Below are 566,315 nucleotides of genomic sequence, written 5' to 3'. Positions count from 1 at the left end.
TGTGCCCTGGGTGACTTGGGCCCAGCCTTATCTACACTCCTGACCCAGGCCCGCCTGCCCTGGCTCCCCTCCCTGTGAGGGGCTCCCAGCACCAAGGCCCCTCGGTAGGGTTCCCACCATGGGTCTTCTCAGCTTGGAGGGCCTGGGCCTGTGGGCGTGGCTGGGATCTTTCCCAGCGCCAGTCTTATGGCCTCTGCCACTACGACAGACTAAGGGAGACCCGCAGCACACAGCTGCCTTAGGAAAACCCGCCAGGCCCCGGGGGAAATCCCGGTGAATCCAGCTGCACAACGACAGGAGAAAGCTCGTTTCCAGGCGTCCTGGGGTGACTGGCTCCATCCAGTGATTGAGCCCAGAGCTCCTCAAGTGCCCCCTCCAAGGCGCTCTTGGCTTGTGGACACTTGGCAGGACAAACAGCTCCGGCCAAGAGGCCCCACAGCACTCTCCATGGAGTTGAGGGGCAAGAAGCGCCCTCCATGATCAGCCTGAGCACGAGGACAGCTCCAGAGGGTGCTGTGGGCTCTGGTTCCCCAGAACACCCCAGAGAAGTACAGAGCCCACCAGCGACCCTACGCATCTCGAATCCAGGGCCTTCAGGGTGCAGGAAAGATGGCTGAATGTCACCCCAACATCCCCAAAGGAGTAGTCAGAGTCAGGGCAGTCCTTTTGGCCTCCTTGTGACCAAGAGGGAGACGTCCGACTGACCCCAAGGCCCCTGCCCCCTCAGTCACCTCTCCAATAGCCACTGACTGCCACAACCTGGGGGATGGTAGCTGGGGGAGGTGTGGCCGTGTGGGCCTGTGCATAGGGACAGACTGGTGACACCATGCTGTTCCCTGGCCTGACTGCTCCACCGGCTCCCTGCTTCCCTCTGCGGGCACCCAGTGGGCCTGTGTGAGAACGAGGCTCGTCTCTCTCTTCCGAGGGCAAGGGAATGCGCTGGGCCTGCGAGGCTTGTCGCGTGCCCCCAGACCTCACAGGACTCCCTCAGCAACTCCTTGGGCAACCCATGGCTCTGACGGGTGCTGGGCCTCCGTGTCCAGGGCCAGGGCCTCGTCTGCATCTGACTCGCCCACACCTCTTCCCTGAAGCCCGGGCAGCCAGTCTACACGTGCCAAACATGCCCGTCCCTAGATGCACAGCCAGCCCATCCCTAGAACCACCCGCTGGCCAGCTTTCTGCATCTGTCTCCTCTTCTGTTCTCATTACAAAAATTGCAGGTGCTCACCGCATATTATTAAGAAAATGTAAAAAATCTGAAAAGAACATTATAATTACCCATAATCACCCCCACCAGAGATAAATCCATTACCTCTTTGGTATATTTCCTTTTGGGACGCACACATAAAAACCCATATGTTTATACGTAGACCAAGTGAGAGTGGTGGGAAGCACCTGGCCTGCTACACTCTGTGGTACTTGCACGTGCAGGGGCCTGAGGGGCTGCAGCGTCCTCCCTACCTGGCACAGGCAGCCACAGGGCCTCCCTCCTGCAGCAGGGCAGGCAGGACCTCCTGCCCATTCGCTCGCCCCAGTCACTGCCTCTGTCCCCGCCCCCTGCCAGGTGCACCCATGAGATGCATGCCCGAGGGCAGCGATGCCCGGCAGGCCCATCCCCAAGGGCCCACAGCACAGCTGCAGTTAGAAAAGGGACTGCTTCTGAGGCAGCCAAGCTCATGCCTGCAACAGACTTCAGGGCCTGGAGAGGGTTGTGTTTGTGCTCCTTCTGGAAGCATCCTGCTTGGACCCTGCCAGCCCTGTGGTGGCCAGAGGTCCTGGGGCCAGGCTTCTGTCTCGGCCCTCAGATACGGGCATTCGGGGAGAGGTGGCAAAGCAAGGACACAGTCAGGCCCTGGCGTGTTTGTGTCGTAGAGAAGCGGAGCCGGCCCTCCCTGGAGGCCACTCACGAAGCCAGACATCCCTGGGGCAGTGGATGAATCTGGAGCAGAAGAGGGCAGGTGCCCCATCCACCTGCCCATGCAGAGACAGATGGGACCACCCAGGAGGGCCAGGCCAGGCTCCTTCCTCAGGTTCAGGCCCAGCCCAGCACCCTTGGTCTGGTGTGCTCTGGCCCATGACACAGAGAACCAGAACCGGGCTGCTCACGGTCAGCAGCTGGCCAGGAGCAGACCCACTCCGAGTCTCATGACCCCTCTCCCACCAGCACCGCTGCCCCCAGCCCTACAATACAGATCTTCCCATCTTCTGGAGCCGGTGTGGCTCTGATGGTGCATTTCCAGAGCCAGCGCCCAAAGCAGGCTTCTCGGCACGGTGTGGGTGAGCCCCAGGGGGTCCTGCCGGCCCTGGGCTCTGCTATTGCTGAGCAGTTGACTCTGTCCCTAAGAATAGGAGGAGATGGCTGCCTGGAGACCAAGCACAGCTGGTCACCTCAGAGCGCAAGGTCAGTGGGTCCCATTTCCTGCCCAGTGAGTCTGGCTGTCCCGGTGGCCTCTTCCTGCCTCAGAAGCCCTGGACTGAAAGCAGCACGTGATCAGCTGGACGTGGGGGAGGGATTGTCACTGAAGCAGAAGCCTTTCAAAGGCTGTGTTCAGCTGAGGGTGGGTTCCAGAAAGTGATGGAATCTTCCAGAAAAGATGCCACCAACATCCCCAGGATGGCTTTGGTGAATGTGGTGGGCTCCTGCGTCACCAGCATGGGGCTTGGCCAGTCTGAGCTCCAAGGCACACCCAGAAGACCTTCCTGAAGTGCCCACAGCACTTCTGTCTGTCTCCACAGAGACAGACCCCAGAATGAGTCATGACGCCATGCTCAAAGGTGACCAAATTCCATCAAGAGCACATGCGATGCGCATGTGTGCCTGCGTGCATGTGTGTGTGTGCCTGCGTGAGGATGTGTGTGCCTGGGTGTGGATACGTGTGTGCCTGTTGGCCTGTGTGTGGATGCATGTCCGTGTGTGCCTGTGTGGATGCATGTGGATGCGTGTGTGTGCCTGTGTGTGGATGCATGTAGATGTGTGTGTGCCTGCGTGTGGATACTTGTGTGGGTGTGTATGCTCATGTGCATGTGTGCCTGCATGTGTGTGTCTGTGTGTGGATGTGTGTAGATGTGCATGTGTCTGTGTGCCTGTGTGTGGATGTGTGCGCACGTGTGTGCATGTGTGCCTATATGTGGATGTGTGTGGGCGTGTGTGTGTGCCTGTATGTGGATGCATGTATGCATGTGTGTGCCTGTGTGTCGATGCATGTGTGCCTGCATGTGGACGTGTGTGTGCATGTTTGCCTGCATGTGAATGCATGTGTGTGTGTGCCGGCATGTGGATGTGTGTGTGCATGTGTGCCTACATGTGGGTGTGTGTGGGTGTGTGTGCCTGTTGGCCTGTGTGTGGATGTGTGTCCGTGTGTGCCTGTGTGGATGCACGTGGATGTGTGTGTATGCATGTAGATGTGTGTGTGCCTGCGTGTGGATACTTGTGTGGATGTGTATGCCCATGTGCATGTGTGCCTGCATGTGTGTGTCTGTGTGTGGATGTGTGTAGATGTGCATGTGTCTGTGTGCCTGTGTGTGGATATGTGTGCACGTGTGTGCATGTGTGCCTATGTGTGGATTGTTTGAGTGTGTGTGTCCCTGTGTGTGTGTGTGCGTGTGTGTGTGCTGTGTGTGGATGTGTCTGTGCGTGTGTGCCTGCGTGTGGATGCATGTGTGCATGTGCGTGTGTGCCTGTGTGGATGCATGTGTGCCTGCATGTGGACGTGTGCGTGCATGTTTGCCTGTGTGTGGATGTGTGTGTGCGTGTGTGCCTGCGTGTGGATGCATGTGTGCATGTGCGTGTGTGCCTGTGTGTGGATGTGTGTGTGCGTGTGTGCCTATATGTGGATGTGTGTGGGTGTGGGTGTGCCTGTGTGTGGATGTGTGTGTGCGTGTGTGCCTGCGTGTGGATGCATGTGTGCATGTGCATGTGTGCCTGTGTGTCGATGCATGTGTGCCTGCATGTGGACGTGTGCGTGCATGTTTGCCTGTGTGTGGATGTGTGTGTGCGTGTGTGCCTGCGTGTGGATGTGTGTGTTCATGTGTGCCTGCACTGCCTTGGCCTGGGACCCAGAAACACCCCAATTTAGTGGAAACCATCCCTTTTGGTCGCTGAGAGATGTGTTTTAGTCCTGCTGAGTCTCTGGCCAAAGTGAGTCATGCGTGAGTGAGAACGAGAGCTGGCCTCTGTCTATCCTGCTATAAAGTCCCATTCAGGCAGTGCTGGGGAGCACACACAGGATCAGTGCCTGCGGCGGCTGCCGGTGGGTCCACCCCTTCTCAGGGCTCAACCCAGCTGGGCTGACAGCCCAGAGCTTCGGACTCGACTGTGGGAGCCGGAGCATAGGCAGGGCGCCCTGATGCTGAGGCAGGAGTGGAGAAGAGGCCTGGTGAGGCAGAGAAGGCTTCCTGGAGGAGGGGACTGGAGCTGGCTCGTGCAGAGTCAAGCCAAGGTGGGCCGGGCATTCTGACAGGCCCATCAGAGCTGGGCCCAGAGGGGGAGAGCATGCGGCTCTGGGGCAGGCAAGAATGGGAGGGCTGTCTGGGGAGGTGACGCTGGAGGGTGCATAAGAGGCCCTGGCAGGTTCAGGCACCATCCCTGGGCTCAGGGCATTCTTGGACGCATCAGTGGAATGTTGCCTCATGGTCACAGAATGGCTGCCCACTTCCAGCATCCCGTGTGCATTCCAGGCAGAAGGAAAGGATGAGCACAGGGCAAAGACCCTGCCTGCCCTGTCAGCCCCTCTTTTAAGGTGATTTCCTGAAATTCCACTGGGCAGACCTGCTAACATGGACTGTCACTGTCTTGTGGCCCTGTCTGTGAGGGAAGCTGGGTGATTGTTTTCACCCCCCACCCCCAACCCAGCAGTAGTAAGCCTCTGTGATGAAGAGGAAGGACATAGGCATTTACTGGCACCAGCAGCCTCTGTCCCTTCCCTCCCAGTTCCCCGCTCCGCTGTGGTAGGTCTGATGGGGACTTCCTCTGTCCTCAGGACTCAGCCTCGCCCAGCAGGACAAGCCTCTTCCTCCCCACTGCAGCATCGCCATTGCTGGGGACTCTGTCCTTGCTGGCCCCCACACTCATAGCACATGACGATGTGGGCAGAGTCCAGGTGGGGACCAAGGCTACCTGCCTGCTCTGCCCAGCAGGCCCTATGGGAGAGGAGCTCCCATAAGGGGCAGAAAAGCCTCTCCCTTTGACCCTCTTTCTCCTTTCTGCCCTCACCCCAGGTGCTGGGCCAGGGCCAGGAGGGTGAAGCCTGACTGCGGCCCCACCCCTCTGTGTTTGCCGGGCACCAGACCCTTCTTCCTCCCCTTCCTCTCCCCTTCGCTGGCCTGCTGTCTCCTGAGCCCTCACTGTCCAGCTCTGCGGCCGCCCCCAGGTGTCACCATGTCCTCCTCCATTACCCTGGCCTTGGCGGCCTGGGCTGCAGGGGCTGGCGGGGAGGACCAGGGGGGCATCCTGGGCAGAAGAGCTGGTGGGATGTGACATCTTGGCTACAGTCCTACAGTCCTTCTCTGGCGTCCTGGCTCCTCCCCTGGTGACAGGGAGGACTTCCTGGCCTGTGAGACCCCTGGATGTGTGAGCCTTCGCAACTGAGGAAGCTTTCTCCACTCTGCCTGACACAGCAAATGAGGACCCAGGGCCCAGACAGTGCCCAGGGCCCCTGGGCAGGCCAGGCTGACATGAGCCTCTGGCAGTCGAGGCTGCCTCACTGTCCCTGAGGCCAGGGTCACCTGACCTGCTGCGGCCCCTCCCCTCTCTTATGCCCAGCCCCCATGCTCACTACAGGGGTGGGAGCCCCTCCCAGACCCTCTAACATCTCACCTTTCCCAAATTAGGTCCAAAGGCTGGGACTCCCCCCTCCCTAAGGGGACACCCCACTTGCTGCAGGTGCATCCTGGGGAGCTGCTCCCTGGCCCGTGACCCAGCCCAGCACCCGCTGCCCATGGGTGGGTTTGGAGAGCCAAGGAGCAAGGGCAGGAGATGGGGTCTTCACCCCACCCCACCACCACCTGGCACTCCTGGAACAGCTGGAGCGCTGCCCTCACCTCCCACTACCCTCACCCCCAACACACGGGATCTGGGCCCACTGTCTCCCCTCAGCACACGGGATCTGGGCCCACTGTCTCCTCAGCAGTGTCCCTGACCCACACTCTCTGTGGCCCCAGGCACTACTGAGGTGCAGACCCTGGCTCTCAGGACCTCCCTACCCTCTGCCATCTCCACTCCATGGGTTCCCTCACATGGGGCCGAGTGATGCCCAGTACCAGGAGTCTTTGCAGGGCCCTGGGCCCCGTTCCTTGAAGATGGCTCAGGGCTGGGGGTGGTTGCGTGGCAGGTGCCAGGCCTCTCGAATCGGCCTGTAGAATGCTGCCTGCGGTGGGACAGGGCCTACTCCGCCAGTCCACGGCATGTGTACCCTCGAGGCTAGCAGAAGAGAAAGGGAAGTTTCATGTTCTAATTTTGATTTTTGTCAAAATATACTTATAAAGTGAGAACTCAAGTAGCATAGGAAAGGCTGGGGCAGCACTTCCTGAGCCCCCACGTCCACTCCTCACCCAGGAGCCTCTCCCTGAGCCCGGTTTCTGGTCCTAGAGCCTTAAGCCTGGCAAGACACTCGCCCTGCCGCTCCTGCCCCATGCCTCTGCGGGTGTCGGGATGCCCCACTTTAAGCCGGGCTGAGCTCATCTCCACCTGTCCTCCCCACACTCACGTCAGTGGCCTTTCCAGTTCTGCCGTCCTGGTAGGGTGCAGTGGCCCAGGGTCCTGACTGGCTAATGCACTCCCCAGGCAAACGGTGCAGCAGAGGGGATCACAAATGGCACAGCCAAAGAAACGAATTCCAGAAACGTGAGCTGGTGGTTGGAAACACTCATGTGAGCAATTGAAAAGACCATGAAACCATTACCAAAATTGAGAGCAGAAATGGAATTTAAAATGAAAATGGATAAAACCCTGATCCAAGATTTCTTTTTCTTTTTTAAGCTTATTTGCTTATTACAAAATGAAACTACTCTTTTTACAGAACAATTACAAAATATTGACAGCCAAGCATGGTATCCTAATCCAGCCCATCCCTCACACACTCGGGGCAGCTCCTGTTAACCCGGGGTCCCCTCCTCAGGGCTGTTGGCAGGTGCATGTGCATGTGAGTGTAGGTGTGCATGTGTGCATATGAGTGTGCATGTGTGCACATGCGTGAGTGTGCATGTGTGTAGGTATATGTGTATGCGTGTGCATGTGTGTATGAGTGTGTGCACGTGTATATGTATGTAAGAGTGCATGTGTGCATGTATGTGTGTATGAGTGGGCACATGTGTATGTATGCCTGTGCACATGTGTACAGGTATGTACATGTATGTTAGTGTGCATGCGTGTGAGTGTGCATGTGCACATGTGTGTGCATGTGTGCGTGTGTATTCTTAACCCAAGGGAGTTGCTGCTTACCACTGGATCATAACCAGATGTTTAACCAGTCTCCGGAGGGGAGACATTTAGGTTCTTTCCAAGTGCAGCACGGAGCAGGGGCACTGGGGAAAGCGGAAAGGAAAAAGCGCTCAGCGCAGGGAACTCGTGATCTTGTAGAGACAAACGGAAACATTTACACACCAAGGGACAGCAGCAGAATGCAGGGGACGGAATGGGGGGGCCGGGCCGGGGTCCAGAATGGGGGGCTGGAATGGGAGACTGGAATGGGGGGCTGGAATGGGGGGCTGGAATGGGGGTGGCGGGACGGGGGTTTGGAATCGGGGGCTGGAATGGGAGACTGGAATGGGGGGCTGGAATGGGGGGCTGGAATGGGGGGCTGGAATGCAGGGGCCGGATGGGAGGCTGGAATGGGGGGTCGGGCCGGGGTCCAGAATGAGGGGGCCAGAATGGGAGGCCGGAATGGGGGGGTCAGGATGGGGGGCTGGCATGAGGTACTTGACTCTTCCTTGTGTAGGGTAGGACATGTCCATAATAAAATGTTTAAAAAGAAGGGAAAGGACCAGAGCACTTCAGAAAAAATGAAGGAAACCACGTGGGAGACGTCACACAGTGTTGCCTGCCCTGTGGGCTCCCAGCCAGCAGGCAGGGCAGGGTGCACACTTCCTCCTGCCTATCCGAGGCCCCTGGGGACTGACCAGAGGTCCACATGGGCAGCCAGGTGGTCGTGGCAGGACGGGGCCTGAGGATCCAGCCCCAGACGACACTGCAGGCCCTGGCAGGGGAGGGTACCACTCTCACCTCTGCTCTCCCACCTCTGCTCTGTCTGGCCCATGGCTCTGTAGGCCTCCGTCCTCTAAGGACTCAAACTTTTTAATATAAAAATAAGTTGCAGGCCAGGCACGGTGGCTCACACCTGTAATCCCAGCACTTTGGGAGGCCAGGGCGGGCGGATTACCCGAGGTCAGGAGTTCAAGACCAGCCTGGCCAACATGGTGAAACCCTGTCTCTATTAAAAACACAAATTTTAGCCAGGCTTGGTGGTGGGCGCCTATAATCCCAGCTACTCGGGAGGCTGAGGCAGGAGAGTTGCTTGAGCCTGGGAGACGGAGGTTGCAGTGAGCCGAGATCATGCCACTGCACTCCAGCTTGCCTGACAGAGTGAGACTCTGTCTCAAATAAAATAAAATAAAATAAAATAAAATAAAATAAAATAAAATAAATTGCAGTGACAGCAATGAGTTAACTCTTTAATGGGGCTTTAATTTTTAAATGACTATTTCTGAGCTGTTGGTGAGCTCAGCTGAGGGAGGGTGGGCGCCACGGGTCCCTGACTCCAACCTGGCTGTGGGCTGGGACATGGCTGCCTCTAGTGTGAGTAAGGCTCAACAGTGGGAGGGATGTCCAGTGCCCAGCCAGCAGCTGGGGTATCTGTGGGGGCTCCCCCATCGCCCTCCCCTCCCCCTCCCCTTCCTTCCCTCTCCTCTCAACCCCCACTCTTCTCACCCTTCCCCCTCCCCCCACTCAGGACTCCCTCCCAGCTCACTCCCTCCCCCCACACTCCGTCTCCCCTCTCCTCAGGGCTCCCTGGCTTCCTGCCTCTCTGAATTCCCCTCCTCCAGATCCTCGAGGCTCCCTGCCCATTCCCTCTGGGGTCCTGAGGTCTCCAGGGGCCACTCTGGCTTCCCTCCTGCAGACCCACTCTCCTGGGGGAGCAGGACGACCCCACACAGACAGTGATGGGACAAGAGAGCCGGCTCTGCTCAAAGCCTCCTGGGGCTGGGGCCGTGGGGGAGGTGAGAGCCGTCTCTGGCCTCCAGGCTGAGCAGCAGTCCCCAAGGTGTCCTCTGCAGAGAGGGCCAGCTTCAGGCCTGCCGCCCCGCAGACCACAGTGACCGGTCCTGAGATTCCTCCATTTCTGAACATGAGCCCAGCAAATGATGGAGGGTCCGGGCCCCAGACCCAGACCCAGCCCTTGCCCCAGCCCTTGCCCCAGCTCCGGCCCCAGCCCCAGCTCCTCCTCAGCCCCAGCCCTAGCCCCAGCTCCAGCCCCAACCCCAGCCTCAGCCCTGGACCCTGCCCCAGCCCCAGCTCCTCCTCAACCACAAGGGCATCTCCAATTCCTGAAAGAATTCAGTTCCCTCCTCTGGGCACCTCTAGAGCCCAGCTGGGCCCAGGGTGTGTTCTGCAGTGGGGGGGTGGGGGGGGGATTTCGTAACCCCACCCTCTCTGCAGGGCACCCCCGGTGGCTCTGGTCTCTGGGCCCCATGCTGTGCCAGACACACAGAGAGGCTCGGCCAGTTATTTCCAGGAGGCCAGGTAGGCAGGAAAGGCCCAGGATCCGCTAGGATTGGGGAGGGAGGCAGGAGGCTTCTCTGGGTATAAAGCAGCTGAAATGTGGAGTTTCCTCCCAGGAGCCGAGAGGCAGCTGCAGGGCGAGCCCTGGGGGAAGTGTGCAGCCACTGGAGCTCCATCCTGGGCAGGGGTGGTGATGGCTTGAGGATGGCAAGGGCTAATGCCTGGTTTGCTTTTAAAATTGCTGCTATTTGCTGTAGTTCCCCTGTTATTCCCAAACTCTCAGGAAGCACCTACTGGCCTCGAGGTAGTCTTGCTTATGGGGCTCGCGATGAAGAAGAGTCAGGCGCAGGTGGGCGGAGCTCTGGCGGCAGAAGGCTGAGGGCCGGGTGGGGAGTAGCAGCAGGGGATGGGCACGAGGCCCCTTCTGTCCTCCTGCAGCTGTTTTAACGTGGGGTTTTGGAAAGAGCCGTGCCCCGTGGGTGCCGATGGTTAGGAGACGTCTTAGTCGCATGCCCCCAACAATTGTGGCGTTTCTCTGTAGCGTGTCCATGGGCCCAGTGCCTGGCGTGCCCTCCCTGGGAGCTTGCTGGACCCATGACCAGGGGTCTGGGAGGGCAGAGGACAGGCGGATCCTGGTGGTAGGTTGGCTGCTGAGTTTCCCTATGATGTTTGTCCCGTTGGTGCCCAGAGCCCCTTCAAGGTGCCCATCATCAGGGGAGAAATGGAGCCACAAACCGCCTTTTAACCCTGGGGTCCTGCCAAGAGGTCTGGGTGTCCTGGGGCCTGTGGCCTGGGCTGCAGATGCAGCCAGTTCCCTTCAGGCATGGCCACCAGCCCTGGGCTCCCATGCCCGGGTTTCCCTGCCTGCCCAGCTGGTCAGAGGAGGGAGTCCCTCTATCCACTCACATTAAGGGCAGAGACTGAAGAGGTGGCTGCCTGGACTGTGGAGGCCCAGGGTGGGGGGTCACTTTGGCCAGGACTCGGGTGCTCCCTTAGAGAAGGCTGTGCTCACCCCCTCTTTCCTGCAAGTACCTGGGGACCTAGACGGGGGCAAGGGATGCCCCAAAGGGCCTAGACACCTTCCATGGCAGTCCGCCATCACAGGCTCTGTGGGAGGGCATGTCCTCCCTTCCGCAGGCCTGGCGGGCGGTGAGGCCATGCAGCTGCAACCCACCCTCACACCCTGGCCAGGAGCTGACTGAGGTCCAAGGCTGAGCCTCCACTTTGGACCTGGGACATCTGGGCAGAGGAGCCCTGTGGTGGGGCCTAGGCGAGGGGGTAGGGGCCTCAGGGTGGGCCCTGGGAACCCCTGACCTACAGAGCAGAGGCCTGTGGGGAGGTGCCAGCAGCTTCTTGGAGAGGCCCAGGGTAGAAGCACTGGCAGGTAAGGTATTGTGAGCCTTGGCAAGGCCGGGCCTTGAGCTGGATGGCCCATGGCACAGTCCAAGCCAGCACTGCCCCAGCTTGGAGGGGCTTGTGGGTGGTGGAGCATCGAAGGTGCCCAGGAGGTGGGAGGAGGAAGAGACGAGGGCTAGACCCAGGCAGCAGGTGCAAGTTGGCCCCCGACCTGGCCCAGACAGGAGGGTGGGGTGGGCAGGAGGTGGGGATCCTGAGGTCAGTGCTTCAGCTGCTCTGGCTGGCCAGACGCCCACCCTGCTGGGAAGGAGCCTGGCCTTTCTCCAGAGCCACAGCAGGGGCCTGGGCACCCCGCACTTGGTCAAGGCTGAGGAGGCCTCAGGTGTTGGGTGCTCTGGAAGCAAGGAGGCCCAGGAGGGCCTGGAGGAGCCTGCCCTTCTGCTCCGTGCTGCCTCACCGTGGGAGGGCACAGAGGAAGTGCAGGGTGGGAGCTGGGAGAAGTGGGAGGAGGAGGAGAGACAGGAGGAGGGACGCCGGGGCTGGGTGCCCAGGTGCTCTCTGAGCAGGACCTTCGATGAGGCTCTGGGGGGCCTCTGGCACTGGCAGGGCAGGGGTCAATGAGAGGAGGGAAAGGTGGCCGGGAGCAGCTGCTGGGCGGGAGGGCAGGAAGTGCACGAATCAAGGCATGGGCCGGGGTCCCTGGGAGAGGCCCATGGGAGCCCTGGGGCCCAGCCCCTGGGAGAGGCGCCAGGCCCAGCTGTGGGATTGTGCCTGGGATTCCTGCATCTGGGACCTTCCTGAACCCCACCCTCGGCCTTAGCTTTGAATACGAGGGTCATCAGGAATCAGTTCCGGGGCCAATGGCCAGAGACCCAGGGACTGGGCGGAGAGCCTCTCCCTCCAGCAGCAGGGGTCACATCGAGGGCCTGGCTGTGGGCATCCAGGCGCTTCAGGCAGGGCCTGGTGGGGCGAGGTCCACTGGGCTTTTTCCTGATGGGGTGGGGGGTGGGGGAACTGCCAGTCAGGCCCCTTCTGTGTGCAGCCTCCTCCCTCTTCTCTCCCTTCCCTCCTTTCTTGTCTGAATCAATGTCTCCCTCTCACCCACTTCCCCACCTCTCAAAAGACCACAAGCACCCAGGATAGCTCAGCACACACGGGTTCTCAGCTTCCTGTTCATACAGAAACCTCAGACAAGAAGCACGTTGCCCATTTTTCTTCAAGACCAACCCCAGACCACGAGAACGCTTTCTCCGCGGCAGCCGCAGCACCCCAGCGCCCCTGCCTCCAGGCACCCCGGCCTCCGCACTCCAGTGGCCCGGACCTGACTGAGGCAGCTCCGGTGGTAGGTCAGGCCTCACAGACGGCTGGAAGAGCCAGTTCTGGGCTGGGCCTGTGCGAACAGGTGTCTGTTAGTCAGGGTTTTAGGAATGCGGCCTTTGGAGCCTGCAGCGGGGAATGGCGGCTCTGGGCCCTCAAGGGGCAGCTGGTGAGCCTGGGAGGCCAGGCCGGGCTGACCCAAGGGAAGAGGACCCTCTCTGCCCACTGCTGCTGGCCCTGGGCAGGTGTAGAGCCTGCGGGTCCCCCGAGGCACAGTCCCTTATCTCCAGGAAAAGGCAGAGGCAGGAAACAAATCTCCTGTTAAAATTCCTAAAATACTAAGTAAGTGATGGTTCCAGGCTCAGACACTGGACACCGAGAGAATGAGGGAAAATCAACCCAACAGCCAGGGCTAACAAGATGGTTAATTACATCAGAAGAACGTTAACAGTATCAATTCTAACCACAAAGGAGGAAAAGAGAAGACCTCCTGAGAAGGAGAAGGAGGGTCCCTCTCCCAGATGAGACTGCCCCATTGCTGGCCCCTCCCAGGCCTGAGGGAGTCCAGGCCTGCCTGGCCCCGCCCACCTCACGCCAATCCTGCCTGGCCCTGCCCACCTTTTGCTCCAGCCCTGCCTGGCCCCTCCCACCCTTGCCCCAGCCCTGCCTGGCCCCTCCCATCCTTGCCCCAGCCCCTGTCTGGCCCCTCCCACCCTTGCCCTAGCCCTGCCTGGCCCCTCCCACCCCCTTGCCCCAGCCCTGCCTGCCCCTCCCACCCTTGCCCCAGCCCTGCCTGGCCCCTCCATCCTTGCCCCAGCCCTGCCTGGCCCCTCCCACCCTTGCCCCAGCCCTGCCTGGCCCCTCCCACCCTTGCCCTAGCCCTGCCTGGCCCCTCCCACCCTTGCCAGCCCCTGTCTGGCCCCCCCCACCTCGCCCCAGCCCTGCCTGGCCCCTCCCACCCTTGCCCCAGCCCCTGCCTGGCCCCACCCACCTCACCTCAGCACGTCCTCTGGGGCTCACATCTTTGTCTTGGAATTTGGTTTTTAAATAAATATAAGTTTTAATAAAATAAATAAGTACTAGAAAAGCTATCATATGGAAGATGTGAAAATCCGAAAAGAACTTTCATTTGGAAGAGAATGGAGAACGGAGTCCAGGAGGTGGAGGAAGGAGGTGGAAGGCCCGGGCCCTGGAAGGTTCTGTCTGTTTTCCGGGAACCCAGCTTCCATTTACTCCCCTAAAGCAGAGGGAGACTCTGGGAAGGCAGGTGTGGGGCCCAAAGGGACCCTGATGAGGACAGGTGGGGTCAGCAGGGGTGGGGGCTGCAGCCAGAGCGGGCACCAGGTGTGTGCCCCCCTGTGCCACTCTGGTCTTCAGCATGTGGACGAGAAATCCAGCCCCTCACAATGTAGATCCCCTCTTTAAATTGGGCTGCACTTCAGTCTATAAAATATTCAGTGTCTTTCTAAATAAGTGCATTATTTATGATGCCGCTTGTGAAATATTCATGCCTGACTTTGACACGGAGCCAGTGTGCCTCATGCAGGTCCGTGGCGACCGGCTGGCCTTTCCCAGGTAATGGGAGGATGTAGGGCTCCTGGGGTGGGGGATGGGGGGGGTTCGGGAGTTGGCGGAGCTCCTTGGCAGGTGAATTTCACCCAGGAGCCAGGACCCACTCCACTGGCAGCCTCGGGGCCTCCTTTGCTGGGGAGCTCATGAGTGGGTGGGTGGGCACGGGCTCCCCAATGCCCGATCCTCATGATGGCCACTTTGAAGCCCTGGCAGACTAGGGGCACCCCAGCCCCCAGCCCAGCCCCCAACCCAACTCCCACCCCAACCCCACCCCAGCCGCCACCCCAACCCCCACCCCAGCTGCCACCCCAACCCCTACCGCAGCCCCACCCCAACTCCCACCACAACCCCCACCCCAGCCCCCAACCAACAACTCCCACCCCAGCCCCTACCCCAGCCGCCACCCCAACCCCCACCCCAGCCCCCCCCAACCCCCACTGCAGCCCTCACCCCAACCCCCACCCCAGCCCCACCCCAACCCCCACCCCAGCCCTCACCACAGTCCCCACCCCAGCCCCACCCCAACCTCACCACAGCTCCACCCCAACCCCCACCCCAACCCCACGCCAACCCCACTTCAACCTCACCCTAGCCCTCCCCCAACCCCCACCACAGCTCCCACCCCAACCCCCACCCCCACCCCAGCCTCCACCCCAGCCCCCCACCTCAACCTGACTGAGAGGCTCCTGGGTCATGGCTGCTGCCCTGAAAAGCCCTCCCGTGCTCAGAGGCACCCCCATCCCCACTCCTTCCCGCCCAGGGCCCTGCCGGATATCCCAGCCTCCACTGTGGACCCTGGAGAAGGTGACAGAAGGAAGGAGATAGAGGGCAGGCTCTGAGTGCTCGGGGGTCTGTGTGTGGGGAGGGACTCTCCAGGCCTCTGCTGGTGGGAAGGGGCAGCCTTGGACCCAAACGGAGGCCTTTGTCCTCCCTGTGGACTTTGAGGTGCAGCCTTTGTGAAGGGAGAGTGGGGGCCAGGGTGGTCACCCTGGGTGTCCCCTGAGAGGCCCCCTGCCCTCACATCAGCTGCCCTGGACTTGGAGTCCAGGCCTGTGCCCCCGTCCCCCACTCCTCCTTGCCTTTCCCTGCACATCCCCCTCCTTGAGGGCACAGAAACCGCCTAAAGGTCTTGCTCACTGTCAAGGAGCCTTGGTCTCAGGACCCTGCAGCTCAGGGCGGAGTGGCAGGAGCCTGTCCAGCCAGCACAGACTCAGAGGGTCCCACAGATCACTGGACGTGGACCTGGGCCAGCTGAGGCAGGGCTGACCTCTGGGGCCCCCCGCATATTCCAAAGCCCAGGGCATGGCCCCCAAGTCAGGTGGATCAGCTTCCTGGAGGTCCTCAGCGGGGCCCACCCTTTACAAGGCCTGGCCCGAGGAAATGAAGGGGCGGCCCCTGGCTGAATGGGGGATGGTCCTTGGAGTCTGAGCATCTTAGAATCCCTGGGGATGTCTGGTTCAGTCCTACAGTTTGCAGATGGGGAACTGAGTACTGGAAACAGGCAGGGCGAGGGGAGGGCCCGCCAGGCACTATGCCCCACTCTATGCCAGGCCTACGTCAGCCCCTCCCTTGCCCTCTCAGAGCTCAGGGTGCATTTGCAGCCCACCTGGCCTGGAGCAGGCAGGGCTGGGGGCTGGCTGGGACCTGGACGGGGCTCAGCTGCAAAGGCGGCTTCCCCCAGCACCTCCCAGGCTCTGGCTGTTCCAAACCATGCTCCAGGCTCAGATGGGCTTGTCCCAAAACAGCTGAGCCACTCCCTTCACTAGACAAGGGTCCCCCAAAACACAGCATTCCAGGGGAATGGATGACCACCTCGTGACCGCCCCTTGCCCCCTGCTGGCCCCATCCTGGGCAGGGGAGCAGCTCTTGCCTCCAGGAACCTTCTCCCAGGAGACCATGCGCAACAGAGGGACGGCGTCTGGTGGGTCAGCACACTGGTTTGCCTCACCTGTGGTTGCTGAATGAGTGAGTTAGTGGGTGAGGACCTGCAGGTGGGCCCTGGCTGACACTCTGGCTGTGGAGGAAGAAATCAGGATGTTCAGGGCCAGAGGGGAAGGTGGCAGGGAAGGCAAGAGGGGAGCATCTCCCTGTGGAAGGGTAGGGCGCTGGCTGGGGCATGCTGGGGTGCTGGGACCCCCCCGTGCTAGCCGCCACAGTCCGGCAGGGAGCACACTACAGCCACCTGCAGGAGCTGAGCACAAGGGGACAGCGGTGTGTGTGTCAGAGAAAGGGGACAGCAGTACGTGTGCTGGGGAAAGGAGACAGCAGTACGTGTGTTGGGGGTGGCCCCACATACCCTCCACATAAAGCCATGCACTGTACCTGGGGGCATGGGCCTTCAGTGGCCACTGGAGCCACCTGGGCCTGGGGGTGGGGAGGGGAGCCTATGTCAGGGTCCAGCCAAAGGTGCCACAGGGCTCCAGCACCAGAGGCATCCAGCATGGGCCTGCCTAGCCCTAGGGCCCTCTGCTGCCCAGGGACCCAACCCTGCAGTCTCTGGGTGATCAGTGCTGCCCTGGAGGGGCGTGACACCCTCTGCTGGCCCCACACAGAAGGACATAGCTCCCCCAGGCACTAGGTGCCCATGCTGTACCCAGCAGCTTACACCGCACTTTGTCGCCCACGCTGCACCTGGGAGCCGGCACTGTGCCTAGATGCCCACGCTGCGCCTGGGATCTCACACTGCACCAGGTGCCAGTGCCACTTGGGCAGACCACACTCTCCATGTGTGACAGGATCCGCCAGGGAGGGGCACCCTAACCCTGATCTCCCCAGGCAGCTCTGGAAAGGCCTGTGTCCTGGCTGGGGACCTCTGGGAGGCCATGGAGCTGGGAGGCAGGGACTGGAGGTCTAAGGGATCCAAGTGGCCCGTCCTGCTGCACCTGCCAGGCCCCAGTCAGGCCTGGCCATTAAAGCTAAAGGATGGCCCCTCACCTCCTGTCCCTGGGGGCTGAGCCCTACCTGGGAACCTGAATGTTTCCAGCACCCAGTCCTGGCAGTCCCTGCTAGGCAGATCCACCCAGCACCATGCAGGAGGCCCCAGGACTGAGCCCCGCAAGGAATATTTCCCAGTGCCCACAGCCCACCTAGGGGCCAGTTCACCAGGGATTGGGGGGCCCTGGGAAGGACAGGGGAAGGCCCTGGGAAACCACCAGGCCCTGTGTGGTCACTTCCCAGCAGCCAGATTTCAGGCCAGGTTGGAGGAATCTCTTGTGCCTCGGTTTCCCCTTCTGTCCTCCAGGATCACATTATCCACCCCCCCCAACACTCTGTTCTGCAGAGTGTGCAGAAAATTGCAGGTGGTGACGCTTCTGCAAACAGCAGAGCCCTGGGCACCTGTCCAAGGCGGTTCCGGAAGGCCCCGTGAGTCCCGTGCGCAGGGACTTCCCGGGGCGGGGTCGCGGGGCACGGCGGGCGCTGGCTCCGCCCCCTGCTGGTGTCGCAGGAACAGGGAAGGGGCGAGACGGTGCGGCGGCGCCACCTGCCGACACTTCCCAGCATCGCGCCCCCGCGCGGCCGCGGGGCGGGGCCTGGGGGGTCATCTGGGAGTGGCCTCTGCAGGGTTGACAAACAGACGCGGCAGCGGCCGGAGGGGGACACAATGACTTCTCTCTGGAGCAGGGACTTAGAGAACCGAGTCTTTATGCGTGAATGTACCTGCATAACCACTGCTAAATAGGGCCCGGAAGAGGCTCATAGGAAAGTGTAGGGGCCGGAGCCTTCTCCTGGCTTTGAGCAGCCAGAGTTGAAGCTGGAGTTTTCCCAGGTGGAGAAGATAACAGCGAAGACCAGGGCGGGACGGCCGGTGGCAGGTGCCGCACACCGCGCCGTGGGCTGAGGGACAGGTCAGGACTCCAGGCACGGAGGTGGGTGGCCAAGCCCCGGCTCCCTGGGCCCTCCCCGACTGAGGCACCAGGGCGTGGTCCCGAGTTCGGACTGAGAAGAGGCGGTGCAGAGGTTGTCTTGTCCCACACAGGCGCGCCCCTTTCACGATGCGTCACAGAATAGCCCCACGATGGCCTCTAAGTGTAAGTGGAGGGAAGAGTTGCTGGTCTCTTGCTTTAAATCACAAGCTGGAAATGGTTAAGCTGAGTGAGACAGGCAGGTCAAAGTCGAAAGCTGGACCTCTTGACTTGGGTGAGCCAAGTCATGCACACCCAGGAAATGTTCTTGAAGGAAGTTAAAATGCTACTCCAGTGAACATAGAGTCGCCAACAAGTGAAACTGCCTCCTTGCTGATGTGGAGAAAGTTCGAGTGATCCGGACAGAAGATCAAACCAGCCACCACACTCCCTTAAGCCAGAGCCTCATCCAGAGCAAGGTCCTCACTCTCTCCAACTCCACAAAGATGGAGAGGGTGAGGAAGCTGCAGAAGAAGAGTCTGAAGTCCGCAGAGGTTGATTCATGAGGTTTAAGAGAAGAAATCGTCTCCGCAAGGTAAAGATGCGGCTTCTTCGCAGGCTGCCAGGGTGAGGCTCGTCAGGAGGGCTGCGTCTGCGTCTGGGGAGCCATCCTAGGAGTGATGGGCAGCGTCTGTGGGTCTAGTGGTGAGGTCTCCAGTTCTGAGTCTCCAGGGAGAGGTGCACAGGGAGCCCAGAACCACCGCCCCCCGCCCCACAGCACACAAACCTCTATCTCCCCCGACCTGCACCGACCCCCTGTGAACCACAGGACTACGTCCGATTATTCTCAGCTCAGAGATTGGCCCAAGACCAGAGCCCAGCTGCACACACCGCAAAACCAACATCCGAGGCTCCAGGGCACACACCTCAAAACGAATGTCCAAGACTCCAGGGTTGCAGTCACTCTTGGACGAATTCTAAGGTCACCCCAGTCCTCTTAGGGGAGAGGGCACAGGCTGCAGGAGCAGGTGACCAGCGTGAGTCCAGTAGGGTAGGGCCAAGGGGTCAGAGCCACCACCCCAGCCACCTCAGAACCAGAGCAGCCCTGGGGGTCCCACTGTGGGCCGCCAGATCCCAGCATGATTCCGGGTAAAGAATTTCCACTGTCAAAAAGTGTAAAAATGATTGGGGTGCGATGGCCATATTTTCAAAACCAAACTTCAGAAGGTGCGTGGCAGTACTGAATTCTGCCTGGGTCTGGTTTTTCCAGGCAGCAGCCTCTCCTCTCCTCTCCTCTCTTTTCCTCCCCTCCCCTCCCCTCCCCTCTCCCCTCCTCTCCTCTCCTTTTTGACAGAGTCTCACTCTGTTGTGCAGGCTGGGCAGCCTCAACCTCCCAGGCTCCAGAGATCCTCCCACCTCAGTCTCCCTAGTAGCTGGGACTACAGGCATGCGCCACCACACCCAGCTAATTTCTAAATTTATTTTTGTAGAGATGAGGTTTCTCTATGTTGACCAAGCTGGTCTTGAACTCCTGGCCTCAAGTGATCCTCCTGCCTCGGCCTCCCAAAGGCCTGGGATGGCAAGCTCGAGCCATGGCCACCCTTGACTGGGTTTCCCATGGGCCTGGGGTGCGCTTGTCCCCAGTAGCTCCAAAGCGCCTCTCTTCCAACTCCACTCTAGTTCCAACAGCACAGAGACTCAGGTGGGCATCCATCCACACTGGGGTTGGGCCCATGCGCCAGGCTCCTCTGAGTAGCCTGAGTCCTCAGCCGTGGTGACCCCACATGGAAAAGTCTTTTTTTTTTTTTTTTTTTTTTTTTGAGACAGAGTCTCGCTCTTCCCCCAGGCTGGAGTGCAGTGGCCGGATCTCAGCTCACTGCAAGCTCCGCCTCCCGGGTTCACGCCATTCTCCTGCCTCAGCCTCCCGAGTAGCTGGGACTACAGGCGCCCGCCACCTCGCCCAGCTAATTTTTTGTATTTTTTTTTTAGTAGAGACGGGGTTTCACCATGTTAGCCAGGATGGTTTCGATCTCCTGACCTCGTGATTCGCCCGTCTAGGCCTCCAAAGTGCTGGGATTACAGGCTTGAGCCACCGCGCCCGGCGGAAAAGTCTTGAAACTGACATCTCAAAGAGGATGATGTGTGGGCGACCGTGACAGTAGGATAAATCCCAGGTGTACAGGACACTCCAGCTGCCCCGAGGGGCCGAGGACACGTTAGCATCACCTGGCATTTTTGTCTGTTTTGGTGGCAGGTACGCCCAGCACATAGGGAGGGACGGGCCGCCCACAGCTGGGACTGGATGACCCAGAAGTTCCAACCAAGGTGGGATAACTTGGGCTGGCTTCCTGAGTCCCTCCCAGCTGTGGTTCACTGGCCCCCACTTACTCAGTGGCCAGGTGAGGGAGGAGCCAGCAGTCCTGTGCCGAGGGAGGAGCCAGCAGTCCTGTGCCGAGGGAGCGTGAGTTGGGGCTTGTGGAGGTGGGAGGCTGGGTTGAAGGCCATCTTTTGGTGCAGGGAGGGAGGGACCCGATACCACCACCCAGCAGCAGAGAAAAGGCCAGGCCAGGGGTTCGAGGCCAGAGATCTCAGAACTTTAGGAGCCAGCTGCTAGTCTGCATTTCAGGGTGCCAGGAGTCCCTGGAGACGGAGATGGGGCCCTGTACGTGGAGACAGCAGGACTTCAGGTTGCCAATGTGGCCAGGGTGCTGGTGCTCAGGGTCCCAGCTGCGGGGGTCTCAGTTCTCCCAGCCCTGCTCCCAGGCTGGCCCTCCAGGCTGGCCCCTCTCTGTAGGAGGTCTGAGGAGGGTCCTTATGGAGCATAAGTGGGGCTGGGGAAATGGTGGGACACGTCTCCACATGGCCCCTGTGCCTCCTTTGCTCCGGAGAGCCTGCCCCTTCACAGAGGGGGTCTGATACAGCCTGAGAGGGGCACTGTGGGGGTCACAGTCATGGGGGTCGGTCCGCAGGGAGTGCATTCTGCCGGCAGCCACAGTCTGAGGGGTGCGGTCCATGATGGGCACACTCCTGGGGAAATACAGTCCTGGGGGTGCAATTTGGGGCCTGCTCTGCCGCACACCCTGCACTGAAGCAGACGGCCCTGGCTGAGACCAGGCCCCATGTCAGGCACATCATCAGGTTGCATAGAAAGTCCTGTGACCGGGGCCCAAGGACCACAGAAGGTGGCTGAGCCAGGCCTCCCAGAGACACGACATGCTTCTGAGTTGGTGCTGGCCCTGCCTTGTGGCCGCCACCAAAATGCTTCCAGACCATGAGGCCCCTCACATGCATGTGGCCAGAGTGTCTGCACGGCCCAGGGACAGGAGTGTGTGCCCTCCAGGAGGCTGTTCTGAGGCTGCATGGCAGGGCATGGTGTCCCCTCCAAGGGGGGTGCCCTGCCTGGGCTGTGAGGATGCAGGGTGTGGTGGGTGGAGCCTGGATGGAGCGAGGACCATGCTGTGTCCTCCATGTCAGGAGCTCTGGTCCTGGGAAAGGAGCAAGGCTCAGGCCATGCTGTCACTGGGAAGTGACAACTTCATTTCCATAGCAACCGCAATGCTTGGCAGGTGACGGCGATGCTGGGAGCCAATGGGACATGCAGGGACAAACCACGCAGACAGCCACGTGTGCTCAGGTGAGAGCCAGGAGGCCATTGTTTCCTGGGCACGACCCTGCATGAAGGAAGCTGCCTCGGGGTCTGGGCCATCCAGCCCACCTCCCTGTGGGCTCTCCAGCACTTCCAGACCTTTACGCTCACTCCAGCGGGGCAGCTGGTGGGCAGCAGGTGCCACAGAACCTCAACAGCCCAATCAGCACTTCCAGTCAGTGGAAGTGGCTCCTGGGGGTGACCGTGGCCCCAGCAGGAGCCCAGAGCCTCTGTGCAGTGTCGCTGGGTCAGGGCCCTCATCCTCTACACCTGTGGACGGCCTGGTCTAGCTCAAGCCCACTTCACCTGTGACCTGGCTGGGTTGCTGAGTCTCTGCAGCCCCTTGGAGGTGCCTGGAGGGGGTCAGCATCCCTGCCAAACACTGCCCTCAGAGTGTGGACAGTGACGCTGGGGTTCTCTGCAGGATCTCAGTGCAGGCAGGCGTGCCAACCCTCTGCCCACACCGGATGTTAGAGGCTGACATTGGGTGTAAAAGCCAAGGTGATTGATTGAAGGGGAAACTGAGGCAGGGTGGCTCGCCCCAGGTGCCGCCTGAATTCCCCAGCCAGCCCCATGTTCCCAGCCAGCCTCCCTTTTGGAATGTACTTCCCTGCTGCAGCCTGAGGCAGGACCACCCCAGCCCCCGACCCACCTCAGCATCGGGATGCAGCCTCTTCAGAGCCGGGAGCACCGTGGGTTTGGACCTCAACACCTGCCTCTTGCCAGCCTCAGGCTCCTTTTCACATCCTCACCCCAGCGGTAGGCAACTGTGTAGCAGGTGCCCGGGCAGGGAGGGCGGGGAGGAACAGCTTCACGGGCAGCCACCAAGCGCAGGAGGTGCCAATACCCACCCCCCGGAGGGGCCTGGAGGGTCCCAGGAAGCTGCCACTCCACCAAGGGACCTGCCTGTGCCAGGTCACCAGGCGGCACCATCAGGACCCTCCTTCCCGCCTCCGCCTGTGAGTGGATGTGCGGCGGATCCCATGGGGCCCGGCCGACCTCGGCCTTCGCCTCCTCATGGTGGTGGGCTGCAGGCTCTGCCCTGACTGGCTGGGGTGGAGGAATGCGCCTGGGCATCCCCTAAGGGAGGGGCGTGGGTACACGGAGGTCTCGGGGCACCTCCTCTCCTCACCATCTGGCCCTGTCTGTGGCTCCCGTCCGCCAAGGAGGCTATGCTCATGGCAGGAGCACAGAAGGCTGGGTGCCAGCGGAGGCCCCGCGATGCGGGGAGAATGTGGACCCTGATGGAGGCGGTGATGGTCCCCACTGGCATGGAGCCTGCGAGGCTGAGCCTTGTGTGGATGACAGGCACCTGCCGAGGGGTCTAGTAGAGGCCATCCTACCCTGATTCCAGAGCCTCAGCCCAGGGTGTGCCCGGGACCCAGCATGATCAGGGGCTTGGAAACCTCCTTGACGCCATGGAGCGCCTGAGCAACGCTGTCCACCCAAACGGTTTGGTTGGCAGCTCTGGGTAACGGCATTCCCAAGGGAGCATCATCAATGCCAAGTCCATCTCTCAGGAGAGACCAAGCTGGCACTTTTCCTGGGACTCCCATCCTCAGATATCAAGGGCCCCCAAAACAGCGAGTCCCCTGGAGCTGGCAGGTGGAAGTGGCTCCTGGGAGCAGCTGGAGACCGCCCTGAGCAGTGTGGCCAGAACACTGCCCCGCCCCGCACTCCCCAACTCCTGTGGGCCACAGTGCAGCCCCCTCCGCCCAGCCTGCAGCGCACAGCCTGCCACCATGCCCACCTCCACCAGCAGAGGGCACCCTGCCCACACAAGCAAGTGTCCAACCCCCCTGCGCCCTGTACCCTGTGCCCCCAGCCCCGCGCCCTGAGCCCCACGCCCCATGGGAGTCCGTCCCTCCACACCCACTCCCATTCCCCCTGGAAACCGCCCTGGAGCCAACAGTACCAAACACTTCTCCAAAAAGACCCTCTGACCCCAAAGCCACTGGCACTTTTACAGAGGACGTGGGGTTCACAGGCTAAACACCTGCCTGGGCCGTCAGCCTGCGGCACATCCTCCAGGTGGTTTCCATCACTGGGCTTCACTCCCCATCGTGGAATGCGCGGGCCCCTGCCAGGTTTCCTGCCTCCAAGGTACGGTGCTGTGATGGCTGCCGTCCCTGCGTCCTGTGTACGCACCGGCATCATCATCATCCGTGTCGTCATCATCCCTCCCGGAGTCTGGACCCTGAGCTGAGCACCAGGGCAGGGCAGCCCCTTTCCACACAGTCTGGGGGGCGGGCCCTCCCTGCTCCTGGAAGCGCCTGGGCTGTGAGCTTTTAAACTGGGCGGATGTGACTGCAGGGTGTGCTGCAGTGGGAGAGGACACAGGGGTCCCCCATTGATCTCAGCCCCCAGCACGACTCCCCACACCACTGCAGACTGGCCATGCTCCTGCCTCAGGCCCTGGCAACCTTCCTGCCAGGTGAGGTCTGGTCCTGCAGCCTCCAAAGCCTCCCAGGCTGTCTGTCTGCTGGCTCTGATTGGGGCCAGGAGGCTGGGTAGAGGCTTCTGTAGACCAGGACCTCAGCAGGTGGCTCTGCCACACTCAGGCTTGGGACCCCCACACAATTCTGTCTACAGAACAACTCAGACCCACCGCAGGTGCGTGGTGACGGTGGGAGCTGTGTTGCCTGTGGTCTCGCAGTGCACAGGCCACGTGCTCCTTTCTCTGCTGGGCTGCAGGGCTCGGAAAGGTGGTGGAGGCGTCTCCTGTGGCTGCTCTAACTGATGACCACAAACTGAGCGCTTGAAAAGTCCACATGTGGACCCACAGTTTGGAGGTCAAAGTCCGACTCGGGTCTCACCGGGCTGAAACCAGGGTGTGGGCAGAGCTGTGCCTTCTTTAGGGACTCAGAGAATTCATTTTCTTGCCTTTTCCAGCTTCTAGTGTTCCCGGCTCCTGGCCCCTCCTGCCTGGTGAAGCCAGCAGCAGCCACCATCTGAGCTTCCACCCTTGTGTCTCCCTGGACTCTCGTCTTCTGCCTCCCTCCTCTCCTTTTCAGGACCCCTGTAACTCGGGGGACCCACCCGGATGATCCAGACAATGTCCCCATGTTAGGTTCCCTCTGCCACGCAAAGTAACATATTTGCAGGTCTCAGGGTTTAGGGCGTGGACGTCTTGGGGTGCATCTCAGGCATGCCCACCACGTGGGGGTCTGTTCCCAGGGTGGCGTTGCGCTCATACAGTCTCCGAAAGCGTCCCTGTGCCTGCCGCCTCCCAAGCCTCATACCCGGAGTTGAGCTTAGCGGTGGGCTGCAACGGTGCCCGTCCAGCTCAGGGTGACCTGTGGGTGACCAGCACAGGGTGGGGGCTGCAGCTGAAAAGTGGGGCCAGATGCTGAGAGCACAGACCTGGGAGTAAACCAGCTGGCCAGGTGAGGGGTCACCTTCTCCGCGGCAGCCGATGGCCGCCGGCCCATGCTCCATGCAGCTGCCCAACCGCTTCTCTGCTGCTTCTCCTCTGCAACCACAAAGGCCCTGCTCCCTTCCACGTGGCCCTCCCCTCTGCAGCCTGGCATTGCCAAGGGGAGTGCTGAGTTCAGGCGGTAAGGACAATGAGCCATGTGCAGGTGGCCCTGGATCGGTGGTTTTGGCCTCATGTAGGTTCAAACTTCTCCAACAGCTGCTCCTTGAGCGACAGTGAAGAATGACTTCGGTTGGTTTTGTGGTTATTCAGGTTTTCCCAATTGTGGAGCTAGTCTAGGATGGACTGTGGGTCTGCCCAGCAGTCCTGGAGAGGGGCAGCATCTGTGCGGACCTCCTGTGGGTCCCCCTGGGGGAGAGGGTCTGTCTGGGCTCAGCCAGCACAGAGGTGGACAGAGCAGCTGGGTTCTCACTGCCCTTGCTTCTGTCTCCCAGGGGCCCTGTCCCCACCGGGCCTGGATGGAGGTGGCCACAGACTGTCTGGGCTTCCTCTGCTTTCCCCAGGCCAGGGAGGGGCCCTCCTGAGATGGAGGGGACGCTCCAGGCTGTGCCCGACCTGCGGCCCCATTAGGTCCTAACAGGACCTCTCCATGCCCTTGGAGCCTGGGGATTCTCCCCAGAGTGGTCCCAGGCGGGAGGAACGGTGGCTGCCAGAGCCTCAGCCACACCAGCCTGGCCCTGCCTGCTCCAAGGCCACTCAGAGCCCGTATGCCTCCTCTGGACTCCAGAGGAAGGAAAGACAGGCTGGTGCTCAACTTGGAAGTCACAGCAACACCAGGGTTCTACACCCCAGGCCTGGCCTGCTCTCAGCTCTCCCCCTCCACTGTCAAGTTCCCTCCTCCGCCCTCCACCCTCCTCCCTCCTCCTTGGTCCTCCTCCTCCCTCCTCCTCCCCTCCTTCTCTCCCTCCGCAGCTAACACTGCTTTCCATCTGATCTCCTCTCAGGAGCCCTCCTGTCTCCTCCTCCTGGCAGCCCCTCCTGCCCTTCCTTGTTGCCCCCAGCCCCTCTCTCTTGCTTCCATGGCGCTCTCTGGCCTGTGCACACCTCCCTGGGGACGTGGCTGGCTCTGCTCTGTGTCCAGTGCTACTCCTCTGTGCCCACATGGCCACAGCTCTGGAACTGGAGAGGAAGAGCCATGGGCGTCCCACACCTGGGTGGGGCCTGACTGGCCACTGCACCCCACACCAGGTGTGGTAGCTGAGCACTCAGCATGGCCCAGGGAGATGAGAGCCTGCAGGGTGTGCAGAGGCCGTTCAAGTGAGGCTGCCTGAGGGCTGGTGGTCAGGGTGGCATGGGCTGGGTCACCAGGCTGGGGAACTCTCAGCTTGCGACCTCTTTGAGGTGCCTTATTTTGCTGCAGCAGGAGCCTGTGTGTGATGCAGTCTCCCCAGTGGGTTGAGGTCCAGGGAGTCCCAGAGTGGCAGGTGCGAGCCACTCCTGTGAGGCGTCTCCTGGTTCCCTGGACGACGTCCGAGGCTGAGGGTCCAGCCTGCCTTTTGCCACCTGCCCTGGCTGGTTTCAAGCAGGTGTGGGCTCAGCTGTCCCCACCACTGGTGGCTGTCCTAGCAGGGTGCAGCCTGCGGCCCTGCACCCGGCACCCGATCTAGCTCCCCCAAGCTTTCCTCACCCTGCCAGGCCCCTCCTTGGGGCTCGGGTGAAATCAGGTCACTGGGCAATTCCTCCGGGGAAGCAGAGCAGCCTCTGGAACCGGGACGGGCAGTGGTGCTCTCTGGGGAGCTGAGAATGAGATTCTTCAGGTCGATTTTAAATTAGACAGAAGGTGGTTGGACTCCACGGGCCCCGGAACCACGGGAGCCACCATCCCAGGGGTCCCAGCAGGATGGGGCCTGCAGTTTCTTCTTGGAAGGCCCAGCTGCTCGGGGTGCGTGGGCCCTAAATAAGGAAATAATGGTGCGGGGGGTTGGGGGACAGAATTGAGGAGCAGGTGACGGGGGGCTTCAGCTCAGGGAGGGACGGCGAGGGAGCAGGAAGGCCAGGCTCAGGGAGGGAAAGGGAGGCGCTGGCACCCAACCCCTGACAAAGTAGGGAGACCCACAGGGACAGGCCAGGCCCTGCAGGCCTGAGAGGCCCCATCCCACAGGAGGCCCAGCCTCAGCCCATGCCTCGTTTTACCCAGGAGAGCTCTGGTCTCCAGAACACAAGGACACTTGACTGTGAGCAGGACTCTGGGCTCCCACCCTCCAGCGATCAGCACCCAGAGTGGCTGGTGTAGCCTGGGACGTGGAGGTCAGGGCAGCCGGGAGACGCCTGCTGCCTGCAGAGGAAAGGGGGAGTCCTCGATGGGCTCCGTGCTCTTCCTGTCCCAGTGGCCGCCGGAGCTGGTGGGCAAAACCCAGAGCTTCATCTGGAGGCCCAGGCAGGGAGCAAGCAGGTGCGCCTCTGACTCACCGCAGGGACAGCGGCTCAGGAAGTCACCTGCTGCTGGTGGGCACAGATCGCTGTGTGGAGCCCATAGTCGCTGGGTTTCCCAGCCCTTTAGACAGAGCCCTGGCAGAGCACAGCTCATGCACACCGTGGTGCTGGAATGCCAGGTCCACACTGCAGAGCCTGGGTGCCCCTCCCCTGGGGCGCCTGATCTCTCCCTGCCCTTCCCTCCTTCTCCCTCTTTAGTCATCAGCAGCTGCACAGATGTCTGGGAAAGGGGCCCTGGAGTGGAGCCTCGGGCTGGGTGAGAGCATTAGGCTGGTCCGAGGCTGCCCGCTGTGGCCAGTGGGGATCGGGTCAATTCCATGAGGCTCCACATCTTTTCCTGGAGAGTGGGGTGGTTCCCATCCCCTGAGCAGGCACCAGGGGCAGTAGCCTGCGCTGCTCTGCCGGTGGCCGCCTGAGGCTGGGGTGCGGGCCATGGCCAGAGTCTGGCCTGGGGCCCCAGGCAGCACTGGACAGGGTGGAAAGCCAGGCCGTCAGGGCAGCCCAGGGTGGCCTGTTGCATCACTGCCACCCTGAGCCTCTTCTCCAAGGTTGCCTGGGGGTCGGGGGCCGGGCCCCAGGGCCAGAGCCCCCAAATCCTGACAGTGCCCTTGGCCAGTGACTTCTGGGGCTCTGCCCTAATACAGGATTTTCTAGGGGGTTCTGAGCATATTCAGGTGGGAACAGACTACCCCGTGCCAGCCACTGACCCCACATGTGGGCTTGTCAGCAGGAGCACAAGAGCTTTCCTGGTCTGGGTGCTCCACAGCCCTGGCCCAGCACAGTGCGTGTGCTGTCATTTTTATGAGCAGGCAGGTTCTGGAGGGTTTTGGCCACAGGAGGGGGTGACCAGGACGCCTCTGCAGCTCGAGAAGCATGTCCAGCCCCATAGGCCCAGCCCCATAGGGCTTCTGTGGGCCAGGAGCCCATTCCCCTTGCAGGGAAGCAGGCCTGAGGGGATGGACAGGACCTGCTCAGACCCCACGGTGATCATGGGAAAGACCTCTCCCAGGAGCACGTGGCCCGGCGATGAGGCCCTGACAACGCCCAGGGCAGGAGGCGGGTGGGGCTGGGCTTCCCACCCTAGGCTGAGAGGCCCTGACAGACGGTGCCCAGCGCCCAGGGCAGGAGGTGGGTGGGCCTGGGCTGCCCACCCCAGGCTGAGAGGCCCTGACAGGCGGCACCCAGCGCCCAGGGCAGGAGGTGGGTGGGCCTGGGCTGCCCACCCCCAGCGATGAGGCCCTGACAGACGGCGCCCAGCGCCCGGCGCCCAGAACAGGAGGTGGGTGGGGCTGGGCCACCCAGCCCAGGCTGAGCTACTCACAGGCTCCCTGGAGCTGCGTCACCGGGGGCTTTGATGGTGCCCTTGCCGCAGATGGGGAAGTGAGGAGGAGCCATTCGCCGAAGTCGACAGACGCGCGTGGCAGTGCTGTTCAAACCTGGGTGGTCTGGAACCCTGATGCACCCTGCAAAGTTCCAGGGCCTGGCGGCCAGAGATGCCCCAGCCTTGAATGCATCCATCGCCGAGCTGGGCGCAGCGATCCCCCTCACTGGCTACCCACGTGCCCCCAAGGACAGCCTCCCTGACACAGCGGCATGCCTCCTGGCAGGCCCTCGGGGGACCTGGGGCCAGGGCTGCTCAGCCTGCCCACGTTCCTTGGAAAGGCTGTTGCTGGCTTGGCCAGATCCTCGTGTTCTCTGCTGGAGTGAAAACCAGCTCGTTCTGTCCAAACCTGGAACCGGCCCAGGCTTCCAGGAGGAGGCCACGCTTGCCTGCCCTTGGCCAAGGGGAGCCAACAGACCTTCCTGGTTCCAGGGAACCCCATGCTGTCTGCTTTGCCCGGAGGCCCTGCTCCCTCCCTTAGAGCAGGCTCACAGCCGCCTGGGTGTGGAAGGGGTGGCCGGGCCTCCCTTGGACAACGCTGGCTGGTTCTCTTCTCTGGCTGAGAGTCAGAGCCCGTGCCTGCCCCAGTCCAGAAGCTTCCAGGATGCTCTGCCTGAGCCAGGCCCTGGCCAGGGCCAGAGAAGGCCCCACCCTCCCAGCCAGGCAGGGCAGGGAGCTGAGCCCAGGACGTGGATCATGCAGGCTTGGATTAGCCGAGGGCTGGCCGTGGCTCGGGGCCCTCATTGGCCTCTCAGAGCCTGTTTCTTTCCTTGTGAGGTGGTGACAGTAGCCCTGACGCCACAGGATGGAGCAGGATCACATGAACAGCAAGTCCTGGCTCACAGCAGGCACACGCAGGGGTCAGGATGTTGGCCCACACTCTTCCCTGGGGATGGTTGCTCAGGACCCAAGGCTGGCCTCCCTGCTGGCACCAGAACCCAGGGCCTCCTGGGCACAGGCTAGGGAAGGCTGAAAGGAGGGGTAGCCCAGCACAATCCTGCATGGAGGGCCTCAGTGCCTGCCCCCAGCAGGGTCCCCAGCCCCTACTCCCACACCTTTGCTGGGCAGCAGGTCCCCCCACAGGAGTTCAAAGGCTGATGGCCTTCCCTGAGGGTGCAAGGCTGGTTTCTGCAGAGTCCGAGTTAAGTGCTGGTGGCTTTGGGCAGTGGCTGGGGGCCCTGCAGATGCTCTGTGGACACAGCCCAGTGGGCAGCACAGAGCCAGACCCTGCCCTGCCCTGCCCCGCCTCGCCCCGTCCTACCTTGCCCTGCCATCCCCAGGGTAAGGTCCCACAGGCCACAGCCTCCTTGCCTGTAGTCACCAGGCAAGGACTGCTCCCCAACAATTCTATTCTCGCTAGCGCCCCCCGCTCCCCATGCTTACACGGCTGCAACTTCCCCGATCCTTCCAGCCCCAGCCTGCCCCAGGATACACTCCCTTAGGAAGGTCTTTGCTAATGAATGGCTCGTTGGCCCTCATGGTCCCTCACGTGGGTGTCCCACAGCCCCTCTGGAGACTCACAGCCCAGCCTCTGTGCCTGGCTCAGAGCCAGAAGAGCTCTGCAGCCTCCATCAGTCACACCGAGCCTGGCCCGGGGAAGGCCCCAGAAGCAGGGATGTGCAGCCTCACAGACCTGCCTGGCCCTCCGCTCGGGGGGCCCTAGACTGCACGCTCAGAGCAGGAGGAGGCGGCCCAGGCTATAGCCCCTGCTCAGGAGGCCGTGGAGAACCGGCTGGAGTCCCCACCATGCCCTGAGCGAGGGAGCAGCAGGAGCGAGGCGGCTCTGTCTCCATGATATCAGGAGGGGTCCGGCCATGCTCCCAGTGAGGGGTCGGGGGGCGGAGCAGGAAGACACAAGTGACCACAACGCCAGGTGTGGCGCTGAGCACCGCGTGCAGGCCTGCCCGGTGACCCTCACAAGCCCCGCACAAGGCCAGGGCTGTGCTCCCATTTTACAGATGGGGAAGCCCAGGCACCCGGACCTTGCAGGGAGCATGTGGGGACCGGGGCCTTGTACAGGGCAGGGGTCATGTCTGGTCCTGTCCAGGTCACCTTACAGGTGAGACACCCGGGCCCGCAGGTTGAGATCGGCCAGCGCCTTCCTCACAGACCCCCTTGGTGGCTCTGAGTGAGGGCCGGCCAGGGACAGGGCCTGCGGGGCACCACTGGGACCCAGCTGGAGGGTGTTCAGGAGCCATGAGGACTGCAGTCAGGCTGGCCCTGGGACGCCAGAGGGGATGCAGCTCTCACCAGGCCCCTCCTGTGGCCACAGCCCAGCCCAGACCTGCCCGCCCCAGACAGGCTGCCAAAGCCTGGTTCAGGCCAGGGTACCGGGCCGAGGTCGTGCCCACACTGCCACCCCTCTGCTCTGGGTGTCCAACTCAAACCCGCCCGGCCCTGCATGCAGTCTTCCAGCTGAGACCCTCTGAGGCCCCTGGCGCTGAAGGATTAGGGTGGCCTGTGTGTGATTTGAAATAAAAACAGCGCTAAGCCGTTGAATGGGTGAAAGGTCAGAGTTCTGCTCCTTCCCACAGAGATGGCCTGGATGCCTTTTTTGAAATAACAAATATCAAATCCTTTCTAAAAAAGTCACACATGGCCCCGCCTGGTTGATGCCCAAGGACGTGCCCGGCTCACCCCGGCACCCTGTGGGCCCTCCCACCGCCCTGCAGGCCCTCCCACCGCCGTCTGGCCTGAGCCTGCGGTCCTCGGCCCCCGGGAAGGAGCTCCCTTCTGCTCAGAGTGCTCCAGACCAGCCCGGGCTGCTTCACATCCTCCACTCCGCCTCCTCCCAAGGCAGGCTCTGCCCCTGGACTGTAGAGAAGGCCCCAGAAGGACCCACCCCCAGGACTGGAGACCCAGGAGAGGGATCCTACCCTGTGCCAGGCCTAGACCAGGGGTCCGCCCTGTGTGCCCGGGGAACAAGAAAGCCAGTGGGGCCCTCGCCTCGGTGCAGGTTCCATGGGAAAGGGTGCTTTCCCAACGGGGAGGGAAGAGGTGCCAGGCAGATGGAAGTCTGGGTTTCCCCACAGGAACCATCGGCCTGGGGCTGGAGGTCCTGCTTCCTTCCCCACCCCAGCTGGCCCTGGAGGTGGATGGCAGGCCCACCACAAGCCCTGAGAAGCTGGGCGGCCTGGGCCAGTCCAGAACTCCCCTGACCTGCCCTTCCTGTTGCACTTGGGTGCTAGACAGAAAGACCCCTGCTCCTCCAGTCGCCTCAGTGCTCTCAGCTGGCCAGGGCCATGTGTCACCAGCTGAGCTGGGGAGCCCTTCAGGTAGAGACAGGGCAGGACCCATGCAGGTGACACCTGGGTGACAGTTTGCAAAAGGAGGCCTCAGGTAACCAGCTGTGGACCGCGGCTGTGCCCAACACTCAGCCGTTTGCTGGCTGACTGGGCAGGGGCATGAGCTGAGCAGGGGAGGAGGGGCCCATGTGATGCTCCATGGGGGAGGGACCCTCGGCAGAGGACATTTGACTCAAGGAGGGGGCGCCTGGCCCACGCTCAGCTCACCACCCAGCCTGTGTCCAGCATCCAGCCAAAGCCAGCCTCTGCTCCGGCCGAGGCTGCCTTCCCGGGTGTGGGGAAGCCTTGGCCCCATCTGCAGTCCAGTCTCCCCAGGCTGCTCTCATCGCAGTGCCCCAGATTTTGCTTCTGGAAATACACTGGCAATTAAATCAAAAAGCCCTTAGAGCCGCCCAGAGAGGAAAGGTGAGCACTTATGCAACAGCTCATTACCGCGGCTCCCGAGGGCCCAGGAAGATGCCTGCCCGCCAAACCCACCTGCCCAGGACTCTGCCTAGGAGCAGGAGGAGGGCAGTATGCCAGCCACCTCTGACCTGCAGCCCCTCACATCCTCACAAAGGAGGATATCCCCCTCCCAGGGCCAGCCATGGTTCAACGCAGGTGCACAGGCACAAGGGCACAAGGTCACAAGGTGCCGGGCGGGGCTCGGGGGACGCCTGTCTCAGGCTCAAGGCTAAGGAGGGGAGGAGCGCTGCTGAGCACAGAGCTGTGCGGCCCCAAGGCCAGCTCCAAGCAGGGAGGGCAATGCCAGCTCCCAGGGCCGGAGAGGGGGTAACAGCTCCTAGGAGGCTCCAGGGCCGTGGGGGTGCTGGGGAGGTGAGGGACAAGGTACCGCCCTGGGGGTGGTCAGAGTCCTGCTGGGCTGGCGCTGATAGGACTCAAGTCCACTTCCACACCCTCAGATAAGGGGAGACTGAGGCTCTTCATGCCCCTTCATCGCTGAAATGAAAGGAGGGAAGGAAAGAGGGAGAGAGAGAGGGAGGGAGAGAGGGACCAAGGGAGAGAGGGAAGAAGGGAGGGTGGAGGGAGGGAGGGAGGGAGAAGGAGAGGGAGGAGGAGGGGAGGGAGAGTGGGTGGAGGAGAAGATGGAAAGGGAGGGGAGGGAGGTGATGGGGAGGAGGAGATGGGAGGCAGGGGGAGGGGAGCGGGGAGATGGGATAGGAGAGGAGATGGAAGGCGGGGGAAGGGGGGGAGGGGTCTAGTGGCACCTGGAGAGTGTAAACAGTGCTGGCTGTTCTGAAGGGGCTGCAGCAGCTCTCCGAGTCTTTTCCGGGGCCTCTTGGGCCTGTTGACCCTCACACAGTCCTTGCCCCTGGACAATGGTGGGGGTGTTGGGCGTTGGGGTCTGCCTGCCACCCACCAGGGCCTCAGGAAGCTCTGGCAGCCCTGGCCCCTTGCCCTGGGCCATGGGACACCGCCGGGCTGATGTTCGCAGCCCCGTGGCCACGGCTGTTGCAGTCCCTGCCCCTGCCCAGGGGTCAGCAGGTCCCAAGAGCCACAGAGTCCCCTCCACCGTCTGCCTCAGTTCAAGCTCTGGCCCTTCCTTCACCAAGAAGAAAACTCAGTGGGCTCTCTTGATGCTTGTTTTCCCTGAAAATAATAATAGCAATAACAATAATAATAATGGCTCCTGACTTATTTAATAATAAAATTGTAGAACATTTATAAAATAGAAGAAAAACCACAGCCTCACCCCAAAACCCAGAATGGGAAGGCCCGGTGGCAAGCGTCCGCTTGGCCCTTTCAGCCCGTCCCTGGCACGCTGACCCTGCTTGGGACTCTCCTTGCCAGATCGAGCCTGCCCTGGGGCACCAGGGGACAATAAACCCGTGAAAGGTAGGATCGGTGACCAGTGCTGCCCAGCGAGGATGAAACAGGGCTCAGCCAGGAGGGCCAGGGCAGCGGCAGGTGTCCAGCCCTGAGGTGGGGCTGGCTCAGAGAAGCCTGTCCTGGGAAGGGAATCAGGGTAAGCCCTGACTGCAAGGCCTCAGGCAAGTGCAGGTGGGAAACCTCTGCAGATCCCAGAGGCCAAGCCAAGGGGGCAGTTTGGAGCAGGCAGGGGCTGGAGGGGAAGAGCAGGGGCTTGTTAAGGTGACCTTGGCTTTCACCAGCCTGGAGACCAGCCTGCAGAGTGGGGCGAGCTTTGCTTTCTGGGTTCTGACTTTCAGTGGCGGGCCTTGTGTTCTGGTGGGCTGCCAAGCCCCAGTGAGTTTGTCTCCAGGGGAAACTGCCTATTTGTTTAGGAAAATATGTTAATGGCCTTTTGGGTACTGGAAGGAAAATCTCAGGGCACTGTCTGAAGTCAACAGAGTCAAAGTGGCTCACAGCACAGGAGGGGCGTCCCACTGGGGCCAGGGGCTGCCTCAAAGGCGAAACTGTCAGGGGCCCTCAGATTGGACCCAAGGGGCCGGGGAGAGGGAATTTGATACAGGATAAGTTGTACCTAGTTTTAATTTAATTTATCTGATGACTAGTGATGTTAAGCATTTCTACTTTGGACATTTGATTTGTTTCATTTAAATCGTCTTATCCTGGTCTTTCTCCATTTTTTACTGGGATATTTGTGGGTTTTTAAAAATTATTATTAGTTTTGTAGTTCTTCATCTGTGGCAAATACTTTTTCCTGTTTGTCACTTGACTTTTAATTTATTTAAGGTATTTTTATAAATAAAAATGTTAAAATTCTATGCACTCAAATGTGTCCATATTTTCCCTTGATGAAGACTCTTTGGTTTGTGCTTAGAAAGTTCTTATCAAATTCAAAATTGGCGCAATACTTACAGATGTATGCGTTCTTATTTATAGACTGATTTGCTTTTTTATTTATTCTCTAGCCCTTCTGGAACTGATGTATGTAAACACTTGGCTAGGAATATAACTTTATTTTTTCTCCAAATAATGAACCTGCCTTCCTAGGACACTTGTGCTGTTTCATCCTGTGGCCGCCTGGGCCCTTGTGGTTTTGTGCTTTGAGGGGTGCTTAATGAAAGGGCCTCTGGAAGTGTGTGCACAGCTTAAAGGAAACTCGGAAGACTGAGCCACTTCTCAGGACCAGGGGCGTAGAGCTGGCATCCTCCTAACAGGAACCCCGGGCGGCAAGCTATGGCCAAGAGACCCCCACGTGGGCAGCAGCCTTGGGTAAGAGATGGGCCCACCCAGAGCAGTCTGGTGGGGGATCAGGAAAGAGAAGGCCTGACCTTGGTCTCCTCCCACCTCCATCTCCTGCCAGTTCCTCCTTTTGCCAAACCCAATCATAAGGCAAAGGGCATAGGAGTCCCCAGGAAGGAACGAAAAGCTCAGGGAGAGTTCCACTTCCACATGCGAGGTGGCAGCCCATGGCAGGCCAGTGATTCTGCAACCATGACTAGAAGAAGCCAGGGCACGTGTGAGAGTCCTGCCTCTAAGGGCATCAGAGAGCTGCAGAGACAACTAGGCAAGGGACAAGCGCCCCCAAGCTGAGCCGAGTGTTCCCCAGCTGCCTGCTGGCTGGACACCCGCTTGGCCCAGACAAGAGGCCACCTCTGGACAAAGAGGAATGGCAAAACTTTTGGTGCTTGTCACAGAGCTAAAGGCCAGATTGGAAACTTGAGGAGCTCAAACAAACCACTGGTTCTTCTGGGGGGCATGTGCTGAGTCTGTGGTCACAGGGGAGGCTGGGAGGTGGGAGCTTAGCTAAGTCCTAAGGCAGAGTGGACTCCCTGGCCCTCCCATCCCTGGAGACAGAGTTCCTCAAGCACATCCTCTCCATCTCTGTCGAATCATCCATCTGATTACAAAGCCAGGAGACACAGAAGGCTGGAGAGTTCAGCTGGAACCTCCAAAAGGCAGAGCCAGGCCTTCTGCAGACCTTAGGGAAACTGAGGCCTGCCAGGCAGGCAAGGCCATACCCAAGTGTGGGTAGACTGAGTCTCACTAAAATTGCAAGCTGCCCCTCCCAGCACAACCCCTGGCTGGAGGGACATGGTGAGGCTGTGCCCTCTCTGCCCTAATGAGGAAAAGAGACCCTTGCTGGTGCGGATGCAATCACCTGGGTCTCACTGGCTCTTTTATACACAATATTAGGCATATAATCAACAATTTTCAGACATGGAAAGAGGTAAGAAAATATGGCCAATAACTAAGAGGAAAAAATAGACAATAGAAGTAGACCCTGCAGTGACCCAGACATTACAGTTTGCAGACAAGGACTTTAAATTAACTACAGTGAATAAATTTGTATTAGTTTGTTTTCACACTGCTATAAAAAACTACCAGAGAGGCCGGGCATGGTGGTTCACTCCTGTAATCCCAACACTTTGGGAGGCTGAGGTGGGTGGATCACTTGAGGCCAGGAGTTCAAGACAAGCCTGGCCAACATGGTGAAATCCTGTCTCTACTAAAAATACACAAAAATTAGCCGGGCGTGGTGGCGGGCACCTGTAGTCCCAGCTACTCGGGGGGCTGAGGCAGGAGAATGGCATGAACCTGGGAGGCTGAGCTTGCAGTAAGCTGAGATCTGGCCACTGCACACCAGCCTGGGCAACAGAATGAGACTCTGTTTTAATTAAAGAAAAACGGCCAGGCGCGGTGGCTCACGTGTGTAATCTCAGCACTTTGGGAGGCTGAGATGGGCGAATCATGAGGTCAGGAGATCAAGACCATCCTGGCTAACACGGTGAAACCCCATCTCTACTAAAAATACAAAAAACTAGCCGGGCATGTGGCGGGCACCTGTAATCCCAGCTGCTTGGGAGTCTAAGGTGGGAGAATGGCGTGAACCCAGGAGGCGGAGCTTGCAGTGAGCTGAGATCGCGCCACTGTACTCCAGCCTGGGCGACAGAGTGAGACTCCGTCTCAAAAAAAAAAAAAAAAAGAAAGAAAAAAAGGAACTACCTGACATCGTGACCCACCCACCTCGGCCTCCCAAAGTGTGGGGATTACAGGCGTGAGCCATGGTGCCCGGCCTGCCAAACACTTTTAAGCCATCAAATCTTGTGAGAACTTACTCACTATAATGAGAACAGCGTGGGGGAAACTGCCCCCATGATCCAGTCACCTACCAGGTCCCTCCCTGGACATGTGGGGATTACAATTCAAGATGAGATTTGGGTGGAGACACAGAGCCAAACCATGTCAGTATTACAGAAATCAAGGAGGGATGGAATAAGTTAAATAAAAAGATGAAAAACTTCAGCAAAGAATTGAAATCTGGAAAAATAATTTTATTTATTTATTTATTTATTTAGAGACAGAGTCTCGCTCTGTCGCCCAGGCTGGAGTGCAGTGGCCGGATCTCAGCTCACTGCAAGCTCCGCCTCCCGGGTTCACGCCATTCTCCTGCCTCAGCCTCTCGAGTAGCTGGGACTACAGGCGCCCGCTACCACGCCCGGCTAATTTTTGTGTATTTTTAGTAGAGATGGGGTTTCACCGTGTTAGCCACGATGGTCCCGATCTCCTATTCTCATGATCCGCCCGTCTCGGCCTCCCAAAGTGCTGGGATTACAGGCATAAGCCACCGCGCCCAGCCAGTTTAAATCATTAAGAAATCAAATGGACATGCCATAACTATAATATTCAATATCTGAAATTAGCAGTTCCATCAATGGCTTTAACAGCAGTTGGACACAGCTGAACACCAGATTGGTGAACGGGAAAATGGATTAATAGAAAACATTCAAACTACAGCACGGAGATTGTAAAACCAGATAAGAAGAAAACCAGAGAAAGCTGTGAGAGGCGTGTGGAACACGCTCCAAAATTCCAATGCACTCATCACTAGAGTCCTGGAAGGAGAGGAGAGGGCAAATGGGGCAGAAACAATGTGCAAGAGATCATGGCCTAGAACTCAAGAACGAATTCATGAATTCAGAAAGCTCTACAAGCCACAAGAGAAAAATCAAGCTAATGAAAAACAAGGTGGCTGGGCACAGCGGCTCACGCCTGTAATTTGGGAGGCCGAGGTGGGAGGATTGTTTGAGCCTAGGAGTTTGAGACCAGCCTGGGCAACACAGATAAATCCCATCTCTACAAAAAAATACAAAAATTATCCGGGCATGGTAGCACATGCCTGTCATCCCAGTTACATGGGAGGCTGAGGTGGGAGGATTGCCTGAACCCAGGAAGTGGAGGCTGCAGTGAGCTGTGTTCATGCCACTGCACTCCAGCCTGGGCAACAGAGGAGACCCTGTCTCAAAGAAAAAAAGAAAATGGAAAAAAAGAAAAAAAGAAAAAAAAAGAAAGGCAATATATATATATATATATATTTTTTTTTTTTTTTTTTTTTTTTGAGACGGAGTTTCGCTCTGTCGCCCAGGCTGGAGTGCAGTGGCGGATCTCAGCTCACTGCAAGCTCCGCCTCCGGGTTTATGCCATTCTCCTGCCTCAGCCTCCCGAGTAGCTGGGACTACAGGCGCCGCCACCTCGCCCGGCTAGTTCTGTATTTTTAGTAGAGACGGGGTTTCACCGTGTTAGCCAGGATGGTCTCGATCTCCTGACCTCGTGATCCGCCCGTCTCGGCCTCCCAGAGTGCTGGGATTACAGGCTTGAGCCACCGCGCCCGGCCAAGAAAAGCAATATTAACACATGCCTCCATAATATATGGAAACTATAGTTATACAACAAAGGAAATGTAATCAAATTTTATGTCATAGCCCAGATCTGAGCGATATTTACCTAACACAAACACTGACTTTGATTTAATGAAAAATTGTGGCTGGGGGCAGTGGCTCATGCCTATAATCCCAGCACTTTGGGAGGCTGAGGTGGGCAGATCATGAGATCCGGAGTTTGAGACCAGTCTGGCCAACAAAAATACAAAAATTAGCCAGGTATGGTGGCACACACCTGTAGCCCCAGCTACTCAGGAGGTTGAGGCAGGAGAATCACTTGAACCCGGGAGGCAGAGCTTGCAATGAGCCAAGATTGTGCCACTGCACTCCAGCCTGGGCAACAGAGCAAGACTCTGCCTCAAAAAAATAAAAATAAATAAAACTAAAAACTAAAAATTGTGATTTATCCCACAAAAAGTAGGAAGAAAAGAAGTTCATGGGTCTGTGTGGTGGTAGAGACCATGTAAAAGAACTTAACTTTCATCTTCCCATCTACAGTCAATAGATAATATATAAAACTGAAAAACCAAGCAATGACAAGGTAATTATGTTATTCAGAAATATATTGGTAAATACCTGAAAAAATTTCTACAAATAGCTGAAAGTGGTGGCCTCTGAAGAGGAAGAACTTTCTAGAAGTAAGACAGATTAGGTAAGGGGCTGCAGCATTTGGTTTTATAAGCCTTGCCAAACAGTTTAAATATTAAAATTAATTATAGTTTTGATTAAAATTAAGGTTAATGGATAGCAAACATTATCAAATGCCTTTTTGTTATCTCTTGATAATCAAATGATCATATTTCTCATTTAACCTATTGATATAATTAAGTTATTAGATTTTATAACATTAATTCATCCTTGCCTTCAAGGAATAAATTCTGTGAATTTGATGTATTCTTTATTTAAAATGGTGACTGAATTTATTCTAAGAATTTATTTGGAATTCTTATATCTACATTCATAATTGAGATTATATTATAATTTATTTTGTGATACTCTCTTTGCCAGGTTTTAATATCAAAGTTATGCTAGGTTCATAAAGTTAACTGGGGAGCTTTCCAAATATTTCTATGAATTCTCAATTTATATGGCATTGGAACTCTGTTCCTTAAAAGTTAGAACTAATCCACCTATAAAGTTGTATTGGTCTGGCATCACGTATGGAAACAATTCTTTGGCAAAACACTTTCAGTTCATTTGGTGGTTATTCAACTCTTAAAGTGTTCAGGTTTCCTTTTGAGACAATTTTTGGAAAACTGCATTTTCCTGGACCTGGAAAGTTGCCCCTTTCTTTGAGATGTACAAATGTAATAATGTTGTACATTATTTCATTTATAATTCTTTGCTACTATGTAATTTGTAAGAATTGTTTTTGATAGTTAACTCTGTTAGGTAACCAAATACAATTATTTCAACCAATGACCTGTTGAATTTATTTCAAAACTCACCCTCAGTTTTTAACTTCCAAGACGCCGGTCATGGTGTCTCTGACCTCAGGTCCGCTCTCCACTGTCCTTGGCGGAAGCAGGCTGAGCCTCCCAGCCCCACGGCGAGCGCAGATTCTCCTTCCTTCAGTTTCCTCTCACTTTTGGGGCAATCTTTCCCTTTTCCTCTCTCTGTCGACCTGTTTATTTCCGATTTTTAGGCAGCTTTTTAAAACGTTCTTTTTAAAATCTTCTTACTCTGTTGAGACCTCTTATTTGTCCTCTTGTTCCCCGAGTCCACTTATTCTTGATTTTTAATGAAAACATAAAGCAGACGCTTCAAAAACAGTGAGAAAACTTTGCGAGAAAATCTTTTCAAAGCCCGTTTTATCTTCCTCTTGGCCGGCTTGCTCTCTGCCCTTTATGATGGTGGATCTTCTCACAGGCCCACGTGGTTTTATTCTGGGTGTGTGCACGTGTGCGTGTGTACACACCTATGCACTCGTGTGTATGGATTTTCTGTGCACGTGTACATGTGCATACGGATGTGTATGTGACCGTTTCATATGTGTATGCAGGGGTGTGTGTGTGCGTGTATGTGCCTGCCCCGTCTGTCTCCTCCTGGAGTGTTGAGGGGACCCCGGCGCCCGGTAGAGCAGGCATCTACGAGCAGATGTTTCCTGGCTCCCCTCACACCCATCTGCTTTGGAACTTAAGCTGAAGGTGGCCATGCACCCAGCCCCTGGCCACCCTGCCATCTGCCACCTTCACCTCTTGTGGCCACCGGCCATGGTGCCTCCTGCATTCCATCCAGGTGTCTCCTATCCCGAGCCTGATGGAGAGCTGGGGCTGAGGTGAGCCCCCTCCTGCGGTCACGCAGCACCTGCTGCAGACCAGGTGGCCAGGTGCAAAGCTCCTCCCACCTCCAAACCCCGTCTCCAGCTGGGCTGTGTACTTGGAACCCAGGTCCCAGAATGGACACAGTCTGGGGAGCTCCCCAGGGGATCCAGCTCAGGTCTCCTGGGTCCAGGCTGGGACGCTGGGTCCCCCACTAGCTGTCTGAGACCCCAGGCCTGGCCCCCTTGGGACGTGCCATCTCCATGTCTGCACTGAGGTCTTTGGGTTTCTGCAAGGTCCCAAGCTGATCAGTAAGCTGCTGACAGCTGCAGACAGGCGAGCCCGCATGCCGGGCGGTCCCTGTGGCAACTTCACTGGAGATGCATTGATCAGCCCGACCATTGCATCTGCCAGTGGCCTGGCTTGTGATGTGCCTTTAAAGCCAGGGTTTCCGGCCTGGGTCAGAGACGCCGCTGGGCTCATCAGCTTGGGTTGGATGCTTCCGTCAACTCCCTCCTGTCACCCACTCTGCTGTGGCCACAGGAACAGTTGCAGGACTCGTGAGGCACGCAGGGTCCCCGACAGCCTGGGGAGGAGCTGGTAGTGCCAGGGATGTGGGCGTGGGAACCCCAGGAGATGGGGAGTGGGGCCGTCCTGGATGCCCACGTTGTTCCTTTCTCCAGCTCGGCCCCTCTTCCCTAGTCCTGCTCCAGGGTCTCCTGAGTCTCCCCGACTTCCACACGCACCTCAAACAAGTGGGTCCTCACCTCCAGCCTCCCTGAAACCTTTCTCCTGATACCACAGCATCAGATCACTCATCCCAGGGTCCTCCACAGACTCCAGGCAGGGCCTCCAGACCCCAGCTCACAGCTGTACCTCCTGCCAGCTCTGGCCTCTGTCCTCCCCTGGTCCAGAGGCTGCTCCTCCTTCCTGGGGTCTCAGGCCTCGCCTCTTCCAGAAAGCCTTCCCCAGGCCAAGCGGGGCCCCCACTGTTTGCCTGCTTCCCCCATTGGTTGGGGGCTCCAGGAGGGAGGGAGAAAGCCGGTGGGGTAGAGGCTGCAGGGGCAGGTGCCCTGGGGCTGCCAGAGGGAGGATTGCACCCACTTCCTGGGGTTTGCAGGCCTCCTCTACCCTGCCCCTGGGGCCCAGAGGACGTGACCCTGAGCACTTGGGAGGGGCAGCTGCTGGGTGGCAGGAACCCCGCTGCATGGTTTGAACCCCACCTCTGCCACCTCCGCTGTGCCTCAGTCTTTCCATCCACACAGGAGGCACTGAGGTTCTCATCGTTCCTTGCCTCTGTGCCTGCACTTTTTTCTACTGTCTGCACCTATTAGCTGACATTTGTCTGTGAAGAAGAGCCTTCCTTTCCCGCGACCTCTGCCTCCACATCCGGCATCCTCATTGCGGAAGTGCCGGTTCTTCCCTCACTCAGTGCCAACGTTTGTCTTTGATCTGCCCGATTTGCCTTTTATTTTCTATTTCCTGAGTTTCTGCTCATATCTTTACCTTTGTTCTGCTTTTATTGGTTTAGCCTCTTGTTCTTTTTGTCACTTATGTCGGAGGCTTGGCTCATTAATTTTCATTGTTTCCTTCTTTTAAATCTGTCTAATTTCCAGAGTGAGTTAGCTGCACTTTGCAATATTCCATATGTACCGGAGAGTCTCACGTACTCCTACAGTTCCTGCCCCGAGGGTGTCACAGAGCACCCAGCAGGACACGTCCGCGCCTTGGGCTGTGCTCCTTTCAGTGCTCCAGTCGGTGTCCCAGGGCTGCCGCCACAGAGCCAACCTTAAAAGGCTAATGCTGTGGCAGCTATACAGTGGATCTTGATATTTAAGGATGGCTAAGCAAGGTATTTTTGATGTGTTTATAAGGTGAATACGGGCTCTATCTCAAAAATTTTTAATGGAATTAGTTCCGCGACAATGGGCATAAAACTGTGATTAGCCCCGCAGATTTCTGAGCATTGTCCGTAATAGACACACGCAGGTGGCCAAGACGTGTGTTTGCTCTCACGGCGCTGGAGGCCACGTGCCTGTAGTCAAGGTGTCAGCAGGGCCATGCTCCCTCTGAAGCCTCTGTCCCTTGGCGGGGAACCTTCCTTGACTCTCCCAGCTCCTGGTGGCTCCTGGCATTCCTGGGTGCGTGCCCGCGTCACCCCAGCCATGCCTTCTCATGGACTCCTCGCTGTGTTCTCTGCTGTCCTTGTAGGGTCCATACTCGGTCCGGGATGACCACATCCAGAGATCCCTAACATCCCTAACCCATGACATCAGCAAGGCTACTTCAAATAAAGCCACATCCTGAGGTTCTCGGTGGACATGAATCCATGGAGCCCACTCCCTGGCTGGAGCAGGAGGAGCTGGGCAAGGGGCCCCACCTTGAGCCCCTTCCCACAGAAGGCAAAAGGTCAGGGGTTAAGGTGGCTGAGTGACCTTGTGGGACCGTGCAAGGCTGACGGGCCTGAGGGTTGGTGGAGAAGGGAGGGAGACCCCTGCGTGAGCTGGTTCTGGAGGGGTCTTTTGGCTTGGACTCTAAATGCAGAAGATGACCCCGCCTCACACTACAGAGGAAGAAGTAGACCCCTCTGCATTGCCCCCCAGGGAGCAGAAGATGAGCTCCCGATGGGTGGGGCTGCAGGTGCCACCAAGGCGACACTGGGATGGGAACCTGCATTGGGAATCACCCTGTGACTGCAGAAAGTGCTTGGCCTCCTTGTCCTGCAGGCCTGGAGGCCCAGTCACATCCTACCGTGAACCCAGCCCAACACCTTGGTCTCTTTCTTGGTGTCCTGGGAGGAGCTGCCACCTGTCACGGGACACACGGAAATGTGTACACAGGGCTTCCCAATGTTGTGTGACCCACACGCTGGTGACCGAGAATGAGCTGACTATGGCCACTGGCCCAAGAACACTGACCACTCAGGGAGGGATCAGGCGGTACCCCTGTGTCCTGGTGGTTAAAGTGCCATGCTGGTCCCCGGGACATGCACACGCCCTGTTTCAAACGCATCTTCGTAAACATCAGCTGGTATCTCTCTTTCAACTTTTCACCTGTGCCAGCTCCAGTGTGAGGAGTTCACAGTCAGTACATTTGGGAAAACTCCCAGATGTGCCAAGACTGAGACCAAGACCAGACCAAGGCAAGCGGCCCAGGACGGAAGAGGGCACTGAGTGAGGGAAGAACTGGCACTTCCGCAATTGGGATGCCCGACGTGGAGGCAGAGATGGGGGAAAGGAAGGCTCTTCTTCATGGACAAATGTCAGCTAGTAGGTGTAGACAGTAGAAAAAAGTGCAGGTACAGAGGCAAGGAACGATGAGAACCTCTGTATATGGAAGTGCAGGGTGCCCCGAGGGAGACCGAGGAAGGTTGGAGAGCTTGGGCAAGACTTGAAGAAGAGTCTAGGTCAACTGGAGCCAAGACACTCTCCCCGCCTGCCAGGGGCACCGGGGAAGTTGGCATCCTTCTGAGTTGTCGAGCAGTGCCCTACTGAGATGCTGAGTGTGGTGCAGGGTTTCCTAGCTATGTGGACAAATGAATGGACATCCCTCCCAGGCTTGGCACCCTGGCTGTCCAAGGGACCTTCCTGTTCTCCAATGTACATGCGGCACTTGGGAAAAGTAGCTGCACATCCCCCAGGAAGTGAGTGAGCTGACTTCAGTCAGTTCATGCTGTAGCAAGAATGTTTCCTGACCAGGATGCAATGAGCTAACAGTCAACATGAGATCTTATGACTGATCTGAAATTTGAGATAAGAAGAAGAACCTTTCAGGGGCCAGGCGCAGTGGCTCAGGCCTCCCAGCACTTTGGAGGCTGAGGTGGGCAGCTCATGACGTCAGGCGATCGAGACCGTCCTGGCTTACACAGTGAAACCCCGTCTCTACTAAAAACACACACATACACACACACACACACACACAAATTAGCTGGGTGTGGTGGCGGGAGCTTGTAGTCCCAGCTACTCGGGAGGCTGAGGCAGGAGAATGGCGTGAACCCAGAAGGCAGAGCTTGCAGTGAGCCGAGATCGAGCCACCGCACTCCAGCCTGAGTGACAGAGCAAGACTCCATCTCAAAAAAAAAAAAAAAGAAAAAAGAACCTTTCAAAATTACCATTTATTTGGAAAATAAAATATACACTTCTAAAAGAGGCGTGAGTTAAAGAATAACACATGATAGAAATGAGAAATGCTGAGAACCGGATTATAGTGGATACACTGCTATAATCCGGTTATGTATGAGTAGGTGAGACTCTCTGGTACATATGGAATATTGAAAGTGCAGCTAACTCACTCTGGAAATTAAGACAGATTTAAAAGAAGGAAACAATGGAAATTAATGAGCCAAGCATCCAACTTAAGTGACAAAAAGAACAAGAGGCTAAACCAATAAAAACAGAACAAAGATAAAGATATGAGCAGAAACTCAGGAAACAGAAAATAAAAGGCAAATCGGGTGGATCAAAGACAAACATTTGCTGACTATTAGAAAGACGAAGGTGACAGGCACCACTGGCAAAAACAGAGAGAGAGAGAACCGAGTCAGTATTAGGAATGAAAAGGAGAATCATCGAACATAAGCAGAAGTTTAAAGATAAACATATCACGAACCAGTCCGTTTGAAATCTTTTCCAAAATGGGTAAGATTTTGAATGGATACATTCCCAGAAAATTGTGGAAAATCAACACATTTACAGAAGATTATGACAAAAAATTGATTCAAGACGGAAGAGATGACCTAATAATTCTATAACTTTTAAAGACATGTAACCATTGATTTAAAATCTTCCTATAAGAAAACTCAGGTTGACAGTGTGGGAGACCAGAATGCGCTTCCCGAAAAGCAGGTCTGTGGGGCTGAGGGCCTCTGTGAGGAGCAATTGAGGGAGAGCTCCCAGTCCCCAGTCTACGCAGGACACGGGCGTATAAAGACAAAGGAATCCTGCCCCTCTACCAGGGAGAACAAAGGTTAACCACCGAAGACAGCTTCAGACCCGCATCACCTGCACCTGAAGATGGTTCCAGACTAATCTACACCAACAAGCTTTACGAAGGAACCTTTATCTGACATTTATTTGCCTTTCCTCAAGTTGCTGCTACAGAGACTCCAGGTCTTTCTTTTTTGCCTGGAACGTCTCTGAAAATCTATCATTCTTTGTTAAAGATGCTCTACAAGCTGGAATTCAAAGCCGCCTCGTTGAGAGTGACTCATGCCCTGGCGTCTCCCACACACACGTGAGACACACATGTTAATGAGCCCCTGCTTGCTTTTCTCCTGTTCATCTCTGTTTTGTAAGAGGGATCTGTTCCAACTAAAAACGCACAGGGTTCTTATTTTCCCCTGCCCAGGGCTGCACAGATGTGCTCTACCCAACTTTCAAGGAACAGAACACTCCAGTCTTTTACAAACGGTCCCTGAGGGTAGAAAGAAGGGAGCACTCCCTGAATCATTGTGAAGCTGTTTCAATCTTTAAAACAAACCAGACAAGAATAGTCCAAGAAAAGTTATGTTTCAGTACAATCTCACCCTCAAACAAAGACATACAAATCCTAAACAAATCGTTAGCACACTGAACTCACGGTGTCTATTTTTAAAAGGTGATGACACTCATGACCACGTTGGGATTTGTTGGGATTGTCCCAGGAATGTGAGTGATTTAGAATTAGAAGATCGATAGCTTTCATTCACTGCATGAACAGATTAAAGGGGAAAACATAGGCTCATCCCAGTGGATGCTGAGAATCACTCAATACAACTCAAAACACACTCAGGATAAAAGGAAGAAACTTTTCAAACTTAGAAATGGGAAACTGACCAAAACCCGACAGCATACCGGAAATAGGGAAACACCAGTGCATCCCCTTTAAAAATCCAGAGCCCAGGCCGGGCGCGGGGCTCACGCCTGGAATCCAGCACTTTGGGAGGCCTAGGAAGATGGATCACGAGGTCAGGAGATCAAGACCATCCTGGCTAACACGGTGAAACACCATCTCTACTAAAAATGCAAAAGAAATAGCCGGGCGTGGTGGCGGGCACCTGTAATCCCAGCTACTCAGGAGGCTGAGGCAGGAGAATGGCGTGAACCCGGGAGGTGGAGCTTGCAGTGAGCACAGATCACACCACTGCCCTCCAGCTTGGGTGACAGAGCGAGACTCCGTCAAAAAAAAAAAAATCCCGAGCCCAGGCGAGTACGCTGTCCCCTCAGCGGCACGGCAGAGACCCAGCCGAGGTGTAACGCGGGCAGCCTCACACCTTGTCATTCACTGGAACAGCAGTGAAGGGAACCAGGATTGGAAAGGAAGAACATAATTCATGATTTCCAGGCAATGATTATTACAAAAACAAAATAAATCTGTAGATAAATCACTAAAAGAAAGTGAGCGAAGTAGCCGACTTACAAGATCAGCATAAAAAGCTGTCGTATTTCTTAACATCAGCAAACAGAAAACAAAATTCAAATAAAGATAGTTACAATAATAATAAATTATAACAAGCGACACGATATAAAAATGGACAAGGTATTTGAACAGTCATGTTCCTCACGAAGGTATACACACGGCCCGTACACTCAGGAAAAGATGCTCAATGTCATTAGTCGTTAGGGAAATGCAAACAGAAACGCCAATGAGATACCACGTCGTACCCATAAGGACAGCTGCAAAAAGGAATCCTAAGACAAGGAAAATCACAACCGCTGGTGAGGATGCAGAGGAACCGGGACTCCCACAGATTGCCGGTGGGAATGTCAAATGAGGGTGAGGATGCGGAGGAACCAGGACTCCCACAGGTTGCTGGTGGGAATGTAAAATGGGGGTGAGGATGCAGAGGAACCGGGACTCCCACAGGTTGCTGGTGGGAATGTAAAATGGGGGTGAGGATGCAGAGGAACCGGGACTCCCACAGGTTGCTCGTGGGAATGTAAAATGGGGTTCTGCTGTGGACAACAGTTTGGTGGTTCCTCAAAAAGTTAAACAGGCCGAACTCAGTGGCTCACGCCTGGAATCCCAGCACTTCGGGAGGCCAAGGTGGGAGGATCACTTGAGCCCAGGAGATCGAGACCAGCCTTGGCAATATAGTGAGACCCCGTCTCTAAATAAATAAATAAATGGCCAGGCGTGATGACAGAGCCCTGTAGTCCCAGCTACTCAGGGGGCTGAGGTGAGAGGATTGCTTGAGCCTGAGAGATCAAGGCTGCGGTGAGCCTTGGTTGTGCCACTGCACTCCAGCCTGGGTGACAGAGCTAGAACCTGTCTGAAAAAAAAAGTTAAACAGAATTACCATGTGATGCAGCAATTCCATTCGTAGGTCTATACCTTAAAGCCACATACTGTATAACTTTATTTATTTATTTATCTATTTATTTTGAGACAGATTCTCACTCTGTCACCCAGGCTGGAGTGCAGTGGCACGATCTCTGCTCACCACAAGCTCCACCTCCGGGGTTCACACCATTCTCCTGCCTCAGCCTCGCGAGTAACTGGCACTACAGGTGCCTGCCACCATGCCTAGCTAATGTTGTGTATATTTAGTAGAGATGGGGTTTCACTGTGTAAACCAGGATGGTCTCAATCTCCTGACCTTGTGATCCGCCCACCTCAGCCTCCCAAAGTGCTGGGATTACAGGCATGGGCCACTGCGCCCAGTCTGTATAACTCCATTTATATGAAATGTCCAGAATAGGCAAATCCATAAAGACAGAAAATAAACGAGTGGTTATTGAAGGTAGGGGCATGTGTGGAGTTTTTTTGTTTGTTTGTTTGTTTGTTTGTTTGAGACAGAGTCTCGCTCTGTTGCCTGGGCTGGAGTGCAGTGGCTGGATCTCAGCTCACTGCAAGCTCTGCCTCCTGGGTTCCCACCATTCTCCTGCCTCAGCCTCCCGAGTAGCTGGGACTACAGGTGCCTGTGTGGAGTTTCTTTTTGGAGTGATTGAAATGTCTAAAATGAGAGTAAGATAATAGTCACACAACATTGAATATACTAAACCACTGAATTGTGTGCTTTAAATGGTTAAAATGATGAATTTTATGTGATGTGAATTTTATCTCAAAAAATTTATTGAACCATAAGGTACCTAGGAATAAACCTGTATAAAGACAGAAAAGACCTACATAAAGAAAATACTATCACAGAAACATAAACAAACAAATAAATGGAGATATACCATTTTAATGGATAGAGATACTCAAGCTGTACAGATTTCCACCTCCCAAAACTTCTCTCTCCATCCAGTACAGTTGCACTCACTACCCCAACAGTTTTCGTGGATTTAACAAGCCAATTTTAAAGATTACATGGTACAAGAAGCAGAAAAGAATAACCAAATACATCCCTGAGGAAGAACAAGCAGAGGGTGTGTCCTACCCGATTCATGTCGCTGAGCTAGTGTGTCACTGCAGAGAGAGAGGCTCACCTGAGAAACGGAGGAGGACTCCAGTGTAGAAAAACATAGCCTTGGACAGGCTCACCTGCAAAACGGAGGAGGACTCTAGTGTAGAAAAACATAGCCTTAGAGATTTTGGAGGAAAATATCTGATTGTGAACTTTCTGACCTTGTAATAAGAGAGAATTTAAGCAAGACCTAAAAGGTCAACCATAAGAGAAAATATTTCCTAAAGTGACGTCTGAGTCTGCTCCGGCTGCCATAACAAAATACCTTAGACTGGGAACTGATGAAGTAGAAGTTTCTTGCTCACAGTTCTAGAGCTGGGAAGTCCCAGATCAAGGCCTGGCAGTCTGGGTGTCTGGTAGGCGCTGCTCTACGCTTCAGAGGTAGCAGCTTCCAGCTGTGTCCTCACGTGGTCGAAGAGCAAAGGGGCCCTTTCAGGCCTCTTTTTAAGGACACGAATCCCATTTATAAGGGCAGAGTCCCCATGGCCGAATCACCTCCCAAAGCCCCACCTCTTCATTCCCACACATTAGAGGTTAGTGTTCAACATATGGGTTGTGGAGGAACAGATGTCCAGAACATAGCGAGTGACTACATTAGACTTTAACACTTCTAATCATTAAAAACCATCACGTAAACATACAGGCCACTCACCAGAGGAAGATATTTGTAATGTACATAAATTTCAAATGACCACTATTTAGGGTTTTTGTTTGTTTGTTTGTTTGTTTGTTTGGAAACAAGGTCACACTCTGTCGCCCAGGCTGGAGTGCAGTGGTGCAAACACTGCTCACTGTAGCCTTAAACTCCTGGGCTCAAGTGATCCTCAAGCCTAAGCCTCCAGAGTAGCTGGGATTATAGATGTGTACCAGCACTCCAGGCTAACTTTTTTATTTATTGTAGTCTTGCCATGCTGCCCAGGCTGGTTTTGAACTCCTGGGCTCAAGCAATCCTCCTGCCTAAGCCTCCCAAAGTGCTGGGATTACAGGTGTGAGCCACTGTGCCCAGCCACTATCTAGGATTTTAAAAAGCGCATTACTTAAAGCATAAGAAAACTCCAAACAGGCTGGGTGCAGTGGCTCATGCCTGTACTCCCAGCTACTCAGGAGGCTGAGGCAGGGGAATCAGAGGTTGCAGTGAGCCGAGATTGCGCCACTGCACTCCAGCCTGGGTGACAGAGTGACACTCCGTCTCAAAAAAAGGAAAGAAAACCCCAAACAACCCAGTGTAAAACTGTGCAAAAGATGCGAACCGCCAAGGAGGAGCCACCAGCAATCCGCCACCGGGAGGAGGCCCTCCGCTGTCCTTCATCAGGTGGGAATGTAAGTTTGCCACCCAACAGACAGGCAAAAAGTGAGAAGCCTGACAAGACCAAGTGTTGGATGGAACGCCAAGTCCACACAGAACTCTCCCGCACCACTGCTGAGAGTGCAAACCCGCATGGCCAGTTTGGAAAACTCTCCTGGACCAAGCAAACCCCTCTGAGACAGGAGCTGCCTCCTTCACCCCTTCAGGCTTTTCTTCACAGGGCTCACTCGGTGGAGCCCCGATCACCAGTCACAGGAGGGAACGTCCCGCCGACACAGAGATTCCTGCAGAGCCCATTCATTCACACAATGTTTCCCGTCTGTTCCTGGCCTGATGTGTCCCCTGGGATGTCAGCTTTTGGGGGCTCGGATTTGTGTGTTAGGTTTGCTGTTGCATCTCTGTGGCTCAGACAGCCCTGGGCACAGTTGCCACCCAGCAGAGGGCTGTAAGGAAAGGAATGAATGAATGGTGCAGGGAGGGCACTGGCTGGTTCTGCTGCAGGCATGTCCCCAAATGTCCCCTCCACTCAGGCCACCCCCACGCCCAAAGCTGCATCGGCCCGGCCAGATCCCATCCTCCTCCTCCCATCTCCTTCCTGCGGCCCAGACTCTGGGACCACCTTCTTCAGTCCTCAAACGCACCGTGGCCCTGGGACCCAAGTGCACAGAACACCTGAGACAGCTGAGGGCACCTTAGGGGTCTGTTGACTGACGGAAAATCCAAGTTAGCTTCATTCGGAAGAATGACAGAGGCTGGTAGACCGAGGCCTCCAGCTCGGGAGCCGCTCTGTGAAGTTGCGCCTGCGCGAGTTTCAGTTCACAGTTTACCTCCAGCTGGTGAAGAGTCGGAATGTGCAGAATCACATCAGGTGTGCGTGAGGAGAACGTCTGGTTAGAGGTCAGAGGTCAGAGGCGTCACCCCCCCCTCCAACCCCGGCCGATGTTATCTTGCGTGTGGAGAAAGGCAAGGACTGGGCTCATTCATCTTTCAAGGAATGTGGTGAGTCAGGCAAGAGACCCGGGCCCTGCGCTCCGTCCTGTTTTGTCTTCTCTCCGGCGAGCTGCAGGTGGCCACAGAGTCAGGCTTGGGAAGCTGTGCTGCAAGCAGGAATGAGTGGATGGGGCTTCTCACGCCGCTGCTTTCTGTCACAGATGCCCCACCCATCCTGTGCGTGAGGCCCTGTGGAGGTGAGCTCCGTTCTGCCGAGTATAGGGACTTTGCCTCCACCTCTGGGGTTCCACATCCTTCCAGTAGGATGCAGGGAGCCACTGGCTTGGGAGGCTGAATTTGCTCAAACAGCAAACACATGATGAGAGCCTGGGAGGGAATCCTGGCCAGGGCAGGGTGAGCAGATGCTTCCAGAATCAAATCCACAAGCCTGTTCAGCATGAGCACAGCTCTGGTTTGTAGCAGAGGGAATTGGATCAGAGGCCTGGAGCCCGGGGCCAGTGAGATGACAGTTGAGGGTGTCACGGTGGGGGGCACCCCACTGCGTCCCAGCCCGGCCAGCAGGGAGGGCGCCATCGATCCAGCTTTCTGGTCAAGACATGCTTCTTCCTAGAGGGGCAAAGCCCCAAGGCAGTGAGGACTCTGCCCCTGTGGCTTGGCTGGGCTCACACTCCTGTCCCCGAGAAGCCCACTCAGGGCACTGGAGGCGGGCGGGGGCACACCCCAGGTGGATCCCATCTTCGTATGAGGTTCCAGGTGAGGGCCTTCCCCGATGGAGGATGGAGGATGGAAGGCCAGGAGTCCCAACTCCGTCCAGGCCACCCCTGGAGCAGCAGGAACTGGGACAGGTTTGCTCCCCCGCTGCGGGGGTGGGGGCGGCAGTTTCTGTCCATCATCTCCTTCAGCATCCTTGCTTCTCTGAGGCTCTGCGGGGTCTGGGGTCCCCTCACAAGCAGTCAGGCTGCCTGTTCCCAAGTGAAGAGGGGTGGGCAGTCCCCGAGCAGCAGCTTTGAAGACGTCAGGGTGGGAATCGGAGGGGATGGTGACCCTTCCAGAGGGAAAGTGTGAGAAGCCCGTGGAGGCTCCTGTGTCCACATAGCCTCTGTGTCAACGCAGGAGACCTCAGGAGGGACTTGGAAGTGGGTGGGGTGGGCTGGGGGACAAGTGCCCTCAGGATCAGAGGAGCAGGCCACTGGCAGGACCTGTCCCACCCACTGCATGTGCCTCGTCATGGGCTGCTGGGCTCCTTGGAGGAGACCTCCCTGCTTTGGAAGGGCAGGGCAGAGGCTGGCGGGGGTCTCTGTGCAGAACAGCATTTTGCAGTCCCCATTGTCAAGTGTGAGGCAGCCCAGTCCAGGCAGAGCACGCCGACGCCCAGATCTTGGTCTGACACCATCCTCTCCACAGTCCTCACTCCCAGAAGCAGCGAACCCAGAGACAGAGCCGCAGCACAGAGGCTGGACGAGTCATTTCCATGTTTGGGCTGTGAGGTTATTTTCTTCTAGAGAGACCAGCGTGGAAAGAGGGGAGGGGTCTTTGCAGTGGAGAGACCCAACGCACACCTCAGCCAGGGGACCCAGCCTTGGCGGGGGGGTCTTCCCTCAGGATGGCCTTGTCCCCAGCCCTCCCCTGACCATGCTTGAGCCCCTGCACCACAGTGTCCACCCTCTCCGGGAGCCCCTCAGGCAGTGAGACAACAGCCCTGTCCACGCCGTTCCCTGTTGGGTCCCCTCTGCTGGTTTGCATGGCGCCCCAGCATGTCTGGCTGCTGGCTGACCCTGACCTGGCAGGGCTGAGTCACACCCCCAGCCCCACCGTCCAGGCAGATGCCCAGCGGGGAGCCTGCCGTTCTTGGCCTCCAGCCTCTGTTTATCCCCAGGAACACTTTTGGCATTGCTTGAATGGCACATTGGCTGGGCCTGCCCACCTATTGCCACCCACGGTGCCTGTTTGCAGGAGGTGCCCTGAGGTTCCATCTGTCCTGCAGGGCACCCACCAAGCACAGTGTGGTGCCTCTGCACTGAGCCTGTCCACATCCCCACTGTGAGGCTGGGCTGCGCCTCTGAGAAGCGGCCCTGTCCCCACCCAAGGCCACGCCCGCAGACCATGGCCACATCCCCAGACAGGTCCCCGAGAAGCTCTCCCCAGATGCCGCAAGGCGGTGTCCTTAAACGGGGACTTCCTCTCACCTGCCTCGATTTGGTTTTCAGTTTTAAACTAAAGCGAATTCCACTTTACAAGTAATACCACTTAACTGTAGAAAACTGGGAAATATATAAACTAGAAAGAAGAAATTCTCCCTGGCCTCGGCACCCGCCCCCACCATGCTCGGAGGAGCCTTGCAGGGTTTCACACCCAAGTGTGTCTTTACTTAGAGGTCAAAGGGTGCCCAGGCAGCACTGAATTCACCCACTCAGATGCTCCTTTCTGGTTGTAAAAGTGAGATGTGCTCCTTATCGAAAGCTGGAATTCCCAGGAGAGGCCAGAGAAGGAAACCCCCTTCCGAGAGCGGCAGGTCCCACAGCTCCGGGACTTTCATGGCTCTGGGGACTCTCACAGCCCCACTGCAGCCCCGTCCCACGGGGCTGGTCAGGGGGCCAGGGCAGCGTAAAAGCATCCGTTGCTCCTGGTGGAAGATGAAATGTGGAGCCAGGTGCCGGGGGCCTGGCAGTCATGGCTTGTTGTTCTTCATGAACAGAAACGAACAAGAAAGTCCACACGCTTCAACCCGAGGTTTCGTGATGCAGGGAGGCACCCTGCACAGTCTTTCAAAGGACACAGACACCATCACTCTCTCCGCAGCTCTGCGGCTGAGCAGGGGGTGCACCCAAGAAATGCATCTCCCTGAACTGGGGAAGTGCAGCAGGGTTACAGCATTTACCGAGGACCTGACCTGGGGACCTCCAGCCGTTCATTTCTATTCTTGTTTTTAAACCTTTAATTTCTTTATTTTTAGTGCAGTTTTAGATTCACAGCCAAAGTGAGAGGAAAGTCCAGAGAGTTCCCATACACCCTTCTCCCCGCCGTGCACACCTGCCTGCTCTCCCTCACCAGAGTGGCGCATTCATTACAATCCAGCAACCTGCATGGACACATAGCCTGCGTGGACACAGAACCTGCGTGGACACAGAACCTGCGTGGACACAGAACCCTGTAGACACAGAATCTGCATGGACACAGAACCTGTGTGGACATGGAAGCTGTGTGGACGCAGAACCTGCATGGATACATAGCCTGTGTGGACACGGAACTTGTATGGACACAAAATTGCCCAAAGCCCCTGCTTCACACCAGGGTTCACACTGGCTGTTTTTTTTTTTTTTTTTTGGAGATGGAGTCTCCCTCTGTCACCCAGGCTAGAGTGCAATGGCGTGGATCTCGGCTCACTGCAACCTCTGCCTCTGGGATTTGAGCAATTCTCCTGCCTTGGCCTCCCGAGTAGTTGGGATTACAGGCGCCCACCACCACCCCCGGCTAATTTTTGTGTTTTTAGTAGAGACAGGGTTTCACCATGTGAGCCAGGTTGGTATCAAACTCCTGACTTCAGTTGATCTTCCTGCCTTGGCCTCCCAAAGTGCTAGGATTACAGGTGTGAGCCACCGTGCCCATCCCGGCTTACATTTTTAATTCATTTTTCAGTTGGTCAAAACATGTCTTCAAGTATTTTTTGAGGACACATAGCATTACGTACATATTATCATAATCGTCATCGCCATTAATATTTCTAATGTGTTAAAAGAGAATAGCTATATTTATTATTTCATTTTACTTACCAATAATTCATGCCTGTTGTTTACAATATAATAATTGTATTTCTATATTTAATGTGCAATGGAGCAATAATTGCAGAATTTTGAGGCAACAATACATGTGAAGAATCTTAGACCAGCTGCATTACCCGTTGCCTTTCTAAGCGAACACACAGGAAGGGCTGCTTCAGGCTGAGCACGGTGGCTCACACCTGCAATCCTAGCACTTTGGGAAGCCAAGGTGGGAAGATTCCTGGAGCCCAGGAGTTTGAGACCAGCCTGGGAAACATAGGGAGATTTTGTCTCTACAAAAATTAGAAAATTCGGCAGGTGTGGTGCTGTGTGCTGGTAGTCCCAACTACTCAGGAGGCTGAGGCGAGAGGATGGCCTGAGTCTGAGAGGTCGAGACTGCAGTGAGCTGTGATCGCACTGCTGCACTCCAGCCTGGGCAACAGAGCCAGACCCTGTCTCAAAACAGAGAAAGAAAGAGGCTGCTTCACGATCCGTGGCCGCCCGCCTGGGCTCCACGTTCCTGCACGTTGGAGGCGCTCAGAGGCTGCTATGCTTTGGTCTTGTCCTCCTTGCTCTTTGAAAGGTTTGCATCTCCGTTTTAAAGCCGAGTTCATCTCTTTTGTGTTTTACTCAACAAGGGAGTTTCTGGCTTGTGTGCTTGGCTGTTGCCCTGGCTCCAGCTGTTCCTGCTGGGCCTGCAGAGCCTCGTTGTCACTGTGCCCTGGCTGCTGGGCCCCCGTCCTCGCCGGCTGCTCCTCTCTCTCGGCACAGGACGCTCCCTGATTCAGCGGTCGCGGGTTCTTTCCCGCTCCCTGGGTGATCTGAATTGTGACATCTTCATGTTTTTGCAAGAAACATTTCCCTCTTGCCATGTCCCTGTCTTTCTGGCTCAGCTGTCTCTCTTGAAGGCCGCCTCCTCCCCTTACGTGGGGGCCGTGCCTCCCACATCACACTGTAAATGTCAAAGAGTTTTCCTCTTTCTCCAGAAAATTATCTTTAAAAATTCTTCTGTGTCTTCAGAATAAGGCTCCTACTTTCGTGTTTCATGCTCTTTCCCCACAATCCTGCAAACCCTCCTTCTCCAAGGAAGTGCCGTCCATTGAGACCCTGGCGGCCCCCTCATGAGCCCAGCAGAGCTGCCTCCTTGGTTGGGCTCAGTTCCCCCCAGTCTCCGTCTCACACGGCTGCCCTTTGAGCTCTCTGTGCAGGGCTGTGAAAGTCAGCCTCCTCTGACCCCCACGGCCCCCAGGGCCTGCTGAGTCTGAACAGACTCGGAGAACCAGTCCCTGCCCGTCCGCTGAGCGCTGGTAGAGTTGTTGCAAACCCACTCTGGGCGTGGGCTGGTTCTGCAAAGGTTGGGTGTTCCTTTTCTGCAGGTTCCTGATGTTCCTGACAGTGACTGATCCCTGCAAGGGCCTCCGTGAGAGCTGTCAGGCTCAGGCTCTGTGCAAGTGGGCGCAGCGTTGCCGTGGAGACCCCAGGTTCCCGGGCTCCAGGCTGCTTACCCTCCAGCCCAACGCCCAGCCCTGCCCTGAGGAGAGAGCCAGGCACAGAGGGGTCGCGCCCCTGCCGACTTGATGGGAGGTCACCTTGCACTGCATACCAGCAAGATGTGGTATCTATTCCTTAGCCCCAGTTATTGCCAAATAAAGCTCAGAGGGAGGAAACCACACCAACAATGTGTCGTTTAAAGAGTTAGTATAAGGCGAGCACCCTTATCTCCCAGGCCTAGATAGAACCTGGCCAGTTATCCCAAGAGCCCTCCACGTGCCCTGGCCAGCACAGGGCCCAGCACCTGGCTATCCTGCCAATGACTGTCCCCACTACCCTGAACTTCTGTGCTGTGTGTCACCCAAGCACATGTTCCCAGATACCACAGCCGTCTTGCCCAGTGTTTAGATCTGATGGGCCCTCCTGGTCTCCTGTCACTCACAGGCCCCCTCCCCACTCTGCTTCCTTGTGGCTTCTCTGCAATGCATGGGACCAGCCTGCACGTGCTGCCCACCACCCCCCGGGGCCGTGCACCAGTTCCTTTGTGTTTCCAGGCAAATGACAGCTGGGTCCAGTCCCTTTAGCAAGACTTGAGGCAGTGGTGACCATCCCCAAGTGGCACCTCCCACCTGGCCGTTGCCCCAGCTCTGACATGAGTGCTGAGAAGTTCCAGCACCTGGCCTTGCATCCCCAGGGGCTGCAAGGTGGTGGCATATGGATTCCATCATGTCCCTTTAGTTGTTCGTTGGCACGCTTTTATAAAATGTCACTTCCCCTCACTACCACTGGGTTGCCTGGGAATGCAGGTCATGGAGCAAAGGCAGGATGAATGCAGGATTCTCTCCCTTCATTTATCTTTCAGGACATGTGTTGGCTCCTGTCCTCCTCCCAGGATGGCCAGTCAGGTCGTGCCTCACTAGGTTTATTTCTATGCACCTGACTTTTGCTGGGCTGCATTTTTTGCAGAAATAGCATTGTTTGCAAACTGAAGGTTGGTAGCCACGCTGAGTCTAGCAAGTTCATCAGCGCCATGTTTCCAACAGCAGGTGCCCACTTCCTGTCTCCATGTCACATTTTCATGGTGACTGTGTCTGTGATGGTGACCTGCGCCCAGCGACCTTTGTAGTTACTACAGTTGTTGTTTCGTAGAACCACGAACCACGGTCATATATATGGGCGAACTTTGTGCACAAACATGTGTTCTCACCAATCCACCACTCCTGCTCATGTCTCCCTTCCTTTCTTCAGGCCTCCCTCTTCCCTGAGACACAGCAGTATTGATATTAGGCCAGTTGAGAACCCTGTAATGGCCTCTAACGTTCAAGTGAAAGGAACAGTTGCAGGTCTTTCGCTTTAAATCAAAAGCTAAAAATTATTAAGCTGAGTGAGGAAGGCATGGAGAAAGCACAGAGAGGCGGAGAGCTTGGCCTCCTGCACCAAATGGTTGGCCGAGTTGTGAATGCCAAGGAAAAGTTCTTGAAGGAAATTAAAAGTGCAACTCCAGTGACCCCACGAATGGTAAAAAGAGAAACGGTCTTATTGTTGATATGTCAAAAGTTTCAATGGTTTGGCTAGAAGGTCAAATCAGTCACAACAATCCCTTAAGCCCGACCCTAACCCAGAGCAAGGCCCTCACTCTCTTCAATTCTGTGAAGGCTGAGAGAGGTGAGGAAGCTGCAGAAGAAACGTTTGAAGTGAGCAGAAGTTGGTTCATGAAGTTTAAGGACAGAAACTGTCTCCAAAAGTGCAAGGTGAAGCAGCAAGTGCTGATGGAGAAGCTGCAGCCAGTTCTCTAGAAGATCTAGTTAAGATCGGTGATGAGGGAGGCTGCACTAAACAAGAGATTTGCAATGCAGATGGAACAGCCTTCTACTGGAAGAAGATGCCTTCTAGGACTTTCACAGCTAGAGAGGAGACCATGCCTAGCTTCCAAGCTTCCAAGCACAGGCGGATTCTCTTGCTAGGGGCTAACGCGGCCGGGGACTTTGAGTTGAAGCCAATCCTCATTCACCATTCTGAAAATCCCAGGGCCTTTAAGAATGATGCTCAATCTACTCTGCCTGTGCTCTGTAAGAGGACGACAAAGCCTGGTGTGAGCACATCTGTTGACAGCATGGTTTGCTGAATATTTAAAACCTACTGTTGAGACCTACTGCTAAAAAAAAAAATGCTTTCAAAACATGGTATCTCACTGACAATGCTTCTGGCCACTCAAGAGCTTGGATGGAGATTTTAAAAGGAGATGAATGCTATTTCCAGGCCAGCTAACACCACATCCATTCTGCAGCCCATAGGTCAAGGAGTAACTTTGACTTTCAAGTCTTACTATTTAAGAAATACAGGCTGGGTGCGGTGGCTCACGCCTGTAATCCCAGCACTTTGGGAGGCCGAGGTGGACAGATCAGGAGATCGAGACCATCCTGGCTAACACGGTGAAACCCCATCTCTACTATAAAATACAAAAAAATTAGCCGGGCATGGTGGCGGGCACCTGTAGTCCCAGCTACTCAGGAGGCTGAGGCAGGAGAATGGCGTGAACCCGGGAGGTGGAGCTTGCAGTGAGCCGAGATCATGCCATTGCACTCCAGCCTGGGCGACAGAGAGAGACTGTCTCAAAAAAAAAAAAAAAAAAAAAAGAAAAAGAAGAAGAAAGAAATTCATCTGATGGATCTGGACAAAGTAAATTAACAACCCTCTGGAAAGGATTCACCATTCTAGATCCCGTTAAGAACATTCATGGTTCACAAGAAGAGGTCAAAATACCACATTAATGGGAGTTAGGAAGACATTTATTCCAGCCCTCATGGATGACTTTGAAGGGTTCAAGTCTTCAGTGGAGGAAGTAACTGCAGATGTGGGGGAAGCAGCAAGAGAACTAGAATTAGAAGTGGAGCCTGAAGCTGGGACTAAATTGCAGCAGTCTCAGGATCAAACTTAATGGATGAGGAGTTCCTTCTGATGGATGAACAAGTAAAATGGTTTCTTGAGATGGAAACTGTTCCTGGTGAAGATGCCATGAACATTGTTGAAATGATGTAAAGGATTTAAAATATTCCACAAACTTAGTTGACAAAGCAGTGGCAGAGTTTGAGAGGACCGTTGTAAGTAAAATGTTTATTTAGAAACAGAATGCTTGTTCCTCGATACTGCAAGGAAAAATCAGCACTTAGACAAAAAGCAGCAAGACAATTTTTTTTTTTTTTTGAGACAGAGTCTCGCTTTGTCACCCAGGCTGGAGTGAGTGGCGCCATCTCGGCTCACTGCAAGCTCCACCTCCCGGGTTCCCGCCATTCTCCTGCCTCAGCCTCCCAAGTAGCTGGGACTACAGGCGCCGCCAAAACACCCGGCTAATTTTTTCGTCATTTTCACTATCTTCTGGCAAGAAATGTCAATGACAAAAGTCTGATGATAATCTCATTTTTTTCTTTATAAGTCCCCCACTGTTTTTACTAGATCCCAAAGGCACTTTTCTTTTTTATTTAAAGTGCAATGACTTTACTAGACCATGTCTTGGTTTTGGCCATTCTGGGCAGTATTCTCAGGTACACAGTGTGCTTTTTCAATATTGTAATTCAAATTTTTTTATTTCAGCTAAAAGATTCTTTGAATGTGAATATTTATTCTGCTTTGTGTTGATTTCCCACTTCGGGGACTCCCATTAGCCACACATCACATCTTCAGCATTTTCAATTTCTCCCTAATACTTTAACCCCTTCCTTAATTTCTTTTCAATTTACTTTTCTCTCCTTTTCCTTCTATTTTTCTAAAGATGTTTTCTGTGCATTAATTCACCCTTATGTTCTGTGTAGTTTCATCTTCACACAACAGTCACATGACACACTTGTGTGCGTGCACGCACACACACACACACAAACACACGCACACACACGCACACACGCACACGCACATGCACACACACACACACGCGCGCACACACTGAGCCAAGCTGAACAACTGAGGCATTACTGCCCATACCTCCCCACCCTTCCCCATGGCTGGCACGTAGCAGACACTGAGTCAGTAACTGCGGCAGGCTTGTTGGATTTACAAGGCAGCTTGATTAAGACAGCAGTGTGACCTCAAAGGGAGGTGCTAAGTGAATTCGCTCCTGGGGATCTGTGGACCAGGAAACTGGCCTTCTCTGTCAGAGGGTGGGCTAGAGGGGAGAGTGAGACACCAGGGTGGGCTCATCCCCTTCCAGGCCGCCCCTCAGATGTTGTTTCTCCAGAAAGTCCACCCCGATCTCTAAACCAGGTCGTGTCCTCCCATCGCGTCCTCTCGTGGCACTGTCCTTCCTCTGTCTGGACACCTGTCAATTCTATAATCCATATCTTGCTGGCATATTTGCCCCTCTGGCCTCTGAGCCAGACATGAGGTCCGGGACCTGTCTGAAGGGCTCCTGGCCTGCTCCCCTCTCCAGGCAGCCCCCTCACTGCTGAGTAATGCCTGTGCTGGCAGCTCAGGGAGGGAAGGAGGCCCTCTGCCATCATTGTCTCCAGCGGTACCACTCCCAGAAACCCTGGAGCCTGCATTGTTGCTGAGCGGCTGTTCAGGAGCAGGGATAGGGAGCAAACCCCCAGAAACTGTCCTGGAGCCAAGCTTGCAAATGCCAAGACACTGGGGATGGTGCAGCAGGGGTGCTGGCAGGCACAAGGCACTGTCTCAGGACCAGGGGGGTTCTAAGCCCCCAAGTGAGGGCCAGGTGGCAGATCCACAGGGAGAAGGTCCTTGAACGAGGTGCAGAAACGATTGGGGAAGTCAGAAGCACGTTTCTGTTGAAACTTGCCAAGAAGCCAACACCAACCCCAAGGGACCCCGGAGGTGGCACAGACTCCTTGACGTTGTGACAGGGAGGTCTGGGCAGGCGTGGGTATGGCCAAATGGGCCCCCACTTCCCTCTCGTGACCAGCAATTGGGTCACTGCTCCCTGTGGCTCTTGGGCAGCCTATTTTAAACCCTCCTCTATAGAAATTTTGAAAAATATTTCACAGAAAAGAACCAGGACGTTGAGAGGAGTTTTAGACATGAAATGAACACCTCCAGCTGGAGCCCAAGGCTATGTATCACCCAAATGACCTTCCCTTCTTTGAACCAAATAATGGGGGGTGGGTGCGGCTAAGCCTAAACTCAGCCACGGCCTCCTGAGAGGACCACACACCCCAAGGAGAATTCGTGTCAACGCCCCAAGCATGAGATGCTGCAGGGCCCTAGCAGGACCCATGTGTGGGGTGAGCTTAAGGCCACCAGCCAGGTGGTGATAGGGACACAGATGGGACAAGCTGGCAGGGTCGTTGCGGCCCAAAACCTTGTCCTCTGGAGAGGATCTGTGGGCAGGCTCCCGCAGCATGCCTGCCTTGGGGGACACGCCCTGCAGCAGAGGTCTGTCAGACTGGTTTGGTTCCCAAGGGACTTAGGAGGGATTTAAAAACCACAGCCCTGGGATGCTAGGTGTGTCCAAGACAGAGCCACCAGCTGTGGCCTCTCGGTCATGCAGCCCTGGCCAGAGGCCGTATACCATCTGTGGCCATCTGCGGGTAAGAGAACCTGCAGGCAGGGGCAAGGACACTGCATGGCCTTGCCCATCCGGTGTGAGAGTGGGGCAGCCCTGGCAGCCGTTTCCGAGCAGTGGAGCAGGGCCAGGACCTGAGTTCGCGCCATTTTCCACACGGCCATCCTCAGTGCCCTGGGCAGGCCATCCTGGTCACCAGACAGTTGGAACAGACACAGGCAGTGTGGTTCATGCAAGAGAGAAAGCCCCAACTTGCCCCTCTGCCAGAGCAGGGAAAACCTTCCCTGAAGTCCCCAGAAGACCTCCCCTTATGCCTCAGTGGGAACATAAACTCCTCCTCTGACCCAACCGACCAGCCCCTCCACTCACACCACACACACACCACACACGCGCACACACACGTGCACACATGCACGCACACACACGAACACATGTATACATGTGCATGCACGTGCACACACATGTGCACACACACGAACACATGTATACACGCACACACACGGACACACATGCACACACGCGAACACATGTATACATGCACACACATGCGCACACACATGCACACACACAAACACATGTATACATGCACACACATGTGCACATGCACACACACACCCCAGAACCAGGCCAGGACAGAGACCCTGGAACCTGAGCTCTAGGAGGCATGACAGCGTGAAGAAGAGGGTAGGGGTGGCCACACCCGCTGTGGTGTGCAGCGTTTTTCCTGCCGCTTGGATGGTGCATCAGGCTGCGTGTCTCCTCCTGGGGTTTGCTCCATCACAGTGTCCCCCAGAGTCTTCTTTTTTTTTTTGAGAGACACCGTCTTGCTGTGTCGCCCAATGGTGCAATCACCTCTCACTGCAGCCTCCAACTCTCCCGTTCAAGCGATCCTCCCATCTCAGCCTGCCAAGGTGCTGGAATTCCAGGTGTGAGCCTCGGCACAATGGCTTCTTCAAAAAAGGCCCGCAAACTGTGTGGGATCTTGAGTCCCTTGGCAATGTAGCTTTAGCTTGGAAAGTGCCAGGCACTGACGGCTGCGTTCCAGGACATTTTCCAGGCATCTCCACCTGAGTGACAGGAGGCTTGCTGGGGTAGAGCTCTCGGTGTGGTGGGACCAGACCAGCATCTTCCACCTGGATACAGGGGCCCAGGTGGGACGCCCCCTCCCTTGGAGGCCTTACTTGCCCCTGAATTCTCTGCAATTGATCAGGTGCTCTAATCCCAGTCTAGAGGGCGTCACTGTCCCAGAAGGAAGCGGGTGGCCCACCCTCAGCAGGTGGTGTGAGGAGGCAAGGGTGGGGCTCTGCGGGACCACAGGAGGAGACAGCGTCTTCAAGGCAGAGGCCATATCCCTCACAGCACCCTCCTTGTGGGTGGCACAGTGGAAGGTGCTGGGCTGAGGGGCGTTAGCCCAGCTTCATCCTGTGTGTTTACACTCTCTCCAGGTAGCTTTGCTGTGCACTTGCTGGCTTCTGGCATGGCAGAGTTCATTCAGCTTCCAGTGCATTGACCTCCAACCCAGACTTACTGACTGCTGGGGACTTTCCCACTGGTCTCAGGAAAGGTGAGAAAATGCTTCTTTTAAGCAACTTGAAGGCAGGTAGGATGTAATCCTATTCAGTGTTAAAGCCTATCATTCTATCGTCAAACAGCTCCCAGATGCCAGGAGTCCAGAATGAGATGCATCTACTGTGACCCAGTTTCCTCCTTCAAAAGCTGCCAGGGTTGATCCTGGATCCATCCTGGGCTGAGTCTGGCTCCATCATGGGCTGATCCTAGGTCCCTCCTGGATTGATACTGGGTCCACTGTAGCCTGAGCCTGGGTCCACTGAGGGCTGATCTTGAGTCTACTGTGGCCTGGGATTGGGTCTATCATGGGCTGAGCCTGAGTCCAACCTAAGCTGGCCCTAGATCCATCATGGGCTGAGCCTGGGTCCAACCTTAGCTGAGCCTGGATCCAACCTGAGCTGAGCTTGGGTTTATCATGGGCTGAACCTGGTTCCATCATGTGTTGGTCCTGTATCCATTGTAATTTGGGCCTGGATCCTCCTGGATAACTTATATGGTTTGGCTGCATCCCCACTCAAATGTCATCTTGAACTGTAGTTTCCATAATCCCCATGTGTCATTTGAAGGACCTGGTGGGAGGTAATAGAATTGTGGGTGTGGTTACCCTCATGCTGCTGTTCTCACGCTAGGGAGTGAGATCTCACACGATCTGATGGTTTTATAAGGGGCTTTTCCCCCTTCTGCTTGGCACTTCTCCTTGCTGCTGCCATGAGAAGAAGGAGGTGTTTGCTTCCCCTTTTGCCATGACGGTAAGTTTCCTGAGGCCTCCCCAGCCAATTAAACCTCTTTCCTTTATAAATTACCCAGTCTCGCATGTCTTTATAACAGTGTGAGAATGGACTAACACAATAATAAATCCGTAGAAAAATGTGAATCAAAACTCCAAGGAGATACCACGTTACAACCATGACGATGGTTACTATTTTGAAAAACAGAAAATAACAATTGTTGGTGAGGATATGGTTACATTGGAACCCTCATGCACTTTTGGTAAGAATGTGAAATGGGGCAGCCACTGTGGAAAACAGTATGATGATTCCTCAAAATGTTAGAAATAGGATCACCCTGGGACCCAGCAAGCCGGCATCTGGGTATATACACAGAATTGGAAGCAGGTCTCAAGCAATGTGTGCTCACCATGTTCACAGCAGTATTAGTCACCACGGCCAAGGGGCAGAACCAACACGGGCATCCATCACAGATGATTGGAAAACGAAATGCAGGATATCGACAGAATGGAATTTAAACTCAGTCTTAGAAAGGTGCTGACGAGTTGATGGGTGCAGCACACCAACATGGCATAAGTATACATATGTAACAAACCTGCACGTTATGCACATGTACCCTAGAACTTAAAGTATAATAAAAATATATATATATAAAATAAAATAAAATAAAATAAAAAAAAAAGGAAGGAAGGAAAACCTGGCGTGTGCTACAACGTGGATGGGTCTTTAAGACACTGTCGTAAAGGAGAGAAGCCAGACCCAGAAGGGCAAGTACTGCCTGACACGAGGCTCCCAGAGGAGCCAAACTCACCAAGACAGAAAGCAGAACGGAGGCTCCCTGAGGCTGGGGAGATGGGAATGGGGAGTGGGCGTTTCATGGGGATCAAGTTTCAGTTTCCCACGATGAAAACAGATCTGGAGACGGGTGGTGATGATGGGGTCACAACGTTGTGAGCAACTAACACCACGGACCTGCACACGCAGACGTGGGTAAGATGCTGAATTGCATGCTCTCTGTGTCTTACCAAAGCAAAAGCGTTGAAAAAAATCCCACAAAAGTACAGTTTATCAAAATGAGAACCGCAAATCCTGTTTCTTGGGGATATAGTTCAGGGGCAGAGCATTTGACTGCAAACCGTTTCTTTCTTAAGGGTTAACCTTAGCTTACACACCACATATTCTATCTTTTTTCATGATATTCTATGTTTAAACCTAACTAGTTTCAACACTTTTTATTAGTATTCGGTCCCATTTGTAAACTTACCTAAGCTTCTTTAAATCTTTTTAGCTGAGATTGTGAAACTGTGAAACTCCACTTCTTTTTAGAGGACTCTATTTGCCTAACTACAGACTTTCCCAAATGCTTGTAATGCAGTTAACCTTACACATATGCAGATCTTCACATGTTCAAAGCGTAAAGGTCCAAAACTATATATCAATTTGGAAAGATATCTACTGAAAAAGTCCAAATAAATTACCCAATTACCCTATTTAAGTTGGAATCCCAGGTGACTTGTTTTTGTTTGTTTGTTTGTTTGTCTGTTTTTTGAGACGGAGTCTTGCTTTGTTGCCCCGGCTGGAGTGCCGTGGCGCGATCTCGGCTCACTGCAAGCTCCGCCTCCTAGCTTCACGCCATTCTCCTGCCTCAGCCTCCCGAGTAGCTGGGACCACAGGCGCATAAAACCACCAGCTGATTTTTGTATTTTTTTTATAGAGGTGGGATCTCACGATGTTGCCCAGGCTGGTCTGACTCCTGGGCTCAAGGGATCCTGCAGTCTCGCTCTCCTTCCTCTGATATTACAGACACGAGCTGCTGTGCCCAGCCCCAGGGTTTATTTGGAGGAAGATGAAAATGTCCAGAATTGAGCATGCCCATGCATGCACCAACAACCTCTGAACTGCACACGTCCGAGGGATTCCGTGCATGCACCAACCACTGACTTGAGCGTGCACACTTCAGAGGGATTTCTGTACATGCACCAACAGTCACCGATCTGCACACGTCAGAGGGATGAGGGGCTGGCGTGTGAACTCTACCTCAGTAAAGCTGTGTCAAGAGAAAAGGTAACATCCCAACTAGTTTCCTCCGAGGATGTTTTTAGGCCAACCCGGTCCGGGGACTGAATTCCACCCCAAAGGGTCACCGTGTACGAGGGCGTCCGGGGAGCTGTTGACCTGCAGGGTCCTCACCAGCCTTCCTGGCTCTGCTGTGTCACACCCTTAGGAGCACTCTCGTGTGCCCTGACCTCCTCTGTGTGCCCTGCCGGGCTCACCACACCCGTTTCCATTTCGATGTGCCGTTCGGCTGCACGTTGTGTGTCGGGCGTAGGCAGTCTTGGAAATTCTCCACGATATTTAGGCCAAGATAAGTCAGTGGCAAAGGAAATCTTTATTTAGGTTTATCTCTTGTAATGACGCGTTAGGAAGGTAGGTTATTAAGGATCTGCTCGGAGACGGTTTATCTGAGTCTCTCAATCGGAGCAAGCGTATCGCTCGGGATCACCTCAAACGCAGCCTAGAATCAGCGGGTTAATCCTCAATTGTTAAAAAAAAAAAAAAGAGAGAGAGAGAGAGAGAGAAAGTAGCAGCATCGATAAGGATCCTGAGGCTTCCAGTTTCTCTGCCTGGAATTTGCTTGCCCCATTCTCCCCCATCTCGGGAGCAGCTTCCAAGGGCGGCCTCTCAGCAGCAGTGCAGGGGATATCCAGGACTGCCTGTCTGCAGACCCCCCGGCGGGACTCCCAGGTGGAGGAAGGGGCAGGCACAGAGAGCCTCCCCCGACAGGGTACCAAGGCCCGGGACTCCTGTATCGGAGGCTCCTGCAGCGTTTCCCGCCAGCCCCCATGAGGATCCTTTCTGTGGCTGTGGGGACCGGCCCTGCCGGCCCTCAGCCTCCATGCCCAGTCCAGACCATCGCTTGGAAGGGCCCTGCCCAGGCAGGGGTGTCAGGGACAGAATGCACCCTGTCCACCACACTCCCAGGCCAGGCTGGGCCAAGCACAGGGAGTTGCTTAGGCCAAAGGGCATCACCTCCCAGGTGCCAGCAGGAAATGGGTGGGTCTCAGGTGACGGCCCTGACTGCTGGCCCCATTCGGTAACAGCAACACGAGGCCCGGAGGAAGCTGCTCCCACCAGTGGACGTATCTGGGGGGACGTGCTGCCCAGAACCCTGGGGCTGGCCTGTATCCCATGTCCAGTCAGTGCAGGACACAGAGGCTTGAGTCTGCCCGAGACTTGGGCTATCGTGATGGCCACAGCAGCCAGCTCCTTCTGGGGTCAGCTGAGGTCTCTGGACCCACACAGCCCCCTGCCTAGACCCTCCCTTCCCTCAGGGTGGCATGCCCAGGCCTCCCCAGGAATAGTCCTGCCGGCACCAGACGTCAGGCACCAGACCAAGTCCTGCCTCCCATGGCCTCCCAGACAGGGTCATCCCAGCCCTGCTGACGACGGCGGAGGGAGGGCAGGCTCTGTACCCTTCTGTAGAACCTCTCAGCCTTCAGAGACTGCAGGAACTCATTCTTCATAGAAATTCTCAGAATATCAAACAAACAGACCAAAACATGGCCTGATTTTTCTAAGACTTGGCCTCCCAAATGCCACGGTTAGCCATTGCACTCAAGCTGACGGGTGTGGGGGTGGAACAGAGGGATGTAGAGGGGTTGCAGGCGCACCCCGAGAGCCCCCCAGGACGTTCCTGCCCTGCACACCCTGCTGTTTCCTTCCATCCAGCAGGGTGGGCCCCACCCTGAGGTCCTTTCAGCTTCCTGGGAAGTGTGTGCTTTGGGGTAGGGATTCCAGGCTGGGAGGCAGAACTGAGGCCAGCCCAGAGGAGGGGCCGCAGTGAACAGGAGCCCTAGATGTGTACAGCCGCTGGAACGGCCAGACCCCGGGCTAGGTGGAGAGCCATTCTCAGCCGTGAGCTCACATCTGGGGACCTGGGCCCCTTGGAAGACCCGGGGCCTGGTGCCCCCACAGAACAAGGAGGGCTGTCTGGGATAGGGGTGCAGCGGGAGAAGGAGCCCCTCCTAGTGCTGAATTCTGGAATCTTTTCAGGCACTATCTGAAGGAGGCCTGGCCTGTGGTTTTCTGATCACCCCAATGTCCCAAGAAGGGTGGAAGGCCCAGGCTGCTGGTGCAGGGAGGGGCTGCATTCAGAGGTCCCTGGTGCTGACCATAGCCCTGGAAAACGGCAAGTCCTGAAGATGGTGCAAAGGTGCTGGGCCTCCAAGGCAGTGGACGCCTTTGTTTCCTCCGTTCCCGTACAGAGCTCAGCTCCAGTGACAGGGACGGTCACTCTAGGATCAGCTCCAGTGATAGGAACGGTCACTCTGGGACCTCCAGGCTCTGCACCCTGACAGGAACCAGAGTCAGCGCTTTAGGCTCTGCTCTCTGTGGTCACTAGAGCTGCTGGTCCTTCCTGGCCAGACACACATGCAGGTTTCAAGTCTCTCATCTCTCCAAGTCTGGTCAGGACACGAACAACAGAAGGAACGGTCCCTCCGTGGATCAAGGGAGTGCGTCCAAGGGCAGGATGTTCTGGTTGTAATTAGGTGGCTCCCATTTCAATTTGGCAGGGATATTAAAAGGCATCCCGGAGGAGGCCATTGGAATGCTGGGCAGGGAATGAAGGCACCGAGGAAACCCTTAGAAAGAGGGCATTTGATGAGCCGCAGCCCCCAAGGGGCCCATGGTGCCCTGAAGTTTGGGCTGCCTTTGGCTTCAGTTTCTTCTTGTCAGGCCCGGGACCCTGAGAGGTGCAGAGGTCCTTCTCTGTGCACGATGGTGGCTGCCGAAAGTCACTTTAGCTGACACAGACCCAGAAATGGGCAACAAGAGGAGCAGCAAGCCTGTGACCCAAAAAGAGGGCCCAGGCAGTGAGGGCCTCCCCCTCCACCAAGGATGGAGCAAGCCTTCTAGTCACACCACCTGGTTATGCACCTGCCTGGGGTGATACCCCACCACCATGCACATCTCCCCCACCAAGAACCTGCCTGGGGCCACACCACCCACCATGCACCTGCCCAGGGCCACACTCCACCATGCACCTGCCCAGGGCCACACCACCCACCATGCACCTGCCCGGGGCCACACCACCCACCATGCACCTGCCAGGGGCCACACCACCCACCATGCACCTGCCCGGGGCCACACCACCCACCATGCACCTGCCCGGGGCCACACCACCCACCATGCACCTGCCTGGGGCCACATGCACCACACCGTGCAGCTACCCAGGGCCACACCTGGCTGCAGGGCACACTCCCTTCCCCCAACACACTTGCCTGGGGAAATGTTCCCTCTCAGAAGAAGCTCACGGTCCACACATCATGGACGATGGTGACCCACCTGCTGACCCACCTATACCCTTCAGGCTGGGAACTCTTCCCAAGCCAGTCTTCCCAGGACCCCTTGAAACTGAGGGTGCTGGTGCTGCCCAGGGCTGTACCTGGCTGGAGCTATGAACTTTAGTCCACTCAGCACAACTGACTGACCATGGACCAAACTGAGATTTGAAGGAGAGAAGAAAGCTTCAGGAGACCCTGGGGGGCCACGGTGAGGGACAGGTTGGGGCAAAGGCTGCCTGGAACCAGGGATGGGGCATGGGGCCTCAGCTTGGCCTCTTACCACCCGTGACTTCAGCTGATCATTGGAGCCTCAGTTTCCTTGTCGAATGGGAGCACAGTGAAGCCCCAACAAGCAGGCACAGGTGAGAGCCCTTTGTAAGCCGTCTGGAGCCACAGCGGGGTCACATAGGATGACTCCTTGAGGAGATGTAAATGTCCCGATGTCCAGGCTGTGCCTGGTCCCTCCAGGGCAGAACTCAGGCATCCATGTTCCTTTGGAGCACCTGTGACGCAGGGAGCAGCCCGAGGCCTGCTGTGCAGGCCAATACGCGGGTGCGCGCCTGCGGCCACAGCAGAACACTGGGGCCTGAGCTCTCAAGCAAGAGGCAGCTCACTGGTTGGCCAGCTGAGCCTGGCCTCAAGCAGACAGGGGCGCACCTCTTATGACAGTGGGCAGGCCACTTCACAGATGACCCACGGCTCAGGCCTTGCTAGCATTAGATTCTCTGCTGCAGGGTTACTGGCCCAGGGCACTGGGGACCAGCCAGGTGTCCCTGCCAGGAACTGTCACTGGCAGAGGCCAGCCCAGTTCCTTGCCTGCCAAGGAGAGACAGACCCTGGGCCTCCGTGGTCAGTCCCAGCCAGGGACCCAGCTCTCCACCAGCCAGGGACCCAGCTCTCCACCAGCCAGGTCCTGGGTCTATTTGAGTTTACAGTTTACTATTCAAACTAAGGAGAAAATCCTCCGAAGTACACAGAAGAATCCATCATATCGCAATCAACACCCATATGAACACCCATATGCCCACAGGCTCCAGACCCTCCAGGGCAACCAGGGAGTCAGCCAACAGCCCCCACCACATGGAGCTGTTCTCCCTCCTGGAGCCCCTCAGAAGTCCCAGAGCTTCACCTTCAAAGGGCAACCAACCTGAGGTGTGCACAGTGCAGGAGGGGCTGTTCTGGTCCTCACACACCCAGCAAGCAAGCGTGCAGCTCCCGCTGTGAAAAGGCCACTCTTGGGGACGGGGTCCCTGCTCTCGGGAGCCTACATTCTAGTGGTAAGTATTGAAGGCATGTGGGTGAGCAAACATACAAAGAGGATCATCCACTGAGCGCAGATGTCTTGATAGCAACAAAGCAGGGGATGTAACGGGAATCTCACTGGATTGACCTGCAAAGTCTCCGCCAAGGGGGCACGGAGGGGAAAGACGCCAGCTGCGTGTGATCCAGGGAAAAAGGCCAAAGGCAGAGGGAACTGCTGGTGCCAGGGCCCAGGGGCTAGGTCAAGTGGGCAGTTTCTTGGTGCAGAAAGGAGGCCTGGGTGTCGCCGGGAAGAAGGGGAGAGGCCCAGGAGTGGCCTCCACCACGTCTGGGCTGGCAAGTGTGCCAGGGCCTGCTGTGTTCAGATGTGCTGATATCACCAGGTGTCGTGGCAGAGATAGGGGTGCTGTGCACTTTTCCATCCAGGAATGAAGCCCCGTCATCCTCTGGAAGGATAGCATCAAACAAGAGGCCAGCGGGGCAGGGGAGGGGCAGCCCGTCCACACGGGGCCCTCCTGAGTCTGGGCTGAGCCTAGGTCAATACTGAAGTGTCCCTCAGCCTTCGGAGGTGGGGCATTGAGGATTTTTCTGCTACTCCAAGTCCTCACCAGAGTTGAATCTGGGCTGAATCTGGGCTGGAGGTTGGGATTTCCCAGGCAGTGACAACCTGTGACAGCCACAGGACCTTGCCTCCCTGGGTACAGCCCCGCCCTACGAACCCTCAGTTCCTGGGAGGTCAGGATGGGCTCAGTCAGCTCCTGCTCTCAGGGGGAGACCTCACACCTGTGTCCGGACCGCAAGCCCTGACCTGCAGCCACCTCCCTGTGGCCCTGTCATGGTTCCCACCCTATCCCCTGCCTCCTGCCAAGCCCATCTTTCTCCCACTGCCCTGGGCCCCTCCCCACCTCTGTGTGTTACTCCCACCTTCCTCCTGCGCAGAGCCTGTGCCTAGCTCTGCAGCTACCAGGATCCTCCTGCCACCCACCTGGGGCCCCCAAACCCTCGAGCCAGGCCAGGGCTGGGAACGACCATCATCCAAACCCTTCTGAGTGTGACTGCCTGGGGCCTGGTCCTGTGCCTGGCTCTGAGGGACATTTGCAGGTGCAGAGACCCAGTCATAGAGTAGACCTGGGACCGCCCTGTGATGCCCAAAGTGAGGGCTGAGCACAAGGCAGGCCAGGCCCAGCAAGGAGCCCCTGAGTCCAGGGGTGGTGTGATGCGCTGGCCCTGAGCCCTCCGTGGCAAAGTTCTAGAGGGTTGGGGCTGCAGTGGGCGGAATGCTGCCACCCTGCTCCGGGGGAGGCCTCCTGCAAGGCCCTGCCGGCTCCTCCAAGACCCTCCCAGTGACTGCTCTGACCGTGGTGGAAGGGTGGGGAGGGCCGCTGGCCTTGATATCCGCTCTCCCTGTCTTGGACCGTGGATCTCAGGGATAGGGTCTCCAGAGCAGCCAGAGGAGGACCCCGAAGGACAGAAGCAGCCTCTCAGCTGGACTTGTGTCTTCAGAGGAAACCAAACGACGCGACAGCTTGCAGGCCAGGGTGTAACTCTCCTGCTCAGACCCTCCAACGGCTTCCTGGTTCCCAGGCCCCCTTGGTCAGCCTCCGGCCCAGCCCTCTCTGGAGTCCACACCCAGCCGGAGGCAGGATCCCGCCCAGCCCTGCCCAGCCCTCCTCTGGGGGTCCCAGGATTCCAGGTCCCCCACAGGTCTCTAAGTCCCGGCCCAGGTCTGGAACAATCTCCAGGTGTGGCTAATCACCCCCTCCCCTTCCCCAGGGGTGGGGGCTGAAAGCCCACCCTTTCCTAGTTGTGAGGGCCACGGTGGGCGTTATTCCCACAATGGCAGGAGAGCCCACCAAGCTCACCGACAGCTTGCGGAGGACACTGACTCCCACCCAGGCAGGTTGCCCCCAGTTCCTCCCGCCTGCCTGCTCCCCCCACACCCCAGCTGGCTCCCTTGGTCGTCCCTGGAGACCTGCTCCTGCTGCTGGGCTCTGCGACCACCCCCCAGGTTCGGGAGCCACCTGCCCCGGAGCCTCTTTCCCGGGAAGCCAGGCGCTCAGGCTGGCCCAGGACAGCAGACAGCCCGGGCCGAGCTTCCAGACACTCCCTGTGCGGGACTCACTGGCGCCCCCGGAGGCTCACAAGCCCCACTCTGCCCTTTCCTCCGGAGACAGGCTGGGCCCCAGGAGCCTGGGAGGTGGGTTGTGGCTGTGACACAGAGCCGGGACACGGGTCCTCACAGCAACACGTGGGCGGGAGTCACCATGAGCCTGGCCTGGCCTCTGCGAGGCCCACTGTGTGCTCCGGGCCAGCTCTGTCCCCTACGCTAGCCTGGTGCATGGTGACGGACCCTCACAGAGATTAACCGGACAGTGTCAGCAAACCTTTGTCCAGGTCCCAGCCACACAGTGTACAAAGACAAAGGTATCACAAGAAAAGACAACCGCAGACCAGCGCCTCTCAGGAGCAGTGAAATCGCTCGACGAGATAGTAACAGCGGGTCCAGTATCAGAGGAGAACAACATCTCGTGACCCAGTGGGATTTATCCTGGAAATGCAGGACCGGTTCCTCATCTGAAAATTGATCAGTGGGCTGGGCACAGCAGCTCATGCCTGTAATCCCAGCACTTTTGGAAACCGGGGTGGGAAGATTGAGCTCAGGAGTTTGACACCAACCTGGGCAACATAGCAAAACCCCTGTCTCTACGAAAAGCACAAAAACTAGCCAGGCATGGTGGCGCACGCCTGTGGTCCCAGCTACCTAAGAGGCTGAAGCGGGAGGGTCACTCGAGCCTGGGAGGTCGAGGCTGCAGTGAGCCGTGACAGCGCCACTGCACTCCAGCCTGGGTGACAGAGTGAGACCCTATCTCTGAAAAAACAAAAACAAAACAAAACAAACAAAACACCCATCAATGTAATTCACCGTATCAACAGACTAAAGAAACGCATGATCATCTCAGCTGATGTGTAAAAAAAATTTTTTAACAAAATTCAACATTCATTCATGATGAAAACTCTCAGCAAAGGAGCCGAAGAAAACTTCCTTTGCCCCATAAGGGCATCTACGGAAACCTCACAGCTCCCACCGTTCTTAGCCGTGAAGACCAAATGCGTTTCCCATGGGGCTGGGAGCAACAATGGCAGCTCTTCCTGCCCCTGTGGTCCGCCGGGCCAGAGGGCCTCACCTGCCAAGGAAAAAGAAACCCGAGACAGAAAGATGAGAAAGGAAAACATAAAACTGTCTCTATGTGAAGACGGCACAATTGTCTAGAAAATCATAATCTGTAGAAAATCCCAAGGAATCTACCAAAAAGCTACTGGAACTAGTAAATGAGTTAAATGAGGCCACATACAAAGTCAATTACATCTCCGTATACTAGCAATGAACAACTGGAAATCTTTTTTAAAAATTAAGTACTGGCTGGGCCCGGTGGCTCACACCTGTAATCCCAGCACTTTGGGAGGCTGAGGCTGGTGGATCACGAGGTCAGGAGATCGAGACCATACTGGCTAACATGGTGAAACTCCATCTCTACTAAAAAAAAAAAAAAAAAAAAATAGCCAGGCATGGTGGCAGGCGCCTGTAGTCCCAGCTACTCAGGGGGCTGAGGCAGGAGAATGGTGTGAACCCGGGAGGCAGAGCTTGCAATGAGCTGAGATTGCACCACTGCACTCCAGCTTGGGCAACAGAGCAAGAGTCCGCCTCAAAAAAAAAAAAAGTGCCATTTACAACAGCAGCAGCAAAAAACGCAAAACACTTATGTATAAGTTGAACAAAATATGTATGAGCACCTGTACACTGAAAACAATAAAACGTTAATTAAAGAAAGCAAAGAACTAAATAAACAGAGAGAGATACCATGTTCATAGATTGGAAAACTTAATATTGCTAACATGACAATTCTTCTTCAGTGGATCCAAGATTTAACAAAATTCTCATAAAAATACCAGCAGGATTTTTTTGGGTAGTAGAAATAAAAAATAAAATTGTAAAATGTGTATGGAAAGACAAAATAACTAGAATGGCCCAAACAGTTTTGAAAAAGAACAAAGTTGGAGGACTCGCACTACCTGATTTTCACTCTTATTGTAAAGGTATAGTAGTCAAGACACCGTGGTTTTGAGAAAGGAAAAAAATGGACACATAGATGAGTCAAACAAAATAGATCTCAGAAATACACCATGCATATATAGTCAATTGATTTTGACAAAGATTCAAAGCCAATTCAGTGTGGGAAAAATAGCTTTTTCTTTCTCTTCTCATTTTTTTTTTTTTTTTTTTGAGACGACTCTCTCTCTGTCGCCCAGACTGGAGTGCAGTGGTGCGATCTCAGCTCACTGCAAGCTCCACCTCCCAGTTTCACACCATGCTCCCGCCTCAGCCTCCCGAGTAGTTGGGACGACAGGTGCCCGCCACCTCGCCCAGCTAATTTTTTGTATTTTTAGAAGAGACGGAGTTTCACGTGTTAGCCAGGATGGTCTCAATCTTCTGACCTCGTGATCCTCCCACCTTGACCTTCCAAAGTGCTGGGATTACAAGCATGAGCCACCGCGCCCGGCCAAAAAATAGCCTTTTCAACAAACAGTGCTGAAACAATTGGATATCCATCCACGCAAAATGAACCTTGACCCAGACCACATCCTTAAAAAAGACCTTAACACTGATTATGGACCTAAATGTGGAGGCTAATTCTATAAAACTTCTAGACTAAAACACAGAAGAAAACTTTGTGATTCTGAGTTAACAAACATTTCTTAGGACAGAAAAGGCAGTTACTATAAAAAAAAGTTGTTCAATTGGAGGTCATAAAAATCAAATTCTTTTTGTCTTCCAAAGACATCATTAAATCGATGAAAAGACAAGCCACAGACTGTGAGAAAATATTTGCAATGCCTATAAATGACAAAGGACTTTCCCCACAATACGTAAAAATCACTTATAACTCACTAAGAAAGCAAATCAACTAGTTTCATAAATGGTCAAAAAGTTGAACAGACAAATTATAAGAAATGATGTACAAATGGCCAGCTAAGCACACAAAAGGATACTGTATTCGGTCATCCTTGAACTGCTATAAATAAATACCTGAGAGTGGGTAATTTATAAAGAAAAGAGGTTTACTTGGCTCAGGGTTCTTCAGTCTGTACAGGAAGGCATAGTGGCAGAGAAGGCTTCTGGGGAGGCCTCAGGAAACTTACAATCATGACAGAAGGTGAAGGGGGAGCCAGCATGTCACATGGCCAGAGCAGGAGGAAGAGAGATGGAGGGGAGGTGCTACACACTTTTAAACAACAAGATCTCACGAGAACTAACTCACTATTGTGACAACAGCAGCCAAGGGAGAAATCCACCCCCACGATCCTATCACCTACACCAGGTCCCAACATTGGGGATTACAACTGAGCATGAGATTTGGGCCAGGACCAGGATCCAGACCACACCAGCTACTGACATCCTTAGCTATCGGGGAAATGAGGAATGAGGACAATGAGACTGTAGAGTGGTACAGAAAGTGAAATATACACTTACCATGAGACCCAGGAAGCCCACTTTGAGACATTTATCTTGGACAAAAGAAAGCACATATCCACAAAGGCTTGAATGTGCATGTTTATCGCAGTTTTGTTCATAAGAGTCCCAAGCTGGAAATAACTCAAATGTCTAACAACGGACGAACAAATAGACTGAAAATGCATACGATGGAACCCTTCTCAGCAATCAATAAGAGAAACAATCACTGCAGGTATACACAGCTGCATGAATGAATCTCAAGAACATTACACTTAGCAAGCCAGACAGAGGGCTACATCCTGCAGGATTCCAGGGCTATGAAATACCAGGACAGGCGAAACTCGCCCAAAGTGACAGAAAGCAGATCAGCAGTCGCCTAACTCAATGCTCCTATTTCTGGTTGTTTTCCAGTTGGCTCCCTTAAGGTTTTCAGGAAGACATTCACGTCGTCAGCTAATAACAATGACTTTTCCTCTTTTCCAGTGGCCGTATTTTTTCTTTTTCATGTTTTTTTGCACTGGCTGGAAATTTTAGGACAATATGAGATGACAGTGGTGAAAGTGGGTAGGTTTGCTGTGACTGTGGCCTTTGGCTGCTGCCTACGTTCATCTAGACTTCTGCAAAAGACAGAAAAAAAAAAAAACAATCAAATTAGCTTCAAGAGCATCTGCTCATTTACACATAGCTGTGAGATTCAGGTGTGGCTGGATCAAGCCTCCCAGCCTAGGTTCTAAGTGTGTGTATGTGCTTCCCCTCTCTATCACAAGATGGCTGCAATAGCTTTAGACCGCATGTCCCCTTGGGTATGAATCCAAGGGAAGAATGTGTGTATTTTTTCCAGAATTTGCAGAAAAAGTCTAATTATGCTTCACTGGTCTCCTGGGACCTCTTGCCCACCTCTGGCCAGGAAAACAATGTGCTGATTGTCATCCCAGGTCACTTGCCCATTCCCAGGGTGGATGGGTGAGGGAAGAGACACAGAGCTGGGTAGGTGCCACCAATGACCAGGTCCACCCGAGTCCTCCTCCTCTCATACCCAACAACCCAGCTCCACCGAGCCCTCCTTTCATCCCCAGTGACCCAAGTCCACCGGAGTCTTTCTGTCATTCCCAACAACCCAGGTCCACCGAGCCCTCCTCTCATCCCCAGTGACCCAGGTCCACCCGAGTCCTTCTCTCATTCCCAATGACCCAAGTCCACTGGAGTCTTTCTGTCATCCCCAATGACTCAGGTCTACCTGAGTCCTCCTCTCATTCCCAACAACCAGGTCCACCGAGCCCTCCTCTCATCCCCAGTGACCCAGGTCCACCCGAGTCCTTCTCTCATTCCCAATGACCCAAGTCCACTGGAGTCTTTCTGTCATCCCCAATGACTCAGGTCTACCTGAGTCCTCCTCTCATTCCCAACAACCCAGGTCCACTGAACCCTCCTCTCATCCCCAATAACCCAGGTCCACCCAAGCCCTCCTCTCATCCCCAACAATCCAGGTCCACTTGAGTCCTTTTCTCATCCCCACGATCCAGGTCCACCTGAACCCTCCTCTCATCCCCAATGACCCAGGTCCACCCAAGCCCTCCTCTCATCCCCCACCCTCTATAAGGGTGGCCTCCCACAGATGCGTTTTGGCTGCCTGGTCCATCTTTCAGACCCTGCTGGCAGACTAGAATCTGAACCCAGGGACACAGAGACCAGGAGCTGAGCTTACCCATGGCAGGACTCCATGGCGGAAGCTCATGGTTCCCACAGACAAACAGCTCCTTTCACTCTTCAGTGGGATGTGTGAGATGCCCAGCGAGCCTTCTGGTAAATTCCCTCACTTGCTCCAGCTACCGTGACTTGGTTTCCCTGACTTGGCACCACATGAAGGTGCATATCAATGGGCTGCCTCCAGCCTGGGGTTCAGCTTTTGCTGTGGTGACCGTTGTCCTAGCAAATGCTGTTTTTCTTCCTCCATATTCTATTCTGTTTAAGAATATTAAGAATAGGCCAGGCACGGTGGCTCACACCTGTAATCTCAGCACTTTGGGAGGCTGAGGCAGGCAGATCATGAGGTCAAGAGATTGAGACCATCCTGGTCAACATGGTGAAACCCTGTCTCTACTGAAAATACAAATATTAGCTGGGCATGGTGGCGAATGCCTGTAGTCCCAGCTACTCAGGAGGCTGAGGCAGGAGAATGGCTTGAACCCAGGAGGCGGAGCTTGCAGTGAGCTGAGATTGCACCACTGCACTCCAGCCTGGTGACAGAGTGAGACTGTCTCAAAAAAAAAAAAAAAAAAGAATATTAAGAATAGATTTGGAATTTTATCAAATCCCTCTTTGTAACTCACTGAGATAAGATTTTTTTTCTTTCACCTTTGACTATCATAGATCTTATTAATTTCCTGAAATTAAACTATCTTTGCATTCCTGGGATAAGCCATATTTGGACGTCATATTCTTTTCACGTCTTCTTGGATTTGATTCGCTAGGATTCCATTTACAGTTTTTGCTTCTGAGTGGTCAATAATTTTCTCTTTTGAATGAGTTTGGTGTCTCAGTCAAGGTAATGTTGGCCTCATAAAATGAATTAGAAAGGAGTACTTAGCTTGAGGATTGCTTGTTCTTTAAATGCGCAAAAGGTCAATCCATGAAACCTGTATTTAGAGGTAATTCCTAGACAGCATTTTTCAAACACCTTCCGTAGTTATTGGCCTGTTTAGATTTTCTCAGGCTTCTTGAGGAGATTTTGTGAATTTATATTTTTATAAAATTATTTTTGTTGAGATTTTCCTATTTTAATTGCCTGGGTGTTATAATTACAATTTTGCTTTATTTATATTTTCTTTCATTTTCTGGATTCTATTTGCCATGCATTTTAAAATGTATTGCTGTTTTTCCAGCAGAATGAAGAAGAACGGTGTTTCACTCTCTTAGCTAGGATCATTTATGAGCTCCCTGGTGTGGATATCAGGAATGGCTTACGAGGGGTGCATGTGTGTGGTTTGTGTATGCATGTATGCATGGGTGTGTGTGGTGTGTGTATGTGCGGTATGTATGTGTATATGTATGTGTGTGTCTGTGTGGTTTGCATGTGGCATTGTGTGTGTGGTGTATGCATGTATATATAGGGGTATATGTGTGTGATACGTGTGGTGTGTGTGTGTGGTCTATGTGAGTGTGTGTTGTGTGCATGTGTGGTGGGTGTGTGCATGTATGCATAGGAGTATGTGTGTGTGTCATGTGTGGTGTGTATGAGTGTGTGTGGTATGTGCATGGTGTTGTGTGGTATGTATATGTATGCATGTGTGTTTGTGTGCTTGTGTGTTGTGTGTGTATGTGTGTGTAGTATGTGTGTGGTGTGTGGTGAGTGTGTGTGGTATATATATATATATGGATGTGTGGTGTGTGTTTGTACGCATGTATGTATGGGTGTGGGGGGTTGCGTGTGGTGTGTGTGTGTGTGTGGTATGTATGGGTGTGGGGGGTTGCGTGTGGTGTGTGTGTGTGTGGTATGTATGGGTGTGGGGGGTTGCATGTGGTGTGTGTGTGTGTGGTATGTATGGGTGTGGGGGGTTGCGTGTGGTATGTATGGGTGTGTGGTATGTGTGTGGTGTGTGTGTGTGCTGTGTGTGTGTGTGTGGTGCACGTGTGTAAGACGATGAGCTCTGTGTTTGATAAAAACAGGACACGTATATGGGTTTCCTTCCTCTGGGGCCCATCTGCAGCTGGTTCACCCCATGAAGCCCTGGCGGGATGGAGGCCCTAGGGGAGCCAGTTCCTGGGGACTCCCCATCCATGTCTAGCTCAGTTCTTCTGTCCTCCAAGCCCTCTGTCTGCCCTGTACTCAAAAACGCTGTAAAGCCGTGTGCTCACGGCTCCTGGGCTCTCCCTCTGGCCTGGCCCGAGGCCCCTCCTGGAGACGCTTTCAGGCAGGGGGTCTGTGTGGCGCCACGAGGAGGTCCCCGGCCACTATCCCTGCCTGGATGCAGAAGGGATGGAACCACAAGAGGCACCTGGGGAAATTACAGAGCTGCCCCCAAAGCAGCCCCCGACTGGAGCTCTGATGGACACAGGCCTCGGGTTCCTGCAGGAGAGGCAAGGAACGGGGTGGGCTGAGGCAGTCTGCATTTCCGGACTGCAGCCTCTGTGGCGGAGGCACAGCAGAGGGGCTGCCAAGCCTGTTTTCCACCAAATTCTGCCAGTCTTGCAGCTGCCTGCAAGTCCTGCCAGACTCTCATGGTGGACTTGGGTCTCGGACTCCACAGGTGTTAAGGTTTGTGCTCTTCCCGTCTCCAAGAGCACCTCAGGGGAAAGTTTGGAGAGGAAGTCTGCAAGAGGGGCAGCCAGCCGACCTTTAAAATGGAAACCTTTCTCTAAGAGATTTTGAAGTTAATGAAAAACAACATAATGCCTCCATTCTAGAAAATATGAATCGCTTTTTATAAATATTTTTATTTGCCTTTGTGTCATTAAAGCCAAACTTAGGAGTCAGAAAGAAAAACAAGATGTGGGATCAACAAGGTACAATTTCCTATTATCGTCCATCTTCACAGGAAGCAATTTTCTCGTCTACATATAAAAGCACCCTAAGGCTTGAAAACCAACCAGGGACGGCTCCCATGCTGCGGGTCCAGGGCTTGGACAGCAACGCCACCTTCCCGAATGACCTCGTTCTGGGCAATAAACGGGAACACGTCCCACAGCTGGATGGCACCTGGGAGCTACGGCAGAGCTGGGAAGGCTGGGGAGGTCGGGGACCCTAGCTGCTGCCCTTGCCTGCATGGTTCTCCTGCTTGCAGAGGGGACAGTGCCCAAAGCCACTTGGAGCCCCCAGGAAAGTGGTGAGAGAGAACTGGGGTGCTGGGTGTCTCATTTCAGTCTGCTGCACCCACAGCTCCAGCCAGGGTGCTCAGCTCACTCTCCATCCACTACAAAGCCTCCTTGACTCTGGAGGGGCCCCCCAATGCCCATGCCCCTGCAGAAACAAGTGTCCCAGCTTCAGCAGAGCCACCTCCCTCTGCCTTCCACCCTCTGTCCTCTGTCCTCTGTCCTCTGCCCTATGGCTGGCCCTGGCTGTGAAGTGGTCTCCCTCTTCCCCTTTCAACCTGGGGCATGAAGACCACCAGTCTCACAGGAGGCGTGTGGACCTGGGCTGGAAAGACTGTGCAGGGCTCTGGCTGTGGTGGGAAGGTGCCTGGCCGTGAGAGGCACTCAGTGCTTCCTGGTGACCAGAAGATGTTGAGGAAGCAACGGTCTGCTCCCAAGGGACTGGCTCCCCGGCATGTGCAGGTACAGTTTATGTTCACTATGCACACACGTGTGCTGTGCACATGCAAACATAGTGCACACAAGATACAGTGCACACACACCTACACATCCACACAATATGTGCTCATACATGCATGTACACACATGCACACCATATACGTCGGCGTGCATTTGCAAGTACACAGCGCACAGTGCGTGTGCGCACACACACACACACACACAGCTCTCTCCTGATCCTGCCACCCTCCTTTCACCTAAAAGGTGGGATCAGGGGCCTCCCTACCCAAGTGCTACAGTGACACATGGCTGGGGCAGGGACCCATCCCCTTGGCTCCCAGGTACACAGGCACCCAAGTCACCTGCTCCAGAAACCATCCCAGTGACAAGTCCCCCGGACAACTGCACCAACAAATGGGTGCTGGGGGCGAGACCAGCCCGGGGACTTGCCGCATGGCACCTTGGGGTGCTCAGTAGCAGAGCAAGACGCAGGCACTCGTCCAGCCAGGGCTGCAGTGGGGCGGGGGGTGCAGGTGATCCCAAGCTGGTTGGAAAGAGGGCTGTCAGGTGTCAGGGCATGCCTAGGGGTGAGATCCAAGCCAGCCCCTCAGGCCTCAACAAGGCAACTCCGGGAGGTGAAGGTCGGGCCACATTCCTGCGGAAGCTGGAATTCTGACATCAGATTTTCCATGCTAGCTTTGGGGGAGGAGCCGGCAGGGAGCCAGGATGGAGCCGTGGCCAGCGCGGGGTGGGGTGGGGTGGCAGCGGCTGTTCCAGGTTCCACAGGCCTGAGGCCCTGGCTGGCCAACCCCCGGGCCTGGGCTGCCCACTGGCCGCCTGGAGCATCCCACGCGGGGGGTGACTTTCTCATCCCAGCACTGGCCTGGCTGAGTCACATGGGGGCTGGGCCAGGGGACTCTAAAAATAGCCTGCGCTGGCGCTCACTGGACCAGCGGGAAGTTATTATTAGACTGTGGCAGGGCCTCCTCCTGGGGTGGCCTCTCCTCTCAGAGCCCGGTAGAGGGAGGGGCTTGGTCAAGGCTGCGGGGCTGCCAGATCACCAGGCCCTGGACATTCAAGCCGGGTCCCTCCGGTGGGGGCAGGGCAGGGGCTGGACCCTCCGCCTGACTCCCACGCACATGCCCCTTCTTCCTGTGCTTCCCAGGGACGACCAGGCGCTGTACAGGGGCAGCGCCTGGCTTTTCTGCCCCAGGAAGACCTGCTGTTCCATCAAGAGGGTGACTTTCTTCCCCTGCCTGCCCCAAGGAGTCTCCCACGTCTGCAGGGACTTTTTTGGATACACTCTCTGCACCCGCTGCTCACGCAGGGCCCAGTGCAAACCAAAACTGCGAGGCCACCCTTCAACAATGATTAAGAATTCGAGGCAAGAATGGGGTCTTGGGGGCACCCACTCTGGGCCCCAGCTGCACCCCCATAAAGCCAGCCTTGCACCCTGTCCCCAGAAACCACTGACGTGGGGCCTGCAGGGCTGTGAGATACATCAGGGTGTGGCCGTCCCCAAGACACCTGAACCGAGACCCTGTCTCCTTGGAAAAAATAGCCACCAGGCCAGCAGCTCCCGGGTCACTGCTGCCGTTCATGTCCATGCAGTGGCCCTTGGAGTGGTCCCTGCTGCAAGGGAAGGAGTGAGTTTCCAACAGCCCCCCGTGAACCTGACCCTGGGGAGGGAGCCTGTGTTTAAACCCGTTGCCTGAGTCTTCAGTGAACCCTTGCGCCCCTGGACAGGGACGTGCTGGCCCCGCCCTGCCCTGGGCCGGCCCTGCTCAGCCAGGAGGACCACCCCAGCGAAGGCCACTCCCCAGCCCCATCTGATGAGGGTGCACTTTTGTAACAGAGAAAGCCCCAGGCTAAACCCAGTCAGTGCTGCCTCAGCCAGTGGGACCCAGAGCACAGCTCCAGTCCTTCCACTGCAGAGACCCCGGGGGCAGGGCCTGGCCCCAAACGCAGAGACCCAGAGTTTGTGTGGGTGGTTTACCCTGAAAATAGCTTCATGTATTGTCTGATTATAAAAATGATACATACCCCTTGTAAAAAATATAAACTACAAAAAAGTAAAGGCAGGATGTGTCCCTCCAAGTCCTTTTCCTAGTGGCTCCTGCAGCCACTATTGAGGCCAGCGCAGGAAAAGGTGGGGGCGTGGGCGCGGGCGCACCCATGTCTTTGGTCCCGGCACAGCGTGGCGTGTCTCTGTGCTCCTCTCTCTGGAGGGCATTGAAGGGCCCGTGGGCCGGCGGTGCCGTAACTTGCTCCACCCAGACCTGCCAATGGACATTTATATCACGTCTGCTTTTTTGGCCACTGAAACAAGCAGCCGAGGTGCCTTTGGGAATGTATCTTTGCCCACCTTCTGATTGTTTTCTGGACAAATCCCTGAGGAAGACATCAGGTCACAGAGCACACTTGTTTGACATTGTGAAACCTACAAGGGTCGGTGGAGATTTGGCATTGTATTCCTGAGGGACTCACAGCCTCTGCGGGGTGAAGGTCGGAGGAATGAGCCACACTTACCAGACCACTCCCCAGCAGCGCCGCTAACCCTGCCTAACCCCTGCTGGGCTCCTCTTTCCTTTCCTGTAATCCCAGAGCTACTCCTCCAGGTGGAGAGAGGACCTGGGCTGTGGGGCTGGCACCAGGAGGCTGTGCGGCTGTTGTCAGGCACGGGGCTGTCTCCCCGTGGAGGGGATGGCCTCTCTGGACAGCTGCCTCCCTTTCTGGTGTCCGGACACAGTGTTGTCACACCCAGACTTTGCCTCCTGGTCTGTCTGCTCCGGGGAGGGTACTGGGGAGAGCACTGCCATGTTCATTACCAACTGTCCAGTGGGGACCCCAGATGCTGCCTGGTCCCTGTATCCATGAGCAAAGCTCCCCCGGGGAGGCCCCACAGACAGCATAGAGGCCCCGTGCTAACCAGGAGAGAGGTCAGGTCAGACGGCAGGAGGCCGGTGGATGCTTCTACGTTTTGACCTCAGACCCCCTCCCATGGCCTCGAAGGTGAGCCTGCCCCGAGGGCCGGACTCTGGGATCACTGAGACAGCAGGATCAGCTCCCGAGCTGAGGATGTGTTCACGCCTCCATGCGTGCGTGCGAGAGAACACGGCCTCTGGGTCCAGACAGCACGTGAGCCGGGGCATCCTGGGGATGTTCTGGAAAGAAAGAGAGTGAGGTCTGTGGTCACCTGGGGTCCAGCTCATGCTCAGCCTGGGGTGGCTCTGGTTCCAGTTCCTCAGGAAGCCCTGAGGGAAACAGGAACTCCCTCTGCAGCTCTGTCCCCGAATTTCCCTGTGCGGGGTGGGGCACAGCCGCGATCGCTTCGACTTCCCAAACACTAACAAGGATATCCCCTGGAACAGGTCTGCCAGGGACACCATCATGGATGGTGACCAACACCCAGGGGATGCCAGCCCCGGGGGCAGGAGGCAGTGTTGTCCGTGGGCACCCCCAGGAAATGCAGTCCTAAGCCTCTGGGCCCCCAGGTGGGTGCTGCTGAGGTGATCGCTGAGACCCTCTCCAGGCCAGGTGGGGGTGAAGGCCCCGGAGCTGGCTCAGCCCACAGGCAACAGCAGGGCAGCCATGTACAGCTGGGTCCCGTGGAGTCATCACCCCCCACTGCAGCCTCTGGGTGCCTCCCAGACAGGCACCTTGGGAATCTTGGGAGTGGGGGGCTGAAGAATGCCAGAAGGGTCCCCATGAGTCTCCTGGGGCTCCATCAAGGACTCTGACCTCAGCTAGAGGTAGGGATGGGGACAGCAGGCAGGAAGAACGGGCCCACAGGCCAGACGTAGCCAGGCTCTGAGAGGGTCAAGGCAGGGCCCATGTGAAAACCACCCTCTCCCCTCAGAGCCTGGAACACGGTGGGGCCCAGGGGCTGAACCCCGGCTGTACGCACCAACCGCAGCCTCGGCCCGCCTCCCCCACCACAATGAATTACGGACACTCGGCCTTTACATACAGCCGGGGCCTCGCAGGGCCAGGCTGGGCTGCGGAGGCCTGGATGCCCCACTCATGCAAGCAGCTGATTCTGGCTGCTCAGGGCCTGCTGGCAGCGCTCTCTGTTCCGTCGCTCCAGGAAATGGAAATGTTCCTAAAACTTTCATGTCACAGCTGCTTTTACTTTGTAAGTTCATGCTGAAAATAGCACCAGCGGCCTCTGTTTCACCTTTTCTGAGGTTGGAAGCGGTTTGCTCTCAGCTCCATGAGAAGACAGCGGGGGAAACGCAGCAAGGAGCAAAGCTTGGCCAGAAAGCATCTCTTCTTTTTATGTAACGCTGGACTGTGAAGCTTATATTTTAAAAGTTAAGTAAATACTGGGTTTGTTCCACAAACTTATTTTCTCTTACATGGACCAGGAGGGTCGTGTGCGAGTAAAATGCAGCAAAGGGCACATGAAGCCCCCAGGAGATCGACTGTTCTCATGGCTCCTTCTGTCCCAGAAGCTGAAGTCAGTGGGGCCGTGTTCCACAAACGCCACAGTGCCTTGGCCGGAAACGGGCTGCTCTCCTGACCTCCTGGCCCCTGTCCTCACTGTAGCCTCTGCGGTCAAACTGACACTGTGCCTCCCTTCACAGACAGGGAAACTGAGGCTGGCAGGTGCCGCTGTTCACCCACGGTCATGCCGCTAGCAAGGGCTGGAGTGGACGGGCCAGGGCTGGAGGCTCCTACCTAGCCCCACAGGCCAGAGCTGTACCCATTGCAGAAATGATTAGAAGTCGCCGTGGCCCACTAAGGGGCAGCCAAGCCCCCAGACCTCCCTGAAAGGGGAGAGTGGAAGGTTTTCCCGTGGACCTGCACAGAGCCAGGCTGTCCTGGGCACTCCCAAATCTCCTCAGCCTCCTCTGGAGCTCACTTTCCTGAGCACAGTGTCCTGGGAATTCTGCCTTCTCTGTCCACAGAGCACGAGTGGACAGGGCCGATTTGGCTTTGGGGGTCCTGGAGAGCTCCCTGGTGCCCTACACCCTGGCTGCACTCTGACCCAGCTGGCCCCAGGAGTGGACTCGGCTCTGCGGGTACCAGTGGCAGTGGTGACAACAGCCCCTAACTGTGCTGGTCATAAGCAGCGTAAGACCTGGTGAGACTGATTTCCAGGTCTCACCAGGCCACCTGGAAACCAGTGCCTTCTGGAGACCCAGTTTAGAGCAGGACAGACCACATTCTGCCAGCTGGGGCAGCCACAGAGGCCACTTCCCCTCCACCCAACATGTGTAGTTTGGTGGAGGCCATAGCAGAGAAGGGCCATAACCTCTAGGAGTTGATTTGACCAACCATGTGGCCAGTGGCTTACTCTTCTCCCTCCTGAGTCCCTGCTGCCAAAAGAGGCCTTGGACCAGGAGCTCGCGAGCCCCCGTGGGTCTGCTGAGGGTGCATTGCTGGAGCCTGGGGATGTGGAGAGGCGGCCCATGGACCAGGATGGGAGCGTCATCTGGGAGCTCTGCTGAGAGGCAGAGCCACGTGGATCTACATTACAGTGACCAGGCTTGGCCCTGTTGGCCAGAAGGACCCTCATTCCTGGAGAAGTCTGTCCTTGAAAAGGGAGGACTCTTGAACTCCTGCCAAGTCCAGAACAAGCACAAGGAGCTGGCTGGGGGCTGCCAGGAGTTGGTCTGGTGGGCCTGGCCAGCCCACACCCAGGCCTCAGCACGAGAGTCACCCACCTTGCGCCCCTGGGCCAGCTCCGAGGCAGCACCCTGGCTCTGCCAAACTTCCTAGGAGGAGGGGCTGCAGGAACTGAATGTTCCTGAGCTGGTTCTCAGAGGAAGCCATTAGCCCATCTCATGCAGGGCTCATGGGATTCTGCCCCACGAGAAGCCCCTCCCGGCTGACTACCAGCCTCTGCTGAGCCTGCCTGGCCGAGGCCACCCCAGGGGGCTGCAGACCCCATGACTCCAGGGGAGAAGGAAGACCCTCCCAGCCACAGTGCAGCCCTCCCGGCTGCCCAGCGCCTTCAGAGCAGCCTGCAGAGCCCAGGCACCCAAGGCCCACCCTCATCCACTTAGATGCGGGGCGCTGAGCACCCAGAATGTGGGGACCCTCCCTGCCCCTAAGAGGCTGCTTAGCAGCTGGCCCCAGGTCTGGGAGGGGATGGGTGATGCCCACAGAACTGATCTCCTGCTGGTCCCACCACCCATGTCCCCTCTGCTGTGGTCCTGGAGGCTGAGCCCAGGCACACCAACCTGCTGACTTCTAGCTGGGCTCAGCCCACCCAGAGGGCCCTGATCATGGCTGGGTACTTCTTCCTGGCCGTCCCTGTCCTGGGCTGTCCTGACTCTCTCAGGCAGATGGCCCTCCTCCACACCAGGCCATCCCTGGGCTCTGCTCGGCCACCGCTGCCCTGGCCGTGCTCCTGCCCCTTGCGGGCCCCTGGTGCTTTCGCCTGAACCAAGGGTGATGTCCCTTCAGCAAAGGCTCTTGAAGGACCTAGCAGGGCTCTTTCGGGCCGACAGACACACCCACTATGCCCCCCAAACCGGCACACGCATGGTGCATCCACATGGTGCATCCACTGAGCCGGTTTCTCCCTCGACTCAGATTCCACTCGTAGGAAGCGTCTGTCCCCAGCCTTGCAGATACGTCAGGTGCCTGATTAACATCAGCAGCAATTAACACGGCCCATGGCCAAAAACTGTCACATCCTTTCTCACTGGGCGGCTGCCACCCACACCCCAGCTCCCGCCTTCGCTGATTTTGGTCAGAAAAGCAGCTGCCAGGTCACACCATCACATGAACCAGTGGTTGAAGTCTTTGTCTCTGCTCCCAGCTTGTACAACAAGGTCCAGGGTGTGGAAGATCTGAGGCTGAGATGAGGAAACAGGCCCTCCAGGGCACCAGCCTAGCAGCTGGGACCTCCCTGACTGAGCACCTCAGGGTGGACACCGACTCGAAGGAGCTGCAAGGGACCAGAGACCTGTGGCTGCACCCACAGCAGAGTGGCCCCGGGGGCCCAGGGCCAGGGTGGCTACGGGCAGGGCTGGGCCAGGCTTCCATGGTGAAGTCAGACCCTCTTGGTTCTCTCTGACTTCTCTCCATGTGGGTCTTCAGTCCCTCTCTGTCCCTGTTCTGAGACTCCAGCTTTCTCGGGCACCGCTTGCCTGTCCCTGTCTCTTTCTCTCGTTTCTCTGCTTGTAGTCATATCTTTCCTTCTGTAGACAGCTCCCTCCATGCCACAAGGGCCTCCAGCATGGTGTACTGTCCCCACAGGTCGCTGTCCCAGATGACTGGAGTCCATCCTTCACAGCAGCTGGGGCAGTGGAGCCCACGGGACCCCGCCGGCACCCTGGACCACACACAGCCTAGGGACCAGTGCAGCCCCAGAGGAGCCAGCAAAGGTGGGGACAAGGTGCCGAGGAAAGGGATCCAGCAGACAGGCTGATTCTGGCTGGGCTTGAGGGGAAGCCAAGGGAAGAGGGGAACCTGGTGTGCCTGGCATGAAGCCGAGCTACCTCCCTCCCGCCGGCCTGTGGGCAGTCGCTCTAGGTAGGCAGTGGAAGGGGTGCTGTTCAGGAAAGCAGCCCGCACAAAGCGGGGGGCATCACAAACCCTGCTGGGCACTCACGGCCAAGACCGTGAGAGGCACCCTGTGGACTCCTGGGATGGAGGACAGAAGAGATGAGGGCTGGGTCTGGTCTCTCCCCAAGGCTAGCAGGAGGACTGAGCCCTTGTCTGCACCAAGGAATCGCCTTCTCTCCTCTGGCCCAGGAGGACAGAGGCTCAGAAGCTTCCCTGGAGACCGTGCTCTGTGGGTGAGATGAGGAAACAGGTCCCTGCAGTCCAGATGAGGAAACACTGAGGGTCCGCTGAGACCAGGACTGTCGACTTTGTCTACACTGGGGGTGCGTGTTTAGAAGTGGAGCAAACTGTATATTCCTACAAGTTTAGACTCCAAGCTCCAGGAAGACCACAGTCTACCCAAAGCTGCCCCTGCTGTTTGCTCCCCAAATCTGCCCAGGCCGAGACCGGAGCCTGCCTGGAGCTGTCTGGATGTGTCTCTCCCTTGCCCTTGTCAGGGTGCTGCTGGCCTTCGGTGCTCAGTGGAGAAAGGAGACTGGAAGCCCCGGAGTCACCTGCAGGCCAAGGCCGGGAGCCAGGCGGAAGAAGAATGCCTTCTCTGGGGTGGGCAAGAATCTCAGAGCCTGGGGGGCCACAGAGAGAGAAGTTCACCCACAGGCCGGGAGCCAGGCGGAAGAAGAATGCCTTCTCTGGGGTGGGCAAGAATGTCAGAGCCTGGAGGGGCCACAGAGAGAGAAGTTCACCCAAAGCGAGCTGGCAGGTGCCCAGCAATGGGGTCAAAAGTCTGCTTCTTCATTTTCCCTGAGATGCCAAGGACTCATTCCCAGTTTGTTTCCTGGGCTTCGGCTGGAAAAGGCAGAATCTGCAGCTTCTAAGCAGGCTTTGAGTTCTGAATGAATCTTTTAATTAACACAACTGTTCTACTAATTGATCCTAGACTCATTTTAAAGTTGAAAGGTGGGGATGCCAGCTGCTGAGTGGGTAATGTGCCATCTGCAACTTTGCTGTTAAATTTTGGGCAATTTAATCCTGCCAGCCCAAGTTAGCATTGGCAGAAGGAAACTGGATGAGTGGGGCAAAGCGAAAAGCTAAAGCAGCCATGCGGGGAGGTGCTGAGAGAGGAGGGCTGAGCCTTACGGAGTAAAGTGGGCGTTTCATTTCTAAAGAATTGCTCGAAATCTTTTATCCTCAAGTTACATCATTAACACGTACATAATGATAGTCCATATTGCAAAGCAAACATTTTAATTGATTCACATTTCAAAAAATGAAAGTTTAACGAAATGTATTTGTGGTTTGAAAAAAAAAGTCATCATGTCTTTTTCATCCTTGGGCATACCTTGATTTATCTTTAAATAGCATGAAAATCTTCATTTCAATTGTGTTAATTAATTGCCTGCTTGAAAAATGTAAGAGAAGGTCTATACGTCATGAAAGAGAGAAAACCAGAAGTGATAGTTTTCAAATATTACATATGTGTTTAGATTAGTAGCATTTCTATTTACAAACCTCAACCAGTTTGAATACGTGGTAGACAACAATCCCATTCCCAATGACACACGAAAGGTTAACATACCCGGAAATACATTTAAGAAGTGTAGATGACTTATTTAAAAAAACAAAATAAATTGCAGTGAAGGATATATAACCTTTGCATTAATGGAATGACTTGTTTTTGGTATTAACAGGTTGGATTTTAATTTTATAGTAAAAATAATAATAACCTATCAAATAAAAAAATACATGTATAATATCAGGATACTGCTAATATTACCAAGCATACATTTCTGTTTGAGGAGCCAAAAAACAATAGAAAAACCATAAATACATATAATGATAAAATAAAATATTTGTAAGCCAATGTTGAAAGACTTGAATTATTCTTAGATTTGAGTAAATTGTGAATTAAAGTAGTTGGTGTAAATGACGGGGTATCTATAACTGTCCTAACTATACTTTAGACACTCTGCTTTTAGGAGGGAGTGCAGCTATTTCAATAATTTATATTTGCTTGAATTAAGGTATGTCTGTCCAGGAATAAGTCCATAGCTGAAATAGAAAGAGATTTGAAAGTGTCGCCACAAGACAGGTGAGGCCGGGTGTCCTGCGTCACGTCCTCTCAGGACAACCAATACCAGAATGAAGCTCGGATTGCATCAGCTGCAAGGAGACAGGACACAAATAGCAAGTTAGCGATTGTCCTGAGACATATGAACAATTGTGTCAAAGATTGTGGTGACCAACTCTTTGCTTTTTCTTTCTCTTTCAACTGAGGAAATATATAGCACAGCAAGTTTAGTGCATATACAAGAAGAAACATCTCTGGACATCATTTAATGTTAAACGTTGTAAGTACAGGAAAAAGAAACAAAACTTCCTTTGCAGAAGGATTTTTCTCAGAACTGAGTGTTTTTCTGCTTCCACTCGGTACTTCAGGATGCTTCATCTGGAGGGCTTAGGTGAGCAGACAACTCACTGCTTCCCGTCCCTCCTGGGCTACTGGTGCTTACTTTGAGCTCATGGAGAGTTCCCTGATTTCCAGGGAGGAGTGAGGAGCTGCCCGGGTCCCTCACAGCCCCGCCATCCCTCTCCCCGACTCCACGATGCCTTCATTTCCCTCCAAGTGCTTTCTCTCTGTCCTTCCAGTACCAAATTCCACGAATGAAGAGCCTCAGGCTGTCACCACACTGCGATCACCCCATGAGGCTGCTATAAATGCTCTCAACTGAAACAGAAAACGACCAGAGCTGACATCCAAAGCTCAGCCCAGACACACCGCGGCGCCTCACAGCGTTTGAAGCGGCGGCCCCTCATTGCTGTCTTTCTCCCGTTCTCCTTAAAGGTAAAGGAAATGGCCGGGCGCGGTGGCTCACGCCTGTCCCAGCACTTCGGGAGGCCGAGGCGGGCGGATCATGAGGTCAGGAAATCGAGACCATGCTGGCTAACACGGTGAAACCCCGTCTCTACTAAAAATACAAAATATTAGCCGGGCGTGGTGGTGGGCGCCTGTAGTCCCAGCTACTCGGGAGGCTGAGGCAGGAGAATGGCGTGAACCTGGGAGGCGGAGCTTGCAGTGAGCCGAGATCACATCACTGGACCCTAGCCTGGGTGACAGAGTGAGACTCCGTCTCAAAAAAAAAAAAAAAAAAAATAGGTCAAGGAAATAACACAGTTGATGGTGAGTTATTTACCCACATCCACCAAAGCAAAAATGTAGCTGGTTGACAAAATCAAGTCATTGAGAAATAAATTTTAATAGACAAAAACGTGTGATATATATGCAGTGAGATTCACTTGATTTTTTTTTTTTTTCAGATGGAGTCTTGCTTTGCCGCCCAAGCTGTAGTGCAGTGGTACCTCCTGTGTAGCTGGGATTACAGACGTGCACCACCATGCCTAACTAATTTTTGTATTTTTAGTAGAGACAGAGTTTCACCATGTTGGCCAGGCTGATCTCAAACTCCTGTCCTCAGGTGATCCATCTGCCTCAGCCTCCCAAAGTGCTGCGATTACAGGCGTGAGCCACCACACCCGGCTGACATTCACTTTTGAGCAGACCACTATTCAAAATAACATAAACGTGTACTAAAATAGTATCTTCTCATGAAAACACTTCCATGCAGTGGAGTCATTTATTCACCTTGCTTGCTTACTCATCTTCCCTTCGCTGCCAGTTAGGGCTGCAGCCTTCATACGTCCTAGGTGCCACGCTTAATGTTCCATGGGGAACAACAAACAAACCCAGTGGCCAGCCCTTCCCAGAGCCCAGAGGAAAGGAGGCGAAGCGCCCGAAGTAACTGGTAAAAGGCTGACACTCCTGTGGGGGTCTTCCTTTTAAAATAACGTAAGGACACTCTCGAAGTCTTCTAAAGATTTGAGCAACGGACATTGGAGATGAGTCTTCGTGAAGCTTAATTGTTAAATACAGAGTTGCAAAATAGAAGTGACGGCTGAGTAGAGAACCTCTGAAAAGTGATCCCTGCACCAGCAATGTTGATCATGGGAGCCAACGGCCTTCCCTTAAAACTTTTTTGTTGGTTTGTTTGTTTGTTTGCTTTTTTTGAGATGGAGTCTCGCTCTATTGCCCAGGCTGGAGTGCAGAGGCATGATCTCAGCTCACTGAAAGCTCCGCCTCCTGGGTTGAAGTTATTCTCCTGCCTCAGCCTCCCGAGTAGCTGGAATCACAGCGTGTGCCATCACGCCCGGCTAATTTTTATATTTTTAGTAGGGATGGAGTTTCACCATATTGGTCAGGCCGGTCTCGAACTCCTGACCTCAGGTGATCCACCGCCTCAGCCTCCCAAAGTGCTGGGATTACAGCGTGAGCCCCGTGTCCAGCCCTTTCCTTAAGACTTCGTCATCAGAAGAAAATCTTGCCTGACCCTTGAAACAGGCTGAAAGAATGCCGGAAGCTCTGACAACTTCAAAGAGCATTGCCAAGCCAGACACAGATTTTCCTTGTCTGTTTTTCCTGACGTTGTTTTGCTCATGGTTTGGGCTATTTGTCCTTTTGGCCACAGGGTTTAACCCCTCACCGAGGCGTGTCCTTGGCAGGGATTGCATCGCCCAGAGGGGAGTCCACCGCGGAGAGCGCATTGGCGTCCCTCTGGCTTACCCTCCTGACTCACAATACGCAAGGACGTTTTGTGTCAATAATCTGGTCCTGTTGACAACCTGTCCCAGCCAAAGAGAGGGACTCACTGCTTTACTCAAAAGAACCTGTATCTAACTGGAGAGGCAAACCTATGGCTTTTGCCATGGGGAATCCAAAATCGCAGTTTCTTTCCTTTAAAGTCCGGTGGAATGACAGCACTGACCCCCGCCCACCCCCGGGACCATGGGAAGTGTCAGGACCACATGGGCTGAGTGTGCCTGGCTGGGGACATCCAGGTTCAAAGCAGGGCTGGCCAGGGGCAGCCTCAGACCTGTCGGGGGCAAAGATGGCCATTGATTTTATGGTGCTGATCAAGAACCAACCAAAAGGAAGAGCTGTGGGGGTCCTACGAGGGCAGAGAGGGAGTCCTGCAGAAACTGAAGGTCCAGCCTGCTGCTGGTGCCTCCTTGGGGGCTTTACTTTCTCACTGTCGGGACTTTTGAAACGTGCATAGATGTGCACAGAGCCCCTGACTAGTGGTTCACTTTCAAGGAAGATCACGTTTCATTCGGCGGAGCAGGGAGGCAAGACGTGAGCTGCCATTGCTGTCGCTCTGTGTGCAGGGCTGCTCCTCAGTGGGGATGCCAGGGACCTGGGGGTCACTCCGTCCACATGCAAGGCTACTGTGTGCCAGGTCCTTCTCCAGGATCCTCCCCCAAGATGCCCCGTGTCTGCAGATTCTAGGATGACGACGAAACAAATGTGTCCAATCTGCACAGGAACCAGAGAAGCAGCTGCAGTGCCTTGCTATTGGGTTTCCAGTTGTGTAAACCTGGGAGTGATTTCTCTAAAGAATGAGATGTGTGGGTCTGAAAGCAGCTGTTTTCTGAGATATTGCTCAACAATCCCTTGTCTGAAATCTTGGGGCCAGATGTAATTCAGAATTCAGTTTTTCTTCCCTTTGGATTTTAGAAAGAGGGTAGCTTGCATATCCCACCTGTTACGCAGCCTCGGCAGCACATACGTCCAAACGTTTCGATGTTTCCGAAGCGGCACACGTGGATAACCACGCTCAGTGCAGGCGCAAAGACACGATTTTTCCTTACTTCAGGTTATGTCAACAAATAAAACAACTTTCTGTGTTTAGAAGATTTCGATTTACATTATTATATGTAAGAAGAATTGTTGGCCGGGCACAGTGGCTCACGCCTGTAATCCCAGCACTTTGGGAGGCCGAGAAGGGCGGATCACGAGGTCAGGAGATCCAGACCATCCTGGCTAACACAGTGAAACCCTGTCTCTACTAAAAATACAAAAATTAGCTGGGCGTGGTGGCGGGCGCCTGTAGTCCCAGCTACTCAGGAGGCTGAGGCAGGAGAATGGCGTGAAACCGGGAGGTGGAGCTTGCAGTGAGTGGAGATCACACCACTGCACTCCAGCCTGAGTGACAGAGCAAGACTCCGTCTCAAAAAAAAAAAAAAAAAAAAAAAAAAAGAATTGTAGATGTAATCATTTCTTTTTCAAATTTATTTTATGTTGTTTTTGAGACAGAGTCTTGCTCTGTCACCCAGGCTGGAGTGTAATGGTGCCATCTTGGCTCACTGCAACCTCCGCACCCCCCACCGCCGGCCCCCTCCCACTGGTTCAAGCGATTCTCCTGCCTCAGCCTCCCGAGCAGCTGAGATTAAAGGCATGCACCACCACGCCCGGCTAATTTTGTATTTTTTGTAGAGATGGGGTTTCTCCATGTTGGTCAGGCTGTTCTCGAACTCCCGATCTCAGGTGATCTGCCTGCCTTGGCCTCCCAAAGCGCTGGGATTACAGGCGTGAGCCACCATGCCTGGCCCTCAAATGTTTAAGATCAACTTTTCAGAGGTATGGTCTTCGTATGATCAAATGCACCTGTTTCAGTGGACATTCCGTGAATTCTGACAAATGTATACACCCACGTCGCCACCACTGCAGTCAAGAAACAGGCTATTTTCTTCCCTGATCCGGCCTGCCAATGGCTGATCTGTTTGGCACCAGGGACTGGTTTTGTGGCAATTTTTCCCCAGGGGAAAGTGGGGTTGGTTTCAGGATGATCCAAATGCATTACATTTATCATGCCCTTTATTTCCATTATTACTGCATTGTAATATATAATGAAATAATTCTGCAACTCACCATCATATAGAATCAGTGGGAGCCCTAAGCTTGTTTTCCTGCAACTAGACTGTCTCATCTGGGGGGACGGGAGACAGTGACAGATCAGCAGGCATTAGATTCTCATAAGGAGCCGCAGCCTAGATCCCTCCCATGTGCAGTTAACATTAGTCTTTGAACTCCTACGAGAATCTAATGCTGCCACTGATAGGACAAGAGAAGGAGCTCAGACGGGAATGTTCGCTTGCTGAGTGGCTGTCTCTGTCAACCACAATTCTGTCTTCTCTCCAATCTTTTGATGAACATTGGAGAAAAAAAGAAGTGTAGCTCTTGGTGTGCCTTTTTATTTTATTAATGGTGTTTATCTTTTTTTTTTTGAGATGGAGTCTTGCTCCATCTCACCCAGGCTGGAGTGCAGTGGCATGGTCTTGACTCACTACAGCCTCTGCCTAATGGGTTCAAGAGATTCTCCTGCCTCAGCCTCCCAAGTAGCTGGGATTACAGGCATCTGCCACCATGCCCAGTTAATTTCGTATTTTTAGTAGAGATGGGGTTTCTCTATGTTGGCCAGGCTGGTGTCGAACTCCTGACCTCAGGGGATCTGCCTGCCTAGGCCTCTCAAAGTGCTGGGATTACAGGTGTGAGCCACTGTGCCTGGCCTTTTAATGGTGTTTTTCAAAGAGGACAGTTTTAAAATTTTGATGAAGTGCAGTTTATTCATTTTTTTCTTTTATGGTGTTTCCTGATGTCGTCTCTAACAAATCTTTGCCTGCCCAAAAGTCTCAAAAATATTCTCATATGTTTCTAGATTTTCAGCTTTAGTTTTTGTGTTTGGGACTATGATCCATTTTTAGTTAATTTTATTTTTGGGGGACAAAGTCCATGTTGCCCAAGCTGGTCTGGAACCATCACACCCAGCTAATTTTTGTGAATTTTGGGTATGTCAAGGTTCACTTTGTTCCACATGGGTATACAGTGACCCCGGCACCATTTGTTAAGACTGCTCTTTTCCCACCAAACTGAAACCTTTGTTGAGATCAGCTTGGTCTGCTTTTGGCTTGTCTATTCTGTTCCATTGATCTGCATGTGCGCCTACCATTATGCCAGCACAAACCATCTCAACTGCAGCTGTATAAGTTCTGAAATCAGATAGTTTATCTCACTTTTGTTCTTTTTAAAAACTCTTTTAGCTATTCTAGGACCTTTCCATTTCCATCTACATTTTAGAATTCACCTGTCATTTCTAAAGAAAAAGAAGGAGGAGGAGAAGGAGGAGGAGGCAGCTGAGATTATGTTAAACCTATAGATCAACTGAGGAAAACTCACATCTTAACATGACTGTCTTGCAATCTGTGAACATGGTTTATCTCCATTTACTTAGATACTTACGTTTTAACCTGCCATGTTCTGTAGATTTTGTAAAAGTCTCGTATATCTTATATTACACTTATTCCTAGATATTTAAAATTTTATGCTATTATAAATTTTATTTTCCAGCGTTCATTTATAATATATAACAATACATTTAAAAAATATTGATTTGTACTCCATGACCTTGTTAAATTCACTTATCTAGTAGTAGGTATGTTTTGCAGGTCTCTTAGGATAGTCTATGCAGATCATCCCGTTGCCTGAAAAAAAAAGGCAGTTTTATTTTTTCCTTTCCAATCTGTATGACTTTCATTTCTTTCTCTTATTTTATTCTACAGACTGGGACCTTAGTACAATGTCAAGTAGAATAGAAGGGGTGAGCGCAGACACCCTTGCCTTGTTTGCAACCTTGGGGGCAAGTGTTGAATCTTTCAGCACTAATTGTGTTATCTGTAATTTTTCAATAGATTCTGTTCATCAGATTTAAGAAATCCCCTTTATTTTTAGTTCATGAAGAGTGTTTCTCATAAGAGGATATTGAATTTTGTCAACTGCCTTTCTATATCTATTGGTCTGATCATATTTTTTTCTTAATCTATTAATAGGGTGTAGTAAATTGATTTTCAGATCTCAATCCCATCTTATCTTCCTTGGATAAAACCTACTTGGGCATAATGCAGTATCCTTTTTGCATATTGACAAGATTTACCAATATTTTCCTGAGGAATTTGGCGGTGGTGTTCATGAAGAATACTGGTGTTTACATTTCTTGTATTGTCTTTGTCTAATTTTGGGATTACAGAAATCTAACTTCACTGACTGAATGGGAAATAGTCCACTCCTCCCCACAATGTTCTGGAAGGGTTTGTCTAGAATTGTTATTCTTTATTCCTCAAATGTCTGACAGAATTCATCATTGGAGCCATCTGGGCCTAGGATTTTCCCTGTGAGAAGATTTTAAATCATAGATTCAAAATTTTTAATAGATAGAGTGCTATTCAGAGCAGCTTTTCTTCTTGAATGAGTTTTTGTGTCTTACAAGTTTGTGTCTTACAAGAAATTGGTCCATCTCATCTAAATTGTCAGCATGTCGACACATAGTTTTTTATTCTCTTACTACCTTTTAAAGTGTGTAGGGTCTGTAGTAATGTCTCCTTTCTCATTCCTTACACATATTAGTAACTTAGGTCTCTGTTTCTGCCTTTCTGCATCACCCTCATCATTCTAGATATTGGTTTGGTTCATTGAATTTTTTTTTTTTTTGAGACAGGGTCTCACTTTGTGGCTCAGGCTGAAGAGCAGTGGCACAATCATGGCTCACTGCAGCCTCTATCTCCCAGACTGCGGCACAATCATGGCTCACTGCAGCCTCTACCTCCCAGACTCGGGCGATCGCCCCACCTCAGCCTCCTGAGTAGCTGGGTTACTCAAGCGCATGCTACCATGCTTAATTTTTCTATTTTTGGTAGAGACAGAGTTTTGTCATGTTGCTCGGGCTGGTCTCAAACTCCTGGCTTAAGTGATCTGCCTGCCTTGACCTCCCAAAGTGCTGGGATTCCAGGCATGAGCCGCTGCGCCTGACCTGGTTTATTAATTTTATTATTTTAAACAACCAGGTTTTAGGTTTAATTTATTTCCTGTCTTGTTTGCTTCCTATTTCATTGATTACACTCTTATCTTCCTTATTTCCTCTTTTATAGTGAGTTTGGGTTTAATTTGCTTTTTCTAGCTTATTAATTTGGAACTGTAGGACATTGATTTTTACATTTTTTCTTCTTCTCTGAAATAGGCATTTAAAGCTATATATTTTCCTCTAAGCACTGCTTTATCTATATCTTACACATTCTGTGTTTTTGTGATCTTTATTTGTACTCTTTATAACATTTTAATTATTGGAAACTATACGGAGAAAAGAATCCTAAGAACTGAAAATGCTTAAGTACAAAGATGTTCATCCTGCCATTTTTCTAATCACGCAGCATTGAAAACAACCTTAACTTACAACAGTATGGTGTCATCAGTTAGGTAAATCACCGTGTCTATCAGGTGACTATTACATTGGCATTAAAAAAAATTTAGAGTTTTCAGTTGAATCAGAAAGGATTTATGTTCTAATGTTGGCTTTTTTTTAAAGGCATCAGAACTGTGTATGTGGAATAATCAGAGTGCTCACTATAGAGCTAAGCATAAACAAAACTTGACAGAAATATTATCAAAACAGTGACAGTTCTTGGCTTATTTGGAGTGAAATTGGGAGTGAGCATTCTTTCTTGAATACTCTGTATCCTGCTTTGTAGTTTTAAAATGTTGAGCAGATGCCTCTATATGGAAAAGTTTAAAGGCTCATCATGCGACGACCAGCATGTGACTTTTACAAAGAAACGTGCAGGAGGCTGGCATGATGTCACGTGATCTGAATGACCCTGCACCTGCTTCGAGCCTACTCCTGCTGCTAGAATCTCAGCTTCTTGAGGACAGTGTCTTTTTCCATCCTGTTTTTCACCATCTCATCCCTGGTGTCTAGAATAGTGCATAGCACAGGGAATGCATTAAATAAATTGAATGAATGCATGCGTGCACGGAGGTTAAGCCGCATGGTGCTGCCTGGGCCAGCTGGCTTGGAGTCCTAGTTGGGCTCTGTTCTTGGCTAGGTATCCTAGAGGCTGTGTGAGGTTGGTAAGCTTCTTAATTCTACAGCCTTGGTTTCCTTATATGTAAAACAGACATACACACCTTGTAACACCGTTGTGAGGATTAGAAATAGGAAATGTAAACCCCTCATACACGATTCCTTCCTGAAAAATGATAACTGTTACTAAGCTGATTAATGAGGAAAGTATCCCCATAATTCATCAGCTGCCATTCTAGATGAATTCCGGGTGACGTCAGAGCTTACTAATGGCTACATACCTCTGCCTAAAGTGACCAGGTCTAGCCCCTCCCAAAGAGGATAGCACCCTGGATTCCTTTCACTGTGCATCTAGCCATGCTTTGTCTGCAGACAATTATCTTGAGTCACTTAACCTCAGTGTTTTTATACGCAATGGAGTAAGGTTGACCCACCTGGCAGGAGTACTGAAGATGGATGATTATTAGATGATTGAAACGCACTTCACGGCTATGCAGTGCTAGACACAGACATGCCACGGGGCACCTTCTGAATGTGCTGTGGACATGCATGAGGGATGCGGGCTGGAAGCCTCTGATAACTATGAGTCCATAAGCAAACTGGTTACTGTCTTAAACTAAGTTACAATGCAATACTTAGTGCTGTCCTTTTTAAAAAGCTCACAACATATAGTTGTTTAATAGACTTGGGCCGAATTTCCCTCCTGGGAGACCAAGAGAATTGGGCCAAGTGGTTGACCAGGTTGAAGAGGGTTGGCAGCTGCTGAGGAATTCATCCATGGTAGGAGGAGGAAAATCGGGCAGGCTCTGCTCCCCACCTCCGTCTCTGCCCCTTGCAGACTAGGTGGGCCCAGGATCTCCTTCAGCCAGGTAAGCAGGGCTTTAGGAAACTCATTACTATTACTATTTTGGCAAAGGAGCAAAGACACGGGGCAATATTTCAAGGGTGAGGAAGGGCACACAAGGGAGAGGCATCCTCCATCTGACCTGGTTTCATGAATGTGGCTTTTAACACAGGTGATACAAGTGGCCAAAGTCTTTCTGAACATAGGAGAGCCGGGCCCCAGGCACAGTGACAGGTCTGCCATACCCATGCAGCAGTCGGCATGCTGATATGATCTAAGGTGAGGGCCCAGCGAGGTCAGCTGGGAGAAAGTGAACACAGGAAGGGCACAACCAGGACCCCAGGGCCCCAGAACTTGGGTGAACACGAAGGGAGCCAGCAGAGGAGACTGTGGGTGGTCAGCGCAGGTGGGAGGGAAGAGCAGGAATAAAACAAATGCCAGGGCCAAGCTCACTTCCAGGAGGGAGCCAGTGGTCAACCATATCGGAAGGTCAGCTGCAATCAGGCCTTGGGGGGCTGGCCCTTGAATTAGGATGCGCCATGGGGTGTGGGCATGAGAAGCACAATTTGAGGGCCTGGAAAAGAGTAGTCCATTGGCATGCGGGGCAGAGATGGGCAGACTTTTAGGACAAGATTTGCAGCAAGGAGAGCAGAGAGAGGGGAGGAAAATGGAGGGGCACAGGCTGGAGGCTTCCAGAGATCTGAGAGACCGCAGCATGCTTGTGAACTGCCAGTGTGACCCAGGAGGGGGTGGCCTTGGGCGGGGACAGGCACCTCATTCCATGCAGCAGCATGGAGACATGCAGGACAGACACCAGATGCTGGACGTGTCGACTTAGTGGCGCGAACACTGTCAGAATCCAAATGGAGTCACTGGTATTAAAAACCCTGACATATACATATAGACTGTGGAGGGGCATGAAGGGAGGGTTCTCATGCAGACATGCTTGATAGCAAGAATGATCACAAAAGACTGCAAAAATCACAGCCGCACACAAAGATCATCACAACTTACACACACAAACACTTCTGGGAGGACATCTGCCCAGCAGCTGCCTGTCCAGCCTCAGACTGGCACCATCCTTCCTGGCGATCCTTGTAGCCAAGGATCATTGATTCAAAACAATGATGCAATCCTCCTGCTTCCTTTGAAAATCTTTGTCTTCCTTTACGTTCCTTGACCCACACCCAATTTACGATGGCACACATATGCTATTGCAATGAATGTTCCCGAGTAAATCTCATTTTCTTTTAGAGAGCCTCTCTCTGTTATTTAGGTTGACAGTGGGAAAATCCCAGACTGCAAATCCTTCCTCAATAAAGGGCAAACATGTCCTCCAGGGAGGGTGGTTGGTGGTTAGAGAAGGGGAAGGCTGTAGTGGCCTCTTGGAGTGGTGGAGTGCACATGCGCAGAGCCAGGAGGCCCAGTGCTCAGTGTGGGTGTGCTTGAGACCTGGGAGACGCCAGGGGCGTGGGAATAAGGTGTTCTCTAGTTCCCCCCCCAATTTAGTTTTCTCTAATTTAGGTGCAGGTTCACTGTAAGCAAGTGAATCAGTCCTGGTGGCCAGCTGGGTGAGTGCAGGGGGCAGGGAGAGAGGAGGGAGTAGGTGCACAAAGTGACTCTACCCTCAGAGAGAAGCAGAGTAAGGCAGGAAAAAGAGGTCTGCACATGCGTGTTCGTGTGTGCATGTGTGCACGTTCGTGCGTGCGCGAGTGCGATGTGTGTGTGCGTGCAAGTGCGTGCATGTCCATGTGTTTCTGTGTGGGTGGGCACATGTGTGGCTGCTGGGGGGTGGCTAATGAAGGCATGGGAGCAGCATGGGCTGCAGGTTTCCATGAGGCTCCACAGAAGTGAAACCGAAGGAGAGGAGGTGGTGGGGAGGGCAAGGCGCCTGGATTCAGGCTTGGTGCGGTCATTGCTGCTGAGAACATCCAGGCTATGACCAGGGCAGTGGATGTAGAAGTGGAAGGTCCAGGCCACACCCCCTTGGGTTCTGGAGGCTCTGGTAATGAGCACGGGATACAGGAGGCAGGAGAATTGTGAGGGGCTGAACCTGTGGTAGGTGAGGGGTGCATGGGAAAGAGGAGGTGGCTGCCTGGAAGAAGGACAGAGGCCAACGTCCAGGCATGGCAGGAGCTGGCTGGTGAGGAGGAGGGAGCAGGGAGGGCACACGGGATGGGGGAATGCCGCCTCAGCGGGGTGTGAGGGCACAGCCTGTGGGGAGAGGTGAGGAGGCAATGCCCCTTCTCAGAAAGCATGGTCCAGGGATCAGTGACACCCCCACATTTGGTTTCTACTAAGGGTACCCTTGGCATGTGCTGATTTTGTTAAAAAGAAAAATAAGAGACTATGTCAGTCAGCTTGGGCGGCTGTAGCGAAATATCACAGGCTGGGAGGCTGAAACAAGACTTTTACTCTTACAGTTCTGCAGGCTGGAAGTCCAAGATCAAGTTCCAGCAGCGTTGGGTTTCTGGTGCGGAGTTTGTGGCTGGTTGGGGTGAAACTTCCCACTGTTCACTCACACTGCTGCTTCGTTTGCACATGTAAGAGTGGGGAGGGCACTGAGCTATTTCTATTAAACACCAGCCCTGTTGCACGACTTCACATTAGTTACCCCCGCTAGCCCACCTCCAAATACAGTCACACTGGGGGTTAGGGCTTCAACCCATCCATTTGGGGGAGGTGTGTGTGTGGCAGAATTCAGCCTGTAGCAGGCAACGCCTGAATAAAGCAGACATTGGTTTATACATCAAATGGATTTTGCTGGAGTCAGGCTCAGTGTCGCTGTAAGGAGGAACCCTGGAGGTATTAACACAAGCCGGTGATGCCGCCTCTGCGCAGGCCTGAGGCCCGAGCCTGCAGCACCTTCCCTCCTACCCTGCCCTGGCAGCGGGTGGCATCCTAGAACAGAACAAGCCCCTTTTGATGTCACTGGGCATTGCCTTGGCGGTTTACTCAGAAGCTAGAGGCTGGCCTTGCTAGAGCCCATTGCCAGGCCCTGGCCACCCCTAAATCTGTGTCCACAAAACCCTCTGGAGTGCCTGCTCCGCATGGTGGCCACTGGCCACACAGGGCTGCAGATCAGTGGAAGCGGCCTTGTGAGCTGCTGCCAAGAGGCAGGTGCCCGTGCAAAGCCTTCCTGGGAAGGAATCTCACTGAGGTTGTTAAATACTGGTTACATGTTGAATGATGTATTTATCTATTGCGTTTAGTAAAACGTGTTGTTAATTTTGGCCATTACTTGTTACCTTTTAAAAATGTAGCTACTAGAAGCTTAAGATGAAAAAATGTGGTTCTCCTCCTCCGTCTACAAGCTTGTCCTATTCAGAGCGGCGGTGTCCCCGCGGCCTCAGACACAGGGTCCAGCCCGTGCCCTGGCACCTCCGCGGCCAGGAGCAGCATCGCTGCCCCGGGCCCCGCGCGGAGCCGGCTGTTCCTCCGTGCTCTGCGCTCCTGGGCCCTCACCAGCCTCTGTCCCCGCCGAGCCCCCTTCGTCCCTGCGAGGGTTCCCTGCACGCCCCGCGCTGAGACCCAGCCTGGCCCGGACCGGAGCCCTCCGGGACGTCAGGGTGCGCCACGCGGACTCCCGGCCTGACGCCGCCTCCCCTCTGTCTTCTCTGGGCCGCAGCCGCTCCTCGTGAGTGAAGTCGCGGCTCGGGAGGCGGGTGGGCGCGCCGGGAAGCTGCACAATCCATGCTCCGTCTGCGCGGAGAGCCGGGCGCGCATGGCCCGGCCCCTGCAGGTGCGAGTGCCGCCGCCCCGGTGGGCTTCCCTCCCCGGCACGCCCGGTACGCGGCTGGACCACTGCGGCCGCGCACTCGTGGGGGCGGGACGGTTCCCTGGGAACCGCAAGAGAGCGCACCTGCCGCCGGCGCCGGGAACACACGGTCCCTTTAAGAGGTGAGGCCGGAGCAGGACCGTGACGTCATAGAAGTGCGAAGGGCGGAGTCTGTGCGCAGCCGCGGCGCGGGGGGCGGAGCGGGGGCGCGGCGTTCTTGCGGGCCTGACTGACAGGAGCGCAGTCGAGGAGAGGCCAGTACCAGGCCGCCGGACGCAGGAGCGCCCCGCGTAGGCCCCGCCCCGAGGCAGGCCCCGCCTCCACGAGGGCCCCAAGTTCCGCACAGGCCACGCCCGTCCCACAGGCCCCGCCCCACTCTGTTCAGGCCTAAGCCCAGCTCAGGCCCCGCCCCTGAGGCTCCGCCCCTCGCAAAGGCCCCGCCCCGGGCCTAGCTCCACCCCGCGCGGGCCCCGCCCCAGGTTCGGCTCCACCCAGAGTCAGGCTCCGCCCCGCGCAGGCCCCGCCCCGGGCTCGGCTCCGAGGGGCGGGACTTGCCCTCAGCCTGAGTCTGCGGCGGCTGCGGGAACTTTCCCAGCGGATCTAATGGCTGCGCGCGGGCCACTGTGAGGCGCGGCGGCGAGCGACGGGCGCGGGGCCGCGGAGCAGCGAGCGAGCGAGCGAGCGCGAGGCCGGAGCCCCGGCCAGGCCCGGCCGACCCGCCGAGCCCGCGATGCGCCCCGGGGCCGTCCCCCGGCGCAGCTGACGCCCCGCGGCCCCGCGAAGACCCCGGCCGGCCGGTCCCGGAGGAAGCGGCCGCCGCCGCCGCCGCCCAGTCCTGCGCCCGCGCCGCCCGGGCACCATGGCGGGGAAGGCGGCCGCTCCGGGCACCGCGGTGCTGCTGGTCACGGCCAACGTGGGCTCGCTCTTCGACGACGTAAGTGCCCCGCGCCGGCGGCAGGCCCCGACCCCGAGCCCGGGACCCCCGACCCTGACCCCGGGGTCCCAGACTCCAAGCCCTGGACCCTGGACCTTGAACCTCCAGACCCCGAGGCCTCAGACTCTGATCCTTGTACCCAGAACCCCAGACTCTTGTCCTGATTCCCAAGGCTGGGAGCCCAGTCCCCTTGATCCCCAAGCCCGAGACCTGAAGACCTGGTCCCTGAACCCCGAACCCCATCCTCCAGCAGCTGACCCTTGACCCTGAGACCCTGCCTCTGAACTCCTGTTTCCAAATCCTGACCTCGAAACTCCAATATTAAAACCCCATCAGAATCCCTGTTAACAGTCCTTGGAACCCAAACCCCAGAAACCGGGTCTGTGCGCACCAAACCCTGCCCCAGCCCTGATTTCCGAATCCTCAGAACCCTGGCCCTGGAATGCCCATCCCCAACCCTGGCGCTGAACCCCAGATCCATGGTCACTGGAATCACAAATCCTGACTGCAGAACCCTGGTTACAGAACCTGCTCTCAAACCTCTGTCTCTGGTCCCTGAGCCCTGGACCCCAGCCCTGAAACATGACCACAAGCACTAACCCAGGAACTTCTGACGCTGGGCTGTGGCCCCAGACTCCTGTCCCTGTTCCCCAAACCCTGAATTCTAGCCCTAGAATCCCAGCCTTCATACTGTGGTCCTTGCCCCTAAAGCCAATCTAGCCTGACTCTGAACCCCGAATTTCAAGCTCAGGCTCCAGCTTATAGCCCTGAACCCCGTCCTCGACCCCTGAACCTGGAACCCTGGTTCCAGAGTCAGGCCCCAAACCCAATTCTGAACCCTGCCCCTAACTCTGGTTCCTAGATCCCATCCTTGGCCCCTTTCTCCAAAAAGCTCCTGCCCCTCAATCCTGAATCCTGATCTTAAAGCCTGGGCCTTCAGCCTGCTTCCCAAACTCTAACCCTTGACTCCCACCCCAGTCCCTGTCCTCTGAGCCTAGGCCCTCCTCTCTGGCTGTCAGCCCCAGCTCCTGTATGCCTGGATGCCGGCCTCACTGTCCGTCTGTCTCGGCAAGGCCAGAGGTTAGGGTGCCCTCATTTAACCCTGCCACTTAGTGTCTCATTAGTTCTTAAATAAGGAAAGTCTGTTGAAAGCCCTGTAGGACTTTATATTTCTTATTTATTGAAGAAAAAGATGCTGAGAAGCTCTTCAGGGGCAGAAAGGGGATGCTGATTGCCTATGGCCTTTACCTTCTAGGGCTCCTCCCACCCAAGCCTCAGTCCCACCCAGGATCCTGGGGCGCCCCCGTCTCTGGAGAGACCAGGGAGCTGAGGCTCAGGGCGCACTGGGAGCTCCCCGGAGGCAGGCCAGGCTGACCTAGTTTGGCGTTTCAGCCACGGTGCCACCCTGCTGTTGGTACTCGTGCTGCCAACCCAAATAAAGCAGAGTGTGGCTCCAAGTGGCCCAGATGGAGGCCGTGGAGCCACGGACGCTCCCTCCCTCCCTCCCTAGGTGAACAGTGGGGCGCCGCACCAGCTTTATGACGGATGTATGCCACTGATGCACGCGTGGTTTCCATTTCAGGAGGAGGTCTTGTGTCTTTGCTGGCAGCAAGCATGGGTGAAGTGTTTGATGAAGCTCAGTTCATGCACAGGCTAGGTTTGGTTTTTATTAACAAAAGGCGCTGTTTTTCTGTTTTTCTTATTTTAACTTCCAGGTGCCCATGTATTATACTGACCTGCTGGGGACGAACTGCTTTCCCTCACACTTTGTTATGGACAACTTCATCTAGGTTTATGTTTGATCATTTTCTGCAAAAGTGCCTGGCATGGGTGTGTGTCTGTATATTTGGCGTTCTATTCTAGGCTTTCCAGTAACATGTCACTGTAGCATGGTTTGTTCAGATGATTCAGATCCGTTAGCTGCGGCTTCAAAGCCTCAGAAATGTCAGGAGCATTAAGCATGGTGGGGCATTTTAGTCTCAATGGGAAAAGAGTTTTTCTGTGCAGACATTCTTTCCAGTAATCTTTGATTCTGAGTTCTAGCATTTTTGTTGTGTTTCGATTGTATACACATATTTATCTCTGTTGATATCAAATTGGGTAACTTAATTCACTTTTGTTTAGCAACATAGTTTCTCTGAGTTTTCATTTTTCTTAAAGGCTATGTGGAATTTTGCATTATGTTTATGTTTAGAAGGAACATTTGTTTTGGTCAACAGCACATAGGTTAATTCTGAAAGGTGCGTTGTGATTTCAGGGCTGAGTGGAAACGTATCTGTCTGTGTCCGAAGATTTCTTAATGTGTGCAGGTCAGTCCCCGGGGGCCAGACCCAGCCTCCTTCAGTGGAAACCAGCCAGGCACTCACATTCCCAGGCCCCCTTCCTTGGTTGAGCTTTGTGGTACTTGTGGGCCAGAAACTTGGCCAGTGGAAGGGAATTCATGAGTGAAGGAGGTTTTGGTTGCTTGGTTTGTCCTGGGTTTCGGGGGATCTGCTTTGTGATTCTGTTTGCCTTTGTGCAGACCGTCCCGTGCTGACGAACACACCCTTCAGGCAGTACTCAGGCTGTGAAGGAATCTTTCTTGCCCAGCCTCATCGTGTTGGAAGCCAAGCTCGTCTGTGACTAGTGCTGGAGCTGGTCACGGTTCCGAGGAGGAAGGTGTTTGATTCTGAAGCAGATGTCCCAGCCTGTGACGGACTCTGTTTTCCTTTTGTGCTTAAGTGACAGGTGGTTTGCTTTTGCTTTTGCAGTTTTGAAAGTCTCCCCTTATAAGGCCCCTCCTCCTCCCCCTCTTTTTTTTTTTTTTTTTTTTAAGACGGGGTCTCATTCTGTCACCCAGGCTAGAGTGCTGTAGTGGTGCAGTCATAACTCACTGTAGCCTCAACCTCCCTGACTCAGGTGAACCTCAGCATCCTGAGTAGCTGGGACCACAGGCGTGCACCACCATGCCTAATTTTTGTAGAGACCAGGTTTTGCCATGTTGTCCAGGCTGGTCTCCAACTCCGGGGCCCAAGCAATCTGCCTGCCTTGGCTTCCCAAAGTGCTGGGATTACAGGTGTGAGCCACTGTCCCTGGTACAGAGATAACCCCTCTTAAAACGCTGTGTGCCTAAACTTCAGCTGTGGTGTGTAGCATCCTGGGATCCACACAGAGTCTTGCTCGGCAGCCCGTTTGCTCGTGGTTACTCCATCTTTGTGGCCCCAGAGTGGCTGTTCTGTGGGCTGCGGGGCTGTCCTCACTGGGGTTGCTTCTGACCCTGAGCAGACAGTGTTGCGGTAAATGCCTTACAGTGTACCGGTCCCCGAGCCCTCATCCCTCACGTTCCTAGAAATTATGGAGGACCCGAAAGAGTTCTTGTCTATGTTGGTTATAACTACCAGTGTTTCTTCCCATATTGGGAGCTGAGACTGCATGAGAACACGTAGCTCGCTGCACTAGCTGGCAGCGCGATGACATCATCCCACAGCACAGGCACCCCATCAGGTGCTGGCCATTCTTCCCTAGGCGACAAGGAGAACAGAAAGGAGTCATTTTGTAGTATTATGGAAATAGTTTTGACCTAGTCAACCTGTGAAAAGGCCTCCTCAGCCCAGTCCTCCCTCCCCAAACTGTCATGGGCACCCCTGTCTCTGGCCAGGTGGCTGGGGTGCCTGGGACTTTCCCAGGCTTATTATACAGACTGCCAGACCGCCCTCAGTGAGCCCTGCAGCTGGTCTTTAATTCCTGAATTGGACTCCTGCTGTCACTACTTGTTTGCTTGGAAAGAAGTGACTGGGGTCCGTATTTAATTGTTTTGCTTTGATGTGGCTGGTTTTTTGACAAGTGAGGTTTCTGGCTTTTGGTTCCTTCCATTTTTATGAGAAGGGAATTGAGGAGGTGAGATTCTTGCCAGCTGTGGCGTCATAACTGTGTCCCACCCTTGCATGGTCAGGCTGCTTCTTGGTTCTGACAGCACAGCCCGCTGGCGGGTATCTGCCTGGCGGCCCTTCCTGCTCCTTGTTCACAGCTAAGTCAGTTCTGAGCTGGTTTGCCTTTTTGCTTAGTCAGCTCCCGGGCAGCCCTGTCCCTCTGCCCAGACCCGGGGTTGCAGAACGGCTGTGAGAGTGGGCTCGGCAAGTGCTCGCTGGCAGGGACCTGAGGGCCTTGCAGTCAGCCGGTGTTGATTTGCCCTGGAAGAGTGTGGAGGTGGCGGAGCTGCTGTGGGTATGCAGTTGGTGATGGTCAGCAGTGCAGGCTGGCATCTCTCTCTGGTAGCATCAGCATTGCCCTCTTTGCCATGTGGTTCCTGGCAACATCAAAGGTACTGCCCTCTCTCCCACCTTGAAAACTCTGAACTCCATGTTCCCTCCAGCCACTGCAGGACATCCTGACTCTCTTCCATGGCAGCCCTCGAGTGGGGTGGGGGAGGTCTCCCCTCCATGTCCTTCTCCAGGCCTCCGCCCCAGCACTCCTGCACAGCAGGGCCCAGGGCTGGGTGCGGGTGGTGCCCAGCTGGTGGTGACTGGCCTGAACTTTTGCTCCCTCTGTGGATCCTCTTTTTTCTTCAGGGACGTTTCAGTTGGTAATGACTGTGCTGGGACAGAATGCACACACCATGTCCCTCACCCATTTCTTTTTCCTTTTCTTTTTCGTTTTGAGACAGGGACTCATTCTGTTGCCCAGGCTGGAGTGTGGTGGCTCACTGCAGCCTTGGACTCCTGGGCGGAAGTGATCTGAAGCCATCCTCTCACCTCAGCCTTCCAAGTAGGTGGGACCACAGGTGCACGCTACCACACCCAGCTGATTTTTTTATTTTTATTTTTTGTAGAGATGGGGTCTTGCTGTGTTGCCCAGACTGGGCTCAAACTCCTAGGCTCAAGCAACACTCTCACCTCTGCCTCCGGGAGTGTTGGAATCACAGGTGTGAGCTGTCACACCCGGCCCTTTCACCCATAGGAGGTGTACAGTTCACTGGTTTTCAGTATATCCACAGGGTGTGCGACTGTCACCACAGGCCATTTTAGAACATTTTTATTACCTCAAAAAGAAGCTGCATTAGCACCCAAGCCCCATGTCCCCCAGGTCCCCACCTCCTGCAGTCAGTTTCCATCTCTGTGGATTAGCCTGTCCCCTGTATTTCACGTACGGAATCAGACACTGCGCTTCGATCCGGCTGCTTTCACTGAGCATCTGTTAGAAGTGTCCATGTTGCAGCATGCATCTGCCCTTCATTGCTTGCTTGCTTCCTTCCTTTCTTTCTTTCCTTCTTCCCTTTCCTTCCTTTCCTTCCCTTTCTTCCCTTCCTTCCCTTCCCTCCCTTCCCGCCCTTCTCTCTCTCTCTCTCTTTCTTTCTTTCTCTCTCTCTCTTTCTCTCTCTCTCTCTTTCTTTCTTTCTTTCTTTCTCTCTCTCTTTCTTTCTTTCTTTCTTTTTTTCCCTCTCTCTCTCTCTTTCTTTCTTTCTTTCTCTCTCTCTCTCTCTTTCTTTCTTCTTTCTTTCTCTCTCTCTCTCTCTCTCTTCTTTCTTTCTTCTTTCTTTCTTTCTTTCTTTCTTTCTCTTTCTTTCTTTCCCTCTCTCTCTCTCTCTCTTTCTTTCTTTCTTTCTATCTTTCTCTTTCCTTTCTTCCTTTCTTTCCTCCTGCTCTGTCACCCGGACGGGAACACAGTGCTGTGATCACAGCTCACTGTAGCCTTGACGTCCTGGCTTCAAGTGACCCTCCTGCCTCAGCCTCCTGAGTAGCGGGGACGACACATGCACCACTATGCCCAGCTAATTCTTTTTTTACTTTTTAAGGAGATGGGATCTCACTGTGCTGCCTAGGCTGGTCTCAAAGTCCTAGCCTCAAGTGATCCCCTGGCCTTGGCCTCGCAAAGTGCTGGGCTTACAAGCATGAGCCACAGTGCCAAGCCTCTTTATTCACGTTTATGGCTGAATAATATTCCATTGTGTGGATACACCAGGTTTTGTTTCTGTGTTCACCAGCTGTGGATGTCTGGCCCGTTCCCACCTTGCGGTTCTGGTGAGCCGTGGATGTCTGGCCTGTTCCCACCTTCTGGTTCTGGTGAGCAGTGAATGTCTGGCCTGTTCCCACCTTCTGGTTCTGGTGAGCAGTGAATGTCTGGCCTGTTCCCACCTTCCGGTTCTGGTGAGCAGTGGATGTCTGGCCTGTTCCCACCTTGTGGTTCTGGTGACCAGTGGATGTTTGGCCTGTTCCCACCTTCCGGTTCTGGTGAAGAGTGCTGCTGTGCGCATCTGTGCAGACATCCCTAGGCGAACATGCGTTCTCAGTGCTGTTGGGTGTGTATAGTCATGGCATTGCTGGGTGACGTGGTGAGTTTGTATTTAACCCTCGAGGGCCTGTCGGGCAGTCCACGGTGGCTGCACCACGTCACATCCCTACCAGCAGGGTCCCAGGGTTCATGTTTCTGTACCCCTGGGCTCAGGCTGGCCACCCTTCTCCCTTCCTGGAACCTCATCTAGACTTACGGCCGTAAGTGCCACCTCTGTGTGGGTGCCCACTCCCAGGGAGAAGCGCATAGCCAGGATGCCAGCCTGCAGTAGGTGGGGCCCTGCTCTGCTGCTCCAGCCAGAGCCGAGTGCCAGCTCTCAAGGAGGTTGGGGCGTCCTCATTTCGGAGGCAGCTGTCTTCCTCCCTGTGTGCTGGGCACAGAGCATGGGGGCGGCCTTTGGTTCAGCGTCTTCTGCAGGTGCCCTCCCTTCCCCTGTGCAGCCGTGGGCGTGGCTGGAGGTGTCTCAGCAGCCTTTTTTTTTTGCATTGCTGTCTCTGACTCAAGATCTCAGTGCACTTTCCCTGGGAGAATTATGACCTGTTTGCCAGAGCTTATAAGGGGCAGGATCGTCTGTCTCCAGGCAGGGATGGTTAAGTACGACTGTGGTTCCGGCCCTGGCGGCAGGGTACAGGAGCTACTTCTGCCACCTCAGGAAACCACGTCTTGAACACCTGCTCACCTTAGCATCATTTTGGGTCTGTCCTTGATTTTTAGACTTTTGGAATAAACCTGGTAGTTCTCTGTTTCCCAGCTCTGTGTGCCCCTCTCCCTCTGGCCCTGGCATTTGGGATGCAGCAGGCCATGCTCTTTGGATTATTACGGATTCAGCCTTTGAGAACAGCCGTGTTCTCTCTGCTCACAAACTTTCATCCCCCGTTTACTTCCTGTTTTTATCAGTCTCTAGAGTTGCTGAGGAGAGAGTTTAGATCACTCGGGCTGGGGGTGGGGGTGGGACTTCTTTGGTCTGAAATATTAACGAGTCCTCATGTTTTGAAGTAAGCACCCAGATCGACCTGTGGGGCAGTGTTGTGAGAACGCCTGCACGTAGGCGTGGTCACGTCCGTCCCTGTCGCCCGCGCTGCTCCCAGAAGCCCTGCTCTGGCCAGCGCCACTGAGGAGTGCCTGTCCTCAGAGCGTGGAGGTGTGGGGCAGGTGGAGCACGGCAGGGGGCCCCACGCAGCTCCTGGATGGCTGTGCTTGGTGGGGGCCTGATTCTGAGGGAAGAGGCTGGTATTGGGGTGTTTCCGTGGACTTGTTGGGTCTGATTCAGAAGTTACGGAAATCCAGACCCGGACCAGCCCCAGCGTGGAGCGTCACATGTGCAGTCCCTCTGTCCAGGGCTCGAGTGGCGTTTGGAAGGAAGGCTTTGGCCAGGTTGAGGCGGCTGAGAGGGCTGCTTGGGGCAGGAGAGGGCAGGTCTCTCTGAGCTGTGGGGCTCACAGAGGGACCGCCTCCAGGGAGGTGGCCTCCATCCGGGAATGGGGTCCAGGCGGAGGAGGGTGGGCATCTCTGCACATGCCACTCTGTGCCCCACTGCCCCTGCCAGGGTGTCCCTGCTGTTTCCTGGGCGGGTCCTTCTGATGTGAGCACACTCCAGTGAAATACTTGTGGGGGCCCTAGGGGAAGAGGGGGCGGAACAGGCAGGCTGTCCCCATGCAGACCTGAAAGTGGCTGTCCAGTTCCGCCTTCCTTTGCTCGGGGCCATTAATTGGGACACTTGGGAATCTCAGAGCCCAGGGGGAACCAGGAACTGGGCTCAGAGGCTCTGGAGCCCCAAGTCTCGCCCTGCCAGGTCTGGCTGGTGCTGCCATGGGCTCAGATCTGGCCGTTTCCAAGCTCCTCCTGCTCTGTGGAGCTCTGAGTGCTGGCTCCAGGCCTGGCTTTTAGGAAGGTCGACTGCCTCAGTCGTGGTTGCTGCCTCCGCTCGGACTGAGGTGACGAGAGTGTGGATGGCGCCTGCACTGTGTCCACTCTTTAGGCTCTAATGTTAAAGGTGTGTTTGGAAACGTGAAAGTGGCTCTGGGGGAGCGTCCACCAGGTCCTGCCTATGTACAGGGCCGGCAGCACTGTTGTATTGGGGTGAGTGGCGGAGGCATCTGGGGACGTCCTGGAGCCTGCAGCCCTCAGCGTGTCACGCCACATACTCACGTGATGAGGACACTCCCGAGGATGTGGAAGCCGCCAGTCGCCCTGGGTAGGTTGGGCCTGGGCACCACTTCTGGGGCGGGTCTGGGGTGATGGCGCTCCAGGCCCACGGGGGTCTTACCCTGAGGATGTGGAAGCCACCAGTTGCCCGGGTGGGTTGGGGTTGGACACCACTTCTGGGGCGGGTCTGGGGTGATGGCGCTCCCAGCCGCGGGGGTCTTATTGTTGGCACAGAAGTGGTTTCCCAGCGGTGTGCCCTGAGTGTCGGGAAGGCACTCTGCTGCCACTCCAGGCTCAGAAGACGCCGCTTCTGGTTTTTCCCTGTCGTGAGTGAGAGCAGCCCCACCTCCAGGAGCACGGCCTCCAGATCAGCCTGTTACTTGAACGCTGACCTGCCGGTGGGTCTCAGTGACCTTAAGCCGGTTGTCTTCTTGGTCCTTCTCTCTGACAGGAGTTTGAGACTCCTTTTTAGGGGTTGCTGGGGATCAGCTGGTTGCTGTGTCGGGGGGTGTGCTGCCCCTTCTGTGTCTTGGAAGGTGGGCGAGGGCTTAGCAGGGCTGCCTCGGCTGGCTTTCCCCGGCCCCTTCCCCCAACCCCTTCCCCACCTCTTTCCCACGCTGTATTGTCCCAGGTGTCTCTGCGTGGGGTCTCCTGGCTCTGCAGATCTATGTAGCCTGCACGGAACTGCCCCTCTTCCTGGGTGCACTGCAGACCCCGGGCCCTCTGGGCTCTGGCCTGTCCCCTTGTCCCCATGTGACTGCCCAGCTACTGTTCTTCCTGGCCTTTCCCTCTTGTTTCTGCCTGGGCCTGCCTGGCTGGTCTTGCCTGGCCCTGCCTTTGGTCCTGTGGGCACCAGGACTGCACTCTGGCAGGGGCAGACTGTTTCCTGCTCAGCAGAGCCCAGGCCTGGCCCTGGTTAGCAGGCTGTGTCATCTGCCGCAGACAGCCTTCCTTTCTGTGTCCTCCCCTCTCGGGGTCCTGCATGACTGGTCGTCATTCCAGGAACCGGAGGAGATTGAAGAACCAGAGACTTAACTTTGGCCCAAGTCCCTGTGGAGAGGAAATCCCGCCTTCAGTGCCAGGTGCGAGGCCACAGTCCAGGTCCATGTGGATGTGGGGCAGGCCCCTCCCCTCCTCGCACGTGTGGCCTTGGCCTGTGTTTCACCTGTCAGCCTGTCTGTGCCCAGGGAGTAGGAATCCCACCTTGCATGGTGGCTCAGGATGGCCAGGGAGGGCGTGGCTGTCACATGGTTTCTGGACTGTCAGCCTTCGGGCCGAGTGAGGCATTACTGCCATCAGGTGTCCCTAGAGGGGCTCTCTCCATCCTCTTCCTGGCGTCAGGCGCTCTCGGCGGCCTCTGGGTAACAAACAGCCTGGCCTTTGCTTCTGTCCGTGGTGCGTGGTCCAGGCTGAGCAGTGCACTCGGCTGCCTGGGTGGTGTGAGGTTCTGCGAGCCCAGGTCCTGCTGCCTGTGGTGAATATGACTGGGAGGGAGCAGCCGTCTCTGGCCACCTGCCTGGCATCTGGGGTTCCCGGGAGGCCGGGCACCTCATCCTCGCCGTTGTCCTGGGCTGACCTCCCATCTCCTCCATCCACCCAAGTGCCCATGGCCTGAACAGGACTTGGTTTTTCATACCTTCATGCCTCAGCTTGAGGGGCTCAATTTTCAAGGGGTTCCTCCTGGACGCCTCACCTGGGCAAGCAGGATTTTCCTCCTCCTTCAGGGGACAGCCCACGCGCCCCAGCCCTGTGAAGTGTTCTTGGTGACCCACCGAGTTAGTCCCAAACTCCCTGCCCGTCATACTGTGTTTTACCGTGACTGTGGCGTCACCCTCAGGTGTGCTGACCTTTGGGCAGCAGCGTCTGGGGCAGGGACCATGGTGTGTTTTTATTTTTGAGATGGAGTCTCCCTGTGTTGCCCAGGCTGGAGTGCAATGGCGTGATCTTGGCTCACCGCAACCTCAGTCTCTGGGTTCAAGCAATTCTCCTGCCTCAGCCCCCTGAGTAGCTGGGATTACAGACGTGCACCACCACGCCTGGCAAATTTTTTTGTGTGTTTTTAGTAGAGACGGGGTTTCACCATATTGGCCAGGCTAGTCTCGAACTCCTGATCTTGTGATCCGCCCTCCTTGGCCTTCCCTTTGGGTTCTGCTCAAATGGGTGTGGGGGTGGGGTGGGGCCAATGCAACTGGAAGGGAGTTGGAGGAGCTGTGGATCTGGTAGTCCCTGGACCGTGGTGGTGTTTGCGGCCACAGATGCCATGCTCAGGAGGTCAGTGGGGCCAGGGGAGGGGGTGTTGAAATCACCAAAGGCCAGGCCAGGCCTCTGCTGCCTGTTGCTGGTGGCCCTGGAGTCGGCTCTGCTCCTGCCTCACACCCGGCGAAGAGGGCGAGGCCTGGGGGGTTCCGAGATCTGGTTGGCTTTTGTGTTTGTGTGTTTAACAGTGTTATTTACCTGGGATTTGAATAGCATGCCATTCACCCAATGTGAGTGTGTGGTTCACTGACTTTGAGAAAATATTTACGGTGTGTAACCATCACTGCAGCTCAGTTTTGAGACACTTCCCCTCTCAGTCCCTACTCCCGGCCCTGGGCCACAATTGCTTTCTGTCCTGCCAGTTGGCCTGCACCGAGGGTTCACATCCTATCGTGGTTCACATCCTATCGTGAACCGTAGGGTGTGTTGTTTTCATACATCTGGCTTCTTTGTCTTAGCATAACGCAGTATTTCAAGATTTGTGTTGACATGCTTTGCATATCAGCAGTTTACCTGGCTTTTTTTTTTTTTTGAGATAGGGTCTCTCACCTAGGCTGGAGTGCAGTGGTGCAGTCACCACTCGCCGAAGCCTCAGACCCCTGGACTCAGGCATTCTTCTTGCTTCAGCCTCCCGAGTAGTTGGGGCCACAGGCACAGCCACCACGCCAGGCTTTGACAACTTTTTGTAGGGATGGGATCTCGCTCTGTTGCCCAGGCTGGTCTCGAATTCCTGGCCCAAGTAATCCTCCCACCTTGGCCTCCCAAAGCACTGGGATGACAGGTGTGAGCCACTGCGTCTGGGCTCGTCTGCCCTGTTTCATGGCTGAGCAGCGTCCCCTGTGTGGAGGCATACCTCGTTTCTCCAGTCGCCCATGGATGGACATTGGGGCTATTGTGGCTGGTGTGCTGTTTACGAATATACACGTGTCTGTATGGACGAGGGTGTCACTGCTCTAGGGCTGGCCGAGTGGTCACTCTGTGGCTGTCTTTCCGGGAGCTGCTCAATTCTTCCCATAGTTGCTGCCCCATTCATGCCCCGTCAAGTGGTGTGGAAGGACTCTAGCTGTTCTGCATCGTGCCAGCACTTGGTGGCATTTGTCTTTTTAATTATGGCTGTGTGGTGGCATCTTGCGGTTTAACTCTCATTTCTGGTCCTGCTTCCAAATAATAATTCCCCACAAGGATGGTTATCTTGCTGCATTAGTAATGGCTTTGACAGCTGGATGATGGTGTTGGCGGGCTACCCTCTGCCCACCCCTCCAGGAGGGCCTGTGGGATGCGAGGCCCCTGCTAAGAGGCTCCCGTTTGCCTGACAGGTGGCAGGTGTGATGAGCATGGTGAGTGCAGGTGAAGCAGGAGCAGACAGGTGCGTGTCCTGGAGCTCTGCAGCTGCAGGACGGGAGCCGGGCTTCCGTGGGGCTCTCAGCCCAGCCTGGGCTCCTGCAGCCCCACCCTCTGCGCCTGGTCTGCATGGTGGCGATGGTGTGTCTCTGTTATAGGACTGATGTGATGACCGGGTCACTATGCCTTCGAGTACAGAGTCAGTCTGGAGTTACTAACCAGGCATTAGGGGATGGAGTCAGTCTGGAGTTACTAACCAGGCATTAGTGGATGGAGTCAGTCTCGAGTTACTAACCAGGCATTAGGGGATGGGGTCAGCTTGGAGTTACTAGCCAGGCAGTAGAAGGTAGGGTCAGTCTTGAAGTTATAGTATTTATGGGGGAGAGCAGAGAGAGCTTAGGAGACCACTTTGCCACTGTTTAGGGTCAGAGTGGTCCTGCAGGTTAACTCACTTCTCCAGCCTCTCGGAGATGTGGTGAGGCTGCTCCGGGTGACTGTCTCAGGCTGCTGGCCTGTAGTCCCTGTCCTCTCCAGCGACCACTCTCTTCTGGGTGTCAGTGGTCTTTGGGAGTCCAGGTGCAGGTCTCAGCAGCAACTCTGTTGGTTCTGCGCAGCTAGTGTCGCCTGTGCACCTGTGACACTGCTGTTATTCCAAGGTGAACCTCACCACACCTGGAGTAGCGCCCGTGAGGAGGGAAGCGGCACCCTCAGGCCGAGCATTTCCATGAACCTGCCGCTGTGTCCCTTGATGTGCTGAGAGGGCCTGGCTGTGAGCCGCATGGTACGAACCTCCTGAATGCGAGTGGCCAAGCCGGCATCCTGGTCTGGGCACGCAGGCTGCAGGACGTCCACTGTAGGACAGCTGGGGGTGGGGGCGTCTGGCTATTTCAGTATTAAAACAAACAGAAACACAAATTTGGTCCCACTGGACCTCATGGAAGATGGTGGAGGTCTGAGGGGCCATGGTCGCTGACCTCGCCTCCTGTTGTCTTAGATCCTTGGCACCGCAGGGGCGGTTCTACCAGATCTAGCTGTTGTCTCTTTGGCCACCAACTGGCCCTATGGCGTTTGGCCTTCAGGGTAGTCACTGGGTGTGCGGCTCTCTAGGGTGGACCTGGCCATCCTTGGGTGACAGTGGGCCATGTGGTGGGGACTCTGCAGCCCACCTGGAAGGGGGTCCACCTAGAAGGGGCTGCACTGTGGTCCATTTGGGCCAGTGGCTTCAGTAGCCACACGCTGCTTGGTGCAGGTTCCTGCCTGAGCCCACTGAGCAGATGAGGGGCCAAGGCCCAGAGCACGAGCCTGCTGGGCAGCTGCAGAGCCTTAGCCCTGAGCACCCTCCCTTGCTTACCTTTCAGGCTTCTGAGTGGCTGTCAGTTGCCACCTGCTGGCACTGTGAAATGTTAGACGCAGAGTTGAGTGGGGGAGCCCCTTCCTGTGGCCCCTGGCGCTCTGAGCACATGGATGAGCCTGCAAGTGTGAAGCTGAGAACTGGGTTGACTGCTTGTTGCTTTGTTTCTTTGAAAGAGTGGCTTAGTTAGGGGACAGACCAACCCACCCTCACCTGCCTGCAGCATCCCTCCCGGTGGTCGGGGACACCAGGCTTCTAGCTCAGCAAGTGTTTGCCACGTGCCTGAGTGCCAAGTGGACTCGCCACTGTGCCATGCACCTGAGTGCCAAGTGGACCCGCCACTCTGGGTCACGTGGGGTCATTTGGTGGGATTCTCAGAGGAGCTGGTTCTCTGGAGAACGACATCTGTCTAAGTAGCACACAGACTTGTGGGGACATATGGCTTGTTTAATTTTCTCCATCATCGTTACGGTTTTTCAGAGCTGTTGCAACTTCCTGTTTGCTGTAACAGCTGTGCCTCCCTCACTGCTGCAGTGGGCAGTGTGTGTGTCATACTCAGGTGGAAGATGGAGGCCTGGGCCCAGGCTGGAGGGATGTGGGGTGGGAATGGACCCGAGCAGCTAGGGAACAGGGGCAGGACCCAGGGGGACAGAGGCAGGACTGACCAAGACCGTCAGAAGAGCCAGAAGGGGTCTTCTCTGAATAGTTGGCCACACGATTAAACTGGGTGCTGCTTGGGGAGTCCCTGGGGTTCAGAGCTCTGCCTGCCTTGCGGCCCAGCCTGGTGGTACCCCCCACACGGGGTCCAGGTGTCCTCTGATTCTGCTGTGCTGAGTCTGTGGGTAGAGGGGCAGGCCCAAGGACCAGGAGAGTTTCTGTGTGAGGCTGCATCCTCCTGCATCCTTGTCTCCCATTCATTCGGGAGTTTATGGGGTGCCACCTCAGAGCCTTGGTGAAGTTGGAGTGGGATAGGGAGGGAGGATTGGTGGGCGCCTGCTCAGTGCCTTGGTGGAATATGGAGTGGGATAGGAAGGGAGGATTGGTGGGCGGCTGCTCAGAGCCTTGGTGGAATATGGAGGGGGATAGGGAGGGAGGATTAGTGAGCGCCCGCTCAGAGCCTTGGTGGCATATTGAGCAGGCTAGGGAGGGAGGATTGGTGAGCACCTTCTGAGAGCCTTGGTAGAATATTCAGTAGGATAGGGAGGGAATATTGGTGAACGCCTGCTCAGAGCCTTGGTGGAATATGGAGGGGGATAGGGAGGGAGGATGGGTGGGCGCCTGCTCAGAGCCTTGGTGGAATATGGAGTGGGATAGGGTGGGAGGATTGGTGAGCACCTGCTCAGAGCCTTGGTGGCATATTGAGTGGGATAATGAGGGAGGATTGGTGGGTGCCTGCTCAGAGCCTTGGTTAAATATTTATTCAGATAGGAAGTATTTGGAATATCTGTTGTCACTTTCAGGGCCTCACTAGCCTGTTGTGCTCACAGGGCACAAGGTTAATGTCCTGTGGTCACCAGCTGCCCTGGCCTCTGAGCTCCAGCAGGAGATGAGGGATTTGTCCAGTGACTGGAGGGTGGCTTAGGGCATGCAGAGTCCACAGCGCAGGTGGACACCACAGATGGGCTCCTGGGCAAGTGGCGGGGCTGGGTTCTGAGGGCTTGAGGATCAGAGCCAACTGGAGAATAAGGAAGGGTTCAGGTTACTGAGAGGTGGGAAATGGGAGCTGAGCCTGCCTGGGAAGCTGTGTGGTCGGCATGGTTGGTGTGGGTGGCATGGGTGTTGTGGTCGGCATGGTTGGTGTGGGTGGCGTGATTGGCATTGATGTGGGCGGCATGGTTGGTCCATGTGTGTAGTATGGGTGGCATGGTATTGTGTGTGGCATGATTGGTGTGGTTGGTGTGATCAATGTGGGTGGCATGGTTGGCATTGATATGGGTAGCATGGGTGTGTGGGTTGCATGTTGGTGTGGTGGTATGGTTGGTGTGGTTAGTGTGGGTAGCATGGGCAGTGTGGGTGGTGTGGCTGCCGTGGGTGACATAGGTGGTGTGGCTGGTGTGGTCAGTGTGGGTGGCATAGATGGCATGGTGGGGTGGGTGGTGTGGGTGGCAAGCAGCAGGACCAGGTGCTGTAGGCTGAGTGGTGTTGTGTGATGGTGCTCAGGCCCCTGTTTCTTCACCGTGCTGGGGAAGGGGGCTCCTGATCCCTCTCTGTGACCAGTGAGAAGATGTCATAGGAGAGGCTGTTGTCCCCTGGGTACGGTTACCCCATTTTACAGGCGCTGGCCCAGTGGAGCTGCCGGGGCCTATCTGTTTTGATTGAACTTCTGATTAGTCGCCAGGCTGGAAGGGGAAGAACAGGGGCTTGGGCTGGGCTGTGGCCATGCTGGGAGGATGAGGAGTGTGAAGTGACTCAGGGGACCCGGCACCATTGGTGTGTGCCCACAAAGTGCACGGGGTGACCTGGAGCCTCTGGACAGTGGGGCCGTCCTGGTTTGCCTCCTGAGAGCCGTGGGTCACAAACTCAAATGTGCACACTTGGGGCTTCTGTCATATTAGGGAGAGAGTTCAAGTGTATCCTAGCGTCACAGAGAACACTGGTCTAGGAACTTGGAGAACCTTGACAATTTCAGTTTAGTTTTCGTGTAGAGTGACCCAGACAGGCACGACACTGACACACCTTGTCACACTCGGCAGGGTGTTGTGTTGCCCTCAGCACATGTGGCCTGCACAGACAGACCAGAGGGTGACTTCAGCGTTTTATGGCAGCGCTGCATCAGGAATCCACGTCACAGATGAAAAACACGTATTTCACCTTTTTCTAAGAGGATGAACAGCCCCTCACCTGCTGGAATTCACCTTGGCTCGGCACCTGGTGCTTTTCATGGAGAAAGTTCAGTTCCACACTTGGGTGGAACCTCAGTTGGGGTCTGCTGTGCCCTGGTGTCTCGGGGGGCTGCCTGGCCCCGAAGTGGAGGAGCTGCCTTCCCCCAGGTGTCTTTCCCAACCTGCGGGCTCCCTTCCTTGTGCAGATGCCCAGCCCGGCCCCTGTGCTGAAGCTGCCAGACGCATAGGTCCTCCTTGGTGGCATGCTCCGGGGACTGCCACTGTGTCTTCCTGTGGCTTTGTCCTGCAGGCATTGTGAGGTCTTGCTGCATTTTAACTGCTGTGAAATTTGCCCCACCGAATGAACACACCAGAATGCATCCACAGACCCACGGTGGACACTGAGGCTGTTTCCTGTTTGGCTGTCACATGGGCTGATGCGGCGAGCCCTCTCCATGCACCTCCTCGGGGACCAGGGCCAGAATCTCTGGGCACCTGTTGGGGCTGGTGGAAGCTGCTCTCCAGTGTGCCAAGTTTCTGTACACACATGCACAACACACACTTGCACACCACAGGCACACACATGCATGTACAAGCATGCACCATACAGGTGCATATGTGCACACCATACACATGCACAGCATACATACACGTACATGCACAGCACATATGCACACGTGCATGTACAAGCATGCACACCACACACACAACATGCATGCACAGCACATGCACACACATGCGTGTACAAGCATGCACCACACAGGTGCATATGTGCACACCATACACATGCACAACATAATGCTCCTACATGCACAGCACATAGGCACACACGTGTGCATCACACACATGCTCATCACACACTCCCACCAGGATGGCGGAGAGGACCTGATATTCCACGTCCTTGACAACTTTTGGTGTGGTCAGGCTTTAAAATGTGACCTCTTAGATGTGTAAAATGGCGTCTCTTCTAATTTAATTTACATTTCCTTGGTTACTTGTATGATCATTTTTGGGATTTTTTTTGGTTTTCTGTGATTTTGACTTTAGAACTTTGGAGCCCTTGCAGATCTTGTATTTAGGTTGCTGATAAGTTATTTGATGAGGCAGTGACTGTGGGGTTTGTGGAACAGACACATCTGTCATTGCGCTTCCTGATGCGGAATGACTTAGGGTTGTGACTTCTCAGGACGGTGTATGCTGATGGGTGTCGAGAGGTCACTTTGTATGGCACTCTTGGCTGAAAGTTTTCTTCGTGAGTCTCGTTGTACGCACATGTTGTGGCCTTTGTGTGTGTTTCTTTTGTACACTGACACCCGTTTGGAAGGTCTGAGTGGAGATTTGGTCAGTTCTGCCTAAAGGCTGATGGGCCCGGCTTTCTGGGGAGAAGGTTTTCCCTTGAAGAGGGGTATCCTTTGGTGTCTGTTGCCGCCGCGACTGACTGTCTCACATGAGGGATGGAGTCCAGGCTTGGGCACCCTCACCCGGGGCCGCTGTGACTCCCATGGAGCCTGGGATGTGTTCTGGTTAGGCCACGGGTCACAGTGCTCAGTGCTGGGCAGATGCGGGCTCCTGGAGCAGTGCTCTCCTGCAGCAAGCGGGCGCCTGGCCTGTGCCACACCCGCAGAGTGTCACCGTGCTGTGGAGGAGCCCCCTGTGCAGAGTCACGAGGGGGGGGTTTCCCCAACTGCTTAATGCCAACAAGAGACCTGCACAGAAATCAGAAGAAAATGGCTGCTCTGAGTTGCTGGTTCGGCTACTCACTTTGTGTGGGGCTGAGTCAGTTTTTTCTTCTTGCTTCTTTTCTGAGTTGATGTTGATGCCTGCAAGTGGAGAGGGTCATTGAGTGCTGGTTTGAACCTGTGGCCTGTGGAATTGATGTCTGTCGGACTCAGGGTGTAACGACAGGTTGTGAGGTCGTTTTGGGGGGTCAGACCATATTTGGGTTAAAAGGGGCCCGAGTGTCTCGGGCTGCAGGGAGGTGAGGCCTCCTGAGGGTACTTGCTTTAGTTCTCTTTTGAATGCGTGTGGGCATGGGCGGGGAGGGCCATAGCCTAACGTGTGCATCTTACCCGGGGTCTCTGTTCAGAGTGTGGCAGCCACGGCTTGTGGTGGGAGTGATGCCAAGCTGGACAGAGCCAGGTGAGGCCCTGTGCTTCCTCAGTCCATCCCGTGCGCCCGCCTCCTGCTGTGAGAATTCTAGTCCCTGTCTTCCCAGGGGCTGGACTGTGGTCGTTTTCACTGTTGAGAGTGAGAAGATTCTCACCCATGAAAAATTAAATTGCTGTAGAGCCTAAATGTGGCCACCATGGCTTCTTAACTGATAGTAAAAGCCACCTAGCTGTCTGGGTGGAGGCTCCACAGGGCAGGCCAGAGTACCTGGAGGTGTCAGCAGGGAAGGGGCGCTCTGTGTCCTGATAGCCTTCCTGCCAGCTGCACATGTGACGGGGTGTGCCAAGGGCCATGCAGAGCTGCGACTTCCCTGAGCTGCTCCGGTGTCCCCGGCCCACGCGCTGAGCATGCGTGTACACGCTCCCTGGCGCCCGTGGCTCTCCTGAGAGGGTGCTCACTCCGGGGCTAATCATGGCTAATCCCACATGATCCTCGTCTGATGTCCAGTACCCCTCCTCGGGCCCTGACAGCTGCATGACGTGTTGGTATTTCTGCTCCTGAAGCCACGTCCACGCCAGCTCCTGTGCAGTAGAGACTGGAGTCTCCATCAGGCTCCCTCTGGGGGGGTGGTGCATATGCATGGGCTCCACTTGTCCCTCATGTCCAGTCTCCTGTGGCTGGAAGAGCGCCAGGTGTGGAGAGAGGCTGGCTGCAGCTGCCGACGAGGAGCGCTGTGGGAGGAGCCCTTCCTCCTCCTCCCTGGAGCTGGGGGACGCTCCAGTAGGGAGGCTGTGGCCTTGGCAGCATTGGGCTCAGTGCTAGCCTCGCCTTGCTGCCATCCCATGCAGCTGACCAGCTTCTTGGCATCCTTTGCCTAAACTCCTCGGGTCAGCGTGGGACCAGGATATTCCACGTGCTTTTGGAGCTGGCAGTCGCCTCGCAGTGGTGATTCCCAGGGGGACCCCCCCCAGGCACCTACCAGTGCCACCCTTCGCACCTGCTGTGCATTGCAGCCTCTGGGGCCACGGTGTGTGGCTCTGCGAGCTGCCGTTCCCTCCACACCCCCGAGGGAAGCCCTCTGCTCACGCTGCCTACCCTGGCTGAGCCCAACCAGCTGGAGCCTCCCTCCCAGACCCATCGACCTCCTCGGGATGGTCCAGCCCCGTCCTCCAGCCCACGCCCTCTCTGTCCCTGCCTCCCACCCAACCAGCTCCTGAGGGCCCCTGAGCTTGCCCGGCTGGCCACTCACTGCCTCATGGTCCTTGATCACACACAGACGTGGTACTGTGCTCGCCTCCAGAGGAAACCTGCCCGCCACGTGGGGCCGTCAGTGGCTTCGGAGCAGTGATTCCCTCGGCCCTGCTGAGTGAAGCGCACATGTGGTAAAGCCGCCCCATCCGTGAGGGGTTAGTCCTGTCATTTGGGGAAGCCTGTGGTGACTGCGTTGATTGTTGTTGATATTACCTTTCAATTAGGACAAAATTCAGGCACCATAAAACCTACGCAGTTTAGTGTTTTATCCTATTCACAAGGTTGTGTGACCATCATCACTGATTTCAGAATGTTTTTATCACCTCAGGAAGAAATCCAGTACCCATTTGACGACACCCTCGTTTTCCCCTTCCCCCAACCACGAAGCCACTTCTGTCTCTGTGGGTTGACCTGTTCTGGATGTTTCATGCAAATGGAATCAAAGGGTGTGTGGTCTTCGCGTCAGACTTCACGTACTCAGCACATGTGTTCCAGGGCCTCCGTTTACTCGGCGCGTGTGTTCCGGGGGCCTCCGTTTACTCGGCGCGTGTGTTCCGGGGGCCTCCGTTTACTCGGCGCGTGTGTTCCGGGGCCTCCGTTTACTCGGCGCGTGTGTTCCGGGGCCTCCGTTTACTCGGCGCGTGTGTTCCGGGGGCCTCCGTTTACTCGGCGCGTGTGTTCCGGGGGCCTCCGTTTACTCGGCGCGTGTGTTCCGGGGCCTCCGTTTACTCGGCGCGTGTGTTCCGGGGACTCTGTTTACTCGGCGCGTGTGTTCCGGGGACTCCGTGTGTTCCAGGGACTCTGTTTACTCAGCATCTGTGTTCTGGACTCGTCTGTGCTTCTTCCTCATGACTGAATGCTGTTTATTGTGCGGAGATCACATTTCATGTATCCGTTCATCAGCTGATGGACATGAGTGTCCATGTGCAAGTTGCTGTGTGAACATGTGTCTTCAGCTCTCTCGGGTGTAGACCTGCTTGTGGGGTTGCTGGGTCACGTGATAATTCTGACGTTTTGAGGAACTGCCAGACTCTTTCCACAGCAGCTGCAGCAGTTTTCATTCTTGCGAGCGGTGTCTGAGGGCTGCAGACTTTCAACATCACAAAACTTGTGATTGTCCATCTCTCTTACTGTAACCGTCCTGGTGGGTGTGCAGTGGTATCTCCTGGTGGCTTTGAATTGCATTTCCCTGATGAGTAATCATGTTGAGTGTCTTTCCTGTGCTTACTGGGTATTTGTAGATCTGCTTTGAAGCAACGCTTTTTCAAATCCATGGCACATTTTAATTTTTTTTTTTTTAAGAGGAAGGTTCTCGCTCTGTTGCCCAGGCTGCAGTGCAGTGGTGCGATGATAGCTCACTGCAGCCTCCTCTTGGGCTCAAGAGTATCCTCCCACCTCCCAAGCAGCAGTGTCTCATGTAGCTGGGACTACAGGTGTGTTGTCAGCATGCTTGGCAAATTTTTAAAATTTTTAGTTTGTAAAGACAGGGTGTTGCTATGTTGTAGTCTGGTATCAAAACTATAGGCCTCTAGCAGTCCTCCTGCCTTGGCCTCCCAAAGTGCTGGTATTACAGGTGTGAACCACCATGCCCAGGCTTTTAAAATTTTTTTTATTTTTTATTTAATTGTTGAGTTGTAAGGGTTCTTTATATGTTCTGGATGCTAGACCCTTATTAAATACATAATTTACAAATGTTTTATCTTGTTCTGTGCATTGTCTTCACTCTTTTGATAGTGTCCTTCGAAGCACTTTTTTTTTTTTTTTTTTTTTGAGACAAGGTCTTGGCCCAGGCTGGAGTTCAGTGGTGTGATTGTGGTTCATTGCAACCTCAACCTCCTGGGCTCCAGTGATCCTCCCACCCCAGCCTTTGGAATAGCAGGGACTGCAGACTTGCACCACACCTGGCTAGTTGTTTTAAGTTTTGTGCTTCAGCTATCATAACCAGAAACCATTTCTTAATCAAGGTCACAAAAATGTACCATTATTTTTTCTTTTTAGACTTTTATAGTTTTAGCTCTTGCATGTAGGTCTTTGAAATACTTTGAGTTAATTTTTGTATCTGGTGTGAGGTAGGGGTCTTTGTTCTTTTGCATGTCCATATCTGGTTGTCTCAGTACCATTTTTGAAAAGACTGTTCTTCCTCATTTAATTGTCTTGGCATCCTTGTTGGAAGTTAATTGACCATGAATATATAGATTTATTTTTGGATTCTTGATTCTGTTTCATTTTCTATGTGTCTGTCCTTATGCCAGTGCCACAGACCTGATCATTGTAGCATTGAGGTGGGTTTTGAAATCAGAAAGTGGGAGTTCCAACTTTGTTGTCTTTTATTCAAGATTGTTTTGGCTATTCTGGTTTCCTTCCATTTCTGTTTTAATTTTAGGATTAGTTTGTCAGTTTCCACACGCATACACACAACCCTACTGGAATTTACACACACACCACTGTGCTGGAATTTCCACACGCATACACAGAACTCTGGTGGAATTTTGGGGGTTGTGTTGGATCTGTAGATGCAGTTCTTTCTTAGTAGGGGTTGGTCCTGGGAAGGGGAGCAGATGGCTTGGCCCTGTCCTCAGAGGCATATGATGTGGCTGGGAGATCCCGGCAAGATGCTTTTAAAGTCTCCCTTGTGGGTTTGTCAGCTTCACAGTTCTAGTTATGATGGGCAAACTCACGTCTGCAGTTTAAGCAGGAAAGGAAGTTTAAAAACAAAAAACATTAGGTGGTGCCCAGGAAGGGCTGAAGAGCCAGGCGTGGCGGCCTCCTGTGAGGAGGGTACATTCACCCACACTGTGCACCGTGAGGCCTACCTGCGGCCTCTGGGGCTTGGCGTTGCTGCTGCGCCACCCTCACCCAGATGGGTGCCAGGCATGACCTCTGCACATCACAGGCGTCCAGGGCTTGGGAGGGACCAGGGAACCCGGGAGGCACCTTCTGCGTGGCCTGCTTGCCACCTCTGGCCTGTCTGCTGCCTGTCTGTGACCCTTCTGGAAGTGGGCACAGACCTGGCAGTGTTGGGAGGTGGGAGGACATGTAGGTGAACCCAGGCCTTAGAGTGGCTCCCCCCATGAGGCGTGTAGGGTTCCTGGGAGGAATGTGCACCCAGCAGCTTGTGGGGTCACAGCGAGACACAGACTCCGCTCCCTGCACACCCGTCACACCTCTCCATGACAGGCCGAGACCGCGTTCTGGATGTGGCTGCCGCCTCCGGCTCCCAGCACGTGAAACATGGTGCGTGTTGCACACATGATGTGAGCGTGGCCGGAATGAACTGGAGCTGGTTTTCTTGAGGTGGAGAAAGCCCTGCTGGCTTTTCTTTCCCTCAGAGCCTGCGGCACTGTGAGGAGCCACATGCTTCCACAGCTCATCTCGGGGATGGACGGCAGCTGCAGAGGCCCCTCGAGAGCGACAGAGCCTTGAGCCTGGAGCTCTGTGAAGTTGTAGGCTCGGGGTGGGGTGCCCTCCTTCCCTTGCTCCGGTGTCTCAGGTCCTGTCTGCTCCCTGGTGCCCCCTTCCCCATGTGCTCCTCCCTGGCCATGCCAGCTGCTCTGCAGAGGGCTTCAGGGAGGGTTGTGGGGAGGGCTGCGGAGAGGAGGTACCCTCATGGGCCAGAGCTGGCAGAAGGGGAGGAGGTGCCACACCTCTGCCCAGGCAGAGGGACTGCGAGGTGCTGGAGGAGATCCGATGGGGAGGGGCTGGGGGAGACTGACATTCTGTTCTGATTCCAGGCTATGGAACTGGGCCCCGGAGCAGCCACACCTGGCGGCTGTGAGTTGGCCACAGGGTCCTACCGAGTACCAGGTCCTCGCATACCCTCACAGTCCTGGGGGCTGGCTCTGGCCTTGCTGAGGGTATTGGCCGATCTGTTAGGGAAGTGGGGTCTCGGGGGCCGAGCTCTGCTCTGGGGTGTGAATAGCGCAGTGTCTGCCGGGTGCTGTGGGAGCGTTTTCTGTGATGATGTGGGTCCTGCAAGTGTGAGCACCAGCTGTGATTAAATCAAGGACAGTGGACAGCAGTGCCTTCATCTGCATGAGTTCATAGAAACCACACTGCTTTATGTCTTACGAGGTGAACATAGAATGTACACAGGGTAGGAAAAGCAGCAGAAAGTAGCAGGTGTGTTTGGGAAGATCATCATTAGTGCGGGTTACACTGAATAACTTCAAAACCGAAAGGATTCCTTTCTCAGGACTGCTGTTGAAAAACGAAGTGTGAGTGGGTGTCCTACAGAAAAGTTAAAGGAAAGAGAAAGGAAAGGAAAGGAAGCACACCGTAAGTTCACCCCATACACGGATTGGTTTTGTTGGTTTTCCTTGCGCTTGCTGGTGAGACAGCCCCTGGGGGATTTGGTAACTCGCCTTCTCACTGCTTTAGCGGTTTTCCCCCTGTAGTGGGTGCCAGGTGCCAGGGAGGCGTATTCACTTCCATGGTGGCTCATGTCTACTCTGGGCCCCGAGCCCTGGCGGCAGAGTCAGGGCAGAGCGGGAGCAAAGTCATCCTGATTCACATCTGACCCCCGAGGCCCGGCCGAGGCTGTAGTCTGCAAACTCACCAAGCCATTTCTACGTCTTTTAGCCACAGGGGATGGGCATGAGGATGCCCTCGTCAGTCAGGATGGTTTCAGCTGCCGATTCAGGAGCCTGCTGCCCTGCAGTGCTGCCTCTGGATGGATCAGCTGCTGCTGCTGCTCCCCTGGGCTTCTCATGTCAACGACTTTTTGTCCTGCTCGTCGCTGTTGTTGTCTCGGCTTGTTTGGGGAAACGTGGCCTGCACGTTGTGAGTGCGGCCCCTGCCGTCAGTGGGGAGACCATGATTGGTCCCTGGGGTGACACATGATCCTGGGGAGGGAAGCGACGGTCCCAGGGGATCTCTTACAGATTTTATGGAGGAGTTGGACTTTTCCCTCCACCCCGATTCAGAGACTGTGCTTCTGGAAGTGTTGCAAGCACATCTCTGGTGGGCTCGGAGGCCCTGACCTGCTCAGTGGGTGAGTTTTTCAGGGTATCCAGTGTCTCCCAGAGCCCCTGGCTGCCTCCCTGGGCTGTGCGGCCCCTCGTCCTCCTCATAGTCACCGACCCAGGGCTCAGTTCACTGTGAGTCGGTGGCCGTGAAAATAGCACTGGCGATGGAGTGTCGTTTCCAGCAGTTCAGTGTTGTTGGAGTAGAAATAAGTTTATATAACAAGAGTGTATTTTAACTGGATGAAAATTTATGATTAAAAATAAACAGACTGCCAAATGGCAGTGAGTGCAGGGCAGACGGGAGTGTGCAGTGTGACTTTCGGGTGCCCAGGCCCTGCCAGAGCCTGCTGGGCCCAGCTCTTATTTGGAGCTCCTGGTGGCGGACGGGCTGTTCTATGAGGTCTGGGAGTTCTGGTCGGTAGGATGGTATCACCTGGGGCTCCTTATTCATGCAGCACATGTCTGCCGCGTGCTGCTGTCTGCCTGGGCCTGTACTGGCCATGAGAATTACACCCATGGGCTCTGGCCTGTGCTTGGGGAGGCCACTTGGGCCACCTGGTATGAGCCTCCGCCACCCCACTCCCCATGGCAGCAGAACCAACACCAGCAAGACGTTCACAGCACTGCTCTACAACGTTTGTGCTGAATTGAGAGTTTGGAATGTCCCTGCGTATTTTATAGGGCGAGATGGTACATACTAAAGATTTATTTTAATTCTTTAAAAAACTTTGTTTTGTTTTGTTTTCAAGTCAAAGTCTCAGCTCTGTTGTCCAGGCTGGTGTGCATGGCATGGTCACGGCTCACTGCAGCCTTGACCTTCTGGGCGCAAGTGATCCTCCTGCCTCAGTCTCCCGGAGTGCTGGGATTGCAGGCAGGAACCACCACACCTGGCCGGTTTTAAGTCTGACCCTATACAACTCAAGGAATAAGCCAAAGGCTTCCCTGAAGCACGTTCATCCAGTCACCTTAACCCCATAGTGTGTGGCAGCGCACTCCCGATGTGCATGGTTTGTAAGGTATTTGGAGTTTATGGGCCTGTCTGAACATAACCTCCCAGATAGCTTTGGATTTGTGTGTTTAGACAGTGAACAGATCCAGGCCGAGGCATTACATTTGGCCCAGATGTCTAAAATAGGCAAGACAAAAGCCTTCCTGTGTGTGTGTATATATGTATGTGTGTTTATCTGTGTATGCATGTGCATTTGTGCATGTATGTCACTGTGTGCATGTGTGTATGTGTGCATGTATGTATATGTGTATGTGTGCATGTGTGTGTATGTGGGTCTGCGTGGGTGTGTTTGTGTGTGTGCATGTGTATGTGAATGTGTGCTTGAGTGTGTGTGTGTGTGTGCACGCCGCTGTGTGTGGGTCTTATGCATGTGTGTATGTGAATGTGTGTGTGTGTGCCGTTGTGTGTGGGTCTGTGTGTGTGTGTGTGAATGTGTGTGAGTGTGTGGGGGGGTCTCTGTGTGTATGTGTATGTGTGCATGTGTGTATGTGAATGTGTGTGTGTGTTTGTGTGTGCCATTTCCTCCTAGTTTTGAGTCTCTTTGAATTGGAGGCTTGTGCGTGGAGGTACCTTCAGGGGAGTCTTGCAGGAGTGAAGACCACTTTGCTCAATTTTGTAGCCTGGAGCAGTCGTAGACAAGAGAGCCCTGTGGTGGGTCTCAGGGAGGTGTTGTGGCCTCAGGAGTGTTCTCTGGGTGTGAGTCATACCTGGCCACATGTGTGGTTGTCTTTGGTTCCCCAAGGAAACCTGTCAAACTTAAAACAGTTTTAAGACATTAATTTGCTCAACGATGTTCAAATACTTTTGAAAAAATTGGTATGTATGCAAGATATGCATGATCAAACTGACTCCAGAAGAGAGAGAGACACTAAATTGACCAGTTATTAGAAAAAAAAATTAAAAAGATTGATCGACTTGTCAAAGTTGCTGTCCCAAAAAAGCTCCCTATGTAGTTATTTCCAGAGTGGATTCTACCAAACTGTTGGGGAACATCCGGCCCCAGTTCCCTTTCAGCCAGCCAGCTTATCAGACAGAAGGAAAGCACAGGGATACGGAGGCCGGATAGAAGGTGGCACTGTGAAAACAGCTGTGCAGTTGTCTTGCTCCTGCTTGTGAGTGAAACCATCTCGGCTTAGACTCAATAGCAAGTCAACTCGATCCAGTGTGTTCGTAGTAGAAATGTAAGGATAAGATCATGTTCGGAAAGATTGAATGATGTAATTCCCTGTTTTCATAAGTTAATAATTCATCAATAGAAGAAACCTTGTTAGGTTATCTCTATAGATGCTGAAAATGTATCTGCTAATATTTTTTTTTTTTTTTTTTGAGACGGAGTCTCGCTCTGTCGCCCAGGCTGGAGTGCAGTGGCCGGATCTCAGCTCACTGCAAGCTCCGCCTCCCGGGTTTACTCCATTCTCCTGCCTCAGCCTCCCGAGTAGCTGGGACTACAAGCGCCCGCCACCTTGCCCGGCTAGTTTTTTATATTTTTTAGTAGAGACGGGGTTTCACCGGGTTAGCCAAGATGGTCTCGATCTCCTGACCTTGTGATCCGCCCGTCTCGGCCTCCCAAAGTGCTGGGATTACAGGCTTGAGCCACCGCGCCCGGCGTATCTGCTAATATTAAAGGCCTACTTTTGATTGAAAAATGATTATTCTTAATAAAGTTAAAACGTGTATTTCCATAATATGATTTTAAAACACATAATCAGACATTTCTACTAGTGTCAGGGATAAGACACCCCATGTAACCACGGTTGTGTAATATAGTTTCAGAAGCTCCAGCTAGTGCAATTAACAATTTAACAAGAGAAAAAATAATATAAATATTTAATACTAGAATGGAGAGACGTTACTTGCAAATATGATTGTGCATCCGGAAAACACAAGAGAATCTGTTGAAAACCTGTAATATACAAGAAAATAATTTAGTAATTAAATGTCATAAAAGTCAGTAGCATTCCTGCGTATCCAAACAGTAAACAGAAAATGAAATACGTAGGCGTACATTGGAGAAATACATTCTCTGTAGGAAGACTGTTAGTACAATAGGGAGGGTGTGGGGGAGGAGAGGAGTAAATTGAAACAATGTGCCTTGTTTATGAGTGGAAAGACTTAGTGGTTTATGGAGAAATAGTAACTGTTGCTAATCTTGAGCTCTGATCTCTCAAGAGGCACTAACAGGGTATTAGCCTGCGTCCTGTCCTGTCAGCTGCAGTAACAGAACCCCTCATGGACGTTGGTGTCATTTGCCCTGGAATGTCTGGAGGAAGGAGGCTCCCAAGTGGGCAAGCAGCTCAGTAATGTCACCAGGAACCAGTTCTTCTCCTGTCTCCATCCTGCTACCCTCCCGTGCAGGTGACACCGTCCTTCTCAGATGCCACTGTCAGATTCTCATCCCACATTCTGCAGAAGCAGGAAGGAAACACGCAAAAATACCCAAACAACCAAACAAAGTAACTCTTTTCCTTGGGTAACTTTTATTTTATTTATTAATTTTTTGAGATGGAGTCTCACTGTGTTGCCCAAGATGGTATTGAACTCCTGGACTCAAGCACTTCTCCCTTCTCAGCCTCCCAGAGTGCTGGGATTACAGGTGTGAGCTGCTGGGCACAGCTCCTTGGGCAACTTTTAAATACCTTTGTATTGGTGAATAATTTTAGGTTTGGTTCCTGTGTTTCCCCTGATAGGAACATCGTAAATAACCATGCTTCACGTGTCAGAGCCAGGATGGTAACATGGGACACTACTGTTGACCAAACTACAGGCTTTATTTGGGTTTTACCAGTTTTTCCACCCACTTCCCTTTTCCGCTCCACGTAAACATGTCTGTGGTGAAGATGCGGGGCTCGGTGTGATTTCCAAAGCTGCTTTTGCACCTGTGGCCTGATGTCCAACTGATTCCAGCTTTTTATGCCAATATCTGGTTATTTAAAACATATTTAATGTTCTCCACATGCAAAGCTTATTCAGAAAAGATTTAATGTGAATTATACTGAATTATATGCTCTCCTTTTTGAATGATCATATAACTTAGTGCTTAATTACCACATCTGGCAAAAAAAAAAAAAAAAATTGGCTGAGGCCGGGTGCAGTGGCTCACGCCTGTAATCCCAGCACTTTGGGAGGCTGAGGCCGGCGGATCACGACGTCAAGAGATCAAGACCATCCTGGCTAACATAGTGAAACCCCGTCTCTACTAAACACAAAAAATAGCTGGGCGTGGTGGTGCGCGTCTGTAGTCCCAGCTACTCAGGAGGCTGAGTTGGGAGAATTGCTAGAACCTGGGAGGTGGAGGTTGCAGTGAGCCAAGATCCTGCCACTGGACTCCAGCCTGGTGACAGATCAATACTCTGTCTCAAAAAAAAAAAAAAAATTGGCTGAAACCCCAGACATTCTTCCTGGTGTTCACCTGGCACCACCTGTGGAGGATCCAGCTAAGGGTTCCTGTGTGTTTCTCTGGAAGCCATTTCCATGTATATCAACAGCGAAGTTTGTTTTAATATTTCAAAAGTTGTCCTTAATGCCTCCATGAGATCAGCAGAATTATTAAGCTGCCTTCAATTAAAGCCTCAAGTTTTCCATTTGTAAATTAAGAATTTTTGCATAACTTAAGAATCCCAGCTACTGGGATTACTGGGAGGCTGGTAATTGGGAGACTGAGGTGGGCGGATCACCTGAGGTCAGGAGCTTGAGACCAGCCTGGCCAATGTGGTAAAACCCCGTCTAATAAAAATACAAAAAAAAAAAAAAAAAAAAAAATTAGCCAACCGTGGTGTTGGGCACCTGTAATATCAGCCAGTCGGGAGGCTGAGGCAGGAGAATCGCTTGAACCCCGGAGGTGGAGGTTGCAGTGAGCTGAGATTGCACCATTGCATTCCAGCCTGGGTGACAAGAGTGAAACTCTGTCTCAAACAAAACAGAACAAAGCAAACAAAAACAAACAAAAAAGAATTTTTATGAGACAATTGAAGCTTGGTGAAGAAGTACAGAAATTTTATTGTCAAAACTATGTAAGTTTACTATATATATGCAAAGAGCAATGTAGTGTAGATCACAATATGTTCTTACTGGCAGTCTTTTTTTTTTTTTTGAGATGGAGTCTTGCTCTGTCGCCCAAGCTGGAGTGCAATGGCGCGATCTCAGCTCACCACAACCACTGCCTCTCGGATTCAAGTGATTCTCCTGCCTTAGCCTCTTGAGTAGCTGGAATTACAGACATGTGCCACCACACCTGGCTAATTTTTGTATTTTTAGTAGAGACAGGGTTTCTTCATGTTGGTCTTATTGGTATTCTTTTTTTGAAATTATTTTAAACATTGAACATCTGATTAATTCTAACCATACAGTAGAGAGTGTTAAATTCTTATACTTTCTACGTGTTTTTCTTTTGGATTGTCTATTCTTTTTGATTAAAAATAATACAAATTTTATCTCACATGGTTTCTTCTATTAATATGAAGCTGACATGGTCTTGTAAATGTTTCTGCATTTTGCTTTTTTGTTGTTGTTGTTGTTTGTTTGTTTTTGGTTATTTTGAGACAGGGTCTCGCCCTGTTACCCAGGCTGGAGTACAGTGGTGCAATCAGTACTCACTGCAGCCTCCACTTCTTCCCAGCTCAAGGGATCCTCCCAGCTCAGCCCGGAGTAGCTGGGTTTACAGGAATGTGCCACCATGACTGCCCAGTTTTGTTTATTTTTTGTAGAGATGGGGTCTCAGTATGTTGCCCAGGCTGGTCTTGATCTCCTGAGTGCCAGCGATTCTCTGCCTCAGTTACAGGCGTGAGCCACCGCTCTGGGCCCCCACTGTTTTTTTTAATAGAATTTTTAGGAGAGACGGGGTTTCGCCATATTGGCCAGACTGGTCTCGAACTCCTGACTTCAGGTGTTCACCTCAGCCTCCCAAAGTGCTGGGATGACAGGTGTGAGCCCTGTGCTCTGCTGATGTCTTCTTGTTGGTGACTGCACTTTTGCTTTGAGCTGTGAGCTCTCATAGGACCAGATGGCCATTTGGGCTCACTGTTAACTGTAGCCCTTCTGTGGATGCCCTGTGGGCACCTTTGTATACATCAATTTCATCTCTGGCCCTGGGAAGTGGGGGTTTGGGTGGAGCTGGAGGGTTTTCCTTCTGATTAGGTATGCGGAGTCCCTTTGCAATCCTGTCTGAGGAGGGGAGAAGAGCATGGGAAGGCTTCTCTAGCGGTCACTAGGTCCTCAGACCCCTGCTGGCCTGGTGCTGCTGCTGATGTTGACCACAGACAGACTCACGGGAGAACTGGGCAGCTTGGCCGCTGCATCTTCATTGTGGGTGTTTGCTTTGAATATTTCATTTTCAACTCTTGTGTTTCTAAGTTCCAAAACACTTGGTTTTTTGTTTTTTGTTTTTTTAAGAATTCCAGTGCACCAACAATAAAACCAAGGGACCAAGTGAGCCATTTGGAAGTGGTAGGTAACTGTGTAGGCTGGGGACACCCATATGGTGGTGACATTTCTGGGTGACTGGCTCGTGCTGGGTGTTTCTGGGCTGCTGGGACAGCAGGAGGTGGGTGTCCTGTGCCAGTGAGCTTCCTGCTGTGATGTGGATAGAGGGCCGTCCTTCCAGCTGCTGCTGCTCTCAGGTCACCTCTCATTGGCACAGTGGTGCATCACACGGCAGCAGCCTGCCTGGCTCTCCTGGTAGGCAGGGGCTGAGGGATGAAAACGAGGCACTCCCTCCCTCACCGCAGCCTACTCCAGTGGGTTCGGGGGGTTGGAACAGTCCCCAAACCCCTCCTGCTGCCTGGCCAGGTCCAGCTGGGCACAGTGCATGCCCACCTGCTGGGCCCTCCTCACTGTGGGCTCAGTCCTGGGCCCTTTGGGCACCTTCCCCGGGCCTGACAGCAGCTACCTGGGAATGCAGCATGAGGCAGGTGTCTTTTGCTGAATGAGGTGAACGGCAAGAGGGAGAAAAGGAGAGATCGCATAGCAAAGCAGTGAGGCCAGAGGCTCCTGCTGAGCAGAGAAGGGCCATGGGTGCAAAGACACACCCATCTCTCATCACACTGCTGGGACCTGCCCCTGCCCGCCCTCTCTGCTGGCACGCTGGGCTCTGCCACATGGGCCTGCCTGGGCCTTGTCCTCCCCAGCTGCAGGGAAGGGCTTCTTTCAGTTCCCTTTGGGTGAACGCAGAGGCCCAGCTCCTGCCACCCACCTGAGGGCCCTGCCACTGTGCGTGGTTCTGGGTCACTCAGGACCACTGGTAATCAAAACCACGGACTTCGGCCTACACAGAGCTATTAAGGAGCTTAGCTAAATTTAACAAAAGTGCAGCTGATATTTATGTCCTTTATGTGCCAGATAGTGCTGTAAGGGTGTGGTGTGTCTCTAGGTATGTCAGCCCTGATGCCTGTGCTGTAAGGACCCGGATTGTCTGCAGGCAGACCTGTCATCCCCACAGCCCTGATGCCTGTGCTGTGTTGCTCCGTTGCACAGGCGGGAACACAGGGGCCAGCGAGTGAGCAGCCAGTGTGAGGCCCTGAGGTAGCAGGTGGAGGGGCAGGGCATGCCCTGAGCTGGGGCTGGCTCTGGCATCTGAGCTTGTTAACGACTGACTGGGCTGGAGGCAGAGTGGGCTGCACCCTGACCGCCACCTCGGCCCCCCAGTGCTGTGCCCCTGTCTCACTGTTCCCTGTGGTGCCTCCTGACTAGAAGAGACCTCAGGCCTGCTGAGCAGCAGCACAGGACGAGCCTGCGGAGCCCTCTTGGGACGCCCACACTGGGCATCTGACAGCTCGTGTCTGGCAGCACAGATAGTCTAGGAAAAGGTGACTCATCCAGGAGCCTGGCGGGAAACCCACAGGGTATTGGCCCAGGCGTGCTGGGAGGCTGGCCGCAGGGACCCTTGTGATACTCAGAGGAGAACACCCGTGGCCCATGGTGGGGCCTTCAGAAGAATGTTGGAGTTTCTCAGCTGGCAAGACGCCCCTGGTGTGGGGCCCCTCGCCTTCTGGACCAGATGCCTTCCCTGAGCTGCTGTTCTGCAGGGAGGTGCCTGAGCTGAGCCGCTCCCCTGGGTGGAGTCCTGGTTTCTGGGGCTGGGGCCTCGCGCAGGGCTGTGCTGCTGCCCTCATGGGGAGAGGGAGGCTGAGGCTGCTTTCGCTGTGAAGCAATGGGACCCAGGGCTCTTGGTGGGGCTGTGCTGTTCGCTCTTTTTCAAGTGTCTGGCCCTTGGAAAGTGTTGGTGGTGTTGCTGGTTCTCATGCTGTAGTCCTGATAACGGGCTTGTGTGCTCGTTCTGGCTTTACTCAGTAGCGTTTGCAACAGGACAGGATTCCGAGGACACTGTTGCTGAGGGAAAGCCTGTGCCACTTCACCTGGCGTTGCTTCTGGCCCTGCCTCTGCTGGGCGTCTGTCTGCAGGGTGCCTTGCAGTGTTTCCCTTGCTCTGCTGGTCACTGAAATGCAAGACCTGGGTCTCTGGAATCCCATCGAAAGTGCTTGTTTAAAGAAACATCAGCTCAGTTTATTTCATGCACAGCTACTTTTTGCAGATACTGAGGTTTTGTTGAGATGTTGGGGTGTGCGTGCTGTGTGAGGTTTTGTTGAGATGTTGGGGTGTGTGTGCTGTGTGAGGTTTTGTTGAGATGTTGGGGTGTGCGTGCTGTGTGCGGTTTTGTTGAAGTGCTGGGGTGTGCGTGCTGTGTGAGGTTTTGTTGAGATGTTGGGGTGTGCGTGCTGTGTGCGGTTTTGTTGAGATGTTGGGGTGTGTGTGCTGTGTGAGGTTTTGTTGAGATGTTGGGGTGTGCGTGCTGTGTGAGGTTTTGTTGAGATGTTGGGGTGTGTGTGCTGTGTGAGGTTTTGTTGAGATGTTGGGGTGTGCGTGCTGTGTGCGGTTTTGTTGAAGTGCTGGGGTGTGTGTGCTGTGTGCGGTTTTGTTGAGATGTTGGGGTGTGTGTGCTGTGTGCGGTTTTGTTGAGATGTTGGGGTGTGCGTGCTGTGTGCGGTTTTGTTGAAGTGCTGGGGTGTGCGTGCTGTGTGCGGTTTTGTTGAAGTGCTGGGGTGTGTGTGCTGTGTGCGGTTTTGTTGAGATGTTGGGGTGTGCGTGCTGTGTGAGGTTTTGTTGAAGTGCTGGGGTGTGTGTGCTGTGTGCGGTTTTGTTGAGATGTTGGGGTGTGCGTGCTGTGTGCGGTTTTGTTGAGATGTTGGGGTGTGCGTGCTGTGTGCGGTTTTGTTGAGATGTTGGGGTGTGCGTGCTGTGTGCGGTTTTGTTGAGATGTTGGGGTGTGCGTGCTGTGTGCGGTTTTGTTGAGATGTTGGGGTGTGCGTGCTGTGTGCGGTTTTGTTGAGATGTTGGGGTGTGCGTGCTGTGTGCGGTTTTGTTGAGATGTTGGGGTGTGCGTGCTGTGTGAGGGACGGCCTTGTTTCTGTTTACTGATGCCTCCCGGGCCTCACACAGGGAGGGATGAACAGAGGTGTTAGGGAGGGTGTTTTTCTCTTTATTTCATTTTATTTTATTTTATTTTTGTAGAGATGGGGTCTCAGTATGTTTTTGTTTTTGTTTTTGTTTTTTGAGATGGAGTCTGGCTCTGTTGCCCAGGCTGGAGTGCAGTGGCGCGATCTCAGCTCACTCACTGCAACCTCCGCCTCCTGGGTTCAAGCCATTCTCCCTGCCTCAGCCTTCTGAGTAGCCGGAGGGTGTTTTAAAAGGCCTGGAATGTGGTTTCTATGAGTCCTTCCAGGAGCTCTGGGGAGGGGCTTATTCTTGTTGCTGGGCCTTGGGGCCTGAGGCAGCTGGGAGGCAGGGACTTGTGGTGGTGAGGAGGCGTCTAGCCTGGAAGCCTGCAGCCCAACTGAGGATAGAAACGCAAAGCACACCTCAGCATATGGTCTGTGGAGTCCTCCCGGGAGCTCCGGATTTGGGGTGTCCGTGGAAAACACATGATGCCAGGTCCACAGGGTGACAGGTGACAGGTGACCCAGCCCTCAGGCTCCCTGTCCAGATACTGGGACTCTGTGTTGAATGCTGCATTCTTCCTCTGCAGGCCAGTGTTTGCACCGGCCTGGACATGTGGCCACCTCTGACCAGTGTGCTGAAGGATGGCAGCCCGATGCCTGCCTGCTTTTGGCATTTGGATGACACCTGGTTTCTGCCTGAGGGAGGGGTTAGTCCTCTTGCCTGACGCGTAGCTCCCAGAAAGGCTTGTGCAGAGCTGATGCGTGGCTAGCCTTCTCCCAGGCCCCTGCAGCTCATGGGGTCAGGATGAGAGGGGAGTACAGGCTGAGGCACCAGGCACCACCGGGGCCCACATGTCACTGTCAGTCTGGCTAAACATCATAAAATTAGTAACCAAACCGATCTAACCACATTCACAATCATTTGGAAACTGGTAAAAAGGGGAAAGCAATGAGCACTATCCTACTTCCCTAACCAAACCACAAGCAGTGGAGCCATTTATTTCTCGGCTTCTCTGTGGAAGTGCGTTTATTTGAAACCCATAAGCAGTGTTTATCTTGGCGAGGAGGAATCCTGCACCAACTTAGACGAGGAGCTCCTGACGCCTCAGCACCTGGCCCTCAGGACAGTCTTTCCCCAGTTCCCTGTGTCCCTCTGGCCGTGGGCTCCTGCGTGGCGTGTGCGGCGCAGGGCCCTGGCAGTGGGGAGTGTGTGGTCCCCTAGTGACAGTGCCTGCCCTGTGGCTGTTTTTTTTCTTTATAATGGTTTGCTTCTCACACTCCCTGCCAAAGGATCTGCTTGACACCACTAATATCACGGCTGTTGTGGACTGTGGAGCTGGTGGCTCCCCTCTCCTCCTGAACCACGAGTACTTTCTGGGGAAATTATTTCACCCACAGCCCCCTGCCCACATCCCTCCACCACAGATGCCACCTGACCTGCAGCCATCCGCTGGGCTGCTATGGCTCCTTGGTGACCAGACTCTGCCCTTCCCTGCTGGTGTGTGTGCTGAGCCTCTGAGACCACAGCCCAGCCCTGGGCCCTTGCTGTGCAGGTCAGGCTCCAGGTTGCGGCCAGGTGAGGGAGCCATGGTCCAGGGCTGTGGCTCTGCCTCTCTCCAGCTCTCTTGCCAGAGGTGGGAGGTGCTGGTGTCCCCCTACTGCCCCCAGGACAGCACTTCTCTGTCTGCTTCCTGAGGCTCACAGCACAGCTCCTGTCTGCACGGGGGGAGAGTATGGAGAGGTTCAGAATGCGGCCTTGGACAGGTGCTGGGTGGCACCCCTGAGCGGGTTTTCCTTTCAGGTGTAGGGCTGCAGGTTCTAGTGGGTTCTTGACACGGCCTTGGCCCTGGGTGGAAAGAGGGAGAGAATCTAGCCTTGGGCTGTGGTGGCTCCCTGAGGCCTGTCCCCAGTCTGCATCCCCCGCTGCATCCACCCTCTCTGGGGCCTAACCTGCACATGATATCATTCATTACCTTTTCTCCCAACCAGCTAACAGGATGCAAATGAGAATGTTCTAAATGATCTTGGAACACAAACTTGCATACATTACTTTTAAGCATTAAATGTTTACCTTCTTAGATAAACGGCTGTCACCTCATTTTACCTTCTGAATTAAGCAGATCTGTGATGCACCCAGCGTCTTGCCTTTGCTGACTGACCACAGAGCCTTGGAGAGTCCGCAGCTGGGATGGGGAGCCGAGGGTCCCACCCAGACTCGCACCCCAGAACCCGTGTTTTTGAGTGATGACTGACAAGGGCCACCGGGGTGTGCTCTGCCGGTGTCTGCCCTGTTCCCAAAATGCTGGTCACACTTGCTGAATTGCCATGAGCCCAGTGGTGGGCTGAGTGCCACGGTTTGAATGCACTTGTGGTGCCTCTGACCCGTGGAGAGAGGGCTTGTGCTGGGCTCCAGAAAACTCTGAGGGGCCTCTGGAAGGTGGCAGGGCTGTGGGGAAGGGGTTTTGACTGAGGCTCAGCAGAATGAAGGGCCAGGAGTGGAGGGGGCAGAGGGACCCCCAGGCAGGGCCGCTGCACCTGGAGAGAAGCTGGCAGGCAAAGACTGGGCCGTGGCACCCCGAGTGCGCAGGGATTGGCCCCACCCTGGTGAATCGCGTTCTGTTGTCCTGTCTGCTCCTAAGCATTTCAGGACGGGACTCTGATCATCCTCCAAGCCAGCCTGCATATCCTACTTGGTATCTGAGTTAAGTTTACACAGGAGATGTGGGGTCAAAAGGTGGTGGGATACCTGGCAAGGGACATGTGGGAGTGGGGGTTTACCTGGCATCTCTCAGGCGGCATTCCTGTGTCTGTGAGTTCTGTTCACATGTTTATCTCGGGCTGCGCATGGCTGGCCCCGGGCCAGGGAGTGGGACAGGGCCATGGAGACAGTGGGCAGCGGCTGTCTTGAGGCCCATGTTTTAGTGGCCCTCAGGGAGGGGCCTGAGCCCCCCCATGGGGTCAGGTGGAAAGTGGCAGCTCTTAGAGGTGATACTGAGACCCTTGGAGGTGACACTGAGACACAAAGGAAGGACAGGAGGGCCCCTGAGGAGATGAATGAGGTGAGAAAGTACAGCCAGCATGTCTGTCTCAGGGAGGCATCGGGTGTTGTGGGCAGTGGTGGTTCGTGGCCTCCTAGTGGCCTCTCCTGGTCGCTGGACACCAGCCTCTCTCGCCCATGGGCAGTGCTCTCGGTTCCAGCCTCGTTGGTTACTCGGCAGCCATCAGACTCCTGGTTTGAGAGGGGAGTGTGGGCTTCCTGTCCTCAAGGGGTTCAGCTGTGCCATTTGGGGGTGCTCCATGAAGCTGGTAGCTCAACAGCCCTGACACTGGTATTTCTTGGGTTATTTTAGTAGTGGGCGTGTTTGCTAAATGTCAGCAATTTGGCCTCACTCAAATTTTGTTTTGAGATTAGGCTCAATATTGAACTTGCATTGAATGAAGTAAACCAGAATTCTAAAACTAACATGTGAGGGGAAGTTATTTCACCATTGGGAGATTATTATGCTTTCTACAGAAAGAGTTGCAGAACTTTGATTTGACAGCAATAAAAATGAGCCCTCTCCTTTTTTGTGTCTGGTTTTAGTTCAGTGCTGTATAAACCTGGGCATTGAAGGTTCAAGGGTCCAGCTGCTCCGCCTCCACCCTTGTGGCTGTGTGGTGTTCTGTCTATGGTGGTCCTTGTAGCACAAACCAGAGCCTTATCAGAGACCCTGGTTCTTTCCGCTGGGTGCATGCGGAGCACCTCGGGTGGCATTCAGTGCCCACTGTGCATGCCACCCCCGTGCCAGTCCCCGGCAGGTGAACGTGAGCAAGACCTTGCGCTGGAGCAGCTTTTAGGACAGTGTGCGGGGCGTGTCACCCAGGAGAGTGTGCGGGGTGTGTCACCCAGGAGAGTGTGCGGGGGCTGGAGCAGCTCTGTTAGGAGAGTGTGTGGGGTGTGTCACCCAGGAGAGTGTGCGGGGGCTGGAGCAGCTCTGTTAGGAGAGTGTGTGGGGTGTGTCACCCAGGAGAGTGTGCGGGGGCTGGAGCGGCTCTGTTAGGAGAGTGTACAGGGCATGTCACCCAGGAGAGTGTGCGGGGTGTATCACTCAGGAGAGTGTGCGGGGGCTGGAGCAGCTCTGTTAGGAGAGTGTGTGGGGTGTGTCACCCAGGAGAGTGTGCGGGGGCTGGAGCGGCTCTGTTAGGAGAGTGTGCGTGGCATGTCACCCAGGAGAGTGTGTGGGGGCTGGGTCTGGGCTCCAGGGGAGGGGAGTGTGTGGGGGCTGGGTCTGAGCTTCAGGACACCCAGAAGAGTATGTGGGGGCTGGGTCCAGGCTCCAGGACACCAGGAGAGTGTGCAGGGGCTGGGTCTGGGCTCCAGGAGAGGAGAGGAGACTCTCAATGGTGGGGCAGGTCAGGCTGAGGGAGCCCCAGGGAATGGCATGGTGGCTGGAGTGGGTGCCAGCAGAGGGGCTGCGACCATAGCCTTGCGGAGGGTGGTAGGCACTGCAAGGGCGCTCAGCCCACCTGCCTTCTGTGGTGCAGGGTAGAGCTCGTGCCTAGCAGGCTCTGGGTTTAAGTGTGCTGGAGCTGCCTCTTATCTGCCCTAGGGAAGCTGCTCGTCCTCTTGTGCCTTGGTTTCCACACCTGTATGGTTGGGCTGGTTGCGGTGGTGTAGAAAGGGGCCTGATGCCCGTTCATGCGGCTCAAGGCTGGTGCGTGCTGGGCAGCTGTGAAATGAGCTGGGCTTCTGAGTGGCAGGGATGCCGAGCCGCGTCAGTTGCAGAGGTGGGGAAAGGAGAGTGTGGGGGAGGGTGGAGGTGGAGCCTGTGGGCTGGTGATGGAGGGGACTGTGGGGTGGGGTGGCGAGTGGGGCTCCTGGTGTCTGGGGCCATAGCTGTGGGTGGCCGTAGCTGTGGGTAAGTCCTGAGTGAGGCTTACTTGCTGGGAAGTGAGGGCGTGAATGCTGTTTTCCTCCTTTTGAGTCCCCCGCCCCAGCACTGTGGTGAAAGCAGCTGCACCGGTGGCTCTGGTGGGAGCAGTGCGGGTGTGGGATTGTGCAGGGCAGGCAAGGGGCAGAGAGGAGGCTGGAGCCAAGGAGTGGGCTCTGGGCATCCCGATGGCCTGTGTGAAGATGAACTGGGCTGGTGCTTGCTGTGGGCCAGGGAAACTAGAAGGGTGAGCTCCATTCTCCAGGGAGCTCTGTCTGTGTCCAGAGGTGCTTCTGGGGCTGGCTCCAGCCTTGCCCTGCAGTGGTGGGGTCCCCTTCCCCAGCCGTCCTGCCCTGTCCCTTTGCTGTAGGTGGGGACTCAGTGAGGCTGGAAGATGATACTCCCGTGCTGCCCAGGGCCAGCCTCCCATAGCGATTGATGGGGTGAAGGAGAGAAGCCCGGAAGATTCAGCAGGTGTTTAGTTCTTAGGGCCCTATTTTCTTCTGACCCCTGCTTCGTCGTCCACCTGCCTCTCCATGGCGTCTGGTTCTTGGTGCTCCCCTTTTGCAAACCTGAAGCTCAGCCACCATGCCTGGCCTGTTTTTAATTTTTTTTTTTTTCGTGGAGATGGAGTCTTGCCATCTTGCCCAGGCTGGTCCACTCCCGATACTGGAGTGGAGTCTGCCCCTGGGTTGTGGCCCACCTTTCTCCCACTGCTGGCAGGGGCTTTGCTGGCAGCTCCCAGGGCTGAGTTTTCATTAAATAATCTGCCAGAAGATTCCAGGGGCTGCATCTCGGTGGTTTGAGAGTAGAATTCTTTGGCAACTTGCCGTGGGTTGTGTTGAAGAAGGAAAAGAAAGCCTGCTGGGTCTCTGATATGATGTGGCTCCGTGTCCCCACCCAAATCTCATGTCGAATTGTAACCCCAGTGTTGGGGGAGGAACCTGGTGGGAGGTGATTGGACCCTGGGGGCCGATTTCTCCCTTACTGTTCTCGTGATAGTGAGTTCTCGTGATAGTGAGTTCTCGTGAGATCTGGTTGTTTAAAAGTGTGTGGCACTTCCCCTCTCGCACTCTATCCACTGCTGCACCATGATGAGGCATGCTTACTTCCTCTTCGCCTTCCGCCATGATTGTAAGTTTCCCGAGGCCTCCCAACCATGCTTCCTGTAAAGACTGTGGAACTGTGCGCCAGTTCAACCTCTATTCTCCATGAATTACCCAGTCTCAGGTATGTCTTCATAGCCGTGTGAGAACAGACTAATACTGTCCTGGAATTGGCCATGCTTAGGGGAAAGTCACAGGAAGGGCCCTAGAGCTCATCAACTTCAGCCCTTTCATTTTTGATTCTTAAAGACTTATGTGAGATTGTTCGATAAAAATGTCAACTTACAAGGCTGAAAGAATTTTATAGCTAACACTTGTTTATCTACCACTTAGATTCTATCATTAATGTTTTACTGTATTTGTTTTAGCACATTTTCCTCTGTTTGTCCGTCAGTCATTCTTGATTTTGATGCATTTCAAGGTAAATTGCTGACATCAGCATACTTCCCCCAAATGCTTCTGTGTGAATATCACTAGCTAGAGCTCAGTATTTAATGTTTTTCTTTTGACATAGAAATTACAGCAAAATGTACAAATCGTAAGTACACATTTGGTGAGTTTTGACGTATCTGTTTAACCAAAATTGTTATCAAAACATAAACATGAAGCTTGACCATCACCCAATACCCCTCCCCCGTGCCCTTCCCTGGCCCTCCCTGGGAGGTGGCTGTTGTGGGTTTTCCCTCACGTAGCTTCTCCTGTCGGAGGACGCCACATTCGCGGATGCCCTCTCTCTGCACAGCTTCAGTCTCTCGCCAGACATTTTTGAGATGGGTCCATATTCTTGTCTGAACCAGAGGTTTGTTCCTTTTCATGGCTGGATAGTAGTCCTTTGTAGGAGTGTGTGACTGTGCCATAGCACGTTTAGCTGTTCACATTTTTTGTGACCATATGTTTTTATTTTCTTAGGCAATTCTACCTAGGCGTGAACTATCCCTATTGTCCTGGGATAGACGTGCATTTACTTCTATCAGAGACTCTGGAACTTTTCCAGGGCAGTTCTGCTGTGTCTGTTCTTCTGACCATGCGTGAAGGCCTTGACTGCTCCTCATCCTTCCCCCATTTGGTGTTCTTGTGTTTTCAGTTTTGACTCCTCCGGTGGGACCTCACTGTAGGTTTTATTTGCATCTTTTTGAGGATTAAGGAGGTGAGCATCTTTTCAGCTGCTTATTGACCATTCATGTATTTCTTTTGCGAAGAGTCTGTTCATATCTTTTGCCAATTTTTTTTTTTTTTTGAGTTGTTTTCATCAGGGAGTTGTGGGAGACCTTTATGTACTCTGGCTAACAGTCCTTTGTCAGATGTATGTTTTGTGATACTTTCCCCCAGTCTGTGTCTTGCCTGTTCATTTTCTTAATGGCAGTTTCCATGATCAGCAGTTTTTAGTTATGATTCTTCTCTGATTCTCACTTTCTTAGGCGGAAGAGATCTGTTTTCACTGCCAGGCCATGAAGACTTTCTTCCCTTTTGTCTTCTTTAGAAGCTATATGCTTTTACTGTCTACATTTGGGTTTTTGACTTATCACAGGTTAATTTTTGTGTATGATGTGAGATAGTGGTTGAAGTTTATTATTATTTTTTCATGTGGAATCCAGCTGTTTCACCACTATTTGTTGATAACTTTTTTTTTTCTTTTTTTAAAGAGACAGTGTCTTGCTCTGTCACCCAGGCTGAAGTACAGTGGCAACACGGATCACTGCACCCTTGACCTCCCGGGCTTAAGCGATCCTCCCACCTTAGGCTCCTGAGTAGCTGGGACTACAGGCATGTGCCACCATGCCCAGTTACTTTAAAAAATATTTTTTGCAGAGATGGGGTCTCACTATCTTGCCCAGGCTGGTTTCAAACTCTTGGGCTCAAGCAGTCCTCCTGCATTGAACTCCCAGACTGCTGGGTTTACAGGCATGATAATTTGTTTTTCTCCACTGGATTGCTTTGGTATTTTTGTTGAAAATCAAAGTATAAGTGTGCTTTATTTCTGGATTCACTCTTCTGCTCCACTGGTCCACTGAATTTTATTCCAGGGCCACCTGCCTCAGTTGTGGTGGCATTAGAGTAAGTCTTAGAGTTAGTGTACATCCCTAACGTGGTTCTTGTAGAGGCTGCTTTGGATATTCCAGGCCTGTTGCATTCCCACATATATGTTAGAGCATCTTGTCAATTACTGCAAAGCGCCTGCTGAGCTTCTGGCTGGTATTCCATGGAATCTGTAGATCAGTATGAGGGGGAAGTGATGTCTTCACAATGCTGAGTCTTCTGATTTATGAAGATGGTTATCACCTCATTTACTGAGGTTGTCTCTAATTTCTCTCAGCAGCATTTTGTGATTTTCAGTGTAGTGGTTTTGTGTCTTTTGTAAATAAATTCTTACATAGTTTGTGTTTTTAATGTTACTATAAATGGTATTTTTAAACATGTCATTTACCAGTTGTTTACTATTAGTGAGTGGAGATGCAGATGCGTGGTTATGTACTAATCTTGTGTCCTGTGGCCCCTCTGAACTGTAGCTTCTGAGCCATGGGTGATAGTTGTGAACAGTCGGCATTCGCAGACAGAGTCACATGAGCACCTTTTTCTCCAGGCTTGAGGCTGTTCCTTTCTTTTCCTGCCTCGCTGGGCTGGTCAGGACCTTTGGTGTTGGGTGAGTCGGCGTGGGGAGCTGGGCCTTTCTGCCGTGCTCTTCCTTTAGGGGAAAGTATTGAGTGGTTCACCAGTAAGGATGTGAGTATCTGGAGTATTTTTGTCGTTGTTCCTTTTTTTTAAAAAATGTCCTTTATCAAAGGGAGGAGATTTCCTTGTATTTCGTACTCTGCTGAGCGTCTTTGCCATCAAGGAATGTCGAATGTGCTCGGTTGGTTTTTCTGTATGTGCTGAAATGACCCCATACTTTCTCCTTTGTTTGGCTAACTTGGTAAATTACATCGATGTTTAGTTAAACGATATTAGCATTTCTGGGCTAACCCCTACTTGATCACATTATAGTCCTTTAAAAACTGTCTTTTGGGCCAGGCAGAGTGGTTTATGGCTGTACTCCCAGCACTTTGGGAGGCCGAGACGGGCGGATCATGAGGTCAGGAGATCGAGACCATCCTGGCTAACACGATGAAACCCCGTCTCTACTAAAAAATACAAAAAACTAGCCGGGCGAGGTGGCGGGCGTCTGTAGTCCCAGCTACTCGGGAGGCTGAGGCAGGAGAACGGCGTAAACCCGGGAGGCGGAGCTTGCAGTGAGCTGAGATCCGGCCACTGCACTCCAGCCCGGGCGACAGAGCAAGACTCCGTCTCAAAAAAAAAAAAAAAAATTATTTAAAGGAATGAGCAGTCTACTTCATGTAAATTATCAATTTGTTGATACAATGTTCACATATTCTCATATTGTTCTTTTAATGTCTATAGTGATAACCCCTCTTTGATTCCTGATAGTGATAATTTGTGTCTTTTATTCTTGATCATTCTACCTACTGGTTATTAGTTTTGCTAATCTATTTAAGAACTAAAAAAATTGTTAATTTTTTAAAATTGTCTGTTTTTTGTGTTAATTTACTTATTTTTGAGACAGGATCTCCCTCTGTCGCCCAGACTAGAGTGCAGAGGCCCACTCACAGTTCCCTGCCTCAACCTCATAGGCTCAAGCAGTCATCCTGCCTCAGCCTCCCAAGTAGATGGGACTAGAGGCACAAGCCTGGTTAAGCTTTTAATTTTTTTGTAGAGATGGAGGTTTCACTCTGTTGTCTAGACTGGTCTTTCCTGGCCTCAGGCCTCTCAAAGTGCTGGGATTTTTCTGTTTTCTGTTTTCTTGGTGACATAGAACAGTTATTTCCAAGGAACTTGTTTAATCAGACCTTCAGGGGCTTCTAGAAAGTCGTATTTTTAACAGGACTGCAGTTGATTCCGGGTTTTGGTTAAAAGTGTGCTTTGGGGAAGCAATTTTAAAATTCATTGTGTGTTTGACTACATATACAGTAAAATGAAATTAGAAGTCACGTAACTGAGCCAAAAGTTTCTTTATACAAAGTATTAACAGGTACCTAAATATGTTCTTAAAAATGAAATACAATGAAATCATTTGTGTACAAGTATACAGTAGTCCTCCTCATCCATGGTTGCAGGTACTTTATGTCATTGCAGTCAGAAATTAGGTGAGATACTTTGAGGGAGCGAGAGAGAGCATGACTGTGAGCACATTCATATAACTTATTTTGCCGTATATAGTCCTAATTGTTCTATTTTATTATCAGTTATTGTTTATCTCTTACTGTACCTAACATTAAACTTTATCATGGATATGTATGTATGTATAGGAAAAATCATGGTGTATATAGGGTTTGGTACTAGCTGCCATTACAGGCGTCCACTGGGGGTCCTGAAATGTGTCCCTTCAGCTACGGGGGATGCCTGTGTGCTGGACTGGAAGCTCCACCACGAGGAGAAGCATTACCAGAGCAAAGCCAGGAGCAGTGGTGACACCCCTGGACCCCCAGGTCTCATGGAGCCTCAGAAACCACCATCTCTTCATCCTTTTCTTGCACTTCATTCTGTCTCCACATCCTCTGCTTCTGGGGGGGCCCTGGCTTATTTCATTTTCTGCATGATACTCCCCACAGATGTGTGTCATCAGCGGCTGCCCTGCAGGTGGAGTGTCCTTCTGGGTGTCCACTGCTGGTTCCTGCTAGCAGGAGTGGATGACGCTGCAGCCTCTGTCCAAGGACGGATCCCACCCTGAGGCTGCTGCGTGTCTGGGCTTCCCTCTGGGTCGCCATGAAGCAGCCTCATCTCCTTGGAACTGGAGGCCTCCCCGGACCTCGCTGCTTGTCCCTGAGACCTGGCCGGCACTTCTGTCTGTGGGCCAGGGGTTGGGTGATCTTAGGGACACATCTGCCCTTTGGGGAATGAGTGTGCCTCTGGAGACCCGGGCAGAGACTGGCTTCATGCCACTGGGGCTGAAGGTGCCCTGTGCTTCCGGGGTGCTGACCCTCCTGGGCCCTCAGAGGTGGCCCCTCTGTCAGGAGAAGCCGACTTCGGGCCTTCTCCACGTCTCCCCCGCCTCCGACTCTGTTACCACAGCTGGGTCTTGTCAGCAGCAGAACAGAAGCCAGCACCCTCCAGGACGGGGACTGGGCACACATTTGGTTTCTTGTGAGGAGAGCAGGAGGCTCTCTGGACCATGGGCGGGGCTGCCTCCCCAGGGGCTCACAGCTCCTTGGCGAGCTCGTCACCATTCCCCACACAGGGCCGCACGGCTGGCAGGGTGGCCACGACACGCCGTTCCCCAGAAACCCAGTTGACTTCCTCTGTGGGAAGCGGTCAGCCGAGTGCCTGGTGCTGCGGAACATCTGGAGGTGTCACTTGGCACGGGGGACCAGAGGTCACCGTGGGGAGCGTGGAGGGTGGCCGGTGACGGGCTCCTGTGAGGTCACTGGAATCTGCAGTGAAATGGCCGGTTACGCGTGCGCCAGAGCCTCGTGGTGATGGCGCTGCTGGTGATTTTCACTCTTCTGTTCTTCCCTCCCGCTGAATTTCCCCAAATTTCTGAAACAAGTATGATTGACTTTTGAAAAGCAATTTCCATTTAAGTTGAACAGAGAAAGAAACATGCATGTGCGTCAGGAGGCGGCGCCTTGCCGCGAGGCTGCGGTTCTCTCGCGCGTCAGGAGGCGGCGTCAGGAGGCGGAGGAGCTCGGCGAGGCTGCGGTTCTCTCGCGCGTCAGGAGGCGGCGTCAGGAGGCGGAGGAGCTCGGCGAGGCTGCGGTTCTCTCGCGCGTCAGGAGGCGGCGCCTTGCCGCGAGGCTGGGGTTCTCTTGTGCGTCAGGAGGCGGCGTCAGGAGGCGGCGGAGCGCGGCGAGGCTGCGGTTCTCTCGCGCGTCAGGAGGCGGCGTCAGGAGGCGGCGGAGCGCGGCGAGGCTGCGGTTCTCTCGCGCGTCAGGAGGCGGCGTCAGGAGCGGAGGAGCGCGGCGAGGCTGCGGTTCTCTCGCGCGTCAGGAGGCGGAGGAGCGCGGCGAGGCTGCGGTTCTCTCGCGCGTCAGGAGGTGGAGGAGCTCGGCGAGGCTGCGTTCTCTTGCGCCTCAGGAGGTGGCGTGGCGAGGCTGCGGTTCTCTGCTCGTGCCCACTTTGTAAATAGCGAGTCTGAGTTGGAGCCAGTTTTTCGTCACCTGTCGGCTTCTGCAGATTGATGTCATCATGCCCTGTCCCCCGTGTAGTCCCTCCCCCTGCCATCCTTGTGCTGTCATTACCAAGATCATTATCACTAAGACTGCGTGTATTTCAGTCACAGCTGAGCCATGTAGTGTGCTATGACTTGATTTTTTTCAGTTTTAAAAAATAATACAAACACATTTAAAAAACAAGACAAGAGAGCCTGTGTGAAGACAGAAGGCGATGAACAGCATCCACAGAACTCAGAGGGCGGACAGGAGACGGACCCAGGGCGGCTTGGGCCAGTTCCTCACCTGTTACCTGCTGGCAGCAGGAGTGAAGGCTGTGTGTGTCTGGGCAGAAGGGGCTGGCAGGTCCTCACGGGGGTGGTGGGGGGTCCGGTTGAGGCAGCCCATCCCACTTCTGCTGCTGCCAGCACGGCCCATGGTGTGCTCTGTGGGGCTGGCAGGGATCCTGGCATGGCCTGTGTGATTCGAGGTCAGAAGTCACGACGGGGAAAGGATGCGGTCATGCCAGAGGGAACCTTTGTCCATGGGGTCCCTGTAACTGGAGATGCCACTACGCGGGGACCAGGCGAAATTTCCGGGCTGATGTTTAAACTTGTCTGGAATCCAGCCTCTTCCTCTGTTTGTATGCTGTGCTCAGAAGCTAGCCAGATTATTCCGTTCAGAAACGGGGCCTGTAGATAATTGTGTTTTGTGTATGCCATGATTTCAAAGTTACACTTGTGTTGTTTCTTAGAATTTGGCCAGGCATGGTGGCTCACACCTGTAATCCCCCAGCACTTTGGGAGGCCGAGGTGGGCAGATCATCTGAGGCCAGGAGTTCGTGACTGGCTTGACCAACATGGTGAAATCCTGTCTCTACTAATAAGACAAAAAATTAGCCGGGCGTGGTGGCGCCTGCCTGTAATCCCAGTTACTCAGGAGGCTGAGACAGGAGAATGGCGTGAATCGGGGAGGTGGAGGTTGCAGTGAACCAAGATGGCGCCACTGCACTCCAGCCTGGGCAACAAGAGTAAAACTCCACCTTAAAAAAAAAAAAAAAAAGAATTGATCCTCTCTAATGATAAGTTCTCATTTTAAATATATTCTAGGGTGTACAGCCCTTTTCCCAGTGGATTAAGTTTGCTAACATACATCTTTTGGAGAAGTTTGCCATCATGTGTAGAGACTTAAGCTGATTTTGTCTCTGTATTTGATGAAAGAGGAGAATAGTTCTGAATTATCTTTCATCGGAAGGTATCTGTTCCTCTGTGTCCCCATTTTCTTTTTAGTTCTCTTGCTCTGTCAGGTTCAGCTAACGGGAATAATATTGTGAGAGAAAACTGAATTTTGAGAGAGCTCTCTGTCCTACTCGGGAGACGCAGCTTACAGACTGTGTCCTTTCTCTTGGGCCTTCCTCCTGCACCGCCTGGACACAGTTTGCGCTTGTCCTTTGGTGGAAGGCCCAGTCGTTACTTCCTTTTACAAAACTATTTTTAGCTGCAATGTATTTATGGCTGCACAGACAAGAGGACTTTTCTCATGAAAGGAAATGCTTTTCCACAGGGATAAGCGAGTCACGCGGGGCAGGGTTTCCTGAGGAATCAGCAGCACGGCTCTGGGTTCCCGCCCCCCAGCATGGCGCCCACCCTATGTCCCCAGGAGGCTTCGGCCTGCACTGCGTCTACAGGGTTAAGATTCCCATAGTACTTATTTTTAAATGACTTGTATTTGAAAGTTTTAAGGAAGTCTTTAGAAGGAGATGAGTTAACGTTCTGGTGTGTGTCGCCATCGGTGGTCACTGTTTCTTGGAGTGTGGGGTGTGGTTGCGTGTTCTGGCATGTGTTGTCATGGTGGTCTCTGTTTCTTGGAGTGTGGGGTGTGGTCCTGCGTTCTGGCGTGTGTTGTCATGGCGGTCACTGTTTCTTGGAGTGTGGGGTGTGGTCCTGTGTTCTGGTGTGTGTTGTGGTGGTCACTGTTTCTTGGAGTGTGGGGTGTGGTCCTGCGTTCTGGCGTGTGTTTCATGGTGGTCTCTGTTTCTTGAAGTGTGGGGTGTGGTCCTGCGTTCTGGTGTGTGTTGTGGTGGTCATTGTTTCTTGGAGTGTGGGGTGTGGTCCTGCGTTCTGGTGTGTGTTGTGGTGGTCACTGTTTCTTGGAGTGTGGGGTGTGGTCGCGTGTTCTGGCATATGTTGTCATGGTGGTCACTGTTTCTTGGAGTGTGGGGTGTAGTTGCATGTTCTGGTGTGTGTTGTCATGGTGGTCACTGTTTCTTGGAGTGTGGGTTGTGGTCCAGGGTATAGGGGCTGCTGCCCCAGGCCTTCTGGCTTTTGTGGATTGGAATCCACATCTGCACCATGTGCAGGGTTCCTGCCCAGTCTCTGAAGCCCGCTAGTCCTTCTGGCCAGGTGTTCACTGTGCCTGCCTGCTGAGGGAGTGCTGGGGTCATTTGACAGGCGGCACCCACACCCTGCAGGGCCACGTGCACACGGACAGCCGTGGGAGTGCCTTCTCACTCGGCTTGCTATGTGGGTCCTTGAGGCAAAGGGAAGGTGGAGTTTGCGGAAGGTCCTGGATGGTGAGTCAGAACGTGGGCATCTGGTCCCTAACACTGAGGATCCCTTTGCCAGGGTCTCCAGCAGGGGCCACGGTCCAAGCCGAGGCATTCGCTCCTCCTGTCCTTCCTCAGGCCCCACTGACCACAGCCTCCACTGCTTCCAGCATTTTCTTCCTGTTGGGATGGAGTCCCGCCTTGGGAAGCCTTCTGCCTGTGGAGGTTTCTTGCGGGTGTCCACTGAACAACTTGTGGGTCGTGTGTGTCCCAGCACCCCGTGTGCTCCCTGCCAGCCAGGGCCCAGGCAGTGCCTGGTGAGTGGGAGAGGGATGGCCATGCTGCCCTGTCCTCCTAAACGGTGTTGTCTCAAGACCTTCAGAGAGCAGACCAGAGGTGGCCTCAGACTCCAAAGCTCCTGGCTTTCCACTCTCACCCTGTGCAGACCAGCAGTGCGAGAGGTGTTGTGAGGTTAGGGGGTGACACAGATTATCCCGTGCCAGGGAGCCCACAGCCTCCACCCAGGACCACGCCTGGCGCGAGCACAGGGAGGTCGCAGGGGAGGCCGGAGCAGGGCGTGGCGGGAGGGCGCCATTGTGCAATGCCACGCCAGGCCTTGGGGAGCCCCTCGACGGGACCCACAGCTCCTGCATGGACGGTTTCACATCGTCATCATCACTGGAAAAGGACGGGGTCTTTAAAGGGGAGGCTCGAAGGTGGCTGAGAGTTGTGGCACCTGAGCTTTCCAGAAGTTGGCTTGAAATAATTGGTCAAGGTGTGCTGCTGGCGAGGGATGCCAGGGATGGGGCATCCTGCACTGGTCAGACGCCATCCTGTGGGGAGGGACAGTGTCGTGTCCATCCATGGTGATGCCGTCCTGTGTGGGGAGGGACAGTGTGGCCTCCGTCCCCGTGGTGACGCTGTCCTGTGTGGGGAGGGACAGTATCATGTCCATCCGTGGTGACGCTGTCCTGTGTGGGGAGGGACAGTGTGGTCTCTGTGTGGTGATGCTGTCCTGTGTGGGGAGGGACAGTGTGGCCTCCATGATGTCCCCCACACTGTCCGCACTGGAAGTGAAGCTGGTGTCCAGCAGCTGTCCGCTGGCAGGAAGGCTGGGAAGTCAGGCTGGCTGTGTCCAGCACCTCCTGGGGCACGGAGGAGTGTGGGGGAGACACTGTTGGAACGCAGGTGCGGACATTGCGACACTTGTGAAGATGTCAGCGGGGCCTGGGTTGGTGGACGTTCCAACCGTCATGCCGGTTGCACCCTCCAGCGATGGGTCCTCGGTGCAGTGATCTCAAGCGTCACGTTTAGAGTCACTGCACCCTGTTGCTTCCAGACAGCCTCGGTAGCACTGAGTCCCCTCTTCCCTCTTCCTGGATGTACGTGGGGGCCATGCACCGTCTTTGGAGGTCGTTAATGTTTGAGTCTTTTCATCTCAGCTCCCTGCTTGGGTGTTTCTGGCGTTGCCATCTGAAAGAGTCCAGCCCTCTTGTCTTCAGGGCGGCCCGTGGTGTGGGTCACCGTGGTCGTTGCTCGCTCCATGGTTAGCTGTCCTGTCCATGGTTAGATAGTTGGTTGCTCCTTGGTTTTCACTTCGAGATTTTGGCAAGAACATTACCAAGGTGAGCTTGGGAGCTTCTCGCGCTGCCAGTCTGGAGGCCCAGGCTGCTGTCACGGGGAAGGCGGCATAGCCCCACTCCCAGCTTGGCAGGAGGAGCTCCTCGTGTATGGCACACCATTCGCGGATCTTCCGTGACTCCTCTGTGGGTCCTTTGCCCATTTTTCCGTCTTTTTTTTTTTTTGTATTTTTCCCTAGACTTTTAAGAGTACTTCCAATTTCAAGAAGATTAATTATCTGTGATACGTATTGCAAATATTTTCAACCAGTTTGACATTTGTCTTTTGATTTTGCCATGCCAAAGTTTGAAAAAAGTTAGAGTTGACTTACTCTTTTTAAAGATCGTGTTTGGATTTTGAGTCATAGTTTATTTTTCCATATGAACTTTAGAATCACCTTGTCTCGTTTGGGCTGGGCGGGGGCGGGCCGCTCGCAGGCAGTGGGATAGGGCCAGGGCTATTTCTGTGCTCGCTAGGAGAGGACTGACAGCTTTATGGCGCTGAGTCATGGTCTCTGGAAACAAGAGGGGTCTTTTCATGGACTCAAAGCTTTTGTTCGTTTCCTTCAGGAATGTCTTAAAGTTTTTCTCTGACACAATGTTCACATGTGCAAAAGGTCATTCGTGAGGTTACCTTTTTCCTTGCTGGTTGCGTTGGAAGTGGGCCTTCTCTTCCAGCAGGCCTTCTGCCTGGTTGTTGTTGGTGTCTGTGATGGCTGTTGTTTTGTCTGTTAATTTTGGGACCTCCTGCTTTCCTGGATTCTCTTGTTGTCTGTCCGTTTTCTCCCTGCTTCTCGGCTCCTGCAGTTGTGCTCTGACGCTGGCCGCAAGTGCAGGGAGCTCAGCGTCTCTTTTCCTGGAGCTGCGCCCCCACGTGTGTTCCCTTTCGGATCTTGTTCCCTCCCCCTACGATGTCAGGTGAAATGGCACTGGGTGTAATGGGCACCCTTGCTGTGTTTCCGTGTCCGAGGGAATGGCCAGGTTTGCCCAGGAGGAAGGAGCCGGCTCTGGGATGAGGCGTCAGCGTGTAGGGTGGGATGTTTCAAATCCATGTCTCATATGGTATTCAGCGTCGTATTCAGTGTCTTATTCAGCATGGTATTCATTATATTCAGCGACGTATTCAGTGTTGTTGCTATTAAACAAGAAATAACAGTGAACAGACAAAACATTTCACTCATAAGGCTATAGAACTGTGCCATAAATGGAATTTTGGAAGGATTATATAAATCCAGAAATTATTGAATAAAATACAGAAAAAAAATCCAGAAAGACAGTAAGTTAAGGAAATGGCAAGAGTTTGAAAACATAAACGAAGCACACATTTGGTTAAGCTACCTGAGAGAGGGAGGGACAGGTTGACTACATAGTAGCGTGAGGAACAAGAGGATTCGTACAGTTTAACAATCCATTGTAAGATAGTTTGTTAACTATTCGGGGAAACGTTTAAATTGGAGTCTTACTGTAGAGATATTATACCAAAACAAAATCTGAGTGGGGCAAAAATGTTTTTTGTTTGTTTGTTTGTTTTGGTTTTTGGCTTTTTTTGAGACGGAGTCTTGCTCTGTGGTCCAGGCTGGAGTGCAGTGGCACAGCCTCAGCTCACTGCAGCCTCCACCTCCCAGGTTCAAGTGATTCTCCTGCCTCAGCCTCCCGAGTAGCTGGGACTACAGGTGTGTGCCACTACAGCCAGCTATTTTTAGCAGAGATGGGGTTTTACGATGTTGGCCAGGCTGGTCACGAACTCCTGATCTCAGGTGATCTGCTCACCTTGGCCTCCCAGAGTGCTCGGATCACAAGTGTGAGCCACTGTGCTTGACCAAAAATGTTTAAAACAATATTAATTTTATTTTCTGATACAGACATGTATAGTCCTAATCTGCGGCACATGCAGGACTTTCTGTGCTGTGTCACAGGTGGCGGCGGATGTCGTGGCTTAAAGCAACACCAGTGTGTTGTTTCATGCTTCTGTAGGGTGGAGATTGGGGCTCAGCCCACTGAGTCCTTTGCTGAGGTCTCACACGGCTGCAGTCACGTTGCCTGTTCTCAAGGGGCTGTGTTCTCATCTGGAGGCCCAACTAGGCAGGGCCTGCTTTCAGACTGCCTTGGGTGCTTGGCAGATATCATTTTCCTGTGGTTGTAGGACTCATGGCTTCCTGCTGCACCAGAGCCCATGGGAGAGAGACTGCCCTCTGCTTATAGCCTCGGACCTTTAGACTCACTCTGGAGTGGCTCATGGATAAGATGAGACCCACCCAGGATTATCTCCCTTTCGATTAACTTAAGATCAGCTGGAGATGGAGCTTCATTATGTCTGCCTGACCCTTTCACCTTTGCCTCAGCCTAGGCATGGGAGTGCCGTCTGCCCCGGTTCATAGGTCCCGCCTGCCCTGAGGATGGGAATTACCTTGGATGCGAATGCCAGGGTGTGGGGAGCCCTGTGGGCCTGCTGGAATCCTACATTACAATTTTCTGACAAATGGTTGTTGACTTTATTGAAGAACTTCTCAGTAAACTTAAAGAAAAAAAAACCTTCATTTATTCCTTCTCCATCATTTTTTCTTTCCTATGTACATCCAGAATTTTGACTCGTAGCATATTTTCCTCCCTGAAGAACTTTTTAAACATGACTTACAGGGCACGTCTACTTTTTTGTGTGAGAAAGTTTATTTTTCTTTCACTTTTGAAGGATGATTTTGCTGCGCACATGATTGGAGGGGCGGGGGTGGGGGGTTATCCCTCCACCCTCTTCTTGCTGGTGTGGTTCCTGTTGACAAGTTCACTCTAGTTCTTATCCTTGTGCCTCTAGAGCTAAGATGTACTTTTTCTTTTCTTGCTTCTTTCAATATTTTCTTTGTTTGTGATTTTCTACAGTTGGGATATGATCTGTCTAGGTATGGATTGTTTGGTATTTATTCTCTTGATATTCTCTGGGCTTCATGGATCTGTAGTTTGGTGTCTGGCACTAATTTTGGACGTTTTCAAAGCTCTTGTATGTTGCAGCCGTAACTGGAATTCTTTATTTGCCAAGAACTATAAAGATAATCATTAGATTTTTTTTTGATCTGTTGGTATGATCAGTTGTATTAGCGGTTTTCCTAACAGTGAATCATCCATGTATGTATAGAATAGTCCACTTGCTTACTATGTGTGAAGTTTTTAATGTGCTGCTGGATCTTTGGGGTGTGTGTGTCGCAGCACACACGAGTGCACACGTGAGACTGGCTTGAAGGTTTCCCTTTTGCACATATGCTGTCTTCATCCTGTTTATATTACCAATGTTGTGTTTGTCTCATAATAGAAACTTAGAGCTTTCCTTCTTGTGCTGTGATCCAGAGCTGTGCTGTGTAGTAACCACATGTGATTATTAAAATTTAAATGAACTAAAATTACATACAATAAAAAAATTGTTCAGTCACCAGTAGCCTCATTTAAAGGACAGATGTGGCTAGTGCAGATCTAGAACACGTCCATCACTGCAGAACGTGCTGAGACTTCCTGTGTTGGTGGAAACATTCCGTCATCTGCACCGACCAGTCCTGTAGCAACAGCGTAGGTGGCTTTTGAGCGTGTGTGTGTAGGTGTGCCCGTACGCATAGGCGTGTGGTATGTGTGTGGGGTGCATTTGCGTGCCTGTGCATGGGTGGTGTGTGGTGCATGTGTGTGTGCTGCGTATGTGTGGCGTGGTGGGTGTGTGTGCCTGCACGTGTGTGGCATGTGTGTTTTTGGGTGTGGTGTGTGGTGTGTCGTGTGTGTTGTGTGTGTGGTGTGTCTGTGGTGTGTGTGTTTTGTGTGCGTGTACTGTGTGTGGTGCATGTGTGTGGTGCGTATGTGTGGCGTGGTGGGTGTGTGTGCCTGCACGTGTGTGGCATATGTGTTGGGGTGATGTGTGCGTGGTGTGGTGTGTCTTGTGTGTGGTGTGTGTGTGGTGTGTCTGTGGTGTGTGTGTTTTGTGTGCGTGTACTGTGTGTGGTGCATATGTGTGGCGTGGTGGGTGTGTGTGCCTACACGTGTGTGGCATGTGTGTTTGGGTATGGTGTGTGTGTTGTGTGTGTGGTGTGTCTGTGGTGTGTGTGTGTTTTGTGCGTGTACTGTGTGTGGTGCGTGTGTGTGGTGCGTATGTGTGGCGTGTGTGTGTGTGCCTGCACGTGTGTGGCATGTGTGTTTGGGTGTGGTGTGTGTGTGGTGTGGTGTGTCTTGTGTGTGTTGTGTGTGGTGTGTCTGTGGTGTGTGTTTTGTGTTAGTGTGCAGTGTGTGGTGCGTGTGTGTGTGGTGCGTATGTGTGGCGTGGTGGGTGTGTGTGCCTGCACATGTGTTGCATGTGTGTTGGGGTGGTTGTCTTTCTGGCTCACTTGTAGCAGCTCTTCCTGAGGTGGGGACTCTGCCCCACAGCTGCCTGCCTAGAGCTCTCCGGGAGGCAGTCCCCCTCCCAGCCCTGCAGGCTGTACGAGATTCTCCATGGTTCTCCCCTTCTGCCATTTGCCATTATTGCTCTTAGTGACAGGCAATTATTTAAGATGCTGGCCAAAGTGGCTTTCATTTTCTTCTTACTAAAGCCTTTAAAATTAAGAGTTAAAAAATTTGAAAGTAATGCATGATGATTATAGGCATGTTAGAAATAAAGAAAAGGAAAAGAAATACCTTTGCCTCAAATACCCACTCTGACCTTTGGGCATTTTTTTTCTGTCTGTTTCCCTTTTCCTGTTGAGAATACTGTTGGGAGTGCTGACAGCGCTCAGTGTGAGGGGCTCCTGTGACATGCTGGCACCCTTTCTGGAGTCTCCGCAGACCCTTGGCGGCCAGCTGTTTCTTTGCATTGGCCACAGCGAGGAAGGGGGCCAGGGCGCTCCGTTTCTGCAGGGCCACGTCTGCAGGTGGCCATGTGGACTACTTGCTGCCGGTGGCGGCTTGTGTGAGGTGTGATTTATTTTGTGTTCAATCCATTTTTTTAGGGTATAAGTGTCTTCCATGTCAGTGTGTGCTCATTGTAAATCTTTACTTTGGTAACATATACCTAACATAATACTTGTTATTTTAATCACTGGTAAGTGTGTAGTTCACTGTTGTCCTCACCTACATTGCGGTGTTTGTTGGTGAGTGTGTAGCTCACTGCTGTCTTTACCCACATTGCGGTGTTTGTTGGTGAGCCTGTAGCTCACTGCTGTCTTTACCCACATTGTAGTGTTTGTTGGTGAGTATGTAGTTCACTGCTGTCCTTACCCACATTGCAGTGTTTGTTGGTGCGTGTGTAGTTCACTGCTGTCTTTACCCACATTGTAGTGTTTGTTGGAGAGTATGTAGTTCACTGCTGTCCTTACCCACATTGCAGTGTTTGTTGGTGCGTGTGTAGCTCACTGCCTTTCTTACCCACATTGCGGTGTTTGTTGGTGAGCCTGTAGCTCACTGCTGTCTTTACCCACATTGTAGTGTTTGTTGGTGAGTGTGTAACTCACTGCCTTTCTTACCCACATTGCGGTGTTTGTTGGTGCGTGTGTAGTTCACTGCTGTCCTTACCCACATTGCGGTGTTTGTTGGTGCGTGTGTAGTTCACTGCTGTCCTTACCCACATTGCGGTGTTTGTTGGTGAGTGTGTAGCTCACTGCTGTCTTTACCCACATTGTAGTGTTTGTTGGTGAGTATGTAGTTCACTGCCTTTCTTACCCACATTGCGGTGTTTGTTGGTGAGAGTGTAGCTCACTGCTGTCCTTACCCACATTGTGTGTTTGTTGGCGGGTGTGTAGCTCACTGCCTTTCTTACCCACATTGTGGTGTTTGTTGGCGGGTGTGTAGCTCACTGCCTTTCTTACCCACATTGTGTGTTTGTTGGCGGGTGTGTAGCTCACTGCCTTTCTTACCCACATTGTGTGTTTGTTGGCGGGTGTGTAGCTCACTGCCTTTCTTACCCACATTGTGTGTTTGTTGGCGGGTGTGTAGCTCACTGCCTTTCTTACCCACATTGTGTGTTTGTCACTGGCACCCTGTCTATCTCCACATCGTGTTTTATCATCCAATAAATTTGTTTTTGGTGCTTCCCTCTCCATTCCTTCCGTGGACGCCCTGTGTAACTTTCTTGAGGAGTCTTCTGTAATATTCTTCTGCAGAATTCTAATTGTAATTCTCTTATAAATGATGCTATTATGAACTTCTTTGTTGACAGAGCATTTTTGCTGTGTAGAATTACTTTTTTTAGGACTGACTCCCAGATATAGAGTTCCACATTTGAAAGGAATGAGTTTGTGTGTGTTTTTTTTTAAACATTTCCCATATTTTGATGGTTTTTGTATTACTCTTTGATACCAAGAGAAGAATTTTTGGGTGTTTAAGAGAAAAATAAGGCATGTGCTTTATTTCATATGGTGGCTGAACACACGCGGAGCTGCTTGGCCTGTGGGCTGAAATTTGAGCATTTCTTTAAGACCTAGTTTGTTTATCTTTTATTCTCACTTCAGTGGTTTTAAAAATAACTACATTAACCAAACATGGGCTGTACCTCCAAGGCCAGAGCTACTCCTGGGAAAGGGTCCAGTCTCTCTGGTTTGTGCCCATCACCCAGTGGGACAGCCACATGGACGTGGTATGGCAGCGTGGTGGCAGGGCCCAGCAAAGACCAGTTTGGGCAGGATTAATGGCCCTCAATTAAAGGGTGTCATGGTAGGCAGGGTCTAATTTTATAAAAGCTTCTGGCACATGTACATTAAAAATTTCATTTTTGCCTTTGATCTTGCAGAAGAGGACACTCAAGTGTGTGTGCAGTGCGTGTGTGTTCAGTGCATGTGTGTGCATGTGTTTGTGTGCATGTGTGTGTGCATACACCTGTATTTGTGTGCAGGCTCCTGTGCGTGTGTGCGTGTGTGTGCATGTGTGTGTGTGCATGTGTGCGTGTGTGTGCATGTGTGTGCGTGTGTGCATGTCTGTGTGCATGTGTGTGTGTGCGTGTAAGTGTGTGTGTATGCACGTGCACTTGCTTGTGTTTTCATGGCCGAGGGTTTATTTTCTAGCAACTTGAAGCCCTAAGTGACAGAACCTTTTCTGTTCTTCTCAGTGTTTCTGCTACTGTCCTCTCCCTCTTCTCTCAGAGTCTCAGGAGATATGTCAGGGGGTCTGGCTGTTGTCTGTCAGCTCATCCACAAGGACTCAGGCGTCTCCCCTGTTCCTGCAGGTGGTGGGAAGTTTCTATACCCAGATTTTCTTCATTGAGGATGTTGTGGTTTGTTGTGAAAGTCCTTACGTTCAGTGGGATACAATTTGAGTCACATATTAGGATACTATATTGTCATTTCAGTTGTGAATTTTAATAAATTACATAATTTCTTACACGTCTTCAGGAACGCATTAGGCAAGTTAAACAATAGTGTTACGTGTTGGATGGGGATATTTTTATATGCGGAGCATTTGTAAAAACTATATTAACGTCTCTGTGCATTGCGTGTGTCTCCTCGTTCCTGTTTCCAGTGTTTTGTCCTTTGGTGCATGCTGTGGGGCTGTGGTATGCGTAGTGGCTCTGGGTCTTTGGTGTGTGCTGTGGGGCTGTGGTACACGTAGTGGCTCTGGGTCTTTGGTGTGTGCTGTGGGGCTGTGGTACACGTAGTGGCTCTGGGCCTGTGGTGTGTGCTGTGGGGCTGTGGTACGCGTAGTGGCTCTGGGTCTTTGGTGCATGCTGTGGGGCTGTGGTACGCGTAGTGGCTCTGGGCCTGTGGTGTGTGCTGTGGGGCTGTGGTACGCGTAGTGACTCTGGGTCTTTGGTGTGTGCTGTGGGGCTGTGGTACACGTAGTGGCTCTGGGTCTTTGGTGCATGCTGTGGGGCTGTGGTACGCGTAGTGGCTCTGGGCCTTTTGGGCAGGTCTCAGATTTACTGTCTGTTTTAATTTCAATTGCAGTTTCTGTTTCGATTTTGCTTGGGTTGGGCGTCTGGGACCTACCCTTCCTACTGCTAGGGTCAGTACTTTCTCTTTTTTTCATTTTATATGAGGTGAGTAAAGTGCAGTTCTCAGACGTGTGGAGCCCCAGCGTGTGGCTCGGCTGCTTGAGTGGCGCTGTGGCTATGGAGGTTCCCCCCGCCTTTTTAAGGTGGTCAAATAGGTATAACATTTTCCATCTTAACCATGTTTAAGGGTGCAGTTCAGTGGCATGAAATGCATTCATAATGTTCCGTAACCATCACTGCCATCCATCTCCAGATCTCTTTTTATCTTGTAAAACTGCAGCTCTGTTCTCGTTAAACACTGAATCCCCATCCACCCCCAGCTCCTTCGTCACCAACATTTTACTTTCTGTCTCCATGAATCTGATGACTCCAGATACCTCACATGAGTGGGATCATACAATCTTTGTCTTTTTGTGTTTGGCTTATTTTCCTTAGCATAATGTTCTCAAGGTTGTTGCATAGTCAGAATACCCTTCCTTTTTAAGGTTGAATTATGTGGCTAGACCACATTTTATCAATTTATCCATGGAGGGACACTTGGGTTTCTTCTACCTTTTGGCTGATTGTGGGTGTACAGATATCTGTGTAAGTTCCTGCTTTCAGTTCTTTAGGGAATTGTATTAGTTCGTTTTCATCCTGCTGATAAAGACATACCTGAGACTGGGAAGAAAAAGGCTTAATTAGACTTTTAGTTCCACATGGCTGGGGAGGCCTCAGAATCATGGCAGGAGGCAAAAGGCACTTCTTCAATGGTGGCAGCAAGAGAAAATGAGAGAAAAGCAAAAACGGAAACCTGATAAGCCTATCAGATCTCTTGAGACTTATTCACTGTCATGGGAATAGTTAGTACAGGAAAGACTAGCCCCCATGATTCAATTACCTCTGCCTGGGTTCTTCCCACAGCAGGTGGGAATTCTGGGAGATACCGTTCAAGTGCGATTTGGGTGAGGACACAGCCAAACCGTATCATTCCACGCCGGCCCCTCCAAACCTCATGTCCTCACATTTCAAAACCAGTTATGCCTTCCCAACAGTCTCCCAAAGTCTTAACTCATTGCAGCATTAACCCAAAAGTCCACAGTCCAAAGTCTTATCTGAGACAAGGCAAGTCCCTTCCATGTATGAGCTTGTAGAATCAAAAGCAAGCTAGTTACTTCCTAGATACAATGGGGGTACAGCTATTGGGTAAATACAGCCGTTCCAAATGGGAGAAATTGGCCAAAACAGAGGGGTTACAGGGCCCATGCAAGTCCAGAATCCAGCAGGACAGTCACATGTTAAAGCTCCAAAATGATGTCCTTTGACTCCAGGTCTCACATCTAGGTCACACTGATGCAAGAGGTGTGCTCCCACAATCTTGGGCAGCTCTGCCCCTGCGGTTCTGCAGGGTACAGCCTCCCTCCCAGCTGCTTTCATGGGCTGGCGTTGAGTGTCTGCGGCTTTTCCAGGCACACAGTGCAAGCTTTTGGTAGATCTACCATTCTGGGGTCTGGAGGATGGTGGCTCTCTTCTCACACCTGCACTAGGCTGTGCCCCAGTAGAGACTCTGTGTGGGGACTCTGACCCCACATTTCCCTTCTGCACTGCCCTAGCAGAGGTTCTCCATGGGGGCCCCACCCCTGCAGCAAACTTTTGCCTAGACATCCAGGCATTTTCATACATCTTCTGAAATCTGGGTGGAGGTTCCCAAACCTCAGTTCTTGACTTCTGTGCACCTGAAGGCTCAACACCACTGGAAGCTGCCAAGGCTTGGGGCTTCCACCCTCTAAAGCCACAGCCCGAGCTGTATGTTGGCCCCTTTTAGCCACGGCTGGAGTGGCTGGGATACAGGTCACCAAGTCCCTAGGCTGCACATATCATGTGGACCCTTGGCCTGGCCTATGAAACCAGTTTTTCTTCCTGGGTCTCTGGGCCTGTGATGGGAGGTGCTGCCAGGAAGCTCTCTGACATGGCCTGGAGACATTTTCCCCATGATCTTGGGGATTAACGCCAGGCTGCTTGCCAAATTTCTGCAGCTGACTTGAGTTTCTCCCCAGAAAGTGGGTTTTTCTTTTCTATCACATATTCAGGCTGCAAATTTTCCAAGCTTTTATGCTCTGCTTCCCTTATAAAACTGAACTTCTTTAACAGTACTCAAGTAACCTCTTGAATGTTTTGCTGTTTAGAAATTCCTTCCACCAGATACCCTAAATCATCTCTCAAGTTCAAAGCTCCACACATCTCTAGGCAGGGGCAAAATGCTGCCAGTCTCTTCGCTAAAACATAACAAGAGTCACCTTCACTCCAGTTCCCAACAAGTTCCTCATCTCCACTTGAGACCACCTCAGCCTGGATTTTGCTGTCCATATTGCTATCGGCATTTTGGGCAACGCCATTCAACGAGTCTCTAGGAAGTTCCAAACTTTCCCACGTTGTCCTGTCTTCTCATCCCTTCAAACTGTTCCAACCTCTGCCTGTTACCCAGTTCCAAAGTCTCTTCCACATTTTTGGGTATCTTTTCAGCAACACCCCACTCCTGGTACCAGTTTACTGTATTAGTTTGTTTTCACACTGCCAATAAAGACGTACCCGAGACTGGGAAGAAAAAGAGTTTAATTGGAGTTACAGTTCCACATGGCTGGGGAGGCCCCAGAATCATGGCAGGAGATGAAAGGTACTTCTTAAATATGGCAGTGGCAAGAGAAAATGAGAAGGAAGCAAAAGCAGAAACCCCTGATGAACCCATCAGATCTCGTGAGACTTACTATCACAAGAATAGCATGGGAAAGACTGGCCCCCATGATTCAATTACCTCCCCCTGGGTCCCTCCCACAACACATGGGAATTCTGGGAGATAAAATTCAAGTTGAGATTTAGGTGGAGACACAGCCAAACCATGTCGGGAATATAGCCAGCAGTGGAATTGCTTGACTGTATAGTAATTCTGTTTAATTTTCGGAGAAGGTGCCATTTTTCTTCATAGTGATGGCACCATGTTACATTCCCACCAGCAGTGCACAAGGGATCCCATTTCTCCACCTCATCCCAACACTTGTTGTTTTCTCTTTTTGATTTTAATGTTTTATTTTGTATAATATCCATCCTGATGAGTGTGAAATGGTGTTTCATTATATTTTTCATTTGCATTTCCTTAATGATTAGTGATAATGAACATCCTTTCATGTACTTGTTGACCGTTTCATATTGTCTCCGTTAGAAAACTGTCTGTTCAAGTCCTTTTCCCATTTTAATGGGGTTATATGTCGTTTTGTTGTTGAGTTGTAGGAGGTTTAAAAATATGTTCTGAATATTAACCCATTATCAGACACGTAACTTGCAGATGTTCTCTTCCATCCTGTGGTTTGTCTTTCATCCTATTGATAGTGGCTTTTGATGCACAAAAGTTGTTAAGTTTGATGTCCAGCTTGTCTATTTTTTCTTTTGTTGCCTGTGCTTTTGATATTGCATTTAAGAAGTCGTTGTCAGATCCAGTGTCACAAAGTTTCTCACCTATGTTTTTTCTAAGAATTTTATAGTTTTAGATTTTGATTCATTTTGAGTTAATTTTTATATATGGTGTAAGGTAAGAAACCAGCTTCATTCTTTTGCATGCGGTTATCCAGCCTCATTTGTTGAAAGGACTGTTCTTTTACCCAGTGAATGGTCTTGGCACCACTGTCAAAAATCGTTTGACCATATATACAAGGCTCTTTATTCCATTCCATTGGTCCACATGTCTGTCTTGTGCCAGGACCACACTGTTTTGGCTGTTTTGGCTGCTTACTGTAGGTTGTAGTAAGTTCCATATAAGGAAGTGTGAGGTCTCCAATTTGTTCTTCTTTTTCAAGACTATTTTTGGCTATTCAGGGTCCCATGAGATTCCATGTGAATTTTAGCATGAATTTTTCTATTTCTGCAAAAAAAAGGTCATTGGGATTTTTATATAAATGGAATCGAATCTGCAGATCCTTTGGGTAGCATCAGCATCTTAAGGACATTAACTCTTCCAGTTTGTGAACCTGGAATGGATATCTGAATTTCTTTCATCAACATTTTGTGGTTTTCAGTCTTTTGCCTCCTTGGTTTTCAAGTCTTTTGCCTCCTTGGTTAAGCTTATTTCTAAGTTTTTTATTCTTTTTGATGCTGTTATAAATGCGATATTTAAAAAATTTCTTTTCAGATTATTCATTGTTAGTGTATAGAAACACCACTGTTGTTTGTGTGTTGATCTTACATCCTGCCACATTGCTGAATTGCTGAATTTTTGTAATGGAGTCTCACTCTGTCACCCACACTGGAGTGCAGTGGCACTGTCTTGGCTCACTGCAACCTCTGCCTCCGGATTCAGGCGATTCTGCTGCCTCAGCCTCCCGAGTAGCTGGGACCACAGGCGTGCACCACCACGCCTGGCTAATTTTTTGTATTTTTAGTAGAGACTGGGTTTTGTCATGTTGGCCAGGCTGATCTTGAACTAACCTCAGGTGATCCACCCGCCTTGGCCTCCCAAAGTGCTGGGATTGCAGGTCGGAGCCACCACGCCCGGCCTTATTTCTGTCAATTTTTTGGTGGAATTTTTAGGGTTTTGTATGCATAAGAGCATGTAGTCTGTGAACAGAGATAATTTTACTTCTTCTGTTCCCATTCGCGTACCTTTTCTTTCATTTTCTTGCCTAATCGCCCAGGCTAGGCCTCCCCGTGCAGTGTTGAATGGCCGTGATGAGCGCGGGCATCCTGGTCTCGTTCCTACTCTTAGAGGGAAAGCTTTCTGTCGTCCACTATGGAGTGTGTTCACTGTGGGTGGTAATCTGTAGGCACATTCTCTCTCAGAGGTCCTTTCTTTCCTTTTGTGTCTAGAAAGGCTCTTTTTCTCCCACGACGGCAGCTATTTGCTTATTTTCTCTCCTGATTCCTTTGTGGTTTCAAGTCTTATGTTCATCTCCTGAATCCATCTGGAGTTTAATTTCTTTGTGGAATAAAGAAAGGATCTAATATAGCATTTTAAAAGTAAATATTTAACTAGTCCTAGTATTCCCTGTCAATTATTGCCTCTTCCCTCAGCAGCATGAAGTGCCTCAGTCTCTCCTGCTGCCGTCTCTGCATTCCAAAGCAACAAATGGGAAGTGTTGGGCCTTCTGGGGGCGGCTGTGGGCCAGGCTGCCTCTGTCTGCTTGGTCTCTCCTGCAGGTGTTTTCTGTTAGGGGCTGTACAGCAAACACACTAAGGATCAGCTCAGTTTTTTTAGTACTTCCCACTAAAATGGAATCATTTTATACGGTCTGTTCCCCCTTCCCTTAAGAATATGCGCTATAGAAGTACAGATCACTCTAGCTCCCACTGCCCAGAGAGAACCCTTGTCCGTGTGGGACGAACGTCCTAGTCTGCAGAGCTCCAGCAGGGAGGACAGGCTGTGCTTCACCAGTTAAATTTAATCCTGCTCAGATTGTCAGGAGAAGCAGACACTGAAGTGAAACTCAAGAAACTTCTGAATTTGAGATAAATATTTATTGGTGCAAGAGATATATTTCTACAATTCCTCTAAGGATGAGAAAACTTTTCTCAACTTTAAGAATGTAGAGTTTAAGAATACATCTTAATTTTATTTTATTTTATTTTATTTTATTTTTTATTATGCTTTAAGTTCTAGGGTACATGTGCATAACGTGCAGGTTTGTTACATATGTATACTTGTGCCATGTTGGTGTGCTGTACCCATCAACTCGTCAGCACCCATCAATTCATTATTTATATCATGTATAACTCCCAATGCAATCCCTCCCCACTCCCCCCTCCCCATGATAGGCCCCGATGTGTGATGTTCCCCTTCCCAAGTCCAAGTGATCTCATTGTTCAGTTCCCACCTATGAGTGAGAGAACATGCGGTGTTTGGTTTTCAGTTCTTGTGATAGTTTGCTAAGAATGATGGTTTCCAGCTGCATCCATGTCCCTCCAAAGGACGCAAACTCATCCTTTTTTATGGCTGCATAGTATTCCATGGTGTATATGTGCCACATTTTCTTAATCCAGTCTGTCACAGATGGACATTTGGGTTGATTCCAAGTCTTTGCTATTGTGAATAGTGCTGCAATAAACATACGTGTGCATGTGTCTTTGTAGTAGAGTAATTTATAATCCTTTGGGTATATACCCAGTAGTGGGATGGCTGGGTCATATGGTACATCTAGTTCTAGATTCTTGAGGAATTGCCATACTGTTTTCCATAATGGTTGAACTAGTTTACAATCCCACCAACAGTGTAAAAGTGTTCCTATTTCTCCACATCCTCTCCAACACCTGTTGTTTCCTGATTTTTTAATGATTGCCGTTCTAACTGGTGTGAGATGGTATCTCATTGTGGTTTTGATTTGCATTTCTCTGATGGCCAGTGATGATGAGCATTTTTTCATGTGTCTGTTGGCTGTATGGATGTCTTCTTTTGAGAAATGTCTGTTCATATCCTTTCCCCACTTTTTGATGGGGTTGTTTGTTTTTTTCTTGAAGAATACATCTTAATTTTAGAACACATTTAGGAATGCTCTGCTTTGGAAGGTATCACGATTCTTAGGCAGCCTCTCAGTTCCAGGCCCCACCTGCTGATTTAATACATTCTATTACTTGTGTTTCATTAGCGTGTAACAGAAACACTCCGTTCCACCTTCCCTGCCTCCGTTCTCAGCCCTTGGTTCTATGCTGTGTGTGACACACCGTGGGCCACTGTGGCCTTTCCCTTCTGAGTTCTGGGCTCTGCTATGTCGCCTGAGTTCTGCCTGGCACCTCGGGAATTCTGTTTTTCAGTGTTCGGGTTTTGCTGCTGATGTTTCTCACCTGTTTTTTTTTTTTTTTTAAGACGGAGTCTCACTCTGTCACCCAGGCTGGAGCGCAGTGGCACGATCTTGGCTCACTGAAAGCTCCACCTCCCTGGTTCATGCCATTCTCTGGCCTCAGCCTCCCGAGTAGCTGGGACTACAGGTGCCCACCACCAGGCCCAGCTAATTTTTTTGTATTTTTTTTTAGTAGAGATGGGGTTTCATGGTGTTAGCCAGGATGGTCTCGATCTCCTGACCTTGTGATCCGCCCATCTTGGCCTCCCAAAGTGCTAGTAGTGTTACAGGTGTGAGCCACCACACCCAGCCTTTCGCGTGTTTTTAAATAAGGACTCCTACTCTCTTTTTGGACTTGGTCAGTTTTCTCTCCTTTTCAGGGATGCTTTTGTTCTGATATTTGTTTCTGGATACATTTCCAGTCTTGTTTTCTGAGTCCCTTTATCAGGACGTGCAGGTTCTTGCTGCTTCTCCATCCTGCGCTGCACCGTCAGGGTCCCCTCTCCGTCCCGCCCTGCACCATCAGGGTCCCCTCTCCGTCCCGCCCTGCACCGTCAGGCTCCCCTCTCCGTCCCGCCCTGCACCGTCAGGGTCCCCTCTCCGTCCCGCCCTGCACCGTCAGGGTCCCCTCTCCGTCCCGCCCTGCACCGTCAGGGTCCCCTCTCCGACGCTTGCCCTGGAAACATCCTCCCTTCCTGTGACTGCTGCGTTCAGGAGTAAGGATGCTGTCAGACCTTGTTTTGTTGCCCCTGGAGCATCCTTCTCTTCCTCTTCCCCCCGTGTGTTATTTGGTGAGGTTTAGGGGGAAGAGGGTGTCTTAAGCTTTCTTGTGGTGTGTTTTCCCAGAGCTCGATAGTGGTTGAAAAGGTTTTCTTGTTATATCAACTCTTCAAGCTATCCCACTTGCACACTGTGGGTATGTGGGGCTGCAGAGTGAAATGTCCTTTTCCCAGATAAAGGGAAGACAAGGAAGGGACATGATGCAGCCTCACTGCTCAGGATGGGAAAACGCTGGGATTAGGGGTCACCTGTTAGCCTGGGGAAACTCAGTGACCCAGGGAAAATTGAACTGATGGAGAAGACGGTATTTGACCAGACCTGTGAGCAGTGAAGGCATGGCGGCCGTTGCCAGTCTGCAAAGAGAGAGTGCAAAGGCCCTGGGGCCAGAGGACCAAATGTCTGAGACCCAGAGTGGAGCAGGTAGAGGGGAGGGCCAGGGAGGCCACGGGCTCAGAGGGCCTGGTGGCTGTGCCGACCTAGAAGGCCTTTGCCCTTTACCCTGAGAGAGCAGGAGGGCCCTGGAGGGTGGATCCACTTGTGTTTTCTGAGGATCACCCTGGCTGCCTGTGGAGTGTAGACTGGAAGCAAGTAAGGACACAGCAGGGAGATCCCTGAGGAGGGAGTGGAAAGGGACTGGGGATGGGGAAGAAGTGGATCCATCAGGAGGGAGTGGGGAAGGGGCTAGGGACAAGGAGTGGGTAGATCTGCTAAGAGGGAGAGGAGGTGAAGGGGCCAGGGACAGGTAGGGGTGGATCTCCTAGGAGGGGGCAGGGAGGGGGCTAGGGACGGGGAGGAGTGAATCCCCCAAGAGGGAGCAGGGAAGGGGAAGGGGATGGGGAGGGTGTATGGGGAGGGTGTGGATCTGCCAGAAGGGAGGGGGAAGGGGCTGGGGATGGGAAAGGTGTGGATCCGCCAGGAGAGAAGAGGGAAGGGGCTGGGGACAGAAAGGGGACCGGGAGGGCGTGGATCCCTAGGAGGGAGGGGGAAGGGGCGTGGATCTCGCAGGAGAGAAGGGGGGAAAGAAGCTGGGGACAGGGAGGGTGTGGATCCCCCAGGAGGGAGGGAGATGGGGCTGGGGATGGGGCGGGGGACGGGGAGGGCGTGGATCCCGGGGGATGTCCCGGAAGTGACACAGTGGCACTGAGGCCAAGGGAGGCTGGTGGGACAGTGGGATGCGGCCCAGGAGGCCCTGGGAGCTTCCAAACCAGGGTCAGCCAGGCAGACACAGCAGCGCCATGTGGGCCAGAAAGTGGCCCCTGGGCAGGGCCCCAAGGTCACCGCGGCTGTCTCAGTGACCCTGACTAGTGTTGGGGTGTGTGCCAAAGACAAGAACTGAAGGCCTTGAGGGCCTCGTCTTTTTTTCACGTTTCTTCTCTTCCTTCTTTGGAGTGTTTTTGGTCTCATCTTTCATTTAGACTTTTGGTCTAATTATTTCACAGCTTTGAGTGCCTCCTCATAAACAGTCAGCAAACACGGATGTCTTTGTTTACACACTGTATTAGGACTGTCTGGGCTTACTAACCTCAGTGGATCCACAGTCAGTGTTTGGGGAAGTCATATCCATGATTGAAATGAGGTCGTGACGCGTGGATTGGGCTGGAGTGTGTGGTGCTGGGCGAGGTGCACACAGTGAGCGGTGTGTCCGGGTGTCCACTGTCGTATTTGTGTTTGGTGTTTAGGGCGGCTCCTGGGCAGGGCTGTCTGGCAAGCAGCTGCAGCTGGATGTGGGGCTGGGACCCTTGATGGGGACTTGCTGGTAGGAGCTGGGGCCAACGGAGGCTGTCCGTGTTTGCTGAGGGTCCTCAGTGGCAGGACAGTGGCGTGGGCCAGTTGCCTCCCCTCCTGCTGGGTCCTCAGTGGCGGGACAGTGGTGTGGGCTGATGGCCTCCCCTCCTGCTGGATCCTCAGTGGCGGGACAGTGGCATGGGCTGATGCCTCCCCTCCTGCTGGGTCCTCAGTGGCGGGACAGTGGCATGGGCTGATGCCTCCCCTCCTGCTGGGTCCTCAGTGGTGGGACAGTGGCGTGGGCTGATGGCCTCCCCTCCTGCTGGGTCCTCAGTGGTGGGACAGTGGCATGGGCTGATGGCCTCCCCTCCTGCTGGAGCGGTTGCGTGGGTCCCACGAGGAGGTCCCTGGACATGGAGGGCGGGGCACGGGGGCCCTCGGAGCCGCAGTGGGTGATTCTCTCCCTTTGTGTGTGCGTGTGCCAGGGTTGTGTGTCTTTGAAGCCTGGGGCCACGGTGTTCTCAGCCCAGTCCTGTGGTCTGTGAGGCTCTTGTTTCTTGGTCAGATTCTTCATTAATTTATCTAAAATTCAGCCTTCCTGCTTTTTAGGCTTCTTAGACCCGTCAGCAAGTGAAGGGAGGAGCACACTTGGCATGTGGCCAGCCTAGTGATGCTGTTGCGTTTGCATGGTGCGGAGCCTGGACCCAGCTGCGCTGGCGGCCTGCATGCCTTGGCCGCGTGCCCATGGCCACAGAGGCTGAGACCAGGGCAGGGGCTTTAGTCCTGATGGGGGCGGGGGCAGGGCCTTGTTTATTGTTTTTAGTCACGCCAAAAACCCACATTTACCACCTTAACCGTTTCTGAGTATACAATTCCTTAGTGCTAAGTATATTCACATTGTTGTTTAATGGATTTCTAGAACTTTGTTATCTCACAAAATGGGAACTCGACCCTTTTAGACGCTGACTCCGTCCCTCCACGGTCCCTCCACGGTGGATGATACTGGAGCTGGGGTGCTTCCTGAGCATGGGCGGCTCACGCTGAGTGCTTGCTCTCAGCCTCATCCGCGGCGACCTCTCCACTCTTGGGTTTGAATGGCTGTGCTGCCCTCAGCCAGAGCTGGCACAGAACCCAGGAGCAGCCAGGTGGCCTGGGGCTCAGTGGAGCCGTCAGAGTGGGAGAGCGACTGGGCCATCCCCTTCTCTTGAAGCAGTGGCATTTTCAGGCTTGCGCTTGGCTCCTCCGATTCTGTCCAGGAGCTTCGTGGGGCCTGGGTCTCTGTGGTGGGGCTGGAGTTTCCTTGCGTGTGTGCACGTGTGTGCATGTGTGTGCACACCTGTGGCATGGGGTAGGTTTTCTGTTGATGGCTCTAGCAAGTGCTTCCTGAAGATTCTGACAGTTGTGACTGACTCTGTAAAAGCCCCTTGCTCTTTACCCCAAACACACAGAAATGCCATGTGTGACTGTGATGTTACAGAAATGCCATGTGTGACCGTGATGTTTTGTACTCCACAAAGCTCAGCTTTGTCTAGTGCCCGTGAAGGGGGCTTTGGCCCAGGGAGGGACAGGTGTGAAAAGGTGCCACAGTCTTGCTTGTTGGAACCGGGTTACTGACTGAGCCGTCTCTTCCCTGGGAGGCTTGGAGGCTGGAGCAACACAGGGCCTTCCCCTCCTTGCCACCCGTGTGGGGTCCGCGGGACTCTGCCCGTGCTTTACTAGGACAGATCGCATCGTGTGCCATATCCCTGGGACAGACCTCAGAGCAGAGCCCCCATACAGAGCTGGGTCCCCTGGTGGGACTGGGGTTTCCCCACGCGGGCAGAGCTCCTCCATGCAGGGGGCCTGGGATGCGCCTCCGCTCCTGCCCTACCTTGTCTTCATAGGCGCGTCTCTGGACTCCATTTAGGGCTGGGCCATTGGTCTGACTGACTTTTCTTTTTCTTCTTCATTTACAGCCAGAAAACCTTCAGAAGAACTGGCTTCGGGAATTTTACCAGGTAAGAACCACTGAAACATGTTCTTCTGGATTCGTTATTTAAGCAATAAGGTGCCTTTTTGCTTTGGTGTTCCTCCATGGAGTCTGGTGTGTCTATGGGGAGCGCAGGCCTAGGCTGTGGCTGGGTCTCTCAGCTCCACTGCCTGTGCCGGGCAACACATTTCTGTGCTACCGTGGGTCCCCTGCCTGCCTGCCGGTGAGCCTGGCCAGATCCTCCTCAGGCTCACTGTTCATATTCCGGCTCCCTCCCCGCTCCCCGCGGGCTTCAGAGAACCTGGGGGCTCCCTCCAGGACTGGGTCAGCGTCCCCAGTGGGGCCATGGAGAGCTGGCAGTGAGGCTGAGCGTGCTTTTCAGCAGGCCTGGTTCACGCAGTACAAGGCTGTGTGGGGCCAGACAGGTGGCGAGGTGGCGTGAAGGGCCAGGGCGGCTCTGTGCAGAGAGTGGGCACCGGGCTGGGGGAGGTGACCTGCCCGGAGGGTTTAAAGGGGCTGGGATAGCTCTGTGCAGAGAGTGGGTGCTGAGCTGCGGGAGGTGACCGGTTGGAGGGTTTCAAGGGGCTGGGGTGGCTCTGTGCAGAGAGTGGCTGCTGGACTAGGGGAGGCGACCGGTGTGGAGGGTTTCGGGCTGGCATTGCCAGGCCAAGCACAGACCCCCTGACTAATAAGGGGCCGGTGTTTATGGAGCCCGGTACCGTGCTGTGCTCTGGTGCGGATGCTGCAGATGCCACTGTGAAGAGACAGGCTAGGTGCCCTCGCAGGTCTTCATGGAAGGAGCCGCCTGGGGCCTGGGGCCGAACAGGTGTGCCTGTGGGGTGGCGCCAGAGGCCTCTCTGAGGACTGGGTGCATGGGGGAGGTCTGGCGGGTGAGGAGGGTGACGTGGCCATGGGCATGATGGTGGCCAGGCTCCGCTCCAGGGGCTGGTGGCGAGGTCAGCGTCAGGGTGGGGTGGCCTGGACGGTGGAGCTGCTCCTGTGTTCAGACCCATGGCAAGGGCTGAGCCGGGGACTGAAATCCTGTTTCAGGTGTGTTTGGCTGTTGGTTGGGGATGGGCTGGGGAGGCCAGAGTGGAGGCCTGGGGCCCCTCTGTAGGGGGATGGGGGCATGGAACCTGGGGGGTGGCACGGCCTGGGGCTGAGGTGCTGGGCCAGGGGTGGAGCTGGGGCAGCCAGGAGGGGTGGGGACCTCTGTGCCCTCAGGCTTGTGTCCTGCCCGCCAGTGCTTCCTTGTGGTGAGGCCCCAGCATGGAGTGGTGTTTCTGTAGCCAGCGTCCAAGTACCTCCGTAGGGACAGCGATGTGTGCGTGCGTGTGCGTGTGCGTGCGTGCGTGCGCGTGCGTGCGCGTGTGCGCGTGCGTGCGTGTGCGTGCGTGTGTGTGCGCATCGTGCGCGTGCGCGTGTGTGCGTGCGCGTGTGTGTGCGCGTGGTGCGTGTGTGCGTGCGTGTGCGTGCGTGCGTGCGTGTGTGTGCGTGCGTGTGTGTGCGTGCGTGTGTGTGTGCTTGTGTGTGTGTGTGTGTTTGTGTGCACTTAACACCCATGTGACGAGGAAACCATTGTCCTACAGGGAATTGTGTGTGCATGTATGCATGCATGTGTGTGTGCACATGTGTGTGTGTGTGTGTGCCTAACACCCATGTGATGAAGCCATTGTCCTACAAGGAAGTGTGTGTGCCCATGGGTGCATGTGTGCATGTGTGTGTGCCCATGTGTGCATGTGTGTGTGTGCATGTGTGTGTGTGTGCATGTGCATGTGCCCATGTGTGCATGTGTGCATGTGTGTGCACTCAGCACCTTTTCGGCGAGGAAGCCATTGTCCTACAGGGACCTGACAAATCTCTCTCTGTAGAGTCTTTGGTCAGGTGTGCAAATGAGAGACATTTTTCCCCTTTGAAAACATATATTTACAAATTGAAATAATAGATACGATGAATTTAGCTGTAACGTGCGACATCATCTGCTCAGCCCTCACTTGGAGAAACAGGACCCTCTCAGAGTTGAAGCTGCCACGCCACCCCCATCATGGTGCTCTCGTCATCCCCGTTCTTTATGCCAACTGCACGTGGTGGGCCAGCGGTGGGGGTGGGTTTGCAAGGTGGGGTCTTGCTGTGTTTGCCTGTCGGGGAGACCCGCATCCTTGCAGAACCTTCGTCCTCTCCCGGCGTGTGTCCCGGCGTGTCTCCCCTCCAGGGATCCACAGGGTTTCCCTCACTGAGCGTGTAGGTGTGTGTGACCGGCCAGAAGCAGAACCTGCTGCATTCGCAGCTGAAATCAGAATCTGCCCTTGTGTTTTGGTGTTTTTCCTTTTTGAAAACTGCTACTTTTTTGTTGTTGTTGTTGTTGTTTGTTTTTCAGACGTACTCTTGCTCTGTCACCCAGGCTGGAGTGCAGTGCCGTGATCTCAGCTCACTGCAAGCTCCACCTCCCGGGTTCACACCATTCTCCTGCCTCAGCCTCCCAAGTAGCTGGGACTACAGGCGCCTGCCACCACGCCTGGCTAATTCCCAGTTTCAAGCGATTCTCCTGCCTCAGCCTCCCAAGTAGCTGGGATTATAGGTGTCCATCACCACGCCTGGCTAGTTTTTGTATTTTTGGTAGAGACAGGGTTTCACCACGTTAACCAGGCTGGTCTTGAACTCTTGACCTCAGGTGATCTGCCCACCTCAGCCTCCGAAAGTGCTGGGATTATAGGCATGAGCCACCATGCCTGGCCTGTCTGCCGCTTTTTTCTTGGTTTATTTTATTTTAATCATATTTTAATTTTGTCCCAATCAAGCTAGCGGCTGCCCCACAGGAGCAGGGTTTTAGGAGACATTTCAGTGCCTGGGCCTGACCCGCCGTTCCTGGTGGTGTGGTACAGCCATGGCGGACACCAAGGTCCCAGCAACAGCTCCCAGCAAACCCTGGACTTCCTCACACCAGGCAGTGGCCAGGATCTACCTGGGGCTCCAAAGGCCTCTTCTGCCTCAGGGAGGGGCATGTGAGTCCCACCTGTGAGGGACCGGAAAGGTCAATGTGGAGGAAGCCCCCGTCCCCATACTCCAGCCCCCAGCAGTTGTTTCCCTGTGTCCCTGGACCCCGAATCCTGGTCCCGTCTGTTCCTGCAGCTCTGTGGAGCCCAGTGGTGGGGGTGGACGGGTGGGGAGCAGTTCGTGAACAGGAAGTAGGGGTTGCCCTGAGCCTAGCTCCGGGCCTGCACACCTGTTGGGTTCTCTTCAGGCTGGGCCATGCGCTGGACTTCCTAAGTGAGGTGCTGGCCCTGGGACATGTGACCTGAGCACAGAGAGCTGCAAGAAAACCCAGAGGACATGCCAGTGGACGTTGGCCTGTGGCCCCAGCCAGCTCGCTGCAGGGCACAGGTGTGGTGGGGAGACCTGGGGCTGCTCCAGGGTCTGCAGCCTATGCTGGCCAGCGTGGGGACCACCCGGTGTTGGGTCGACTGGGCCCAGCCATCCACATCCCGCTGATGCTCAGGCACCGATGGGCTGGGCCGTGGCAGCTCCTCTGCTCCGCTCCTCACTATCCAGACAGCTGCATCTGCCACGGGGTTTGGAGCTGGTGTCTTTGCTTACTAACTGAAGAAGCTCTTCTTCCCCAGGGTTTATGGTTGGGTTTGGGATGAGGATGAAGTAGAGTCCTTGGAGAATAGCAGAGGCTTAAACAGAAAAAACATCTGGAAAGAGGTCTTTTGAGATTGGGACAGGGAGAGGTCAACATCAGGATGGATCTTAGGAGATGAGGAGTGCAAGGGAGAGGCCCTGTCTGAGGAAGGTGAGGGAGGTGAGGTGGGCAGGGGCGAGGTCCTGTAAGAGGAGGGTGTGGGAGGTGAGGTGGGCAGGGGCGAGGCCCCGTCTGAGGAGGGTGTGGGAGGTGAGGTGGGCAGGGGAGAGGCCCTGTCAGAGGAGAGTGTGGGAGGTGAGGTGGGCAGGGGCGAGGCCCCGTCTGAGGAGGGTGAGGGAGGTGAGGTGGGCAGGGGAGAGGTCCTGTCAGAGGAGGTCTGTGGTGGAGAAACGCTGTCTCATCACATGGTGAGCCTCTCTTTCCGATTTTCTGTCCTGTGGAGTTAGAATGTGATGTTGTGTTTTGGGGATTCGGGGAGGCTGTGCAGGGGGGGGCCTGATGCTCCTAGGGCTGCTCCAAGCTGGCTGATGGTGTTTTGGGCCGGGGCCCGGTTCCCCTCCTGGTTTTGCTGGTCTGGGACAGTGGGACTGGCTGGAGGGGCCCTTGTCCCTTGCTTGGCCATGTGTGTGGCCCTTGACTGTGCGGGGCTGGGCTGTGGCTGGAGCCTGCCTCCAAGCTCTCTAGGTTTCCTAGTTTATGTTATATTTGGCAAGAACAGCTGCCGTGTTAAGCTAAGGCTTTTGTTTGTTTGTTTTCTTTTAAAACGGAGGCCTTGGGGCAGTAGGGGAGTTTGGAATTCTTTTGGGGTTTTGGGCGCATCCAGGAGGTGCCAGCAGTGGGGATGGGTCCTGGCTGCTCCGTCCCGTGAAGCAGGGATAATTCCCGTACATTCGGGTCTGCAGCCTGTTCAGCGTGGGGCCCTCTTCACCGGAGGCCATGAGGGAGAACAGTTTGGGAGCCAGCAGCAAGACCCCAACTTGACAGACCTCACACCCAAGGCTCAGGCCACCTGGAATTCCCATGTCACATCCCATTTCTTCCATTTCTTTCCCTTTTACTTTTTTTCTTTTACTTACGACTTAACAGTTACTGTGAATGTTGACAGTGTAGAGTTCGCCAGTGGTGCTGGAAGTTGAGTTCTGAGCGAGATGGTTCTCCTCCTGTGACCTTCAGCCCCTGGAACGCCGCAGCCCGCAGGGCCCCTCCTTCCCGTGTCCCCCCGCAGGGCCCCCTCTTTCCCGAGTCCCCCACTGAACAGAGGCCCTGCCGAGTGGTTTGTCGGACCCAGCAAAAGGGCGGGCAGGGCTTTTGGAGGTGGACAGCAGCACCTGGTCGTTTCTGGAGACTCAGCCTTTATGAAAGACAATAGAGTCATTTGTAACGAAAAATAATGAATGATGGTTTGCTGTGTGCAGTGTGTCATTTTTCCTGGTTGCAAAACCGAATTTTCTTGGTTTTCTTGGAAGAAGCCTCTTCAGAAGGAAGAAATTTCAGTGACACTTAGAAAAGACAGTTCTCAAAAGTAAGATTTCAACCCCAATCCCCACTCTCATGCTTTTTTTAGCCTGACTTGGTTTCTTAGGCAGTCAGCCAGTTCAGCTGCTGCACGAGGGGACACGGGCTGGTGGGTTTCTGGCAGTGAGTGGGCCTCACCCAGGGCTGGATCAGACACCTGGTGGTCTCCATGATCAGAACCCACTGTGCCAGCAGCTCAAGGGCGAGGGATGGATGAGACGCCTTGACACTGGGCCTCTGACTGTTTTGGGTTTTTTAAAATCCTAGAGTTTCCATTATACAGTTATTTTATTTTTCAAAATAGCCTTGAACAAGTGGCTTTTATATACAGAAGAACTAAATATGACCTTCATGGTTTTTTAGAAACCTTTTCTGTAAAACTTGATCCCTGTGGAAAGTGCAGGAGACAGTGCAGAAAAGCCTGTGTGTGCCTCCGTCGCCAGCCCTGAGCACCCTCGACGCCTTGGGGATCCATGGCTTTCGAAGATTAGGTCCGGAACTCAGCCTGGCACCTGAGAGCTTGGCACGCCTTCTCAAGTCTTGAGTCCGCAGGCAGAGCCTGGCCAGCGCGGTGGCTTACGCCTGCAATCCTAGCACTTTGGGAGGCTGAAGCAGGCAGATCACTTGAGCTTGGGAGTTTGAGACCAGCCTGGCCAACATGATGAAACCCCGTCTTTACTAAAAATACAAAAAATTAGCCAGGCGTGGTGGTGGGCACCCGTAATCTCAGCTACTTGGGAGGCTGAGGCAGGAGAATCGCTTGAACCCAGGAGGCAGAGGTTGCAGTGAGCCGAGATCGCACCACTGTACTCCAGCCTGGGTGATGGAGTGAGACCTTGTCTCAAAAAGATAAATAGATAAACAAAGCTGCAGAGCCTGGGCTCACCCTGTGCTGGCCTCCTCAGCTGTCCTGTCCATCCGTCCAGATTCCGTCCTCTCTGAGAATCAGACTCACAGACTCATCACCAGGGGTTCCAGAATCTTCTCCATGTCAAGAGGGGCTCAGGCCCCAAACGCAAGAGCCAACCCCACTGCTGTCTTCAGAATGCTGTGGCCCCTCCCACTTTCCTGTGTTAACATCCTGCCCCCAAGGTGGCCTCAGGAGGCCTGGCTCTGGGCGCCGATGAGATCACAAGGAGAGGACTCCATCCCATGAATGTGATCAGTGCCCTGAAAGAAGAGGCTGAGAGCTGCCGCACCCCTTTTGTCCTGTGAGGACACTGCAAGAAGGCGCCGTCTGTGAGGAATGGACCGTCCTGGTGGAATGGGCTGGCCTCGCTCTTATCCTCCTAGTTTCAAGCGCCCTGTGGAGCACACGTCTGTGGCGTAGGCCCCACAGGCTGCGGTGTTTTGTTGGCGGCAGCCGGAGTGAAGAGAATGCCTTCCCGTGAAGCGTTCAGCGTTGGGTCAGCGTGGCGGGCCCGCAAAGAACACTTGCTGGGGGATGCCAGGCTGTACTCAGATGGAGGGATGGTACATGGGGCAAGAGGGAGCCTGAGTCTGGGCCTGGAGCTGCTGCCCTGTCCCCACAGTGGCCCGATCCATGTCTCGAGTTGCTCTGAATTCCTGACACTGTCTTCCGGCGGCCCGCAGCCCGTGGGCCACACTGGAGGTCTTCATTGCAGAAGCCTCCCATAGTCTTCCTTGCCTGTCTTCCAAGTGTGGTGTCTGGAACCAGCTCGGGATGCCGCTGCTGGTTTTAGCCTTTTCAACATGTGCACCCTAGAAGCACACGGGATGCTGTGTGAGGAAGACTTCTGCGGGGCTTTCGCACGGGACTTTTCTGGCCCACTGAGTTTCCTTTTAAACCCCCAGGCCTCTGGGGTGGAGGGTCCGGGCCGCTGCTCGGTGGAGCTGGAGGAAGTGGCTGCTGGGTGTGGGAAGGCTCCTGAACACTCGGAACCTGGAAGTTAATTGCGCTGTTTTGACCGAAGGGGTGGGATCCAGCCTGTATTCAATGCACAGCTTTGTGGCTGCATTTCTGCCCCTAGTGAAGCAGCTGGGCAGGCCCCTTTGCTGAAGCGCCCCGTCTTTGGGGTAGGAACCAGCCCTGCTGGGGAGTGGGCAGCTGGGACTGAGGTGGACACCCTTGCTCGAAGCCAAGAAGACCCAGGAGTAGGGGAGGGTGTCGAGGACAGAGTGGGCAGTGGGTTGGAGTGGGCACTGGGTTGGTGGAGGAGCTGATTGGAGACTGAAGGGCTGGGAGGCCCCGGGCTAGGGCGAAGGGATGTCTGCCACTCTAGGTGGCTGGGAGGCTTCTTGCCTCTTGCGATGCACTTTCGAGCGAAGCCCCGGCCTCAGCTGAGGGGATGCGACCTGCATGGCCTGGTGGGTCTGGCACCTGAGGCCCTGGGCCTGGGGAACAGGGGCCTCACCTCTTAGTGGTGGTGGGCTGCACCCTCTGTAGCTGCTGGTTCTGGGTCCTGTGGGGAGCGGTGTGGGATGGTCGTGTGCATCGTTTTAGGAGCATGTGTGTGAGTGTGAGGATGCCATGGCCAGTGGACATGCCTTCCTCCTGTCCCTGCAGTCACTGGAGGGGAAGCTTCTTGTCCTTAAGTCAGACCGGGAGGCAGATCGGCCCTGAAAGAGCCACAGTGTGGCAGGGGAGGCGGCTGCAGTGGGAGGTGCCTGTGCTTTGTTAGTTGTGAACCAGCATCCAAGGGAGGACCACAGTGGCAGATGTGCAGTGTGGGATACGTGGCGTGCAGGGATGCCTTGGGTGTGGTGTGGGGCATGTGGCATGCAGGGATACTGTGGGTGTGGTGTGGGGCATGTGGCATGCAGGGATGCTGTGGGTGTGGTGTGGGGCACGTGGCATGCAGGGATGCTGTGGGTGTGGTGTGGGGCACGTGGCATGCAGGGATGCTGTGGGTGTGGTGTGGGGCATGTGGCATGCAGGGATGCTGTGGGTGTGGTGTGAGGTATGTGGTATGGAGAACATGGTGGTGACGCAGGATGTGGTGATGTGGTGGTGATGTGGGACATGGTGGTGATGGGATGTGTGTGTGGGATGCTTTGGTCACATGGGACATGGTGTGTGGGACGTGGTGGTGACATAATGTGTGTTGGTGATAGGAGATGGGGTGGTAACATGGGATGTGGGGGTTGCAGTGGTGACGTGGGACATGATAGTGACATGGGACGTGGTGACGGGGTAAGGCCTGGTGGTGATGGAGGTGGTGTGGTGATGTGGCATGGAGGATGCAGTGTGAGGGACGTGATGGTGACATGGCGGTGATGTGTCATGTGGTGATGGGGAACGTGGCGTGGGGGATATGGGGTCCTGGCTCTCCTGTAGCTGTGGCCGGTGGCGAATGGCACCGTGCAGCAGGGAGGGAACTCAGCTTCAGGATGCAGGAGCTCCTGGGCAGTCTGTTCTGGGAGTGAGGATGTTTAGGGGTTGTGGAGCCATTGTGCGGGCCAGTTGCTTTGCTGGGCTGGTGGGGAGAGGCCATCTGAGGTCCTTGGAAGCAGTCTGGGTCTGTCTGCTCCCTGGGGTCAGATGTAGGCCGCTTCTGCAGCCTCAGCTCCATGTCCCAGCCCTGCCCGGCAGCCTTCACCTGTAGGAAGATTCTGCAGGCTCTCTCTCCCTCCATCATTGGGTGGCTCCTCAAATACCATGCCCTGGTTGGTGGCTGTGTTGATTCTTGGTCTCCCGGTGACAGAACTGAGGTGGGGAGCCACAAAGCCACATGCTGAGGCAGAGCCAGGACAGACCCTGCTTGGCCCTGGGCTCTGGCTCTTTGCAAGCCACTCAGCAGACAGTCCCCGCCCTCCAGAGCTCCTGTGCAGTGTGGCTCGAGGCAAAGCCACCCTGTGCTTTGTGCTTAATCTTTTTTTTTCATCTTTCCCTTGCGGTACTGTGTCTATAGCACCAGAATAAATTTTCTATCACCTATACTTTTATATTTGTGAATGATTTAGTATTTATATATTTATTTGGTAGTAGTATTGATTGGTTTTTGGGCTAGTGTTGGCTCAAGGTAATCAAATGATGTTGATATCTTCAACCAGCTCGGGATGCCGCTGCTGGTTTTAGCCTTTTCAACATGTGCACCCTAGAAGCACACGGGATGCTGTGTGAGGAAGACTTCTGCGGGGCTTTCGCACGGGACTTTTCTGGCCCACTGAGTTTCCTTTTAAACCCCCAGGCCTCTGGGGTGGAGGGTCCGGGCCGCTGCTCGGTGGAGCTGGGCCCATCTGCCTCCTGGTCTGATCTAAGGATAAGAAGCTTCCCCTCCGGTGACTGCAGGGATGAGAGGAAGGGATGTCCACCGGCCATGGGCGTGCTAATGCTCACACACACTCACTGCCGGAGTGAGAGGCGGTAGAGGACTCCTTTCCCAGAGGGAAGGTCTCCTGTGAGCCTGGCCTGGGACCTGAAGGGTATGAGGAGCGGCCATTACCTGCTCGTGTGGTGGGTGCCGATCTTGAGTCCTCAGACTGCAGGTGAGGTAGCCAGGACATCCATTGTGACCTTCGTCCTGTTGACAAAGACAGTACATGGAGTGATGGAGTGGAAGCTTCTGGCTGGCTGTACGTTGCTGCACCAAGCACCTGACTGCGTCTGGCGTGCTACGTGTGTGGACCAGCTGCCTGCCACACAGCAGTCTGAGGATACTGATCAAAGCAGAAAAGGATAAACATTCTTTCCTTCCCGAGTTCTACCTCTAGCGTGATGTACACCCCGTCGTATGTGTTTGCCTGCGTGGCTGTGGGCAGGTGTGTGGTCCACAAGTGGGGCATCCACAAGTGGGTAGCATCTACAGCTTACTCTCTCTGCCTTTTTTGTAAGCTGGGAAATCTTTCTATGTGGATTAATATATGCTGTCTATCTTAATAGCCTCAGAATATTTTATGATATGGTTAGGCCTTAATTTTTTAAAGTTGTTTTTCTGTTGGACTTTGAGGTAGTTTAAAGTTTGCTTATGGGTATGAGGATAAATTTTAAAACAGGATATAATGTTGATTATCATACAAATATAAAATGAATAGGCATTCACTTTAAATACCTATTTTTTTTGTTTTTTTTTTTTTGAAACAGAGTATCTCTCTGTCGCCCAGGCTGGAGTGCAATGACATGATCTCGGCTCACTGCAACCGCCGCCTCCTGGGTTCACACCATTCTCCTGCCTCAGCCTCCCGAGTAGCTGGGACTACAGGCGTCCACCACCACGCCTGGCTAATTTTTTTTGTATTTTAGTAGAGATGGAGCTTCACCGTGTTAGCTAGAATGGTCTCGATCTCCTGACCTTGTAATCCGCCTGCCTCAGCCTCCCAAAGTGCTGGGATTACAGGCGTGAGCCACCACACCCGGCCTAAAAATAGAGTTTTTAAATTGAGATAATAAATGTTGTTTATTGACCCAGTAAGATGTAGAACTGGTTCAAGGAGGAATCCAGAATATAGACAAATAGCTTCTCCCATCAGCAGTGCTGAAATGAGTGTGCTTCATGGATGCAAGGGTGGCACTGTCTACCGGGTCATGATCCATCACATCTGCTGGGCATTGTGCGTTTCTCTGGTCAAGAATCATTTCCATCATCGTCAGCTTTTAAACTCACAGAGTTGCAACATAACTCAGAGACAACTAAAGGTAGAGATAACCTATTTGGGTGGGCTAAATGGGGGCATTCTCATTTTTGCTCATTTTAAAGTCTCACAGTTTTTCCTGATGGTAATTTTGAGAATAATGTGATAGGCAGGGTCTGTTTCCAGTTAACGTGGAAGGATAGTATATTAGGCCATTCTTGCTTTGCTATAAAGAAATACCTGAGACTGGGTAATTTGTGAAGGAAAGAGGTTTAATTGGCTCACGGTTCGCAGGAAGTGCAGGAAGCTTAGTGCTGACACCTGATCAGGCCTTGGAGGCCTCATGAAATTTTTAGTCAGGCAGGAGGCAAAGGGGGAGTAGCCATGCCACACACTGAAAGCGAGAGCGAGAGAGAGAGAGTGGGGATGAAGTGTACACACTTTCAAATGACCAGACTTCATCTGAACTCCGAGTAAGAACTCACTTATCAGCAAGGGGATGGTCCAGTCCATTCAGGAGGCATCTGTCCCCATGATCCAAACACCTCCTACCAGGTTCCACCTGTACCACTGGGATTTGGGTGGGGACAGATGGACAAACTGTATCATTCTGCCCTAGCCCCTCCCAGATCTCATGTTCTTCTCAAATTTCAAAATACAATCATCCCTTCTCAGTAGTCCCCCCAGAGTCTTGACTCATTCCTGCATTACCTCAGAAGTCCCACGTCTGATGACTTCTCTGAGACAAAGCATATCCTTTCCACCTATGAGCCTGCAAAGTCAAAAACAAGTTATTTACTCCCAAGATACAATGGGGATATGCGTATTGGGTAAACATTCCTGCTTCAAAAGGGAGAAATTAGCCAAAAGAAATGGGCTGTAGCCCTCAGGCAAGTTGGAAACCCGGTAGGACAGCTGTTAAATCTTCAAGCTCCAAAAAATCCCCTTGGATTCTGTGTCCCACACTCGGGGCGCACAGGCTCAAGGGGTGGGCTTCCAAGGCCTTGACCAGCTCTGCCTTGTGGCTTTGCAGGGTTCAGCCCCCAGGACGGCTGTCGTGAGTTGGAGTTGAATGCCTATGGCTTTTCCAGGCACAGGGTACAAGCTGCCAGCGGATATACCATTTTGGGATCTGGAGAATGGATGGCGGCCCCTTCTCACAGGTCCACTATGCGGTGCTCCACTGGGGTCTCTCTGGGAACTTTGACCCTACGTTTCCTCTTGACACTGCCCCACAGAGGTTCTGAGAGGGCTCAACCCCTGCAGCGGGCTTTTGCCTGGGCACCTAGGCTTTCTTATACGTCCTGTTACCCAGGCTGGAGTGCAATGGCATGATCTCAGCTCACTGCAACTTCTGTCTCCCAGGTTCAAATGATTCTCCTGCCTCAGCCTCCTGAGTAGCTGGGATTACAGGCATGCACCACCATGCCTGGCTAATTTGTGTGTTTTTACTAGAGACGGGCTTTCACCATATTGCCCAGGCTTGTCTTGAACTCCTGACCTCAAGTGATTCACCCACCTTGGGTGCTGGGATTACGGGTGTGAGCCACTGCACCTGGCCAGCATTCTTCACTCTTTCTTTCTGTGCACCTACAGGCTTAACACACGGTCTTGTGTTTTTCAAAGTGGCAGCCTGGGCTGTATCTGGGCCCCTCTGAGCTGAGGCTGGAGCTGGAACAGCCTAGATATGGGGAGCAGTGACCTGAAGCCGCACAGGACAGCAGGGTCCTGGGCCTGGCCCCATGAAACCATTATTTCCTCCTAGGCCTCAGGACCTGTGATGGGAGAAGCTGCCACAAAGGTCCCTGAAATGCCTTCAAGGCCCTTTTTCATTGTCTCATCTGTTGGCACTTGACTCCTTTTTAGTTATGCAACTGTCTCTAGCAAGTGGTTGCTTTACAGCCTTCTTGAATTTCTTTCCTGAAAAAGCTTTTTCTTTCTTTGCTACATGGCCAGGCTGCAAAGTTTTCAAACGTTTATGCTCTGCTTCCCTTTTATATGTAAGTTCCAACTGTAAGTCATTTCTTTGCTCCCACATCTGAGTATAGGCTGTTAGAAGCAGCCAGACCACATCTTTCTTTTTTTTTTTTTATTTTTTATTTTTTATTTTTTATTTTTTGAGGCGGAGTCTCGCTCTGTCGCCCGGACTGGAGTGCAGTGGCCAGATCTCAGCTCACTGCAAGCTCCGCCTCCCAGGTTTACGCCATTCTCCTGCCTCAGCCTCCCCAGTAGCTGGGACTACAGGCGCCCGCCACCTCGCCCGGCTAGTTTTTTTTGTATTTTTAGTAGAGACGGGGTTTCACTGTGTTAGCCAGGATGGTCTCGATCTCCTGACCAAGTGATCCGCCCGTCTCGGCCTCCCAAAGTGCTGGGATTACAGGCTTGAGCCACCGCGCCCGGCCTGGACCACATCTTTCTTGAGCACTTTGCTGCTTAGAAATTTCTTCCATCAGATACCCTAAATCATCACTCTTTGGTTCAAATTTCCACTGATCCCTAGAGCATAAACAGAATGCAGCCAAGTTCTTTGCTAAAACATATCGTGGGTTATGGGAATATTAATATAAAGGGAATATTAATATAATTTATGCCAATAAACTTGAAATTTTATATGAAAGAAACTTTTTTCTTGAAAAACAAAAGTATCAAGAAGAAATAATGAACTCAATAGTCCTATATCTATTCAATTAAAATTTTGCCCATTACTTTTCCACAAAAACTCTCCCAGCCCAGATCACTTCACTGGTGAATTCTATATTTAAACAAGAAACAATAGAAATTCTACAGAGACTTTGAAAGAAGATTGAGTCACAGATGATGCTTTTTGAATTATTCTGTGATGTGAACACTAGAAAAATACAGACCAATATTCCCCGTGAAAATAAATGCAAAAATTCTTTTAAATGTTGTAAATCAAGGGATGCAAGCCTGGTTTAACATTCAAGAATCAATCAACAGAATTTACCACGTCAACTGATTGAGGAAGAAAAGCCAGGTGATCATCTCAACAGATGCAGAAAAAGCATTTGACACAATGCTGTAACCATTTCTGATAAAAACTCTTCGCAAACTAGAAATAGAAAAGAGCATTCTCAGCCTATGAAGGGCTTCTACAGGACCCCACAGCTCATGCCGCACTTAAACTGTGATAGAGGAAATGCTTATTTAGCTGAAGACTGGAACAGGGCAAGGCTGATCTTACTTCTCCCATGCACTCAAGCACTTGATACTCAAGCACTCAGCCAGCATAACAGGACAAGAAAGTGTGAACCCACCATGTTGGAGACAGGTCCCAACCAATTTAGAAATTTTATTTTGCCAAGGTTAAGAATACTCCTGTGGCACAGCCTGAGGAGGTTCTGATGACGTTGCCTGAGGTGACTGGGGCACAGCTTGATGTTACACATTTTAGGGAGACATGAGACATCAGTGTGTGTTCATGTGCATTGGTTTGTTCTGGATAGGTGGGGCCGCTTAAAGCAGGGGAGGGGGCTTTCAGGTCACAGGGAGATAAGAGACAAAGAGTTGTAGTCTTTTGAGTCTCTGATTAGCCTTTTACTGAATACACAGTTTACACGTGAGGGAGTAGAGGAATAATCACTTATGCCTTAGTCTGGCTCGCTGGAGCAATAGGGCAGAGGAAGCCATCAGTCATGCATTTGTCTCAGGGGACCTCAGAGGGATGACTTTGAGTTCTGTCTGCCCTTTGTCCATAATGAATTACCTTGTGGGCAAATCGTGAGTGGGGAAGGCCTTTTTTTTTTTTTTTTTTAAATCTGTGTAGCTCTCTTATAAAGGAATAAAATAGGAGGCAGGTTTGCCTCACGCAGTTCCTAGCTTAACTTTTCCCATTGGCTTAGTGGTTCTGTGTTCCCAAGATTTATTTCCCTTTCATAAAAGGAAACAAAAGTCATACAGATTTGAAAGCAAGAAATAGAACTGTATTGGTAGAAGACATGGTGGACTATTTAGAAAAACTTAAGGAATCCGTAAAACTTTACTATTACTATTAAGTGGATTTATTTAGTTTTCAACATACAAAGTCAGTATGAAAACATTTTGTTTACATTAGCTATCAGTAATTGGAAACTTAATTTAAAAAATATTTACAATAGCAGTAAAATGAAATACTTGGGTATAAGTTGATAAAATATGTCAATGTCTCTATACTGAAAACTATGAAACACTGATGAAAGAATCAGAGAAGATGTAAAGAACTTGAGAAATATACCATGTTCATGGATTGGAAAACTCAGTGACATTGACATGTTAATTCTCCACTAACCAGTTTACTGAGTTGTGCAGTTGCAGCCAAAATCTCAGCAGGAATTTTTTTTTCTTTTGTAGAAGTCTATAAGGCTATTCTAACATATACATGGGAAAGCAAAAGAACTAGAATAGCCAGAACAGTTAAAAACTAACAACATACTAATGTTTGGGGTCTTATATTCAGATTTCAAGACATACCATGAAGCTGCGGCAGTCATGACAGTGTGCTCTTTGTCAAAGCACAGAAACACAGATTAGTGGAACGGAAAGAGGTTAAGAACTGGACTCGCACATACAGTTATGATTGACCAGGGGGTAAAGGCAGTTTGTTAAAGAACAGTTTTTTTCAACAAATTGTGCGGGAACAATAGGACATCCATATGCAAAAAGTTGATAATTTTAATATTTTATACCATACACAAAAATTAACTCAAAATGGATCTTAGAGCTAAATATAAATCTTAAAAAGTACAAAAGTTCTAGAAGGAAACTTAAGAGAATATCTTTTTAACCTTGGATTAGGCAGAGATTTCTTAGATGCAACAGCAAAATCACAATTAATAAAAGAAAAGGATTGGCAAATTCGAATTTATCATAATTAGGAACTTCTGCTCTTTGTTAAGACACTGTGAAAAGAATGAAAAGACATGTCACAGATTGGAGGAAAATATTTGCAAATTACATATTTGATGAAGGACTTGTATCTAGAATATACAAAGAACTCTGAAAAGCCAATAATAAGAAAGCAAAGAACCCAATTTTAAAATAAGCAAAAGATTTAGATACTACACCAAAGAAGAGAACACAGATGGCAAATAAGTGCATGAGATGGTGCTCAACATCAGTATCTTTCAGGAAATGCAGATCACAGCAGCATAATCAGTGTGTGCCTATTAGACTGGCTAAAATTAGATTGACTGTAAAAACAGTACAAAAACCCTGGCAATACTCAGTGCTGATGAAGACGCAGGGCCACCGGAAGTCCTGTTCCTGCTGCTGGCCCTGCAGATCCGTATGGCCATTGGGGAATCTGTCATTTCTTACTAAGTTGGGCATGTGGCTACCCCGTGACCCACGCACCTCGCTCCTGCTCACCAGCTGACATGATGGTGCATGTTCACGCGGAAGCCTGAAGCAAGGGTTCACAGCTGCTTCACCTGTGATCCCCGCCTCCGCTGTGTGGTTCCATTTCTGGGTCACGTGGAAGGAGGTGACTGTGGGTGCAGGAATGAGTGGTCCTTGCAGGGACCTGGGGTCTTTGGAGGAGTTTGAAGTGTGAGCTGGCTGTTTTGGCTGTGGCACCGCCGCCTACTCACTGGTGCATCTGCACTTCACACTGGTGTCTGTGCCTCACACGGGCGCGTCTGCACTTGGGGAATGTGCGTCTCCCTTTGGCAGCTCCTGCCTTCTATGCGGTTCCTCCCATTCCCACCTGTTTGGTGCCTGGGATGTAGGCCATGGTCTCTGCCCGTTCAGCACCCCCATACATGCTCAGGACTCCCCACCTTTCTGTTCAAACCCAAACCCCTCCTTTCCTTCTAGGCTCTTGGTTCCAGCTGCCTGGATGCCCTGTGGCCTGCCAGACTTAGAATGTCCGGAGGGACTTCTCTGTCCTCTGCTCCACACCCCACCCCGTGCCACCTTCAGAGGCTCCCGGCATCTGGCATTGGTCACTGTCCCTGCTGCCACCCTACCCATGCCACAGTCCACGCTCCTTGTTTGGTTGCAGGGCCTCCCACTCCTGCCTCAGTTTTTCTCACAGGCTGAGCCTTGGAGGGAGGCCCTGCCACCTTCCTCTTTCCCTCCCTCCCTCCCTCCCTCCCTCCAGCTGGCCTTGCTCTGCCACCTCAGGACCTCGCACAGGCCGCCACTCCCTCTGACGGCACCTTTGCTCCCTCGCTGTCCCTGTCTTGTCCCTCATGTGGCTCAACCCAAGGCTTCCCCCCACATCCCACCCCACACCCGCTCTCGGCAGGATCTTTCTCTGTGGCCGTGTCTTTCTCAATGACTGCATGATTCCCCTGGCTTCTGAGTCAGCGCCTGGGTTAGGGAGGGAGGCGGTCAGTAGATATTCTTGTCTTGATTTGAGATCTCCCAAAACACACCCCAGGCAGGATTCCAGTGAAAGCAGTTGAGCTGGGAGGTGCAGGAAAAACCAGTTGGGGAGTGGGTGGATGAGACTAGGAGGGGAGGCTTTGGGGGCCCCTGGAGGCACAGGGGTCTCAGACTGGCCGGCAGCTCGCCGAGGGGCACTGAAGGGCAGACCTGGGGACATGGGAGCCTCTGCTGCAGGGGGCAAGGGGTGACCGCCGGCCAGTCCTGAGGCTTCTTGACCAAGGTCAGGCTCTGTGACTCTAAATTCCTTTCTTTGTGCCTTAGCCCTGGGCATTGCAGAGCAGGGGGTTCTGGGGGGGAAGTGCCCTCCTGCCTGGCCTGGCTTCACAGTCACGCGAGGCTGCTTCTCTGCAAGGGCTGGCAGGACCTCTGTGTGTGTGTGTGTGTGTGTGAGTGTGTGTGTGTCCAGTGTTTGTAGACTTGAGGTTGTTTATACACAGTAAAATGTATTGATCTTTGGTGCACGTTTCTTCGATTTTGACAAATGCGCACACCTACATGGTGCCCGCCCCGACGTGATGGGGAATTCCATCTTCCTCTTCCTTGCTTCCCTGCCCCTCGGGTACCACAGATCCGTTTTGCCCAGTCTGGAACGTCACACGCTGAGACCTAGGGAACGTGGCGGTGCCCGCCGGCTTTCCCTGTGCAAGTGTGTGGAGCCAATTCCGTGCTGTTGCACACTGTGGCTCAGTGCTGTCATCACGAGCACTGGTCCTGGATCCTGCTGCATGGGGCCCGCTCTGCCCTCCCCACTCTCCCCTCGGTGACGCCTGGGCTATGTCAGGTTCGCCTGGTGAGTAAAGCTGCTATGGATGTGGATGCACGGGCTTCCTGGGGCGCACACCTTCATTCTGCCTAGGTCCATTCCTCAGGGAGACTGTTGGCTGTAGGGTGGGCGTGTGTTGAAGGCTTCAAGGAACTGCCCAGGTGAGGCAGCTGGTCACGCCTGCAGCCAGTAGGTGGGAGTCCTGGTGGCTCCACGCATCTCCCTGGCCACATTTGGTGCTGTCCTTTGCGTTTCGGTTCCCTGACACCGCTAAGTGCCTCGTGGCAATATACAGTTGTGGGAGCTGGTATGTTCAAAATCGCCAGGCTGTGCAATTCTTTCTCTCTGTTCTGAAATGAGATTTTGTGGGTGTACACAGAGCCCTCTGTCAACATCTACAAGGTGGATTTTGGTGTTCATTTTAGCCAGCACTTAGATTCTTTATGGACAGATTGTCAAGGCTTTTGGAATGCACACATTAGCAGTCTGCTGTGCCCTGTGGACAGCCCGAGCTCACAGCAGTGCAGGCGGTCCTGCGGCGACTGTGGCAGGCCCCGGGTTGGCTCCGTGTGAGGCCCTCCCAGCTCATGCCCCACTGCCCTCGAGGGGTCGCTTGTTCTGCTAGAGTCTGTGTGACTGCAGTTTGGCCCTGTATTTGGCACTGAGGCGGGTGGGTGTCGTAGACCAAATTGTGTCCCCCAAGTTCAGAGGTTGCACTCTGACCCTCAGTGTAATGGTATTGGGGGGTGGGCCCTTTGGGAGGCGGTGGGGTGAGATGAGGTTGTAGGGTGGGCCCCCGGGATGGGTTGGGTGCCCTTACAAGAAGGGACACGGGATCAGGCTCTCTCCACAGGGCACAGAGGCAGCTCTGCGAGCCAGGAAGGACCCTTACCAGGAACCAAACCGCCCGCTCCTTGGCCTCAGACTTCCAGCTCCAGAACTTCAAGAAATACCTACCTGTCTTGTTTAGACTGCCTGGTCTGCGGCATTTTGTGATGGATCCTGAGCTGACCGAGGCAGGGGCTATGGGTGGACAGGCTGGGAATACCTCACCTGGGTGCTCCCAGGAGGCTTCACGGGGAGACCGGGGCCGGGAGCTGCTGCTGGCTCCACACCTGTCCTGAGAGGGTCTGTCCTGGCCACTGAGCAAGTGGGTCTGGAGGGCAGTGGGGCTGGCGGTGCTGGGCGTGGCTCCCAAGATGCATGCAGCTGTCCTCAGTGGCTGCCTTGCCCAGCAGCATCCCTGCCAGAAGTGGGTGCTTTGAGGGCCAGTGCCTGGTCTGTCCCTACTTCCTCTGCGTCCCCGGCTGCCAGCCACATGCAGCAGATGACAGTGAAATGAACGAGGGAGTGAAAGGTGAAAGGGATGCCTTCCAGGAATCGTGGTGAAAGCTTAGCGAGCGCGGTGTGGTCCGGGGCTGGGCGCTGTGAGATGGCTGGGATTGTAGTGAGAGGTGAGACAGGATGCAGACGGACAGATGCCGCAGGGCCTTCTCTTCCCTGTGAAAAGCTTCAGCCTTTCTTCATCCTCAGGGTAACGGCGGCCATGGACGGTCAGATTTGTGAGGACCCTTGGTTGGAGTATGGGAAACCGGGAGGGATGGGGCTGTGGAGAGACAGCCGTGTGGGAGGTGCCCAGGCTGGAGTGGCAGCGTTGGGTGTGGAGAGAAACTGGAGATAAGGGATGCGCATCTGAGTCAGGGACTTTGTTGCTGATGTTGATATATCTTCCTGGTTGCCATTGCCTGGGAGGGTGTTTACAGCACAGCACTCTGATCAGCAGCTGCGGATCTGCTCTTGGTGAAGAGCAACCGTTAGGCTCAAGTGTGGAAATTAACCGCAAACCAGATTCTGAAAGCAGACCTCCCGCCGGTGGTCTGGTCTGTGGAGGACAGTGTGATCCTTGTCTGCCTGATGCAGCTCAGGCCCGTGCCTACCAGCTCAGTAAGGGCCGGTGTGGCTGAGAGCCCATCGTGGACCCTGGGAGGAGGCTGACGGGAGGCTCCCCTTTCTGGGCTGCATAACCTCGCTGCCCCCACTTCCTCGTGAGCGTGCACCCATGGCTGGCGATGACTGTGAGGAGTGACGGAGTGAATTCCAGCTGCTGTGAGGGCCTGGAGCCCTGTGTCCTGTGGTGACCGCCCCCCTCTCCCTCCAGATGGGCTCTGGGGGTGTGTGAGGGAGACGCAGAAGGAAACGTAGCTGTTTATTTCCTTTCCAGATGGGGAAGGCTTTTCTGAACTCCACATCATTGAAGGAATTTATAGAGGCAAAGACTGGTGGATGTGAGTGAATGAAACTGGCAGGACTTTTCTTAGGCTCTTAGAGTTTAATGTGATTAAAAGGCAGACTGGGAATACATTTTTGAAAACAGCCATAGGCTAGTTTAACAATTTTCATAAAGAGTTCTTATGAATGAAAAAGAACATGTAAAATTCCAATAGAAAGATGGTCAAAAGCTTCTCTTTGAATCTAGCCCAGCCCCATCCAATAGAAATGGTGTGTAAAGTGCGTGTATCGTTTCAAAGTTTGAAGAGCCACATTTTAAAGAGCAAAAAGGAATAGGTTAAATTATTTTAATAGTAGATTTTATTTCACCCAGTGTATCTAGAATGTTACCATTTCAACATGTAATCAGTAGACAGTTATTAACGAGACATGTTATCTGTTTTTGTGTGGCCTTCAGAACTGGGTGTGTTTGACACTGAGCCGTGGCCGCACAGATGGCAGGAGCGAGGGGAGGCAGCTGCCAGGCAGTGCCCCCTCCTTGCCTGCAGCTGAAGCAGCACCCTGGCATCCCCATTCTTGGCCTCTGGTGCCAAGGGTGGGTCTGTTTGGCTGCCTGACGTGCATGCCCAGCACTGCAGATGGGGGCTCCTCTTTAAGGTACCTGGTGATGTACCACAGTGGCCTCAGACTAGCTCTTGCCCTCTGACCCCAGCCCTCCACTCCTAAGCAGAGCTCCCGAAACAGACTCTGCGTGCGGGAGCCCAGCTCTGTCGCAGGGCAGTGCGCAGCCTGCCTGCTCGACGTCAGGTGACGAGTGGCCCCTCCTCTCGAGCCAGGGCCCGCAGCTGTGCAGTGTCTTCATAAACGCTCAGTGACTCAGGAAAGTGGCTGAAGATAAAAATCTCATCGTACATCTTTGAAGAGAGTTGTGTTACGTTCGCATGCATAGCGGAAGATTGGCTCTGGGGCAACAGGAGACCTGAACAGAAGGTTCTTCTGTGTCCTCTTTTTCCAGAAGTCTCCGGGGTGGCTCCGGGGTCGGTGCTGGTGGCTGTGGAATGAGTGCTCACTGGCTGCCACGTGGTCTGGCCCTTCCCTCGCATGGTGTGGACAGCCCTGTGCTGCGGCTGCTCTCCACACGCGTTCCACACGTGAGCGTCCACGAGTGGCGGGTATCCACAAGGGAATGCTGTGCACGATGGCTGGGTGGCTTTTGGGGAAGCCATCCTCCAGGGGAAGGCATCCATGAGGGAGGGTGTCCTCTAGGAAAAGGCGTCCGTGAGCGGAGGGTATCCATGAGGTAGGGTGTCCACAAGGGCAGGGTGTCCTCCACACGAAACCAGCCTCCAGGGGAAGCTGCCCTCCAGAGAAAGACAATCATAAGGGGAAAGTGTCCACGAGGGGAAGTCATGCCTAAGGGGAAGGCACCCAAGAGGGGAGGGCATTCTTCAGGGGAGGGTGTTCTTGAGGGGAAGGCGCTCTGGAGGGAAGTCATCCTCGAGGGAAAAGCATCCTCCAGGGGAAGGTGGCATCCATGAGGGAAAGGTGTTCATGGAGGAGGGCGACCTCGTAGGGTACCCTCCAGGGAAAGACGTCCTGCAGGGAAAGGCATCTATGAGGGGATGACGTCCTGCAGGGAAAGGCATCCATGAGGGGATGACGTCCTGCAGGGAAAGGCATCTATGAGGGGAAGGCGTCCATGAGGGGAAGCCATCCTCCAGGGATATGTGTCTATGAGGGGAGGGCGTCCTCTAGGGAAAGGCATTCGTGATGAGAGGGCGTCCTTGAGGACAAGGCACCCATGAGGGGAAGGATTTCATGAGGGGAAGGTGTCCACGAGGGGAAGATGTCTATGAGGGAAAGGCGCCCACAAGGGGAAGGTGTCCATGAAGGGAGGGTGTCCTTGAGGAACAGTTGTCTATGAGGGAAAGGCATCCATGAGGGAAAGGCATCCATGATGAGAGGGCATCCTTGAGGAAAAGAAGTCTATGTGGGAAACATGTCCATGAGGGCAGGGCGTCCATGAGGGCAGGGCGTCCATGGGAGAAAGGCATCCATGAGGGGAGGACGTCCTCAAGAGCAAGGCATCCTTCAGGGAAAGGTGTGCATGAGGGGAAGATATCCATGAGGACAGGGTGTCCATGAGGGGAGGGCGTCCATGAGGAAAAGGTGTCCGTCCATGAGGGAGAGGCGTCCATGAGGAAAAGGCGTCCATGAGGGACAGATGTCCATGAGGGAGAGGCGTCCATGAGGGAAAGGTGTCCATGAGGAAAAGGCGTCCATGAGGAAAAGGCGTCCATGAGGGAGAGGCGTCCATGAGGGAAAGGCGTCCATGAGGGAGAGGCGTCCATGAGGGAAAGGCGTCCATGAGGGACAGATGTCCATGAAGAAAAGGCGTCCATGAGGGAAAGGCGTCCATGAGGGAAAGGCGTCCATGAGGGAGTGCGTCCATGATGGGAGGACGTCCATGAGGGGAGGCTGTCTTTGATGGAAAGGTGTCTGCAAGGGGAAGGCGTCTGTGGGTTTTCGGCAGCACAGCCGAGCAGAGGACGCAGTGAGAACCCGGGGTCCTGTGAATCCCGGGAAGGGACGGGGAGACAGAGGTGTCTGAGGAGCCTGTGGAGCCAAGAGGCAAGCTTTGGGGGGTGGGGGCCTTGTGGAAAGGGGGAACTGGGAAGGTCGGAGGGGAGAAACAATCATCAGGGCACTGAGACGGGGAGCCAGGAGCTGAGTCAGTGGCTTTATGAGGCTCTTCATACTTTGGGTCCCCTTGCCCTTCTCCAGATGGGCTGAAGGGTCAGGGATCGCTTCAGTCCCTGCGGGAGCTTGCCGTGGCCAGAGTGAGAAAGGGCTGTCGTGAAAATCTGCATGGCAGCTGGCCTTGCGAAAGAGGCTTCCAGAAGGTGTTCTTTTATGTGATGCCTGCGAGGCCGCAGTTGCTGTTACCATCATGGAAGCCAGGCCAGGGTGGGGGAGCGGGTGGGGCCTTGGTCGCACCTGCTGTGACCCTGGACTTAACCTTGCCCTGCCTTGTGCGGCGGTGGGGGGTGCGGGGTGGTGCGGGGGCGGGGGGAGGAGGGGGAAACGTGCTTCTTAAACTAGAACTGATTTGCAGGAGGTTCGATGGCCCAAGCCAGGACTTTGTTCGGGTTAGAGCCCTGCGTTTCCATCTCTGCCTGTGGTGTCTCCAGCAGCAGCTTCTGGCTCCATCGGCAGATTTGCTTAAGTCACTTGCCCTGTCTCTGGGGGAGAGGCTGCTGCGTGTGGTTGGCGTGGTAGAACCTGCGGTCTCCCCCAGAAAACTCCAGGCTGTGCTTGGGTGGGGCCCGCTGGGTCCCACACCCCTCCCCATGGCAGGGCTAAGGAAAGGCAGCTCCAGATCACACAGGCTGTCCAGGCTGCCTGCGGTGAGGTCATGGAAACTCATGGTGTCCTGTGTGCAGGGCGGAGAGAAGAACAGGCCCCTGCCCACACAACTGCTCCGTGTGCCTTGGCCAGTCCCATCGGCTGCGCCTTGAGGAGGCGGTCTGACCAGGGGCACGTGGGAACCTGGGTCTGGTTGGTCACACACAGACCTCTTCCTGGGATCCCTGCACCCGCTGCAGCCCAGCCCGGCCCTGAAGGGACCTGGAGAGGAGAGCCCCCACCCAGGGCAAGGGTGGGCAGCAGGGATTTTAGGGATTTTAAACGGTATTTTCCAGGCATTGTTGGCAAATAGCAGTGGCCTTTTTCTATCAAGAAATTCCCGTGTCCCTCTGCGTGCCTTATCTTGGCACGGGGCTTCCACTGGGGTGCTGTGCAGGATGTAATTCCTTTTTAGGTCACTCCGATATTCCTCTTTGGAGGACGCCTGACAAGGCCTGGCTGTTGCTATTTTTAACACCGATTCTTGGCCGTGCCGATGGACGTGGCCTGGGCAGGGCTGTGCTGCCTGTTTCCTGGGAACCAGGAGCCCTTCGTGCTGGGCCCAGCTCCGCGTCAGAAACAGGGTGCTGCTTGTTGCTTGGCTGGTGAACGTGCTCTTTCTTGCCGTGCCTTTCCAAGATATTTTTCTTGGGCCTTCCTATGAAGCATCCAGGTCAAGAACACTCATAAAACAACCCAGGTGTTTTTAGTGACTACCCTTTTTTCCTTTAAGTTAGGAGCACCTGCTCTTTCACTGTGGCATTTTGGTGAAGAAAATGCACCGCTTTGGGCCGTGACTTCCCTGATCGTTCCCAGGTCACACGTGCCAGTGTCGTTGTCACTCAGGGCGTGAAGTGCTAAGCAGAAGCTCAGACTCATGGGTGGAGACGTGCACCCCGTGGGGGCTGCTGTCTGTTCACAGCCCTGCCAGATAACCTGGGGACACTGTCACGTCTGTGCTGTGCGGCGGTGTGTTTCCAGCCAGGCCTGTCCCAAACGTGCTGTCCGACACCGTGGCGTGGCCTTTCCTGTCCGTCCTCTGTGGTCCAGCAAGATGTTTTGTTGAAGGGATCTTTGTCCAGCATCGTGCAGGCTGCAGAGGCTCCCAGGCCAACCCCGGGGAGCTCCTTGGCTTCCTGCACCTGCCTAGAGCTCTGTGTGTGGTCCTGTCCTCCCAGTTCCCCGGCACCTGCGTCCCCTGCGGCTGTATCTCTCTGGTATAGGCCAACGCCTATGGTGTGAGTAGCCGTGTCTGGCTGGTGCCACCTCACTCTGTCCAGCCTGTGCTGAGCCTGGACGCCAGCACTGTCGACACCTCCCCGTGACCGTCTCAGGAAGGCATGTGCTGAAGTGGACACTCAGAGGCAGGGAACCAGGCCCTGGAGTCCCCACCAGGAGAGGGCCCAGCAGGAGCCTCTGCCCGGCGTGCTTCCTGGAAAGTTCACACTTGCACCCACCACCGCACCCAGCCCAGACTGTCATGGGCACTGACTGAATTGATCAGGAACTTGGGAGCCAGGTGTGAAATGCAGCCATTATTAAAAATCAAATTATATAAACCTATAATAAAGCAAATATGTTAAAACCAAAGGCAGTAAATGCCCTACACCCATCACTTCCTAAGGATTGTGCTGCTACATAGGATCTTGATTATTTAGCTCTGTGTCTGTGTGAGGGAGATACACAGTATTTGATGTGTGAGTGATGGTGCCTTGCTGAGCACCTCTCCTGCCCCAGGTTCAGTGATGCCCATCGGCGGCTTAGCGTTGGCCATGGCGGGGCGTTCAGACCTTGACAGGGCGGACCCAGGGCCTCGCCTGGAGAGCTAGTATTGAGCCCTTCCCAGCACACCACTGCCTGGGGAGTTGGGGGGCTGGTTCTGTCTCCCTTCCCCGTGGAGGAGGCCTCTGTCCCCAGGGCAGGGGCTCCTGGGTGCTGCTTACTTGTCAGGTAAAGACATTGCAACAAAGTGCCCTGTCCCTGGCTGCCTTTTGTGGTGGTGCTAGCTATCCGTCAGCTTCAGTAGTGAGCCTCAGCTCCTGGACCTCAGCCCCTGCTTGACTCCCCTTGGTGGGAGAGGTGCTGGAATCCTGGCTGTTGGGATTCATGGCTCGTCAATGAAGCATTTACATTTACCCTATAAATTCTGCAGCTTCACTCACTTGCAAAGGAAACATTTTTTTTTCTGTTAGCCAAAAATGTCCGACAGCAGGTCACTAAAAACCATCCTCTTCTAATGAGCTATTTTGAGTTTCTTGCCTTGTGCGGTGATTACATCTGTTTTAACTGAAGTCTCTGATGTGTCTCTCTGTGAGCTCTGGCGAGGCCATTGCAGGTGCCTGAGTATGGCGTGGGTTCGTACTATCCGAGCCTGGGCCCCTCACCTCCTCCAGAGCTGGCAAATGGAAGTGTTTTCCAGCTGAAATCCCAAGCAGGACATTGATAAGAAACGGGGATTTGCCTCCTTTCTCCCTGGCCTTGCCATTGTGAGACCAGGAAAGATCGGAGACCTCAGAGAAGGTCGTGGTTTTCCATCGTTCAGAGGCACTCGCTCGAGGGCCCTGGAGGCGCCTCCCGCAGCTCCGGGGCTCCTGCCTTGGGTGTTGCTGGCGGGAGGGAATGTGTGTTTTGGGTTTCTGGTTTTGTTCCTACTGAGTTAAACAATGAGCACATTCAGCAAACTTTTATTGTGACGATTTCAAGCCCACATAACAGCGGAGAGAATCCTTTCCACGCCCAGCACCCAGGCTCAGCTGTTAAGCTCATGGCCAGTTCTGTTTCATTTCCCTCCGCCTGCTCCTCCCAGCCCCGATCATTTGAAGCAAAAGCCAGACAACGCATCACTTCATTCGTGACTATTTCAGCAGGTATTTCGAAGAATACAGGCCCTACACAATATCTTTATATGTAAAAAGATGATCAGTAATTCCAAGCTATTCAATATCCAGTCAGGATTTAGATGTTCTCAGTTGTCTCATAGTTGTTTTTTACAGTTTGTGTGTTACAGTTAATCGATGTTTAATAGAAATTGTTTTGTAGCTTTCTTGGGGTTAGGAGTGCCGTCTCCCTCGGCGGGTGTGCCACAGAGAGGAGCGTTCTGTGTTCTGCAGGCGTCAGGTGTGGTTTTCTGTGATGCCAAGTGGACCATGGAGCTTGACTGTGCCCTGCGTTTTGACTGCTTGTGTGTGTTGGTCTAGATCTGTTGAGTGCCAAGGGAGGGCGCTAAAGTCTCCTACAGTGGTTGTGGGATTGTCTGTTTCTCCTTTGTTCTGTCAATTTCTGTCCAGTGTATTTTTTGTTATTAGCCACATACACATTTGTGGTTGTATCTTCCTGAGAGTTGTCTTGGTCACCACAAATGTTCTTCGTCTCCTGGAGCCTTTGTCTGATGAATATTGCCGCCACTGCAGCCCTGCCTGGCTCACGGCAGCCGCCCAGGCTCTCGGCTGGCGTGGTTTGTGCTCTTCTGTCTGTGTGCTTTCTGTCTGTGTGTGTCTTTATGCTGAAAGTGTGTCTCTTACAGGCAGTGTGTCCTTCAGTCTTGTTTTTTATCCACCCTGTAGCTCCCAGCCTTGCAACTGGAATGTCCAGAATAGCCTCAGCCAACGGGACTCCTGATGACAGAGAGTTCCAGTCTGTGGTACTCACGATGGCAGCCTCTGGCCACCTGTGGCTTTTGATTGTGTATTTGAAATGTGATTCGTGGTGTCGAAGAACTCAGCTTTTAAACATTTATTTCTTTTTCTTTTAAATAGCCACATTTGACTCGTGGCATCTGGATAGCATAGTACCAGTCTCGGCCATTAACCCTTTTATAACTGTTGATGTGGTTGAATCTGGGTCTGCTGTTTTTTATTTTTCTGTTTGTACACTGGTTTTTGTACCCTTTCCCCCCCCATTCCTGCTGTCTTTTGAATTATTTAATTTTTTTTTGGCATTCCATTTTTATTTTTTTATTGCCTGTCTGCCTTTGTAAATTTTTTTTTTTGAGACGGAGTCTCACTCTGTCGCCCAGGCTGGAGTGCAGTGGCATCATCTCCGCTCACTGCAAGCTCCACCTCCCGGGTTCACGCTTTTCTCCTACCTCAGCCTCCCAAGTAGCTGGGACTGCAGGCACCCGCCGCCATGCCTGGCTACTTTTTTGTATTTTTAGTAGAGACAGGGTTTCACCGTATTAGCCAGGATGGTCTTGATCTTTTGACCTCGTGATCCGCCTGCCTCGGCCTCCCAAAGTGCTGGGATTACAGGTGTGAGCCACCGTGCCTGGCCCTTTTTAAAGATATTTTTAAAGCTATTTGGGAGGGTGAAGTGGGAGGATTGCTTGAGGCCAGGAGTTTAAGACCAGCCTGAGCAATACAGCAAGATCCCTGTCTCTTGAAGATTAAAAAAAAAAAAAAAATTAGCTGGATGTGGTGGTGTACACCTGTTGTGCCTGCACTCAGGAGGCTGGAGGCTAAGCCAGGAAGATAACTTCAGCCTGGGAGGTGGAGACTGCAGTGATCTGATCACACCACAGCACTTCAGTCTGCATGACAGAGCAAAATCCTATCTCAAAAAAAAAAAAAAGGCGTATTCAAGTGGTTGCTAGTTAATATTGTACTACTTCGTGTGCAATGTAGAAATCTTGAAATCACATAGGTTTCTATATGGCGTGTATTCCATCTGTATACATTGAAAATCCCAGTTGGAAATATTATTTTTAAAAAATGATTTATTGGATAAACAAAATGTGTGTATTTTCTGTACTACACACACATATACAATGGAATAGTTCGCCATAAAAAGAATGAAGTAATGTCTTTTGCAGCAACGTGGATAGAAGTGGAGGCCATTATCTTCAGTGAAACAACTCAGAAAGTCAGTCCCACATGGTCTCACTTCTAAATGGCAGTGAGGGATGAGAATGACCTAAGGCTACAGTGCACATGATTCGAGTGGTGGTTACACTGAAAGCCCTTCCTTTAGCCCTGTGCAAAACAGCCACGTCACAAAACTGCACTGTACGCCTTACATTTATACAAATTAAAAAAATAAACTCAGCGTCAGCAAACTGGACTCCCCCCACCCTGGCTTGCAGCCCAAGCCAGCCTGTTGCCCGCCTGTGGAAATGGAGTTTGTGGACGCTCCTGCGCCTTGGTGCTGCCCTCGCACTGCAGAGCAGGGACCACAGAGCTCCTGTGTCCATCTGGGTATTTACAGAAAAGAACCAGCCCTGCCTTCTTGGATTCCTCCGAAAGGGCTGATGGGGACAAAATTTCCCAAATTTTTGTATGTTGAAAACTGTTTTCTATAGTTTTGGAATTTGAAGGATGCTTTGCTGGATAAATATCCCTTGGTTTAGGCTTCATTTCATTGAGATGTTTAGGGAAGGTCATTCTGTTGTTGCCTTAGTGCATATGTTGGATTTGAAGAGACTGGTGCTGGTCTGATTCTTTACACTTTATTGTTTTTTTGTTTTTTTTTTTCTTTTTTCTTTTTGAGATGGAGCCTTGCTCTGTCGCCAGGTTGGAGTGCAGTGGCACAATCTCAGCTCCCTGTAACTTCCTCCTCCCAGGTTCAAGCGATTCTCCTGCCTCAGCCTCCCAAGTAGCTGGGACTAGAGCGCACGCCACCAGGCCCAGCTAATTTTTGCATTTTCAGTAGAGACGGGGTTTTACCATGTTGGCCAAGATGGTCTGGATCTCCTGACCTTGTGACTGATTCCCCCCCCCCCCCTTCGGCCTCCCCAAGTGCTGGGACCTATTGTTTAATTGATCTTTTTTACCTGGAGGCCATGAGGATCTTATTTTTATCTTTGAAATCTTGGAGTTGATTGCTTTGGGTTAATTTTCTCAAGTATTCAGTGAGCCTTTCGGTGTGTAAGTGCGGGTCTTTTTCTGTTGGGAAAAGTCTTCCTGGGTTATAGCTTTAAATGTTAGTTCTGTTTTGTGTTTTGGGCATCCTTCTTTGGGTCCCTGATCCTACAAATGTTCCTCCTTCTCTGCCTGTCTCCCATGGTCACCTCTTTCTCTCACACTGTTTTCTCTGCACAATTTTGCTTTCTCAGTGGATTTTTCTGACTTTGATGCCCATGTTGGGTTTTCCTTCCCGTGACTTTCCTGGCACCTGCTGTGGCTGTCCTCCTCTGTCGCGGCCCGTGACTCTCCTGGCGCCTGCCGTGGCTGTCCTCCTCTGTCGCCGCCCGTGACTCTCCTGGCACCTGCGTGGCTGGCCTCCTCTGTCGCCGCTGTTCTGTGCTCTGCCTCTGTCGCCCCCAAGGTTGATGGCGCCGTCTGTCTCTTTCTCCCTGTGGTCCATTCTGTATTTTAGTTTCGCATCTCTGATGTCAGGTGGTTTTTCATATTCTCAACTGCTTGAGTAGCTTTGATTTTATCTGCAGTGTGGGCTCACGTTCTGTTCTGCTTCACAGTTGTTTTCCTCGGGTCGGGCACATTTCCCTCAGTTTGCATGTGTCAAAGTTTTTGTCTTTTTTTTTGCGGCCGTTTTGTAGGGACTTCTTCCTTTTGCTCATCTTTAGTGGGAGTCGGGGTTTTGCAGGATTCCTGGTTTAATAGCGCCCTCTTCTGTAGGTATTGCAAAGTCCAAGTGCATTCGCTGGCTTTGGAAGTTTGGGCAGCGATTGGGGTCTGGGAGTCCTTGTTCTCTATTTGCTGGCGCTCTTTCTCTCTCAAGTCCCTCCTTTCCTGCCTTTTCTTCCTTTCTCCTTTGCCGCCTGGTGACTCAGGGCTGCCTCTTCTCCCTCTTTTTAAAACTCTTTTTCTCTTCTTCGTCGGTAATGTGTCAGTAGTGCCCTTGAAATCATGGCTGTCCTCCTAGGCTGGGCTCCCACTTTCACTCATAGCGGCCTCCACGTCTCGCTCGTGTTCCGACCTGCGCTGGGATGTGCGGGGACGCTCTTCCCGGATCTTCACCTGCGGGCTTGCTGGCTGTGTGAATCTGTGTGTCTCATCCCTGGTGTCTCCCTTCCCTCTCCTGTGGTGTTTCTTGCTGTGCCTTTGTGCTCCACAAAGCCTTGCACTCCAGCGGGGGCAGCCCCGGAGCCCGAGAGATCACCTTCTGGAGTCTGGATTTTTCCTCATTTTATTCACTGCTATTTGTCGCTTCCAGTTTTATTTTGTTTTATTTATTTATTTATTTAGTTTTTGAGAAAGAGTCTTGCTCTGTCACCCGGGCTGGAGTGCAGTGGCCGGATCTCAGCTCACTGCAAGCTCCGCCTCCCGGGTTCACGCCATTCTCCTGCCTCAGCCTCCCGAGTAGCTGGGACTACAGGTGCCTGCCACCTCGCCCGGCTAGTTTTTTTGTATTTTTAGTAGAGACGGGGTTTCACCGTATTAGCCAGGATGGTCTCGATCTCCTGACCTCGTGATCCGCCCGTCTTGGCCTCCCAAAGTGCTGGGATTACAGGCTTGAGCCACCGCACCCGGCTATTTATTTATTTTTTGAGACAGAATGTTGCTTTGTCACCCAAGCTTGGAGTGCAGTGGCACAATCTCGGCGCACTGCGGCCTCCGCCTCCTGGGTTCATGCGATTCCCCTGCCTTAGCCTCCCAAGTAGCTGGGATCACAGGTGTATGCAACCATGCCTGGCTAATTTTTGTATTTTTAGTAGAGATGGGGTTTCACCATATTGGCCAGGCTGGTCTCGAACTTCTGACCTCAGGAGATCCACCTGCCTCAACCTCCCAAAGTGCTGGAATTACAGGTGTGAGCCACTGAGCCCAGCAGCTTCCACCTTTTCTTTAAGCCACACTGAGGCTGCAATTTGGGTTTTTCTCTATATATAAGTTATATATATATATATAACATAGTTTATGTATTACATTCATTATATATCACACATTAAAATGTATACATATAAATATGCCTACATAGAAAATTGAGGAGCAAATTTTTGGGAGTAGGTGGTCTTCAGCTACCCTGGAGGCTCATTCTATGTATTTTAAGGAACCCAAGAAGAAAAAATATAATCTTTTATATTTACCCAGATACTTCCCGTTTTTTCTGCCTTTCCTTTGTTCTTGGAGATCCCAGCTGCCCCCAGATCATTCCCCTCCAGCCCTGCCTGGCCGTCAGTTTCCAGCAGACCTACTAGTGGAACATTCACTTAGTTTTCTTTTGTGTGAAAATGTTTCCCTTTGCCTTCATTCCTGAAGGATATTTTCAATAGATACTGACTTCTGGGTTGACTTTTTGTTTTTTTCCTTCAGGACTTTAAAGGCCTTGTTCCACTGTCTTTTGGCCTCGAGGTTTCCTGATAAGAAATCCATGGTCATTTGAATTGTTGACGCCTTCCTGTATGTGTGTCCTGTGACTTCTCTCCAGTTGGTTTCAGAAGTTTTTTCTATTAACATATTTTTGTTTTCCTCAATTTGATTTTGATAAAGTGTGGCACAGATGTGCCTAGATAGGAATTTCTTTGAATTTATCTTGTGATTTGTTGTTTGAATTTATCTTGTTAGACACTCATTGAGGTTCTAGAATCTGTAAATGTATGTCTGTCAGCAAATTTAGGGGAATGTTGGCTGTTGTTTATTCTCAGAGTTTTTCTCATGCTCCTCTGTCTCCCCTCTCCTTCTGTCGCTGTGACTACGCATAGAGTAGATGTGATGCCGTCTTCCCACGGGAGGCTCCGCTGGCTTTTGCTGAACCTTTGTGCTTTCTGTTCTTTGATTTCAGTAATTTCTGTTGACTCATCTTCAGGTTTCCTGGCTGTCCTCTGTCATCTTCATTTTACCATTGAGTTATTCTGGTCATTTATTTCAGATATTGTATAAATGTTTTTAGTTTTTGAAATTTCTGTTTGTTTCTCCTTTATAGTTTCTGTTGAAATTTCCCTTCTTTTCATTTATTTCAAGACTATTTACTTTGACCTCATGGAGCATGTTGTAATTGTTGCTTGAAAGCCTTCCTCTGCTGTTTCCGGCATTGGTGTCGTCTTGGTGGTGGCATCTGTCTGTTTTTCTTTCTGTTAAACGCAGGCCACGTTTTCAGATTCCGATAACTTAGGGTTGTGTCCTAGTCACTGTGGATGCTGCATTGTGTAGACAATGGCTTTTCTTACAGTTCTTCTCAGCATGCATTCACCCTGATGAGGTACAGACCATAAGTTCAGTCTCACGCTGGGTGCTGGTCAGAGCCCACCTCACCACTCAGAGCCTCTGCTTGCCTGCGTAGGCTGTCACACACGCGTGTGTTTGGGGTTATTGGAGACTTGAGCAGGTTCATACACATACTTAGGGTTGCCTTTTCCTAGCTCTTCCCTCCAGGGTTGTCCCCGTACCGTCCGGCTAGCCTGGGCTTCTTTTTGTTGCTCTTCTAGCCAGAGAGAGGTTGGGGTTTCCTCTGGATTTGTGGGGTCCACATTCTGCTGCTCCCGTATGTGTGGCCCAGGCTTGGGCAAAGCCTGAAGAGGGAAGAATGAGAGACGCTCCCTGTGCGTCACTTCTCCAGGCTCTGACTCCCAGTGCTGCCTGTCTGCCTCTCTTTACCTTTCAGCGTCCTCGGGTGCTTGTTTTGTTTTTAGTGTGTGGTTGTTCTCAGCGGGAACAATGGCCTCTGAGGGCCTCACACTCCCATGGCAAAACCGGAGCCCCTGCTGATATGCCCATGCAGTACCTTTGAGTTGATGCATGTCTGTGTACACCTTCCTTTCTCTCGCTGGTTTCCTGTTCTTTGCCTGTCTTTGCCTGTGCTTATCTGTGGAAGGCATCCAGTGTCCCCCACGCCGTGTCCGTGGTCCTGTGGCTGGAGGCGTCCTGTGGCTGTGCTCAGCGTGCTATCTCCCATTTCCTGGAATCAGCCTCTGTCTAGATCCCATGTGGGTTCAGTTTTTCCACCGGGATGCTTTGCCGTGGCGTTGCAGCTTCCATCGGGAGGCGTGTGCTCTGCTCACCCCTCAGTCTGTGTCTCTTGGTGGTATTAGCAGCCGCTGGTCGTCACTGCCTCAATTTACTGCATCGTTAAGAATTATAAAATGGCTATATTCTAATTCTACCATTTCTTTTTCATTTTTTGCTAGGAGTGTCTCTGTAAAGAGGGACTGTGTGCCCTAAGGAGGGACTGTGCGCCCTAAGGAGGGACTGTGCGCCCTGTGCTTTTCCAGAGACACTGATTGTCCAAGAAAGGCAGGATAATGCCTTGCTTCGTACCCCTTATTTGCCAGTTTTCCAAACAATGTCCTGATTCAAAATAACACCCTGATTTCAAGATGACCCACGCCTGGAGGCTCTCAGGCTCGCTAGGGACTTACGGATATAAACTGCTTTGTTGTTCTGATCCATTCTAGACCATAATTCTGTGTCCTAGACGGAGTTTATACTATATGAAGTTACAGTTCTCCATACAGGTAACTAGTTCAGCTATCCAGATAGATCTAACCAGGATGCCTTCCTTCTCCTTCATGCATTCCACAGACAGTTCACCTGTGCCTTTGTGGAGTGAGATGACCCCATGCCAGGGCGTCATCTCACTGGGCGGTTTTCTGAGCCCAGTCTTTCAACAGAAGCCCGTGGGACTGGGTGTTAACTCACCCGCAGTCTGTTCCAGGACAGCTTTGCACAGCCCTGTTTAGTAAACTGTGCGTGGAGGTGGTTTGATTTGTGGGTGTGTAGGAACAATAGCATTATTTGCCGCCATTCAGTGCCCTGCTCTTTTCTATAGTCGTTCATTGTTTTTTTCCAAAAGTTTTCATGGAAAAGATCTTATCATTTTGATAACTTGGTTTTCAAAGAAGTGTGGCCTTTCATGTGGTTTTCAAAGAAGTGTGGCCTTTCATTTTGGGATACCCGTCTGTGTAACCTGTTGTAGATGTGTGGAGACCCTGGGCTTCTCCTGATGCATCATTTTGTGTTTCTGAAACATGCTCTCACTTCAGCTTTGAGGGCGTCATCACCCCCGTGCACAGTCAGGGTGTTGGGCACACAAGCAGGGCTCCCCAACATGGACCAGCACTGGCGTGTCAGGGTTCAGGGCTCACGGTCCAGTGGGAGGGGATGTGGAGAGCAGCCTGTGACCACAGAGGAAAAGGAGGTTCACTAAGCCATCTGGGAGTCCAGCGGGAAGGGGTGGCCTTCTGGGGACAGCCTGGAGCCCGTCTGCGGTCTGGGGCCAGCCTGGGGCCCGTCTGCGGTCTGGGGACAGCCTGGAGCCCGTCTGCGGTCTGGGGGCAGCCTGGAGCCCGTCTGCGGTCTGGGGCCAGCCTGGGGCCCGTCTGCGGTCTGGGGGCAGCCTGCGGCCCGTCTGCGGTCTGGGGGCAGCCTGGGGCCCGTCTGCGGTCTGGGGGCAGCCTGGGGCCCGTCTGCGGTCTGGGGGCAGCCTGGGGCCCGTCTGCAGGGGAGGCCCGGGGCGTGGGGAGTGGGTGCAGGTGTTTCCAGCAGAGGGGCAGCAGCAGAGCCCCCACGTGCTCCGTGCGGTGTCCGGTGGGCTGGGGACGCCGTCTGAGAAACCCTGGTGTCCTTAGTCCTTCTCCACGTGGCTTGCTGGCCGTCTTCTCGCATCAGGGCTGTGTCTCACTGTGCGTCGGGTGTTCCGGGGCCCCTGATGTGGCGGCTACGCCAGCATAGCTGCAATTTCTCCACCGCCTCACTCCTGCCAGTGACAACCCAGGAAATGCTGTCAAATCTAGTTATCCGTGAGGTCATTGGGAATTCGAGGACACCTCTTTTCTTGTAGTGGCGTTTGCCTGCAGAGCTGTGTGCGTCGCAGCCCCTTTTCCTCCCCCATCATGCCGGGAGCAAGGGTCCCCTCTGTTTGCAGAGACCTGGCCTTTGTTGGCGGGGGCTTTGCTTAGGAGCACGTCCGTGTAACGTACACTTGCTTTCGAGAGAAACCAAGCTGTTCTGGTTTAAATTAGTGGGACCTTTTGTCAAGAACGGCATGAAAATATATACGTAAGACTTCTGACCCAACTTTCCGTGTGGAGGGGCGGCCGCACGCAAGGGTAAAGACCTGCCGATGAAGCTCGGTGGTAATTTTACATGTCATAACTCTTCGTCATCCTGCTTTTCTGTCACGTGCCTGGAATCTTGCCAGCCTGGGGAGACTGAGAGTGTGTGTCGTTGATGTAGCTCACGTTCAGTCCAGTACAAAGCAGGCCTTGGCGGGTCACCCTGTGGGAGATGTTGACTTTAAATGAATGTCATGGGGAGAGGAGTCATTTTCTTCAGTTGTTTATTTAAACTTAGTGACTTGTTAAAATTTAGTTTCAAATAGTATTAATTAGCAAGATCATTGGGTTTACCAATTAAGATATATTGAATATAGGGTTCCCCCCCATAGAGGTATGGCTTAATAAATTAGCTCTGCTAGTATATAGAAGGAATTCAACTATTAAAGAATAAGAAAGGCACAAAATAAACCTAAACATGTCCAAGTTATTACTGAATATTGTACTGCTGCCACTGTTTTTCTCTGGGTAGTACGGGAGTCGAGGCAGTCTAGTGAGAAATGTCATGGGCCTGAAGGATTTTGAGGCCAGATGCAGTGACTCACCTGTAGTCCCAGCAGTTTGGGAGGCTGAGGTGGGAGATTGCTCGAGCCCGGGAGTTGAAGGCTGCCGTGAGCTATGATCACACCACTGTACTCCAGCCTGGACAACAGAGTGAGACCCTGTCTCAAATGAAATTAAATGAAATAAAATTAAAATTAAATAAAATGTAAGTGTAATAAATATGTTGTCTTAGGACGGGCAGCTTAGTGTTTGGATTCTGAGACCTAGCAGGAATGGTGAAGGGATGGGGGATGAGAGGAAGTCAAAGGGCATAAAAGCATCAGCCTGGCCCAGGTCTGAGGATGCTGTAAGTTACTAATTCTGCTGGTGTGTTCGAGGTGCTGTGACCAAGGCCAGGAGCTCTGGCATAGAAGTAAAAGCCAGCGTCGGTTCCTGTGCCCAGCCCTGAGCCACTATGCCCACGGTGTCCCTCACCTTGGGTCCCGGCGCCCTGTGAGGAGAGAGCTGATGTCGCCTCCCACTCGCAGGGGGTCGTGGAGGCTCCGGAGCTTGGTGACTTCACAGCTGATCGCCCCATGGTGTCCTAGGGCATGTGGGCACAGTGAGGCCTCTTCTTTGCCGGGGAGGCATCGCGGATCTCAAGCCCACCCACTTCCCCTGCCCGGACACCACAACAAAACCAGAGTTGTGCATCAAGACAGCCTGGAAACAGTCAGACCACCAGAATCACTCAGGCCACTGGCACCAAGAGTTGTCTGTTGTTTTGAGCACAGCCTAAAGGGACAGCTGGCCCCTGGGGAACCACGTTCGGCCGGCCGTTAGGGAGAATTGCACCACCTGGGCCTGAAGGCAGTGGGCTGTCTGGCCTCCTGAGTGCCCAGGTAGCCCATGCCTGTGTCCATGAGGGAGGATCCCGCTCGATGCATCCACGCAGAGGCTGCTGTGAACTCAGGCACGGCCGCCCTTGTCTCCTGCTGCTGCTGCCACCTGCAGCACAGATGGGGCCTGTCCGCAGGGCCTGGTCAGAGCCGTTTCTGTCTCCCCAGCCTGAACCCCGTCTTTACCTGCAGCACAGACAGAGCCTGTCCATGGGGCCTGGTCAGAACCATTTCTGTCTCCCCAGCCTGAACCCCGTCTTCACCTGCAGCACAGACGGGGCCTGTCCACGGGGCCTGGTCAGAGCTGTTTCTGCCTCCCCAGCCTGAACCCCGTCTTCACCTGCAGCACAGATGGGGCCTGCATGCCCAGGGTGCGTGGTCAGAACCCAGTTTCTGCCTCCCCAGCCTGAGTCCATCTTCACCTGCAGCACAGACGGGGACTGTCCATCAGGCCTGGTCAGAGCCGTTTCTGTCTCCCCGCCTGGGCCCGTCTTCTCTTGCTGGCTGTCCACCTGCTTAGCTGTGCCTGGACCATGGCCACCGGGCTCTTGGGAGGCAGGCCGTGCCCGTGGCTCCACGCTCTTGGGAGTGGGCCGTGCCCGCGGCTCCGCCCGGCTCACAGCGAGTGTTGTGTTGTCGTGGCACCTCCAGGCTCCCAAGCCCAGCACAGGCAGCACCAGCCCCTTCTCTCCCCGCCTTTCCCCTCCTCCAAGGAAGTCCATCCTGCTGGGCCCTCAGTGGCTGTCAGGGCACCACCACCCCAGCACCAGACAGAGAACCCTGTGGGGGGCCTGCTCCTTGGAAGCACTGTGCGTCCTGTGTTCCAGGAGAGCGGGGTCCATCAGTGCCTCACGCCTCATCCTGCTCAAGTGACGTATGGCTCCCCGGCTGCGTCGCGTGTGTCCCGCCCAGGGTTTCCTGCCGGGTGAGGTGGTTCGTGTCCTGGCCTGTGGCTGTCAGGACTCCCGTGAGTGGCGAGGTGTACGGTGCGGAGCAGTGGCTGGACTGACAGTGGGAAATAGACGGGGACCTGCAAGGAGGGGAGGCCATGTCGCTCTCCAAATTCTCTGCCCGCGTGTCCTCTTGGAGCCTCTTGGTGGAAGCCGCCAGGTCACACAGGAGGCCGCACTGACAAGGATATTAAGGATGTTTGTGGCCCTGCTCTTTAGCTGTGAAAGTTTGGAACAGATTCAGCACGCCGCAGCGGTGATTACGGGAGTCAGAATCCTTGCTGGGGACCTCAGAGACACGTCGGGGATCTGGGAGCCTTGGTGGGGCGGGTGGAGCAGGGGACCAGTGGCCGTGATGCCAGGCTCAGTTCCCGGCTCTGCTACTTAGTGGAAGTGACCTTGTGCGAGTTGCTGCTGTGTGTCGGCGTCCTCCCAGGCTGTGAACAGGCGGCGGAGTGCCTCCCTCCTATACAGATGAACACACACGCATACACAGGCACACATGTATGCACACATGCCCAGGCACACACATGCACACGTGCACCCTTGCTGGGGTTGTGCCTGGGTGTTGCTAATGGCAGACTTCCTGGTGAGATTGTGACCAGTTGATCTTGAGGCTCCCAGATGCTCTGCGGTAAACGTGTAACTTACTTTAACTGGAAAAAAGGCCTTCAGATGATTGGCGAGGGCTCTGAGAAATCTGGACTCTTCTGTGTGGAATTTATAGTAATGGGACATTGAAAAGTACTGGAAATGTAAATAACTAGGAGCACAAAGGCGAGGTGACTCCTAGAATCTGTCCAGAAGAACCCATGGTCGCAGACTTGGGGCCCCGTCTCTGCCAGACCCTGGTGGCTCCCAGGCCGTGGGAGCAGTGGAGGAGGCGGTGCCATGCGTGGTGTGTGGCTCTGCGGGCGGCTCCGACCACCCTGACAATGTGATTCTCTCCCTCCAGGTCGTGCACACACACAAGCCGCACTTCATGGCCTTGCACTGTCAGGAGTTTGGAGGGAAGAACTACGAGGCCTCCATGTCCCACGTGGACAAGTTCGTCAAGTAAGTCTCGGGGCAGGTGCTGGTGTGTGTCCTCTTCTCCGGGGGTGGGGGTGCCGGCGGGGGTCTTTTGATGGTACTGTGATCCCCAGCCTCACCATTCAGGACTCACCTGGGGGTCATCTTGGCTGAGTCTCAGTTTTCCAAAGAGAGAAGGAGTGGCCCAGACATGTGACCGCGAGCCTCCTTGGGGCGGCGACGGAAGGCCACGGAGTGACAGCCCGGTGCCTCCACACGGCGAGGTTCTGTGCTCTCGGGCCAGGGGACGTGAGCCCCACGTACCGAGCAGAGCCGTCCCCGTGTGTGTGTGTCTGAGGCCGGGCCTGCGGTGGCCGGGATTCACATCCCACTGCGGAGTCTGTCTCAGGGAGGTCGGCTGGGAGCGTCCATCTTTCTTGGAGACGAAATCTCCGTCGTTTAGGAGGAAGGTGCCCCGCATGTGATCCCAAAGTGCACGCCCTGAAACTTCCGACAGGGCCGGCCCAGCTGGGTCCTGTCAGGGAAAAGGGGGCGCCCGGACCTGGGGCATCCAGGAATGGACACGAGTAGGTAGAGGCAGGCAGGCTCATGTTCAGACATGGAGCCTCCTGTTGGCTGTTGCTAATAGTGGCTGCTGTATTTTCCTGAGGCCGCAGCCATGAAGGCCATCCTCCGTGTCCCCTACAGTGTGGCCTTGGCACATTCCCGTGTTGGGGGGCTCATCTCCACCTCCGGACCCTGGGCAAGCCCTGGCTTCTTCGCAGCATGAGGGCTTCTGGGACCAGCCCCCAACATCACAAAGCTTCACTGCTGCCACACTCTGTGGGTTGACATAGCCACGTGGAGTCGGGATCTGTGGGCAGAGCTGTTGAGCCCTCCCGGCCTGGTGCCAGTGTGAGTGTGAGCGAGGCTTCGGGCAATCCCAGCCGCTGCGTCCTCGCTGTCCAGGTGCCGGCTGTCGTGGAGTGACATAAGCCCTCTGTCTTGAACTCCCAGCACAGGGTCCTTGAGCAAAACAAAGTGATGGTTTCAGCTGCTAAAAAAAAAAACTGCCACAACTTCCCAAAATAATCTATAATTTAAGGCAGTTTTTTTTTTTTTTTTGATACGGAGTCTCGTTCTGTCACCCCGGCTAGAGTGCAGTGGTGTGATCTCGGCTCACTACAAGCTCAGCCTCACGGGTTCACACCATTCTCCTGCCTTAGCTGGGACTACAGGTGCCCGCCACCACACACGGCTAATTTTTTTGGTTTTTTTTGTTTTTGATAGAGATGGAGTTTCACCATGTTAGCCAGGATGGCCTCGATCTCCCGACCTTGTGATCTGCCTGCCTCGGCCTCCCAAAGTGCTGGGATTACAGGCGTGAGCCACCATGCCTGGCCAGTTTAAGGCAGTTTTAGTCAAAATCTTAGCAGCATTTTTCCTAACACTCAACAGACTAATACTAAAATTGCCATATAAAAGCAGAGGGTCAAGAATAGCTAAAAGAATCCTGAAAGAAAACAAAGTGGATTCTCACCCAGCTTGACCCCAGGGATGATTCTGAAAAAGCGGTGGGGCAGGTGGCGTGGCACAGGCCCGGCAAGGAGAGCAGGTCAAGGCAGGTGCGCAGCCCAGAGAGCAGAGAGCGGAGTCGAGGCCCCGCCCAGTCCCTCATGGCTGCACCTGGAGGAGGACGGGTGGGGACATGGGCAGGGGCATGGGATCGTTGGTGTCCTGTGTTGGGAAAAATGAAATTGGATCCCTGCTTTATGTCGTAAGCAGCCTTTTCTCACTCACCCTACATAAGACTAATTTCAGTTGTATTAATTACATAAATGTAAAAGGCAACATTAAAAATTTCAGTCTAAAATATAGGAGAAAATCTTTATAGTTTTGGGATGAGAGATTTCTTTTAAAATGTACAGGAAGTGCAGCCTACAGAATAGAAGGTTGAAAAATGTGGCCACGTTTGAACTAAGCGTTTGCTTATGAAAAGGCACTCAAAATGAAGTCAGAATGAAGCCATGTTGGGAAAAGATATCAGCAGCGCACCTTCCTGACAAAAACCAGTGTCTCAATATATGCAGAACTCAGTGAGTCGGTAGGAAAAGGAAAGCAGCCCCTGTTGGGAAGTGGGGCACCTTCCAGAGGAGAGAAAGTGAGGATGGACCCTGAGCACGGAGGACGCTGCCCTCCGCAGGCGGGGACGCCGTGAGCCGGACGGGGATGACGTCGCCGTGTTTGGCGTGAGAGCTTCACAGCAGTGTGGCCCGCGACACCGTGCGTGTTTCCTTCCTCCGCACTTGATGCCTAATGTACAGCATTGTGATTTTTGCTCTAAACAATTTTCTTTTTAAAGGTTAAGACATGAGAGAAACACCATTGATTTTGACCAGTTCACTGGCTGGTTTCAGTGCCCTCCGCCCTTTTGTGTGGATCCTGGTTTTTATCTGGCATCCTTCTCCCTCGGCCTGAAGAACGTTCTTTAACGTTTATTTTAGCACAAGTCAGCTGCTCATGAGCTTTTGTTGATCTGAAAAAGGTCTTTGTCCTCATTTTTGAAAGCTGTTTTGTTGTAAATAGAATTCTAGCTTGTCAATTTTTTTTTCCTCTCACTACTTTAATGATATCGCCCCATTGTCTTCTGTATTGCATTGTTGCTGGTGAGAATCTCGTCATTGTTCTCTCTTAATTTTCTTGTATATAATGTGCCCTTTCCTCCACTGCTAGGTTTTGTCTTTATAGCTGGTTTGCAGCAACCTGATTATGTTGTACTTTACTTTGATGTTCTTTATGTTTATCTTGCCTGGGGCTGTTGGAGCTTTTGCTGTCTGTGGGTTTATCGTTTTAATCAAATTTGGGGAAGTTTGCCCATTATTTCTTTAAATGCTGTTTTTCTTTTCCTTCCCTTCTCTTTTGTTCTCAGGCTCCAGGTACCTGTTGTCAGATTGCCTGGTTCTGCCCCACAGGGCCCCAAAGCTCTTCTGATTGTTTTCAGCTCCTTTTCCCTGTGTTTCGGTTTGGATTGCTTCTGTTGCTGTAGGTTTAAGTTGCCAGGCTCTTTTCTGTTGCAGGTTTTGATCTTCTCTTAGGTCCACGCAGTCAGTTCTTTCATTTCTGACATTGTGTTTGTCAGCTCCTTCCAGAAGCCTCGTGTGCTTTCCCTGTCCTCGCTTTCCCTGCTTTTCCCTGTGTCTGTGCGTTCCTTTTGCTCTCTGGTCACAGTTGTAATGGCTGTTTCCAGCTGCTTTCCGCTCATTCCATCATTTTTGCCTCTTCCGGGTCTGTTTCTGTTGACTGCTTCTTCATAGGATGACGGGACACGTTCACATGGTGTTGCTGCTTCTCATATCAAGTTATTTTCCATACAATGCCAGACATTGCGAATGTTACATTGTTTAGTGTCTGAGCCCTGTTTTCTTCCTTTAAAGCATGTTGACGGTTGTGTTTGCCAACAGTTAAGCCACCTGGGGATCAGTGGGAGTCTGTCAAGACATTCTTTGCCTTGCCCTTCTCTACTGGTGCGGTTTTATTTTCTTCAACGTGGTGCCCCCTTCTTCCTGACATGTGGACTGGCTGGATCACGGGGTGCTGGTCTCCTGTCTCCCCACTGTCTTGAATAAGCAAGCGTGAGTGGGGGGGTGACGTACTGTCTCTGTGGAGGGGCCGGACAGATGGGGCCTCGTCCTCCCGTTCGCGGGCTCCAGAGGTGTGCGGTGGCTTCCTATGCAGCCGTGCTTTGCGGAGATGGTAGCAAGCTTGTCTCCTTAAGGCTTTCCTGACGATAAAATGTGACCAGTAGGATGAACGGTCAGGGACAATGGCGTGTCCAGAGGTCCTTTCTCTCCTGTGTGGTTGCAAAGCCGTGGCAACTCAACCAGCATCCTCACTGCCACTTCTGGGAGGAGCAGAGGGGGACAGAACTGCCTTGGCCGTGGGGTGCATGTGCCCCAACCTGTGTGTGCTGGTGGCTATTGGGGGTCCAGTTTCTCTCTGAAGACCAAGCGTGAGCTATCAGGAGACCCCCCAGAGCTTGGAGTTGTGCTTCCCTGGCATGAGACCTTGGGTGTGTTCTCGACGTCTCCATCCCTGGGAGGCCTCAGACCCCAGCATCTCACAGGCTGCGTGGAGACCAGAGCCTGCGGGAGCTTGAGCTCTGCACGTGCTGAGAGCTGAACGTGAGGCCAGCTCCTGCGGTGGCTGCTGCCGCCATCCTCTGCCCTCTGCCTGTCATGGGTGGACAGTCTCACGGTGATGTGCCCACGTGCTGGGGCCCCTCTTTACACCTTGTGGGCATCTCATGAGGCGTCTGTGTGGCTGTTCCTCAGGAACTTACTTTCTTCCTTCCAGAGAACTATTGTCGAGTGATGCGATGAAAGAATATAACAGGGCTCGAGTCTACCTGGACGAAAACTACAAATCCCAGGAGCACTTCACGGTGAGTCGCTTCCGCTGCCTGGCGCAGGGGTCAAACAGGCTGGCCTTGGCGGAAGCCAGCCCTTCACCTGTGTAAATGGAGAGGGGGTTGGGGTGCTCCCTGCCTGAAGCCTCACTCCCACCACCCTCCCTGGCGCTCGCACAGCCTGATTGTTGGTCTGCTCGGTGGTCTCAGCCCATGGCTGGCCTGACAGGGAAGATGGCCCAGCACGCACAGGGTCTTGGGGCTCCAGACCAAGCCCAAGCGGGAGTTGGGGAGTGACAGCCGGGGAGAGGCCCAGGGCCTCAGCGTGTGTGAAAAAGAGGGAGCCCGAGGCTCCGGGCGTGTGGATGAGAGGTTGGACGGCAGCCGGGATCTGCTCCGAGAGCCACCATCGCCAGCCCTGCTCCCATGCTGGGGCATCCTGCCTTGAAGAGAGGCTGTTCCTCAGGATGACCACAGGGGGAGTGGGACAGAGCCTTCCACAAGGCTGCGAAAGACCGGTCCCTCCTCTGGGGTCCTCTGTCAGGTGGACACATGAGAGGGTGGCCCTGGTGGACATGGCAGCCACAGAGACACAGGCACCAGGTGTCTGGGAAGGGACAGGAAGCCCCTCAGAGGAGGGGACGCTCTGCAGGTCGTGAATAACTCGCTGTTGGTTCACAGACCCACATCTTAAATCCCGTCTTTACGCCCTGGGCCCCCTGGCCTGGGTGCATCTGCCCCGTCTCTGGGGAGGCCCTGGGTCCCCTGGCCTGGGTCCATCTCCCCTGTCTCTGGGGAGGCCCTGGGTCCCCTGGCCTGGGTCCATCTCCCCTGTCTCTGGGGAGGCCCTGGGTCCCCTGGCCTGGATCCATCTCCCCTGTCTCTGGGGAGACCCTGGGTCCCCTGGCCCGGGTGCATCTCCCCTGTCTCTGGGGAGGCCCTGCATCCTTCTCCCCCATCTCTGGCCTGTCCCAGCATCAGTGCCCACCAGCCATCATCCCACCGTTGCGTGACAGGCCCTTGTTAATCTGCCCTCTCCCTGGTGGGCGCCCCTGTAGGCAGCAGTGCTGAGGGTCTCGCTCTCCACTGTTCCCCTGCCCTGCGGGTGGGACTCTCATTACTCTTTGGGTTCAAGGGCCATCTCGCTCGTTTGGGCATCTAGTGCCAGTTAATCAATGTCATTGTCCCTGAGATGGTCACACAGCTGTCATGCATGGTCCCCAGCCATAGTGGAGTCTATACAATCCCAGGAATCCCCTGTTCGGTCTCCGCCCCTCCCGCTATCAAGCAGCTGCCACACACAAGTGGCCTCTCCTCGTGTTCCGTGGGGCACATGGGGGCCGCAGGGCCCACTCACACCAGAGCCAAGGCCTCATCCCTGTGCTCAGGATGTCTCTCCTCCTGTCAACCTGCCTTCCTCTCCCATCTTGGTCCCAGCTCCCGACCAGCTTCTTCCTCTCAGCTCTGCCATCCTTTCATTAAAACGGCAGTTTCCTTGACCCTCTCACTCTCCTCTGCCATGAACCAGCATCCTGTGTTTCCCAAGTGGGGGATTATTCAGATGAAAAAGAAAATACCACTGGATGAGCAGCAGATTAGACGTTGCAGAAGAAAAGAGAAGGTGACTGAACCTGAAGACAGCCACAAAAATTACAGTGAAACAGAGAGAAGGACTGAAAAGTGGGTAGAAATCATGGTGAAATACCAGGTGTCCTAACACATGTGACTGCAGCCCCAGGAGGAGTGGGAAGAGGAGGCAGACAGGGCGATGCTTACAGATGTCGTGGCTCAGATTTCTTCACCGTTCCATGAAACTTACAGAAAGATCCAAATACTGCAACAAGCTTCAAGCCAAATAAACATACCAACGCATGCCAAGGTCAGATTGCTGAAAGCAAGTTACATGAAGGCCCTTTGCCACCCGTCATCCTCAGAAGAGTAGGGCTCTGCTCCCTATCTCTGTGTGCCGCCCTGCCGTGGGAGCCTCATCTGTGCCAGTCACCAGCCACCTCTTCCTCAGGTGGACCGTCGCTCAGCTCTTTCCAGCTTCCTTTAAATATAAAGACACAGGTATTTTAAAAGTGAAGGGACGGAGGAAGATGTACCTTGCAGCAGTCATTAGAAGAAAGTAGGAGTGGCTGTCTCCATATCACAGTGATCTTAGAACGAGGGTGTTGTCAGGGCTGAGGGGTCATTTCACAATGATAAGGGGTCAGCTTTTCGGGAGGACATAGCGGTTGTGAATGTGTGCCCCTAATATCAGAGCTCACTTAGACACGAATCCGACAGGGCTGGATGGAGACGGTAGGAGGCTCTGCACCGCAGGAGGACCCCACAGTCCCCTCTTGCTGACTGACGTGCAGGTGGGCGGAGGAGCAGTGCCCGCCACCTGCGCCCTTGGTGTCTGAGGCTCTCCAGCCAGAGCAGTGGTGGATGCAGCCACAGACAGAAGGCACCCACGTGCTGGGCCCTGGCCAGAGCAGGCCTCTCGGTCTGTCCGAGCCTGGCTGGGATACCTGAGAACGAGGCACACATGGCTGGATGGAGGGTCAGCCGTCATGCTGTGGTTCTGTTTTCACCAAAAACATCTTTCCACAGCAGGCGAAAGCCTCAGCAAAACCTTTAGGCCCCCGAGGGCTGTGACTGCCGTCCACACCTGCCTTTCAGGGTTTTCCAAGTGGGTCCGGAGTGGCCTGTGCTCGAGGGCTCAGGTCCACCCGAGACTGCCTGGTGTGCGTAACTGGGCATCTGCACCTGGCTGCTGGGCACAGGCCATGCCAGCCCTGTATGAGCTCTGGGGCTGTTCTCCCTTCTTTCCAGGGGTCCTCCCTGGCCCTGGGTGGTTCCAGCAGAACAGTCGCCAGGGGCACGAGTCTGGTTCTCGAAAGAACTTGCCCCTGCCTCTGTGAGACAGAAATGATACAAACACGCTCTCTCACCAAAAAGAATTAAATTAGGAGTAAATAAAAAAGATTTATGGAAAAGTCTCAAATATTTGGAAATTAACTTATTTATTACTAACCCCAAGTCAAACAGAATGTCACCAAAGAAATGAGAAAATATTTTAAATTATGTGAAAAGCTAGAACCTTCAAAATCTGTGAGATGCCAAAATAGTCTGCACCCACTGCAGATCCTGCACCAGCCTTCAGTGAGGGGAGCGTGGCCCCACCTGTGAAAGGAAGGGGAGCGTGGCCCCACCTGTGAAAGGAAAGGTGCCTCTCGGGGGGGAAGCACAGGGGCTGGGCTGGGTCCGCCCACTCAAGAAGCTGCCACGCACTTGGTGCCTCCAAGTGCTCAACAGTGATGCGGGCCGGCGTGTACACGCTTCCCAGTTAGGTCTCTGAGCTGTCTGACTCCAGGGTGTGGGGCACCAGGGCGGCTGAACAGGCCACCCAGAGGCAGCTGTGCCGGGTCTGAGGCCCCCGAGGCTGTTCCTCCAGTTACCCTCATGACGGGGGTTTCTAGAAAATGGGACGGGATAAGGCTTGGGAGTGGGAGTGGGTCTCAGGCCTGCTCTTGGGGAACTGGGGCCTGGCAGGAGCTCCCATGCCTGTGCCGCCGCCCTTCAGCTCAGTGGGCTCCAGCCCCGGCTTCCCTTTCTGGGCACAGACCTGGTCTTTCCCACAGCCACGGCCCTGAGTGAGGCTTTAGGCCAGGTGGATGGTAGAGGGCAGCCTTGCCTGGCAGTGGGGAGGGTCCAGGATACCCCAGACACCCAGTTGGGAGCTCATGCCAAGCTGACACCAGGTGGGCCTGTCATCCCTGTCTTGTCACTGAGACTGGGCCGGTGGGTCCTGGAACGCTGCCCCCTGGGCCACCACTGGCCGCCTCAGTGGCCTGGTCTTTTCTGGGGGCCCTCGGGGTGTCTGGGTGGCAGGTCCTGACTCCCCCGGGGTCCTGGGCAGAGCTGGACAGCAGCAGCCAGCCAGCCAATCACCCTCCTGCCCCAGCCAGGTGCCCTCCAGCTGTCAGAGGGAGGAAAATATAATTTTTACAAGATTGATGGTATTGGAGCAATATTTTTAGCTGAGTCTGGTTCAAATAATAGGCCATTAATTGAAAAAGGAAATTGAAATGAATTTATCTTGTACATAAATGCTGTCATGGATATTAATAGGGATCAGAAAATAGTGGCCTGTTCCCAGAAGGCAGTTGAACCTGAAGCTGCGCCTGGCGCGTGAGCCTGTTGGGGCGGGGACACAGCTGGGGGGCTTCGAGTGACCTGCGGTGCCCATTGCCACCAGGAGATGGCGCCCACGCAGCGCCTGAGAGTTTCCTGCCAGTGATGATCAGAAGGCAACTTTTATGCTTAAAAAATGACAATATTAGGCCGGGCACAGTGGCTGATGCCGGTAATCCCAGCACTTTGGGAGGCTGAGGCTGGGATGGACATGCACCGACCCCACCAGGCCAGGTGGACCTGGCTCAGGATGGAGGGCCCCAGGAGATGCCCAGGCTGATCCCTGAGCTCTGCGCCCACATGGAGTATGGAAAAGTGGCGAGAGCCAGGCTGGAAGACACCTGAGTGCCAGGTGGTCCATGTGCCTCATCCCTGAAGCACCTTCGTCAGAGCCCCTGCTTCTGGGTTCAGCCTGGTGTCCCTACCCCTGGGAACATGTGTCTACCCACAGCACTGCAGACAAGGCTGGGGGGAAGCCCCCCATGGAGGCCTCGGTACAACGTTGGTACCCAGAGAAATTTCTTAGCCACTGCGGCGCACCCTCCCACATGGGCCTCGACGCTGAAGAAGTGCCTAGGCGAGGCTTTCCAGGGCTGCCAAGTGTCTGTTGATCCAAAGCCCCAACAGCACAGAAATCCCATATTTCGTCTGCTGGGCACACGGGGAGCCCCGAGAACACATCACTCAGTGCCTGAAGAGCCGACATCGGCCAGAGAATGCAGGGCAGCGGCTTTCCTGAACTCCGCTTCCAAGAGGGTTCCATGAGGAAGAGGTTGCAAGTTCATTTTCATTTAACCTCACTTGTGTCTGGTTTCACCACAGGAGGGAGCCCTGCAGCGGGAGGGGTGGGGGCCGGTCACTGGGCTTTGCTGCTGATTTGGCCTACCTGGGAAGCCCAGAGGATGAATGGGGGTCATATTTATTTTAGTGACTTGAGGCTTGCGTGGGGCCTGGTTGGAGCCAAGGCCATCCCGTCCTCCCAGCTCTGCTTAGTGACTTACCATCCATGGCACTGCCTCGCTTGTCACCCGCCCCTCCCGGAGAGGCTGCGTGGGGCTGCGGGCGCCTGAGTGTAGGTCCCAGACTGTGTCCTGGGCTCTAGTCCCATTGAAGCCTTGCAGCTGGCTGGGCATGGGTCCCACGCGGACTGGTGGTGCCGGGAGGGCCTGGCTTGGACACCTGCAGCAGGTTCTTCACCTCCCAGCAGTGACCATGGCCTCTCAAAGCCTCAGCTGCTGCAGTAAGCTTTCCTGCTGGGAGCTATGAGCAATGCTGGGGCCCATGCCTGGGACTGCCCCGACTGGACTGAAAGCCCTGGCTCCTAGAGGGAAGGTGGCAGTGGGGTCAGGGTGTGAGAAGGAAAGCCCCGCTCTCCTCTTCATCCACCCATCCGGAAGAAGTTTGGAGAAACCATGCTTTTGAAATGGCTTAAAGTTGGAGCAGAAGGGTTTATCTGCTGATACAATTAAGACAGCTTTGGGAGAGGGCTGAGAAGGTGTGGCCTGGCGGACACACTGCCTCCAGAGACACCCGTGCCCCCGCCAGCTGTGCCTGCTCCTCGGAGAGTCCCCCCTACTTGGGAAGGTACCTGCTGCACAGGACCCCAGCTGGAGTCAAGGAGTCAGCAGAAGAGGGGGTTGGAGGAGCGGCTTGGTACAGGAGGTGGCTGTGCAGGCCACCCCACCTCGCCTCTTGCCTGAGCCCCTCTGTGGCCACACAGGCAGACAGAAGGAGGGGTTGGAGGTGCAGCCAGCCAGCTGGGCCGGGTGAGCCGGTCCTAGACAGTGCCAAGCGGGGTTGCCCCGGGTTCCTGAGATGATTCTTCACATGCAGCACCTGGAGACAGTTTGGAGGGGCCCAGGGCCGTGCGGACCGTTACCCTTCCACAGCTGCTCAGGTGGCCCGGAGGCATGTGCACCCTTCGCTATGCCGCAGGGCTCCGCGGGCCTGGGCACTCAGCCCAGATGGTGCGTGTGGGGATCTGTGGGACCCTGTGTGCCAGGAGTCTCTGGGCAGACAGCAGCGACAGGGCTGTGTGGGGACTTTGGCAGGCCTGAGCCTGGGGTCCAATGACCTAGTTGGGTCTGGGGCAGCAACAAGCCGAGGCTTTGAGCACGAGAGAGTGGAGTCCGAGCTCCTCATGGAGGAGGCCTCTGTGTGGAATGGCCCCAGAGGCAGGAGGCTGCCTCAGCCAGGACGGCCCCGTGCGCTTGCTAAGCCATGCCACCTGCTCGCTCAAGGCTCTTGGGCTGGGAGCAGAACTTAGAGCCTGCAAGGCCTGCTGGGCAGCGCGGCCACAGCACCTGGCCGCTGGTCACCAACCAGGGGCTCACCCCTCTCCCACCCCCTAGCGCTGCCTTTGCACCTCGGAGGGCAGGTCTCTGCTGGCACCATGAGTGACCTGCAAGCATCGCCATGGTGGACTCTGCTCACGCCTTGGTGGCTTCTAGGCTTTTCCCGGGGCCCAGGCCTCCTGCAGAGCAGGGCCTGCCTCCCCTGTGACTGGGGTCTGTGGAGAGTGAAGTGGGGCACAGATGCCCTTTGCAAGTGCTATGCACGGCAGCTCACAGCCCCCACCCCCAGCTCTGGAGTTTGTAAGAGGCAGGCTCTTGGCATGGCCCCCAGGCAGCGGCCCTGGTGCTCTTGGGGTGGGGGGCCCCAGTACCCAGTGGTGGCCCAGGAACAGGAGGCCTGCTGCTACCTGGGAGACACCCTTCTGCTTTCCCTCCTCCTCCTCCGTGAGCTCCCCCTTCCTCTCTTGTTCTCCTAAATAAGACTTTAGGGGGAATTTATGGAAAATTGATGGAGTTTACGGATGTTCTTTGATCCAGGGAAGGGGAAGGAAAGGCAAACGCATTTATGATGAGGAAGCTCATCTGCCTTAGGGCTCCAGCCCTGCCCTGGGGCTCGCCGCCTCCTCACCTGCCTGGGGGTGAGACAGGCCTGATGAAGTGAGAGGGGCGAGATTGGTTTTCTGAGGGCACCGGGCCCTTCGTGCTCCGCTAAATCACGGGCTGTCTGCTCAGCGGGCAGGTAATGACCTGCTCCCCGGCCCCAGCACCTGCAGCCCCGCGGGACGAGATGATGTGCGGCTGGGGCTGCAGTGAAGGTGAAACTGTCGTATCGATCTTTTTAGCACTAAAATATGAGCCACTTTACTCCGCTCCCCGCTGCTGTGATGTGAAAAATAATAACTCGGATCCAAATTAAAAATATTGATCTCTGGAAGGTGTTGAAAGTAAATAAACACCTTCCGAAGTTTTCGGGTCAGCCGAGAAATGGTATTCAGCAATAAACGTGTCAGAGTCCAGGGTTCTTGATCTGTTTTTTCTTTGAATTGATTTTTCATTATTTACTTCCTAAAAGTGTTGGAATTCGGTCCTCCACTGTTAAATCCCAGTGTTTGGGCAAATTATTTCTTTGGGGCTTATGAGGTGCTCCTAATCCACTCCCTTATTGATTGATTGATTTTTGACTCAATAAGCTTGCTTTATTTAGGACTTCCATCATAATTTTTTGTACATTTAGGCTTGACTTTTTTATTTCCTCCTAACAGATGAGCTGACATTGGGCTATCAAATGGGTGGGAAAACAATTGCCACGAGGTTAATTTCATGGCCGACTCCGTGCGTTCTAAGGAGACGGGGGTGTTTCCTGGCAGCAGGCTGTGCCTTGGGGTGCAGCCTTGACACATGTCAATCTGTTTACACACAGGGCTGAGTCCGTTGGCCACCCGGGGGTGCTCATGGGTGCCCAGGCGTCTACAAGCTGCCCGCAGCTGGGCGGTCTCTGGGCACAGACGCTCTAGGCCCCCTGGGCTCCAGGGAGGCTGGGTTGTATGTCTCTTGAGAAGCTTTGCTTTCAGAAGGAAAGCTTCTGAAAGCTCGGTGGTCACCAAGACCACCGAGACCGCCAGATCTACCAAGGCCGCCGAGACCGCCAGATCTACCAAGGCCGCCAAGACCGCCAGATCTACCAAGGCCGCTGGCTACTCCCTGTGGCTCCATGTGCCAGGCAAGAGAGTGGAAGGGACAGGGCCTGGGGCAGCTTGAAAAGGGGGTGCCGCCAGCATCTGTGCTTCCTCATGGGTACTCAACAGGTTGCCTGGGAAACTCCTCCTGCCATCACCTGGAGTCAGCTGCTGTCCACAATGGAAACTGCCAGTCACTGAGGCTGCCGACCTGGGCCCTGGGGATGAGCAGCCCAGGAGACGAAGATGTCCAGGCGGGTCCCTGGCTCTGCAGGCGCCACTCCCCACGCCAGTATTCTCCACACCTCTGGGTAGACCTGGCTGTGCCCCTGTAGATGCCAGGCAGACTCACATGCACAGGGGTTCGGATTGAGGCCTGGGGCTGAGACAGCAGGAAGTCCTGTCCGGAGCTGCAGCACTGAGAAAGGCACCGTGTTGAAAGCAGCCTTGGAAGGGTCCAGAACTGGAGAGATGGAGAGCTGCCGTCAGCCCGTAGCTCTGGGGCTGGTCCTGGCCCATCTGGCCATGGGACCACGGGCGGAGGGGTTCCCCACCTCTGGGTGAGGCAGGAGTGGTGGGCAGTGCTGGCCGTGAGGCCCACGTGGGGTGCATCTGGACTCGGGTCTGGAGGCATTGCTGTCTAAACGGAGGCTTGAGGGATGACCGTGCCCAGGTCATCCAGTGTTTCCTTCTCAACGAGCAGCTCCCGCGGGATGGCAGTCCCTTCATTCACCACGCTGTGGTCCAGCTGCTGCACGTCCACGGGTGTTCTGCGCTGGGTGCCGTGGCTGATGCACACCCACCATCCCCTGTGGAGGAGACGTCTGCCCACAGCGAGGGCCGGGTCGGGAGGACAACCCACTTGGCAGGCAGTGACCTTGCCTGGCACTGACCGGGGCCGCCTCCCCAGCACTGTCCCGAGTCGGGTCTGCACAGCTTTGTGGCTGCCTGCCCTGGGAGGTGGAGCATGGAGAAGACCAGTGCCTCATCACACAGCCAGACGCACACAGCAGGATCCAGCACTGTCAGCTGGGCTCCAGAAACCTGATGACCTGCAGCCTGCAGCTCCTGACACATGGCATGTGACGTACAACACATGACACGCGGCGTACTCCCTGTGACATGGCACATGACACGTGACACAACACGTTCCTGCGTTCCACTGACGACACATGACACACGGCACGTTCCCGCCCTCTACCAACACATGACACACGGCACATTCCCACCCTCCGCCGACACGTGACACACGGCACGTTCCCGCCCTCCGCCGACACGTGACACACGGCACGTTCCCGCCCTCCGCCGACACGTGACACACGGCACGTTCCCACGTCCACCAATACGTGACACACAGCACGTTCTCGCCCTCTGCCGACACGTGACACACGGCACGTTCTCGCCCTCTGCCGACACGTGACACACGGCACGTTCCCACGTCCACCAATACATGACACACAGCACGTTATAATGATGTAAATACTGATTATTGATTTAAGTGAAAATATTATATTGAGAGAGTGGGGGTGAGAGATGGAGTGTGTGTGTGATATTGAGTGAAGGGGAAAGATAGTAGAAAGTAGTTAAATCCTCTTCTTTCACCATAGAAAAATTGAAAAGTCAATGTTAAAAACTGGAAAATCAAGAAGTAGCAATATAAGCTTTAGAGGTATGGAGATAAATACCGAAAGAAAACAATTGCCTCTGGAAGCTAGAAGACTGAAGTAGACAGGAGCTACTGTTTTCATAGCATGCCTCGCAGAACTCATGTGTCTGTGTGTGTGTTTAAAAAACAAAATTCAAGGAAACTTCTTAGGAAGACTACTTCTGTTGATGGTGACATCAAACAAGACCTGCAGGAGGAGGTGGCACCACCAAGAAGGTGGTGTGTTGGTTTGTGATCTGGTGCAGTGAGACACCTGTGCGAGCAACAGGTGGGGGTGGCTCTGGTGTCTGAGCAAAGGCTGTCTGGGTGCCATTCGTTTTGAGAGAAGAGCCTAGAATCTTGACTGTCCTTTGAGTGTCGGGTAAAGAAATCTGAATGTGAGTAGGTGGTCAGTGGGGACCATTACAGAGTTTAGGGAGAGAGGTGAGGTAGTCAGAACTGGGGGAAGATGGAGAAGGGACAAGTATGTTGTTTCAAATGCAGAGTCCTGTGAGATCTACCTTTTAAATTCGTACTGAAGTAAATGCACAGAGAGGACCAGAAGTGGTGATCCATATTGGTGCACATTTTTTTTTTTGACTCTGATTCCTTCTCTTTAAGCCCAGACCGTCCAGGGCAGTGTCCCGTACTGAGCACTAAAGATAAGTAGGGTAAAACCCAGGAGGGAGGAAAACCAGATCCTTGCACCTTGGCCAAGACGAGGATGCTGAATGGAGCACAGCCCGTCCTGGAATGAAGCCTGCATCTCTCCCTTGCACAGTGCCCCACCCACAATCCAGCCAGGTCTCTCTGTGTCCCCAGCTGCATGCTCCCACCTCTTTGTGATACGGTTTCAAAGACACAATCCAACGCCACGTGTAAATTGTTTGATGCTTGAGATCAGCTTAACTGAATTGCCTACATTGAAAGTAATGAAGACGTTACCTTCTTCAGGAAGAAAAAATAGGCAAAATGAAGTGCTTTCATGAATAATCAGAAGGGTATTACTAACATAAAAATACTTAGCTTTCGTCTTCAAAATCTCTGTGTAGTTAGTGGCTTGTAAGCTGTCAACTTGTAAATGATGCAGTTGGAAATTGAAATGTAAATAACATTTCCATTTATAATAGCACCAAAAATATGAAATATTTAGGAATAAATTAGGTCAAGATGTGTAAGACCTGTATGCTGAGAACTACGATATATTGCTCAGAGAAATTAAATAAGATCTAAATAAATGGAGAAATATACTATGTTCATGGATCAGAAGACTCAATATTGTTAAGATGTCATTTCTCCCCAAATTGATGTAAAGATTCAGTACATTACTAATCAAAATCTGTGCAGACTTTTTTTGGTAGAAATTAAGCTGGTTCTAAAATATCTATGTAAGTATAAAGGAGTTAGAATGGGCCGAAGGAACTTTGAACATGAATAAAGATGGAGTCCCTATACTACCTGATTAAGACTCCTTATAAATCTCAATAATTAAATCAGTGTAGTATTGGCATAAAACCAGATAAACCGATCACAGAACATTATGGAGAGTCTAGAAAGTGGTCCACCGTTGATCTTTGTCAGAGGTGTCAGTGGGCTTCAACAGTGAGTGAATGATCTTTTCAACAAATGGTGCTGTAGCAATTAGGGGGCCGTTTGCAAAAAATTCACTTCAACTGTTACTTGAAACCATATAAAAATTTAACTTGAACTGGATCATAGACCTAGCCTAAGAGCTAGAACTGTGCAACTTCCACAAGATCACATAGGACTTCTTTCTTTAAATATGACTGCAAAAGCAGAAACCACTGTAAGAGGAAACCAGTCAACTGGACCTATGAAGACTGACCGTATCAAGTGCTGGTGAGGCTGTGGCAGCCCTGAGCCCTCGTGTTAGTGGTGGAAATGTAAAATCGCAGAACCACGTGGGAAAACATGGAGGTCTTTAAAAAAAAAAAATCGTTAAAAATACACACACCATATGACCCAGCCATTTCCCTTCTTGGCATTTACTTAAGAGAAACGAAAGCACATTCCACACAAAGACTGAATGTTCATAGCAGCTTTATTCAGAATAGCCAGAACCTGTCAACAGCCCAGATAGCCCCAGCAGGTGAGTGGGAACAGGAGGGGCCTGTCTGTGTACACCGCAGCGGGTCAGTTGTCGCAGTAATTACAGTGGGCAAAAGAATCCAGACCAAAAAGCACATTCTTTATGATTTCATGTATATCATATTCTTAAAAATGCAAACGAGTCTGTAATGACAGAACACAGATAGTGGTTTCCCGGGGAAGGGGTTGGGGTGGGGGCTGGAGGGGTTCTCATGAGCCTTAAAGGGAAGCCAGGTCAAACCCGGGCTGGGAGAACGGTAGATCCCTGCACCTTGGCTGAGATGAGGATGCTGGACGGAAGGCAGCTCTCCCTTCCACACTGCCCACCCCACCTGCGCTCCAGCCTGGCCTCTCTCTGCTCCCACCCCTTCATGCTGTGGTTTAGCAAACACAATCCAGAGCCAAGGGTAAATTGTGTCAAGGGCTGAAGGGACCCAGGGAACCTTCTGGAGCGACGGGCGTGTTTGTCTTCTGATTGCGGTGATGGTTTCGTGGTGTAGATATGTCAGGATTCATCCAGTGACACTTCACATGGGTGTGGTTCTGTCAGTGCCATTTACATGTATCTTAGCACTCTAGAAGGAAAACCTAGTCTTGTGGTGGATGGCTTGTGAGTGGACAAACTGCAGATGATTTAATTGAAAAGGGAAGTACTTCCGTCAGCTGCTGGCCCCGTGAGCAGACTGTGCACATCACTGTGTGTGTCTTACACTGAAGGAAACTCGGCATGTCGCGGGAAATAACGGTGGAGTGTGAGTGGTTTTCCATTTTACATACACATATGCGTATGTCATATAAAATTGAAAAGACTTTCTTCTCGCCAAATCTTATTTTATTTTGACACAGGATGTCACTCTGTTGCCCCGGCTGGAGTGCAGTAGTGTATTCATGGCTTACTGCAGCCTTGAACTCCTGGGTTCAAGTGATCCTGTGACCTCAGCCTCCCAAGTAGCTGAGGATACAGGTGTGCATCACCACGCTTGGCTAAAAAAAGAAATTGTTTTTAGAGACTGGGTGTCACCATGTTGCCCAGGCAGGTCTCCAACTCCTGGTCTCAAGTGATCCTCCTGCCTCGGCCTCTCAAAGTGCTGGGATTACAGGTGTGAGCTACCGTGCCCTGCCAAAAAGATTCTTTAGGTTCAGTAAGGCTTTATTGATTTTGAATGTAACATTATTCCCACTCAGTGAGTGATTTTGGTCGACGTTCACCTGTACTTTCTCTGCACTCTGAGCTGGCAAGTGCTACCTTCTGGCTTCTGGCTGGGGTTGGTTTGCAGTGGAGTCTCTGCCTATGGCAGCTGTCTACATGGCTTTGAGTCGTTATACTTTCCTTGCCTTTTGGAGAGCCCACGTCACAGATCCCTCGTGCTCTGTGAGCAGATTCGCCCCTGGGGATGAAGTCATCTTGCTCCTCTTCTGAGCCGTGAGCAGGGCAGGGCCGCACTCACCTCATCCTTCCCCCGCTCTCCCTGGGTAGGAAATCCGTAACAGGCTCTTTGGCAAAGGCTGGGCCAAGGTGCCTCGTGGGCGGCCAATCCATCAGGCGGCCGACAGGCGTGATCGAGTGCCGTGTCACACGCAGCCCGGGAAACAAACGCGCCGCACGAAAGGTATTGGCGAACAAACTGAAAAATTGTAAAGCTCTTAAGGACTTTCATGCTTGTTAGCATTTTTTGACAGAAAATCACTGAAGCAGTGAACATAAAGAAATAGCTATGGTTGATTCACAGTTTAGCTTGTTGTTCTGTTCATTTGGCCTCAGGTGACATTTCACTTCCGGAGCCCTGTGAGCTGCTCCTTGCTCTGCCTGGATTTCTTTCCTGTGCGAATTCTTGGGGGCCCCTCGGCTGTGCTCACCCAAGCACGGCCTCCCTGGAGATGGATTTTTATGATTTTGAAGGAGACTGAAGGAGACTGAATGAACAGATATTTTCTCCAAAGCCCATCGGGTTTGGCTTCAGGTGCTGTGAGCCGTGTGGACATTTCTAGGCTTAATCCACAGAATGAATGTGAGCCTTTATGTCACAACCTGCCCAGGACCCTGCCTTGTGCCTGGAGGGCACCTGACCTGCTCTTGAGGCTTCACTACCTGACGTCCCAAAGGGAACATCGTGCAGATGGGCGTCGGCACAGACCTCCCCTGTTGCCCTGTGCATTTGTGTGATGAGTCGGAGTGTGGCACACTGGTGTGTGGGGGTGGCTGGGCCTCTGAGCGCACCCTCTCACAGCCACGTCTGCCGGGGCCCGTAGCTCCCTGTCAGCAGCAGCCCAGAGTTGAGCACAGAAGTGGGGGTGATTTTCATGAGTGCAGCTTGCCATTGGCTTAGCACCTGCTAGAACTGCTGTGTGCTCTTCTTTGAAAACCACCCATCCTTGCGTCCCAAGGAGGATGAGAGGCGCGATGTTTTCCTAGGAGAAGGTGGCTCCCGTCCTGATCACACATCCCTGTCAGGGCAGCGTTTAGCGCATCCCAGCTGCGCGCGTAGAGATGCATCCTGCTGTCTTAAGTATTGGAGTCCCCAACGCAGGAGCCTGTCAGTTAGTGGCCAGGGGCAGGCTCTGGCTGACTTTCCGTGAACCTCCGGTACCCACCTGTGCAGTTGGCGGGCCCAGTGCAGGGTGGTGCCCTCCAGGGAGACCGTCGGCATCCTCTCCACCCTCTCCAGGGAGACCGTCAGCGTCCTCTCCACCCCCTCCAGGGAGACCGTCAGCGTCCTCTCCACCCTCTCCAGGGAGACCGTCGGCACCTCTCTACCCTGGCCTCCTGATGGCTGCAGCTCAGCGTTCATTCTGCACGGTCACTCCCCACGTGGTTTCAGGTGTCTGGCGTAGAATCATCGCTTTTCTACTTAGTCATCCTCTTTTTTGAGTTTATGTCCGTTAGATTTGCCCCCATTCAGGTCATGCTGTCTCTCAGTTTGCAACCTTAAACAGAGTCTGTTTGCATGAATGGGATGCAGATACCTCGTCAGAAGGAATTTGCATGCGGCCTGTCCCTTCTGGCTGTGGCCGTCTTCCAGCCAGTGCGGGTCAAGAGTCCTCCCCGCTCAACAGGCTTGTCAGGGGGTGGCTTGGGTTTTCCCTTTGCAGCTGAGGAGTTGAGCACTCAGGGGCTGCCCCTGCCTGCCCAGAACTTTCCTGAAGTTGTGGCCTGGTGGCACCCCACCTGTGCAGGGCAGGTCCCTTGAGGCCAAGCCCTGTTGTGCATGAGGGCCCCCCGAGACTGAAGGAAATGAAGCTGGAGCTGCAGCGACTGTGCCCACCTGAGGCCTTCCCTCGCCTTTGTAGACACACCTGTGTTTCCAAAGAAGGGGACGGACAGAACTCTTCACCTCCATCCCGAGAGCATCTCCCAGACAGTGCACCCTGCAGCGGCCACGGCTAACCTGTGGCCTTGAGAACATAGGAAAGCCCCCCTCTTAGATTCACAGAAACGCCTTTCCTAGGAGTAAACAGATTCTGTGTTTTTCCCCTTGATTCTGTGTCGCTAATTGTTAATTATGACAGAGAAAAGTGGTGTAAGATTCAGGGTCTTTGTTTCATTGTGTGATTTATTCCCTGGTTAAAAGGGAAGAGTGGGCTGGGTGTGGTGATTCACACCCGTAATCCCAGCACTTTGGGAGGCCGAGGCAGGTGAATTGCTTGAGCTCAGGAGTTCAAGACCAGCCTGACCAACATGGTGAAACCCCATCTCTACTGAAAATAGAACAATTAGCCAGATGCAATGGCATGTACCTGTAGTTGCAGCTACTTGGGAGGTTGAGGCTGGAGGATCTCTTGAACCTGGGTGGTGGAGGTAGCAGCGAGCCAAGATCACACCACTGCACTGCAGCGTGGTCAGCAGAGCAAGAGCCTGTCTTAAAACAGCAGCAGCAGCAACAACAACAAAACAAAAGGAAGAATGATATAACCACATTAGTCCTTGACCACATCTGCCTTAAAACTGCGTCACGGTGCGCCTGCTTTTACTCACCGCTTCCTCCCACGTCGTGGCTGTTGTAATGCATCCCTCCTTCCTCACTGTGATTCATCGAGGAGCTTGGGAGGTGATTCCTACTCAGGGACACCTATGTTTAAACCGACAGAAAGGGAGAGACATTGGACCACATTCCTCCGTGTTTTCACTGGTTTTAAATCTGATTCCTGCTGGCTGGGGAACTTGAGGAACTGTGAAGTCGTCATAGGCAGTAGAGAGGTAACGGGTTAGGGCCTTTCACGCGTGCAGTAAAGAGACACCAGCTGTACAGCTCCCTCCTCTATGGAAAAGGTGGAATTTAGATAGCTAAAGTATTAAGTATGCATCACTGGGTTTGAGAACAGCCACAGAAAAACCCGTCGGATGACCCGAAACCGGTGGCCCCGTGACGCCCCCGCCCGAGGCTGCTGTCTGCAGTGGAGCTCTTCTTCCTTCTGGAGTGCAGCAGCGTCTGGAATTGTCTGGGAAGACCCTGAAGGATGGCCCACTCCAAGCCGAAACATCTTTCAAACGGAAATTGTTACACTGTGCTCTTCATCTTGAAATTAATGTTTGGTTGTCAATTTTTATTGCTGACGTTATGGATGAAGTCCAGCAATTGCAGCTGTCCCCTTAAAGCGGCCCCCAGTGTGTGCTGTGCAGACCTTCTCGGCAGGCTACCCACCCCCCTCGTCCGTAAGTGGACTTGGGTAGAGAAAGGTATCTGTGCATTGAGAGCTCGTTGGAGATGCTTGAGTCATAATGTGTACTCAGTGTTCTGGGAATCACAGGAGGGTAAAGGTGATTTTTTAAAAAGTTCTTTTCGTTAATTCCTCTCACCCCCAACCCCCTCCGCCGCCTGGGACGAAAAAATGGTGGGGTCCTGCTGGATGCCACTTTCCAAGCCGGGGCCAGACCTGCCAGTGTTGAGCAAGAAGGAGGTTTCATCTGAGGCTGGCTGAGTTTTGTACATCTATTTATGAGATTCAATAATGTAATGATGTGCTTGTCTAATAAATGCTGCTGTACAAGCTCAGGACAGCAGACGTTTCCAGTATGCCCAGATTGTCTAAGCCGCAGCCCCTTTTGGTTGGAGCTCGGCTATATAATAAATATCGGCTGTTCTTCCAACCATCGTAATTATTTAAAGGGGTTTCAAAAGAGAGAGAACAAATCAAATCAAGCCATTACTATTGAAGCTCGTTCTGGAGTTAAGTGTGTTTTTAAAACTGTGGGCCTTGTGCAGAGGCTCCTCCCAGTTTTCATCTATTATCACAATAATTGAGTTTGTAGCTGGAATTAAATTTATCAAATTGCATTATCCTCTTTAGAAATTGGATAGGCATGCTGGCAGGGCGAGGCAGAAGTTAATCCGCTTTCCTGAAGCCTCCAGTGGCCCTGCACAGCGGGGCTGAGGAGGCCCAGACAGCTTCCTGTCACCCCGGACACGATGTAATTTCTCCTCAATCCCTTGTGCAAATAATGACATTTGAATCGAGCATTAACAGGCTTAATTACTTTAAAATTGTCATTTTAATTTACACTGATATAGTATTGATCATACAAGCAGAGATTAAGCTGTTCAGTGGAGCAGATGATGGGGAATTAAACATTAAAGGGTCCTCAGGGGGCCGCGTGCGCTGCCCGGCGCGAGCCGGAAGAGGGATGATATTTCTCGGTAATGAACTGGCGGCATGCGGGGACATGAATCTTGGGCTCTTGGAAAAGGGGAAATAATGGGGTTTGGGAGGCATTTGCAGGTTATTCATTCGCTGCCATGCACCAATTCTCCAGTGATTCATCCGCCTCACCAACATTTATTTATCCAGCAAATTCCGGAGCTTTGACCTTTTTGCTAAGTACATTGAACATAAGTTGGAGTGGAGATTTTTCAAGTGTAACTTTTACAAGTATTTGTTATTTTTTCTTATTCCTAGGCAACATCAAACAAAGTTATTCAGTTTTTTGAGTGTACTCGAGTCTGCCAGCCTTGCAGTGTTGGTGTGGTGGTGAGGGACTAAGGGGCTCCTACAGCCCAGCCCCACACTTGACTTTTGAAAATTCCAAAGACAGATCCCAGGCTCAGCTGTCACTGATCCTCTCTTAGGTGAAATGACATGAGAGCCTCCCATTCCTGCCATGGGCTGATGGCCTCGGCCTCCTTTCAGTTGAGGCTTTCTGGTGATGGTTACAGGGCAGTTACGCCCTGTAACTTACCCATGCTGCTCGTTGGAAAAAAATATGGAAATGAAGCAGAACATGGGTTTTTGAGACGCACATTTGACGGACCTTCCTCTGGCGAAAATCAGAGGACTTCAAATCCTGTAACCACAAACGGTTTCACTTTTCAGAGGTTATGTAATAAAAAGTTAAGTGACTGATTTTACAGTTCAGTAGGGAGTGATGAAATTCTTGATCACTATCCATAATGGCTTTATTTTAAACAGTGGGCTAGAGATTTAATTAAAGCATGATCAGGGAAATGAAAAAATGTTGATATTTCTCCTCAAGTTAAACATGAATTTGCACAGGGAGCATTAGAAGCAGCATTCCTCCTGACATTTTTGTTCTCTTCCGTAAGATTTAAAAGCTTGCGGCCCACTTCACCCCTCTCTGAACAGCTCAGGGGGCTTCAGCCCCTGTTGACCGTGCCCTGGTTTTGGTCCATTTCTGTGGCTTTCTTTAAAAACTGCCGAGCTCTGTCGTGTGGCCACCACTGCTGGCGTTTATTGAGCATGCACTGCTTGTGGGGCTTTGTTCTAAAACCTGGGGATCATTTCCTCTCTTTATCGTCGGGGCGCCGGAGACACAGGAAGGTTAACAGCCGGTGAGGCTGGGCACGGTGGCTCACGCCTGTAATCCCAGCACTTTGGGAGGGTGAAGCGGGCGGATCACGAGGTCAGGAGATCGAGACCATCCTGGCTAACATGGTGAAACCCATCTCTACTAAAAATACAAAAAAATTAGCCGGGTGAGGTGGCGGCACCTGTAGTCCCAGCTACTCAGGAGGCTGAGGCAGGAGAATGGCGTGAACCCGGGAGGCGGAGCTTGCAGCGAGCTGAGATCGCGCCACTGCACTCCAGCCTGCGCGACAGAGCGAGACTCCGTCTCTAAATAAATAAGTAAATAAATAAATAAACAGCCGGTGAGTAGCACCAGCTGGTGTGGAGCTGGGAACTAGCCCCGTGAGCGCCAGGTGCCGCCAGGCTGGGCCCTCCCCATGAGGTGGGTTCCCTGCTGCCCTCTGGCCTGCTCCGAGGGGCACAGTGTAGGCTCCCATTCTTAACCTCGAGGCTTTCTATGTAGCATGTCCTCACGGGACCACTCAACGAGAGGGAGCAGGGAGTGGGGTAGAGGAGTGGTGAGTGACAAGGCAGAAACAGCTGCTCAAGGAGGTCCTGTGTTCTCCTGGGGAGACACACAGGAATGTGAAATGTCTCTGTCAGCGACATTTCAGCCTGGCTCAGCCGCGTCCTTGAAAGTGGTGGCTGCTGCTTTCAGATGCTTGCAGACACCATCCATGTGTCCTTAGTCTGACATGTCCACAGGCAGAGAGGGCAGGCACGGTCCGCGCTGGACTCTGGATGTGTGGCTCGCAGTGGCATGTGGGTAGATGCCATTGGGGTTGGTGTGAGTGTGGACCTGGGTTTCTAGAAGGGCATTGTTCCCATGTCCCTCTCCCCACTGTGGCCTTGCTGGGCCCCCAGGGAGCCAGGACCCGCTGGTGACTGCTGCCTCTCTCTCCTCAAGGCGCAGCCCTGCACGGCCCTTCTAGCCCTCTCAGGTCTTTCTTTTGTCCAAACTCTTATCTTCTCCTGGGTCCCCAAGGTCACGAACCTCTTCGCAGAAAATCCGTCTGCAGCCACCGGCCCCACACTCCCAGCCCCCATGCCCTCACCTCACACGTTCTCAGCCCCCATGTTCTCAGCTTCCAAGCCCTCAACCCCACACCCTCAGCTTCCATACCCTCAACCTCTATACCCCCAGCCTCACACCTCTAGCTCCCGCACCTCCAGCTCCCAGGTTCTCAGCCCCACGTCCTCAGCTTCCAAGCCTCAATCCCACACCCTCAGTCCCCAAATCCTCAGCTTGCAATCCCTCAACCCCATGTCCTGAAACCCACGCCCTCAGCCTCCACCCCCCAACCCTACATCTTCTGATTGTGCACTCCCAGAGAACCCACACCTGACCCCACACCCCCAGACCCTACATCCTCTGTGCACTCCCAGAACCCACACCTGACCCCTCACCCCCAACCCCATCTCCCAGCCCCCATCTTCAGCCTCTCCTCTCCTCTCCTCTCCTCTCCTCTGCTCTCCTCTCCTCCTCCTCTCCTCTGCTCTCCTCTCCTCCTCTCCTCTCCTCCTCTCCTCTCCTCTCCTCTCCTCTCCTCTCCTCTCCTCCTCTGCTCTCCTCTCCTCTCCTCTCCTCTGCTGGAGTCCCCAGCCCCTGGATTGCTTGCTTCTCAGCATAGCCGTGGTCCAGAAGCAGGAGGACACTGTCAGCCCCTCCTTGCTGGCGGGGAGAGTGGTTGGGACACACCTGTCCCCTGCCCCTCCGCTGCCCACAGCACAGCTAACTGTCCATCATGCCTGCGTGCATCCCCGTGGCCTTCTGGGAGGGCCCAAGGGGGAGCCTGTCTTCTCCCCAGAGCACCCGGTCTCCCTTTGTGCCAGGTCACCCCTGTGAGCAAACAGGCGGGCATTTCCCTGTAGGGAAGAAGCCTCCCTTGACCCTGTATCTCCCCAGCCCCTTGTCCTATAAAAACTGATTTCTTGGCAGTATCTTTCTTTCTTTCTTTCTTTTTTTTTTAAGGAAAATGATGGATATTCATGTGGCCAGGACAGCGGTGCCAAAGTGGAGAAAGTGCAAACAGCAGTGACGGCTTGACGGGCGTCACTTTTCCTGGGTCTTTGTCAGTCAGGTCTAATTTATAACAGGGCCATTAGTGGGAGAGAGCTTTCTTTGGTGTCTGTTCCCGTAAGGGTTGCTCATGGTTTGGCCTCAGTAAAGGTAAGGAGGAGAAGGTCTCTCTTTCACATTGTTGGAAATGCCAGGCGGCCCGCTCCCTCCAGCATGCGGCATGGGCATGTGGGCGTATGCCTCCATCTGCCAGGGGCATCCCTGTCTTTCCCTTCTGATTGGGACAGTGGGTCACACTGGTGGCCAGTGGGCAGCTGGGGCCCCTGGAGCCATGGCCTCCCCTGGGCCCAAGGAAGGTGCCGCTGACTTAGGAGTGAAGAGTTCAAACATGGGCTGCAACGTAGCCCCATTTTTAAAAGGTGGAACAGAGGCTTGTGCCCTCCCTGCTTTGGACTCCGCCTTCACTGCTCCGGACTCTGCCCTCCGTGCTCTGGACTCCGCCCTTTGTGCTCCGGACTCCGCCCTCCCTGCTCCGGACTCCGCCCTCCCTGCTCCGGACTCCGCCCTCCCTGCTCCGGACTCCGCCCTCCCTGCTCCGGACTTCACCCTCTCTGCTTCGGCGTCCACCTCCTTGCTCTGGAAGAACACAACCTTCTTGGCTGGCACAGCCCTTCCTGCCATGCCTATTAATCCCATCATCAGCCAAGGATGTGTTGGGGCCGTATTCTGTGGCTCCTCCGGCATGGGAAGGTGCTGACAGGAAGTAGCACCAGCACCTCCTGGAATAGCAGTTGGCACAGGAGCTTCCTGACACTGTTTCATGTGCCTTACATGTGTCACTCATGCAGGCATCAGAACAGTCCTACGAAGTAGGCACTGTTATTGCCTTCCCCGTGTCGTGGATAGAGATGTTGAGGTACAGAGAGGTTCAGAGACTACCTGAAAGAGGCCGATGTGGGAATTGAACTTGTTTCTGGCCTCAGAGCCTGCATTCAACCAGAGTGCTCTGCTCTCAGAAGGGGACAGTGCAGGAAAGGCCAGCTTCAGCCAGGGTGATGGTGGGAGTGATGCTCAGGGTGGACAGCACTGATTAGAGGTGACTGTTGTCCAATATTCAGCTAAACTGTAGCTTTTAAAGCTTGAGGTAAGGATTTGTTCGAGGTCAGAGTTCAGTAGTGCCTTTCCCAAGGATGTAGGGAGAGAACTATATTTTGTTAAGTGGCTCTTGTTAAACATTGTGATCTATACATGTTGTTTGGTTTATTCCTTCATGTAGAAAGATTTCGAGCACGACTGCCCCATTTTTCCTTTTTTTTTTTTCTCCTTTCTCTGATCAACATTAAGTTTTAGCTCATGCCTGTATCATTCAGCAGTTGAACAGGTAAAGTAGCCCCATTTTTAAAAGGTGGAACAGAGGCTTTAGTGATATTGTATATTTGCCCAAATCACACAGCTAGAAACTGCAGAGATGCGAACTGAATTAATGAGCTACAGATAGGCTAGGAGAAAATATTGAAAGACTGCATGGAGAGACCAGCCCCAGGTAGGAAGGGGAGTCAGGGAGGGGGTTGGCATGTGGAAGGTGTGGGGTCCAACACACGTGTAACTGAAGCCTAGAGAGAATGCAGAGCGGGAGAGGAAGTCGTTTTTGAAGAGATGAGAAATCACTGTTTTCCAGACTTAGGAAAGACTTTGTATTAGTCTGTTTTCACACTGCTGATAAAGACATACCTGAGACTTGAGGAATTTACAAAAGAAAGAGGTTTAATATGGACTTACAATTCCATGTGGCTGGCAGAAGGCAAGGAGAAGCAAGTCCCGTCTCACATGGATGGCAGCAGGCAAAGAGAGAGCTTGTGCAGGGAAACTCCCCCTTATAAAACCATCATATCTCATGAGACCACCCACCACCATGAGAACACCGTGGGAAAGGCCTGCCCCATGATCCCGTTACTTCCCACAGGGTCCCTCCCACCACATGTGGAATTCAAGACGAGATCTGGGTGGGGACACAGCCAAACCGAATCATTCCACCTGGCCCCTCCCAGATCTCATGTCCTCACATTTCAAAACCCATCCCCAACCCAAATAGTATTTCATAAAGTTAACAACACTTAAATGCTAGTATGAAGTGAATAAATCTTACGTCACGTGATAAAGGAAAAGGAAATAAAATGAAGATATTTTCTTAGTACAGGTGTATACATGCGCAAACATGTTTTTAGCAAAATAAGAAGGAAATACTCATGATAATTACAGTCCTCGTTTCTGCAGCTGGTCACGTGGTCATAGCTGGTATTGATGACTGTCTTCTTCTACTGCCCATTCTGTATTCCCTTTGCCTTCAGCATCACCTCAGCAGGTTATGGGTTTTTTTTCCTGGTGGAATGTCCCAAACCTTCATTCCTGAGGGCCATTTGTAGTCCTGCCTGGATTGGGCTGTTGTAGTTTCCCATTGACCTTAATCACGGCATGGTACTACCATGAGACGCCTTAATGGATCTCCTGGATTTCAGGTGTGTTCTTCCTTAGCCTCGTTGTAGAGTAGTAGACTGATTTCATCTTGATACACCAGGTCAGTCACCCCAACAGTGTAACTCCCTTCTTAGCCTGTTGACATAAAGGTAGGAGGAGCCCAGAGTATCCAGGTGACAATCTTAACTTCCAGTTTAATGGGATTGTTGTTGTGTCTTGTAGTGGTAGCGTTCCTCCCTCTGGAACTAAGACCTCTAGGCCAGCCGAACGTAATGTTGCAGGAACAGGAAGCAAAGCTTTTGCTAGTGGATCGTTAGGGGTGATGGTGAGTGGTGCCATGTCCACTTCCATCCCTTGATGATCCCTGGACCCATGAATCCTGGCTATGGGAGAAACAGGACAATATATTGGACGCTGATTCAGAGCATATACAGCCTTCTGGAGAACTTCGCCCCAGCCCTGCAGAGTATTGTCACCTAGTTAGTGTTGTAATTGTGACTTTAAAAGGCCATTCCACTGTTCTGTCAATCCAGCTGCTTCAGGATGATGGGGAACATGATACGACCAGTGAATTCCATGAGCATGGGCCCACAGCCGCACTTCTTTAGCCGTAAAGTGAATGCCTTGGTCAGAGGCAATGCTGTGTGGAATACCATGATGGTGGACAAGACATTCTGTGAGTCCGTGGATGGTAGTCTTGGCAGAAGCATTGCATGCAGGATAGGCAAATCCATATCCAAAGTAAGTGTCTTCTCCAGTGAGGACAAACCTCTGCTCTTTCCATGATGGAAGAGGTCCAATATAATCAACCTGCCACCAGGTAGCTGGCTGATCACTCCAAGCAATGGCGCCATATCAGGAACTCATTGTTGATCTCTGCTGCTGGCAAATGGGGCACTCAGCAGTGGCTGTAGCCAGGTCAGCCTTGGTGAGTGGAAGCTCATGTTGCTGAGCCCATGGGGAAAGTCCATCCCTGCCACGATGGCCACTTTGTTCATGGACCTATTGGACAATGACAGAGGTGTTTGGGAAAGATGCTGAATGGTGTCCACAGAAGGGGTCATCCTAACTACTTGATTATTTAAATGCTTCTCTGCTGAGGTCACCCATTGGTGAGCGCTGGCATGGGTTACAAATATCTTCACGGTTTTCGACCACTCAGAGAGGTCCATCCGCATACCTCGTCCCCAGATTTGTCACCAATTTTCTAATCATGCTTCTTCAAAGCCCCTGACCATCCAGCAAACCGTTGACTACAGCCTATGAATCAGTATATAATCACACATCTGGCCGTTTTTCCTTCCATGCAAAGTGTATATTCAGGTCCACTGCTCTTAGTTCTGCCCACTGGGAAAATTTCCCTTCTCTGCTGTCCTTCATGGATGCCCTAGAAAGGGGCTGCAGTGCTGCAGCTGTCCACTGTCGGGTGGTGCCTGCATGTCACGCAGAACCATCCGTGAACCAGGCCCTCGTCTTCTCTTCCTCTGTCAATTGATCATAGGGACCTCCCCATGAGGCCATCGGTGCAGGCTATGGGGAGAGAAGGCAGGTGGCAGGAGTGAAGAATCGGTGCAGGCTGGGGAGAGAAGGCAGGTGACGGGAGTGGAGACCATGCACATTTGAGCCACATCGTCATGTAACTTACTTGTGCCTTCAGGACTTAAGCCAATCACGTATATGCCACTTCCATTTGATAATGGAATGCTGCTGTGCACGACCCGCTTTATGCGAGAGGGGTCAGAAAGCACCCAGTTCATGACACGCAGTTCAGGTCACATGATGACTTGGTGACCTATAGGCAAACGCTCAGTATCCACCAAATCTCAGTAACAGGCCAAGAGCTGTCTCTCAAAAGGAGAGTCGTTATCTGCAGAAGATGGCAGGGCCTCTTTCCAGAATCCTAGAGGTCTGCGCTGTGATTCACCTATGAGGGCCTGCCGAAGGCTCCAAACCCTCTCTATCTGCCACGGACACCTCAAGCACCACTGGATCTGCTGGGTCATATGGCCCAAGTGTCAGAGCAGCTGGCACAGCAGCCTGGACCTGTCGCAAAGCCTACTCCTCTTCTGGGCCCCCTCAGTCCTCCATACCCAAAATCCAGAAGGTTGGGAATCCCAGTGAATCCCTAGCAGCATCAAAAAAATAAAAACTCATACCCAGTCAGATTATAACAAATCAAGAAAACCGTAGAGAGCATGGGGGTGTGCTGCAGTCACACCAACGGGCCACCTTCCCGTTCCTGCAGAAACAGCAACCGCAGGGGACGGTGCAGTCGCGTCTTCCGCGTCCTGGGAGGAAATGTCAGCATAGGTCTCACCCGGCAAAACATCTAAGATTGAAGGGGAAATAGGCATTTTAACTCAAATGGAAGACAGTAGGTACTTCAAGCGGAGAGCAAATGATCTCAGATGAAGTCAAAGAGACGAGAAAGGAATGAGATACCAAGGCAGTGGGGGAAGCGGGCAAATGGCGTGAGCGTTGGGTGTGTAAACCGAGGCGCCTCCTGCAGTGTAAAATGCCGAGAGAAGTGCAGTTCAGCACAGGGGTGGGTGCGCGTGGAGTGAGTGTTCCAGGGGCCTTGCCGTGCCTGGGAGAATGAAGGTAACGGACTCCCACGCGGAGAGCTGGGACCCTGGTCAGGGTCTGGAGGGAGTGCGTGCCCTTGGAATACCACTGTTTTAGCATTTCTGGGGACCAGAAACTAAGTTAAATTATTTGAAACAGAAGTAGATGGCCATTTCCCAATATAGTGGACATTTAAAACTCCATTAAGGCTTTTGAGTAGCGTTTTATATGCCCTGAGCTTTTGTACTGGCAGAAGGTATTTTGTAAACAGCTTGTGTTCAGTGTTGGCCATCTCTTAAAGTGCATTTTACTTTAATTATTCTATATCCGTAATGCACATAACCAGTTTCTCCAGATCATGTATACATGAAATGTAATTGAAAAGCTAATGATTTTTAGAAGACAAAAGATAAGACTCAGAGCCATTTTAATTAGGATGCAAACTCCTTACATAATTTAATTGGCATAAAAGTTTATTGATTTACTTTTATAATCATTTATACATAGAAAAATATAACTTAATACATTTCATAATTAAAACTAGTTATTTTAAGACCAATATTTTTCTTTGTTCATTGAAATTTTCAATTTGTGAAATATTATTCAAAAAAATAGCATCTGTGTTGCAAATGAATCTCATTTTGAGAGGAAAATCTCTAGGTGGTACAGGTTTAAAATGACTCGTGTGCACCACAGGGAAACTCGGTTCCTCGCACAGCCTCGTTTTTCATAAGACCTGTGGAAAGGCTCTAGGGCATCACGTCTCTGTGGCCGAGGCTTCTGTCTGACACACCGTGAATCCTGGGCTGGGACCTTTCCACCTGTCTCCCCACCCTCCGGGTGAAAGAGGCATGGGGAGTTTACTTGCTTTTCCTTTTTGTCTGGCATCAACTCGTGAAATATGTTACATCAGACAAAAGTCCATAGAGATTTCCCTTTTGAAAAGCAAGGCCAGGATAATGTGCCGAACACAAGCAGGTGACTGTGTGGGACAGGGCTGCCCAAACCGCCACCGGCCTACAGACTGCTGTCCTGGCCAGTCCGCTCCCTGTGCCCCGATGAGATGGCAGCCCTGGGCACCTGTGGCTGCTCCCTCCTCCTGACTCCGCTCCAAGATGCCACGTGCCCAAGGTCCTGTCCTAGCCCCTGACCAGCCCCTCCTGTTTCCGCTGTGGTTCCTTGCCCCACTGACTGCTGGCTCTCACCTGCTCCTGTCTCTCCCCAGTAGTAGCCCCAGTCCAGTGCTTGACCCCGCCCTTTTCTCTGGCTCCAGCTCCTCCTTGGCAGGGTGAGTCTGTCCCAGCTTTGAGGCCCATTCACATGGTGGCCCCCAGCATCACCCAGGCATCTGTCTTGAGCAGCAGACCCACAGATTTCCACGTGGTGACCCCCTGTGTCACCCAGGCATCTGTCCTGAACAGCAGACCTACATTCAGTCACCTTTGATGCCTCCCTGGGGTGTCTGAGGCTGTTTCAGCCTCCGCAGGTCCATGGCTGGACACTGTCTCTCCAGAGCCCGTCCGAGATCACATCCGTCTCGGAGGTCCTGTGGATGCTGCCTGGGTGCAGAGCTGAGCCTGCCCACTGGGGTTCCTCTGTCATGGGCCCCCTCACCACGCCGCTGTCTTGGGCTCTGGCCATCTGGTCACTCATCTATCTTACGTGTCTGAGAACATATATGGCACAGAGAAAGGAGAACGTGCTGGGCGCCTGTTTGTGGAATGTGAGTGGTGACTGAATTCTCTCAGAAAGGGTGGGTGTCCTTAGACCAGCCGATGACTTTGCCCCCCAGTGTGACAGAGAGCCTAGCACCAGTCGCAGGCGAGAAGCCAGGACTGCTGGTCACCTCGCTGCCCTCAGATGTACCCCCTTTGGAGAAGCCCACTGCAGGCTGTTTTACAGGCTGTCTCATTCCATTTCAGTTGCTCCTCACCGTGGTAATGGGAAATGTTAACGTGTGCACTCGTCTGGTGGAATTTATCGTGGCCGGTGAGGGCGATTACGCGGCTGTTGTGTGGTCTGTTTACCCTCGTGTCAGTATGACTGGTGTTCCACCCTGGCAGATGAAGGCCCGGTCTTTCCTGGGCTGCCTAATTGGGGACACTACATCCAGGAGCTGTGACAGGGTTCAGCACCCCACGTGCAGAACGCCGGCTTCCATGGGGCACGCTTTATAAAATGCTCTTTAATTCAGGAACAGAATATCATTAGCTTTGTAAGTGGATGAATACAATGGACAACCAATTTAATTAACCTCTAGCGTCGGCTGTCGGACAGGAGGCAGAATGAGATTACGTGTGCATCTCTCCCGCCGGCAGCCAGCCCGGAGAGGGGCTCAGCGGGAGGTCAGACAGGGGGACACCTTGGTGCCGTCATCCCGTGTTTGGCCCCAGGAGCTGAAATTGGAAAGTCAGTGCTTTGTGAATAAGTCAGCTCTCATTTTGAGATGATCACGGAGCTCCTCTGAGAGTGGACGGTCACAGCCCCTGCGTGCTGCGTGGGGGTGGCTGGCACTGGGGAAAGTGGGCAGTAGTGAGGACGCCGCCTTGTCCAGTTGATTCGGCCGCCCATGAGTTCATTATACAGGAAAAGATCAATGAAGCTCTACGTTGATTTAAACAAAAGCTTTGTTTCATTTATTATTGTTTATAATCTAATGAATGTTATCGTAACTTTGCTTTGATTTATTACTCAATCTGTTAAATTGTTTTAAAACCAGGTGTCTTGGGACTTGCTTTTGTGATAGGGTTAAATAAGTGTGACTTTTGCGCGTGCGTTCAGCTTCTCGGGAGCACCGTGAGCCTGTGCTTTGGGTTGTGCTTTGAAACCTGAGCTGAGGGTTCTGTCCGGTGTTCCTGAGCTGCTGCTGCTCAGCCGGGCACCCAGAGGGTGTGGTGCCTCTCTCACTGCCCAGGAGCCGTGGAGTTCCTGCCTGCCCTGACCTGGGCATGGTGGTGGAGGACTCAGAGGTGCCCAGGCCACATGCCTGCCCGCAGGGGTTTTCCTTCCCTAAATTTTAATTCAGATGAGGAAACCAGTGAGAACTGGAATGTGCAGCGCCTTGAAGGGAAGGCTGGGGACTGGGACTGCCAAGCCTCTGCCCGGAGCAGGCAATCAAGAGGGCTACTTGGAGGAGGCTGCATTTCAACAGAGACCTGAAGCAGCAGGGGGTTCATGTGAGAAGCTGGAAAGGGGGAGGCAGCAGAAGTACCCTCCTGACAGAAGGGCGTGGCCTCCTCAGGCCCAGATGGCCAGTGGGGCTGGAGCTCCGTCAGCCGGGAGCGTGAGGGCCAGAGGACAGCTGGGGAGGCCGCCGTGCAGGACGTGGCTGGGAGGAGGTGCAGCGGCAGGCAGGACGTGGCTGGGAGAAGGTGCAGCGGCAGGCAGGACGTGGCTGGGAGGAAGTGCATGTAGAAAAGGCCACCCTGGTGCCCGGCAGAGAAGAGACCGAGGGGGCCACAGCTGTGGAAGAGGCGGGGGCCCCACAGGGAGATGAGGAAGGTGGGTGTGCGGCAGTGCAGACATGCGGAAGGCTAGAGACGGACAGGGTTCTGTACTCTGTAGAACCTGTGGAAGGAAGGGATGTTTGGAGGATGCATATGGACAAGATGCTGGAGGAACCTGAAGAGATCCGTGGTTTCCCATGGGAGCTGGAGGAGGGTGAGGGTGGAGTAGGTCCCGAGTCCTGAAAGGTCGGACTTGTCACGAGAGACCCAAGTGGGGACTGTGCAGCCACCAGGCTGGGAGGCTGGTCTTTAGGAGGCTCCATGCCGTGCACACAAGAGCTGCCTGCTGGAAGATGGGACGGATGGGCCACCCCAGCGGGAGGAAGAGGTGGAGGGGAAGGGCTCATAGGGTACCCTGAGCAGATCCAGAGTGCTGTTATTCCCAAGTCGTCGGAGGATATCTAGGGAAGGAGAATGTGGAGTCTCGTAGCCCGGAAGTAACAGAGTTTGGAGGAGAGGGGAGGGCATGAGAAGGTGATGAGACAAATAATTCTGAATTATATTTAAAAAATTAAAAATCTACAAAATGAGACAGGATAATGGGCAAAGGATACAAAGAGTTCACAGAAGAAACTTAAATTGCCAATAATCTTAAAAAGAGATGCAGCAGGCACACAGACAGTAGAGCAGAGGAGACAGCCAGGACCCACCCTGCCTGGGCAGCCAGGTGACCTCTGACAAGGGTGCGAGAGCATACCGTGGGAGAGGACAGCCTCCAGCCAGTGGTGCTGGGAACGCCGATACCCACATGCAGAAGAGTGAAGTTGGCCCCTCACATTACATCATGTACAAAGTTAACTCAAAATGAGTCAAAGACCTAAAACCATAAAACTTTTAGAAGAAAACATGGGCCAGAACCTTCATGACGTTGGATTTGGCAATGATTTCTCAGATGCAGCACCATAGGCACAGGCAACAAAAGAAAGAAGAGACAAATCGGACTTCATTAAAGCACAACCACTTTGTACAGCCAAAGACAATGTCAACACAGTAAAAAGGCAACCATGGAATGGGAGAAAATATTTGCAAATCATAAATCTGATAAGGAATTACTATCCAGAATATATAGAGATCTCCTAAAACTCAACAACAGCAACCACAAAAACCAACCTGAGTCAGAAAGGGGTTTGAATAAGCATCTTCCCTCCAAGGACGGCGTGGAGAAGTCTGACAAGCACACGATAAAGCGCCCAGCTCCACGAACCCTTAGGGAGATGCAGATCCAAACTGCCATTTTCATTTGTCAGTTTAAAAGGACCTGCATTGAACTAATACCTTATACCCATGAGGGTGGCTATTGTCAAAAAGCACAGAAAATAGCAGGTGCTGGTGAGGATGGGAGGGGGTTGGAACCTTTGTGCACGTCAGTAGAAATATGCCAGGGGGCAGCCACTATGAACATTGAGGTGATTATTCAAAAAGTTAAAAATAGAGTTCCCATCTGATTCAGCAGTCCCACTTCTGGGTACAGATCCCAAATAAATGAGAGCAGTCTCTGGCAGATATTTGCACATCCATATTCAAAGCGGTATTATTCACAACAGCAAAATGCGGAAGCAGTACCATGGACTATGACCCAACCTTAAAAAGGAAGGAAATTCTGGCAGCCGCTACAGCATGGTGGGGGAGAGTGGGAAGGGAGTTGTTGCTGGTCGGGAACAGTCTCAGCTGGGAAGGTGGACAGCATCCCGGAGACGGACTGTGTGACGGGAGCTGTTGCTGGACGGGAACAGCCTCAGCTGGGAAGGTGGACAGCGTCCCGGAGACGGACGGTGTGATGGGAGCTGTTGCTGGATGGGAACAGTCTCAGCTGGGAAGGTGGACAGCGTCCCGGAGACGGATGGTGTGACGGGAGCTGTTGCTGGACGGGAACAGCCTCAGCTGGGAAGGTGGACAGCGTCCCGGAGACGGATGGTGTGACGGGAGCTGTTGCTGGTCGGAAACAGTCTCAGCTGGGAAGGTAGACAGTGTCCTGGAGATGGTCCGTTGGGAAAGTGGACAGCATCCTGGAGATGGTCAGTTGGGAAGGTGGACAGCATCCTGGAGATGGATGGTGTGATGGGTGCAGGTGTTCGTTAGGTGCGGACTGCGTGCCACTGACCTATACACCTGAAGGTGGGTACAATGGTAAAGTTTACACTGTGTGCGTTTTACTACAGCCACACATTTCGATGGAGAGATGCCTAACTATGCTAGTGTAATGAAGATGCAAATTAAAACAATAAGGTCTGATTTCACACCTCTCTAGTTGGCAAAAACTAGAGGCTGGCACTGGGCTATGGCAAGGATGTGGAACGTGGGTACTGCCCTGATGAGACCACTGGGGGGTCTCCATGGCAATGGGAGGGGGCAATGTAGTGATGCCTGGGAGGGCATGTGTCTACGGGAAGACCATCTGTGTATTATATACATATGCACACACATTTAATCCGCGTGCACACGTGTGTGTTATCCTATGTGGAGGGCACGTGTCTGCAGTGACACAGCAAGGCTGTTATATACATATGCATGCATATTTAATTCATGTGTACATGTGTGTGTTACATGTGTGTATGTGGAAGGTGTGTGTCTGCGGTGACCCAGCACATCCTCCTGTGTCTGCAGTGACCCAGCAAATCCTCCTGCATAGTATGTCTGTGTGAACACTCAGTACCCGTGTACCCAGGTGCTTGTTATCTCTGACACACCTGCTCAGTAACACCATGCAGGGAAGACTATTATAGCATCAATTATAATACTCAAATAATTGGAAGTAGTCTTTATGTGCAGCAGAGAAATGGATAAATTACAGGGTTTTGTTTGTTTGTTTGAGACAAAAATCTCACTTGCTCTGTTGCCCAGGCTGGAGTGCAATGGCGCGATCTTGGCTCACTGCAACCTTTGCCTCCCAGGTTCAAGTGATTCTCCTGCCTCAGCCTCCCGAGTAGCTGGGATTACAAGCATGCGCCATCATGCCTGGCTCGTTGTTGTATTTTTAGTAGAGATGGGATTCTGCCATGTTGGCTAGGCTGATCTCGAACTCCTGACCTCAAGTGATCTACCTACCTTGGCCTCCCAAAGTGTTAGGATTATATGTATGAGCCACTGTGTCTGGCCAAATAACAGTATTTTTTTATGGTGAATTATTATGTAGCATTCAGAATAAACTAAAATATAACTTTGGGGGAAAAGCTTCCAAAGGTGAGGTGGATGAGCTAGCGTTGATGAGAGTTCCATGCCGAGGCCATGCTCTGCCATCTTGCCTGTTACTTCTGTTCAGCACCATTCAAGATGGTGGTCACCTCTCAGAGGGAGAGGACTGTGGCCACGGGTGGGCTGCAGAGCCCATTCCCAGCACACCTGCCATCGTTTGGGCCTGGGCTGGGCTGGGCTTCTCTGCCTCCTGACGGACGCCGGGGCAGAACCGGGGCTGTGCAGTCCTCTGCTCGTACTGTGCTGTGCTGTCCTCCTTGGCCCAGGCACAGCCAATCACTGATTCATTCTTCCCTCATTATTTTATTATTATTAATATAAATGGCAACCACCTCTGAAGTCCCAGCGTGCCTTTCCATCTTCCTGTGTGCACCTGCCCAAGCCCACCCCCTAGCCTGTCACCCACGCTCGCAGATAACCACTGTGCAGAATTCTGTGCTCATCTTTTCACTGCCTTCTGAAAGTGATCGTCGTGTCGCAGTTTTTTCTTTGTTTCACTCTTTTTGACCATGTCTTGATCTTGGTATCAAGCCAGGGGACGCTTGAGGAACTTTCCTCTTTCTCAGCGTCCTTTGTGAAATCCACCTGTGTTTTTGGTTGTAACTCTGATCTGTTTATTTTCCTTGCTGTATCGGGTTCTATCATAGGATATTTCAAATTTGATTTACCCATTTGCACATTTTCAGAGGTCCTGCCATTATATTCTCATGCCCGTCTCCTGAGAGCTCCGGCGTCTCTGAGAGAGGTCTGTGTGCACATTCCACATGTGTATATGGACATAGGGATGTCTGCAGGTGTATGCTTGTATGTGTATGTGTATATTACATGTGTATGTTTGTAGTGTATATAAATGTGGGTTACGTACATCTGTGTGCATGAGTGTGTACGTGTGTGTGTGTGCAGGAGTTTCTCTTGGGTGTGAAGCAGCCGAGAGGGTGTGGGGTTGTAAGTTCACAAGACCTGGCGTGTCCCAGTGGCTCATGTCTTCAGTCACTTATTAGTCACTGTGAGCCTGAGTGTCTTCTCATTTCTCCTGTATTACAAGGGCAGAGGAAATGTCTGAAAGATCAGGCTGGGAACCACATGCCTGTCTCAGCTCGGGCAGGTGCTTTCACCCTAATGAGGACGGAGCATCAGGCTTGGCCTCTGTGACGTCCTCAGCTTTGTTCTCAGAGAGCACAGATGTTTGCAGCTGGCCCTTGCAGGGTGTCAGAGCCCAGGTGAGCATGGTTGCGTGCCCCTGGGCTCCTGCACAAGGCCGTGCCCTTCATTTGGGGTCTTGGTCCTCGCAGCTGGGGAAGGAGTGGGCTGCGCATGAGGGGACTCAGGTTTGGTAATCTCTCAACTCTCATTTAAAACAAATGAACTTCTCTGTTTTGTTGCAGACCTGAAGATTAGTTACCAACAATATCTTATGAAGTTTTTCTTTCTGCTCCTAGATTTTTTTCATTAAAAAAACAAAAAACAAAAACTGGAGGTGAAAACACTTTATCTGTAGAAATAACAAAATGTTGTCTCAGTGAAATGGGAGCCACCAAATGCTGCCACTCTCTTTCCTGAGTCGCTGTTGATAAGCACAGTCGGCCTTAGTCAGGGCTCCCCTGGGCCGTGGACTGTGACCTCCTCCCCCAACACTTTTTCCCTTCCCAGTGGCAGAATGCGGCGGCAGGCTCCACGGAGATCCCCCTGGGGCGCACTGGGAGCTGGCACCTGTGGTCATGCCCACGACACGGTTGGAACCAGCACAGGAGAAGGGCCCTGTTGCCACCTGGGGCCTCACGTGGACACTGCTTGTGCGTTTCCCCCTTCTGTCTCGAGCAGAGCGCATGCTCCTGCGTGTCCCTTACTGCGGGTCTGTGTGACTGACGTTTTAGGAATGTGTTCTGTTTGATGCACGAGGGAGCTGGGTGCAGATGACCAGGTTAATGATGTGTGCTTTGGTCGTTCACCTGATTACGGAAATGATAAATTACCGGCCATCTGACTTGTTTGCAAATAAAAAGTGATGGAGGCATTTCCAATGGCAGCTTTGTGTTGCTGCCTTGTCAGCCTCTGCCCCGGCCTGAGTCATCCCGAGCCTTCGAGCCGGCGGCTCCATCCAGGAGGTGGGACCCCGCTCAACAAACACGGGCTTTGTGATTGCACAGTGCCTCCGGGACACGTTGTTCTTGCCGAATGTGTGAGAAGTGGTCTGCCCCCGCCCTGAGTTGGCTGTGTTTGCAAAGTGGGCCTGCTATCAGAACTCAGCTCCCGAAATCAAGCTAAGTGACACGGTGCGGCCATTTATCACATTACCAGACTCCAATTGAAGTAGAGAGCTTGTTTTCATAGCATTTGCAAACACTCCATCTTCACTAGCCGCCCCGTGAGAGGCACGGAACCTGCATGGTACGTGGGGGTCGCTGCGCCTTGGTCGCCAGCTGGTGTGGAAGCCTGATGGGCGGTGGCTGGAGCTTCCGTTGCCCATTAGCTCCCAGGCTGCCTTCAGAGACTCGGGTCCCACCGTTGCAGCCCCAGCCAGGGCGCAGGTGAGCCGGGGTCTGGGTCTCCTGTGTGGCCTGCACCGGATCTACCTTTCGGTGCCCCAGGGGCTTGGCTTTGTCCAGCGGAGGCCACTTCCCGGCTGTGCCGTGGCCTCCGGGGGATGGAGGGCTCCTGCCCATGTCTGCAGTCCTAGCACAAGCCTCACAGCCAGTGGCTGCATTTCACTAATGCAGAATTAATGAGCACTCCTGGCAGTCTTGTTTATAAATATGTAAAAAGTATTTTAATTGTTTTTAGCAAGAGGCAAGGAGTCATCATTCTCAGATGAGACAGACATACTCTTGACAAGGACTGTGGTCAGAGGCCTGGGCGAGCTGGGGACTTCCTGTCGGCAAGCCCCGGACACGCTCCTGGCCCGATGTCCTGGGTTTGTGATAAATGGGTGCCCTGAACCGTATTGATGGGACAGGGTAAACACCGAAAAAGTTGGGTTGAACTTTGACTTTAAATGTTCATTAGAGCTAATTATGGATTTTCTGACTATGAATGGCAGTTTCTATCCCTGCATTGGCAATTTATTTTTCACTTATTTGTTGCAAACTTTGTAATATTCTGTTAGCTTTATCACATTCAATGAGGTAATGGTTTAAATGTTTGCAGCGACATGTATTATGTTTTTTCAGAGTGCTTTCTTTATCTGAAACAAATGAAGAAATATCTTCTATAAAGAAGGGCTGATGTCGGCAGAGGAGACGTTAAGTCTCATCTATGGGGCATAGGCCTACAGTTTTCTCTCTTAACTCTGTGCTGAAACTCTGTTTTGCCAAAGAAAATGATGAACAGTGGCTTTTTTATTTTAATTTTCTATTTTTTTCAGACAGTCTCGCCTTGTCACCCAGGCTAGAGTGCAGTGGCACGATCTCGGCTCACTGCAACCTCTGCCTCCCAGGTTCAAGCGATTCACCTGCCTCAGCCTCCCAAGTAGCTGGGATTACAGGCACATGCCACCATGCCTGGCTGATTTTTGTACTTTTAGTAAAGACAGGATTTCACCATGTTGGCCAGGCTGGTCCTGAACTTGTGACCTCAGGTGATCCGCCCACCTCGCCCCCACAAAGTGCTGGGATTACAGGCATGAACCACTGAGCCCAGCCAACACTGGCTGTTTTTAAGACCTGCTGTAAAGGTGGCTCAGTTCCCCGGGTTCTGAACAGGTTCACAGCAGATGCCTAATGAAATAGCAGGTCAATCGAGCAGTGTCCATGTCACAGCCGAGTGCATCATGGCCATGTGCAGCCTTCTGGACCCAGCGGCAGTTCACCAGGGCATGTGGCCTGGGGCCAGGGACCAGAGAGGGCCCGAGGACAGAGCCCCATGTCAGGCACACAGGTTCTGCCACCTCCTGGCTTCCCTGTGGAGGCAGAGACGCTGCCTGCTGTGCCCTAGACCCACCTGCAAGAGGAGAGGAACTGCACTGTGTCCCCCTCGGGTGTCCTTTATCCCTGTCCCCCAGACAGAAGGTCCCTGTCATCTGTCGGCTAGCCTGGGGGCTCCCATCTGGGTGGTGGCCAGGATGCAGGGCTGGAATGCCCATGGCTACCCCGCAGCTTTGGGTTCTCCCGCCGAGGTCTGGCACTCAGGAATGTGCACGTGTGTGTGTGCACTCGCACCTGCCACCTGTGCCGGGTGGAGGCGGCACGTGTCCCTGCTCCTCCCTGTGGGCATGTCCCCTTCCCAGTCAGACACAGCAGAGACAGGAGGCAGAGGCCACCATGGCTTCGGTGCACGGGGCTCAGGCTTGCCAGCTGGCCTCTCTTTTTAGGAGTTGAAATGCACTCCTTGAAGTGTGTTCTGTCAGAGGACAGCGGTGTCATCCTCAAGGTGAAACACTGTTTTCTGGTGAGGTGTCCATGTGGCCAGCTTTCCGGGGAGCAGGACCCTCACCCTGGCCCACAGTGTGCTGCACATGCCCTAGGAGCAGGAGCTGCACAGCCTCCAGGGAGCTTCCCATGTTGTGGGATCGGCATCAAACCAGAGATGGCCTAACAGGTCCCAGAGAGCTGACCCAGGGGCCCAGGGGGCTGCGGACAGGGACCTGGCCAGAGTTACTGGCATGCTTGGCCCTCAGCAGGCCCAGAACATAGGTCCCCTCACCACGCACGGTGCCCAGCGCCCTGCGCCTCTGAGGGAGCAGCGACCTCCTGATGCCCCAGTGTGGTGCACCTTCCTGCAGCCCTGCCCCCAGGACAGCCACCCCAGTGACCAGTCGTCCGGGAGGGAGCAGCAGTTCCCTGGGAACTGCAGAGCCGAAGTGTGTAGGACGTTTAGCTTGGGCCTTGGAATTAGGTGATGCTCAAGCATTGCCTTTGTCTTTCTCAGAGAGACAATAGCCCTGCAGCCCCGTAGGACAGCATCTTAGCAGGAGGTCCATGTTGGGGCGCTCAGAACTGCAGAGTTGTGGGGTCATGGTTCTGCCCAAAACAAAGCAAGAGTGCATGAGTGCATGCGTGTGCAAGTGTGTGAGTGTGAGCAACATGTGAGTTCATGTGCACAAATGAGTTCGTGTGTGTGTGACCAAGTGTGTGTGTGCATGAGTGCGTATGTGCACAAGTATGAGTGCATGACGTGCAAGTGTAAGTGTGTGTAAGTGTGCATGTTAGTGCATGAGTGTGTGCGTGTGCGAGTGTGCTTGTGCAAGGGTGTGAGCAAGCACATGTGAGTGCATGAGTGCGTGTGTGCATGTTAGTGCATGTGAGCAAGTGCCTGTGTGTGCATGAGTGTATGTGTGCAAGTGTGTGCATGTGTGAGTGGGTGCCTGAGTGCGTGTGCACAAGTGTGCGAGTATACACAAGTATGTGCACGAGTGTGTATGAGTGCATTTGTGTGTGCAAGCGTGTGGTGTGCATGTGTGGACATGACTGCACAAGTGTACAAGTGAAGCCTTGGAATGAGGTGATGCTCGGGTGTTGCCCTTGTGTTGCCCACAGCCTCACACAGAGACAGTGAGGGATGCACGGTGCCCTGTGCTTTCAGCTGTCTGAGGACAGGCCCTGTTCGGAATGCAGAGTTGGGGTTAGAGCCCCCAGTGGCTAAGAGTCTCTTCCCTGCAGGAGGAACTGTGTGACATGGTCACAGTTGGGCTCCCTGCAGGCAGCCCCTGCCCTCCATCTGCAGCTGCGCCCGTGTGCCCTCCTCTCTGGCCCACCTGGCACTGCCCCTTCAAACTCTCCCCTGCTTTGTCCCAGCACCTGCCACCCACACAGGGCACACAGCTATCTCCTATGAGAGATTTGTTTAAGTCAGGTTTATAAAGGTCTAATGTATAGACGGTGAGATTCGCCCTGTTTGGGGTATAATTTAGTGAGTTTTGACAAAGGCAACCACTGCAACCCAGTGCAGAATATTCTGATCACCCCAGAGTTGCACCAGGCCCCATGGGGTTGCCAGATTTAGCAAAAGAAAAAAATACACAGAAATAATATACACGTCAATATGAACACACTGCTGCACGTAGACACAGGTTCACCTGTAGAAAATACGACGTGAAACTTGAAGTTCGGATCAACAAGTCACTGTCTGTGTAGTGTCCATCGACCCAGCCCTGTGGCGCCCGGCCCCGTACTTTTGCCTTCTCTGGTGTGGAGAGCAGGGGTCTCTGTGCTCTGCACCTGTCCGGCTAATTTGTGAGTGGGAGACACTGGCGGCTCCTGGGGCGATGGCGCAGGGTGGGGCCGGGCACAGTGGAGCTGATGGTTGGGGGCCCCGGGACGAAGCTGAGCATCCGTGCTGGGAAGGGTCTGGTCCACTCAATGACCAGCCTGCGGGACCTGCGCCCCTGCTGGAGCCAGCACTGGCTGCACGGCTCACCGCGTGCTTGGAGCTTGGTGGAGTTTGGGTGTTCGCAGGTTTCCTCTGCTTGACGTCTTGTGCCTCAGTAACTGTGATTAAATTACAACTGGTTAAACTCTTGCTCTAGCTAGTTTAAAAGAGCTTTTATTTATTGTTAAAAACGATGCTTTGGAAATATTCCCAGCACCAGTCTCTCATTTGATTTCTCTTTTTGCTCTACAGGCACTAGGAAGCTTTTATTTTCTTCATGAATCCTTAAAAAACATCTACCAATTTGACTTTAAAGGTAAGACTGCGTGCCGTCTTCCGGGATTTTGTCTCGGCGCTCACCCCTCCTGGTGTCTGGCTTCCCCAGGCCCCGCCTGCCCTGCCTCTGTGAATGGCCACTGTGGGCTGGGTGTCTTGAGCCACTGGCCAGAGGTCACTCCAAGGGCCTCCTGGGCCTGGTCTTGAGGCCCCGTGGCCGTCCCACACTGGCTCCCTGGCAAGGCTCTGGTGGGGACCTGGCTTTCCTAGTGTTAAGAGGAAGGAATAGTTTGTTTCTGTGTTTCCCTCCAGTGTAAGAAAATGAAACGCAAATAAGAGGGTTGCATGTTTCAGAAATAAGGACAGGCAGGGACAGTCCTCCGTGCCGCGAGCAGTGTCCCTGTTTGATGGTCATGTGCTGTGTGTCTTCACGGAAAAGACTTGCCCTGAGACGCTCCACTGACACGAGCTGTCCCCTCCTGTTCATTTCTTTGTTGGGGGCAGGTGTGTGACCTAGGCTGGGTGTGGGGCTTCCCTGCGGGCTCCAAATGGCCTGGGGGTGTTTGTGCCATGACTTCCTGTCTGATGCTATCGTTTCCTGCTGTGTGTGAGTCCGCGGAACCCCCGCAGCCTCCAGAGCAGATCACACCCATGTGAAGTGCCTGCTGTGGTAACTGGAGCCACAAACGATATCATCTCGCTCAGGTTCCGTGTTTGTGCCTCCCCGGGAGACGGAGCGCCTCATGTGAAATTGCGCGGCAGTCTCATCTCAGTTGCCTGAGTGGCGATTTCATTGATGATGAGAGCAAGATTCTGGCTGGCAAAATGATTTCTCACTGCCCTGTTACCTGAAGATCTTCAGATCCTTCCACATTCAGATCCTTTCCCATTCTAGCATCCGAGCCCTCCTACAAGGCCCGTGGCAGGATTGGCCACACAGAATCGCAGGAGCCGGCCGGGGGCGCTCTTCGCTGCGTTTCAGGAGACAGGGCACCTGCCTGCTGTGTGCGCAGGCATGGAGCGGCCGGCGAGAGCGGGGAGAGAGGGCGCTCAGACGCAGCGTGTGCCGCGGGAAGCTGCAACCAAGGAGCTTGTGTGTCAGGCTTCACCGTGCTCCAGATCCGCAGGACTTTTCTGTTTTTCAGTAGCCATTTGAATACCTGTTTTACTACCAGGTTAAATCAGTCATGAAGTGCCTGGTGACCCTACAGTGTATTTAAACCTCTACGTGAGATACACACTTCACTGTCGCAGAACTTTCCCCAGGGCCCTCCACGTGACCAAACTAACAAGAACAACATGAGGAGTGGGCGGCGTGTGCGTCCGGAGCATGTGGTGTGTCAGGAAGGCGTGCGGACACTGGAGACGTGTGGTCGCGGGAGACGTGAATGCGGGAGGCGTGCGGTCACCGGAGGCGTGCGGTCACAGGAGGCATGTGGATGCTGACGATGTTCTCAGTGCCCTGCACGGCAGGTGTTGCTGCTGATGCTCAGAGCAGTGCGGGGCCCTCGGACTGGGGGGTCGGGCTGGGGAGTTGGGCTCGGGGGTCAGGCCCAGGGGTCAGGCTGGGGCCTCGCCAGGCTGGGCAGTTGGGCTCGAGGGTCAGGCTGGGGGCTCGAGGCTCTGAGAAGGACTCAAAAAGAAAACTAGAAATCAGAAACAGCACCAGAAACGGAGCAGTGGCTCATCCGCGCATGGGCTGAGGGAAGAATCAGTGAGCTGGACGGTGTTAGAAACTTCACAAACTGAAAAGCAAGGAGAAATGAGAATAAATTTGAAAACAGAAGAAAATGGCCAAGACCTGTGGAACAGCGACAACCGGTGCAGCTTGTAAAGGGAACCCCAGTAGGAGTAGAAGGAAAGGAGCAGAAGGAGGATTTAACGTAGTGATGGTTTAGAACTTTCCAAACTTGTAACTGACACCAAACCACAGATCCAGAAAGCTCAGTGAATGCCAACACCAAGCAGGATAAATGCCAGAAAGTCGACCCCCGGCCACCTTGTATTGAAGCTGCAGAAAATCAAAGAAAAAAGAGAAAATCTTGAAAGAATCCAGGAGATTCCTTATAGGCGAGGTGATTCCTTACCTATAAAGGAACAAGGATAAGAATTACATTGGACCTTTTCCTGGAAACCATGCAAGAAGGAAGAGAGTAGTGTGAAATATTTACAGCATTATAAAAAGAAAAATATCAACCTAGAATTCTGTATTCAGAAAAAGAAATTATTCTTCAAAAGTGAAGAAAATTGACTTTGTCAGATAAGAAAAACTTGAAGTAATTTGTTGCCAGTAGACCTGCCTTGCAAGAAATGCTAAAAGAAGTTCTTCAACAGAAGGAAATATCATATAGCCCAGAAACTCTGGTTTACCTAAAGAAAGAAAAAGCATGAGAGAGGGAATAAGTGAAGGGAATAAGTGAAGGTAAAATGAAATGTATTTTTCTTACCCTTAATTGATCTAGCAGATAACTTTTGTTCAGAGTAGTAACAGCAGCCATCTATTGATTAACTGCAGCTTATGGATAAGTGGAATGAATAACAGAAATGTTGTAAGGACAGGAGGGAGGAATTTGGGGTACTCCGTTATAAGAAACCTGTACTATCGTTTTAAGGAATATAGTATTATTTAAAAGTGGACTTGGATTAGTTATACATGTATATTGCGAACTGGAAACCACTAAAAAACTTTTTAAAAGAAGTATAACTGATGTGTTAAGAGAGGAGAGATAATGGCACTGTATAAGATGCCCAATAAAAGCCAGAGAAGGCAGAAAAAGAATGGGACACCCCAAAGATACAAATAACAAAGGCAATAAGTAGAAAACTTACAAATATGGTAGATATTACTCCAACTATATCAACGACCCCTTTAAATATGAATGATCTAAATACACCAATTAAAGGACAGAGACTGTCGGAGTGGATAAAAAAAAAATACCCAACTATGTGTTGTCTTCTAGAAACCCATTTATATAAACACCTAAAGATGAATAGATAAGGGACGGAGGAAGGTTCTAACTGTTCTAACGTGAATCAAAGGAGAACTTAGAAGGGCCAAAAGAAAGCTGGAGGAGCTGTATTAATTTATAGCATCAAATGCATATATTAGAAAAGCAGAAAGATCTAAAATCAATTGTCTAAGCTTGTACCTTAGGAAACTAGAAGAAGAAAAGTAAATTAAACCAAAAGCTGGTTCTTTGAAGAAAATCAATAAAATGGATAAACCTCTAGCCAGACTAAGAAAAAAAGACACAAATTATTAATATCAGAAATTACCAGAATAGGCAGAGCAGACTTCAGAGCTAGGAAAGTTTTCAGCAGTAAAGAGGGACATTACATCATGATAAAAGATCAGATCTCCAAGAATACATAACAATCCTTAGTATCTAGGTGCCTAACAACAGAGTGTCAGAATACACAAGGCAAAAACCAGTAGAACTGCCAAGAGAAACAGATGAATCCACTATCGTAGTTAGAGACTTCAACACCCTGTATCAGGAATGAACAGATCTGGCAAGCATAAAATCAGGAAAGACATAGTTTAACTCATGAGCACCATCAAACAAATTGATCTAATTGACATTTATAGGATACCTCATCCAGTAACAGCAGAATATACATTTTTGTCAAGCTCACATGGAACATTCACTAAGACAGATCACATTCTGGGCCATAAAACACACCTTTACAAATTTAAAAGAATAGAAACCATATACAGCTTGCTTATAGATTACAATGGAATTAAACTAGAAATCAGTACCAGAAAAGTAGCTGGAAAATCCCCAAATACTTGAATATTAAACAACAAATATCTAAATAACATATGAGTCAAAGAAGTCTCAAGAGAAATTTAAAAATATTTTGAACCAAATGAAAATGTGAATACAACTTAACATTCGTGGGATATTAGAACAAATAATGTTTAGAGAGAAACGTATAGCATCAAATGCATATAAGGAAGAGCTAAAAAGAAAAAGCGCTAAGAAGAAAGGAAGAAAGAGCTAAAATCAATTATCTAAGCTTCTACCTTAGGAAGCTAGAAGAAGACAAGAAAATTCCAAGTAAGCAGAAGAAAAGAAATAATGAAAATTGGAACAGAAATCAACAGAATTGAAAACAGGAAATCAATAGAGAAAATCAACAAAACCAAAAGCTGATTCTTTAAAGAGAGCAATGAAATCGATAAACCTCTAGCCAGACTACGAAAAAAAGAGAGAAGACACAAATTATTAATATCAGAAATTAGAGAGGGACCATTACTGCTGATCCTGTGGACATTTAAAGGATAGTAAAAGAATATCATTAATTTCTGCCTATAAATGTAATAACTGAGATGGGCCAATTCCTTGAAAGACGCAATCTAAGAAAACTCGTACAAGGAAAACTAGATAATCTGAACAGGCCTATAGCTATTAACGAACATTGAATAAGTAATTAATAACCTGCTAAAAAAGAAAGCACTAGACCCAGATGGTTTCACTGGTGAATTCTATCAGGCATTTAAGGAAGACATTATACAAGTTCTCTACAATCTCTTCCAGAAAATACAAGCAGAGGACAAACATCCTAAATCATTCTATGAGGCCAGCATTACCCTAATACTAAAACCAGATAAAGACATTACAAAGAGAAGGAAAACTATGAACTGTAAACAAAAATGCTTAACAAAATTCCCAACAGGCAGTTATATACTGTGGCCAACCGAGATTTACTCCTGGTATACAGACTGGTTCAGCATTTAAAAATCAATTAATGTAATTCATCACAGCAACAGGCAAAAGAAGGAAAATCACATGATCATAGAATAGATGCAGAAAAAGCATTTCACAAAATCCACATCTCTTCATGATTTGAAGAAAGCTCCCAGCAAACTAGGAATAAAGGGGAACTTCCTCAACTTGATAAAGCTCCAAAAATCCTACAATGAATACCACACTTAATGAGAAATTAGATGCTTTTCCTCTGAGATCAGGAACAAGGCAGGGATGCCTCCTCTCCTACTTCTCTTCAACATCGTACTGAAAATCTTAGATAATGTAATAAGACAAGAAAAGGAAATAAAAGCCATATTGATGGGGTGATGGGAGATAGAACTATTTCTGTTTTCAGATGATATGATTTTGTCAAGAATCTCAGAGTCAGCAATAATAACAGACAAACCTGGTACTAATAAGCAATTATAGCAACATTGCAGGATGCAAAATTAATATACAGAAATCAGTTGCTTTCCTATATAGCAGCAATAAACTGGTGGAATTTTAAATTAAAAACATAATACCATTTACTTAAGTACACACCAAAAGGAAGTACTTAAGAATAAATCTAACAAATTAATACAAGATCTCTATGAGGAAAACTATAAAACTCTGATGAAATAAAGAAGATCTAGATAAATGGAGAGAGATTTCATTTTCATGGACAGTGCTGTGGTTGGAATGTAAGTGCTCCCCACCCCCAAATTCATCTGCTGACCTCCTAACCCCTAAGGTGATGCTGTTAGGAGGTGGGGCCTTGGGAGGCTGATTAGGGTGTGAGGTCAGAGCCCTTATGAATGGGATGGGAGCCCTCATGAAAGAGGCTGGGAGTTCATTTGCCTCTTCCACATGTGAGGACACACACAAGGCACCATCTGTGAGGAACCTCATCTCCTAGCACCCTGATCTTGGACTTCCCATCCCCCAAAACTAGGAGAAAGACACTTACTTTGTTTGTAGTCACCCAGTCTATTTTACTGTAGCTGCCCGGTGGACTAAGACAGATGGGAAAACCCAGTACCGTCAAGGGTTCAGCTCTTCCCAACTTCAGCTATAGATTCAACACAGCCCCAGCAAGGTGTGTCATGCCATTGAAAAGCTGATTGTCAAGGTTATGTGGAAAACAAAATACCCAGAATAGCCCAGAGATTTGAAGAAGAGGAGCAGAGTCAGAGCCCGCACTTCCCGACTTCAAGACTTGCTGTTCTGCCTTGTAGGTGAATGGGCCAAGCAGGCTGTGGCATATCAGCTCCATGGGGTGCTATTCGGCAATAAAAAGAAGTGAGCTTTGAAGCCATGAGAAGACACGGAGGAGCCTGACATGCCTGCTACCAATGAAAGAAGCCAACCTGAAAAGGCTACACGCTGTGATTCCAACTCTGTGACACTCTGGAAAAAGCAGAACTATGGAGACAGTGAAAGGATCCGTGGAGTCTAAGCTCCGAGTTTAGGGAACAGCCTCTATTTAATGTTCTGTCCATGCTCCATAAGTCGCTGAAACATCCCATGCTGTCTCCTGTCCATGAGGCACCCACATCCAGGACTGTGCACCCAGGGCTGGGCCAGGTCACAGCACCCAGGGCCAGGTCAGAACACAGCACACAGGGCCAGGCCAGACCACAGCACCCAGGGCCGGGCCAGACCACAGCACCCAGGGCCGGGCCAGACCACAGCACCCAGGACCAGGCCACACCACAGCACTCTGTTTTTGCCTGGGACTCCTGCCCACCCCAGTGGTGACCCAGCACCTCGGCCCACAGTGCCGTGGTCCTCAGGTTGCCCCCTCTGTCCCTCCTGCCACAGTGGAGTGGATAATACCCCAGAAACTGCAGGTTGGAGCTGCTCGTGGGACACAATACACTGCCCCAAAGTGGTCTCCAGGAACCTCCTTGACACCCGTGAGTGTCACCTCAGTGACCCAGGAGCCATCCTATGGCATCTTGCAAAGAGGCCAGCGGCCACCTGCCCACCGGGCCCAGCAGGAGTTTGAGGAATGGATCCCTGCCATCCTTGATCATACCCCACCATGGGTATGGAGCTACCTGTCCATAAAAAGACTGAGGCCTGGTTGTGAACAATAGTAAGACCGGCCCTGCCCATGGGCAGGCCTATGTCCCTGGGCCTGGCCTATCCACTGGGGGCTCCAGGGAGGTGCCAAACAGCCACTGGCAAAGCCCATCTGGGAGGTACCCTGCCGCAAGCTGCCTCTCTCACTGTCACACATAAACCTCTTCCCTGAAATATGAGTGATGGAGGCTGGATACCGGGAGGAAATCAATGTTATTAAATAAATTCATGTGAAGGTCTGAGTGAATGGTAATTCTGCAGCCCTCTTAAATATATTCACGGGTTTAAAAGAGGATGCCAATTAGCTCCTGTAAATCTGCAGGCTGGGGGCTCTCAGGGGATCATGGAGTGGAGTGTCAGATTCCAGGTCATGGGAGGGAAATTTATGAGCCACAGGCATGGAGCAGCCAGCCCACCGGGGGTCTGTTCAGGATTGGCGCCCTCGTTGGGGCCTCCTCTCGGGGGCCTCCCTTGCTCCCATTGGGCTGCAAGCGGGGCAGAAACAGGTTGTGCTCCAGGCTGGTTGGTGGGCACAACGATGGGATAGTCACCTCATCCTTCTGGTCTTTTCCAGCTAAGAAGTATAGAAAGGTCGCAGGCAAAGAGATCTACTCGGATACCTTGGAGAGCACACCCATGCTGGAGAAGGAGAAGTTCCCGCAAGACTACTTCCCCGAGGTACGTAGCAAGGCTTTCTTACCACCGTGTTTACTTCCCAGAGTGAGCCAGTCAGAAGCGACGCTGAACACGGAATTTTTGCATTGCACTGTTGCTGATCACAGCTGCCTGTTGTTACCTCTGATAATCCGTCTTCCTGGGAGTCCGGGCTCCTGTGGTTGGCCCGGGCTGTCGTATGTCCGGTTGTTACCTCTGATAATCCGTCTTCCTGGGAGTCCAGGCTCCTGTGGTTGGTCTGGGCTGTCGTATGTCCGGTTGTTACCTCTGATAATCCATCTTCCTGGGAGTCCAGGCTCCTGTGGTTGGTCTGGGCTGTCGTATGTCTGGTTGTTACCCTCTGATAATCCGTCTTCCTGGGATTCCAGCCTCCTGTGGTTGGTCTGGGCTGTCGTATGTCCAGTTGTTACCTCTGATAATCCATTTTCCTGGGAGTCCAGTCTCCTGTGGTTGGTCTGGGCTGTCATATGTCTGGTTGTTACCTCTGATAATCCCTCTTCCTGGGATTCCAGCCTCCTGTGGTTGGTCTGGGCTGTCGTATGTCCAGTTGTTACCTCTGATAATCCATTTTCCTGGGAGTCCAGTCTCCTGTGGTTGGTCTGGGCTGTCACATGTAAGGGTAGTGAGAATCTAAGGCATTAGCACCACAGCAATCAGTAAATTCCTGAATCCTCGAATCCATGAAAAAGACGCTTTGCCAAAAGATGTAGGAAAATTATTCAGCTCCCCTGGCGTGCACTTGGGGTCCCCTGCACGCCCAGCTGGGAGAGGGTGGGCTGGCTGGTGGTAACCAAGACAGTGGCTGATGGTTGCGTGTGCCCGTGGTGTGAATGTGGGGCAGGGGCACGGTCCCGTGTCAGATACAGCCTTGGTGGTTGCACCAGGCTGCGAGCAGCAGGGTCCCAGCAATTATGCCTACGTCACACGGAGAGTTTAGAATCAAAATGTGTGGAAGGCATTTGTCATCTCGCTGCCAGACGGTGTTGATAAGAAACTGGTGTTTCCTTCTGGCCGCCTTGCTCTTTTGCTGAGCTGTGTGTGTGCAGCTGTTGCTTGTGCATGTGATCTTTGGGTAAACCTCACACGCGGCATTTTCAGCATCTGCCTGGCTGTGTAGTTAACCTGTCGAGGCAGCGTTTGCTGCTTTGCCCTTCCTCATCTGCTAAATCACAGTGGGGTGCAGGCACCGTGGCCAGAAGTGGCCCGGGCACTGAGGCGGGTTTGGGGCATCCAGGCACCGTGGCCAGAAGTGGCCCGGGCACTGAGGCAGGTTTGGGGGCGTCCAGGCTGTGATATAGGAGCTCTCGTCCGGACCTGTCTGCGCAGCCAGCCCCAAGAAGGATTGCTCCGCAGTCCTGTCTCCACGAGAGTCGTGCAGGCTGAGGCTGCTACGGAGCTGACTTCCAGCAAGGCCACAACTTTATTAACTTGCTTTATGGCCCACACCTTGAGTGAGGGACTGTGGCCGCCCAGTGAAGGATGGGGCGCTCCTGTCACCCTGTGGCTCAGCCTCCTCATCCATCTTCCCTAGGCCAAGGACACCGTGTCAGTGGGCCAGCCTCCCGTCCTCGGTCCTGCTTCCGGCACCGCCCGCTTGCCTCCCTCTGCTCCAGGTGTCCTGTGGTTGGAAAAGGATACACAAGGAAGCTCCATGGTCTTCTCCATGCACAGGCGCATCCCTGGGTCATGATAGCCTCCCTGAAGGGGCCGCCTGTGGTGCAGGCCCATCAGAAGGGCAGGGTGGCAGCTGTGGTTCCCCTGGAGAGCCTGTGAGCTGAACTCTGGCCTCTCTTGAACTCAGCCAAGGCTCTCATCTCAGAGTGACCGGAGACAGACTCAGGGCCCTTTGTGGGAAGCATAGGTGCTGGGGAGGCCTGGGCTGGGCAGGGCCATGCGCTGCTACTTGATGACATGAGGAGAGCAGCTGTGGGCAACCGGGCTGGTCCAGGCAGGGGCTGTTGACCCAGCACCTTGTCTTGGGACACATGTGACTGCATTGCTGTCCAGGGCCGTGGCTGGACTGAGTGCTGCTGTGCTGTCCCCTCCTCACCAGGTGTCCACTTACTCACTGGGTCCTGTCCACCCTGGATGGGGTAGGAGAGCCCACAGGGAGCCCCATAGTCCCTAGGGGTGAGGGCCGAGGTAAGTCACGAGGGGCCAGGGGCCACATGGTCTGCCAGGGTGGGAAGCTCAGGGGCAGCAGGCCCTCAGCAAGGAACAGACACTCTAGGGTCCTCCCAGGCAGCCACACAGGCTCCTGACCCTTCCGTACCTCAGCCCCGCCCTGAAGCAGCCCTGCCGCTCCAGCCAGCGGAACCTCCTTCTTGCGCCCACACCTCAGGCTTCTCTCCTGGACTCAGCAAGCGGGGATCGAGGCTGGGCCCAGGCTGAAGTTGGGCAAGGTCTGGGGGCCTCTGCTATGACTTTGCCACCCTTTGGAGGGTGGGTGCCCCAGCAGGGGTCTGAGTGTGGGCCCTGGCCTCGGTCCCTGACACCAGTACTCTGAGTCCTCTGTGATGCTAGGGGCCTGCTGGCGTGGATCGGTGGAGGGCGTAGCATGGGGGGCTGCCCCTCCCCCAGGAAGAGCAGCCTCAGCCCTGGTTTGTTTAGAAACTCCAGCCTCCAGCCTGGGTCCAGCCCCTTCCCGCCTGCCGTGGACCTGGCTCCAGGGACTGCGGTGTTGTGTCCACAGGCAGAGGAGAAGGCAGATTCTGGAAGGTAGACGATTCCTGGGAGGAAAAGGCGCCGAGCCTCTTTGTGTGGACCCGTCTCTCCCCTGGGAGAGCAGCGTGTTGCTGTCCGCGGCCTGGTGGTCAGCTGCTCAGCAGATCCTCGTGGCTGCTGGTGCCTGGGACGGGGGGCCAGCCCCTGCCCTGGGCCAAAGCCTCCCTGTGGGTCCTCCCGGGACCCATGTGTTTGAGGGTCTGCAAAGGTTTTCCGACATTTCCTCTTCCCTGGTAAATTAACAAAAGGAAACTCTTATTTAAAAAACTATAAGCTTCTAATGTTCTGTCCGTAGTGTGGGTTTTTAACCCCACAGAGGCTGTGTGGCGCCCCGTGTCCCTGCTGGAGGGAGGAAGGAGGAGGGAAGGGTCCGGGGAGCCATGGGGGTCCCAGCCTGGCAGCCCGACCGGGCCCGCGCCTCCCTCTGTGCCTCTGCGCCCAACCTCTTGCTGTGTGTAAACACATTTTGGAGGAAGGAACTAGTTTCAGACTGATTTCTCTTTCTTTTATTACCGTCACTTAAGGGTAATCTAAATGTAATTACCTTGATGGGGGTATAATGCAGTCTCGGGTAATTACAGCCACTGCAGAAACTAACAAAACTTTCTCTGCTGATTTATGGATGCTTTTGGCTTGGTATGAATTTCAAATGATGCCTCTGGGAGCCACACTCCAGATAATGTGAGGCCATTTTTAAAAAGCAGATTTGTGTAGTCGATCAGGGCGAGTCATTTTTTTCCTTTTGCCCGTAGTGAGAAATTGGTTGTTACCATAGATCACAGGGCCGGCTGCAAGCTCTTATGAAAGATGAATTAATTCCACTAATGCTCTGAACGGGCCTTCGGCGTGAGAGCTGTGTGGCGATAACCTCCCCGCAGCCTCTCTTTTCTCCGTGGCGATTTATGCCGTCTTTTAGTGGATGAAACCGGCTGGAGCCGCTATCCATCTGCCGGCTGAAGGAACCCTATTAATGGGCCTGAGGGAGACTTCATGTCGTCAGGTGAAGGATGTGCCCCACCCCCACGTGATGTGGTGTCATTTCTGAGGTGAAAACCTCTCTGGGAGTAGAGGAGCCCACATGGGCCGGGGGGCGGCCACCTCAGGAGAGCAGAGCCACGACCGTCCCATCTGCAGGCTCCTGAGGGCTCCCGGAGCGAGGGCTTTGAAGGTGGCCGGTGATCCCGCATACAGCCTGGGATGGAGGAGACCCCCAGCCCTGGCCATACACCCTCTGCTTCCATTTGCCGTGGCCTGAGCAACAAGTATGTACATCCAGAAGCTTCTGGGGTCTTCCTGAGTCCTGAGCATGTGAGCGGTGGCTGAGGCCCCAGGATGCCCGTCTCTGCCTCCCAGCACTTCCTAGCCCTGCTCTGGAGGATGGTGTTGGGTGTGGGGTGTGTCCACCTCAGGCTGGGGTGCTCAGGTGCGCCCGTGGGGGCGTGGCCTCTGGGAGGGGCCCCTGAACCTGCTGATGACTCTGGGGACCTCCTTCCTCTTGGGCCACCCCACCCCAGCCCTGGCTGCATGCTTGGGGCTTGGCCAGCAAGGGGAGTGAGGCATCAGGAAGTGGGGAGTTCAGTGCAGGAACTGGGGCGGTGGTTCCAGTTCTGGTTTTTTCTCCAAAGAGCTGGCGGGTTCAGGCCCCAGTTTCCTCGCTGGGGAGATGAGGGCAGTGCCTGTCCTGAGTGCCGGCGGGGCCACTAAAGGGTGCGTGGGACGCTCTCTGTGAGGACGCTCCCCGTACCGCGCATCCCACCCTAAACCCAAGGATGTGACCGTACCTGTAGCCACGGGTCATGGAAGTGTCAGGACACTGTGGGCTGTGGCTTCATGTGTTCCTACTGTAAAATCCCTAGAAACCCTGTCTTGGCACAGTTGTAGCTGCTCTGATGAGCTTACCTCAAAAGGAGCTTATTTTCTACAAATACTGTAGAAAATAGTTGGTTATGATAATATACTGTTAAATTTTCTGAGATTCATTTGCAATTTATTTTAAAATCTTAAATTAGAATCCTAAAGTTACAGTTATTACCAATTTATATTATTCAAAAATAACGTTGTTTTTTGTTTCATTTGTTCGGTCTATGGATAATTAATGTTGAAAAAAATTCTCCATTACTGTGGAAAACTTAAAAATCTAAAAAAACCAAGAGGTACACACGTGCACATAGATTCAAGACACACAAACACACACCCTAATTAACACAAATAATTGAAAACTCAGGAGAAGAATAATTAATTTTGGTTCAAAAATTTACAAATGCCTTCCATTTTTAATGGAAGTAAAACTGTTGACAGTTATAGCAAATTCTAGGTAAAAACCTGGGTGTGCTCAGTTTGGGGTTTCTGCCATACCTGTCAATTCAGAGGCGTGCATGCAGGGAGGTGCTGTGTCCCTGTGTCCCGGGTCCTGCTGCCTGTCTGGAAGCAGGATAGGCAGTGCCTGGGCACAGCTCTGCCGCACGTGGGAAGTGCCTGCCTCTGCGTGCCACGGAGCACCTTTGCTGTCTCGTTCCATAATGTACTCTGGGTCTCTGGCTCCAGCACTCTGGGGCTCTGGCTCCAACCAGCGGGACGGAGACCCCAGCCTCATGGGCTGTCCCAGCGGGGGATGTGGACAGTGCCTGCGCCCAGGAAGTGGGCTGTGGGATGCTTGGGGTGGGCTGGGGCTCACGTTTACACAGGGGTGACTGAGAGCTTAGGGAGTGGCAGGGGCACTAGCGTGAGTCTGGACACGGGAGCTGGCAGAGGGCATCTGTCAGTGCTGGTTAGGAGCGGCCTCCAGGCTCCCTGCCGAGCCCACACACCGGGGTTGGGACTCCTCTCCCTCCCGTTGGGTGCCCCCCACCCTTCGGACTCACCATTTCTCCCAGAAGAGCTGGCCCTGACTGTCTCACAAGGCCAGCTTCCCCTGCAGTCGCCCCTGTGACTTGGTGCAGGCAGACACCTGTCCCGGTCGCTTGGTGATTGCATCGGCGAGGACAGATCCGGGCTCTTGTGGTGGTTGTCAGCTAGTGAGGACATGGCTCTGGGCTCTTGCACTTGTCAGCCGTGCCTCCTGCACAACTCTGTGCCCGCGGTGTCCGTCTTCCCGTTCATGTTGACCGCAGGTTTCCCACCCGCCAGCCGGAGGCCCCGATGGAGTCAGTTTCTGGGGAACTGGCCCTCGACCATCTGCACACACAAGCGGCTTTAGCACCCCCACACATGCGGCTTCACCCCCACACACACACGCGGCTTCACCCCCCCACACACACGTGGCTTCACCCACCCCACACACATGTAACTTCACCCCCCCACACAGGCAGCTTCACCCCCCCACACACACACAGCTTCACCCACCCCACACACATGTAACTTCACCCCCCCACACACACGTGGCTTCACCCACCCCACACACATGTAACTTCACCCCCCCACACACAGGCAGCTTCACCCCCCCACACACACACAGCTTCACCCACCCCACACACACGTAACTTCACCCCCACACACAGGCAGCTTCACCCCCCCACACACAGGCAGCTTCACCCCACACACACATGTGGTTTCACCCACACACACGCGGCTTCACCCCCCCACACACATGCAACTTCACTCCCCACACACGCAGCTTCACCCCACACACACACACGCAACTTCACCTGGACACACACACGGCTTCACCCCTACAGACACGTGGCTTCACCCCACGCACACACGCAAGGCTTCACCCTCACATACACATGGCTTCATCCCCACACACACGACTTCACCCACACACACACGTGCGGCTTCACACACGCCACACACATGCGCAGCTTCACCCCTGCACACACACACACAGCTTCACCCGCATGGGTTCTGAAGGCTCGGCCTGACCTCTGCAGCATCCGGTTCCCGAAACACGTCAGGCCACCCGGTCCCCCGCAGACAGGAGGTGTCGAGGCACAGAAGATGAGCCGCTGGTGCTCTAGGGGAGTCATTGTGTATGGAGACGCCTCGGCCTGCAGGGACAGTGCCTTTTCTCCTGGAAAGATGCCTGCCTCCCGCTGTCACTAGTAGAGGGGCCTCACCTATTTACTGTAGGTTTGTCACCAGTCACACGTCCAGCCTTCTCCCATGGCAGCCCCCATGGGATGAGAGCCCAGCCTTGGGCCCAGTGACTGTGGCCTAAATCTGCCAAGGGACCATAGATGCAGTTCTTAACCTCTGAGCCTCAGTTTCCCTTTCTGGTTGGCCTGAGGGTTGGGTGTGTGCCTGTGTGTTGGGTGCCAGCCCACAGCAACTGCTGGTGCACAGAGCCACACCCTCGCAGCTGCCCGGCAACATGGCCTCTGTCCTCCCGTCCTTGTGCCCGAGGCCTCACAGCTGGGACTTGAACCCGGCAGCCCGCAGTCCTGTCTTACCCACTGCCTTGAGGCCCTGGATGCTGCTGGTGTGGATCCTGTGCGTGGCTGGGCTGTGGGGGGTGGGTGGTGGCTGTTCCAGGTAGGCGGTCTCTCTGAAAAGCGCAGGCTGGATTTGGATGTGTGGAAGATGGAGGAAGGGCGTCTAGACAGGTGACAGGCAGCTTGTCTGGAGTGCAGGCTGAGTGAAGGTGGAGGAAGGGCGTCTAGACAGGTGACAGGCGGCTTGTCTGGAGTGCAGGCTGAGTCCAAGGGGAGAGAGTCCAAGCATCAGGGGGTGTCCCAGCCAGCTGCACTGTCGGCGGGAGCGTGGAGCCCGCTGTGGGGCATCAGCAGCACCCACTTCTCCCCACAGCTCAGCTTCCCACCAATGTGTTTCCATTGCAGACACAGTTACCTACGGGAAATGAACACAGAGGCTCCCCAGGGCAAATGGCCTCCCTCAGAGAGGAGGCAGACACGTTTGGAATCAGAGACAAGCGTCTGGTGCAGCATGCAGGGAACCCGCCACCCCGCCACCCCACCATAGAGCTCCCTGGGTCGTCTGGGCATGGCGCCGCACAGCAGCCAGACCAGCAGCCTGGGGAAGCCTTGGCCAGCCTCCCGGAGCTTTGGAGCAGCCCCTGTTGTTTGGCAAGCAGGGCGGCCTGAGCACAGCAAGGGATGTAGGCTCAGTGCCAGGGCCAGCTCGTGGTGTGAGGACAGATCCTCCTCAACAAGTAGAGCCACAGCCTGGCTCCAAGTGCATGGCCAGGCCGGGAGGAGTGTACAGGAAGTCTCTGTACCTTCTGCTCAGTTCTTCTGGAAGCCTAAAGCTGCTCCGAAAAATAAAGCCTATTACTTCTTTAAAAGTCTGCTTACCTGGGGCCTGGGACTTTACAGGTGAGGGAAGAAGGACCAGCCCTAGAAGGAGGAAGCTCGGAGCCACCTGTGGACCCTGAGGGTGCATCTGTAGGTGCCTCAGTATCACTGGGGAGCAGAGAGCCCAGACCTTTTACGATGCTGGGTGGGGCAGCCATGGAACTGCACAGGTGAGGAAGGGGCGTCTCTCACTCTCCAGGAGACTGCAAACCAAGAACGTCTATGAGACAAGCAGACACCAGAATACAGATTCACCCCAAATAAAGTTGATTTCGTGGGAAAAGCTGACAGACTCTAAGTATGTTTAAATTGCTCAAAGTGATAAGTGAAAGATAGGGTTCATTAAAAATGTTATTCAATTAAAACAGAAATAAAGCAAGAAAAGGGAATATGAAGAAGAGCCTGTAGAAACATTAAACATTCTGCATTAGAAATTACAGAACAGATTCTAGACTAGATGTGGTCAAAGAGAGAATCAGAGATTTAGACAATGTCATCAAGGAGTTCATCTAAACATAGCCAAGACAGACAAAGATTTGTGTTTTTTTGGTTGTTTGTATGTTTTTTATTTTTATAGGAAAGAGCAGTTAAAAGACATAAAGACTATTAAGAGGCTCAGATACACCCAAAATAAATTCCAGAAAGAAGCAATGGGGAGCAGTGGTGGAAGTGATACGGGAAAATTTTTAGAAATTTAATTCCCGAGCACAATTTGGATACAGAGCAGGATATATAAAAATAAACCTGTACCTGCATGGCATTGAAGCTTCAGAATATTGATGACAAAGAGAAAAACTTTAAAACAGCCAGAGAGAGGAAAACATACATTCAGAGGATTCACAGTTTGTGTGCTGGGGCGCTTCTTACAGCAGTGGTGGATCCAGAGCGCAGGGGAGGAACGCAGTGTGTGGGAAGGGTTGGCTGGCTTCAGCATCACTCCCATCAGCGTGTGGGGCTTGGAATTTCCCTTCTTGAGCATGGGTGGGAGCACTTAGGGAGGGGGCAGAGAGCACTTGAGGTGGGGGCAGGCAAAGAAGGGCCTCACACCTGGGAATTCACAGCCCTAGAGCCCTGCCCAAGAGGGAGCTGGGGGGGACGCTGTGCTAGAGGGCGACGGGGAGAAGGAGACGGGGCTGCAGGGGCCACTGTGCTGCCAGGTGCCACCAAGGCCAGGTGAGATGAAGGGCGAGTGTCTGTAGGAGTTTGCCTGCGGAGGCTGTGGTGACCTTGCAGAGAGCATTTGGGCAGCTGTTGTCCGGCATGTGCGCATACTGGGGGAGCCAAGGGGCACGGTGGCCAGTGGGGAGGTGGGGTCAAAGGGAGAGCCTCTGATCTCTGTGCTCTCTGTGTTAGATAGAGGGAGTGCGCCATGCTGGACCCTTCCTTCACGGGTGTTTCATCCACGGTTAACTCCAGATTCCCATCTGCTTTCATCTCCTCGGCAGACCTCAGGGCGTGGTGGAGGAGACAGGGTCTTCCCTGACCTGCTTTCCTTCTCCACCAGCCCCTGAGCACCAAGAACACCAGCCCCTGTCCACCGTCTGCCCCTGATGGTGCCAGGCCTGTGGCTGCTGCTGGGAACGGAATGGCTGGTGCCCGGCCCTGGTGGCTGCCACTCCCCCGCCACTGCCTGAAGCGCTTTGCTTTTTGGACCTTGGACGCGACTCTGTCAGCCTCCTCCCAGTGCCTTCTGTGATTTTCAAGGGTTTCCCAAGAGGCCTAGGCTGTGAAGCTACCTGTTCTGCATGGCTGTTTAAATTAAAATTAATGCAGATAAAGTGGAATCTAAAATTCAGTTCTTCAGTCACACACTTCACATGCTCGGTGGCCCTGGTGGCTGGCCACTACTGTACTGGGTGACCCAGCAGAGGAACCTGCTGTGGTGGGAGGTGGGAGAGGGCAGGAGGGTCTCCATGCCATCTCGAGGGGAACCCTGCCACCCCCTCTTTGGACTTTCATGCTGGTGCCTGTTTCACCTTGAATTTGAGGAGTACTTTCAGACCAGAGCTCAGGCTCCACGATCGGTGGCTCTGCTGGGTGGTGGGGATCAGTGAGTGGCATCGGTGGATGGTGGGGATCAGTGAGTGGCATTGGTGGGTGGGAGGCATCGGTGGGTGGTGGGGATCAGTGCGCGGCATCGGTGGGTGGTGGGGATCAGTGAGTGGCATCGGTGGGTGGTGGGGATCAGTGAGTGGCATCGGTGGGTGGGAGGCATCGGTGGGTGGTGGGGATCAGTGAGAGGCCACACACAGTCTTAGGGTGGGCAGCTTACCCACTGTCCAGGACGCCTGGCTGGGTGCAGCTACTCACGTCTTCCCTGTGGTCCAGCCGAGGGCGGCCCTATGTGCCTCGAGCTCCCTGCTCAGCCAGCATCTGTGGTGACAGTGGTTTCCCTGCAGCTGCTCTCACACCGGGGCACGGAGCTCACAAGCAGCAGGCTGGCACGTTTCTTCGTATCTTCCCCCCGCCCACCCCAGGCTGAGCATCACCAGCCCCTGCAGGCGTCTCTGTGCAAAGCCCCCCTTGAGGACGGGTGCACAGCTCAGTTCTCTGTAGCGCTCCACCATCAGTGCTGAAAGAACACTGGTGTTTTTCGGTTGGAAAGCATCTCCTGTGTCCCTTAGGTGTGTGGGACCCACGTGTTGCTCTTGCCTGCTTACTCCGGCTCATTTGTGTGACGTGTTTATTTTTCAGTGCAAATGGTCAAGAAAAGGCTTCATCCGGACAAGGTGGTGCATTGCAGACTGGTACGTGGTGTCTCTCTGTGCTTTGTCAATTTCCGTAACATTTCTTACCCTTTTATATCTTGCACAAGCGGCGTGTTCCACACACCTCATTGGAGGCTCTGCTGATTTTGTGTGAGGACCCCCAGCTGCCTGACCCCCACCTGCCACTCTGACCTTTTTTGTTCACAGTGATGCGTTTGGAGCATTGTCACTGTTCCCTGTAAGTCAGACATCTGGGTGCCCAGTGCCAGTGGAGACACAGTGACGGCCCCGGTCCCAGAGCCCGCTGCACAGGGAAGTCAGCAGGGAGGCCCCCTAGCACCGGCACCCCGTGGCTGCCCAGTGAGATGGCGTAAGAGCCGCCTGGCAGCCTGGTCCCCCAGCAGGCTGAGCACAGACGTAGCGGAGCCTGGGTTTCATCCCCGTATCCTCCGGCCTGGCCTTTCTGTGGCGGAGATGTTCTCGATGGCGCCGCCCCACCTTTTCTGCATGATAAGAAACAGAAACCTGTTACCTGCTTTCCCAAGGTGGCTTCCAGGCGGCTCCCCAGCCTGTCCCTCCAGCCATCGCATCTCATTTGAATACTGTTTTTATTTTCCTCTCATGGATTTTCCAAAACTTCACTGCCTGATTATCTGCTGCTGTGTTAACAGATCAGCCTAAACTTAGCAGCTTTAAAAAACACATATGAGGCCGGGTGCGGTGGCTCACACCTGTAATCCCAGCACTTTGGGAGACCAAGATGGGTGGATCACGAGGTCAGGAGATCGAGACCATCCTGGCTAACACGGTGAAACCCCGTCTCTACTAAAAAATACAAAAATTAGCCGGGCGCGGTGGCGAGCGCCTGTAGTCCCAGCTACACGGGAGGCTGAGGCAGGAGAATGGCATGAACCCGGGAGGCAGAGCTTGCAGTGAGTGGAGATCGCGCCACTGCACTCCAGCCTGGGTGACAGAGTGAGACTCCGTCTCAAAAAAAAAGTACGAGGTCATGGCTGTGAGCGTCTCAGGACCCAGGAGTGACTTTTCTGGGGCTCTGGCCCTGGTCACCCTGGGGCTTCCAGAGGACCCATCTCCAAGCCCACTGGGGCTGTGGGTTTCTGCCCCTTCCCCTCAGGCCTCTCCCTAGGGCTGCTCAGGGCAGGACATCCCCAGCAGGAGCAAGTGTCCAGAGAAAGAGGGGGATGGAGGGAGGCAGGGGAAGGTTGGGGAGAAGGGAGGGGGGAGGGGGAGGAGGAAAGAAGGGGGGGAGAGAAGGAGGTGGGGGAAGAGTGAGAGAGAAGCGTAGGAGAGGAGAATGGGGAGGGGGAGGAGAGGAGGAGGGAGGAAGGAGGGGAGAGAAAAAGGAAGAGGAGGGAGGGGGAGGACAGAGGTTGCTGAGAAGGAGCCGTGGTCCTGTGCCTACCCCAGGCAGTGCGGGCTGCCAGGCCGCCCTTTGCTTTTGGTCACAGGGAACAGTCTTGGCATGGTGTGGGGGCACACGGGGCACGTTCACCAGGCAGCGTCACTGGGGTCACTGTGGCAGCTGGACCACAGGCTGGAGGAGGGCAAGGCCACCTGCACACGCTCATTCCTGGCGCCTCCTGGTAGGGAGACAGGGCTGGGTCTTGGAACCTGTGGAGGACATGTGGGCAGTGAGGGCTTTGTGGGACAGTGTCCAGACCGTGCCGAGCCCTGCACTGACCTTCCCTGGTGAGGGGACTCGTCCTTGCCAGCTGAAGGTGCTGAGGGTCCCCTGCTGCAGTGTGACAGAGGCCCAGGCCTTGATCAGGCCCTACCAAGTCCATGTGCCTGGAGGCCAATAGCTGGCCGACGGGGCTTCCCAAGGGTCTTCCCTTTGGGAATGAAATGAGGCACTGTTCTTGCCTGTCCCTGTGCCCTCCAACCTGCCTTACAGGGTCCCTGATGGGTGCAGCCGGCAGCCCTGAGCAGCTGAGGCTGAGGGGTGGCCCTTCCTCTTAGCTTAGCCATCAGGGAGAGTTTCCGGAGTCACCTGTAAGTTTTTCTCTTTAAAGAAAAATAGCTCACTTTTTAGTTGCCCAGAGTAACTGCATTTGTAAAGACGTATTCAGACTTCACTGGAGGTTTCCTGTCCACTGGCCTTGTCGGAAGACAGGTGGGCGGACAGGTGCCCGGCCTCGGGTGGCTCCGCACAGCGGGGGCCAGTGCAGGTCTCACCCTCCCGGGGCTCCTGGGAGAATGAGGTGTGGCCTGGAGGCTCCGGCCCTTCCTAACATGTCCTCTTCTCTTTTGGTTGTAGTGCCTTTGACTTGGTGAATATCCATCTTTTCCATGATGCTTCCAATCTGGTCGCCTGGGAAACAAGCCCTTCCGTGTACTCGGGAATCCGGCACAAGGCACTGGGCTACGTGCTGGACAGGTAGGTGTGGGCCAGCAGGTAGGTGTGCTGGGCAGGTCGGTGTGGGTGGACAGGTAGGTGGGGTGGGCAGGTCGGTGTGAATGGAGAGGTAGGTGTGGGTGGGCAGGCAGGTGTGAGTGGGCAGGCAGGTGTGAGTGGGCAGCCAGGTGTGCTGGGCAGGCAGGTGTGCTGGGCAGGCAGGTGTGGGTGGGCAGGCAGGTGTGCTGGGCAGGCAGGTGTGAGTGGGCAGGTAGGTGTGCTGGGTAGGTATAGGTATGGGTGGAGAGGTAAGTGTGGGTGGACAGGTGGGTGGGTGGGTGGGCAGGTCGGTGTGTCCACCCACCCCTATTGGCCACTGGGAAAGGCTGTGCCCGCTATGGGAGACACACTCTGCTCTGTGCTTGCTGATTTGCTGATGGCCCTTGCTGGAGTCGCCCCATGGAGGTGGCAGAGCCCCCAAGCCCTGTCCACAGGCTGGAGCTGCCCCATGGAGGTGGCAGAGCCCCCAAGCCCTGTCCACAGGCTGGAGCTGCCCCATGGAGGTGGCAGAGCCCCCAAGCCCTGTCCACAGGCTGGAGCTGCACCCTCACCATGGACTTGGATGGGGATGGCTTCACTTTCTCTCTGACTTTTTTGTGGGGAAAATGAGAAAACAGTGTCATGGGGTGCTGTGGTGGGAGGTGAATAGGACACTGAAGAGTCAGTGGGAGCATGGGGGCCACCTCCACCTACGCCTGGGCCCCTGCCCCCCAGTGCTCCAGGCCACTCCACCGGTGATGCTGTGGAGATGACGGCTGTCACTGGGAAGCAGGGGACCCCCATTGGTGGGATGTGTCTGATCTTGGTACCCATGTCCCTCCCCATCTACCACTGGGCCTTTTGCTGAAGCTCAGGCCCCACAGCCAGGCAGCCTGGGTTTATTCTCTGCCCGTTCCAGTTAGGCCCCATATGGAAACCTTTCCTGCCAGCATCCCCATGGTTGACAAGACAGTGCTCCATCAGCTTGGGCTTGCATCATTGACGAACACAGGCCTGAGACCAGACCTCAGACCAGCAGTTCTGGTCTCAGGCCTGTGTTCGTCACCCCAGGGTGGTCCCTGATTTCTACCTGAACCCCATTCTGCTCCCCAGAGGGCCCCTAACCTGAACCCCTGCCCGGCTCCCGTGCGTGCAGAATGCCGAGTTGCACTCTCGAGTAAGCGTGCGAGGGCCTGGAGCTGCCCTGCCCCTCGCCGGCCTTCCAGCACCTGGCCTCCTCAGACCCCGGCCTCCTGTTCCTGGGGCAGCCCCTCCCACCCACACCTGCCTCACCCTGGGCTTGTGCCGGGCAGAAGGACTGAGTCATTCCCAGGCCACCACCATTCCTGCGTCATTCACAACTGCCTGGGGCTGCACAGGCAGAGGCAGGAATTGGGGGACACTGAGGTCTGGACCCAGAGAGGGAGGAGGCTGGGCAGGGCCTAGTACCCTCTGAGCCTTTGGGAGGCTTCCTGGGGAAGACAGTGGGAGGAGCAGTCCATGTGGAGGGGGACGTGGGTGGGGCCCCTGCCCCTGAGTCGTGTGGTGTGTGGCCAGCGCCATCAGATTCTCAAGAGCAGGAGTGGGAGAGTCCTGTGAGAGGCATCCCCTGGGGACTATGCGGAGTACATTTCTACCCAAGCAAGCCCCGTGTCCTGAGGGGTCCCTAAGGCAGGTGGGGTCATGAAGGAGAACAGCAGCCAGCAGGTCCCTGCCTCCTAACAGCGCCTTTTAAGGATAGTGTTCAGTTAGCATGTGTGTGCCTGTGCTTGCATGCATGCCTGAGTGTACACACCTTCTGTGCATGCAATTATGCATGTGTATGATTTTGTGTGTCTGCATACATGTACATACAGTGAGTATATGCACATTTGTGGGGGTTTGTGGGGGTGGGTGTGCGCACATCTGCACATGTATGTGTTCGTGTGTGTGTGTGTGTGTGTGCATTTGTGGATGCTGGTGTGTGCATGTGTGGGTGCATGAGTGCATATATATGTGTGCGCACACGTGTGGGTATGTGTGGGTGTGTGGTGTGGATGTGTGTGGGTACATTTCTATTTGGGTGTGTGCACGCTTGCAGGGGTGTGTGGGGGTTGCATTGTGTGTGCACACGTGGGCACATGTGAGTGCACTTGTGTGGGTGCATTGAGTACGGGTGTGAGTGTGGGTGTATGCATGTGTGGATGCATGTGAATGTGGGTGTATGCAGGTGTGGGTGCATGTGAGTGCAGGTGTACGCAGGTGTATGCGGGTGTGGGTGCATGTGAGTGCAGGTGTACGCAGGTGTATGCAGGTGTGGGTGCATGTGAGTGCGGGTGTATGCGGGTGTGGGCGCATGTGTGGTGTGGATATGTGTGGGAACATGTCTGGGTATGTGCATGCTTGCAGGGGTGTGGTGGTTGCATTGTGTGTGCATACGTGGGCACATGTGAGTCCACTTGTGTGGGTGCATGTGAGTACGGGTGTGAGTGCGGGTGTATGCGTGTGTGGATGCATGTGAGTATGGGTGTATGTGAGTGTGGGTGTATGTGTGTGTGGGTGCATGTGAGTGCGGGTGTATGCAGGTATATGTGGGTGTGGGTCCATGGGAGTGCAGGCATATGCAGGTGTATGCGTGTGTGGGTGCTTGTGAGTGCAGGTGTATGCGTGTGTGGGTGCATGTGAGTGCAGGTGTATGCGTGTGTGGGTGCATGTGAGTGCGGGTGTATGCGTGTGTGGGTGCATGTGAGTGCGGGTGTATGCGTGTGTGGGTGCATGTGAGTGCGGGTGTATGCGTGTGTGGGTGCATGTGAGTGCGGGTGTATGCGTGTGTGAGTGCTTGTGAGTGCGGGTGTATGTGTGTGTGGGTGCATGTGAGTGCGGGTGTATGTGGGTGCATGTGAGTGCGGGTGTGTGTGTGAGTGCAGGTGTATGTGGGTGTGGGTGCATGTGAGTGCGGGTGTATGTGGGTGTGGGTGCATGTGAGTGCGGGTGTATGTGTGTGTGGGTGCATGTGAGTGCAGGTGTATGTGTGTGTGAGTGCAGGTGTGTGTGTGAGTGCAGGTGTATGTGGGTGTGAGTGCAGGTGTATGTGGGTGTGAGTGCGGGTGTATGTGTGTGTGAGTGCGGGTGTATGTGTGTGGGTGCATGTGAGTGCGGGTGTATGCATGTATGGGTGCATGTTTGCGTGGGGGTGGCTTCATGTGCATATGTGCATGTGTCTTGCTTGTGTGGCTGTGTGTGGGTGTGTGTGGGTGTGTGTGTGTAGGTGCATGTATCTGCATATTTGGATGTGTGCAGGGGTGCACTGATGCATGTGTGCATGCATGTGTGTGGGGGCTCATGTGTGGGTGCATATGTGTACACTTGTGTGTTTGGGGGTACATGTGTGGATGTGTGTGTGTGGGTGTGCATGTGCCTCAGTGTGTGCATGTGTGTGGGTGTGTGCATGCATGGGTGTGGGCATGTGGGTGCATGCGGATCTGTGTGGATGCATGTGTGCTAGGGTGTATGCGTATGTGTGTGCATGTGGGTGTGTGTAAAGGTGTGTATATGTGGGGGGAGCATGTGCACCTGGGTGTGGATATGTGTGCAGGTACGTGTGGGTATGTGTGCATGCAGGTTTTGGATGTGTGGAGTGCATGTGTGTGTGTTTGTGCGGGTGTGGGTGTGTGTGCATCTGTGGGTGTGTGCACGTGTGTGAATGTGCACAGGTGTAGGTGCGTGTGCACGTAAGTGTGTACCTGTCATAGCTCAGCACTGTGCATCCTGAGGAAGGGGTGGAAGGCTGGATTCTCCAGTGGGTGCTGCTCCAGGGGGAGCTGGAGCTGGTGGGGCCCCTCCTGAGCGCTGGCTCCGTCTGCTGCTGTGGTGAGTGTGACCTGCGTGGCTCCTTGCCTGCTGCCTTCACGATCCTCCCAGGTTCCCCACAGGGCTCTGCACAAGGAGTCTAGGGTGGGCCCCCATCCCTGTGCTGTTATTAGCAGGTATATGACCTTGGTTCTCCTCTGCATCTGGCCCCTGCTGAGGGCCCTAAGTCGTGGCCCCTTATCCCCTCTGACCGCCCCCTCTGTCTCCAGAGTGTTGGAGCCCTGGTTCTCTGCCACTAGCCTGGTCACAGAAGAGGGGTGGCAAATGCGGGGCCTGGGTGCTGCTGTGCTCGTGGCCACGTTCTGAGGCCGGCCCTCCGCCCTGTGCAGGGCCACGCCCTCTGCAGGGGACCTGTCCGGCCTCCCGGGTATCTCTGGAGCTGGCAGTGATACCGAGGCAGGGACAGGTCTGCGCCCGGGGACTGTGCTCTCGACTGCCCACTGTGGGGAAGCAGCACAGGTGGGGGATGGGGGCCTGGGGCTTTGTCAGCCACAAAGTGACTGATGACCGCCTGTGCCCTGGGCGCCCTCCCTGGACAGCATATCAGTCGCCCAGGGAGAAGGGCCTCACCCACAGGAGCGGCGCGGTTCTTCCTGCCTGATCAGCCCTCAGCTTCCAGGCCCCAAGCCTCTCGGGGACCTCCCACGGAGCCCCGGAGCAGGGAGGGCCCTGCCGTGTCTGCTGTTGGGTCTTGGTGACAGCGGTTAGGTTGTCAGCATGGCACGGCATTAAAATGTGTCATCGCCCCTTGCTGCCATGGCTCCGCGGCCTCAAGAAAGCAGCCTTTGGGCTTTTGGGCCACTTTTCTGCGTCTCTGCATTCCCATGAATGGCTCCTGTGGCGCGCTCAGCCAGCCGCAGATCCGGACCTCCGCGGCGTGGGGCGGGCCGCGCCGCACAAAGGGAGGCTCTGTCGGAGTCGGGAACAATGGGCCGCCCTTTCACCGCTGCTGCTAACCTCTTGGCAGCCACCAGCAGACCGCATTCTGCTGTGCGGATCGGGCAGGACAATGCCGCGCAGCCTCTGAATGGACGCTGCCACCAACGGAGCCCCATTCAGGGCGTTGGGAACCGGGTGCACATTGTCTGCCCCGCAGGGAGACAGCGAGGAGGCTCCTGCAGCCTCTTCCTGGTTTAATCTCCCGGCGCGGCTTCCCAGGTCCGTGTCCCTATCAGCTGCGGGGCCTGCAGCGCCAGGCCCAGGAGGGAGGGCGGTTCCCAGCCCTGGAGGAGGGTGCCGGCCGCGTTAAAACCCAGAGGCACCAGTAGGACCTTCACACCATTCCTCTAAACCTAAAATCATTCCAGAGTAGGAAGATGATTGTAAAACAACTGAGAGACAAACTCGGAGTTCAAGTCTTCAGAAGCGGCCCCAGGGCGAGTGCTGCGGGGTGCCTGCCAAAACCACACCCGTCACAGGGCTGCCGGCCAGGGCTCTGCCGGACTTCTTATCACAGATGCGAACCTTTACTTTTTTGTGTGTGATTTTTGACATTGTTGCTGTCAACCTCTTCTTATGAGAAGTTTAAAAAGAAGACAAATCCCGAATGAGTGAAGAGTACCAGGCTCTGGGCAGGTGTTGGCATCTGTGCCAGTCTGGGGTCCTGGGCAAGGCCGGGCCGTGCACACCCTTGTGTGGCTCTGGGAGGCACTGAGCACTCAGCCCATGTTGGGGGCAGCCCGGGACCCTCTCCTGGACACAGAGGTCAGCCCTTGGGGGGCATCTGGGGGCGGAGCCAGAGGTGCGCGCTAGCCTTCCTAGGCACCATCCACTGATGCGTCTTGAAACCTTCCTGAGCTTTTAGCTGGGAAGGGGATTTTCCCATAAGTGACAGGACTCTTTGTCTCCCCTCTGAAATGTGGCCTGGCCTAGTTCAACAGAAACATTTTACATTACAACTGTGAAATCTCGGCATAAAGCACCCCTTTGTCCCCCCATTATTTTCTCACAAATACAGTCCATTGTCGTGGCGCTGAAGTTAATTTGATCAACATTGGGACATTTAACTTTTATGTCCAGTCTAAAGAGTTGTTTCATGCTCATTTTGGGCATTCAAAGGAAATGATTGCCAGAAAAATAATGTTCTTCTGAACAATTCCAAGCAATTAGTTTCCCAGGGAGAGGCGATGTGATGCCCGCGCCCCCAGCCCTGCTTTGTGGCTTTATGGAGGGCCATCAGTTAGCTGTCAGCCGCTCAAAGAGCCCCCAACCTAAATGTTTCTCTTTAGACGTTCCCAGAACCTGCCTTGCTGTGCAGCCAGTAAAGAAAAGCTGCTGCGTCTCCAGGCAAAGGCAAACTCGGCACTAAAGATCTGGGTCACCCTGAGTGCTCCTGGCCACAGGGCTGGCTCTCGTGCTCTTCACACTCCCACTGGCCTCGGAGAACAGCTCACAGGTTCTTGCTGGTCGTGAGCTCGTCCTGATCAGGCTTAGATTTGGAGACCTCAGGGTGGCCGAGGTCATGGGTCTGCGGAGCCCACCAGGCACCCTGTGGTGTCCCTCCGCATGCCCGGGACTCCCGGCAGCACAAGCCCGTGCCCTCTGCCTTTCCGCTGCTGTGAAGCCCGCTGCCTCTGTCCCACGTTAGCCTCTCCAGGGCGTGGTCAGTCCAGCTGCTGCCCAGCAGGAGGGGCTCCTTATGCCTGTGCCTCAGTTGAGCCATGGGCTGTGATCTTTATTTTGTTGAACACAGAGTCAAGCACCGAGAAAGGTGGTGCCGCTATGCAGGGGCAACACCTGCACCCGGCCACGCACCCTGCACGTTCTCCACATGTTTCCTTTCCTTAAGAAACAAACCATGTGGACCCGCAGGTGCCCCGTCCTCCGTCCTGAACCCCACCCTGGCCCCCAGCATCAGCCTGAATTCAGCACCCATCACTCCTGTGCAGCTTTCTGGCCTCTTGTGACACAGGGATGGATGTTTCGGTACTTATATTATGTGCCAGCATGGAGGCAAGCGTCAACATTGCCATGACATGTGTGTGTGGTTTATGTCTTTATACATGTCAGTGCCTATGACCACCGTGTTCAGCATCACGTGAACGGAGAGTCTGCTGGACATCTCCGCGACCTCCAGCCATGGTGCTCGGTCATGGGACTCGCTGCCGGCTGTCTGGAGAGCGTTTGGGTGGTTTCCGGCCCTTCGGTGGCAGACAGGATGATGCCTGTGCTGGGCCGTGGGGGCCGTGTGTCTCCACTCCCGCTGGTCCTTTCCACACCCTGAACCCCAGCGTCACCACTGGCATCTCAGCACTTGGTGGTGTGTTTTCTGCTGACTGGGGAGGAGTGGGGGTCCTGGAGGTTGAGGCACTTCTGTGCCGCACGTTTTGGTGGTTTATGGCGATGTCCGAGCAGAGTTTGAGAGGGTGGGTCTCAGAGTGAGCAAAAGAAAAGTAAAATGGGGATGCTCCATGTGGAGAGAGTGAGGGCGGTGGCTGCCGAGGGAAAGCCCAGCACAGCCCTCCTGCCGCCCTGCTCGGGGCTCCCCGCACAACCCCGCCCAAGAGCACTTGATGTGGGGATGGACCCATTGAAGGGAGTGTGGGCTTTAAAAGGTGCCAGACACTGAGGAGGCACATGCCGCTGGGGCCCAGGATGCCCCCAGCCCTGAGACTGAGGCCCAGGGCCCGTCTTAGCCCCACGCGCTGCGACACAACTCTGTGGCAGGGCTTCACAGCCCACCTTAGTTCTCAGTCTGAGATCCGAGTTCTGGTGACGGCTTGTAGACAGCCGCCTTCTCACTGCGTCCTCTCGTGGGGGAGGGAGGGAGGGAGGGAGAGCTTCTGGCATCTTCCTCTTTTACAAGGACACCCTTCCTCTTACATCCGGGCCCCGCCTCCCTCCCCCACCCCGTGACCTCAGGTGCTGGCCGCTAAAGGGTTGGGGCTCTGAGGCTGGGACTTACTGGGTGGGGAAGTCGGGGGCCTTTGGGTGCAGCACTGGGGATCAGTGGGTTGGTCAAGGAGCTTCCCCAAGGGCAGTGGTTGCTGCGACTCCACCCAGTGAGCAGCCAGGCCGCCTCAGGCACTCTGAGGGCTCTGCCAGCCCTGAGGCTGACCCTGCTGCTTCAGCATGTCCGGCCATCTGCCTGGGGGCGCCTTAGACGGCTGTCTTGCAGATTCTGTGGTACCTGGGTTCTGCATGGGCGTGCCATAGGCAGCCGTCTTGCCGGTTCTGTGGTGCTGGGAGATTCACCCTGAAGGCTTGAGGCTTGGGCGGGGGTCAGAGCTCACGGTGGGTGGAGTAAAAAGTGAAGTCAGACAAAATAGTCCAGCAGTTTCTAGGAAAGTAAAAATAAACAGGCTGGTGGTGTGTTTATTTTGGGGGGATGAGTTTGTTTAAAGTGGCTTAAATACATCTGCGGTGAACCATGCAATGAGATGTTTATGATTATTAAGAGAAACTTTTAAGCAATTAAGTAACTCTAAAATATTCTCGGTAGTTTTAGTAATTTTATATTGTTGATGTTTTTGCTTACGTAAAGCTGTTTGATCAGAGAATGTGGTCTCTACCATAGCAGAGAAACAAACCAACTTTAATAGATTCCCAATTGTACACAACCTAGGCCTTTAAAAGTACAGCACCGAAGGTTTCAGCTACCGTTGCTTTCAGTGGTTAAAAAGAAAAAGGAAAGAAAGAAGAAACCAGCTCCTAGCACGTTAGATGTCCTGGAGGAGACAGGATGAGGGTCTCATGGCCGGTTTGCTTCCCACGCTGCACTAGCTCCACGGAAAAAAAAACTTGCCGCATGCGAGGCTGATATTTTTTAGGGCCCCAGCGGGACCGCCGATGACGCTGTCCCGCCGCCTCCCTGTCACCGTGGGGTCTCCCACAGTGTTCCAGGCCCCGGCAGCCTCGCGCCAGGTTCCCACTGCTGTGTTAGGGAAGCGCCCGCTGTTGGAACTGTGTTTCGGAACGTTCAACCCGGGACTCGCCCGACGTCTTTACTCTGCGGCGTCGTGAGGTCGCAGTTGTCCTGGAGACCGCGGACGAGCCCCCCACGCCCTCGCGGTGGGCAGCTGCTGGGACGACGAGGCAGCCCCTCCTCCCAGTGCCTCCATCGTGTAATGAGACCACTTGTCAAAACAGAGAGAGACACCATATTCAAGGCCTAAAAAATTGATTTTTATGGCTCTTCTTGTAATTCTCTTTTTGAATTAGGCACATGATATTGATGTGGGCCTACGTTTTAATCATAATAGCTACTGACAAGGTAATTAATTTTAGAACAACTCTTTTTTTTCTCCTGCTCCAAATGGCACTATATTGAAATTGAAAGTGAGCTCTGGGAGGGCAGCGGGGCTGGTACTCAGGTGATTGCCTTGGCCGTGACAGCCCCTTCGTCTTGCGGCCGCCGTGCGCCCTTTAGAGGCAGCTGTAGTTATTAATGGGCTCAGGCTGTTCTGTCAGCAGAGCAGGGTGAGGAAGTGTGGTCCAGTTTAGGGTTTTAATGATGATCCTGCAGGATTCGAGACAGGACGATGACGCTGTGTCTCCCGGGCGTTGCAGGCCCACGTGATGCGTCGCCCGGCGGCTTTCTTGGGAAGCAGGAGCAGCCAGGCCTGGGCAGGGCCTCCTGTGAGGGCAGCACCCCAGAGTCCTGAGAGAGAAAACTCGGTCAGTGGAGTGAGGGCCAGCCCAGGAGGCTGCATTTCCTCTCTCTCCGCACTGGGGAACTTAGTCAGGTTTGTTCCGTCAGGGTTCTGCTGTGCGTTTAGCTGAGTGCGGCCACGTCCTCTCCTATGACAGCAGCCCAGATGCTTGACCGTGTGGGGACAGCTTGGTATCTTGTGGTCTCGCCTACACCTGGGCTTGGCTGGCTGCATCCTGCCCTCTGGCCTGTGGGCATTGCCGCCCTCCCTCGGGAGCCTCCATGCCCCGGGCTGCCGCTCTCCTGGGGACTCAGAGCTCAGGGCCCTCTCTCTTCCTCCACGCACCTGCCCAGCTTTCTGTGCTCACGGGACACAGGAAGTGCTTCCCTTTCTCCCGGGCAGAGCTTGGGGCTTGTTTAAGCAAATCACACTAGAATAGATGAAATTTGTTACAACTGAGACTTAAAGTGAAATGGAAGGCATTCCAATTAAAAAGATAAACAAGCTTTTTGTGGGCTTTGCCAAGCCAAGCTCTAGCAATTAACAGGCAAGAGGAGCATGAAATAGCTGGGACCATTTTTGAAAGAACTGTCAACAAGAAGGACTTCCCTAGAAAAAGTTGTATTAATTAAAAGCATGCAGGAATTGATTTTACGAAAAGATCTCCAGAAAAGAATAGATTGTCTCAAAAAGACCCGCTGGGAATGTTGTGTCGTGATACAGACTTGGTGGGAAGACGGGGCACGTTGAATAAGTGGTGCCAATCAATTGACCGTCCACTTGGGAAATCGATAAACTTAGATCCCTGCTCTACACCGTAATTCCGCATGGATTAAAGGATAACCCTTAAAACTCTGCCATAAAGATGAAGGTGGGGCCTGCGTGCCCGTGTGGGGGCTGGGGCAGGCATCTCAGCCACAGGGGAAACTGATACATGTGACTATATGGAAATTAAAACTTCTGCCTGACAGAAGCCACCACGGGCAAAACGGAAAGGCCGATCCCTGGATGCCAGGAGCGCATGCCGTGTTCACCGCAGACAGGGGTTACTCACCACAGACGCGGGTTACTCTCCGCAGACAGGGGTCACTCTCCGCAGACGGGGGGTTACTCACCGCAGACGCGGGTTACTCTTCGCAGACGCGGGTCACTCTCCGCAGACGGGGGTTACTCTTCGCAGATGCGGGTTACTCTCCCCAGACGGGGGTTACTCACCGCAGACGGGGGTTACTCTCCAGAACTCACGAGGAGACCCCTGGAATTCAAAGAGAAAAGGCCAGGAACCAAAGAGAACAGCAGGCTGTGAAGGAAATCAGGAGAAAATGCAAATTTCGATACATAGATTTAAAAATATTGAGGGTGTGACAGTTAAGACAGAAGTGAGCTCCCACGCTGCGGACAGAAGTGAGCTCCCACGCTGCGGACAGAAGTGAGCTCCCACACGCTGCGGACAGGAGTGAAATAAAGGGGTGTTGATTCCACCCGCACTCAGTCATGAAAGTGTGACCTGCGCAGATGCTCTGTCCTCCCTCGCTCGGGCCTAAAGGCCCTGGAGGGTGCAGGGTGGGTCCGCGGCCAGCGGTGGCCCCAGCTGGCGCCTCACGGCCACTTGGCTCTTCAACCCGAGGGTGGAGGTGTCAGCAGCAGCGGCCGGGCATTGCAGAACAGGACCACGTAAGAACTGGGAAGCGAGAGACCGTCTGTTCACTTGTGGGTTCTTCTACTTCTCAAGCAGATGGATCAAGCTGGAAAAGGCTGACTTAGTGATTGCTCGGGCCCCCTGCTTCCCGGCCTCGTCCCAGTGGGCCCTCCTGTGCCCCTCATGACCCTGTCTCCAGCTCCAGGAGGGCACAGTGCTCCCAGCAGTGACCTACCTGGGCTGGCACTCCCCTCCTGTGGACAGCAGTGCACACCTGCAGTTAACCTGATTGGAAGCTCCCACTTTCGCCTGGCTGATAACCTGAGTTTATTTGGGAAAAAAATGACGACCCACCTCCAAATGCAGTATGCTTGAACGGGCAGCCTCGGTGCTGTCTGCCCCCTGCCCGGGCAGCCCCACCTGGTTCTGGGCTGTGAAATTAAGAAACTTGGCAACCAGAGTATTTCCTTTTTTTGTCTACAGATCACACGTTTCTGTTCCTCTGATGGTCCTGGTGGCCAAGGCCACATTGCGAAGGTTCTCGTGTTGCTTTCACACCAGGAGGGTCGAGTGCCTGGCTCTCCTCGAAAGCAAGCAGTTCACGGCATGACTGACTGGAGTTGCGGAGGGGAGATTTGGGGTTTGAGTGAGCTGGCAGTTTCTGAGATCTTTTTACAGGCTTGTGTCTGTAAGTTAGGAAGCCACAGTAGAGAAGCCTTTAGGAAATGGATTGTGATTGATTTAAAATATGAGGAAGAATTTTTCCTGAGTAAAGCTGTACCTGGCTAAAAATATACACACATATGCAGCCACTGTTACCCTCTCACTTTGAAATGTCTGCGTGGGGATCATGTGTAAACCTTCAAAACAGGTGTGAGGGGTGTAAACCTTCAAAACAGGTGTGAGGGGACATCCCTGTCTGAGAAGAGACGGGGGGGCTTCAATTCCTGCCCGCTCACGTGCCCGGGTCTCCCTGTCCATCTCTCTCTCGCTGTCTGTCCCTCCTCCCGTCTGTCTCCCTCCCGCCTTTCCTGAGCTCTGCGGTGGATTATTCGGTCTCTGGTGGATTATTCAGGCATTCTGTCCGGCCCTTTCCCCTTCTCGGGGCAGCTGTGGTTTTCCATGCGTGAGGCTCTCACGCTGCCCTGGCCCAGTGGGTGAGGACGCGGCTGAGGCTCTGCCTTTCCTCTTTCTCGATGTCGCTGGCAACACATGCGTGTCCGTGTTGACGAGGGCTGAGCACTGCTCAGTGGACCTGTGTTGGGGGTGTTCTCGGAGCTGAATTTTGGGGGTGCAAAGAAGCAACCACCGAGTTTCCCCTTGAGCAGGCGACAGGGAGAGTGCAGACGGGGAGCGTGGAGGGGCGCGGGGCCGGGCGGGAGTGCTGGCCAGCTTCAGCCACCTTGGTAACAAGTCCTCTTTTTCTTTCTAGAATCATCGATCAGCGATTTGAGAAGGTTTCCTACTTTGTGTTTGGCGATTTCAACTTCCGGCTGGATTCCAAGTCCGTCGTGGAGGTAGGTGCTGGCGTCCCTCCCGCCCTGGTCTCCTGCCTCGCTCCTGTTGAGGAAAACAGTGGAAGGAGCGTGGCCCCTTACTGGCACTTTCAATGCCGTCCACCTCCCGGGATGCACTTTTGAAGCCAAAACCTTGCAATGAAGAAGCATGTTTTGCTGTCGGCAGAGGGATCTGTGTTGGAATCCGAGGTGAACGGGCCCTCAAGCTTGTGCCAGATGGTGGGTGGCAGTGCCGCGGGGCTGTGCCCTGTGGCTTCCGCTGTTGGCACCCGAGGAGCTGCTGCAGTGCTGCCACAGTGCCGCCCCCTTGATGCCCACAGAGCCGCAGCCTCTGCAGACTGTCAGGCTCCTTCACACGGTCCAACTTGATCTCAGCGATTTTTCCTCATAACACACGTAGGAACTGTCAGAGCCCATTTTAAACATTGTGCTTTTCTGTCTGCAAAGTCGTCGTTCTGTCAGTTAATGAGTTGTCGACCCGCCTGACCTCTGGTAACTCAGGGGTCCTGGGTGCTCCTGGGTGTGCTCTCGGGCTGGCCAGGACCAGCAGCTTGGGCACCAAGGTGCCAGCAGCAGAAAGTGGGCCCTGAGGCTCAGCACAAAGACCGACGTTTCTCTGTGCTCTGGGTCCTCCCTCCCAGTTTTCATGACTTGGGATTCCACTTCCCAGGCAGCTGTGAAGAGCGGGTTGTGGGAAATGGTGGAGCACCTGCTGCCCACCCGCCCGGACCCTGCTGCCCTCAGCCTCCCTGGTGGCTCCTCCAGGTGCTGGGCATGAGCCAGCGGCCCACAGCAGGGCCACCGTGATCTGGATGGGACCGTGGTGAGTTGGGTGGGGATACGGCGGGTCGGACGGAGATATGGCGGTCCCCAAGGCTGTTATCTTCCCATTTTAGTCTCCAGTTCCAAACAACCACACGTATTCATCTTCCGACGGTGGCAGGACATTGTTTCTGAAAGACATACTGAGCTGGCTTTGACCATTCTAGGTCTCCTGTGGTTGGCAGAAATGAGTGCCCCTGAAGTCCTCTGTTGAGTTGAGCTGGCAGCACCTCGCCATGAGGCCCCACCGCATGCCTGTGTACATTTGGCTGGTGGTGGTGCCTACACGTTCAGTGACTCGTGGTCAAGGCCTTGCTTCATCGGGCTATGGAGGAGGAAGGCAGGGCCTCTGCATGCGGTGAGCTTGGAGCCCATGGAGTAGTTAAAGCACACATACCCCAGTAGGGCTCCCGAAGTCCTTTACTTCCCACTGCTGCGCTTCCTTTCTCCTCGTAGAGGCTTTCGAATGGATCGGTCTCTGACCTGCCATCCCACAGGCTGGGCACGGGCTCGAGGGCGGGGGCTGTGCCCATCCTTGCTAGAATCCATGTTCCTGCATTCGATGCTGTCAGGGACATGAGAGCAAGGCCCGGGGACCACAGAGGTTGGGCCCTGTCGGAGGCTTCTCCTCTACCTCTGCCAAGCCACAGGGGGCTAGAAGCGGCATTTCCCGCAGCTCTGGAACGTCTCCGAGCGAGCTCATTTCTAATCTGTTACTTGAGAACCAGTGAGTCCACAGTGCACATAAGTACTTCCCGCTCTGACTAGGGGTGGCCGGGATGAAAGCAAGCAGAACCTGTGAAAGACCAAGCCGATCAATGCCAGGCGCCCAGCAACTGGGGAAAGGTCAGGGAGCTTGGAAAGGGCCTTTTCCTCCTGGTAGAGCAAATGTCACGGTAAAGGGCAGCCGGTCCTGGCCGGGTCAGAGCTGTGGCGAGGCATGCGTTGGAACAGCCATGGGAGCCTCCCTGGTGAAGGGAGCCAGCTGCTGGGCCCAGTGGCCGGGCCGTGTGACTGCAAGACATGGGGGGCAATGGGAAGCCTGGACTCCGGGGCCTGTGGGGCTTGCGTGGCCGCTCTGGTTTCTGCAGGAATGAGGGGCCTGGACTCCGGGGCCTGTGGGGCTTGCGTGGCCGCTCTGGTTTCTGCAGGAATGAGGGGCCTGGACTCCGGGGCCTGTGGGGCTTGCGTGGCCGTTCTGGTTTCTGCAGGAATGAGGGGCCTGGACTCCGGGGCCTGTGGGGCTTGCGTGGCCGCTCTGTTTCTGCAGGAATGAGGGGCCTGGACTCCGGGGCCTGTGGGGCTTGCGTGGCCGCTCTGGTTTCTGCAGGAATGAGGGGCCTGGACTCCGGGGCCTGTGGGGCTTGCGTGGCCGCTCTGGTTTCTGCAGGAATGAGGGGCCTGGACTCCGGGGCCTGTGGGGCGTTGGGCGACTCCTGTGAATGACTGCAGAGCTTTCCTTTTTCTAGTGAGCAGAAAAGGCAGAAAGTACCTCACCGGGGTTTGTGTGTGGGTGTGACCGCGAGAGGCGGCATGATGGGAGGACAGTGCGGGGGCCTCGGGAGCCGGCTGGGGTCTGCCTCATCTTCTCCTGCGTTGCCTGGCCTGCTCCCCTGGCCACCCTGAGCGCCTTCACACACAGCCCTCAGCCCTCATGGGTCACTGTCAGCAGTGTTTTCTGATCACCAAGATCGGCCCTGTTTCTTAAAGAGCTCCTCTCACACAGGCAGTAGCTTCCGCCCAGGTCTAGATGGCCCCGGTGCCCTGGACGCCGCCAGGGAGGTGGGTGCAGGGCGGGAGCTGCCTCCCAGGCCTCAGTGGACTCTCCGGACCTTCCGGTTTCAGGTCTGGGACCTGCCCACATTTTCCCCAGGAAGAAGCAAGACCGTGCTCGCCCCCACCTGTGCTCCGTCCTCCGTGTTCGTGTTAGGCCATCGCTAAAGGAGCCTTCCGCCCTGCTGGAGGGTCCACGCAGGGGGCCATGCTGGGGAGGGCACTGGCCTGAAGCCAGAGTTCCAAGATTCCCATCACTGACAAACCAGTGAGATCTTCCACGGCAGCCTCTTCATGTTTAACTTTCAACATCAAACTACAAAGGACGGGAGTTCTAATGGCTGTGCTTAAGGGGCTGTTTACTTTGTGAACTGGTGATAAATAATTTTGCAGAAATGGCCACTTTCTCCTGAGAGTCAGTAAAGAGCTTCAGGAACCTCCAGGCCACGGCTTTGTGGGAGGCTGGTGGAGCACTCCAGGGCCAGTGAACACCTGTGTGAGAGCCGCCCACGCCACCGTCAGCCTCACCGGCTCCCGTCCCCGGGAACTGAGGAGTCTCCGTTCTTTGTCACTTTTCCATCCACAGTAACTGGAACAGACAAGGAGTTGCTTGAAATGCTGTTTTTCCCGTCAGTCCCCCACAGTAGCTGGTTTTAGATGGAGCTCAGCAGCGTGGGTCCGTCTGCCCTGTCCTCAGCCCCTGCAGGGCCCTCCCCGCCGCCCCCTGGTCTTGCCTCAGCCCCTCTGCTCTGGACCGGCCAGGCCCCTTTCTGGGCTCCATGGGGTGTGTCACTGCCACCAGCCTGCCTCCACCCCCGTCACGCTGGTGTCCTGCCTGCCAGGGCCGCGTGGGCGAGTTGGGTGTCAGACCCAGTACAGCCGGGTGGGCTGGTGGACATGCTGGCCGGGCCGTGTGGGCAGCGTGGAAGGGGGCGCTGCCTGGTGCAGGACAGTTCACGTCCGTCCCTCACGCCCCGTCTGTAGGCTCCATGGCCGCTCTGCAGCCCCAGCCACTCCGCTCTGTGGAGAGGTGTCCTGGGAGTGGAAAGAGCAGCTCCTGCGTGCGCCTTGTCAAGACAGTGGATGTGGGGCTTGCCTGTCAGTCTAAGCGTTAGAGGTGACTGTAAGTCAGGAAGGGAAAGAAAATTGCGGTCTTCCTGGAAACTCTCTGCATGCCCCAAGCGGATTTCTCAAAGGAACAGTAAGCAGGAACCCGACAGAGCTCCTGCGGGCCTGGCTAACCCAGGTGGCGTCCTGAAGACAGAGCTCCTGCGGGCCTGGCTAACCCAGGTGGCGTCCTGAAGACAGAGCTCCTGCGGGCCTGGCTAACCCAGGTGGCGTCCTGAAGACAGAGCTCCTGCGGGCCTGGCTAACCCAGGTGGCGTCCTGAAGACAGAGCTCCTGCGGGCCTGGCTAACCCAGGTGGCGTCCTGAAGACAGAGCTCCTGCGGGCCTGGCTAACCCAGGTGGCGTCCTGAAGACAGAGCTCCTGCGGGCCTGGCTAACCCAGGTGGCGTCCTGAAGACAGAGCTCCTGCGGGCCTGGCTAACCCAGGTGGCGTCCTGAAGTCCCACCCGCCTTGGCGTGTCCTCCTGTGAGCCTGACCACAAGCTGCCCCCACTCTGCCCCCGCAGCAGCCACTAGGACATGTGGCTGACAAGCACCGAGAGCAGCCCAGGAACCCAATTTTTCATTTCATTTCATTTTAATTAAGATCTGGTAGAGCTGCATGACTAGTGGCTATTCCACAGGACAGTACAGACCAGGTGATTTTCAACCAGTGCAGGGGCTGTCGCTGGGGAGGAACATTCCCGTGGACTTACCATCCAGCCAGCCTGGGCTCAGCTGCTTCCCAGTGCATCCCCGTTCTTGGAACCACAGCCCTGAGGTGGGTCCTGGGTGGGGTCTCCTCCATGCTGTCCGGCAGACATGGCGGTCATTCATATGGGACAGCGTAGCGTGGTCAGCCCTGCACAATCCCAGAGAAGAGTCGGGCCTGGGTTCCCCCAGGTGAGAGGTCAGAGAACAGAGAAGGCGGCCCTGGAGGTGACCGCGCCCCTCCCACATATCAGGCGCCCCTCCCACTTACCGGGCGCCCTTGGGAGTGACCGTGTTCCCCCTGCATATCAGACGCCCCTGAGAGTGACCACGTCCCTGCCCCATATCAGACGCCCCTGGGAGTGACCGCGTTCCCCCTGCATATCAGACGCCCCTGGGAGTGACCACGTCCCTGCCCCGTATCAGACGCCCCTGGGAGTGACCGCGTCCCTCCTGCGTGTTAGACACCCCTGGGAGTGACCACGTCCCTGCCCCGTATCAGACGTCCCTGGGAGTGACCGCGTCCCTCCTGCGTATCAGACACCCCTGGGAGTGACCACGTCCCCCCGCGTATCAGACGCCCCGGGAGTGACTGCGTCCCTGCCCCGTATCAGACGCCCCTGGGAGTGACCGCGTCCCTGCCCCGTATCAGACACAGGTGTTTTCAGCAGCAGGTTTTCTTCACTGGTGCCATTTGTTGGTGTCGGACACGAGGAGGGGACCAAGGAAGGGAGTGCAGGAGGCGGTGGCTGAGGCTCCAATGCCTCTGCTGGGCGTGGGGGCTCTCCAGGCCCGCGATCAGCTTGGGAGGGAGCTGGACTCTGGCGAGGGTTTCCCCGGTGAGGGTTTCCTCCGGTGAGTGTTTCCTCCTCTGCAGAACTCTGTGTTCACTTGAGTTGGCAGAAGGAAAGTCGTGTGTGCTCTGTGATTATCACCCAGGCATGCCTGGGGTGTTCGTGGGAAATCCAGGGTCCGTCTGCAAAGGTCCCTTCTAAGCGGCACCAGAATTGGACCCCATGTCCCAACAGACGTAGATGCCACCCAGGGGAGCCCCCAGCACCCCAGGCAGTGGCGATGCAGGTTCCTGGGAGCAGGGAGGCCTCCACCCAACACGGCTCATTCACACGCACGGCCACCCTGGTCTCTGGGCTCTAGGACGCTGCCCGCGACAGCGGCTGCCCACACAGTTACCAGGCCCTGGCTTACAGTGCCCTCACCCTGGACAGACGTGGGTCTTACTGTTCTGCATTGTTTGTCTGCCATTTGCAAAGGAATGGGAAGAAAAATGAGTAGTTTTAAACTGCACTGTTTACTCAGTAAGTGTGTAAGATCTTCGCATTAGTTTTTGGAGGGTTTTCCTGCCCACGCGGCTCTTTAAGGCTGTTCATTTGACAAAAGTCTTTCATTACGTTTTGCACACAGTTTACTACGTAAGTAAAGCGAGCCTGGTGAAAAATAGGGAAAAATGCTGCATAGTGTAGAGTTTTTCTAGAACTGTTTAGTCAAGGGAAGGCCACATCTCTGGAATAAGGACCGCTTTTCCTTCCTGGCATCATCAACACAGTCATCAGTTGTGTGTAAAATTCCACAGCTCACAGAGCTAAGCCCTTGGTGCAGTGACTGGCCCGAAGCTGAGCATGTGGATCCCATGGCCACAGGGATTTTCTGAGGGCTGGGGGCCGTGAGGAGTCACAGGACCCTGGAACTGACCACGGGGAGGACCCTGAGGCCCAGGGCAGGGGCAGTATCCCCAGGGTCACCTGCGGCCCCTCAGTGCTGCATGGCGCCTGCACGTAGCCATGTCGCTCCCTGTGGGCTGCAGACATGGAGGTCACAGCCTGTCTTCTGTTTGCTCTTCAGTGGATGTGGAATGTGCATGCCAGGTGGAGCCTTCCCGCGCACTGAGTCTCCTGTCCCCGTGTGGGGAGATTCCTGCGGCGGTGGCTCAGAGGACCACAGGCTATTCTCTCACAGTCCTGGAACCTGGACGTCCAAAATCAAGGTGTCCTAGTGCCATGCTGCTCCTGGAGGCTCCAGGGGGGACCCCTCCTTGCCTCGCCCAGCCACAGGTGGCCCAGGTGGCCCTGGCTTGTGGCCACATCTCCCCTGCCTGCGCCTTCATCCTCATGTGGCCTTTCCTTGTAAGGACACGAGTCCACGGACTTAGGGCCCACCCAGGATGTCTCAGCCTGAGATCCTTAACTAGTTGCACCTGCGAGACCCCATTTCCAAACAAGGCCCCAATTCTGAGGCTCTGGGTAGACATGAATTTGGGGGCACACTGTACAGCCCAGGACAGCAGGCAGCGCTGGAGGGACTCTCCAACCACGTGGTCAACTGAACGCTAGCACAGAAAACGTTTATTTGAAAGCCCTATCTAAAAATAAATCGCACTGAAAAATGACCAGGTTTTTTTGGTTCGTGGTGATTAATTGCAGCTGCATTAGTTAAGGTGCCAATTAGGTATATTATTGAATTTTAAAATACCATCTAAGTACCTCTTACAGAAAATCAAAATCTGCTAGTTGGCATGGCATGGTTTTTAAAAAGGGTTTCTAACTAAAACATTTCGTAGAAATTTTGTGGAAACCAAAGAAAATTCTGCATGATTTTTCTTTGAGACTGTCTTGGACCAAGAAATTGAGGGCAGGTGTTTGAGGACCCCTCGTGCCGGCACCAGATTGGGCTGTGCTAAATGCTGATGTCGGCCTCTGTGTGTGAACGGGCTGATGCCAGCCTCCCTCTGTGTGTGAACGGGCTGATGCCAGCCTCCCTCTGTGTGTGAACGGGCTGATGCCACCTACCTCTGCGTGTGAACGGGCTAATGCCACTTCCCTCTGTGTGTGAACGGGCTGATGCCACCTCCCTCTGCATGTGAACAGGCTGATGTCGGCCTCTGCACGTGAACAGGCTCGATCTCCACTTGGCCCTGTGGCATGTCCCTATTCCAGTTTCCTTCCACATGAAGCTTTTTGATGAAGAACTGACAGGAGTGCCTGGGAGCACCATAGAAGATAGATCCTGGGCTCTCCCAAAGCTATGAGTCACCTGGGAGCCCCTTAGCACACAGATCCTGGGCTCTCCCGGACCTACCAGTCACCTGGGAGCCCCTTAGCACACAGATCCTGGGCTCTCCCGGACTTGAGAGTCTCCTGGGAGCTCCTTAGTAACCTGTGAGTCAGGCCCAGGGCCCGGGCAGTGTCTCTTTCTCATGTCTGCCTGGCACCAGGCTCAGTGCGGCTGGGAACTGGCGCTGCGCATGTACCTCTGGTCAGGGTTCAGGCTCGGTCCGTGCCACCCACAGTGCCATTCGCCCGTGCAGCCTCCAGTGACGCATCGCTGAGGATGCACCTGAGATGCCAGCTATGCTCTCGTGTGACGTAGATGCAGTGACTAACCTCACCCCTGGGCTGGACTGGCCTGGCAGGACCACACCCGGAGGTGGCCACCATCACTGCCCAGTGATCTCAGTGCTCCCTGAGGCTGTGCGCTTCTCCTTTCTGAGATGAAAAGTGGATGAGGACTCCCTGTGGTCCAGGGCCTTGTTTTCCTCGCACCACTTTCATTTTTTGCACTGTGGTCTGGCCTCTGGTTCCTTTGCAGCTGGGAAGTATCAGGAGGAGCTGGAGCCTGGAGTAGCTCAGTGTGGCTTGGGCAGAGCACGGATTCGCAGTGTTTCCAGCTGCTCAGATGAGTGGGCTCTTGTTCACACAGGCCTGTGGGTGGCTGAGGCTCTGAGCGGGTGAGCATCACCCTGTTGGCTGCCTTGTGCGCGCCTCATTGGTCCAGCAGGTGTGTCCTGTGTGTTTGCTATGTGGGCCCAGTGCCAGGATCTGTGTACTGCCTGCCCTCAAGACCATGGCCTTGGGCACCAGGAGCGCCTGGGGCAGTGGGTTTGCCTGGTGGCTGCCTCCCCCACCTTTCTTCAGTTCTGCTCCACCTGCCTGGGAACAATTTCCCCCCAAAGTGTCTGTGCACATCTCGCCGCCTTCCTAGAAGCATCTGCGTTTTAAAGGAGAGGGAGTGTCGGAGTCAAAGGCCAGCAGGAGTGTCTTGCAGGGTCCTCGGATGGAGCTAGCTTTGGGGCCTGGATGGGGTGGGTGTCAGTCCTTGAAATCCGCTCTGCTCTCCCTCTTGGCAGAACAGCTGTGTGGTGAGCCCCTCAGAGGAGGCCACACAGAGGTGGGCAGGGCCTCCCAGAGGGCTCAGAAGTGTTATCTGCTCCCCAGCCATGTGGAGCTGGCACCTGCCTTTCCTTCCCCTGAGCCTTTCTTTCAAACAGCAGCATGGGTTAGAGTAAAACCCTGTGGGCTCCACACAGGCCGGTCCTCCCCACCCGCCACAACCCCCCGTGTTGGCACCATGTTCAGAGGCCACGTTGGCACCTGCATTCTGGCTCTGTGGGAGCCGGCAAAGGCCACACCCAGCCTCCACCCCGGGTTCGTGGGGACATCTGTGTCCCTCTGGGGTGGTTTCCAGATTGCCCAGGGTCAGAGTAAGCAGACACAGTTCTGAAGGTTCGTGGACAATGGCAGAGTCGTGCATAGCCAGAGCGCATCAGGAAGCCATGTTTATCACAGTGCAGAGCGTCCTGCCTGATGGAGTGTTCTGGGAATGCTAGAGGCTGGGGGCCAGCGGTGCCCGGTGGCACGGCGCCCTGGGACGGTGTCGGTGCAAAGGGACACGTGAGTTTAATGGTCTCTCAGAAACCACGGCTGGCCTGGCTTTGGTTTCACTGCTAAGCTCCCACCCACAGCATCCCATCCTTGCCCCCTCGGTCCTGGGCTGGTAGAGTCGTCCCCTTGCTCTCAATGCCGACCGTGTTGCTCTGCCTGCTCACAGCGCCTCCTTGGCGCCCTCAGTGGCAGGCTTGCTGGAAAGACACATCGGAGGTTAATTAAATCCATCTCCACAGCAATGGGGGGCCAGGCAGAGCTGGGCTGGCAACAGCAGATTAAATACAGGGTAGTTTGCCCTGCCGTGAGTCCAGGGACAGGGCTTCTGGGAGGAGGACCAGCCTGGTGACCCTGGAGGCTCTCAGACCCCGAGGTAGAGACCTGCTTGTGATTTTTGGTGGCAGGAGAGTTGCAGGGATCGGATCTGGGAGTCCTGCCCTGCCCCGCACCAGCCTGTGAAAGAGGCTCTGTGTGCAAAGTGAAGAGAGTCTGTCTCTTGGGAATGCCCAGCCTCCTGTGTTTCAGATGCAGATTAATGCAGACACGCTCACAGAGCAGCACTGAAAAAAACGATACTGGAATCCGATCTGGCACCACGGAAGCTGTAATTAAAACCCACACACGTGAAACATGCCAGTCGTGTGCCATCTAAGAGGGCTGTGCATCCTCACACGAGTCAGTGATGCAGCCTGCGGCTCCGGCTGCTGCTGGGATGTTCAGAGGGTGTGTTGCATGCCTTGCGCGGTGGCAACTGGCAGCTGGGGCGCTCAGCTGGCCGTGGTGACAAAGAGTGACAGCAGTGCCAGGCGCACCCGGCTCCGCGCGCCCCGACCGCACACCACACCTGTCGTCCATCACCTCTCTGACAGTGATGGTGACAGATGCGTCTTCGGAGGCTGGTGTCCGTTTTTAACAACCAGTTGCCAATCACTGACAGGTACATGGTCAGGTGCCAGCTGGGCCTGCAGGGGAATGGCCATGGTGGGCGCTGACATCCAGAAGGAGCCGTCCTCGGAGAGAGGCTCACGTCGCGAGGAGACACCCTGAGAGCCGGGCTTCCCAGAACACGGCTCTCAAAAGGGTACCAGGGAGGGTCCCACCACTGCCTGTGAGGCAGGATCCCAGTACCTGCCTCAAAGGCCGTGTCTACTGTTCAGTGGAGACTACGGCCGGCAAGAACGGCTGAGGCCAGCCTGCCCCGCAGCATAAGCCTAGGCCCAGACCTCAGACATTCCTGGCACCCAGGTATCCTTCTTTCTAGTGTGCACTGCGTCCTGGGAGGAGGGGCAGCTGTCAGCCAATAGGTAACATCACACCTGGTCATGCCCCCCACAGCCCCACAGACTCCTCTGAGTCCCGCTGGCTGCTCTGGCTCCAGCCAGGCTCCAGGTGAAGTTCTGACTTCATCTGATTACCAGCTGCCTTGTTGAGCCCCTCTGCCCCTGATCCCTCAGCCGTGGGCACAGTGGGCGCTGTGGGGCTGTGGGCAGGAGAGGCCGGGTCCCTGTGTCCACTGGCAGCTCCCATCGGGCGTGACAGGCGGGGACGACTGTGCAGCTGTTGCTAGCCCCGTGTATGGGCAGGCCTGAGCTCCTAGAAACTGAGAGGATGGCAGCCGACTCCTCAGCCTGGCGATGTTCCTCCATCAGCTCAGTCGGGGCAGCACTCCAAAACCCTGCACCATTCAGGATTTGGCCCATCCTGCAGCCATGAGCAGACTCAGTGTGGCACCATGGGCACAATGTGCATCCAGAGGGCAGGTGGCAGGGACGGTCCCTTCTAACTCCCATAGACCCCCAGAAAGCCTGGCTCAGAGTGACACTCCTGCAGACCCTCAGCACCATCTCCAGAGCAGCATGGATGGAAAGATGCACACAGCCCCGTCCACCTGCCGCGTGGGTTAATGTTAGCGCAGCCACGTCCTCTTGCCGCCGTGGGTTAAAGTTAGCGCGGCCGCGTCCTCCTGCCGCCGTGGGTTAAAGTTAGCGCAGCCGCGTCCTCCTGCCGCCATGGGCGGACATTAGTCGTTATCCAGTTCTCATCTTACCTTGGGACCCAGTGTGCAGACAGACCTTATGCAGATCCAGTGGGGCGCTGCCCTCGCCATGTGCCCAGCGTGCTCTGGATGACGAGGCAGGCCAGTGGCAGCCTCTCTGCTCTCTCTGCCAGCTCCTCAGGGCCACGGGGATGCCCTTCCCTGAGGGTGGAGGTCAGGGCGGTGGGGGCCTGCAGCGGGCATGTGAGCTAAACCGTGCTGCTCAGCTCACTCACTGGTTATTCCAGTCTTGGTGTAAAATAGCAACGGCAGCAACAGAATCACTAATTTAAATCATTAAATTTATTTTGTAATTTTTTTCTTTAAAAAGAGACTTTTATTTGGTCTGTTTCTATATAGGGCCTATGACCTCAACTGAAAATAAAATAAAATGTTATACTTAATTATAGTGATGACATTAGGTTTCATAGGTAGGGGATTTTCTTCTAGGAAGTTCACTTTGCAAGTATTATCCAATATTTTCAGCTGGTAGATTGATGCCAAAAATCTTCTCATTTTATAGAAAAAGAAGACAAAAACTAAAAGACATAGTGGCATTTTCTCCAGTCTATCCTAGAACTCTGTGAGAGGAACTGTTTTTGGATTCATTCGTAATTGATTCATAATCCGTAGTGTGTTCACTAATCGTTAGTGCACTTTTCTGTATTTCTTATGAGCTCATACTTTATTTAAAAATTCCTCTGCCTGCCCTTGGTTTAAAGGAAACCCGTGGGAAAGGTAGGGCACAGAGCAGGTCTCCCGTGCCAAGGCAGACCTTGGAGACCCCAGACACTATGTAGCCTCATTCGTCCCTCCTCCTTCACGCATCACGCCCGGCTCCTCCGCTAGCAGTCAGTGGCTCTGAGAAGCATGCAGGGACCTGGGACGAAGGCTGAGCTCTGTGCCCTGCGTCCCCCTCCCTGTGCCACGTCCCTCTCCCCACATCCAGCCGTGCCAGTGGAAGGCCAGGGATATCCGGAAGGAGCCACCGAGAGGCACAACAGGTGCTTCTGCCACCAGGCAGGGCTGGTCCTGTGGAGCCACCCCGGGCCCAGCAGAGGGTGCCTGGCATGTGCTAGACACAGCCTGAGAAAGAGACCCGCCGCCTTCTTCCCAGAAAGTCTGTTGAGCTCTCGATGGCGTGAGAGCTAGCGGGCACCACTCCCGTTCCATGCGCGCCACGTCCAAGCCTGCCAGGCTGCTGGAGTCCGGGAGCAACCTTGGGAGAGGACATGAAAGAGTCTTTATGGCATGTTGTTGTTCTGGGTGGCCGCAGACAATGCACACAGAGAGGAGCGAGGCCTCCGATGCTGACGCCAGCATCTCCCCACGACAGCGCCTTTCACTGGCTGCATTTCTGCGCCCCGTAAGCTCGGGATGCAGGGCCTTGTGCCCGGCCCTGGGGCTCGCAACGAGGTCGGTGCTCCAGGGCCTCACGGTGGGCGCTTTTGTCAAGGGATGGGTCCCCTTTCGGGGGGGTCTAGGGTTCACCAGGAAGACCTTTGAAAAGATGGAGTTCACCAGAAGAGCTTTCTCTTGGGAAGTCAAAGTATGGGAGACCGGCGAAGTGTCTGAGGGCCTCCCCGCAGCCCTCCCAGCAAACCCCGCCCCACAGCCCCCCCCCCCAGCATGCCAGGCTCTCAGCTCCTCAAATTCCATCCGGGATGGTCATTCTCTGTGTCTGGTGCCCACCCTGGTCCTAAAAAGCTAGGAAATTGGACCATGGCACACTTAGCAGAACGTCTTCCCTGGCTTCACTGTGGGCTGAGCACGGGAGCGTGACCCTGAGGAAGGGTCCTTGGTGCCTGCCGCCCTCACCACACATTTTCCATGCCAAGTCCGGCTGGGGTCCCTCTGCAGAGCTCAGGCCCAGCCTCTGGAGAAGTCTGCGTGGGGCCTGTGGTGGAGGCATGCCAACGGAAGACAGCGGGAAGGTGGTTCAGTCATCATTACCCTGCACCTGCTACCCCCAAAGCCCGTCGAGCCTGGAGGGCACAGCTGTTGCCCTGTGGGCCTGCATGTTAATAGGTCCTGGTAGCCACCAGCATACTTGGGGGTGGTGGCTGTAGCGCCAGCCCCCTGACCTCAGCCACTCCCAGAGGGGAATGCAGCACTCTCTGGCCTCCGCTGCCCTCCTCGCCCTCCTTGCCCTGGGGGCCAAGTGAGCCGCCCTCTCACTTCCAAGAAGCCGCACGTGCATGTGCCATAGGAAAGGAGTCTGGAGCCTCCGGGAGTTACTTTGAGATGATATGTGCTATTTCCAACTATCACCACTTGGATGTAGTGCTTGCGAGGCCTTCACCATGCCCCCTGCCAGGGCCCAGGGGCCTCAGCAGGGGCGTCTTCTAGGGTCTGGGGACCTTGTCTCTGCCCTGTGTGGGCGTTGGCCTGTGTATGTTTGATGAGCACTGACGTTCGGGGGTGCCGCCTGTGTCCACCCCAGCGGAGATGCCAGAGGACTCCAGAGGTGCGGCTTCCTCGGCACTTTCCGTGGTGCCCTCAATATGAAGCAGGTTTTAAAGCCAGGACTTGCACCTCAGGGCCGCCTGTGAAGTGATTGGTTGTCCTCCTTTCCCACTCCACAGCGATGTCTGAGACCTGCACCAACATCCATAATGTGAGTTACCAAGGAACAGCTAACCCCACGGGACCAGCAGTGCGTCTCCAGGTGGATGTCCAGAGGACTGGGGCGTTTGTCAGACTTAGCGTTTGAATTCTCTCTGCCCATTTGCGGTGACCTGACAGTAAACCTGGAACTTCCGCTTGCTGGTTTGTCAGCGGGCTGTGTCGTTTTCTGAACTGTAACGAAAGTTGCCCCCTCGATTCTGAGCAGTGGTCCGGACCCTAAGGCACATTCAGGGCAGTAGCGGTGGGAGCCTTTTAGTTAATCCCCTGTCACAGGGCAAGCGTTATGTTGATGTAGTGGCACACCGCATCCTGGAGCACAGATTTATATTCATGTTCACCATTGCTAGGAGAATTGTTGTTAGTATAGAAAATGTTTGTGCCCTGGAGTCAGTTCTGTTTTCTAGAGTCATTCAAGAACTTTCCATTGAAAACGTAACGATTTCCTATTAACCTGTTTTAAGGAAAACCTATGTAAAGTACTCGGCCTTTCGTTGTGAACCATCTTTTAGAAATCCTTTTCCACTTCCTCCTTTCATCACTGCCGCTAGAGGTGGGCTACATGGAACTTCTGTGTATAACCCTTCTTTATTTCTAGACATGTTTATGATTAAAATTTAACCAAAAATTACAGGATAATAGAGAAGGATGGGACTTGGCGAGTTTCTTCCTGCTGTGCCTTTGGTCAGTTTTCCAGTGAGAGTCACTCACAGGGTCCGCAACGTTCGCCCCCAGCATTGACCACCAGAGGGTCAGGCTTCTCTGACATCACAGTGATTTCCAGGAGGAGGAGGAGGAGGGGGAGGGGGAAGGGGGGGAGGGGAGGGGGAGGAGGAAGGAGGAAGAGGAGCTGGGAGGGGGGAAGAGGGGGAGGAGAGAAACCCCAAGACTTCACCGACAAAGAAAGGAGAAGGCCAGGGACAGTGGTTCACACCTGCCTTCCCAGCACTGTGGGAGGCTGAGGCAGGAGGATCATTGAGCCCAGGAACTCAAGACCAGCCTGGACAACATAGGGAGTCCCTGTCTCTAAGGAAGATAAAGAAGTAAAATTAGCCAGGCACTGTGGGACAGGCCTGTAGTCCCAGATACTCAGGAGGCTGAGTCGGGAGGATTGCTTCGTCCCGGAGGTCGAGGCTGCGGTGAGCCAGATGTGATCGCATCACTGCACTCCATCCTGGCCAACAGAGGAGGACCCTGTCTCAAAAACATAAAAATAGAGATAAATAAAGAAAGGCACACATCCTGTCTTGGGTTGACAGCATGAGATGGGCTGGCCAGATCTCCACAGCCCGAGAGCGGTCAGCTCTGTGTCTGTGGGCCACAGGTGGTTGGTCTCTGCCTGGTTCCTGCTGGACAAACGCTGCAGGTTCACACCGCAGGAGGTTCTCGGCGTCTGTGCCAGGAAAGTTAGAGCTTCCTCATCCGCGGAACCCCAGCCTGCATTGCACCCAGAAGTGACACCCCCGAATGAAGCTGGAGGCTGCTCTTCTCTCCGCAGAACCCCGGCCCTCATCACACCGACGCGGACACCCTGGAATGAAGGTGGGCGTTGGTATCCGCGTCCGCTTGCTTTGCTCAATGGCTGATGTAAACTGCAGCTGGCTGCAGCACCCGCAAATGGCTTCTTTCCAAGATGTGGTCGTCCTCTGCAGAAAGGATGCATACTTACAGAGAAGGTACTCGCACCTGCGGGAGAGCGAAGGCCAGGTCAAAGCTGTGTGGGACAGGAGGTGTCCTCACGAGTCTCCTGGAGAGAGCCCCGCTCCCAGACACTGATCAGCAGCGGGGCCCACAGCCCTGAGGGGCAGTTGCTCTGTGAACCTACTAGTTAGAGCTCATGAGCCAGGCTGCATCAGACGGGGCCGAGGAGAGCTGGCAAAGTGCTCCTCACAGGTGCCTGTTCTGTTCCTGATGGACGAATCCAGGTGAGTCCTGCGTGAACACAGAGCTCAGAGTTCCACCCTGAGAACACACTGTGTTCCCCATGATGCAGCCCCAGCTGGGTGTAGCCTGCAGGAGGAGGACTTTTCCCCTTGATGCAGCCCCGACCTGGGCCAGCATGCGTAGCCCTGCCCTGCAGGAGGAGGCCTTCGCCCAGTGGCACCAATCTCAAAGGTGACGCCACGCCTTGTCCTGAGCAGAGAGGGTGCCCACCACCTCTGGAAGTCAGCCCCAGGCCTGAGCAAGAAGGCCGCCCCTAGCTTCGCTTGCTGGCCATTAGTTTCAGACGCTGCCTGCCATCCCCAGCTGGAAGGTGACTGCATCCCGTCTGGCACCCAGTCAGGCTGTGTCCAGCCAGAGCTTCCCGTGCAGGGTTTTGCTGTTTTAGTCATTGCTGTTCTTCAGGGAAGTCTTGGAGACTGGCACAGCTTTCCATAAATTACAGCCCCGTGAAGCAAAAAGTGCCTCCCGATGAGTTTTGGACCATGAGGGACACCCATCTCCAATGCTTCCTTCCCCGTGTCTGGAATCCATGGTGAACCTGGGCCCTTGGTAGCCAAGAAACCCATCATTAAAATTCATGATGCCGGTTCGGTCCTCTTTGCCGGGATTTATCATTGACAGGCATCCTGCGTCCTTTGGCCCTTTATTTAACTGCCGAAGGCATTGTTTTTAAGACCATTTCTTTTACAAGAGTTTCCTTTCAGATGTTCCTACCAACATCTGTTTGTGGCTGAAATTCGACCCAGCCGGCCTGCGCCTGCCCCGCGCCCCCTTTGTCCCCGGCCTTTGTTTCTGATTTCATGCTATCAGAGGTCTGCGTGTTTTTCTGCATGAAGTTGTCAGCAGGATAAAAGCTCAGGCGCAGGGTCACGTTGAGGGGGTGGGCATGAAAAATTGGTAAAATGTGTCTTCAAGCCCACCCACCAGCGCTGCCCTCAGCCCCAGCAGGGACCAGGCCCAGGAGTGCGGGTGAGCCCCTCACGCCGACCCCGGAGAGCCAGACCCTAACCCTGGGCTGTAGGCTCTGCCCCTCCCTTCATCCGTCCGTTTGTCCCGTGGGTACCAGTTGGATATCTGCAAAGTGCCACGGCCAGTTTGCTCCCGAATCAGCACTTTCCTCAAGACTGGACTTACTCCTCCTCATGTGTGGGACGGAAACTTCTGAATTTTAAAGTCAGTGGCTGAGTTCACACCACCCCCACCAGCCCACAGAGGTCACACCCTTTGCTAAGCTTGCTGCCGGGCAGCCTCACTGGAGCCCAGACGCTACCCTCCCAGGAAACCCGTGATGGGGACTGGGGTGCACACGTGTGCTGAGGACACCCTCCAAGGCCGGCCGGGGCCACGTCTCAGCCTCCTGGTTTTGGTACATTCACTCTGGTGCAGACAGACCGTGGCTGAGCGTGCGGTCCCAAATTCCATCCTTGGAATAGAAGAAGTTTTTGTTAGAGAAAGGACTCCAGCCACAGTGGATTTCCACCTGCAGATCTGTGTCTTGCGACACTTAAGGGCCAGGCTGGACGGGCCCCCCACAGAGGTAGCGGAGTGGCCGGCTCTGGCCAAGCTGCCGGACACCACTGTGGGAACAGGTGCACCTGCAGAGCTTCTGTGCCTGCTGAGGGGCTGGAGGGCATGGCCTCAAGGAGCGGGCTCATCTTGTTGCTTTCTGCTTTAAGGTGGTTTTTCTTCTGGTTGGATGAGAAAAGTTAGCTGAGGCCCCCAAGGATTTCCTCTGCACTGCGTATGTAGGAACTGGCCTGATCCTGGGGCCAGCATGTGCGCCACCCCCCACCACCCACAGGCCTCCTAGGAGGCCCTGCTCTCGCAGCAGAGGGGCCACCGTCTCCGAGGCAGTGACCAGATCAGGAATTCCAGGGCCCCAGGAGGGGTGGACACTGTGGCTCCTCTGGCCCGCGTCTGTGGAATCGGTGTCGGCGGACATTCCGTTCACGGTAGGATGTGCCCGTGGGTGTCGGGCAGATGAGGAGTTTCAATATCATCTCCTTTAGGGGGTCTCGGTTTGGAGGAAAAAAGCCTCATTCTCTTGGTGATGGCTTAATTCCTTAAGAACGCACTAGAATCTGCCCCTCAGTAGCTGCCTGTGGTGTGTCTAGATTTTGGGGCAACGTTGGCTTTGTGGTTCGTTTTTATTGTATTTAACTGTGAATACCCTTTTGCTCCCTGCATTGAGGGGAGAGAGAAGCTCATTTCTCAACGAGATGAAGTTGTTGGGGTTCCCAGGCTTCATGAGGCTGGGCTCTTCCTGAGCCTGAGGCGATCTTCAGGGCCGACTGGCTTCCATCCACTGAGAAAGGTCAGGATTCAACCTCAGCCTCACTTTGTGCAGCCGCCATGGTAGACTTGCCACCACAGACCACGGCACCATTGTCCCTCCCGAAAGTGCCATCCTGGGCCCGGCGGTGCAGCCCATGGCAGCTTGCGAGGCCTGGGCTGCCCGCCTCTCCCGTGGCACAGGCTTGGGGACAGGGTCTGCCCGAGCCAGTGGCTGGCTCAGGAGGTCACAGAGGTACATTTGCCTCTGCTCCAGAGGAGCCTGGGCGGCTCTGGGAGGGCCTGTGGACACAGGGCGACGCGGTGGGAGGGCGCCATGGCCTGTCGGCTTTTGATCTTGGGGCTGGTGGTTCTGCCCGCCCGCCACAGAGGACCAGGTCTTCTATCCCCTCACAAGCGTCCTGGAGGCCACAGTGCTCCTGGGGACGCCTCCCCGTTGGGAAGGTGAAGGCTGGAGCTGTCACTGTTGCCAGGCTCTGGCCCTGGGAAGGAGGTTTGTGGCCCCAGTGACTAATGGATTCCCTTGTCTGCCTGGGAGTGTGTTGACAACCAGGGAATAACCAGGGAATTGGACTCTCCGTGTGGCAGGAGGGGGCATCTCCCAGCCTTCGCTCCTGATTGCTTTTCCAGCACCTGAGCTGCACCCCTGGGATCCCAGCTTTCCCTTCCCGAGTCCAGGCAGCATCTGTGCTGGGCCCTGCCGGGACCTTCCTCCTCACGTGAGGCATGTCACGGCTGGCACTGGCCCCGGCCTGGGCCTCAGGTGTGGTGGCCTCGGGTGTGGCGGGCCCGGGCGTGGTGGCCCTGGGTGTGGAGGCCTCGGGTGTGGCGGGCCCGGGCGTGGTGGCCTCGGGTGTGGAGGCCTCGGGTGTGGAGGTCCCCGGGGAGAAGTGTATCCTGGAGGTCAGGCGGGTGCATGAGAGCTCCCAGCTCAGCCACAAGAGCAGCACGTGTTGCCCACCCAGCCTCGCCCAGGGCTTTCTGCTACCTGCACTGAGACCCCTCTGCAGGACCTAGAAGCCAAGCCTGGGGTAGGGCCTCAGCGGCGACTGCATGCTGCCTGTGTGCCCAGACAGCTTCTTCTGAGCCCGGAGTGGGCCCCTGAGGCTGCCTGTCCACTTGGCCCAGGCAGGGCACTCTGGACACCTGGTGATTCCAGGTGGAGAGTGGAGCTCAAGCGGCCTGCTGGTTGTGCGTGCAGGGTCCAGAGGCTACAGCCAGTGGGGATTCATTTCGGAGAGTACAGAACAACTTTTTGTTTTTATAAACCAGCTTTTGAAGGTTGCATTTAAAAACTTGGGCTGACAGGGTCTGAGAGGATGCGTTTGCCTTTAGTAGAGTTTTAGATTTTGTGGCAGAGTGTCCGTGACAGTTGAGGGGGTAATGGGACAGATTCACCTCCCGACATGAGACCCACTGCACAGGTGCACATCGGGGCGGCTCTGCCTGCCGTGCAGCTCTGTGCACATCAGAGTGACCGCGTGATTTCCTCGCACAGAAAATAGCTCTTCTGGGCTGACACCTGTGCCCTGGGCCTGTGGCCGCCCTGTCCAGGCAGCATGCCTCCTTGGTTATCCGAACAGTAAGAAGAAACGCAGGAATTTCTTGATCCACGCAGGCAGGTGGATGACCCGGGCACACGGCGTTCCTGTTAAATTCTAAGTGTGGATGAGACGGCTGCCGGGCCGCTCTTTCCAGAGCCTCTTCATGCGGCTACTAATAACGAAATTCGTCTTAGATGGTTTTTTAAACATAGCGTTTAGGGTATTTGTTTCTCTTTTCAAAACAGAAGAATCCCTTCCAAAAGTAGGCGAACCGGAAAGGCCCAGCCTGGCCGCTTTCCGCATGAGTGGCCACGACGTTGCTGGATTGAAAGGCGAAGGGAACAGGCCAGCTTTGGCCCGTTCAGCCCGGCCTGATCACTCCTTTACAGCCTGTGAATGAGGCGGCTCCAGGGAGGGGTGGGGGGTGGCCGGCCCCTTCCTGGGCCCTGGGGTCCATCCGATGTTTGTCCTTCGGGAGCCCGCCTGAAGTGCTGAGATAAAGCAGTTTTTAAACAGTCTCCCGCAGATGCCTTTTGGGAGACAGAGCCATGAATTTCCTGAGCCGTGTCCTGGGGTGGCTACAATGGCCGTCTGCCTGCCAAGGCTTCGCCCATTCAGGGAAAGCAGCTTAAGCCACTTAAGCCCATTAGCATCTGGATGGGGCCGGACCTCCTTGGGACGCAGCGATGGGCAGGGTGGCCCGCTGCGCCCTGGCTGTTTGGGTGCTTGTTCTAATCCTCACACTGTTTGAAGGCTCTAGACTGATTTGTGACACATGAGTCCAAAAGCCACTTCGGAGGCTTGACCCGATCAGCCGGTCTGTGCTCTGAATGTCAACGGCCTGCCCTGGAGTGTGCTTTGGGGATAGTGGGTAGCCGCCTCCTGGCCCAGGCTGGGACGCTGCGCACCAGCCACGAGGAGGTGGACACTGCGTCTTGGCAGGAGGCAGGTCAGGCTGCCGAGGGGCCCCAGAGTGCCTCTCAGTTCCTGCTGAGCGCACGCCCAGAACATACACAGGAAGGCCGGGCACCGGCCCAGGGGTGTCCTCCTGATGCCCGGCTCTGAGCCCCGACCAGCACCTGGGGCATTGGGGTGCCCCTCAGCAGCACCAGCTCCCAAGGGCCCTTTCAGGGAGAAATTTTTTTTTTTTTTTTTTTTTTTTTTTTTTTTTTTTTTTGAGACAGAGTCTCGCTCTGTCGCCCAGCTGGAGTGCAGTGGCCGGATCTCAGCTCACTGCAAGCTCCGCCCCCCGGGTTTACGCCATTCTCCTGCCTCAGCCTCCCGAGTAGCTGGGACTACAGGCGCCCGCCACCTCGCCCGGCTAGATTTTTGTATTTTTTAGTAGAGACGGGGTTTCACACCGCGTTAGCCGGGATGGTCTCGATCTCCTGACCTCGTGATCCGCCCGTCTCGGCCTCCCAAAGTGCTGGGATTACAGGCTTGAGCCACCGCGCCCGGCTCAGGGAGAAATTTTTAAAACCAAAGTTACTTTTGGTGCAGTCGTCATTTTATAAAATGAAACTCATATATTATTTTCTTAAAAAAAAACAGCTTTTGGCCGGGCGCGGTGGCTCAAGCCTGTAATCCCAGCACTTTGGGAGGCCGAGACGGGTGGATCACGAGGTCAGGAGATCGAGACCCTCCTGGCGAACACGGTGAAACCCCGTCTCTACTAAAAAATACAAAAAACTAGCCGGGCGAGGTGGCGGGCGCCTGTGGTCCCAGCTACTCGGGAGGCTGAGGCAGGAGAATGGCGTGAACCCGGGAGGCGGAGCTTGCAGTGAGCTGAGATCCGGCCACTGCACTCCAGACCGGCGACAGAGCAAGACTCCGTCTCAAAAAAAAAAAAAAAAAAAAAAAAAAAAAACAGCTTTCTAGTTCAGGTGCAGCTGCTCACACCTGTAATCCTAGCACTTTGGGAGGCTGAGATGGGACAATCGCTTGAGCCCAGGGGTTCACAGCCAACCTGGGTAACATAGCGAGACCCTGTCTCCACAAAAATTTAGAAAATAGGCCTGGCGTGGTGGCTCACACCTGTAATCCCAGCACTTTGAGGGCCGAGGCGGGCGGATCACGAGGTCAGGAGATCAAGACCATCCTGGCTAACAAGGTGAAACCCCGTCTCTACTAAAATGCAAAAAAAATTAGCCGGGCGTGGTGATAGGTGCCTGTAGTCCCAGCTACTCGGGAGCCTGAGGCAGGAGAATGGCGTGAACCCAGGAGGCGGAGCTTGCAGTGAGCTGAGATCGCGCCACTGGGCTCCAGCCTGGGTGACAGAGGGAGACTCCGTCTCAAAAAAAAAAAATTTAGAAAATTAGCTGAGCGGCCGGGCGCGGTGGCTCAAGCCTGTAATCCCAGCACTTTGGGAGGCCGAGACGGGCGGATCACGAGGTCAGGAGATCGAGATCATCCCGGCTAACACGGTGAAACCCCGTCTCTACTAAAAAATACAAAAAAAATCTAGCCGGGCAAGGTGGCGGCACCTGTAGTCCCAGCTACTCGGGAGGCTGAGGCAGGAGAATGGCGTAAACCCGGGAGGCGGAGCTTGCAGTGAGCTGAGATCCGGCCACAGCACTCCAGCCTGGGCGACAGAGCGAGACTCTGTCTCAAAAAAAAAAAAAAAGAAAATTAGCTGAGCATGGTGGTGCATACCTACAGTCCCAGCTACTCGAGGAGCTGAGGTGGGAGAATCACTTGAGCCCAGGCAGTCAAGGTTAAAACGAGCCTTGATCACGCCACTGCGCTCTGGCCTGGATGACAGATCAAGACCCTGTCTCCAAAAAAATTGTTTTATTAAAAAGCTTGATTGAGGTATAATTTACACATAAACTATAATCGAATTCTAGACTATCCCTCCATATAATCCAGTTTAGACTATCCCTGCAGCACTCGCCCCAGTTAGTTTCCTCCCGGTCCCCGCAGTCTCCTCGCTGCCTCTATCTCTCCGGCTTCGCCTTGTCTGGGTATTTTGTGTAAATGGAATCTACAGTCTGTGGCCTTTTGTGTAAGGCAGCAGTGGCACTCTACTCCATCCACACCAGCGATGCAGAAGCACCGGTGCCTCCGCCTGCCGTGGGCACGGGCCCTTGCTGTCCACACGGGGCTTTGATTTCTCCCAGATGTGGGTCTCACACTTCCCTTGTTTAGCGAGGTCCTAGGCATTCTTGTTTTCATCACTTCTGCCAAGCTCGGAGAGCTCAGTGCCCACAAGACCCCCGGGTTGGGGCCAGACGCTCCCCATGGCCATTCCACCCAGGGAGGGGTCTCCAGCTCTGTCCTCCCTTTAGGGACTCACCCTCAGTGATCACTCCCTGCATTGTCCTGTTAAGGCAAGAAGAATTTTCAAAACAAGCCTGAGTGTCATCCTCACAGTGATCAGCGCCGGCTGTCCGTCAGCCAGGACCGTGCCTCCCGGAGCAGCTCAACTGTGCAGTGTGGCAGAGAGGTCGGCACTCACTCAGCCTCTCTCCTCTGCTGCCCAGACGGCTGCCCCTCCTGTAGCTGGTCAGGCCACTGAGCGTCCATGGGCACCAGAGGCCACAGCCCTGACCCTGCAGCACTCCTGCCTCAGCCCCTGTCCTTGGTCCTCCCGGCCTGTGTGGTCTCCAGGACCCTACCTCAGCCTCTGTCCTTGGTGCTCCTGGTCGGTGTGGTCTCCAGGACCCTGGCAGAGCCCCGAGCTCTTCTTGGGTCCTGTCTGCCTGCCTCTGGGCCCCTGCCCACCTCAGCCTGCACCCCAGGGACTGGTTTGAGCCAGTTAACACCACAAACCAGGCGTGTGATCTTAGCCGTCCCTCCCACATCGGCTTCATCAGATGAGCCTGTTGAGACCATTCCTGGTCAAGCCTTCTGCAACCCTTGCCCATTGTCGCAGTCAAACAGCTCTCCAGGGAGTTCAGGGACAGGAGAGAGCGAGCGGGAGGAAGCTGGCCAGGTGCCCCCACAGGCACCCTCTGTGCTGTTCTCAGTGCTGCTGTGCCTTCGGAGCCTGCTGGTCTTGCTCTGGCTTTTGCCCTGAAGCAGCTCTGTGGGCAGCGGCAGCTCTGGGGTAGCCTCACGGCTGCAGCCACGCGTTGTTGGGGAGCAGCCAGCCTCAGGCCCTTCGCACGTGTGAGGGTCAGCTACTGCAGGAGTCGCCCCGGACCCCGGGTGTGGAAATCTGGGTGTGACACCAGCTGCTGTCTGGAACCGGCCATCCCATCCCACTGACTCGGGCTGTCGGGTGGTGCTGCCATGGGCAGGTGGGCCCCCCGGGACTTATCTCCGTTGCTGTCTTTCTGCAGACGCTCTGTACAAAAGCCACCATGCAGACGGTCCGGGCCGCTGACACCAATGAAGTGGTGAAGCTCATATTTCGTGAGTCGGACAACGACCGGAAGGTGAGCGGGGCCTGTGACTGGGCTGGTGACACATGGGGCCTGCGAGGGACTCTGCAGCCTCCCTCAGAGCCGCCCTGCCTGCCCGGGGCAGTGGGGCCGGGGGACACGCACAAGGCTGGGGGAGCTCAGGTGCTCATGGGCCGCTCTGACTTCACAGGTTATGCTCCAGTTAGAAAAGAAACTCTTCGACTACTTCAACCAGGAGGTTTTCCGAGACAACAATGGCACCGCGGTGAGTTTGTGGTCCGGTGTGGCAGCTCCCCCGTCCGGGGACACCCATGCCCCCAGGCCCTCCCGTTACCTGTGCTTGCCTGGGACCACCCTGCCTTGTCCCTGCCACCTCCAGGGCTCAGCTCTGAGCCGGTGCAAAGCAGACTGCCGGGGACACGCTGGGTGCGTCCTGCACCCCAGGCCGGGTTAGTTGGAGGCTCCATGTCACTGTCCTGTCCACAGGCAGCATGACGCTCACTCAACCCATCAGCTTCAGAGACCCCCACACGTGTGAGGGGAGACGCTGGTGCTCTGGGGTGGAGAGGAAACCCCCTTGTCTCAGAGTGGGCCGGCGGGGCCTTGGGCTTTGCTCTGAAGTGGGAGACTGAAGGGAGCAGGTTCCCCACACTCCCGTCGCTAGACTTGCTATGTGTGGGTCTGTGTGTGGGCACGTGTGTGTGCGCGAGTGCTTGCGTGTGCACAGGTGCACGTGAGTGCGTATCTGCATCTGTGGGGTGGGTGTGCCACTGTGTGTCCATGAGCACGTGTGTACACTGAGGTGCGTGTCAGTGGGAACGTGAGGCTCAGGTCAGTCCACGGAGGGGCGGCCCTGCCAGAGGCAGCCCTGGCCCTGCCACCCTGGCTGCTGGCCCTGCTGTTGGTTTTGAAATCGTGAGTCTTCCCTTCGAGGGGTGAGTGAAGGCGAGCGCTGAGGGTGGCTACACACTCTTTTTACAATTTTAATTTTTTATTGTGGTCTACTTTTGTCCCATTTTTAGTGTATTTACAAATGTGTATCAGCATAAAGAACCAGGAACCACGTAGTACCTGGCTGGGGCCCAGTGTACGGCCTCGGCTTATTGCTGTAAACATGCCCACTGTGGCGAGTCCAAGCCACACGTGCTGCTGTGCGCAACGAGCCAGCATCCAAGATCTGGAAATGTCGGCATCGGTTCCTAGGGCTGTCCCGAGCCAGCTGTGGTCCCCCCGGCACTGCGTCAGGGCAGGTGGCCCGTCCTCAGGAAGCTGTCGGGGCATGGCTGTGGGAGAGGTGAGGGAGCACAGGCGGGTGGACCCAGGCCAGTGCAGCTGCGTTCATATCGTAGGGTCCTGGGCCAGCTAGGTGTCCGTGCCTCAGTTTCCCCTCGTGGGGTGTGAGGGCTCACGGGTCAGTGCATGCAAAGTGCTTAGGGAGAGCTGGAGCCTCTCAGTGCCAGACAGAGGGGCATGCCCAGCCCAGCAGACACTGCCAGCCCCTAGTCCCAGGCCCAGAACCTCCACTCCAGGATGGCATTTACTGCCTCCCCAACGGCCCCCAGATCCCACGCTCCTGTCCTCTCGGGAAGTCACTTCCGCCTCCTGCCCCCCATCAACCCAGAGCCCGAGGCTCCCGTGATGCCCACGCCTCTGCGTTGCCTGGGCCTTCTGTGCCATGTCCCTCTCACCTGCTGCAGGAGCCCATGGCCCCTTCCCCCACTGGGGTCGGGTCAGGCCTTGGTGTCCTGTCCCCACAGGGCCCCATCAGCCTGGGAAAGCCTGAGGTCTCCTCCTCTTCTCTCCATCCAGGCAGGCTGGCTTTCCTCCTGTTCCATCTGTGGAAGGCACCGGGCACGCTTCCCAGCTCCACCACCTGCGCCTGGTGGAGCCCCTCCCCCCTCCTTCTCAAGCCTCCAGAGCCTGGTGGGGCGGCCTGCCTGTGGCTTCCACTGCTCCTCTGTGGCTCTTCCTGTGGGACTCTGGGCCCCAGGGTGCTTCCAACTGCAGGACACTCCCGGGTGGCACATCCCGGCCTCATCAGTGGGGAGCAGGGAGAGCCTGGGGAGCATAGGTGTCTGGTGGAGGCAGGTGCCCAGGAGGTGTCTGGGTGGAGGCGGGCGCCCAGGAGGTGTCTGCATGGGGGAGGGCGCCCAGGAGGTGTCTGGGTGGAGGCGGGTGCCCAGGAGGTGTCTGGGTGGGGGAGGGCGCCCAGGAGGTGTCTGGGTGGAGGCAGGTGCCCAGGAGGTGTCTGGGTGGAGGCGGGCGCCCAGGAGGTGTCTGGGTGGAGGTGGGCGCCCAGGAGGTGTCTACGTGGAGGTGGATGCCCAGGAGGGAGACAGGGCTGCTGTCCTCGCAGCTGCATGGCTGCCGGAGCTTGGAGGAGGTGCTTTCGGGGTCCCTAGCAGGGCTGGCTCCTCAGTGCCGCGAGGTCTCCAGGTACCTTGCACAGGGCGTGAAGAAAGTGGAGGGTCCCTTGGAGGAGGATGCCAGGGCGGCCAAGGGAGATGGAACGTTCTGGAAGGAGCAAGGTGACAGGGAAGAGGGAGGCTCCCTGGGCCACAGGTAGGGTGGTAGCGGGGGACAGGTTCCAGCTGGGGCTGCGTGGAGTGGGGTGTGGCGTGGAGGGGGCTGCGGCATGGAAGGGGTGCGGCATGGAGGGGGCACTCGGCGTGGAGCCGGGCGCACGGTATGGAGAGGTGCGTCCAAAGCATCTGGGAGCAATTGTCTTTCATATGGGTCCAAAGCCCTCCTTTTCTCTCAGTGTTTCGGCACAGAGCACACCCCTGCTGTTGGCAGCCACCAAACCGTACAGTGTTTCCTACCTTTAGAGGAAAACTAACCTGAATATTTGAGAGAACTTTTGGATTTGATTCTGAACGAAAACACGCTGGGGGGTTGAAGCCACGCGAGCGCCCCGTGTGATTGCGGAGGCCCCACGCCCTGTGTCGATGACGTCGGGAGTCCCCTGCAGAAAGGCGGCCTGAGCTCAGGAGGCGCCTTCCCAGGCTGTTTCTCATGATGTCTCCAAAGAGCTGTGAGTGGAGCCGATGGCTCGGCATTGCTGTCCGGCTACTCAGATCCTCTCTACTTGATGCCTGGGACGATGGCGCCTTCGGGAACGCCCCGTGGGTTCCTGCTGACCTGGGTGCCAGCACACCGAGTCAGTCGTGCCCAGAAATTGGGAGCTGTCCCCATCGACGTAGGGTCAAGATTGCCAGCCCATCTCCACGGTCCGGTTAAACACGCAGCACTGCAGCCATGGAGAACAAACCCTCCGTCTGCAGGATGGATGTGCCTGCCCCGGACGCAGCCCCAAGTCCATCGCATCCTTCATCAACCGCCGGTCTTGTACCCGTCTGACAGAAATTTAATTCAAGCTGGCTCCTGAAAATAATTATTGTATTTTAAGAGTAGTAATCATTGGCCGGGACATGATTGAATGTGTCCATGCCTATTGACTTTTCCTATGATTTATAGCTTTGTTTAGTCGATATTCCCATCGAAATTGTATAATTAATTATAAGTGTGGCTGTCAGGGCTGCAGGATGGAGTGCCCTGGTGAGGATTTGGAGAGATTAAATTTTCTTCGGCTGTCCCAGGGCTGGGCTTGGGAGTGTCCGCAGCGCCGGCCTCTTGGAAGGAGGTGTTTTCTGTGTTTAGCAACCGCCGTAGCCTCAGGTGCATTGATTTTCTGGGCCTCGTTCCTTTATCAGCGCCGGTGTCTCTGCAGGAGCGGCGGGAGCCGCGGCCGGGACAGCTCCTGACAGATGCGCAGGATCAGCCACTGCTTTGTCATTGTCCACACGGCCCTGCTGCCTTCACTTTGTAATCAAGAAGAATGTGGGAGACCATAAGAAATTGGCAATCATGTTTGTGAAAAATCTCAGAGAGATACAAATTATCAATTCAACAGCAGCGCGTGCAGCTTCTAATCAGAAACCTCTCCTGTCTGGTATTTTGTTCCAGCTGCAGCAGGGGCCCTCACACACTTCATTCTGGGGGCGACACCCCCATGCCGGCCGTGCAGGGGCGAGGCTCCCTCCAAGTTCTCAGAGCCAGTAGCCGAGCAGGGACATGCTGGGACCCTCCCGCCCCACAGGACCCCCCGTCACACGGCCGCCATGGTCCCTGCGCAGCTTTGCATTTGCATCACGGTCCAGCAAACCTCTGCCTCCCCTGTAGGCGGGAAGGCCCCAGGGGGTAAAGACCACGTGTGCAGAGTGTCTGGCACAGTTCCCGACGCAGGAGCGGGACGGTGAGCCCGCATCCGATGAGGATGGAGGCAGGCCCAGGCCAGGACACCTCTGTCAGGAGACAGGCTCACGAGTGAGCAAAGGGGATTCCCAGCCGGCTGCCCCGGGGTTTTCTCTCAGACACCGGGCTCAGGGCTGCTGAGTGCGGGTGGGGGCGAGTGCGTTTGGGCCTGGGGGCATCACAGTGGACAGAGGACAGCCTGGGGCCCGCATCCCTCCACCCCCTGGCTCCGGTACATTTAAGCAGCTTGAAGGTTCAAGTTCATTTCAAGCCACACATGAATTTCCTTTTATTTTTGCTTTGCACTGCCAAAACTGGGGGCCTCCTAACTCAGAAGACAGGGTGGGAACGTGGCCTTGGTCCACTGAGCAGTCCTGAAACACCACCCAGGCCGGACGCTGGCCGAGGAATCCCGTTCAATCCGTGGGAAGGAGGGGCCCCGGCCACCGAAAACCTTGGGCAGCCCCAGCCTGCTCCACCTTCCTGGAGTTTTCCAGCTTCCCCACAACTTGGCTTGGGGTTGTGCTTATCGGAGTGTGTGTGAGCGTGTGCGCACAGACATGTGTGAGCAGGCATATGCATGTGAGCCTGTATGAGTATGCGTGTGTGTGTGCATATGCACATGAGCAGGCGAGTGCGTGTGCGAGCGGGTGTGAGCATGTGTGAGTGTGCGAGCAAGCATGTTCATATGAGCATGTGTGAGCGTGTGTGTGTGTGAGCAAGCATGTTTGTATGAGCGTGTGTGAGCACGTGTGTGAGCAGGCGTGTGCATGTGAGTGGGTGTGTGGTGGGGGTGGTTTGGTTTTCAGTTAGAAAGTTCAGGCAGACCCTAGCAGTAGCAGCTGAGGCCTGAGGGAGGCCCTGGCCACCCAGGAGCAGGTGCTGACCACAGAGGGGCTCCGGCGGCCTGACGCAGCTCTGCAGGTCTCTCTTGGAGACTGGGGAAACCTGGGGAGTGTTCAGTGGTGACAGTGAAGCCACCCCCTGCAGTCCAGCCATGCATGTATCCAGACACACACGTTTGGCACATGTACCTGGCACACACAGCCCTCAGACACGTGTCCAGGCACACCTGTGCACACACCAGTGTGGAGTTGCCTCCGCCTGGGCCCCAAGGAGGCATCCCCAGAGCTGCTTGTAGGGACCCCATCATTGGGTTTTTGGATTTGCAGCTAAGCAGTAAAGATGGCAACACACTCAAAATCCGCCTGGCCTGGAATTCCTCAGCCCAGTCAGGAATTGAAGAGCAAAGCAAGGGGGTGTGGTGTGTGTTGCGGGGGCGGTGTGTGTGTACACATGTGTGCATGTACACGTGTGCACTCGTATGTGGTGTATGTGTGTGTGCATGTACCTGTGTGCATTCATGTGTGTACATATGTGTGTGCGTGTACACATGTGCACTCGTGTGTGGTGTATGTGTGCATGTGTGTACCTGTGTGCACTCGTGTGTGTGTACGTGTGTATACAGTCATGTCACAACGTTTCAGTCAACAACAGACTACATATATGACTAAGGTTCGATATTCTGACGATGAGGCTGAAAGCTTCGGGCGGCACTGGTGTGAAGGAGCCGCTGCGTCGCCAGCCGTGGGAGAGTCTGGCACATGCAGGGATGCCCAGCACGTTGTACTTCAGAGTGACCATACATGACTGTGTTACTGGTGTCTGCGTTTCCTCTCCCACACTTCTTACTGTTACTGTAATGCACTCCTTCTACTTAATAAAAAAGGTGCCTGTAAATAGCCTTAGGCAGGTCCATCAGGCGGGTCCACCGAGAAGGCGGCGCCATTATCACAGGAGATGAGGCTCCATGCGGGTGGTTGCCCCGAAGGCCTTTTCCACGGGACGCAGGGGTGGCAGAGAGGAGTGTCGATGGTCCTGACCCTGTGTGGGCCTAGGCTCGTGTCTGTGGCGTCTTCATTTTTATCAAAAAATGTTTTAAGATTTTGAAATATTAAATATAAAGAATAGGCAAAAAGTTTATAGAATATATAAACAATATTTTATACAGCTATACAATGTGTTTTAAGCTAAGTGTTATTTGACAAAGAGTCAAAAAGTTGAAAAACATTAAAGTTTGTAAAGTAAAAAAGTTACGATAAGCTAAAGTTAACTTATTATGAGAAAATACATTTCAGTACATTCTGTGACTCTCAGCGCTCAGTGCTCGGTGTTTATAAAGTCTGCAGTGCCCAGTTGATTCCAGGCCTTCCCACTCACCTCCGCCTGCTCACCAGCTCACCCAAGCCCCTTCCAGCCCTGCCAGCTCCCTTTGCGGCCCCACAGTACAGCCCAGGCATGGAGCGTACACGCACTGTGATGTCCCTCAACGAAATTACCTAAGGATGTGTTTTTCAGACCATATCCCCGTCATTACATGACACATGACTGTGTGTGTACAGAACCCTTGCCAAACAGCCTGGATAGATGACTTGGTGGCTGTTGAGGGCTGGGCCACAGCGGAGCGGAGAGGCTGTAAAGCCAAGCCCAACAGCCCAGCACCATGGCGTGGGTCCCCAGCTGACCGCACAGCACAGCGCCATGACCTGGGTCCCCGGCTGACCCCACGGGCCAGTGCGATGCCCTGGGTCCCCGGCTGACCCCACGGGCCAGTGCCATGGCCTGGGTCCCTGGCTGACCCCAGCTCGGCTTTTTCCTGTTGTCCTGGACTGTCTTATCTGTGGGCAGGTGCTGAGGAAGGACCCCCAGAGCCGCTGAAAAGCCTTAGACCGTCCTTTGTCTCCTCTCATGAGGCGTGCAAGGCCAGGAGCTGCTATCTGTGGATGTGGGTTGTGTGGGGTCTCCCGTGGCTGTGGGACTCTCCCGTGGCATCCGGTGGCCCCGTCTCCTGAGGGTTGGGTTTTGTCATTTGGAGTCAGACCCCTGTTCTTCCTGAAAAGGGTTGGAAAGCTGCGTTTGTACCGGTGGCCCCGTCTCCTGAGGGTTGGGTTTTGTCACTTGGAGTCAGACCCCTGTTCTTCCTGAAAAGGATTGGAAAGCTGCATTTTTAATGTTTCCGCCATCACATTTCCATGTCAACGCAAATCATTGGTTCAGCCAACAGTGACATGGAACTTCGTTTACATTTAGGGCGAGGTGCTGCAGAGTCTTTTCTCCCCGAAGGCGGAGTTCTGATTTCCAGAGCACTGTGCATGGTGTGCTTCTGACCGAGGCCCTGAGTGTGCAGCAGGTCAGCGTGGCACAGGCCGCGGTGAGGACCTGTCCACACACTCGGAACCCCCAGGGACCAGCAGTGTCCTTAGGGGGACAGGAAGTCCCCAGGCCCCTCAGTGCCAGCTTGTATGCACCAGGGAAGACCCCCAGGGGAGTCAGGGGTCCTCAGAATCCTGTGACCTGGGCAAGGGTCTCTCCACCTGTGAGTACACAGAGGAGGGTCAGGGGTCTTACACCCTGAGGCGCCTCATGGGCTGTGCCCAGACTGAGAGGCTGTGGCCACACTCCGTGGCTTCTGCCTCAGGAACTTTTGAAGGGTGCACAGGCCTGGAGTGGTTCAGAAACACACGAACCTGGGATTGCCAGCTTCCAGAACCTGCACCAACAGGCGTTAGGGGCTGCCTGGGGCTTTCGCTGCTCTGCTGTGGTAGCCGGAGGGGCCCAGCATCAGAAGTTCCAGTAGGTGGGGCTCCAGGTCAGGGTGTGTCCCCGGCCACCCCATTCCTGCTAACATTGACGCTCTTGGGAAGGGAGGTGGTGGGGGGCTCGCAGGGATGTCCAGCTGCCTGCAGTGAACAGCCTGTGTCCTGCGGCCCAGCGCCCTCTTCACCCTGCAGAAGCCGTAAGCATCAGTGACCCCCTTGCCCTGCAGGAGCCCTGACTGTACGCGTCACTGAAGCACAGCCAGCCCCGGCCCCATGCCCACGCCAGCCCACGGAGTTAGCCTTGGCATCCTCAGAGCCCCTGGCCCTGTTCTCCCTATTCTTGTTCACGTGCCCCTTGGTGTGCAGTCCCTTGCTCACTGTGCCTGGCACATTCACCAGACTGGGGGCACTCACTCAGGCCTGCGGCCTCGCGACTTCAGTGCTCAGCCACGCAGCTCCGTGCTCACAGACCCCACGCTGTGGACCCTGGCGGCCAGAGGCAGGGATGACCCGCCCTGAGCGATAGCCACACTGCACAGGAAGCCCGGTGCTCTGCTCTCTGAAGCTAATGAGTTCACGTCGGCCAAGAGCTCTGTGCACTCGCTCCCTCTGTGCACACGCCCAGCCTCTGCAGCACCTGCTGCTTCTAAGAAGTGGAGCAGCTGCGGCAGCCCCAGGCCCTCAAAGGCCCATGCAGAAAGGCACAGCCCGGGCCCGGTTGCAGCCCAGATGGGCGCCAGGCTAGCACTGAGGATCGGGGTGCTGAGGACTTGAGGGGGGCTAGTGGTTGCTGGAGCCAGAGCCAGGGTTGGACGCTGTGCCGCATGCCTGCGAGGGATGATGGTCCTTTTGGGCTCCGGAGTTCCCTGAGTGCTGCATGAGAGCTGTGGGCCCGCCGTGAGCAGAGCCCTCCCTGCAAGAGGCCAGCTGTGCCCCCGCTCTTTGGTGCTGTCCAGGACTGTGTCCCCCACAGCTGTGAAGGCTCTGGGGTCACTGCAGAAGGTTGGAGGAATGCCAATCCAGGACGACTTCATTAAGGACGTGGCATCAGAGGGCCCCGCACAGCTGAGCCGTCGTTCTGGCTCACCTGAGTGGGAATTTGCTGAGGACTCTTTCCCCTGTGCCCATCTCACTCTCCTTTCCCCTGTGCCCATCTCTCCTTTCCGCTGTGCCCATCTCTCTTTTCTGCTGTGCCCATCTCACCTTTCCGCTGTGCCCATCTCACTCTCCTTTCCGCTGTGCCCATCTCTCCTTCCCGCTGTGCCCATCTCTGGTACAGGGTAGCTGTGGCATAGTGCATGCTTCCTCATGACGCACCCGAGCCCCTCTCCTGGGCGGTCCTTTGTCCGCTGTCTTCCTGAGGGGAGGTTGAGGAGGAGTCCCAGGTCTAACCCTGTGGCAGACAGGCCCGCCACCCTGCATCTTGGGACGCAGCAGGCAATGTTTCCACTGTGAGTGTGGGGAGAGGGACCCACTTTCAGAGAAAGAATTTGGCATCTGGTGAGAGCGTCTCGTTTCCAGGGGAAATTTCAGAAAGAGTTTGCATCTGCATAATATAAATACACATTTGGCAAAAGCAAAACACAAAGCCAGGTTCTTTGGGTTCTTGGACTACAAATGTGTTGGGACCACCAGGCTCTGTGCTGCGTCTGGTTCGACCTCTACTCCCTGGTATGCCCTGCAGAGGTCATGGCGCCTTCGGGTGTTACTTGTCTCTGGGCGGCACAGGCCCCTGAGACTGCTATGAACTTGCATCTCCAGCTTTTCAAGTTTTACTGGAGTCTCATCAAGGCAGTAACTTGATGTGAGAAAGAAAGCAAATGCCTAGATTGTCTGGAGATCACATGCTGGGAATGGGAAAGGCACTGCGGTGCACTGCGGGGGGCATGTGTTCATTTGACGACACTTTGGGTGCCTGCTCTGAACTGGGCCCCGCTCTGGGTGAACAAGACAGACAGCCACATCCCCGCTGTGGAGCTCTAGTGCTGGCAGGGGACAGCACGGTGGGGAGGAGCCTGGGGGTGCCACGAGGAAGCTTGCTGAGGACTGCAGGGCTGGTAGGGGACAGCACAGTGGGGAGGAGTCTGGGGACAGCGTGCTCAGCAGGTGAGCAGCACAGTGGGGAGGAGCCTGGAGGTGCCATGAGGAAGCTTGCTGAGGACAGCCGTGAGCAGTCACCCTGGGTGACTCCGAGCTGTGGGAGGCCAGTGCGGCGCAGGGACCCAGTCAGTCACTTTGGAGGGGAGGTCGACATTCATTGTCACAACTAAAAAAATTCCCCAAAATCAAGACCCACCAAAGACTATCTTATAGTCACAGACTGTGAACCACAAAAGGTCGCGTTCCACAGATAGCAAGAGTCCAGAGATACAACAAAGGCAGGGCAGACCTTCAATAATGCCAAATCGTTGAATAATTGATACAAATTATAAAATAATATTGTAAATTATTCAAAGCATGACAGAATTAGAAACGTAAGTACCACACTATGAAAAAACATCCCAACAGATTTTAAAAATGTAGAACTTGTGGAAGTATTATCATTAAAATTAAAAGCTCCAGGGATGAGTTAAGTGCCAGAGTAGACACGGCTGGAGAAGGGATTAAGGAACGGGACAGCAGGCCTGGGGAACGGCCCAGAATGCAGCACAGAAATGTGGCAGGATGGGACAGGAGGGTCAGGGGCTGAGAGAGGAGGGAAGAGCCCAGTGCTCGCGCAGTGAGGCTTCACGAGGGGCATGCTGGAGAGCTGATGACTGGGCATTTTCCAGAATTATCCAAGACATAAACCTCAGGAAGCATGGTGAGTCCTGAGCAAGAGGAATGGAAGTAAATCCACACGCAGACGTGTCAGAGTGAAACAGTGGAACGTTGAACGTGAAGAGAAGATTTTTAAAGCAATGCGGGAAAAATGTCCTATTACCTACAAGAATGCAAGTGGCAGTGGGTTTCCAGAACAACCACAAAAATATACACCCAGAGAAGTGGAGGGATTCGATCAAAGAGCTGGTGGAAAACCTCACACACTTAGCGTTCTCCCAGCTCAGCCCTCAGAACGGCCACAATAAAGACAATACCCACAATGGAGAGATGTGGCCCCACCAGCAGGGCCCACGGAGAACCAGGAGTAGCTGAGCTTCCAGAACAGGATGGGATGAAGAAGGAAGGAGAACATTTGTGTAAAGCTTAAAAACCTGTAGGCTAAGGCGAGCTGCTTTTCGTGGACTCATGCATGGTGGTAATATGAAAACACACTTGGGGCCGGGCATGGTAGAACACTTCTAGAGGCCGAGGCAGGAGGATCATTTGAGGCCGGGAATCTCAGACAAGTCAGGGCAATGTGGCAAGACCCTGTCTCTATGAAAAATAAAGACTTAGCGGGTGTGGTGGTATGCGCCTGAATTTCCAGCTGCTCGGGAGGCTGAGGCAGGAGAATCGCTTGAGCCCAGGAGGCAGAGGTTGCAGTGAGCCAAGATTGCACCACTGCACTCCAGCCTGGGTAACAAAGCAAGACTCGGTCTCAAAAAATAAATAAATAACTTAAAAACCGCACTTGGGAGTCTTGAAAGGTGTGAGTTACACTGGGAGGAATGAGAGGATTTGGTGGTGCAGGGGAGATCTGATCCCCTCCTGCCAGTGCCTTCCTGAAATCTCAAAACATGTGTCGTAGAGATTCAGGGAACCTGCCATCAGCATTTTGGTGAAAGCCACTGGATGGCAATGGCTCCTTTCCAACTCTCAGCAGATCTCAAAGATGCTCCTGGGCAGGCCTTGGGGGAATCTGGGCTCCTAGTCTCATAGCTGGTGCCTGCAGAGCCAAGAACCACATGGCACCTTGCGACTGGCAGCCTCCCTGCTGCCTCCTCACCTCCACACCTGAGAAGCCAGCAGGGCCCACACTGGGACTGGGGACCCTGCTGCATCTCTGATGTGGGGAAGCCTCAAACTCAAGCTCCAGAATGACCTAGAGATGATGTGTGTTTATAGGCCTGTGTATGAATGTATCTGAGTACATGCCTGCATGCAAACACACACATGCCTATGTACACATAAACACATGCCTGCATACAAACACACACATGCTTGCACACACATAAACATGTGCCTGCATGCGCACACACACACATGCTGTGCACATATAAACACATGCCTGCATGTACACACACACCTGTGCACACATAAACACGTGCCTGCATGTACATACACACATGCCTGTGCACACATAAACACGTGCCTGCATGCACACACACATGCCTGCACACACATAAACATGTGTCTGCATGCACACACACACATGCTTGCACACACATAAACATGTGCCTGCATGCACACACACACATGCCTATGCACACATAAACATGTGCCTGCATGCGCACACACACATGCCTGTGCACACATAAACACGTGCCTGCATGTACACACACATGCCTGCGCACACAAACACGTGCCTGCATGTACACACATGCCTGCACACACATAACACGTGCCTGCATGTACACACACACGCCTGCGCACACAAACATGTGCCTGCATGCGCACACACACATGCCTGTGCACACATAAACACGTGCCTGCATGTACACACACATGCCTGCGCACACAAACACGTGCCTGCATGTACACACATGCCTGCACACACATAAACACGTGCCTGCATGTACACACACACGCCTGCGCACACAAACATGTGCCTGCATGTACACACATGCCTGCACACACATAAACACGTGCCTGCATGTACACACACACACATGCCTGCGCACACATAAACTCTTGCCTGCATGCACACACACATGCCTGTGCACACATAAACACATGCCTGCATGCAAACACATACATGCCTGCATACACATAAACACACGTGCAGGATTGGTCCAGAGCCCATGCCCCTGCTCTGCCTTTGAGGAGGGGCGTCCCTCTTCCGAGGCCTCCACTGCATCCCCACCCCACTGAGGAGCTGACTTGGGGCCCTTCCCAGAGGCTGTGGGTGCTGGAGGGAGTTGCTCCTTTGAAGGGGAGCTGGAGCCGTACCCTCTTAGGAGGCAGGAGGCAGCCGGGCTGTGAACATCTGTGCTCCAGGCAGAAGGCCTGGGCCGGTGGCTCAGGTAGCAGCTTGGCACGGGGTAATGACTGTGTGCATGAGACTGCTGAGTGCCCATTTCAGGGATGATGGACGAGGTCACAGGAAGAGCCAGGATGTAGTGTGGTTTTGAGGGAGCCCTGGCTCAACACCATGCCCTGCACAGCTGTGGGGACATGACTAATGAATAGCACGGGAGAGGGTGTGCATGACCGCTCAGGAACACGGCCGGGGCTAGTCCTGCAGGGTTGGGAGGTGATGCCTGCCTGGGGCTTGTTTTGGAAGAGTCTTGGAGGCAAGGCCGTTGGCTGCCTCCCGTGCATGTGGGAATGAACATTTTGCCCCCAAGCTGCTGCCAGAATCTCACCACTGTGCACCTTGGGACCATTTTCCCTGACCTGTTCTCACCAAGCTGACGTCGCTTACTCTGCAAGTTACTTGACACCCAGGGCAGGACAGGAGCTGTGTTCCTTCTGCTGGGGGAGCCAGCCCTAGGGAGGAGAGGCCAAGAGGGGCTGCTGCTGGGGCTGCCACGGCGGTGCCCAAGGCCACAAGTGCTTCTCTGGCATCCCCAACAGAGGAAGGTCTCTGGGTGGGCAGAGCACACCTGTAGCGGGCGGCACAGGTCCCACTGTCTGCAGCAGAGCAGGCAGACACCAGACCTTGCTGGCACCACAGAGCTTTCTGGTGACAGATGTGGCAGCTCTGGGAAGGGCAAATGTCACACCAAGCATTCGAGCGTCCCAGGTGCACACAGACACACGTGCCCCCAGCGAGGAAAACCAATGTGACTTTTTCTGCTCTTTCTTTTCTTTAGCTCTTGGAGTTTGACAAGGAGTTGTCTGTCTTTAAGGACAGACTGTATGAACTGGACATCTCGTTCCCTCCCAGGTAAGGAGCATGCTGTTTGCTGGATGAACCCGGCCAGGAAGGCGGCATCTCCACCCTCTCAGTCTCTAGTGCGTTTGCGTGTCTGTGTGTGCCGGTGTGTGCTGGGCATGTGTGCATTCTATGTGCATCTGGAGTGTATCAACCATATCTGTGTGTACATGTGTGTTGTGCATCTCTGTGTGTGCACATGTGCATCTGTGTCTGTGTGTACCTGTGCATGTGTGTGTGCACGTGTGTCTGCACGAGTGTGTCTGTGTGTGTTCTTGTGCGCATGTGTGCATCTGTGTGTATGTGTGCACCTGTGCATCTGTGTGTGCATGTGTGCGTCTGTGTGTGCACTTGTGCACGAGTGTGTCTGTGTGTGCACGTGTACATCTGTGTGTCTGTGTGCACATGTGCATCTGTGTGTGCACCTGTGCATCTGTGTGCACATGAGCATGAATGTGTCTGTGTGTTCTTGTGTACATGGTGTTTTTGTTTGTGTGTGCACATATATCTGTGTGTCCTGCAGTTGTGTGCAAACTGCGCCTTCTCCTGCCCTTTTCATGAACTGAAGAAAGCAAGCAGCTGAGAGTAATAAGTAATTCTGTTATCTTTTTTCAAAAAAGGATTTTTCTAATACACAAAATACAGCCTTATCAGACTTGCACACAAGGGGCCCAGGGGGACTGTGTGTTATGGATCTTTCTGGGAGTATTGGGACCTCCAAATGCGATGTGTCCACGTGGGTGTGGATGTGTTTAAGGCATGTGTGTGTATGCGCCTGAGTTTGAATGTGCAGATGTTGCGCAGTGTCCGTGGATGTGCAGATGTTGCATGGCGTCCGTGGATGTGCAGACCTGGTGTAGACATTGCGTGGCATCAGTGGATGTGCAGACCTGGTGCAGACGTTGCGTGGCATCCGTGGATGTGCAGACCTGGTGCAGACGTTGCGTGGCGTCCGTGGATGTGCAGACCTGGTGCCAATGTGTGTGGGACATGCCTCACACAGTTGTGGATGTGTGTGCACGAGGTGTGCTTGCATACATGGTTGCATATGTTAGCATGAGTGAGAACATGTGTGACGCGTGTGTGTGTAGGGCATATGCATGTGGCTGTGTGTTCTATGGGTGTGTGTGCACGTGTGTGTGTGTGTTCACACATGGAGATGTGTGCCTGGGTGTGGGTGTTTGTGTGCATTTCTATGCAGATTTGCTGGCACAGAGCAGATCTCACTGTTGGAAGCTGCAGGGGACTTCCACTGGACTTTGCCTCTCAGCTGGGAGCAAGGTTGGGAGCCGGAGGATGCAGCCTCAGAAAGCTGACACAGGCTTTCCCAAAGTCAGAGGCAGCGCTGAGGGCTGAGCCTTGAAAGTGGCAGAGCACTTTGGTGTCCAGGGGAGTTTTCAGACAGGTCGGAGGAGCTCTGGAAGGCAGTGGTGGCCCAGTCCTCCCACCCTCCTCACAAGCTCCTTCCTGTTCTGCAAAGACACCAAGGCTCCCTGCCAGGCACGCCGGCCTCATCCTGCAGGAGGTGCAGGAAGCCCCAGGGGATCTCAGGCCCACACCCCTCTTCCTGGAGGGTTCCCTGCTCCCTCTTGGATCTGAAGTCTGACTGCTGGAGACACAGGCCCCCAGACAGACCCTCGTGCCCAGTGGCATTCCAGAAAGATCCGTGGACCCCTGACCCTCAGCATTCCCAGGGTGCCCATGCCGGCCGGGCTTGCTCTTCGGCATTTGGCTGTGTGAGATAGGCTTCTGCTTTCCCCCTGCTTCTGCCCTGCCGGGGGGTCCCGAGTGCCCCTGCATGCCAGGGTCATCCACCTGCCACCTCACACTCTGCCCCATGCAGCTTCACACCTGTCAGGATGCGTTGGCCTTCCTGTGCTTTCCCAAAGGCTGCCAGGGCTCTGAGACCTTGGGGGGCATCCTTGCCACGGCCTGCCTGAGGCCTGTGTCTGCCCCAGCTCCTCAGAAGCTGGGAGCCGAGCCGCCATCTGCACCTGCTGGTCTGGCAGCATCTCCTTCCCGCTGTGGCTCCTGGTTTTCAGAATCGTTTCATAGTTTTTGCTGTTGTGGTTTGAGTGAACACATTGCAAACCGGCCGAGCAGCCAAGTGCATCTTCCTGTCCCTGCCACCCGGTCCCCACCCCAGTTTGGGGCGGAGGTGAGCTCACTGCCTTGGAGCGGCTTGAGGCGCCACGTCAGCATTGGTGGGCAGGACCCTCCTGCGGGTGGCAGGCACTCCATGGGGAGATCCTGCACCTGCTGACCCTGGGAGGAGACGGCATTCCTAGCGCAGAGCTCTGGGAACAGCCGTACCCGGGGCGTTGGTGCACACTGGCGGAGTGACGCCAGGAAACATATCATTGGCAGATGGGTCTGAAGACCAGCGGGGTCTTCTCCCGCAAAGGTGTTTGCCACTGATCCCATGGATGGATAGAACTCTGCTCTGAGTGAATTGTAACTGAATGCTGTCATTTTGCCAGAAAGGGTACAGCCAGGCTCAGGTGGTGGGGATTTGGACACCCCAGCGGTAGCATGGAGCCGCCGCCTTTTGTGCATCCTAGCTAGAAGTGAATTTCTGATTTTTAGTTTAACTTTGAGAATTAACCGTCATTAACTCTAAGATAAACAGATTTAAGACGGCTCCGCGGCAACCCCTCCACTGGCATCACAGCCCGCATTTCCAGGCGTTAGCATTTCTCCCCAAATCCCGTGTAAAACAGGCTGGTGAGGGCAGTGCCTCCGGAACCAGAGTCCCGGCTCTCCCCCGACACTGTAGAGTTGGGCACATTGCTCACCCCTCGCGGCCTCAGCGTCTCCCTGAGGATGGTACCATCTCCTCTGGGCAGGCTTCAGGCCCAGGCCTGCCCGACAGTACCCACCCCCACATCAGCCCCTCCGCACCCAGAGAGCCCAACGCTCCCAAGTGACCACAGTGTCGCTGGCCATCAGGTGGCTCCTGTTACAGCTGCTGGAACCTGGGGGGCACTGCGTTTCCTCGTGGGGGCCGTGGTGCTGCGCGTAGTCAGCTCTCCCTCTTTGTCTGTGTGGACACTGTGTGTATGGAAGATGGGAACTGTCACGTCCATTGCCTGGGGGCTCCCTGGGTCTGTGGACTCCTTACATAGTGAAGAGACTACGTCATTCTATTTATTAAGAAGAAAACCACATGCCGCCGTCGAAATGGCCCCGCAGAACCTTGCTGGCCGCCCTGGTGGCCCGGCCGCTTCCCTCTTCCAGCTACTGAGGACCCCGGAGCTTTTGTCCATATGTGTTCCATCTATTGGTCTTTGCCATCAATTTTGAAATATTTATTAGTTCATTTTAAAAGTAACAACAAACTCATTACATGTTTACATAAGTAACATTTTTGTGAAAAAAATACCGATGCATGGGGAAGGCGCCTTCCACCAGGGCATGATCTGGCAGCCGTGCACACAGGTCCCAGGAAATCCCAGCCACCCAGGGTGTGGGAGTCTCGATGTGGCACGTCTGGCACTCAGTGCATGCAGCACCTTCCTCAGAATGGCGGAGCTCAGCGGAGGAGTCTGTGTGGTGGGGACACCGCCAGCCTCCATGAGGAATACATTTTCCAACACTCTGGGGTCTTCTTGAAAGCTTAAATTTTGTCATTGGCAGCAAATGGCATCCGCTGCTGCTGGAAGAGACAGGCTCGTCCGCCCTTCTGGGGAAAATGCCTGTCAGCCACCAAGGTCTAAGTTACCACCGTCTGTCTGTCAATCTTTCTGGCAAAATATGGTGTCTGTGAAAACGAGCAGCTGCTTTAGCTGACAACTCAGATGCAGGCATGCTCCCCTGAGGGACGAGGGCCATGTCGTCCCTCTGGGCAGAGGGCTCCCTGGAGGCCTCATCTCATCGCACCCAGCCCAAGACCCCATCTCCCAGGCCTGAAGTTCAACACAAGGAAAGATTTTTCCTGCTTCACTCGTGAGTGGAGGTGGCTTTTTGTTTAGTGCTGAGGGATTGACGCTGGGAGAGACCCTGCCCAACACGGCCTGGCCTCTGCCTGGTTCCCACGCAGCGCCAGCAGTTTTACCACTTTGGGCAACGTTTGCCACGTCCATGCAACGCCAGCTCTGTGAAATTAGCGGATATCGCCTTAGTGTCCTCGTGAATGCAGATCTCCTCTGGCAGACTGCTGCAGGGGTCCCAGAGACCCACGGGGGCCACACGCCAACTCCAGAACTGCCCAAAACTTGGAACTATCCCCAGTGCCCACGAAGAGTGGGACAGACAACACTGACACGGAGGCCACAGCAACTAGCCGCCACTGCACACAGCTCCACAAGTGAGTTTAAAGCCGGGTGGCACAGGTGGAGAGGAGGTCCTGGGACTCCACGGCGTGCCATTGCTGCAGGCGCGGAATCACCTCCCACTGCCTTCTCAGATGGAGGCCTCCAGGCTGTGGACTGGGCAGTGTGCAGTGAGCTGGTGAACACCCACTTCCCGTGTGTGCTTGGCCTTGTGTGTGCCTCACTGTGAAGTTTACTGAAATAAGTGGAAAAATTTAGAAGTTCTATCGCTACCCGTCAAAACGTTCCAAAGTTTTTATTGTACTGAGAGCACGTCGAATGGGAAAAAATCACTCCTTCCCAAAGAAAGACGGACTCTCAGAGGCAGGAAAGGGATGTTTTCGTTGATCAAACAATTACTGAGCAAGATCAAGTTTTAACTTTTGAAAAAGACAAAAACATACGCAACACAGGAGTGAACTGCCCAGACAAGTCCAGCCAGAGGTTGTCTCTCTTTAATGGACACATATATTTTTAAATTAGGAATTAGGAGGCCCCTTTCAAACTTTCTGTGGGCCATAATTTACATTCTTCTGTCTTTAGATGTGTATTTATAGTGTAATAATTATCTAGCAAAATGAGCTCTACTTCCTGCAAGCTGGCTGCTCAGGAGGGAGTGAGGCCGCCCATCCGCCTGGTGGTCACGAACCCTGGCTGCCTGCGGCTCCTACAGACTGTGGGACCTGTGCCAAAGGGGAGGATAGGGAGGGAACCCATCCCACAGAAAGGCCTGCCAAGGGCTCTGGTCACCCCAAGAGCTTTGTCCCTTGAGATGTGGGTGAGGGGAGCTCTGCTGCCCAGGCTGGAGCGCAGTGGTGATCTTGGCTCCCCGCAGCCTCATCTTCTGGGCTCAAACGATTTTCCCCCCTCAGCCTCCCAAGTAGCTGGGGCTACAAGTGTGCACTGCCACACCTGGCTAACTTTTTTATTTTGTATAGAGACGGGGTCCTACTATGTTGTCCAGGCTGGTCTCAAACTCCTGGGCTCAAGCGATCCTCCCGCCTCAGCCTCCCAAAGTGCTGGCATGACAGGTGTGAGCCCCCGTGCCCAGCCCCCCAGACCCTCTTGGAAGACTTCTGTGCTGCTTCCTCCTCCCACGCGGTAGCTTCAGTGTTGCCGCAGCTGTCATTGTTTGATTCTTTTTCTTTGGTCTTAGGGCCTTTTCCTTTTCAGGAGTTTCAGTGGCAGCTGGTGTGTTTTTGGAAGCAGGTGTCTGGAGCCAGTGTTGCCGGTGGTGCCTGCAAGTTGCACGGGAAGCTGCCTGTTGCCTGCTTCTCAGGCCTGTGGCGACCCTACCTGCCCAGCCCAGCCCAGTCTGCTCAGGTCCTAAAGCTGGGCCTTGTCAGCAGGGCCAGTCAGCCTGGCCACAGCAAACAATCTGCCGTGCAGCCTACACAGGAGCCGCTGCCCGCATCCTATGGAGAGGAAAGGGGCAGGGAGGGAGGGCAGTGCCTGTAGGCGAGCACAGGAACACAGTTGTTCACCCTGTCACAGCCGCTCCCATGCTGTGGGGGCAGGTGCACCCTTGTCCTTTGTCTCCGCCCACCCAGCAGGTGTGCTTTCAGATAAGCCCACATGCCTGGCACTCCTGCGTCAGTCACTGGTGGGCAGCGTCCAGGCCCCGCATCCTGGTGTGGCCCCTGCTTCTCCCTGGTGTGGCCCCACCAGTGCCTCCCACCTATGGGTACAGCGGTGGTGTGCAGTCCACACTGGCCTTCCCCGGACCCAGGTGGAACCAGTCCCGCCTGCATTTCTCCCTGGGTGTTGGGGGCCAGAGCACCCCTGGTGGTGGATTGAGGGTGCTGCCCCCGACAGCCAGGCCAGGACACCCTTCTCACCCAGGCTCCTTCCTCCTGTTGAGTCGCGTGTCAGGGGGGCAGTGGACGCGTGTCCGGGGGGCTGTGGACGTGTGTCGGGGGGCAGTGGACGCGTGTCGGGGACAGTGGACGCGTGTCAGGGGGGCAGTGGACGCGTGTCGGGGGAAGTGGACACGTCGGGGGGACAGTGGACGCGTGTCCAGGGGGCTGTGGACGCGTGTCTGGGGGGCAGTGGACGCGTGTCGGGGGGCAGTGGATGTGTGTCCAGAGGGGTAGTGGACGCATGTGGGAGGGCAGTGGACACGTGTCCGGATGCAGTGGACATGTGTCCAGGGACTGGACAGGCCCCTACCTGCATCCAGTTTCCACTCGTGTCTACGGTTGGGATCAGGCTGAGAAGCTCCTGAACAAGATGACCCGGCCTCTCAAACGTGTGAAATGGGACAGGCCGCCAGGTTGCTGCTTCTGAAAAAACCTGCAACTGTTCTATGCTCTGTGCTCTTCAGAAACATGCATAACACGTAGGCCCTCCGTAGGTTTCGCTTTTAACCAAGTAGTGACTCTGCCCCAGGCCGGGTGGAAGACGGCTCCCGCTGGAGTGCGGGGAAGGGTGGGGGCTCCTGTGTCAGGGCAGAGCAAGTTCCGAGTCCCCGGCTGTTTCCAGATGGTTGGGCACAGGGCTCACAGGTGCCCCTGTGGGCGGGGTCCGGGGGGCATGGGAGGGGCTGCAGAATCTGCAGCTGGGGTGCCAGGATGGACCCGAAGCTCAGTCATGGCCAACAGGGAAATTTCACAGAGAATCAGATCCCAGTCGCGACAGGTGCTGTGTGATATTTTGGAATTAACTGAAAAACTCTTGACACACTGATGAAGGCCATGGAGATGTTGAGAGTAAGCAGACACTGCACTTAGGGGCAGGTGGCTGAGCTCAGCCACAGGACCCCAGGGTTCGTTCACTCCAAGTGGAATTCGTTACTACTTCAATGCAGTCCCAAACGACATGCCCACGTGGGGGTGGACTTGCAGCCTTGTGGGTGGGCTGGGCCCCCTGAGAACCTGCAGGCCCAGAAGTGGCGGCTAGGCTTGCATGTTCCATTCATCTGGAGGCTTGATGAGTCCATGTGTGTGTGTGGACTGCACTGCTGTGTGAGGGCAGGGCCAACGGCGGCTCGGAAACACAGGAAGGCCGCTGAGGAGCCCAGATGAGCTGTGCCATGGCCGGCAGTGGGTGGCAGAGACACAGCCAGCAGACCCCGGGCGGTGAGAGATGCGCTGTGTGGGTGAAGGGCTCCGCCCTCAGGGCTAGTGGCACTGCCACGTAGCCAGTCCCATTCCCAGACCCACAGAGGGCATGGGCAGGCCCGGGAAGCAGTGAGTCAGGGACAGTCATTCCCCACCACAGCAGGGACCCAAGGCCATGGCCTGAGCACCTGGACGCTCCCCGAGGTGGGAGCAGCATTGGTCAAAGGAGAGACACAGGTGCCACACCCCACACCCCAGAGCTGCCTGCACCTAGAGGCGTTTCGAGCTGAGCCAGGCCGGGTCGCCGGGTGGAGGAGCGTCCTGGGACCAGATGACACTGACGGCCATTTTGTTTCCATGGAGGTTTTCATCATACTTTAGACCATGTTCAACAATACCAACAAAAACCAAAGCTCAACAGACAATTTCATGCAGTAAAAGAAGGACTGATGTGAAGATACTATGCTATAACTAAACTTTAGTCTCACATAAAAATAAGTTTGATATAGAACTTAAATTGTGAATTTGGTTTTATATTCTAGAAACTTCCATACGTGTACGCATTCCCCGGGCAGCACTGGCCATTCTAAGGTGTATTGGGAGGGAATTGGCACAGCCGTCCTTTTGGGGCTGAGGACGGGCCAAGCCGACTGGCTGACCCTCTGCCTTCGTGTCTCCCCAGCTACCCGTACAGTGAGGACGCCCGCCAGGGTGAGCAGTACATGAACACCCGGTGCCCGGCCTGGTGTGACCGCATCCTCATGTCCCCGTCTGCCAAGGAGCTGGTGCTGAGGGTGAGTGTGTGCTGCCCCGGCCCCGGGTGCAGAGGGACGTGGAACACTGGGTCTGGTCTGGCCCAGCCTGGTGACAGGGCCCTGGGGGTGGGGGCACCCAGTCTGGGGAATGCTGCCAGGTTGGGCCCTGACCTCATCCTGCCATGAGCTGCACCCCCGTGCTGGGTCACCTCCGAGCCAGCACTTGGGCTAGGGCAGCAGCAGATGGAGCCAGGTTCCTGGGCCATGGGCAGCCGGCATCGTCGTGAGGTTGAAATATACACGGGTGGTCGGCAGGATGTGTTTTCAAATCGTAGTTCATTGTATCCTTGGAAGTCAATGTGCTCTTGGGCATTCGAGCACTCCCAGGCCGTGAAGCACAGCAGACATGTCTGAGGCTGTTTTGCTAAGTTGTAAATCAGAGCCACGTTCATTGGGAGCCTTGATAAGGTAAAAATGAATGCACAGCATTTTCAGGAGATGACCTGGGCCTTGGAAAATTTTCAGATTTCCTGTGATTTTTTTTTAATAAATAATTTTGTTGTTGTTTTTTACAAAAAAGGAGATGAGGCTTGCTTGCTACATTTGTCAGGCTGGTCTCAAACTCCTGAGCTCCAGCTTTCTGCCCACCTCGGCCTCCAAAGTGCTGGGATTACAGGACTACAGGGGGGACCACTGCGCCCGGCCAACCCTGTGATTTTTCGGTTCCCACATTGTAACGTATAAGGAGTGTTTTCACAAGAATATCTGAATTGGTTTTGCCAACCCCGTGAATGAAAATTAAATGGAGATAATAATGAAGCTTGCAGGCGTGAGTGGGAACTGCAGCTGTGCCCAGCACCAGAGCTGGAGCCTCTGACCATGACATGAGTGGGCACTCGGAAGGAGGCTGGTGACTTTGGTGGTACCACTGCCAGTCTGGTGGGTTCTGCCCACCCTCTCCACTGTCCCAGGCCCAGAGCAGGGACAGGAGCCCCTACTAACCCCGACCTCAACACCAGCTGCGTGAGGCTCCTGTTGTCCTGCACTGCCCGTCTGTATCCCTGTGCCAGATGGTAGCAGACCCCAGGCACAGCAAGCACCTGGGTGCAGGCACGCCCTCAGCAGGGCAGGGACCCTCTGCAGCCCCGATCCCTGAGATGCACCCTGCTGGCCTCCGCCACACAGCTCTGTCTGCTGGGCCAGGTTCCTTACTGTTCCTTCCTACATCCTGGAGCACCCTGGGTGCAGCCTGCCCTCCGTCCCTGGCTGTGCTGTGAGGAGCCTGCCTGGCGCGGGCCTGGGCTGGAGGCAGGGCCCCTTGGCCAGAAGTCCCCTGGGGTCTGCAGCCAGCCTGGCTCCTACACAGCCCCACCTCTGGCCTGTGGGCAGGGCCTGTGCCCATCACTGAGGAAGCATGCTGGCCATAAGCCTAAAAGCCCAGGAGTGGGCTCGGCTGTGGACGCACCCCTGCCCCTCTAGCTGGGCTCACTGGTGGGCATGCCAGTCCCTCGGTGCCACATGGTGGGTGCTCCCACCTGCCGGCACTGAGAACAGGTCGGGCATATGGAGCCCAAGACTGCCGGCAGGGCAAGAGCCTCCCAGGGACTCAGGCACAGGTGCCATCCCCGGGAAAACATCAGAGGTCACACAAGTGCTGATTGGTGAGCAGTGCCCAAGGGCAGAAGGCTGGCAGGGCTGTGGCCTCCCCACATTGTGCTGTCATTTCCAGGGCTCTGCCAGCTCACAGCATGGCAGCATTGAGCCCGTTTTCCAATCACTCACAGCCTCTCGGGTTCTCTGGACCCCGGACTTGTCAGTTTATGCTCAGGGTTGGGGACAGAGCCTCACAACGCACACCTGGCGGCCTTTGACAGCCCCCGCCTCCTGGGGCCAGAGTTTGGACAGGCTCTCCCCATGGGGCCACCCAATGGGCAGTGGGCGCGCTCTGCAGCCTCATCCATCATGACACGCGCTGTCACCTCGTCACCAAGCTCCATCCTGCCTCCGCAGTCCTAAAACACTGAAGGGGGCTCGGGACGCGGGCGGTGCTGCTTGCGAGCCTCGGTGACAAGTGTTCAGTGAGGTGTGCGGCGTGCTGCCTGTGCCCACCGTAATTTGTTTATCTGTCCAAAGATTATGCAGTTGAAAATCCACAATTTTATGCTGCCTTTGTAAATTACCACGCTGCGTTTGATGAATGTTTCCCCACTTCCGTGGAGGCGCCGTTCCGCCCGCGAGACGGGAAGGTGCTCATGCATACAGTGCCGAAGCGTGTGTTTTCATCCCTGCTGGCAGGCGCCCATGCTGGAAAGTAAATCTGACCTGAAGCTTCCCACTGCATTAAAGATAATTCAGTTTAAACTCGATAGTCTCAGATGCTTCAGCTGTGGATATAAAATTCCAGCCCAACCAGAGCCGAGTGCTGACCAGCAGCAAACCCCTTCCCGAGGCGCCCGGAATACAGGCACCCACCGGGAAATGGACACACAGCCGTGAATTACTGTGCACAGATTGCTTTGTGTAGTGGTATGGAATTCGGTGTCTGTTCTCATCTCAACACTGAGTTCTAAGCTAACAGAACAGTCAAAAACAAATGGAAGTGGGAAAATTGGAACTAGATGGGCTGCCTCAGTCAGAGGGCACACCTGCACAGAAATCTGGGGCTGCACCCACTCCTGTGAACAGGGTCCCCTGCAACTCCCCCGAGAGCCCAGGAGCATGTCCGGGCGAGGGGAGCTTGGAAGCAGGGCCAGCACTCGTGACTCCCCACACGACCCCTCCTAGAGGCAGATACCTCTGGCTGAAAGGGCCAGGGCCAAGGTGCTGAGGTGCTGCCACGCCACCAGAGCCTTTGGTCCGTGGGCTGGCCTCTCTCTCAGGGGCCAGGCAGGACGGGTGGCAGAGGCTGGGGAGGTACTTGCAGGGGCCGAACTCCCCGTCTCTCTGCCCCCACAAAACCCTGATGTTCCTGCTGGTCAGCTCCCTACTGGACCCAGGGTGCCCCACCTCCCCACACCCACCCATCTCTGTTTCCCCTTTCCAGTCGGAGAGCGAGGAGAAGGTTGTCACCTATGACCACATTGGGCCCAACGTCTGCATGGGAGACCACAAGGTGACGTAGACGGAGGTCCAGGGGCCGGGCCGGGGGACCGGGGAAAGCTAGGGAGCCGGGGAGCTGGGGCTGGGGCTGGCAGGCGGGTGGGTGGGGGTTGGCCAGTCTCTCCTCTCCTGCTCTCCTGTCTTCTTAGTCTGACTCTACAGAGTAGGCCAAGTTGGTCTGTTTTGATTTAATTGGAATAAAATATCATAAGCTAGGTGGGTAAGTAGGAAGACGGCAGAAATGACTAGTTACAATAGAATAAAATACATCGTTTTACTATTTGTAGAAAAACGTCCACAGCGGATCGTTTCTGACGGCTGTTTTGCAAGTACGCAGCCGCAGTGTTTTAATGGCCTTCTTGGGGCAGGCTCACCATCAGCTGGGGAGCCGGGGTGAGGGCGCTCCCACCGCGTGCCAAGGGGCGGCACTGGCACACATGGTTTATTCAGGCAACTGCACCTCAAGAGTGTGCACAGGAGACGTATCAAATCTCATTTTCAGCCAAACAAATGAGTTAGCTTCTTCCACGTTGGAGGCCCAGAGCTGTGAGCCCCAAACACACGCGGAGAAGACGCTGGACCTGCCAGGTGCGGCAGAGCTGAGGATGGGAGAGCCTTCCTTCCCGCTTCATTCGGGGCCTATTTAGCCATGATTTTAGATCAGTTTTTCCATTAAGTTTTTACCTGGAAATAACACCTTCCTTGCGAAACCTCTCATGGCCGGCCTGGTTCCAGTTCCACATTCAGGGGGCTCCCAACCCCTGCCCTGCGGTGGCTGCACACAAGGGCCGAGCTGCCTCCGCTGGCCATCAGCTCCTCCCAGCCCGGTTCATGGCTGCCCTTGTGAGATGCAGGGTCCAGGGGTGCGACGGGAGATGGCGGCGTGTGCTGGGCTGTCCCACATGCACCGTGCTGACACCTCCTCTCTTCCTGCTGCAGCCCGTGTTCCTGGCCTTCCGAATCATGCCCGGGGCAGGTAAACCTCATGCCCGTGTGCACAAGTGTTGTGTCGTGCAGTGACGTGGTGGTAAATATGACTCCTCCCTCTAGTTCAGCTTTTACACAGCTTTTCCTGGTGCGTTTGTTCCTTTAACAAATTACAAATTCCATGACAGGGAAGAGATGCCAGCGCCACGAGAGGACCCTTCGTGAGCCCTCCCTGTAGCCGTGTACTGAATACGCACCTTCAAAGCTGCATCGAGAACCCACCCAAGCGCCACCTGCTAGACGGCCAGCCCCACACTTCGCTTCAGCCTCCGGACCATTCCGGAACAGCCTCACATACCTCACTGTCTCGTCTGTTCATGTGACATTAAGTAGAAATATTGGTTTTTTAAAAATAAGTCACAGTCCTGTTGTCAAAACTCTAATAGACAGCAAAGAGGGTCTGTACCGTAGACTTCACAGTTTTCAGTTTTTAATGATTGTCAGTGGAGGGGCTTCTCCAGCACAGAGACCCCACCCCTCCCCCATGTCCAGAGACCTCCCTCTGCCAGGTGGAGGTGTGTCCAGGGGCTGGGGAAGCCGAGACGGGCGCTCCCTCTGCCGGCCGGCAGCATGGCCCCCAGCATGGCGAAGGGGTCTGTCTCTGCCGATGCCCCTTCCGCGGCACTCTGCGCCGCGTCACATGGTTTTTGAATCACACTGCAGCTGCTTTCCATTTTTATATATATATAAATATATATAAATATATACTTTTTAAAAATAATTTATAAATCTTACCAAAACTTATGCTAAATGTACTTTCCAGTATGAATGCACAAGAGAGTCCCATCAGCAGGCAGCATTGGCGTCTAGGAGCTCAGCTGTGTGTCCATCAACACACAAATTCGTAGAAAAACACATGGCCTCGCCATCGTGGGTAAGGTCGGCCCCACAGCACGTCTGCACTGGCGGGCCGCCACTCCCGTGCCGTTCTTCTGTGTAATATTAAGAACTGAATGTGAAGTTTATAGCTAGCCTGGGTGTACCTTTTAAGAATTTTGTAAACCGTTTGTCTGTCTTTTGTTACTGTTTTATGGTGCCAAGTATTCTACATTACAACAATAATATCATGGGAGAAATAGAAATAGCCTAGTTTGCTTCCAATAGAAATTGCTTTTAACATGGGCTGTATATAAAAATATTAAAGAGAAACAAAACTGTACATTTCCTCATTGCTCCGCTACAAACAACCCATGTAATAACCTTGTTGCAAATATTTTTCTCCTAGCACTAAGTACAGCATTAAAAGGTGATTAGAGTCTGCTGATGAAACACAAATATATGTTTTATTGATTTTACTTTAGAACACTACAGAGTTCCCGGACCGGGTGAAGGCATTAGGTGGGTGTTTGTTCTGGGATAAATCACTACCGTTGCAAGTGACTGCTGTCCGCTGCGGAGTCTGTTCTTGGTGGAAGGACCGGACCGTGTTGCTGCTGTGGTTGCCGCTGTCCGCAGTTCAGCACGGAGTCCGCCCCACGGGTTTCAGCTGTTGGTCGTTCTGAGGGCCTTTAGAAGTGACTGGCCTGGTTCCTAAGCAATAAAATTGACCATGGTGAAAATAGTCCCGTGTGGCTTTGTTTTCCTTCCTTTCCCTTCTCCTGCCGCCTTTGAAATGCTAACTCAGGGGAAGGGCCTCCTGTATATCCTGTTACTTGAGCTCAAGCTCATTAGAAATCCTGGAATTTCACTGTATCACACACTGTCACAAAACACCAAGCCGCTCCTTGAGAGGAGAAAAACAGCCTTTTGGACTTTCTACTGTAATAAAGGATTTATCCCTCATCATTTTAAAACGGGATTCTATAAATGCTTTGCCTTCCTCAAAACTTTAGAACTGGAAGCCCGTCTGCTCTGAGCTGAGCTGAGAGGCTCCCCACAGAAAAGCGTTGCGTCTGCCCTCCGGGTTGCCTCCCTGTGAAGGCGGCCAAGAGCCTGAAACAAAATGCGCCGAGTTGAAGCCGCTTCTATTTCTCTTTAACGTTTCCGAAAATGCCTTCCAGGAGAAATCCTACCGCCGCAATGATATAATTATTTACATTTAATTTTTGAAAATCAAAACTCAACAGTCCCATTAGGATGCAGCGATAGGCAGACCCGGCCACAGAGGCTGCGGGAGGGTGGACGGGTTTTGTCAGCCGGAGTCTCAGCCCCGCGGAGCATTTCAGGGCAGCCCCTGGCCGGGCGCTGCGGGCCTCGCCGGGGGCGTCCAGCTCCCTGAGCCCGCGTGCCCCGTGGGAGGCCCCGCCGTCCGCGGGCGGAATTATTTCGGTTTCTCTTTGCGATCCTAGTTTGGAAGAAACTGCTTCCCACCGCGGAAGGACCTAGCGGGAAGGCGCCCGAAGGGCCACCGTGCAGCGGTTCAGACCCGGTTCCACCGGCTGAGCCCCGGGCGCGCCTGTGGGATGCTCCGCTACGCGCAGAGGGATTCGGAAAACACCGGAGCAAACCCTCGGCCGAGCGGGAACGGGTGCCCGGCGGCGACGAGTACGCGGCCCCAAAGCGGGAAAAGCGAAGAAAGGAAAACGTCCCGCGGGGACTCGAGGCGGGTACGAGGCTCACCCGCCCTTTCGGGGCCCCCCAAGCGCGTCCGAATCCGCCCCGAGGCGAGGCCGGGCCGTACCTGCTGCTCCGTCCCCGGCTGTCCCGGGCTCCTGGCGGCTGTCGCTGCGGTTCCTTCCCGCGGGCCGGGCCCCTTCCCTGCGCCTTCGCCGCCTCCTCGCGCCTGCCCGGGGCCCGCAGCCTCCGCACCGGGAAACCGGAGGACCCGAGGCCGCCGCGCGCCCGAAGCCGGGTCCCGCAGGGGCGACGCCGCGGCCGGGAGGGGCCGCCTCGCTCCGGGTTCGAGACGGAAGAAACACGCGGCGCAGGCTCCGGAGCGGCGGCTCCGACGGGGACCCGTTAAATAATTTATTGATGATACAAAGCGACTCGCGCCCACCGGGGCCGCCCCCGGATTCTGCAAAAATAGACTCGCCCCCACCCCGCGCGGCCTCACAAGGCGTCCCCCGCGCCGCCGCCGCACGGGCTGACCAGCGCCAAGTTCGAGGGTTTGTGCTTCTTGAGCAGCCGCGTGATCTTCTCGTCGTCCGAGTTGGGGTCCAGGGGCCGGTTGTATTCGTCGTCGTCCTCCGCGTCCGAGCCGCCCACCTTCAGCTTCTCGGCGTCGGAGTCCTGCTTCTTCTTGGCCGACGCCATCTCCGCCGCGTGCCGCTTGCGCCACTTGGTCCGGCGGTTCTGGAACCAGACCTGGGGGCGGACGGGGCGGTCAGGAGGCCGCGGGGCCCGGGGCTGGCGCTGGGGCTGTGGCCGTTCGCAGGACGCGGGCCCCCGGCTCTGCTCTCCCGGGCCCCGCCGCGCTCACCTTCACCTGGCTCTCGGTCATGCCCAGCGAGTAGGCGAGACGCGCGCGCTCCGGGCCCGCCAGGTACTTGGTTTGCTCGAAGGTTTTCTCCAGCGCGAAGATCTGCTGGCCCGAGAACGTCGGGCGCGAGTGCTTCTTCTTCCCGTCCTTGTCCAGGACGCCGCTGGCTGGGGCTGCAAGGGAGGGGAGGGGAGTGGGGTCAGCGGCCGGCGGGGTCCCCTCCGCGCCCTCCCGCCCCGCACCCCCCGCGCGGGCCACTCACCCGGGCCGGCCAGACGCGGGTCCCTCCAGGGCGCGCCCTGCACCACGCCGGGCCAGAAGATGGGCGGGCGCCCGGGCAGCTCGGCCAGGGGCTTGGGGTAGCCGCGCGCCACGGCGGCCGCGGGTCCGAAGTAGACGCCGGCGGACGAGGCGAGCCCGTTGAGCCGGGGCAGCCCCCCTAGGAGGCCCCCGCCCGCCGCGCCCACGGGCCGGCCCAGGATGTCGCTGATGCCGTGCGGCGTCCCGAGCGGGAGCTGCGCGCCCAGGCCCCCCAGCGCGGGCGCCTTGAAGCCGGCCGGACCCTGCAGCGCGTAGGGGAACAGCGACGTCTTCATCTCGGCCATGTTGTGCAGCGCGGCCAGCGGGGCACTGCTCAGCACGAACGCGCCCGGGCGGTTAGTGTCCATGGGCACCGCCGCCGCCGGCCCGGGCTCCCATCCGGGCCCCGCCGCCGCCGCCCCTGCCCGCCGGCCCGGGAAGTTTGCGCGCGGCCCGGGCGGGCGTTGGCTGCAGCGCGGGGCGCGGGGGGCGGGCAGGCGGCTCCGGCGTGGGGCGGGCGGGCGGCGGCGGCGGCGGCTCCGGGGCCGGTCGGAGCGGCGCCGCGCGGGACGGACGCGCTGATAACTGGGGCCCCCGGGGCGCGGCGCGCGCGGTGATTGGCTGCGGACCCTGCGGTCCGGCCATTGGCCAGCGCCCCCCCCCGCCCGCGCGCCCCCGCCGGCCGCGCACTCCATGAAGGGCCCATTAGCGCGGCAGGTGCCTCCTGGGCTGTAAATTCGCCCCCTGATTTATCTCCCCGGGGACGAAATAAATCCCGCTTGGATGGGAGTTTAGTTAGGCAAAGGTTTTCACGCGAAATCAGGAAAAAATACGAGAACATATTTTATTAACGGAAAGAATGCAGATTTGAGGACCCGCCCGCGCGCTCCGAGTGCCCCGCTGGGGAAGAGCCCCGGCCCGCGCCCCAGTCGCGACTGCTCCGCCGCCCAGGGCTGCGGTGGGTGAGGGCGGCCGCGGACGCTGGCGGGGAACGCGCTCCCGGCGGGTCGGGGCCACAGGAGGGCGGAGGACGCGGGCCTCGGAGTCCACGGAGTCCACGGGCCTCATGGCCGGGCGAGGCTCGCACGGAGCTGCCTCTGGTTTCGCCGACACGCGGCCGGCGCGGTGGAGGAGTGAGGCCGGCGGGAGCGGGGCGGGGAGGCGGGTCCCGGGACCACACGCACTGCCCGGCGCTTGCCCGCTGGGGGTCCCCCAGGATGTGACCCGGGCCCACGACTTCGCCCACGGGCCGCCTCTCGCGAATCCCTGGCCGGGGGAACAGAGACCAGGGCGGCCTCAGCGCGGAAGCCCCGTCCAGGGCCCGACCGTGGGTGCGGGTTGGGTGCGCAGCGGCAGAAACGCGGCGTTAGACGCGCGCGTGAAGCCTGTGTCCCCCGCGCCCCACTCCCCCGGCACCGGGAGCCGCTCGCTCATCCCGCAGACCGGACGGTGAGATGACTCCGAGCCCCGCGCAAGGCGGCCGCGAGCAGACCCTCCGACCTCTGGGGTGGCGTCTCGTATTAATTTAGGGACACGGGGCGGCTGTGATTGTGACCCACGGCCCGTGGGGAGCCCCGAGTGTGTGCGCAGGGACCGCCGCTGCGAGGCCGCTTTCGGGCCTGGGGGAGTTTCCTTCGCAACGACTTTCCCGTTTCGCCCCGGCCGCCAGGGGGTCGGTGCCAAGCAGGAGGGCGGCGCCCAGGGCTCGGGCCGGGGGTCTCACGTCCGCTCCCTCCCGCCCCGCTCCAGAGTCCGTTTTCGTTTCGTGCAGGTCGAGGCGGGGACTTGGCGCCGTCGGCCGCTCCTGGGTGGTGGCTTGGAAAACTCCGGTGCCGTGGTGCGGCCGCCGCTGCCTCTGCTGTGCGCGCTCCGGGCGGCCCCGGCGGCTTCCCCTCCACTGAGGTGCGGCCCCGCGTTCACGGACGGTTCGCTTCGCCCGTCGGGTCCGCACTTGATTGGGATTGGAATTCGATTGGGCGCGGCTGCCCCGCCAGTGATCGGCCCCCGCGCAGCCTGCCCCAGGGACCCCCAGCGCCCGCCCGGCCCCGCGCCCCGCTGCCTCGGAGGAAACACGAGGAAGGGCCGTCCCGGGTCGGGTTCGGGCCCCTCCCAGCACCCCAAGGCGACAGCGCGCGCGGCACAAGGCTCGGGCTCTGAGCTGAGACGCGGGAACTGCGGGCGGGCGGAGGGGCGGGGCGGGGGCTGCCGTCGCCCGGGGACCCCGACTCCACGCGGCCGAGCAGACCCTGGGCGGGCCGGGAGGGGCGCGGGTCGCCCGAACTCAGGCCGGGGAGGAGCTCGCGGGCAGGATGGCGGGAGGAAGCCGCGCTGCGGACGGTCTCTGGCTCCTCTCACACCCCGGAGGGGCGGGGCGGGGGGCATCGTTAACGCTGTTTTATGGCTGAGGAAACGCGGACCTGGAGGCGCTGCGCTGCGGCCCGGCGACCCTGGGTCTGTCTGCGCCCCCGGGTCCTCCCTGGGCTGCCGCGGGAACGCGGGGGGTCGCGGGTGGGGCTGGCGTGTCACTGGCTGCGGAGCGTGCGGCTCTCCAGGGCCCAGGGGCGCGGGATGGGGTCCAGGGTGAGTTGGGGGCGCAGAGGAGCCGGGTAAGGGGGGGTCTCTCTCCCACGTTTTTCTAAGCCGTGGGCGTCTTGGCGCGCTCCGCAGGTGCCGCGTCCTACCCGGTTCCCCGGTCTGCGCCCCACGCGCTCTCCCGCCCTCCTCCCCGAGGGGCTGCGGGCGGGTCCGGTGGCTTCAGCGGCGCTTCCCGGCGCCCACTCCGGGCCCCGCCTCCTCTCCAGCTCCCGCCCGCACCTTTTCCCCCGCGGCCCCCGGCGCCGCCCTCTCGGAAACCACCGAGACAACGCCCTCTCCTCCCGGGAAGGTCCGAGCGCCTCCGACCGAGATGCCTTTGCCTGGGCTCCGCCGCCCTGGGCCCCGCTGCCTGGAGAGGTTCGCGATGCCACCTCCTGGCCTGGGAGCAAACGTCCTGAGAGGAAGGCTCGGGCATCGGCGCCAACGCTCCTCGCTGGAAAACCCAGAGCGCGGGGTTTGGCAGAGGCCGTTCAACGTTTGTGTTACTCGTTCAGCCTGTATTTGTGGGGCTCCCACCGCGCCCCGGCTGTCCGGAGGAAGCGACGTAAACGCGGCGGGCTCCGGGCGCAGGCGGGTCAGAGCAGCAAACGCGCTGCACCTGCACCCCCGCGGCGTCTGCAAGGGCAGCGGGCGATGGGGAGGACGGCGGGTGTCTGGGCGGAGAAGGAGAGCGGGCCTAGGCCCCGGTGTCCCTGTCCGGTGTGCGCTGGGGGCTGAGGGGCGACGGGGGAACTCCACACAGGGAAGGAGCCTGCATTCGCCTTCACAAAGCCCTGATTTATCACTGAGGTGACTTGTCCCGCGCAGCCCTAGGCGAGTTGCTAAGCTGCCCGCCCTGACCGCGCTCCCAGGCCGGGTCTCCTGGCAGTTCCCGGCAAAGGCAGTGCTTTGTCTTTTTTCCTTAAATGAGCGAGTTCCCAACCTCTCCAAGCTTGACAAGGCAACCACACCAGGCATTCCAGACCCAGACGGGGCCTCCCTGGGGTCCTCGTAACCAAAGAACAAATAAAGGCCGAAGATGACCCAAGGAACCCCTCTGGGGTGCCCACCCCCGGAAGTGGAGAGGTGGGGTTACCAGGGCCCCTCAGGAGCCCAGGGCCAGGAGGGGTGCCTCTGCTGCTTGGAAACAGAGGAGCCCACCAGGACGCTCTGCAATGGCTAGAGGAAGGGGAAGGGGGGCTGGAGAAAACCCCACCGCACAGCACAACTGGACGGGGGCTCTGCCTCCCACGCAAGACAGACCCCAACCCCATCTCCCGTGCCCTCTGGGGGCAGCCCTGCCAGGGCAGCGGGAAGGAGCTGGGAGGCAGGTGCAGATCCCAGCCAGGAAGCCCCCGGGTGGCACTGGGCTCATGGACCCAGCCAGGTCTGAAAGGCCATGAGCGCTGAGGGCTGGGGTGGGGACCGGCCCAGCGGTGGGAGTTGACGACCCTAGGTGGGCAGAGGAGGCTCCACTCCTCATCCTGGCCTAGCCTGCCCCTCCTTACACCTCCAGTGCTGCCTGGTGAGCATCAGCCTGCTGGCACCGGCATTATTTCAGAGATAGCAAGGCTCCACCTCCACCTGTTACCACCTAATTCCATTGCATGCCTGCCAGGCCCTCCACTGGTCCCCTTGCGGCCCCCAGGCTCACCCACCCCAGCCACTTTGCCCCTACTTTACATGGCTCACCTCCTCCACTCGGTCTCAGCTTGAGGGACGCCTCCCTAGCTACCCTGTCTGGTGCAGCCACCACACTCCTGGCCAGGACAGCTGCCCCTCTTGGTACCGGCCCCCTGCTGAAGGCATTGGTGGACGTGTCTGATGTCTGCCTCCTCCCCGGCTTGCTCAGGACATGGATGGATGCAGGACCCTGTGCTTTGGGCACCTCGAGGACTGAATTCATGCTGGGTGAATGAACACACGTGACAGCTGCAGGCCTCAGAGCGATTTTCAGAGCACGGGTTGCGGGTTGGAGAGGGAGGACTGCACACCCCACTTCCCACCGGGCAGAGCAGGTACTGTGGAGGTGCCTCCAGGAACCCTGAGCCATAGGACATGCTGGATGTGTGGGGCCTGGTGCCATGGCATTTCCAGTTGAGCCTGAGGTCTTGCTGTTTGGACCAAACTCAGCCCCACCCCATCTCCTGAGCTGGAGGGTGTCCAGGTAGAGCCCGGGCAGCTTCTGGGGGTTGCAGCTCCAGGTGGGGTGTCCAGGTGCCCCCTCCTCCCGGGCTATGGTGGCCTCTTGCCCACTTGCCAACACCTACGGGTCCACGTGAAGTGGAGAATCAAGCTCTGGGGAGATGGCACCGCTTCTCCCGTGCCAAGTGGCCCAGGACAGGGATGGATACTTGGAGGCTGGGATGGGACCACAGTGGGTGCCCGGGCACTCAAACACTCTCCCTGGAAGATATGGGCCAGGCTGTGGAATCTGGAACACCCACGGGTTGAGGAGGCCCTGAAGGGGGGCTAAGAGGGCAGGGGCTGGGAGTGGGCAGGGGCACCAAGGCTGCCCACCCTCCCTGGCAGGGAGCAGCTCCACCCGCAGGCAGGGCTGGGAGGACCTGGATGGCAGGGGCGGGAGTGACCAAAGGCAGCTGATGGTGTTGGGAGGGGCCCTGCCCTGCCTGGAACCAGAGGGAGGGCTCTGAGGGCCCCATAGTGCCGCCAAGAGACAAGGTCCAGCCCTCCCAGGAGGGTACCCGGGGGTGCTGGATGCAGACAGGCCAGGATCTGAGCAGTAGAGCTGGGGAGAGGAGGGGCAGCAGGTGCACCCTCACCACAGGCCCCCTCAGCAGGGGCCCCAGTGGGTCCCTCGACACCCAGATGCCATCTGGGGAAGATGAGGGGCCCTTTGCTCATTGGGAGGACACTTTTTCTACTGCAGGGGACTGGAACGTCTGGATGAAGGTGCCTTTTACTGCTGAAGCACAGGCCAGCTCTGACCAGCGGCCAAGGTGTCACGGGGGGCTGTGGTGGGCCTGCGAGGCGTTTGAGCCCTGGTGCAGAGATTTCAGGGGATGCCTTTCCTCAGCCTCAGCCCTGCTGCAGGACATTTTCACGCACACATTGGACCCCAGGAACCGTGTGGGTGCAGCGTCTACGCTGAGTCCAGGAACTGTGTGGGTGCAGCGTCTACACCGGGCAGGCTACTTCTCTTCTCCCTGGTGGTCGTGCTTTGGGGACACATCCCTGGGACCCCAGCTGCTGGGAGCTGCCCCGTGCGAGTGCCCCCGCCTTCTGCTGATGGAATCCGTCATCTTCACTCACTTCTCAGGTGAAGTTCTTAGAAAGGGTGGCACGTCCCAAGCTCCTTGGTCCCGAGCTGAGCTGCCCCATCTGTTAGCACCGCTCAGGTTTCTGGCCGTGTGACTTCGGCCCTGACGCCCACCTGCGTTGCCCCTGCCCTCTGGGCTGCAGGCGCAGCTCCTCCCTGTCTGTCGCTCATTTTTCTTCCTCTCCTTCCGGGCCCACCCCCAGGACCTCCCCTGGGTCAGCAGCCCTGCTGGGTGACAGACACCTCCAGGGCCCTCTTGGCTCCCTGGCGGGCACTGAGAACCCCATATCTGTGCTGCCACCCAGGGTGCACTGCCCGGGACCTCCCGTCTTCACATGGGTGTCCCACAGCCCCCAGGGGAACAGCCCCGCCTCCCCTCCTGGGTCCTGCATGATCCCAGGGACAAGGCCACCGGATGCCCGTGCCTGAAGGAGCTCACAGCTGGTGAGCGGCCCTCCAAGGGGGCCTCTGCCGCTGGAGGGCAGCTCCATGGAGTAGCTGGCACGGCTCTCCTGCCTCTGGAGGCACCTGGCCCTCAGCTGGAGACCTTTGGCCACCTGGGCCCCCACAGTCCCAACAAGCTGGGCCAGAAAAGGCTCTTCGCCCCTGCAGTGGCCAGCACACAGTTACTGCGGGCTCTGGCTGGGGAGGCCCTGGGGCAACACCATCCCTTGAGGACATCAGAGCCCATGCAGGAAGCCGCCCTCCCACCTGTGGGCACAAGAGCCGGCTGGGGGTGACTGAGCCCCCCTCAACCACTGGAGGAGACTCCCCAGGAGCAGGCGGGCCACCGTGGCTGCCGAGGTGGAGGGGCCACGCCGCCTGTGGGACGGCCACGCATCACCTCAGAAACGCTCTTCTCTGGGGTCCCAAGAATCTTGTCTCCTTCAGGAAAGGACAAGGAGCCGTGGCTGTAAATCACGCCCAGAGCTAATTCCCCAGGGCTCTGGGGCACCAGATGTGCAGCCGGCGTAATGAGCTCTCTCCCAGGGCCTCTTGGGCGTCTGGCCACGTGGCGCTCGCACTAATTGAGTGCTGAGCCCTTGGAGATTTGTGTCAGGAGCCTGCTCCGGCGCCTTGGCTGTGATCCGAGGATGAGATCGGACCAGCGTCGGCTAAGGGGGCTTCCGGAGGGGCTGGCTCCTGGCGCCACTCCAGACTGGGCCACGGTGCTGTGCGGGGGATTCCTGATGGGTGAGGGCCCCCGGGCGGGCGAGGGGTGTGTGGTGCCACAGCCAGTGCCTCCCCACGATGGGTGCCCCCTGATGATGGGCATCTCTGCAGGTCCTCGGGGCCCCTCCTGTCTAGGTCTTCACAGAAGCCCAGGCCCTGGGTGCCCAAGGGCCTCGGTGGCCGCGTCTGTGTAACAGAAGCCGAGCGCGGGACAGCTGCAGCTCAGGACTGTCTGAGCCCCGCCCTGCGGGATGCTCTGAGTTCTCGGGGTGTCACTTCTTTGTCCATTTATCTTGGGTCTTGGTTGAGTTCCAGTGGCGGGCAGAGCTCAGATGGGCGCAGGGCTCGCAGTGAACGCCGGCCGGGACAGTGCCAACACCGGGGGCACAGGTGTGATCGGAGGCCACCAGCCTGTGCTGGGTCACTGTGTGGTGCCAGTGGAGGTGCCCTCTGCCCAGGAGCTGTGGGGGAGCCAGGGGCTGCCACCAGGACACCGTGTGGGTTGCTGGGAAGACCCAAAAGTGGGGAGGAAGCTGCCAGGCACGGGGGACAGCAGAGGTGCCTACTTCTCCCGGCAGGGGAAGCCCACCCAGGGCCTCACCGGGGGGCGTGCACAGGCAGGGGCGAGTCTGTGAGGAGAAAATGGTCTCTGGATGGGGAGCCCAGGGCAGGGTCCCCACAAGAAGGTGGTGTCAGACGAGAGTGAAGGGGTTGCCCACTGTCCCCGGCATGTCCAGGCTCGCGAGGGCCTCATCTCCAGAGCCTTCATGCTGGCATCGCCTGTGAGAGGGTTTATCCAGGATGGGACACTTGTCCCAGGGCATCCCCTGCCTGGGGAGTGGCCTCTGACTTTTGGGGAACACAGCTGCCGTGTGAGGCCCCCTGGCCAAGCTGCCCCTCCCTGGCCATTCTACCTGCATCAGCTTAACAGAAACTCCATCTGTGACTGGAGCGTTGCCCCCCCACCCCAGCCTCCACTCCCAGCCAAGGGAACTGCGCCTTGTCTGGCATGGGAGTCGGAGGCAGATCTGGGGCCTGAGGCCCTGAGGCTTCAGGTGAGTCAGCGTCTCCAGGGCAGGGCTGAGGAGGACAGCCACTGCCCTGGGTCCTGGTCTGGGCAGGTGCCCTGAGGCCGGGCGGCCTGCAGCTTTCCCACCACAGTTGGGTCTGGCACCCCCTGCCTGGGATCGCAGGTCCCTGAGCCACAGCCTGAGGCTGCCCATGCAGCCATCCTAGGGGGCCGTGGCCTTCCCAGTGATGGTTGGTTCTGGAAATGCTTCAGGCCCTGAAGTCAAAGGGAGTCCAATAGGAAGACGGGACTGGTGGGGAGGGGTGCGGGCCGGCGGAGTTGTGGGGGCCAGTGGAGGCAGTCAGGGGGTCAGGGAGGACGGGGGAACTGATGGGCAGGGACATGGGAGCTGGGGAAGGGTCTCAGTCTGTCCTGGCCTCTGCCATCCCTGACTGAGTTGAGCTCAATTAATCTGAATTAATCCACTTTTCCCAGCGAGACTGCACCTCCTGCCCAGACAACGCTACTTGTTCGGCTTCTCCCAGGGCCCTGAACCTGCCCTCCCAGGTGCAAATGCTCCTGGCGCCCAGATTTCACATTCCCCCAGGAGATGGGGGCGCCCACTCTGGGAGAGGACGCAGGAGGAGGTGTGCACGGGCCACGTCCCAGGGTCGGTCCCCTAGGCAGGTGGATCACTTGAGGTCAGGAGTTTGAGACCAGCCTGGCCAACATGGTGAAACCCCGTCTCTGCTAAAAATACAAAAATTAGCCAGGCGTGGTGGGTGGCTCACACCCATAATCCCAGCTACTAGGAAGGCTGAGGCAGGAGAACTGCTTGAACCGGGGAGTCGGAGGTTGTAGTGAGCCGGTATCGTACCACTGCACTCCAGCCTGGACAACAGAGTGAGACTCTGTCTCAAAAAAATAACAATAATAAATAAACAGACAGATCTGTGTCATTTCATCGTTAACTGTAAGTAGGCACCAGAAAAGCCCAGAGGAGCCTCTGGGCACCAAACCCGCGGGCGCCTCTGAGGGAGGAGCAGGCACACCCTACATCTTCGTTGTATTCTCTGCTGTGCTTCATTTGTTTGTTTTGTTTTGTTTTCTGTGAACATGTCTTGTTTTTATTGATAAAAACAACAAAGCACAGGATTTAGGAAATGCATCACAGGCACTCGCCTCGCCAGACGGAGCAGGTGCTGCCTGAGTTCCTGGAAGTTCTGGGACCAACCCTCAGGCACAGTGGGTTCTGGACGCTTCTCTTGATGCTGGGGACCTTGAGTTCAGGGAGATTTGAGCTTGTTCCCAGCACTCTCAGGGGTCACACGGTTTGACCAGGTTCGAAGTCACAGCCAAAGACACCGCCCATGATGGCAGTGGAGGCCACGCCGCACCAGGACGTCGGGCCACCCCAGCAGGCCTCTGGTCCCCAAATGAGAACACCTGGAGTCCTTTCCATAAACCCAGGGCCATTTCACTCCTGAGATCTGCTCTGGGGACGTCTGGAGACTCGAGGCAGCTTCTGAGCCACCTTGGGGCGGCGACAGTATCTCCAGGTGAATGAAGAGATGCAGCCTTGGCAGCGCGGCAGGTGGCAGTTTTTCTCCCGTTGGCGTCCGCTGTGCTTTGTTGGGCAGGCTGGCCCTTCTCAAGGCTGCTGCCTCGCACTCTGCAGTAAACCTTTCGGTTCTTTCCACTCGCCAGCGTCTGAGCCACGGCGACGGTCAGTTCCTGGGGTTCTGCAGGGAGCTCCCCTGGGTCCTTCCCTGGGAGCTGTCGAGCATGAACCTGGGTGTGCCCAGCCTGGTCCCGGGCCCTCAGCCTCCCAACGCCCCGTGCCCGTTCTCACTGGCATGGCATGAGTGTCCACGCTGGGCCAGCAGCGCAGGAACTGGAGGCTCCGTTTCAGGATTTCTCCAGTGACAGATGACAGGAATCAGGTCCCTGCTGGCGGCAGCGGATGGGGGTGCAGAACTGCCTTTTTGCTGTTTGCCTGTTTACCCTTTTTGTGCCCACGCCAAGGTGGGAGCCGCTACACCTGGGGAGGTGCTGGAACGTGTGTGGAGGACAGAGCCTGCTGCCGCCTCGGTCTCTGGGTGCCGGGGCAGCCATTCCTTCAAACGATGGGGTCCTTGCAAACTGGTGCCTCCTCAGGAACTGGGAAAGACAGGAGATCGTCAGCGTCACAAGAGACCAAACCCTATTCTGCTAAATTCGAGGGAAGCCACAAGATTGCGCAGGTTTTTCATAATGATCCTTCCACAAAGGACTGCCTGATGCTTCATCGCACGTCCCTGCTTCTGCCACGGTCAGCATCCCTGCAGGACTGTGCTGTCCGCCTCGAATTCGAGGGTCTTGCAAAGCTGGTAAAACGGTGTGTTTTATGAATAGGAAATATTTCTGTGACCAAGCTCGTTAATATAACTTGTCTACCTTTGGGCAGAGTGAAACAGATGATAAATAAGCTCTATTAACATTTTTTTTTTGGTGTAAGGTTTTTTTCTTTTTCATTTGGCTTTTGGAAATTATATTAATGATTTTTTTTTATTCAGATAAAGTAAGAAAAAATTTAAAATTTAAAAAGTACTCCTTGGACTGTAGGTGCATTGCTGGCCCTGGGTTTTTTTTTCTTACTTGGTCACTAGGTTACAAGATAAGGAGGAAAAACTGACTTTCAGACAAACTTGACAGTTTTAATACCTGTATGTCATTGTAAGAAAAAGCTTATGTGATACTTTTAATCAAGATGACTCTTCGGACGCATTACACTGGTTGAATAATTCTGGTTTAACACAGCTCCGTGTCTCCTCTCCCTGGGTCTCTCCGGCATGTGGTTCGGGTCTGCGTGGTCTTGGATTATTCTCTCTTCCATGGCCTTTCCTGCCTCCCCCAGCGTCCTCCACCTTGTGACGTGACGGAACAGTCCTGTTAGGAGACGTGTTTCTCGGTGTGCCCCGGAGGTGGGCCAGCGCAGCCGGGCTGGGCGCGGTGGGGGCTGAAATCAGGCTGCAGTCGTGGCCCGAGGCCTCACACGTGCTGCCCTGATGTGTGGGATTCCAGGGTGGGCACAGCTAGGGGGAAGCCTGGGGTCACAGTGGCTCACAAACCGTATGGGTGGGTGGAGTGGGGCCGTGTGCGGCTGTGGAGTTCGTGGCAGGACTGGGCTTGGAAGGACCAGGGCCATTTGCTGTTGGGCCCTGGTTGCTCCAGGGTTTTGTTCAGTGGGCTGGGAGAAGGGGCCTGGGAAAAAGTTGCCGTCCTCTGTGGCGGGAGAAGGGGAGGCTTCTGGCTGCTCAGGGAGCTGTGGACCTCTTCCTGCCATGGCCCTAGAGCACGCCCCATGGTGAGGCTCTGGGCCAGGGCTTGTGTGGGATGTGGGGAGTACCGGGCTGTGGGGCCTCCTTGGAAGAGGCAACCCCCAAACGCAGACGCCAGTGGGGAAGCAGTTCCACACTTCCCTGCCAGACCCGCAGGCCACACGGCCGCCTTCGACGCACCGTCCCACAGCACAGGCGGGCAGGGGGTGCCCGGGGCCGGTAAATCCCCCTTTGGCCAGGACCAGCGCCGGGATTCCAGCCCAAGTAATGTGGCTTGGTGCTCACTGGAGAGGAGAGGAGGGAAGGTGGTGCCCAGTGTAGGCCCTGACCTGAGCCCGGGACGCCTCACCTGGGCCTGGTGTATTAGTCCGTTTTTATGCTGCTATAAAGAACTGCCCGAGACTGGGTAAAGTATAAAGAAAAGAGGTTTAACTAACTTACGGTTCCGTGTGGCCGGGGAGGCCTCAGGAAACTCAGTCATGGTGGCAGCGGGGACTCCTCTGGGTGGCTCAAGGGCCATCTGGGGGAGTTGGCTGGAAACTGGAGGGGCCCCTCTCCCTGGACTGCCCAGCCCTGGCCAGCCTGTGGGGTGTGCGGTCAGGTACTGACTGATGGGGAACGCACACCCCCCAAGGCCCTGTTTGGAGGCCCCCGTCTTCCACCTGGATGGGCTACAGGCTCAGGATGCAGAGCCTGGCCTTGCGATGTCACACACCCCCGTGGCACCTGGCCTTCCTGAGGCCTTGCGGGCGAGTGACTCGGGACGGGCTGCAGGGCCTGGGTGGGGCCCCAGCTTTCCCCCAGCCTCTGGCCTTGGGGCCCCCAGCACAGGGCCAGCCAGGCTGAGGTTGCACTTCCGACATCAGAGACCCAGACATGGGGTAGCTGTGCAGGCCCCTCGAGGCAGGGGGCTGGGGCTCTCCGCGGTGGGGGCGGTGATGTCTCTCCTAGGTTGGGTGAGGATGTCTGAGGTGGGGGTGGGGATGTCTCTCCCAGGCGGGGGTGAGGATGTCTGAGATGGGGGCGGTGACGTCTCTCCGAGGTGGGGTGAGGATGTCTGAGGTGGGGGCGGTGACGTCTCTCCGGGGTGGGGGTGAGGATGTCTGAGGTGGGGGTGGGGACGTCTCTCTGTGGGGGGGATGCAGACACCCCTACCCGGTTCTTCTCTCCACATTCATGTCTTTGCTATGGCTGTGCCTTTCTGCCTCCCCAGGGAAGCTGTGTAACCAGAACAGAACCTGTATTTCCTCTTGCTGGACCATCCCCTCTGCAGTCTTGCTCACGTGGGCTGGTCCTCTGTCCATAGTCCCCCTCCTTCCTCTCCCTGTCGCCTGGTCTCTCGCCCGGGTCGGAATTCCTGGATGAACAGGACAGAGCGGCCTCAGGAACCACACTCGTCACCCCTGGAAGCAATTATGGGGCCGCAGCAGCCTCGGGCAGCAGGCCCAGGCCCCACCCTCGAAGCCGGGCAGACCTGCTCTCAAGGACTCTACGCTGGAGGGGAAATGCGGCTCCGGGACCCCTGCTCCCACGCGTGCTCCGTGTGGTCCTGTGGCCCCACGCGTCCATAGCATCAGGTTCTCTGGCGAGAGCTAAACCAGGGGAGATGCTGTTGCTCACTCATGTTTACGGAGTCTGAGGTGAGCTAGTCAGGATGGGAAGCTTCTGACACCGAGAGCACTGAGGACCCAGGCTCCTTCCAACTGTGGCTGTGCCATCTGAGACACATAGATTTCACCTCATAGTACCTCATGGCTGCCAAGCTCCAGCCATCAAATTCCATCCTAGCCTGCAGACAGGAAGGAAAAAGAGCAAACTTTCCCTTTTATGGACATCCCTTGAACCAGAACTTAGTAAGATGGCCACACGTGTTGCAAGGGAGACTGGCCATGCACCTGGCCAGGAATGGGGGTTCTATTTCTTTTTTTTTTTTTTTTTTTTTTTTTTGAGATGGAGTCTCCCTCTGTTGCCAGGCTGGAGTGCAGTGGCATGATCTCGGCTCGCTGCAACCTCCACCTCCCAGATTCAAGTGATTCTCCTGCCTCAGCCTCTCCAGTAGCTGGGACTACAGGCACCTGCCACCACACCCAGCTGATTTTTGTATTTTTAGTAGAGACGGGGTTTCACCATGTTGGCCAGGATAGTCTCCATCTCTTGACCTCATGATCCACCTGCCTCGGCCTCCCAAAGTGCTAGGATGACAGGCGTGAGATTTCTCAGGGACACTGGGAAGCTGGCCGCACACCTGGCCAGGAATGGGGGGTCTGTTACTAAGGGACCCTGGTTCTCTCTGACTCTCATTTCTTCAGTCCGCAAGAATGGGGCCCAGAGAGAGGCACAGGATTCTGGGAAGTCTCAGGCCCTGTCCCTGCGGGGCTGGGGCTCAGTGATGCGGAGAAGGGAGGGGAGCAGCCCCTACAGCCCAGAGAGCAAAGCTACTTGTGATGGAGCCACTCCCCTCCCTTCTGAGTGAGTCCTGTGGCCCCAAGTCCTGGGGCTCTCCCTCTCCTAGGGCCTGATATTGGTGGGGGGCTGCCTCACCCCATTGTACGTCAGCCAGTATTTAGGGGCTGAGGTCTCCAAGCTCCTCAAAGGTGGCAGTACATTCTGGGGCTGGGATTCTCAAGAAAAATCCTTCTCAAGCCCCTTAAAAGGCACCCCAGGACAGTCCTGGGTCCAGCCTTCTGCCCTCAGGGTTTGGGGTACGGGCTCCGCAGGGGCCTCCAGCCTAGGCCTCAAGAGCCTCCTTCCAAAGACGAGGTCTCCTGGGGTCAGGGGTTGTAGGGTCTCTGCCCCTTGGGATGTTGAGCACCCCAAGTCCCTCCAGCACCCCGACCCCACCCAGGCTGGACTTAGGGCAGGGCCAGAAAGATGGGCAGGTCTGGATGGGCTCCAGCCACAGGCAGCAGGTGGAGTTCAGCTGCATCCCCATTATCTTAACCCATCTCTTGCCTCTTGTCACAAAGAATTAAAATCCGTAATAAGAACATGTAAGAGCTGCCCGTAACTGTGTGGCCATTAGCCGACTGCACGGGGTGTCAGTCTAGCCAGCTCGCTCCGGTCCCAGTGAATTGTGATAAAAATGTCAAACAATTAGATTATATTGGCCACTAGCACAGTGATGAGTAGCCAGGCAGGCGTGTCCCTCGAGTCACCCTAACAGCAGGAGTGGCTCTGCGCCACGCTAAAGCCGCTCCAGGACAGCAGGACGGGCCGATGGGGGTCAGCATGTCGGCCCAGCAAGCGGGAGCATCCCAGGAACCCACGCCCCGGCCCCTTGGAGCCCAGCTGGAGAGGCTGTGGGGCCAGAGGGAGGCGTGGGGGAGGGGGAGGGGAGGGTAACCCCTGGGAACAGGACAGAGGTGGGGGGCCCAGGCCCCTCTGAGGGTGCAGAGCCCTGAGCTCAGCAAGGAGGGGCAGGGAGCTCCCAGGGCCCAGCCAAGCACTTGGGAAGGGGGCCAGGAGGGGGATGAGCAGCTGACCGACCCCAGAGCCTCAGGTCCACCCCCTTGGCCGGGTCCCCACGGCCCTGTCCCCACGACCCTGTCCCCTCGCAGGACTCTCGCTCCTCCTGCCCTTCCCAGGAACCACGGCTGCCTTTTTTTCTTACGGGTGAAGATGTATTGGAAATTGATTTCTGTGTTGGAAATGGGATAATTAAACTGGTTGTTTCCATCTTCATCATCGTCATCATAAAAAGAGGACAGCCGGGTAAGGCTGGCGTGAGGTGACACCCACGTCTCGCACGAGGGAGCATTAATTGAATACAAATGGCCTCTCCTGAAGTTGCTGAGTTATATTTCAGAGATATGGGATAATGATGCCATTTAATCATTTTTACAAGATATAAAATTACTGGCTCCTCTGGGAAGATCATTAAGGAAAACAATTGTTCACAGCAATTGAAGATAGAGTTTTAATTATTTAACACAGAAATTAAACTATTAGAGACCAGTGTTGGATGAGGCAACTTAATAGAAATTTATACACAAGCGTCTGTGAACATTTTAGTTTTATTAACCCGCCTAATTCCTTCATCCAAATCGGTCTGAAGGGCCTCTTGGCTGTGCCTAGAAGCTGCAGCCCAGAGCCCCTGTGTCTCTGGGGAGGACGGCCAGGGTGTGGCTCAGGGGACATCCCGGGAGCTCCCGGAACCCAAGGGCGCCAGGGCAGGCCCCCAGGCTGCAGGGGAGGGCCTGAGGCTGCCAAAGCAGGGAGAGGCGGAGGTGGGGTAGGGGTCAGGGGGCTGCAGGTGCACCTGGGGATTAAAAGAAGAACGACTGCAGGGTGCTGGCCACACTTTTTGGCCTTCCCTCGGCCTTTTGGGTGGGAATTTCGGGGACCCACCTTCCAAGCCACATGTGTGTGACCCCAGTGGGTATGGGACGGGGAGCACCAGCTGTGCCCAGCCCCCCCAGCCCACTCTGCTGTGGCCCAGACCTGATGGGGCCCTGTCCAGAGAGGCCACGTCCGCCGGTGCAGTGAGGGGCCGAGGCTGCGTTCCAGAGACCGGGCTGCTGGAACTCACACTGCTTTAGAGGGTCCCTGCCAGGTGCTTGTCGCAGGGTAAGGGGGGCTTTAAACGAGGACTCGGACTTGACCATCTCCAAGTGGGGAAGCCGGGAAAGTTACTCGAGACACAGCACGAGCTTCACTGTGCAGGAACGGAGGCTGAAGGGGGCCAGAAAGGAGCCCTCAACATTGCCGTCTGGTGTGGCTTTGGGTGCGGGCTACGAGGGAGCGCTTCCTAAAACCCTCGTTCTAAATGTGTAAACATTTTCCATCTGTAAACTAATAAACGGACATTTTTAGAGGGTGGAAGAACTGAGGGCACCAAATTGGGCAGCTTGTTGGGGGTGCCCTCCACCCACCTGGGACCCGAGCAGGACGAGGCCTCGTGGGAGGGAACCACCAGGGCTGGAGGGAAGTCGCCTCGCCCAGTACGCAGTCAGGAAGCTGGGGGCAGCCCCCAGCCTGGGCACAGTGAGCCTCACCCCGTGCTCTCCCGAAGGCCCGGGCCAGGTTTCCAGCTGCTTTCCGGGGAGAAGATGGGGCTGCCGAGCGTGTGGCCTGGGGCCTGTGCTCACCCGGTCACTGTCCAAGTGGGGACAGCAGTGCAGGAGGGTCCCTGCCTCCCCGATCCCGAGGGTCCTCTGACATGAGGGAGGCCTGGGCTGGGGGCCCGCCGGCTGGTTGCGCATCTCCCGGAAGTCCCGGCCCCCACAACCCACGTGGTTTCTGCAGTGTGCTCAGGGCCTGCAGGCTGAGGGCTGACACCGCGAGAGCACCCTCCGTCCCCCATCATCTCCAATAAATCCCAGGCCTTCTGCTCTTGCCTTACAGTTTTTAGGGTTACATAAATTTCACCGATGCAATTTTTTTATGCTTGAATATATTACAGAATGCCACTTCTGTTACGGAAGCTAATTGATAACGTGATTTGTTATGTTGCCGGGACATAATTCAGAAAGTTATTTTAAAGCCTGTGATGCATGGAACAGCACTCACTGTTTAATATTTCTCACATGCGTGGACACAGCGCAGGGTAAAAAATGTGGTACTGCACGGATGAAATATTTCCAGAAGCTTTTATTCTTGTTGTTTGGGTGGGCGCCAGCAGCTCCATAGAAGGGAACCCATATTTCCAGCGCAGCTCTGATTTGACTTTATTTCCTGGTCATTAGTTAGCTTTTTTTTTTTTTCCTAAACTGAAGCAAGTGTGTGTATATATTTGAAAAAAGAAAAATCAAACAAAAAAAGGGGAATCACACATAACCTTTCAATATTATCAAAGATGTGCATTTAAAAATTTTATGTTAAATTAATGATAGATTCACAGGAAGTTGCAAAAACAGTGCACGGCGCCGCACGTCCACTCCCTGGCTTCCCCAGCGGTGACACGGCACAGATGCAGCAGGCGGCAAAGCCGGGACGTGAGACTGGTTCAAGCTCTCGGCGAGCTGCGGGTGCTGTGGTCTGTGTTCACCACTGGTACAGGCATTCCTTTCTCAGGTAGGGATGGGCGCTGCTGCCACAATCAAGACACACAGCTGGTGTGTCAGCAGCCGGCCGCCGTGCCAGGCGTACTCACTGTGCAGTGCTAGAGCTCTGCTGCGCTGAGATACTCTGCAAGCCGCACCCTGCAGTGTGTGAAGCTTCTGAGGCTGGGTTTGTCCTCAGCCCAACTCCTGGAGGTCTGTCCGGGCCGGAGCCACTGTTCCTTTGCTTCTGTTGCCGGCAGTGTTAACCCTGGGTGGACAGAGCCGGGTTTGACCGTTTGCTCGTGGACAGACGCAGGGTTGCTCTAAACACTCCTGTGCGCATTTGTGTGCACGTGTGTTTCCCGCCCTCTGGGCTAAACGCCTAACAGTGCAGTTGCTGGGTTGCGGCTTGACAAGAATCAGGTAAACTGTTTTCCAAAGAGGCTGCACCACAATGTGTGAGAGCCCATTTCCTGGTGTCCTCACCAGCGGTTGATGGTATCTTTATTCTTTTTTAAATTCCAGCTATAGGAATAGGTTCGTAGACCTTTTTTTTTTTTTTTTTTTTTTTTTTAAATTTGAGACGGAGTCTTACTCTGTCGCCCAGGCTGGAGTGCAGTGGTGTGATCTCGGCTCACTGCAAGCTCCGCCTCCCGGGTTCAAGTGATTCTCCTGCCTCAGCCTCCCGAGTAGCTGGGATTACAGGCATCCGCCACCACACCCGGCTAATGTTTGTGTTTTTAGTAGAGACGGGGTTTCACCATGTTGGCCAGGATGGTCTTGATGTATTGACCTTGTGATCCACCTGCCTCGGCCTCCCAAAGTGCTGGGGTTACAGGCGTGAGCCACCGTACCTGGCCCATAGACCTATTTTGGACAATTCCGGGGCTACCTGTCCTGACCCAGCTGTCTGGGCTCTCTTTGGCCTAGTGCCCTGCAGCAGTTGGATGGGGGCCGAGCTGGGCGCATGGGCTCCACGGGCGCAGTGTGGGCAGGAACGCCTTCAGCAGACCCTTCCCTCCCTCACGGCGCATGGCCCCTGCTGCCCCATCAGACATGAAGGAGATTCTGAAGTTGCACAGGCAGCCTTGGCCTCACGTGGCTCCTGCACTGAGCTCCTGTTGCCCACGGCAGGAGGGGGCTGCCCCCCTGGCCTTCAGGTCCCAGGCTGAAGAAACAGCCCCATGCAGAGGGCGGGCAGGAGCGCCGGCAGGAACACGCGAGGCTCACACTCCGGCCCTTCAAGGCTGTCCTGGGCCTTCCCCTGTTCTTGGCCAGAGCCCATGTGTGTGGCCGGAGGGCAAGTCCCCAGCCCCACGGTCCTCGCATGGACCAATACGCCCTTCGGCCCCCCGCCCCCACCCATCTGCCTGGGTTGGGAGAGACATATCCAGAAGTTCAGAAAGGCCATCTGGAAGGCACCTTTCTTCCCCCAGGAACGCCTGGATGCAGCAGCCCACCAGGAGTATGCACGGAAGAAAAGCATCTCCTCACGAGAAGCTCTACGTGGTGCTTGCTGGCACAGAGCCCCCCACACACGAGTCTCCTTGTTCTGGAAGGTTCCTTCTGAGGGGCCCTGCACATGCGCAGGGGACGTGGCCTGGGCTGGAGTGAGCCCCACCCCTACCTCCACGCTGGAAAGCTGCTGGGTTCAGGGGGCGCATTTCTCGCGGGCCAGCGTCCCAGAAGGTGCTGGGCCAGGAGCCCCCCACCCGGAGCCTCAAGTCACAGAAACCACACACAGAGACTGGCTTTTGTTGTTCACTAAAACACTTACATCAAAAACAGGCTCAGAGTCCAAACAGTGCTTCTGGTCTAAGCAACTCAGCACTAGTGCCCAGTGCAGCACTGACAGGCTCCGTGTGCTGGGGCTCTGAGCCGTGCACCGGGCACCTGGAGGCCCTGCCGGGGGTGCCTCACCCCAGGGAAAGGCGGTTTTGCCGCCAGCATAGACAAGGCCCCCTGCTGTGGGAGCGGCTGCCCGGCGGGAAGTCACTGGGGAAGGATCTCTGGCTGAGGCTGCACCGAGGGCTGGGGAGAGGCCCAGGAAGGGGAGAGAGAGCTGGGAGCTGGGGATGGGAGCCAGGAGGTGGGGGTGGGTTGGCAGAGGGGCAGAGCCAAGGGCAGAGGCAGGTGCTAGGGCCACAGCAGCTGACGGGAGGCAGGTCCAGGCCTGTGCTAGCCAATGGCGTGGTGCGGCAGCCCGTACAGGACCAAGTTGAGCGTGGTGGGAAGGAGCTCGGAGCTCTGGAGCAGTGGCAGCTTGTCCTTCAAGATCTGAGAAACCTCGTCTGTGGAGAAAGGGTGGGAGCTGTGAACCCTGAGGCCCTGCAGGACGTCCAGCCCGGTGAGGGCCAAGGCACAGGTGCGGGGCGTGGTGGCGGCTCCGACTGAGGGCGCTGTGGGGAACACACCGCCATTCGCCAGGCTCCCAGGTGCCTCCACCACCTGCACCCCTCCCGCACCGAGGTGTCCAGGCCCACACAGCCGGGTGATGGCACCAGGACGGGACCTCCTAACCCGAAGCCCAATGTCCCCTCTCTACCCCTCAGCCAGGCGAGCTGCTCCACTCGGGGGCGCCCATCTAGGGTGTGGCTGTGGCCTTAGCAGGGTTGCCTTGCAGGGAGCAGCGTCCTCTGCCCCTTTTGAACAGTGTCAGTCACCCGGGCTCGTGCCTGCATTGCAGGGACCAGAACTTGCAGGTCACCACTGAGCAGCAGCAGCTGAACAGCCGGCCTGGCTCTGCCCTTCCCCAATTCCCCTGCAGAGCACCGTGTGGGCCTCACACCAGCCACACCACCACAGCATCTGTGTCTGCAGCATCCGTGTCTGCGGCATCCGTGTCTGCGCCCTGCTCTGCGTTTGCAGGGATGAGTGTGGGTTCTGTCCGCCTTCCTCCTGCTCCTCGCTCCCTCCCTCCCCTGACAAGTAGGGATCCTTGGGCCCGGCATCCCCGGACCGTGGACCACGTGCTCTTTACACGATAAATTCCTGGTGAGTGGTGGATACTGAAAGCCTTGTGGGACGCCTTCTCAGTCAGGGCAGACCACCCCTTCCGTGCACTGCCGAGTGCCTCAACTCAGGGTCCCGGGAAGCTCCTCTGTGGCTCCTCCTGCCTCACCGTGGCAGGAGGGTTTCGCTGACTCTGAAGGATGGCTGGGCGGGGTTCCGCCTGTCCATGTTTGAGAACAGATCATGTCCCGTGCCCCTTCCCGACTTTTGCCCTGTGAGGTCCAGAGAGGGACGGACGCTGGGTGCCATATGACAGGCAGGCTGCTCTCCAGGAGGCCAATGGGACACACCCCTCAACCCACGAATTCCTCTTCCTGGCTGGGACTCCCGGCCACATCCGTGGCCATCGGGCGCTGTGCTGCAGGCTGTCGGCCCCTGCGAGTCCTTGTCTGGGGAGGGGCCAGGTACAGCTGCCACCTGGATTTCCCGCTGGTTCCCAGAGAGCCCCTGGGCTCAAGGGGATTGTGTGACTGGAGCTGTCAGCGAGGAATCAGCTCTCTGATGACTGCGATGCTCTCCCTCTGGGTTCTGGAGCCACGTGGCATCAAGGGGCCGTCGCTGCCGAGGGGTGTGCCACTGTGGGGGGCTGGGGCAGCGCAGAGACGCAGCCAACTTCCCGGCAAGAACAAGCCCTCCCTCTTTCCGGCTCCTAGTTAATGTCGGGAGTCCCAGTTCCCCACGGAGAAGCGGAGACACCTATCCCTGCAGCGCTGTGGGGTGCACATGCCCCACGGGCAGCGGCTGCGGAGGGTGCTGAAGGCTGCGGGGTGCAGGCCGCCCCTCCCCTACCTTGGTTCACCGCCTCTTCGCCGCTCATCTTCTGAAGGAGGCGCACCGTTTCTCCAACCGGCTTCCCGACGGCCAACAGATCTAGGAGAGAAGCACCCCCTCAGGCAGGCATGGACACCCTGGCAGCCTTGCTGAAGGGGTGCGGGACAAGCCCGGGGTGCCTGGGGCCCACGCACTTTCCCACAAGACGCTGGCCCGCAGCGCGTTGTCCTGCAGCAGCGTCGGCCACTGGTTTGCCAGGATGCTCTTGACACCCACCAGGCTCAGCAGGATGGCCGCCTCGACCGGCTCCTCCAGGGACAGCTGTGAGGCGCTGTGGAGAGCTGGCTCCCGTGGGCTGGCGCCAGGGGCCCAGCCGAGTCGCCCCCTCCCCATGCACACCTCACCAATTGCTGGAACGTATGTGTGCCCCGACAGCTCTCGCCGTTCTTGAAACCTGCCCCCACAGGCCCCTGCTCCCTCGTGGGTCCCATGCCCGTCTGACCTCTCCATCCTCAGCACCCCCGCCCATCCACTCCGAGCAGCCAGGCACCTCCTGTGCTCCATGCTCTCCATGTGCCGCCTCAAGCTCTGGTAGGACCGCGCCAGGTCCAGCAGAACCACCACCTGGCACTCTGCCGGGATGGGAAGGGTGGGAAGGGTGGCTCAGCAGCCTTGGCCCGACACAGGAAGTGGGGGTGGGGGTATGGGCAAGTGGGGCCTGCACTCCCAGGACACGATAGGACATGGCACGCTGGCCACTCAGTTCCAGGCTCTGACCTCATGACCTTCAGGTTCTTTGCAGGGACCCCCTGGCCACAGTGGACCTGGCCAGCCTCAGGAGCCCAGGCCCTTCACAGCCTCCTCCAGGTGATTGTGCTGGGCAACAGGAAGTGTGGGAAGCCCACCTGGGCCCCCCAGCTTCCTCAGCGCCCCCACCATGCCTGGACACCCTGGCACCCCACATGAATGAGGTGTATGAGGTGGAGCCCTCCCCAAGGATGGAGGGATGGGCTGCTGGGGGGCAGCACTGACTGACTGGGGGCCGATGTGAGGGAACACATGCCCCTGTGTGGTGGAGACATGGGAGGCTCTTGGGGTGCAGGGGAGTCCTGGGCACTGGGGATGGGTTGGTCACCCTGGCCTGGGGCCTCCATGGAAGCAGGGACCGGGGGTCAGTGCAACCCTGGGCGTGCCTGCTGCGAGCCCTGTGGATGCCAGGGGACGGCTGCCCACTTCCACTGGCAGCCTGGCCGTTCCTGCTGAAAGGACACCCAGCTGTGTGAGTCCGAGGCTGTGGGGGAGTTGGGGGAGTCCTGGCGAGGCCTCTTCTGCTTTACTCACTGCCTCGCTTGGAATTAAACTTTCAAAGAGGCCCGTTTCTAACTCCACCTAGGATGGGCTTCTGGCACCTCTGATGGCCAAGGCCCAGGCTTGCAGAGCAGAGTGGGGGTCCTGCTTGGCCCCACCCAAGTGCAGGCCCCAGGTGCCAGGTGCCACGGGACAAGTGTCCACACACCTGCTCTGCTCTGTCAACGGGGCCCGCATACCTCCTGGGGGACACAGCGCCTCCCAGGTCCCTGAAAGGCTCCCATCGACCCTGCACAGTGGGGTCGTCAGCAGCCCCACCAGAGAAAGTCACAGCAAGTGGGCTGGCCCTGCAAAGGGGCATCCAGAGGGGGCATCCTGGTGGGGCTGCAGCCACAGGAGCTGAGTCTGAGTGGTGGCCTTGGCACAGAGCTGAGCCCCGCCTGTCTCCTGACCGCTCAGCCTGCAGTGTTGAGTGGCTGCACCTGCTGTCCCCATCAGCACCACCCTCGGGCCATGGCGTGTGATGGGGTGATGTGCCCCCACGCATGTGCTCTGCTCATGCCATGCCCCCAGCCTGCTGTGCCATCCCCACCTCCTGCCAAAAGCCCCCCTTGTGCTGGAGCTGGCTGGGGTGTCACTGTGCTGGGCACGGCAGGACCACACCTGGCAGCCCCTCCATGGCTGGTGGACAGTGAAGGGGAAGGCAAGGCCCCAAGTGCCTATGGTTAGACTAGAGGGGCCCTGAGGGAGGGGCTGTGACCAGTGAGGTCCTGAATTGCCCACCCCAGCCTTCCTGGGCTCCTGGGCCCAGCACTGACTCCTGGCCTGCCAGGTCTGAAAAGCCAGGCTGGGCGGAGTGGCGGCACTCAGAAACGAAGGACAGGAAGGCCAGAAGCTCCTGTGACTTCCACATCTGTGTGGGCCAGGCAGGGGGTGCAGGGGTGAGCAGAGGTCGTCCACCTACAGACAGGAGGGGCTGCGGCCGCAGAGGGTGGGGACAGGAGGGGGCTGCGGCCACAGAGGGTGGGGGCAGGAGGGGGCTGCAGCCACAGAGGGGGGGAGTAGGAAGGGGCTGCGGCCGCAGAGATTGGGGAGTAGGAAGGGGCTGCGGCCGCAGAGGGTGGGGGCAGCCCCAGTAGGTTACAGTGGCCCTGCTTTGTCCTCAGGCGAATTTGTCCTGTGCCCCTGGGGGAAGGGCTGCCAAGACGACCCCTCTCACCTTGCAAGTTCATGGCGACCAACCTCTCCACTAATATATGGGACAGGAAGCTCTCCATCCCATAGAAGAAAAAGCCGCTGCAGCTGCCCAGGGCCTGCTCCCACTGGGCCTGGCTGCAGAGAGAGGAGAGCGCAGGTCAACAGTGCCCATGCACCTACGCCAGACCCCACTGTGTGTTCTTTTTTTTTTTTTTTTTTTTTTTTTGAGACGGAGTCTCGCTCTGCTGCCCAGGCTGGAGTGCAGTGGCCGGATCTCAGCTCACTGCAAGCTCCGCCTCCTGGGTTTACGCCATTCTCCTGCCTCAGCCTCCCGAGTAGCTGGGACTACAGGCGCCCGCCACGTCGCCCGGCTAGTTTTTTGTATTTTTTAGTAGAGACGGGGTTTCACCGTGTTAGCCAGGATGGTCTCGATCTCCTGACCTCGTGATCCGCCCGTCTCGGCCTCCCAAAGTGCTGGGATTACAGGCTTGAGCCACCGCGCCCAGCCACTGTGTGTTCTTAAAGCAGGCCACATCCTGTGTGGTCCACGCCTGTCCCACTTGTGCATTCAACTGAACTTTCTTTCTTGTTCCCAATGCCCACACCTCCCTCCTCTGTGCTCTGACCACAGGGGTTCTGACGGAGCCTAGTCAAGGGGACCCCCCCCATGAGCACTGACTTCTGTGCTGAATGAACAGCCCTCCCCAGGCGGGGCTGGCTGCGGGAAGTGCTGGGGGCGCTTTCCCAATGGCCCAGCACGTGGAGGTCAAGGCACCCCAGTACTCCAGGCAGGGGAGACAGTGACCAGACCAGGGTTCCCTCCTTCCATACAGGACCCCAGCCCTGCCCCTGCAGCGCCCCTCTCTGCACACACTTGCCCCTGCACACACCTGCCCCTGTGCACACCTGCCCCTGCAGCCTCGCCCCTGGCATGGAGCCTGTGACATTGAGCGACCCCTCCCACCCGTGGCGCGTTCTCCCTGGTTGCTCTGGTTCCTTGCTGGCTGCTTGTGGACACCTCTGGACCACAGAACCCCGAGGGCATCTGGGGGCAGAGTCTGCGAGTGGTCTCTGGAGGGGCTGCAGTGCTGGTGGTGAAGAGGCAGCCCCTGCTGCTGGACCACGTGCTATCGGTGACCCTGGGGGCCCCAGGTTGCCATCTGTAAAGTGGGGTAACAGTGCCCCTCGCCCAGTCTCTGTGAGGACTCAAGGAGCTGGGTCTGTCTCAGCATCGCATGCTGTACCTGGTGGGACCTGCAGGGCAGACCCAGGGAGCCGGGGGTGGGGGCAGTGGCTCCCCGCTGGACCCTGGAGCCCTGCCACACTGTAAATGACTCCTGGGAGCCCAGATCCGAACCTGGGAAAGTGCTTGCTTCCCAGATGTCCCACCCATCGCGAAGTGAATGTGTCTTGGAATCTTTCCAAAACGTCCTGGGTGACGCAGACAGGAGTCAGCATTTCTGCAAGGAGAATGGGGTGGGTACAGAGCACGGTACTTCATCAGACACACGTGTGCAGGGCCGGGGCCCTGGGGAGGGGCCACAGTGAATGCAGGCGGATGTGTCAGTGCCCTGCCGTGCCCTGTGGGGTGATGGTAGAACCAGGCCAGCCAGAGAGAAAACCCCAACAAATTAAAATATTTAAAGCCAAAACAGGGCAAGCACATATGCAGATTTTGGAGCCTCGAGGAGTGGGGCACCAGCTGCTGCCCACGACTGCAGGGCGGCAGGAGGCCCGAGGCTGGTGTGTGCCTGAACAGGGAGCCCTGTGCAGCACCCACCTGGGCCCTGGGCCTCCTCGTATGGGTCCACGATGACTGGGTCCTGGTCAAGGAGAAATGGGAGCACAGGGTGGGGTCTCGGTCCCCCCACCGGGGCTCATCAAAGGATACACTTGAAGTTGTTGGAGTCGACTATGATGCAGTCAGCGGGGATGGTCCGGGGGACGCTGCCCTGCAACCACAGAGCAGGGTCACGCCAGGTGCAGGGACCAGGAGCCTGACCTCCAGCTGTGCCCACCAGCCCGATCCCCCACCACAGACCCCCACCTACCTTCCTGCCCTTCTTCACTAGGCTTCTCTTTTTGGGGTCTCTGCTTCTCCCCTCCTTTTTCACGCCACCTTCTGTTGAAGACAAGAAAGAGGCAAGGTTGTTTGGCAGCAGCTCGAGGCAGCCGTCTGGCCACACTGTCGGTTAATTTCATGTTATGCAAATTTCACTTCAATGAAAAAACACAAGTTGTGAAAATAAGCAATTTTAATTTTTGTAACGTTGACATGGCAATAACTTCTGAAATGCAAAGGTTCACAGGGTGGGGGAAAGTCCTCAAGGAAGAATCACTCTCCAAAGGCTCCAAGGCCCACCTGGCCGGCCATTCACACACCCCACTGGGTACTCACCAGTGTGCCTGCCATGCCTGGGCCCCTCGCTGGTTCCAGGGCCTTCTGTACAGGGATTTACAACCTGCCCCTTTCTACACAAACACTTTCTTTTGCAGGCTCTGCGTAGACAGCCATGTGCCTGGGAAGGATGGCCACTTCCCTCCTGTTTGTGCCCCGTCTTGTCTTTTCTGTGTGCCTATGTTGGGGCCTCCAGCAGACAGCAGAATGGACGCACAGATGGGGCTCACTGCTTCACCCCCTTCAGAGAGAGGCTGCTTCTAAGGGAGCCCCATTAAGAAGGAGGCTCTCTCTAGCTTTTGATGGATTTCTTTATCAGGATGGGGCATTGCGTTCGGTTCCTGGCTCACAAAGTAAATGTGTGCATTTTATCAAATGCTTTCACCCTGCACTGACTGAAATGCTCACACGACTGTTCCTCTAGGACATCTGTAGTATTTTAAGGTTAAACTGGGGCCGGGCACAGTGTCTCATGCCTGTAATCTCAGTGTTTTGGGAGGCCGAGGTGGGAGGATCGCTTGAGCCCAGGAGTTCGAGACCAACCTGGGCAACATAGTTAGCTCCTGTTTCTAAAAAACACCTAGCCAGGAATGGTGTCCTCCACCTATAGTCCAGGCTATTCGGGAGGCTGAGGTGGGAGGATGGCTTGAGCCCAGGAGGTGGAGGCTGCAGTGAGCTGTGATTGTGTCACCACACTCCAGCCTGGGTGACAGAGCGAGACCCTGTCAGGAAGTGGGAAGAAGGGGAGAGAAAAGGCTAAACTGAGTGATGACAGCTTATCTTTTTATGTATTTTTTGTGCTGTTCTGGAGCATCTGGGAGGAGTTAGGCTGGCCTAGGGAAGGATGGGAGGAGCTATCTACTTTTTCTGATACTGAGAAGATTTATCTAATGCTGACATGCTCTGTTTCTTGACAGTCTGGCAGAATTCAGTGGAAATGTGGAAAAAAGGATATATTTTTTGTAGGCAGACTTAAATCCATCGATGTCCTTTTTTATTGGTTATGAGACTATTCAGGTTTGCTTTATTCCTGGCATCGGAAAGTGTTTTCTCCTAGTATTTTGTCCTTGCTGCCCAGGGGTTTTGCTATGTTGATTCAAAGTTGCTTGGAGGCTTCCATGCTCTCTTGTCGCCTCTGGTGCGTCGTTAGGGCCGTGTGTCTTTCCGTTTCTGGCTTTCTTGGTGGCTCTTCTCTGTGGCATCTCTGTTTCCTTGGCGTCATCTTGGTACTTTCTGCATGTGCTCCTCTGCTCACCCTGTGATTATTCTGCTTCCTTGCTCTGACTTCTTTTTTTTTTTTTTTTTTTTTTTGAGGCGGAGTCTCGCTCTGTCGCCCAGGCTGGAGTGCCGTGCATCTCGGCTCACTGCAAGCTCCACCTCCCGGGTTCCCGCCATTCTCCTGCCTCAGCCTCCGAGTAGCTGGGACTACAGGCGCCGCCACCTCGTCAGGCTAGTTTTTTGTATTTTTTAGTAGAGACGGGGTTTCACCGTGTTAGCCAGGAGGGTCTCGATCTCTGGACCTCGTGATCCGCCCGCCTCGGCCTCCCACAGTGCTGGGATCACAGGCGGGAGCCACCGCCCTGGCCGACTCTGACTTCTTAAATCAGGTGCTGAGCTTCCGAATTCCTGGTGCTCTTCCTGTTCTAACACCGACATTTACAGCTGCAACACCTTCGAAGTTATGTTTAGCAACATCTCACTAGTTTTTGACATTTCCATGATCATTTCATTTCTTCTGAGTCCCATGAGATATTTAGAAGTGTGGTCTTGAATTTTCAAGTGTGCGAGGATGGAAAAAAGTCTGCCTTGGACTGCTTTCCGCCCTCCTCACACTGGCCTCAGGTGTGGGCCGTCTGCCGGCGTGTGAGACACGGTGGGATCTGCTTCTCAATTTTGTGATTATTCCCAGCGTACTTGAAAAGATTGCAAATCTCCATTTTCGAGGTACAGAGTTCCATGTCTCTATTAAGCCAAGATTGTTAATTACAGCACCCCGAATTCCCTGTTTTTGCTTTGTCTGTCAGACCCGTCAGTAATCCAGGCACAGTAAGATCTCCCAGCGTCGGGGCTGGTCAACGGCCGCACCCCGCAGTTTCTGCTTTTTATTGCCTCTTGTATTTGGAGGCTATTTCACGTCGTCTCTGAGGAGGTGGACCTTCGATTCTCATGGTGTCCATGTCCCTAATAACGCCGGGCTCTAAAGTCTGTTTCCCTTGTCAGACACCAGCCCTCCGGGTTACTCTTAAATATTTACTCATTTTCACTTCTCTTGGTTTATCACTTGCAATGGGCGTGTTCCTGCAAAGGGCATGCAGCTGCATCCTCTTATCTCCCCTGTCGTCTCGTTAGCAGGGTTGGCCAATTTACTTTTTTTGATATACGACATAAATTGGCCAACTTCTACCATCTTACTGTTCTATTTTTATTTGTCCTGGTTTTCTACGTGTTTCTCCATTACTAGCTGTAGGATGCCTTGATTGAGGTAACTGGCCCATTCGTCTTCCTCATTCATTCTCCCTTCTCTATTCTTTGGGAGTTTGCACACCAGCTCTCTGGTGGTGCCCTTAGCGTTTTACCACGAGGTGCGGCCACACCTGGTGGCGCCCCAGACTCAGCGGTTCGTGGTGCCCCAGACTCAGTGGTTTGCGCCTGAGGACACTCAGGGCTCAGCCTATCTCTTCCTTTTGTGGCCGCTGGGTAATGCATTTCAAAAACACTTAGATCACCAGCAGCCTGGCTTTCAGTTACTCTGTGGTGAGGGTTCTGTGAGTTTCCGTGGCTGCCGTTAACCAATCACTACAAAATGGGGGCGAAACGTGGCACCGCTTCCTCTCTGATGGTTCTGGGAATCGGAGGTCCGAATGGGGTTCACCGGGTCACCATGGCGCACCAGCCCGGCCACCTTCTTTCTGGAGGCTCCCGGGGAGAATCCGTTCCTGGTTCCCGGCCGTGGTCTCCATCCTCACCATCAGCACCGCAGCCCCAAGCTCTTTCTCTGGCCTTCCTGCTTCTCTCGTGTGAGGGCTTTGTCATCACCTGGGCCCTCCCATATCCACAGGATCACCTCCCATCTCAAGTCTGGAATCGTATCTGCAAAGCCCCAGAACCACGCGACGTCGCAGGCTCACAGGCACCGGGGCTGGGCGGTGGGCACCTCTGGGCAGCCTGTGTCCTGCCAGCCACACTGTTGTTAGTGTCTAGTCGGGCTGCTGCTTTCCTGTTCTGCTCCTGCCACAACGGTGGTGCCTGCGCCAGGCCGTGGGGAAGGGAAGGCTGTTTCAATAAGCGATGCACAGACAGCTGGATCCCCTTGGGGAAAAAAACCTTAAACTCCACCTCCCACTCCACAGAGTCCATCTCAGATGGCAGTTAGGTGGAAACGTGAAAGGTGGAAAACAAAAGAAATGCATTTAGAGGATGTCATCGGAGAATATTTTCATGATCATGAGGTGAAGAAAGATTAAAAAAAAACCCAAACACACCTAATGTCAAACCACAGCTAACAGTGAAAAGCACAAAGCTTTCACCTAAGATCAGAAACAAGGCAAGGAAGCCCACTCTTGACACTTCTGTTTAAACAGCGCTGGAAGTCCCTGCTGGAGCAGTCAGGAAAGAAAGAGAAATAACAGGGTAGGCACGGTGGCTCACGCCTGTAATCCCAACACTTTGGGAGGCCGAGGTGGGTGGATCACCTGAGGTCAGGAGTTTGAGACCAGCCTGACCAACATGGTGAAACCCCATCTCTACTAAAATTACAAAAATTAGCTGTGTGTGGTGGCGTGCACCTGTTATCCCAGCTACTTGGGAGGCTGAGGCAGGAGAATTGCTTGAACTCGGGAGGCAGAGGTTGCAGTGAGCTGAGATCATGTCACTGCACTCCAGCCTGGGCAACAGGGCGAGACTCCATCTCCAAAAGAAATAAAAAAAATTAAAAAAGAAAGAGAAATGACAGGACATACATCAGAAAAAAAGATGTGAAATTATCTGTTTGCAGATAACAAGCTCTTATATATATACAAGACCTCAAAGACTCTACCAGAAAACTGTTAGAACTAATAAATTAAGTAAAGTTGCAAGATACAAAATCAACATACAAAAATCAGTATTTCTATACATTACCAATGAACTATCTGATTAAGAAATTAAGAAAACCACCCTATTTCTAATAGCATCAGAAAGAATAAAATATTTAGGAATAAATTCAACTATGAAGTGAGAGATCTGTGCCTTGGAAACTGTAAGACACTGATGAAAGAAGTTGAAGGAGACATAAATAAATGGGAAGATATCCTGTGTTCTTTAATTGGAAGAATTAACATTTTTAAATGCCCATATTACCCAAAGCAACCTACAGATTCAATGCAGTATCAAAATTCCAATGGCATTTTTGACAGAAATAGAAAAGCAATCCTAAAATTTACAAGGAGCCACAAAAGACCCTGAATAATCAAAGCAATCCTGAGCAAGAACAAAGCTGGTGGCATCATATTACCTGGCTTGAAATTATGCTACAAAGCTATACTAATTAAAACAGTATGGCACTGTTATAAAAGCAGACACTGGGCCCGACACAAGAGAATGGAGGATCCAGAAATAAACCCACACATTCAGGGTCAATTGATATTTGACGAAGGTGCCAAGAACACCCAATGGGGAAATGACAGTCTCGTCAATAAATGGTGTTGGGGTAACCCAATATCCACACACAAGACAATGAGTTTGGAGCCTTATCTTACACCATCTACAAAAACCAATCCAAAATGGATTAAAGGCTTAAATGTAAGACCTGAAACCATAAAACTACTAGAAGAAAACACAGGAGAAAAGCTCCTTGACTGGGTCTTGGCAATGATTTTTTGGATATGACATCAAAATCATAAGCAACACAAGCAGAAATAAACATGTGAGATCATATCAAACTGAAAAGCTTCTGTATAGCTAAGGAAATAACACAATGCAAAAGTGATCTATGGAGTGGGAGAAAATGAATGTAGAATGTATATTTGATAAGGGATCAATAGCCTAAGTATATAAAGAACTCCTATAATTCAATAGTAAACAAACAAACAACCCAGTCAAAGAATGGGCCAAGGACCTGAATGGACATTTCTCTAAAGAAGACACACACATGGCTAACAGGTTGATGAAAAGGTGACAGGTAAAGGTGATGACGGAGTAGCTCTCAGCCTTAACAAGATGACATCCTGCCATTTGCGACAACATGGATGAACCCCAAGGACATCATACAAAGTGAAAAAAGTGAGGCACTGAAAGCCAGAGGCTGCATGATTCCATATATATGAGGAATCTAAGAGTTCAGCTCACAGACGCAGAGTGAGCGGTGGCTGCCAGGGGCTGGGGGAGTGAGTGAGAGGTGCCAGCCAAGGGTGTAAAGCCCCAGTGGTGCAGGACGAGGAAGCTCCGCTGACCCTCACGGCACAGGGCACACAGCACACTTAATGTGATTATGGATATGGTTGGGTTGAAATATACTCTCTTGCTATTTCTTTTTTATTTTTCCTATCTGTTCTCTCTTCCCTTTTTTTCTGTGTTTTTGGATTAAGGGGGTGCTTATGATTCCATTTCATCTTCATTATGTATTTGCTATAAACTCGGGGGGGGTTGTTTGTTTTTCTTGTTGTTTTGTTTTTATTGATTACTTGAGGATGTATAGTTTATAACTTTATCACAGTCTACCTTCAAGTAACATTATACCACTGTCTCTAGAGGATGGAGCCTTTACATACTTTGCTTCCACTCCCACCCTCTCATCTTTGGTGCTGTTGTTATTCATTTCACTTTTATGTTATAAAACCCCATACCATTATTATTTTCTTTTGCTCTAAACTTTTTGCTCAAAAACATTTTAAAGAGATTTTGAAAATAAAGGAGTTTTAAGTGTTTATCCGTCTTTTCACTGTTTTCAGAGCTGTCTCTTTCCCTGGCCTCGCACACAGGCGGTGGCCGTCTTCCTGCCGGGGGCTCTGCAGATCTCGGAGTGGCCGTTCCTCGCAGCTCTCTCCTTCCGGGCGTCCCGCCCTGCACGTTGTAGCTGTCGGTTTCCCCAGACTCCAAACTGCCTGTCCTCAACTTGGGGAGACCCCTGGGCTCTTCCCGCGCCCCCCCAACAATGTTGTGACCTGGAAACTCCCCAGGGGGTAAGAGCCGGGGGGGCCGCCGTGGCACTCACCAGCCAACCCCTCTTTCAAGGATTCCCGTCCTGCGTGGCCTGCTGGTCAGTGTTTGAAACCCTCATTTCATGTGTTTTTCTCTGGTTTATAGTTATCTCAGCTGGAAGGACAAATCTGGTCCGTGTTACTTCATCTGAGATGGAAGCAAAAGTCCAATCTATTTATTTTTAATTTTGATATTGAAGTGCCACATATATGCCGAAAACTGCACATACCGCAAGTGTAGGGCTTGGGGAAGTTTCACAAACCGGACACGTCTGCACAGCCAGCACCCAGTCACAGAATGCCGCCACCCCCGCATCCCAGCCCAGCACCCAGTCACAGAATGCCGCCAGCCCGCATCCCAGCCCAGCACCCAGTCACAGAATGCCGTCACCCCCGCATCCCAGCCCAGCACCCAGTCACAGAATGCCGTCACCCCCGCATCCCAGCCCAGCACCCAGTCACAGAATGCCGTCACCCCCGCATCCCAGCCCAGCACCCAGTCACAGAATGCCGTCACCCCCGCATCCCAGCCCAGCACCCAGTCACAGAATGCCGCCAGCCCCGCATCCCAGCCCAGCACCCAGTCACAGATGCCGTCACCCCCGCATCCCAGCCCGCACCCAGTCACAGAATGCCGTCACCCCCGCATCCCAGCCCAGCACCAGTCACAGAATGCCGTCACCCCCGAATCCCAGCCAGCACCAGTCACAGAATGCCGCCACCCCGAATCCCAGCCAGCACCCAGTCACAGAATGCCGCCAGCCCGCATCCCAGCCCAGCACCCAGTCACAGAATGCCGCCAGCCCGCATCCCAGCCCAGCACCCAGTCACAGAATGCCGTCACCCCCGCATCCCAGCCCAGCACCCAGTCACAGAATGCCGCCAGCCCCGCATCCCAGCCGAGGTCAGGGCCTTCCGCGCTCTCCCCTCATTGCTCTTCACAGTCTGAGTGATTCACGGAGAGGCTGGCTGTTTACTACACATCTGGTCTCCGCCTTTGAAACAGATGTTTGTGGCAGCAAGAACAGCATTAAGGTCGTCTTCCCTGTGTGTTGGCACCAGGATACTGGCACATAGCAGGGATTTTATACACAGTTTTGAGTGTTTATATATATACATACATATTTTATTTTTGACAGGGTCTCACTCTGTTGCCCAGGCTGGAGTGCAGTGGTGGCTGGGACCACAGGGGCACACCACCATGCCCAGCTAATTTTATTTTATTTTATTTTATTTTTTTTTGAGGCGGAGTCTCGCTCTGTTGCCCGGACTGGAGTGCAGTGGCCGGATCTCAGCTCACTGCAAGCTCCGCCTCCCGGGTTTACGCCATTCTCCTGTCTCAGCCTCCCGAGTAGCTGGGACTACAGGCGCCCGCCACCTCGCCCGGCTAGTTTTTGTATTTTTAGTAGAGACGGGGTTTCACCGTGTTAGCCAGGATGGTCTCGATCTCCTGACCTCGCGATCCGCCCGTCTCGGCCTCCCAAAGTGCTGGGATTACAGGCTTGAGCCACCGCACCCGGCCGCCCAGCTAATTTTAAAATTTCTTGTAGAGACGCACTCTCGCCATGTTGCCCAGATTGGTGAGTGTTTATATCCTATAAATATCTTTGAATGAATAAATGCCTAGAAAAACGTTGCAACATTTGATGATTATTTTTTGATAGGAGCTAACATTGTTTCATCTGAAAAATAAATATTTATATTTTAAAATTAGACATTAAGGTGGCTAAGGGCAGTCCCTACCTGGCTCTTCTTTATGGAGGCGATTCCACAACATTTGAAGAGAAAATTCTCGTGACACAGAGGAAATTGTCCCTTCATCAAACACAGAGAGGCCTTCCAGTGGCAGCTCCAGGAGATGCCTGTCTGCGACCAGGATGATCTTATCCGCAGCCTCGGGCTGGACTGTGTCTGGGAAACAGCCGTGCAGCGAAATCAGCTCCTGAAGACGGGACCCCTCCCACGGGGCCACAAGGCTCCGTCTCCTGACTTGGCTGCTGGGCACTGGGAAAGGCTGGCAGCCTGCCTCGGCTCCACGCCCCCTTCTCCTCCAGATGCCCCAGAACGGGGTGAGGAACAACCTCCCATCATGCCTGTCCCTCCACATGATTTGTTTTGTTAGCAAGCACGCGTGGTGTGGCGGGGCTGCCAATCCACCACGCAAGGGAGCTGTGCTGGCTTCCGTGGTGCTCTCAGGGGGCTTGGCACAGAGCCTCCTACCCGGAGCCTCCTATCTGGAAAGGCACGGACCCTCCTACCCGGTCCGTGGCTGTGCACAGAACCTTCCAGGGACCCTATGCGCAGGGAGGCCTCAGAGGGAGGGGCTGCAGGGCTTGTGGGGCTCCTGGGCTCCTGACCCCTCTTGGTGTTCCTGGATGGGTGGGTGGATCCCAACCCCACCTCTTCTGGCAGGACAAGCACCCCGAGCCGGGCAGCCGCACCCACCCCACTCACTGTGTCCTGTGGACATTTTCCTCTCCTTGTCTTTGCCCTTCGACTTCCCTGAATCGGCAACGACCGCGGGCATCTGCACTCTGAAAGTCAGGTGGTGTATTCGAAAACAGGCAGATAACAGACAGATAACAGAAACAGACAGATAACAAACGCTTGGAATACAGGCGACCCCTCCTCAGCCTGTTTCACTCTAAGGCAGCAGCGCCACGAATCCCCACGCTCACTTCTGGGATGGTCCCACCGAAGTGGGGCTGGGATGAGCCACAGGATTTCGGGATCATCTCTGATCTGATCCACCAGCCAAGCTAAACGGTGCCAGGTGTCTGTCCCCTCTGCCTTCCTTCCCACCCCAAATCAAAGGAGCCCAGGCCGTCCCTCGGAGGTGCTTGCCGTCCCACCCCACGCTTGGGCCGGGGGCTGGAGGGCTGTGGGGAGTGGGCAGTGGGCAGTACTCCTCCAGGCAGGAATGGAGGCAGAACCAGGAAGAACTGCTTCCTGGGAGCAGGCGGCCGGCACGGAGTCCGGACCAAAGGCGGCCGAGAAGGCACAGCAAGCACACGTGGTTGGCCACGGCACTGGACACACGTGTCCACGCATGAGTGTGGTGGGAGCGGCTGCAACGTCATCCCTGGTACCTGGTACCTGGCCTCGGAGAGGCTGAGCAGGGGGAAGAGCGGCTGCAGAAGCTCCTCCAGGGGCTGCAGGATGCTGCTGAGCCTCTGCACAGGGCACTCCTTCTCTTCCACCTGGAGGCCTTCTGGCTCCTACTCAACCCAAACAAGAGGCCCCCATAGCAAAGAGGGTGCATGGCCCAGACCCCACGCGGGCCAGACCCCTGCGGAAAGGCCGAGCTCCTGCCCCTTCTGTGAACAGTGTGGTGGACAAGGGCGCCTGGCTCAGTAATGAGGGCCCCACAGCACCTGGCCCATCCTCTGGAGGGTCACCCTGAGACCCCAGCCCCCACCCACTCCTCTGCCCGCACCACGGAGGGTCCCGCCTGTGGGGACAGCTGGGCACGAGTGACCCTGAGCTCTGCAGAGCAGTCGGCCAGGTCCCTCCTTTTTGTCTGCACTTCAGGGATCAGACAAGGCCAAGGAGTCCAAGGAGTGAGTTCTCCCCCGACATGGAACTTGGCCTGGGAGTTGGGCAGTGCCTGGGTGTCAGGATGGCCCAAGCCCTACAGCAGCCTGGCCTAGCGCCCCGCCCCTTCCCCTACCTTGCTGGGGTCCTGGCTCTCAGGGGTGGGGGCAGAGGGTCCTGGCAGGGTGGCTTGGAGTCTGGAGGGCCTCACCGAGCCTGCGTTCAGGGCCATGTCCTCGTTGTACACCTGGGCCTGGGTCTGCTTCCGGAACTGCTGGGCACAGGCCAGCAGGTGGGAGAAGGCGGTGGGACTCACGGCCAAACGCATCACCTTGCAGGAGCCTGCGGGAACGTGGACACACCCTCTGTCGCTGCCCAGGCCTGAGGACGGCAGCTGGACGGTGCGTGGTGAGCAATGGGAAAAGGGCTGCTGTCTCGCAAGAAAGGCTGCATGGATGGAAGTCCCTTCCGCCATGTGGGGTCCCCTGGCCGCACGCCGTGGAGGGGCTGCCACATCATTGTGCAGCCAGCGGATGGGCCTCCGGGCCCCAGGGAAGCACACGCCCCGTCTACATCTGTTTCCAGAATGTCCCAGGCTCTACAGACCCCTCCATCCCTGTGGGTGGAGGGCGGGGAGAGGCCACGCCTCCAGGACCCCAGGGGCTCCCTGGTGGGCCTTCAGTTTCTGAAAGGAAAGGGCCCTTGTGCAGGGAGCTCTGAGGCGTAGTGGGCATCAGCGCTGCTCCCGCCCCTGCTCCCACCCCTGCTCCCATCCCGCCCCCATGCTCCCCTCCCCTCGCTGCCCTCCCCCCGCTCCCCTCCCCCCTCTGCGTCCTCCTGCCCACCTCCCCTCCACCCCATTCCCCTCCCCCTCCGCTCCCCTCCTGTCCCACTCCCCTCCCCTGCTCTCCTCCCCCTCCCACCCCTGCTCCCTGCCACCTCTTGCCCCTGCTCCCACCTCCGCTCCCCTCCCCCTCCCCCTCCTGCTCCTGCTCCTCTCCCCCCTCTTTTGCTCCCCCCTCCCACCCCTGTTCCCCTCCCCACTCTCGCCCCTGCTCCCCGTGCCCTGCTCCCTCCCGCTCCTCCTTCCCCCTCCCCACCACGCAGCCCTGCTCACCTCCCACCGGCTGCACCTTTCCTTTGGCTGCAGTAATGAACTTGGGTTTCTCATAGGCAGCACCGTATAGACAGGACCTGTGGCAGGATGCGGGCCAGGGTCGCAGGCAAGGCACGATGGAAACACACCTCACAGCCCAGCTCCGGTGACCTCAGGGGAGCCCAGTGAGGCCCACTCTGCAGACCATGCACCCCCAGCAGGGCCCTCCCCGTGTGCGCCTCCAGGGGCACAGCTGGGTGTGCATGGCCAGTCAGGACCTGGACTGAGAACAGGCTGGGTCATGCACTGGGCGACTGGTCACAGCCACTGACTTCTGCCGTCACTGCCAGAGGCACCGCTGGCTGGCTGCAGGCCAGTGGGAACAGGAGAGGGCAGCCATCCTGCTCTCCACTCCGCTGTCACAGTGACCTTCAGGTCAGGACGCCCAGACCAGACACAAAGGCCTTGTACGGGAGACAGGTCGCAGGAGGGGGTGTGCCGCGCCCCTGGACCGCCCCGCCCTGTGTCGTTGGTAGCCAGTGTCTGTCCGGCACCTCTCAGGACTGGCTGGGCGTTTCCCGAGTCCCAGGCCTCCCTGGGGTGGGGCTGAGGTGTGGGCAGCCCACCGCTGGGTCTGTGCCTCCCTGAGGCCTCTCAGTGGGCTGGGGGCGACCTCAACAGGAACGAGCCTCTTTACCTGTCCTGTGAGAGGTGCAGAAAGAGGACCCGAAAGGTAGGAGGCATCTCATTCAAGAGGTTAAAATGCTGTTCAGTGACGCAGAGATTTTGCCAAGCCTGTGTGGTGAAAAATGGCTATATCAGGGGACGCATTTAGGACTCAGGGACGTCGCTGTGCTGTCCCCTCATTTCCAGGAGACCTCGCGGCAGAGCCAGGGCGGGGGCTTTGTGCCTTTCCTGCCCCGGGCTGGAGCCTTTGGGGTTCTGGGGGGCCTGCTGGGAGTGACTCAGGGATGGCACCAGGGGGCAGCAGAGGCACGCAAGAGTCACCGGCGGCCCCAAAATGTCATTTCTCTCCGGTTGTTAATGTTTAGAAACCTGATTTGCATGACGCGAAGTGCATGTTCACCAAACCCAAAATAACAGATGGAAAATTCTCCAGCGCCTCCTCCGTGAGTGGTGCCTTTCCTTCCATCTTTCCTCCTGTGTCCTCCACACCACACATGGAGACAGACATGTACAGACACATGGATGCAATGCAGACACACGCGTGCACAGACGCACACTCACGCAGACAGGCATGGACACACACAGACGCAAGTGGACACGTACCTAGACACACAGACATGTACGGACACACATAGATGCAAGTGTACACGGACACACTCACGCAGACAGGCACGGACACACACGGACACACACACGTACACAGTGCAGACTCAGAGCTGTGCCCCCACGCACCCCTGGGGAAGGCCCTCTCTTCCTGGCCTTAGGCCCCAGGGATGCCAGTCGGCTGTGGTCAGGTGGTACAGGTGGCGTCTCTAGCCCATCCCCTCCTGTGGACTATGAGTCTGTCTAATACCAGACCTGGCACGCAGTTCAGGCTCCTCACCACCAGCAGCAGGCGGCCACCACAGCCCCTGCGGGCCAGCCAGAGGGCTCCTGGAGGCCTGGCCTCTCCCAAGGGCAGCCCTCCCTCTGTCGAGCTATGAGGCTTGTGGTTCTGAGTCACAGCTTCAAGTTTGCACAAACAAAGCAGTGTTTATAAAACTTATTATCAAAGTACAATAGACAGAAAGTGGTGTCAAAGCCCAAGCGTGAAAAGCCTGATGGACTTTTGCAGTGGGCACACCGTGTGGCCAGGCAAAGAGACAGGACATTGCTGGCCAGTGGCCCTCCGCCCCGCAAGGGACCACAACAGATTCTAGCAGCTCAGGCGGGCTTTTCTGCCCAGCCTCTGGCTTGCGCTGTGGGCTTCACCCAGGTGGAGCGTGGGGCTGACCCTCCTCGCTGCAGACACCGCAGCTGGGAACGCCACAGCTTCTTCACAGCTTCTTCATTGCTTCTGTGGCCGAGGGCATCTGGGTGGCTTCCTGTCGTTGGGGGTCATGAGCGATGCTGCCCTCGGGGGACCCCAGCGAAGCATTTCTACCGGGCGCGGAGTCAGGTGTGGGGGCGCGGAGTCAGGTGTGGACGCGTGGCGTCAGCTACAGCGATTCCGCCAGAACTCTGCCCAGGGGCTGCTGCGCCCAGGGACTGCTGCGCCAAGGGGCGGGCATGAGGCCCAGGGAGCCTCAGCTGCCCCCATCCCCGTCTCATCTCCACTGGCCATGTCCTCCTTGTCCATGGGAGCCTTTCTGGTTGGTGTCTGGTTATCTGCGTCTGGCTTCAATTTTGCATTTCCCTGACTAATGAACTTGCGCACCATTAAAATCATTTATTGGCCACACGAATCCTACTTTTGTGAGAGTTCAACCTCATGCCATCTTCTATCAGTGTCTCCTTTTCTTATTTAAAAGGGACCCACACCCTCCCCCACGCGGGACGCACGTGTGTCAGGCAACCTAGTGTCAAGGTCTTCTCATTCTCTGTGGCTGCCCCCGACTTTCAGCAGGGCATTTTTGATGAACAGAACTTCTGAATTTTAGCCTGCAGTCTGATTTGTCATTTTTCCCCTGTACGGCTCCTACCCTGTGTCTCCTGTAGCCACAGGGCAGTGGCGCAGCCCCAGGTCCCCACAAGGGACACAGCTCTGGGCCACCTGCCAGGCCATCTCTGTGGAAAACTACATTGCTAATAGCTCAGGGGAACTAGGCTAAGACCTCACCAGGAGGAGGAAGAGGCTCCGAGAACCCTCGGCCACAGAGAACTGGTGGCTTCACAGCGCGGAGCCTCTCGGCCCACACTCAGGAACAGCACCTGAGTTCTTCAGTCTCTTGGTTCTGTATTTTCTTTTCAGTCTTTCTGCATTTTCTTTCTTTTTCTGGTCATATTGTACTACATTCAATACAAGTGCCGATCAGGTGCACATTTCCACTCTTGCGGAAAACTTTTCAATGTTGTACCATTAAACATGATGCATCCTAGGGCTGTAGCGATATTCTTTATTAGATTAGGGACATTTGCTTCTATCTTAATTTTAAAAATCATGAGTGGATGTTGGATTATGAAAGATACCTTTTTTGCACCTGTCAAGGCGATCTTACGATTTATCTCCTTTTCCTTCTGTTTCCTTCTGCTCAATGATATTGAACCACATGGAACACAACCACTTGGCACCGACGTGCGCCCTTTATAACTGCTGGATTTTATTTACTGTATTTTGTTAGGATTTTTGTGTAATAGTGATGAGAGTTTTCTATTTGCTGTATTTTGTTAGGATTTTTGTGTAATATTGATGAGTTTTTTATTTGCTGTATTTTGTTAGGATTTTTGTGTAATAGTGATGAGAGTTTTCTATTTGCTGTATTTTGTTAGGATTTTTGTGTAATATTGATGAGTTTTTTATTTGCTGTATTTTGTTAGGATTTTTGTGTAATAGTGATGAGAGAGCTTTTCCCTTCTTCTAATGTCCCTGCTAAGTTTCCAGTGTCAATGTTCGTCTGGCCTCTTAGTAAAAGAGGAAGTTTTTTGCTTTATTTCTATGAGTTTTTAAAGTGGTTATTTCTTCTTTCAGTTTTTGGAAGAATTTACTGGTGAAGCCAGTGGGGTCTGGGTTTTCTTTGTAGCAACATTTTAAATAAAAGATTCAATTTCTTTAACAGACATTGAATCATTTGGATTTTCTATGCTTCTGTCGGCTTTGGTGAGCTGTGCTGTTTTGAGGAGCTGGTCCGTTTGGGTCCACTGTCGCCTGTATTGGAGTAAGGCTGTAAAGAACATTCTGTGTGAACTCTCAACACCTGCATCATCTCAGTGATGGGTCTTTTTCTTACTCACATTGGAAACTCGCCTTTTCCCTTTTTTCTTGAGCAGGGATTTCTCCATTTCATTGTCTTCTCGTTGGAGCCAACTTGTGCCTTGGATTTCCTTTGCTGGTTTTGACTTCACTGTTTCTGATGCTGTATTGATTTGTCCTCTTTCATTTTTCGTAGATGTAATTTATTGTTGTTGTCCAGCTTCTTGAAATCAAAGCTTAAATCAAGGTTTTTTCTGGCTTTCTTCTTGTATTCAAGGCTGTATTATTCCTGTAACCCATTTGAGCTAAGTTGCGTAAATTTTTATTTGTAGTGTTTCCATTCTCTTAAGTCAGTTTAAAGTGTTTTTTGAATTCCACTGTGACTTCTTCTTTGATTAATTTGATCATCGTAAGTAACTGTTTAATTTCAAGGCGCCTGTGTTTCTCACAGGTCCATTTTTGTTACTGATTTCCCACTTTACGTCACTGTGGTTGGAAAACACACTCTGAGTGACCTCGGTACTGGGGATCTCTGCTGTGGCTGTGTGCAGCCCAGCACTGGTCGCTTTTAGCCACGTCTGGTGAGGGCCTTCTCGCAGGTGGGGATGCCACAGAGTCCAGGGCGGTGCAGGGCATCCCATGGCGAGGGGCTGAGTATGGCAGCTCAGGTCTCTCCTCTTCTTCTTATAAAGCCACCAGTCCTGCTCCCAGGATAACCCCTGAATCTAAAATCATTAATTAGATTGACCCATTCATGAGTTTTGGAGGGAACATTCAAACCTTAGCATTCTGCCCCCAAGACTCATGTCCTTATCATGTACAAATACATTCCTACAAACCCCATGCTCCCAAAGTCTTAACTTGTTCCAGCAGCAACTCAAAAGTCAGAGTCTTATCTACGAGCCTGTGAAATCAAAACAAGTTCTCTACTTCCAACATACAGCAGTGGAACCAGCTGAGACGTTCCCACTTGAAAACAGGGGAATAGGCAAAAAGAGAGGAGTGGAGGCTCCAAGCAAGCCCTGACCCCACAGGGCTGACATGACCCTAAATTCAGGGAATGGGCTCTTCCAACAGCACCTGCTACCTCTGGACACATGGGCTGGGGGTTGGGCCCCCCCGACGGCTCTGCTGGGTGCAGCCCACATGGCTGCTCTTCCAGGTTGGAGTCTGGTGCCTGAAGCTTCCCGAGCTGCCAGTGACTCCACAGCTCTGGGGTCCTGGTGGGGGTCCTGTTCCTGTGGCTGCACTAGGCTTTGTTCTGGTGGGGCTGTCTGTGGTGCCTCCATCCCTGGGACGAGTCTCTGCCCAGGCCCCCCAGACTTTCAATGGCATCCTTTGAAATCTGGATGGAGGCTGCCAAGTCTCCATCTTGCTCTCTGCAAGCTTGCGGAATCAGTGCCACGTGGCCATGGCCAATGCTATGGCCACATCTTGAGTTGTGGGTCTATCTGCGCTGGAGCTGCACTGGAATTTAGGGAGCATGGTCCTCAGCAGGCCCTGGGCAGGGAGCCAGTGGAGGGCACCTCTGGCCCATCCACTGGAACAGTTCTGCCCTCCATGGCCTCCAGGCTTGCAACGGGAGGGCAGCCTTGAAGATCTCTGAAATGCCTTCTGGGTCTTTCTTCCACTGCCTTGAAGAACAGCACCCAGCCCCTTCTCTCTGTACTGACTTTTGGTGAATGGTCTAGAGCCTTGGCTCCTCTCCTGGGCACACCTTTCACTCTTTACGTGGCCAGGCTAAGAGCTTCCAGATCCTTCCACTCGCTTTTCTTTTGATGATAAATTCCATCTCCGAGCTATTTTTTCCCTTTTGCAGCTCAGTGTAGTGGCTGGAAGTAGCCACGCAGCAGCCTAATTCTTTGCTGCTTGGATATTTATTCTACCAGATACTCTTGTTCACCACTCTCAAGTTCAGCCTTTGACAAAGCTGTTCCACATGGACAGTTCAGCCAAGGCCTTTGCTAATTTATGACGAGGCTGGCCTTTATTCTAGGTTTTAATACCTTGCTCCGCAGTTCCATCTGAAATCTCACGAGAATGGCCTTTCCGGTCCATGTTTCTATCAGCGTCGTGGTCATGGCCACTTAACGGATCTCTGAAGAGTTCCCAGCTTTCCCCTGTCATCTTATCTTCCAGGCAGGCCCTCACCGGAATCACGCTCAATGATCCATTTACAGACATACTGGGTTTTTAAAAGCCTTCTCCAAATGCTTTCAGCCTCTGCTTATTACTCAGTTCCAAAGCTGCTTCCATATGTTCAAGTATTCATTATTATCAACCACCCCACTCCTGGTACCAATTTTCTTAGTCCATTTCCAGTTGTTTATAACAGAGTATCTGAAACTGAATAATTTATAAAGAAAAGGAGACTATTTCTTACAATTCTGGAGGCTGAGAAGTCCAAGGTCAAAGGGCCGCATCTGGTGAGGACCTTCTTGCAGGTGGGGTTTCTGCAGAGTCCCCAGGTGGCCCAGGATGCCACACGGTGAGGGGCTGTGTTAGCCCAGGTCTTTTCCTCTTCTCGTGAAGACATCAGCCCACTCCCGTGATAACCATAATCCATTAACTTATTAGTCAACAAACGGGCTGATCCATTCATGAACCCTCATGACCCAGTTACCTCGTACAGGCCCTGCCTCTCAACACTGCCGCCATGGGCATTGTTTCAGCACAAGGTTCAAGGGGGACAAACGTTCAGATCACAGCACCCTTGCTTTGTCTTTTCCAATTTCCCCCTCAGATGGGGTCTTTTCTTCAGTCCGTTTCTCAGTCACAGATTCAACCTTGGGCTGCATTCACTTTTCCCTGAAACCCCCAAATTGAGCCCTTCATTTAGGAGGGCACATATGGGATGCTGCGGGGGACACTATGTCCTGGAGGCTGCATCCTCTCCAGGCATCACAAGACCACAGCTGATTTCACTGCCTTCCAGAAGCTTCCAGGGGAACAACCCTAAGGCCCAGGACCTGGTGGGCATTCCCAGGGTGCCGTGGGACTGCTCCTGGTGGGCGTTCCCAGGGTGCTGTGGGGCTCTGCTCTTGGTGGGCATTCCCAGGGTGCTGTGGGACTGCTCCTGGTGGGTGTTCCCAGGGTGCCGTGGGGCTCTGGTCTTGGTGGGTGTTCCCAGGGTGCTGTGGGGCTGCTCCTGGTGGGCGTTCCCAGGGTGCCATGGGGCTGCTCCTGGTGGGTGTTCCCAGGGTGCCGTGGGACTGCTCCTGGTGGGCGTTCCCAGGGTGCTGTGGGGCTCTGCTCTTGTGGGCATTCCCAGGTGCTGTGGGACTGCTCCTGGTGGGTGTTCCCAGGGTGCCGTGGGGCTCTGGTCTTGGTGGGTGTTCCAGGGTGCTGTGGGGCTGCTCCTGGTGGGCGTTCCCAGGGTGCCATGGGGCTGCTCCTGGTGGGTGTTCCCAGGGTGCCGTGGGACTGCTCCTGGTGGGCGTTCCCAGGGTGCTGTGGGGCTCTGCTCTTGGTGGGCATTCCCAGGGTGCTGTGGGACTGCTCCTGGTGGGTGTTCCCAGGGTGCCGTGGGGCTCTGGTCTTGGTGGGTGTTCCCAGGGTGCTGTGGGGCTGCTCCTGGTGGGCGTTCCAGGGTGCCATGGGGCTGCTCCTGGTGGGTGTTCCAGGGTGCCGTGGGACTGCTCCTGGTGGGCGTTCCCAGGGTGCTGTGGGGCTCTGCTCTTGGTGGGCATTCCAGGGTGCTGTGGGACTGCTCCTGGTGGGTGTTCCCAGGGTGCCGTGGGGCTCTGGTCTTGGTGGGTGTTCCCAGGGTGCTGTGGGGCTGCTCCTGGTGGGTGTTCCCAGGGTGCCATGGGGCTGCTCCTGGTGGGTGTTCCCAGGGTGCCGTGGGGCTGCTCCTGGTGGGCGTTCCCAGGGCGCTGTGGGGCTCTGGTCTCGGTGGGCGTTCCCAGGGTGCCGTGGGGCTGCTCCCAGCTGCAGCACAGTGACTCTCCCCTCCTGGCTCCAGGCTTGCTCCTTCTCCTCGCAGAGCTTCTGTTGACACCAGTCCCAGCCAATTTCCGAATTGCCCAGTGGCCCCCGGGATGGAGAGTGGGGGTTGACTCACTGCAGCAGATGCTCTTAGTGCAAAAATTTTAGTTTAGCAAGTTCTCATTGCTTCCATGGCTGATAACTTTAAAAATATGAGGCTCCACCATTCACTGGCCTTTCCCGAGGATGCTCCAGTGGGCCTGCTGTGGCCTATGACATTCCCCAGCCAGACTGCAATGAGTCTGTGCCTGGCTGAGAGTCGGTGCAGCTTTTCCGTGAGAATTCCTGAAACAGCAGGGCCTGAGGGGTGGTGACCCCCATCGTGGTGACTGACGGCTCCCATATGCCAAGCCCCAGGCCAGCTCCTGGCCCTGCACTCAGTCCTGCATACACACTGGTGTCCTTGGTCCCCAAAGCTCCTATGGTGTGAGCTCTGCCTGGTCTGCAGCCATAGGGGAGGGAGAGCCATGACTCCCATGCCAAGCTTACCCACAGCAGGTGCTCTGGTGCCAGCCTGGCTGCTCACTCCTCACCTGTCCAGTAAGTGCTGCCTGGGGCAGCCCATTTTTTTTGAGATGGGATCTCACTATGTTGGTCAGACTGGGCGTCAGTGGCTATTCACAGGCACTATCACGGCTCACGGCAGCCTCAAACTCCTGGGCTCAAGTGATTCTCCCACCTCAGCCTCCTGAGTAGCTGGGACTATAGGTGCGTGCCCCCACGCCCAGTTTAGACCACAGGCATGCACCCCTGCACCCAGCTTAGACCACAAGTGCCACCCACATGCCCCGCTTGGACCACAGGCACCCCCCCGCATGCCCAGCTTAGACCACAGGCGCCCCCAACGCCTGGCTTAGCCCATTTTCATTCCTGCTTGCCATGCACACCCTCCTGGACCCAGCTCAGCTCCGGTAGGGCCATGTGCGTCAGCATCTTCCTCCAGACGCAGGACCAGCCTGTGCCACCTTCTCCTGTCCTCGGGCCTGGGCTGGGCCTGCAGGCCTCTTACCTCCGCCCTCCATCCTCTCAGCTTCAGAAGGACGACAGCTTTCCAGGTTTCAACCTCTGGGTTGAGTCACTGGTTCTCACCCGGGGCCGTGTTGTTCCCACTGGCGATGTCTGCAGACATCTCTGGATGTCACAATGGCAGGGGTGCTCCTGCCACCCAGTGGCGGATGCTGCCCCCATCCCACCCTCACCAGCAAAGCACTGTCTGCCAAACAGCCCTGGACAAGGGGATATTTGGTCAGGTCCACCCCAGCGAGAGGACCAGGGAAGCAGCCACGCAGCCGAAGGAGGGAGGGGCCTCATCAGGCCACACTTGTCTGTTTCCCACAATTCAAGAAATGTCGTCAAGTCTTTTTTCTTTAAACACTGCCATTCGGACCTGCTGATCCAAATAAAAGGTGCCATTAGCTATCCTGCTCTACAAAAATGTTTCTCAAGATTAAACCCTCAGACCTGACCAAGATGTAAAATATTTCCTTAAACAGAGGCAGGGAACATGCAGCTCTGATCCACATGAGGCCCTCGGGGCACTGCTGGCCCATCTGCTGGTCAGCTCTTGGCTGCAGGCCTGGCTGTGCGTTTGTAGTTGTGACCTCGCCAACCTCACCGCACCCACCAGGTGGGCCGTTACTACCCCAAGGGCCAGGAGGACACTGAGGCTTGGAGAGGCCGGGCGACCCAGGCGCACACGGTTGGGGGCACGGGGAGGGATGGCTCACGAGCTGGAGGGTAAGCAAGGCTACCCTCGCTCAGGCATGGGACTGTGCGGCTGTGGTGTCTGTCCACAGAGCTCCAGAGCCGGGGGCAGGTTCAGCGGCATCCCTGCCCGCTTACCTTGGACACGGCAGCCAGCCTCTGCTCCACACTGGCACCCAGGCTGGTGGTGGTCCTGTCTTGGCACCGGAGCTGGTGCTGTAGCTGCAGCAGGGCTGCCAGCTGTGAGCTGCTGGTGTTGGCTGTGGCTGCAAGCAGGACATCCTTCATTGTCTCCGAGGCTGAGCAGCTCTGAAAGGGAGCAGGGGAGGTATGCCAGGGGCCCAAGGCCTGGACGAGGAGGCCTTTCACCCTGCGGAGGCCATGCAGTGGCTGCAGCCTGGGAGCAGGAATGGGCTCCCCTGGGATGCTGGCTCTCCTGGCAAGGCTCCCCTGGGATGCTGGCTCCTTCTGGCACCTGGAGAGTTGCGTGAGGCCACGCTTGTTCCCTCTGTGGGACCTCTGTGAGGTCTGCATGGACAGGGCCCTGCTGGCCTGTGACTGCCGGGTCTCCATGTCTGCCTGATGCAGGGGTTTGGGGATAAGCACACAAATGCATGTTCTCTCTGAGCCACAAGTTTACGTGGTCGGCAGGCTCCCACTGCTTGAGGACCCCGGCCTGCGGCCTGCTTCTCTAACGGAGTTCCCCCAAGGCGAGGGCCCCAGCTGAAGCCCAGGGTCCTCCCTCCTCTGTGAAGGCCTGGCTGGAGGTGCGTGGGGCAAAGACACACCTGAGACAGAGCCAGGAACTGGCAGGTGGTTGCAGGGTCCAGGGTGCCAACGCATTCCACCATCTCCAGGCTGGCGGCTGCTGCGACATCCAGGAGGCCACTGCCAAGGGTCACCTGTAGGCACTGCAGCAGCACCTCTGATGCCTGAGCCAGGTACTGCTGGGCCAGAACCATCCTCCTCTGTGGGGCACAAGGCTCGGGCTCAGGCCGGGTTCTGGGCAAAGGCCACACGAGGCTTGGGAGAGGCAGCCGTACCTTTAGGTCCTCCCCTCTCCTGCTGTGCCCCTCTGGGGCCGCCCTGGAGGCTGACGGGTCCCTGTGGGACTTTGTGGCACCCTCTTCCTCTACCTCCAGCTCCAGAGACTTGAGGCCGCTCAGCTTGGCGCCCACCTGTGAGACACACAGCAGATTGGCTGGCACTTCTGGGTTCCTGCTTGGTCAACGTGGGGAGGGCCCACCCAGGGAGGCTGGGCTGGTCAGGCTCCTCAGTAGGGTCCCTGGGTGGGGGGCACTGCAGGCTGCAGCGTGGCCTCTCACTGTCCCTAACCCTCCACCCCTGAGTTGATGCAGGGTGGCCCTGAACCACGAGCCTGGGCGAGGGGACATGGCAGCCAGGGTGAGAACGCAGCCCCCCCAAGGAAGCCGGCCTGAGTCACATGGGCCTGGAATCCAGCACATTCCCGGGGGCTCCCGTTCCTGTCCTTTGGAAACACCTTTCCTGGAACCAGCCGGCACCGAGGCCGAGGCATCCACCGGCCCTCAGGGGCCCCTGGTCTGGCCAGGACACAAGCCCCAACCTGGGCATAGGAAGCCCAGGCAGCCCCTGAAGAACCTGGGTTGAGAGGGAGCTCCCTGGGTTTTCAGGTCACAAGGTGTGGCAGTGCCAAATCTGTATATGCACCCATTGATTAGGCGTCAAAACAAAGAAAACATTGATAGAAATGGAGTGATTGATAGAGAAGCCCTCGGTTCTAGTAGGCTGCCTGAATGCAGGTGAAAACCAGTGAGCACGCCAGAGGCAGTGCAGCCGTGACCACCTGACGTGCACATGGCCTGGCCCCTTTCACATCGGAACAGGCTGTTCAGGCACGTGCAGGACATTTACCAAAACCGAGCAGGGCTGGGCCACGTGCAGCCACTGCAGAGTCCCCCAGACTGAGACCACTCAGGGTGTGTTTTCAACCACAACAACATTCAACTGGAAGTCAGTCACGAAAATAGACCCGTGAGAAACACAGTCACCTTGAAATTAAACCAGATACAATCATCAAGTCAATCAAAGAAGAAATTGCAATGGAATTTATAAAATGGACTTAGAGAATGAAAATACTGAGGGAGGAGAAAAGGAAAAGTCAGTGAGGCCGACAGCCAAGGCTGGCCTTGGAGAAACAGCCTGAAATGTCACCGCCACAGGCAGAGAGAGCTGCCGGGCAAAACCAAACTGCAGCGCACTGGTGAGCGGGAGTGCCAGCAAGCCTTCATTCTCCAGATCATCAGCCGGCTCCGGGAAATGTTTCCTCCCCTTTCCAGACATGAACACGGTGGGCTCTGAGGGAGCCTGCGTGGGTTGTGGGAGGGGTGGGGGCTTATCCAACGCACCCACAGCTGCACAAACAAGAGAGGCTGCGCTTTGTGCTCCCTGAAGACACGCCCGCAGCGGCACAGATAAGGAAGCCACAAAGCCACAAGAACAGCAAAAGAGACAAGCGCACTTTCTTATCAAAGCGTTGGGATTCAACTGTGAAAACGGCAACCCACTGGGGCCCCCTCTCCGCTGCAGAGAGCTTTCTTCTTTCACTTACTAAACTTTCGCTGCAACCTCCCTGTGTCCACGCCCCTTAATTTTCTGGGTTGTGAGACAATGAACAACGAGCTCAGACAACACCTTAGACAATGTGACCAGCAACCCTAGTCCATGTCAATCCTATGTATCAAAATCTGGGAGACTAAAATGGGGGTTAGAGGAAAAATACAGCCTCGAATACAAGAAAAAAGCCAGAAAAACCTTGATTTAAGCTTTGATTTCAAGAACCTGGACAACAACATAAATCACATCTAAGGACAGCAAAAGGCAGGTACGTCCGGGCCTGGCCTGTGTGGGGCGGGGGCCGCGGAAGACCCTGTGTGCTCCACACGGGACTTGATGTCTGCTCTGCCCTGGCCCCTCCTCGCTGGGGTGCCATCAGCAGCGTTCACGGATGAGGACGCCAGCGCCCAGGCGGCCATGCCAACCCTCACTTCCGGTCCACGCCCAGCTGCTACCCGAGCAGGTCAATGGAGGCTGGTTGCACCGAGAGCCACAACTCCGTCCATTCACTTGAGGTACGTCAAGTCCTGTGCTTGGTCCTGAAGACGCAGGACAGACAGCGTCTCAGGGCTGACCCAGGGCTGCACGGCACCTGGTGGGGGAATGGCCCTGGGCGTGGAGCCAGGTATACACAGCGTGGTTGCTCCGGTCCCTGAGGGCGTCTTCCGGAGGAGCTGGTGTGTGGGGACAAGCCCAGGTTCTCCGCTGGGGCAGATGCCTTCCAGGGGAGGAACTGGCCTCTGCGCAGGTGTTTAGGAAGGTGACCTGAGGCTTTCATGGCTTACTGGGGCCGTCACCAGGGTCGTGAGGGAGCAGGTCACTCCTGCAGCTGACTCAGCCCTGCCGGGCAGCCTTGCAGCCTTCTAGGGAACGGTGGGCCCTGGGCTGAGGGTGAAGAAGGTCCCAACTGCCCTTCTCAGAGCCACCTGGGCACTGAGGCAGCAGTCTCCCTGGGCTGTAGGGGGTAGGGGATGGACGGGAGCCAAGGCTGCCCAGGGCTGGCCCTGCTGTGCTCTGGCATGGGTGCCACGGTGCCCGGTGCTCAGGCCCACCCTAGGCCGCTCCTGCAGCTTCTGAGCTCCCCAGGACCCTGCTCCAGGCCCGGCCAGAGCTGCTGCTGTGGGAGACACCAGTTGCATTGTTCTGCGCTCGCCAGTGCAGGGCTGGATTGAGGCAGGCTGTGTGCTGGGGTGGGCTCCACGCTGATGCGGGTCGACCCACATGCCCGCCTACCCTCCCTGCTGGCCTGCCGACCCTGCCTACTCCACAGATGCTGTGGTTCCCTCCCAGGTCTGTTCCCGAAGGCCTGTGTTTCACCAGCCCCATTTCTTCCCTCACACCTGCTTCCTACATTTTTCTCTCTTCCTGGTGCCACGCCCTTCTGCACGGAGGATGCACAATTCGTCTGCTATCATCAGGGGAGTCCTAAACACTTTGCTTGTGCTTTTAGGCACAGGTGACAGGTGTCGGAGGACTTGGGATAGAAGCAGGAGCACCTACCGAGGGGCCCTCCTCCCAGTAGCAGGCAGGGCGCACAGGGTCGGCTTGCATGGCCAGCAGGTGGAGGGCCCTCCCGGCCAGGCCCAGGAGCCGGGCGCGGATCTGCACACAGCCCACACTCAGCGGCTGCAGGCTCCCCAGCTGCGCCAGTGCCCCGTGTGCCAGGGTCCGCTTCAGTGTGAACCATTGCTTCGAAAAGACAGACACGTTACAGCTGCCACCCCAAGGGCAGCTGCCCACCCTGCCCAGGGGACCCAGTGAGCCTGCCCCCTGGTGTCCTCTGTGGGTGGGGACACTGGGCAGCTCTGAGAAGCACCCCCGCCCCGCAGGGTGCTGCCCACGCAGGGAGGGTCTCCGGGGCTCTGGGGTGGGGTCACAGACGTCTGCTCGTATAACCTTAACTCAGCGCTCACTGACAAATCAGTTTTAGGCCCGTCTTTGGTTCACTTATACTCATGTAAATTAATTTGAGTCGTATTTCATGACGTCTAAGAAAACGTAAAATGGAAGAATGTACATTTCCCTCAAAACATTCTACATATTCAACTTTTTTTAATATGTCGTCAGCTGGACTCCATTCAACCAAACTGGAGTCCACTTCTATTGAGCTCTTTAATCCATATGTGAATTAATTGTTAATATGAATTAATTAGTCAAAGTCAATTCATGAGTCGGGAAGGGCAGCTGCGAGTCATATGGGACACGCGGCCGCGATGGAACCTGGATTTTATGAGCCAATTCAGTCCCCTCAAATGGTGAGACGACGCCCTTCTTCTGCAAGGCCCGGGAGCTCCCCCTGCTGCAAGAGGTCCCCGCAGGGAGGGCGTTGATTCCCCCCGCCGATCCGCACCGCCAGGCGCGCAGCGATGGAGACGCCTCTTCCTGGAACGCGGTCCCCTCCGCTGCACTGTGGCCTGGTGCTCCCTCCACAGGGAATCTGCGACCCCAGCAATTACCAGCCCGACGGAAGTGGCGTCACTGGTGTTCTGCAGATAGTCTGCCAGCAGCTTCTCCAGGGACCCCTGCCCACTCTGCTGCCCGCGGGCCTCCTCCCAGATGAACCGGAGCATGTCCAGAGCCATTTCCACGAGGCTGAGCTTGAGGCGCGCCACCTTCCTCATCAGGGGCGTGTTGACGTTCTGCAACTGAGGGGCCAGGCGTGCATCTGAAGCACGGAAGCTTCTGGTAAGCCTGACCCTACATCCCCACGGCTTGGACGAGGCATAACTGACATAAGACACTCAAAATAAACTAGCTCTGCAGGGAAAAACGGACACACTCGGATCACGAATACACCCGTGAAACCATCACCGCCTTCGAGATCATGCAGTAGCCTCACCCCCAAATCTCTCCGCACCCCCCCCGTGTCCCTCCCGGTCACCTAGCTGCCTGCGGGCACCCTGCCCTCATTGGCATTTTCCAGAACTGTACCTACGCGGAAGCGCACAGCGCAGTCTTTCTACCCGGTTCATCTCCCCGGGCGAAGTCACCGTGAGATCCCCCACGCGGCTGCGCGCTCCGCCCCTCACAGCCGGGTCAGTGCACCGTGCGGTGGGCCACGCTCTGCTTATCTCTTCAAATATTGTATTTCCAGTTCTGGGGCTACTACGAATAAAGCGGCTGCGAACACCCATGTGCAAGTGAACACACGGCAGTGGAAAGGCTGCGTCCTGGGTAGGCCTGTGTGTAATTTTTAGGAAACAGCCGAACTTCCTTCTGCAGCAGCTGTGCCATTGGCGCTCAGGGCCCAGGTCTCTCCACACCCTTCCCGACATCTGCTGTGGTTGGTCTTTTACATTGTAGCTGTTTTAATAGGTGGGTGGTGGTTTCTTACGATGGTTACCATTTGCGTGTCCCTAGCTGGCTAATGATACTACCTTGGCATGTGCTTATTTACCGTCCACATATTTGCTTTGGGGGAAGTGTCAGTTAAAATATTTTGCTCATGTTTTATTGGGTTGTTGTTAACTTTTGAGAGTCTTTATCCATTCTGGATACAATCTCTTTATCAGACAGAGGATTTGTAAATGTTTCCTCCCTGTCCGTGGCTTCTTTTCTTTCTCTTCATACTGTCTTTTGAAGAGAGGTCCAAGCTATCAATTTATTACTTTATGGCTCATACTTTAGGTGTCATAAATAAGACACCTTTGCCAAACCTGAGGTCACACATCTATTTTCCTATGTGTTCTTCTAGAAGCTTCATGGGTTTAGCCCTTGTATTTAGGTCTACAATCTATTTGGAGTTAATTTTTACACATGGCGTGAGGCATGAAGTAAAGTGGGCTGTTTTGGAGGTGGAAAATCCTTTCTTTGGCGAGCCGCCTTTGTGTCTTTACTGAAGATCACCTTCCTGTGCGTGTGGGGTCCCTGCCTGGATTCCGCTTGGTTCTGCATGTCGACTTTTACACGAGAGCCACACCGTCTGGATTCCCGCACCTCTCTGTACTAGGCCTTAAAATCAGGCGGCGTCAGACCCTCCAATTTCGTTCTTCTTTTTCAAAGCTGTGTTGGCCATGTTAGGTCTTTTGTATTCTCACATGAGTTTTAAAGTCATTTTGTCATTTTCTCCAAAAAAAGCCTGCAGTGTTCTTGATCAGGGGTATAGACGATTTAGGGCGAATCAAGAACTTAACAATACTAAGTCCTCTGATCCACAAACATGGCATGTTTCTTCATCTACTTAGGTATTCCCAGCTTTTTCTCAGTTATCTTTTGTAGTTCTCAGAGTACAAGTCTTCACATTTTTGGGACAAATTTCATTTTTAAATGCTGTCATAAAATTTTAAAATCTTTAATATCTGAGTGTTTCCAGCATGTAGAAATATACAACTGATATCTGAATATTGTTCTTATATCCTGCAACCTTACTAAACTCAGTATTAGTAGCTTTATTTTTTGGTGGATTGTATATGACTGTGTATACAGATAATTTTGTTATCTGTGAACAAAAACAGTTTCATTCCTTCCTTTCCAGTCCGGATGCTTTTAATTTCCTTTTTTCCTGCCTGACTGCATAGGCCGGAACTCCCACGTCAACACGGAACACGGGTGAGAAGAGGGCACCTCCTCGTCTTCGTCCTTATCGAAAGGGGCATCAGTCTTTCTCCCATAATTGTGACGTTAGCTCTGGCTTTTTCATAGATGTCCTTCATCAGACTGAGGAAGTTTTCCTCTATTGTTTGCTAGGAGTGTTTACCAGGAATGGGTGTTGAATTTTGTCAAACGCTTTTCCTGCATCCACAAAGATGATCATATGGTTTTGTTAGTTTTGAAAATATATGGTGAAGCAAATTAATTTTTGAATGTTAAACTATTCTTGGGGTAACCTTGGCTTGGTTATGATGTATTATCCTTTTTAAACACTATTGGATTTAATTTGCTAACATTTTGTTTACAAGGAATGCTGGTCAGTAGCTTTTTGTTGTTGTTGTTGTTGTTAATGTCTTTATCTTGTTTTGGTATCAAGGTAATATTTGCATCACAGAAAAGTTGGGACGTATTCTCTGCTTCTCAATTTTCTAGAACAATTTGTGCAGAACTGGTATTATTTTTTCTTAGATACTTGGCAGAATTCACTAGTAAAGCCATCTGGGCTTGACATTTTCTTTGTGAGAATGCTTTTAATTACAAATTGCAAATTTAAAATATATAGGGCTACTCAGGCTTTCTTTTTGAGTGGGCTTTGGTAGTTCATGCTTTCAAGGAATTTTTCCATTTCATCTAAGTTGGCAAATATATTAGCATAAAGTTGTTTGTAATATGATCCCCTTATTATCCTTTCAATATCTGTAGAATCCACGGAGAAATTGCGTCTCTCATTTCTGATACTGGCAATTTATGTCACCTTTTTTTTTTCTGATCCGTCCGACTAGAAGTTTTTCAATTTACCGATCTTTTCAAAGCACTAGCTTTGGTTTCATTACTTTCCCCTTTTATTTTTCTGTTTTCTGTTTCACTGATTGATTGCCCCTCTGATCTTTAATTTTTTATTCCTCTGCTTATTTGGGAACTGAGTTTGCTCTCTTTATACTTTTGTAAGTTGCAGGCTGAAGTAATTGATTTGAATCTTTTCCCATTTCTCCCACAGGTGTTTAGTGCTATCTATCTCAGTATTGCATTGGCAACATCTTAAACATTTTGATAGATGTTTTTTTAATTCCCTTCAGTTCAAAATACTTTCTCCTTTGATTTCTTCTGTGGCCCACAGTTATTGTGACGTTTGCTGTTTACTTTTCAAATCTTTGGCATTTCGCACATACATAGCTGACTTTTTTGTTTTGTTTTTTGGTTTTTGGGTGTTTTTTTGAGAGGGAGTCTTGCTCTGTCACCCAGGCTGGAGTGCGGTGGCGCAATCTCGGCTCACTGCAAGCTCCGCCTCCCAGGTTCACGCCATTCTCCTGCCTCAGCCTCCCGAGTAGCTGGGACTACAGGCGCCCGCCACCACGCCCGGCTAATTTTTTGTATTTTTTTTTAGTAGAGACGCGGTTTCACCGTGTTAGCCAGGATGGTCTCAATCTCCTGCCCTTGTGATCCGCCTGCCTTGGCCTCCCAAAGTGCTGGGATTACAGGCATGAGCCACCACGCCTGGCCAGCTTTCTGTTTTGTTAAATTGAGGTAGAAGTCACATAGCATAAAATTAACCATTTAAAAATATACAACTCAGTGGCACTTACACATTCACAACATTGTGCCACCATCATCTCTAATTCCACAACATTTTCATCACTCCAAAAGGAAACCCCTCACCCATTAAAAAATCATCCCTCATCCTCCTTGCCCTGTTTTCTATGGATTTATCTATCTTTCTGTTTCTGATTTCTAATTTAGATTGTGGCACCAGTATACATTTTGTATAACTTACATCTTTTAAATTTATTGAGACTTGTTTTATGGCCCAAAATACAGTCCATCTTGAAACAGATTCACGTGCACACAAAAAGCATCTTATTCTCCTGTTGTTGGGTGAACGTTCTAGAAATAGCTTTAGGTCATATTGGTTGGTAGTGTAAATCTTCTAGTGATTTGCTGATTTTCTGGCTCTTTGTTCCGTTAATACTGAGAGGTACTGAAACCTGACTGCAGGTGTGGGGTTGTCTATTTCTCCATTGCAATTTTGTCAGTTTTTGCTTCATTGACTGCGAAACTCCGTTATTAGGTACAGAAATGTTTGCACTTCTAGCCTCTTGACTGGTTGCGCTGTTTGCACTATAAAATGAGTTTCTTTATCCTTGGTAATATTCTTTTTTCCAAAGTCGGCTTAGTTATTAATATAGCCACTGCAGCTTTCTTTTCATTCGTGTTAGCTGGTATATTTTTTCCATTCTCCTTCTAACCTATTTATGTCTTAATATTTAAAGTGGCTTCTTGTAGGTAACCCATAGTTGGGTTTTGCTTTTTTATATAATCTGACAAATTCTTTTAACTGAGGGCGTTTTATTTAAATTTCATGTGATTATTCCATGATTAGGTCTAAGGTTATCATCTTGCTGTTTATTTTCTGTTGGTCTCACCTGTCCAATTTCATGTGATTATTCCATGATTAGGTCTAAGGTTATCATCTTGCTGTTTATTTTCTGTTGGTCTCATCTGTCCTTTATTCTTTTTCTTTTCCTGCTTTCATGGGGGACAAACGAATACTTGTTATGATTTCCATGTATCTCCTTTCTTGGCTCATGCAGCACACATCTGTATTCTGGTACTTCTGTGGCTGTTTTGGTGTGTAGAGAGTACGATGTCACTTCACGCAGAGCATAGAAACCTTGCATCTGTTACTGACCTCCCAATCTTTAGGCTATTGTTGTCAAACATTTCATTTTTACGTGTTATAGACCCCATGCTACATTGTTATTATTGTTTAAGCAGCCAATTATCTTTTAGAGTGATTTTTAGAATAAGAAAAATTCGACACACTTTCCCCTGCAGTGTACGTGTCTGAGGCTCTGCACGCACCTGTGTGGATCCACACTTCCAGTGGGCATGGCTTCCTTCTGCCTGCAGGACTGACTCCAAGAGCTCCTGCAGGGCGCAGCCACTGAGGACGCCTTCCTTCAGCTCTCCAGTGTTTGGAGAAACATCTTTCTCTCACCTTCATTAAGAATCGTATTTTCTGGGTATAGAATTCCAGGTCGGCAGTGTTTCCTCTTGGCCTTCACAGAGGTCCCTGCACTGGGCTCTCAGCTACACCGCTTCTGTGGGAAGCTGCGCCATTCACCTCTGTCACTCTGCACACAACATGCAGTGCTCTCTGTCTGACGCTCAGATGCTCTTCTTATCACTGGTGTTAAACCATTCGGTTATGGCATGCCCTGACATAGTTTCATTCCTCTTCATAGTTCTTGTGCGTGGGATTCATTCAGCTTCTTGGATCTGTGGGTTTGTATTTACTTTTATCAAATTTGGAAAATGTTCAGTCATTAGTTATTCAAATTATTCTGCTTATTCTACTTTCTCCTCTTCTCCCAGGATTCCAATTACACCTATATTCATGCACTTAAAACTGTGTGACTTTAATTTTTGTTCTCTTTAATTTCATTTTCTCTTCGTTTTTAGAAGTTTCTGTTGCTATGTCTCTAAGTTCTCCAGTGTTTTCTCCTGCCAACGTTGTCATTCACTCCACCTGGTGCCTTCTTCATCTCCCGTGTTGTGCTTTTCACCCGGAAAGTTTGGGTTTTGTCTTCCTTTTATATCTTCACCATTTCTACTTAACTTTCTGAACATATAGAATACAGTGATAACTTGTCTTTCAATTATAGTATCTGTGCCCACTGATCAATTTGCTTTTGATTGATCAATTATTCTCCCTATTTTCCTGCATTTCTATGCAGCAATATTTTATTGGTTGCCAGACATCTGGGCTTTGTTTTCCTTTGGGGTCTGGTGGCATTTCTGCATTTCTGTGTGTGTTCTTCAGGCTTGGGCCCTGTTCCCAGTTGTCTTCTCAAAGGAAATAGTTGGGTCCTTTCAGGTCCGCTTTCTAGGGTCTCTCAGGCAGGTCTAGAGTGGGGCTCACCGGCCTAAGGACCCCTGACTGAGGCAAGGCCCTGTGTCTACTTTGCCCGATGTCCCAGGGATCATGGGGTTTTCCAATCTGGCTGGTAAAGCAGGTGCTGTTCCCAACCTAGAACCCTTTTGGGTGGTTCTTCCCCAGCATGGGGCAGCTTCCTCTCAAGAATGTGCTCATCAGGCCTTGGCAGGACACTCCGGGGCCTCTCCCGAAGGTCTTGGGGTTTTCCCTCTGTGCAGCCCTCCCCTGTCCTCCCCTCCCCGGGGCTCTGCCCCACGAGTGGCAGTGCCTGGCTCTCCGCAGGCTCTCGGCTCCATCCTGTGACTCAGGTCACCAGCAGACTCCACCGGAGCCGCCGCAGCGAGCTTGGACCTTAGCTCGGGGAGCACTGCCTGTCATTGCTGACGTCTCGTGTTCGGAAAGTCTTTGTTTCATACAGTTTGTTTATTCGTTGTTTCAGATGGGGGGAGCATCTGGTCCATTTCAGCTAGAAGCAGAAGTCAGCTTGTAAGGTAAGTGACAGTGGGGTTTACATCCCGGTGGGAGTGACCCAGTGTACAGTGTGTGAGGGGCCGGCCTGTGTCAGTGTGTGAGGGGCCCGGCCTGTGTCAGTGTGTGAGGGGCCGGCCTGTGTCAGTGTGTGAGGGGCCGGCCTGTGTGTCAGTGTGTGAGGGGCCGGCCTGTGTGTCAGTGTGTGAGGGGCCGGCCTGTGTCAGTGTGTGAGGGGCCGGCCTGTGTCAGTGTGTGAGGGGCCGGCCTGTGTCAGTGTGTGAGGGGCCGGCCTGTGTGTCAGTGTGTGAGGGGCCGGCCTGTGTGTCAGTGTGGAGGGGCCGGCCTGTGTCAGTGTGTGAGGGGCGGCCTGTGTGTCAGTGTGTGAGGGGCCGGCCGTGTGTCAGTGTGTGAGGGGCCGGCCTGTGTGTCAGTGTGTGAGGGGCCGGCCTGTGTCAGTGTGTGAGGGGCCGGCCTGTGTGTCAGTGTGTGAGGGGCCGGCCTGTGTGTCAGTGTGTGAGGGGCCGGCCTGTGTGTCAGTGTGTGAGGGGCGGCCTGTGTCAGTGTGTGAGGGGCCGGCCTGTGTCAGTGTGTGAGGGGCCGGCCTGTGTGTCAGTGTGTGAGGGGCCGGCCTGTGTCAGACACAGGAACCAGGACACTTGCTTACGTCTTGAAGTGACAGCAGACCCTGGGCGCTGCGCAGCCTCCCTTCCTCCTCAACCACGGCGCCCTGGGCCAGACCATATGCTTCCAAGTAATACGCAGTTTTTTGTTCTTCATCTGTCTCGTTCTGGGCACGTAACCTTTATAAGACATAAGAATGGAATTTGGAACAAAAAATGTTAAAACATTGTTATTATTACTAAATGTTTAATATGTCATTTTCTATCGTTATACTGTATATTTTATTAGTGCTTAAAATGATGTTTTAAAATAGCTAACATGTAAAGACATTCTCGGTATGTCTTAGAGATTTAAGAAGCTGGAATAATGCAGTATGTAGAGCGTATTATGGTTATGAAATTTAAATCTGCACTTGAAGGAGATTTGCGGCAGCAATTCCACAGCACCAGCTTCACCCAAGCGGGCTGGGTTTGATCGGCTAACTCAGCTTCCGCAAGGACAACGTACGGCATCCACAGTGACAGACACGGCTCAGGTCAGGCCTTGTGGTGGGTGACACCTTCCCTCGCACAGGCTTCTGCACACCTGCACTGGGCCCGCCGTGTCGAGACGCTTGTATGTGGACAAGTGGGGGCAGCCCCAGGTTGGGGGCAGGGCGGTGGATAGGGCCAGGGAGGCTTTGCCAGGGGCAGCCCCAGGTTGGGGGCAGGGCGGTGGATAGGGCCAGGGAGGCTTTGCCGGGGGCAGCCCCCGGGCTGGGGGCAGGGCAGTGGATGGGGCCAGGGAGGCTTTGCCAGGGCAGGGGTGGCTGGCAGCTGCTGTGGTGGGGATGGCTGGCATCAGGACTGTGTGGGTCCTGCCCTTGGGGGGAGCAGCCCCTGAGATGCTGCCTGGGGCCGGGCTACAGAGCCATGCAGAGCGGGGCCGTCTCCTTAGGTCAGGGCCCTGCAAGCAGCTCAGGGCTGTGCTCGGGATGTGCGCGTGTGACCTGGGCCTGGGCACGTGTGTGCAACGTGTGTGTGCCTGTGGCTGGTGGGGGTGGGTGGTGCTGTATGTCTGTGCATGTCTGCCAAGGGCTGGAGGTGCAAGGCCCAATGTGGGTGCCCTCGAGGGCGGTGTGGTCAGCCACAGGGCTGGGGCTAGAAGGAGGCCCTGTCAGGGGCAACGGGGCTCCCCCGACGGGGAGGGCTGGGCATGTGATCAGAACGTGTGGGTGAGGCGGCAGCCAGGAGCTTCCCAGCGGAGGGGCCTGTGGACCCCAAGGGGGTGCAGCTGGGGTGAGCCAGGCCCAGAGGGCAGGATGGCACTGGGCGTGTTGCGTGTGGGAGAAGCAGTGACTCCCGTGCAGGGGGCGCAGAGGCAGCCTTACCTCTTGATCTTCGCACGCTCTAGTTTTACATCAACACAATTCTCTTTGTAGCCACAGTCGATAAACTTTCTCTCAATTTCCAACAGGCTATCATCCATCTCTTTCAGCAGCAACAAGCACTCTGTGGCTTCAGTGACCGCTGACTGCTGCACAACTTGGACCCGCAGGCTCAGGCACCTGACGGAGGGACGGTTTGGGGCCTGGAGTCAGAAGCCCCAGGGCCGCGTCAGGACTTGCGGCTGGGCTGCTGCTGTTCTCCCCAGTGTTCACCCAGGGATGCTCGAAGAATCGCTTTTGGAGCGTTTCTTGAAAATCAACATCATACGGGCCTCATTCTGTGATCACATGTGATAAAATCAGAAACTAACAAGCCCCACCCCAGGCACTGTATCCAGGTGGAAATTCAAAAACCCTCTCCTACTTGACTCACTAGTGGAACAGAAACCCACATTGAAGCGTTGGGCTGTTCACATGCTGCAGCTGCGGGGCCCAGGGCAAGGTGGGGAGGGAGGCGGAGAGCACAGGAACGAGGCCGCAGCCCAGAGCAGCCACAGCAGGGCCCCGGGCTGCCCTCACGCAGATACAGAGAGCTCCACAAAGATGAAGCAGAACACGAGCAAAGCCCGAGTCAGACAGAAATCTGTGTTGCTGGGGTCTGTAAACCAAAGCCAGCTCTTTGAAAAGGTCCGCTGTGTTGGAGCCTGTGATTCTGATTTAGAAGAGATGGCGTCGCCAGCCTGGCCAACATGGTGAAACCACATCTCTACTAAAAATACAAAAATTAGCCGGGTGTGGTGGCGCACGCCTGTAATCCCAGCAACTCGGGAGGCTGAGGCAGGAGGATCGCTGGAACCAGGGAGCTGGAAGTTGCAGTGAGCTGAGATTGCGCCACGGCACTCCAGCCTGGGCGACAGAGCGATGGCGCCAATAAACGGCAACGAGGGAGGCGTGCCTGCAGCAAGAGCTTTGTGAAAGCTGTAAGAACACGTGCCCTACAAATTCACACGGACACACCACAGACTTAGAGGAAAAGGGTTCCTGGGCCCTTCCCAAGGCCCTGGAGTTGCCTTTCGAAGCCAAACAGACGGGACACGTGCATGGAAGGTCCACTTCTCAGAGAAAAGCCTGAAGCAAGCTCAGGAAACTTCCGGAGCTTTCTGGAGCTGTGCGGAAAGCTGTGGATATGAGGCCATGTGGGCCTCTGAACTTGCACAGGCTGGATGTATGGCACAAAAATCGCAGATGGAAAAGAGGAAACCACAGCTTTCACGCTAATGAACAGTGTTTCTTACAAGGAGTTACCTGGCTTCTAGATCTGTGATCATGAATTCCAATAAAGGCAGTCGGTTTGGTCTTTCTTTCTTGAGGATCTTGAAGGCATTGATGAGCTTCTGAAATATGTGACACACCTGAGGACAGGCGGGGGTGGATACAGGCCTGAGGACAGGCGGGGGTGGATACGGGTGTGTCTGAGGACAGGCGGGGATGGATACAGGCTGAGGACAGGCGGGGGTGGATACGGGTGTGTCTGAGGACAGGCGGGGGTGGATACAGGCCTGAGGACAGGCGGGGGTGGATACGGGTGTGTCTGAGGACAGGCGGGGATGGATACAGGCCTGAGGACAGGCAGGCGGGGACAGATACAGGCCTGCCTGAGGACGGGTGGGGATGGATACCGGCGTGTCTGAGGGTGGGCAGGGATGGATCCAGGCATGTCATCAGCGGTCTGCCAGGCAGAGCATCCGACATGCAGCCCCAGGTCCCCGTGCCTCTTACCGTAGCTTCTCTTCCTGAGTGTTCCATGGACAAGAGCGCCTCTGCCAGGGTCAGAGTGGAATTGTACCAGAACTCCTCACTTCCGCCCAGGGGCTGGGCCTGTGCGATCATTTTCTTGGCCTGTCCATAGTTTTTCTCCTTGTTGGCCAACTGTGCGAGGAGGAGCAGGCACTGGGCCTCTGCACAAGGCTCATCCAGCTCCTGAAGGAGAGAGACTCAGACATGTGTGGGTTCCTCTACAGACGTGTGCAGGCAGGGAGATAGGAGAAGGTAGAGAGAAGGAAGAGGCAGACAGAGAGGCAGAGGCAGACAGAGGCACCGGGTGAGGGGAAGACAGGGCCGCTCACTCTGGCGGCGGACGGGTGGGGCCCACGGCTGCCCTCGCACTCCCTGGCAGGACTTGCTGTCTTGCCCGGCTCCTGCCGCCCTGTGGCTCCTCGAGTGGGAGGCCCACCCTCCCCGCCCTCCCGCACTCCAGAGGCTTCTCTGGAGTCAGCACGGGCTGCAGCGCGCATGACTGTAGCTCATTCCATTTAATTATATTTCAGTGATGAGCTGATGAGCGGGATCGGCGTTCAGTGAGGCGCAGCCCTACTCTGGCTCATCTTCGGGGGGATCTGTCTCCCCCTGCCTGGGTGGCAGGAAGCTTAGTCCCTGGAGCCTCCTGGGGTTCCTGCTGGCCTCGCCCTAGCCCTGTCTTTTAGAGGCTCCCACTTGGGGCAAAAGGCTTCGGGACAGTCACACCTGGACACGGATGCTGAGAGCGGCTCAGAGGCTCCCAGAGCCCGGCCTGCCCGTCCGGGGCCTGCTGCCAGGGAGTTGGGCAGCCACATGATCTGGGACAGAAACACAGGGCAGCCTGTGCTAAGAAGAGAGGGGTGCTGGTCAGAGGGTGAGGAGAGGATGGGAGCGGTGGCAGGAAAGCAGGTCCCGGCTGCAGGGCTGCCCAGGTATCTTCTGCAGTGGAAAGGCAGTGTCCTGTTCCCAGGCATCACTTTCTGGCCAAACAAGATGCCCTGTGTGCTCGATTGGACCTGGGCAGGCCCCTCCCAGGTGTAGATGCAGGTGTGGGGACAGAGGGGAGGGCGGGCTGACGAGCTGGGGCTACCCGCCAGAAAGCAGGTGTCCCAGCTGCTGAGGGCTCCATCTCTGGCCGTTCCACGCATTTAGATGCCCAGGACGAGGGAGGGGCCACAGCCACTAGGGAGGCATGCCCCAGTTGTGCCCCTGCCCAACACAGCATCCACCTGGACACCACAGCCTGCATGCACCTGGGCACGGCTGTGACCGCCAGAGACGGCGTGGGGAGGGCCTGGGTTCATAGCAGCCTCGTGGGCAGTCAGGTGGCCTGAAGGTAGGCAGGTGGGTGGCTGGGCTCTGTGGAAGGGCGTCCCTGGCCTCTGGACCCAGCCGGGCAGGGGTGCGCAGGCCTCTGAGGCGGGAAGGGGGGAGGCCCTTCATGGCTGGGCCCAGAGAGCAGGGCAGGCAAGGGTCCATGGCGCCCGGCCCTTGTGGGGCTTGTCAGGGCAGCTACAGTGGCTCAGAGGCTGGTGACAGGGTGGGCAGGGGCTTCCACATGGAGAGGAGGAGGGTGAGGAGGTGGGACAGAGCTTGGCTGGGGGTGAGGAGCGCCCAAAAGCCAGGGAGAGGACAGGGTAGGTGGGGTAGAGGTGGGTAGAGCTGGGGTAGAGGGGTGTGTGAGGCTGATGCCAGGGTCTCCAGTGCTGACACTGAGTGAGAGGCACAGCCTGTCCTGAGGAGGAGGCAGCACAAGGCACAGTCACAGCCCCAGGGCAGATGTTTCCAGCCTGGAGGCCCCTGAGGTCGGAGGGGGTCTGAGTGCTGAGGCCACGGCGGGAGAGCCTAGGGGAGGTCAGAACGCCAAGAGAAAAGGCCACCATGTGGGTGGGCCTGAGAGGGGAGGGGAAAGCCAGAGAGCACGCGGTGGGGGTGGTGCCACCAGCAGGACGGAGAGAGCCCCGCCGAGGAGGGGCCAGGGTGGAAGGGCAGAGCACACTCCCATCGCCAGCCTGGGGGAGCAGGTTCAGAGAGGCTCAGGGGTGGGGCGGCCGGGCTGCACTGGCTGAGGGTGAGGTGGGGCAGGAGGGGAGGGCAGCACACGAAGGCAGGCGTTCTGCGATGTGGATGTGGCTGAGAAGCCAGGGTGAGCTGAGGGCCAAGTTGAGGACGGGAGCCCAGGCACGAGGGCGGGGAAAGATCGAGGCAACAACCAACTTCCTGCCAGAGGCGCCACCTGCGAAACAAAGTCCCTGCACACTGGCGGCGGCTGCAGGAGGAGGGTGGAGACCTGCGCTCGTGGGAGTCCAGCACCTGTCACATCCGTCCCGGGACTGGCCTCCAAGGTCCACGGAGGCCCCGGCATGCAGCAGACTCACTCCCTAAGTCCCAGAGCTCTCACCACCTGACCCCGGGGTGAGGGAGGCTGGGCCTCTGCCCACCTCAGGGGCTTGACTCTCACCCCGGGGGCTCCCAGGAGCTCTTCCACACCTCCAGCCCTCCGGACCCAGCAGAGGCTGGCCCTCTCCTGTGGCTGTGGCCAAAAGAATGCTGCACCCATGTGTGTCCCTTCCCCAGCTGTCCACAGCATCCTCAGTCCCTTCCTCAGACAAGCTCCCTTTTGACCCTGGTATGCACACACCCATCTCTGCTATCAGAGACCTGCTCACACCTGTCCTCAGTGCCTGAGACCTGCACACACCTGTTCTCAGTGCCTGAGACCTGCACACACCTGTCCCCCTGCCTGAGAACTGCACACACCTGTCCCCCGCCTGAGAACTGCACACACCTGTCCCCCTGCCTGAAACTTGAATGCACCTGTCCCTGCTATCAAAGACCTGCACACACCTGTCCTCAATGCCTGTGACCTGCACACACCTGTCTCTGCTATCAGAGACCTGCACACACCTGTCCCCTGCCTGAGACCTGCACACACCTGTCCCCTGCCTGAGACCTGCACACACCTATCCTCAGTGCTGGAGATAACGTCTGAACCTCTCAAGGCTTTGATGGGCGTCACTGAATTTTTATACCATTCTAGGACCCTCTCCTTTTCTGGAGTTTTTCTTCAAAACAAGTGACAGGATGTCTGGTTCTGTAGCTCTGCCTCACCCTCCCGGTGAAAGCAGCTCTGAAATCTGGACAGAAGGTGTCACCATATGTCACCATGTGTCTGAGGTGAATTTGGAGGGCAGCCAGTGCTGGCAAAAACTGGCAACTACAATCTTTGCACAGAGAGAAGCACCCGTGGGCCTCCATCCATCTGGCTTTTTCACGGGGCTGCCATCCCTGCAGGGGAACAAAACCCGGGGGAATGCAAGCGCCCGGGCTGAGGAGAGGAGGCTGCAGCTGGGACTTCCAGTGCTGAGGCCAGTCCCAGGAGGAGGGGCTGAGGCGAAGGGTCCGAGGTCCGTACTTCCCCTCAAGGCTGTCAGCTGGGTTTGGCTGCTCAGGGCAGAGGAGGATGTCACAAAGCCTGGCAGGAGCCAGCTGAGACCAAACAGCTGCAGTGCCCGCTGGGGAGACCGGGCCTCAGCAAACATCCCAGGGCTTTCACTGGGGACCGTAAGGGTCACATCCAGGGAGTGAGAGCAAAACGAACAAAGACCAGACCGGACCCGGATCCCTGGACCCAGGCGGCCCTGCACATGATCCGCCCTTTAGAACAAAGTGGCACTTCTGGCAGACACTCTTTGGGGTTCCCCAAGTTCTCATCCAGCCTCAGAAGGTAAGAAACTGACCGTGGCAGGAGGCAGAGAGGAGCCACCAACGCCCAAGAGAAACGAGAGGTTGCAGAGACCCACAACAGGTCCTAGAAATAGAAACTTCAGGAAACCGTGAGTGGCAAAGCAAAAGACGGACAGACAGAGGCCGTGCTAGAGATGAATGCTACAGCCCAAGCTTCCGCCTGCAGCCCCTTCGCTGTGCACAGTGCGCTGGGAGTGGCTGTGGATGGTGACGGGCTGGGAGGGGCTCCTCACCTGGAAAGCCAGATGAGCCTCCGACAGGAGCAGCCGTGCAGGCTGGTACAGGTTCATCTCCAGCAGAACTTCTGCCTTCAGCATCCACAGGTGGGGAAAGGATGTCCCATCCAGGCCCCTCCCGGTCTCCCCATTCATCTTCAAAATCTGGAAGACAACGCAGCCCCAGGCGGCAGGGTCCCGACACTGCGACCTCCAAGTCCCACGGGACGAGCTCTGGCTCAGCAGCCGTCTCTGTGACTCAGGAACCACACCACAAGGAGGGCTCCCTGCTGGCCTAGGCACTGCAGGCGCCTCACAAGCTCCCCATGCGCCGAGGCCAGGGCTCAGCCTTTGCCTTTCCCCCGACAGACCTCTTGCACTCTGTGTGACTCTCTCTTCTCACGAATCCCCTTGCAGCCAACCAAGCCCACCACTCGCCACGTGGAGCCTTTGCTACTCCACACACGCACACTGGGGTGTGGGACCCCCCACCCCCCCTTCGTGCTGCTGACCAACCCTGGGATCTGGGCCTGCCTGTGGCTGTGCACCCGGCCTTGCTAGGGCACCCCTGGCGTAGGCCGGTGGCTGAGCCCCTGCACTGGGATCTGGGACTACCCCACATCCTCCCACCCTCTCCTCGCTAAGCAGAGACCCCGGTGGGGGCGGAGGCTGAGCCCTGCACTGCTGTGTTCTGGATCCAGGTCCTGTGCTGAGCCCCTGTCCTGTCCTGACTGCCAGGTCACAGGAAGCATGGCCTTTGCTCCTCCATGGTGCTCCCATGGTAACTGCGTTTTGGGTTAGGAGCTGGGCTGGTCACCTTCCTTTACGGGCAAATGCAGAGGGTGCTGTGCTCTCCTGCTGAGGGAAACCCAGGTGGCGGGAGGCCCAGTTCTGTCAGACGACGAACCCCCAGGTAGAGACCCCTCTTTGCTGTCCCCACCTTCTCTCTGCCTCTGCTCAGGCGCCTGGCAGGCCTGTTCCAGGGAGGCCTATGGTGCACATAAAGCTCATCTTTCCCGGGGAATTCCAGGGCCCACAGGAGGAGAAATCACTCACAGGAAGCCCCTCGCACACTGACACACAGGCCGGCCCCTCGCACACTGACACACAGGCCGGCCCCTCGCACACTGACACACAGGCCGGCCCCTCACACACTGACACAGGCCGGCCCCTCGCACACTGACAGGCGCACAGGCCGGCCCCTCACACACTGACACAGGCCGGCCCCTCGCACACTGACAGGCGCACAGGCCGGCCCCTCGCACACTGACACACAGGCCGGCCCCTCGCACACTGACACAGGCTGGCCCCTCGCACACTGACAGGCGCACAGGCCGGCCTCCTGGCTCAGCTGCAGCCCTGCACGGCCATGAGGGCACCGGCGCCCCCTGGGCTGCAGGTCAGAAGGATTCTGGACGGTGAGGTTTACCTTGTCCTTGGCTTCCAGCAGTTTGATCTCCCCAGGCCGGATGGGAGGTGTCTGCTCACTCAGTGTTGGCAGGCTTTCTTCTAATAAAGGTTCCTTATTTTTCTCTTTTTTCAACGCGATCTCTTTTCTGCAGCTACGGTGAGTACAACAGACGATATGGGTTATCTGTGCACCACGAGTTACCCACCTCCAGCATGACCCAGGAGAACCAGCCACAGCCGTGTCCCCAAGTGCTCGCTCTCCCCAGAGGGCAGGAGTGCAGGGCAGAGGGTGGCTGGGTGGCTGGCCTTTCCCCGGCCACACCAAGGCCAAGACCCAAGCCCCAGGAGGCGCCGGGGGGGACGGCACCCACCTGGCCTGCTCCAGCTCGCTGACGTACACCTGCCCGACCGCCTCTTCATGGTGCACAGCTGCTTCACTCAGCTTCAGCTCGGAACACACGTGGGCGAGGCTGTGGGGAGTGTGGCCGGGAGAGTCAGTGCTGCGCGGGAGCGGAGGGAGCCAGAAACAAAGCTACTGGGTGTTTCGCAGAAAACGGGCAACTAAAACAGCGAGGCATACTTGGGTGGTATTTTCAATCATTTTTCAAGGTAAGCGAAAATACTAGGGAAAAGTGCCAGGTAGCTCCATCACATTTCAGGTGGGATTTTTTCCCGCTCCTTCACAGATCTCGTGTGAGGCATTATCTGTTGCCTCCTGGATACCGTTCGAGGAGAGGGGGCGGCCCTCAGGTGGGCTCAGCACCCACCACCACAAGCAGAGAAGCCTTGACTCCTGTTGAAAACCCTATTCTTGTAAAATGCTTTCAGGCAAGCAGGAAAGTTGCACAGACGCCAGGAAGCATCCCTGTACAGGCCCCGGTGGCCCCTCTTGGCCCCATGACCACACCTGCTCCAGCTTCCTCTCCCGCTCCCGCCCCTGGGATATCTGAGCAAGCTGAAGATGCAACTTGCAGCCTTTCTCCCAGATCCTTCAGTGGCCCGGGCACGCTTCCATTGATCACACTGTGCTTTATTGTGCTGCTCAGATACTGCATATTTTACAAATTGCAGCCCTGAGTGTCCAAATCCATCGGCACCATTTTCCAACAGCACCTCCTCACTCGGTGTCTCTGTGTCACATTTTGGTGATTCTCAAAATATTTCAAAAAATCAAAATATTATTATGATTCTGTTATGGTGATCTGTGTTCAGTGATCTTTGCGGTTACCATTATGATTGTTTTGGGGCACCATCAACCACGCCCATATATGACAGTGAACTGAGGTGACAGATGTCCCGTGGGTTCTGACTGCTCCACGGCTTGGCTGCTCCCCCATTTCTCTCCCTCCCCTCGGGCCTCCCTTATTCCCCAAGACACAGAAGTTTTGAAATTAGGCCAGTTAGTAACCCTGCGATGGGCCCTAAGTGTTCCAAAGAAAGGAACATTCAAACGTCTCTCACGTTAAAGGAAAAGCCAAAAATGATTCAGTTCAGTGAGGAAAGCGTGTCAGAAGCGGAGACAGACGGGAATTCAGTTCAGTGAGGAAAGCATGTAAGAAGCGGAGACAGACTGGAATTCAGTTCAGTGAGGAAAGCATGTCAGAAGTGGAGACAGACGGAAAGCTCGGCCCCTGCACCAGTTAACCAAGTTGTCAGTGCAAAGGGAAAGTCCTGACAGGAAATTCAAAGCTCCTACAGGGAACGTATGAATACAAATGACGAGAAAGTGAAGCCGCCTCAGTGCTGACATGAAAAAGTTTCCATGGTCTGCGCCGAAGACCAAACCAGTCACAACATTCCTTTAGGCCAAAGCCTAATCCAGAGCGAGGCCCTCACTCTCTTCAATCCCACGAAGGCCAGGAGATGTGAGGAAGCTGCAGAAGAAAAGTTTGAGGCTGGCAGAAGTGGGCTCGTGAGGTTTAAGGACAGAAGCCGCCTCCATAACATAAAAGTGCCAGGTGAAGCAGCAAGTGCTGACGGAGAAGCTGAAGTTTAGCCGGAAGATCCAGCGAGTAAGAGCATCGATGGTGGCCACGCTAAACAACAGATTTCCGTTGTGGACCACACAGCCTTCTGTTGGAAGAAGATGCTTTTAGGACTTTCATAGCTAGTGAAGAGAAAGTCAATGCCTGGCTTCCAAGCTTCCAAGCACAGACTGACTCTCTTGCTAGGGGTTAACGCAGTCGGGGGCTGTAAGTCGAAGCCAGTCCTCATTCACCATTCTGAAAATCCCAGGGCCTTTATGAATGATGCTCTATTGGCCGGGCGCGGTGGCTCACGCCTGTAATCCCAGCACTTTGGGAGGCCGAGGAGGGCAGATCACGAGGTCAGGAGATCGAAACCATCCTGGCTAACATGGTGAAACCCCGTCTCCACTAAAAAAAAAAACAAAATATTAGCCAGGCATGTTGGCGGGCGCCTATAGTCCCAGCTACTTGGAGGCAGAGGCAGGAGAATGGCGTGAACCTGGGAGGCGGAGCTTGCAGTGAGCTGAGACAGCACCACCGCACTCCAGCCTGGGCGACACAGCAACACTCTGTCTAAAAAAAATAAAAACTAAAAAAAAAAGAATGATGCTCAATGTACTCTGCCTGTGCTCTATAAGAGGACAACAAAGCCTGATGTCAGCACATCTGTTGACAGCATGGTTTGCTGAATATTTAAAGCCCACTTTTGAGACCTATTGCTCAGAAAAACAGATTCCTTTCGAAATAGTACTGCTCACTGGCAATGCTTCAGCCACCCAAGAGCTCTCACGGAGATGTACAAGGAGACGAATTCTGTCCCATGCCTGCTAACACCACTGCTAACATCGCATCCACGCAGTCCATGGATCAAGGTGTCATTTCGACTTTCAAGTCTTACTATTTACAAAGCACATTTAATAAAGTTACAGCTGCCACAGACAGTGATTCTTCTGATGGATCTGGGCAAAGTGAATTGAAAACCTTCTGGAAAGGATTCGTCATTCTAGATCCCATTAAGAACACTCCTGATTCATGGGAGGAGGCCAAAATAGCAACATTCACAGGAATTTGGAAGAAGTTGATTCCAACCCTCATGGATGACTTTGAAGATTCAAGACTTCAGTAGAAGGAGCTACAGGTGTGGGGGAAACAGCAAGAGAAGCAGAGTCAGAAGTGGAACCTGAAGATGGCCCTGAATTGCCACAGTCTCAAGAGAAAACCTGAATGGATGCAGAATTGCCTCTTACGGACGAGCAGAGAAAGTGGTTTCTTGAGATGGGATCTGCTCCTGGTGAAGATGCTGTGAACAGCGTGGAAATGACAAAAGGAACCTAGAATATTCCATACATCAAGTTGATAAAGTGGGAATAGCATTTAAGAGACTGACTCCAATTTTGAAAGAACTTCTGCCATGGGTAAAATGCTAGCAAACAGTGTTGCATGCTACAGATAAATCTTCTGTGAAAGAGTTGATTCGTGTGGCAAATTTTATTGTTGTCTTATTTTAAGAAATTGCCAGCCTTTTTAGCATTTTTAGCACATACATTTTAAATGGATGTATGTCTATTTTTTAGACATAATGCTATCACACACTTCATAGACTACAGAATAGTGTAAACCTAACTTTTATATACTCTGGAAAGCCAAAAAATTCATGTGACTTGCTTTATTGTGATATTTGTTTTGTTTCGGAACCTAACCCACAATATCTTCAAGATAGGCCTGTATTTCCTTAAAACAAGAATATTCTCTTAAGGATCAGCTAGAAATTTTAAAATAAAAATATCATATTTTATTTTTTAAATTTTTAGTAACAGGGTCATGCTCTGTTGCCCAGGCTAGAGTGCAGGGGCACGATCATAGCTCACTGCAGCCTCGACTTCTTAGGCTCAGGTGATCCTCTTGCCTCAGCCTCCTGAGTAGTTGGGACAACAGGTGTGTGTCACCATACCTGGCTAACATATTTTTTAAATTTTCTGTAGAGATGGGGTCTTGCTACGTTGCCCAGGCTGGTTTCAAACTCATGGGATCAAATAGTCCTCCCGTCCCAAGCAAAAATACCATTTTTATATTCAAATATTTTTATTTACTTGGTGTTCAAGTCCCAGGGACTGTATTATTTACACAGTCAACTACAGAATTAATATTTTAACATGCTGTTCATTTTTGTATTCTTTGGGGAAATCACACTCCAAAACAGGAGCTGTACCCACCGAAGGTGGTAGAGATCCGCCAGGCCCTTGCTTCCCACCACGGAGTCCGAAATCAGCACCCCCAACTGCAGGACGGGGACCGTGAGTTCATGTAGGCACATCTTCTGCAGGGCCTTGACCAGGTGGTCCAGGAAATACAAACTGTACGTCTACATGGACACATAACACACACAGGAGGTCACAGGAGTGGGTGTAGACTACAAGCATAAGGGTCTTTCCTCTGAGAACCCCCTCCCTTCCCGTGCCAGCACATGTCCGCATACAGCAGGTGCTCAGCACGTTCCTGTGGGATGGATGGAGGCTGTGCTATCTTCCCTCCCTCTCCCACTCATGGGTTTCATTTGGTCACATGTGATAATCTTTGTGAACATCAGCACCCAAGTATGAAGATCCCCACAAGAAACACACCCATTCATGGATTTATTCAAATTTATGTGTTTGTTTCATTTTTCCACTAAAAACTACTGACTCACTAGAGACAGAATTTCTTTGTGCGCACACACAACCACTTAAACATTTAATATATAAAGAAGAGCTAATGCTTCCTATGATGTTGGACTCAGTTTGTTAAAACCATTACTCTTGAGTGGGAAATTAGGAAAGTTGGATGACCTGTTGCAAAAGCGTGTACTTCTAAGAACTGGAGGGTAATCAATATTCAAAGAATGACTGGGCCGAGATCTGGAAGTCAGTATGCATTCTGGCTATCAGGCACTGACACAGCCGAGGGCCCCACGGCGCTCTGCACCATGCTGCAGGCTGGGCTTAGAAAACTGGGTTCAGGGGCCGGGCGTGGTGGCTCAAGCCTGTAATCCCAGCACTTTGGGAGGCTAAGACGGGCGGATCACGAGGTCAGGAGTTCGAGACCATCCTGGCTAACACGGTGAAACCCCGTCTCTACTAAAAAATACAAAAAACTAGCCGGGCGAGGTGGCGGGCACCTGTAGTCCCAGCTACTAGGGAGGCTGAGGCAGGAGAATGGCATAAACCCAGGAGGCGGAGCTTGCAGTGAGCTGAGATCCAGCCGCTGCACTCCAGCCCGGGCGACAGAGCGAGACTCCGTCTCAAAAAAAAAAAAAAAAGAAAAGAAAACTGGGTTCAGGGCCCACCAAGAGCTCCACTCTCTCACTCTCTCTCTCAGGCTGGGTTCTTGAAGGGCTGCACCTTAGAATTCCAGGCAATCTAGGAGGAGGCCATTCCCTCAGGGATGACAGCCAGGCAGAGGGGCCATGCGGGTGGCCTGGAAAGCACGGGGTCCCTTGAGAGGTCGATGGAATTGATCACTCCTGGTGAGGCTGATTGGGAGAGCGAGCGAGGGGTGACAGGGCTCTACAGATCTCACAGGCATTAAAAGGTAATACAAGGACATTGAGAACAACTTCATGACAATATATCCAAAATGCATTTTAAATAAAAACATCCCAGAAAAAATGCAACCCATGAAAACTGTTACAAGAAGAAACAGAAACTCTGAAGAATTCTATAATTATGAAATAAATTGGATGCATAATTTAAAATTTTCTCAAACAGAAGCTCTGGGCTCAGATGGCTTTACCAGGGAATTATTCCAGACATTCAAGGATGAAATAACCACCAATCTTATACAAATTTCTCCTAACAATAGTCAGAAAGGAACACTTGCTAACTGACTAAAAGGCCAGCATAACTTTTACCACATCCTGAGGAGGACACACATGAAAGGAAAATTAAACATCGTCTTCCTCACAAGCACAGATGCACACACCCTGGACAGAAGAGCCGCCAACCAAAGCTGGTGACATAGAGTGAGTGACAGTACAGCCAAGCTGCCCTATTGTGATAATCACTAGAAAGAACCAAGGTAATTAATTCAAGGAATGGAGGAGGAAAACACCATCTGCATAGATGGAGAAAAATATTTGATAAAAATATAAAAGCATTCATGACTAAAATTCTTAGCAAATAGAAATAAACTTCCTTAATCAATAAAGATCTATAAAATCCTACAACAAACATGAATTACACTTCCAAGTAAAATGTTGGAAACTTTCCTTTGGGATAGGGCACGCAACATAAAAATAGATGTTATCACCATTTTTATTCAACCTCATACTGGAGGTCCTTGCTAGAATATAAGGCAAGGTAAAGAAAAAACAGTGTAAAGAGTGGAAACTAAAAAAGAAAAATGTGTTTGCAGATAAAATGACAATGTACACACAAAATCCAAAATAACCTACAGACAAATTACTAAAGTTATAAAGAGCTTAACAAAATGGATGCTTACAAGGCCAAAATGAAAACAATTACATTTCCACAGTTTATCTGGAGCTTAAACATGAAACAACAAAGCTATATTTACAACAGCATCAAACATTTCAAATACACAGAAATAAATCTGACATGTATAACTGCCATGCAGAAAACTCTGGTCTATTGTTAAGAGACGTTGAAGATGACCTAAGTCAATGGAGAGACAGACCATGTCCATGGATCAAAAGGCTCAACACCATGACAATGTCGGTTCTCCACAAAGTAACTTACAGATTCAATGCAATGTCAGTAAAAACTCTACCAGGGTTTGTGATGGGTCTGACACACTGACTCTAAAATACACATGGACATGCAATGGAGAATAAAAAGAATAGCCCAACCGTCCTGAAGAATGAGGTAAGGAGATTTTCTCTACCAAATACTCATGGTTGTGAAGCTCAGTAATTGACACTGAGATGATGCTGCAAGGACAAAAAGCTAACAGAAAGCAAGAGAGACCCCAAAGCAACCCCATGCACAGATGGGCACCTGCTCACGCCCAGTGCAGGCAGCAGGGAAGGTGGCCAGTGACATTTCAGGAAGTGGTGTCAGAACAACAGGACACCCTGACTGCCAAGCTTGAGGCTTGACCCCTACCTCACACCACACACACACATCAAGTTCAGGTGATAGGCAAAACTATAAAGGTGCAAAATATTTCCACTTTTTGGAAAAATACTATAACAGAGTAGCTGTACAACCTCCAGAAATGAAAACATCAAAAAAGGACACAGAAAAAACTGACTAATTACAAAGGAAAAGACTAATGACTCTTATTACATTAAAACTACTAATCCCTGTTCCCAAAAAGACCTCCTTAACAGAGTGGAAAGGAAGGCACGAAGTGGAGGCAGATCTGCTGGTCACATGGCTGCTCATGGGATTTTCCAGAATAAAGGATTCCTTCAAACCAATAAGGAAAACTCAGAAAGCTTAATTAAATATGGGCAATAGCCTGGAGGGCACAACACAAGAGAGGACCTCCAAGGATAGGAAGCATTGAAGGCCAACCTCACTGTGGCCAGGGGTGTCCCATTAAACAATGGGGAATGCCACTGCCCACCCACCGGCTGCGGAGATTGAGGGGAGAGTCATCAGCAGGGACCTGCACAGGGCCACTCTACCCACGGCAGGCACAGCCGTGCACTGAATGACCACTGTGGAGGGCAGCATGGCCGTGTGGCACCAAACGTCACAGGTGGAGATTCACACCCTCCATGGTCCAGACAGTCTGTGATGGGCGTGTCCTCCAGGCATGGGGCATGTGGGCACCAGGTGTGGGCACCAGGACATAGTGCACGGATACTCACAAAAGCTTCATGTAATAGCTGTTAACTGGAAACAGCCCATCCACCAGCAGGTGCATGGACGAACCATGGCCTGTCCACACAATGGGCTACCCGCAGCAGTGCACGGAAACAAACACAGACAGACTGGCCTGTCCGTGTAATGGGTCACCCACAGCAGTACACAAAACATAGACAGACCACGGCCTGTCCACACAATATGTCACCCACAGCAATGCATGAAACACAGATCATGGCCTGTCCACATAATTGCTACCCACAGCAATGCACAAAACAAACACCAGACCATGGCCTGTCCACGTAACTGCCACCCACAGCAACGCATGAAACAGACTCAGACAGACCATGGCCTGTCCACACAATAGGCCACCCACAGCAACGCATGAAACAGACTCAGACAGACCATGGCCTGTCCACGCAATGGGCCACCCACAGCAACGCATGAAACAGACTCAGACAGACCATGGCCTGTCCACGCAATGGGCCACCCACAGCAACGCATGAAACAGACTCAGACAGACCATGGCCTGTCCACGCAATGGGCCACCCACAGCAACGCATGAAACAGACTCAGACAGACCATGGCCTGTCCACACAATAGGCCACCCACAGCAACGCATGAAACAGACTCAGACAGACCATGGCCTGTCCACGCAATGGGCCACCACAGCAACGCATGAAACAGACTCAGACAGACCATGGCCTGTCCACGCAATGGGCCACCCACAGCAACGCATGAAACAGACTCAGACAGACCATGGCCTGTCCACGCAATGGGCCACCCACAGCAACGCATGAAACAAATCATGGGGACACAGCGAGCCTGGCCGGTCCCACAGATGGAGTCCCAGGTGAAGGACGCTCACCAAAGAGAATCCACCCCAACAAGGCACAGATGTCTACTGGACACCCAGTCCCAGCCCCTGGAGCTGTGTGCATGACCACAGAATGGCGAAAAGGACTTGCGGATGCGATAAGGCGAGGACCCCGAGGCGGGGAGGGTCTCCGGGAGAGTCCAGGTGAGCCCTAAACGTATTTCTGTGGGAGGGAGCGGGAGATTTGATCTGCACAAAAGAGGAGGCCACGTGACCACAGAGGCTGACCGGGATGAGACAAGAGGGACCTTCCCCGGGCGCCTTGGAGGGTGTCACCCTCCCGACACCTGGATTTGGGCCCAGGGAAACTGATTTTCAGCTTCCGGCCTCCAGAACTGTGAGGGGATCAATTCCTGTTGTTTTAAGCACCCAGTTGTGGGAGCTTGTCATGAACACCTGTCCTGTCTTGCTAGGTACGTGTTGGACTTGGGTGGGGAAAGAAGGAAGGCTTTCCTGGGTGTCGGCAGTTAGGGGCAGACAGTGGTGCTGAGAGGGCCTGTAGCGGGCTGGGGGCTGATGGAACTCTGTCCTGTCCTCCTTTTTCTGGCTACAGTTCACACTGGAAACTGGACCTGGGGACAGGTCAGGGGGACACCATGCTGTGGCGAAGGTCTTGAGCCTTTTCCTTATGTCAACGTACCGGCTTCTGGATACTTGAGGGGTTAACAGTAGAGTCACTTCTGTCCTGTTTCAGCACAGACAGCACTTCCTCGGGGCAGGAGTAGGAAGCCCACTCTTCTATGCTCGTGGGCAACTCTTCCAGTTGTTTCTTAGGAGCTGGGCTTTGACACTAGAAAGGTAAGAATGCAGGATTTCCCTGAAATGGTGGAAACAGCAGACACCGTCCCCCTGCCCCCACTGGCATGGCTGTGCAGCAGGCAGGCCACAGCCCTGGGGAGCCGGCATCCCCCCCACCAGCAGACCCCAGCGAGTACCCAGATCCAGCCTCTGACAGTTTCCAGGCAGTGCACGCAAAGCTTTCTGCCCTGTGCACAGCCAGAGTCAGCCTGGGGGTGCCCAGGCTCCGGACTTCCAGGAGCTAAAGCTCTGCAGCCTCTGCCTCCTGCATCTCCCCTCAGTGACAGCTGACTGGTGAGCTCAGCAGTGCTCGTGCCACGGTCTGGGTGTGAGCGTCCCGCTCTGGGAAGCTGGGCGGCCAAGTGGTTTCTCTGCCTAGCACTTTCAGAAGCGGATACTTGCAGAGAGAAAGGTTTCATGGGATTGAAAAAACACTTTTCTCACTGCTCTGGGACCCAGACCCTGGGCTGTGTCTACTGCCATGGCCTCCGAGCCTGGCAGACCTGGGATGACGTGCTTTGTGCAAGCTGCATGCGTTACGTGGCTAGCTCCAGGCCCGGGATTCCCGCCAGGGACAAGCCAGGGTGCTTTACAGACATTCCCTCGCACTGTCCTCCAAGAACCCTGACAGGGAGAGAAACCGGGGCACAGAGGCCGGCCAGGGCCCAGCCTCTGCACTGAGGGCTCCTCCGAGAACCCTGACAGGCAGGGAAACTGAGGCACAGGCCATCCTGGGCCTGGCCTCTCCACCACGGCTGCCCGGGCACCACCTGCTTGGGCTCCTTGGCTTTCTCCTCCTTTCCCTTCTCCTTCTCCTTTTCTTTACTCCTCTCATTCTCCTTCTCTTTTTTAGGCAATAACAGATGTGAGCTGGTTGCTGCCAGGGGTCTGCTTTCTGGAACTGATTTTCCTCCTGTCATCAAGGAAACCTGGGCGGGGATGAAATCCACGTTTGCAGCACTGAACACCCACCCGCCACCCACTCCGCCCACCCTCCACTCCTGGATGAGGGACGCTCAGACACGCGGGGCTCCCCAAGCTCTAGCGCTCTGGTGTCTTACGTCCCTGTCAGCTGCTGTCGGGTGAGTCCCTAGAGCCCAGAGCGGGGCTGGCCGGGGGTGTGGGCACTGGGGGCTGCAGGGACATGCCCGTGAGCATGCTGGCTCCGCGGGTGTCCCTCAGTCTCACTCCACAGCACGACACCCCTGGCCCTGGGGCTCCCTGCTGACCATCCCACACGCTCCCTGCAGCAGCTCTTGTCAGGGCTGTGCCCACGAAGGGAGGACATTGGGCACGTCTCCTTGGCAGGCCCTGCTGGCCCCTTGCAGCCCTGACACGTGTGGGTGTTTGCAGCAGGCGTGGCTGGCCCTGGGAGGGGGGGGGGGGACTTGCCACTCCGCAGGTGAATGAGTTCAAGGTCTCTAATTAAGAACACATGAGAATAACGTTGAGCAATTCTCCTAGAAGGGTCACAAAGAATGGCGGTTTGGGCGCCCATGGCCCCAGGTCTGGCAGTGGTGGAGGCTGGTGGGGGGCTGGCGTGGAACATTCTGAAGACGGGATGAGGGGGGCCTCCCTGCCTTTCCTGCTCTGCCCATGGCTGGGCGGTGGCCCTGTTGATCCCGAGATGCCCTATGGGGGTTCCAGGCAAACTCGTCCTCAGAAGAAAGGCCTGCCATGCCTGGCGCTGCCCTGCTGGGTGTAGCCTGCAGGAGGCCTGGACAGACGCACGGGGTGGCCCCCAACAGTGCTCCTGGTGGGCTTCACAGGGAGAGGTGGTAGGAGGAGCAGGATAAGGAAGGGGGTGGGAGTGGGGCACAGAAGAAGGTTCTGGAAGCCCCGTCAGCAGGCGGTTCAGGAGCTGTTGGGCCCCAGCTGCCAACAGAGGCGCCTGCTGCTGCCTTGGTGTGGCGAGCCAGGCAGAGGCAGTTTTGGGTGGTGGTCGGCAAGGGCACTGGGGCGGGTGTCAGGGAGGACTGGCTGATCTGGAGGGAGCCATGAGCCCTCCCGTGGGGAGTGCTGGGAATGTGGAGGGTGCAGGAGTGAAGAGGGGAGCCTCTTGTTTTTATGCTGATGGAAATCATCCGGTACAGAGGAAGAACCTGGATGTCGCAGGAAACTGCTCACATCTCAGAGGTCTTTAGGAAATGCTGGGAAAGGCTCTGATGCCTTTAAAATGCTCACTGCAGTCTCCCCAGCCCACAGTCCATCCCGGGAGGCGTTGCAGGGACAGGGGAGCCTTCGCTGGGCCTCACCTGCCAGATGTGCCTGAAGAAGGCATAGGCTGCAAGGCAGCAGTCCTCGTAGCCCTCGGCACCCGGCGACAGCACCAGTGCCAGCAGGATGTGCACGCGGGCCAGCGCCTCCAGCTGCCGCACGCTATGCAGCTGCTCCAAGGACACCACCTCCCCGGCCTCGGACACGGGGCTCCGTGGGGGCATCTGCACAGCCACGTACTCCCCTGAAACACGGGGTGCCCAAGGCTGAGAGCAGCCCCGGCTACGGGTCTGTGGGCCCCAGGCCACTCCCTTCCCTGCCCGAGGCTGCGGTGGACTGCCCAGTGCCTCGCCGACCCCCGGTGCTCCACTCTGCTGAGGGTCGGGAGCCAGGGGAAGAGCCTCGTGTTGCACTTACTCTGCGAAGGCTGAGCTTGGCTGCCCCCTCACCCCCAGGGGCAGCTCCACTCTCAGCTCCAGCCCCAGGTTCCCAGGCCCTGAGGGCTCTCCTGCTGCCCTGTGTGTCCTGGAAGCCTCATGAGCTGCACCTGGCCTGAGCACCCCGTTCCTGTCCCAGACTGTCCCGAGGGCCTGGGAGTTCTGAGCAGGGCCCTCACTCATCCTGACGGGGGGTAGGACCAGCAGCCACAGGGAGGGTGGCCCTGAGCAAGCCAGCATTGACAAGTGCTCTAGGACGGCCCTAGACGTCTAGATGGCTCTAGGACGGCTGTGTGCACGTGTGTGTGTGCGTATGGGCGTGTGTGTGGAGTGGCCACCCTAGCTGGGCTCTGCCAGCCTCTGCTCTTCACAGCAGGCCTGCAGGAACCACCCCATGGGACTCTCCACGCACACCTGCGCTCCCCACAGAGTTTCTGCCCTGGGTCACCCTGAGCTGATGCCCAGGCACTGGCGGTGTTTACACTCTGGATGATGCCAGTGGGGCCGCCATCGTCTGCCCAGGTCCCCACTTACCAGCAAACTCCCACCTCCCTGCACTGCTGTGAGCAGGGGCCGGGTGGCCAGGGGCCTGCTGAGGAGGAGCAGCTGGAGAAGGGAGCCCCGACCTCGAGTCGGAAGCGACTTTGGGGATGGCTGGCGTGCCCACAGGGTCTGAGGTGCTCCCCCAGCCTCCTGAGGAAGGCGGCCTCTGGGCTGGCCCAGCTGTGTGCCTGAGAACACGCCTTCTCCCTGACCTGGACAGAGCCTTTCTGTGAAGGTCATCTGGTGGTGGTCAGGCTGAGTCCCTCAGGGCCCCTGAAGAGGACAGCGCTGAGACGCATCGGGGCTCCTGAACGGCCGTCCAGACCACGGAGCGCGAAGCAGAGCTCTGGGGGAGCAGCGTGGGGTCGGCACCCTGCCCGCGGTGTGGGCTCACCATCCGGCATGGGCTCTGCCTCAGGGGCGTCGCTGGGCGGCTTCATGGCCAGCAGGATCTCGACGGCCCAGCGGAGGTGGAAGACCACGTCCTCGAGAGGGAAGTGTCTGTGGTGGAGCCACTGGCCGAACTCCACGAGGTACTCCACCTTCTGCCACTCCGTCTCCGGCTTCTGTGGGAGTGAACAGAAAGGGCGACACCCTGGCGACAGCCCTCAAGGCTTTCCTGATGCAGTGAAACACTTTCCTTGCTCATTTTCTAGAAGAAAAGGTTCATTCTTATCCCACAGTGATCGTTTGGAGGCTGCCTCTAATGAGGTCAAGTTGCCATTTAGGCTCACTGGGACGTTTCAGGCACAGGCGAGGCGGCGCTGCTGTTTCTTTTCACAGGCAGCGTGTGGGCAGGCTGCAGCTTGGCAAATTCCTTCCCTGTCTCCTCACCCTCTGCAGGTACCACCTCCTGGGGCCTGCCGGGTCCCCAGGCATTCCCTGCGCTGCAAGAGGACACGGGACAGGGGTCCTGCTGTCGCCCTGTCTGTGGGTGGCCCTGTCTGGGTGGTTCTGCGGGCAGCCCCGTGTCCCTGCTGGAAAGGACGCCTCCTCAGGGCAGGAAAGGTGCTTGCCCTGTCCTGCGTCCAGATGCAGAGCCCAGTCCAAGGCCCGGCCGGGGCAGACTTGGCCACCGTCGCTACAGAATCAGATGAGACCACCCTAACCTGACCCTTGCAGAGTAGAGCCCCAGCCCTGCGAGCCGGGGTTAGCCTGCGCCACGCCCTCCGCAGCCCTGCCGGCTGGGGTTAGCCTGCGTGGCACCCTCCCCTCCACAGGTGTTGCCGGGGCCACAGCCACACGCTTCTCCAGCAGGGTGGACCTCGCATGGGTGTCGCTGCCACTTCATTTCTGCTGTCAAATATCTGTGGCTCTCTGAGCGCTGGCCCATGCCACTTATTCAGCCCACGAATCTGCTGGGGGTTCCCTCTGTGCCCAGCACTCACGCTGCATCAGCCGTCATAAGCAGGTGCCTGTGGGCCTCAAAGCACAGATGCTCTGCAGGACACACGGCTCAGGACCGGAGACCCAGTGGTAGTAGGAATGGGGCCTCCCCCGGCGGAAGCTGAGGAGAGCCTTGAGGCGCTGAGAAATACCATGGGGGGTGTTTGTGGGGAGGGTGCTCCAGGCAGGGGTGCAAGGCCCTGCAGTGCGGGTAAGACAGGAAGGGACTGAACCACAGCACCATGGGCTGGATAATGCGGAGAGCAGCTCTGACCTGGACCTGGGGAGCCTCCCACTGCTCTGCAGAGAGCAGACTGGAGAGAGCCAAGAAGAGGTTAGCGCTGCCCACACAGGGAGACGGAAAAGAGCCCAGAGCAGCAGGGAGTGGGGGGTCTGGACAAATCTGAGGGTGAAGCCCATAGTGGAGTGTTGGATGGGCAGGTGTGAGCGTGGAGGGGTGTGGAGGGCGTGGAATGTGGGGTGTGAATGGTGTGCGGGGGGTATGTGAGATGTGAGTGGTGTGTGTGTGGGGTGTGAATGGTGTGTGTGGGATGTGGGGTGTGAGTGGTGTGTGTGGGATGTGGGTGTGAGTGGTGTGTGTGGGATGTGTCGGGTATGAGTTGTGTTTGGGGGTATTGGGAGTGAATGGTGTGTATGAGATGTGCGTTACAGGTGTGAAGTTGAGGCCTGTGGGGTGTGTCCGGGTTGTAGCTGTGGGCTGTTATGTCACGTGTGTCTGTGGGTCTAGGTGCAAGGTGTGGGTTTGTTGTAGGTGTTGGGTGTGAGTCCAGCCACTGGAGGATGGAGCTGCAACATCTCGAGGGGAAAGGCAAGAAGAAGAATGGTGGGAAAAGCAGGCATTTGGTTTTGGGTAAGATGCTGGCCCCAGGGCGGGGCCAGGCAGGCAGTAGGATTCACAGGTCTAGGGGCAGGGTCTGGGCTAGAGAATTGCTTGTGGGGAAAATGGGCGGCAGCCATGTTTAGTTCAGGACATGGGGTGAGATCAGATGGCCAAGGTCCTGTCCTTAGCCCAGGGCCTTCTCTGTCATGAAGAGGTGGGAAGGGGAGAAGGATAGGGAACTGGTGAGGTGGTGGGGCCTGGGAGCCACGTGAAGGATGCCCATGGATGGGGAAGGAAGGGAGCAGCTGTGGAGGCTGGCGGTGGCTCCCACAAAAGCTGTGGACATTGGGGAGGGTCTTGGCCCTGATGGGGAGGTTCAAGGGAGAGCGGGTCATCTTCTCAACAGAAGTGTGGGGCCACCCGGCGTCCACAGGCTGAGGAGTGCCAGCGACCCTGCCTCACACCGTATAACTCACAAATGTAACAGCTACAACTATAAAACTCAGAAGAAAACCGGAACAAATCTTCAAGACCTTGGGTTATGCAACAGTTTCGCAGATACAACGCCAGAAACACAAGCAACAAAACAAGAAACAGACAACTAGAATTTCACCACAATTTAAAACATATTTGTGCCACAAATCATGCCATCCCGGAAGTGAAGAAGTGGTTGAAAAAGCAGCTCACAGAATGAGAAAGGGTTTGCAGATGATGCTCCTGCTAAAGAACCTGCATCCACAATACACCATAAGCTCCTATAAGGCAATGAAAACCAAACCACCAGATTAAAAATGGGCAAAGGACTGCAATGAACACTTCTCCAACCACCTACAAATGGCCCATGGGCACGTGGGAATATGCACCCCATCATGCGTGGCTGGGAAAATGCAGGCAAACCAAACATGAGGAGAAACCCCTTCACACCCACCGGCACAGCCAGAACCGTCCGACAACATCGAGAGCTGGAGAGCGTGTGGAGACACCGCTGCCCACACCCTGCAGGTGGGAAGGCAACCCCGTGAGGCCGCTGTGGGAGGCAATCTGGCACTTCATCTCATGGCCCCACACAGGGCCGCCGTGTGCCCAGCAACTCCACTGCTGGGCTGTGCCCCCAGGGGACGAGGAGGGGGCCACGCAGAACTCGGGAGCAAATGCTGACCGCACCTTTCCTCACAGCAGGCAGATAACGGGAAACAGCAAACAGCCAGGCGTGGACTGAGAGACACGGAACAGAATATGACTCAGCCCTAAACGGGAATGATGGGGATGGCCCTGGGCGATGTCATCCTGAATGAAGGGCCACGTAAGGCTTGGCTCTGTTGACAGAAAATGTCCAGATCCATGGCTTGCTGGGGCTGATGGCAGTAGGGAAGGATGGGGAGTGAGTGCTGCTGGATGCAGGGTTTCTGGGGGGTGATGAAACCTTCTAAAATTGTGTGTGGGTGATGATTATATAACTCTGAGAATTCACTAAAAACATCACATTGTACCTCTCACAAAAACAGACAACTGGAGGAAGGACTCAGGTAAGTGAAGACAGAAAACACTTTCAAGGGTTTCTGCCCCGACGGCCAGCGCGACTCGGCTGGGTCCTGCCTTCCCCAGTCGCCCCGCAGCCTCCCCTCCTCAGGCCCTTCCTGCTTTCCCTGGAGGAGGCCAGGTCCTTGCCTGATCCCCGCCAACCCCAGCAGGGCAGCTGCCGAGGAACGACGTGGCCTCTGGCTCCCAGGAGAGAGGTGCAGTGGCTCCCTGTGGCTCCCCCATGGTGGTACCCGAGCATCTGCCTTGACTGCCCAGTGCCCTGAGCTGGCACTCACACAGCACCATCAGAGACCCCCAGCCATCCTCAGTTCCCAATGCCAAGGTCTGCCTGGACACCAGAGCAATCCAAAGACCTCAGGGCAGGACTGCTCAGTGGTTTCTCTGAGCCGGAGAAACAGCCTGCGTAACAGAAAAGCCTTTTAGGATCTTCACTAACGTTGAAAGGCTCACGCCTTTCACACCAGGAGCCTGGGATGCCTTTTCATCCCCAAGATGAAGTTCTCGGTACGCACCACATGGCCCTTGCTTCTGACAAGCAGACGCATCAAATCAACACCAACGCGCCCACCTCCTCCTGAGCCCACCCCAAGTGCATCGAAGGGAACATCCGTCTTGCCTTCCTGGGGGTGGGGAAGAGACACCAACGTCCCCAGAAAGCCCACATCCCAGGGCCCTGCAGAGCCCTGCTCCCCTCCGCTGCCACCTGCCCATCAGGGCCCCTGGGCCTCCAGGGCGCTTCTACTTGGGGCATCACCCTCTGGCTCCCCCTCACCCTGCTCAGGGACAAGGACCTGACCACGACCCCTCTATGCTGGAAAGGGACCACCAAAACCAGCTCCATCCATCATCCCTGACTGGTCGGCAAGAGGAGTGCCCAGGGCCTCATGGTGCATTCTCTGCACCATCAGCCATGGCAGCTCTACGTGCCGCCCACGCCAGGACCTGGCTGAGCTTCTGTCTACACGGTTCTCCCTTTTGCTAAAGGACACATTTTACCATGTGCACCCACGCTCAGGGCTTCGCACCTGCAAGGCCTGGATGGCGCTGCTGTAGCAGGCCAGCTTTCCAGACACGCTCGGCGTGTTCAGGGCCAGGTGGTGCCACATGCGCGCCAAGTAGTCCTCACTCTCGGCCTTGAATTTCTGTATTTCCATCGAGAAATTCTGCCCGAGCTTGGCCTTCACTATGACCATGTGCTTGAAGATCAAGCTAAAGAAAGGGAAGGTGAGAAACCAACGTCGGGATCGGGTGGCAGAATTTTCAACGTGTGTGATGCGGCCAGGACGTATTCCTCCACTTTCTGCTTAAAAAGACAAAGCAAAGCAGAGTCCAGGGGAGTGGGGGTCTTGAGGCTGCGTGGGGTTTTCAGTCCCCGCTCTCCCTGTGTTGAATTCTCCTGGGGAAGTCAAGTCTTCCAGCGCCAAGTGGGAACCTGGGGAGGCCTAGGCAGAGGAGGGCAGTGAGGAGCAGGGGAGCACACTCCGGGCGGGGGTGCAGCAGGCGGTGGGGTGAGCACACTCTGGGGAGGGGTGCAGCAGGTGGTGGGGGGAGCACACTCCAGGTGGGGGTGCAGCAGGCAGTGGGGGGAGCACACTCGGGGGGGTGCAGCAGACGGTGGAGGAGCACACTCCGGGCAGGGGTGCAGCAGGTGGTGGGGGGAGCACACTCTGGTGGGGGAGTACTCCCCCGGTGGGGATGCAGTGTCTGGAGCACTCACAGGCGGTGGGCTGTCCTTGGCAGCACCTGCACGGCCTCGTCCAGCACCTTGAGGCCACCCTCCCAGTCGTCCTGGTCGGCGTGGCTGTGGAAGAGCAGGCCATAGAGTGCAGCACGGAGCGTCAGGTCGTCCTCAGCCCCTGGGAGGGAGAAGAAGGGGTGTCTTTGGAGCTGCCCGATCCCTCATCAAAGGTGCCCTCAGACCTCCCAGACTAAGCTGCCCATCACAGTGCCCCCGAGGTGGAACCGTGGCTACTCAGGTGCCCAGGCCGGCGCGTGCCCCGCAGGGCTGATGTGAGCTGTGGACCTGTGTGGCCCGTTCAGCTGTCTTGTCTCCTTGCTGGTTTCTGCCTCTCACTCTCCATCTGCTTGGAGAATTCTGCGTTCACAAACACAGCCCTGTGTTTCCACATATTAAGGATCGGCGAGCAGGACTCGGGGTCCTTTCAGGAGTTACATGGAAAGCTTCCCCGTGGCCGAGGACACAGCGCCATGTGCGCGCTCGGGAGTCCACACGCTTGGCGCCCGCAGCATGGGAACAGCCCCCGAGTCTCCGCACGGGCAGCTGAGCCACGTGACATGCAGAGGCAAAGGTGCCCACCTTTGGGGCACACGCAGAAACCACCTGCCTGCTGGGAGGGGAGCCCCACCCAGTCTTCACAGGCCGCCCCGTGGGCCATCAGTGCCCCCAAGTGCACGAGGCCAGCAGGGTGGGTCCTGGTGGGATGGGACCCTCTGTGTCTGGGCGAGCTGCAGACGAACTTGAAGGGCAGTGAAGGGACGGGGTGAACACAGGGCCGCATCCCTCACACATCCCCGCGGAGCACAGAACCCGCCCACTCCGCTACCTCCTGGCCAAGAGTCCTTTTACCTCAAGGATTCCGAGAGCCTGGGGAGATCCAAAACATTGAGCCAAGGCCATGGAGCCCCCACCTCGGGAGGGGGTGCTGAGTGGCGGGTCTGTGCCTTGTTGCTGTCCCTGACCCAGCACAGCCATGGCAACCAGAATGCTGACGCGTCCCCTACCCTTCATGGGCGCCGCCCGGCCCAGCCTGCACACCCTTCCCCTGATGGTAATTCCCACACCCTCTCGGCTCTTTCAGAGGTCAGTGAGGGATCTCTCTTCTCTCTTTTCTCTTCTCTCTCCTTCCTCTCCTCTTCTCTCTTTCCTCTCTCTCTACTCTCCTCTCTTCTCTCTTGCCTCTCTCTCTCCTCTCTCTTCTCCCCCCTCTTCTCTCTCTCCTCTCCCCTCTTCTCTCCTCTCCTCTCCCTCTCTCTCTCGTCTTCTCTCCCTCTTCCTCCCTCTCTCTCTCGTCTTCTCTCCCTCTTCCTCCCTCTCTCTCTCTTGTCCCAGGAATAAGCTTCAGTGAAGCCTTGTCTGGAAAATTCTTTGGGTCTCAAGTGAATTTCTGCTGCATTGAGCGCCCAATAACCATAGTGGCACCAATGCAGACTCCACCCCTTTCTAATGGATCTTGGGTTTCCCTGGCTGTCTCCACACCCTGCCATCCCTCACCTGGCTCCCCTCCCAGGTGCTTCCGTAACCTGTACCCCTGCCACCTTCACCCCTGCTGACTGCACCTGCCACCCCCACTGGCCCTGCCGTGCTGCTTGCAGGTCTCTGGGCCAGGTCGGGACGGCTCCCACCTCCACCCACCCTCTGGAGCCTTCTCAGACTCTGGAGTCCCTAATGCGCTTTCTCTTTTCAGAAGTCTGGTGCTTTTCTGTAATTTTAAAGATAAACAGTATGACCCTAAGGAAAGACAAACCCCTTTCTCCCAGCGCCCTCCCCCAGCACTCTGCAGGCCACAGTGCTGAGGGCTGGAGTCCGTGTCATCCTGCACCAGCCCCGTCATGCTATCAGCAGGACCCGCCTCTGGTGCCAGCACCTGGACCACCGAGGCTTACATCATAGAGTGTGGAGGCTTCTTTCCCTTCTCTGACTCATTTTTCATGAGACTGCGTCCTCCAGAGACGACCTGCTGGGTCTAGGGAGCGAACACGTCCATGGCTGGAAGGACGGCACCCATGGCTAGGAGGGCGGCACCCATGGCTAAGAGGGTGGCACCCATGGCTAGGAGGGCGGCACCCCATCAGATGCTGGGATCTGTGGGCTCACTGTGGCCTTCACACTCTGCCAGGCCCTCCTCACCCAGGCACTGGCCAGAGAAGTGGGTTGAACTTGGAAACCACACATAGCGTAGCAGGGAGTCTGCTTCAATCCTGCCTAAGTGGAGGGCTCACCTTGAGATGTGACCTCCTCACTGACCCACAGCCATGTCCTGGGACCACCCGGTGCACACCCAATTCCCGGGCGGAGGCGCTGCAGCCGGACCCCTCCCCAGGCATTCCTGTGGACTGTCCCTCCTCCTCGGAGGCCGCCAGCTCTGGTGCAGCCAGACCCCTCCCCAGGCGTTCCTGTGGACCGTCCCTCCTCCTCGGAGGCCGCCAGCTCTGGTGGTGCCTCTGGGAGTGTGAGGGCTGTGGGCTGTGCATGAGGAGGAATGTGCCTGTGCTGAGCTCTGGGCCTCATGTGACCACAGCACAACACGGCCGTCCCGACTAACTCAAGAATCGATGTGGCCTGGACACTAAGCATTTAGCTGCCAGACGTGGTGCAAGTATCTTTCTGTCTGTCCCCTTCTGACTGTTGTGCACTTACCAGGATTCAGGAGCATACATTTTTGTATCTGTGAAAGGTGCCTCTTTCCACAAAATCTCTGCTATGCTCAATTCTACTTTCTGATATTTTTTCTAGAATTTGACTTTTTAAAACTACTTAACTATTCACCTTGTCTGATGTTGATTTTGGTGAATGGAGTAAAATGTAGTGTGGCTTCCAGGTTCTGCCCAGAGGCACAAACCCCCCTCCACAGCCTCCTCTGCCTGTGCCCCGTTCTGAAGGGGTCTGGGCTGCCTTCTGCCTCCCCAGTGCTCGGATCCACATCTCTGTCCTCGTGAAACACCCCCCAGGGCTGACAAGAATCACATGCCAGGTTGTGGACAGAATGGTTGTGACTGAGCAGTAACCAGGCTGCACCCTGGCCAGGTCCTTGTTGTTAAAAGTCGCCTGGACCCCCGTCACTCCTGTAGATGGGGTCTCTGACGTAAGAATCCTAAGGCTTTGGTTGAAGGATCACTTAGGATGTTTTTCGGACCCTGAATGCCAGCAACCAGTGTGGAGTCCCCCACAGAGGAGTGGGACAGGGACTGGCCCAGCAACGCCTTCCCAAGACTCCGCGCTCTTCCGACAGTCAGCCATCTCCACACTTTCGTCCTCTCCAAAACCCTCAAGACCCCACCCCCAAACTCCTCAGGGAGGTGGGTCTGAGGCTGTATCCCCATCTCCGGCTCAGCAACCCCAGGATTAACCCTCTCTCTGCTGCAGCCTAGCCTCTCAGTGGAAGGACTTGCTGTGTGCGTCGGGCTCATGCTTGCAGGGCCAGCAAGCCACGCACACTGCTGGGGTTAGTACTCACCTTAGTAATTACACGTGGCACACTTTTGTTTATTATTTTAAATCAACTTTGCCTCTCTAAATAGACTCTAAATGCTCAAGGTAGGTTCCACTTTTCTATTCCACAGCATTTAAAGATTTCCCAAATACACATTAGGACTCTCAACAGGGATAATTTTTTTTAGCAGACAGTTTTTTTCCTACAAACATGAATTGGTATTCTAATATGATTCTATTGTTCTGAAGTCAGTATGTGTTTTCGTATGTTTGTTTTTGCAGGAGTGTGTGTCCACGTTTTTTGTGGAGGTAGAAAAATGCGATTTATCTGTCAGCACAGCCGAGAGGCCAGACTTCACGGCAGCCATGACCAGGGGTGAGAGTGTCCACTCTGGACTCAGGGGTGTGTGGCCCTGGACAAGGTTCACGAAACCAAAAATAACATTATAAGCTCCCCAGCCGACTGAATGGACCCTCCTCTCGGCCCAGGGCCTTCCGAAGTGTACCTGAAAAACTAGTTTGATGGGGTCGGGGGTGGTAGGGGGCAAGGGTGGACAGGTCTCATCACATCCCCTCTGCCTTTGGCGCCAGGCACAATGGACCAGCGTCCACATGAAAACAGAGCTCTGAGGGCTGACGCAGTGGACGCTCTGTAGCATTAAGATACCAAGTTCCGGTCTGACTCTACCAAAGCATCACACAACAGATCGCAGGCCTGAAAGAGATCCAGGTATTTTATACCCAAATATCTTTCTTCAGCATACTTTGAAGTGGGGCCCGCGCACCTGTCTCTTGAGCGGAAAAACTACATCCTGTTGAGAATCCCCTTTTCCCTCTCCAGGGCTGTTCCCTGAGCCAGGGGAGAATTAACCGAGTCTGGTGCCTTTTTGTCTGATAAGAGCTCGGAAGCCTGGAGGCTTCACCTGCAAGATAAAAACCTTGGTCTCCACAACTCCTCATCTAAACCTGGACATTCCTTTCTGTTGATTCCAGGTCTTTAGATAATAACTCTTGCAACAAATTGTCAATCAGAAAATCTTTGAATCTGCCAGTGACCTGGAAGCCTCCCCTCCGAGCTGTCCCCCCTTCTGGACCAAACCATTGTGCACCAGACATGTATTTTGATGTCTCTGCCTGTAACTCCTGTTCCCCTAAAATGTACGAAATCAAGCTGTAAACCAACGACCGTGGGCCCGTGTTCTCAGGACCTCCTGGGGCTGTGTCACACGCCGCGCTCCTCACATGTGGCTCAGCACCAATCCCTTCAGATAGTTCACAGAGTTTGACTTTTTTCATGGACAGTGGGAAGGTCCTGGCTCTGGCTTCTTTGTGTGTTGAAAAGGAATTTCATGAGCTCATTCCTGAGGAGCACTCAGGCGCCTGTCATGCGTCAAATGCTGAACAGACATTATCTGGAGGTATGGCCAGGTGGCTTCATGTCAGGGCACGGGAATTTAAAAGCACCACATGTTTAAAACTGGGCTCAAGTCCTTCCCTTTCCTTGTACCTGGAGCCCATGCGTCTGTCTGTCCTGCTACAAACCTGGAAGAAAATATCCTTCGGTCGTCCCACCGCCTTGGAAGTCAGCCGTGGGCCACTGGTGCAGATGCAGTGTCTTCCCTTTCTCCTAAAGTAACACAAGGAAATGACACGTTTATTTGAAAGCTGCAAGACAGTCTTTCACCACGAGCGAAGAAACTCCCCCTCTGAGTCTCCTGAAACTGCTATTGCCATAAGCAGCTGTAAATTAACCTGACAATGTTGTACCGGCCACTATCGCCCACATTCTAAAGCTTAACAATATACAGCCAATGAATAGCTTAAGTTATTTTAATGTAAATTCTTGGCAAACAACTCAGGAACTGCCTCTTATTTCCCTTTAAAAACCCACTTGGAACTGCCTCTAATTGGAATGCGTGTTCAGGGCCGCTTGAATCGATGCTTCCGGATGACAACGTTCAAGCCTGGCCCAGGCAAACTCTCTACTTATACCAATTTTGCCTCAGCTTCTTCCTTTTAGGTTGACATCATTTTGCTATTCATTTCGTTATAGTAGGTAGCTAGTCAAACATGAGCTGGGCGGGAGAGGCCCCCCCGCCCCGCCCCAGGAACTTCAGGCAACCATCAGGTGATGGTCAGGCAGCTGTTAACTGTCTCTGTAAAATAATGATTGGTCTCAGCCAGCACCAGGGAAAGGCCGTCTCCCAAGAGACAGAAAAAACCTGAAACTGGTGATGAGCCGCTTCCCGATGAGATCTCAGGAGTGGGAGGAGTGGGCTCAAGCACGCACACTGAGAGGCGAAACGGCGGCGTTTCCCTGGTCTATGACCTCCCTCTAGGAACACGCGACTGGTAAGGGACCACCTCCAGTGAGCACGTGCAAAACTCCAGTAAATACACTGGGCGTGCGGCCCCTCCCACGTGCGGGCAGCCACTGTACATGCAGACAGCCCACCGCAAGGGAAGCATCTGGGGAGAAATCATGCAAGACCCTGGAAGCCAGCCAACGTAGTGAGACAGCCAGGTGGGAAGGGGCCCCCAGAGAATCTCCCACAGGCCTGCTCACTGGAAGGAATGCGCACTGGGGTGGAGCCACAGAGGCTCACGCCATTTGCAGCCGGGAGGAGCCTGGTCCCTCCTCCTCCCGGGTGAACCTGGGATGCATTCAGTGAGGTGAGAAGTGCACTGGCAGGGAACACTCTCGCTTCACTAAGTCTCTGTTTCCCCTTTTCTTCCTTTCCACCCAATCAAACCCTGCCTTTCTCACCCTTCAAATTGTCTACAAGCCTCATCTTCTGTGGCAGTGTGACAAGGACCCCGTCTTTAGCTGAACTGAGCAAAAGTCCCACAACAGTGTGAGACCCCAAGTCAAAGGTGAGCCATCCACGTGATCGCTCAGGTCTCCGCTCGGCGTCTTCCCAGTGTACTTTCCTTCCTTTCCTTCCTGTTCTGAAGCTCTCTAATAAACTCACTCCTGCTCTGAGACTTGCCTCTGTCTCTCCTGCTTTACGCTCCTCAGTTGAAGTCTTTCTTCTGAGGAGGCAAGGATTGTCTTTCTTCTGAGGAGGCAAGGATTGAGGTTGCAGCAGCCCACTGCGGATTTGCCGCTGGTAACACACTTTGGGGTTGCTGCAGCCCCCTGTGGGTTTGCCGCTGGTACCGCACTTTGGTGGTGTGTGACTTGAACACGTCTGCTGCTAACCATCCAGCTCTATCTAATTACAGATGTTGCAGCAAAATTTCTGAAATGCTAAGTCACAAAAGTCTGCAACTGCTCCCCTAACATAATTGAGAGCTTTTTCAATGACATGAAACATCTAAGTTGGTTTTACGGCTCCAAATCAATGTGATGAAAAGCACATCAGAAAAAACTTAGGGCAGGCAGTGAGAGCCAGTCTCAGAGGGAGTTCACCACTGTAAATGCTGTATTAAAGAAGGATCTCAAATTAATAATCCAACTTTACATCATAAGGAACTAAAACACTAGCAGAAGGAAGGAAATAATAGAGATCAGAGCACAGACAAAAAAAAGATGACAGAAAAACAATAAAGAAAATCTATTGTTTAAAAGTTGGTTCTTTAAAAAGATCAACAAAATTGACAAGCCTTTAGGTAACTGACAAAAAAAAAGGAAGACTAGTCAAATAACTAAAATAAGGAATGCAAGTGGAGACATTACTACCGACCTCAGGGAGATAAAAAGGATTATAAGAAAATCCTATGAATATTTGCACACCAACAAATTAGATAATCTAGAAAAATGAACAAATCCCTCCAAACACACCCAGACTGACTCAGGAAGAAACAGAAAATCTCCACAGACTTATAATAAGGGATTAAATTAGTAATCAAAAGCCTCTTAATAAAGAAAAATCCTGGACTAGATGGCTTCATCAGTGACGCCCATCAAACATTTAAAGAAGCATTAGCAACAATCCTAATTAACTCTTCAAAAATGTAAAGACAAAGAAACACTCCTGGGTTCACTCTATGAGGCCAGCATTAGTCTGCTATCAAATCCAGATAAAGACATCACCAGAAAAGAAAGTTATAGACCAATATCCCTTATGAATATAGATGCAAAAATCCTCCCCAAAAGATTAGCAAACGAAATCCAACAGCATATTAAAAAGATGACTCATAATGACCAAGTGGGATTTGTGAGGGGTGCAAGGGCGGCTCACGGTGGGCAGATCTGTCAGCGTGATGCGCAGTATTCAGCATTAACAGAGCAAAGGAGAAAAACCACATGACCAGCTCAATGGATGGAGAAAAGGCATCTGGCAAGACCCAACACTATTTCATGACAAAAAACTCTCAGAAAACTAGACATAGAAAATTCCTCAACATGATGAAGGGTCCTTATGGAAAAACCCACCGCTCATGTCACATGCAATGGTGAGGCTGAAGCTCTCTCACTAAGACCAGGAACAAGACAAGGTCACTGCTTCCACGGCTGCTACTCCACCAGAGGCTCTGACCAGAGCTACTGGGTAACAAGAAAGAACACGGTGAGAAGGCAGCCAGACTGTGTGTGCTACACTGGAAAAGAAGAGGTAAAACTATCTCTATTCACACATGACATGATCCTATGCAGAGAAAATTCTTACAAATCCACAAGAAAGCTATTAGAGTCAGTTAATGAATTCAGAAAAGTTGCAGGGCGCAAGATCAACACACAACAATCAGCTATGCTTTTATTCACCAGGAATGAAAACTCCAAAAAGGAAATTAGGAAGAAAGTTCTATAGACTGAGTTGTGTGCCCCCAAAATTCATATCCCGAGACTCTAACCCCTACTGTGGTGGTATTTGGAGACAGGGCCTCTGGGAGGTAACCGAGGTTAGATAAGGTCACGAGAGTGGGGTCCTCACGATAAAGTTAGTGCACTTTAAGAAAAGACACCAGAGAGCTTGCTCTCTCCTTCTGTGTGCCACATGAAGACATGGTGAGAAGGCAGCCAGGCTCTGTGTGCCACATGAAGACACGGTGAGAAGGCAGCCAGGCACTGATGGCCAGCAAGATGTTCCTCACCAGAACCCAGCCACGCTGGCTCCCTGATCCCAGACTTCCAGGTCCAGACTTTGAGAAATAAATTAAGCCATCCAGTCTATGCTATTTTGTTATGGCAGCCCAAGCTAAGACAGAAAGCATTCCTGTTCATAACAGCACCTTAAAAAATTAAATACTTAGTAATAAATCTAACTAAAGAGGTGAAAGACTTGTATGCTAAAAACTATAAAAGGTTGCTGAAAGAAATTAAAGATCTACATAAATGAAAAGATAGCCCATGTTCATGGATAGGAAGCCTTAACATTGTTAAAATGTCAATACTACCCAAAAGAGTATTCAACACAATCTCTATGGGTTCCAATAGTCTTTTAAAAAAATATATAATTTTAAAAAATGATCCTCACATTCATATGGAATTAAAAAACTGATCCTCAAATTTATATGGAATTGCAAGGGGTCCCAAAGAGCTAAAACAATCTTGAAAAACAACAAAGTTGGAAGACCTATGCTTCCCAACTTGGAAACATATTACAAAGCTACAGTGACTCAAACAGCATAGTATTGGCAAAATGATACCATATAGGCCAGTGAAATAGAATAGAGAGCCCCAAAATAAATGCTTGCATTTCTGGTCAAACTATTTTCAGCAACAGTGCCAAGACCATTCACTAGGGAAAGCACAGTCTCTTCAAGTGGTGCTGCAAAAACTGGATATCCACATGCAAAAGAATGATGTTGAACCTTTACCTAATACCATATGCAAAAATTAACTCAAATGGATCAAAGATCTAAACTTAAGAGCTAAAGCTACAAAATTCTCAGGAGAAAATAATGGAGAAAATCCTCATGGTATTGGATGTAGCAATGACCAGGGATATGACACCAAAGATACAGGCAACAAAAGAAAAAAATAGATAAATTGGACCTCTTAAAAATTAGGAACATTTGTGCATCAAATGGCATGATCAAATGAGTGAAGTTAACCCAGAGAATGGGAGAAAATACTTGCAAATCAGGTATCTGCTAAGGGATTAACATCCAGGCTCCATCCTGAGGCTCTCTGGCCATGAATCTCCGTCTGTTATGGCCCTCACCATCTGCAGGCCCTCCCTTCACAGGGCCCTGCAAGACACTGCAGGTTTGTAGGAACCACATATCTGGGTCAGCCAGGATTCTTGGTCACAAGTAGTAAAAATCTACTCTGTTCTTCCCGGGCAGCCAGAAAATGTGCTGGGCAGCGCCAGTGGGAGGCTAAGCCCGGGGGCCAGGAAGCTGCATCTTGCCCACAGGATGGCCACATGTGGGTTGGTTGGCAGGTTGGCAGGTTGGCAGGCCAGGTGGAGCAGCCTTGGCTTGCCTCTGTACTCTCTAGTCTGGCTCCAGAGGCAGTTCTGCAGAGCTCAGACCCAGGCTTCCAGGGGGAAGCCAGTCCAGGAGGGTCCCTTTGCCCAGACCACACTGGATGAGGAGGCACTCCCTTGGAGCAGGCCAGCATAGGGAGAGGCAGGGGTGGGCTGGACAGCCCAGAGGCCCCAATACAGCCTTTTCAAAGTCAGGCCAAGAAGCTGCCTTGGGCATGCATCTGAGGATCTGCGCAGCGGCTTCTGTGGCGGCGCCCACTGCCTGTGCCTGCTGTCTTGTGCCCCACTCCCCTGTCCTCCTCCTCCAACTGGAGCTTCGGGTTATGCAGCTCTGCTCCTCTTAGAAGGGCTCCGTTTTGTGGGTTCTCTGTGGTGGACTCCTGATTCCCGGTTACAGCTGAGGCCAGAAGAGAGCTCAGAGTGGGCTGGACTGGCTCAGCCCTGGTCTAAAGACTGACCCTAACCCGAGTCTCAGCCTCTTCCCAGGAGGAGAGGTTGCCTCCCCATCTCCCAGCAGGGAGCTGTGTCCACAGACCTGTGAGCCAGGAGCACGAAGCCTTCACCAACTCTAGAGTCTACTCAGGAAGCCCAGTCCACAAGGCCGAGGCTTGTCCTGCCAGTCTGTGCCCAGGGAGAAGCTGGCCAGGCTCCTGCTCTTGGGGAGAGACCTGCAGGACCACTCCAGGACCCATGCCCAGCCTCCCTCCAACAACCCTAGAAGGAGGTACTCTCTTGGATCCACATGGCCCCTCTCCTGCAACCGTCCTCCCTGGGTTGCCCCATCCCCTGGGCCTCGGGGGCTCCGCTCCCTACCACCCTACTCTGCCTAAGCCTCCAGAGGCACCTGTGGCTCAGTCCCTGCCCCCTGCCCTGCCCTCTGCTTGCCGTCCCTCAGGGCCACCCTCTCTCACGGCAGGTGGGGCCTGTCCTCCCTGCCTAGAATCCAAGCCGCTTAAGGAAGAGACTGTGCTGGCCTCGCTCTCTACCCATTGCTGTGTGTCTCCAGTTCTGAGAGCCCCTCGGTGCATATATGCTGCTGGGGGAGGTCAGGGCTGAGCACCGAGTCCAGCAGGGGGCCCCGCAGTGTTGGCACTTGGGGACCCCCCTGAAGCCCCCCCCCCTCGGCTGGTGCACCCTCTGGGGGGCCTGCGGGGTCTTTCTTTGGGAGCCTCTCCAGTCCTTTCTGGAAGACCCACTAGAGGTCTCCGTGGGAGTCAGGAGCCCCCTCCAGGGCTGGCGCACCTGCTTTCTGGCCTCTGTCTTGTTGATGATGCTGATGATCCTCTTCAGGGCACCCTTGGCCTTCTTCCTGTAGACGGCTGAGGACAGGAGCGGGAGCCAGGCGTTCCAGTAGTGCCGTGCAGCCAGCATCACCAGGGTGCTGCTGCCCGCGATGCCTCCAAACCTGAAAGAGGGCAGGTCATGACACGGTGGCTCCACCTGGGCCCACCTGGAGCTGCTGGACCAGGAGGGACAGGAAGGTCGGGCGCCCAGGGCCCATCCATGCGCTTGCTCCCTTCCGGGCATGTGGCTTGCTCAGGCGTCCCTGCTGCATCCTCTCCAGTGGGCCTTTCTGGGCAGCGCAGGGTCAGACCCCCACCAAGGTCAGGCTGTAGGAGCCCAGGCAGGTACAAGGGCAAGAGGAGCCACCGCACCTCCTTGAAGACTGTGCCCTGAACTGGCCACACTGTCCACCCCGCCCTCGCTGGCAGGAGCCCTCCCCTCCTTGAAGACTGTGCCCTGAACTGGCCACACTGTCCACCCCGCCCTCGCTGGCAGGAGCCCTCCCCTCCTTGAAGACTGTGCCCTGAACTGGCCACACTGTCCACCCCGCCCTCGCTGGCAGGAGCCCTCCCCTCCTTGAAGACTGTGCCCTGAACTGGCCACACTGTCCACCCCGCCCTCGCTGGCAGGAGCCCTCCCCTCCTTGAAGACTGTGCCCTGAACTGGCCACACTGTCCACCCCGCCCTCGCTGGCAGGAGCCCTCCCCTCCTTGAAGACTGTGCCCTGAACTGGCCACACTGTCCACCCTGCCCTCGCTGGCAGGAGCCCTCCCTTGGGCCCACAGAACAGACCACAGCCTTGGTGAGCACAGGGGTCTGGCACAGCAGGGGAGGGACACAGCCCCCACAGCACCACCCCAGCCCCTTTAGAGCCGTGCACCTGGCGCTCTCCGTGAAGGCCTTGGCTGCTACCAGCCGCAGCTGCTTCTGGCCCTTCAGGTTCTCCATGATGCTCCTGCCCTGGATGCTCGTGGCCGTGCACAGCATCTCTGCCACCAGCCGGGACTCCTCGCTGCAGGACACAGGGCCAGTGAGGAGGGAGACCACTGTGGCCCACCTTGGGTCCTCCCTCCCTGGGTCACGGTCACTGACCTGTGGACTGCACAGGTGGTATTCTAAGACGGGCACCTCCTGGTCCATGAGCACATGTGCACAGGGCTCCACCCTCCCCAAATCTAAGCCAGCCTCAGGGAGTCGCCAGACTGCAGGGATGCAAGGCCCTGGTCTTCTGAGGCCTGGAGTGCCCACGTGTGGCCTGGGCGCTGGAGACAGCCACCCTGGGAATGCTCTCAACCACGGAGCTGGCAGCCACATGGCAAGGGTGGGAGTGGGCTGTGGGGATATCCAGCCAGTGGACCCTCAAGATTGTCGCCCCAGCTGACTCTCACTGTAACCTTATGAGAGACCCCAACTCAAAACTAACTGGCTGTGTCCAGTCATTCCCCAGAACCATGGGGCAGAATCATTAACTGTTTTTTAATGACTAATCTTTAGAGGGGCTTGTGCAGCAACAGATCCACAGAACCAGCCCCCTTTGGGGCCTCTCCCCTCTATGGGGCCTGCTGCCCAGGCCACATGGAAGTCTGGCCTCAGAAGGTCCACTCTGCACCCAGAGCTTGGCTGGACGCACAGTCCTGGGCGTCAACAGCAGCATCAGCTCCACGGCTCCTCATCCCTGGACATTCGCTGCTCCAGTGCTGCCGTGGCTGGGGCTGCAACACCACACACTAAGGCAGGATTCCTGCCATGGACGGGGAGCACACCCTTGCAGCTCAGCTCATGGACCAGGGTCCCAGAGCCAGGGACCTGCTTGCAGGAGCAGACAGCTGCTTCTGTCCCTCTGTCCCAAAGGAGTCAAAAGAGGAAGGCGCTGCCCTTTGGCCTGCATGGACCCGTAGTGCCCAAAGCAAGCCGGCGGCGTGAAGCTGAAACCACCTTCTAATGCGGGCACGGCGACCTAGGCAGGGCAGGAAGGAGGGTTCCGTTTCCTGGGTACTGCCGTCCTAAACATTTTGATCCATGTTATGCAGTTGCTGAGTGTTCCATAAATGCCAGTGAGTGAGGTCTGCTCCTTCCATCTGTAGCCTCAGTGACGTCCCCCCTGCTTTGCTCTGTCAGCTGCTGAAAGAGGAATGTTAAAATCTACAGCTAGAACCGTAGATGGATCCATGTTTCACTTCCTGTATTTTCAAGCTCTGCTATCAGGTGAACACACATTTAGCATTTTTATGTCTTCTTGAAGATTTAATCCTTTATGATGAGGAAGGTCTCCTCGGATAGTGTGCCTGGGCCGTTTACGCGCCACACCAGCTTTCTCGTGGTTGGCGCTTGCACAGTGCCTCTCTCCCGTCTTTTTACCTTTAATCTGTGTCTTTACATTTGAAGAGGGTCTCCTGTACATAGTTGATCATTGGGTCTTGCTCCTATGTTCTGTGAGATAAACTGCACTTTAACTGCAGTGTTGGTTCATTTACGTTTAATGGAATGACTGTTACGGCCAGGGTCAAATCCACCATTTGCTCCTTGTTTTCCTTTTGACTTACATGTTCTTTGTTCCTTTCCTCCCTTTTTTTGCATGAACGAAATATTTTTAGTATCCCGACTCATATCCTCTATTAGATTTTTCATTATATCTCTTTGCTTTATTCCACTTCTTAGCACTTGCTCCGGGGATTGCAGTATGCGTCCTTCACCACCCACGTCTACCTCACCCGAGTCCTCCTCTACGTCATGTGCGGCAGGAGGGCCCTCGGAATCGCTGCCTCTCAGCCCGTCCCACATGTTTTCAGTGCCCTGCATCTTGCCTCTATGTTTATGAAAAATCCTACAATAGGATCTTATTTTTGCTTTAAAAGGTCAAGTGTTTCTTGACGAATTTAAGAACTGAAAGGGAAAAAAGTCTTTTATGTTTACCCCCAAATTTACCATTTTTGGTGTTTTTCATCTCCTCTAGCATGTCCTCTTCTAAGGATTGGCTGGGAATGGATCCTCTTAGCTTTTATTAATCTTAGAATGTCTTGATTCTGTCTTCATTTGTGAGGACTATTGCTGGCGGATATAGAATTCTAGATTGACAGGTTTTCTTTTTCAACACTTAAAAACTGTCACCCTTTGTATTCTGGTTTGCATTGTCTCTGATGAGAAGCCAGCAGCAATTCTTGCCCTGGTTTTCCTGTATGCACAAATCCACCCCTACGCTAACGTCTTTCCAGGATCTTCTCCTGCTCTTTGGTCTTCAGCAAAGTGACTGCAGTTCCCCCACGATGGAGCCAGCTGTGGTTTTCTTTGCGTTTATCCCACTTGGGGTTCCTTGAAAGTCTTGGATCTCCAGGTTGATTTTTCTTTTTTTCTTTTTTTTTTGAGACAGAGTCTCACTCTGTCGCCCGGGCTGGAGTGCAGTGGCCGGATCTCAGCTCACTGCAAGCTCTGCCTCCCAGGTTTAGGCCATTCTCCTGCCTCAGCCTCCCGAGCAGCTGGGACTACAGGCGCCCGCCACCTTGCCCAGCTATTTTTTTGTATTTTTTAGTAGAGACGGGGTTTCACCATGTTAGCCAGGATGGTCTCGATCTCCTGATCTCGTGATCCGCCCGTCTCGGCCTCCCAAAGTGCTGGGATTACAGGCGTGAACCACCGCGCCTGGCCCAGGTTGATATTTTTAATTCAACTTGTAAAATTTTCAGCCATTATGTTTTCAAATGTGTATATTTCGGCCTCCCCCTGCTGCCTCTGTCTTCCTGAGACTCTAGTTACACTCAGGTTAGACCCCCTGCCATGGCGCCCCTGGTCACAGAGTGAAAGCTCTATGGCCCCACTGGTCGCAGACGGAAAGCTCTGTTCATTTCGTTTCTCCGTTTTTCTCCTTGTGCTTTGGTTTTCAGAGTCTGCTGGCCTGGATTCGAAGTTACTGATCATTCTTCAGTGTCCAGCCTGATGATACGCTCTTCCAATGGCATGTCCATTTCAGACACTTTGTTTTTCATTTCTAGGAATTCCATTCAGTTATTTTATTATAGGTTCCATTCTTTATTGAAATTCCTGTCTGTACACTAGTTATTTCCATTGAAAATCTGTGATTATATTGACAGCAGCTATTTTCGACTCCTTGTCTGCTCATGGTCACATACACCACAGCTGGGTCCGTTGGCTGTTTTTTTCATCCTGGTTATGAATCACATTTTCTCGCTTTTGTGCACATCTAGTCATTTCTTACTTTGTGCTGGACATTTTGAGGGCTCTGCTGCTGAAAGTGTGGATTGTGTTGACTTCCTTTAAAGAGTGTTGGGTTTTGTTCTGACAGGCAGTTAGTTACTGGTGGCTCAGCTTCATCCTACTGCGATGTGGTTTAGGCTTTGTTGGGGCAAGTCTGCACTCACCCCGTTGCTAAGGTGTGTCTTTCTGAAAGCCTGGAGTTCAGTGAGGTACCCCCCGATGTGAGCTGGTCATAACTCCAACTTCTCTTAGCACAGGATGGCCTCTGGCATCTTGTCAGCTTACAGACTCCTCCATACCTGTTTTCTGCCAGGCCTGGAATCTAGTCCTGCACACACATCGTTTACCACCAGGCAGGCCACAGACTCATGGGTGGCTCCACAGAACGAGGGCCCTGCCCCACCTGCCCACGTCACGTCCTAGACACCTCAGCTGCTGCAGCCCCAAGCCCTGGCCGGTTTCTCCCCACGACTCTTCCATCTGAGGCCCACGCCCCAGGCTGCAGCGTGGGAAGCTCCCTGAGGCAGAATGCAGAGCCCACTTCCGATACTTCCTTCCAGCAAGAATGGCCGCCTTGGACTGCCTGCTGTCCAACAGCTAAAACAACGGTCTCATGTATATTTTCAAGTTTTACAGTTTTTCTTTTTCACAGCACAAGAGTATGATACCCATTATGCTTTCAAGGCCAGAACTAGGTGACTTTTAAATTTATATTAATAACATTAAATATAAATATACATAATATATAATATATAAATACATATAAAATCACTGTTGGTGATAACGTTAAATAAAAATGTTGAGCTGAGTTGGAAGGTCCAAATGACACTCTTAGACTATTGTTCTTTACGCATTTTGTGTGTATTTTAAGAATCTACATGACATTTCTTATTAATATAAATTCCTTGACGTTAATAGCATAAGTGTGAAACTGATTTGGTAACCACACATACACAATTGAGAATATGAACTGATTAGTAACTGTTCTACTTTTCACCAAGAATGGAAAGCCCCTCTGCCATTAGTGTAAAATGCTATCATAACAGCTACACTGTGACAAATTCCATGCTAGGGTTTCTACACAGACTTTTCAAAAGGGAAAGAAATTAGGATGAAGAACTGAAATATGTGTAAACTTTTTAAAGTATCTCTTACAAAGGCTGGTCGTCTGCAGCATGTGGGCATGGGTCCTGCTGGACTGGGGAAGGGCCTGTGGCCCTGACAGGGACCAGTGAGGTGACCACATCATCTCCTGCTGAGCAGCAGCCTGCGGGGCCTCTCCAGTCTCCTGCACCCAGGCTGCCTGCACCCAGGGCAGAAGGGCTCCCGCTGGGCGCAATGACACTAACTGCCACTAGAGGACAGCAATGGTCCACAAAGGACTTTCCAAAAGTCCTCACATAGAAATTCAATTTTTCCAGTCTCATATGACCTCTCCTTTTCCCTGTTATCATATGTATAAATTTACAGCTTTAGCTAATTTAACAGAAAAACTGATTTTTAAGTCAATTTACACAGCAGTGGCAGGGCCAGGGCACCCAGCCCCGACATCCTCCTGTTGTGCCACTGTGCCCCCAGCACTAGGGGAAGTCATGCTAACTCAGTTATGAGAGGCTCCATACAGCAGCACTGGGCACCATCACCTCTATGACGCTGTCTTTGTAGTTTATTTCTCTTAGAAATAATGTTTGTTCTGTTCTGTTTGGAGACAGAGTCTCGCTGTGTCACCCAGGCTGGAGTGCAGTGGCACAATCACGGCTTGCTGCAGCCTCGACCTACGGGCTGCTTACGAGGATGAATAAAGTTCAGCTCACTCAGACCCCCTGTAGTCCCTTCCAACTGACCTGTGTGGCCAGTGACCGCATGACACTTAATCCCCACCTATCACCTTGGCACCTACGATGTCACGCCAGCCTCTCTTCTTCCAGTCCCCACTGTGACCCTGCTGACTCACCTTCCCGGCGAGGACCACAACACCCACACTTCCCTTAGCTCGTCCTTCCTGCTCTACCAGCGGATGTTACCTGCGCTTTTCCTTCACTTTTGTATTGCCAAAATCAATCCTTTCATCAAAATGCTTCCTTCTTTGTCAACAAGTTAATCCTAAAAGTGGAATATCATGAACACCGTGTTTCTCACTGGAGAGTCTGACTGTAAATGACTTGGTTGCCCAGGCTCTCTCATTGGTGTGCCCCACTGAACTGTCCCCACCTGTCATATGAGGGACTCTGTTTCCCCGCCCTCCCCAGGGTCCTCCTGAGCCGCCCGATGCGGTCAGGCAGCTCTCTCTGCACAGCGTCCATCTGGGGACAGCTCTTGACTACTTTCTCGGGTTGAATCTGTTATTTCTAGCATCCCACATATCTTTTTTTGTTTGTTTACTTCCTTGTTTTTCTGGATCATCTCCTCAAGAAACTTTCTAAAAATGGTGTATGGGATGTATACTCTCTGGGTCCTTTTGTCTAAAATGGCTTATTTTCACCTGATACGTGACTGACAGTTTGGGTGAGCTCGAATTCGAGGCTGAAAACTACCTCCACTTGAATGTTCTATTTTCTTTCTGCTTCAAGTGGTGGCTGCTGAGAAGGCTGAGGCAGCTCTATTTCCTGCTCCTCTGATCTCGGCCTGGTGTCAGTCAGAGACTTCCAGAGACACCTCTGATCCCAGCCAGGTGTCTCAGCATGTCCAGAGCCAGGCAGATGTATTTTCAGCCTCAGCAAATCCAGGGCCCGAGGGGCCAGGGTGGGTGGCAGGCATCTCCTGCTTATGCCCGAGCTGCAGGGCTGGGGACGCACCCCCGGCCCCACCTGCACAGGAAGGCCAGGGAGGGACATCAAAGCAGCTGAGTTTTCCTTTTGGAAGCAAATTGATTTGTATTACAGACTGCAGGGAAAACGTAACCTCTAGCCTCTGACAGAGGGATGCCAAAGAGGGGGGCCTGGTGTGGAATCCTGTCCATATGGTTTTGGAAGAAAGATCATTCGCAATGAAAAGCCCCTTGATGTTGGCAGAAAACAGTGGGACAGGGCTCCACCCCAACTCTGCTCCAGCCCTTTGCTGCCACGCTCTCCCTCCAGCTCCCCTGGTGAATATGGGATACCACATGGCAGTGCCAGGCCAGTAGGGCAGGGTCCCAGGTGCATGGCTCCTGGCAGGGCTCACAGCCTCCTGAGCACTCTCAGCCTCACCCCTGCCAAGGCGGTACTTACAGCCCATCGCCTGGGTTCAGTCCCAGCTCTGCCACTCACCCCAGCTGGGTGGCCTCAGGAGCCACTTGGCCTCTGCCTGCCCATTTCCTGCTCCAGAGCCTGGGAACAGTAGTGCCTGCCAACCGAGAAGAGTGAACGGGGGGCCTGGTGCATGATGCCCCGTCTGGGCACTGAGAAGAATGAACGGAGGCCTGGCACATGATGCCTCATCCTGGGCACTGAGAAGAGTGAAGGGGAGGCCTGGCGCGTGATGCCCCATTCTGGGCACTGAGGAGAATGAACAGGGGGCCTGGTACATGGTGCCCAGTCTTGAGCGCTGGCCTGCTTGTGCCTCTGAGCACCCAGGAGACCCTGAACATGTGGACGTTGCCAACATGAAAGGCATCCTATGTTGGCCTGGCATCCCCACGGGTGTGGCCACCACAGGCCTTGGAGCCATCCCGGTGGGCAGGGCCATGGGAAGACGGGGCGTGGGCCTGGGGGGCTCCTTGGCTCTGGCAGGTGCTGCCCACACTGGCCATTTGGCCACAGAAAACATCTTTACAGCCTTTGGGTCAACGGTTTCATCTTCCACGATTATTAGACGCAGGAAATTGGCCAAAAAGAACCTCCAAGGAAACAGCCTTTACCGCAGAAACATTACAACAGATGGAAACGGCCTCGTATTCAAAAACAGGGAGAAGATTAGGGACGATAATAATCGCTCAATTGGATGGAACACGGTAAGCCACTACAAGTGAGATCTGTGAAAATTAAAGAATGGGAATGTTCTGTGCCCAGCGACGCTGCCAACAGGGCCTGGAGGGACGGCTGACTCTGGAGGGAGGGCTAGCGAGGGACCCGAGTCAGGGGCCATTTTCTTTTTTTCCCTTTTTTTTTTTTTTTTAAAGATCAGATTTATTTGGAGAAAACAAAAAACCCACAACCCAAAGGATGGGATTTTACATCAAGACACCTCCCAGGTAGTAAGTCTACAGGTTACAAATCATTTTCATAGAAGATATTTTTGTACAAATTTTACATGTATTCAGGAGCAGGACATGAATCAATCCCCGTTTCTATGTTAATGGGGGGACGAGGTAGGGGAGAGGGAAGAACAGTTTTGGGTATAACTATTTGGAAGGAGAGCAGACGTGAAGAGGACAAACCCTAGCTTCTTATTATCTACAATCAATGACTTTTCCTTTCTAGAAAAAAAAAAAACAACCTTTCAATCTTCAACACTCTTTAAAAGCCCACTTCTTAGCTACTGGCCAATCCACACCAATTATTTAAACTCACTTGGTACACACCTTTGCCAGCTGGGTAAATTATATTCACCATGCCCACTGCTGCAGCACGCATAAACCCACACCCCTGCATGGCTGAACAGGGCCTAATCTAGGACTGACGGGAGACGGGCTTGCACACCAAGATCAAGGTGTCGCTCTTCTGCTAGTACTGTCTGCCAAGCTGATCCCTACTAAACTGCACATAGAAGCAGGCAAGTTTAGCTACTGTGTTGCAAGAGAAACCAGGACCTTGTTCAGTAGTTCTCTCCATTATCATTTATTCTCTCAGAGGAAGCTTTAAAAAAAAAAACTAAGAAAAACAACACATTGGCCTGGCCACCTCGTGAATCCGACAAGCATTGGTGGCATTTCAGTGGAGAGGGAAACTCGGGGGGAAAAACTCATCAAGGTTGTAAAAAAGGCTCCCAATTTAACTGTCCCTGTCCCCATGGACCCACCGCCCAAGACCACCCATTATTCTAGAGCACTCTGATCTACCAAAGGGGTCAGAGCATCAGGAGCAGGCGAGGAGTGAGAACCAAAAGACACCAAGAAACCGATTTGCCTGAGAAAAGCAGCGATTCTCCCTTCCACAGCTCTCCACGGCTGCGAGAGAAAATGCCCAAGACATCATCTATGTCACTTAGAGGCTGCTTTTTGGGAGGTTAAGAGTAGCACGAAGAACTTAAGATGATGACAAGAGTCTACATTTTTAATTTCAAGGTTTCAACAGGATGTGGATATATTCAAACTTTCAAAAAGGACAGTGTTTAGAAAGGGTAAAACTAGGACACAGAAAACACGGGGAATGACCACGACCCCGAAGTGCTTCCGGCCCCAGGAAATAACCGTTCATGTGTCTGCTGGAGGTCACACGATTTTCCCCTATTACCTGGTGCAGAATGACTCATCACTTCCCAAAAGCTTCTTTTCAAACCATGGTTTTCCCATTTTGGTCCAATGCAGTCCTATTCTTTATGGCCTATAGTCTCACTCCCAACTACCCCCCTGGGGGGTAATAATAATAATAATAATAATTCCCCCTAGGCTGGCCCCCAAAACTCAGAATTAGATAAGAGGAGGGGCTGGCAGCCTCCTGGAGACTGAAACAACCTGAGACTAAATCTATCTTTCCAAGAGTGGAAAATGTATTCAGATAACATCTGAGAATTTATATATGCACAGGCCATTTTCTTTCATTGAAATTACCCTTATTTTCAAATTTAATTAGCGTGCATATCTGTCTATTCAAAATTATTGCAAAGCTGTATGTCATTAGAAATGGCAGCTTTCTACCTGCTGAATGTCCGTGTCCCCTCAGAACTCCGCTGCTGGGAGATCCTCACCCCCACAGTGATGTGTTGGGGTGGGCCTTTGAGGGGGGCTGGATCATGGGGATGGAGCCCTCACCAACAGGGTTAGTCCCTTATGAAAGGGACCCAGAGAGCCCCTGCCCTTCCCGCATGCGAGGACACAGCAGGAGGCACCGTCTGGGAGCTGGGAAGGGGCCCTCGGCAGACGCCGACTCTGCCACACCTCGATGGGACCTCCAGCCTCCGGAACTGTGAGCAGGAACCATATGGGGTGGGAGCCCCCACTTGTGGCCCTTCGTCCCCGCCTCTGAAGGCTGAGGCCCCCCTTTCTGTGCCAACAATGCACACGCGGCCAGCAGGCCACACACCCCTCCTGGGAGGCCCACGTGACTTCAGAATCCTTCCTGACCAGCTTTCCACGGGCCACTGCTGCCGTGTCCATGAGGGCCCAGCGCTGGCAGGAGGAGGCTGCCTGTGCACATGGCTGAGGCCTGCAGGAAGCTTTCTGGACTGGGCCTGGGGACCTGGTGGGGCGCTCACATGCGCCCTGATCTGTGATTGCAGCCCAGGCCTGCGCTCCCTGCCCATTTTGGGGGAATTCGTCCAGTCATGAGAGCTTACTTACGGCCCAAATATCTTCAGGTACTTGATGCCCATTTCCACAGCCCTGTGAGCACAGGCCATGGTGGTCTCATGGTCACGTGCCGCATAGGCGAAGTGGGTCAGCCGCGTCAGGGTCTGCAGCTCCACCAGGGGGTCCGACCAGTTGCACTCGGAAGCCATTTTCACCAACTTCCAGTGGGTGGCAAGAGAAGGGGCACCGTGTTAGCAACAACGACCTTCCAGCGGCCTGCAGCCCCACGGACCACGTGGCACATGTGATTCGAAACAGAGGCGTGGCCTGTGAAGGGCCACTGCGCCACAGACCACAAAAGTTGAGCTACCACGTCCATGCCTGTGAGGGCCCCTGATGTTTTTGTAGCTCCCACACCCCACAAGGTGTCCTGGACACGGGACTGGTGTGTGCAGCCCCTGGCTGCCCCTGAGCAGCTCAGGGTGGGGTGGGACACGGAGGGTCCGCTCAGACAGCGTTTGCCTCACACCAGGAGATGGGGACTCTCTGAACATAAAGCTGAAGGAAGTGCGTAGAGGGGGCGCAGCTCTGCTGGGAGGTGAGGGAGAGTGGGGCAGAGTGGGGGTGAGCATGCACGATGAGGCTTGAGTTCTAGCCACCTTGGGCAACACCCTCAGACCCTCGGTGTCCTCGCCTCTGGGCCCCTGGCCTCCTGAGACCCCTGGGGATACCTACCTGGGCCAGGGAGGGGACAGTGAAGTCCATGAGGCCCAGCCCGTTGCATGAGTACATTTCCAAGGCAACGAGGACTCTGGTCACCGAGCTGACATCCTCGCTGGCGCCCTGGTGGGAAGGATGCCGAGTACATCAGCCCAAGGGTGCGGGGGGCTCTGGAACATGTGTGAATCGAACACTGAGAGGTATCCGTTTTATGACAACAATCAGACCATGACATTGGGAGCGTTTAGACCTTAGGCTGTGTTTCTAACTGTTGATCTGCAGGTCATCTTCTCATACGAGGAGCCCCAGGACTGTGCGGCACCATGTGTGCGGCAGCCTTGTCTGCTGGCTGGGGGATCCCCGAGGAGGGAAGGACCAGTGGCCCTGACATGATGGCTGCCTGGGGCAGGCAGGTTGAGGCCTGGACCCTCCCCATCTCCCTGCTCCTGGCCAGGTTCCAAGGCCCCTCCTCCATCAGGCCTTCCAGGAGCTCATGGGGCCGGCCCTGGGCCCACTCCGCCTCGGGAGAGGGCAGCACCCCCCAGGCCCAGCAGCTCACAGACCCCGTGGACGGGTGGGCAGAGGAGGCCCCGCGCCGCACTCCAGGTCAGTCAGCGGTGGTGAGCTCAATGGGAAAAGGGAGTGCCCAGGCCATCCCTGGTGCCTCCATCTGGAGCCAAGTGGTCCTAGGGCCCCACCACCCCCAGCTGTCTTGGACCTCTATGTCCACAGGGCCTCAGTCGGAGGCCAGATGCGGGCAGGGACGCCCACCTGCTCCTCGGTGCCCAGCCGCGGCCCAATCTGCTGCTGCAGCAGCTGCTTGGCCTTGACCCAGGTGGCGATGAGCTGCTGCCGGGTGCTGGTGGGCACCGTCTCCTCGGGCGCACTCCCATTGGTCAGGTTCAGGGCAAACTCACAGACCTAGGATGGACGTGTTCTTGGTCATGAAACCTGAATTCTAAACAGGGGACCTTAAGCCAAGATCCAAACCATTGAAAGATGGATGGACCCAGCTCCTAATCCAGCCAGTGAAACAGATGAGACCTCAGGCCCCCCAGGGCTGCACCACAAACCCAGCAGACGAAGCCCCACCCCCAGGCGCCGAGGACGCAGCCGCACACACGGGGAGGCAGCTGCCACCTGGCCTCCGGTGCACCCCGGCCCTCTCACTCCTGAGCTGTCTTGGGAACACCTGCTCCTTGTAAAACATCTCAGTAGCACAGACACCTACTGGGCAGCATCCTTCCCCTTCCTCCCCCTCCATCGTTGCTTCTGGATAAACTTTCAAACACTGGTCAAGTTCCACACAGACATTCCGTCGGAATGTGTTTGGGGAGCACTGACTCCCCTCTTCACCACCTGGCTTCCAGTCCAGGCACTGCCCAAGCCGGCTTCCTCACACTCTGCCATTCACTCTGTGCTCCCAGATTGCCAGGTCAGTGCTGGCGCTGTCCCTCAGCATCTGGATCCAGCCGTCATCACATCCAAGAGGGAGGCTGCTCTGCACCCTCAGCTGCCTCCCGGGGCCCACAACAGGCTCAGCTGCACTCACAGCTGCCCGAGCTGCCCACGGCGCCCTCCCCTCCACAGCCTCCAGCCTGATCCCTGCAGGTCCCTGGAGCCGGCCCCTCATCCCTTCTCAGAAGAACGACCTGCACCTGATGCCACAGCCGGTGCTGCTGGCTGTCCTGGCCGGGTCACACTGACTGCCCAGGACCAGCCGTCCCCACGGGGAGCTGGTAGCACCAGGGCCCTCTCTGGCTCTGGCCTAGCACAGCTGACCATCAGTGCTGACCGTGAGCGCCGTGAGCACCGTGCCGCAGGCTCCAGACTCTCCGGCCCACGGTTTTATCCGTGGCCCAGAAAGGGTCATGCGGGATGAGCTTTCGCACAAAGTCTTCCTTCAAGGGTGGGGACAGCTCCCTCCCTGTGCCCCTGCGGGGACACTCAAGGCCTCCCTGCCCCGGCCCCACCGCAGGCGCTCCACACACAGGCTCCACGAGGTTCCCACAGACTCCCCCCTGACTCTTTAGGAAACCGGCTTTCTCCCAGGTTCTCTGAGGCTCTTCTGAGTGAGAAACAAGGCAATGGCTCCACACACACTTCGGCAACATCTGTCAACAAGAACGCTTTGTTTTCCCTTCCTTTTGGATTACAACAAAATCCAAATTCCATGGGCTAAATTATCCGCCTGGGCCACTGGGATCATCCCGCACACTGGGTCTGCCGCATTTTACTGGGACGGCTGCATTTGTGGGTGACGCGGTCCCTGTTTCTCGCTGTTCCAATCCGCCATTTCTGGTTCTATTTCCTCCCCTCTCAGCCTGGAGCCTGCCCGAGGGGAGGCCCACACCCACCCACAGGTCTTGCTTTCTTCTCTCCAGCCCTGGCCCTATCTCCCAGCAACTGGAGCCCCTGACATTTTACTTCCTAAATTGTTCTCATGTCTGTCACCTCCACTGGGGCAGTTTGCTCTCCCAGGGCCTTTCCAGGAGCCTTCAGAAGCTCAGCCCCAGCCTCCAGCCTCAGGTCTGCAGGGCTCTGTCTCGGTGGGGTCAGCTGCCTCCCTGCTCTCTCCCTCCACTCCTGCCCCCTCACACACACACCTCTCTCTCTCTCTCTCTCCACCCCACTCCTTTCTCTGTCTCTTCTCCTCTTCTTCTCTCTCCTTTCTCCTCTGTCTCTTTTCCTCTTTCTCTTCTCCTCTCTGTCTCTTCTCTCTCCTTTCCTCTCTCCTTTCTCCTGTCTCTTCTTCTCTCTCTCTCTTCTCCTCTCTCCTCTCTCTTTTCCTCTCTCTCCTCTCGCTTCTCCTCTCTTCTCTCTCCTCTCCTCTCTCTGTTCACCTTTCTCTCTGCCCCCCGTCACCCTCCGCACTGTGAAAGTGCTACCTCCACTGCTGTTTTGATCTCGGAGGTGGCTCCTGCGTCCAGTGGGCTGTGAAACGCGTTTGGTCGCATGAATTTCCTGGACTTCTCAGCAGCCTGGACTGGAATCCAGCTGATGATCAGGCCTCGCGCCAAGGTGTTGCAGAGTGTCACCAGCATCACGGGGTCCCTGGGAGACACGCTTGTCAGAGGGAATCTTGGCCCCCGCAGGCCACGCCCCGATCCCATGCACGGAGTCCTCAGGTCGCGGTAGGAGGCCTGAGATGCACGGGTGCCCACGACCCTCCTCTGCTGGGACGCAGAGGGCCACGGAGCGCAGCTGCCTGCCTTTGTTCCGGGGTCTCCCGAGGGAAGAAGCCCCTCCTTGCATGACCGCAGCACCGCCCACACACACCCACTGTGGCCCGTGGCCTTGACGATACTCAGGAGGTGGTACAGGGCGTCCACCAGCTCCTTCTGCCGCCCCGCCAGGATCAGGTGGTGGTTGTGGTTCAGGACGTAGACCACGGCGTTCTGTACAATCCACGCCTCCTGGATCTCCTGTCCGATCTCCGCGGAGCGTAGCCAGTTATTCATGGCATACTGGGACAGACTCTCCACCCAGGTTCTGCAAAATGAGCACCGTCAAGCCCTTCGTGCAGGGTCCCCAGCCCCAGGGCCACGACCAGGACGGCTGCAGGGCCTGTCAGGAGCCAGGCTGCAGGCAGGAAGTGGGTGGGGGCGGGTAGGCGGGCGACCAAACTCCATCTGCATTCACAGCCACTCCTGCCACTGGCACTCCTACCGGAGCCCCGCCTCCCGTCCCAACAGCAGCCGCATTCCAGTCTCACAGGAGGGCCCACCGCATGGCGATCTGCGCTTTCCGCGGATCTAGGCTGTGCGCTCCTTGTGAGAATCAACTAATGCCTGATGATCTGAGGTGGAAACAGCTTCACTCCAGGACCAGCCTCCACCCAGCCAGTCCATGGAAAAACTGTCTCCCACAAAACCAGTCCCTGGGGCTAACACGGTTGGGGACGGCTGCCTAAGTGCAAAACAGTCTCTCCCCAGCCGCCCTCTCCAGAGAGTGTAGACTTTTCCTATGAGACTCCCTTGTTTCCGGAAGTCTGTGGAGCCCGGAAAGGGGTTCAGAAAGGGGCTCCTGTGGGGGCTGCATGGGGTGGAGGAGCTCTGCCCCACCCCTCCACCCAGCCCCCCATAGCCTGTGCGCTCCACCTGAAGCACTGGGGCCCAGCCTGGTGCTCACCATTCTCAGCGGCCCCCTCGTTCCAGTTTGTCCTCATCCTCCCTGGACACCTCCAACAGCCCCTGGATGGTTCCCGTGGCCACGAGTGCTCACACCTGCCACGGGACCCCCGCTCACCTGCAAACCTCCGGCCCCCGGCCCGGGGCTGTGTCCAGCCACACTGCAGCTGCCTCGCGCCTCCTAGCCTTGCTCCACACTGGGAAGCGCCGCCCTCCCTCCTGCCCAAGCGAGCATCTTCCTCTTCCTCCCCACCTGAATTACATGCAGGCTCTGGCCTTCCCCAGGGAGCCGTCACACGGAGCGCAGGGCAGTCAGCCTTCACTAAGCAGTGTGGACGTGGACAGGGTCTGTCTGTCCCACTAGCCCAGGCTGGGCAAACAGCATTTTGGGCTTTGCAAGCTCCATATAGTCTTCATTGTATATTTTTTCTATTTTGTTTTACAAATTTAAAAGTGTCAAAGCCACTCTCAGCTCACAGGCTACAAATGACTTGAGCCCTGATTTTCAGACCCTCCTCTGTCTATGAGCAGGCCCACCAGGAGTGCAGAGCCCTGCCCAGCCTTGGGCCTTGGGATGGCTGGAAAGGCATCCGGAGTCCCTGCCTGAAATGACGGGGCTGTGAGGGCTGGGAGCCCGGGGCAGGCCTGGGCCAGGCAGCTCCTCACAGAGCCCAGAGCTGCTCCAGGAGACGGGATCCTGAGAGGCCAAGACAAAGGCCACCTGCAGCCGTCGCCGCCATTGCTGCTGCCTGACCACCTCTTCCCTCCAAAGGGCTCGGCTGGGTGGCTCCAGGCGTGCACAGCAAGCAGGGACGGCTGACTTTCCTTCTGCCTCGTGTGACCGGCGAGGACAGGGGCACCGGGCCCAGCTTCTGTTGCATGGATAGTCGGGACACCCAAGCTTACCACGTTCATGTGCTTGACGCAGCTGCATCGGAGGGATAAATTCCTGTGTCCTACGCACGGTAAGCAACTACAGTTTACGGGGATGCTGGGAGGGGGACACTGAACGTCCCCGACAGCGAGAAACAGCGCACGTCCAGCATGACAGATTCGCTAATTACCCAGATCTGATCACCACGTTACATGGATCAAAATGTCACTATGCACCCCAGAAACATTAAATTATTACTTGTCAATTAAAAAAAAAGTTAAAAATATTTAATTTTAGATTAAAAATGGTAAAAACCATCACTGCTGGTAAAGCACTCCAATTTCGTGATTGTTTCTGAACTTGGAGCCTCGTGTCGGCAAATCCTGTGAGAGGTTCTGTACAAACTAATTTTTCTTATTGACACACAAGGAGTTTTCGAGGCCAAGGGAGTCCTTGATAGCTTTTCCCACAACAGGAGGGAGAGCAGAGCTTTTCCTCTGAGCAAATACAGAAGCTGCTCCTTCTATTTTCTGCCACGAAGACCACCTCCCCAGCAGCTGCCTTTCATGCATCGTCAGAGGGACCGCCAAGAGTGAGCACGGTGGAAAAGACACTTGTGAACTTTTCCTCGTAGTAACAACAAACGGCGCCCGGGGTCTTGCTAGGAACAACTGCTAAAAACAAGTGAGGCCACGTCACCCCGTTTCCTCTTTCATGGTCTCAACGTCATTTATGTGACAACGGACACTTCCCCGACATGAGAAGCCTGTGTCCTTACGAATGCAAAGGGTGTCCCTCCCTACGCCAGGCTGAGTGCAGGGCATCCTCTGACCCATGGCCCGGGCAGTGCTCAAGGCCACCGTCGCCTCTGCCCACCTGTATGTGATCCACTCGGCATTCGCCTCTGGGGGCTCGGGCATGTAGCCGGCTGGGTGCTGGCTCAGGTCTTCTGGGGGGATGGCCCGGTCATTCAGCTCTACACCTTCTGACCGCAGCAAATGAACCGTGGCCTGCAAAACACACATGCAGTGGGAGAGGTTGTGGGTGGAGCACGGGCCCATCACCCGATGGGAAACACGCACGCCCTTCCCTCAGCTCTGATTTGAAAATGCCAAGCACAGGCTGGGAGACCCGTCTGCTGCGCCCTTTCCAAGCTGGGCCTGCCCCGACAGCCACTCCAGGGACTAAAGCCAGTCCCTCGCAGACTTTCTCCACCCATCAGCATGAGGGTCAGGGAAGAGAAGGTCCTTCCAGAGCACCACACACCCCAGCGGCCCCGAAGGACCAACAGTGGCTTCCTGGTATCAGCGACACCAGCCAGCATTTGCACTTCCTCTACGTCATCATTACGTTTGAAATGCTTGAAGGGAAAGGGCTGCGCTGGCCTGTGGGGTGTGGACAAGCACGTGGCACAGCCCCGTGGCCTCTGCTGGCTCTGGTTCTGCCATCTGACCTCTGGCTCCCCGAGCAGAGGGGTCTGTGCCGCTTCTCACCCTGACCCCAGCTGAGCGCATGGGCCTGGCACTTGAGAGCCACTCAGCGGACATACTGCATAAATCGGCAGGTGCTCTGCCCTCCGAGGCTGATGGCCGTGCACCCACTGAGCAAGTCCACAGACATCTAACCGAGAGTGGCTCTGAGAACTCTGAAGTCACACCGTGTCACAAAGGCCACGCTCATGTTGGCGCAGCGCGGTGACTGCGAGCTCAGACCCGAGGTCCCAGGGCCGGGTTTGGATCCCGCTCTGCCATTTCCACCTGCTGACTTTGGGCAGGGTGAGCCTGGGAGTCTCTGAGCCTGCGTGGGAGGAACAGGCCTGGCGGCCCCATGGCAGGGTCCCCGGACATCACGCCACATTCGATGCACTTCTGCAGCAAATGCCGAGGTACCGTCCCGCTGCGGAGTGGCAGTCGCCATGTGTCATCCACACAACTGCAGATTCACCACTTGGAAATGATTCTCAAGAGAAACTTACACCCGTGCACATTTTGGGTTATATTTTTCTCCTAGAAAATCTCCCAAGAATCCAGGAAGTTTTCCCTCCCTCATATTTGTTTTGTTTGAAGCACAGAAGGTTCTATGACGATAAATATCTGCAGTGGGTTAACAGGCCATGTGGACACCAACACCTGCCCTGCAGAGGGTTGTGCAGATGCAAGAAAGCAACCCTCCAACGCTGTGGCGCAGGGATGCACCTCAGCCCTGACGAACCCCATCTCGGCGACGCACCTCAGCCCCAAGGAACCCCACCTCCGGGACGCACCTCAGCCCCGACAAACCCCACCTTGGCGACGCACCTCAGCACCGATGAACCCCACCTCCGCGAACTTCCGCAGCAGGTTTGGGCACACCTGCCTCTGCAGGATGACCTCAGGGTGGCTCCAGGTGTCCTGCACCGAGCCGTCCCTACCTTGCCTCTTCTTCCCTGAGAGAAAAATGGCAGCAGGTAAGGAAAATGTTTTTTTCTAGCAAATATATAAAAGCACAAGAATTCCTGGCCCATCTTGGAGTGCCTGAGCCTCTCCCCAGCTCCCAGTAGGGTCCACCAAGGTGGGCGGGAGGTGGGCAGCTTGCCCAGGAAGGGCTGGAGGAGCTCCCCGTGGGGGGCGGAGCTGGGTGTGGTGCTGGCCCCAGCCAGGGCTTGCTCTTGGCCACACCCCTGCAAATGCTCTTGGCACCTGTGGCTCTCCCAGCTCCTCCTGCATACCCCACCTTCTTGAGGGGTTCCCTCCCTGACTCCTGCAGGACGCCCAGGCCCCCTGTGCCCATTCTGTCACTTCCCTCGTCCCTCTGGGTCCTGACTGTCCCTGAGACAGGAGCCTCTCCAGGGCCCGGTGCTGACTGACTGATGAGCCTGCCACACCCATGTCCTGCCCCCGCGGGGCCTGCGGCCACTGCCCTCTGCCTGCAGCCGCCCCACATGGGCATCTGCTCACTGGCTATGGCTGCCCTTGCCTGAGCCTCCGAGGCCCCCAGTGACTGAAGATGGAGCACGATGATGGTGCTCGTGGCTCGGCCGACACAGCCAGATGTGGCCGCCGCCCCGTGATTGGCAGTCCTGATAATTAGTGGGAACTGCTACTACTGTGACTTAGTGATACCCTTTCTCATGTGAAGGCCCCATGGGCTGTCATTGCACGAACCACAACCCTTCCCGCACCCAGAGGGCGGCTGTGGCCAGGCTGGGACGCACTCGTGAGGGCGGGCACAAACCTCTCCGCAGCCTCGGCTTCTTCACCTTGGCGTTGTCATACAGGAGGCAGAAGCGGCTGGCCGCCCGACAGACGTCCCACACACCTTGTTTCCGGGCCACTTTGGCCAGCTCTGCCCAAATCTGTATCCTGCTCACCGAGAACCCAAACGAGGGAAAAGTGAGTACACAAATGTGGCTGCTAAAGTTAGAAAACACTTGGGCTGGCTGCCTGAGAAAAGGCCACTGTGGCTCTGCAGTTTCGAGTTGGCAAGGAGCCCGGTGCTCGCACTGGGGACGGCCTGGCGGGTGCATGTCCCGGGGTCAGGTGCAGCTCTCTGCTTCCCCCTGCCAGTCAGCTGTGAGCGGCACCTCCCTTCCCTGTGGTGAGAAGAAAGGCCACACAATCCACTGCACGGAGCAGGCCTCCTGGGGGCGATACCGCAGGGTTGGTACCAAAAATCAGTCTGCTCTGGTCACAGGGGCTGCGTGTCCTCTGAGTGACAGCAGTGACAGGCGGGACAGGGCGGCCGCACACCTCACAGGCCGTGGCTGTCATCACAGGCTGGGGGGTCCCATCTGTGTCGGGACCCCCAGGCGGGGACCTCCTCCCACCATCCTGGAGCAGGTGGCCTGGCGTGTCCCCAGACAGCCACACACAGGGTCGGCTGCCAGACGCTGGCTTTTGGGCTGAGCGACCCCCAGGCAGGGCTCTGCGTGGCGCTCTGGTCTTTTCCTCGCTCACCTCTCCTTGCTGTTTTCGTTGCCCAGGCGCCGCAGGTGCCCAGCAGCTTTGTCCACGCTGACGATGTGGTGCCGCGCCTTCGCGCAAAGGTAGGTGAACCGGCCACTGCTCTTCCCGGTGGAGACTGGGACGGAAATGCACAGGCAGGTGTTGGGGCTGCTGGCGAAGGGCTGGGGACGCGCCCATCAGGAACCAGCGCCCCGCGCTGGCGCCGGGGTGGCCACCCACAGGTAGTGGCTGCAGGGGCCCTAGATCCACGGCTCCCAGGAGCCTAGCTCCTCACAGAGCTGCAGAGTGGCATTGCCTGTGTCTCCTGCTGGCAACGAGGCCAAGCCAGTGCTCCACTGAGTAGGGGAGGCTCCAGGAACCTTGGAGCAGTCTGCCAAGATCCTCCCGCTGCTCTGCTGGCTGCGCTGCCTAGCTGACGTCCAAGCAGGGGCACCCGGCCTCAGACTCCCGCGCTCCCACCCAGCCCCTGTGTAGTACCCCAAGGCCCAGCAGTTTTATCTGCATGACGCCAGAGGTTCCGAATCACTGCTCCTTTTCCTGGCAAATAAATCACAAGCACCCGGAACTCAGCTCCACACTCAGAACTCAGCTCCACACCCTGGGGGACCTCCTGTGCATGGGCAACCCCAGGGACTGGGCCTCCCCTGGCTGGTGTCTACCCTCTCGGCCGGCACAGGGGTTCACCTTCAGGAGCCACTCAAGGGTATCCTCCCCTGGAGCCCGCACCACCCTCACTGCCCCTGGGCAGGGCCCCGCAGCACCTCCTGCTGGGTGTAGGGTGCTGTCTCAGCCCCACAGTCAGCAGGTGGACATGCACCTGACCCCCAGGTGGCCAGCAGCACACGCCCATGAATGAAAGGAGTCAGGAAGGCAAAATAGGTGCGTCCGGGTCCTACTGGTGGATCTGTAGCTGCTCCTCAAACTTATTAGGGCAAAATGAAAGCACAGGTGCAGCAGCATCTGAGGGCGGTGGACGATGAGGCGGTGACCCCTCCCCCCTCCAAGAGCCGCCAACCTTCCCTTGCAGGACGCGACCCACCCTGCATCTGCCCATCTCCTTGTCTCAGACCCGAGACATGACCCAGCAGCTCCACTCCCGACCACCATCTCCGCAGGCTGCAGTCTGAGTGATGCCTGGTTCGTCGTGCTGGGCGAAAGCCGCCAGCTGCTGGGCACTGAGCAGGAGGGAGGCCTGGTGGCAGCCCCCAGCAGAACCCTTAAGGGACCAGTGGGAAGGGCTCCCAAGCCAGGCCCAGCCTGGCCCCTGCACTGAGCTGAAGAGAGTGGGGCCGCCTGCGTTCCCAGAGCCACTGGCGAGTGCCCAGAGAAGCTGGGGCAGTGGGGGTGCAATACACCCCCAAACCCTGGCTTGGTCCCTGCATGTGGGCCGCACGGCCCCATGTCCCATTACCCAAAGCCAGCTCAGGGTCTCCCCAGGACAGACGTGATGGCTTCAGCTTTGACCCCCGTGATCCAGGGAGCCCTGTCCTGTGCCTCTGGCAGTGGCTCAACCCCATTCCGCAGAGCAGGGTGTGTTGAAGTCCTTGCCCCCAGGACCTGAGTATGACCTTCTTTGGAGGTAATTTGGGTCAAATGAGGTCATCAGGGTGGACCCTAGTCCAATCTGACTGGTATCCTTCTAAGAGGAGAAAACGAGGACACAGACCCCAGAAGGAACGGCCCTGTGAGGATGCAGGGAGGAGACAGTGTCCACAAGCCAAGGAGGAGCCCTCAGGGGGAACCAGCCCTGCGCATGCCTTGACTTCCAGCCTGGGACTGGGAGGAGTGAGTTCCTGTTGTCTAAGCAGCGGAGCCCGTGGGGTCTGTTCCAGCAGCCGGGGCACCTGACATGGCCGGCATGTGCACAGAAGACCCTCGCCGGGCTTTGCCAGACCCGGCAGGCTGAGATCAGAAGACACTGCTGGTGCACGGTCCCTGCGCATCCAGGGGCTGTGGCAGGGAGCATGGGGACTGGGGAGGCCCCGGGGCAGCCTCGGAGCCATTCCAAGGCAGATGGTTCCGGGCTGGGAGAGCCCAGTGGGGCGCTCACCTTTGGCCTCATTCTCACTGTCCAGCACGATCTGAAACGTGTCAGGGGCTAAGGCCAGGCCTGCGTTCACCAGGAGGGCCCGCTTCTTCCTGATGCTGTCCTTTGGGGTAGCTTTTTTTGCCTGTGAAAAGCAGAGACTGATGAGCAAGGAGCCGCTGGACTTTCCGCAGCACCTTCTCCAACTTCTGGAGCCTCCTGGCTTTGGCAGGAGCCTGTATGGTCCTCGTGCTCATAGACACAGTGACAGCTCGGCCCCAGGCCTCCTCGCCTCGGTGGCCCTGAGCAGCTCCTGCCCTGCCGTGCCTTCAAAGGCCAGCCCCGGCCCCATGCTGGGGTTACAGCACCCGGCCCCCCTCACCTCCCCGGGCAGCACCTGCTCGACAGCCACGATGGCCTTGTCCTCTGCACGCTCGGGGGCCTGGTATCGTGTGGTGCACAGGCGCAGCCGGGTGGAGGCCATCTGGAGCCTGTCCTGGTAGAGGCCCAGGCTGTCCAGGCGCACGGCTTTCCGGAGGTGCTCCATGGCGGGCTCCAGCCGGTCCTCGTCCTCCTCCATCTGCGCCATCTCCATGTGCACTTGGCAGCGGAGTTGCGTCATGAGGCTGCGGGGGTGGCGTGGCATCAGGGGCCCTGGCGGGGCTGAGGCTGTGTTGGGCTGGGGTCACACCCTCCGGGGGAGGCCTGGAGTGGCCCCAGCATGTAGGGGAGGCTTGGTGCCCGGTGCCGCTGGCTTTCCGCCATCCTTTCAGTGATGTCCCTGCCTGGCCCTGGGGACTCACAAATGGGGACAAGGAGAAAAGACCCTGGAGGCCTCGGCAACTCACGACGGCAGCCCCTGGAAGGAAACCTGGGCGCTAGTGCAAGACTGCCCGGCTCTCTGCCTGGGGACAACTTCCTGAAGTGTGGGGTGCAGTTCCCACAGGCCACGGCGGCAGAGGTCAGGGTGCAGGGCTGCGAAGGAGGCGAGGGTCTGGAGAGGAAGGGCTGCGCAGAGCAGCCCAACCAGCCCATGTGGAGGTGCCCTGGACCCCCTGGCCTCAAGCAGTCGTGTGGGGGTTCCCCAGACCCCCGGGCTCGAGCAGCCTGTGGGGGTGCCTGGAACCCCTGGCCTCGAGCAGGCTGCGTGTGCACAGGAGTGCACGTGTGCCAGGCTTGAGAAGCGGTTCTAGGGGCAGCTGAGCCGGGGGTCCAGGTTCATTCTCAGCTGTGGGAAGTTGAAGGATAGCCCAGGGGGGTGTGAGGGGTGTGGTCACCACGTTTAAGGGTGTGTACCTGTGTGAACTGAGCCAGAGTCATGCTGGCCTGACACAGACTGTGCTAAGGGGTGCATGTTCTTAGCCCTAGAGAAATCCCCCATTCCTCCAAAAGGTATAGTCGAGAAACCAAGAAGCCAACAGAGGAAATGAAATAGAATTCTAGAAAAATTGAGGGAGCCCCAGAGAAGGTGGGAGGGAGCAGTGGCAGTGCAGGGAGGTAGCAGACAGGGAGCTGGGGCTGAGCTGGCGCTCTCAGAGTCAAAACCATACTGACAGCAATGAAGAGGCTGAGCCCTCCCAACAAGAAACAGGTCCTGAGACCAGGGCTGTGGTTCTCCAGCCACCCTGGGCCCAGGCTCTGCAACACCTTGTGGCTGCCCTTGCCCCCGGTACCTGTCTCCTGCCTACCACGGCCCACCCAGATGCCTGCCGCCTGCCCGCCATAGCCCACCCTGATGCCTACCTCCTGCTACCACGCTGGCCCCAGCACTCCTGTCACCCCTGAGGACACACCGTGCTCTTCCGGGACGCTGGGCCCTCTGAGCACTCCTGTCTCACCCAAGATGACCCAAGTCCCATGGGGCCACAACCAGCCCCCACTCTCAGCTTCTGTGGCCATGACAGGCCCCTTCAATGGAGGCTTGAGGGGCACAGATGCCCGTGAGGCAAAACTGAGCCTGCTTCTTCCTCTGGCCCCACCAATGCTCCACACAGAGGACCTGGCATGCCTGGCCCTGAGCAGAGACAGAGGGTGGCCCTTATTGAGTACTGGGGGAGTCTGCTGCTTGTGGCACTGGCATGGCAAGGGGGCTTGGGCCACCTTCTCCTCCTCTGTCTCCTCCCACGCACCACCCGCTCTGTGGAGGACACGGCACAGGTGCGCGCCCCACCTGTCCACCTTCTCCAGCACGTCGGCGACGCCGGCCAGGGGCTTCCGCAGGTGGTGCCGCAGGTTGTGCTGCAGCAGGGGCAGGCAGGTGTTCCACTGCGTGGTGCACACCACGTGGATGACCCGGGGGTCGCCCAGGCGGACGGCTCGCTGCAGCGCAACGTCTAGTCTCTGTATGATATCCAGCTGGGCCTGCAGAGACGATGTGGGCGATTCTATGGAGGTTGCTGGCTCGAGCGGCGGGGCTGGGGCGGGACATGTGCAGGGCACGCTGAGAACTCAGGCCCTAAATTCATCACCCTGCGTGGCGCCATGCTCAAATCTGTCCGTGAAAATGGCCAGAGTGACTCTTGGAGGAAGTGGATGTGTCACACGCAGGAGGCTTGGCAGTACCCACACACTGTGGCTGCGTCCGCTTCCGCTGTGTGGACTCAGTGGGGGCTGCTCCCTTCCTGATCCCGTCTCTTTCCTGGGGCCTGTGCCTGCGACGCTTCCCACCCCCAGAATGTCTCCTCCGGTCTGTGCTCCACGGGCCCTTCCCAGGACAAAGGCTTAGGCCAGGATTTCAGTGGAGCCAGTCTCCCCACACTCCCACCTCCCACAAGCCCTTCTGGGCCGCCCACCGTCCTGAGCTCACTTGGCCATGTCCCCACAGCCTGTGGCTTCCACGGAGGCCTCGCCCTCATGCTGCCCCTGGGCTGGGTGGAGCCTGCACCTCACAACCCCATCCTGCCACTTGGCTGCTGGGTCTGAAGCCTCCTACGCCGGGGCCGGCCCCTCCGAGATCCTCAGCCAGTGAGGCGGGGGAAGCAGCCGTACAACCCACGGTGCCACAGCCACAAGCAGCCTCTGTTCACTTTCACGACAAAGTGCAGCAGCCAAAGTGTCTGGAAATCATTCCTTAAACGAACTCTCATTAAGCGCCCACCACATGCCTGGCACCAGCGCAGTCAAAAACCTCCCACGAGACGCTCAGCCCCGCGGAGGCAGACCCAGGAGCAAGTCCACAGAGGCGTCGGCGCCTGCCGGGCCGTGATACATGCGCCAGGCAGTGCGGGCTGAGGGTGGGTGCCTTAGGAGTGGGGGCGGGGAAGGCCTCCCAGCTGCACTGCTCTTCGCCTGCCCCGGCACCTCTGGCACGGACCCACACGCCCCTGGCTCCTCTGTGCCCAGCGGGGCCTTGTACTGCCCGGCTGACAGGACTCGAGGGCTCCCGGGCCGACCCGCCACACTTGCCGTGGCACCATGTCAGGGGTGCGTACCTCCATTCTGTCAGGTTTTTGTTCATCTTTTAACCGGGAAATTCTTACTGAGGAAGAGTCTAAAATGATTTCTAAATCCTTTCGTGGCAGTGGCTGCGATTCCAGAGCCTGCCGTCTCAGACAGCAGGACGGAGGTGGGTCAGGCTCACGTGCCTATAATTGGTAGCTGACCCCAGGGCCAGCGGTGGTTTCTGCCCCTCGTCATTAGGACGCCTTCCCGGACTCAAGTGTGGCAGAAAGCCCTCGTGGGGACGCATGGCCGTCCCCGTCCTCCTGGGCAGGCATCACCACATGGCGGGGAGGGGGCAGCTCCACAGGGGCTGCAGGAGGAGGGTCAGAGGGAGTCACATCCCAGCCCCCACCTGTACGACCCCAACCCACCAGGGAGGCCTGTGGGCGCCTGTGCGTGGGAGAGGAAGTGTGGCACTGGAGGCTGGACTCACACCCGCTGTCATGGGAGCCAGGGTGAGTCCAGCAGTGGGGTCCAGGCCATGTCCCTGGCACCCTCAAGCCTGGGACACACTCAACGTGCACCGAGTTCCTGGAATCTGCAAAATAACACCAGGTGTACGACTCCTGACCTCAACAGCCGCTCGGATGTACATTTTCATCTGATTTTCAAGTCTTAAAGCTTCTGATTCACACTCCAGACATTCCATTTCAATCAGCTTCCCAGGATCCTGCAGATATAAACAGTTTTTGAAAAGATGGAGATCTGTAAGGGAAGCAGCTGTGCACATTCATGAACTTCAGAGGCATTTAAAATATGACCAGGTAGAGGTTTAACAAATACAAGTCATACGATGACACACAGACACCTACGACGCAGAGGTTTAAGTGAGGAAGCCGTGTTTTCAGCTACACCAACTCCTCGCCTGCCTGCAGGCCCTACCGCCTGAGAGCGGCAGGGGAGGGTCCTGACTTTGCCCTTTTCAGAGGCCTTGTCCCGGCCTCCAACACCTGGTTCCCAGGCCTCAGCCAGGCTGCTTGGGGACCCGGGGCTGCGTTGAAGTCTGGGGAGCGATGTGTTGTGCGTCACGCCAGGAAGAAGGGCACTCTGCCTCTCCTTTCTCCGGGGCTTGCTGAGCTCGGGGAAGACGTCCCCAGGCCTCAGTGGCCTTACAAAAGCTGGGAGCAACATGTCGCTGTCATCCAAAGACCATACCCTAAACCCGCCCCGCTCGAGGGGTGCAGGTCTTCAGGACACAGGAGCCTCAGGCTCCCAGTCTGTGAGCGCAGGTGCTGATGGTGCAGCATCTTCACAAACAACAGACACAGACATCCCAAGAAGCAGGTCCTCGGCAGCAGACGCCTCCGCCCCAGGGAGCGGGTCCTCGGCAGCAGACGTCCACGAGGATGGGAAGCACCTGCAGCACCTCGGGATGGCTGCACCGCAGTCCTGCAAGTCTGGGCCTTGGTGCTGGCCAGGATGGAGAGCACAGGAGGCCGCCGCCCCAGGCTGTGTGCCCCCACCTGTCCAGCAGCTGCAAGCCTCCATGCCACTGAGGAAGCCATGCCAGGCTTCACAGAGGTCAGAAAAAGAGCTCCATGCTTCCCACATGGTCATGGATCTGAAAACTCTCTACGTGGTCCCACAGGTCCGGGCGTCTGCCTGGTTAAATCGTTGCCACCATCCACTCAGGCAATCATGAAATGTATTACAGTGGATAGTCTTTAAAAATGCACCAAGGCTTCAAAATTAAAAACCATTCATATCCTTAACATTAGTGAGCTTTTAATTCAAAATAAATCTCATGAGATCCTGAATGTCTACTAGGAGGCTGGCAGGGATTATGAGCCTCCCAGTAGAATGTTTACCTAGAGAAGGTCGCTTTCGAACAGTGGTGAGACAGGAGGTAACAGGAGGGCTGGGGCCTGAGGGATGGGCAGAGGCCATCCGGGCAAAGGGCCAGGAGAGCGTCTTCAGTCCAGGGCAGAGGGACACGCTCTGCAGGGGCCACAGGCGGTGGCGGCAGAGGTGGGCTACAGGAGCCTCCCTAACGGCAACCCCACGGCAGCAGGGGCCTGCCCGGGAGCCTCCACCTGGGGTACACAAAACATTGCTTTGAGTTCCACAGCAGCCCTTGGAGACGAGTCCTCTTACTGCTGCCATTTTGCAGCGACCAACCCTGAGGCGCAGGGAGCTGAAGGAAGGGCTGCTGGGGAAGAGGAAGTGGGGCCAGAGCCAGGCGTTCCACAGTCATTCTGAATTGGGGACACCGCGCGATGGAAACCCAGAAGATGGAAATGGGGCCCACAGAAGCCAGTAAAGGGCGTCAAACACAGGAGCGCCTCCCAGGCTGCTCTCATCCTCCGCACTGCAAGGGCTGCCGTTTCCAGCCTTCACCACGCTTCCCGCCTGTCTCTTAAGGCCACGTGAACTGCATCTCCTATTCGGAAACCATTTCCAGATCAGCACAGCCCTCAGTGTGACTGGCCAGCTCCCCCCGTGCTGAGCCAGGGCCGTGCCTCCTGCACCACTGTCCAAAGGCTCGGTTTACGATTACTCGTGGGTAACGACCTGGCGCAAAGCACAGAGCAGGTGCTCAAGGAAGACAGCACGAGGGGAGCCCCAGCACGCGGCTGTGCACCCGAGGGTCCCCCTTCACTCTCCGTGTGTAAAGCGACACTCAGTTTGCTCAAAACCACCCGATAAACTGATCACATTGTCCCTGCTCTGTGGCAGAGCCTGTGGCAGCTCCTGAAAGCATCAGCAAGCCTGACGTATTCAGTCTTACACACTTTTGGTTGTGTGAAGCTTTTTCTGGAGGGTGGTTCTCTAACATGTATTCTTAAAATATTAAAAGTGAGCATTCCCTAGTCATTTCATGTAAATACACTCATCTTAGGGAAAAATCCTAAATGCAGAAAAATGTTTTAGGCACAAAATGTTCACTGCAGCCCTTTATGTAATCAGCAAAAAAAGATACAGTAGCCCCCCCCCTTCTCTGAGAGGGCATGTTTCAAGACCCCCCAACCCAGTGGAGGCCTGAAACGTGGAGCAGTCCCAAAACCGATGTACACTGTGATTTTTCTAGACAGAAATCCCTATGATAAACTTCAATTTCTAAATTAGGCACAGTACGATATTTATAACAATAACTAATAATAAAATACAATCATAACACTATGAGGTAATAAAAGTGATGTGGCTGTGGCCTCTCCCTCAAAATACCTTAATACTTTCATACTGTAGGTGCCTGCAGGTAGCAAACTGCAGAAAGTGAACTGTGGGTAATGAGGCATGGCCGGTGTGACTTACACATCCAATAATGAGACTGCTGGAGAATGTTCCGGATCATTAGCATCATGACATTTTACACTATCCGTAAAGTGGACTCTAGAAACAACTGTGGTGCTGTGGACCCGTGGCCACAATAAAGGTAAAGAGAAATGGGCAGGTGTAAAATTGCAAACACCATCTAACCACAGTTGTGCAAAACACAGGCAGGAAAGATGGCAATGTGCCAACCCGGACTGAAGCCCTGGGGGCCACGGCCTTGTGAACTGCTTTTCCTTTCTTTGCCTTTTGTCCAAATGCAGATGAGCAGCCTCCCATCCCTAGGCAACAGTGTCATAAAGCCACTTACTTTGCTTTCCATCTTCTTGAGGTCTGAGAGGCAGTCAGAAGAGATCTCCATGCATTTCAAGGTCAAGGAAAAACGTGCCAGTTCAAAAAGCAAAAGCATTCTGCAAACAAACAAACCAGCCAGCACCGGCTCAATATGGGGGGGCAGCAAATATGGCTGCACGGGAGAATCCATGTTCCCCATTCAAGCAGAGGCAGGAAAGAAAGGTAGGATAAGAGATAAATAAAGTTAAATTAATTAGTAGAACAGAAGCCCTGCGGGGAGGTCCTAGCAGGGCTTTAAGCTACAGCGTCGGAGCCCAGCAGTGTCCCGGGGCCAGCACAGTTGTGGAGGCCGCCCAGGGCCGGGTCCCTACTGGACGCCCTGCTCCTCACTCTCCAGGCCTTCAGGTCATGTGCAGAACCCAGGGGAAGCACAGGGAAGATGACATGCGCACTCAAAGCCATGGTCTTGCACAGCAGCTCAGACCCACATCTGCAGCTCAGCGAGGCCAGAGGCCATGCAGGGAAGAGGCAGGTTCCTCACCACACAGAACCTGAACCTTCCCTTCCCCACACAGAACCTGGGCCTTTTCCACACTCCCTACACAGAGCCTGGGCCTCCCCACACTCCCCACACAGAGCCTGGCCCTCCTTGCAGTCCCCACACAGAGCCCGGGTCTTTCTGCTCCCAATACAGTGCCTGGGCCTTCTCCACACTCCCAACACAGAGCCTGGGCCTTTCTCCTCCCCACAGAGAGCCTGGGCCTTTACTACACTCTCCACAAACAGAGCCTGGGCCTCCCCACTCCCCACACAGAGCCTGGGCCTTCCTCCTCCCCACACAAAGCCTGGGTCTTCCCCACACTCCCCACACAGAGCCTGGGCCTTCCTTCTCCCCACACAGAGCCTGGGCCTTCCTCCTCCCCACACAGAGCCTGGGTCTTCCTCACACTCCCCACACAGAGCCTGGGCCTTCCTCCTCCCCACACAGAGCCTGGGTCTTCCTCCTCCCCACACAGAGCCTGGGGCTTCCTCCTCCCCACACAGAGCTGGGCCTTCCCCACACTCCCCACACAGAGCCTGGGCCTTCCCCACACTCCCCACACAGAGCCTGGGCCTTCCTCCTCCCACACAGAGCCTGGGCCTTCCTCCTCCCCACACAGAGCCTGGGGCTTCCTCCTCCCCACACAGAGCCTGGGGCTTCCCCACACTCCCCACACAGAGCCTGGGCCTTCCTACTCCCCACACAGAGCCTGGGCCTTCCTCCTCCCCACACAGAGCCTGGGCCTTCCTCCTCCCCACACAGAGCCTGGGCCTTCCTCCTCCCCACACAGAGCCTGGGCCTTTCTCCTCCCCACACAGAGCCTGGGCCTTCCTCCTCCCCACACAGAGCCTGGGCCTTCCTCCTCCCCACACAGAGCCTGGGCCTTCCTCCTCCCCACACAGAGCCTGGGCCTTTCTCCTCCCCACACAGAGCCTGGGTCTTCCTCACACTCCCCACAAAGAGCCTGGGCCTTCCTCCTCCCCACACAGAGCCTGGGCCTTCCTCCTCCCCACACAGAGCCTGGGGCTTCCCCACACTCCCCACACAGAGCCTGGGCCTTCCTCCTCCCACACAGAGCCTGGGCCTTCCTCCCCCACACAGAGCCTGGGCCTTCCCCACACTCCCCACACAGAGCCTGGGGCTTCCCCACACTCCCCACACAGAGCCTGGGCCTTCCCCACACTCCCCACACAGAGCCTGGGCCTTCCTCCTCCCCCACACAGAGCCTGGGCCTTCCTCCTCCCCACACAGAGCCTGGGCCTTCCTCCTCCCACACAGAGCCTGGGCCTTCTCCTCCCCACACAGAGCCGGGCCTTCCCCACACTCCCCACACAGAGCCTGGGCCTTCCTCCTCCCTACACAGAGCCTGGGCCTTCCTCCTCCCCACACAGAGCCTGGGCCTTCCCCACACTCCCCACACAGAGCCTGGGCCTTCCTCCTCCCCACACAGAGCCTGGGCCTTCCCCCACTCCCCACACAGAGCTGGGCCTTCTCCTCCCTACACAGAACCTGGGCCTTCCTCCTCCCCACACAGAGCCTGGGCCTTCCCCACACTCCCCACACAGAGCCTGGGCCTTCCTCCTCCACACACAGAGCCTGGGCCTTCCTCACACTCCCCACACAGAGCCTGGGCCTTCCTCCTCCCCACACAGAGCCTGGGCCTTCCTCCTCCCCACACAGAGCCTGGGTCTTCCTCCTCCCCACACAGAGCCTGGGCCTTCCTCCTCCCCACACAGAGCCTGGGCCTTCCTCCTCCCTACACAGAGCCTGGGCCTTCCCCACACTCCCCACACAGAGCCTGGGCCTTCCTCCTCCCCACACAGAGCCTGGGTCTTCCTCCTCCCCACACAGAGCCTGGGCCTTCCTCCTCCCCACACAGAGCCTGGGCCTTCCTCCTCCCCCACAGAGCCTGGGGCTTCCCCACACTCCCCACACAGAGCCTGGGCCTTCTACTCCCCACACAGAGCCTGGGCCTTCCTCCTCCCCACACAGAGCCTGGGCCTTCCTCCTCCCCACACAGAGCCTGGGCCTTCCTCCTCCCCACACAGAGCCTGGGCCTTTCTCCTCCCCACACAGAGCCGGGCCTTCCTCACACTCCCCACAAAGAGCCTGGGCCTTCCTCCTCCCCACACAGAGCCTGGGCCTTCCTCCTCCCCACACAGAGCCTGGGGCTTCCCCACACTCCCCACACAGAGCCTGGGCCTTCCTCCTCCCCACACAGAGCCTGGGCCTTCCTCACACTCCCCACACAGAGCCTGGGCCTTCCTCCTCCCCACACAGAGCCTGGGCCTTCCTCCTCCCCACACAGAGCCTGGGCCTTCCCCACACTCCCCACACAGAGCCTGGGCCTTCCCCACACCCCACACAGAGCCTGGGCCTTCCCCACACTCCCCACACAGAGCCTGGGCCTTCCCCACACTCCCCACACAGAGCCTGGGCCTTCCCCACACTCCCCACACAGAGCCTGGGCCTTCCTCCTCCCCACACAGAGCCTGGGCCTTCCTCCTCCCCACACAGAGCCTGGGCCTTCCTCCTCCCCACACAGAGCCTGGGCCTTCCCCACACTCCCCACACAGAGCCTGGGCCTTCCTCCTCCCTACACAGAGCCTGGGCCTTCCTCCTCCCCACACAGAGCCTGGGCCTTCCCCACACTCCCCACACAGAGCCTGGGCCTTCCTCCTCCCTACACAGAACCTGGGCCTTCCTCCTCCCCACACAGAGCCTGGGCCTTCCCCACACTCCCCACACAGAGCCTGGGCCTTCCTCCTCCCCACACAGAGCCTGGGCCTTCCCCACACTCCCTACACAGAGCCTGGGCCTTCCTCCTCCCCACACAGAGCCTGGGCCTTCCTCCTCCCCAAACAAAGCCTGGGCCTCCCCACACTCCCCACACAGAGCCTGGGCCTTCCCCACACTCCCCACACAGAGCCTGGGTCTTCCCCACACTCCCCACACAGAGCCTGGGTCTTCCCCACACTCCCTACACAGAGCCTGGGCCTTCCTCCTCCCCACACAGAGCCTGGGCCTTCCTCCTCCCCACGCAGAGCCTGGGCCTTCCTCCTCCCCACACAGAGCCTGGGCCTTTCTCCTCCCCACACAGAGCCTGGTTCTTCCCCACACTCCCCACACAGAGCTGGGTCTTCCCCACACTCCCCACACAGAGCCTGGGCCTTCCTCCTCCACACAGAGCCTGGGCCTTCCCCACACTCCCTACACAGAGCCTGGGCCTTCCTCCTCCCCACACAGAGCCTGGGCCTTCTCCTCCCCAAACAAAGCCTGGGCCTCCCCACACTCCCCACACAGAGCCTGGGCCTTCCCCACACTCCCCACACAGAGCCTGGGTCTTCCCCACACTCCCCACACAGAGCCTGGGTCTTCCCCACACTCCCTACACAGAGCCTGGGCCTTCCTCCTCCCCCACAGAGCCTGGGCCTTCCTCCTCCCCACACAGAGCTGGGCCTTCCTCCTCCCCACACAGAGCCTGGGCCTCCTCCTCCCTACACAGAGCCTGGGCCTTTCTCCTCCCCACACAGAGCCTGGGCCTTCCCCACACTCCCCACACAGAGCTGGGTCTTCCCCACACTCCCCACACAGAGCCTGGGCCTTCCTCCTCCCCACACAGAGCCTGGGCCTTCCTACCATGCGACTAGCCTGTAGGGGCACCGCCAACCGCACCTGCAGTCACCAATCAGGGTCTGCATAGAAATCAATAGGCTGAGGCTAAACTTTGTATCCACGTGTGAGGACCCACAACGCTCCAGACAACTACAAGAAAGAACAGAGGGTGTACTCAGCTCTCCCCTCTAAGGCTTCCTGTTGAGCTGCAGGGATGAGGTTCATGCTCCTGGGGTGGAGATTAGGCCAGGGTTTCCCTCCGGGACGCCTCTCTTCCAGGAGGAGCCTGTCCACTGGTGTCCCTGCAGCCGCCCACAGTGTCTCCAGACATTGCCAAATGTCCCCGGGGAGCAGGTCTACAAGTCTTCTGCCGTCTCCCGGGGAGTAATCACAGTCTTCCCGGGAATACGTTGGCGGCTGCAGGCAGTGACCCAACTCGGCCCTCAGTGTGGTGTGACCACCCTCCCTGCATCCCTGGGTAGCTGTGGGCAGAAGGCTGCTTTGGGGTGGGGTGCAGATGCTTCTCCGCCCATCGTCCCTGCCCACCTCCTCCTCCCCCTGCTCTGCTGTTGGGCCCTCTCAGGTCCTGGCAGGCCTGGCCTTGCAACACTGGCCTCTCCGTCCTACCTGAGCTCCAGCACACAGGCCTGCTGGGCAGGTCAGGAAGAGAGAATCTGTAAAAGTGGCTGACAATGTCGCCTGTGGACAGACCTCGGAACAGGGCTATTTACACTGGTCCTGAGACCTCTCATCGGAGCGCCTGGCCACAGAAGGGGACGCCCGGCCAGGGCCACGGCCACGCTCGGCCAGACTTCAGTCAGCACCACTTGGAGGGTCTGATGGAAGACGTAAACTCCTTCTGGAACAACGTATCCACACACGTCCCCATGTACACATGCACTCACACTCCTCCCGAAAACAGACCCACCAGCGGGCTGGCCCTGTGCCCCTCCAGCCACCCCGCGATCCTGGGGCCCCTCCCTCGAGGAGCCTGCAGCTGAGCAGCGGAGACCTCAATGTTGGGCGGGTGCCACCTCCCTGATGAGACCACGAATGAGCTGGCGTCTGGCGCCCCTCGCTGGCACTGATAAAGCAAGCTGCCCCGCCAGGACCGAGCCTGGATCTACAGGAACCGAGTCCTCCCAACACCCCGTGATCTTGGGGGGCCCCTTCCCCAGTCCAGCCTTGAGAAGAGACCCCAGATCACTCAACACTGTGGCTGTTGCTGTGCCCAGGTTCCCGTCCCACAGACACGTGAGGTCACGGACCAGCACCTGGGTTCCCATCCCATAGGCATGGTGAGGTCATGGACCCGCGCCCGCATTCCCGTCCTGCAGACATTGTGAGGTCATGGACCTGTGCCCGGGTTCCCGTCCTTCAGGCATGGCAAGGGTATGGACCCCCGCCTGAGTTCCCGTCCCGCAGGCACAGTGACGTCATGGACCTGTGCCCGGATTCCCATCCCGCAGACACGGCAAGGGTATGGACCTGTGCCCTGGTTCCCATCCCGCAGGCATGGTGAGGTCATGGACCTGTGCCCTGGTTCTCATCCTGCAGGCAAGGCGAGGTCATGGACCTGTGCCCTGGTTCTCATCCTGCAGGCAAGGCGAGGTCATGGACCTGTGCCCGGGTTCTCATCCTGCAGACATTGTGAGGTCATGGACCTGTGCCCGGGTTCCCGTCCTTCAGGCATGGCAAGGGTATGGACCCCCGCCTGAGTTCCCGTCCCGCAGGCACAGTGACGTCATGGACCTGTGCCCAGGTTCCCGTCCCACAGGCATGGCAAGGGTATGGACCTGTGCCCGGATTCCCATCCCGCAGACACGGCAAGGGTATGGACCTGTGCCCTGGTTCCCATCCCGCAGGCATGGTGAGGTCATGGACCTGTGCCCTGGTTCTCATCCTGCAGGCAAGGCGAGGTCATGGACCTGTGCCCGGGTTCTCATCCTGCAGGCATGGCGAGGTCATGGACCTGTGCCCGGGTTCCCATCCTGCAGACACGGCAAGGGTATGGACCTGTGCCCTGGTTCCCATCCCGCAGGCATGGTGAGGTCATGGACCTGTGCCCGGGTTCTCATCCTGCAGGCAAGGCGAGGTCATGGACCTGTGCCCTGGTTCCCATCCCGCAGGCAAGGTGAGGTCATGGACCTGTGCCCGGGTTCTCATCCTGCAGGCAAGGCGAGGTCATGGACCTGTGCCCGGGTTCTCGTCCCGCAGGCATGGCGAGGTCATGGACCTGTGCCCGGGTTCTCATCCTGCAGGCAAGGCGAGGTCATGGACCTGTGCCCGGGTTCTCATCCTGCAGGCAAGGCGAGGTCATGGACCTGTGCCTGGGTTGTCGTCCCGCAGGCATGGCGAGGTCATGGACCTGTGCCCGGGTTCTCATCCTGCAGGCAAGGCGAGGTCATGGACCTGTGCCCAGGTTCTCATCCCGCAGGCAAGGCAATCATGGACCTGTGCCCGGGTTCTCATCCCGCAGGCAAGGCGAGGTCATGGACCTGTGCCCGGGTTCCCGTCCCGCAGGCATGGCGAGGTCATGGACCTGTGTTGTTTCAAGCTGCTAAGTCTGGGTATTTGTTATGCGGCTGCAGATAACTAATACACCTTCTCTGTTAGGGTCCCACGTGGCCACCAGAAAACCGAACAGACAATTTCAGCTCCTGTATCAACAAGCTTTACTTGTTTCCCGTTCTCTTAACAACACACAGTGCTATCACAGAGGCTCAACGTCGCTCCGGCGAGCAGGGGACCGGCCCCCGACCCACCCTGTGCCCACGAACGCAAAACCAGCCAGCGCTTTCCATGTGCTGCCGAAAATCTCAGGCTCAGCTTCCTGCTTCTAGGATACCAGCCCAGGACTTCTCCCAAACTCTCAACAGTGCCTGGAGGATTCGAGAAAGCACAGAAGCCAAACAAACCAGCCTGAAAAAGGCTCCAGAGAAACCTGTTCTCCCACCCGCGAAACGCCATGCCACCACCAGAACAGTGAGAGGTGCCACAGTGACCTAACCAACCACATGCCTGCAAACTAAATTCATGTTAAAAAGTAGGGTGTGAAAGTGTTCGCAAAACAGTACAAATCTCAGGCCACAAAAGACCAGAGAGGAACTTACTAAAACCTCCACGATGGCTGGCTTTTGCAAAGGTGGTTCTAGTTGCTTGTTTTATATCTTTTCACATTTTTCAGAGCCTGCTGAATTTTGTACAATGATTATGAAGAAGTGATACTGGAAAAAGACAAACACTTACTTTTCTTCTCTGATGGAAGGAAAGCGCTGGTGGTTGTAATGACCTAAGTGTCTATAGGCCTTCCTCAGAATGACACTGACGTCGCCTGGCAAATCATTTCGCTCTGCTTTTCTAGAAATAATTCAGAGAGTCATTCACCACAAGATCTTGTCAGATTTATTCAAATTCTCCGAAGAGAAACTCTGCGTGTATGAAACTGTGTTTCCCACTGAAGAGGAGACTGAAAATAACCCCTTCTGCTTTCTTTCCTCAAATTCCTGAGATGACTTTTCACCCTTTCTGGTCCTCCTTCCCTCCATGATGCCTGGGTTCCTACAAGGTTGGAACAGAAACACTCAGACAAGACATGCCCAGACCCCTTGCCAGAGCCAGCATCCCACGTAGGAGCTGAACACGGGAAATGTGGGGCACTCTCTCTGCCCAACAGTGATAGGACCTGGATCAGCATTGCTCTCTCACAGGGATGCTGCCCATAGGACGCAAAATCTCAGGTCACCTCACCGACCTCAGCACCCAAACACACCATGATCTCCTCATTCCCCTCGGCCCCCAAACACACTGTGATCTCCTCACAGCCCTCAGCATTCAAACACACTGTGATGTCCTCACTCCCCTCAGCACCCAAACACACCGCGATTTCCTCACTCCCCTTATCATCCAAACACACCATGATCTCCTCACGCCCCACAGCACCCAAACACACCACAATCTCCTCACTTCCCTCAGCCCCCAAATACACTGTGATCTCCTCACAGCCCTCAGCATCCAAACACACCATGATCTCCTCATTCCCCTCGGCCCCCAAACACACTGTGATCTCCTCACAGCCCTCAGCATCCAAACACACCGTGATCTCCCCACTCCCCTCGGCATCCAAACACACTGAGATCTCCTCCTACAAGCTCTTTCTGCACTTGGCTTAAAGCCACCCTCTCCCTTCCGTGGCCTCACTGGCCTCTCCTCCGTGCTGGGAGGGAGGCAGGGCCACGGATTGGGGGTGGCCTTCGGATCCCCACACCCTGAGGCGTCCCAGGCTCCCACTCTCCAGCTCCACTCCCTGCAACTCCAGACTCACAGGCCCCTGGACACAGGACCTCCCCCCATGGAGGGGACAGAGCTCTCCCAAGCCCAGCACTTGTGAAACTCATTATTTGCTCTCCCTCCCAAAATGACTTACGCTTTTAGCATATTAATATAGAAAGTGACTGACAGGCTAATGGAATTTTTCTTTTCTTCCTTTAACTGAAGTTCGTCCATTAATTCATGACGAACCTGTCATAAAATGGAAGAGATTATTAATCTGGATTCAAACAATTAGGTAGAGGTTCAGATTTTATGTCTAGATTTTATTTTCTCATTAATTAACTTTTGTATCTAGTTTTTCAGATACAACTTAAGCTGATTCCCCATATGTCAAAATGAATCGCTGATGAATGCTTTTGGTACATATTCTTGTAGTAATTACTTATATCTTTGTGAATTTTCTATTAACTTCAAAAAAATTCAAAGCTATTACAAAGGAAAAATTCAAAGAGCGACGATAAAGGCAAAAGACCCTGTTTTGCTTTCAGAGTGTCACAGTTCTATACATCGGATGAACTGCTATCTCTTTTCAATATGTTTATATATCTTTGTTCATGTATCTATGCATATATATTTTTATATCTCTCAGCAAACTTATGTAATTTCTATGCAGTTTTCTCAACAATGACTTTTAAGAAAAGTACTTCTTATGTCTCTATTTCTTTTTTTTTTTTTTTTTTTTTTTTGAGGCGGAGTCTCGCTCTGTCGCCGGGCTGGAGTGCAGTGGCCGGATCTCAGCTCACTGCAAGCTCCGCCTCCCGGGTTGACGCCATTCTCCTGCCTCAGCCTCCGGAGTAGCTGGGACTACAGGCACCCGCCACCACGCCCGGCTAGTTTTTTGTATTTTTAGTAGAGACGGGGTTTCACCGTGTTAGCCAGGATGGTCTCGATCTCCTGACCTGTTGATCCGCCCGTCTCGGCCTCCCAAAGTGCTGGGATTACAGGCTTGAGCCACCGCGCCCGGCCTTATGTCTCTATTTCTAATACGCTGATTTACCATAACGGAGAACATCTGCCGGTATTTCTGCGGTACGTGAGACTTGATGAACGGAGCTGCAGTGGAGCAGAACCTGGCAGCCTCCTCCTTTCTTCCAGCTTGCAGATAGCACTCCAGAAGTTCCCTAGATAACAGAAACACGCCACTGGTCACCCTGGTTGAAGCTGTTTTCTCCTCTCGGATAACCAGGCTATTACACCATTACATATTTTGTTTCACAAACGTTAAAAGCTACCCCGACGTCAGCCTCTTCAGCCAGAACCAGGCCGTGTGGCTCACCGGCAAGGGCCAGCAGGCGCCAGACAGCTCATTACCGCTAGCTCCGGGGCATTTTGAAATGAAAGGTCTGTATTGATATTCTTCAAACGTTCCCCAAAAGGCCATATAGCAGGTAAGCCACACCTGCAGGCTCTGGGTTTGGGGTCAAGGAGGGCCACTCTGGAGCTGGCACAGCTGGGATCCTCACTGGGGACATCTACCCGTCCCTGGCCTGCACAGAGAGCTCCACAGACACTCGGGCCCATTTCCTTTCCGCCGCCCAGCACAGTGACCGAGGCATTGGTGACAGTCTGCAGTGATCCCCCAGGGCTAAGGCCAGGCAAGGCCGGCCTGCCCCGTGTGCCCCAGCTTCCTCGCAGGGCCGCCTGGGCTCCGGATGTGCTAACTCTGCTTAGTTTTACGCTGTTAAAACACCTACTGCATTAATATTTTAAGAGCTAAGATTTTAAAATCGGGAGCCAGGCTGGGTGGCGCAGGGTCACATCTGCTTTGTCGTGAGTCTAAACACAGTATCTTGTTCTGTTGTCATAAAACCTCGTAACCAGGGCACGGCAAACGTCATCTACAGATTTTGGAAACAACCTTCGGACAAGACACACAGAAACGTGTGACTGTGGAGAAAACGCACATGGAGCGTGCCCCAGTGATGTGGAACTCCCACCCGCCCCGCCGGGAGAAGGGGTGGTGGCTTCAGAGTCACATATGGAGCGTGCCCCAGTGATGTGGAACTCCCACCCGCCCCGCCAGGAGAAGGGGTGGTGGCCTCACAGTCAGAGGGCAGCCCACTGGGAGGCCACGGAGGGCACGGTGAGCTCAACTCACAGCATCAGCTCGGCGTGCCACTCCTTGTCTTCCTCCTCGGTCTGACTCAGCACGTTTACAATTTGGGAAAGGCTGGGGATCAGATGGTGGCGATATCCAGGCTCGAGGAATGGCCTCACCATCTGCCAGTAGAGGACTGATGCATTGTACACCAAAAAGTAATACCTACGGCACAAGCAGAGGACATGGAGAACGTGGTCAAAGCCCAGCCAGCCCAAGCTGCAAAACCAAGGGACCACTGTGTCTCCAGAGCCCCTCCCAGGAGGGGCCTCAGGTCCTCTCCCAGCAGACGGCAGCAGCTCCATCTGAGAAGCTTTGGCCCAGCCTGCAGGAGCACCAGGATGCAGAGCCCTTCCCTGGGACAGCCTTGGGCGGCTCTGCGTCCAACGTGCCACGGCTCTAGTGCAGGCCCAGCTGTGATGACCCGGCCACAGGCTCCCGAGTCCAGACCAGGGCCTCCTTCATCAATCACTCCACAAACTGATAGGCTCCCCTCCCATGAAAACACACCACTGCCCAAGGCCTCCTCTGGCTCTCAAGGGATAGACAAGAATGGGCAAGGACAGAGGGAATCAAGGAAGGCTTCCTGGAGGAGGTTACATGCCTGCTGTGACCTGAAAGATGTCAGGAGGTAGCCAAGACAGTAGTAGAGGAAAAGAAGGTCAGGCAGATGGAAGAGAAGGGAGGAACCTTTGGGAAACAAAGTTTCTGTCTGCCAGCACAGAGTGTGAAGTGGAGGAGGGTGGACTGGAAGACTAAACAGAGACCCCTCTCAGGAGTCTGGGCCTCTCCCTGGGCAGCAGGGAGCCATTGCAGGGACTGAAGTAAGGGAATCCGGGCCCATCTGCCTTTCTCACTCTAGGGCCACTCCACAGCAGGGCAGGCCAGCTCTGCTCTGTAGGGCCTCCGTGCCTGGTGGTCCTGGGCTGGCCACCAGGTGGACTAGCACTGCTCAATGCCCAAGCGGGAGGAGGACGCCAGGGTGGCTGTGGCAAGCCCACTCCTCTGAGTTTCCTCAGAGCCACCATGTGGCCCTGGGACAGGGCTCATCTTGTTTCCAGGTTTTCAGGAGGGGAGCGGAGGTGCAGGGTGCCCTGACCAGACGGTCATGCCTGCCTGAGTCAGAGGGGTCGCCATGGGGCTCCAGTGGCCTGCTGCTTCTCCCTGGATGCTGCACCTCGAAAGGAACCCATCTCCTCCCTGTAAGTGGCTCTCTGCAAATCCCCACTGTGGCCTCCACATGCCCATGGTCGGGCTCAGTCTCCTGTCCCACTGCCACTGCCCTGGACAAGCCAGTGCTGCCCTCTCTCTTCACGCAACCTGGCCCTTTCCCAAAGATGATCCTGACCTCTGGCAAGGCTCTGTCACCCCATGGTCCGTCCACGGTGCCCCCAAGGGTCCTGGAGCAGAGCAGCCTCCTTCCCGTGGTACCCACCACTCCCGTGTCACATCTCCCTCGGAAACACCCCAGTCTTCAGAATCTGTGGCTTGAGATGGGGCCTCCCCGTCCCCATCCCCATGCAGGGAGGATCTGTTGGGCTGGGCCCTACATCCCCAGCACTTGCAACAGAGTGTGACCAGAGAGGGCCACCAGCAGACAAGCAGGCCGATGTGGGTAGAATGGACCAGGGAACCCACAGCTTCTATTTAAATCTCCAAACATTGTATCCTATTCAAATATATGATATATATTCAAACAAATATGCTTGAAACTGCCAAGCTTGCACAAAAACTGATTTGCATAGGATATGAATCAGTTTTGTGCAAGCTTAACAGTTTCAAGCATGATATTTGTTTTTGTGCAGAAAGCACTGATTTTGTAGAAAGTTATGCTGGAGTCGCCTCCGCAGGGACAGCGGCCGTGGCCAAGTTGTCCGCTAGGGGGCAGCAAAGGCACGCCAGGCCGAAGAAGGAACCCTGGGGAAGGAGCCGGGCGCCCTGGGGGTACACCAAGGGAGGCCCTGGAGAAAACAGATTCTTCTTCTTTTTTTTTTTTTTTTTTTTCTTGAGACGGAGTCTCGCTCTGTCATCCAGGCTGGAGCGCAGTGGCGTGATCTGGGCTCACTGCAACCTCCACCTCCCGAGTTCAAGTGATTCTCCTGCCTCAGCCTTCCCAGTAGCTGGGATTACAGGCGTGTGCCACCACGCCCGGCAGAAAACAGACTCTTCACAGCCATCTAAAATCACAAAAACCGCCGAGTGCAGAAGAGGCTATGACTCGGAATTCTGCATGAATGTGACCTAGTCCACATGCTAACAAGATAAGGCAGTGATCACACGTGCATGAAAATCACAAACCACAAACGAGGGGAAAACCCACAGTTCAAATAAATACACCCACTCGGTAAGTTCTGGCTCTGAAGTCTTTCACCCGGTCAATGAGAAAAGACCACTTCAATTTTGCCTACCTCGGTTCTCCTTTGGCAAAGTTTATGGCCTTCATGTACTGAGTCACGCAATTTTCAAATTCCTCCTAAGGCAACATAAAGAAGCACAATTAGACTGAAACACTGACCCCTGCTCATTGCCCTGTCTGCAGATGCCACGGCTCCTTCATGGTTGGCCTGGTACCCCCCGTGTATCCACAGGTGACAGTGTGGCAGACAGCCTGAGTGTCGTGGCGATGTCGTGGACCTGCACCCGGGTTCCCGTCCCACAGACACAGCGAGGCATCAGAAACCACAGTGCCTGTGCTCCAGCACGCCTACCCCACCCCAGCTCTCCTCTGCCCACTCGGGGCAGCTGCAGGTGCAGATGCCACAGAGACCACGCTGCTATGAGGCAAAGGTCCAGGGGTCCTGCGTGTCAGATACCACTACTTGAGCAAAAAGCATGAATGGGAAATGGTGCAAGCTTCGTGTCACTCTGGAAATTAATTCCTTCACTACCCTAAGAACGATTTAAAGCCTGATCTAGGCTGGCACTGTTCTGGAGAAGGGGCACAGGACACCTCTCACCAGGTTTTCAGCCGACTTTGGGGCACACATCTGCGCCCTGCACAGGTGCGCTCGGCCCAGAAACTGGGTGATGGGCGCCTTCACCTTGAAGTACATTTGGATGCAGTCCTCGCTCACCTCCGGCTGCCCCATCTGCAAAAGAACACCACCACGGAAGACCACAGACCTGGAGGCGGTGGCCTCACTGCCCAGAAACACATGGGGCCGCTTTCAGAACAGGCCCCAAGCACAGGTGCAGCCTGCTTGCAGCCTGTTTGCCTCTCCCCAGCCCCACTCTGCCCCACTAGACACCCAGAGGCCCTCCCTCTCCCTGTCAAAGCTGCCCTGACCGAGGATCCCGGGAACTAGTTACCTTGAGGGCCTGCTCTGCACACAGAACAAACAGGTCTGGGCTGAAGCTCTCTGAGGGGTCAAACTCCGATTTCCCTAGGTTGGCCGATTTGATCAACTCATAGGCCTTCTTCAAGGATGCAGCATCTGTCCCAAACAGGTGGTTGAGGAAGGTTTGGTCATTGGGCTGGAAGAAGTGAGCCGGAGAACGCGATCCCGAAGGCCCCAGGCAGCCGCCTCAGGCCCCGGCCACAGCACCAGTCGCCGCCAGGGAGCAGCGATGTGGGCACCTTCCTGTATATTTGCCCTGGTCAGACAATCGGGAGGTGGGAGGCTCCGGCTGTGGCCCTCGAGGGGTCACCCATCTGGTGGGCTGGGATGAGAGGGTCCGGGGCCTCCCCGGGGCGGGGGTCGTGGCGGGTCCTGGGGCCTCCCCGGGGCGGCGGTCGCGGTGGGTCTGGGGTCACCTTGCTGGCTCTCGGCGCGGGCCAGCTCCTGCGTGATGACCAGGTCCATGACGCCGGCGCCCGACTCGTCCGCCCTTTCTGGGGTCCGCGGTGCGTCCCGCCGCCCAGGGTCGGTTGGGTTCTCCCGCCGCGAGGACCCGCCACGGTTGCCTGGAGACCGAAAGGGACGCGGACGCGCGGGCTACGGGGCGGCGGCGGGGCCACACTTCGGGGAAGGCGAACCGCGCCGCGCGCCCGCCCGCCCCACCGCCGGCTCCGCAGAGCGAGAACACCCGGGCAGCGACCCCCGGCGAGTGGCGGGAAGAAGAAAGGGAGGGAAGGCGGCGGGGGAGGGCGGCGTTGGGGGGGCGCCGGGGGGTCCGCGCCGGCCTCGTCTCCCCGCTCAGGCCCCCGGTGTGCCCGGGTTGTGGTCCCCTTCCCCGGGAACTTCTGACTGCGTCCTGCGCGCCTGCGCTCCTCCGCTCGTTCGTTCTCTTTCTTCCTTTTTTTCTTTCCTTCTCTTCTCTTCTCTTCTCTTCTCTTCTCTTCTCCTCTTCTTCTTTCTCTTTTCTCCCTCCCTCCCTCCCTCCCTCATTCCGTCATTACTTTAACAGGCGGTGATTTGCGCCTGCCGCGGTCCTGGAAGTGCAGCGGGCACAGAAAGTCGCGCAGAGGACACGCGGGCTGCGGGCGTGGAGGGGCCGCCCTGCGGGCGAGCTGAGGCCTGGCAGCGGAGCGGGGCGGGACGAGCAGACGCAGAGCCCGGCCCCCAGGGAGCGGGGAGCGGCGCGGCCACCTGCCCGGCGGGGCTCCCCACCTCCCTCCCAGCCAGGGACCGAATTGGAGACTGGACGGGGCGCGCAGCCCGAGTGCAGGGAAGCCCGAGCCACTGAAGGACTTGAGTCGGCCTGGGGCAGGGAGGGCCCAGGACTCACCCTGGGGTGGGCGCGCTCCAGGAGCTCTAGGGGAGGCCCACCTGGGGCAGGCCCACCTGGGAGAGGACCCCGGGGAGAGGCCCACCTGGGAGAGTGGAATTCCACTCGGGAGAGGGCCACCATACCTACATGGGATCAAATAAGCTGCCTTGACATAGTTTTGAAACCTGAACATCATGTTTCTCAAGCTCCTGGAACCCCACCCCGTCTTGAAGTTGGCATCCTCAGATCCCTGCTAAACGACCATATTCCTTCCCAAAGATAGTTCTCAAATGGGCCTTTGTTGGTAAAGACACTCCACACATGGGTAACAGCCTCGATAAAATATTTATCCCCGCAGAGAAAGTATCTCCAAACATAATGTAGTAAGAGATTTCCCAAATCCAAGGGCATTACATATTAAAACTCAGTTTTCTAGTTACACATTAGCCTTAAATATCAAGAGTGTAGCACAAAATTATCACAGAACGCAGGAAAAGGAGATGAGAAAGGCTGCAGATGGGCAGCTAGGTGGATCAGGGCACAGGGCAGGGTACGAAAGGGTCCCCAGCACAGGAGCTTCTGTCCCCATAGAGTGAGGGGCACCACCCTCCTGGCACGTGGATGTGTGCAGCAATCTGGCACTGCTAGGGACCCGTAGTCCAGGCATTCTTATGGAGACTCCATCAGATCGTGGTGGATGATGCCTGGAGGAGGGTGGGTACAGGGTTGAGAGCTGCAGGTGCTAATCCTGGCTGGTCTCTCTGGTGACCGGCCCCCCTCCAGGAGCCACCAAGCCTCACCTCATTTGAACAAAAGAATCTGCTGCCATCACCCAGGAAATTCCGAGGGTTTTTGGAGCCCTGTGCTGGGTCTTGGGAGCAGAGACCGAATCTATTCATTTCACGTTTTGTCGCCACATCTTGCCAGGTAGAGACGGTGTCTGTGTCTGGGTTCCCAGGCTGGACCCCAGATGCCTGCTGTATATGCGCCCGCTGGCGTTGCCATCACGGGGCACTCTCTCAGGCGGCTTAAACAGCAGGAAAGGAAGCGGGAAGGCCGAGATGAAGGTGCGGCTGGAGCTGGTTCCTCGGAAGGCACCCTGCGTGGCCGTGTGTGGTCGTCGTCTGTTTCTCGGTGTCCAAATGTGCCCATCTTATATGGACATCAGGCATGGGGTGTAGGGCCCACCCTGGGACCTCCCGTTAAACAGATCACCTCCGTGAAGACCCTGTCTCTAAATAAAGTCACATCCTGAGGTTGTGAGACTAGGACTCCAGCATGAGAGTTTCAGGGGGACACAGTTCAACCCCCGACACTTGCTTAACCAGAAGGTGGTGAGAATTCTGAACATTTGTAATTTCACCAGGTGAAAGCCAGGAAGATGGTTGAATTGTTGTTTAAAACATCTCGGAATATATACATGAGCAGAATGAGCAGAACAGAAGTTAAAGACAGAGTTTCTTCCAGCACAAGCGAGGCCAGTAATCAAATCCCACTGGTGTGTACGCATTTAAAAGAGAACTTAGTTGAAATCGGCCTGGAATCCCAGCTCCCGGGGACAGGCAAGCAGAAGCCGGGGGCAGGAGGGACGTGGTGATGTGCGGGGTCCCGGCTCTCCCCGCCTCTGCCCAGAGGAGCAAGGTCCACCCTCCCCTAAGGGAGCTAGAGAAGGGGGTGGGTGGAGTTAGGGAGGCATGGAGGGTCCCTGGTAGCTGGGTGCTGGCAAGCAGCCTCTCTAGGGAAGTGCGCAAATGAAGCCCCTGGTTGGGGGCATTTGCACATCCTCCCACCACCGCTGTTTAAACTGCTCAAGGGGCAGCACCGGCTCACAAAGCCGCACATCTCACAATGGCCAGGTGGAGCCCAGCCTTGGCTTGGTGACCCCTCCAGAAAGGTGGGGTCCTGGGGACCCCAAAGTCAGCTGGAAGCCGACCCGCACGGCTGTCCCAGGGGCCTGTGCTATCCTCACTCTGCCTGGCTGGCGTCTGGCCCAGCAGTGCTTTGTGGCATCGGTTTCACTTTGGGGCCAGTCAGTGCTGACACGGCTACTTTGCCCACGGCTTGAGAATCCGAATGTGGAGTCTGGGAAAGGGGGCTGGGCTGGGATCCCCATGTGTGAGGGCCGATAGCCTTGGCCCGCGGGATAATGTTGCCCAGGGAACCAGGAAGAGCTGATCCCCAATACACCCCTGTGTGTTGGGCCATGCAGTGGTGAAGGCCACGGGGTGGCCATCCAGCTACGGTTGGTGGAACCCCAGAGCCCACTAGGGGAGGGCGTGGTGAGTGCATATGCGTGACTGTAAGAGTGTCAGCAGGAGGGGGAGTGGGTGTGAACGTGTGGCTGGGCGAGGGTAAGTGTGTGCCATGTGTACACAAGAGTGCATGTGTAGTGTGACCCTGTGTGTGTGAGTGTGCATGTGTGTGCACGTGTGGCCTTCCCCTGTGGAGGCACAGGGAAAGAGATCTCTAATCCACAGACATCAACGACGACCTGTGCAGGGCCAGGCTCTGGGGATCCGCAGAGAACAAAAGGGGCAGAAAGCACAGCCCCTGGGGGACAAAGACCACACTGTGGGGTCCGGCAGCTGGGGGGGGCGGGGCCTGATGTTTTCAGGGAAAGCAGCTTCACCCCCCAGGAAAGCAGGAGGATCAGAAGAGGGTCTCCTCACCCCCACAGGCACCTTTCCCGATGGGACAGCCCCGAACGTGGAGCATATCAGCAACCCGGCAGCCAAGTTCCTGCAGTTTCCAGGATGATGCCAGAGGGTGGTGTGCACATGCCCTGAAAAGACGGAGAGGAGAACATCCGCCATCATCCCCAACAGCCCTGCACCCAGCACTCAGGATCCCAGGATCCATGTATCCCAACACCCCAGCATCCCACCACCCCTGGCACCCCCAGCATCCCAAGATCCCAGGAACCCAGCATTGCTGCATCCCAGCACCTAACCTGGGGTCACACATTTTTATTTGATGAATCTGCAGCTCTTAATTAATGCCTTCCCTCTGCCTTCCCTCTGCCTTCTGCAGACACTGTGCACAGGTGATGTGTACGTGTATATTCTTTTTTGGTTCACAGAAATGGCAGTTGCATCATACCCTGTTTAGCATCATGGTTTCCAGCTAACTATCCGTCCATTCACTCAAAGATATTTTTGAGTCTTCCTGTGTCAGAGCAGAGCCTCATTCTGAACTCCAGGTCCAGCTGGCCCCACTGTGGAGGCTGCTGCAGCTCACGGTGTGCTTGGACAGCGGCAGCACTCTCTTCTCTGAGGCCTCGCTCTTCAACGTTTTGTAAGACTGTATTTGCATGTTTATTTTGATGTAAATGCTGAAACATCTGGTCTAGTTTAAAAAATAAATACAAAACACAGCCAAAAGCACACTGTTGGCATTTTCTCTGGTACAGGTTGATTTAAAGAGAACTGGCGTAAGACCGTGTATCTTCTGATCCAGCCGCCATGGGCTTTCTCACTTACTCGCCTTCTGTGTGTGTCTGTTTGCTAATACTAGGAATATGTGCCTCAATATTGATAAGGAAAGTGATTCTGTGATTCTTTTCAAACAAAGAATGTGGAAGCTTGATCTTTCCTTCTGTGCTCCTGGACTGGTCCATAGCATTGTAATGACATGTTCCTTAAGGTTTGCGAGAACTTGTAAGGTGGACTTTTCTTTCTCATTTGGAGCGTGTGTGTGTGTGTGTGTGTATGTGTGTGTGGGTACGTTTATTTGTGTATGCACATGCTGCATATATGTGTAAAGCACGTGTGTGTATATGAATGTGTGAGCAGGTATATATGTGTGCATACGTATACGTATGTTGTCTTCATGTGGATGTTTATGGGTGCATGTGTAAATATGTGTAAGTGCATGTATGCATGCATGTTGTGTGGTCATGTGTGTATGTGTGTGCGTGTGTCCATGTGTGTACACATGGATGTGTGTAAGCATATGTATGCATGAGTGTTCATGTGGATGTATATGTGTAGATGGAGATATGTGTATATTTGTGAGCATGTGTACACATATGTAAGCACGTTCATGTGTGCATTTGTGTGGATATGGATGTATATGTGTATATGTGCAGTGTATCTATGTGCATGTGTGTAGGTGCATGTGTGCATGTGTATGTGTATATGTACATGTGTACAAGTGTGTACATATGCATGTAACCACACATATGTATATGTGTTTATTTGGGTGTGCATGTGTACATATGTGTAAGCACAAGCATGTGTATATGTGCAGGTGTGTGAAGGGATCCAGCTCACACTTTGTGGTGTAAGGATCATTTTGACTGATGGCGTTTGGGGATCCACAGTGCAGGAGGAGGCTTTCTCCACAGCAGCCTTATCTGCCTAAAAGCAGAGCCTTCCAGAAGGACTCAGCCGTCACAGCCCCTTGAAAGGAGGCTTCTGGTACCAAGAGACAGAGCAACTCCAGTCGCTGGAGATGAGAAGTCAGCACTGGGATGGGAAATGGCACACACAGACCTTTCCCAAGCAGACCTTGTCCTCCGTTAGCTTCCTGTGTCTTTCTCGCCCATTTCCCACCACATGCTGGCCCTCAGGGTCCTACCTCCTTCCCCTTGATAAGATGGTTTCTCAGCCCCAAAGTCTAGCTGCTTCTTTGAGTCACCTTCTTCCTGAGTATGCATGTGAATCAACTTTGTCTTTTGCTAATCCGTCTTTTGTTTTATTTGCAGGCCCCCAATAGAGAACCTGAGAAGACAGAGGACAAGTTTTCCTCCGACGTGAGCGTGGGTGGGTGACTGGCGAGGCTCCTTCCTCCAACGTGAGCGTGGGTGGGTGACTGGCGTGGCTGTCTAACAGCAGCGTCTACTTCTCCTGTGGTAATTGGCTCCTCCAAAATCAATTTGATAATATTTTCCTTAAAAAGCATTCATTTCATCCAGATTTCAATATGCATAGTGTTGAACAAAGTAGTCTTATCATAGTTGTTTTTCATTCACTCTGCCTCTGGGCTATTTTCTGATGCTTACTTCTGATTTTATGTATTTTTTTTGTTAGGTTTGTTGATGGTTTCTGTATTTTATTGTTTTCCTTTTTTAAAAGAACCAGCTTTGGTGCCTATTAACTGATCCTATCATTTCCTGCTTTTCAAACCATTAATTTCTTCTTTACTCCTTAGAAAGTTATTGATGAAAATAATCAAACTCTGTAAAATATTTAAAGAGATTTATTCTGATCCAAATATGAGTGGCCAATGGCCCCGTGACAGAGCCTTCAGGAGTTCCTGAGAACACGTGTCTGTGGTGGTCGGGCCACACTTGGTTGCTTGGTTTTATATTTTTAAGGGAGACGTGAGACATCAGTCAACACATGTAAGACGTACATTGTCTCCTTCTGGAAAGCGGAGACAACTGGAAGTGGGGGGCTTCCAGGTCATAGGTAGATTCAAGGATTGGCAACTGGTTGAGTCAAGTTATTGTCTAAAGACTTAGAAAGAAATGTCCAGGTTAAGATAAGAGGTTGTGGAGACCAATGTTTCATCACAAAGGTGAAGCTTCCAGGTAACAGGCTTCAGAGAGAATAGATCATAAATGTTTCTTCTCACAGTTAAAGAGTCTGTTCTCTCAGTAATTCCAAAAGGGAGGAGGGATAATGAGACCCGTCAAGCTCCCCCTTCCCATCGTGGCCTGAACTAGGTTTTCAGGTTAACTTTGGAATGCCCTTGACTGAGAGGCAGGGTCCATTCAGATGGTCAGGGCTTAGAATTTTATTTTTGGTTTACAAAGTCCTTGTCTGCCTCACTTAGCTGTGTTTTGCAGTTCTTGAATTGGATGTTTAATTTACCTATTTTTGTGTTTTCTTGTTAACTGATAAGCATGTGAGACTATGAATTTCTATCTGAGCACTCTTGGCTGTGCCTAATAATTTCTGACATGTCTTGTAAAAGCTCAATTCTCAAACTATTAAAACCCTTTTATATACAAATATCTGGTCTGTGTGGCAAAGTTCTCTTTAACTCATGAATGAGGTAATGGACAGAAAGACAGCATGACTTCACAGAGTATTTGAGGAATTGAAATTAAATGGGAGAGAGATTGTTGATGAGGAAGGCCAAACTCTAAAATATTTAAAGAAGTTTCTTCTGAGCCAAATACGAGTGGCCATGGACCAGGGTACAGTTTCAAGAGTTCCTGAAAGTGTGTGCCCGAGGTGGCTGGGTTACAGTTTGGTTTTACATATTTTAGGGAGACAGAAGTTACAGGCAAATCAATACATCTAAGTGGTACATTGGTTCAGCCTGGAAAGGCGAGACATCTTGAAGCCAGGCAGCACGGGGACTTTCAGGGCTTAGGTGGATTCAAAGATTTTATGATTAGCAATTGGTTGAAAATGTTAAGCTTTCCTTACAGTTGAAGTCAGCAGAAAGAAATGCTTAAGATCAGAGGTTGTGGAAGTCAAGGTCGTTCTTGTTTCATACATGAAGTAGCTTAAGAGAGAATAGATGATAAACGTCTCTTTCTGGACCTTAAAAGGTGCCAGAAATCTCTTACGTAAATCTCTCCTGGATCAGGAAAGGACCTGCTAAGGGAAGACCCCCCTCTCTAGACACCATTTTCCCCTACAAGAGCGCACTTTGCCCAGCCGTTTCAAAACATGTCAAAGACGCGTATTTGGGAGTAAAATATTGTGATTTTCTTTAGAGTCTGCTATCTGCTGTCACGCGATGCTATGCCAGAGTCAGGTTGGCATTTGGTACCTAATGGCCACAAAACGTCTGTCAGTCTTATGATCTCTACTTTAGTGTAAATGCTGGTCAGCTGTGCCTAAACTCCAACAGGGAGGGGGAGCCCAGCCTCCCTTCCCATCAATAACCCAGTTTCTCAGGTTTCCTGGGGTCCCCTTGGCCCAGAGGGAGTCCATTCAGTCAACTGGGGGGCTTAGAATTTTATTTGGGGGTTATGAGATCATTAGATAAGTTAGGTCCAAACCTGGTTCATGTCCTACAAAAAGTGTAACCTCTAGGGCTATCTTCTCTACTAAGCTAAAAAAAGTCCCCATTATCATCTTTCTGTCAGACGCCCTGCAGCTTCGCGGGGCTGCAGTACGGCAGCCTTGAGGGCCATGACCGGGAAGGCAGCGAGGCCGCGTTTTCCGAGGGAGTGGCGGGTGCTCTGCTGTGATACTAAAACCACTCCACCACTGATTTTCCTCAATTTCAAACTTCAGAGGTATTTTCCTGAACAGTGGATTTTCTTCTTCATTGTTTTCTAGATACTCTGTAAAGAGAACTTTATTTTCTTTTGGCTTAATAGTTATGTTAGAGAGTTAAAAATGTTCAGACGGTGAGATTTTCCATTTCATGGTATTGACTTCAGCCGGCAGTGGTACTGCGCTGTGACTGGTGAACGTCGTCTGGCTGCGTGTATGCTTTGGAATTCATGGTTTGCTCTGGGCCTAGATATGTCGTCCATTTTTGTGACTGTTCCATGGACACTCAAAAGGCGTTCGATGCGTATTGGTTAGAACTGTGTTACTGACGACACTCTTCGGGCCTCTGAAGTGTCTGTCTGGCTCTCCCTGCGCTCTTCAGGCCTCTGAAGTGTCTGTCTGGCTCTCCCTTCACTCCCTCTGGCTCTGTTGCTCTTAGCAGATGCCAATTCCATGTCATTCAGAGCACAGGGTTTGCTGGGGCTTCTCTGTGGCTCATAACCTTCGCTACCACCAAGTGCCCACCTGTCTCGGTCAGCGCTTGTTTCCCTGAAGCCAGCCTTGGCGATGAAGATCCCAAACCTGCCTTTTCCCTGCTCCTTCACTGCTTCCTTTATTTTGGTATAATTTACATGCAGCAAAGTGAACAGGTGGTAAGCGCTGCGTTTCCGTGAGTTTTGGAAGCGTGTGCACGTGGTCACCCACACCCCTCAGGAGGGAGACCCCCCGTCACCACACAGAGGCCCCTGTGCCCCTCCCAGTCAGTCCCACCCTGCCCTGGGGCACCTCTGCTCTGACCTCAGCCAACGCAGACCAGAGTTGCCTGTTGTAGAACCTCTTATAACTCAGAGACCAGAGTTGCCTGTTGTAGAACCTCCTGTAACCCAGAGCACAGGGGTTTGCCGGAGCATGTGCCCAACATGGCAGGTGCAATTCTGCCCAAGTCATGGAATTAAGATAGGACTAACGCAACTCCTCTGGTCTCAGCGGCCATGACCCTGGAGCGTGAGGACTCCAAACCCCACTCTTCTCCACTCTTGGAGGGAAACACCGTGTGCAGCCCGGTGTGCAGACCTTTCCAGGAACGCCCCTTCCCGGGGCTGGCACCCCCTGAGAAGTGAGTGGCAGCATGATTTGGCTTCAGTCAAAAGAAAAGTCTCTAAGTGTGGAAGTTAGATACCACTCAGAGGGGGCTGGATATTTTATTTGGAATGGAAGCTTTTGCCAATGTCCTGAAATCCCACAAATAGGGATCACTTGCTCTGTTCTTTCTCCTCCCTCCCAGCTGAGGTGTGCAGAGAGAGAGGGCGGCCTGCAGGAAGGGATGCAGGTACAGGTACAGCAGGGTGCAGCAGGGCAGGAGAAGCCTGCCCCCTGAAATGCAGGCCCTCGAGAGCCAGAAAATCCCGGAGTCCCATGGAGGAAGGATGCATCCTCTTGACATGGCTGCAGACACCCTGCTGGGGAAGTGAGACCCGCAGACCTCTCTTCAGCCCCAGTCTCACCCAGAGCCCTCCCAGTTTATCCACAGTCACTGGGCCATCCGCAAGTCCATCCTGCCTATCTTAATTTTTCTTAAAAGCTGCATTGCCTCCTAACTTTCAAATCATTAGCACAGAGTTGTGCAAAGCATTGTCTGAGGATCTGAGGATCAAGCACTTTAATGCTCTCTGTCTGTGGTCTGTCTCACGTTCCCAGTCCTAATTTTGTGCATTGACATTTTCTTTGATTTGATTTTCTTGCTCTAATTATCAGGTGGTTTAGCAGTTTCATTGTGGTCATTTTTTTTCTTTTTAAAGAGTTCTCAGAAAATAGTGAACCAGAAGGCATGGTAGCTTCCACTCCAAACCCCAGACTCCTGGGGACACTGGTCAGAGCAGGGGCTGGCCATGTGGGGAGTGGAGGAGATGGGCTCTATGCGAGAACTCATTTCTTCTTCCTTCCCCTTGTCTCTCTGGCTGGTCACTGTTAACACTGTTGACGAAAAGAGTCAAACTCTGTAAAATATTTGAAGAGATTTATTCTGAGGCAGATATGAATGACCATGGCCTGTGACACAGCCCCAGGAGATCCTGAGAACATGCACCCAAGGTGGCTGGGGCACAGCCTGGTTTTATGCACTCAAGGGAGATGCATCAGTGAGTGCACGTAAGGTGTGCATTGGTTCAGTCTGGAAAGGTGGGTCAATGAGAAGGGGGAGGGGGCTTCCAGGTCATAGGCAGATTCAGAGATTTTCTGATTGGCAATTGGTTGAAACAGTTATTATCAATAGAAAGGAACGCCTGGGTCAAGAGAAGGAGTTGTGGAGACTAAGGTTTTAATCATGCAGATGAGGCCTTCAAGTTGCAGGTTTCAGAGCAAATAGATTGTAAATGTTACTTATCAGAGTTAAAGAGTCTGTTCTATCAGTAATTCCAAAAGGGAGGAGGAATAATGAGGCACATCCAGCTCCCTGCTCCCATCACAGCCTGAACTAAGTTTTCAGGTTAACTTTGGAATGCCCCTGGCTGAAATGAGGGGTTGGTTCAGATAGTCGGGGGGCTTAACATTTTATTTCTGATTTACAATAAGACAGCAAAAGTAGACATTTAAAACACAACTGGAAACGAACAGCCCTACTCACTGAATAAAAGGCCTGTGTCTTAAACAACTTTTAGGTTCAAGAACAAACCAAAACTTAAGTAAATTAAATAGAGTATCTCAAAAATAGCAAGAAGGAAAACTGTTACGTATCACTGCCAACGGCAGTGCTCAGAGAAAAAGTACTTACGATTTTTTAAAAAGTACAAGGAAGGGATTAAAAAGATAAAAATAGAAGATGATTAGAAGAACCAAAGCAACAATAAATAAACCCAGCACCTCATCAGCCTGTTGCTAATTAAGAAAAATGGAGAAAATACAAATCACAAAATAATAAATGGAAAAAGAGACATCACACACATTTAAAATGAAGAATCCTACGGCAGCACTTTGCTGTTACGGATTTTATCTTTTCTAGGAAAACGTAAGTGGGAAAGCTCCCCTCCAAAGAGAGAAAATATCTCAATGGACCAATGACCGTAGAAGAAATAGAGAAAACTGTTAAGAGCTACCCAGCCCCACCCAGAAAATCAGGCCAGTTTCACAGGGAAAATGTGCAACATCTTTATGGAGATGGTAACTCTGTTGCTTTATAAAGGATTCTGGAGCATAGCAAAAGAAGGAGAGCTTCAAAATTAATTTTCAAAGGCAGAACAATGTTGACATTCAATTTTGATGAAGGTAGCACAAAAGTGAAAGCTACGAGCCAATCTTGCCTGTGAATGTCAATGTAAAAATCTTAAATAGGATCTTAGCCAGCAGAATCGGCAGTGGATCAGAAAGAATGACCCATTGGGACCAGCCAATGATTTAACACTAAGACATTGATGACTCGAATCCTCCCGTTGCTGGCTGTAAAAGGAAAAATGTGATTACTTCCACAGATGTCTAAAATGCACTTGATAAAATCCAGCATCCATTCTTGTGTAAAAACCCTAAATGAATTAGGAATGAATGGGCATGTACAACATCCCACTTAATGGGAAATATTATGGTCATTTTCACTGTCAGAAACAAGGCAAGGATGTTCGATATGACCTTGATGAAATTTGATCAAAGACAGGAATCAGAGGCACAAATGTGAGAAAGGCGGAGGCGAGGGCACTGGCATGTCAGGGTGGTCAGGTTGTGCACTGCACACCCAGGACTTGACCCCTGACCAGAGGGCGCCCTCGGAGCAGGTGCATAACACAGGGTGACAAGCCACGGACTTCCTAGAAAGCGGTGACCAGTTAGAAGAAAAATGAGAAAATAACCCCATTTACAACAACCACAGCAGCACAGATAAAATGCCTAGGAACTACAAGATATTCCCGAAGAAGACCATGAATGTTACTGGCGACTGGAAGAGAAGACTGGAAAAAAGTAGGAAGGACTGCCACATTCTTGGGTAGAAAGACTCAGTATTACAAAGATATTAATTATTCCTAAGTGAGTCGGTACATTTAGTGTGATTCCATAACAATGCCAATGTATGTACGAGTGTGTGCGTGTGTCCGTGTGTGTGTGCACGCATGTGTGAAGAACTGGGCAAGTTCATTCTCGGTTTTATTTTAAAAAACAAATCTGCATGGATTCAAAACAATTCTGTGGCAGAAGCAAGGGTGGACTAGTCCTACCAAATAACAGACATTTCATCGAGGTAGGAAGTTAGCACTGTTCGAGAGCGGTGAACTGGTGAGTGGAGCCGCTGGAGTCTCCAGACCACTGTGGAGCCACCCAGAAATGCAGTGGCCGGAAAGGTGCCCTGCTCGCTGCAGAGGGGGTCCCACAGCATGTGACGGCCGAGCTAGGAACGAGCCAACTTGGGCCTCACCTCACACTTGCGCCAAGTGCATCTGGAAAAATCAAGTTAAATTAAAAAATAAATCCAAAGCATTCCAGAAAACTGTAAACATCCTGGGCTTGAGGAATGGCCATGACTCAAACCCCAGAGACCATGAAAGATGGACAGATACAACTGGAACTGCCTTTGAAAATTATAACAAAGGAAGTGATGACAGTTAAAAGATATCAGACCCAACCGACTCCATCTCGCTTCTAACCTCCGAACTGTCCGTGGCCATTCCGGGGCGTAGGCTGAACTAGCGTTGGGAAGGAAGTTAGTTTATAGTTTAAATAATAGCCCTTCCCAAAAGCTAAACTGCTCTTGTAAAACCAGTGAAAGGCCACCAGCTACCAAGTTAGAATGAGAAGGGCTGGAATTCTAAATATTACCATCCGTGATTCTGGAGGGCATATGACTTGCAGCTTCCCCAGCTACTCCTGAAGATATCATCACTAGCGTGAACCTAAGGTGGACCTGCTGTCATCGGCCTGCTGAGATGTCTCTTCAGGTTTTGATTTCTGACAACTGGATGGCCCCACCTGAAACTGCCAACCAGTTCCGCGACCCTCGCCCAGGGACTGGTTCAGCAGAAGAGGACAGCTTCGACTCCCTGCGACTTCATCCCAAGCCAACCGGTCAGCACTCCGGATTCCTGGCCTCTGCCAACCAAATTATCCTTAAAGACTCCGGTCCCCGAGTTTTCAGGGAACTAAACTAAATGGACAAACCTCTCCGCAAACAAGTAAAAAGGCACACGTGTTGCTGAAGAAGCGTTGGCAGCAGGCAGTGTTTCCCACAGATAAATGACCAGTTCCCTTATCGACCCCCTCATTGATCTCCCCCCAGGATCCTCCGAGGCCTCCTTTAGATCAGGCCTCAGCCTCGGGCCCTGTCCTTGACTGCTTGCCTTGGGGCAAGCCACTCCTGCTTTGCCTGCCTGGCTCTGATGGTGGTTCCTGTCCGTCATTCCAGGCTGTGCTGGCGGTGGCCGGTGTCTGGGTCTGGGTGATCAGTGGTCTTGCTGGGAAGTGCTGTGTGGCTGAGCACTCTAATCTGCGCCCCTACCCCTCAGTGCAGCTGCTCACAGAGCTGATGGCCCCTGGGGCCGGCCAGATCCGTGTCAGCCCCTCAGGGTGGGCCCGCACCTGGAGGCTAATGGCTGTCTCCCGCCCCACTGAGAGCCACATGGAATCGGCCTGTGGTTAAGCGACATCCACTAGAGTGAAAAATACAAAAAAGGAGACAGGCCGCCCTGTGTTCACCCACAGGCCTGTGAAAGCCCCTCTGCCACATCCTGCATCAAATATCCTGTTTCTGAAGGCACTGTGGCCTCATCTGAGGACTGAGGGAGGATCCAGTTTCTGAGGGTGCTGCAGTCTCATCTGAAGACCGAGGGAGGATCCCGTTTCTGAGGGTGCTGTGGCCTCATCAGGCTCAGGGAGGACACCCCGGGGCCCTTGCCCCTCCCTCCCCCACCACTCTGAAGTGGTGGTCCCTCTCTGCCGTCCCAGGAGGCCAGCCCGCCTCCACGCTTCCACAAACAGGGCAGAGCTCTGCATGCAGTGTGTGGGGGACAGGTGGACTCCTGCGTCCTGAGCTCAGGACCCCGGGGGTCACTGTGGGCTGGTGACAGGTCCAGTGAGCTCAGCTCCCGCTTGGTTCCTTCCTTTCTGGATGAACGCAGACCCGTTACCTGACCACTGAGGCTGGGTCTCTCCATCCACAAATCAGAGACCCCACCCACGTCGATGGTCCTGCCTGTGTCTGGGGGCTGCAGCAGGGAGTCCCGCGCCCATCGGGACAGCTGTGAAGCTGGGGAGGGATCTGCTGGGGACGCCCACAGGACCTGGGGTGTGGGGCAGGCAGGACATGGCACCTGGTAGGACTTTAGGACATGTTGGTGCCCAGACCTGTGGGTTGACAGCAAGGCCCCTAGCACGGAGGCCGCCTGTGTGACTCACATCAGAGCTTTAAACATTCAGTTTGACAGGGTGTCGGGGTGACTGCCCTTCCTTGCACTCAGGAGGAAAGAGTCAGGCAGGTCTGCTCCTGTGGGGCACTGGCAGTGCTATTTTAGTCGTCCTGCTCTGAAGGGCCTCTCTGCGCCCTGTGTGCTCACGGTCTGGGTATTAACAGGCAGGCCCTATCCTCCTCTGAGCGCCAGGAAACAGCGGGCGGCTGTTTAAATGCAAGATCAGTCGGCTGTGGCAGGATGCAGTAATTTGAGAGAAAATGTCACCACTCTACCAGCGAAGTTGGAAACCGGGACATCACAGTGACCTCCCTGGCTCGCACACAGCCAGGTGACAGGCAGTGCGGAGCTGCGGGCCCCTCCCCCTGGGATGCCTGCTGACACCAGGCTGGGCAGGGCCCTTCGGAAGGCGAGTGGGAGGACCCAGGACTTTAGGGAGCACTTTTGGGGTCACTTGTGCACCCTCCGGAAGGAGGCAGTGAGACTGGGGAGCAGCAGGAAGAAGCTGTGGCCAAGGTCCCTGCAGAGCCAGCTGCTCCGAGCCTTGCCCAGGGCACAGCTGAAACGCAGCCCCAGGCTCCACGCCAGTTCTCTGGGCACTGGCCCGACTCAAGGCATCCTCCTCTTGAACAGCTGCTCAGGTTAATTTCCCGTGGACAGCGGGATTCCAGCATCCTCCTTCCCTCAGTCTTTGTGGTGCCATCCCCTGCCTGGCCCTGGACCCCTGTCCTCTGACGGGTTCCTCTTCCCCTCATGCCTTTACTTGCTTGACAGATGTTCACACCACCACAGCTGAGCTCAGCATCTCCTGGTCATAGGTCCCTGGAGCCCGTGGGCCAGCACCGGGGGCCTGCATGTAGGACCTTCTCTGCACAGTCGCCATCTCCAGGCACGGCGAGGGCCCAGGGGTCCATCTGGCCTGAATCTCCGGGGTGGGAGCTGGGCTTTGAGGCACACGGCAGCCTCTGCGCCACGTTTCGGGGGTCAGGAGTTGCAGCATAGCTCTGCAGGGGGAGGCAGGAGGTAATGGGACCACTCCTCCAGCACCGGCCTTGCCAACTCTGGTGGAGACCCCCAGGCTGTCGAGGGCCACAGCGATGCTCTCCTCTCCCTTTGCTCCTCCCCAACCAATCCCCGCTGCAGGGCATCCTGGCCTCCTACACAGACTGACAGGTGGTCGCTGGAGGCGACGTGCCTGGACCGGGACTCCTGGGCCTCCCCTGCCCAGCATGCCTGCGGCACCATCTCCGCTCACCACCTGCCTGGGTGCGGCTCTCCCAGGGGCCACCACACTCCAGGGATGCTGGTCTCCCTCCCCGCCTGGCATTTCAATCAGGGTCTGGAAAGGGGTGGCCTCCACCTCTCCTGTCCCAGGGGAGACTTGGGCTGGTCAGGTGAGGGTGGGATTCCTTCCCAGAGGGAGAGAGGCTGTCCTGAGTGGGGAACTGCCACGTGGTCCTAGACCCTCCTGGACCCTCGGCCAGGGGAGACAGACTGTTTCTGATGTTGCTGCTTGAAAGGTAGCCCGAACTGGAGCCCTCCTCTGACACGCCCTTCTGTCCAGAGAAGCCGAGGAGGTGCCGCCACCCTGGTGTCAGTGTGCACAGAGGCCGAGGGCGCTCCTCCCGGCCACTCATCCCTAGCCCCTGGCAGCACCTTCCGGATTCCATTGACCCAGGGATGATCTTTTGTCCTTATCCTCCCGGGGCTCCTCCTGGTGGTTCACACAACGGTGGGTGTGATGTCACCTGGGCTGACCTGCCCCCCACACAGCACAGAGGCTGCCGTGTGCCTCAAACCCGGCTCCCACCAGGAGATTCGAGTCAGATGGGCCCCTGGGCCGTCGCCATGCCCCAAACTGGCAGCCATACAGAGGACGCCCTGCACGCAGGTGAGACCCTCAGTCAGATCACCAGGGCAGGTGGGACCCGCAGTCAGGCCCTCAGGGCAGGTGGGCACCCACAGTCAGGCCCCTAGGGCAGGTGAGACCTGCCATCAGGCCCCCAGGGCAGGTGGGACCCGCAGTCAGGCCCCCAGGGCAGGTGGGCACCCGGGTCGAGGTCATGGCTTTCTCGCCTGGACAGGGACTAAGGAGACTCCTCTGCCCGTCCCCCGTCCAGGCCTCGCTGAGGCTCCCAGGCCACCACCTTCTTTCTCCGGCCGCCCCCACCTCTCCAGGCCCCCCAGGCCCCTCCCCAGTCAACTCCCACTTGGGCCCTTGTCTCAGGCCCGAGGCCGGGGCCAGCCTTGGCAAAGGCAAGATCTCTTCTGAGAACAGATACTGGAGCTGAATAGGGCGGCCTTGGTGTCCGGTGGCCTCGGCCCCAGCATCCAGATTGGACCCAAGGGGACAATCACCCCACCCCTGATGAGGGTGCCATGAAAGGGGTCGTGGACAGGGTGTGTGAGGGGCTTGGGGGAGGTGCTGCTGGTGCATGGCTGCTGCAGCCCCGGGGACACAGCCATCCCCACGCTTGGCCGAGGGTCGCTGGTCACAGACGGCCAGGCCTGGTCCTCAGATGCCGCCTCCCACATGGTTCAGCGAGAACGTGCTCCCACCTCAGCCCTCCCTGGTCACCGTGTGTGTCAGAGCCACCAGAGTGGTGCCATCCCGAGGGGCATTCCCTGGACAGGTGACAGCTCTTCCCAAACACTGCTGCCCCCGAGTGTGACAGAGGCCCCTGGTCTGGAGCCACACCCCAGAGGGACACCCCCATGGCCCCTCACACTGAGATAGCACGGCTCAGGCAGGAGCCAGACTCAGGCTGCAGGCCCCGTGGGTGGATGGCGCAGGGAGGCAGGGCTGAGAGATGTTTTTTGTATCTGAGTGAACAACAAACCCAGCCGGAACCCCAGGCTCAGATCTGCTCAGAAGACAGAGGGGAAGCAGCAAATGCTGGTGTCTGACTTGGATCCAGGACTTTTATTTTTAAGCTTTCAAAATGTGAAGAAGAGGATGTCACCAGCTAACGACGTCAGCAAATGTCTTGGAAAATTTGGAAGCGTGTTGACCGGGTTGGCTGTAATTTATTTCTAGAAGTGTAAGCAAGAATTTGGGGCTGAAGCTAAGAAAGGCAAAGCCAGAAACATCAAGATCTGCTCCATGTGACCCCTGCCGCATGCCTGCTCCCCGATCCCCCACCCCTCACCCCTGCTGCACACCTGCTCCCCTGAACCCCCACCCCTCACCCCTGCTGCACGTGCAGCCCAGCCTCAGAGTGCGGCCCTTTTTCCTTCACTCTTCCGCCTTAGGACACTGGCCGTGTATGAGTGTGAGTGCCCGGGTGAGCGAGTGTAAGCGTGACGGGCAAGCGTGCATGTGTGAGCATGAGTTCAGTGTGTGTGTGCCTGCACGAGTGTGCACAGCAGTCGGCCTCTCCACGTGCATGTGCCAGGCAGGCAGGTCCAGCCCCCTCTGCTTCCTCCGCGTGGGGAGGGCTCACAGTCCCTGCACAGCCTGCACAGCTGGGGAGACCCGTGACAGGGCAGGGGCTGGGAGCTGCCAGCTGGGCTGGGAGGACAGAATCACGCTGCTGATGGCCGTCTTCTGAGAGAGGACTGAGAGGCCATCATTCTAGTGGTTTGAGGTGGGAGTCGACTTCAGAGGCAGTATTTGGACTCTGGACCAGATTGAAGACTAGCTAAAACTGTGCTGGTGGAAGCGGCTTTCCCTAAGCCACGCCCACCCGAGTGCCCGTCAGTTTTCCGTTGCCATGGCAACACCCGGGAGTTCCCACCCCCTTCTATGGCAGTGACCCAATGACCCAAAAGTTACTACCCCTTCTCTGGAAATTTCTGCATAAACCACCTCTTAATCTGCATGCAATTAAAAGCGGTATTCAGTGTGACTGCAAAACTGCCCCAAGCGGCTGCTCTCTGCCTACCAGGCAGCCCGCTGCAGGAGCAGTCAGGGAGCTGTGAGCTGTGACACCGCCGCCTCAATCAAGTTCTTTCCTTCTACCTGCCGCTCGCCCCTGAGTTCTCTCCTGGGCAAAGCCAAGAACCATCGGGGCTCAGCCCCACTTGGCGCTCGCCTGCCCTGCATCACCGAAGTGCCTTGGATGGGTAACTGGAAGGTGTCATTGTGAATAGAAATATCCTTTCGTGATGAATTAGAAGAGGAGACCAACTCCTGCATTAATTTTACACAAATGACATCAAGAGGGTTGAGAGGAGAAGGTGGCCGTCCCCAGTCCCGGGTCCCTGCCAGCCTTATAGTCGTCTCCTACGGCCATCTATTATTTGCTGAAATATTCATGGAAGTATGAAAAACTGAGCATGAGTGATTTGCTTTGTGCTTCATTATTTATTAAGCTTGTGACTTATTTTTCTTTTGGTGAAGAGCTTCCTATCTTTTCCAAGAAAAAAAAAGTGGGCCAGAATAACAGCCCTCATGTTTTGAGCTTGAAATTATAATTTAGATGACCTCCCTGTACAAAGTGAAACTGAGTAAAGATGTTTACAAATGCAGATTGAAAATGAAAAATTCAAGGGCTTTGTGACTCATTTTATGAATACACGTTTTCATCAAAGAACTCCCGTAAGTTGACTCGGAGCCTGATTTGCATCTAGGGTTTCATCCTTGTTCCGTGGTGTACCAGCCGTCCCTTCATTCCCCCTATTCGTCCATTAACATCCCTCCCTCCATCCGTCCATCAATGTTCCTGGCACCTGCCCTGCATTGGTGGGGCGTCCCAGCCCTCACAGGGAGCAGGCACAGTAGGTGCAGGTAGAGGCTCCCTGCCTGCCCAGCCCCAGGCTGCTCCTGAGAGCACCCCCAAAGCCACAGGTCATGGCACCTTGCCCCCGATTTTACCCCATTAGGAGAGGGAAGATGTCTCCAAGGGAACTGGTGAGCCACAGGCAGCGGATTCCTGGGCTGCAGCTTAAAGCAAGACACTTGTTCCCTCATGGTTCTGGAAGCCAGAGTCCAAGATAGAGGTGTGGGCCTGTGCTCCCTCAAAGCTGCTGGCTCCAGGGAAACCCCTCCTCGGCGCTTCTGCTTCTGGTGACTCCGGTGTCCTCAGCATCACCCAGCCCCACCTCCGTCTTTGCAAGCCTCTCCTTTCTCCCATAAGGATGCCAGGCATTGGATTTCAGGCCCATACTAAATCCAAGATGATCTCATCATGATATCCTTAACTTTTTACATCTGCAAAGACCCTGTTAAATTGGTCACATTTATAGGAACGAGGGCTGAGGATTTGAACATACCCTATGGGGAGACACGATTCATCCCTCATGAGCATGGGTTCAGAGAGCAAGGGCTTTAGCATTACCCAGATCTTAATCCAAGCTTCCTGTCAGGATTTAATAAAAGGGAGGCTGACCTGCCAGGGAGCTCAGAAATGCAAGAGCAAGACAGGAGCGTAGAGGAGGTTCCCGGGGCGCCTCCACCATCCAGGCTTGCAGCTGCCGGTGGAGAGGAGGCGAAGCCGCCTGCCCATTTCAGCCTCACAACAGTCACAGCCCAGCAGCTGGGGGCCTGTCCATGGTGACCATTCTACTCCAGAGCCTGCACAGAGGGCCTCGTTCACCCCGCAGCCGCCTCACTGTGCTCCAAGGATCAGCCTCACCGTAAGGTCATAAAGAGCCCTGGCTTCAGGGTCTGTCCCGCGTGGCCGCCAGCTCCGTATGTTCAAACCGATTTGCCTGCCATTTCTCTGCTTATCCCTCACACCCACCCAGCCTGGGCCAGGCCTGGTTCTAGGGCGTGGCCAATGGTGGGGGACAAAATAGTCATGGTTTCTGGGTTCGTGGTCTGGCAGTTCGAATGGACGCAAGCAAGTGCCGCATAAAATAAACCACGGTGAACATGGTGACGAGTTGCAATGACCCCGCGAGGCTACACGGCCGCAGGCCCCGCCCTCGGTGAGCCCAGGTCACCCCCAGGATGCCCCGCGGCCGCTGCCCGCCTCCCTCCTCCCCGTGGCCAGGCCTGGCGGGCGGGCGCTGCCTGCCTGGCTCGCACACTTTGCCGGGGCAGGTCGGCCAGCGCTGGCCAGGAGGGCCTCAGGAAGCCGCCGCTGCCACCGTCTGGAGTCTTTGCAGACTGTTGAGCAGGTCTGAGAATGAGCTGCTCTGCCGGTTTTTCCTAACTTACTGTTTTGATATAACGTCAAACATATGTGAAAGTCACAAGAATACCACAACGAACTGCCATTAGGGCCTTAGCCGAATTCACCAACTGTTTCCGCTTCTCACCAGCGTTACCTTCCTGCCGTCCGGCTTCTCCTCAGGGCGTTACCTTCCGCCGTTCCCACTTCTCACCAGTTACCTTCCCGCCCTTCCCGCTTCCCCTCAGGGCGTTACCTTCCCGCCATTCCCGCTTCCCCTCAGGGCGTTACCTTCCCGCCATTCCCGCTTCCCCTCAGGGCGTTACCTTCCTGCCGTCCGGCTTCTCCTCAGGGCGTTACCTTCCGCCGTTCCCACTTCTCACCAGTTACCTTCCCGCCGTCCCGCTTCTCCTCAAGGGCGTTACCTTCCCGCCGGTCCCATTTCTTACTGGCCTTACCTTCCTGCTGTTCCTACTTCTCTTCACGGCGTTACCTTCCCGCCGTTCCCACTTCTCACCAGCGTTCCCTTCCTGCCAATCCCACTTCTCCTCACGGGTTACCTTCCCACTGTTCCCACTTTTCCTCACGGCATTACCTTCCTGCTGTTCCCACTTCTCTCTGGCGTTACCTTCCTGCTGCTCTGCTGTTCACTCATGTTTATGCATGTTTGCATGTTTGTGTGTGTGTTTACATGTGTTTGCATGTGCATGTTTGCGTGTGCATGTGTCTGCACATGTGCATTTCCCTGAATCGCTTGAAGTTGAATGTGCTTGAGAGTTGAAGACATTATGCCAGTTTACTGCTAAATACTTCAGTGTGTGCTTCCTAACAAAGACACTTTTTTCACTACCACAGTATAGTTGTCAAAATCAGGAAAGTTCATACCAATGAAATGTCTAATCCAGAGTCTGTTCTCAGATTTCATCAATTGTGCCTAAAGGTCCCTTTAGCTTTTTCCCACTACATGCTGGATCTAATCCAGGACCGCGTGCCTATGACCTTTTCAAAGTCCTAATTTCCATTCTTCTTGAACGGTTCTTGTAGCCCTTCTTTGTATTTCTTGACCTTGAAATTTTTGTGAGTGTTGGTCAGTGACTTTGCAGAGTGCCGCTCAGTTTGAGTGGACATTCAGATTTTCCATTTTATTCTAAGGTGGTTTTGGTAAATTATATTATTCAAGGAGTTTCCCCCATTTCATTGTAATTGCCAAATTTATTGGCATAAACTTATCATGTTCCCTGATTTCCCTTTTAGTGACTGTAGAATCTCTATACTTCCTCTTTCATTTCTGATATTGGCAATTTATGCTTTTCCCCTCTTTATTTTTCTTTTATCTTGGTTGATCTATTTTGCTTTTTTGTTTGTTTAAGACAGGATCTCACTGTCTCCTGGGCTGGAGTGCAGTGGTGCCATCATAGCTCACTGCAGCCTCAAACTCCTGAGCTCAAGTGATCCTCCTGCCTCAGTCTCCTGAATAGCTGGGACTACAGGCATGCAACACCACACCTGGCTACTTAAAGAAAATATTTTTTGGAGAGATGGGGCTTGCTATGTTGCCCAAGCTGGTCTTGAACTCCTGGCCTCAAGCAATCCTCCTGTCTTGGCCTCTGAAAGTGTTGGGATTACAGGTATGAGCCTCGGTGCCAGGCCTCCTGATCAGTTTTATGGAGTCTGGCTCTGTCACCCAGGCTTGAGTGCAATGGCACAATCTCAGCTCACTGCAACCTCTGCTTCCTGGGTTCAAACCATTCTCCTGCCTCAGCCTCCCGAGTAGCTGGGATTACAGGCACCCACCACCACGCCTGGCTAATTTTTTTTTTTTTTTTTTGTATTTTTAGTAGAGACGGGGTTTCACCGTGTTAGCCAGGATGGTCTCAATCTCCTGACCTCATAATCTGCCCCCCTTGGCCTCCCAAAGTGCTGGGATTACAGGCGTGAGCCACCATGCCCGGCCCTGATCAGTCTTATAATCAGTCTTATAAGTGAAACGGGAAAGGTTCCCTTGTTCCCCTCGCAGGGTGTGCGATCGCGGGTGTGGCTTGCTGCTTCAGTGCCCCGATGCTCAAACTAGCTAGGGGAGCATACAGGTGGGCAGGCTGGGGGGCTCTGACCCCACGGCAGTGTCTAGGGGTGAATGTTTCAGCTCCTGACGCCGCAGTGGATGTGAGCTAACATATGTTCTTAGTTTGCCTTCTATAGGTGGCTTATGTTCACCAGCTCAATTAGACCTTGTCGCAAGGACAGAGGGCTTTCCATATCCAGGGTTCTTGCCTTGGTGCAGCCGAAGAATCGGATCACACCTGGGCTTAGAGAATGAGTGCAGTGTTGTATTGTGTGGAGGTAGCTCGGGGAAGTCAGAGGGGAATGGAGTGGGAAGGTTTTCCTCTGGAGTAAGGCCTTGGCAGCCTGGGCTCTCCAACTGCCCCGGTCAAACTCCACTTGGTGTCCTTCTGGCGTGCTGGTGACTGTCGGTGTGTTGCTCACCATGTCCAGCCGCCCGTGTGTTCCTCTGCTGATGTGCTCCTCTCGATGTCCACCTGCCTATGTGTCTGCCTGCTAGGGTCTCAGGGTTTTTATAGGTACAGGATGTGACGGGTGTGACGGGCCAGGGGAGGTCTTGGGAAATGCAACATTTAGGCAAGAAATGCCTGTCCTCACCTAGGTCCTTGGGGGTGGAGCCCTAGCCAGGGACCAGGCCCTCCTCTACCTAGCGCTTCCCTTCCCCCTTCCCTATCATTTAAAACGACCACACACTTCCCCTCACAGCACTTCTGTATCATAAGGATGTATCAATATTTTATTAATCGTTTTAAAGAACCAAATCCTGGATATGCCAATTTGAACTTTTTTCTGTTTTCTATTTTGTTGACTTCTATTATTATTTTTATTATTTTCTTAATTCTACTTATTTTTGTTTAAATTTACTTACGGTTTTCCAGCTCTGGCTGTGACAGTGTGGATTACTGGTGCCATCGTTAATTTTAGGTCCACTTGACTGGGTTAAGGGATGCCCAAATAGCTGGTAAAAGATTGTTTCTGGGTGTGTTTCTGGAAGAGATCAGTGTTTGAATCCATAGACCAAGTCAAGAGGATCTGCCCTCCCCAGTGTGGGCATCATGCAATCTGCCAAGGACCTGCATAGACCACAGATGTGGAGGAAGGGAACACTCTCTGCTGAAGCTGGAACATTCTCCTGCCCTCAAACGCTGGCCTTGGTGATTCTTGGGCCTTCAGACTTGAACTGAATTACACTGTGACCAGCTCTCCCTATTCTCCAGCCTGCGGATGGCAGACCATGGGACTTCTCTGCCTTAATAATTATATGAGCCAATTCCTATAATAGATTTTCTCTCTGTCTATCAATAAACAATCATGTATCCATCCATCCATCTGTCCTTCCATATATCTCTATCTATATATTTCTCTCTTTCTATCTATCATCTGTCTATGTTATGTTTATCTGGAGAACCCTGACTAATAAAATTGGTATCAAATTTTATTCTTTAAAGCAGTTGAATTAAAATGAAACAGAAAAGACATTTGTTGTATCTTCACTATCAATATGAAATATTTTTTAAACTTTCTGTTTTGACCCAGTTTATTCAGAATCATTTTTCTTAATTGCCATGTATCTGGCAGGGCAGGAGACTTTCCTGGATATCTTACTGACATTGATTTTTAATTTAATTCCACAGTGATCAGAGAACATACCATACAACTTCAATGTTTTGAAATGTATTGATAAATTTATCAATAAATTTGATTTTGGCTCAACATACCAACTATTTTGGCAAGTTTTCAATGTGTACATGGAAAGAATGTGTATTCTGCAGTTATTAGGCGATGTGTTCTATGAATGCCATTAGGTCAATGTGGATTATAGTGTTACTTAGATCTGTGACCTTACTGCTTTTTTTGTCTACTTGTTTTATCCATTCATAAAGGAAGAGTGTGAAAATATCCAACTAGGTTTGTAAATTTGTATATTTCTCCTTTTAATACTGTCAGTTTTTGCTTTATGTATTTTGAAGTGCTTTTTGTAGGTGCATACACTTTTATGATTCTTTTGTCTTGCTAATACATTGACTCTTTATCTCTGGTGATACTCTTTGTCTTAAATCTGTGTTGTCTGATGTTAATATACTTACTCTGGGTTTTTAATACTTTTGTTGGCACTTCAATCTTTTCTCATCCTTTTGCTTTCTCACTGTCACTTTGCATTCAAAATATGTCTCTTATAAATAGCATATAGCTGGGTTTTGCTTTTTTATTTTTAAAAATTCAGTCCAGGCTGGGCTCGGTGGCTCAAGTCTGTAATCCCAGCACTTTGGGGGGCCGAGACGGGCGGATCACGAGGTCAGGAGATCGAGACCATCCTGGCTAACATGGTGAAACCCCGTCTCTACTAAAAAAATACAAAAAATTAGCCAGGCAAGGTGGCGGGCACCTGTAGTCCCAGCTACTCGGGAGGCTGAGGCAGGAGAACGGTGTAAACCCGGGAGGGGGAGCTTGCAGTGAACCGAGATCCTGCCACTGCACTCCAGCCTGGGTGGCAGAGCGAGACTCCGTCTCAAAAAAACAAAAACAAAAACAAAAAAATTCAGTCCAATAACCTCTGCTTTTTAATTGGAGGAATTAGCTCATTTACATTTAATGTAATTATTGATACGGTTGACTCTATGTCTATCATTGTGTTATTTGTTTCCCTTTGCATCCCTTCTATTTTTGATTATCTGCTCCTTCCTTCTTGTCTTTTAAAGAGTTAATTAGGCCGGGCGCGGTGGCTCAAGCCTGTAATCCCAGCACTTTGGGAGGCCGAGACGGGCGGATCGTGAGGTCAGGAGATCGAGACCATCCTGGCTAACACGGTGAAACCCCGTCTCTACTAAAAATACAAAAACTAGCTGGGCGAGGTGGCGGGCGCCTGTAGTCCCAGCTACTCGGGAGGCTGAGGCAGGAGAATGGCGTAAACCCGGGAGGCGGAGCTTGCAGTGAGCTGAGATCCGGCCACTGCACTCCAGCCCGGGCGACAGAGCGAGACTCCGCCTCAAAAAAAAAAAAAAAAGAGTTAATTAAATATGTTTAATCTTCCTAGTGCCTTTTCACCTCTGCTTCTTTGTGCAATTATTTTAATGTCTGCTCTTAGTATTAGAATATACATCCTTAGCTTTCCACAGTCTACTTAGAGTTAATATTGAACCACTTCTCAAATGTGAGGACCTTACAACAGGGCAGCTCCATTTCCCACCCTGTCCTTTGTGCCATCACTTCATATATTTTAAATCTACTTATATCGCAAACTTCAAAATCTGTTATGATTTTTATTTGGCATGGTCATATGTCTTTTAAAAATCGAGAGACTAAAAATACAATATTTTATATTTGCTTACGTACTTACCATGTCTGGTGTGCTTCATGTTGGGTTTGAAAATTCAGTTTCTATCTGGTGTCAGTTCCCTTCAGCCTAAAAACTTCCTTTGCCATATCTTAGAGCGAAGCTCTGCTGGTTACAAATTCTTTAAATTTTTACTTATCAGAAAATGTTTCTATTTTGCCTTTATTTTTTAAAAGGTGGTATTTGCTGGATGTAGAATTTGGGGTTGAAGGGTCTTTCTTTCATCACCTTGAGGACATGGCTCTCTTTCCCGAGGGGAAGTCGGCCCTCATTCGTGTTGTTGCTCTCCTTGGTGTGATCTGTCATTTCACCTCTGGCTGTGCTAAAGATTTTTCTCTTTGTTTGTGGTTTTTAAGAGTCTGGCGATGATGTGCAGTTATGTGTCGTGTTTATTCTGCTTTGGATTTGCTGGGCTTCTTGGATCTATAAATGTATGTTTTCATAAAACTTAGGGCCACTATTTCTTTAAAAATGTTTCCACCTCCTTGTCTTTCTTCTCTACTTCTGGGACTCCAAATACATGTGTGTTAGACACTTATATTGTTAAACTCCATTTATATTTTAAAGTCATTTTTTCTCTCTGTTCTTCAAATTGAATAATTTCTGTTGGTCGGGTTCAGAGCTGCTGATACATCTTTGGGGGTCCCAGGTGTGCAGGAGCATGGGCTGAGCTGGAGTTGGGGCTCTAGTCAGGATGATGACTAAACCTCATTCTGGATGGGTTCACTCATGGGGGCCTGCGGGGCCGCTTTCAGCTCCCATTTGCAGTCAGGGCTCTTTGCTACAGAAGAACCCAGATGTCATCCATGCCGCCTCCTGGGACTGAAGGGAGTAGTGGCCCCTGAGCCATGAGTGGTGCCCCCTGCTGCCTGGGGTGATGTCAAGCACAACACCCTTGGACTTGGCCCCCACTGGGCCTCAGCCCAAGGCACCTATGCTCCTCTGTCAGGGGCCCACCCACCCTGCATGATATTGTTGGACTTCCCCAGGAAGTGGCAGGGTGCCCTCAGAGCAGGGCCCCCCCGGAGTGACCAGCAGCAGCACTGGGGGCCTGACGAGGGCGGGTCGGTGCTCGTGGCACCCACCAGCACCTGCTGGCTCCCTCCATGCTCAGGAGGAGGGAGGACCTCTGCCCTGCTGAGAACAGCCTGACTGTGTTGCACATACCACAATTCCAGGGTCAGGATGCCTCCTCCCCACTAGCTGTGCTGACCTGGGAGCAGCAGACTCAGCCCTCACCCCGGGTAGGACGTGCCCCTCCTTGATATGCCTGCTTCAGTGAATCACGCATGGCCCAAGGGCTCTGCTCAGGGGGCCCAGCCAGGGAACAGCCTGCTGGGAGGCCGACCAGGCCCGTGGTGGACGTTGACTTCCTCCAGGCGGTGGCTGAGGGCAGCCCCAGCCAAGTCTGTGCCAGCCAAGGCTGCTGGGGACCCTTCCTCTCCCCCTTCCCTGTTCTCCCTTCCCACCCTTCCTCCTCCCTCCCTCGTTTTCTTTTTTTGGGGTTCACCTTAGACTAAGTAAACACACTGGCCTGAATTATGTAAGCCCCTCTTTTAGCCTGGGCAGATACATATAAAAATAAAACTTGTCAGGTGTTGTTACCTTCCAGCCTCCTCAAAGCTGAGCTGTCCAATCTCAGGGCTATTTAAAGCCACACCAGCAGCAGTGCTGATTCGGGGCCACAGGCGCAGCCTCCTGTGGGGAAGGAGCAGCCTCCTGTGGGGAAGGAGCAGGGGCCCCTCCACCCAGCTTGGCTTCTTTCCACACCTTCCTCTTGGCAGGGCTGGGAGTGGGGCGATTGGTAAACACTCAGAGGGTTTAGACATGAATGAGTCAGGTCAAATTTCCCCACTCAGGACAGCGAGTCCAGGCACTGCCAAGGCGGCCCAGTCGGGGTTCCTGGGGGGAGGTTCAGAGCAGGGTATGGCGGGAGCAAGACCTGGGTATCCTGTGTCTCTGAAAGGAGCAAGAGGGGGTAGCAGGAAACCTGGACAGTGCTGAGCAGAGGCCTGGACACACATCCTGGAGGAAGAGGCATCGTTACCGGGAGTGCCCGAGGCACAGTGCACAGATGGGCTGGTACAGGGTCCTGGGTTCTGCTGAGCCTCAGGAGAGAGAGGGTGCTGGTTCCTGCATCCTGTCCCCCTCCCCTGGTGATCTGCCAAGGGGAGCAGCCCAGGGAGGGGGAGCTGGGAGCCAGGGAGCGCTGTCCTTCGTGAGCACAAATCCACATCCCAGGCTGGCCCCCCAGGAGCACAGGCTGCAAGGAAAGGGCACAAGCTGTCTATTTGGGTCAGGACTCGGGGAGGGGGAAGGTCACCCCGGGAGCAGAGCTGTCCACCCCCTTGGCCCCTGGATCCCCCAGACCCTGGAGGGCCTGACCTTGGGGAACTGACTCTGCCTGGGCTGGTGGGGCTCTGACCCCTGGCTCCCACATGGCCAGAGACCGTCAAGCACAAGTGAGGTGCAGTTTAATTGTCTGCTGTGGTCTTAAAAAGCAGGAGACCCAGAGTCACAGCAATGGGCCGTGCTTCTTTAGGGGCCCCCTCCCTCCGCCTCCCACTGGGCGACCACTCCAACACCTCTTTCAGGTTCTTCCCCAGCCTAGGCCCTGCTCCCTGGCCCTCCCTCTTGCTACTGGTCCCCAACACTCACGTTCCTTCCTCAGAACCACGACTGAGACAGCACCCGAGGGCCCACTGTGAATATCTGGGGCCTGTTTTACACACAAAGAGCCCGGCAACTCGCCATCAGATCCGTCTCCTACCTGCTCTGAGCCACGCTGCCCTCCTGCCAGGCTGGCAGGGTCTCTGGGGCTGGGCTGGGTAGATGGGGTTGTGCAGCCAGAGACGTGCCTGCCGCCCTGCCTGTGGCCCCAGCTAGGTACCCTGACTCAGGCACTGGCGGCCTGTCCCGAGGTTGCTCAGCCCCGCCCCTCCCTCACCACTGCCCCCTCGCCATCACTAGCCAGAGGCCGGCTTGCTGTCCTCACGGCTCTGGGAAATCACTTCGGAGAAACTGACCTCTGAGTGGGAAAGTGACGCGCTCACCGAGGTGCGGGATGGACTCGCCAGCAAGGGTGTCTTACAGGGAGGTCCGGAGCGCCAGGGTCCTCCTCTCATCTCCTCCCACCCAGCACCGTGTTCTGAAGTCGCCTGCCTCTTCCCTCATGTCAGGGACAGCCCCGTCCCCCAGCACCCCAGGATGACAGTATGTTGTGGTGACAGATCCCACATCTGGCCACACGCACCAGCGTGGCCTCCAGGAGAGGGTGCGAGGTCTCCTCCAGCTGTCCATGATGAGCCCAGACATAGGATCTTCCTCTGTGGGGAGGACGAAGGGCAGCCCACCCTGGGGAGAGGGGTGAGTCACCCACAGAGAATGAGGCCGGGCCCACTTGGACCTGAGGGCATGGCCTGCACCCAGCTGGACAAGCTGGGCAGGGGCAGACTGGATGGGAATGGGAGCTGAAGCTGCCCTGAGAGGGGCTGGAGCTGTGCCCACTGGGAATGGATGGACACCCCTGGATGACGGACACCCCTGGTCAGCCAGTGGCCCAGCTCGTGCCCCTGTCTGGAGGCCCAGCCCAGCCCAGCACACACAAAGCCAGGCGTCAGGGCTCAGGCGCAGAGCACGGCCATGGCCAGATGTCCCCGGCCCCTCTGGGGAGTGTGCAGGGGCCGCCCAGGGGTGGGCTCTGGCTGCCGGGTCCTGCCTCGGTGCTGAGGACATCAGCCCAGGTCCCCACTGCCCTTGACCCAGGGGGCTGACACACCCTAGTGCAGAAAGAACGGCCCAAGGGGGCTGGCGGGGGCTGCTCCATGGAGAAGGGGCCATCTGAGCCCCTCAGGCATCCTCTGCCAGCCATGCCTGCCCTGAGCGGCCGCCCTGGCAGCGCCTGGACTGTCCTGTTAGGACGGGCCTCAGTCCCTCTCCCCAGGGGACTTGCTGTCCAGCCCCACAGGGACGCCCAAGGGGTCGCTATCTTGGTGGTTGGAGGAAGAAGACACGTGTGGCAGTGGCTGTGTGGTCTTGTTGGGAGTGGCCACCTGCCCTCCTGGGGTCTCCAGGCCAGAGGCCAGGCCACAGGCCAACCAAGAAGAGCCTGGCCATCTGGCCCCAGTCAGGCTGGACCTCCTGTGTGGATTCTGAAATCCACCGGCTTCGCAGGGTGGCCAACCCCTGGGCTCTCACTCCTGCCTGTGGGGACGGGCGTTTCCCTCTCTGGAGAGATATTTCCAAATCCAGAGGCTGTGGTGTGGGGATGGCTGGGGTCCTGCGGTGCCGGGATGCACCTTCCAGAGGTACCAGCTTCAGACTGTGGCTGGAGATGAGAATCTAGGTCAGCCCATGCCGCTCACAGCCTCCTTCCATCGTCCCAGCCTCAGTCCACACACAGCTCCCCCAAAACCCTGCAGCGCCATTTCTGTTCTTGCCCCTGGTGGGCTCTGCCCCTGCCTGTGAGATGAGACCAGATCCTTGCTGCCCGCGGCTGCCTCTCCCCTACTCACCCTGCGCAGGAGACGTGGACACCACCTGCACCTGCCTCTCCCCGACTTGCCCTGCCCGGGAGAGGTGGACACTAGGTGCACCTGCCTCTCCCTGACTTGGCCTGCCCAGGAGAGGTGGATACCAAGCATGCTCTTGGCAACTCGCTGCCCACACACGGTGCAGTCCAAGCTGCAGTGTCACAGTTCCGGAGCCTGCTAGGAGCACACGGCCCAGTAGCCACCTCAGCCCCTCTTTGAGGGCATATTCCCATCGACTTGAGCTGCCTGCAGGTTGAGTACAGGGGTGAGTGTGTAACCACGGTTCTAGCCAGCGGGATGGGACCAGCAGTCCACTAGCAGCCTCGGGAAAAGGCTCCTTTCACAGGGACAGCAGGAAGGGATGGTCCTACAGTGTCGGGCCCACACCAGACACCAGAGCCACCCTGAGGGAAAGGTGCTGTGGGAAACGGGCTGAGGGCCAGACAGCGCCAGGCCACCGATGGGCAGGTGAGGACTGGCTCCTCCCACCAACGCAGGCAGGTTAGGGCTCAGCTGCTTGCGGCCAGACCACCCAGTCTCACCGTCAGTAATGCCCAGCACCTCTTGCTGGGTCCTCAGTGTTGGTCTCAGTGTTCATTCCAGAGCTGAAAATCAGTAAGTCAACACGTGTCCATCCTTGGGTCCCTCTGCAGGGCAGCGCCAGGAGCTGTGGAAACGCTCTTTGCAGAGGCCCCACCCAGAGGCCCTACGGTGGCTGCCCCTGGCTGAGTCCACAGGGAGGGTCGAGGCTGCCTCGGCCGTGTCTGCGGCGCACGCCCCCAGCGCAGGCTGTGTCTCCTCGCGGCCCCAACTGACTTCCTTTCCTTCCTGTGGTCTGCACTTCCAGCGTCCTTATCCCTCCTTATCCTCAGAGACGCCTCCTGACACCCTCCTCCATGCTCTGCCCTGGTCGAGGGGCCTCCTGGGCTGTTCTGGGCCCCAGGCTAGAGCCACTGCCTCTGAATCTGGGATCTGCGTCTCTCTGTTTCTCTGTGTGAGTCCCTGCCCAGCTGCAGGAAGCCTCCATGTGCTAAGAAGTCGTGCAAAGTGGCCAGGCCTGAAAGCGCTGAGGCCTTCTCTCTCCCTGATGGATGGTTTGCGTGAGTGTAAACTTCAAGGCTGCAAGTCGGATGCCCACAGACTTTGAAAGGCCCGGCTCCATTGTCTTCCAGCTTCAGCACTGCCGAGGCACAGTCTGGTGCCTGTGCTGACTCTGATTCCCGCGTGGGGACGGCCCCGGGGTCCTGCGTCCTGGGCCATCACTCTGGTGCCCCTACTCCTGCTTCTTGAAACAAGGTTTCTGTTGACTTCTCACCTCTGGGAATTTGTGGAGATCTTTTTTCTGTGAATGCCAGTTCTGTCTTCCCCACGGTTGGTGAGTCCCCTTCTGTCTTCCCCACGGTTGGTGAGTCCCCTTCTGTCTTCCCCACGGTTGATGAGTCCCCTTCTGTCTTCCCCACGGTTGGTGAGTCCCCTTCTGTCTTCCTCACGGTTGGTGAGTCCCCTTCTGTCTTCCCCACGGTTGGTGAGTTCTCTTCTGTCTTCCCCACGGTTGGTGAGTTCCCTGAATTTCCTTCTGCTCCTTAACTGTCATCGCGTGTGGTTAATGACAGGAGGAGAGAAAACGCCTGTGATTTCGTTTTCCTTCCTGGATTTCAATGATGCGGATGCCTCCTTGGGGTAAAGGTGGGCTCGGGGTCCAGGCACAGACTGTGCGGGGGCCTCTCCAGGAGCAAGCGCGGGGGAGTCCAGTGCAGCAGGGCCAGGGCCAGGTGGGGCGGAGCGAAGACACCAGGGCACCGCAGGGCCAGTGAGTTTGTTGCCTCAGCTGAGACAACATCTCAACAAGTCATTGGTGTTCCTCTTCCATGAGGTCTTTCCATGGACCAGGCCAGGGTGTCATCACCAGACCCCTCTGGCACCAAAGGATCTCCCTGGAAAATAGGAATTAATTACTTTTCAATCATTGCATTCCATGCGTATCAATATATTCCATGTGTATTAGCTTTCTGTGGCTGCTGTAACAAGTCAGAACAAGCTTATGGCTGAAACAACACAGAGTCACCGTCACTGCTTAGTTCTGGAGGCCAGATGCCTGACATGGGACTGGATGCTGGAGGCCCTTCCTTCTAGGGGCTCCAGGAGAGAATCTGGGCTCCCTCAGCTCCTAGAGGCCACCCAAGTCCCTTGTCTCACAGACTCCATCCATCTTTCAAGCCAGTGTCTTCAAACCTCTTCAGCACCTTCAAACCTCTCCCTGACTCTGGCCCCTCGCCTCCCCTCTCACTGGGACAGACCCTTGTGATTATGCTGGGCCTGCCTGGATGGCCGGGGAAGACCTCCCTCTCTCAGGCCAGCGAGTGGGTAACCCTCACTCCCCCTGCAGTTCTGGGGATGACCTCCTGTCTCAGGCAGTCTTGGCTCCCTTTGCCACATAACTTGTCCCATACCCAGGTTCCCAGGATTAGCAGGTGAGCACCTTGGGGGCTGTTCTCTGGGCCACACAGTAACAGCAGAGAGACCAGGCAGGTACCCTCTTACCCAGGTGGTCAGAGGCACTGTCACCAGCCAGGGACGGGTTGGCCTCGTGCGTGTGCCCTGCACAGTGCTGAGATCAGCCCAGCATGATGTCTAGCATGTTCTGCCCGAAACACACGCCTCAGAAGACGGTGCCGGGCAAACTGAAGGACGGGAAGTCATGGGCCGGCCCTCCGTGGTCCTGAAACACAGGCAGAGCCGAGGCGCTCTTCAGACCCCAGGCGCATGGCGGCCAAACACAGCACCTGACCCTGGGCTTAATCTTGGACTTTTGGAAGGAACCGCGGAACTGGTGAAATCGGAGTGGAGCCCACGGGGCAGGTGTTGCCGTTGAGCCAATGCTGGTTTCCTGGTGTGGGTGGTTTTTGCTGCAGTTATGTGTGCAGCGTCTTTTTCTCAGGAGATACTCACTGAAGTATTTAGCAGTAACAGGCATCTGTTGTGCTTGCAAGGAAGTTTCAGGTGGATCAAAAAGGTTAGCAATGAAGGAATCTGGGTAGAGGGATGAGGGAGCTCTGTCTGCTATTTCTGCAACTTATATTAACTCAGCAAAATAGTTAAAAAGACAAGTGCAAGTTGAGATGAGGGGCCGGGGAAAATGCCCCTGCGGGTAAAAACAGCCTCGTCAGGGCAGGGGCTCTGTACGTTCATTCCCTTGTTCACTAGAACATTCCTTGGCTGAAGTACTTACTGATGCTAACATCACAACAAAGAAGATAAGAAGATGACCCATATGTCCTGATGGAGGTGCCTTCGACCAGAAACAAAGAACCCGAATGTGGCCAAGCCTCATTCCAACTAGCAGTTCCCACAGAGACGCAGAGCACAGAGACGTCTCACAGAGACAAGAGCACAGAGATGGTCTCAGAGACGCAGAGCACAGAGACGTCTCACAGAGATGCAGAGCACAGAGATGGTCCCACAGAGCACAGAGACGTCTCACAGAGACGCAGAGCACAGAGACGGTCCCACAGAGCACAGAGACGTCTCACAGAGACACAGACCACAGAGACGGTCCCACAGAGCACAGAGACAGTTTCAGAGACGCAGAGCAAAGAGATGTCTCACAGAGACAAGAGCACAGAGATGTCTGTTCACAGAGACTCAGAGCACCCAGGGCAGTTACAGGACATCCTGGAGCTGCACGCTGACCTCCACAGCACAGATGGCCCAGCGACTTTGATCAATTGCAAGGAAAAGAAGAAATGGAGCGGGCAGGAGATCAAAAGAGGCATCAAAGATACGTGCACTCTGTGGGATATTTTGACCCTGAGTCAAACAAATGAACCCCAGGTAGCAAAGGTAAACAACAATAAAATCAGATGTATCAGACAGTTATCACTATGGATCCTTACAGGACGTTGGGTGATGTGGAGGGTGCACTGTTACTCACTTTAGGTGTGAGGATGGTACTGTGGTTATATATCTGAAAAGTGTCCACATCCTTTAGCAAACATCCTGAAATATTTACAGATGAAATGATATCGTGTCTGGGAGTCGCTTCAAAATAATCCGTTTGGGTGCCTGTCTTAGTTTGCTTTCTGTTGTTAGAACAGAGTACCACCTATGGGTGATTTATAAAGAAATGAGTTTCTTTCTCACAGCTCTGGAGGCTTGGAAGTCCAAGAGCCTGGCGTCTACATCTGGGAGGGTGGCCCCACCGTGTAGACGGAAGGTGGGAGTGAGCAGAAGCACCAGGGCTGGACTCACTTCATAACCGCTCATTCCAGCGATAGCATCAATCCACTTGTAAGGGCGCCACCCTCAGGACCCAGTTACCTCTTATTAGCCCCTCTCCCGACACTTTGCATTTGGGATGAAGTTTCTAACATCCGACCTTTTCCAGGGACACACTCAGATCGCAGCAGGGATGAAAAGCCAGATGGGCCTGGCCGAGGAGCTGGAAGCCACTGATGCTCGGTGAGCTCTCCAGCCCACTCTACTGTGCACGTGTGGAGCTCTCCAAAAACACGTGAGCAAGAACCTAGAGGAATACGTCTGGAGTGCAATCGGACGTGAGGGTCCTTAATCCATGCTGATTAAGATGCTGATGTCTTAGCGCTGAGTGGAGACGTTGGTGCTTGCAGTGGTGGTTGGAGCCCAGATGTACTAAGAAGGAAGAGGGGCCTCAGTGTCCTCACCTGCAAGCTGGGAGTAACTACCCAGACCTCAGGGCCGTGTGAGGAGCTGCTGGAGAGGCAGGTGACAGCTGCCTCACTGTGAGTTTTCCTGGCAGCTCTCAGCCTGGGTTCCAGAAAGGCACAGGTGTGCTGGAGGCTTCCTCACCTGCGGCCCTGCTTCAACATAGTCCGTGAGGCTCCCACTAATAAGAAAGTTTTCTTTAGGACCCCAGGAAAGCTGTTTTCTTTTTTGTTGTGTTTGCCAGGGCTGATCTTCAACTCGCTTTATTGACGTCTTTTTCTCATTAATTTAGGTTCTGCAGGTCAGCAGCAGCAGCATTTGATGTTCTGACATTTAATCAACACTAGCAGGTTTTCTCTGGCGTCACATGCATGGGGTCACGTCAGACAGCAGGTTCGTGGGTTCATGATGAACCCACATGCTCCCTTGTGACGGAGGGTCGCTCTGCGTGGACACTGCTTTCATAAGCTCTAAGGACTGTACTGGCCAGGACTGAGGCACACTCAGGGCTGGGTCCTGTGCTGGGCCCGTGGTGAGTTCCATGAAGGGCCCATCTTTTCCAGTGCCCACAGGTGCTTTTCAACCCAGCCCTGTCCTGCTGTGAACTCACCACATTGAGGTAACCCGAAGACCTGTGTGTCCTGGACTCAGCTCTCCTGTGGACACAGGTGTCTCCACGGCATCTCTCACCCAATTTTGTGCCTGGACGTCCTGCCACTGACAGTCACCACAGGGAGCACAAAGAGAAGGCAGAGGTTGTCCAGCCTCTCTGGACTCCTGGACTCCTGGGCAGCAGGTGCAGGAACAGATACGCTGGCCTGGGGGAGAGCATGAGTATAGAAAGGAGAGCCTGCAGCTCTTAATGGCAGCGTGGGCTCCAGAGGGCAGTTACTGGTGAGCTCTCATTACGCTTTGACCATAAACGGAATTGCCTGGCATTGGGGTTTAACTGCTCCATCTTTGTGCAGCTTTTCTTACTTACTTGAGAGGTTATAAGAGACACTTCACACCAATTTATTGGATTCGGCTTGCAGCCAACTCCAGCCAGTGACACTGTTTTTCTATTAAGGACCTGTGGGAAGGAAGTCAACACTAAATAAACGCAGCCAACAGGAGTCACAAAAGGAAATTCCAGAGTTCCGCCTCTAATGAGGAGGAGCGAGTGCCTGGCGAGTGCCCGGTGAGAGCCCAGTGAGTGCCCGGCGAGTGCCCACGAGTGCCTGCAAGTACCCGACGACTGCCTGGCGAGTGCTCGGTGAGTGCCTGGTGAGTGCCTGGCGAGTACCTGGTGAGTGCCCATGAGTGCCCACGGGTACCCGGTGAGTGCCCAGCGAGTGCCCAGTGAGTGCCCACGAGTGCCCAGTGAGTGCCCGGCAAGTGCCTGATGAGTGCCCGGTGAGTGCCCACGAGTGCCCAGCGAGTGCCTGGCAAGTGCCCAGCGAGTGCCCGGCGAGTGCCGAGTGCCCGGTGAGTGCCCAGCAAGTGCCCGGCGAGTGCCCAGCGAGTGCCCATGAGTGCCCGGTGAGTGCCCACGAGTGCCCGGTGAGTGCCTGGCAAGTGCCCGGTGAGTGCCCGGCGAGTGCCCATGAGTGCCTGGTGAGTGCCCGGTGAATGCCTGCGAGTGCCCATGAGTGCCTGGTAAGTGCCCAGCAAGTGCCCTGCGAGTGCCCAGCGAGTGGAGGCTCCTTGGGTAACACGCATATACCCAGGCACAATACAAAATCAATCGCCCAGGGCTCTAGAGCAGGAGAAACAGGCAGATTTTGGAGGGAGTCAGAGCTAGAAGCAGCACCTGGCCCAGGTGAGGCTTCTGTTTGTGGCTTTGCCAGGAGGGCAGCACTGCCTGGGGTTAGTAAGATGCTGGCACAAAGTCGCCACCTCTGGGTATGGAGAACACAGGGGAAGCTACCTGGGACAGCCAAGGCTGCCAGTGTGTGAGTGTGTGAGAATCTGGGAAAGGGGGAAGCAGAGAAGTGGGAGAGCATGTTCTGTCCGCAATCCTTGCTCCAGTTTCTGGCTGACTCTGGAGCCATGCCAGTCTAGGTAGACAGACAGTTCTGAACAGAAACCAAGCTGCTGCCCACCAAGTGGAAGCAGAGTCTGCAATTGCAAAACACAAACACGCCGTGGCAACAGTTTGCAGAAGGAGCATGGAATGGCTGCGTTTTATCTCGTTAGAAAGCAAAACACACGTCATTACAAAGAGTGTTCCTGAAAGAGGGACATTCCAAAGTAATCAGTTATGGACAATTTATCTGGAAGACATATAATTATAAATATCTTTCTACAATAGAGTTTCCAAAATAGAGTTTCCAAATACATGAAACAAAATTGGACAGAATCAGAAAAAGGAACTAATAATCCCACAATCATTGTAGAAGAGTTGAACACCTCTCTTTCAACAATTGATAGAATGACTGAATAAGAGCTAATAAACACAGAGAAAATCTTACTAACACCACCAACCATATTGACCTAATAGCATGTATAAAACAGTACATCCAACAACTGCAAGACACACATTCTTTCAAGTGTACATGGCATGTTCACTAGACCGGAATCTAGAAGATAGATCATGTTCTTCACCATACAACCAATTTCGATAAATTGAAAACTATTGAAATTATACAGAGTATGTTTTTGACCACAATTAGATTAAATTTGAATTAATAAGACATCTAGGAAGCTCCAAAATATTTGCAAATAAACAGCACCCTTATTGTAGCATATAAATTAAATGAAAAATGAAAACATCAGAAAATATTTTATACTAAATGTGATACTGAAACACAATAAATCAACACGAATGAAACAGCTAAAACAATGCTAAGAGCAAAAGGTACAGTTGTGAATGTTTATATTAGAAAATCACAACATAGATGAAGAGGACCAATTCCACGAAACAGCATCCTCTCCAGGCGGGAGGCGAGGGCTGCGTCCTCTCCAGGCGGGAGGCGAGGGCTGCGTCCTCTCCAGGTGGGAGGTGAGGGCTGCTCCTCGCAGGTGGGGAGGGAAGTGGCCATCTCCTGCCTTTTTTCAAGCTTGCTGTAGAGCAGCAGGTCTCTGCTGCTTATAAGGCTGACTGGCAGATGAGGATGGGTCTTGTGCTGAGCTGTGGGTCCTGTTGCCCAGTTTGTCCTCTGAGACCCTGATTTCCTGGGTCTCGGGAATGGGTGCACACTGGGCAGGAGGGATGCTGAGTTTGGTTCCTCCCGGGCTGAGCCTCCCCTAGGTGGTTTCTCAGGCTGAAGCCTTCTGGGTCCCGTGGGCTCAGTGAGGCCCTGAGAACCTTCCCCTGGTGCCCGAGTTGCCTCCTGGGCTGCTCTGGGGCTGGACTGCTCTGCCTCAGGGGTGAGGAAATTGACGGATTATTCAGAGAAAGCTGGTCTGTGGGTCATGTTGAGAGTCGCTGGTGGTGGCGCACTCCCTCCACGTTGCAGAGTTGGGTGGTGGTGGCCGATGACCTTAGAGAGCCTGGAGCCCCTCCAGGACAGGCGATGCCACAGACCCTCATGGAACAGTGCTGAGTGGAGAGGGGTGGAGGGGTCTGTGGGCAGCTGTAGCCTTGGGGGTGCAGGTCTGATCCCCCTACACCGCAGGCCGGCTCTACAGCCTGGTGCAGCATCTCCTCATCCCAGCTCCCTGTGCGGCAGAGGCCTGCACCTGCCCTGCTGCTGCCCAGCTCATGCCCTCACCTGATTCCACAAACTTTCCACCAGAGGCTGCTTCCAGGCTGCGGCCCAGGGTGGCCTCTGTCCCCATGGGAAGCGAGGACGGCGTCTCCCACTCCTCCTCCACCTCCACCTCTCTCCTCAGAAGGGGACAGACGTGAGTTTTGACAGCCTCTGATTCTCAGACGATCATGGCGGCTCCAGGGAATGCGTTTGGAAGGTGTAACGTTGAATTTGGCTTCGGGTCAAATTCAGGCAGGGGGTGCAGCTGCCTCTGGCCCGGGGACCAGCCTGTGCCTGTGTCCTGCTGGGTTTAGTTCGGGGAGGAGCTGGTGCTCAGCTTTCCCCAAGCTCACAGGGGGGCTTCTGCGTGGAGCCCCAGCTTCCCGAGAGCGGCACTGGAGGAGGTGGCATCCTTGGATTGGGGTTCCGAAGTGATGGCGCCCGCCAGGCCCTGTGGGAAATGCATCAGAGCCCAGAGGAGGGGCTCAGAGGGGAGAAGGGGGCCGCTGTGGGCTGCCTGAGAAAAGCGACCACATCTGGGGCTGCGCCCCCGCCCGCCAAGCCGGTGGAAGCTTCTCAGAAACAAGGTGGGAAGCCAGTGCAATCCTCTCCACTGCGCTTGGGGCAGGGGGACCCGGCTTCCCCAGGCTGCGGCATCACAGGGCCACAGGGCGGGCAGTCGGGCAGCAGGACGCCCATGCCCTGTCCACCTGTCCCCAACTATGTGAGCTGCTGGCCCTCCCCACGCAAGGCTGCCCTCCTACCACCAGCAGGTTTGGACCAATGCCTGTGCACTACTTTCTAGAGCAAAAATTCTCTGAACTGAGATTTTAGAACCGAGGTGGAACATGGGAGAGGCCCTGGTGAAAGCAGGAAATACACGTTTTGCTTTTCACAGCTATGGGTTAATGAATAGGACAGTCCATCTCCTGGTTTGCCCTGGAATGTCCCAGTTTCAGGCCTGAAAGTCCCACGGAGCATCTCCCATCCTCACCCTCGGCCTGGAGGACGGAGGCGCCTGGCCGGCAGCCATCAGGACTTCGTCAAAGCTGTGCTCAGATAGAGACAATGTCCCGTCGGGTGCCGTGATGGGTCTGTGTTGTGTGAGCGTGTTGCTTTAGGCTGCTTTAGGCTGCCCACCTGCCCGATTCTGTCATTCTGTGTTTCCGAGTGGCCCTCTAGACGAGCCGCAGCTTCGACCGTGGCTTTAGCACGGTGCTGTCAGTGGCTCAGCAGCTCTTGGTGTGAAATGCTGACGTGATTTGTGTAAATCATGACTGTGGCCTAATGAGGTTTATTCCTTCCGAATCTTCAAGAAATTGTTACTGTTCCTGATGTATTTTATGGCAATTGGCTCCTGGAGAAGGGAGGGAGAGGCGGGTGTCTCTACCTCATTTTCTATATTTTGTGGGGATGGGGGGGCCTGGCTGGCACCGTAGGGGGCCAGGTGCCCTGGGCTGTGAACTCCTGAAGGTGGGGGCGCCTCCCTCCTCATCAGGCCTGGAATGAAGCCCACGTGGGCAGTCACAAACTGCTCCCATGAGCAACACGCCAGCGCCCCAAGGCTGGCCATGGGCAGGACACAGAGACGGACGCGTCATTAGAGCACGGGTGCGGGCGTCTCCGTCGCACCTGAGGGTCCAGGGCCTTTGCTTCCGGTCTCTGTGCGCTGCCTCTGACCTCATGGTGCAGCTGCCTGTGGAAGTGGGTCTGTGCACAGGGACCTTTTAAAACAGGCACGAGACCTTGGAGGGCCTGGCCTTCCCTCTGTGCGCTGCTGATGTCTGGCTTTTTCCTCGGCTCCCCGTTGTTCCACGGAATGGACTCCACGCAGCTGTCCTGTGAGCTCGACACAGCCAGGCTGGAGTTGGCAGAGGTGCAGATAGGGCAGCAATGCTGAGCCATGATGTCGTCATCAAAATGAAGTCAGGTGGACCCTCTGGACCCTCTGAGTTTCCAGCCGAGGAGTAGTGACGTGTTCTGAGGAGGGGCTTCCCCTGCTCCACCCTCCAGCTCCCGGTGCCGCCTGTAACCCTCCCCCACCCTCCAGCTCCCGGTGCCGCCTGTAACTGCGGCCCTCAGGGCGGTGGGTCTTCAGGCCTAGCTGGACGCCCCAGCTTTGGGCTTGCTCAGGCCGCTGGTCTACGACACCGTTCTGGGCAGGCCTTTCATGGACACACACTGGCCTCTCAGTTGTTCGGGGTCATCTGGCCTCACAGTCGTTCAGGGTGGCCTTGAGAATAGGTGGGTGGGGACAGATGTGACATAGTCACCCCCCATTTTTTGGGTAAAATTCACCATGTTAGCCATTTTAAAGTGTGTGAATCTGGGTGTGCAGAGCTTGTAGAGTGCTGTGCAAGCATCACCCCATGAGCTCAGAACACGGAGTCCGCCCGAGCTGAGCACCGCTCCTCTTCTCCCGCCCTCCAGCCCCCAACAACCAGGAATGTCTTTGCCGCCTCTGGATTGACCTATTCTGGACATTTCATGGAAATGGAATCATGCAACATACGTCCTCTCGTGTCTGGCTTATCCACGGAGCATGATGTCTTCCAGGTTCATCACGCCATAGCCTGCATGGGTTCTGGGTCCCTTTCCTCATCACTCGTCGCTCCAGTGCATGGATGAGCACATCCTGTTCATTCGTCCTCACCCTTGGTGGCATCTGGGTGGCTCCCCGCTGCTGCTGCTGCAAATGCTCCTGCACACGTGTTTGTGTGAACGCCTGCTTCCAGCTGAGGGTGGAGCTGCCGAATCACACGGCTGCTCTGAGCTTAATTCTCAGACGAGGCTCTGTCAGTCGCACGTGACTGTGTGGGCTCAGGCGTCTGTGCGAGTGGCTGTGTGCATGTGGGTGTGCGGCCAACGTAAGCTCGTCTGCGTCCCTCACGTTTAGTGCCCAGGGTCGGGCCGCCTGTTACGGACTGTCCTGTTGATGTGAGAATCTGGACCCCTTGGAAACTCTCGGCCATGATAAATTATGAATCAGATCAGGGAAGCGGCTGCTTTTTCATTTAACTGCATCTTGAGCTTGACTGATTTTTTATTTATAAAATCAATGACTGTGTGGTTTTTAAAATTAAAAATCTTCATAAATGTTATCACTGAGATGAACACAGGTGAGATCCTCAAAATGCCTCCTCTCCGAGCACTTTCAGAGATAAAATTAAAAGCCATGCATCTTGCGGGGATTGTTGTCTTTGTGGTAGAAATTCCCCCCATGCTGCAGGTCTGGCCCTGGCTGGGCTCGGCTGCAGGGCCTTCATTCACAGCACGTAAAGGCGTGCCAGCCCCTAGGAGTTTTCCTGTGTGCGTCTTCCTGGGCTCCTGAAGCTGGCTGGGCAGTTTCTGTATTTCTCTCCTCAAGGCACAAAGACAAGGGACGGCATTCCAATGCTCCTGGCTTTGGCTGCAGATGCTTCCCTATGGCTTAGTGTCTGCGAGGCTTGGATTGTCTACCTGATGTCAAGGGCTCAACACAAACCGTGGCTTCTCAATGCCACTGCAGGTGTCCTGGATGTTCCACCTCTGTTAACAAGTGGCTTCTTGGGTCTGGGAGGAGCTGAGTGCCGTCCCCGGTGCTCCCGACCTCGGCTCTGGCTGCAGCTCTGCGGGGCTGAAGAGGGGCTCCCAGGACCTGCCCGTTTGCCCACGAGGCAGGTTCACCTCCTGTGGGGGTCAGTAGATCCTGAGGACTGAGGGCTGAGGCTGAGGGCTGGCGGCCCCACACCAGGCACCTGGGCCCCAGGACGTCAGAAACAGGCTGGTGGGTTGCCCCAGGCTGGCCAGCCCGAGGTCTGGATGGTGAACCCGGGCTGGTGCGGGGAGCCCTCAGGCCTGCCCCACCCGGCACGTGCCCCAACAGGGCTCCAGCTCTGGTCGCATCTCAGCAGGAAGGGCGGTGCCTTCGGAGGCTGGACTCCAGCAGACGTGAGCTGTCCGTGGGGCAGGGCTGGAAAGCCCAGGCCTTGCTCATTGGATTTGCGGTTCCCTGTTAGAGAAAACCCCTGAGACATTCCTCACCTGGGAAGCTCTTTGGAAGCTGCTCCTGTGTCCACAGCTCATGGCTGCCCACAGGGCTCTCGTGGCCAGAGCAGGTCAGGCGTGGAGACGGCTGACCCTCCTTTCTTTGAGGTCCTCAGGGGCGGGGTGCCAGGAGCCCCCAGAGATGACAGTGGCCTGAGGCAGGTGGCGGCCGCCTGTGGATAGGGTAACCTCTTTAGGACATCCAATTACAGAGACCAGAGGAGGAGCTGTCTTTAGGAACAGGACTGAGAAGACGCTGAGACCTCACTTTGAGCAGCTGAGCATGTGGGGTGGCCCCGACCAGACAGGGACGTGGCAGCTCAAGGGGCCTGGACACTGCAGTGGAGACAGTCTCAGCAGCGGGGTTGCAAGGGGCCAGGGAGGAGACAGGGTGGGGGTGCAGGGGACAGGGTGGGGGTGCAGGGGGTCGGGGAGGAGACAGGGTGGGGGTGCAGGGGGTCAGGGAGGAGACAGGGTGGGGGTGCAGGGGGTCGAGGAGGATCCAGGTAGGGGTGGAGAGGCTGACCAAGGAGCCCTAGGCTGTTCCTCAGCACGACTGCACCCCTGGAGTCTGTGGGAGCCCGGCTTGCTTGCCTAGCGATGGCTGCAGGTGTTGGCTGTGGGGCCTGCATCCCAGCGTGGCTGGCCAGGGTGTCCCTGAGGCAGGGTTGGCCTGTCCAAGGCTGGTTACTTGGGCAGGTCCCGGGGGTCTTGGACCACCTCGGCTTCCTGGTTTGTGACATGATCATCTAAGCCTGAGAGCAGGGCCCGGCTGGAGGAAGGAGTGGCTCTGGGTGGGGGGTGGGGAGAGGTCTGGCAGGTGTCACTGAGTTCTCTCCAGGAGCACCCCCTCAAGGGGCATGGACGCTACAGCCCTGCAGGTGCTAAGAGCTCCTTTCCCTGGACGCCTGACTCCACAGAGCAGATAAAGTACCAAGCTCGGTGAGAGGTCAACGGGGTCCCATTTCCAAACCCACTCCGTGGGTTCTCCCAGCAAGGTGTGGCCGCAGCACATTCCTGTGGGAAACACAGGGAGTATTTCCTGGCCCCCTCCCCTGAGGGTCAGGGACAGGGATGGGACCTTCCCTGAGGGTGGGGACAGGTCACAAGCCCTTTGCTGTTTTCTGGGAGGCCTCCAGGGCACGGGACTCTGTTCCGTGGGACCAGCAGGGTGGAGCACAGGGTGGGTGTGGCCAATGCCCGTGCTGGAGGGTCCTGGGCACTGGCTGAGGCCAGCAGGTGCAGCGGGCACCTGTTCCTCTCTGTGGAAGCTGGTCTTGCCTCTGGGCCCGGTGGCGGAGGCTGGGAAGGGAGGCGTGTCACAGTCCACAGGGACTGCACCAGCACTCATGGCTTCCAGAGTCTTCTCTCCTTGAGTTTTGAACGTTCCCAAAGGTGTTTCTGATGCGTGTAGTTGAACTCTTGGGGCCAGGGGCTGTCCCGCCAGAAGATCTTGATCTGAGAATTCCGTGGTCTCACTGTCCTTTGGGAATTGAAGTTGACCGGTCCACGAATCTTCATTTCAGTCTTCTGCGTGGCCTGCTGCATGTGGCACGTCTGGCTCAGCACACATGACCCGATTCTGAGAAAATTACCCAAGAATGTCAGGGTACAGCAAGCACTGGTGAGAGCCGTAGCTGGAATGAGGAGCTTTAATGTGCTATCAAATATAAGTTCTTGTAGACAACTGACCTGGTAATTTATACCTGATGGTGGCTTACATAGATTTTCATTGTCAATTCTGGAAAAGGGGTTTAAACATCAGTGGTCTCTATGGTCTTCCTCATGGACTTTGAGGAGACATCCGTTCGTGGAGTCTCGAGTCACGGGAGCAGAGGTTAGTGATGCTCAGACTCCAGCATGTGTGAGAATCTCAGCTGATGAGAACCCCTGTCCCAGGGATGTGTCTGGGGCATCGTGAGGAGCGGCAGGAGTCGGCCACCTCCAAGAGACTGGGAATATGTTGGTACCATCCAGGCCCCCGGCAGGAAGGACCAGGCATCTCGGAGAGAGGCGGCCCCTAGAGTCCTCTGGGAATAGCACCTCTTTTTTTTTCTTTTTTTTTGAGACAGAGTTTCGCTCTCGTTGCCCAGGCTGGAGTGCCGTGGTGCTGTGATCTTGGCTCACCGCAACCTCTGCCTCCCAGGTTCAAGCAGTTCTCCTGCCTCAGCCTCCTGAGTAGCTGGATGACAGGGGTAAGCCTTCACACCCGGCCAGGACAGCTCCTCTGAAACTCGGGCCTGGAGAGGCAGAGGCCCTGGGCACCCCCAGCTGCACACAGCCCCATCCACTGACGTGCTCAGCTTTGTCCTCAATGCTGCATCATCTCCAGCGGAAGCCCCTGGCCCAGACTCCACTCCACAGCAGTGTTCAAACTTCACAAGCCAGAGAGGGTTTAAAAAAATGTGTGGATAGAGGATGCTATATCCATCGCCGGCAATCCACATCAGCGTTAAAGGCCATTCTTCATCAAGATATATTTCAACTATGCAGCCAAATTATACTCAATAAACAAAATGCACATTTAACTGGAACCAGATGAAAACGGAACATGGGAACAGATTTGGAAACAGAATGAATGCCAGGCGTGTGGAGTTTAAAAAGAAACAAGCGACATAATTACCATTCACGGAGCCAGATGACAGGGCCCGGGTTTTGAATCTGCTGGTTATCACCAGGATTCTGCAGAGACAAAGCTTGTGTGGTCACAGGAAGCAAATCCGCCTCCGAACCCTCTGAAAGCTGCCTTGGCTCTCGGCACCACTGTGCCGGAGGTGCCGCATGAGGGGGCGGCTGTCTTCTGCGGGATTCTGTGCGTCGTGAGCGCTGAATGTGGGGAGCAGGGCACAGGATTCCTGCTGCAGGAGGGGCGCCACCAGCAGCTGGGTGCCTGAGGCCAAGGCAGACTTTAGAGGGAGGGGCTGAGGCCTGGGGGTGCTGACCTTACAGGGAGGGGCCTGAGGCCTGGGGGTGCTGACCTTACAGGGAGGGGCCTGAGGCCTGGGGGTGCTGACCTTACAGGGAGGGGCCTGAGGCCTGGGGGTGCTGACCTTACAGGGAGGGGCCTGAGGCCTGGGGGTGCTGACCTTACAGGGAGGGGCCTGAGGCATGGGGGTACTGACCTTACAAGGAGGGGCCTAAGGGCTGGGGGTGCTGACCTTACAGGGAGGGGCCTGAGGCCTGGGGGGTGTTGACCTTACAGGGAGGGGACTGAGGACCAGGGTGCTGACCTTAAAGGGAGGTGCCTAAGGCCGGTTTGTGGGGGAGCTGCTGCTCCCCTCTCTGTGTCACGGTGTGGAGCTGGTGGCCCGGGAATGGGAATTCTTATCTTGGGAAGAAAGATAGTATGTGGGGCAACAGTGGGTGCTGGGTGCTTTGAAGATCTGGTTCATGCAAATATTCATTCATTTAATCCACCACATCGAGGTGCACCTTCCAGAAATGAAAGGCACACGTTTGAGGGGCCGTTTGATGCGTTTTGGTGGGTGTCCTCACCACTCTGACCCCACAATCAGGATACAACTATTTTCTTCACACAAAGTTTTCTCGGGCCCCTGGGCGCTAAACCTGTGGACTGTCAGCCCCCCGCAGACCTGGGTCTGCTCTGCCAGGCAGGTGGGTCTTGTCTTCTGTAGGACTTTGTGGACGTGGCCCCCACGAGGTGGGATCTGGGCTGGCTGCTCTACTCGGCTCTCAGGAGCCGCCGTGGCACTCGGCGTGTGTTGTGGGTGGATCTGTTCCTTTGCAGCACCATGTTCTCCGCACGGACGTGCCACCACGAGTGTCCGTTCACCTGCTGACAAACACATGAGCTACTCTGTGTCTTCACCATGACGTGTAAGCTGCTACACATATTTCAGCCTAAGTCCAGGTGGGAACACGTTCTTATTTCCCTTGGAGAAGCAACTGGAAGTGAACGGGTGGTTGTAGGAGACACACGCCGCCTAACTGTCCAGGAAGCTGCCGACTTGTTCTCCAAGCAACTGCTCCACCTGACGTTCCCGCCAGCACAGCACGCATGTTCCGGTACCTCCCACCTTCGGCAGGCCTGGCCCAGTCGGCGTTTGGTTTTCAATTTTAGCCATTCTATTAGGTGCACCGTGGTTAATGTGCGTGTCCACGTGGATTAACGGTGTGACCTGTCTCTTCGCCTTCTTGCTGGTCATTTGCCTATGTCCTTTGCTGAATGAAGTGGCTGCTGGCACCCAGCTGTGCGTCTGTATCAGGTTGTTTGTTGTCTTATTTCTGGGCGATGAGTTCCTCGTCTGTTCTAGATACAAACCCCTTCCCAGATCCGTGCATCGCAGACAATTTCACCTGCGCGTTCACAGACTCATTGCCTGTTCATTCTCTTAACCGCATCTTTCAAAAGGCAAACATTTTTACTGCGATAAAGTCTGATTGACCAATATTTTCTTTCATTGTAAATAACTTTCTCATTCTTGATATTGTTGTTTTGTGTTCTCCTTTTCTTCTGCTCATTGCAGCCAGAGATTTATCAATGGTACTGACATTCTCAATGAACCAGATTTTGGCTTCATCAATTTTCTCTATTGTTTTTCTGTTTCCTGTGTCATTGATTTTTGCTCTGATCTTTGTTATTCACTTTCTTTCCGCTTCCTCTGGATGTAATTTGCTCTTTTTTCCGCACTTTCCTAGAGTGAGAGCTGAGCTCATTGACGGGAGGCATCTTCCTTTGCTAAACAGGCGTTTTCCACCAGGCACCTCCTACCCTTCTCACCCTCCTCTCCCGAGACCCCGAGTGTGCGACGGCTCCCGCCAGCCCCGAGACCCTCCCGCCAGCCCCAAGACCCCGCGTGTGTGTGGCCGCATGTGTGACGGGTCCCGCTGGGCCCTCGGGCTCCATCCCTCATCTGAAGAGGTCATGGGGTGCTTTGCCTCCATGGATGGAGGAGACCCACACCCATGTTTCCCAGGCAGATGGAGTGGTCAGCACTGGGCATGTGCCTGATGCTTTCACTGTCAGATAAACACGTTTCCAAAAGCATCTTTACCCCGTTACATCCAATTGCCCATGATTTGTGTAAGAACTTTTTACGTTATTTTTTAATGCTAATGAAGCCCTTAAAATCAGATGGGGTGTCAGAGGAGGGGGCTCCATTCCCACGAGGCCAGAGGCCCATGCCAGGCTCCCTGTTGTGGGAGTTGCACACCCCCATGGCCGGTGCCCCTTGTCATGGTTGCTGGGGCCCTCCTGCCCCTAGATTCCTGGCGCCCACCTCCCTGGGGATGCTCTTGGCGCTGCAGCCTCCCCGCCTATCCTCTCGACAGCCTCCCTCACTCTCACCTCTTGCTTCAGTTTCATGCTGCAGTGGCAGTGAGGGGAACCTTCCAGGCTTCTCCCCATGTGCCTTCTCTGGAGCAGGCCCGGCAGGAAATCGGTGCCCCCTCAGCCTCTGATGAATGAGGGGGGTGAGGCCTGGGCCTCAGGGCAGCTCCTCCAGCCCTTGAACTCGCTGTGGCGACTGACCAGGCTGGACAGCCAGTCACACTGACCAGTGCCACGAGGGACCATAATCCCCAAGGAAACCTTCCTGCATGGGGAATTTCCACTCTGACCCAGGCCCAAATAAAGATCCAAAGAAAGAACATGCAGGAAATGTGTATGTGCTGAGGGCACTCACATTCTTTGCTCGAAAGTGGAGTGATTTATGGTTAAAGGAGACACAGGGCCCGATGGACTCCCAGTGCCTGGAGCCCCTCGCGTATGACCTGGATGGAGTCCACCCAGGGCCAGCAGACTTTTGTCTCTTTAATCACGGAAGGTTACATGGTCTGCACCTGGGCACCTGTTTCCTCAGTGAGCGTCTGAGTGAGAAGCCAGACAAGGTCACAGGCAGTCAGCAAAGCACCTGAGTCCTAGCAGGCCCCCCACCCTGTGGCTCCTGACTCACTTTCTGTGGGTGGAAAGGGGGTTAGGGAGGCGGAGAGGCCCCCACTGAGCCACAGCTGGGTTTTCAGGCTGTGGTGTGTGCTAAGAGCTTCTTTGTGGCCATGGCCTCAGTGTCTTGGGAGGGCACAGGAGGTTGTCTGGCTGTGGACACTGGCTGAGAAATTCATAGGGTGTCTCTGCCACATTGCCTGGCCCAAGCAAGTCCCAAGGCCAGGTGAGGCCAAGACCCCACCTCACAATGCGTGCCGAGGGGCATGGATGGGGCAGCGTACTCATGGGGACATTGTTATGACAAGGGACATCCAGGGTGGGCAGAGAGCAATCGATTTATTGATTTCTCTGGAGACAGCTGCGTTCCTCTGGCTTTCTAGAGCATCCCTTTAAATCGTGTCGGGTCTGTGACCTGCAGCGACGTCTGGTCACGACGGCAGTTTGCTGGAGTTCGTTTCATACCTTGCACGGCTTGCCCGTGCTTTGGCTCTGCCGCCACCTGCCACTCAGCAGCTTCCAGAGCCACCAGCGCTCTGCGGGCACTCGGGTTTGGGGCCAGGGCCCACAGTCTCCGTCTCCTCTGGCCAGACCTGGGTCCCCACCTGCGGACACAGTCCAGGAAGCAGGCACAACGACACCGGGAGGCAGAGAGACACGTCCGCGTCCACACACAGCGGGGCTCTGGGCAGGGACCAGCTGCTGCCTTGGAAGCAGCAGTGAGGCTGAGGGGCCCCAGGTCTCCGGCCAGACTCAGCCCAGGGCCAGAACCCCTGAGAGCTCCTGAGGGCCACCTGGGTCAGGAGGGGTCAGTGGCAGCGGTGGGGGTGGGAATATTGAGGGGGGGTGTCCTTACTGCAGAGACCCTGGGAGGGGCCAGGTGTGGCCCGAGGCCCGTGTCTGTACTCCCTGCGGTCTGGCCAGAGCAGGGCCCTGAGCTGGGTGAGCACAGGGCGCCGAGGGTCCCTGACGCGTTTCCACGGGACCCACTGTGCTGTTTTCTGTCCAGTTCATTTTTTAGACACGACTCGAGAGACTCTAAAGTGGTTCTGCTGCTGGCCGTCAGGTCATGCCTGCCCTTGGGAAAACACTGCCTCCCTCCACCCAGACCTCTCAGCACCACCTCCTACGGGAAGCCCTCCCTGACCTCCACCGCAGGGTGACCTGCTCTGGGCCCTCACATGACCCCATGAGATCGGTGCCCTCACACTGCGCACCAGACCCAGAGGGAGACAAAAGGAGCTGGAGTTGAGCACAGTGGCCACAGCGTGCGTGGGGGGTCAGCGTCTGACCACCCCTTGTCAGAGCCTTCCCTTCCCTCAGGTCCTCATCCTGCCCCTGGATGTGCAAGTCTGGGCTGCAGACTCTGCCTCCACTTAATAAACGTCTTTCAGTAAAAGCAGAAGGAGCCACGAAGGTACTGCCTGGGAGTGTTTGCTCGAAGCTGGAGCGATGTTTGTGTGTTTTATTACAGTCACAGCAAACCTTGGTGCACTCACTGTTTACGTGCTTATTAAAGAGAAATGTGCAGGAGAAGTAATTGCCTGTGCTACAGTTAAAAATTGCCATCTCTATTTTATTTATTGCTATATAGGAAAATGGAAAGGTACAACATAATTCAGTGATTAGAACTTTACCGGTTTTCATTTCCTATAATTGCATGTTTTTATTCAGCCGAACCGTCGCTCTCATTTTTTTCTTAGCCCAAGTCCTTTCTGATCTCCTGCAGGGTCCTGGGTGAGGACGCGGGTGTGGGGTTGTCCTCCACCCTGTGGCTGCCAGGCCCGCAGTCGGAGATGGGGAGGGATTTATGTCAGTTAACAAAGAGACAGAGATGGGGGTCTGGGGATCACCCAATCAAAGACCACTTTTTCCTGGAACCTAAATCCCACCCCCCAAGCGATGGAGGCCACTGGACATTCCTGCAAAAGGGGCAGCCAGCATCCTTCACTCAGGCTGTAGTTTAGGTGTCCTGCCTGTGAGCCTCGAGGACAGAGGGTGGACGGTGCCCTGACTATCCCAGGTTCAAGCCTCAGCATGGGCTGTGGCATCAGTCAGGTCCCCAGGGCTCAGGCTGGCAGGGTGCAGAGCAGGCAGCAGCAGGGGGAGGACGGGGGTGCTGGCAAGGTGCAGAGGAGGAGGTGGTGGGTGTGGGGGTGCTGGTGGGGTGCAGAGGAGGAGGTGGTGGGTGCAGGAGTGCTGGTGGGGTGCAGAGGAGGAGGTGGTGGGTGCAGGAGTGCTGGTGCGGTGCAGAGGAGGAGGTGGTGGGTGTGGGGGAGCTGGTGGGGTACAGAGGAGGAGGTGGTGGGTGTGGGGGAGCTGGTGGGGTGCAGAGGAGGAGGTGGTGGGTGGGGGGAGCTGGTGGGGTGCAGAGGAGGAGGTGGTGGGTGGGGGGAGCTGGTGGGGTGCAGAGGAGGAGGTGGGGGTGTGGGGGAGCTGGTGGGGTACAGAGGAGGAGGTGGTGGGTGTGGGGGAGCTGGTGGGGTACAGAGGAGGAGGTGGTGGATGTGGGGGAGCTGGTGGGGTGCAGAGGAGGAGGTGGTGGGTGTGAGGGTGCTGGTGGGGTGCAGAGGGGCTTCTGGCAGAAGCTGTGAGCAGCTCACTAGACTCCTCAGCCCGGGAGGCAAGCGTGAATGCTGCCAAGTGCACAATCCTGGGTCCCTGGGCCGGGGCATGGACATTACTCACCAGGCAGCCTTCCCAGGACCCCTGGCATCTAGGGTCCCCAGGGCTGCGTCCCCCTCAGCCCCGAGTCTGAGGTTCCATGCTGGCTCCTCTGTCCTCCCGAGCAGGGTCTTGCTCTGTGGGGTCACGTCCTCGCAGGTCCTCCCACCCCCACAGCCATGCTGTGCTTCCCGTCCTTGAGGCTAGACAGGCCAGCACCCACCACGCCCGCGCATCCCTGGCCGTCCCTGGCTGTCCCCACTGACGGGAAGGGTGAGGGTCTGGGTGTGACTTTCCCCAGGCCCTGCCGATGGGGACCAAGACAGTGAACTCGGAGGGCCTCGGCGTCACCAACTGTGTGGCTGGGACAGAGGGCCCTGCAGACTGGGAGCCTAAAGGGGAAGTTCAGGGACCTGCAGCGAGAGCCCGTCCTCGCCCCGTGAGGACCCTGAGTGCAGCCTTGTGCTGTGATGACCCTGAGTCCGTCCCAGCACCAGCCCCGCCCGCCCGGCAGACTCAAGGTGTACGCGGACAGAGACTCACGGCGGGGCCCCGGTGGCTGATGGGTCTGGGCGAGTGGCCTCTGTTCCAGCGTGGATCCAGCCACCTTTGTGAAGATGGACTTTTCTCTGAAACAGAAGGAACTGAGAAGTAAGGCCCTGGGTGTGTTTTGCCAGTGGAAGTCAGCTGTGTCTGAGGAAGTCAGCTGTGTCTGAGGGTCCCCCACGGCCGTGGCCTTGCAGGGGCTCCCCATCCCTCCCTCCTGAAGTCGTGGGGTCACAGGACAGGTCCCTGTCTTGGTCCCCATCGGCAGGGCCTGGGGAACGTCACACCCAGACCCTCACCCTTCCCGTCAGCGGGGGCGGCCAGGGACGTGCGCACTCACGCGTGGCTCCTGGGCTGAGGAGCCAGGCCACCTCCCACCCTGTGGCAGCTCCTGCTACGTTCCCAGAGCGGGGACAGTGCCTGCTGTGGGTGGCGGTACCTCAGTAGGGCAGCAGGGCTGGTGTTGTCTGGCCACTGAGGGTGCTGTGTGGCGTGGCTGGGCTTCCCGGGTCCCGCTCTTGGGGAGCGCTGACTCAGGGAGGCGGTGGTGGCCTTGAGGGAGCCATGCTGGGAGGTCCTCGTCCTTCTGAAAGAGAAACTGCATGAGTGTCGGGAATTCCCCACTGATGCCACCTGCGGGCATCTGCCTTCCGCTGAGTGTGTGTGAGGCAGCGTCGCACACTGCGTGGACTTCTAATTGCCCGTCAGGATGCTTTCCAGGTGAGTCCCGATGAGCCCAAACCACAACACTTCTTCAGCAACAGTGCAGGTTCACGGTTTCACCGGGGGGACGTCAGTTCAGTAAGACGAGTGAGGAGGCGCGTCTCAGCAGAACCCCGCCCACCGCCGTCACCATCGCTGACCACTCTGTTGGTTGATGTGGTGAGTGACGGCTGCAGTGGGGTTAGGATTCAACTTGGCAGTGACCTTCCACCTTCCAGGGGACGTCTCAAGCCCACCTCATTGCTCTGGCCTCAGCCCCCCAGGCCACGGCTATGGCAACATTGGCCCTGCCACCTGGGTTCCAGGGAGGACCTGGGAGCACAGCCCAAGATGCCCACAGTGACATGAAAACTTCATGGTCTTAATCCCCTGAGATGTGGGACGTTTGCCCACCGTGGTGTTGCCGAGCTGCCACTCACAGGTGAAGCTCACAAAAAGCATCCATGACTTCACTTCAAATCTTAGACCCAGCGCGTGCTGGCCAGAGTGACGACTGTCTCTCAAGCTGAACTGTGGACTCTCAGATCCTCACGGTGCCGCCCTGGTGGGTCTCCGCTCTCTGTACCCCTTTCGTCATCGGTGAAATTGGGGTGATAACAGCACCCAGGTTAGGAGGAGGATCAACCAGGTGGACCGGGAGGCAGTTGGAGAATAGCCTCTGGGGACGGTTCCTGCCTGCAGGCTGCCACGTTCGGTAGGAGAATGGCTCCCACTCACAGCCGGGAAGGCCGACGGGTGGACAGGGCGGGAGGGAGAGAGGAGACGAGGATGCCCCTCGAGAAGGCAGTGTTTTCACGTCTCATTAAGAAGTCCTGACACCTTGTCATTAGCAGGGCAAACCCACCAGAGCTCCTGTCCCAGCTGCACGGTGCCTCTCGCAGCTCCAGATTACCAGCTCGCTGCCTCAGGGAAGCCGCGTGGCTCCTGAAGGCCCAGTGTGCACGTTTCCTTGCACTTGGGGAGGCTGAAGCTGCATCCTTCTGGGAAGAAAGCGTTGGTGTCAGATGCCAATGAAGTAAAAGTGACACGCTTTTAAAAAGGTCACATTCCGGAGGGAGCAATCAAGGGATGGTTTTTCCCAGTAATGCCCCTGTGCTGACGTGGCCAGATTTGTGCTTTGTACTGGAAATGCCGCCTGTGCAGCCTGGCGCCCCGGTGGTGGCCTCCTCCTGAGCTCGGTGACAAAGACCTCAGCCTCTGAGGGCCCAGGCCTCACAGCCGGCAGCTGCTGCTGCCTGGAAGGGACGCAGCGTGGGGCAGCTCCGCAGGGGAGGGATCGGCACTGGGAGAGGCGCTGGCCCCTGCGGCAGGGACCTGGGTGCCGGATCCCAGATGCCAGGGTGTCCTCTGGATGGGCACTCAGTACCATGAGCCGTTTTTGTAAGATTTGTGTATGGAAGTCTTGTCCAAATTCCTGATTTTCCCCAGGAATAAGAAGAAACCCCTGGGGCCCAAGAGAAGGTAAATCCTGGCGAGCTCGGCCTTGTGTCCTCCGGGACGGCTGCGTTCCCCTCACACCTGACCTCCACGTGGGCTTTCCTAGCTGGTTCACGGTTTTCTATGGCTTTTCCAAATGTTCCAGCCTTTTCTGCCATGTCTGTGCAAGAAATCAGCCGATACTAAAGTCATTGTTGTTAAGAGAACAAAATAAATACAAAAGACAATTTTTTAAAACCCCATGATTCAGAAATCACTGATTCTGACTTTCCAGTGGGTCATGGCTGGCAGAGGGAGCACCGGCCTTCCAGACACCAGCTCCCAGCAGTGGCCATTCACCAGCACAGGGACATGGATGTCCAGAGCCCTGTGTGTTCGTTGTTGCTGAAATGCTGCATGGATGCATCCTGGCCAGCTGCACGGTTTTCCTCACTCCCTGCTGATGTGTGGGAACCCCGGGGCTGGACAGGGGCGGCCGACACCCAGGCAGCTGGGGCGCAGTGGGCAGCAGAGGCCTTGGCTTCCATCCTTCAGAGGAATGAGTGACGCTGCCCCGGGGCTCAGGCAGTGTCTGGGGCTGCTGTCCCTCACCTCTGACCCTTGGAGGGCCTGGGTTTTCCTGTCCACCGCCAGGGACATGTCCAGGGGTCTGTGCACTCTGTCATTCTGGGCAAGTCACGTCTCCAGAGCATGCCCTGCCTGAGTCGGTCACATGCCTTCACCATCAGGAACTCACCAGCCAGGCTGATGCCCTCTGGTGACCCAGTGCCCCACGCCGTGGGCTGTACCTTCCGTGCCCCCACAAGCTGGCACCACGGCTCTCTCCCCAATTCTTTCCACGTCCCCCTCTGATTTTTTCAATGATGACCTCCCCTAGGTGGGCACCTCCTGCCCTGTGTCAAAGTGATGCTTCCTGGGAGTCTCCAGGTCGGCTGCACACCCCCGCGGCACGCCTGATGCTGGTGCACTTCCCTGGCCTTTGACCAAGCCCCACAGAGACCCACCCTGACGCTCGGCTCTATCTCTGTCCATTTCCACTCTCTGCTTTTAAACATCATCTTTCCAATTTACTCTGAAAAGCCTTGTGGCTTCCGCTCCGGGCTGCTGTAGCGGGAGCTGTGGTGTCCCCGGACACGTCCGGCCTGGAGGTGGCTTCCCTGACAGGCACAGCGTCTGTGCGGGACACCGTGTGTCAGGGCTGACCGAGGATGCACAGAGACTGAGGGGCACCATCCTTTTCAGGCAATTTCTGAGGTCGGCCCCTCCGGACTTTCCGTGCAAAGGTTTGCAGGGTCCATTCTGCCAGGATTTGCATAACTCAGCTTTGCGGTAATGGAAGATTTCTATGTCTGCTGGTTTTAAAGTCATGTATGAAAAAGAGACGTGCAACAACCCTATCGAGATGTGGCAAGATGCACGGCCTTTTCCTTGGCAAGCTGATTGCTAGAGCAGGTCATAGCTTGTCTAGCGGATGGTGGGGAGATAATTGCAGTTAACAGAGACAAATTAGCACTGACCCGTGACTTATAAGCCCGATGAATGGGGCTTTACTCAGCATTATAGCTGCAGTGCTGACAGGTTGTGCATAACTTAATTTTTGCTTAATTGAGTTATATTCTAAATATGTTCTGAGGCACAGCTCTCTGTTTGAAAGGAACTTGCTGTTCCTTGATGCAGGAGATGTTGTTACCACAGTTGAGGTTTAACCTTAAAAATAAACCAGATTTCCATAAGCAGTTTACTAGCGGCTGTGTTCACTCGGGCTTGAAGGGTGCCCTGCAGCCTCTGGCAGGGCTGGCTTTCTTCTGCATATTTGATCTGGTTCAGAAACACTGTGTAAAATGAACACCTTCCGTAGAGTCCCATTTCCCCATTCCCAATGTCACTTCAGACACATACTTTTCCAGAAAGCATTTGGCCCTAGGATCTAATGAAGCCTCCTCTCTTGGGTCAGATTCCAGGAGTAAAGTGGACAGACATGCACTCACACGCCACACGCCTGAGCACACACCTGTGTGCACACACAGACAGCACACATGCACACACAACACGTGCACACACAGCCACAACACATGCACACACAGACAACACACTCACTTGCACACCCAGAACACACGTGCACACAGAACACACATGCACACGGACAACACACTCACATGCACACACAACACACGTGCACACACAGAACACACATGCACACAGACAACACACATGCACAAACAACACACTCACATGCACACATGTGCACTTAGCCACAAGCACACACATGCACACCTGCAGACAGTTGTGCACGCAGTGCCTCTCACATCCATGCTTGCACACTCATGCACACACACTGCATGTGCACACCCTCTGTGTGCCTCCTGTGCACTTGTACACACACCCTCCACACAGACCTGTGTCCTCGTCCCAGCCCCATCTCAACCCCTGGCAACTGGAATCTGTTCCCCAACTGTGACCACGTCACTCTCCACGCTGAGCATGCTGTCTGAGTGGAACCATAACATGTGTAAGTTTTGGGGGCCAGTTTTTTCCCTCTGCACGACTCCCTGGACGTACATGCAGGACGTCCCATCACCCAAGGTTCGTGCCTTTCCGCCGCTGAGTAGCTCTTCACGGCACGGGTGGATCTGAATGTGTTTAACATTCGCGCGAAGAGCACCCAGGTTATTTCCAGATGGGGCTGGTATGCATGCAACTGTTACCAACATTTGTGTGTCGTTTTTGTGCGAACACAAGTTTCGTTTGTCTGAGATAAATACCCAGCAATGTAGTTGTTGGGGCACGTGCTACGTGTACGTTTAATGTTTTAAGAAACCGTCAAACCGTTTTCAGAGGTGGCACCACTTCGCATTCCTAATGGCAGGTGCTGGGGATCCGGTTTCTCTGCATCCAGCGTGTGCTGTTGCTGCTATTCTTTATTTTAGCCATGCAGATAGGTGTGTTGCGATATTTCACCGTGGTTTAAATTTGCATTTCCCAAACAGCTGACAATATTGAACATCTTTTCGTGTGCTTATTTGCCATTTATAGATCCTCTTGGTGAAATATCCCTCTCTGCCTTCTGTGCATTTTATAATTGGATTTTTTTGCTATTGGGTTTTGAGAGTTCTTTATATATTCAAGGTACTGGTTCTTGGTTAGAGATGAGGTTTGTAAATATTTTCTTTTAGCCAGTAGTTTTCATCCTCTTAACAATGGACTTTCACATGACACGTATTTTACATTTTGATGAATTTTGAAAGTCCAGTTTATCACTTTATCCTTTTATTGATCATGCCTTTGGTGTCAAGTCTAGCCCTAGAGATCAAAGATACTGAAGATTTTCTCTGTATGTTTTTTTCTAAAAGTGTTACATTTAAACCTATGGTCCATTTTGAGTTAATTTTCACATAAGGTGTGAGGTTTAAGTCAAGGTTCCTGTTATCTGCCTGAGGGTGTCCACTTATTTCTGCACCATGAGCCCATCTCCAGGACGCCCACCAGGCTGCGGACCCCAGGCCGGGTCTTCCCACTCTACTGTCTTCCTAGGACCCTCTCATCCTCTGGGCAGAACTAAGAGGCTTCACGCATTCCTGGGTCCAGCCAGTATCAGGTTTGGTTTATGAGAGAAGGAGACCTGGCCTGGATCAGACCTGTCCAGCTAGGCTGGCCATGGAGACAAAGTGCAGGCTCAGCAGAACTCCACCTCCATCCTCTAAGCCTCCCGGCGAGGCCCTTGTGTCTTGAGGCCTGTCCTCGTGAGCAGATTAGCGTCAAAGTGGGTTTGTTATTGTGAGTGTGCTTATCACAAACATGAGTTTCCCCTCCTGCCCGCTTGCTGCTGCCTCCTCTTGCCTTTCTGCCCTCCCCAACGGGCTGCCACAGCACGAAGGCCCTTGCTGGAGGCCAGCACTTTGCTCTGGGACTTCCCCAGTCTCCAGAAACAGCAGCCAAACACATTTCTGTTCATTATAAGTTAATCAGTCTGCAGGGCTGTGTTATAGCAACATACAGTGGAATGAAACAGGAAGCTGGAAAGATGACTTATTCTAACAAGGTCTCAAGGGTATTCTGTCCTTGAAGAGAATACTGTATTCTTGAATTTCTTGTCCTGGAAGATAAAGATGTTGCCTTTCCTTCTAGTGTAGGACAGGTGTTTTCCACATGGGAATTTCATCTGCTTTTAAGAAAGAGCGCAAAGATCAAAGTGATCTGGCTGCACCTGCTGTGTTTCACGTGTCTTTAACTTAAAGTCAGTCTCTGCCAGAACAGCCTATTTCAAGCCCTTCACTAACAGACATCAGCACCTGGGAGCCACGCATTCTACCCGGGAACTCGGCACCCTGGGCTGTGAGAGCTGGCCCGCACAACCTCTGCTCCTGGCAGGGCAGGAAGCGTGGCCTTGGGCCTGAGTCAGGCCCCAGCAGGCCTCAGGGGCCAGTGAGCCCTTTCTTCAGCCCCGATGTCCTCTCCAGACTTTTTTTTTTTGAGGCAGAGTCTTGCTCTGTTGCCCAGGTTGGAATGCAGTGGCACGATCTCTGCTCACTGCAACATCTGCCTCCCAGGTTCAAGCCATTCTGCCTCAGCCTCCCAAGTAGCTGCGACTACAGGCATGTGCCACCATACCTGGCTAATTTTTGTACTTTTAGTAGAGACGGGGTTTCACCTTATTGGCCAGGCCAGTCTCAAACTCCTGACCTCACAATCTGTCTGCCTTGGCCTCCCAAAGTGCTGGGATTACAAGCATGAGCCACTGCACCTAGCTGTCCTCTCCTGATTTTAGAGTGGTCTGAGTAGCCTCTGGTAGAACCTGCTGACCAGTGGCTGGACAGACCCTGGCACCCCAGACCCTTCCAGACAGGCCTGCACACGGCACTTGCTCTCCCCTCCCCAGAACCCCCATGTGCTTGAAGAGGCGATGCCCCTCCACTGCCCTGCAGGGCTGCAGCCGGGAGTCGACTCAGGGAACAGCGCATTATCAAAACACAGAGGAGTTCAGATTCTGCCTCAGATGCCAAAGCCACTTACACATGCCGCAAATTAATTCAAGGAAAGATATGAGGCATCGTTTATGCCCTTTAGCTAATAAAAAGGCACGCAAAGCCATCAGTTTAATATCTGAGTGCTTCATTACATGCATTTCCTATTTTATAACCTCCACTTCCCCCAAGTAAACTTAGACTGGAACACTTTCCCTGGTTCCATGAGTGTACCTGCAGCTTTGTGCATCATTTCTACCTAATGGACGTGGCTCCTGCTATCAGCTCTGGGCCACCACAGTCCCCAGGTCCCCTGGCCTTTCCCGTAATTGTGTGGCAGTGGTTGGCATCCTGCTGGGTGCCGCCTCACACAGGCCGTGGGACATCCTCTCTGGATTTACACCACTTGCCCCAGCTGGTGGGGTGAGTTCAGGGCAGGGTGCTCTCTGCAGATAACAGGTGGGAGGGGGAGTAAAGCCTCCTGAGTCTCCCTCATCCTGAAGCCAGAATCCAGGGTGCTCCAGCAGACGGAGTGTCCTGCTTGGTCCCAATGCCTGGACACTCTCTCCTGGTGACTTGCAAAATGATGGTTTGCTCTCTGCTGAAAGGGCCGTTTGACAGAGGCTGTTAGAGGAAGGTGCTGGTCATTTCTCAGGCCATGGTCAATCTGAGGTCAAGCAGTAAGTTATTAAGCCATGCAGAGACACAGGTGAATCTTAGATGCATCTTGCTAAGTGAAAAAAGCTAGTCTGAACTTACAGGCTCCGTGATTTCAACTATAAGATATTCTGGAAACTCTTACGTTGGTAAACACATCAGTGGTTGCCAGAGAATCGGGCAGGGTGGGGAAGGGGGAAGGTTGACCGGATGATGCCCAGGGAATTCTTTCAGGGAGGTGGGGACTGTTCTGTGTGATTCTGTGACGGCAGAAACGTAACACTATCTATTTACCAAAGCCCATGCAACTTTACAGCACCAAGAGTGAGCCTTAAGGTATGTAAATTCGTAAAAACTCATTTAGGAGGTTGGACAACCCCAGGACGGAATGCAGAATGTGACAGGGAAGAGAATCCAACTGTATTACAAACTTAGAGACAACTTCACTGAAGGGAGTGGAGGAAAATGGGGCCGGGGCAAGCCACACGGGAAATAAGTGGCATTTGCAACATTAAATGCAAAGGAGCTGTGCGTAGACACTGCTCGCTAGTTGATAAGATTGTTTACATGGGCTGTGGGCTGACAGTTTTGATGCTGCTGTGCGTGCACACTGGAATTGAACAATTAAGTGCACGGATGATGGATGGTGGGAGCTGGGTTCCGCACTGTGCAGTAGGAGGTCACAGATGAGGAAGGAGGGACTGGAATGATGCATGTGGTGGTAGGTTAGAGTTGGAGCCTCAGTATGTATGCACGTTTAGCTTCATGGAGATATAAACTCTTCCATGGTGAGCTGTTCTAGGCAAAGCTACCCCTGGGGCTGAGGAAGCTGAGAGGCCAAAGCAAGAGGCTGACAAATCCAGTTTCTTAGAAAGAAACATTTAGGTCAGGCGTGGTGGCTCATGCCTGTAACCCCAGCACTTTGGCAGGCCGAGGCAGGCGGATCACGAGGTCAAGAGATCGAGACCATCCTGACCAAAATGGTGAAACCCTACCTCTACTAAAAATACAAAAATTAGCCAGGCGTGGTGGTGCGCACCTGTAGTCCTAGCTACTCAGGAGGCTGAGGCAGGAAAATTGCTTGAACTCAGGAGACAGAGGTTGCAGTGAGCCGAGATCGCATCACTGCACTCCAGCCTGGCGATACAGTGAGACTCCATCTCAAAAAAAGAAAAAGAAGAAAGAAACATTTAACAGGGACTCACACACAGAAGCAATGTCCTGGGCAGCTACCAGATGAGATAGTGGATCCCCGGCCAACACCCTGCAGACCCGGGGCTTCTACCCCACAGGGAAGGGAATACCAGGACAATTAAAGTCAACCCTTCAAGGAAAGCCAAGGTCGCTGTGTGACTCTGCCTGAGGGCAGCGTTGTGGTTGAGGTTGTTTTGACCTGAGGGCAGGATTTATGGAAACAGTAGATAAAGTAGAAATCTTAGAGGAATTTGTCAGTGAAAAGAGTCAAACTCTGTAAAATATTTGAAGTGATTTATTCTGAGCCAAATATGAGTGACCAATGGTCCATGACATAGCCCTAAGAGGTCCTAAGAACACGTGTGCAAGGTGGTCAGACTATAGCGTGATTTTATGCATTTTAGGGTGACATCAGGCATCAATCAGTTGGTTAGGTCTGGGCAGGCAGGACAACTGGAAGGGGGTGCTTCCAACTCATTGGTGGAGTCAAAGATTTTCTGATTGGCAATTGGTTGAGTCTATCTAAAGACGTGGAATCCATAGAAGGGAGTGTCTGGGTTAGGATAAGGGGCTGTGGAGGCCAAGGTTTTTATTATGCTGATGAAGCATCCAGGTAGCTGGCTTCGGAGACAATAGGTTGTAAATGTTTCTTATCAGACTGAAAAAGGTGCCAGACTCTTAGTCAATTCTCTCCTGGATCAGGGAAAAGACTTGGAAAGGAAACATGATTCTCTACAGAATGCAAGTTTTCCCCATGAGAGACAGCTTTGCAGGGCCATTGCAAAATATGTCAAAGAAATCGATTTTAGGGTAAAATACTTTGATTTCTTTCAGGGTCTGCTCTCTGTCATGTGGTGCTAAACAAGAATCAGGCTGGAATTTGGTGTCTTACTGCTACCAATTCTTCAGGTCTCTGTTTAACATTAATGTTGACCACCTGTGCCTGAATTCCAAAAGGGGGAGGGTGTCATGGGTACGTCCAATCCACCCCATCCCAACATGGTCTGAACTAGTTTTTTAGGTTTACTTTGGAATGCCCTTGGCTGAGAGGAGGGGTCCATTCAAATGGTTGGAGGGACTTAGAACTTTATTTTTGATTTGCACATTCCTGGAGCTGGGGTTAATCAGAAGCCAACATGTTGGATTAGCATATGAGATGGAGCTGCTCTATCCTGCTCACGAATGGCCACATGGGAACATTTAAGGTGTGAATGTAGTCAGTACATGCACATACGTTTAAGGTGTGAGTGTGGTTAGTACATGCACATACGTTTGAGGTGTGAATGTAGTCAGTACATGCACATACGTTTGAGGTGTGAATGTGGTTTAGTACATGCACATACGTTTGAGGCGTGAATGTGGTTTAGTACATGCACATACGTTTAAGGTGTGAGTGTGGTTTAGTACATGCACATACGTTTAAGGTGTGAGTGTGGTTAGTACATGCACATACGTTTGAGGTGTGAATGTAGTCAGTACATGCACATACGTTTGAGGTGTGAATGTAGTCAGTACATGCACATACGTTTAAGGTGTGAATGTAGTCAGTACATGCACATACGTTTAAGGTGTGAATGTAGTCAGTACATGCACATACGTTTGAGGTGTGAATGTGGTTTAGTACATGCACATACGTTTGAGGTGTGAATGTGGTTTAGTACATGCACATACGTTTAAGGTGTGAGTGTGGTTTAGTACATGCACATACGTTTAAGGTGTGAGTGTGGTTAGTACATGCACATACGTTTGAGGTGTGAATGTAGTCAGTACATGCACATACGTTTGAGGTGTGAGTGTGGTTAGTACATGCACACGCATTTGAGGTGTGAGTGTAGTTAGTACATGCATATATGTTTAAGGTGTGAGTGTGTTTAGTACATGCACATATGTTTGAGATGTGAGTGTGTTTAATACATGCACATACGTTTGAGGTGTGAGTGCAGTTAGTACATGCACATACGTTTGCGGTGTGAGTGCAGTTAGTAGCTGTGAGTGCAGTTAGTGCATGCACATACGTTTGAGGTGTGAGTGCAGTTAGTACATGTACATATGTTTGTGGTGTGAGTGTGGTTAGTACATGCACATATGTTTGAGGTGTGAGTGTGGTTTAGTACATGCACATACGTTTGAGGTGTGAGTGCAGTTAGTGCATGCACATATGTTTGTGGTGTGAGTGTGGTTAGTACATGCACATAAGTTTGAGGTGTGAGTGCAGTTAGTAGCTGTGAGTGCAGTTAGTGCATGCACATACTTTTGAGGTGTGAGTGCAGTTAGTACATGTACATATGTTTGTGGTGTGAGTGTGGTTAGTACATGCACATATGTTTGAGGTGTGAGTGTGGTTTAGTATATGCACATACGTTTGAGGTGTGAGTGCAGTTAGTGCATGCACATATGTTTGTGGTGTGAGTGTGGTTAGTACATGCACATATGTTTGAGGTGTGACTGTGGTTTAGTACATGCGCATACGTTTGAGGTGTGAGTGCAGTTAGTAGGTGTGAGTGCAGTTAGTGCATGTACATACACTCACTTGCTCTGTTGGCAGAGGGGGCCTGCAATCAGTGACACCCCAGGAGCAGTGAGCACCCTACCACCCAGACCTCAGCTTACAAACACCTTCTCCAGTAAGAGCAGTCAGAGCTCCCGATCCTATAACTGGGGCAAAAAACACACAAGGTGTGACTGGGGTATCTTGTAGTGCCGGAAACTGAGGAAGTGCTCAGATGCACAAAGAAATCGAGACAAAACACCCACAGTCACATCAACTGAAGGAGCCCCTTCATGACGAGGGGCACATGGGAACTCTGCACCATCTTCCCAGGGTTTCTGTAAATTTAAAACTATCCTAAGATTAAACATTTATTTAAAAAAAAAAAATGCAGTGTGCATGGTGGCTGCTTAGCCAGTTAGCCTCTGTGGGCAGAGGCCACTGGGCAGTGGGAGGAAGCATGGGTGTGGACTCCAGACGTGGAGTTGGGAGCCGAAGTAGCAGCTGGAGGGCTGAAGTCCTGGGAAGCACCCTCAGCCGTGGGCCCTCCCTGGGTCCTGTCAGCCCAGGATGCTGCATCCCACGGCACATCCTCCAGAACTAAACAAAACCCTCTGCGTGCATTGTTTGGGTTGAATCTAAAGCAGCAGCAGCTGTTGTTTTCCTCAGGAGCAACTTCTTGTCTCAGGTAGGAAAGGATGCTCATCGCTCATCATAACATGATAGAAAATGCTGGGGTGGGGGAGTCACGTGTCACCCCAGGTCCTATAGCTCTGTGGCTTGGGACACGTTGTGTGGCTCTGTGGCTCAGGACACACTGTGTTGCTCTGTGGCTCACACTGTGTGGCTCTGTGGCTCAGGACATGCTGTGTTGCTCTGTGGCTCAGGACACGCTGTGTGGCTCTGTCACTCAGACATGCTGTGTGGTTCTGTGGCTCAGGACAGGCTGTGTCCCTACTGGCTGTTGGTCCCAGGGAGCCTCTGGCCCCAGACGAGGCTGCATCGTCACAGCGAGCCTTTCCCGTGGGCGCAGGAAAGCATGTCTCTGATGGGCACGTGGGGCCTCTGCGTAGCGTACACACAGGTCAGGTGTGGGAGTCCTCTAGCAGTGCTGGAACGTGATGGGGGTGAATGTCCAGGGATCAAGCTGGCCCCCACGAGGCCGGGCATCCTGTGTGCGGCATCACCACCAGCTGTTGCAGGTCCACGCCACCATTCTGGAGACACAGTGGAGCTTCCGTGTCTGCAAATGACCCTCCGTGTCTGCAAATGACCCTCCGTGGGCTCGGACGTAGCATTTCCCAATAAGGAACCTCCTCTCACTGTCTCGTCTTTCTGTTTTTGTGGAGGTTGTTGTCAGAGACAAGCAAAACGACAGCAGAGGAAATTGGAAGATAAAGGGAGATCACTGCTCATCATGCACCTGAAGTCACACGGGACGAGTCTTCAAAGAAGAAAATGGAAACGAACCATCACCAGTGCGAGCGTGAGGTGTGTCCTGGAAACCACGGCTCGGGCTACTTCCCACACCTCAGCCCAGCCCAGCTCAGCCCACACTGACAGCTCCAGTGCCTGACGGGGGACGGTCTCTGACTGAGAGCCCATTTCTGCATGCGAGGCCTGTTCGCTGGGGTCCTTTTCCTGTTTACATAAGAGCTCAACTATCTATTTTCCTCAAGCAAAAAGCAATCCCAAACACGGCTTTTCTCCTCTGATGTGAAAAACATGACTATGAAGATTTTGCATTTAATATCTGGGAGATTCCTGCCACCGTGTGAGGAGCTCCCTGCCTGGGCAGCGTCGCTCCTGGGCTCCCTCCAACTCTCCAGGGCCTGATCCAATTCAGCACAGTGAAGTCCTGTGGTTTGCAGACAACGTCTGCCTTTTGCATCTCCTGGGCAGACACTGGGAAGCAGAGACTGTGCTTTGCACCGAGAAGTGGCTGTGGGAAGGCATCCCCCTTGTTCCCAGCCAGGCCCCTCCTGCCCCACACCACGCGAGGCTCACCCAGAGACGCAGGGTTTTGTGGGAGTGTCGGCTCTGGTTGCTCCCCTCCTCCACACCAGCTGGCCAGAAAGAGGATCCTGGGCAGAGCCTCCGGCTCATGGCCAAGGAGGGACCAGGCCTTCACTGGGTGACAAGGTTCTTTTTTTTTTTTTTTTTTTTTTTTTTTTTGAGACGGAGTCTCGCTCTGTCACCCAGCTGGAGTGCAGTGGCCAGATCTCAGCTCACTGCAAGCTCCGCCTCCCGGATTTACGCCATTCTCCTGCCTCAGCCTCCCGAGTAGCTGGGACTACAGGCACTCGCCACCTCGCCCAGCTAGTTTTTGTATTTTTTTTTAGTAGAGACGGGGTTTCACCATGTTAGCCAGGATGGTCTCGATCTCCTGACCTTGTGATCCACCCGTCTCGGCCTCCAAAGTGCTAGGATTGACAAGGTTCTTAAGGACTTCCCTCTGCTGCAGAAGCATCTGGGGGTCTGGTGTGGCTCGGGGCTTCCTCTGGACCCTGGAGGAGATGGCCTGACTGTCCAGATGGGAGCCTGGACAGCAGCAGAGGCCACAGGCGTTGTCCTCTCACAACCCCAGAGGCTGCAAGCCTGAGATCAAGGTGCCGGCAGGGCTGGGAAGGGTCCTCACGTTCCACAGCGTTCCTCTCAGTGCATGTCTGTGTCCAGATGTCCCTTTCCGTCAGGCCCCCAGTCATGCTGGGCCAGAGCTCATCCCGTGACTGAACTTTCACCCACTTGCCTTGGGAAAGGTCCTGTCTCCCAGGAAGGTCACACCCGACAGCGAGAAACGGGGACCTAGGGACACAGTTCCACTCGCACAAGGCCACCTCCCATGGACAAGTGCACCCGAGAGCGAGAGACGGGGACCTAGGGACACAGTTCGGCTCACACAAGGCCACTTCCCGCGGACAAGTGGTCCCCGCGGTACAAAGAGTCCATCAGGTCTTCTCTGGGCCAGGCAAGGGTTTAGCTTCTGATGACCGTGCACTCTGTGGCCTCAGGTGGACTTTGTCCTGCGCCGTGAGGAGGGCCTGAGGGAGAGCACGGCCAGGGCCCCGGCTCATTCCACAGCCCAGCGAGCAGCCGTGCCTGCCTGGCTGTCCAGAAGGCTCTCGGACCCTGTGGTACTCGGTGTGGTCCAGCCCTCACAGGAGGATTTGGCGTCTCCCTCGGAGGGGGTGGGGAGCCGCGCCTGCCGTGGGGGCACAGGGGGCTGAGGGTGGGAGCAGGTGACATTCGGGGGAGCAGGAAGTGAGCTCCCCAGGATCCACAGCATCTTCACGTTGCACGGGGTGACAGTCCGGAACCCGACCCGAGATGGCCGGGGCTTCTCAGCACGTGGGCCTCAGTTTACCTTCACCCAGGGCCCACGGAGTGGCTCCTGGGCCCTCCACCCTTGGGAGGGGCTGGCCAAGGCTTTACGTCCAGCTGGCCCAGGGCGCTCGGTCCCACGGGACATTCCTGCCTGCCAGGTCCCTGTTCCCCTCCCAGCCCCCAGCCAGGCACATGGCGGAGGCAGAGGTCTCTCACCTGCCAGCAGTGGTGACAGCCAGTCCCTGGGGAGGAAGCTGTCCTGGAGGGGACACGCAGGCCAGACTTTGAGGCCAGGAACCAGGGGCACAGCTGGCTTCCCAGGGCCTGGGTGGCCTTTGAGACCCAGGGTGTGGGACAAGTGAGTCAGCACAGAGGCCCGGACTCAGAACAGCCGGGCGGCAGCCTGGAGATGCCCACTGGACCCAGGTGATGTCAGAGTCAGTCTGGGAACAAAGCAGAGGGCTGGGCACCTCCCCAAACACAGCACCACCCCGGCGGCCTCTATTGGGCAGGGGCAGGAAGTCCGGGGGCCCTGGGCAAACCTAACGCAGAGGCCGAGCGTCCCGGAAGAGGGAGCCCTGCCGCCTGGCACAGCTGGCACCTCCCTGGAAAGAGGGGCTGGAAACAGAGGGGCAGACGGTCAGGAAGCTGAAGAATTGTCCATAGTCACGGGGGGCCTCAGTTACGTTTCCCGCACTTGGGACTTGAGAGAGACGGCAACTGAATGCTTGTCATCAAAAGAACAAAGTGGGGAAAACCCAGCCAGCTTAAAATGAAGGAAGAGCATTCACGTTTAAAACACGGATTAACGTAGCTTCCTCTTTCTCTCCTGAAAGTTTCCTAAGGGCTCTGTCCTCGCCTAGAATGTTTTCCTTTAATCTGCATATCCGGTTCCACCAGCCTCCCCTTTGTCCCACATCCAGGAGTGGTGGACGGATAAGACCCTGCCTCGGGACCATGTTCAGAGGGTCCCGCCAGCTGTGCTCCGAGCATCAGGGCAGGTGTGGTGTGCAAAGTGTTTGGATGAGACAGGGAGGACCAGCACTGGGCCACCATCTGGGAGCGTCTGTCTCACACCTCCCTCGGTGACGGGATGGGAAGGAGGTCTGGGCCCCCAAGCGCGTCTCTCTCACACCTCCCTTGGTGATGGGGCGGAAAGGAGGGCCGGGTGCCCAGGGCCTGTGAGAGAGGGTCTCAGAGGAGCCCACGGCTGCACAGCCTGATCTGGTGGGGGGCAGCGGCTCACATCTCAGAGCCGCAGGCTGAGCATCAGGCCGGGCCCCACAATTCCAGAGGATCCGGTGCAAAAGCGCTCACTCTGCTCCAAACCCAGGTCCTGGTCTGGACATAGCAGCCTGAGCCCTGGGAAGAGATTCAGCAGCTGCCCAGGAGCTGGGCGGGGAAGGGCTCCTCACCCCGATGTTGCCCTGAGTGCACTCGAGGTGCCCCCAACTCACTGCACGGCAGCCGGGAATGTCTCCCGACCCACAGGGCCCAGGCCGAGCCGCAGGGCGGACGAGGCACCCCCACACGTGCACTCTCCTGGACTCCAGGCACAGATTCTCTCAGACTGAGTGCAATTCCCAGCGGAGGTCACCCTCCCAAGCCCAACACAACAGCCTCGCTGGAGTCCATCTCACGCCAGCACAAACAGCCTGCCCGGATGCAGATGTCAGGTATGGGCTGCACCAGGCCCCTGCACACTGGTGTGCCCCTCACGCCACTGCGAGCCGCAGCCGAAGCACAATAATGTTCGGCGCTCAATGTGGCTGTAATTAGCCAGAAGGAGAATGGCTCTTTCCCCAGCTTCAGAGTCAGGAGAGGCGTCTGTGAACGCCCACTTCTCCGCTCCCTTCAAACCACACTGTAGGCACAGGCAGCTGCCGCAAGGCTGAGTCTCTGTGGAATCCCTTCATCTCTGAAGGAGCCTGTGAACCGTGACCAAAGGCAGTGAGGAGGGGTCTGGAGAATCTCAGGACGCGAGGACACCAACAGGGGAAGCACAGGGCGAATCTGCAGCGGCAGCTGCCAGGAGCCAAAATCAGGATCAACCTTTCTGTGAGGCACTTTTGTGCGATTGGATGTTTAACTCCTGACTTAAGCAAAAAACATCCTTACGTCTTAGGTACATTTTTAAAACCTGGGTTTTACATTCGATGGAAATAATGTATCATCCGTATTGCAGCGCTGCTAAAACGGGGCACGGTTTTCTATTATCGGGGTGACCCTGGGGTTTTCTATTGTCGGGGTGACCCTGGGGTTTTCTATTATCGGGGTGACCCTGGCTCCCGTGGCAAATGCTGTCCTCAGTTGCACGTGGGGTTCTTCCGTGTACCCAAGTGCTGCATCTCCATGGGTGGCAATTTCTCCGAGACCTGGCACAGTGGCACCAGAAGCGGGTACTGGTGCCCTCAGGAGCAGGAGGGTCAGGGTCCGGGGCCTGCCCTGCACTCGCCGAGGCGATGGGTTGATTAGAGGAACCACAGTTCCTCTCTGTGCACTCACGCGAATTACGCACGGTGACTCAGCAGCCGCAAGACGTCACGGCTCTGAGCGATTGGCTGCGTATTTGTGCCCCAGTCCAGCCCTTGCTGCTCCTTCACACTCATGTTTCCAAGCTGAAAACACGAAGGGCTCCAAACTGGAAAGGAAAACAGCGTGGTTGGCCTCTCGCTCCCCTGACGCATGCTGTGGGTGACGGAAAGATGGGAAGGAGGAGAGACCACCCAGGGTGCCCCCCTGTGACAGTTACCCGCCCTTTGCCCCAAGGCTGTCTTTGAGGCTGGTCTTAATCGAAGGCAAGAGACAGCATCAGGCATTGACTGTCCCCTCGTGTGGGCCGGGCGCTAACCCTGGCTGGGGTTGCTGGGCACCAGCCCTTATCACAATAGAAAGCCCACAGTGCAAACGGGTCAGGGGCTTGCACTGTGCCAGGTCTGCTCATCCCCAAAGCCAAGAGTTTCCCATCGCAGGTGGTCTGGAAGCCCCAGACAGCACCCGTGTGAGGTGGCCAATGACTGGCCACCACGGAAGTGTGCAGACATGCAGGGCACAGACATTCCCAGAGAGCTCCTGTGTGCAAAACCTGGGCACACGGATGTCTGTGAAGCTCTGGGATGGCGTTTAGCAGGAGTAACAGGGGTCCTCATAGAATCAATAAAATAAATGTAGCATCTTTGGGTTATGAAGCCAGTTTTTATTAGGAAGGGATTTAGGGCAGCAGATGAAGAAACAGGAAGACAACGAAACTCCATGTCCAAGAACGAGGAAGCTGAGGACGGAAGCAGCTGCTGCGCAGAGGCCGGCACTCTCCTGGCTCCACGCTGTGCGGGGAGGGCAGGGTCTCGCCAGCAGCTGGTGGCACAGGCGGGCAGCACAGGGGCTGCGTGGTGGCCTCTGCGGTGTCCCCTGGCAGAGGTGCCTGAGCTGGGCCTGGCGTGAAGGGCACAGGCCTCACTCCCTGACTGCCTGATTGTCCCTGCAGTGAGCGGGACCCCCTTATTAAGGCTGTGGGGTAGAGTGGGCGGCAGGTGTTGAGGGGTGGGGCCCAGCCCCAGGCACCCACACATTCCTCTTTGCCCCGGGAGAAGTGTTGAGAGAAGGAGCTTGGGATCAGCTGGCATATCTATCACGTTCCAGTGTCAACCAGGGAGCACAGAGCCCTGAACATCCCCTCGACAGCACGCCACACACTCCTGGCACAAACTCCAGGCCACAGCACAGCACCCCGATGGCAGCAGCCACGCAGATGACCCAGGGTCCACGGCACAGCACCCAGATGGCAGCAGCCACGCAGGTGACCCAGGGTCCACGGCACAGCACCCAGATGGCAGCAGCCACGCAGGTGACCCAGGGTCCACGGCACAGCACCCAGATGGCAGCAGCCACGCAGGTGACCCAGGGTCCACGGCACAGCACCCAGATGGCAGCAGCCACGCAGGTGACCCAGGGTCCACGGCACAGCACCCAGATGGCAGCAGCCACGCAGGTGACCCAGGGTCCACGGCACAGCACCCAGACGGCAGCCACGCAGGTGACCCACGGTCCACGGCACAGCACCCAGACGGCAGCCACACAGGTGACCCAGGGTCCAGAAACCTTGACAAAAAAGAGACTCTGGGGCATTGGGATGTGTGAGGCTCAGGTGGGAGGAGAAGGCTCCAGCCCTCACCACGCCTGGCCCTGCCTCCAGCAAGGACCCCCACCCCAGGGCTCCGGGCCTCGGGCTGGCGGCGTGTCCAGGGCCTGCTGCCTGTCTGATGTGAGCATCCTCACCCTGTGGGTTACCTGTCCAGAAACCCACAGCTGCCGGGACCGTGGGGTGACAGCCACAGTGGGCTCTGCAGGGCCCTCTGGTCTAAGACACCAGGAGGCCATGTCCAGCAACTAAGGCCACTGGGCAGGACACGTCAGGACGGAGGTGCGGTGAAGACCACAGTGGATGCCTCCAGAGGTTCCTGCCTGGCTTCCAGTGGAGCCTCTGCCAAACCAGGCCTGTGCAAGGACAGAGACGAGGCCTGGCAGGGTCTGAGCAGGCCCGAACCTGCGACGCAGCTGCTGTGCCTGGATCTGAGCTGCACCCACAGGTGATGTGAGAGGCGCCGAGGAGGCGGGGAAGGCATGGGGCTGGGGAAGCTCAGGGTCCTGGAGCTCTCAGTGTGTGCAATGCCAGGCGGCCTGGTCAGTCAGGGTCACTGTGGCGGGGAAGTCGGGAGCCAAGAGGCAGCTCTGTTGGAAGCAAGCCCCCCAAAATCTGGCCATAAACTGGCCCCAAGACTGGCCATAAACAAAATCTCTGCAGCACTGTGACATGTTCACAATGGTCCTAACGCCAGCCTGGAAGGTTGTGGGTTTACCGTAATGAGGGCAAGGAACACCCGGCCTGCCCAGGGCAGAAAACTGCTTGAAGGCGTTCTTAAGCCACAAACAATAGCATGAGCGATCTGTGCCTTAAGGGCATGTTCCTGCTGCAGTTAACTAGCCCAACCTATTCCTTTATTTCGGCCCATCCCTTCGTTTCCCGTAAGGGATACTTTTAATCTAATATCTATAGAAACAATGCTAACGACTGGTTTGCTGTTAATAAATATGTGGGTAAATCTCTGCTCGGGGCTCTCAGCTCTGAAGGCTGTGAGACCCCTGATTTCCCACTGTACACCTCTACATTTCTGTGTGTGTGTCTTTAATTCCTCTAGCGCCACCGGGTTAGGGCCTCCCCGGCCGAGCTGGTCTCGGCAGAGTTCAGCTGCAGGTAGCTCAAGACAGCAAGGGCTGCAGAGGGACCAGGAGGTTCAGGCAGCCAATGGTGCCGGCGATGGGACCGGGTTGGAGCAGGGCGGGTCCCCGAGGCCACTGCTGGGGATGAGACAGAAGAGATGGCACGGCTCGCGTGATGGGTGGGGGTCCAACACTCCGGCCCCAGCCCCTCCCTGGCTTCTGGGAGGCCCAGGCTGCTTCTGGGCAGGAAGAGACGCCGCTCCCCGCAGGCCAGGCCAGCTCCAGTGGAAGGAAGTCCTGGTGTCCACTGCAGGCCGAGGCCTCTCCTGTGCACCTGCCCTCAGTGCAGCTGGTAAGGACGGACATGTTGGGACCGCAGGGCGGATCCTCCACGGTTTTCCTGGTCTGTGTTGCAGTTTTCCTGGCGTCTTGTCCCTGGATGGGCCTCTAGGTGAACATAAACTCCCGGAGACTGCAGAGTGCAGTCCTTCCTTAAAGCTCCCCAGGGGAAGACAGCCCCTCAGCAGGAAGTATTGTCCACGATGCGTCTAATGAAATATTTACCGAAAAGCCAAAGCGAGGACATTTTTCTAGTTAATTAAAACAGTGCGTCTTTCAAGCAAGCTCCCTGGAGGGGCCAGGCCCACACATACCCAGCGGGCAGGCGGCCCGAGGTGCTCCTGAGCCGGTCTCGACTGGGAAGCGGGTGCCCAGGACACAGGAGAGGTTCCTGCTGCACAATGCTGAGGGGGAGGGGGCAGACGCCGCAGAGACCCTGTGGAAGGCCCCTCCCAATGAGTAAACTCACGCGTGGTATGCGCTGGCAGAAGCGTCTGGGCCTGCACTGTGGAAATGGTGGGGGCCCTGGGAGGGTTTTTTTGGCCAGGGACGAGAGTACTTGGGTTTGCTTTCTGGAAAAGTGAAAAAAGAGAGGTTTCTGTGCTCTCTCGGCTGTGTTAAGCACTGGCAGAAGTCGCCTTTTGGGCCCTCCGCAGGGCTACGAGAGCTGGGGAAGTGGGGGCCCGGGAGGGGGGTCAAACAGCCTGCAGACTCCGCGGCAGAGTCCGCATCCCTGGAAGGAAGCGTCAGGGAAGGCACTGCACCCACACGTGGCTTCGAGGGCAGGAGGGAGGTTGCACAGCGAGTGGCCCCCACTGCTCTCCTTCCCTCCTTCCTTCCCGCTGGACCGGGCAGAGGTGGAGCTTCCCGTCATCCGCCTTCAACCCTTGGCCCCTCCAAGGCTCAAGAACTGGGAGCCCAACTGGGTGGCAGACACGCTCCCTGTCACCATGGTCACTGTCACCAGCTCCCCGTCACCACGCTCCTGGTCACCACGCTCCCCGTCACCATACCGTACCCTGTGGGTCCCCCCGTCCCCCATGCAGCAGAGGGGGCCGCGTGCAGTTCCCTGAGTCTTTGGAATGTGCAGGGCACCTGTGGGGCAGTGCCACCTTGGAAACGTTTGCACGGTTCTGGCCAGGGCTGCCAGCTTCCGAGGACACCCTGAAGCCGGCAAGGAGAGGGTCCAACCATTTCTCGTGTATGGCCATGTGCCACTTCCATTCACAGAGACCCCAGCCACTCCGGGCGCCAGGTGCCGACATGCCACATGGGCGTCTAGTAGACACGGATGCCACATGGGGGTCTAGTAAGACAGCGGGACCCTCAAGGAGGGTGGTGACAGTGACTGTGGTGACTGGGACCGAGTGCAGGGACGTGCCCTCCTGCTGCTACATAAGCGTTCAGGGGTGGGGGGCTCCAGAACGGGGCACCAGACACTCAGGAAGACCCGGTGAAACCTCCACCCCCCAGGCCCAGGGGCCATCCTCTTTGTCAGCCGGGGGTCCTCACAGCCAGGGGTCTCTCCCCCACCAGAGCCAGAGTCCGGAACATGCTCCAGGAGCCGTGACACGTCTGGTGCCCCAAGACTGTCTCTGGTGTCCACAGCTCTCGTCTGGGGAGAAAAGGATTTCTCTGCTGAACGCTTTTCCCCCACATTAAAATCCAGGTTGTTGATCTGATTCTTAGCACCATGATTTTATACAGTGTGTTTTCTTAACAGAGAAAAAGGGATTTTTGTATCCTGAAAAAGGCATCATCTTGCTTTTGTAAAATCCATAAAAGAGCCTGTGATTTCTTTTTTGTTCCACACGGTTTATTGAGCTATGAGGCTGGAGTTTCTTTCTGACAGTTTAATATCGAGTGACAGCTGAAGCTGCCTCCAAGAGACGCTGTTTCTGAATAAATGAAAAAATACACTTTTCCAGATTTAGATACAGATGAAGGTTGTTTGGGGTTTGAAATGTTTTCCTTTTCATGCAGCATAAACATGCATCAGGCACACACCCCTGAGATTCTTTCCGGCACCTTCCGCGCTGGGTGTGTGCTGCCTTTGGAGCTGGTTTGCAGGCGGGGCCCTTGGGATGTGGGTACCTGCCTTGCTCTCTGTGCAGCTGGTGTTCTGGTTCCTGGAGCTGCGGTGGCGTCCTCATGTGGATGGGGGCGGCCGGTGAGTAGCCATTGGGTGCACGCACCCCACCTCACACAGCCACTGACTGGAGGGAAGGACCCGAGCAGGACATGGCCCAGGTGGAGCCGGGGCCGCTCCTGTGGTGCGTTGGGTTGGGGGATGAGGGGACTCCACCGACCTCCCCAAGCGCAGCTGTGACATTTGTGTCCAGGATAAAGGCAAAGTCCACCGTGGCGAAGACACTGTCCTCCCAGTAGCAGGTAACATAAGCCAGAGACAGGGGTCCCTCATCCTCAGAAGGGCCGGGGCTGCCCCAGACCTGGGCCAGCCAGCGGGGGACCCCGTGCTCCAAGCCGCTAACAGCGTGTGAACTTCAACCCGGGTTCAAGGTCATCCTCAGACACACCTGCATGTTGGGAGCACCCGCCCCTTTGTGCCCACAGTGGCTGGAGACGCGGCTGTTCCAGAGGGCATCCAGTCTGAATTCATGTCCGCCCGTCCACGCCCCCAGCTACTTCCAGATGCATTTGAAGGGAGGGCCTGTGCCCTGCTCAGCTGCTTTTCAAAGGGGTGCCAGCACCTGTCCATGCGTCACTAACCGAAGCTCCATGCCAGGCACAGGCTGGGCGTCAGAGCCACCGAAACACCAACCTCTGCCCAAGTCACTGGGCGGGCGCCTGACATCGACATGCAGGTTGCACCCCCCGGGAAGGGTACGGGGATCCCAGGACCTTCAGAGGAGCCAGAGTCCAGAACAGGTGAAAGCAAGGGCTCTGCCGCAGCTGGTGGGGGTCTCGGGCAAAGCACAGAACCTTCCAGAACTCAGCATCTTCATCTGCAAGTGAAGAGCTGGGCTGAGACCCCTACACTGCACCCAACTCTGGCCTCTGACATTCTAGGTCCAGTTGCCTGCTTTGGGAAGTGCCATCTGGAGCCCGGGGCCACCGCATTGCAGTCCCATCCAACACCCAAGGACCTGAGTCACTGGGGTGGCGCCGGCTGAGGGGGAGAGACACGGCGCTGCGTGTGAGAAGCTGCCGCCTCCCCAGCGGGATCCCCAGCTCTGCCCGCGCCCTTGTAGGTCATCACTGACCAATCATGTCCGAGCAGCACCAGATGGGCCTGGCCATTCACACGGCCGCAGACCAGTGGCCCAGACCACCTGAGGTCCAGCCAGAGCCAACGAACTCAGGGCCTCCCCTCACCCCAAGATCCAGGGACCCTGCCTGCCCCTGGTCCAGCCAGGCACCAGGGTGCGGACTCACGCCTCCTGCCCTCACAGCCCCTCAAACCGCCGGTGGAAGCCCCACTGTCCTTTCCTGCCGTGTGGACAGAAGTCACCACAGCCCTGACAGGACAAACGAGAGAGTGGGACTCTTGGCGGGACGGCCACCTTCTCCCCCAGGGGACGGCCACGTTCCCCCTCAAGGGACGGCCACCTTTTCTCTCAAGGGACGGCCACCTTCTCCCCCGAAGGAGTCAGGAGAGGGGGTGGCTCCAGGAGTCAGAAGCAGCAATGCTGTTGCCCGGGACACCTTCTCCGAGGGTGTGTGTCTGTGGGGAGCTGTGAACACTATTAGTACCCAGTGCTTCTGTGGGAACGCATGTTTCCAGTTCCAAAAAGCCAACCAAATGCTCAGAACCTCCCCCCAGGCTGGCTGGGGTGACTGAGACTGGTCGCTCCCGCTTGAAGCTGTCTGCGGCAAAGGCCGCCCTCCCGCCGGCCCCTCTGCAGTCCCAGCCCCAGCCCTGGGGTGAGGGAGGGGTGGGGAGGAGCAGGGACAGACGGGCAGGCGCCAGGGCGCCGGGTGCTGCATGAACGTCGCCTGTGGTCACAGCTGGCTCCCGACGGGCCTGGGCTCGGAGTCGGGACCGGAAAGCGAGGCCAGCAGCGGCACCAGCTCCTCAACAAGGCCCCCGCTGCTGACCGGGCAGACACTTGAGGGGGCGCCTGGCACGTGCCGGGATCCACGCATGGAACAGTTAGAGAGGCGACGCGTGCACAGCGGTGAAGCGGCAGAGGAGGACGAGAGACACTGTGGCTTTAATGCCTGAATCCCACGGTTTCTTGGCACACAAACAGTTCCTAACGAGTGTAGGTATTTATCCCACCATAGGTATTATTCCCACTGCACACAGCTCCTCATTTTCACTGTTCGGGAAAGGTCAGGATCTCACACCGATGGGCACACGGCGGTTGCAGAGGCCCTTGGGTCTCCGGGATGGTTCCTCCAGCATCGAGGTTGGCGGCCAAAGCGTCCAGGCCAGGCCGACTCCGGGTCCCCTTCTGAGCGGGAGTATCTCATCCTCGTGAGTCGGCGTCTCAGCCAGTAGGTTGAGCTGACTGGGGGCTCCTCTTTCTACAGTCCCTTGACGGCATCCACCTGTGTCCGGCTCTCCTGGAGGTCGGCGCACCTGGCTCGTGACATCGTCCCTCCTTGGAATACTCCAGTGCGGTTGGTCTAATCAAGTTTGGGCGTTCCAGACATCTTGGCAGACATCCGAGCTTACAAACTGTGAGGACGTATCCACATCACACCCACAAACTGCACTCCCAGCAGGCGAGGCCCCGGGGCCTACCCCACGTCATTCCTGCCCGCACGTGACTGCAGGCCGAGAACAACCTCTTACCTCCGTTCCCTCCCCTCCAGTGTCTCTCGGCACCCACCAGCCCCAGCGCGGTTCTCTCTGACCTGCAGCACAGCCCCCAGAAGCAAGCAGAGGCACGGGTCATGCGTTGGTCCCACCCCCACGATGTCCTTCAGGGGCCGCTGAGCCCCGCCCGTCACCCACAAGGAGCCCCAGTGTTGGCAGACCCTAAGGAAGGCAGGGCCGGCTCTGCGTGAGTCCTGTGGAAAGAGGCCTCCGCCCTTGTCTCCACCGAGGGTCCAGGCCACTCGTCCTGCTCTCCGGAGTCGGCCCTCGGCCTGGCTGGGCTCTCCCACAGACCCCACCAGGGCAACGTCAGCCGAGTCCTCTCTGAGCTGTGCGGAGAGAACCCCCTTTAGAATACACGGGCGGCCTCCTGACGTTGCAGGGCAAAGGTGGACAGCAATCGACCCTTTCTGGCCTGGAAGTGGGACTGACCCGGCCCCCAGTCCCCACCCTGTCGTCAGGAGGCAGAGGTGCTCACACAGGCACAGGTTTTGATGTGGCTGCTCTGCCTCTGGAGCGCGTGGAAAGCCGGGTGCCTGGGCGGGTCTGAGGCTCCTGGCTCTGCGAGTCTGGATGGACACCACGCTCCTCAGGACGGTGGTCCAAGCACCGCAGCCGTGGGTGTGGCAGAGTCACAGCGAAAACGGACTTAAACTGCTCTGCAGAATTCAGTTTGAATCATTACCTACAAACTCAGAAATGCGCCTGTCACAGGCAACTCTGGGTTTCTGGTAGCTCAAAATCATTTCCACCAAATGATCCGTCAGCCGCGGCGGCTCTGGGCCGGAAGAGGGCTGTTTCCTGCCTCCCTCCTGCCCCACTGGCGTCCATTAGATTATCTCGAGTCCTCGGGAGGCCAGCCTGCCCTGAGCCACTGGGAAAACAATTTATTTGTAAAGAATTTGCTGAGCTCTTGTCGCTGCTCAGGGGACGTTCCCAGGAGCCCTTTGGCCTTGGAACCCAGTGGAGATTCGGGCTTCAGGATTGTCTCAAAATGGCCGAGCAGGTGTCTGAGCCTCACTCCCTCTCCCTCGTATCTCTCCGGCCCGGGCACTTTTATCAGCACCTTTCAACTTTGCCACCTCGAGCACAGGAACGGAAGGGGCTGCCTGTGCCCTGTGGGGCTGGTCCAGGCCTCCCCAGGCACCGGCCAGCGCCTGCGTTTCCGGGAAACGTCCCCCCGACCACCCACACTCGCAACCCAAGCCTGGCCGGGCCGTCTGCAGCATGTCTCAGCCAAATAGAAATCGGTGACACCAACGTGACCACGGCAAGAGTGAGCTGGAGCGGAGCCTCCGGCAGCCGTGACTAACAGACACGGTTCGCAAACACACGCACACCTTCCAAAAACGCCAGGCTGGCCTCACACGACCAGGGGCCTCACCAAGTGCAGTGGGTCCCTGGGTGTCAGGGCGGCTGCTCAGAGCTGTGGCTGCTCCCGTCTTAGCCTCAGCCTGTGCCCGGGGCCCTGTGGATCCACGCAGGGCAGCGGTGTTCCAGGTCCACGCAGGGCAGCGGTGTTCCAGGTCGCAATGGAAGGAGGTGGGGCCACAGACGACTGTCCTGGGTCTCCGGCCACTGAGCCTGCAGGTGTGACCACTGAGAGGAGGGCTCCTTCTCCTTCCAGCCCTGGGGGTCTTTGAGCTCCTGCTCCTTCCAGTCCCAGGGTCTTCACTCTTGTTGCCAGGATGAAAGTGTGAAAGACGTGGCTGGGTGGGTGCCCTCGCCTTTCCTGCTCACAGGCACCTCCTCCTGAAGGTGCTCGTGCTGACCTGAGCGTACTCCAAACCGGGGCCGAGACATGGGGACTGGTGATAAAATGCCCCTGGCTCACGATGACCTCATCTTGCTAGAAACACACGTTCTCCTCTATGACAGCCAAAACCCAAAGTTTCCCTTTAAACATTTTTCCAGGCAGAAGTTTTCTGGGGGTATGAAGCCTCCAGGGGCTGTTTGGTGACTCTGGGCTTTGCCGAGGGCCGGGTGGCACCGTTCCATTGACTTAGATCAGATGTGGCTGCTGGAGTCTGTGTCACTCCTGCAGCTGGAACAGCATCTGCCCTGGCTGGTTCGGGGCCACCGCCACCTCGGTATTTCCGGGAGGTCCTGCATTGTCTCGGGGATCAGTGAGCAGTTTGGAGGCAGCATCCTACTTTTACACTGCTTTTGATTTTTTTCCTCCCTGAATTGAACACTTACTGTCTCTGAAAACTTGAAATCGGCTCCTTTGTCTCCAGGAAGCGTAAGTCAGTCACGTAAAACTTTGCCCCAAGCATTTCAATCGCTTTTAAGTAACGATCGAAATGTCACTGGATCTGCTCTTGCCGCCTGTGCAGCTGTCACTCCTCCCGCCTCGGAAAGCAGCCGGTCTCTTCCCGCCAGTCTCAGGGTCACACACCCGACAACAAAGTCAGCTCTGGAGATGCCGCCAGGGGCCCCAACCTAGAGTGGCAGCAGCTGGCATTGCAGCAGGCTTGACGGCATGTTGGGTGTCCAGGATCTATGGCCACGTTATTTTTACCATCTCCTTTTGCTGTGAGACCTGGCGGAGCAGTCCCAGAGTAACACTCTGCGGAGATGTGGGCACGGGGCTCCCTCCGCGTCCCTCGAGGCTGTGGCCACTCCCGCTCCTGCCTGACTTTGGGACCACAGGGTGTCACGTCCAATGTCTCATTTCCATAACATTTGGAAAGGTAGAGGCAAGACATGAAGACTAAGGTTTTCGAGGTTGGCCCTCCAACCTCCCTAAGGCTCCCTGGGGCTTCCTGGAGAGACTGGACACCCTGTGTTATCTGATCAGCAGGAGGGAGTGAACCTTAGAATGCAGCAGCTCCCATCACGCCGGCTCCCTGCCTTCTGTCCAGCAGTTCCCAGCCCTGTCTGGGGACAGCACTGGCGCCCACACAGAGGACGAGGAGGGCTCATGAGAGGTCTCCACACGCACGAGGCGGCGTCCCGGGGCCACGGCTCCCGTCTGCAGCAACACCCTGAATCCCTTCACACAGCAAGGCCTGCAGGTGCACAGTGGCCAGGGGACCGGGAGAGTCTTCCTCCGGAGTCCGAGAACGGCCGACACAGTGTGGCATTTTGGCATTTGGGGACACACTTAATCTTTGGTTTCTGTTTATTTGCCAAGAGTCTGTTGCACACCTGTGAAGCCCAGGTCCAGCTTGGGGGAGGACGAGGCAGGAGCCCCCGGTTCCCCCCTTGCAGCGATGGGCTCAGAGGCACAGTTGGTGAAGCCCAAGTGAGGGCAGGAACAGGTGTGGGAGCTGGAGGGATCTGGGGCAACAGAGCCTTTGCCAAACAAAGAGGGAAGGAGGGCCCTGCTGAGCATGAAGCACGGAGCGTGTGGGTGGGGAGGGTCCTGGGTGGGTCAGGGAGGCCAGCCGACCCCCAGGAGAGCGTCAGAGCAGAGGTCGGTGTGGGCAGACGCGGGCCCTGGAGAGAGAGGCGGGTGGAGGACAAGGCCTTGCTTCTGAATGAGAAGCCAAAGGGTGGGACCCACAGCTCTCAGGGAAGAGGAGCCGGGAACAATGCAGCCCGTGGCCTGATGCAGGCTGGGCTCTGCACTCTGGGAGCCACGCAGGGCAGTGAAACTCCCAGGTGAGGAGCAGGAACGTGTTCTCCTTGGGAGGCAGGTTTCCTCGGCACACGGACGTTGGCAAAGAAGGGAATGGGGAACCCAGGACTGCAGCGTCCATCTCTCTCCTCAGGGGCAGGGCATGTGGGCACCCACTTGGCTCCTCCAGTGGGGCCCCTCAGGTGCCACCGTGATGCCCCATGGCCCACATCATGCACCTCCTCACAGGAATCCCAGCAGCACCAGCCTCCTGTGCACCAGCAAGGCAGGCCAAGGCTTCAGTAGGGGTTTGCAGGGGACGTGTCCACCAGCCCCAGGCCACTCAGTGCCCCACTGGGCCTGCTGCCTGACTTACGATGTGTTTTGGGGACAAAACTCAACAGTTACCAACCGCCCCTCGTTTCCTGGCGATTCTTGCCTTTACAACCCTGATGTTACTTTCAAAAAGTAAATAGTTTAAACAGACTCACATTTAATAATGATTTACTGTGCTGGCTTGGAAAAATGAGCAGGATGTCCAGCTGAGAGCTGGACACACATGGCTCTCAGCTGCAGCTGGGGGCCGGCTGAGTCTCTGAGTGGTCTTGGACCCACCTAGTGCCCACTTCCTTTCTTGCTTGTAGTTCTCAAGACTCACTGCAGATTCTTGCTGGAAACTTCTCAAGAATCACTGCAGATTCGTGCTGGAAACGCAGCATCCTGAGAGAGGGAGGAGCTGGCCTGGCAGCTGGGCTCTGTTCCTGTCCCCCATAGAGCAGGTGTGCTGAGGCACTGCAGCCACAGCAGGGTATCCAGAAGCACTGCAGCCCAGCCAGAGCAGGTGTCCTGCAATACTGAAGCCTGGTGCATGCTGTCCCCTCAGTGTGGACTCAGAGCAGCACTTCCTGGATCCCTCCGCTGCAGTGCAGCATTGGGCAGATGAGGCCCGTCCTGCCCTGGGCTCCTTTCCTGAGCCTGGGGACCAGCTTGTCGCAAACCCTGTGAGCCTGGGGGCCAGCTTGCCATGAACCCTGGGCTTCTGCTCTCCCTTGCTGTCTGTCTGGGTAATCAGGTTGCTCCTCCTCACTTGTGTGACTGCTCTGCCTCGCCCAGCTCAGGCAAACACTCTGATCCCTGCGTGTGTGAGCTGCGCAGTGTTTCGAGTCCTCTCCTGAGGTTGGTGCCTGTGCACTGGGAGCTTCCCAGAGCTCACAGACAACAGCTTTGCCTTGAAATCCAAGCTGAACCCATGGCACAGAATGTGGAGCCCGTGACCTCTGCAATCAAGCTGTGAGGGCCTTGAAGGGAGGCAGGCGGGCTCACAGTCTTCAGGTCGCATCACATTTGTCATTTGAAAAGTCAACTGCAAGTGCCTTTTTCTTCTTCTTTCATGATCAATTGGCCAGTAGTCAGGCTAAGCATGGATCGCAGGACCAGCCTTCCAGAGCTCTCTGACGTGGGACTCAGCCCAGACGTGGCCTCTCGGCGAGCTCGTGTCTCCTCTCCCAGCCCACCCCTAGAAACAAGAATCTCTTTTGTTGGAAATATTTTCTCCCTTCTGCACTGACTTTTATCTCGGTGTCTGAGGAGTCAG

General features: G+C 54.7%; 3 protein-coding genes and 3 long non-coding RNA genes across 10 annotated transcripts; 3 read left to right on the top strand and 3 right to left on the bottom strand.

Annotated features, from left to right (window-relative positions):
- The first annotated feature begins 105,335 nt into the window (after positions 1 to 105,335).
- On the top strand, positions 105,336 to 342,021 carry INPP5A (inositol polyphosphate-5-phosphatase A). Of its 4 annotated transcripts, none has more exons than XM_033209257.1 (16): positions 105,336 to 105,729; positions 175,175 to 175,216; positions 213,894 to 213,994; positions 218,303 to 218,390; positions 257,372 to 257,435; positions 264,791 to 264,894; positions 275,559 to 275,611; positions 277,851 to 277,970; positions 290,479 to 290,563; positions 314,376 to 314,471; positions 314,629 to 314,703; positions 328,189 to 328,262; positions 336,302 to 336,413; positions 339,418 to 339,486; positions 340,413 to 340,500; positions 340,589 to 342,021. In XM_033209257.1, exons 1-15 carry the CDS (start codon positions 105,655 to 105,657, stop codon positions 340,491 to 340,493), a joined length of 1,239 nt encoding a protein of 412 aa, XP_033065148.1. In that variant the 5' UTR covers positions 105,336 to 105,654; the 3' UTR covers positions 340,494 to 340,500; positions 340,589 to 342,021. The 4 variants fall into 4 exon arrangements, with proteins under 4 accessions (XP_033065148.1, XP_033065149.1, XP_033065150.1 ...); XM_033209258.1 differs by lacking the exon at positions 105,336 to 105,729 and adding an exon at positions 158,783 to 158,887; XM_033209259.1 differs by lacking the exon at positions 105,336 to 105,729 and adding an exon at positions 159,028 to 159,545.
- On the bottom strand, positions 130,701 to 138,863 carry LOC117082517. Its single transcript, XR_004436640.1, has 3 exons — positions 138,774 to 138,863; positions 137,284 to 137,285; positions 130,701 to 130,710 (listed from the first exon to the last, which is right to left on the bottom strand). It is a non-coding gene; the product is annotated as an uncharacterized LOC117082517 (long non-coding RNA).
- LOC117082518 lies at positions 181,144 to 185,182 on the top strand. Its single transcript, XR_004436641.1, has 2 exons — positions 181,144 to 184,169; positions 184,537 to 185,182. It is a non-coding gene; the product is annotated as an uncharacterized LOC117082518 (long non-coding RNA).
- NKX6-2 (NK6 homeobox 2) lies at positions 341,724 to 344,671 on the bottom strand. Its single transcript, XM_033209261.1, has 3 exons — positions 344,084 to 344,671; positions 343,822 to 343,994; positions 341,724 to 343,706 (listed from the first exon to the last, which is right to left on the bottom strand). The coding sequence occupies exons 1-3, from the start codon at positions 344,487 to 344,489 to the stop codon at positions 343,452 to 343,454; spliced, it is 834 nt and encodes a 277-aa protein (XP_033065152.1). The 5' UTR covers positions 344,490 to 344,671; the 3' UTR covers positions 341,724 to 343,451.
- Positions 344,672 to 363,231: 18,560 nt separating this feature from the next.
- On the bottom strand, positions 363,232 to 484,574 carry CFAP46 (cilia and flagella associated protein 46). The gene is given in 58 exon segments (XM_033209255.1): positions 363,232 to 363,264; positions 363,266 to 363,749; positions 365,260 to 365,340; positions 365,792 to 365,873; positions 367,769 to 367,881; positions 369,104 to 369,206; positions 369,527 to 369,562; positions 369,638 to 369,698; positions 369,798 to 369,868; positions 378,064 to 378,231; positions 378,775 to 378,854; positions 379,417 to 379,538; positions 380,066 to 380,196; positions 380,972 to 381,048; positions 381,648 to 381,745; positions 390,636 to 390,806; positions 391,286 to 391,465; positions 391,541 to 391,675; positions 394,593 to 394,781; positions 395,549 to 395,737; positions 402,752 to 402,887; positions 404,078 to 404,254; positions 405,380 to 405,486; positions 405,854 to 406,054; positions 409,852 to 409,998; positions 411,263 to 411,395; positions 411,615 to 411,713; positions 415,424 to 415,572; positions 420,535 to 420,684; positions 421,463 to 421,621; positions 422,948 to 423,153; positions 424,284 to 424,455; positions 428,684 to 428,867; positions 429,376 to 429,514; positions 434,371 to 434,455; positions 440,445 to 440,607; positions 441,367 to 441,498; positions 451,114 to 451,280; positions 451,798 to 451,905; positions 452,554 to 452,703; positions 454,671 to 455,274; positions 457,663 to 457,796; positions 459,084 to 459,211; positions 460,000 to 460,127; positions 460,722 to 460,845; positions 462,781 to 462,901; positions 463,154 to 463,382; positions 464,927 to 465,117; positions 466,769 to 466,867; positions 469,778 to 469,877; positions 477,167 to 477,277; positions 478,344 to 478,438; positions 479,247 to 479,370; positions 480,348 to 480,512; positions 482,756 to 482,820; positions 483,305 to 483,436; positions 483,657 to 483,781; positions 484,102 to 484,574. Coding segments are annotated over 58 exon segments (8,292 nt in total). The 5' UTR covers positions 484,151 to 484,574.
- Positions 392,963 to 405,419, top strand: LOC117082514. Of its 2 annotated transcripts, none has more exons than XR_004436639.1 (4): positions 392,963 to 393,607; positions 402,056 to 402,107; positions 403,055 to 403,243; positions 404,164 to 405,419. It is a non-coding gene; the product is annotated as an uncharacterized LOC117082514 (long non-coding RNA). The 2 variants fall into 2 exon arrangements; XR_004436638.1 differs by having other exon boundaries at positions 403,055 to 403,256.
- Positions 484,575 to 566,315: the final 81,741 nt, after the last annotated feature.

The sequence above is a fragment of the Trachypithecus francoisi genome, unplaced genomic scaffold, assembly GCF_009764315.1.
Source record: "Trachypithecus francoisi isolate TF-2019V2 unplaced genomic scaffold, Tfra_2.0 Lachesis_group9, whole genome shotgun sequence".
Lineage (NCBI taxonomy): Eukaryota > Metazoa > Chordata > Mammalia > Primates > Cercopithecidae > Trachypithecus > Trachypithecus francoisi.
This window is presented reverse-complemented; position numbering and strand designations above follow the sequence as displayed.

What these genes read in the sequence shown, in the direction of transcription:
- INPP5A (XM_033209257.1), top strand. Translation starts at nt 105,655, where the DNA reads ATGGCGGGGAAGGCGGCCGCTCCGGGCACCGCGGTGCTGCTGGTCACG. An exon ending in CTGGGCTACGTGCTGGACAG is followed by an intron (nt 277,971 to 290,478) that starts GTAGGTGTGGGC and finishes TTTTCTTTCTAG; the next exon opens with AATCATCGATCAGCGATTTG. An exon ending in GAGACAACAATGGCACCGCG is followed by an intron (nt 314,704 to 328,188) that starts GTGAGTTTGTGG and finishes TCTTTTCTTTAG; the next exon opens with CTCTTGGAGTTTGACAAGGA.
- NKX6-2 (XM_033209261.1), bottom strand. Translation starts at nt 344,489, where the DNA reads ATGGACACTAACCGCCCGGGCGCGTTCGTGCTGAGCAGTGCCCCGCTG. An exon ending in CCCGCGTCTGGCCGGCCCGG is followed by an intron (nt 343,995 to 344,083) that starts GTGAGTGGCCCG and finishes CCTCCCTTGCAG; the next exon opens with CCCCAGCCAGCGGCGTCCTG. An exon ending in TGACCGAGAGCCAGGTGAAG is followed by an intron (nt 343,707 to 343,821) that starts GTGAGCGCGGCG and finishes GTCCGCCCCCAG; the next exon opens with GTCTGGTTCCAGAACCGCCG.